This window comes from Pleurodeles waltl, chromosome 1_1, assembly GCF_031143425.1.
Source record: "Pleurodeles waltl isolate 20211129_DDA chromosome 1_1, aPleWal1.hap1.20221129, whole genome shotgun sequence".
Classification (NCBI taxonomy): Eukaryota; Metazoa; Chordata; class Amphibia; order Caudata; family Salamandridae; genus Pleurodeles; species Pleurodeles waltl.
In genome coordinates, this window is record NC_090436.1 from 504,052,963 (window position 1) to 504,629,678 (window position 576,716).

At 44.8% G+C, this 576,716-nt stretch overlaps 1 protein-coding gene across 2 annotated transcripts; it reads left to right on the forward strand.

The window, feature by feature from the left end:
* Positions 1-163,238: 163,238 nt before the first annotated feature.
* Positions 163,239-441,562, forward strand: POLR3G (RNA polymerase III subunit G). 2 transcript variants are annotated; one of them, XM_069225191.1, is made up of 8 exons: positions 163,239-163,367; positions 243,755-243,905; positions 269,728-269,857; positions 306,111-306,179; positions 317,900-317,953; positions 354,871-354,938; positions 391,925-392,047; positions 439,219-441,562. In XM_069225191.1, exons 2-8 carry the CDS (start codon positions 243,786-243,788, stop codon positions 439,303-439,305), a joined length of 651 nt encoding a protein of 216 aa, XP_069081292.1. In that variant the 5' UTR covers positions 163,239-163,367; positions 243,755-243,785; the 3' UTR covers positions 439,306-441,562. The 2 variants fall into 2 exon arrangements, with proteins under 2 accessions (XP_069081292.1, XP_069081303.1); XM_069225202.1 differs by having other exon boundaries at positions 354,874-354,938.
* Positions 441,563-576,716: the final 135,154 nt, after the last annotated feature.

Below are 576,716 nucleotides of genomic sequence, written 5' to 3' on the forward strand. Positions count from 1 at the left end.
TGGAAAATTATCTTTCATTAGTACCACTATCTTCATATGGGATGGGAAACAACATAAATAATGAGCACTAATACTCAAATGCAACTCAAACGGATGGCATTGTCTACTATGAACCACCGAGGGAGACTTCTGTTGGTTCTCCACTTCCTAACACGGCTCCAGCTTTTGCACTAACTGCTTCTGGATATTTTGCCATTCAGGATGAATCCACCCTTGACTCATCCACTTCTTCTGTAACACAATCATCAAGAGCACATAAGCTGATGAATTGTCTTAAGGATAACTATCTCATTCATCCAGGAAACTATCTGTGGCTTTTATGAACTGTACTTGCCTTTCTTCTTCTTATGATTGGGTTTGTCATCGTCTTTTTCTTACTAATACATGGTTATTACCTTCATGAAAGCTCTGCAGTTGAACTGTTGGATTAAGTCCTAAAACCACATTTTTCTTCTCATAAGCGCCACGAGACTTGTCCCTAGTGAACATTTCAGCTATACCAATTCCTAATGGGATTGTTTGGGGTAAAGGATCTTTTGATATATTCAGTCTGACCGAAGTTCTGCAAATGCAATATGTTTTTAAACTTTCTTTAAACAATGTAATAATACCTGGGGTTGTTTATGATGACTGGTATGTAAAAACTGTTCATTCAATGTTTTCTGAATTAGATTTCTTTACTGCATTTGAAAGTGAAGACATTTACCAAACAAAAGAAAATTATGGCGATATATTCTGTTACAATTAACATGGACATCATTTAATTCATGGAGCAAGTACCAGAAAGACTATTTTTAATTATACACAATAGGAAGATTATCCTACCTCACCAATGGGGAGTTCTAAAACATATATGGATACATTTACATATCCTTCTGGGCATAATGTTCAAGGTGCTGCGTCCTATTACTTTAAATTACCATCAATGGAAATGGACAATGTATTGTTGCTGGATACAAAATTGATTTATTCAGATTCCTTAGTTTCCCTGTTGGCAATAGAAGGCTATAAATATTGGATGAAGTCAATTGTCTTAAAGAGTGTTTGAGGAACTAAACATCGGAAGTACGGGGAAGGGTAGCTTTATTTAGAGCATGCCTGATACCCATACAAATGATATTTTTAAATAAAACAGCACAGCAGACAAGTTGTTTAGGCTTGGCAAATTAAATGCGCCCAGTATTCCCCACTCCCAGAAAATTTTACGAATGGCAAAAATACATTCATGCAACAGAACAGCTTGATGGGTCCTGGTGGGTGGTTAATGTGGCCAATAGACACAAATGGTTGTGTAAACTCCACGGAGGGTTTTAGAGCGAACAGACCAGACCCTCGCTATTTGTCATCAGAACATTCTGGTATTGTGACAACATGCAGTGTGGGAAAATTATGCCAGCAATGGTTAAAAAGTTCCTCACCTGATGCTGTAAAAGAACACCTCAGTCTCCTGTCTAATAACACAGACTTTCAAGACTTTTCTCTTAGGCCCCAAAAGACAACGTAAAAGCACTTCTTCTTTGCAATTTACAATGCAATTTGGAAACTTTCACAACAGGAAGCCACAGCCAGATGAGGGCAAATAGATCACGAAAACTTACAGAAAGAATTAGCCATTGCAGATAATGGGGTTCACACCTTGTCTGAGACGCTCAACAACATCCTTTCTCCTGCGATTGACTATGCAAACAGACCTGTTATCTCTACAACATAGACAGAGTCAACTTAGGTCCATTATGCAGTTAGGTTGGACACTACAAACATAGAAAAATGGTTGTGTTCCGTGGCATTATGTCAAGGCTAAGGACCTGTTTGCCTCATTTATTTTGATACAACAAATACAAATAGTGGCTAAGAGGGTACTTATATTATGCTGAACATTGAAAAATTCGAACAATTGCCTTTTACTGTGGCGGAAATACCATCTGCTGTCTGGCTAATTCATGCGGTTATTAATCTGCCTATTTCAACACTTCAATTCACATTGTGCTTGAAACACATTCCTGGAGGCAGATATGAAAGGCTGGGAGATAGTTACATTCATGAGGTCTGGGAGCTTCCCTTTTCGGTCAAATTTTCTAATGAAATGAAAGAGGTCTTTCTTAGCGGTAGCAAATGCGAGGCTTCTGTGAGCCATTCAGTGGTTTGCAAACAGTTTTTCTTGCACGGAGCATGTAATGCTTCAGAAGAGAATTTGGCCTGTCAACTGAAGGGAGTTCCTTCTCCCCTTGATTCAACCAGCATTCCAGGTACTCTCAAATGGAAGTTAAGCACTTCTAAACAGCAAGAGCTGTTGTGGAATGCGAGTCGGAATTGCCTATGTAGTTTCAGTTTCGCAAATTGTAACTTGTTGCAGTAACGTCCTTTTTTACCCATAGACTGAAGTAGCAGACATCTGGCCTCATATTACTACTTCTAACTTACATTTTGACAAACTGAGCAGACTAAAATCTCCATTGTTTCAGAAACACCTAGTGCTGACATCTGCATGCAAGACCTACACGCTCCAATTAGCAAGGTCATCTGCGGAAATACAGGGACTCATTACGACTCTGGCGGTCTTAAGTCTGCCAGTGTTGCGGTGGCGGTCGGACTACCCCAATGTGGCGGTCCTACCCACATTACGACCGTGGTGGTAGCACCACGGCTGGATCACCAGCACTGCCAGTTTTCCTCCATAGGAGGGACTGGCGCTGCTGGCAGTCCTAATCCTCCACGCTGCATTGCAAGCAGCGCCACCCTGGGGATTACGACCCCCTTCTCTGCCAGCGGTTACATGGCAGTAGCACTGCCATGTAACCGCTGGCAGAGATGGGGTGCAGTGGGCCCCAGGTGGGCCCCTGCATTTCCCATGCACTTGGCATGAGCAGTGCAGGGCCCCCCCTGGCCAGGGCCATCGCGATGTTCAAAATTGTGATGGGTGCTGGTGCACCCTACACACTACAGCATTGCTGCCGGCTCTATTGTTACAGGCCGTTCCCCTCTGTGCCAGCGGGCAGAAACACCATTTCTTCCTGCTGACCCAGCGGGAAACTCTTAATGGGGCCCTCAGGAAGGCAGCCGCACTGGCGGCAACCTGACCGTCGGGACTTCCGCAGACGGCCTTTTCCGTCCGCCAAAGTCATAATTGACCCCACAGTCTCTTTTAAATACAAACTTTCTGAGACACTTTGGTGAACTTGTAGGATGAATATTTAAGGCTGTTGATTCTGGGTGTGTCAGATCCTTTTCATCTATATTTGGCATAATACCTTCAGCCATACACTCAATAGATTGGGGCATTTTTGGGTAATTCACAATTACTTTGGCCTTAACTGGTATCATTTTGCTGTTGCTGTTTTTCATTCACAATGGCTGCCCCATTTCAACAAAGAGGACTGATGGCGTATCCACCAGCGCACGTGTGTTGTGAACGCATGATGTGGTATTTCCTCCTTGAGGAACTGGAGTGCAACTGGTCTCTGTCATTCAGACCGATAATGAACTGTGAGCATCCAGTGTTTCGTTGCCTTTGGCCCTTTTCGAATGTGCACTGCAACTGTGTCTCTCTACGTAGCACTTACTTTCGCTGGTTACTGATCTGTTGATGATCTTGATGAGGGCTCATTACCTGACATGCGCTGAGGGTGCGTTTGCTATGGAAAGCCTCTTATGAGCCGCCCTTTGTGGATCAAGTGGCTCTGGGCACTTCAACATCTGGCACTGCACCGACTACTGCCACCTTGGCTGACGCTGAGGTTTTGGAACACAAGTGCTCTTTGGTTTTCCTTGTCACCAATTTGGTTGCTTCAACACCTGCCAAAGTGGGATTGTTCCTTGATTCAATTGTCCTGGCTATAATTGCCACTTTTCAAAACGACAATGACTTTTAAAGATGAGATTCAGCTTTTAACAGTAGCATTATTATATTTTAAATTGACATGACAATTTTAAAATGGCCTGCTTTGAGTATGCTTGCTTGTCAACTTGGACTTTTATAGATATATTTTAATTCATTATAATGTAGTTTAGATTGTGTTTTCCTCTAACACTTTGAACCCAACAAGAAAAGGATGTTGTAAGGTTATTTTAGTAGCTTTTATGGGCACGTTATTTTAGCCATAGGCCTGCAGCTTGTGCCTAGTAACAATTATTATTTTTTCTGAGCAGAAGCTCTCTTCTGTGGTGATGTTTTATTTTCCTTTGTCTCATACACTTTTAGCACAGAAACTGATTTCATTCATTTTACTCGGACATTCTCATTCTGTGCTTTGTTCAAGGCTGTCTCCAATATGTTGGCAATACAAAGTGCAACACCGCAATTTTTGTCACTTCACAAGAAACATATGTGTTCTTATGTTAGGGCAGGTTTTTCAGAACACCAGATATTTTATTATAGAACATCCCTCTGACCCCCATACGTTAGAGTGCAGTCAGAAAATCGCCACTGCATGCTGTTGCTTCACTGCAGCTGTCTGCTGAGACTTGGCGTCTTTCCATTTACATGAGAGAGGACTCTTAGTAGACCAACAGGCCTCTTCACTACTATCATATTCAGGTATGGCGGATGGTATCTAACTAGGGAACCTGAAGGGCGGATTAGGCCTAACACTGCTGTGCTCTAGTAGTACCTTTGTGGTGTAGGTAGGAATCCTGACACTTAGCACTCTGACACTATGGTGGGACCTTTCTTGTGTTTCACTTTACTTGTTACTGTATTGCTATTATTCTGTGTTATCATCCTAATCTTTGCAGTACATGCTATTTTATCTAAAATGCAGTTGATTCAATAAAATATATTGAACCGATTTATGCTTCTGTTTGTCTTTGCATGTGTGAGACAAATGTAACCGAGAAAAAAGGATGAGATTCCCTGAGAAATCAGAATGTCATGTGTTCGGCTGCCACAAGTCACCGCCATATTTAGGCACTCTCATTTAGTATAATGAGAACCAAACATGATAGTGGTGATGTGAATGAACACATCAGACTGCAGGAAATGATTGAAGAAGCACAAGATCGGGAGGGATCGCGAAACCTTCTTGTCCCTTTATACACAAATTTGGATTTTCTTTAATTTCTCAAAAACTACTCAATGGATTTATACCAATTAATTAAAAGGGCTCTTTCTGGACTAGGAGCTACTTTTCTGCCAAATTTCGTGTAATTCCATCCAGTAGTTTTGGCCTTTTCAATGTTTGGTTTTGTTTCGGAAAGTTGAATTCTCAGGTCAGATTCTACATTTCCCGAGCAATTTCTGTATTTATTTTTTAGGCACATAAGATCTGAGAAAGCTTTTTCAGATAAGTATGTGGTGGGGAAACGAAGTGAAACCTTAAGTGTCTCTCATCTCTCCATAGCCCTCTGTCACATATATTTGTGTATCATTTGTTTTATAGCACCTCTCATAGAAGTGCAGGATGTCAGAGCACTTTACATAACACACATACAGAGACAATGAATCATACATGTGTAAATCAGAGTATATATATATATATATATATATATATATATATATTATACATTCACTCACACACACACACACACATATATAAATATATATATATATATATATATATATATATATATATATATATATATATATATAAAACCAAGGTATGCAGTTCCTTCCAGGACAGTGTCAGGCCATGGAGAAGAAAGAGGAAACGGAGATAAAAAAAAAAAAGAACCAGGTTGGACCAGTACCCCAATGGTGGAACAGAAAACTGTTCCTTTGGGAAGAAGAGCCCTTACACACCCAGATGGGTGTCATGCTTCATCATAGGAACACAAAAGGAAGTTGGACAGAGTGCTTAAACCTTTCAAACACTTACCCCCAGTCACAGATCTGGGTTAAATCCATTGTTCTTCTGCTCACCATGCCACCCCAGTTTGGACATATGCAAACCAGTTTTGACCATGCTCCCAGTGGAAACAGTCCAGCCCGAACTGCCAGGCCAAGTCCTCCCTGAACCAGAAACCATCCGCCATATTACAACTCCAGTATAGCCTATGGAACTTGTAAAACGACGGATGAGATATCTATCACATTTGTGACAGAGAAACCCCTCCGCCAAACTCTAATCAGGCCCTTAGTCTGTAAAATGTCCAGAAATAAGATGGATAAATAAAAGGTGTCTACGATTGTCTATTAGTAGTACCAAATATGGTACAAATTGTCTAAAGCTTTCTTGGATTTGCTAACATTTATCAACGTAAAATGTTTCGTTTGTAGCTCAATCCATAACATGATTATTGCAAAAAAGAGTTGCTTTTCAAGTGATCACCTGAAAAAGATATAGCATTCCAGAAACTGAAAGACTGTTTTACTTCCACTCCCCTATTACCATACCCTGATGTTAGGCTACCCTTTCAAGTTGAAGCTGGTGCATTTCATAATGCTATAGGAAGAGGCTTGTCACAACGGCATCCTAAGATTGGATAGATCAACCCAGTGGCATATTTTTCACAAACATTCATGCCGAGTGAAATTCGCTATAGCAGTGTTTCCCAATGTTTTAGAACCATGACCCACTTTTGAATACAACAAATTTCCCAGCTACACCTAGCTTTATTAGACATGAGGTGTGCGCTTTTCTAATGTAACTAAAACATTGTGTGGTAGCGCATTGTGTTTTACAGACAGCACATTTTACTAATAAAACTGTATTGCACAGAAATTATAATGTGTGGAAATTGGGTTTCAATGAATAATTATTATTTGTGCATCACCAAGTAAAGTGTTGTAATGTGTTCTGATCCAATTAAAGTCTTTGTTTCCATCACACTACAGAATTACAAGAAATTTGCTTAATTTATGCTTTCCTAACTGCTGAACCTGTACAGGTAATTTACAGGTATTTGCATTGTGTTGTGTGTTACGAAAAATAACATCCTACAACATTTCCTTTCACTTTCATGTACCACAGCAACATTGTCAAACAATTCACTTTACTTTTCTTCCTCTGACTGCATATTTCCTCACTTTTCAGCTATGCAAAGTTCTGGATTCTGAGGGGAGCCAAAAACTTCCTTCCACCTAGCATTCCCCCAAACCTCCTGATAAAAAATGGTACCTCACTTATGTGGGCAGGTCAAGAGCCTGCAACATGGAAGGGCCCAATACGTACAGTTGCGATAATGATGACCGAGGTGAGTGTACTAATTAGTTCTGGGATCTGGAAACATCTGGGGAAACCTACGAAACCCAGACATTTCTAAAAAATAGACCCCCAAGGGAGTCCACAGAGGTGTGGCTTGTGTGGATTCCCCAAGTTTTTTTTTTACCCAGAATACCCTGCAAAGGTTAAACGCTGAATAAAAACTGTATTTTTCCTTGTATTTCTGTGAAGCAAAGTTTGAGATTTCAAGGGGATTCTGGGTGAAGGAAAACTGGTGAGAGGCACGCAAGTCCTACACCCTTAGACTCCCCTGATACTAGTATGTTAAAGTTAATCCACCACTCACACCTCCAGAAATTATGGTGTCAAAGCTTGAATACTTATCTAAGTATCTCAATATTGAAACCAAGCCTTCTGAAGGTGAGCCATAAAGCCACTTCACAGACCTATTTCTTTATGGTCCATTCATGCACAACACACAACATTTTCATACCACTTGTTACAGGACAATCCAACCAATCACTGCACTCATGTCAATTTACTGCTGCCAGACAAGGGCCCATCACATTAATACACCACAGGACGGAATACGTTTGACTACATTTTACCACCACAGTCAAGTAATTGCCTTCTTCTTCCTGAGCTTAACTAATGGCTCCCATGACAGCCACATGAGGCTCAGGAAGACATGTTTTTCATGCGCCTTTAGCACACTCACTGTGCTAAGTCCAACTCCTTCCAATTTGTGAATGCAAGTTGGGGGTTTCCGAATGTGTCTTGTGAGGCCTATGCCTCGAACTGAGCAAGCATGTCTACCTTTGAAACTGAGGCAGACATGCTGGGGAATTTTCGCAAAGTTCCCAAAAGAGAACATCATAAACTATGAAGTGTTTGGCACACAAGGAAGTCAGTGAGAACGTAGCATATATACCTGCCACAGTTATGTGCAGTGCTGTGACAGTAATGCACTTATCATACAGCAAATTGAACATCTACTAAGTTCTGACGGAGGATGAACATGGTAAGCAGGTCATACACTGACCCATATGTTTCCTTATCCTTCAGTGCCAGCGTGGCACCAATGGGTTTGAATCCATAGGTGTAGATGATGTGAATCTGTACTACCTTTACCATCTGCCTTCTACCTGTGCAGTATCAATACCTACCATGAGCTTTTTTTACCCGTTCATGTCTCTGTCCTTATCAGAGTCCTGACTAATCTTCTACAATTGCCAAGTGAACCTATTCTAATTCCTTCCGCCATTAGCTAGTTGAAGCTCAAGAATACATGTCTTTTATGCGCCATCAGCGGATTTACTCTGCTAAATCCAACTCCTTCCAGTTTTTGGATGCAAGTTGGGGGTGTGCGTGTATGCCTTGTGAGGCCTATTCCCTGAACTGAGTGCATATCTTAATTGAAACTAAGGCAGACATGATGGTGAATACTTCCTGAGGTCTCTAAAGTAAAAAGTCAAACAAATATCCTGTGGGACTTATTCACCAGCACTAACTTTTTGGCTGTTTTAGGAATGCGATCAGCAAAGTGTCACTCCTGGAGCCTTGCTACATTCTCCAGAACATATAAAGTGGGGGCTGCTGCTTCTGTAGAAGAAGTAAGGCTTTCAATGACAGACAACTGAAAGTCAAGGAAAGACATGCCTGTGGTTGTCTAACAATGAACAACATATGCAGTGTATGTTGCCATCTGGATCAGGTGGATAAACAGTTTCTTGTACCAAGTGCAAGTTTTACGACATGCATTGTGTGATTGAAGAACCTGGTTGTTCTTGTCCACTCTGCCCATGTACTTATTGTAATCAAGTATACAGGTAGGCTTGTGGACTTCAATCATCTGACCCTAAACCGTGATGCAGGAAGTGCTCTCATCATGCATTGTAATGAGCAAGTATACATCACACCTATCCGAGAACCTTACTGAGAGAAGCTCATTGGAACGCAACGCAGTGCTCTGGGATTTCTGGAGCTTCTTGCAAACAAGCGGGAATCCTATGCAGTTATAACGAACTGTACCGCAGGCCACAGTGCCAGCTTTGTACAGCTCACTGAACAGCTCTAAACCTGTATAGATATTGTCGACATAAAAATTATAAGCTTTGTGAAGGAGTGGCTGGACAAGTTCCCATACAGTCTTCCCTGTGACCCCTAACATGTGAGGGCAAACTACAGGGTTTGGCACGGAGTCCTTCCCTGTATACACTCTCAAGCTGTACACATAGCCAGAAGGGCTCTCACACAGCATGCACAGCTTGATGCCATAGCAAGCTCTTTTGCTCACAATGTAATGTATCAACAGCAGCCGCCCTTTGTACAGGATCAAGGACTCATTGACTGCTATAATCTTTCCAGGAGTATAGATCTCTGGAAACCTGACAGACAAATGTTCCACGACAGGATTAATTTTGAACAACCTGTCATGGTCTGGATGGTCCCGGGACAATGCAGCAGAATTGCTGCAATAGCAAAAAGCGATCTCTGCTCATTTACTGTGCGAAGTTTGGGGTTACCCAAACCGTGCGAGTCATCCAATAAGACTGCAAGATGGGTTTCTGCACCAATCCCATTTTGAGCATAAGGCCCAAAAATATCGTCAACTTCACCAGTGAAGTGTACTTTTACTGAGGTCAGTTTCTCTATATTTATCAGTGGGTGGTTATATCTCACCACGCCTTCCCCGTGGGTTAGATATATTTACCTGCACTTTAAATAATCTTCCCCACGACCCCTTCCTCCCGATCCCTCGCCTGTGAACCCCTCTCACTCCCGCTCCGGTTCCACACAGGCAGGAATTTAACATAGAGGCCCAATCGTACCTGTGCTAGCCACACCCCTCCAGGGACGTGGCGGGTCCGGCCGTGTCTCTCGTTGGTTTCAGTCGGTGTCTCCGTTGTCAGGTCTGTGGACCTCTGTTTCTCCGGATTCTCTTCTTCGTCTTCTGGTTCGGCGTCCCCTTCCTCCTCCGGCTCCGAGTCTTCTCTCTTCTCTGGCTCTCTCTCTCCTCTCTCTTCCGGCTCCTTTTCTTCCCGCATCGACACACCTTCAACCCGGATATCCGGGTTATGAATCACTTCCGGGTATTCGTCATCCTGCCGTATACCCCCAGGACACCCCTCTGACGTCTCAGGGGCTTGAGTTGTAGCCGTGGCGGTGACTGCCCGGTTACAAGACCGAAACATGTAGACTGCTTAGGAGGTAAGGTACATAATATACCCCCCAACACCCCTTTTTAACCATATCACCCCTGTGAGACATATTAAATTAGTAATACTATCCAGAGGCAGGTCTTTTTAACCCACCTAAGACCCCACCACTCCTATCCCTCGCAGTACTCACATTGATGAAACTATAACAAGTGCTTCCATGTATTACATCGGTCGCAGCATGCCTGGTTCTGTAGCAGAACGGGAGGAACCCCAATGATAAAGCATGCCAACAAGGGGTAACCCTGTTGGGTGAGGGTTTTTCACTCAAAACAACCTTTTTTCCACCCTGTGGGAGCTCCTTTAGACTGGCCGTTTTTGTAAAATTATATAGGTTCTGAGGAGGACAGACCCAGCCCTATAAAAACCTCTTTCTCCCTCTTTTTTAGTATATAAGTATTGTACCTCAGACACCCACACTTCATTACACTTCTGGACCTGTGGATACTCTGTCAGAAAGATGGTCAGCTGTGCTGCTGAAAGGACTGCCACTCTGCTGGACTGCTTCTCTGCAGGAGCTTCTGCCTTGCTGTGCTGACCTGCTGCCCTCTTGCCTGGAGAGGAAGAACTGGACCTGGAACCCATCTTCAACCCTCCCCAGAGTGACTCAAAGGGCTAATATGCTATCATCCAGATCTGTGCCTCGGGGCATATGAAGCTCCCCACAGCTCCCGGACCCATCTTCAATGAACTTCTGATCTCCAAGAGGTGCTTCTCAGGTCCAGGGCTCTTGCAAGTGGTTTTTAAGCTCTTAAAGACAAGCTTTTGGGCTCTTTGCGAACTGGGCAATTTGCAACGGAACTGCACAGCTCGAACAGAGAATCAGTGCGTGCTGCTGCAAGTTCATCTCATCTCACAGCAAGCATTGTCCACTGGCGAGGATTGCCACCGTGAGCCTTCAGTCTCCCCTTCTGGGACTCCCGGTCTTCTCTTCATGCTCTGCTGACCATCGCCAGTCATGCTGTCTTGGCTCCAAGCGAACTTCTCCCCTATGACCCGGACTCTTGGCACAAAACTTAAGATAGTAAAAATTCAACGGTCAGCCTGAACCTTTGACTTTGACCCAGTCTAGCATGACCAGATAGCTGCTGTTGGTGCTTTCCATTTCTAGGCGCTATTTTACAGTTTATTCTTTGAAAATTCATAAATCCGGTTCTACTGATTTGCTTTTTTGTTGCTTTTGGTCTTCTTTTATTTATTAAGTTAGGCTCTATTTTTCTAACCTGGTGTGGAATATCTTTGTGTGGTGTTTTCGCTGTTTAATTGTTTGAAGTGTTGTACAAATATTTTACACATGGTTACATTAGGGTTTGATTGTGCCTTACACTGACTAGGACTGTGGTTAGTCCTTCACCAGGTTTCAAAATCCAGTCAACCGGGAACCCAATTTCTAAAACGTCCTTTCCTTTTTCTCTTTTTCTTTATAACAATTTTTAATTTGTATCAATTTACATAGATGTAAATCACTTTCTCTATTGTCTTATGAAATTGTATAATGTAGCAGGCATGGAGTTATAGTGCAGGTTTATTTTAGAAAGTGCAAAGTGCAGTGATCACTATAGATCTCAACTGTGTGACAAGACCCCATTACAAAATGACTCTGTTCTTTAACCCAATCTTCCGATGGCCGACACATGCACACCCTCCCTGGTGCAGGCCATGACTGTAGCTCGACACCAGGTCCATGACCATTGCCCGACACCAGGGAGGGCTTTAAAAAATCCTCCGGTGGTTTGCACTGGAGGTTTTTTGTTTAAATACCTCAGGAGATGCAGAAGATCACACTCCCGCCCACACTGTTGCCCATCTGTGATGTCAGCACACTACAAGGCGCATGGGCGTCACAGGTTTTCTCCACTGGAGAATCAAGGAGCAGGTGTGCGTCCTCTTCCCACACCGGTGAGGAAATAAATGCCAAAATGGCTTCCCCTGATGCCAGGGAGGCATCAATGGAAAGGGGAGAGTCTCTGCTTTCCATCTATGCCTTCCTGGCACCGTTTCCTGGCCATGGATCACATCATGGCTGTGATCCATTGCCAGGCAGCAGCCCCAGGGATCTTGTTTGGGGGCTTCGACCCCCATGTAAGTGGGCCGGCTCCCCCTTGGGGGCAATATTTTGGATAAAAATAGGGGTTTCTCCCCTGGGGTGGGTGATTGCGCCCACGCCCTCCCCAGGGGAGAAGAAATGTAAAAAAACATTAAAGCATTAAAACAATAAATAAATAATATCCCCTATGGCGGCATATATATATTTTTTTTATACATGTAAACTGTAAACTTCGCACTTGTATAGCGCACTACTCACCCGTTAGGGTCTGAAGGCGCTGTACGCATACCGCTGAGGAACCCCTCCTGGCTTTTCCCTGTACTCCTGGACAGCCCCAGGGCAAAGTCAGGCATCCAAGCGCTGTGAGGGCCATTGTGGAGATTAAGCAAGCTATTGCCCAGAGTTAAAGAGTGAGACCCATTAATTAGACTAGGCACAGAGGTGAAAATTATCTGGCCCAAGGGGAATTGAGCCCAAGACCCGCTGAGGTGGGAATTGAACCCTGGTCCCAAGCCAGATCTCTGCATCAGGGTCTGCCACTCTAACCATTGTGCCACACTTCTCCGCATGTGGTCTCACTTGGGGTCGTGATCACCCCCCAAGGAAACCACATGTATAAAAACCCTTGGGGTCGCGATCGCTCCCCCCAGGGAAACCACATGTATAAAAAAAAGTGATAGAGAGAGAGACTAACTCTCTTTCTCTCTCTCCCTCACTATTATATATAAGGGAGGGAGAGAGAGAGAGAGAGAGAGAGAGAGAGAGAGAGAGAGAGAGAGAGAGATCTCTATCCATATCCATATATATATATATACATCTATATCTCTATCTATATATATATATTTATTTTTATAAATGTGTGGTTTTCGTGGGGACAGCGATCAGCTCACAGAGAAACCACACAAATATTAAAAAAAAAGATACATAGAGAAAGAGAGTCTCTCTCTCTCTCTCTCTCTCTCTCTCTCTCTGTATAAGTATATATACTGTATATATACACACACATTTATATGTAAATATTGCGAGGGGTATTTTTTACAATATATATATATATATATATATATATATTTATATTTAGCTTTCAGGCAAAGACAGCTGTCAGGCAGTAATAAAAATGTCAAGATAACTCTTGTGATTATGGGGGTCATTCCAGCATTGGCGGGCGGCTCCGGGAACCGCCAGAAGACCGTACCGCGGTCAAAAAACCGCGGCGGTCATTCTGGGTTTCCCACTGGGCTGGCGGGCGACCGCCAAAAGGCCGCCCGCCAGCCCAGTGGGAAACACCCTTCCACGATGAAGTCGGCTCCGAATGGAGCCGGCGGAGTGGGAGGTGTGCGACGGGTGCAGTAGCACCCGTCACGAATTTCAGTGTCTGCTAAGCAGACACTGAAATTCAAAGTGGGGCCCTCTTACGGGGGCCCCTGCAGTGCCCATGCCCATTGGCATGGGCACTGCAGGGGCCCCCAGGGGCCCCACGACACCCCATACCGCCATCCTGTTCCTGGCGGGCGAACCGCCAGGAACAGGATGGCGGTATGGGGAGTCGGAATCCCCATGGCGGCGCAGCAAGCTGCGCCGCCATGAAGGATTCCTTAGGGCAGCGGAAAACCGGCGGGAGACCGCCGGTTTTCCCTTTCTCACCGCGGCCAAACCACCGCGGTCAGAATGCCCTTGGGAGCACCGCCAGCCTGTTGGCGGTGCTCCCGCGGTCGTAGACCCTGGCGGTCAATGACCGCCAGGGTCAGAATGACCCCCTATGTGTCTTGTAGAGAAAGAGATCAGACTTTTCTCTAGTGGCAGTTTTGATGCCATAAAGTAGGGCAGAAGGCTGCAAAGAACAGATCTGTATTTTATGTGAATAGCTGAGTGGATTAGAAAAGCCAGCCGATACCTGCGCTTTAAAACGAATTAAATATATGTGTGAGGGGAGCAATGGAGGTATGAAGGGCACTTTTGCTGTGTTGTAGTGAGGGAAAACAAGGAGGAGGTCATGAAACGGGAGAGCCAAAAATTATTGTTGCACTGGGTGCCACTAGCACTAAAGGCTGTGATGATGGGTATGGGGCAAGATAAACTAATAGTGTGTCTTTTTTGTTTTTTCAGTGTCATTAGAGAACCTGTTGATTGAAGGAAGAAGGGAACGTAAGGTGACTGACATTTATCGTTGCACACATCACACACACACACACACACCAGCAATTTTGCTGACAACATATCTGCCTTCTATGTAGGTTTGTTTTTAGAGGGACACTTTAACCTGTAGAAGAGATGGCGTCTCGTTGGATGATTGCTGCTGAAGCCGTAACTCGGTTTATGGCAGACAGCTTTGAGGCAGGATCAGAGACTGAGACAGTAGATACTGAGACAGCATCTGAGGGAGAGGACAATGGAGCAGAATCTGGGAGTGATTTTTCAGTTGGTGGAGTCGGTGAGGACAGTCATGCTGTTCCTTCGCACACACAGTCTGTGCAGTGGGACAACAGTGGGTTAGCCCAACCCAGAGAGCAGGTGTGTGCAGTGTCAAGCACAGACAGAGTGCTCTCTTGGCAGACCCCCGATTTAGTTCAGTCCCAAATTCCACCTTTTACTGGTGACGCTGGATGTAAATCGATACGGTCAACTTTTTGCCAGAAGACTACGTCCATCTCTTTTTGGATGTTGACTTCCTTCAGCAAATTGTGCATTAAACAAATGTGCGTGCAGAACTTTTTCTGAAGGAGCATGGAGGCACTCTAGAGCCCCATTCTAGTGTACGTCCTAGATCACTTGGGAGGATTTTGGTACACATAAAGGCCCTGCCCCGCTCACCCAACACCCTGCACGGTTTAAACCAACCCCTTTGACCTCACTTTCCTGCATACTAACCCTATCATAGGAGTATTCCCAGAAAACCCACACTTACCTGTTTTTTCATTTTCTTTGGGGAACGGCCACCAATACCCTGGAACGGAGATGTCCAGCTCCATCTAGACTACTGCCCATCCCTTGAAAACCCAAGTATTGTTCCCAGAAACAGAGAGCAATAAGACCCTGGAATGTTATCTAAGGACATAAATCTATATAGAAAAGCTGTAACCCTCGTTTAAAAGAAAATAAAGAGCACCTCGTGTCTTGGGATTCCTTACATCCATCCCCGAACCAAGTCCTAACCCAATACCACCACAGGTCTTTACCCCTAGACTCCTCATCAGGACCAAGGTGGACTCCCTAGTGTCACTCCTTGAATAGCTACCACTAGTAAAAGCACTAATACTAAATGCTCTGTGGTGTGGTACTTATAACTAAAGTAAAGTAATACGTATTAGTGTCAATGTCCAACGGTATTAGCCTCCTAGATCCTCCGGGAGGGGATGTGTGCTTGTATTCACACATTCGTCAAAGCAATACTCCTGCTTTCAGCCTAATTCTCATCTCCCCAGGGACCAATACTTATACCCAGTTGAGCCTTTGAAGCGGGAGGGACTTCAAAGACAAGCCTTGAAAGAATTCTCTCTTCCTATTTGAAAATTACGCACACAAATTCTAATAAGGCAACTTCAATGTTATTCTACGAGAGAGACAGGATTTGCAGTAGTGAAAAAATTAACATAAGAGTTTTTTACTATCAGGACATGTAGAACTTAAAAGTACATGTCCTGCTTTTTAAATACATTGCACCCTGCTATCTGGGCCCAACTTTTTGCCTCCTTCCTCCTATTTTTTCTGACCTGTTGTTGTTGGCTTTTGACCTCTGGGCACTTTACCACTGCTAACCAGTGCTAAAGTGCATATGCTCTCTGTGTAAATTGTACTACTGATTGGTTTATCCATGATTGACTATTTAATTTACTCGTAAGTCCCTGGTAGAATGCACTACATGTGCCTAGGGCAGGTAGATTAAATGCTACTAGTGGGCCTGCAGCACTGGTTGTGCCACCCACCTCAGTAGCCCCTTAACCCTGGCTCAGGCCTGCCATTGCAAGGCCTGTGTGTGCAGTTTCACTGCCACTTCGACTTGGCATTTAAAAGTACTTGCCAAGCCTAGAACTCCCCTTTTTCTACATATAAGTCATCCCTAATGTGTGCCCTAGGTAACCCCTAGAGCAGGGTGCTGTGTAGGTAAAAGGCAGGACATGTAGCTGTGTAGTTATATGTCCTGGTAGTGTAAAACTCCTAAATCCGTTTTTACACTACTGTGAGGCCTGCTCCCTTCATAGGCTAACATTGGGGCTGCCCTCATACATTGTTGAAGTGGCAGCTGCTGATCTGAAAGGAGCAGGAAGGTCATATTTAGTATGGCCAGAATGGTAATATAAAATCCTGCTGACTGGTGAAGTCGGATTTAATATTACTATTCTAGAAATGCCACTTTTCGAAAGTGAGCATTTCTTTGCACTAAAATCTTGTTGTGCCCTTCAATCCACGTCTGGCTAGGTTTAGTTGACAGCTCCCTGTGCATTCACTCAGACACACCCCAAACACAGGGTACTCAGCCTCACTTGCATACATCTGCATTTTGAATGGGTCTTCCTGGGCTGGGAGGGTGGAGGGCCTGCCCTCACACAAAGGACTGCCACACCCCCTACTGGGACTCTGGCAGACAGGATTGAACTGAAAGGGGGCTTGGTGCATTTCTTAGAGACTCTTTGAAGTCACCCCCACTTCAAAGGCACAACTTAGTATAAAACAGGGCCTCTGCCCTACCTCATCAGACACTTGCTGGAGAAGAAACCTGAACCAGAAAATACATCCTGCCAAGAAGAACTGCCTGGCTGCTCAAAGGACTCACCTGTCTGCTTTTCTACAAAGGACTGCTGCCTTGCTGTTGGCCTGCTGCCTTGCTGAACTCTTGTCTGGCTGTAAAAGTGCTCTCCAAGGGCTTGGATAGAGCTTGCCTCCTGTTCCCTGAAGTCTCAGGACCAAAAAGACTTCTCTCTTCCTCTTGGACGCTCTGTGCGCTGAACTTTTCGACGCACAGCTTGTTCCGCGGCAAGAAAAACGCCGCACACCAACGCTGATCGACGCGACGTCTTCGGGACGACCAAAACTTTGACGCACGGCCTCGCAAGGACAACGCCGCCCGACTTCCCGGGGGAGAAATCGACGCGACGCCTGCCGTGAGATCAAAACTTTGACGCACGGCCTCGCAAGGACAACGCCGCCCGACTCCGCAGGAGAAATCGACGCGACGCCTGCCGTGAAATCGAAACTTCGACGCGCAGCCCCGCAGAATGACGCGCAGCCGGAAAACAAGCAGGAAAATCCACGCACAGGCCCGGGACATCTGGTACTCCCCGCAAACCACAGTAAGAGACTGTCCGCGCGCCGGAAAACGACGCCCGACTCCCTGCGTGGAAAATAACGACGCAAGTCCATGTGTGCTGAGGAGAAATCAACGCACATACCAGTTTTCCACGCACCTCTTCTCCTGTGGCCCTCTGAGGAGATTTTCCACCAGAAACCAGGTACTTTGTGTTTGAAAGAGACTTTGTTTACTTTCTAAAAGACTTAAGACACTTTCTATCACTTTTCAGTGATATCTTTACAAATTCGTATTGCAACTTTGATCGTTTTGACCTGAAGATACCCAGATAAATATTATATATTTTTCTAAACACTGTGTGGTGTATTTTTGTGGTGTTATGCTATGGTGTTGTATGATTTATTGCACAAATGCTTTACACATTGCTTTCTAAGTTAAGCCTGACTGCTCGTGCCAAGCTACCGGAGGGTGAGCACAGGCTGATTTTGGATTGTGTGTGACTTACCCTGACTAGAGTGAGGGTTCTTGCTTGGACAGAGGGCAACCTGACTGCCAACCAAAAACCCCATTTCTAACATTGGTGATCAGCAGTGAGGATAGGACTTGTGTTTGTGCAGTGACATACAGTAGCTAAGTATTTCACTACCTACCCACAGTTGAAGGTCAACTTGATTTTTCATCTTTTTTGGCTTTTGGTTCTCTGATGTCCTTCTGGATATACTATTGATATTTTTGGACTTGGGATTTTGGTTCTTGCTGGTAAAATCTTATCAGAATGGGATTGTGTACCTACTCATTCTTTGTTCGTACTGACCACCTCACTAAGGCTGACCTAAGGAAGCTTTGCAGAAAATGGGGCCTTCCTGTAGCAAGGAGATCTACTAAGGTGGAGATGCTACATCACTACGTAGTCTGGGGGGAGGAAAGATGGGCAGAGAGAGAGGCAGCAAGAAACCAAATGACTAAGTACCCCTCAGATGAGGAGGAGGACTACGCACCTGAGGAGAAAGACTACTCAGATTTGGACAGTGACCCAGAAATAGATGAATGGCTCCGAGGTCAAAGGCGACAGGAGCAACAATTAGAGGAGTATCTTGCAGAGGTTGAGGCAAAAAGACTCTTAGCCCTGGAAGAAGAAAAGATTGCAGCTCAAGAGCTGAGCTGTAAAGAGCTGAAACTGGCGGCCGGAAGGGCTGACTCCAGTTCAGATGGTGGCAGCAAAAATCTTGCATCTAGTACTGCTGAAGAAGGGCACAAACCCAGAGATGTGGTGCCCAACTTGAAGAAGGGAGTTGACACAACCCAGGCGGTTCAAGGGTATGAGGTAGTTCCCGTCATGCAGAGGGTCCCTGAGAAGGATTGGGGAACTGGCACAGGGAGTCATATTCCTACTGGGGGGAGGGACACTTTACTGACTCTAGCAGAGAGTGACAGAGAAAAGGGTTCCCCCCTGGTGGACGTCCTGGATATAGAGTGTAGAGACATCCCAGAAGAGTATGGGTTGAGTGTCAGGGACAGACAGATACTGTCTCACCAGTCTCAGGAGGGTGAGGTAGAGTGCTTTTCCAAGGTTGAGTTACTGGGTGGTTTGGTGAAGGGTACTGTGGTTAATACATGTGAAGGGCAGAATGATGTAATTGCTGGAGAGCATATGTCTGGTCCTTATTTTCCAGAGCTACGCCAACACCAGGTGGAGTGTGAGTTCTCTGACCCCAGGGAACTTACAATGGAGGCAGACTTCTGGGTGAGTACCAGAGAGACTGAAGAGGCATTTGGGGTTTTTCCTGAAGGGAGTGGTCTAGGTGGTTCCCAACCGAGTGAGGTGGGAAAGGATTGTAGTGTCCCAGGTAGGTCCCAGTTCCTATAGGGTTCCATGAGGGAACACCAGGAGGGAAGCCTAGCCTGTACCGTAGGGCCACCTTTTGAGGGAAGCCCCGCAGTGTCAGAAGAACTTGGGGGGGTGACTGTAGCCAGCATCCCAACAGTTCTGGTGTCTGGCAGTACCCCTCCTATTGAGGGGGTGCAAAAGTCCAGACATAGGGTTGAGAGGGGGTTGCAGACCCCAGTGGAGGACCTTGAGAGTTAGGGGACAGCTCTGAGAGCAGAGCCCCCCAGGAATGACCCAGGTGAAACCGTTTCTGGTTTGGGGGAAACCCAGACTCTGCCGGATGGGCAGAGTTCGGGAGACCTGCGCCAACCAGACTCTTGTGTGGCCCTTGGGGACGGTGTGTCCCTTGTGGGGGGTGAGAGTGCCCCCCAGGAAGTCCTGGCATGTCAGGCAAAGATTCAACCTCAGGGTGGTGACTCTGGGTTGGATACCCAGGTTCAGAGGTTAAACTCTGACCTGGTGGGAGGTAGATGTGCCTCCCAAGAAGTCCTGCTGTGCCAGGCAATTGTCCAACCTCAGGGTGTTGACTCTGGGTTGGATGACCAGGTTCAGAGGTTAAACTCTGACCTGGTGGGGGGTAGGTGTGCCCCCCAGAAAGTCCTGGCGTGCCAGGCAATTGCCCAACCTCAGGGTGGTGACCCTGGCTTGGTGAACCAGGCTCAGAGGTTAAACTCTGACCTGGTGGGAGGTAGTTGTGCCTCCCTGGAAGTCCTGGCCTGCCAGGCAATGGTTCAACCTCAGGGTGGTGACTCTGGGTTGGCTAACCAGGTTCAGGGGATAAACTCTGACCTGTTGGGGGGTAGGTGTGCCCCCCAGAAAGTCCTGGCGTGCCAGGCAATTGTTCAACCTCAGGGTGGTGACTCTGGGTTGGATACCCAGGTTCAGAGGTTAAACTCTGACCTGGTGGGAGGTAGGTGTGCCTCCCAAGAAGTCCTGCTGCGCCAGGCAATTGTCCAACCTCAGGGTGTTGACTCTGGGTTGGATGACCAGGTTCAGAGGTTAAACTCTGACCTGGTAGGGGGTAGGTGTGCCCCCCGGAAAGTCCTGGCGTGCCAGGCAATTGCCCAACCTCAGGGTGGTGACCCTGGGTTGGGGAACCAGGCTCAGAGGTTAAACTCTGACCTGGTGGGAGGTAGGTGTGCCTCCCTGGAAGTCCTGGCCTGCCAGGCAATGGTTCAACCTCAGGGTGTTGACTCTGGGTTGGATAACCGGGTTCATAGGTTAAACTCTGACCTGGTAGGGGGTACTAGTGCCCCCCAGAAAGTCCTGGTGTACCAGGCAGTTGTCCAACCTCAGGGTGCTGACTCTGGGATGGATAACCGGGTTCAGAGGTTAAACTCTGACCCAGTGGGAGGTAGGTGTGCCCCCCAGAAAGTCCTGGCGTGCCAGGCAATTGTTCAACCTCAGGGTGGTGACCCTGGGTTGGAGAACCAGGTTCAGAGGTTAACCTCTGACCTGGTGGGAGGTAAGTGTGCCTCCCAGAAAGTCCTGGTGTGCCAGGCAGTTGCCCAACCTCAGGGTGGTGACCCTAGGTTGGAGAACCCGGTTCAGAGGTTAAACTCTGACCTGGTGGAGGGTCAGTGTGCCCTCCAGGAAGTCCTGGCGTGCCAGGCAATTGTTCAACTTCAGGGTGGTGACTCTGAGTTGAATGGCCAAGTTCAGAGGTTAAACTCTGACCTAGTGGGGGGTAGGTGTGCCTCCCAGAAAGTCCTGGTTTGCCAGGCAGTGATCCAGTCTGAGGGTACAGACCCTGGGCTGGAAGACCAGGTTCAGGGTGTCCCCCCGGACCTGGAGGGAGGGGCTACTGATAACAGTGCCCCTACCATGTTGTCTTCTGAGGAGGCCACTCCTAGTTGGAGGGTGCTGGACCCCAGAAGGGAGGGCAGGGGGAGGGAAGCCTCACCCCAGGCCCTAGTCCAACCTGAAGGTACAGACCCCAGGTTGGAGGGCCAGTTGCAGGTTAACAGCCCTGCACTGGTGGAGGAATGGTACAGGGCGACTTCTGTAAGCACCCTGACCATGTTGGACTCTGGGGGTACCGCTCCAGGAGGGAGGGTACAGAGCCCCAGAGGGGAGGACCAGGTTCAGGCTGTCATCCCTGACCTGGTGGAAGGGAGAGTGGTTAAAGGGTGCCCAGCACCTGGGGCTACCGCCCCCCACTCTCCACAGCCACAGCGGTTGGAGAGCTTTGAGAGGCCTGGTGCCTGGCTCTCATCCCTGGCAGCTGTCAGTAATCACTGTGGCTTGCTGTCCGGGTGGACAGAGTTATCCCTGGGGAGGGGACAAGTGTCACACCCCGGGGGTAGAGTGGGCAACACCACTGTGTTGGTCATGGTGGTACTATCCTGCTCCTGGGATACATCTGTGAGCAAAGTAAGGTTAGGTGCTGCACAGATGGGATCCGCAGGTAAGGAGAAAGGTTCCCCATGGGTTGGCTTAGTGGGCCCTGAGAGTATGGACAGAGTGATCCAATTGGAGTCAGGAAGGCGAAGAACTGGAGCATGCCCCTGCTGTTGTGGGCCTGGGTCCTTGTTCTGTCGCCTCAAACAGGGAAGTACATCAGGATAGTGATTGTTCTCCCCTGGCTTTAGGCTGGTAGGGGGTCATGTTGGACCTGTTTTTTTGGACACGGACATCCCCCAACTTTTTGCCTCCTTCCTCCTATTTTTTCTGACCTGTTGTTGTTGGCTTTTGACCTCTGGGCACTTTACCACTGCTAACCAGTGCTAAAGTGCATATGCTCTCTGTGTAAATTGTACTACTGATTGGTTTATCCATGATTGACTATTTAATTTACTTGTAAGTCCCTGGTAGAATGCACTACATGTGCCTAGGGCAGGCAGATTAAATGCTACTAGTGGGCCTGCAGCACTGGTTGTGCCACCCACCTCAGTAGCCCCTTAACCCTGGCTCAGGCCTGCCATTGCAAGGCCTGTGTGTGCAGTTTCACTGCCACTTCGACTTGGCATTTAAAAGTACTTGCCAAGCCTAGAACTCCCCTTTTTCTACATATAAGTCATCCCTAATGTGTGCCCTAGGTAAACCCTAGAGCAGGGTGCTGTGTAGGTAAAAGGCAGGACATGTACCTGTGTAGTTATATGTCCTGGTAGTGTAAAACTCCTAAATTCGTGTTTACACTACTGTGAGGCCTGCTCCCTTCATAGGCTAACATTGGGGCTGCCCTCATACATTGTTGAAGTGGCAGCTGCTGATCTGAAAGGAGCAGGAAGGTCATATTTAGTATGGCCAGAATGGTAATATAAAATCCTGCTGACTGGTGAAGTCGGATTTAATATTACTATTCTAGAAATGCCACTTTTCGAAAGTGAGCATTTCTTTGCACTAAAATCTTGTTGTGCCCTTCAATCCACGTCTGGCTAGGTTTAGTTGACAGCTCCTTGTGCATTCACTCAGACACACCCCAAACACAGGGTACTCAGCCTCACTTGCATACATCTGCATTTTGAATGGGTCTTCCTGGGCTGGGAGGGTGGAGGGCCTGCCCTCACACAAAGGACTGCCACACCCCCTACTGGGACTCTGGCAGACAGGATTGAACTGAAAGGGGGCTTGGTGCATTTCTTAGAGACTCTTTGAAGTCACCCCCACTTCAAAGGCACAACTTAGTATAAAACAGGGCCTCTGCCCTACCTCATCAGACACTTGCTGGAGAAGAAACCTGAACCAGAAACTACATCCTGCCAAGAAGAACTGCCTGGCTGCTCAAAGGACTCACCTGTCTGCTTTTCTACAAAGGACTGCTGCCTTGCTGTTGGCCTGCTGCCTTGCTGAACTCTTGTCTGGCTGTAAAAGTGCTCTCCAAGGGCTTGGATAGAGCTTGCCTCCTGTTCCCTGAAGTCTCAGGACCAAAAAGACTTCTCTCTTCCTCTTGGACGCTCCGTGCGCCGAACTTTTCGACGCACAGCTTGTTCCGCGGCAAGAAAAACGCCACACACCAACGCTGATCGACGCGACATCTTCGGGACGACCAAAACTTTGACGCACGGCCTCGCAAGGACAACGCCGCCCGACTTCCCGGGAGAAATCGACGCAACGCCTGCCGTGAGATCAAAACTTTGACGCACGGCCTCGCAAGGACAACGCCGCCCGACTCCGCAGGAGAAATCGACGCAACGCCTGCCGTGAGATCGAAATTTCGACGCGCAGCCCCGCAGAACGACGCGCAGCCGGAAAACAAGCAGGAAAATCCACGCACAGACCCGGGACATCTGGTACTCCCCGCAAACCACAGTAAGAGACTGTCCGCGCGCCGGAAAACGACGCCCGACTCCCCGCGTGGAAAATAACGACGCAAGTCCGTGTGTGCTGAGGAGAAATCAACGCACACACCAGTTTTCCACGCACCTCTTCTCCTGTGGCCCTCTGAGGAGATTTTCCACCAGAAACCAGGTACTTTGTGTTTGAAAGAGACTTTGGGGGTGATTCTAACCCCGGCGGTCTTAGACCGCCTGGGCCAGGGTCGGCGGGAGCACCGCCGACAGACCGGCGGTGCCCCGCAGGGCATTCTGACCGCGGCGCTTTGGCCGCGGTCAGTGCAGGAAAACCGGCGGTCTCCCGCCGGTTTTCCGCTGCCCCTTGGAATCCTCCAAGGCGGCGCAGCTTGCTGCGCCGCCGAGGGGATTCCGACCCCCCCTACCGCCATCCAGTTCCCGGCGGTCCGCCCGCCGGGAACCGGATGGCAGTAGGGGGGGTCGCGGGGCCCCTGGGGGCCCCTGCAGTGCCCATGCCACTGGCATGGGCACTGCAGGGGCCCCCGTAAGAGGGCCCCTAAATGTATTTCACTGTCTGCTGCGCAGACAGTGAAATACGCGACGGGTGCAACTGCACCCGTCGCACAGCTTCCACTCCGCCGGCTCGATTCCGAGCCGGCTTCATCGTGGAAGCCTCTTTCCCGCTGGGCTGGCGGGCGGCCTGAAGGCGGCCGCCCGCCAGCCCAGCGGGAATGTCAGAATTACCGCCGCGGTCTTTCGACCGCGGAACGGTAACCTGACGGCGGGACTTTGGCGGGCGGCCTCCGCCGCCCGCCAAGGTCAGGATGAGGGCCTTTGTTTACTTTCTAAAAGACTTAAGACACTTTCTATCACTTTTCAGTGATATCTTTACAAATTCGTATTGCAACTTTGATCGTTTTGACCTGAAGATACCCAGATAAATATTATATATTTTTCTAAACACTGTGTGGGGTATTTTTGTGGTGTTATGCTATGGTGTTGTATGATTTATTGCACAAATGCTTTACACATTGCCTTCTAAGTTAAGCCTGACTGCTCGTGCCAAGCTACCGGAGGGAGAGCACAGGCTGATTTTGGATTGTGTGTGACTTACCCTGACTAGAGTGAGGGTTCTTGCTTGGACAGAGGGCAACCTGACTGCCAACCAAAAACCCCATTTCTAACAATGAACATAAGAGTTTTTTACTATCAGGACATGTAGAACTTAAAAGTACATGTCCTGCTTTTTAAATACATTGCACCCTGCTATCTGGGCTCTCCAGGGCCTACGCTAGTGAAAACGTATATGTATTAATAAGGAAGGTTTCAGCCTGGCAAAAGGGATATTTTGCCAGGTCGTCATGGCACTGTAAAACTGGACCCATGGGTTCTGCAATGGCAGGCATGAGTCATGGTTAGAGGGCTACTTAAGTGGATGACACAAACAGTGCTGCAGGCCCACTAGTATTTAATTTACAGGCCCTGGGTACATGTAGTACCACTTTACTAGGGACTTATAAGTAAAGTAAATATGCCAGTAGGGGGTGAAATAATATTACCATGTTCAGGGGGCAAGAGCACAAGGACTTTAGCTCTGCTAAGCAGTGTTCATGTGCACAGATTCCTAAGACCAGCACAAACAAGGTCAAGAAGTGGAGGAGGTAGGCTAAAAGTCAGGGGAGAAGATCACCGTAAGCTGAAAGCAGGGAAAGCTACCCAAACCCTTGGGAGTTCTCTTCACTAAGGCGGAAGAAGCCTGAGGAGACCATCAGCATTGGCGTGGTCTGACCCTGGACAGTGCTCCATCTTAAAGTCTATTGCCTGTAGGGAGATGGACCACCTCAACAGTTTAGGGTTTTCACCCCTCATCACCATGAGCCATCTGAGGGGCCTGTAGTCTGTCTGAACTAGGAAGTGAATCCCACACAGGTGTGGTCTCAACTTCTTCAGTGCTCAGACCACAGCAAAAGCTTCCCTTTCAATCGCATTCCACCTCTGCTCCTGGTGAAGTAACCTCCTACTAATGAAGGCTACGAGTTGGTCTAGGCCCTATTTATTCAACTGTGCTAAGACCACCCCATGCCATGTTCTGAAACGGCCATCTGCACAATTAATTGTTTTGCGAAATCAGGTGCCTTGAGTTCAGCCTCTGGGTACATGGCTTTCTTGACAGGATTAAAGGCTTTCTGGCAAGTCTCTGTTCAGATCACTAATCTGGGCTGCTTCTTGGAAGTCAGCTCTGTTAAGGGGGTCACAATGGTGCCATACTCCTTAACAAATCTTCTGTAGTATCTTGTGAGGCCCAAGAAGGCAGTCATCTCTGTATGAGTTTTAGGTGGTTGACAGACCATGATAGTCTCAATCTTGGCCTGGATGGGCTGTATCTTGCCCCCTCCTACAGGATCGAAACCTACCCTATCTGGCACGTACTGGCCTTGATAATGAAGCATGATTGTTGCAGGGCCTGAAGCACCTCCTGGAGGTGATGCAGGTGATCCTCCCAGGAGGAACTGTAGACAGCAATGTTGTCTAAGTAGATGGCACAAAAAGCCTCCTTACCAGCCAGGACCCTGTTAACCAACCTCTGGAAGGTGGCAGGGGCATTATTCAAGCCAAAGGGCATCACCCGCAATTGGAAGTGGCCTTCTGGATTTGAGAACGCAGACCTCTCTTTGGCCCCCTTAATCAGAGTGATCTGCCAGTACCCTGATGTCAGATCAAAGGTACTGAGGAATTTGGCAGTGCTCAGTCTGTCAATGAGCTTAACAGCTCGGGGGGGTAGGGTGAACTTCAGTCCCGGTGAGGGAATTGACTCCTGGTAGTCCATGTAGAAACGGAGTCCTGGAGTGGCGCCCAGTGGGGCAGCCCTCAGTACCAGCACCAACGAGCTGGACCAGGGACTGTTGGAGGGCTCAATCACCCCTAACACCAGCATCTTAGAAACCTTCTTGATGCTGGCCCTCACCTTATCTGACAACCTGTAAATTTTGTTCTGTTTTCATTGTCAATATCATATAGACACAGGTGTGTGAGTCTAAGGGTGAGGGAGAACAGAGATGCATACTGTCCCAGTAAATGGTAACAGTTGCTCTGCTGCTCTGGGGTCAGGAAACAAGAGATGTTGACATCTTCCACTGGCCTATCGTATACCTGGGCAGAGAGGAGGTCAGAGAGAGGCTTCTCTTCTATTCCCTCACCTGTCATAAGGTACATGGTCAATTTGGACCTCTCAAAGTGAGGCTTAAGGTGATTCACATAGAGCACCTTTAAGCGATTCCTAGGCGTCTGGAGATCTACCAAGTAGGTGGACTCCACCTTTCACATCTTTACTTCAAATGGGCCAGTCCAATGGTCCTGAAGAGCCCTGGGTTCTACTGGCTCCATGACACATACTTTTTGGCCAGGTTGAAATTCCGCCAGAGTGGACTCCTGGTCGTATAAGAGTTCCTGACTCCTTGACTGGCCCCAAGATTGCCTTTTGCCTTTTTGTTAAAAATGATGCATCTGGTTGCAGGGGGCCAGCATGTGGAAGACCACATCCTGGGGGAGAGGGGGTTGGTCCTGGGAGCTCACTCCCACCTCTTCCTGACAAGGATCATAAGTCTCCTAACAGGCTAGCCATAGAGAAGTTCAAATGCACTCCCTGTAGTCAAAGTCTAGGCATGGAAGGAGAACGTCCCACTTACGACTCATGGGCTCAGGCAGGCCAATAATCATGCCCTTTAAGGTCTTTTTGAATCTCCCCAAAAGACCATTGGTTTCAGAGTGAACTTGTAGGTTACCCCAAACCAATCCCACATAAACTTCATAAATGGTGACATGAAGTAAGTGCCTGTGTCAGACACTACCTCCTTGGGGAACCCCACACAGGAAAGGAACCCTATTAGAGCTCTGACCATCAAAGGTGCAGTCACTGACATCAGAGGGATGGCCTCTGAGTAGCGGGTGGCATGGTCCAACAAAAACCTGTTGCCTAAGGCTGTCTTGGGGTCCAAGGATCAAATGAATGTGATGCCTACTGTTAGAAATTGGGTTCCTGGTTGACTGGGATGGAAGCTCTGGTCAAATAGTAACCACAGTCCTAGTCAGGGTAAGTCACAAACACACTCTAAATTAACCTGTGCTCACACTCTGGTAGCTTGGCACAGAGCAGTCAGGCTTAATTTAAGAGGCAATCTGGAAAGTATTTGTGTAATACTTCAAACAGTAAAACTTTGAAAACACCACACAAATATTCCACACCAGGTTAGAATATATATTTTTTTTTTTGTAAAACATTTTATTGATTTTCATTTCAACCAAACTGTTCCCACATTCAGTACAGTACACAAAGCAGCTGTACAAAATTATAGCAAGACATTATAGAGTACTTACTACTATGCCATGACAAGATATACCTAAGCATTAGAACAGTGTGGTCCCATGACAGAGATCCAGAGTGGCTCGATCCCCACATGTTTAATCTAAATCTCCTTTGCGTAAGTGTGATTCCCGGTTCCTGGATCAGGGTTGCCGCGGGCATGGTTATAGTGTAACACTTCTAAAGTTGGCCTATAACTTCCAGAGTTTGTGGTGTTTTTGGGGGTACCCTTGCTCCAGGTATATTGGCGATCTATGCCCATACGTTGATATAGATCAGCAGTCTATTAGTCGATGGACAGGGCTGTCATAGCTTTCAACGCCTGCGCTATATCCCATTTAGCAACCACTAAACCTAACCACAGCAACACCTGCTGGTATCTATTTCTCTTGGTGACAGAAGAATAGTTATTTTATTTCATAAATAACACAAGAACAAAATAACAAAAATCCAATAAGTAGAACTTGAAATATGAATTTTAAAAGAATACACTGTAAAACAGGGTTTAGAAGCAATAAGCGATTATATGGGAAATCTGGTCGTGCTGGACTAGGACAAAGTTAAGGACAATCATGATGGCCAGAGACAGGCACTCCATGACACCCGCTGAACAAGAGTACCTTAATCATGGTTTGTGACACAAAGATGCGGGGTGTAGCTGAAGGACACGTCTGTGTCAGTCCTGCAGTCAAGATGATGTGTCAATTTTCTCCACCCAACAGCAGTGATACATCAATTCTGAAGGCAATGAGTGGCTTCCGAGATGTGGCAGTCCAGAAGGCACTACGCTGGGTTCCTCCATGCAGTAGATGTGAAGCGTCGATCTTCTCCATGCAGTGGCGGTAATGCGTTGGTCCTGAAACAGAGGTTCCGATGGCGATGAGCTTGTTCACAGGATGATATGCTGGTCCTGTTACCGTGATAGCTGTGATGCGCCAATTCTGCTCTTGCAGCAGACGATGCAATGGTTCTACTAGAGCAAGCACCTTAGGGCCACTTCCAATGGTCCAGGTGCAAGGACAGGGTGGTTGGAAATCTTTTAGGTCCCTGACACTTCAAATCAGGAGGCCAGTCAGCTATCCTTTGGAGTCACTCTGGGCTCAAGTGATGCAGTTCCAGTTTGGACCCTTCAAGAAAGAGAGAGCAGCAGGCAGTAGGGCAGCAGTTCTTCAAGAGCAGCAGTCCAGCAGAGGGGCAGTCTTTCAGCACAGCAGTTCTTGCTTCTAGCTGAAGGGTTACAGGTCCACATGTGTACAGGGTTGGTAGGGTCCGAGGTCCAGTTCTTATATCAAGTGATGCCTTCGAAGTGGGGGAGACTTCATAGAAGTCTTTGAGGTGCACAGAGGACCTCCTTTTTTGCCCTGGATCCAGGCTTAATACAGGGGAGTGTGAAGCTATTTGTGGGGGATTGGACACAGCCTATTCAAGTGTAAGTGTAAGACTGTGGCCAACTTCTCCTTCCCATCCTGTCAGAATGGCCCATCAGGGACCATCAGTTCACACCTAAGCAACAATAAATCCAACTTTGCCATTAAAATGGATTTATTGTTACTATTCTATAGGTAATGAACATGACAGATTTACCGCCTCTCAGATAGGAATTACAGCTTATTAAATGTAATAAGGAATCCCCAATGTTATCCTATGGAAGGGGTTGGCCTCATAATAGTGAAAAACAAATGTGTTTTTTTTTTGTACTACCAAGGCATGTAATATTTAAAGGAACATGTCTTACCTTTTAATTACATAGCATCCTGCCCTATGATCTATCCAGGGCCTACCTTAGAGGTAACGTATATCTAAGAGAAGGGGTGGTTAAGGCTTGGCAAGGTGTTTTAAATGCCAAGTGAACTTGGCAGTGTGAAATTGTCTTCAGGCTTTAATGACAAGCCTGGGACAAGATTTATAGGGCTACTAGGTTGGTGTTACAATCAGTGCTGCAAGTCCACTAGTAGCATTTCATTTACATGCCCTGTGTATATGGTATACCACTTTACAAGGGACTTACAAATAAATCAGAAATGCCAATTAGGTATACATCATTCAGACCAAGCACTTTAGCACTGGTTAGCAGTGGTAACATGCAGAGTTCCAAGGCCAACAAAAACAAACAAAGCAAACTTGGAGGCAAGCAGAGAAAACCTTTGGGGGACCCTAAGGCTGATAGGTTTAACACCTACCCTTTCAAAGGAAGTGCCAGTGACTAGTAATGAGGTCAGGGGAGCTTTGTGCTTTTTCCTTGAATTCCCACTGGCCTGGCAGATGGGACAGAACCTGCAGAATGCATCTGAAGCTGTCTTCAGTCTGGGCCAATTGAGGTTGGAGACAAGCCTGGTGAAGATTTTGTTTTTGCCCTAAGTGTGGCCTTAGCTCTACCTCCCTTCAGGCAGTGTGCTCCAGGTCGTTGCCTAACAAACAATCAATAGGCATGGGAGGGCTCACAGCTACTTTCAGAGAACCTGAGACCCCATATCCTCCACTCAAAGGGAACCAGATCCACCAGTAAATGGCTTTCATGATTTTCAACAACTATGATTTGGTGGAATGTGTTCAGATGGGCGTGCTCTGCAGACACCAGCTGACACTTCACAGTAGGCATGCTGGCTCCTGTGTCTCGTAGAGCCTCCACCTGTTGCCTATTGATGGTGACTCATTGCCTATACTTAGAAGAATTGTCAGGCTTTTGGCACCATGGGCTTTTGGCACCATCTCCTTATCTCCCAGGGAAAGTAGGTTCAATTCTCTCTGCTCTCCAAGGCTAACTGAGACTATCTCCTCCCCCAAGCTCTACAATCGCCAACCCAGGTGTCTGCCTACCAGTGGGGGGCTGTGCCCTCTGGGACATTTGTAGTCACCCTTGGAGTGCACACACTTGTAGCACTTAGTACATTGGGGTAGAAACCTACATGTCTTGTGATCAAAGAACCCTTTTTTCTTAGGATCAGACTGGTACTGGTTACCACTGCTATTTTGAGAATTATTCTGAGATCCTTTAGAGGACTCCTTACTTTTAGGTTTTTCTCCTCTCTCTTTCTTCTGGTTGGAACCCTGACCACCTTTGTGGGAGTACCCCCAGATACCTTTTTAGACACTCTGGCACTGGCTTAGAGGCCTGCCTCCTCAGCAAGCTTCCTGCGGTCAGTCACCTTACTGTCAACTAGGTTGTGGCTCACCTCTGTAAAACAGACACTGAGCATGTGCTCTCTCATACTGAAATTGTACAACCCAACATAACCATTAACTTTGCTGCCTCACACCCAACCATACAGTGCCTTGCTGGAGTGGTCCACAAAATCTCCCCAGGACTGGCTAAGGAGCTTCTGGCTGTCCCTGAATCTTTGGCTTTACTTCTAAGGGGTCAGCCCAAGTTTAGCAAGTAAAATGGCCTTCATGGGGCTGTACTTGTTTTGGTCTCTGATTTCTAGTGTCAGAGGTATGTCCCTCCCCAGAGTAGGCATGTGTATCTACAGACTACCCCCCACCCAGTGCTTTTCAGTTGCCTCGTGAACCCTCAATGTAAATTTGTAGGCAGAAATCCATTTGTCTATGTCATCTACCACCACATAACTGGGCACCATTTCCTTAGGTATGTAAACTATTTTCTCGCCTTCATGTACTGCAGGTATGCTACCACCATTGATGCTGGAATCTGTTTGTCTGGCCTTGATGTCCAGCTCCTTTAGGCTCCTTTCATGAGTCAATAACATCTTTTTTCTGCCTCCATGTTTAATTTAGCCGCCTGAAGCTTGAATTCCTTCTCCTCCCTCCTCTCTGCCAGTTCCTCTGGGGAGAGGCCATGGGAAGAGACTGCTCCGTACCCTGGCAGGAAGCGCCAAATCAGGGGTAAACTCCTCCCCTTTCACTACAGGTCATCCTCTGGCCCCTCCATTTAATCCTCCTCTGTGGCTTCAACTAATGTAGAGTGGGCTTCTGTCCAGGCCCTCAGCTCCTTTTTCAATTCCACCTTCCTAGTGGTACTCTTGGCAGGAAGTTCAAGCCCCTTGCAGAAATCCTTGAGCTGAGCCACAGTGTAGACCTCAATGTTGGCCAGTTGAATTCCATATTTGCAGGTGAAGTATCAGATCCAACAGATAGAAAAATGACTAAAAAACCCACGTCCTATCCAACCGCTGCCACCAATGTTAGAAATTGGGTTCCTGGTTGACTGTGGTATGAGCCCTGGTCAAACAGTAACTACAATCAAAGTCAGGTTAAGGCAGAAGCAAACCCTAAATTAACCTGTGCTCACCCTCTGGTAACTTGGCAAAGAGCAGTCAGGCTTAACTTAGAGTCAAAGTGTAAGTATTTGTGCAATACTTCAAACAGTAAAACAGTGAAAACACCAAACAGACAGATTCCACAGCGGGTTAGAAAAATAGATCTTAATTTTATAAATACACAAAAATGACAAAAACCCAATCAGTAGAACCGGAGTTATGAGTTATGATTTTTTAAAGAATAAACTGTAAAATAGCACCTAGGAACAGAAAGCAGCAACCAAAGCTATCTGGTTATGCTTGACCGGGTCAAAGTCAAAACTTCAGGCCATCCACAATGGAGTGCAGTTGATTACAGTCCCAGATTAATCCAGCTGAAGTTTTACCTTCTCAAGTTTTGTGTGAAGAGTCCCATTTGTGGGGAAGAAATTCGCTGGGGCAAGAAAAGTGTAGCTGCTAATGGTCGGCGAGTGCGAACAGCAGGCTGGGCGCTTCAGATGGGCAGGCTGAAGCCTCATGGTGGCGATCCATGATGGTGGACGATGCTTGCTGTGCGAAGAGATGAACGGGGTCCTGGGTGCCACGATTCACTCCCTGTGCTCTCATTCCCATCACCAGGGTGCCGAATTGTGAGACTTTCCAATGCTCGAATAACCTTCCAGATCTTCTCCTATATACATATTGTGACTTCCAGCAATTTGGACGCTATTTGCAACTTACCATTTCAATTCCATGCCAGGTTTTGTGAAGCCAGTCTGCTCAAGCTTGGAACTTCATTACTTAGAATTCCCTCCTCATGGCTTTGTCTCCAACCCTGCAGGCCAAGGATTAGTGGAGGAATTCCTGTGGCTAGCTGCTGCTAGCCTGCTCACACCTGAGGCATGTGATTACTGTGAGCCCTTTTAAGCCTCAGCTGCCTTCAGCCCAATGTATGTCATAGTAGCTGTTTTCCGGTGAGAATGACCCTTGTTTCCTGACGTTTCTGAGCCATAGGTATTCCTTGTTCCTGTCACAGTGCTTTAGTTATTCCTCCCTTGTTTCATGAGCTTTTGTTATTCTTAGTTGCTGAGTTCCTGAGCCATAGTTATTCCTCGTTCCTGAGCTGTAGTTATTCCTTGTTTTTGTTCCTGAGCTGTAGCTATCATTGTTCCTGTTCCTGAGCTATAGCAAATTCGTGTTTCCTGAACTAGCTCTCCCTTCAGTGCTACTTGACTCTTGAGCCTTAGCTATTCCTTGATCTAGCACTGCCTGCAGTGCTACCTTGTTTCCTTAATCCTAACTCTTTGGGCGGGTGCCTCGGTGTCGTGAGGGTAGGGCTTCTGCAGCAGCAGGTGGGTCTGTGTTTTGAATTTAATCATGATGCTGCCAGAACTGCTGTGGAAAGATTTCCATTGACCAAAAGGTTGTGAATTATTCAAATTCATGGCAAGTGATAAATTGACTGTTGCAGACGGATACATCTTGATAAGCAATTCAGCGGCTTTGGCAAGGGGTATGCAGCACGCAGCATCCTTAAGGGCCCATGTGGGTCAGTGGAAATTAAAGAAAAAGGAAAAGACTAATGAACAATCTAGCATGCCATGGATGTGACGACAGTGACTTGTAAATGCGTATGGCAGTAAGAGAGGCATCAAAGTTGGTATGGAATATATTCAATTGCGCAAGGACAATGTCTCGCTAACATGGCTGCCTCAATGAGCAGAGTATTTTTTCATTTACCTTTTCAAATGTACCAATGAGGGGGAAGCGGGCATTATTTAATGGATGGGATGCTGGGTGTTTAACATATGCATTTTAACATTAAGGAAGGCATTTGTTGGAAGGCCTTTGTCTGATAAATATTGAATAAAATGTAGAATTCTGGCAACACTGAAAGTGCTCTGAATTTTCTGGGAACTTTATATATATATGTGTGTGTGTGTCTTGCACATTCGTCCTGGGGTGTTAATTAGTCTGAGTGACACATTGCCTCTTGAATGCCTGTTCTTTCTGAACCTATTTCTTATTACCATGAATAGAACTTCCCTTTTGGATCCCCTCTTTCCTCTGACTCTCTGTGTGATCTTGGGTAGCTCTTTACCCAATATTCTGCCTCCTTTGTCTTCCCTGCCACTAGCCTAGTCAGCACCCCAACAATTCTTGACACTGGGATGAAGATGGCTTCCACGTCCAGTTCTTGTTCTCCAGGCACAAGGGCAGCAGGTCAGCATTACAAGGCAGAAGCTCCTTTAGAGTGGCCGTCTAGTGTAGTGGCGGTCCTTTCAGCAGCAAGGCAGTGCTTCTTCCTGGCAGATTATCCACAGGTCCAGAAATGTACTGAAGTGGTGGTGTCTGAGGTCCACTGCTTATACCCAGTTGGGCCTTTTGAAGTGGGGGAGACTTCAAAGACAGCCACAGAGATCCTGCCCTTTCTGCCCTGGCTCAAGGCTCAGTACAGGGGGATATACAGCCCTTTGTGTGGGGGCAGGACACACCCTATTCAGGTGTGAGGCTGGATCCAGCTCCTCCCTCCCATCCTGACAAAATGGCCATTTAAGTCACACTTAAGCTCCTATTGTGTATGGCTGTTTAGGGGAAATATACGAAGCCCAGCTGTCACCCCAGGCGTGTGATCAGAGACAGGCAGCAGACACAAATGGCCAAAGTAAGAAAAAGCCAACTTTCTAAAAGTACCATTTTAGTATTGTAATTTAAAATCCAACTTCACCATAAGTTGTGATTTCAAATTGTGATTCTACATCATACTTGAAAGAAGCACTGTTTGAAAGGGGAGAATCTCCCCTTTCAAATGAGGCCTTCTTGAATGTTGGGGAGGCCCGTTTGGGCCCATTTTCCCCACAGGCGTAGGAAGCGGCCTCACTATTGCTTCCTGCTCCGATGGGGAAAACAGACTGTGACGTCAGCACGCCTCGTGGCACACTGATGTCACAAAGGGGTGTGTGGGGGGTTTCCATGGGAGGAGACAAGGAAGCTCCTCTGTGTCTCCCGATGGGGGATAAAATAAAAAAAAATCTTCCAGTGCAACAGACCGGAGGATTCTTCAGCCCCCTCCCTGATGTTGGGCACTGGTCGTGACCCGCACCAGGGAGATAGTGTGCCGCACTCATGGAGTTAATGAGCCAGCATGCTTAGAACAAGACCAGCATAAAGGAGAAGCCAAAGAATTGATCTTAGCTGTACATTTTGAGGTAATAACATCTCTATTAAAAATGTATAAATGTGATTGAGTAATATGAACTGCTTTAGAAGCTCTGAACAATTTAAACCAAAGTATATCCCAAAGTTGGGAAGACAAGGTAATATTTAAATCTAATCCCCATAATGGTTATATTGCACTTATAGTTGTAGAGGAAGTTAAAATATTCACTTCATTTATAAATTGACGTACCTATTAATACCTTCTTGTTTCCAGTGTTTCAAATAAAATAGCTCCTTGAGAAATGTATTATACCAAATAGAAGAATGAAAAAAACAGTGTTAGAAAGAAAACTTAATAAGTACTAATTTATTTAATAAAAATAGTGAGCATTTCAAAGTAGGGGTTCAAAAAAGAAGGGGACAATTGGGCATAAAAATAACATCAGTAAAAGAAAATTCATTCAGCAAGGAATGCTCAAAAATAATCCAAGCGGGAATAGCCTGATTTTAGTAATCGTAAATCAAGGCGCAAAATTGTCTAAAAATAAAAAAAGAGTGATATAATTTAAATTCAGGCAATATGTGGATGGCAATACATGGAAGTTTATTATTGCATAGAAGTTTTATACAAATAGATTCTTAAAATAATAATTAGGGATTTTAAAAGGTAACACAGAAAAATAGTGTATAAAATATGTTGTACAATCAAAATTTTAATAGTATCCAGCCTTCTCTGCTATGAAAACAATCTTGGTGGCCAGGATGAAAGTCGACTTAGCATTTTGGACTTCAACATAGCAAAATGGTGACAAATATATTCTTGAGCAGTGAGGGAAAACCATACACCAAGGTACTTAATTAGTGAGCATTAGACCTGGTATACTTGGTGTGGTTTCCCCTGTCTTTTTGCCTCTGTTTCCTGTATTTTTTACTGTGTGCTGTACTTTGGTTTTGCTGGTTTTGGTTCTGTTGACTCTTTTCCACTGCTGACCAGTACTATAGTGCAAGTGCTTCCTGTGTAAATTGTGATTATGATTGGTTATCCCTGATTGGCATATTTGATTTACTAGTAAGTTCCTAGTAAAGTGCACTAGAGGTGCCCAGGGCTGAAAATCAAATTCTACAGGTGGGCCTGCAGCAAGGATTGCGCCACACACATGAGTAGCCCATGTCTCAGACCTGCCACTGCAGTGTCTGTTTGTGGAGTTTCAAACTGCCAATTCGTCCTGGCAAGTGGTCACCCATAAGGTAGGCCCTAGGTAGCCCCATGGGCAGGGTGCAGTGTATTTAAAAGGTAGGACAAATACGGGTGTGTTTCACATGTCCTGATTGTAAAATACTGCTAAATTCGTTTTTCACTATTGCAAGGTCTATCTCTCTCATAGGTTAACATGGGGACAGCCTTTAAATATCTTTTAAGAGCAGTGTCCCATTGGGAGCAGATAGAGATCTGAAGTTCAGGGTCTTTGAACCCACAATTTAAAATACATATTTTGGTAGAGTTGGTTTTTAGATTGTCTGTTTGAAAGTGCCACTTTTAGAAAGAGGACATTTTCTTGCTTAACCATTCTGTGCCTCTGTCTGCCTGTAAAATCCACATCTGAGTCAGACTGACAGTTGGGGTGTTTGTGAATTACTTCTAGAAAGTGACCCAAAGAGAGCTGAGGAGTCTCCTGCATATCCTGATGAGTCTCCTGGGTTAGAGTGGGGAGGGAGGAGCTGACACGTACACCTGAAAGGACTGTGCCTGTCCTCACACAATGCAGTCTCTAAACCCCTGCTGTGTGTCTGGGGCCAGGCCTGGGCAAGGCAGAATCTTGTGAACAACAGAGACTTTCCTGTGAGGTTTGCCTACTTCAAAGGCAGAAATTCGTATGAGCAGTAGACTCAAAACCCCAGGCTTTTAGAATACTTCTGGACCAAGAGGAACCTCTGCCAAGGAGAAGAACCGAAGAGGTGGAGGAGGAGTACTGCCCCTTTGCTGTGTGTGCTTTTGCTGGGTTGGCCTGCAGTTGCTGCTTCTGCCTTAGAGGGGGCAAAGACTGGACTTTGCTGTGTATCCTGCTTGTGAAGGTTCTACAAGGGCTTGAACTGAGCTTGCCACCTGTTCTGAAGTCTCAGGGCCATCAAAGACTTCATCTGCCAGCACCTGGGATCTCTTGCTGAGACCCCTACCCTGCTAAGTTGTGCAACATCCAGTCCCTGGGCCCTTGATAGGAGAAGCTGGTGAACCCAAGGAGAAAATCCACACACTGGAGCTGAGCGGCAGAAAAATTGATGCAGCACCTGCACCACTGCTGAAAAATCAACGCATTGCTGGTAAATTCAATGCATCACCAGTTCAGCACAGATTCATCGCTGCTGTGCATCCAGGTTTTCCACGCATTGTCCCTGAGCGTCAAACCTGTAACATCCCTGCACCGACCCAAGACTGCTTGTCCAGAAATCAGCGCATCTCTTCCCTGCAAGGAAAGAATTTATGCATTGCTTGCCTGGCGGAGAAAAAATTGACGCACGGTCTCACTTGCGAGTAAGGAATCAATGCATCGCTTGCTTTTCCAAAGCACGCCCTCACGTGCAACTTTATTTTAGACGCATACCAAGTACTCTGTGCTAATAGAACTCATTGATTGATTTATATGGATTAAGACTTTGGGTAAGTTGGATTGTTGTTGTTTTAGTCTTGTTTGATTTAGATAAATATAGGCTCATTTTCTAAACTGTTGTGGAGTCCTTATGTGGTGTTTTCACTGTGTTACTGTGTGTGTTGGTACAACTACTTTACATATTGCCTCTGAGATTAGCTGGACTGCTTGTGCCAAGCTACCAAGTGGCTGAGCAGGGGTTATCTGAGCTGTGTATCTCCCTTACCCTGAGTAGAGTGATGATCCCTGCTTGGACAGACTGCAAACTGACTGCCAACCAGAGACTCCATTTCTAACAGTGAGGGGCACCATGCAAACTTTGAGTTAGTAAACATGTATTGAAGCAGAGGGATTTCGAAGGCAAAATATCAGTTTCAGTAGATTTAAGTTTATAGCCCAAGATACAATGACATTTATTGTAAAAAGGTGGCAAAGACATAATAGGATCAGACATATGTATCAAAATATCTTCAGCATAAGCAGACAGTTTAACTTCCCGAGTACCAGGTTTAAAATTTGATATATGAGGGTTACAAGAAATTATTTGAATGAAGGGTTCCAAACATATAGCAAACCATAAAGGTCATAGGGGACAACCTTGTCTGGTACCCCTGTGCAAATGAAAGTAAGGGGGAGAAATGCCCATTAACAAAGACATTTGCACGGGGATTTGAATATAACATTAAACATAAGAAATACATTTAGGCCTAAAGCCAAACCAATGAAGGATTGAGAAAATATACTGCCAATTAATATGGTGAAAAGCTTTATCAGCATCCAGAGATAATGCTGCTAGAGGGAATGGCTCCTTTCCAGCATGGCTAATAATTTTAGAAAACATTTTGTCATTGTGAGCAGCAAGTCTGCCTTTAATAAAATCAGACTGGTTTACTTTGACGAGCATAGGAACTGTTAGACTTGGCATCCTTGGTGTGGTCTCCCCTAACTCTGTTACACAAGTTGTTGATGTGTGCTGGACTCTGTTTTTGCTGTTTTTGATAATCTTGGCACTTTCTCACTGCAAGTGCTCCTTTGTAAAATATATATGTAATTGGCTTACCATGATTGGCACATTTGATTTACTAGTAAGTCCCAAGTACAGTGCAGGAGAGGTGCCCAGGGCCTGTAAATCTAATACTACTAGTGGGCCTGCAGCACTGGTTGTGCCACCCACATAAGTAGCCCTGTAAACATGGCTTAGACCTGCCACTGCAGTGTCTGTGTGTGCAGTTTTTAAACTGCCAATTCGACTTGGCAAATGTACCCACTTGCCAGGCCTAAACCTTCCCTTTTCTACCAGGTAAGGCACCCATAAGGTAGGCCCTAGGTAGCACCATGGGCAGGGTGCAGTGTATATTTAAGGTAGGACATATACTAATGTGTTTTATATGTCCTGACAGTGAAATATGGCCAAATTCGGTTTTCACTGTGCAATACCTATCTCTCTCATAGGTTAACATGGGGGCTGCCTTTAAATATTATTGAAGTGCAGATTCCCTTTGGGAGCATATGTAAATATATGGAGTTTAGGGTCCCTGAGCTAACAATTTAAAAATACATATTTTGGTAAAGTTTGTTTTTAGATTGTGTGTTTGAAAATGCCACTTTTAGAAAGAAGGCATTTTTTTGCTTAAACCACTCTGTGACTCTGACAGTTTGTGGATTCCCTGTCGGGTCAGTTTAACAGTTAGGGGCAGGGGGACGTGTGGTAGACTTGGCAACCTTGGCGTGGTCTCCCAAAACGTATAGCTCTGTTTTACAGGTTATTGATGTGTGCTGGACTATGTTTTTGCTGTTTTTGATACTTTGGGCACTTTACCACTGCTATCCAGTGCTAACGTACATATATATGTGTAATTGGCTTACCATGATTGGCACATATGATTTACTAGTAAGTCCCTAGTACAGTGCACTTGAGGTGCCCAGGGCCTGTAAATCAAATGCTACTAGTGGGCCTGCAGCACTGGTTGTCCCACCCACATGAGTAGCCCTGTAAACATGGCTCAGACCTGCCACTGCAGTGTCTGTGTGTGCAGTTTTTAAACTGTCAATTCGACTTGGCAAATGTACCTACTTGCCAGGACTAAACCTTCCCTTTTCTTACATGTAAGGTAGCCCTAAGGTAGGCCCTAGGTAGCCCCATGGACAGGGCACAGTGTATGTTTAAGGTGGGACATGTAGTAATGTGTTTTGTATGTCCTGACAGTGAAATTCGGTTTTCACTATGCAAGGCCTATCTCCCTCATAGGTTAACATGGGGGCTGCCTTTAAACATTATTAAAGTACAAATTCCCTTTGGGAGCAGATAGAAATTTAGAGTTTAGGGTATCTGAGCTCACAATTTAAAAATACATCTTTTGGTAAAGTTTGTTTTTAGATTATCTGTTTGAAAATGCCACTTTTAGAAAGAGGGCATTTTCTTGCTTAATCCATTCTGTGATTTTGCCTGTTTGTGGATTCCCTGTCTGGGTCAGTTTGACATTTGGGCTCTTTGCACTTCTCCTCTAGACTGTGACACAAAGGGAGCTAAGGCGTAGACTGCTTATCCTGATGAGCCTTTTGTGCTGGGAGAGTGAGAAGGAGTGGTCACACCTGAAAGGGCTGTGCCTGGCCTCACACAATGCAGCCTCCAACCCCCTGGTGTGTGTCTTACAAACAAGAGAGAATTTTCTTTGAAGTTTGCCTACTTCAAAGGCAAAAACGGGTATAAATAGTGGACCCAAAACCCCTGAAAATTAGATCACTTCTGGAATCAAGAGGAACCTCTGCCAAGGAGAAGAACTTAAGAGCTGAGGAGAAGTGCTGCCCCTTCTTGTGACTGTGCTTTGTTGGGCTATCTTGCAGTTGCTGCTTCTGCCTATGAAAGGGGACAATGACTGGACTTTTTTGTGGATTCCTGCTTGAGAAGAATCTCCAAGGGCTTGAACTGAGCTTGCCTCCTGTTGTTGAAGTCTCAGGGCCATCAAAGACTTCCCCTGCCAGCACCTGGACTCTCTGCTGAGACTCCTTCCCTGCCAAGTAGTGCCCTATCCAGTCCCTGGACCCTTGAAAGGGGAAGCTGGTAGACAAGAACTGAAAATCCACGCACAGAATGTTGTGCGGGGAAATTTACGATGCCCCTTCCTCAGCGTGGCTGATCAATGACCTGCCGCTGGCTTTGCAGTTCAAATCGACACTCCACCTGCATCGCAGCTGGGAGATCGATGCAAGCGGCTAGAGAAACGGCGTGCAACACCTGCTTACGGAGGCTGATAACAATGCAAACCCCACGCAGCGCTGTTTTCTAACACCGTGTGACCAGATTTTCCACGCATCATCCCTGGGTGTCCAAGTCAACCAGACTCTGCACAGATCCGAGATGCCTGTCCGGAAATCAACACATCGCTGTCTTGCGGGAGAGAAAAACTACACATCACAGACCCGACCGGAGAAGGAAACAACGCACAGCCTCACTTGCGAGTAAGTAATCAACGCATCGCTGACACTTCCGATGCACGCTCGCCCGTGCGACCTTATTTTTTATGCAAACCACATACTTTGAGTAACAACAGCATGCTCACTGTTTCCTAAGGATTAAGACTCATTCTTTTCAAAATTCAGATGTTGACTTGTGTTTGTTGGATTTTTGTTGTTTTGGTCTTGTTTTGTTTAGATACAAACTACCTATATTACCTATTTTTCTAAACTTGTGTTGTGTCATTTTGTAGTGTTTCCACTGTACTACTGTGTGTGTTGGTACAAATACTTTACACATTGCTTCTGAAGTTAAGCCTGCCTGCTCATGCCAAGCTACCAAGGGGGTGAGCCGGGGTTAACTGAGGTTGATTCTCCTTTACCCTGGCTAGAGTGAGGGTTCTTGCTTGGACAGGGGGTAACCTGACTGCCAACTAAAGACCCCATTTTCAACAGGAACATCAGAATCTAAGTGTGAAACCATGATGCAAAGATCTTGCAATCATAATTGAAAAGTGAAATGGGTCTGTACTTTTTATAAAAATGTGGGCTATTTATCATTTTAAGGAATAATAATAATCAAGGCTTCTAAAAAGGAGCCACTAGCCTTGCAGTTGAAAATAAAAGAGTTAAACATGTTCAATAACTCAGTAAAGGGATCTAACAATTGGTTAAAGTCACCAGCAAGAATAACGTTGGGATTTGAAATATTGGTACATTTTAGCTTAATAGTATGCCAAAATTCAGGATTAATTTTAGCAGAACCATAAACCTTAAACAAAGTTAAGTGTTAGTTGTTGTAGTGCTTTCCTCTTATTTAGTTTCTAAGCACTAACATAACACAACAGAAATGCACTTGGGAGGTCAAAGAAGACTTTTATTGTTGTTAATTATGAATGACGAATTAGTAGCTTTCCAGTCCGCGTTAATCAAACAAAATATATCAGTTTGCAATATACACAGCAGGTTATATTTATAAGATATTGAATGCAAAGCAAAACAAATACTTCACCGTGTAGGAACTATTTACAGCTACATCTTTCTAAGGTCTGCAAGCTGATGACCCCTGTCAGCCGCGAGAAAGAGTTTCATCTACCCACACGGGATGCTGCCAGCTGGCGCCAAGCTCCAGCACGAGGTCCGGCAGATTCGAATCTCACTCTCTGCAGCCTGTTACATTCGTTACAAAGGTGTGCCCCCTCCTCTCAGACCTGGGAAACTGAGCAAGCCTTTTGGAGACTGGCCAGGTCTCCAAGACTACTCCTGTTCCCAAGCTCAAGCAGAGAGAAAAACAACACCCATGTACCCTCTCTTATCATGTCTAGTCTACTGTGAGAAAAACATCTTGGTTCTCCGGTGCAAAAACACAGCTTGGAAAAATACAGCTTGGATTCTCAACTGCAATGTCTAACTCCACGTTAAAGGCAATGGGCAGCTAACCTAAATATCAAATGCAATGTCATGTTAAAGGCAATAGGCAGCTAACCTAAATATCAAATGCAATGTCTAGTGTCATGTCAAAACTAATAGGCATCTAAGCTGAATACAAAATGCAATGTCTTATATCATGTCAAAGCCCATAGGCAGCTGAGCTGAATACAAAATGCAATGTATAATACCATGTCAAAGCCAATAGGTAGCGGAGCTGAATACAAAATGTAATATATGATATCATGTCAAAGCCAATAGGCAGAATATCTAATAGCATGTCAAAGTCAATAGGCAGTTAAACTGAATACATCATGTCAAAGTCAATAGGAATGCAATGTCAAAGGCAATAGGCGGCTAGACTGGATACAGCATGTCAAAGCCAATAGGCAGAATACAGAATGTAATGGCTAATGCAATGTCAAAGCCCATAGGCGGCTCAACTGAATACAGAAAGTAATGGCTAATGCAATGTCAAAGCCCATAGGTGGCTAAACTGAACAAAACATACCATGTGCTACTGGTGAACATTGAGCAACTAATATGCGCAGTGGTGAAACACAAAGTCATTGGTCAAAACAAAATTTAACAAATGGCAGTACATTCCGCCCTTTGACCAATGAATTTTTGTTTCACATATCTCTTGTTTCAAACAAACCAAAAACAAAAAACATCAGCACAAAAAAAAAAACATTATCAGCAAATCAAATTTCAATGATCAAAGCAATCCCTGTAAAGCAATAGAAGTGAATTAACACATTGATCTCACAACCTTTCACATCAGATACATCTACATAGAAAAGACTGGGCAATTTTTATACTCTGAATGAGTCTCTAATTCAACAGTGTTAGCAATTTGATGTGGCATGAGTTCTGCTCATGTAAAGAGGCACGGTCCACCTGAAAGGTTTGCTGGAAGATAAGCAAAAGTCAGAGTTCCATACGAGAGGGAAAAAAAAAAAACACAGCTTAGTCCCAGTGGAAGAATGCAATCAAACAAGTTGAACTTGAACTGAAGGCGCAGTTTGCGCAAAATGGATCCATGGTGCTGGCACTTTACTCAGCCAGGTTCAGGTTGGGGATTCGGTCCCTTCCCCGACCCCACACGCACACACCGGAAGGGGGACCACACAGCGCACTCAGGGACAGTGGCGAAACGTGGTAGGATCTGCAAAAGAAACAAGTATGACTTTTCTTGCAAATAACATTTTTCATTTAAACTGCACCCTTCCTCTTTCTTTCCCTGTTTTATAATCAGCAGGACGTTTTTGGGGCCCTTTGTTATATTTTCTGCAGGTTCTGGAGGGTCACTTGGGGCTTCAGCCCACACATCAGTACTGAGGTTTTTATCTGCTGCGCCACAGCTTCCCTTTTCTTGCACTGTCAGAAGGGCTGGGGCAGATTCCTTCTTTACCAAACCTCCATTCACTGCACTTTTGTCAATTTGGGCCATTCTGTCTCCAATTTGTATGAATGAATCAGATTCTTTTCTAGGTATCAGCATAATTTCGATTTTTCCTTGGTAATTTGCAGCAATCACTTTCCCTAAAACCTGATCAATTTGCCATTCCTGTCCTGGTAACTTTCCTCTCCCCAACTGCTCTGTGACTGCTTGCATGACAGATTGCTTTTGTGCGTGCTGCACAGTTTTTATCAAATCTAGGGGAATGTGCATCTCTCTCATCTCTGCCCACCTGTAAGTGGCTTTTTCTCTCAGCTGTTCACATTTCTGGGGCACCCACTTAGCCATCCCCACTAAGGCAGAATTCTGGGTGTACACTTCTCTCTCTGAATTTTTCTCATTAACATCTGCAAGGTAATTGAACCAGTTAGGTGCTAAAACATTAGCAATGAACCAAAAATCAGCATAAAAATGACACATCTCACGTAGCTCTTGCTTTAAAATCTGACACACATTATACAACGCTGTTCCTTCTACTGTGCCAGAAAACAACATTTCAGTCAATGAATCATTAGTAAAACAAACATGCTTTTTATCTTCAGTGGACACGAATTCAAATGGTGCACACAATTTCATCGGTAACTCTTTTACCTGTGGTACTCTAGCCCTGTCTTGCAAGTACCAGATCCATTGTATGATTCTAGCTAGGGGCACTATTTTCTTTCCTTGTTCTTCATTTAAATGTACATAAGTATTTCCTTCTTGCACTGCGCAGAAACCTAAAGTCTGCATTATTTCATTTGCCAAATCACAAGCGCGCAACTGCATATAATTTTTCACAGTGACCATATACAAAAGTGTTAGGATTTCTCTCAAATGAGGGCTATTCTTTTTCCAAAAATCAAACAAGCTAATGAAACTCGGGGTGTCTTGCTCTAAAATCCTTCATTTTACTTGTGCATTTTGCAACGGTAACTCGTAAATCACATTCTGGTCTCTCTCTCCTCCATGTTATCAGTTAAGGAATGCATTTTATCTGCCAAAAACCCTGGCTCACATGGAAACTCAGTGCAGCTCGGAGCTGTCTTAACCCCCTCATTACTGGAATGGGACAAGAAAGATTCTTCAAAAACAGCCCTTTTATAACTTTCAGTCGGGCTAATTTGCTCACGTAAATTCCTATTTTCATGTTCCAACTTCCTACATTTCTCCTGCATTTCTCTGTAAGCAGATAAAGGTATCCAGACCTTTCTGTCATCATTACTTCCAAAACACACGTTTTCTACATCAGGCATTTTAGCTACACATGCATTTTCTTCTGTAATTCCCCAAACAGAAAACAATTCACAGTTTTTCTTAGCACCATCAGGCAGTTTATCAACACATGACATGGTCTGCCGTGCTACTGTGATTCTCCAAACAACAATTTCACAGTTTTTCGTAGCACCATCAGGCAGTTTAACAACACATGACATGGTCTGCCGTGCTACTGTGATTCTCCAAACAACAAAAAAACTATTTCTGTAACTCTCCAAACAACAAAAAAACAATTACACTTTTAAAGTGTGCACTTAGAAATCTACTAACTCGTCAAACCCCTTCTTAATCACCTCTTAATGACCGACACCCCACGACCTCTGGTACCAATTGTAGTGCGTTCCTCTTATTTAGTTTCTAAGCACTAACATAACACAACAGAAATGCACTTGGGAGGTCAAAGAAGACTTTTATTGTTGTTAATTATGAATGACGAATTAGTAGCTTTCCAGTCCGCGTTAATCAAACAAAATATATCAGTTTGCAATATACACAGCAGGTTATATTTATAAGATATTGAATGCAAAGCAAAACAAATACTTCACCGTGTAGGAACTATTTACAGCAACATCTTTCTAAGGTCTGCAAGCTGATGACCCCTGTCAGCCGCGAGAAAGAGTTTCATCTACCCACACGGGATGCTGGCGCCAAGCTCCAGCACGAGGTCCGGCAGATTCGAATCTCACTCTCTGCAGCCTGTTACATTTGTTACAAAGGTGTGCCCCCTCCTCTCAGACCTGGGAAACTGAGCAAGCCTTTTGGAGACTGGCCAGGTCTCCAAGACTACTCCTGTTCCCAAGCTCAAGCAGAGAGAAAAACAACACCCATGTACCCTCTCTTATCATGTCTAGTCTACTGTGAGAAAAACATCTTGGTTCTCCGGTGCAAAAACACAGCTTGGAAAAATACAGCTTGGATTCTCAACTGCAATGTCTAACTCCACGTTAAAGGCAATGGGCAGCTAACCTAAATATCAAATGCAATGTCATGTTAAAGGCAATAGGCAGCTAACCTAAATATCAAATGCAATGTCTAGTGTCATGTCAAAGCCAATAGGCATCTAAGCTGAATACAAAATGCAATGTCTTATATCATGTCAAAGCCCATAGGCAGCTGAGCTGAATACAAAATGCAATGTATAATACCATGTCAAAGCCAATAGGTAGCGGAGCTGAATACAAAATGTAATGTATAATATCATGTCAAAGCCAATAGGCAGCGGAGCTGAATACAAAATGTAATATATGATATCATGTCAAAGCCAATAGGCAGAATATCTAATAGCATGTCAAAGTCAATAGGCAGTTAAACTGAATACATCATGTCAAAGTCAATAGGAATGCAATGTCAAAGCCAATAGGCGGCTAGACTGGATACAGCATGTCAAAGCCAATAGGCAGAATACAGAATGTAATGGCTAATGCAATGTCAAAGCCCATAGGCGGCTCAACTGAATACAGAAAGTAATGGCTAATGCAATGTCAAAGCCCATAGGTGGCTAAACTGAACAAAACATACCATGTGCTACTGGTGAACATTGAGCAACTAAAATGCGCAGTGGTGAAACACAAAGTCATTGGTCAAAACAAAATTTAACAAATGGCAGTACAGTTGTCCAAAATAACATTAACAAGCTCCGATCTGCCTTCACTGTCACGTTCTGTAGAAACAACATGTAAGTTAGTAGTTTGTGGCATAAAATAGACCCTCCACCCTTGCGATCAACCACTGGAGAAAAGAAAACCTGATCAATTCAGTTTCTTAAATTTAAGAGATTCAGATGAATTAAAATGCATTTCTTGTAGGAAGGCAATTTTAGATCATGGTTTAGAAAGATGAGAAAGTATCTTTTGTCTTTTATTGGGGCATCCAAGTCCAAAAACATTCCACAAAACAAAATTATACATACTTCACATCCAAGGAAATTAAAATAAAGGGACAAGGATGATAATCTGCAAAAAAGGGCAAAAGGACATGATAACGACACTGGCTAAGGAATCATGGAAAATACGACAGGAACAGAACAAAAGGCATAGATCCAAAAAGTGCTCATAAAAAAGGGAAGGCATTAAAGAGAGAGAAGAGATAAAAAGAACAGAAAAGGACAGTCAAAAAAGAGAAGCAGCTGAAAGATAAAAATCCAGATCTAAAGACCCAAAGAAGGCGAAAGTGAATGAGACGTGTCTGAACACCGCACCAAAAATGACAATAGAGCAAAAACAAATAGTGTGAACACGAAAGTCACGTAAAGGGCAGACATAATGAAGAGCATCTAAAGTCTCGAAACAATAGTTTTCATTGCATGAGATGAAACACTATGGAAGAACACTGGGTTTAGCAGGATCATCAAAAAATGTTGTAGTTCGTTCGTGGGTTATCTTGCAAGAGCACAGATGAGGGATTCCATAATCTATGTTCAGATGTTTCATCTGGGGTCTCAAGGTGAGAAATTCCCTTTGTCTGACATTGGTTGCAGTGTTTTTTTGTATTGCTTTAGCTGCTTTTAAAACATGAAGAAGATCAGTAAGTTCCAGAAAAAGCATTATAATACCTTGAGGTATTGAGGATTACATCTACCCAGACACTGAGCACCCTGCAATTTAAGAGAAGAGGAACCAGGAAGACCAAGCAAGTCTGGAAGGATTTTCTTTAGAAATTCAAGAAGACTGGGTCTTTCTACAGCTTCCTGCAGAACATATACAAAAAGATTATTGCAACAACTACTGTTTCCCAAATCCTCATTATGCAGTTTAAGTTTGGAGATCTCTTGCTAAAGGAGAGGAATCCCTACAGACATATTCTGCAGAGAACTAACACAATGCTCCATCTCAACCATTCTGCCTTCCATAACAACCCATTAATCTTCAATTTGTCTACAGTTTTTATTGGTAGTTCTCATAAAAGGCTGCAGGTCCTCATCTCATCCAAACTAGTATCCAAAACAGGGTAACTAGATGGAGCAGTAGGTAATTGTGGATGAATTTTATCCCACTTCAATTTGGCACGTGAGGAGCTATCTTTAGCACTGAGTGAGTCACTAACAATTTTGATGTAGAGCACGCTATTTTTAGAAAGGCACTGCAGGGATTTTTTTCTGTTAATGCAAAGAAGAAGTTTGAAATGCATGAAAATGCATGAAAATAAGGACTGAGACATATGAGAGTCACCTCACAGCCTAAAGACATGATGATCACAAAACTCAAGAGAGGATGAAGCACAAGATGGTGGCCACTCTGTGTCATGGAAGGCAATTAAGACCACAATGCTCACATTATGCGGAAGCAGGTGACCAACAATGCACAAATGCAAAATCATAAAAAAGGCATTTAGGAGGCTAAGAAGAGCAGCCATGCAATCAAGCCAGGAGGCATCATAGAGCACACCTGAAGAAAAAGAAGCCGAGCAGCCTCTGCACCACATAGCAGCCGCTTGTTGACTAACCGGCTCGATGGTGGTAGAGAAGATCGTCAGGAAATTCTTAAGTTGAGGTCCTCTGTGGAGAAAGTATCCTCCCAGCAGTAACGGAAGAGAGAGAGAGAGAGTGCCCCCCAAAAAAAGCCCACAGTGCCAAATGCTGTACTTCAAAGCCCCAAAAATATAGGGGTGCAGTACCTGATTGTTGGGAAAAGGGCAAAGAACCCTCTTAAGTTTTTATCTCTCAACACTACTTTGATTGCTGGAGTGAGTGGAGGTTGTGAAGCAAGTAAAAGGGGCCAGGTTCATACAGACTCTCACTACACATCCACATCTGAGACTTGAAACACAAGACATGCTCCTGGTGCCTCTGTCCCGAGGTTAACTGCAGCAGGCATGGGGAAATGGAGGGAGGGCAAGGTAGAGAGAAAGTGATCAGAGAAGAGAAGAGAGAGAGGAGCGAACAAGAGAGAGAGAGAGCGTGGCTGGAGGGATGGAGCTAGAGAGATTGCAAGAGGAGACGGAGGGAGCAGGATGGTTTGAGCATTTTTGCTAAAGCCTTGTCACTATTACACAAAGATAGCCTTGTAACAGTCAGACATAAGTTTAGCACACGGCCACAACTAGAATGTGAAAGCAATGTCCAATTCGTAACTATCTTAAAATAGTTGGTGGCTGTATGGGAGTTTTGAGACGTGATCAATTGATTAGAGATCAGGTGATTGTACAGTGCAGAGAGAAAAGTATACAGAAATATTTGTGTACAATCAACAACTCAACACTTCATAAGTTTACTCAGAAAGCTAAAGTACAGGTTGAACGAAATCACTGTATAAAAGAACTGAATGCGAAAGAGAAAATAAAAACAACAACGATATAACACCACAAAAAAGAAGGATAGCAGTGATATAAAAACAAAAACAAGCTTAATGAAGTATATGGATATAGACCCATATAAGCCAAAAAAGGCTAATAAGGTGAGGGATACATTTCCACTGCCTACGACCTAGCCCATTTGGATGTTTCTGCCCTTTTGAATGCTGGGATTTCTAGGATTACCCATCTTCTTCCTGGTGTTTTCTGTGGCTTCCATTGAGTTGAAGTTTGTCCTTCATGCAGGATTATTGAATATCATATAAATCTTTATGAGCTAAACAATCAATCTTGAAATCAATTCTCTCTTCAAGGTGGAACCACTGAAGGTGTTGTAGAATAGAAGTGGTGATGTAATCACTCCTATCAATTGGACAGCAGATACATATAGCTTAGATTTTAGTGAGAGCTTGGTGAGCAACTGAAAGATGGAGCCAGGCTCGAGCCAGATGCCTTATTCTGACTCAATGCAAGGTCCTTTTGGACCTCCGACCCTAAATCGAGCCAAACTTTCGTGTGGGTTCTGCCTGGCACCACCACTCTAACCTCATGTACCAAGAATTTAAGACACAGCATTACGTTCTGTTGTAAAAATGAGAAAGAAAGAGATACCCATCTAGAGACTAAATTGCACAAAGAGAACCCAGAAAACCTGGGCTCACTCCCAGCTTCTCCACTTGACCATATTGTGTGATCCTAAGCAAATATTTTATTTCGCTGAGCATGCTTTTTCCTCATTATCTCATATGAGAGCACCTTCAAATACATGAGTTCATGATGTGTGCTATACAAAAATCTCTTGTGTTTGAGTTAAAAGAATATAATATTGTCCATCTGTGATAAAAATCTAGCCACATATGGAGTACGCATGACAACTGGTTTGGCCTAGATATGTTCAGCTGGCTCTTCAAACTTGTTTGGGCTGTGGTGCAATGACGACTGTCATTGAGCAAACTTGCAGCCCGGTGCATCACTGATAATAGCAATGTAATATTTGCAGTAAAAATGTTTACAAAACAACTGTGCATGGGGGGGCACGAGTTATAGTTACTTTACCGCATGAGTTAAAGTTGCTTGAGATAACTGTAACTATAACAAGTGAATTTCTATGGTTTTGTTAATTTAAAATGTAATCCTAACTATAACGTTCCTGTAACCTTTGTTTTTTTCAGTAGATTTCTGTTTTTTTTTTAATTCGTCCCTGTAACATTTAGCATTTTCAGTGAATTTCTTTGTTTTTTTTAATGTATAGGAATTGTTAGAAGTGGGGTCTCTGGTTGGCAGTCAGTTTGCACTCTATTCAAGCAGGGACCCACACTCTAGTCAGGGCAATGGAGATACACACTTCAGATAACCTCTGCTCACCCCCTTGGCAGCTTGGCACAAACAGTCTGGCTTATCGCAAAGGCAATGTGTAAAGTATTTGTACCAACACACAGTAATACAGTGAAAACACCACAAAAGGGCTCCACACAAGTTTATGAAAATAGCCAATATCTATCTAAATTAAACAAGAACAAAATGACAAAAATCCAACATACACAAGCAAATATATATATTAATCTTTAATATAAAGAGTCTTCAGTCATAGAAATCAATGGTTGCATTGTTTTAGCACAAAGGACGTGGTATGCGTCGGAAAAAACGCTGCAATGGAGCGATGTGTCAATTCCTTACTCGCAAGTGAGGCCGTGCATCGATTCTTTACTCGCACTGGAGGCCTCTCGTCGATTATTTTCTCGCAAGGGAGGCCATGTGTCTATTCCGGGTGAAAAGACTCAGGTTGATGTGGGGATGTTGAAGACTTTGACAGCCAGGATCCATGCATGGAAATTTCCATTGCGCTGTGTGAAGAGTATGTGGTGAGAAAAGGCGCTGTGTCATTTCTCCAGCCATGAGGCAGGCGCTGCATTGAATTTTCAGCTGCGGGACAAGCAGTGCGTGGATTTTTCTGACATGCACACAGCTGTGTGTGGATTTTCCCCTGCAGGTTACCAGCTTCCACTTCTAAGGTCCCAGTGACTGAACTTGGCACCACTAGGCAAGTCAAGACTCCCAGCAGAAGAGCCCAGGCACTGGCAGATGAAGTCTTTGATGTACCTGAGACTTCAGAACAGGAAGCAAGCTCAGTCCAAGCCCTTGGAGAAACTTCATAAGCAGGATATCAGAAAGGAAAGTCCAGTTCTTTCCCTCTTCAGGCAGAAGCAGCAGCAGGCCAGCACAACAAAGTAACAGGCAGAGTGTCAGGTCCTCCTCAAGCACCAAGCTCTTCTCCTTGGCAGAGGTTCCTCTTGCTCCAGAAGTAATCTGAAAATCTGGGGTTTTGGGTCCACTACTTATTTCCAGTTCTGCCTTTGAAGTAGGCAAACTTCAAAGGAAAGTCCCTGTTGTTCACAAGATCCTGCCTTGCCCAAACACACACCAGGGGGGTAGAGACTGCATTGTGTGAAGACAGACACAGCCCTTTCAGGTGTAAGTGTCAGTTCCTCCCTCCCCACCCTAACCCAGGAGACTCGTTGGGATATGCAGGCTACACCTCAGCTCCCTTTGTGTCACTGTCTAGAGGGAATTCACAACAGCCCAACTGTCAGTCTAACCCAGACATGGAATACACAAGCAGGCAGAGGCATAGAATGGTTAAGCAAGAAAATGCCCACTTTCTGAAAGTGTCATTTTCAAACTGACAATCTAAAACCGTACTTTACCAAAAGATGTATCTTTAAATTGTGAGTTCAGATACCCCAAACTCCACATCTCTATTTTCTCCCAATGGGAAACTGCACTTAAGAGATAAGTAGAGGCTGTCTCCATGTTAACCTATGAGAGAGAGATAAGCCTTGCTATAGTGAAAACTGAATTTTGCAGTATTTCACTATCAGGGCATGTAAAACCCATCAGTACAAGTCTCACCTTTTACATACACTTCACCATGCCCATGGTGCTACTTAGGGCCTACCTTAGGGGTGATTTACATGTAGTGAAAGGGAAGGTTTAGGCCTGACATGTGGGTGCACTTGTCAAGTCGAATTAGCAGTTTAAAACTGCTCACACAGACACTGCAGTGGCACGTCTGAGACATATTTACAGGGCTACTCATGTGGGTGGCACAATCAGTGCTGCAGGCCCACTAGTAGCATTTGATTTACAGGCCTGGGCACCTCTAGCGCACTTTACTAGGGACTTACTAGTGAATCACATATGCCAATCATGGATAACCATTCATCATTACAATTTAGACACAGAGCACTTGCACTTTAGCACTGGTTAGCAGTGGTAAAGTGCCCAGAGTATCAAAACCAGCCAAAATGAATTGCAGCACAGGGTCCAAAAACGGGAGGTCATAAGCAAAAAGTACAGGGAAACCACGCAAAGAGCTGCCAGGTCTAACAGTAATTTTCATGACTCTACGTTAATTCAAGCACCGCGTCGCATGGCCTTCGGTCGTGCGCAGTGGCCTCAGGTCCTGGCCTGTGGCCAGGCCCTAACGCCAAGCACTATAAGCACCCAACCTTGCACCATGCATGGACTTCGCCCATGCGCAGCCGGAGTTGCCCTCAAGGCCTGGCCAGCAGCCAGACCCTGCCCCCTAACCACCCAGCCATAGAATGCACACTGCCCTTTGGCTGTGGATGTGATAATATGTTTTAGAGGGTTTATCTGGGGATGAGAGTGGTTGTGAGAGTCTCTCTCTGGGTGTGAAAGTGCAAGCATCAGTGACTTAGTGGATGTGTCAGTGTCTGTGCAGGTCTGTGAGTGGGAGCATGAGGGTCTGTGAATGGGTGCGTGAGTGTCTGCGTGGGTATGTGAGTGGCTGCACAAGGGTCCGAGAGAGTGTGCGAGTGGGAGAAAGAGCTTGAAAAAGAGAAATTGAGAAAGAGAGAAAAACAGAGTGTGAGGGAGAACGAGTTTTTGGTTTTGATGGATGATATAGTTAGAATGAGATATTTCTGGACACATTGAAAAGAAAAATGTATTTGTCAATTAAAAAGAGTGAGATCACCTTTTAGTATGAGCCTAAATTAAAGAAGGAAAATGACCACAGGCACACCTTGAGTAGAACCCTCCACTTTCAGTTTAAGGGCCTGAGACCTTAACCTTTATTCCACAGGTGACTTCTCACTGTGGTATGTCCAGACATACTTATGACATTCAACTCAAGGATTGCGATAGCACACATATGTGAATATTCTATCATTAGCAAGGTTTAACAGTCGAAACACTAGTAAATAAGCAAACACAAAGCTATGCGATACTAGGATTTGAACCTTTAGCCTATGAGTGACAGCCCAAGAGCTTTACCAGTAGGTCAGATGAAACTCTGTTCTGCTTTGCATCAAACTGTAATTATAACATTCGACCCACACATCTTGCTAGTCTAACTGTTTGAAGTCATTGTATGGACAGACCATGCAATGACAAACTCTCTCTCTTCCATCCAACAATGGAATGGAAGAGAGAGAGTGAGAGGACCATAGGGAGAGCCTCCAGGCCCGCAGTCCTAGCCGGCTCCCCACGTCCTGTGGGAGCCGGCATTGCTCCCACAAGCAGGGAGCTGCTTTAAGTAGCAGCTCCCTGCTTGCAGGAGCAAGGTTTTCACCTGTCGTCCCTGCACGCATATTTGTGTGCAGGGAAGACAGATGAAAACTCAACTTTCTGCATGGGGAGCTGTTTGATAGCTCTCTTCTGCAGAAACCGGACTTTGTTTGCTTTGCTTCTCCAACCAAAAACATACAGATATGGACATCGCAGGAGCTTGCCCTGGGGAGTGGCGGGGGCTGGAGCCCCCCAAACATATATAAATCGATGCCCCTGGGACCTGTTTTTTTAAAAAAAATGTTGCCAGATGCGCTGATCCTCCGCGAATTGCAGTGAAATTTTTTAAAAAATGCTTTTTAGCTCTGGGGGTCCTGGGACCCCAGCACCACAGCTAAGGGGCAGAGTGACTCCAACTTGGCCCCTTGTTTTTTTGTTTTACTTTTTTAGTAGGACTCTGCTGAAGCAGAGCCCCAAGATGGCTGCCAGCACTTCCTTGTTTGAAGTGTTAGCACTTATTGATAAGAAAACTGTGCCTGGTGAGGGCACAAGTTATAGTTACCTTGGCGAGCGAGTTATAGTTACTTGAAATAACTCTTACTATAACTGCTGAATTTCTATGGTTTTGTACAAGTAAATTCAGAACCTAACTATAAAGTCCCTGTGACCTTTGTTTTTTCAGTGAATAAACATCTGTGAGCCCCTCCTCCCCCCAGGGGCCCATCTTTGCCCTGGGGACACCAGCCACGGGCCCAGACTTAAAATATATTATCTGTTTTTTTGGGAAAGAAAAAGGGCCAGGGTAGGGACACCCTGACCCCTTTGCTCTGGTGCTGGGATCCCCCAGGGCAAAAAAGCATCTGGCAACATTAAAAAAAAAAAAAAAAAAAAACAGCGGGCGCGCCACACTTATGTTGGAAACAGCTCCCCGGTGGGCCAGGTCCCGAGGGACAAGGAGGGGTGGAAAAAGGAGGGGGGTGCCAGAAGCCCCCCTCCTACAGCTTATCACAGCACCGTGAGCTCCCCAGGGCACATCAGTGTAAATACATGTGGGGAGTCCTGCGTGCCCTCCCCTCCAGCCCAAGGGACCACCACCTCCCTGGGGCTAAACAATCAGTTAATGCGGGGGGCCCATGTGCTCCATCCCCAGCAGCCCGGGGGGCCTCCACCTCCCTCGGGCTGAAAGAAAATAATGAATGGGATCCTTGCAGCTGGCTCCTGCTCTGTCCTGGGGTGCCCACCCCGGGACATAGCTGTTTGCTCTGACTTGTCAAACATCTCTTGCTTGCTGGAAGTGGATGTTTCCTCTGTTTCCCTGCCTGCAGACATATGGGCAGCGAAACAGAGGAGGCAATTGCTCTCAGAGACAGGAGCTGCATGTTTAGCAGCTCCCTGTCTGTGACAACAATGCCAGCACCTGCAGGAGGATGGGGCTGCCAGCTGAAACCGCTGGGGCCTTGAGGCTCCCTCTGCAGCCCCATTGCACATTTAGTGCCCTGTGAGGCATCCGGGACAGATGGCTGGGCCCCGGGGTATGGGCGGCGAGTGGTACGGCGAGTGGGGCCACGTGGCCCTCCCTCCTCCATTCTGGACATTTACTCAATGAGGTAGCACATACTAACTAACCAGTAGGCAGTGCTCCAGTTGGATAGACAATTTGTGCACACTTGACTCTTGTTGGATAAACGAGCAGGTGCACTTCTGTTCTGGCGATGATGCTCATTTCACAGAAATTAAACCCAAGAGGAAGCACTTACAAATATAAATGTAGAAGGTGCTCCAGTTGAAGCTCCACTTCCAGAAAGAACAAATAATACTAATTCCTGAATTCCTGGGCTTGGTGAAGGCAAAGAAACTGTGTTTGCTCCGTTATTCCATACTGAAAAATGATTTGAATCCTTTGTGGAGATGAATGCATCTTTCATCTATTGGAATGCAATCAGACACCCTCACAGCCACTCTCCCATCCATTTAGACCCTCTCACACCCACTCTCACACCGAGACCAACACTCTCACAGCCAATCTCACATCCAGAGACACCCTTTCACATCTATTCTCACACCTAGAGAGACAGCCCCTGCGGCCAACTCCTGCTGCACATAGCCAAAGGCTGGGTGCAGCGTGGGGTTGGGTTGTTAGTGGGGTCGGCCATAGGGACTGACCGCAGGCCCAGAAAGGCTGTGCGTACCAGTGGTTGAACTAACATACATTAATGAAAATTACTTTACAGTTAAAAAAAACATAGCAATTCACTGAAAAACCAAAGGTCACAGGGACTTTAGAGTTAAGAAATATAATTTTTTTTAAACTTTGGAAATTCACCTAAAAAAACAAAGGTTACAGGGCCGTTATAGTTAAGTTCTGTATTTACTCGCACAAAACCGGAGAAATTCAGCAGTTATAGTTAGAGTTATTGTAAGTAACTATAACTCGTGGCCCAAGGTAACTATAACTCGCGCCCTCGCCATGCACAGCTAATTACCCCAGATATTACAGTGCTCATGACAATGTCAATAAAAATATCAATGAAACAGAAGTCAAATCATTGAAGAAAAAACTTTGTATGGTCGATGCCCAAGTTATAGTTAGGATATATATATACACATATACATATATATATACACACATATATGGATAATACTTACCTATTATATTGTAACTATGCTTATGCCTTTACCACAAATTTTTGCGGTAAAGGATAGCATAGTAAAGGCAAACGTATGATATAAATCTCCGTTGTGAATGTATGTGTGGTAATGACGTAGGCGTTGTAATGACAGCATTGTAAAAGCATGTGTGGTAACTGCATGCGTGGTTTAGTCAAACAACCCTGCACAGCTAATGTGTACACTACAATAGGCAGGGCAGCGGGACCAGTGCTGCTTGACCTGAAGAATAAATTGACCTGACGGATACAGACCGGGACAAGAACATGGGGCGCATCCCATGGGTCTCAAGAAATGTGCGCTTAAAACTACTGCAATATAATTATATACACAACATATATCTTACACATATATGTATACGATGTTTGTTACGTCATCTCACCACTGTCTCTACTGTCCCAGATGGAGAACTGAACAAACATACTTGTACCTCATGACACAGCAGTGCACAACTGCACATACCTCATGCAGCTGACGAGCAGACAGCACATAAAAACACCCACAACATGCTTACTGGGATTGATGTTTCACTCTAAGATGCACAAAGCAAGACGCAGATTGATAGACCGCAGTACCTATGCACTGGAAGGCAGCACCACCAGTGGGGCAGTGAAGGGGCAATGTCAGCTACTGGGTTATCCCTGAGGATGACGTTTTACAGAGTCTCCACCAGCAGACTGGGAGAAGCGGGCAGATCACAGCATGGAATGTACTATTATTAGTGATGAAAGAAGAATGGGACCTGCAGCCACCTTGAGACAGGACGCACCATATACCATTGATAGCTCTTCAGGACAGACTGGAGCCCCTTGACATGAATTCCCCCACCAACCGCAAGCCTTACAAGCTGCGTGATCCATACTGCGGCTCCCACACACTCATTCCTGAAAATGCTGTTATGTTACCGGCATTGATGTCTATAGAAGATATTGTAACTTATGTCAACCAGTGTATACTGCTCTAATTTCCATGTGAAAAAGTAATAAAGACCTATTTAAAAAAATAAGATGGTTGATTTGCCTCTTAGTTCATTAATGGCTGTCATCAGGGTGGGAGAGGTAGGTCAGGAATGTTTTTCAGTTCACGTTTAAAAACTATCATTATTAATATATACCCTTTAATGTACTGATATAATCTGATGTTCTAAGATAATGCTGTTATGACGTTCCAGAAGAGCCCTTAATGTCAATATCTGGCTATGAAGGTAGTGTACAAATGCAAATATTCAGGCAAAGACATACACCAGAGAGAACAGACACAAAATGTGCAAGACTCAGGACCAGAACAGAGAAGATGATGCAACCTTTATGTGAACAAACGGGGAAAGGAACCAATAATGGACAAACACACTAGGGTTCAACAAGGGATGTGCAAAGGTAAGGCTCAGAACTTCCCACAGCAATTGGGAAATCCAACATCACTGTCAGATTACTCTTAGAGATAGTCACCCTGCAAACTCCATTGAAAGAAGGCAGCAGATGTGATTCTCTACCTGGACTATAGGAAGGAAACAAGGATTGTACTTAAATACACAAGCCAAGCCCCTATGCTGGCTGGAGGCTGAGTTGAGATTTCTATGAAAATAGCAGTATCACACTGTCATAATTAAGGCACTTAAGACTACATGTAACATAAGACAAAGGGTGGATCAGGAATTGCCTCCTAGATTTGCTTATCTCTAAATTTGAGGCAGCAGATCAGATTTAGGAATGCCTGCCAAGATAGCATTTCCTTTGACACAGGAGACTGACAAGCAAAAAGATGAGCACATGCAACTGGGAAATATGGCACAGGAGCAGCAAGAAATTGGGCCGGGCTGCTGTAGTCAACCACATTGCAAAAATTATGGAGTTGGTGCACATCTAAAAGTCCACGGACTGTTCTTAGAACTCCAGCTGCTAGGAGTGCCAACCAACAATGTATAGAATAATAATGTGACCCTGATCTCCTGTCAACTCTATACTATCCAGATTGGTAAATGTGGGGAAGTGGGGTGACATCTGGATTTGTTCAAGAATTGCTTTTTATGGGCGAACGCAAAGCGCTCCGTCCCATGCTGTAATCTCTCTTTGGGCTTCCAACCACACCCATGTCACGTCATTGGTTTGTGGGATTGCCTTTTAAAATCCGCTTGCTTTCAATTGTGAAAGCCATGCATATGTCATGCCTTTTCCGGTGTTTAGCCCACCTACACAGCACTGGTAAACTACTAAAAACATGCGAGGCTCGATGTTTTCAGCATGATTTCTGGACTACTTTATCTGTTTATTTTCCACGCAGCGCAATAGCGCTGCATTTTACATAGTGCTATCGCGCTGCTTTTTTTTCTTTTAATTAGTGTGGCAAGAAAAGTCCGGTTAGGAGTTTACAACGGTAATAGCTCTAACTCGAGCAAATGAGAGACCCATTGCATTGAAAATGCTTGTTTGTGATTGAAGTTTCCTACTGGGGCAGTGATATGCTATAGGCTTGTAGCCACTGAAACACTTGCAGATACTCATTTGACCCAGAGGCGAAATAGATACTTTTATGTCTATCTGACAAAAAAAACAATAAATGAAAAAACAAATCGATTGCAATTTCTTCATTTAAATAGGTCAGAATAAAGGTTTGAACTGGTGACCTTAAGTCTAAGTGAGGGAGTCTGAGAGATGAATAAATTACTTCAGTTTCCTAGGTAGGTGGAACTAATGAGGTTCTGGTCAATTTCGGGACACGATCTGTTTGTTTGAGATGTGAATCTATAAGAAACCCCAAAGATTTGGAATGCGGCACCAGAATGAGAATGAAACCGATAGCTTGTAGGGAATTTAGCCACTTCTGATTAAGGGGTGGAGAGTAGAGGGAAACAAATTTGGTTTTGGCTATATTCAATTTCAAGGAGTAAGTGGGTATCCATTTGGTTAGCTTTTCCTGGAAGATTTTCAAGTTGTCTATGCTGGCTGGGTTGGATACCTTTAGGCTTTAGGTAAAGTTGCTTGTCTTCAGTACATTGATGTATAAAGGCATTTTTGTGTTGAGTTTGTCTTGAGTTATTGTGACTAGGGGTGCAATATATAGGTTAAAAGGTTATGGTGAGAGGATAGACCTTTGGGGGATGCCACACTTGACTGGGATTGTGGGCAGCCCAAATGAGTTTAGTTTTACAAACTGTCATCTTGAGGACAGGAAGGATTGAAACTAATCCATGATCGATTTACCAATCCCATGATCCATTCGGGGTCAACTGAACTTTAGAGGTTTTGGAATGCCAATTTGCTATTTAAGGAAAGATGCTTACAGTGGTAGAGTATATATGGCAGAATGTATTATTACTTCTCCATTCTTACCCTTCAGAGCAAGCACTGTTCGAAACCTACAACCACTAGCATCAACAGTGAAAAAGGTCTGCTTCTTTATTAATACTGAATGGTGTCAATGTGGGTATCTCCAGTTGATGTAAGCAAAACAACATGCTTTGCAGCAGGCACATTAACCATCTATGCTGATCAGAGCTCGAGACAAGATGGATACTGCGTGAGCGGTTGAAGCAGCTCACCTACTTGTATGACTTGATCGCTCCACTTGTCCTGGAATGGAGGGCCTTGTTGCTGCTGTAATGGTTTTTGGGCTGTCTGTGTTTCAGAGACAGCCGGGCTGTGTCTGTTGTGTGGGTCATGGACCCGAAGAGGAGCGCTGGCTCAGAGGTCCATAGCATGCAAGCGCAAAGGCTCGGGCTGCTACATGGTGGAGCAAACCACTGCAAGCTTACTGGCTCCCAGTGCTCTCTGAGAAGAGCGGGTGCAAGCGTGGGTGAGCGGAGGCAGCTTCCCCTGCTGCATGAGACTGCTGTAGGCACTGGGTCCAGTCAGGCAATCAAACCCAGGGGGCCCTGCCAAGAGAAAGGACCGTCTCAGGCTGAGGATGCCCATTTGGAGGCTGGATTGAACAAGGCACCTGCTGTGAAGCGTGGAGGAGGGCCGTCAGTAGCAAAGATCTTTAAGGCGCTGAGTCAGTCGAAATACCCTGCGACACTGCCATGGAATGAGGCAGCCAATATGGTGTTGCCTTCTTTGAGGGACCGGCAGCTGGAAGCGTTGAAAGGCTTTACTTTTACTTTTTACTTTTAAAGACTTTTACTTTAACTGAAGGAACCAACATGGACCAGACAGCCCAGGACTTAAGGGTGCAGCAGGAGACCATGGCCAGCTCACTTCAGGTTAGTGACAGTACTTATGATAGCATCTCTTTAGCTGCAGAAGCATTTCCCCTTGTGTGTGAACATGTGTTAAAATGAAAAACTAATGCTGAGTCCACAAAAGCAGAGACTAAAATGGGGGAAAGCGAGGTAACCCCTGCCCTAAATGAGTTGACATCTGCATTTTGTATATAGAGGGCACAACTTGTGATGACAACTGCAAGCTAGTTTTTGGACAGGAACAAGATGGCCAGTTGCTCAGCACATCCGGGGGCACTATTGGGGAAATTACTGGAGCCAGAGCAGCCAAGGTAGGAGATGTAGGGCAGGACCAGATACCAGAGAACTTTTTTCCTTATCAGATCAGTCTAAGGATAGAGATGACTGTTATTCATCACTAGAAGAAGACTCTAATGGGAGCTATAATTCCTCCACAGCGGCTCTAAGCGAGACAGTTTGCGAAAAGAGGATAAAGGGAGCTGTCTCTGGAAAAGGGAAAGCAGGGAGAGAGGGACAAGAGGGATGCAATAGGACTGTTCATCGACTCAGCAAATCTATGCAAACACAGAGCGGCCTCGTCCAAATGCCTCTTTATGCTCTCCATCGCCCTCAGAGTCTCCATCCCTTGATTTAATTTATTAGACAATGATGCAACAGCACAAGCAGACTCAAAGCGACAGCAGGAAGGCTTGGATTGCTAATAAGTGTCAGTGAGAACAATCGCTAAGGTCTGCTCTGAGATCGGAGAACGCATAACTGCAATTGAGATCCGTGGCACTGCGCTAGAGTCCGATGTTTGCGCCGTTGTGCAGCAATCCGCCATGCATGAATCACAGATTTCAGATATCCAGTGGAAGATGGAGGATCAGCAACGCTTTAATAATCCGTGGATATTAGGCATTCAAGAAGGGGTGGAAGACCAAGTTATGCAAGCTTTCATAAATTAAACTATCCAGATGTGCCTTTCCTGAACCTAAGAGCTGGAACTGGGAGCTTGAGATACAGAGGGCCCATCAGTTTCCGCCTTTTCAAAAAAACAAAGAGATGAGGCTACTGAAAATCTGATGCAACCCAGGGCTATCATTGTATATTTTGGCAATTATTTATTACGGCAAGCTGTGTTTGAGAAGCCTCAGCCTGACTCAAAGAGAAATTTCGAGGAGAACTCAGTTTTTTCTCACCCAGACTACTGCGATGCTATGATGGAGAGACGGTGGCGACTGGAGCAATTCATTTACCCCTTTCAGGAGAGAGAGGTGGAAGCATATCTATTGCATCCTTCCTGGTTGAAAACTGTGTATAAAGGCACTGTGCATATGTTCTCATTGGAGATTAAGGCCAAAGAGTACATGGAGAAGCTTTCTTAAATTGTGGACACAGGATAACGGATAAGCTGTAGTTACTTATGGCGAAATGTGTTGTATTAGGAGGAAAGGACCCACTCTTTAGTGTGTACACAGGAAGGTGCTAGGATAAAAGGATTGGATATGGGTATGCTGGGTGAGGTGTTGGGATAAGCAAGCCATCTTACAGACCTAGTGGTGTTGGCTGTCTCATTTGGCTGGAATGGGGGGCGTGCTAGCGGGGGAATGACTTGTCAGGAACTTAGGGAAGGGAATGGGTATGAGGAGGCTGATGAGGGTGGTGGGGATGGGGTGGGAGAGTGGTGGGGGCGCACAAAAGGTAAAAGGTCTGAACTTGGCAACTTCATATTGACGGTGATGTGGTGCAGGTATATTTTTGTGTTTGGACGACAGCATATATAATAATATGGAGTGAGCAAGCAATTTACGTATTGCTACATTAAATATTTGTGGGCTAAATTATGTGAAAAAAAGGCGTTTTGTGGGCGAAGGGCTAAAAACACTCAGGGCAGTTATTATTTGTATGCAGGGGACACATATTACAGGCTCCAAAAAACATCTGCTGGAATATCCCGGCTATCAATTAATGGCACACACTACTCAAGGGACAACAATCAAAGGAGTAGCTGTAGTGGCGCACAACAGAGCAGTAGAATTGACTAGGAAATTTACTCATAAATTAGGTCGCTGTGTGATTTTAGAGTGCTCAGTTGGGAGGATTAAGTTTACATTATGCTCCATTTATGGATCCAATTTGAACAATCCTGAAATATTTGACTTTATTAACATTGAATTAGCGGCCTGGGCACTCCCAATTATTGTATGTGGGGACTTGAATATATATATTAATAGCAGCTGGCCAAGCAGAATATTGGGTGGTATGAGGGAAGGAAGCCCCGAGTATTCCAGGCAGTGCAGACTCTTGTACTGACTCACAAGTTGGCCCAACCCAGCCTTTACCTTTTCCCTCACAACAAACATGTTAGGTTAGATTATTGCTGTGTATCGACTGAATGGTGTGAGGAGTTAATGATTGAAAAACACCTTAGAATTATTTCAGATCATAATCCTTTAGTGATAGAGATATGGGCAGTGCACAAAGAACGACAACCTATGACATGGTCATTTGACAGGGGGCTATTGCTGCACCAGAAATATATTCAACATATGAAGAAATGGATACCAGATTTAATCAATCACGGGAGTGCCCTCAGAAATGTGGTTTGGGATGCCCTTAAGGCAGGGATGACAGGTGAGACCTTAAGTTTTTGTTTAAATAAGGAGAAACTGCACTCTCTACAAATGAGCGCTGCTCAGGCAGAGTTGGTAATACCGGAGTCCCAGTTAGTGAAGTTAGTTAGAGATGATCTAACTCTGTATGATATTTTAAACAAAATGTCCATGGCAAAGGCTAGAATCACTCAATTTTAATTAGAGAAGTTTGCAGGGAAGTTTCAGGCGCGTCACCAGGAATGCTATGAATTCAGTGAAAGGGTTGGTAAACTATTGGCCTGTAGAACAAGGCAAAAGATGACTTTTGGCTCCATTAGAAAAGTTAGGGATGGACATGGACACGTAGTGAAAGAAGATCCAGCAGTATTTAGAGTGTCCAGAGATTTTGATCAGAACATATGTCAGCAGGATGCCAGTACAACAGAATATGAAATAAACCAATATCTGGCCAATGTCCCCGGTCGGCAGCTGCATGAGGAAGAGAGACAGCAGCTAGCAGCCCCGATTATCATCCATGAGATTGAAGCAGCCTGGAGTTCATTGCCTATTGGAAAGGCCACAGGACCAGACAAGATCCCTTTAAAAAATTTTAAGGTATTTTTCTTGGAATCGAGAGATGAGCTTCTTGCATTAGTTAAGGCTATTCAGGATGGCTCTCCAGCCCCGGCATCTTGGTTGATAGCGAACATTAATGTGTTTTTGAAAAAAAAGAAGGACCTATTTAAACCTGGTTCCTATTGACCAATCTCTCTAATTAACGGGGATGCTAAACTTTATGCGAAGGTTCTTGCCACCAAACTGATTACAGTGATCAGCAAATTGGTTTCTCCTTGGCAGCACGGTTTTATTCCAGGCGGGTTATAGCTCTGTTTGCTGCAATGCTAGTTGCTAGGGCTCCTATGTCATTGATCTTACTGGATGCTGAGAAAGCTTTTGACCCGGCTAACTGGGCTTTGTTATGGGCTGTGCTTCAGCAGAATAGCATAGGTTTATCCGGGTCATCCAGGCTTTATATAAGAATCCTACTGCAAGATTATAAATACAGGATCGGAATCTGAAGTCTTCCCAATTTCAAGGGGCACAAGGCAAGGGTGTCCTTGCTCTCCTCTACTCTTTTCCCTATACATTGACAGATTAATGAGAATGCTGCTAAACAACAAGTCAATCACCCCAATAGAAATGCCTGGGGTGGATGTCAAAACACTGGCGTATGCAGATAATATAGTAATAGTAACACTAGACCCTGAGAAGGCATTAATAGAGCTAGAAAAGGAAACTGCAAGATTTGGCAAGGTGCTGGGCTATCTATTAAATAAGACCAGGTGTCAGATTTTGACTAATGAATGGATATGCCTGGAGGATGAATGGAAAACTGAGCAAGTCAGATATCTAGGGGTCACAACAACTGCCAATCTGGACACTATAGTGGAAGATAATCTTGCCCCAGTGTTAGCTAAGAATAAGAATGAACTATACCGCATGAATAATTTGCACCTTTCTATTGCAGTGCGTTGAAATGTTCTTAAAATGTTTTTTCTTTCAAGGGTTATGTATTTCTTCAGGACCATTCCATTGGAATTTGGACCAAATTGGTTCAAACATATGGAAGAGGTAGCCAGTAGCTTTATATGGTCATTTGCCAAAGCTCACCGAGCTTTTAAGTATCTAATGTTACCAAGGGAGAGGGGAGGATGGACAGTCCCTAAATTCAGATATTACTAGTGTGTTGCAGTCTTGCAATGTATTCAAACACTAATTATACCCGAGTATTCTGGTAAAATGTATAAAATATATAGAATGATCTGAGGCAATGCTGCTGATGCTGCTTTACTGAGAATAGTGGAACCAAGTTATTTTAAAAAGGTTCAATTTAAAACAGTAAGGGCTGCATTCAATCTATTGTGTCAGGTCAAGCGTAAAACAGGAATCAGTCGCTTAGTTATTAAACGCCATTATGGAACACCTCAATTCTCCCTGAGATTTTCTGTGATAAGTACTGTATAAAATGGGGAGCAGGGGGGGCTCGAAAATAAGGTCATTGTTTTCTTACTAGTCATATGAAATCTTTCAGTGATCTGAAAGAGGAATTCTCTCTTGACAGTAAGGACGTTTTCAAATTTCTGCAGCCTGCAGATTAGAGACATTTTGTTGATACCTTCTAGGGATTGTCAATGTGGGGAGAAAGTTGCAGTGATGGAGCTGCTCGTGAGTCCAACGGTGTGTAATATAAGCAACCTTTATCAGCTCCTGCAAGACACTATGCAAGGTGATTTGGGGTAACAAGAAGATAATTGGAGACAACGTATTGGCTCCAGTAAAATATTGTTTTTAGTATCTTTGGAAATGGGTCAGCTGGTACTACTTTCCCGTGGGCCACAAGCACAGCATTGCAAGACGTTATTTAACTTATACTATACCCCCACCAAAATATCAAAATGGGGAAGGACTGCTGGTGTTACCTGTCCCTGCTGTGATAGTACAACTGCAGACATATGCCATATGTTTTTAGCTGTGATAGGCTTGCAGCATTTGAAACAGACATCTCCAAGTTCTTGGCAGTCATTTTGCACCAAGAAGTATGTTTAACGCCTCAACTTGTATTATTAGGAATTGACGAAGAGGTGTGCATGGGTCAATCGCAGTGTTTTGTGTTTTTGGCCATGACTCTGAGGTGGAGCTGTATTGCATCAGACTGGCTAAAGCCCGATCCTCCAATTGATTGTCAACGGCTGGCTTGAATGTTTTCAATTTACTATTTGGAGAGTAGCTTGTATGCGTATAAGGGCCAGGCCGGCAGAAAGAGGGGAGTAAAAGTCTGGTCCCTGCTGACACAATGGTTAAAGAATTACTAGTGGGAAGTGAGCTTAATGAATTGAATCTGAAATTAGCTGCTATGTAATGATTATATTTTGTGGATTAAGATTATGAATTATACGATCCCAAATGCCTGGCTTATTGATGTATACCATTTGTGCGCCATTTAAAAAATAAAATAAAAAAAGGGCTTAAATATGACTTTGGCAATATGTCACAGGCTCGATGTATTGTGGTGGACACATGAATTGAGGATATGCTACATACGTACGAGTGTGTGTTTGTGGAAACAGTAGGTGGTCTAAAAGGAGATGCACTTCAAATATAATTAAAACAAGGGGTGAATCCAGCATGACACAATTAAGGTCTGTGGTGGATGTAGGGTAGGAGGGAAAAGGATCCTATGGTAAACAGGTAATGCAGGAATTGTGAAATAGGTAGTGTCACCAAAATGGCTTGCACCACTCGTTATCTCCAGACAAGTTAATGGCAAATTAAGATTCAGCATAGACCTCCGCAGCTAAGGCATAAAATTCAGACAGACAGCTACCTACTTCTTAATATCAGTGATTGGTTGTTCATGATAAAAAGGGGTGTAGATCTTCAGGACATTGGATTTGCAATCCTCATAGCACCACATTATATGACATCAAGATTCGTAAATGATCACAACCTTCATTACAAAAGAGTGTTGGGTCATCACTGCCTGAAGTCTAATGAAAATGCTCTTCAAAGATCAAAAAATATGTATTAGTTTCAGGATAATATCCTTATATAATTGGGAAGATTGTGGAAGAACATTTCAAAGTACTTAAGAAAACTTTCCAAAACATGTTGACACTCAGAAAAGAGAAGTGTAGCTTTAATACTAGAAAAGCTGCACAGATTATTTGTGTCATTTAAATTTGAAGACTAAAGGCAGTGTGTTGTTGGACATCACAGATGCACTTTAGTCAACCAATAAGGACCAGTTACAGTTCTTTATGGGCTGGTAGAACACTATGCCTAGTTTGCAGGTCACTTCAGCACCATGTCAGAGCTGTTATGATGAGTGCTAAAAATGTTTCCCTTTTAAATATAAAGGAACAGAATGTTGCATGCAATTTGCTTACGTCAACTGGAGATACCCACATTGACACCATTCAGTATTAAGAAAGAAGCAGACCTTTTTATTGTTGATGTTGGTGGTTGTAGGTTTCAATCAGTGCTTGCCCTAAAGGGTAAGAACAGAGAAGTAATAATAAATGTTCACTTCAATTTCACTTGTAGGTGACATCTTATTTTAAAATCTATGTATGTAGCTGAAGGTGTTGCTTGAGAATGGACCATAAACCAGACACAGCTAAAAAGGTTGATGCACCTGATATCCAGATTACAGGAGTATCAATATTAGATTAAATACCTACCATGGTGAAAAACACATATAGCTGTCTGTCTTTCAATTTGACCTGGGTCTGTTATGAAGGAGAGGAGAATAAAGGAGATAATGGTGACAAACTTAGATTCCCTGAGCAATAGTCTGTGTCCCATACCAAAGGAGGAGTGGGTCTACCAACTAGGAAAGGAGGAAGTACTCAGCTATTGTAAACCAATCCTTCACTTTCCAGCCTTCTGTAGAGTTTCATCATCTCTCTTCTCCCATGGGTGCCTGATGTCTTGAATTCCCAATCCTCCATAAAATAATGAACACATTTTATTATGTTCTATACACCTTTTCCCTCTATCAAATGTGTGTATAACATGCAATCAATTCCCATTACTAGAATTATCAATTCAATACAAGTCCCTCTCTCTCAAATCCCTTTCACAAAAAATATTGCTATTCATCTCTGCAGAGACTCTGAAACATAGAGGGATTCTATCACCAGCATCCCCACTTCTCTTCCTATAACAAAGAATCTCAATCTAAATCTGCCTACATTTGAGTCCTTATATAAAATACAGTTTCACTGTTGACATTGTAAATAGGTGTACAAAGACACAAGCAGGCAATCTGCTGTTACAAAGTAAAAATATGGTAATTTCTCAAGTGCATGCTTGTTGGTAAAAATCATGCTCTCTGTCCAATCACAAAGAGTTTAAAGGTATCATAACAGGATCTACTGGTGTGAACGAAAATAAATTTTTTAAGCTACTGTCATGATTCTGTTTTGTGCCCTCTGTATGTTGGGTTTTACTCACGGGCTCATGTCACCCGTCCCTTGTGGTGCCTCCCTGCCCTAAGAACTCCAAGTCATGCTGCCCTTGTGGCACCTTCTAGTCTCGAGCACTTCATGATTCCAATCCCATGAAGCCTGTACCATTGACCCTCCTGTTCTGTTGCTATGCAGGTTTAGTCTGTTTGCACCTGTATATTATCTGGTATCTTTTTAGGATAAGTATGTTTCCTTGGTGACCCATTGAACTGTCCCAACATGCACTAGGGTTCAGATATACTTGTTAATTTTTTCCATTAACAATTTGCACCTGCCACTTGCGAGGCCTCATAACCATTGTACATAACACATGATTTTCCCCAGGTTCATTGGAAGCTTCCATGCTGCCGTGTGGGACACGTGCCTTTTTTCTTCCAGTATAAATGCTTCCTCTGAACCTGCATCAGTGCTTAGCCTCGTCCCCATCCTGCGCACCTCTCGAGTCGTCCGATCTTCCAGCATTGCAGTCCTGCGCAAGCTATGTCCCTGAGTCACCCAGAATGTTCAGCATTCAAGTCCTTCAAGCCTTCCTCATGATTCCATAACCTTGGCTTCTGCAACTCTTCTTGTGTATTCCTTGTGAACTACGGTGCCACCTCTTCTTTACTTTCTTGTACCGAGCCTCCTGCCGTATTCAGATTCCAGTCAAAGTATTAGACACGGCTAAGTACTTTCCTTTCAGGTTAGCGTGCACTAATCCTTTATAGTAGTAAGCAGGCCTGACTGTCAGCCTCTTCAAGACTCTAGTCTCCAGTTCCTTCTCCGTAATTTTCCTCCAGCCCTCCTTGCTAGACGTCACTCGGGACCCCATCACCAAACTTGGCACTTCAACGGTTTGCTCCTGAACCACAGACTTAATTCTGTGTTTCTCCATTGAACAGAAGTGTCAAGAAGAATTTTCTTTTAGAAACAATTGATATTTGTATGAACCTGGTAACCTCCAGTTTGTGTTTCTAGCATACCTTGGGAGTGTCATTAACTCCAACCTATGTACCAAGAGTAACCTTGGGAGTGTTAGTAACTCCAACCCATGTACCTAGTGTAACCTTGAGAGTGCCAGTAACTGCAACTCATGCTTCAAGTACAATCATGGGAGTGCCAGTAACTCCAACTGATGTTTAGATTATAACCTTGGGAGTGTCAGTAACTCCAACCTTGTTTTGAGTTTGACCTAGTTCCGAATCTAACCTTGTCTCTAGCATACATTGGGAATTTCGCTAAACTTCAACCTATATTCCAAGAGTAACCTTGGGCCAGTTTGCAACCGGGAAAAGGCTGTTTCACATGTACCATCCCCATTTTGCGAGTCGATAACCTATTACCGACTCACAAAATGGGTTTGCAGCTCGCTATTAGGAAGCAGCATGCCAAGGGCATTCCTTACTAATAGCAACTTACAGGCACATGTATGATTGTTTTGCAACTGGGAATGCAGAATGAAGAGTATGAAGAGTTCCTGGAAAGTTGACAAAGAAGATGTTTCTCATGTTAGTTATGGATCAACAGAAAAACTTGATTTGTTTGAAGCAAAAAAGAAGGAAGAAGGCTGCTTTTTTGGGACATTCATACTGTTCAGAATGTTATTAGTGTTCTAATTCTTACGTTGCTTCTGTGTGTGTGGCAATATAGAGGATGATGCATAATATTAGCCTCCTTGTCTTGAATAAAATCATGATTTTCTTTCCACCCTTGCTGTGGAAAATCTGATTTGTTTTCAAGAGATGTTTTTTACAAGTGCAAACTCAGGGGTCAACCAAGGAGCAGAAGGGCGGAATCTTGCTGCCGATTTACTTCTGACTGGAGCGATAGTCTTTCAGCATACTAACGGCAACCTGGTGCCAGCTTTTCAGTTACTGGCTGTGACATGTAGGAGTGGATGCAAAAGTGTGTGAGACACATTAATTTCTCATAGGGATGGCGACAGAGGCAGGACGACGGGGTTGGAGAGAGCAGCACATCATGTACTTCTAGTTGTTATCAGTGCTATGTGCTGAAAGGAAGATAGTTGTTAGGGTATGGATACCTTCTCAACTGTTTTGATGTTTTTTCAGGTTCCATTCCAAGCCCAGAGGTACTGGGCTTATTGTTGTGGATAGTAGGACATTCACTTGTAAAGTGGGTAAAAAGACAGGTGGGTGGAAGCTGCCACGGTGCCAACTTGGGTCTTGACCCCTCCAGTCTAAACGTGCAATGGCATGGCAAAGGGGGGGGGTGAGATAGATGGAACTGGTGCCTTGTTTGAATAGATTGATGATGAGGGGAGGTGCCTGGACCTGCTGTAGATACATTTGGGTGAAAATGACTTGGTGGAACAGAAGCGAGCGATGAAAGATGACTTATCGGAACTACATAGACAGTGGGCAGTTTGCAATATTGTGTGGCCAGATTTTATACCAAGAAGAGTATGGCAAGGGACTTCCAAACCAGCAGAGATTGAGAAAACAAGGCAAAACATTAACAGAGAGATGAGGAAATTTTGTAGAGAAAGGCTTATTGTGAGAATTAAGCATGTAAATTTGAGGTATGATGCTTGGGAATATTTTTACGGACATTGTGTGCAGCTTTCATTCATGGGCATGGGATTGTGTTTGTTGCAGGTGCAAGAAGTGGTAGCTAAGGTTCTCAACTGCTAGAACTCACAGGACACTTGGGGGGGGCGGGGCAGAAAAAGTCAGGAAAGGGTATTTTTCTGATTGACTGTTGGCCGACAAGTAGGCATGTGTTAGCCTAGTTTATTGTTGTTGAAAGCAGCAATCCAGGATGAAAGGGAACGGGTAGGCAAGTACCTGCCTGGACAAGGCAGGAAGTTTAAGGTTAATTTAATTTATTTAGAGGTTAATAGTAGCATTAAAACAGGATGGAAGGTTGATGGCCTTAAATGAGGAAGTTTAGCCCAGGAGGCAGGGAGTGCCTGCCAGGTTTACGTTTGTTGGGTGGGGGAGGGACATTTTAGGGGTGAGGAATAGTTTAATGTAGGTAACTCAGTTGTATAGTGAGGTTTAGATCTATAAGGCGAAAGGCACTGGGTTTCATTATATATGGTGTGCACTTGTTTCAATAAAGCAGCCTTTTTCACACAATCACAGTGTCAGTGGTCTGTTCTCCTCACCACTTTATTCCCCAATCTACCATAAGGCGTGTGCACGCGCCAGTATGTGGAATAAATAAATGAATGGCCAAAGGGGAGAGAGGAAATGCCTGCCCCTGGAATAACTAGAGCACAATAGTACCAAAAATGGCAGCTCCTGCTTAAAAGCAATTGAGTACAACGTTAAAATGCAGTGAAAATAATTTCAGCTGGTGACAATTAACCTTTACATCAGGCAACTACTTCTGTTGAAGGAGGAACATCTCTGTATCTGCACTGATGATGGTTCTAACACATTTTCAAATTATTTTGAAGCTGAAATTGTAAATATAAGAACCAACCCCGATGTCCTTGATTCATTCTCTCTCCCGTAATGCTCTTAGGTTTTTGTGCATTTATGTCCTTTGAAGGATGTGGATGTAATAACACTAGTTAAAAACAGTAAACCTTCTAGCTCTGGAACTGACTTCTTTACAGTAAACATTCTTAAAGATGTATTCCTAAAGTCACATAATCGGGTGAAGGACGTTATTAATGTTGCCTTTCATGGAGGTATTGTACCGGGCATATTTAAAAATGGTTATAATATTACAGTGTCGAAAAAAAAAACTATGCTGAACCCTGAGAGTCTTGATAATTTGAGACTTTGATAAATTTCCCTTTCGGGCCAAACTCTTGGAATGTGCCACGTTTAAACTGTCCGCACGCTGTATTGAGTCCCATAATCTTTTGCACCCCATGGAAGCTGACTCTGAGTCAAGCTGTACTAACAAAATTGTGTTGACCAATGTCCTAGAAAAATACCGTCATTGTGCTGACAAGGATGTGCCTGCGTCTTTGATTTTTCTTGATCTGAGGCATTTGACACAGCTGACCATCAGATTTTGTTATGCAGCCAGGTCATGATATTAATTGCCTCGCCTGTTGTGGTGTCCGAATTTGCTGGTGAATAGATCATTAGATGTACACCTCGTGTACCATCCGTCTAGATTCAAAACTCTGATTTGTGGAGTCCTCAGGGTTCATTACTGTATAATTTGTACATGTTTCCTATTGCCTATCTGCTTCAATGATTTGGGCTGTCGCTGTTTATGTACGTGGATCATACCCAGATCATTTTTTAAGTTGAAGACGAACCACAGCATATGGCTAAAATGCATATAATTGCTTCTTAATGGTAGATTTATGTACGAGTGACAATCAACTTAAATTAAATAGGGGCAAAACAGAAGTTTTGTTCTCTTTCAAATGTACTTTCTGTCCTAGTCTTGCGTGGAAACGCACCCTAGTGCACTATTTCAAAGATTTGGTGTGAAGTTAGATTCTGGTCTAACCATGTTATACCAAAAAAAAAATCTGTAGGCAGCTTCTGTGTTTTTCAGCTCCACAGGTTAGATAGGATTTTACATCTGTGGCCTCGTGTTCAATAAATCCAAATTCTGAATGCTTTTACCCGCAGCAATATCTAAGTCTTTGAAAAAACTTCAAATTATACAAAACTAAGAATCTATGCTGGGTTTTAACCTAGAGTACTCTGACTCTGTCTCTACTGCATTTGTCACTCTGCATTGACAACCTGTAAAAGAACGAGTAGTTTTTAAATCTCGGTGTTTTTTACATATAGCTTTTTGTGCTCCGGAAAAATCCCTCGCCAGAAACTCAGCCTCTAAGTACTACGTCACAGCTTGCGGTCTGAATTAGTTTATTTGGAAACATTTCCTAAATCCTTCAGACGTACTCTGGGTGGCAGGGATTTCTCTATCACGGTGTTTGCGGTCCGAGAAGTATCTGCTGAAATTTAGGAAAGCATTTAAAACAGGATTACGTCCAATCTTTTGGTGATAGTTTTTTAGCCTTTTTTCTGTCTCACCCCATTTTTAGGCCCGACGTCGAGGTACCTCCGGGTGAACATGCACTCTACGGTTATTAAAAATAAAAATAAATCATGCTCTTATGGTGCTGAGAATCACCACTTTCCAAGGGTATTGTCATGGCCACTGGATTATGCAATTGTGCGATTTTTGCATAATTAAAGATTCACCTCATTTGCCACATAATCCATCATCTGCCGCATATTATGTAGACTTTAACAACAACAAAAATTCTAGCTCAAACGGTTGAAAAGTTACCAAAAATGCAGCAACATGTGTTGGTGGGCAGTGCAAAACCACTTGCAAAGGTTGACTGGTTACGTTTCTGTTCTGTTTTGCTACAAGTGGATGTTACACAGGTTCTAATGAGGTTCAACCAATACCCAGACAGTATTACCAAGTTTAACAAGCATTTGCAATGCAATAGGTCTCGCATATTTCGAACAAGTTAATTGTCATCGTTTGACAAACGCACCCACACGCAGAAACAAAAAGAAAACATGAGAAGAAACTGAGAAAAGACGACTAGGAAACATAAAATAATGTTAGCTTTAGAAAACAAAACTTTAAAATTTTGTGATTGCTGGGCACATTTTTGCCAGCCCCAAGCCTTCTATTTGAAGGGCACTCGAAATTAAAAACAACAAATAGTACCTTGATCATGTCAGGAGCAGTGGACGGGCACTAATTAAGTTGCATGAATTAGTGCTTGATCCCTGTGCTACACAAAGAAACAGAAGTGATGGCAGGCATTCGTTGACGAATTACAAGGCTGTAAAGAAGAGTGCCATGCCAACCAACAAATGGTGAGTGCCTCGAGGGCTCCAAGCCCTGTACTGAACACAGTAGTCTTTCACAAGTGAGACACATGCACTAGCTCATGCACTCGCAGGCTCGACCGTAAAAATGATGAAATAATAAAGTAATACAATTACAAAATGTGCGGTATTATGCCGCATAATGTACTTTTTCCTGATGCATAATTTACTCAACCTTGCTGCATACTTTGCCCCTCTCTGCCACATAATTCAAGTGGACCTGGGTATTTTACTTGTGCCGGGTAATGTTGATTGCATTTGAAGATAGACTAGGATATAAATACTACCCTTCCACCTGTGTCATGAGATCCCAGATAATTCAAGCGACCAATGTGAGTACTTATAGGTGAAGTAGACCAAATATGTATTTTACTCTCTCCATATCGTAGAACCAGATTATTCCACCTTTTACGGCGATCAACTCCTGCTGGATAATTACAGGAATACAGTTCTTGGATTCATACATTTGATCACAAAACACGACAAGCTTCTCTGCGCTCCCCAATGCAGAAAGGTGTTGGCTGTGCCAGGCATTAGAATTTGCTGCATGGCAGTAAGTTAAAATGGTCTAAACATAAGGAACATTTCTGATTTGTTGGAAAGTGGCCAATCAAAATTACTAAAAAATAATCTGCTTTTTCAGCCTCATTTATTGTCTGCCTATCTGCCATCCAGAACTGTTTCTGAGATTTAGATCATACTGATTGGATGATGGGGAGGCTCAGGCTATTTTTTAAGACATGCTAGTGGCAGCTGAGCCTTCCTGGACCATTTTGCGGCCCACAGAAGAAATCCAGTCCAGCACTAGGGGCCAGATGTATTAAGCGTTGTTGCATTCGCAAATGCTACGACTGGCTGTTTACGAATGCAAAAATGCCTTTTCCGATGTATGAAAGGCATTCGCAGTGCGAAAATAAGGAATCGCAAAAATAGTGATTTTTTGCGAATGAGCGCTATGAATTACCAAATTACAATTTGCAAAGCGCAAATTGCGACAGAGATTAGCGAATTGCAGATAGCGATCCACTAAATTGTGAGACTATTTGAGATACGCAGATTGCGACACGCAAAAACGGATTCGCAATGCGATGCATAAAAAATCGCAATTTGCAATTATTCGCAGAATGGCCGTTTGCACATGCAATTTAACACAAACTGAAACCAGGTGGTAACCAGGTGCAACCTATATAAAGAGGCCCAGAATGCCTCAGCTCCTCTTCCACACTGGCTGCACTCTACGTCATGGTGAGGAAAATGAGGATCTGGGCAGGTTTGAGGTAGAGAGAGGAGGAGACAGGAGCGCATAATTAGAGTGCGCATCACCCTTTTTGACCAGACTGAGGAGGAAATTTATGAGAAGTACAGGTTAAGCTCAGGCATGATACTTGACCTGATAGCTGAGCTACAACCCATGCTGCAGCGCACAAAACACAGGACCAATAGCATACCCACCCATGTGCAGGTATTATGCTCCCTGCACCTACTAGCCTCAGGGAGCTATCAAGGGGTCATAGCAGCAGCTTAAGGGGTATCACAGAGTGCCCGCTCTAGATTTTTCAGTGCATTTCTCAATGCCATGCTGAGCAGAATACAACTGTACATAAGATTCCCCAACACCCCACAGGCATTGCAACAAACTAAAATTAATTAACTACCAGATAGTACAGTTCCCTCACGTCCTAGGTGCCATCGATGGGACACATGTAGCAATCTGTCCACCATCGGCCAGCGAGTATGTGTATCGCAACCATAAAAACAATCATTCTATTAACATACAGGTGATATGCAATGCCTCCTACATCATTACCGATCTCGTGGCCAGATACCCAGGGAGCACCCATGACTCCTACATCTTTCGCCACAGCGGATACACACAGCCTGCTAGCTGGGGAGTTTGGTGAAGGATATCTACTAGGTAATTTGATAGTTTAGAATAATGCATTGATGTAAGCGTGATGTCAGACAGCACATGTACTCATTTTTCTCTCTGTGCATTCAGGAGACAGTGCCTACGCTGTGCTCACCTATATGCTTACGCCCTACCTGAGCCCTGCAACTCCAATAGAGAGGAGGTACAATGCTGCACATAGGGCAACCCGCAATGTGGTGTAGCGCACTTTTAGGCTGTTGAAGAGCCGCTTTAGGTGCATCCATAAGAGTGGAGGTGCACTACAGTACAGCCCAGAGATGACATGCAAAATTGTGGCCACATATGCTATCTTGCAGAACATAGCAACCACCAGGGGAATACAAGTAGAACTCACGGAGCCAGACTCAGAAGAGGATGATGATCCCTTACCACCCCTTCAACCAGCAGACAGGACCAGTGCAGCAGAGGGCAGGCAAAGACGTGCTGACATCACGAGCAACCATTTTTGATGTAAGTAATGACAAATCCACTTAAATTAAATGTATTTCTGTAGTTACCATCTTTATTACCTTGAATTCAGGTAACCAATGTGTCAATAGGACATAGCTATTCACAATGGGCAGACATGAACAATTAACAGTGTCACACTATTAGTATCATAGCATAACTGTATTGCTACATGTTTAGGTAGTCCCCTGTAGCCCTCAACATCACTTCTTACATCCACGCACTCCACTTGAGTGCTCAGTGCCCTCGCTGGCACCTCTTGTAGCAGGTTCACATGCAGTACTGTGTCTGGCACTGCAACACCTGGGATCAATCACAGGGACTGTCAGACTGCTGAGGCTAGAGGACTCCTCACTGTCCCCAACACCCAGTTCGCTGGTTGTGGCACTGCGTGCTGTTTGCATAGCATCCAGTACGCTGGTTATTTTCACCAATCCCTGTGCATTGTCCTGACTCCAATGTGCCATCTCCACCTGTGTGGCAACGGCACGCCATGATATCAGGGCTGTTGAACTTGCGAGCTGATTGACAGATCTACAGAAGCTATCAAACCTTCCCAAATATTGGTGATGGGCCCTGCGCTGGCTGACGCGCTCCTGCCGTATCTCAGTGCAGAGATCCCCAATGGCCTGTGTCAACTCCTTGGTGTTTTCAGCAGCTGTTTGCTGTCCCTCAATCAGGGTCTCCAACTGCTTGTGTAGTAACCCCATATTGCTATTGTGAGACACAAACTGTCTGTGCAGTGACTTTAATTGTTTGCATTGCAGGCGCTGCACCTTCAGCATGGAAGCTTCAAAGCCGTCAAAGATTGATGGGCCCACTCCTTCATCTGTGCACTGTCTGCCTGCATCGTGGCGCCTCCTGAGCGGAGTTGACTGTCGCTGGCACTGGGACTGCTGTGTTCCTGTTGGACTAGCCTCTGGTGGTGGTGTGGGTTCATGTTCTGGTATCTCATCTGAGTCCAGGTTATACTCTGGGAGTGGTATCACCTTTGCCCTGCGTCTAGTCGGAACAATACTGTAGGACTCACTGGTATTTGAGTCAGACTGCGGCTGTGATTCTGCTTCCCCCACTTTTTCAGATCCTGCAGCAGCAGGGACCGGGTCATCTGCAAGGACAATGTGCAGCATGTCAGTTCTAGCATTTTTCACAGATTTCCGCAGTGTTGCTTCAAATGTACAATTACATTGTGTCACCCTGAGTCGTTTGTGGTGTTTCTCTATGTGGCTGACTACTATCTCACTATTTATGTTGTGTGTTCACCTTAGGGTTGTGTACTACCACTCCCATAACGCACAGTTGTGTTGTATGTAAGATGTGACATGGACTACTTTTCACTGTGCATCAAACTATTTTCTATTTCCTGAGGGGCATTTGTACATGCACATGTGGGGATAAACATAATTACTGGCCTTACCTTGATGGGTGTCCCTGAGGTGTCAATGTCAGTAACACCACTGACAGCTTCTGGAAGCAATGTGGACTCCACCAGGTCTTCCATAGGGGTGGACGGTGTCTGGGTGGATGGTCCGCCTCTGGTGCTCCTTGCCTCCATAGCCTGCTGGCCACCCTCTCATTGGCACGGGACCGCAAGCAGTACCATCGCTTGTGTATCTCCTCCACAGAGCTCTGCGCAACACCCACTGCACATATTTTTGTCTGGATGTCAGACCAGAGTTTCCGCTTCTCACTCTCAGGTACTTGGAGTGAGTTTTTGCCAAATAGTCTATCATGGTTCCTAACAACCTCCTCAATGAGCACCTCCAATTCTGGCTCACTGAATTTGAGCTTCCATTTTCTGTCTCCTTTCTCCTTCCCATTTCCAGCATTGGCCATGTTGCAAATGCAGTTTGCGAATAGGGCCCATTGTCTTTGAGAAATAAATACATTTTGTGGAGGCTTGAAATGTGAAGTCATCCAATTAGCCACTATTAAGGCTGTTACAGGCTGGGCTCGGAAAGTGCAATAATTATACACAACTATAGATGCAAGGTTAATATGCTTCCAAATTCAAAGTGAAGAAAGGAACAAAACAACAACCTGTGTGTGACAGAAACAGCCCTGCCCTTTTTTGCACATGCGAATGCTACAGTGGATTTCACATCAGCAATCAGCCGTCACCGAGTAGAGAATAAAGGGTTCCTCAGAATTCTTTATTGCTTGATTTCATAAAATTATTGCATTGCAGTGCAGAGTTCAATATTAAAATAGCTGCTGTGTAGCCATCCCTGTACCCGTACATCACAGTACACAGTTCAGTAATAAAATGAATCCCATGTAACCACCTAGTGCCCGTCACTAACCCATTCATACTAAATTGCTCGCAGGATACATACACTAATATTCACTACATAAATACACTAATATTCGTCTGTTAACCCTATATTAGTGCCATCAATTGAAATTATCATCATTAAATAAAAACAATATTTCAAGGTATAATTATGAAAATATGGTTGTATGATCCAAGGATCCCACTCGATTTGTCATCACTGATGGTAAATGGTCCAACGGAGCAACGTTGTCTGAAAAATACCATACTTTTACAAGAGCAATGTAGAGTCCTTCAGCTAAAAAGTGCATTGTAATAATGTGCTGGTTACTGTCAAAACATTTATACGCACAACAAGATTATGAGACTGCCGTAAGTATAAAAGCTCAAACGGGGCAATGGCCCTCATTAGGACCCTGGCTGTCTTCTGAATGCCAGGGCCATGGTGGAGGTTTTACCGCCGACAGGCTGGCAGTGAAGACGGCCACAATATGAATGTGGCGGGTTGGCCTCTGCCAACCCACCACAACGCCGCTCATAGTGCCAGAGCGGTTGGACTCGCCGGACCGGAGATTAGCATCTCCGACCCAGCGGTCCAATGAAGACCACTGGGGTATTATGAGCCTGCTTTCCACCAGGGTTTCTGCGGCGGTAGCACCGCCACGAAAACCCTGGCAGAAGGGCTACCAGTGACAGGAAATTTCTTTCCTGTCACCAGCAGATGACTTCCCCACCCCCCCTTCAAACCCAATAACCCCATCCCCCTTCCATACCAGAACACCCACCCCTCCTACCACAACAGCTCCCCTCTCCCCTCTCCCCCCACCACCCCACCCAAATTTTAGTGCAGTGCCCCCTTCCCATCCCTCTTCTAGTACAGCACCCCCTCCACCACCCCCACATATACGTACACAGACACCTACATGCACCCCGCATACACTCATTCACGCACCTTGCATACACTCATTCATGCACCTCGCATACACTCATACACCAAACTGACATACACGCATACACTCACAAGCATCTATAGACTCATACTTCAACATTCATACATGCACTCGCTTCAACATTCATACACTCACTCACTTCAGCATTCATACACGTGCTCACTTCAACATTCATACATGCATTCAACCACGCATACACACATACATTCACACACACATACACACACCCATGCACACACCCATACAAACACCCATACACACATACACACACACACGCGGACAACACCCACTCACACACACACATAACAACACCCTCCCTCCTGCCCCCCTCCCCTGTCGGACGCCCAACTTACCTTGCCCGGTGAGGAGGTCACCTGGCAGGGATCTGGCGCTTCCACCGCCGGCAGCGCCCACCATCAGGACATTGCCAGGCTGTATTACAGGTCGTAATACGGCTAGTGAAGTCATTTTGGCGGGCCAGTGGTGGAACCGCCAATGCACCTCCAACTTCCAGCACGACTACTGGAGGATTTCCACCCAAAATCTGGCAGAAATCCTTCAGTACTCGTAATATTGTGGTTGGAAGATCGCCAGTACTGGTGGCCTTCTGGCACCCACAGCTTTGGCAGTCTTGTTAAAAGACCACCAAAGTCGGAATAAGGGCCGATGTGTCTGAAAGATACCATACTTTCGCTACACTTTTACAAGAAATTTAGGGTCCTTCAGCTAAAAAGTGCATTGGAATACAGTTTGTGCTGGTTACTATCAAAATATTTATACTCATAATGAGAATTATAAGACTGCTATAAATGCTGTCGCTCTGCTTCCAGTGCATGTTTAAAATTATTTTAAATAAATAGAAAGAAATAATCGTGTAGCGCAGAGTTAAAATAGGCCTAGTAACACCAAATAGTGGCAACTGAAGTAGAGCTGGTGGTTTATGGGAGGGACCATGCTCATGCTAAAGCATTGACTAGGAACTACGACAAAACACTGAGCGGTCAACATAAATCTCAGCTCACCTGTCCTGGGATAAAGATTTATAAATTCTGTCCTCATAAACCGCTCTTTCCTTAGGGGCTTAACCAGGTGGGACAGAAACCTGCAAACTCACAATTGTTTCACTGTTACCCACGAGGCGTGGGCTCTACCTGTTTCACAAATCTCTGCAAAAACTTCACCAGGGCACAGCTTAATCTTAATCTAAGATTTCTCAGTTTATGACATTGAAGTCTAAAAGCCCTCATCTGTGCCACAGCTTGTTTAGTGATTCCAATTTCAAGTATGATCTGGGCAGGCGACACATACAAGGGAAGCTGAAAGATCGCTCTGTAGATCTTAAGGAGCATTTTATCTAATAGTTTGCTATCTTTACCTTTAAGCACCTCACTCCCATGTGCCAGTGTTGGCACAACCTTTGCCTCAGCCACCTACAGAATAGTGGACAGGGTAGGGCCTTTCAGTCTTGTGACAAGAGATCTAAGGCCTGCACACAGAGCTTTTCCTTTCATTCTGATTTCTTCCAACTGGTCAGTGTAGTTTCCATTCACATTAAGTTGTACTCCCAAATATTTAAGGCTGTTAGTTGAGTCAAGCCTCTCTTTTTTGTATTTCAAGCAATTGCCTTTGAGGACCAGGATCTTTTTAAAAATGTTTTATTAACAGGCGATTCTTAGATGAATACAGCGTTGTCGCGTCAAGGCGATGTTGCAGACCCACCTTCGTGCAACTTAGCACCCAGTCGTCTGCATACAACAAATCTGAGAGTAGGAAGCCCTCTTGCTTAGGTGGATAAACGTTTACTGCATTCAAAGCTGGGGTTAAGTCCGATAGGAACAGATTAAATAGGGTTGGAGCAAGGACACAGCCCTGCTTAAGGCCCTGCTTGGTTTTAATCGCTCTAGATAATCGATAGCCATCACCAATTTTTACTCTTATCCATGTGTCTTGTGCAAAAGTTCCAGGACTCTAAAAAGGCTGGTCGGGATGCTGAAATTGGCAAGTTTTTGCCAGAGTTTTCCTCCATTGACCTTACCAAAATTTGCTTTGAAATCAATGAACCCCAGATAAATCTGATGACTATTTGCCCTTTCCTGATCAGATAATAAGAAAAGAGCCATAAGATTGACTGAGGTAACAGAGCTCTTCATCAATCCTGTCTGGTTTAGGGGAATTATGTTGTTCACCTCTGCTCATGCCTGTAGCTCTTTCAGTAGCACTCCCGCAAAGTACTTTGTGTCATTCTTAATGAGAGGTACCAGATGACAATTCCCCGGGACTCCTCTGTCACCACTCTTATAAATTGGGACAAGAATCGAGCCACGCCATGATGGCAGAATACAATTCGACTGGAGAATAGTAGTGAACAACGGGGCTACGTGGCTAGACCAGAACGTTGCATCCTCTTTGTAGATGACTGGGGGTATGCCACCCAGGCCTTGAGTTCTCTCCCTGTGCCCTTTGGCTATCTGCTTCTGAACTTGACTGGGAGAAATGAGACCCTATGTCGCTATTTGATTTTCCCAACCACACTTCCGTGGTGGAGAATTGGTGATCCCCTGGCAATCCCCGCCAATGAAGAGCTTTTGTGTATCTGATTAGGAATTGATGTGATCCTTAAAACAATGATGCCAGGTTAGTTCCAAGATGTTTGAGGAGGCTACAGCAGGAGTGACTCAACCCAGGCCATGTATTGTCCACCAAAAGTTGGCAGAAAGGTTGAACTTACTATCATGCAATAATTTAGCTCAGAATGTGTTCCAGCTTGCTGCTCAGTAGATCTTTTCCTCGATTTTCAGGTTCCTCCTGGCCGCTCTCAGGAGGGACAGGCCTCTGGTGTCCATGTGTGATCTTGTTAATGCTTTCCATAGTGAGTTAGCCCTCCTTTTGGCTCATTTCACCCAATAGTTGCTTGCTCACCACTACAGAAAACTGTGCTCTTTGAGTTCTGCTGCTTCCTCGAGAGACCCTGCTTTGCCTATTGCATTGTAAAGTCTTCCGTAAATGTTACCTATTGTGACAGAATATCATCAGTGGCCAAATGAGAGGAGGAGAAACCAGCGCTGGTAAAAAAGGAAATGGAACTTAAAAAAATTACCTGCACTGCACCTCTTGTATTTCTTTGCACAAATAGCATCAAGTGAACAGTGCATATTACCAATACTGTGTGAGCGGGGGGTGAGGAACATTCACTGTACTCCAAAGTGATTATGCTCATACTTCCCCGTCACTTTTTTCTGGGCTTTTAGAATCCTCTTACACCCTGTAGACACCAGAAGACATAGGCTCTCATTATGAGTTTGGCAAGTGCGGAGTCTGCCAAACTCGTACCGCCACCCGACCGCCAGGGCGGCCAGAACTCCACCCACCCTATTACAAGTTCACTGCAGGGCCGTTGGGCCGAAACAGCGTTTCAGCCTGCCGGCCCTGCGCTGAACAGAGCCTTAACACTGACAATGTGGCGGTGCGGCGGGTGCAGCAGCACCCGTCGCGCTTTCCACTGCCCGTAATTTGGGCAGTGGAAAGCATGACAGGGCTGTCCATGGGGACTCCTGCACTGCCAGTCCCCTTTCCGCCACTATTTGCACAGCAGGACTACTGCCATTCAAAGGCTGGCAGAAAGGGGACTCATAATCCCCAGGGTAGCACTGCAAGCAGCACCGCCCCGGCGGGTTGAGACTGCCAAGACCGCCAGGCTGGCGCCAACCTGCCTGTGTCAGTGGTCCGACTGTGGTGGCTCTGCCACTGTCGTAATGTGGAGCCCCGACTGCCTTTGGCAGAGGTCCGATCTCCACTGCGGCCCGGCCAGTCTCATGACCGCCAGGGTCCTCATGAGGCTCAATGTCTGCTTAGAGCACCACAGCATCTCAGAGCTCCATGTTCCTCTCCTGAGGATGGCTGGGTCTGCCCACCTTTTGGTGAATCCGTAAGGTAGAGCTCTCCTTTTCCTTGTCTGGAAGAGTTCTTTCTTCTATTCATTAGTCTTCAGTGGGTTCCTCTTCGTTTCCTTGTCTATGTCCAGGGTGTGATAGTCTGTGCTCTCCTTTGACACCTACTTCAGTATGGCCTTCTCCTCAGTGGCTTGTCCCTCTTTGCTATCATTCTCCACTTTAGGACAATTCCTGCTTGTTAGGACAATCCACCTGACATGTGGCCTCTGCTACCATCTGCTACTTCAGAGACTTTCCAGCAATTGTTGCTTGCCTGACCTGGGGATCCCTCTCGGCAGAGCGCAACTTGCTGTTCCTGCTAGGATGATCCTGAAATTAGGAGTGAGGTTGAAGCCTGTGGTTCAAAGATGATGGGCCTCTGAGATCTGCCAATTATAGGTCTGCAGGTGGCAGGGAAAGCACTGACCCTCTCACAGAGACCCATATTAACTGAAAGATTACTGGGATTTCAAACCAGCAGGATTTTAAGGTCTCATAAATATATACAGGGCTACCATATAAAAACTTACAGAGGAAATATGCATTTCCTCCCTAGCCAGTTGGTTTTAAACCCCAGCACAAGAGACAAGGAAGCCCACAGTAGTTCCAAATGTTGTTGATCACAGCAGCAACAAAATTCAGGCATATGCTGACATTTAGACACTAGTACTCCTCCTATTTTCTTCCAACATGATAACAATCACCTCATCTCAAAGTTCATATTCCACAAGCATGCACTTTTCAGTAGTCTAGCTTATAACTGCAACTTTAGACTTTCACGTCTTGGTGCACTACTTTTTCCTTCCTGGATAAAATACTTTCCCTCTTCCTCTAACAGGAGTGAACAAAATGTCAAAAATGTGCCTTCTCTAAATAGAGAAGATGAGCTGTACGTGACACATGATTTGGCAAATTTGGTGCTCCCTGGTTTGTCTTTGTTCGAAATGTCTGAAGTTGTTGGGAATAAGTACATATTGGAATTGCTGGAGAGGCATAAAGCACATCCAAATCTGGGGGCCAACCTCACATCTCCGGGAGTCCTCTCTAAAAGAGTGTGGGGAATTTCATGGGCTGGTGAATCATAAGAAGATCCTCAAGTGAATACTGCCACAGCTTGAATGGTAAGTCAATACCATCCAGTTGAAAGCTCCATTCCTGTGCTATTGCTTGCAGTCAACTGAGAATATCTGGTTGCATTATGCTTTCTGTGGTAACAGATGAGCACGGTGGACTTGAATTCCTCTCAGTAAGGCTACTGGCTCTTTCATGTAATGCAGTCCACCACACTTGCTTACATAGTGCATGGTAAAAACAAACTGGGAAAAGCAGGGAAATCTTATGTAATTTTTATATTGTGATATAAACCTAAAAGACAAAAGCAGTCACAAAAAACACTTACATGTCTTTGAGAGCTAGACACATTATTTGTAAATGATTATTCAAGCAAATAGACAGATAATAGCCATGGTACAAAAGAACACTGAGAATATGAGATAAATTATTTTTCACTTACTGGCTCTTCATTCTTTCAGAATAGTAAAACCTAAACAAATGTCTGCTATTTTATTCCAAGAGAGGTTGTGACCCTACAAAAATGACATATATGAAGCTGCTAACATATGGGTGCCACATATGATCCCCTTAGCCTCTAAATGGCGTACCTATCTGTCACGTCTTTATTTATCTACTGATTGATTTGCAATACAGAAAAAACTTATCTGTCACCACTTTTCCGGAAAACCTAGTTATAAAGCCTACTGGGATAAAAGAAGAAAAGATATTTAAATTTGACTGGTAACTTATATGAAGCTTTAGAATTACAGGCAACGGTCTAGTCACAAGACTTGAGTAGGTGTATCCTTCTATTAATCAAGCACGTTTACAGAGTTTATAGACCCTTGGAGAGACTAACTCAAAAATCAAAGTCCTACATATCCTACAGCACTGGCTCTTAACCATTTGACCTCTGTGGACACCCACTGAATCATTATTGGACGCTGGGGACCCTCAGGAGTTATTATTGGAATCTGAGGAGCCCTGGCCTAAGCAGGTTCTAGGATTTTACCCTCAAAACATTACACAAAAGTACAAAAACTAGGATACACAAGCAAATGATCAATTATTGGAATATTTTGGTTAATTCACAATCAAATATAGGAAAAGTTTTCAAATGTTCTATTTTGCTTCTTAATTTTGTAAAGTAATTATGGACTTCCTTCCTGAGGAGGCCTCACTGACTCCAGGGGTCCTAAGACCATAGGTTAAGAACCACTGGCCTACAGCATAAAGCGGTCAATGTAACTTGACATGTCAAAGAATTTCTACAGTGTTCCCTGCACATGGACAGTACTCCTCTTTCTGTATGCACTCCTCACCTCAGTAGTCAGTTATGAACCTCAGGTGTACTCGTCTCAGCTGGAGTGCCAAATATTGAAGAACTAGGAACCTATTGTTGGAAAACAGACAGCTATGTTTTGGGTGTATGATATGCCAATAGATGACCCTAGTAAGTTGGTATCTTGAATAATTGGAGGAAGTCTGTTTTAGGAGCTGATTCTTAAAAGTCAAACTTTATTTGGATTACCTATGCAATGGCATGCCCTTTAGGCATTTCTAAAGCACATGATTGCATAGCTAACCCAGATGTAATTTGTTGCCTTTCAAGGACAATCTGTAACCATCAGACTTTTAGGAAGAAATTTGAAACCTAATATTTATTCCTGCTCACCTAATCACTCCGTCTACAGTTCAGGATTTTGCACCAGTAAAACTAAAATCTAAATGGTGTACATGATCTATAAAATAGTAAGAAAACTGTTAAGGAACAATTTGGGTTTGATTGAAGGCTTCAGTCTTAGGGTCAAATTGAAGCAGAAAGGGAAACCATTGGAACATTGGAAGCTGAGAGGGCTGAAGTATCAAAATGTTGTGATTTGTGTGACAAGAGGGGTTTAGGTAAATAGAATATTGTTTATGGTTTTTTCCATTGTAATGGTCAAAAAGGCCACAATCTAGTTGAGGATCATGGCTTGCTTGATTTTCAACAAGTGCATTAAGGTTGATTAGCCTCTACAGTGAGCAGTGCCTGCATCCTGGTTCTATCAGAACCATCAAACACCATTGACCATGCTATTCTGAAAGAATGTCTTTGGAAGAACATGCAAGAGGAGTATGGTTTTGTACATTTTTCACTCATTTCTCATCTTCCAGTTTCATGAATTTCCACCACTTTTAAGGGTGGCATTTTGGCTTGCCTCGTGTCATCAGTATTCCAGAGTTTCTTTTGTTATCTGTTTACTGATGTGTCCACGGATTGTGCCCTTACCTATGCAGCTCTATTTGAGGAGCATAATGACATGTTATCAGTTGCAATGTAAAGGATTCCATTGAAAGGCACTTCGTCGACTGCGGAACCTCCCACCTCCGCCTCCTCCTCTCCGTCTTTTCTTAGTCAATCTCCCCGCCGCTGCCATCCCCTGCGGCCTCACCCCCCAGCCCTCCCATTCGACCAGCCCTCCCTCCTCCCAGCTGCCACTCCCACCCTCACCTCCTTTTATGGCAGACGCGGGGCGGCCGCGCCGCTGGCGCGCCAAAGGCAAGCCTGTCTGCACCCGTCCGTGCCCGTCCGTACCCAGCGCCAGTCCCCCTGGCCCTCTCAGACAGACCTGCTCCCCCCTCACCCTCAACTCACTCAACCCAGGCCCCCGCCCCACGTGCACCCTTTCTAGCCCCACACACACTCATGGCCCCTTCACCTGCCACACCTGTCATTTCTCCTGCTCCTCATCCCTCACACCACACACCAACTATAGCGACCCCACTTTCAACAAACACAACACCCCCAACACAATACTCACCGGCTCTGCCCCCACCCCCACCAACCAACCCTGCCGCACACCAGCCCACAACCAGAATACACCCCGCAACAACACAGCCTTGCACCACACCAGTACCATCCACCACAACCACCTCAACTGCCTGCTCCTCAACACCCTCTCCCTTCACAAACATGCCATAGAACTCTGGGACCTCATCACATCACACTCACCTGACATCGCCTTCCTCACGGAAACCTGGACCAACCACTCCTCAGAACGCAACATAGCCATCACCACCCCCGAGGGATACAAACTCCAACACAAACATCCCCTCAACAGGCCAGGTGGTGGCATCGCCATCCTACACTGGGACACCATAAAAGTGACCACCAGCTCCCAAGACACTATCGACAACACAGAACACATGCACTTCCTGATCCACATTAACAACAACTCCACCCTCAGAGCTACATTAATCTACAGACCACCAGGACCACACCCCACCTTCTGCAACATCATCGCTGACACCATCAGCTCGCACCCCCTCACCTCCAAAGACTACATCCTCCTCGGTGATTTCAACTTTCACTTGGAAAACCTACAAGACCACAACTCTACCTCCCTCATAGACAACCTCACCAACCTCGGACTCAAACAACTGGTCACCACACCCACCCACTCAGCAGGACACACGCTCAACGCAATTTTCACCTCAAGCCAACACATAGCCTACACCCACACCACCGAACTCCTCTGGACTGACCACCACTGCGTCCACTTCTCCTTCACCAAACCTCCCACACACCACCATCAACACACCACACCCTACCGCATGTGGGACAAGATCCCCACAGAATGACTAAACTCCCAACTGGCTCACAACCCCCCCCTCCACGCCAACGACCCCAACACAGGAGCACACAACCTCTCCAAATGGATCACCGCCTGCGCAGACACACTAGCCCCCCTCAGAAAACACATCACCACCCGCAACATCAAGAACCCCCCATGGTTCACCCCTGAACTCCAAGCGCAAATGCCGCCAAGCTGAGAAAATATGGCGACTAGAATCCTCTACAATCAACTTCTCCACCCTCAAAACCCCCATTCGCACCCATCACCAACTCATATGCACCGCCAAAAGAGATCACTACAAGACACGCCTTGACAACAACTCTCAAAACAGCAAAGAACTCTTTGCCATCATGCATGAACTTGCCAAACCCAAAGCCAGCAACATAAACCCATCACACACACAGCCCCTATGTGACGCCCTTTCCAACCACTTCCACCACAAAATCCTGGACATCCACAACAGCTTCATACCACACACACCCCTCACTCACCCAACCCAACCCCCACTCATGACCCCCCCACCACACTCACCACCTGGGCCCCCACCACACACAAAGAAACCAAAAAAAACATGAACTCCTTCCACTCCTGATCCCCCTCCGACCCCTGCCCACATCGCATCTACAACAAAGCCAGTCCAACCATTGCCCCCATATTCCGCAACATAATCAACTCCTCTTTCAACTCCCCCACCTGCCCAGACCCGTGGAAGCACACGGAAATCACCGCTCTCCTAAAAAAAAAACAAGCCGACCCAGAGATTCTCTCCAACTACCGCCCCATCTCCCTCCTCCCTTTCCCCACCAAGGGTGCCGAGAAACTAGTCAACGCCCGACTATCCCATTTCCTCAAAGCAAACAACACTCTTGACCCCTCACAATCCGGGTTCCGCAAGAACCACAGCATGGAAACCGCCCTTATCGCATGCACTGACGACATCAGGACCAAAGTCGACAAAGGCGAGACCGTCGCACTCATCCTCCTAGACCTCTCTGCGGCGTTTGACACTGTCTGCCACCACACACTCCGCACACGCCTCCACAACATAGGAATTTGCCACAAAGCCTTAGACTGGCTCATCTCCTTCCTCACCGACCGGACCCAGAGAGTCTGCCTTCCACCCTTCCACTCCACCACTACCAAGATCATCTGCGTAGTCCCCCAAGGGTCCTCCCTCAGCCCCACACTCTTCAACATCTACACGATCCCCCTAGCCAACATCCTCCGAGCACACGGAATCACTATCCTCTCCTACGCAGATGACACCCAACTCATCCTCTCCCTCACCCGCAACCTCACCACTGCCAAAACCAACCTACATGCTGCTCTCCTCGACACCGCCAACTGGATGACCACTAACCACCTCAAGTTCAACTCCAACAAAACCGAGATCATCATCTTTGTCCCCAACAAAACCACATGGGACGACACCTGGTGGCCCACCGCCCTAGGCCCCACACCCACCCCCGCAAACCACGCACGCAACCTCGGCATCATCCTGGACCCCTCCCTCTGCATGACACAGCAAATCAATGCTCTAACCTCCTCCTGCTTCCACACACTCAGCACTCTAAAAAATTCCTTCAAAAGGATCCCCCCAGAGACCAGGAAGATAGTCACCCATGCACTCATCAGCAGCAGACTATACGGTAACGCCCTCTACGCCGGCACCACACTCAAACTCAAACTCCAGAGAATCTAGAATACAGCAGCACTCCTCATCCTTGGCCTCCCCTGCCACGAACGAATCTCACCACACCTCAGATCCCTTTACTGGCTCCCCATAGACAAGAGAATCACATTCAAGATCCTCATCCACGCACACAAATCCCTCCACAACACCGGCCCAACATACCTCAACGATAGAGTGAACTTCCACACTCCCACACGCAACCTCCGATCAGCCGACCTCGCCATAGCCACAGTCCCCCGCATCCAACGCACCACCACAGGAGGCAGGTCCTTCTCCTACCTCGCCCCCAAAACCTGGAACTCCCTCCCCACCAACCTTCGTAAAACCAAATACCTCCTGCTTTTCAGAAAGAACCTCAAGACATGGTTGTTCGAACAGTGACCCTCCCTGCCCCCATTTAATCACCCCCATTCCAGTGCCTTGAGACCCTCATGGGTGAGTAGCGCACTCTATACATTTTTGGATTGATTGATTGATTGAAAGGCATAATACTAGGATTGTAAGAATGGAAACAGTTTATTTGTATAATCTTATTATACTTGAAGGTATGAAATTAGAAGCTTAACCCATCAGCCCTGCTTTTTCTATACCGTTCTATAGACACCTGTTCAAAACATCTGAGTTTTATGGCACTTCATTATCATATACAAAAGTGATTTAGTGTTCATCTACATCTCACCTATTCATCCTGCATGGAGAGGTTTATCTTTTGTAATAATTGTAATACTGTTGGGATGAGATATGTTTTGTGCAAATATTTCAGCTGCATAAATTTAAATGTAACATTCCTCCTATGGTTACACATTCTACTCGACTTGCATTCTGCCATTTTTTTGTTCATTCGTTGTACCAGAAGTGCTAGACAGGGGACCACAATAGCTGGCTAACCTATTATATATTCTTGTATGTCACATTAAGGATTTCTAGGGCAATAATCTGTTCACACAGAAGATCCAACAACAAAAGCACAGCATTCAGCTCTTTAAAAAACGTGTCTCCTAAGAAAACGAAAAAATTCGGAAAGATGTACAATAGTTGTGCAGCCATTTTACTCAGGAAAGCCTGCTCTTTTACGACAGAGGTAGCTTAACCACAATTTCAATAACGTCTTCTGATGTAATAGAGTATTTCAAAAACCACAACTATTGACAAGCGCAGTGATGTTGGCAGGACCACTGTTCAGCCTTGTGAATGGCTGTAGCTCCATAGATAATATGTTGCTGTGTGGTGGGTAAATTTCTACTGGGAGAGTGTCACCGCATGTTCTCCCCATAACATTGATGGACTAGTCAATCAACCATAGAATTCTCGCCTTATGAAGTAGTAATTCAGTCAGTTTGATACTTTATGACATGGATGCACTGCAAATGTAATCCCTTGTTGAAGCAGCTGAACCATCTAAAGGCAAAATACTAAAATGCTAGATAGCAAGTAGTAAGGTTTTAAGCAAAGCATAAGTCATCAGTGTACATCTTCACATGACAATGTGATTGAACACTGAGCTGAATATAGATCCACGGTCTATGGGCCCGCACAGAAAACCATCGTCTCGGTAGTCACAAATTTTAAGGGGATATATGGAGATGAGCAGCACATAAGTATCCTCTCTTGAAAATACATGGGACTTCCTCTGTCAAGCACATACTAGTGAGATATTTATTTAAAATGATCACGCAGCCACAAGTAACCAGCAAAAGGTAGCCAATGTATCTCGCCTCTTGACACCTGAAACCCAGTAAATGTACCTGACACTCGTTATTTTATACTTACTATCCAGAATTATATTTTAAAGTATATTGCTTGGCCACATACTTGCAACATTGGCAGTAAATCTGACACTCAGCATCAATATCTTAACATAACATGATATGTTGTCCAAATAAAAATAAATTAATACAAGGTAACAGACACGGTACTATCCTTCATCGGGAAAATGAGACATGCTTACAGTTAAGTATGTTGTGCTGTTAAGTGCCTTTTAACTTTTAATCGCTAAATGACACTGTAAATGCCGTTTTAACTTTTAATGTCTAAATGACACAGTAATTGCTATTATGTCGAATTATTTATTTACTGCTCCAGAAAATCAATTCTCTGTGCCTTACAAATGTTCTGCTTGTATAGGCTAGGAAAGCTACGACTCTCTTGTGTATACATTCAAAGTGCATTATAATACCTCTGTTACATTACAGTATTCTGTTTTATGTTTTATGTTTTGATCTCATGTACGCCGCTGAACACCTTTGAATCCTGAATAAACTATATTGGTGCTAATGTTGCAATATATGAGAAGGCGGTGAAATCACTATATTATATGCAATATATTTCATGACAAAAATATTGCAACCATTCTATCCACTAACAACATTTTGTGAGTTAGCCAGATGTGGAGTTAAGAATAGTAAATCTATACTTACCTACATATACTTGATTTTGACTATACTGTATACTAGTAGGCGACACAGTGGATACAAATATGTTTGTAGGTCAATATTGTTGGCCTCAGTATAGTGACGTACAAGCCACTATACTGAAGACTTAAGTCGCACCAGGAAAGGGCTGTATATACGAAAATGGAGGCAATAATATTGTGATACAAAAATACAGTGAAGGTAAATATATATAGTTTTCTTACACAAAAATATTTACCATTTTCTTCCAGTGCACTCTTAATCCTTGCACATATCATTGTACAATGAACTGGTATAGTAGCATTTCCTCTATTACATGTTATTCATATTGTTCTGCATCATGTTGCCATGTTGCATCATATAAACATATGTACCACTATAATCACAGTATGATGCACTCAGCTATCATCTAAGACTTCTACTGGTCGGTCTTTTCATCTTCCACTCCTTCCCATCTGGCTAATAAGTGGATGGTTCCCATTCTGCGGACTTCTGTCAGTCATATTCAGTGTTTATTGGATGCTACAACTGCATATCTTTCATCCCTTCTTCTCCACCACTGTAAGCATCATCCCGCACCACAGCAGCATATCTTCCAGCACCTTCTAATCCACCCTAACCTCTCTCATTTTAAGTTCCTCCTCCAATGACCAATCATCAAGTCCCTTTTCCAAGAAGCTACTTCAGGGCCTTCAGATACATCCGATTGCTATTCATCTTTTTGCCTCAACTGCTCCAGAAGAGCAGACTTATGTTTAATATCCATGCATTTGGGTTTCAGTATGCCCCTCAATGTACACTGTTTGATTGATTCATTTAAAGTTATCATTGTCAGCCTGGCTGATACCTGAAGCCATTATTCCATTACCTTCACAAATGCCCACGCCATAGGTATGACTGTGGTCTCATGTACCTCGCACCTGAGAAACACAGGGGAGATATAGGGGAAAATTGGATGTAATTTAAGGACTGTCATGTAAGTGTGATAGAGAAAGTTAAAATGTATCAATTTCAACTGCACATTACTGGATAACCCCTGGATCAGAGCATATGTTGTCTTACATCCTGTGTCCATCTGTGGTGCCTCCATGTCTGCATCCCACAGTTGTCATGCTTTCAATGAAATTTTGTTTATATCACCTTTTAGGGTTCTATAAATGTATGGGGATAATCTCCAACACTTCTCCTTTTCCAGCAACACATTTAGGGGCATATTTACAAGAAAGTGGCGTATTGGTCCCATTATGTCACTTTTCTTGCATCGTCCCTGCCCCGCCGAACGGCACCATGGTTGCACCATATTTACAATATGGCACACAATGGTGGTAGTTAGGACAATAGCATCAACATTTTTCGTGTTATTGTGGCGCTTTGCTCCACTAGCATCAAAAATGTTGACTCTAGTGCAGCAAAGCACAGGGAGGACCCATTGATTAAAATGGGTGCCCAATTTTAACACCTGCTCTGAACAGGTGTTAAAATTGATGGAAAAAATGGCAGAGTGAAATCTTATAAATTTCACTGCAACATTTTTTTGGGCCTCCCTGCATGGGAATGCCCCTGTTGCACACATTATGCCTGACACAGGCATAATGTGGCGCAAGGGTTTACAAAGTGGCGCAATGCATACATTGCACCACTTTGTTAATATGGCATGGGAGGAAGGCCTCCTTAATGCCGCCTTAGCAGTAAAATAAATGATTCTAGGACAGCGCAAGGTGGTGATCGGGGCTTGTAAATATGCTCCCTAGTGCTCTGAGATGAACAGGCTACATATATATGTAATTATAGATTTATTATTCTATACTTCACATCTGCGTACCTTGAAGATATAGACATATATATCATCAAGGCACGTATACGCTGAGTTAAGTATAGTAAACATATATGGAGCTATGAACACTTACCTTGCACAATATTTTTGTAGTTGATAATCTGACTGCAATATTTTTGTAGTGAAATATTTCAAAATCAGTAAAAGGGGCGACTTCACAGACTTCTGGTTAGCGTTAGCATCGCTCCCCTCGCATTGCTCCACCTGTTGCTTTTGCTGCTCTTTGCCCCCTGAGCCTGTCTGGCTCATTGTTTTCAAGGCCCACCTCCACTCGCAGGATCTTGCTTGCGCTTCATCCTTGATGGCCTAGTGGTTGTCTTCCGTCACTCTCTCTACTGCCTTTGGCCTTTTTCTATGCCTTTCTTTCTGCCTTTTTAATCTGTTGCCTTTCTTCAGTCTTTTAACTAGTTTTGCCTTTTTCCCCCTTTTAACCTCTGTTCGCCCATCCCTGCACTGCTGCTACCCATGCGGCCTCGCCCCTCCTCCCAGCACTGTGTTTCCTGCCCTCCTGCCTCCCAGCTGAGCGACCCCTCCATCTCCTTCCCCTACTTAATGCTGGCAGTGTCACTGGCGCACCAAAGGCCATCCCGTCTGCGCCCATCCATGTCTGGACCACACCCAGTGCCACAGACCCGGGTCCCCACTCCATCCACCGATACAACACCAGCATGATACATGTCCTCAACAAAGAAGGCTTGACTGTCTGCCACCGTGGCTCGCCCAAGGACCCCCAAAGCCTATTCTCCTGGCGCAACTGCACATTCACCTCCCAGACACCAATCACTCAATAGAAGTTTGGACCTCCTCAACTCCATTGCCCCCGATGTTGCCTTCTTCACAGAGATATGGATCACCACATCCTCAGCTCCGGATATCACCACCGCCATCCCTGACGGCAACAAGATCATGCATCAAGACTGCATCAACCGACCAGGAGGAGGTGTCACCATCATCCACAAAAAATCACTCTGCCTCTCGACCACCGTTGATGTCCAGACCCCCATCTCCGAACACCTTCACTTTCAGATCCAAACTAATCAAACACCACCCTCTGTGGAATGCTCATCTACAGACTACCCGACACTTCAGCGAAGCAGTAGCCAACTTCATCACTCCCCATGCCCTCACCTCAATGGACTACATACTCCTTGGCGACCTCAACTTTCATCTCAACAACCATAGCAACCAGAACACCTCTGCCCTCATGGAGAACATTGCCACACTCGGACTCAAGCAATTGGTCAACCTCCCCACCCAGTAGGACATGCCCTTGACCCTGTCTTCGCCGGAAACCACATCTCCTTCTCACACAAACTCCACTGGACCGACCACCACTGCATCCACTTCTCCTTCACCAAGATGGTCAAACAGCACCATGTCCGTTGCCTCCTGTGCATGAACTGGACCAAGTTCACCGAAGACAACCACACCACCACACTTCACCACTTCCCACCACCAGACACTGCAGACGCCAACGCCACAGCCCACAACCTCCACCAATGAATCACCGACTCTGCCAACACCCTAGCCTCCCTAAGAAAACCCGCCAGCAATCAACACCAGAGGAGACTCAGCTGGTTCTCCCCCGACCTCCAAGAATCCAAGAGCACATGCATATGACTCAAGAGAAAGTGGAGAAGCAGTAAGAGCTCAACAGACCACAAAGCCTTCAAAGACGCCATCACATCACACCACCAGCTCATCAGCTCGACCAGAAATTCAGCCATTCAGGAGAGAATCAACTCCAACATGCACACCAGCAAGGAACTTTTCACTATAGTCAAAGAATTCACAAATCAGACACAGACACCACAGACATCCCACCCTCCCAAAACCTCTGTGACAGCTTTGCCACCTTTTTGCACTGGAAAATTCAGGACAACTATGAAGGATTCACAAGCAAAGACCCCCCCTTCCGCCCACCCGCACCACCACAGACTCTTTTCAACAACCAATTGTGGAGCACTGGGCCCTCCTCACCCTGGAAGGCACCCACAATCTCATAAATACCTCCCACTCTTGGGCACCCTTTGACCCATGCCCCCACCACAGTTTTAATTTAGCTAGCACCATCACCACTCCTGAGCTATGCTGTACCATCAACCGCTCCATCAAAACCACCACCCTGCTGGACTCTTGGAAACATGCGGAAACCCCCTCCTGAAGAAACCTTCCACAGACCAAACAGCTCTGAAAAGCTACAGACCGATCTCACTGCTTCCTTTTCCAGCCAAGATAACTGAAACAGTGAACAACGCACAGCTCAACGAGTTCATCAAATTCAGCGACATCCTCGACCCCTCCAAATCTGGATTCAGTGGCAACCAGAGCACTGAAATCGCACCTTTCTGGACCACGGTGGCACAGCTGCCCTTGACCTCTCCACCACCTTCAACACCGTCTCTCACACCACCCTGTACACCAGACTACTCAATGCTGGCATCTGCGTCAAAGCCCTGGAATGGATCCGCTCCTTCCTCACCAGCCAAACCCAAAGAGTCAGGCTCCCACCTTTCACCTCAAAGCCACGGAAACCAAATTGGGAGTTCCCCAAGGCTCCTCCCTGAGCCCCACAGACACCATGGGCTCAACATTGTCTCATATGCCGACAACACAGCACATTCTCTCCCTTCACCAACGAAACATCAACAGCCAAAAATAACTTTTACAATGGAATGAAGGCAGTTGCCGACTGGATGAGGGACAGCTGCCTCAAGTTTAACTTGGACAGGATGGAGATCCTCATCCTGGGCCCTGCTACTTCCGCCTAGGAGGACTCCTGGTGGCCCAGTAGCCTTGAAACTGCCCCACCTCTGACTGACCACACCCGCAACCTCTGCATCATTCACAATTCACTACTGTCCACGTCAACGCAGTCTCCTCATAATGCTTCCACACCCTTCACCTGCTCTGTAATATCTTCAAGTGGATCATCATCGACACAAGAAGAACAGTCACTCAGGCACTCATCAGCAGTAAACTCGATTACAGCAACGCACTCTATGCCTGAATCAACAACAAACTCCAATCAAGACTCCAGAGAATTCTGAATTCCGCTGCCAGACTGATCCTGGACATCCCCCACCACAGCCACATCTTCGCCCACCTGAGAGACCTTCTCTGGCTCCCTGTCAACAAACGCATCACCTTCAAAAACTCCCGATCCACACATGCAAAGCCCTCCACAACATCGGACCTGCCTACCTCAACCACCGCTTCTCCTTCTACACCCCCTACAGACAACTCCACTCAACTCCACTGGCCCTCACTGCCAAGACCAAGGTCTGGAAGAGCACAGCTGGACGAAGATCCATATCCTACCTTGCCACACAGACCTGGAACACAAGGCTGCTCCACCTCAGGCAGTCTTCATCGCTGGCTCTGTTCAGGAAGGGCCTCAAGACTTAGCTCTTCGACTGACTTGCGCCCCCCAGCTAGTGCCTTGAGACACCCCGGGTGATAAGCCATGCTTCATAAATGTTGATTGATTGCTTGATTGAATTTTCATGTTATACACTAGCACTAATTACAAGGCTTGCTTGTAATTAGAAAGGTGCAGGCTATCAAGTATTTAGCCATGTAGACTGTGAATTTCCTCTGCTAAGTTGCCAGCTAAATAGCATGCACTATGCAGTATTTAGCTGGCGGCCAGGTAAATAGCATTGAAATGTCACTGTACAGTTAGCTGCTGGTTAAATTACAGAGATTCAGTACCATTTGGCCGGTGCCAGGCAAATATAAATGAACCTTCACTGTTTAGGAGATAGGAGATTATGGTCCTCATTACTACCCTGGCGGTCAAAGACCGCCAGGGCTGTTTTGGAGTTTGTACTGCCAACAGGCTGGCGGTACAAACTCGGCATTACGAGCGCGGCGGAAGCGCTGCAGTCACACCGCTGGGACCGGCGGTTTCCTGCCACTTTTGTCCCTGCGGTTGTGATCCCCCAGGACAGCGTTGCTTGCAGCGCTGCCTAGGGGATTATGAGTACCCCTCCCGCCAGTCTTTTCATGGCGGTATGAACCGCCATGAAAATGCTGGCGGAAAGTGGAGTTGCGGGGCCCCTGGGGGCCCCAGCACTGCCCATGCCACTGGCATGGGCAGTGCAGGTGCCCCCTGCCACTGCCCCATGGAGCTTTTCACTGTTGCACCGCCGCAACACCGACGGCTCCATTTAGAGCCGGTTCCCGCGTTGCGGGCGAGATCCCCAGGTTTCCGCCCGCCGGCCCAGTGGGGATCCCCAAATAGACACCGCTGAAGTGCGGCCGCATTGGCGGCTGCGCAGCGGTTTCAACTTGGCATGCTGCGCTTGCCGCCCGCCAATTTTGAAATGAGGGCCTATATACTTTTGGTCAGCCCTGTCAGTATATTTATTACTCACCATTGATTGAGTAGTAGAAATCATGTACTACAAACAGCAAAGTATGTTCATTATGTATCTGACCACTGTCTAAATAGCAGAAATTATATATTATTAGGCTGGCAGCAGAGAGACTAGTGGCAGCTATCAAATTTAGCCTGTCCACCAGCCAAATAGTACACAACATTGCCTTTATAGATGGCGGAAGGGTAACTGGTGTAGTTTCTTTACTATTTGCCTGTGTGCTGGCCAGGCAATACATAATCTGTGTTACATAGATAACTACTGGGTAAATAGTCATGTCACTGTTATTTGTTAGCTACTGGCTGCAACTTATCAACGTTTGTAGATTTTTTCTGTCCTGTCATTTTTTTGTTATGCTTCAGAAAATTCTTGGAGGTTATTCTTTGCAGCATTGCACACTTGCAGTACTTTTCTTCCTTTAAAGATGTGTGGATACTTGATACCCCCCAAAGTAGACTAGTAATATCCATCCTCTTGCTTATAAGGCTCTGCTGCTCTATCTACTGTTCCTCAATGGTGATGTGCATGCCCTAACCAGTCATATCTTTGAGCATTATCAAGTCCTTTATTACTGCTGCTGCTGTCTGGCTGCAATATATGCTGGTAGGGATCAGGAGAAGTGAGCATTAACTAAGTATCCCACCTGAGAAAATTCAGGCAAGAGAGAAAAACTGTGGAAAACTGGGTGTTCCTGGCAAGTAACAAACAAAGTTGGTGATGTTGGTGGGCATTCGCTTAATCCTAAGAGGTTCTAGAAAAATTTACAGTTCAATATATGTAATAGATGTTGTACAATGGTCTTTAGGTGTATTATTTTGTCATGACATGCTACTGTTGTGCCAGCATGTTTCAGCAGCAAATGCCAGCAGCAAGTAACAGAAATCTAAGTTTAATCATAATTGATCTTAACAATATCTGGTCCTCATTACGACCCTGGTGGCCGGCAGTAAGCTGGTGGTAACATCACCAACGGGCTGACGGTGTTCTGCCAGCTATTATGACCATGACGCAATAGCCAGGGCCATACCGCCGGTCCCTCCAATATACCGCCAGGCTTCCGCCTCGTGGTCATAATCCCCAGGGCAGCGGTGCAAGCACCGCTGCCCTGGGGATTATGAGTCCCCGACCGCCAGCCTGGCCACAGCGGTAAACACCGCCATGGAAAGGCTGGGGGTAAGGAGGACTTGGGGTGCCCCTGGGGGCCCCTGCACTGCCCATGCACTTGGCATGGGCAGTGCAGGGGCCCCAAGGCATAGCCCTATCAAGCATTTCACTGCCCGAATTTCGGGAAGTGAAATGCGCGACGGGAGCTACTGCACCCACTATACATCAGCATTGCCACCTGCTCTATTATGAGCCGGCAGCAATGTTGATGTGACTTTTCCGCTGGGCCAGTAGATGGTAACACTGTTACTGTCTGCTGGCCCAGCAGAAAAGTCGAAATAGGGAGCCACAAATACCGCCAGCACTGGCGGTATTCTGCCGCCCGCTGCCTCTGCGGTCTTCTGAGAAGATCGCAGAGGTTATAATGAGGGCCTCTATCCCTTAATAAAGGATCATTACAGGTTATGGCCACATTGGTGTTGATGAGAAGCACCCTTTGCTGAAACCCAAGGGTGTGTGAGAAAAACATCTGGTATCCTGCAATAGAATACGAGTGGCAGAGTATAAAAATATAAGCAAAGGACATCTGTAGCCCTAAATGCCTCCTCGCACTCCAACCAATCTCCACAAATACACCAGTTCCTACTTACCCATCACATATTGGCACAGAATACGTGCCAAAGGGGATGAAAATGTTGAGCTTAATTACTGGAAATAGCATTACTCTGAGTCCTTCTCCCACCATTATGACTCACACAGTGAGGCCCCTGTGCCTCCAATCACAATCCTCCCAACCCATAACATTCCTTCCCCCCCATACCTCCTGTTCCATACCAAGCTCAAACACCACACAGTTAAACTGGTCGAAAAGGGTGGGAAGGAGGCGTGAGTCATCATGGCGGGAGAAGAACTCAGAGTAATGCTATTACTGGAAAGTAAATGCAGTATTAACCCTCTGCCACTCCCGCTGTAATGACTCACACAATGAGAAGTCCTAAAGCCAAGAACAGACCAGGACAACCGCGTAGCAAAAGCCCACACAAGCGAAAGTCAGAGGGGCCAAAAAACAGAAGCAGGCCACAACACAGAGTTCAGTACTGCAGAACCCAATGAATCCGGACCCATTGGATACAGAACCACCCGAGAAAGGGACACAAACATGGAAGAACCACCCAAGTGACAGCCCAACAGAGGACCTGCAATTAAGCCCCCCAGCACCACAGCCAGGGAAGCAACCAGGCCCCTAACAGACCTCCCCAGGATCCCCACAGGACAGAACAGAGGACTGCACACTGAAGTACTGCTCTTGTTGCACACTGGAACAACAGCCCTATGGATTTAGCCTTGCTTCAAAGAGGATTCAGGAGTGGACTCCCTGAAAACAACAAGTTAATGGAGCTCACATACACCAATAGTCACAAAAGTCCCCAGCCTGGAGTGCATCCAGTGGACCTTTAAGGAGTTGGCAAGATGCATTGTGGAAACTGCAGTCCTAAACTTCCACGGACCACCTCAGTGCTGCTAGATCCTTGGATTTGTTTTTTGGACACTTTGAGCCCTCATGAGGAACTTCAGGAGGAAGGTTCAGAAGTTTGGAGAGGTTTGGAGCAACTTTTGAAAAAAAACTCCATAAGTGGACCGACTCGCTGTCGTGAGTCAAGCCAAGTATCTTGAACCGCAACTCAGTTTCATTCAGCTGAAAGCTCAGAAGCGCTAGACTTCCAGAATTTGACAGGGGCTCCATCACGGTGGGCCTCACACTTTGACTTTTTCCAGGTCAAGCGTGACCAGATGTCCCCAGTTGCACTATTAATTTCTAAGCATGAGAAAGCACATTTTTTTATTTAATCTTTAAAAATTAATGCAGCACAATTTGTGATAGTATTACTTCATTATTTCATCCTTTTGAAGCTTGGTAACACTGGCTGGGCATTTGGTTGCGCCTCATTAGTCATAGTTTAACACCAAAATATAACAATAAGCAACAGGAAGGTGACCATTCCACCTATGCAAAGGGCCCTTCATGGCGCGGCAAGGTGTGTCACCGCATTTTTATTAACTTTTGGAATGTTTCAGTTGAAAACATTTTTTGGGGGGGTAAAATCTGTAGATGATGGATTATGTGGCATCTGCTACAAATCTATAATTATGCGAAAATAGCAGCACAATCACATAATTCCAGTGGCCCTGTCTATATTGGATTTTTGTTGTTTTGCTGTCATTTTAAAGTCAAATATATTTACTATTGTCATAAATTGGTGTCGGATTTTTATTGTGTGTTGTGTCTTACTTATTTTATGTATTGGTGTATTTAAATGCTTTACATACCTGTCTCCTACGTTAAGCCTGCCTGCTCATTGCTAAGCTACCAACGGTTGAGCCAGGGACTAAGGTTTTGAAACCTTGACTGGAGCCAAGACTGTCTTGGGGGCATTATTGCTAGTGGTAGGTGTGTACTTACCTCTACTAATAACCAGCCACCAACAAAAGGGAAGAAGGAAATCCCCCACGGATGAAGAAGAGCCCACAGGGGTGACAAGACATATGCCACACACATGGAGCAGATCCTAGAGGTGACATGCTGAGGCCCCACAGCTAACCATAGAACCCCTGGTAACATGGAAGAACAGAAATGGGAATCCATTATTTTGGAAGACTTAGTGCAGCCATAAATCCGCCAAGCCATACTAGTGGGATGAGCCAGTCACAAAGACGTCAACAACAGAAGAACCATTGTTGAGTACACCTGAAAACAAGCCTGAGGGGAAAAATACTCCCCCAACCAAACAGGCAACAGGTTGAAAAGCAGGGAAATGACCACAGACACTCCAAGACTGGAACCCTCAACTGTCAGTGTTAGTATCAGATGCTTTAACCACTAGGCCACAGGTGACTCCCTGAAGAACAGCCATCAGGCATGCCAAATCAAAGTCAGCCCTGGGACAAAAAAAACAGCCGTTGGTATGGTGGACCGCGCAGCACAGCTTGACATTGAAGGTCTCATCCCAGCAGGACAGGAGGGCAAGACCCCAAACACAGACAGGGAACACACCACAGCAGGCACCACAGCAGGCCATCAGGACCCACAACCAACGCCTCCTGGTGACAGCAGCAGAATGATCAGCAAGAACAACCTGGAAGGCAGGAACGCCCTCGAGTAGCCGAGGTGCCGGATAGACAGCCCAGCAGAATCCCAAAGTGACTGGACAACCTTGGCTTCAACACACCATAGGCGCAAATCATTGCTGCAAACCGGAATCTTAGCCACAAGAAGCCAACAACTGCAACCCTGGAAGTGCAGGACAATCCCCAAAGCCAGACTGATATCCGTGACCCGGAGGTGATGCTGAACCACAGACAAGCACCAGCATCAGGGTTCTAAAGCATGGGTAGCTGGAGGCCATTAGACAAACACCATGCACCAGCACTCTCCAGATATGTAGACAAGTGAGGGGAAGAGAGGCTCCCTCCACCAAACAGTCATCCAGACAAATGTAGAGGAATACCCCCGCAGAGGAAAAACTTGGAAAAGACTCAGATAGCCGACAGCAGACCTACCACCCAGCAGGTGAGGCATGTAAGAAGTTTTGCGGTGCTATCCGACCAACGTCCTAAAGGAATGAGCAGCATCTCAATGTGACTGCCCGTGCAAAAAGGAGAAAAGTCACAAAAACTGCCATGTCCGCATTATCAACCCAGACACGCCTACCCCAGCCCGAAGGAAGGCACCACAGACCTACAGCCGGGCAAAAGCAGAGCAAAGGAACCATGTCAGAGGGGTAGATTAAAGTGGCTTGGAATGGGGTGGATTGGACTGGAGTAGGGTGGAATATTTTGGACTGGAGTGGGGTGGATTAAAGTGGATTGGATTGGATTGGAGTGGGTGGATTAAAATGGATTGGATTGGAGTGAGGTGGATTGGGTAGCGGTGGACTTGATTGTAGTGGAGTGAGTTGGATTTGAATAGGGTGGCTTGGATTGGATTGGGGTGGGTTGGGATGGATTGGAGTGGGGTTGGGGGGTTGAATTGGAGTGGACTGGATTTGAGTGGGGTGGACTGGACTGGAGTGGGTTGGACTGGAGTGGGGTGAATTGGACTGGAGTGAATTGGGGTGGTTTGGGGTGAGGTGGATTGAATTAGAGTGGGATAGATTGGACTGGGCTGGATTGGGGTGGATTGGATTGGTGTGGCGTGGACTGGTTTGTAGTTGGGTGGATTGTGTTGGAGTGTGGCAGGTTGTTTTGGATTAACGTGGGGCAGATTGGAGTAGGGAAGATTGGAGTGGGACAAATTGAAATGGATTGGAATGCGGCAGGTTGTTTTGGGTTGAAGTGGGGCACCTTGGAGTGAGGCAGATTGTTTTGGATTAGAGTGTTTGGATTGGAGTGAGGCAGGTTGTTTTTGGCGTGGTGCAGATTGTTTTTTATTACAGTGGGGAGAATTGGAGTAGGGCAGATTAGATTGGGGTGGGTTGGGTTGGGAGGATTGGAGTGGGTGAGATGGAGTAGATTGGATTGTGTTAATGGTTTGGATTGGACAGGCCGGCAGTAACAAAAATGGAATTATGACCACGGCAGAAACCTCTCATACAGACAGCTACTTTAACATACCGACCGCCACGGCAGTAGCAACAAGCACTGTGGCGGTAACCGCCAACAGCCAGGCAGAAGACAATGTACCACCCACTGTATTACAACAGGCCTATCTGCCACCTTTACCTGGCCGGTACCAACGACATCAAAAGCACGGTGGAAACAGTACACAGAAGGCAAAGGACTCACCACTACAGGCACAAGGAAGAACCATGCCACCATGGAGCCAGAGTTGCAGGTGTTCCCCATGCTCGTTTAGCTCCTTTTTCACTATGAACACCAACAACGCCAGCGAAGACGACCACGGTGAGTACTGCAGCCTAGCACAAACAGAGCAAAAGAGAGTGACACACACGCAACACACAACACCTCCACCCCCAACACTATACACATAACCAGATGCAGTAACATTACATATTCACCCTGTACCTTTCAGGAACAATGCAAGGACAAAGGGAATTGATTAAAGTGAGTGTAATAAGATAAAAGTGTAGCAAATCGTGCTTCAAAATCAAAACGGTATATACATATATACAAATGGACGGACACTGCCCAGTCCACAATGTCTGTGGGCCACAGGGCCACATCCCTTAGGCCAAGGCCCCAATTGACTCCTGCGACAACACAGAGAGAACACCGCAGGGGCATCAGGTCGAAGATACACAGGCACCTCAGGGGCACAGGGAATGAGGGGCACCTCAGCCGAAAGATGATACAACACCACTGGTCCTGGAGGGGGCTACATGCCCTGTGTGATGTCCTGGGGAGTGCAAGGCAAAAGTCTCTCAAGTGGGTGGTTTGCCCACTGCTTGGTCCTGGGGAGTGAAAAGCCACAGCCTCTCAAGTGGGTGGTTTGCCCACTGCTTGATCCTGGGGAACGCAAGGCCACAGTCTCCCAAGTGGGTGGCTTGCCCACTGCTTGGTCCTGGGGAGTGCAAAGCCACAGTCGCTCAAGTGGGTGGTTTGCCCACTGCTTGGTCCTGGGGAGTGCAAGGCCACAGTCCCTCAAGTGGGTGGTTTGCCCACTGCTTGGTCCTGGAGAGTGCAAAGCCACAGTCTCTCAAGTGGATGGCTTCTCCACTAGTTCTAGAGGGGACCTTGTGCCCAGTGTGCTACATTCTGGCAAGGATGGGGTGAGTGGATGGCTTCTTCCACTGGTTCTGGAGGGGTCCTGGAGCCCAGTCTGCTTCATCCTGGCAAGGATGAGGTGAGTGGATGGCTTCTTCCACTGGTTCAGGAGGAGGGCTGGTGCACTGTGATGCAGCACTTGGGGAGCACAAGGTCACAGTCTCTCACCTGGGTGTCACACCCACAGCATTTGCAGGGTCCAGGATGCACTACAGTCCATGGAGGCAGGACTACACACTGCCCGCCGGTGGTGACGGCTGCTCACTGGTGGCAGTGGCGGTGCTGGCAGTAGTGGTGGGAGGCTCCAGGCCTTCCCCTGCAGCCTCGGACTGCTGCCCACTGGGGCTGCTGCTGCTGGCAGTGGTGCTGGTGGCGGTGCTGGCAGTGGTGGTGGGAGGCTCCAGCCCATCCCCTGCAGCCTCGGACAGCTGCCCACTGGGGCTGCTGCTGCTGGCAGTGGTGCTGATGGCGGTGCTGGAGGCGGTGCTGGTGTCGGAATGCCAGTGGTGGGGGAGGCTCTAGCCCTTCCCCTGCAGCCTCGTACGCTGAACAGCCATGGTTGGTGTTGGGGGCTTAGAATCAGTCCCAGCACCAGGCCTCCTATCCTTCCTGCCTGCAGGGGCAGGTCCCTTGCTCTTGCCCTTGGCAGCTGGTGGTGCCTCCTTGCCTTTGCCCTTGGCAGCTGATGGTGCCTCCTTGCCTTTCCCCTTCTCAGCTGGTGGTGCCTCCTTGCCTTTCCCTTTGGCAGCTGGTGCAGGTACACTGTCAGTGCTGATGGCTGGTTCCCTGGAGACTGTCACACCTGAATTAGCTCCCGACACTACTGTGGCCGTGGACTGGGTGGCTGAGGTGCTGGCCCGACGAGAAGGAAGGGGAGGTGGGGTAGGGAAGAGGTCAACGGGGAGATGAAAAGCTTCTTAGGGACACTGGGACGGGAAGAGGGTGAAGGTTTGGGAGTGGAGGAAGAGGGAGTGGTTGTAGGAGGGGTCTGTCTGGCGTGTTTTGGTGCAAGTGCATTGGCTGGATGCTGTTGTGAGGTGGATGGCTGTTAAGTGTCTGAGTGCTTGCGTTTGTGTACTTAGGGAGGACGGGGCACACACACAGTGGGAGAGGACACAGGGGACGTGTGCATGGATGCGGGGTGGTGACTGCCAGTGAGGGGTGTGTAGTGATAGACGTGATGGTGATGGGGGTAGTGGATGAGGATGTAGTGTATGCAGGTGTGAGTGGGGACGCTACGGGGAGGGTGGTGGACGAGGAGGAGGAGGGGGGCACATTGGAGGCAGTGGATGATGCTGTGTCTGCATCTGGATGGTGTTTGTGTGAGGGCCTGTGAGATGATGTATGGTGCTTGTGTTTGCCTGAGCCACCCCTGTGTGTTGTCTTGGGTGCATGCTGGTCTGAATGTGTGCTTGGGATAGGTTGGGGTTGAGGGGAATGGGACTGGGGAGAGGAAGTTGGAAGGGGGAGGCAAGAGACAGGGACTATGGCTGCCATCAGGGAGGAGGCCAGAGCCTGGATTGATCTCTGTTGGGCCGCCATGCTATAGTGAATGCCCTCCAGGAATGCATTTGTTTGTTGCAAATGGCCTGCCAGCCCCTGGATGGCATTCACTATTGTTGACTGCCCAACAGAGAAGGATTGCAGGAGGTCAATAGCTTCCTCACTCAGGGCAGCAGGGCTGACTGGGGCAGGGCCTGAGGTGCCTGGGGCGAAGGAGATGCCCACCTTCCTGAGTGAGCGAGCACAGTAAACTCGCTGATGGGCTGCTGGGAGGGTGGTGCTGGTATGGAGGGTGGCAGCTGTACCTGTAGTTGGGGTGGGCACAGAGCTGTCCGCCACCAGCAGGGAGCTTCCATCGGAGGAGGTATCACTGTCAGAACTGTCCCCTCCTGTCTCCGCCGTGGTGCTCCCCTCACCCTCCGTCCACCTTGTGCCCTCACAGTCGGTGGATTCGGCCTCATTGGCCATGTGGGATGCAGCTCCCTCTGTCGCTGGTGCCACTGCTTCTCCGCCAGATTATGCAAATGCACATAAGGACAGGGTGACAAAACAAAAAGGGGCGGAAGAGACAAAGGATACACTTGGTCAATGGCTGCCCCAACAACACCGTTGGCATACACAGCACCCTCACACAGGGAACAGGCCTACTCACCATGCAATGCACTACCAATCACAGTGGTAGTCACCAGCCCAAGGACAGGAATACCTAATGCCAATAGCAGCATACCTGACACCCACAGACCCCTGCCCAGTAGTGGATGCCTACTAGCATTGTAGGATGTGGTGTTCATCAGCCCCTGCCCAACATGAGACCTATGCTGCAATGTCCGGCAGGGCCTGGGGGTACCCACAGGCCCACATCCCCACCCGCAGATCACCCCAGCATGCGCAAGTAGTAGATTTGGAAACTGTACTCACCCCCTTATGGCTGCTGTGATGCCCTGAAGCACCCATCCAGCTCCAGATAGGCCACCGCCAGTATGCAGAACATAAAAGGAGTCAGGGTTCGACCGGCACCCCTTCCTCGTTGGGAGGCCATCCCCAGCTGGGCCTCTGCCGTCTCCCGTGCCCGGCGTCTCAGGTCCTCCCACCGTTTGCGACAGTGGGTGCTCCACCCACCGTAGACCCCCAGGGTCCGTACGTCCTTGGCGATGGCATGCCATATACCCTTTTTCTAATGGGTGCTGACCTGCAGACAAATAAACATAGAAAAAGGTATCAGCCATACCGTCCGGCCTGTTATATTCATGTCCCACCATAGCCCTCCCATCCCCTTATGCACAGACATTGCCCACCATACATGCAGCACGCTGCCCAGGACCCTTCCACCAACACCCCCTTACACAAGGCCTTCACACACAGCACTGCATTCATTCATGCCCCAAACATCCTGCTCACAGTGTAATCACATGTTGGTCTGGAGGCCCATACAGCACTCGGTACTGGGGTAGGACCCCATCTACCAGTCTCTCTAATTCTGCAGTGGTGAAGGCAGGGGCCTTTTCCCCAGTGACTCAAGCCATGGTCGGTTCCAGACACAGGTCACAGCAGCACTTGCAGTGTTGGTCCTCTCCTGTTAAATGTCAGGTAGCAAGTGAGAGGAAAGATAGAAAATGGTGGTCACGGCCACGGCGGTGCATACTGTCACTGCCGGCGTACTTCACCGTTGGCCATTGTAACCCATAGGGCCCAATGGCAACCAATGAGGAGTTGCACGGTGGTACTTGACCGCCTCCCCCAACGGCGCACAACGTCAGCAACATTACCTTATTTCCACATGTCCATCCACACAGGACAGGCGGACGCCATTTGAGGGGGGGCAGGCCATGGCACCTAACTGCATCACAGTACACATAGGCACCATTAAGGTCTATCCAAAAACATACTGTCACTGTCACAATATGCAATACAGTGTACAGTTTGGAAATGTGGAACACTGGCCAGCAGCTCACTCTTTCGCCCCCTAGAGTACAACAGCTGCAGATGAATAGGAGATGGAGACATCCCCCGTGTACAGACCCCTGGTGAATTTGGAAACAATGGAGGACATGCACATTATCCTCATCTATAGACTGGACAGGGCCTCAATCACAGAGCTGTATTCCCAATTGGAGCCAGACCTGATATCTGCTATCCGTCACCCCACTGGATGAAAGTCCTATCTGTGTTCCACTTCTTGGAAATTGGTTCTTTCCAAGTGACAGTGGGTTTGGCAGCAGGAATGTCCCAGCCAATGTTCTCAATAGCGCTGACCAGAGTGTTGTCTGCCCTGATTAAACACATGTGCAGCTACATTGTTTTCCCCCAGGTGGAGGATTTGGCCACAGTGAAAGCTGATTTCTATGCAGTGGGACATATCCCCAACATTACTGGGGCGATTGATGGTACACATATTGCATATGTCCCCCCCCCCAGAGAAATGAACAGGTGTTCAGAAATCGAAAAAGCTTTCACTCCATGAATGTGCAGATAGTGTGCCTGGTGGACCAGTACATCGTCCATGTCAGTGCTAAGTATCCTGGGTCTGTGCATGATGCTTTTATCCTGAGGAATAGCAGCATCCCATATGTGATGGCTCAACTCCAGAGACACCGGGTGTGGCTAATAGGTGAGCCCATGGTTCCAACTCAGTATATGTTGGTGTATGGGTATGGTGTTGGCCCTAAGGGTTAGTATTTGGCTAACAGGTATCCATCGACATTTGCAGGTGACTCTGGTTACCCTAACCTCTCATGGCTACTGACCCCAGTGAGGAATCCCAGGATAAGGGCAGAAGAACGTTACAATGAGGCACATGGGCGAACAAGAAGAATAATCAAGAGGACATTCAGCTTCCTGAAGCCCAGGTTTTGTTGCCTCCATCTAACAGGTGGTTCCCTGTGCTACTCACCCAAGAAGGTGTGCCAGATCATCGTGGCATGCTGTATGTTGCATAACCTTGCCTTGAGACGCCAGGTGCCTTTTCTGCAGGAGAATGAGGCTGGAGATGGGCGTGTGACAGCAGTGGACCCTGTGGACAGTGACGAAGAGGAGGCAGAGGATGAGGATGAGGACAACAGAACAACAATCATACGACAGTACTTCCAGTGACAGACAGGTAAGACACTGTAACTTCACCTTCCATTGACAGTTTTGTGTTGGACATTGTACATGGCAGGCTGATTTTCCTACTACTATGGCCACTTACTGTACCCTTGGCATCTCTATTTTCAAATATCTGTGTCCCACTCAGGCTCCTGGTGTGTTGACTGCTGCCACCTATAGGTCATACCTAGGTATACATTACTGTATAGTTGAATTGTAATGTTTACAGCTTGTTAAACAAATACATATTTCAATCAATTGACAGACTCCATACTTGTATTTGTTCCAAGGGTGTTTATTTAGGTGCTAATAAGTGGAGGGAGTATTGCAATAGGCTGGATTGCCTTGGAAGAAAGTTGAGGGTAGAGTCCAGTCTATTGGTATCACAGGTGCATTGTCCAAGGGGGCGTAGGAAGTGGAGCAATGGCAGTTCAAGGTGGACAGGGTGACAGAGTGGGACACAAGGGTGACATTCAGGAGAGTCTTATTTCCTGGCGGGGGTCTTGGAAATGTTGTCTGGCTTCTGCCTGGATCACAGGGACCATTTTCGGGGTGGTCCTCCTTCTGCAGGGGGAGGGGTGCTGGTGGCCTGTTGTTCCTGTGGCAGGGCCTCCTGTCCACTAGCGGCACTGGAGGTGGAAGGCTGTTCATCATTTTGACTAGTGTCAGGGGCCCGTTGGTGTGCCACCGCCTCCCTCATGGTGTTGGTCATGTCTGCCAGCACCCCTGCAATGGTGACCAGGGTGGTGTGGATGTCCTTCAAGTCCTCCCTGATCCCCAGGTACTGTCCTTCCTGCAGCCGCTGGGTCTCCTGCAACATGTCCGGTATCTGGCCCATCGTCTCCTGGGAATGGTGGTATGCTCCCAGGATGTTGGGGAGTGCCTCATGGAGAGTCGGTTCCCTGAGCCTGTCCTCCCCCTGTCGCACAGCAGTCATCCCAGCTTCCCTGTTGTCCTCTGCCTCTGTCCCTGAACCGTGTGCCCACTGCCACTGACCCCAGGTCCCTCATCGTCCTGTGTTTGTGGGGTGGCCTGGGGTCCCTGTAGTGGTGGACACACTGCTGATTGACGTATCCTGGGGACAGTGGTATGGCCCGCTGGGTGGGTGCTGTGGTGGTGTTTCCTGAGGGGGAGGCTCTGTGGTGGCATGGGACTGTGCCTGGGTTACCGACTGTCCGGAGGTCCCTGATGGGCCAGGTTGATCACCCAGATCCAGGGGTCCAGAGCTGCTGTCATCACTGTGGGCCTCTTCTGGGGGGGACTGGAGGTTGCTGGCACCTCTTCTCCGGTGACGTTGGATGGGGGACCTGTGTTGATGTAAATGCAGTGTTATTGTTTCTGTGTGTGCCATAGTGTGCATGGGTGTGTTGCCCTCTATGGTTGGTATTGACCAGGCAGCTTAGCCTTGTGTGAGGAAGGATTTGGTGGGCTAGGTGATTGTCTCTAGTGTGCACGCTTTAGTGATGTGTGTCCATGCAGGTCTGTGATAGGGGTCCGTGCATTGGTGTTATGTGCAGGGCTTGGCATTGGGATGAGTGGGTTGTGATGGTGCAGTGTCTGTGAGGGGGTGGGGGTATGTGATGGCATGCAGGTATGGGGGTGATAGTAATAGAGAGTTGACTTACCAGAGTCCAGTCCTCCTGCTACTCCTGCTAGGCCCCCAGGATGAATGATTGCCAAGACTTGCTCCTCCCATGTTGTTAATTGTGGGGGAGGAGGTAGGGGTCCACCGCCAGTCCTCTGTACTGCTATCTGTTGTCTTGCTGCCACGGAACGCACCTTCCCCTGTAGGTCGTTCCACCTCTTCCTGATGTCATCCCTTGTTCTTGGGTGCTGTCCCACGGCATTGACCCTGTCCAAGATCCTCCACCATAGCTCCATCTTCTTTGCAATGGATGTCTGCTGCACCTGTGATCCGAATAGCTGTGGCTCTACCTGGATGATTTCCTCCACCATGACCCTTAGCTCCTCCTCTGAGAACCTGGGGTGTCTTTGTGGTGCCATGGGTGTAGTGTGTGTGGTGTGTGTTAGGGTGTGTGGGGTGATGTGTTGGGGTGCGTGCTGTAAGGTGTGTGGATGGTGAATGAGTAATGGTGTTTTGTGGCTCTGGTTCTGTGGGTGCTCTTGGTCTGTCTCTCTCAGTTGGTAATATCTTTTCATCGTAAGGGGCTGTGGGTATTGTGGGTGTGTGTTTTATAATGGTGTGGTGTGTGTATGTGTGTCAGGTGTGTATAGTTTGAATTGTCCAATGTGGTGGTGTTTTGTTAGGTTGTGTGTATTTTGAGCGCGTCAGTATGTACTGACAATGGTTTACCGTGGTTAAATGTCTGCTGCGGTGATTTGTGGGTCATAATGCTGTAGGAGTAGGTCTGCTGGCGTAGCAGTGTAGGTTTTGGTACCACCAATTTATCACTGACCTTTAGGCTGGCGGAATTGTGTGTGTGTATGCATAGTGACAGATTGGTGTGTGTGTGTCATAAAATGGGTAGCGGTAATCCGAGGCGGCGCCAGTGTGTTGGCGGCGGTCAGCGTGGGGGTAAGTGGGACTTACCGCCAATGTCATAATGGGGGGGTATGTGTTAAAGCATTATTTCAGAAATTACACATGATAAATAAACAATGTCGATTTGCAATATTTCAAACAAGTTTTCTTTTTTTTTTAAGAGCATCCACCAGCAAAAACAAAAGAAAACATGAGTGGAAAGTGAGAAAAAAATGACATGGCAAAATAATATAAAGTTGGCTTTAAAAAAAAAAAATGTTTGTCCTGCTGAGCATGTTTTTGCCAGTCACAAGCCTTCTGTTTGCAGGCACTAGAAGTTAAAAAGAACAAAAGAATACCTCTAGCATGTGGGAAGTAGTGGAAGGGCACTAATTAAGCTGACTCAATCAGTGCTTGGTCCCTGCTCCATACCGCAGAAAGGAAATTATGTCAGGCATGCGTTGACAAATTATGAGGCTGTAAAGAACAGTGTCATGCAAACCAACAAATAGTGAGTGACAGGCAGGCTCCAAGCCCTTTAGTGTACACAGCAGGTTCTCACAAGTGAGATGTATGCGCTAGCGCATGCACTTGCAGGCCCGACCCTAACAAGTGAGACACATGCGCTAGCACATTCACTAGCAGCCTCAACCCTCATTAAAAGGAACAAGAGGTATTGGGGGAGGGAATTTTATGCCTGGGGAGGATTGTGATTGGAGGCACACGGGCCTCACTGTGTGAGTCATCACGGCGGAAGGGACGAGAGGTAATTTTTAAAAATAAAGGCTAACCTAGAGTGGACCCAGCTACATCACTAGTGGCTACAGCAGGTATTATTTGAACTGCCCTTAAAGTGGATTCTGCTCAAACTAAAAAATGCCATAATGCCTTTTCATGGGACTTGGGGCAGCTATGGAGTACTGGGCAGTATCCCTGCATGATTCTGCCTTTAACACTGATGTCTAAGATTCCCAACAAATAACACTCTACCGTTGGATAACTGTGCCACTCCTTTAGCATACTTGGCACTCCATGGCTAGGGAAGGCAAGCAGACAAGGCTTATTCAAGGTGGCGATCGAAGCTAGAAACCCAGAGAAAGTATGATACACTTAAAATACAGAAGTTAGAATTAGAATATGTACACATAACTAGAAAGTGATAACATCTCCAGGGCACAATAGTGCTCACATTCAAAGACGACATAAATCTTATAAATGAGTTTGCACAGATGCTCCCATGGCATTGCACAACTACTCACTCAGAACGTATTTAGGAGGTTGGCCCTCTATGTATATGTAGTGTGCAAAGCTAGACACACTGTTCTGGGGGTCCAAGCAACCACACGTTGGTTTACAGATGTAAAAACTAGACCACCTAATGCTCTAATTATTATGGTTGCTTGGTCGAGCAGTTAGGCTAATCTTGGAGAAGTGCAAAGCATTTGCTGTACCCACAGTATCAATACATGAGACCACACATTCAAAAGAATAACTCAAGACCAATTTACAAAAATATTTCAGATTTTGATAAAATTGTTAAGACCAAGATCATCAAATTTGGGTAAACATTTTATAGGTTATTAATTTTTGAAGTTTTAATAAAAATAGTCTTTTTGTGCGTAATTACGCACCATAAGAATCAATGGAGAAAATACTTTGAAACTGCATATAAAATCAGGCTAAAATCAGGCAGTGCGTTTACCAATGTCTCTTTTTGCAAGTATATCGAGATCATCTGTATGCACTAAAGACCAGCTGGAGAAGTTCAGGCAGCTCTCAGTTTCAGAGGGAGCAGCTGCAGAAAGTCATTGGAGCTGGTGCCTGGCCACTGCGACGGACCACTTGGAAAAGAGTTGCACAGGTGGACTTAATGGTAAGATCTGCAGGTGCCCTTGGAATGTTGCAGTTGCAAGGGGTGAGGGACCCTTAGGGCACAGCTGGATCTTCGGTGCAGGGCACAGGGCAGCCGGGTACAGAATAAATCGGTGAACCAGGAGCTGTGCACAAAGGTGCCCTTGGAAGCAGGAGGTAGGTCTCTTCAAGGGTCACTTGCAGGTCAGCAGGGACACTCTGGTGGGAGATCCTGGTGATGTCTGAAGTCCCTCAATTGGGGTTCCTCCTGGTTCTCTTGGTTTCTGACGTGAGGTGACCAGTACTCAGGGCTGTTGCTTGATTTGGCCACTGGAGGGTGCAGTACCACCACACGTAGCACCCTTACAGGATTTCTCCTCCTGACAGTCAATCAAATGGAGTTTGGTCTGGCTATGGTGTCCAGTTCCTTGGTCAGCACCAGTCAGTGTAATGACCTTCAACTGGGTCTTTGGATCCTTGTAGCAGTAGAGTGATGCCTTCACTCTGGAGGGAGATCTTTGGTGATTTTTAAAGAGTGGAGGTCCTCGGGAGTTTGAAGTCTATCCAATGTCCAACAAACCTCTGAGCAGCAATTGTTGAGTCCTGGATAAAGCAGGCAGGGTTTGGCACATTTTCTTTTTCAGTGGACTTCAGTTCTCGAGCCTTGGGTCTTCTTTGTTGCTGGTCTTTTGTTCATGGAATCTGATTTCTTGGTCTAGGGATGCCCACTAAATACTGTATTTAGTGGGCCTTTAGGGGAGTACCTGGTAGTGACTAATGGGCCATCTACCTTAGAGTTGCTACACCCATTAAATTACCACTTCCTGTGGGCAGAGGTCACTTCCTTACATCTGATGGGATATTTTCCTTTCATGTAAGATGGAGCAAAATGAAATGCAGGGCTCACCTCGCATGCAACACCTTAGAGGTGGTGCAAGGTGGGGATAACCACTCCTTCTGTCCTTTGTGTTGTTTCCCGCCGTTGCTCCTGCCAAAAGTGGGGTTTGCATGGGGGTGGTCATATACTGCTAGCAGCAGGCTTGGGTGACAAGTTTCCAGGGTGCTAAGCCCTTTGAAGCTCGCTAGCATGGCAGTGCACATTCCAGAGGGAGGGGGTGTTTGCACCTCCACCCCGGAAGGGCTTTGTTCTGGGACCCAGAGAGGAGGATCTCCACCATAGGGTTCCAGAATCTTGTCTGGTGGTGGCAGGTGGGTTGTGACCAGCTAGCAACCACGCCAGGGTAGTTGGCTTTTGCATAGGGCACCTCTACGGTGATCCCTGGGTACATTTTGGGATAAATCCAATACTGGTACCAATTTGGATTTATCTTTCTGGGTTGTTTGATATCAAACAACCCAGGGTTCAGAGTAGCCATCATGTAGCTGTGAAACACATACTGACCAGTGTCCAGCACATTAATTAAAATGGCTGCTCTGTTCACTTACTATGTCCCAGGGTTGGCAAGGACACAGTAGGGGCATATTGCTCATGCATCTATGCTCTACACATACAATATAGCGTACCCTGCCTTAGGGCTGAAAGGTCGGCCAGAGGGGTGACTTACCTATACCACATGAAGTGTATAGAGGACAGGGTACACAGGCTGTGTGCCATGTCTAGTTTGTCTTTTAGGATTGCATCGGAACACTCAGCCTGCAATGGCAGTGTTGGGTGCTTCTGGATGCATGCCCCTAGACAGTGGCAAAATCTGTGCTGCTGCCCTCAAGAGCCTATCCTTAGTATCCCATGCCCTGGGTACCTAAGTAACATTTACTTGGGAATTATAGTGGCAGCTAAAGGTGTTGCCAATTCTGTCAATGCATCACAACAGTTTTAGGGAAAGAGATCTGGCCCAGGGAACCTGGTTAGCAGGGGTCCAGGGCACTAACAACTTTGAGAATACTTTAAATACCAGGCAAAAAATGGGGGGCTAACCATGACAAAAGAGGCCTTTTCTCACAACATATAGCAAACCAACCCACAACTCAGTCACCATACTAATGATCAACAAGTCCCCCTTTATTTGAATATGCCACATGAGCACAAAAGACTAATGAAGTGACCCTCAGATTTCCCCTTACCGTGCTTTAATTTTTGTTAAGATTCTTTATTTCCTTGCCTAATGGTTAGTGAGTTTCAGCAATATTCATAGTTCCTAAACTTCAACTCCACTCTCTTTTGCAACTAAAACCTAGGTTAGAAGGGTGATGAATGGAAATATTCAAGGTAAGTAAATCTTGCAAGTGTAAACAAGTTATTAAAAGTCCTGACAGCCATCGTAGAGCATGGATTTATTTGCCCTCAACATTGATATGCCTACATATTTTAATACTTTCTGGTTGGGAATTATAAAGCGTAACATTATGTTTTCCAAATGTCAATAAAAATGTTTTTTTTATGATGAGTCCTATGGCCAAACTTAATCTGATGAAGGGGTTTTTCACAAAGTTCTTGTCCCTGCCTACAGGACTTATTTCTCTAGTCTTCTGATAAATACTCAAGGACTGATTCACCAAGGTAAGCAAACACATTTGTAAAATAACAGTCTTCAAATACTGAATGAAACACGGACAAGAATGGGAAACTCTCTCATCACTTTAACACAATCACTTGTTTCCTGTTCAGAAATCTGGCAGAAATATGCAAACAGTTTATACTCAGCAGTGAATTTTATTGAGGCCTTATCCGACACCAAGCAAACTATCTAAACTAGGTCTTGTGGGAGAAGATGACTACTGGAGGTTGAAGTACCCAGATGCCAATCTGGTGTTTGTTTGGGAACTGAAGAAAATATACACGCTGGTGTATAGAAATAGCAGAATAATTAATATTAGATGTCTTGTTATCTTTTCGTGATAATTTTAATGTAATTTAGACCGGTTTTGTGCCCAGAGTAGACTAAACATTGATAGTATGCCTTGTAGCATCTTAGCGTTGAACTTTAAAAAAACACACAAGTCTAGACTGACAGGCCTGCCAATTTTCTGTTGCAATAAGTATACTATTTTGTACTGAAAAAAGTGTCAAACTCCAAGGTCGATGCACCCTATAGGCACCCTGGCCCAAATTGTCTTGTTTAAATAATGAAGCATTATCCGTCTAAGCACTCCCAACCTCACCTATATATGTGTCCCCAGTTATCTAAATTCTTGCTTTCTCTATGCCTGAGATGACCAGTCTCTGTGCTCACCTAACACTAAGTAATACAATTTTCAATGCATTATTTTCTGTGTGTCACAGATGAAGCCTCTTTGTACCTCCATCTCTAATTGCTATTTCTAAGTGCTCAAAGTTGCCCATTCCCCATTGTCCAGAATCCACATCTCTGTGTGCCCTACCAACTTTTAACTTCCTTAAATCAACCCGTACCCTGCATATTGCCACTGCAGGCAACATCTCCTTCAGTTCTCCTGAAGCCACCATCCCCCTCACATTCCCAATGTTCCTCAGTATTACGGATTTCCCCTATATGTGACCTTTATCCACAAATAGCCTCCATGACTGCTGCTACGTTACTCCTGTGTTACTTTATCTTACTAATGGGGGAAAGCCTTTTTGGTTGATCTTCTTAGAAAGACATTGCTCTCCTTGAATGACTAATTTCACTCTGCTGTGCATCTGATTGTGGAAGCCAAGATGCATGAACATATTGCCATTTTTTTAACAAGATTGAACTGGGTACCTTTGGAGGACTGGATGGGTTGATTTTTAGGGTTGAGCGCGAAAGCGCTCTGACCCTGTTGTAATCTCTCTGTGGGCTTTTAACCACACCCATGTTATGCCCATCAGTTTGGTTGGTTTGTGGGCTTGCCTTTTAAAATTAGCTTGATTTCATTAGTGAAAGGCATGCATATGTCAAGCCTTTTCCAGTGTTTAGCCCTCCTCGAGCACACCAGCCAACTACTGAAAACACACGAGGCTCCATGCTTTCAGCATGGTTTCTGGACTACTTTTTCTCTTTAATTCCTATGCAGCGTGATTTTGTTCGGCAGTAGTCGTGCGCTTTGCATGACATTGACCCTGTTACATGGATAGTTGCACTTTTGCCGGTTACATTTACATGGATAATTGCACTTTTGCCGGTTACATGGATAATTGCACTTTTGCCAATACGTTTCACTGCAAACAAACTTCTGTTTCCTTGTGTGCTTTGCGCTCATGGGGGCCGTCGGCTCATTTTATTAGTTGTTTACTGATCATGTTTTTGGTGTGTGTTGTACTTATTTCTCTTTTATGCCCTTTCCTCCTGTCACAACAGCCTTTGGTTTTAAGGGCACAGGCCGATTAGCCTGTGTTTTTGGAATACTTCATTCTGAGCAATTCATGTTTTGTTTTTTCACTACAGGGGTACTGCAGTACTCCTTAGAAACGGCACACAACCCAAAATCCTCCCAGGATATTAGGAGCAAAGGGGCTGAGCCGGCCCCTGGTTTCAATCAATTTCAGAAACACCTCCGAAGGGGAAAAGAGCTTTAACAAAAACAATCCCCATCTGTCCTTCCAGTGAAGTTTCCGCTGCATCCCAGCAGCCCGTAAATATCGCCTTTCGTGTGAGCTTGTTACATTAGCTGCTAGTTCTGATCTGCCTAGTTCTTGTTCCTCGCAGCAGGCACAGTAACCTTCTGCACTACCTAATAATTAGTCCAAGCTTCCACTAGAGAAAAGTATGTTCCCTCTCCAGAAATAACATTAATTACCAGGGTTATTTTAACATTAGAAGATTGAATGCAGTCTGTAATCTGCCTACAACACGTTCTTTGCAGCAGCCACATTAACCCTCTGCACTGCCATATAATAATTCCAAGCTTCATCTCTTGCTTACAGCGCTGCATTTAGTATGACCAAAAGAGTCACTTGGAAAAGTCATAACAAAACCAAAACGAAAGTGCAACAAAAACAACGGAAAATTTGCTTCTTTACAATTTCAAATTAGCCTGCTTTAGTATTCAGTACTCGTAAAAGTATATGCAGCAGTTATTAGCATACAGTGTAAAGTGACAGCTGAGCGTAGAAAAAACATACTTTTCCTGTATGCTAACAAGGCAATTGTGGGTCTTGTAGGTTAAAAACATAAAGCTTATAGCTTCACTATCAAGGAAAAAGAAATCAGCCTTCTGTGTAGAGTAACAACTGGATCTAAAGAAGGCACATGTATTATGTTTGAAGTGCTTTATTTGAGCCGGTGTTCTGATGCAGAGTACAAACAATTTTTGTTAAAGGGCCATCAGTTATTTTTCTGCCTCTCTGATTTACTGTGGGCAAAATAAAGAATAATTTATTAGAAATGCAAACTGTAACATGTGGAAATGTCCTTCCGCTTCAAACTATAAACAAGCTGCCAGGCTGGAAGCTTAAACAGCAAAATGTGTCATGTTGTAGAAAACATTTTGAACACAAGGACAAGAATCACTCTTTACTCGTAAACACTTTGAAATACAGCAAATTAACGTAAACAAGACTGTTGGGGAGACAAAAGTTTAACGTGAAAAATAAGAGAGGCATAGATAGGGCAGCATCACCCAGATGAAAGAGTGTAAATGACTGGCTGGCTGGCTTGCTCTGTAGTGTAGACAGCAGCAATGTTATCAGATGCTATAAAACTTTGTGGAGTTAATCACATCTAAACAGTGTAATTTGCAGCCAAACACAATATGGGGCACACCAGTAAAACAACAGGTAAACTTAAATATTAAAAGACACAATCGTATTAACATGCAGGCATTTGCTTTTAAAAAATATTTATTTTCCGTGTGGCCAATGTGTTCCGTGGTTCGACTATGGTTTTTAAGTGGAAATTGTGTATTTTGTAAGCACATAGTTACCTTCAATAAACACAACATTAGAATGCTTCAATTAAGCTTAGCCCAATTAAACACTGCTAAATAGCAACATTTTCATTTTTTACTGCAGATAGAGGAAGAAGCTACGTGGAAGTGCTTTAGTTTTATGCAGGGCCACTGGAATTATATGGCAGGAAAAGACAAAATTATGAGGTGGGGTTGATAAATTTATGTGACAAGAAAAGTCCGGTTATGAATTTACAATGCCAATAGCTCTAACTCAAGAAAATGTAAGACCTATTGCATTGCAAATGCTTGTTGTTTGATGCATCCAATATAAATTAACCTTCTTGCCTGATGGTTAAGTTGGAGTTCACATGTTATCATCTTTTTCTTTACAGCTTCAAACTTTTAGCACTCCCTTCACACATGCTACATCAGCCACCATCATTGTGTATCTTTCACAGGAATTCCAAAAAAGTTTAGCAACTTATCTCACACATTAATTGTATGAATATGTAATGAGAACATGGATTATAAGAGGAGGTGGATAGTAGTCCACCACAAGTAAATAAGGTCACTATTTCTGTAAAGTCCAGTAAAGGTTTCAGTAATATAAACCTGATCTCAGCACCTGGTAGAAACAAAGTTGCCATACGCATCAACAGCCTTTCTGTAACGCTCTGTCAGACCCAGGAAAGCCCTAACTGAGTCTGGACTTATGGAGCTTCCCAAGTCATGATTTTCTAATCTTGGACTGGAGAGGCTCCACATATCACCCGCCTACTTGGTCCCCAGGTACACTACAGACCCCTGCCATTTATGATACTTGCTGGCCTTGCAGACAGTCCTGCTTGCTGCAGGTCCTTAAACACTTACATGAGCTGGGTCAGGTGTTCTTGCCAGGTGGAGCTAATGACAGCAATATCATATAGATATGCTGCACTAAAGGTCATCAGCCCAGACAGTACCCTGCTCATCAGTGTCTGGAAGGTGGCAGGTGCATTCTTCAGTCCCAAGGGCATTAGCTTAAATTGGAACTTGCCCTCAGAAGTAGAAAATGCTGATCTCTCCGTAGTTTCCACAGTTGGGCAATCTGGCAGAACCTGGAAGTCAGATCAAACGCGATGAGATACATGGCAGCTCAAACCGCTCATCAGCTCTTGGAATGGAGTGTGTGAAAATCTTGGTGACAGCATTAAGTCCTTTGTAGTTCACGCAGAACCTCACTTCTGGGAACCCCACTATTGGGTTGGCCTTGGGCACCTGCATCAGTGGAGTGGCCTGGGTTCTACTAGATTGCTCAATCACCCTCAGGGACAACATTTTAGAAACTTCCTCCTTGATGCTGGCCCTTAATTTGTCTGACAATCTGCATATTTGTTTTTTTTTGTCAGGTAAGCTGTCACCATCGATGATGTCATGAACACACCACAAGGTCAGTCCAGGTGTTGGTGAGAATAATCCAGAAAATTGCCCCAACAAATGGTGATGGTCTCTCTGCTGCTGCTCTGTCAGGGGAGAGGAGAGCACTATTCCCTCCACTGACCAATTCTTGGCATTGTGGGATAGGACATCTGATAGATGTCTCTGTCTTCTTCCTCGTCTCCGTCAATGACTATGAGCATGGCCATATCCACCCTGTCAAAGTGGGGCTTCTGAAGGTTGACATGGATCATCCTATGGGGGTGTCTGAGGGTTCCAAGGTCCACCAATTGGATGACCCCATCCATCTTCTCCAGTACTGCATAGGGCCCAGTCCATTTGTCCTGGAGGGCCCTGGGAGCTATGAGCTTCAAAACCTACATTGTTTGACCTGGGTGGTATTCCACCAAGGATAGCTTTTGGTCATAGCAGTGCTTACTAGGCTCCTGGCTGGCCTCCAAGTTCTTGTAATGTTTTTTCATGTTCTCAGCTATTTGAGAATGCAGGTGCAGCACTTAGTCCACAATGTTCTGTTTGGTGTCCAACAGAGGATTTCTCTCACCATTCTCAGACACAATTTAAGAGACCTCTGGCAGGATGCCCAGCAAAAGCTCAAATGGGCTGAAGCCCAGTCCCTTTTATGGCACCTCCCTGTAGGCAAACAAAAGTCAGGGTAGTAGGACATTCCACTTTCTACAAGGTTTCTCAGACAATCCCATAATCAAACCTTTTAAGGTCATGTTGAATATATCCACAAGCCCATTGGGTTTGGGTTGATAGGGTGTGGTGAACTTGTAAGTCACCCCACACTCATCGCAAATAGTCTTCAAATACACAGACTAGCTTGACAGGTGGTGCAGGAGCAACAGAACGCGTTTGCCTTCTCAGACATCTGATACCAGTAAAAGTGGGTGACCAACCTGTCCCTGGTTTTGGTCTTCCTCAAATGCCCAGAAAAGGAGACATCATTGGCTAAGTTCAAGAGAAACAATTTGTACTGCTGGGGGCCCATCAGTGTCCTAGTTTCTCCATGTTTTGGATCCCTAGCTTCATTACATTGAACACTCTTTTCCCAGTAGATCCTGTGAGTTCCACTGGGATCCTCCTGCTGTTCTACCTCAGCTTGGTGCAGAAGGCCTTCAAGAGTTGAGCATTCATTCTGCGCTTGGGCAAATTCCTCCCTGAAGGGTCCTCCTGTTACATGCAACTCAAAGAGTTCTGGCAGGTCTCTCCCAGTAGGCTATTTGCCCCCTTTAGGCTCCAGATCTTTTCTCTCAGAACTCAGAGAGATCTGACAGGTCTCTCAGAGTAGGCTATTTTTCCCCCTTTAGGCTCCAGATCTTCCCTCTCGGGTCAGGTTTGTCCTGTGCCATGGGAGGTTTTGAGGCTGGTTTCCCATGCCTCTTGTCCTTCCTCTTGGCTGAGGAAACATGGACCATTGTTCAAGACTACAGGCTCCCTTGACTTCCCTCATGAGCTGTCTGGACCCATGTGTCCACAGACACCCACATAGGCAGACCCAGCATTTCTACACGAGCCTTTCTTTCCACGTCAGGTCATGGAGAGGTTTCTAGGTCTTTTCCCAACATACACTTCACTAGAATGGCAAGACTCACAGTTGCCTTCTTCAGGAAAGTAACCCCTTGTCAGTGAAAGGCGACAGTTGCTATGGGATGAAATTTCAGCTCATTGTTAGCGATGACTACCCAATGGAGAGCCTCTGAGATAATCTGCTCAGGGAGAAAAAAAACAGACCACCTTTGTGGTCATGCTGGTTCCTATATCGCTCAGAGCTTTTACCTTGGTCCTGTTGATGACTGGCCATTGCATGTACTTTACCAAGCCAAGAGGTAAAGCAGCCAGGGCTTCAACATCCACCACACCCATGGAGACTAAGGTGGCTTCAGTCCAACCCCTGGTTTCTCCTGGGTAAATCTCCACCTCAATGAGTGGAGTGAGGGTTCTTGGAAAATATTGAGTCTACTTTTTATGTTCTGCCTTGTAACAGTCCAGGTGCACCCCAGTGTTCAAAAGGTTAAAAGTGTTCTTCCCCTTTTACCTTCCCCTCTTGGGTTTGGAAAAGACACAGGACTCCCCCTCCTTAACAGGCTTTTGGGGCCCTTAAGAGAACTCCTTCTTTTTATTCTTGTTGCTCCTCTCTTTCCCCTGAGGACGGTGAATCCCCTTTCTTGCAATCACCCCTAGGACATTTTAGAAACTCTAGTATGCACCTAGAGGTCAGATGCCTTACCAAGTTGCTTTGGGTCTGACAACTTGGAATCCACTAGATATTAGTGGAATGAGAATTACTCAAGATGTGCTCCTTCATGATCAGATTATACAGCCCATCTCTGACTATAATGCCTATTGCTCAGCCCTCCAGTGCTTTTATAGAGAAATCTACAAAGTCAACCCAGGATTGTTGTGTGTTTTTGTGTGTGTCCTAGAATGCCTTCTGGTACTCTTCAGGTTTGAGACCAAACTCCTGCACAATGGCATCCTTCATGTAAGTGTAGGAGTCAGCTACCCCTTCTTTCAGAGTCAAGAGTGCATCTTTCCACAGCGTTAAACCTAACTCGCACAGTAAGGCTCCCCAGTGCTGCTGAACTACCCTGTGCATCCGCAATGCTGTTTCATAGAAGGCAAACCTTATATCAATATCATCCCTTACCACAAAGCTATTTACAATACCATTGGGCAAACAAGGGTTGTGTGCCCCACTGTAGACCATTGCTTCCAACATCTTCTTTGAATTCAAGAGACCTAATCTGGCTTTCCCCTATTTAAGCCTAGTCTCTTTTCTTCCAGTGCAAGTATCTTCCCCCCCAGTTCTATCTCTGCCAGGCAGATTGTGAGTTCAGAAGGGCTTATGCTGGCAGAGCTGGCTTCACTCCAACCACTGCACAGTACAGCAGAAAACCCATTTTGGGACAGGTGTTCTTCTGCCACTGCATCCACTGTGGCTGCATCAATTGCTTCATCCTCAGAGGGGATCTGTGCTTGGTGGGCTTCTTCCCAGGCTTTATAATAATCCACCTTCCTGTCATTCTGGCCCTCCTTTAAATGCATTTCTGTACATAGGGCCTTTATCTCCACCATATGAGAGTTGTCAGGTTAGCCAGATGCAGCTCCATTTAACCTTAGACTCTAAAAATATATATATATATATGTATATATATATATATATATATATATATATATATATATATATATATATATATAATGTGTAAAAATTGTCAATGACCCAAAGAACTGATGCAAATAAAAAATGAAAAAATCTATGTTTGCTTTACGTTCAATTCAGGGTTTTTTATTTCCAATTTACTAGGTGACTGATAACACTAAACACACGTTTTGGGTCCCACTGCTGAACAATGTGAGACATTGGATAATTTGTTAGGGTAGATGGTTTCCCATCACTTGTAATAACATCACTAATACTGTTAGGTTTAGTAAAGTTTGCAGTAATCTAAACTGAGCTCAACTTCTCAGAACAGACAGGCTAAGGAAAATGTTTAAGGCATTTAGAAGTGTCAAAACAGTTAAAAAGTAAAAAACCACAACACAATAAAATGTCCACTTCAATTTACAAAAATAAATATTAATGTAATGAACAAAATGACACCAAAATGACAAAAATCCAATAAGTGAGACCTGAGGTATGAATTTTGAAAGTCTGAAATCAAAATAGTGCAAAAAAGTGTCAAGTATCAACCCCTTTCATCTGGTTGGGCTTGACCATTACCTAAGTGTAATTCAAGTCTGGCTGCGATGGACAAACCAAGTTCATTACTCATCCCGTTGAACTTGACCAGTACCTCAGTGTGATTTAAGTCTGAAGCAATGGAGAAACGAGGTTCAAGCCTGTCGGAAGTTTTGCCTTTTGACTTAGTGTCTGAAATGGAAGTCAAAAATCCTCAGCTGGGAAAGGCAGCAGGTTGTGGCCGAGAACGGCTCCACATGGCCGGATAGCTGTCAGACGAGGCCCTGGTGAAGCCACTGACTTTTGCAGGAAAGCTCTGAGTGGATGAAATTCAAAATTTGTGCCCAACGAAGATTCCGGATACTTTTGGCACCGTTGCCCAGTGAAGATTTCTACTCCAGGACGTAGTTATGTTTTTGGAACTTGCATTCCTTCAGCAGGGAAAGCTGCATTGAAAGAGGGCTCCATGAGGCATTCTGCGGAAACAAATTAGCTACTGTGGAAAAGCTCAGAGTGAGAGCAATCTAAATCTTTGGCCCAGCAGCACCAATCTTTTATTGGATTGACTTACCAGGTTTATCTTGGTCCTCCGGAGCTTTTTTGAGGCAAAAAGCATCTAAGTCCCAGGTTTTTCAGGATCTAAAGAGCAGAACACTTCCAAGGACCTCAAGAATAACCCTTGAGGTTAAGACTTACTCTAGGAGAAGCTGAAGGGGGGGAGGCAGGACAGTTGGCACTGTTCAGCTAGGTTCTTCAGGAAAAGGACTTCTAACAGCTTATTGTGACCCTCTAGCTTAACAGGAGGTCAGCAAACTGATTCCTAGAATCCACCTCCTTCTCCTTGGTGCAAGTGGGAGCAGCTCCAGCCCTTCAGGTCTCCATACGGGTCTCTACATCAGATAAGGTCCTTCTCTTCTTTAATTTTCCACAGTTCAAGTAGCATCCTACAGACAGTGCCCTGAGGTGCCAAATGTATGCCCCTGTACCTCTAGTACATACAGGGACTACCCCGTAAGTGTGAGTGACTCCTGTTCCCTCCCTACCCAATAGGGAAAACGTTCCCAGGGGCAGCCCTGCCTACTTTTACAGCAGTTCCTGTGTGCCCTACTGCAAACAATTTCATAGTGCCATACTCTACGTAAAACCAAGATGGCAGAACCTTTTTCCTCTGTGCAGAGCTCCTGTGCCCGCCCCAGAGAAATAAGTAGCTCTTTCTCTGTTGTCACCCAAAACAGGTTCTGGGGAGCTCCTCTCCCACTGTGATTGGTTCCCGGTTGACTAGAGAGACAAAGGAGGGAGCAGGCCCAGGTGTTAACTACATCTGCCTATGACAGGGAAGGCCTCTGTGAAGTTAATTAAGTTCCTGTGCACAGCCTAGATAGTCATCCTGTCATGAAACAGAACACCTCCCCACACCCAAAGCCACTGTCTCCTATGTTGAAGCAAGTTCAAACCTCATCAAGGGGACTATTCAGCTCCTGGATAAGAGCTGTAAGCCCATGCAAATTGGCTTCTAGAGGCATTAGACAGGTAAAAGGTAACATTCTAAATGTACTTTTTTCAAAATATCAATTACAATTATGACTTTACCAGTGAGCTGGGCTTCTAATAAATATTTTAAAAAGTCCAAGAATTACGTTTACAACTGATTTCCTAAGCAGAAATAACATTATTGAATTTAATTTTGTATTCCAATGCTTTCCTGTAGAACAGCTGACCCTGCTACAGTAAAAATATATTTTGAGGCCTTGTCACTGTAAGGAGATTTAACTTTACGCTTTTATATTTCTGACTTTAAAATAAACACGCAGCATGCCTTATGGGCATTAGTGCCTACTTAGAAATGACTTGTGAATATTTGAAAGGAGAGTTTGGGCCTGTCAGGGTTATTTTGACAGGTCAAATTTTCAATTTTAAAATTGAACATTGACAGTCTATAGGATATTTCTGGAGCCATGTTTATATTGTCACGGTAGTAGGTGGCAAAATGTGTGTTGCAGTCCACTAGTGACATTTAGCTTACAGGCCCTAGGTACACTTTGTACCATATATTAAGGACTTACAAGTAAGTTAAAATGCTAATCAGGAGTGTATTCAATTTCAATATGTTTTAGGGGCCAGAGCTCATGTATCGGGAACTAGTTAGCAGAGTCCCAGTGCACAGAGTCAAAAAATACAGCTACAACAGTCCAATCAAATGGGTGTGATCATGCAAAAAGAGTCCCTTTCCTACATAAGTGTTGTATGATTATTGTTGGAGGAGGTAGTTAAAGTGCTGTTGCTTATGAACACAAACATCCCAACAATGTGCAGACCGCTATTCCATATACACATTTTGTTTTTTTGAAAATTGTTCTCAGCTTACCCAAAAGTATACAATACTCTGCTGGACTGATTTTTACCCAAGCATAATATCTATCATATTAGAAGGTATCTACTGACCTTTCAACAAGCTATGGGGACCTGATGCTCTGAGGGAGTATTTTGGTGTAGTAGTGACACAGATCATTTTATCTACTCCCTGGGAGAAACGTCTCTTGGTCCTTTCAGTTGAATTTGTTTAGTTGGTATGGGGTTAGTAATCCCATAATTGGTTCCTTCAATTCCCCTTCTGCATTTGCTTTTCATTATGGATTACAAAACGTGTGTCTGTGGGAGTCTTTGTGTTGGGTAATTTTAGCATGGAAAGGAGGGAAACAAGTTTACCAGTATTTCCTTGTAGCAGATTCCCTTTGTTTTCTGTCACGTTTCTTTTACCCACTACTCCAGTGCCATGAGAAGAGACATGCTCTACTGTGTCTGGCAATGACACCTTTGTTGTTGTGAAGGCTGCTTTTGGATACTCAATCTATACCTGATTGACATCTGTTTTTTAATCACAACTCCATTCTCTAGTGTAGAATGTCTGTCAAGATGTTCACTGTCCTCCAGATCCAGTACTTTGTACTCATATTGACTTCAAAAAGATGTACAGAACCATCTGCGGAGATGCCAGACCAAAACTATGTCACGTTCACACCAAAGCTGAGACAATGCTTGTGGACTTGTTGAACATCCAAAATTGCAGGCTACTTCCTGGGTGGAGAAGAGAAGATCTCTCCCTTCTGTGACTGTTGCCATCCGTCCTGACTGAAAAAGTGAAGGCTCAGCTGGATTGCATCAATATAAAGAGAAAATACATTCAAGAAGCTATGAGGTCCCACAACCCAGGTCACCAGGACAAACACCTGCACAAAGAAACCATTACAAGGTAACAAGAGGCCCAATGTCTATGGAGGAGCTCAGGAAAATGGCATCACCATGGTGAGTCCACTGTCCATTACTGTCCAGTGCATTGTTCCCACATTGTTCTCACCAATTAGTGAGCCCCTGGCTAGGCTGACAGGGGCATTTGTAGGCAGTGATAGTAGATTTGGGTAATGGCTCCCTTTCCCAGATGGCCCATAAACAGTTTTGCCTCAAGAGGGCTATGACCCAGAAGAGACAGGTCAGATGGCAGATGGGCCCACAGGGCATGGCGCAGTTGAAGGAAGCAAAAGAACTGGACATTTGATCCTTCAACTGCTGTAAGGACTTCAGATCGTCACCATCATACATGTCACAAGGGTAGGTAATCTCAATGGTGTCCCACTGCCTAAATCCCTCTAGCTGGGATACCTGCCGCAACCATGTGCCCTGCCACAAGGGCGTCAACTTAGTAAAGCGCTGGTCCCACCCATTAGCCGTAAGGCCGCCCTCCAACACCGCACCACCACCCACGTGCAGTCAGAGATGGCCCGTGAGATTGGACCACCGTACAATAAGCCCAACAGGCCATCAAACCCCAGATGATAGAGCTCCAAATGATAAACTAAGTCATCCCACCCACCAGTGAACCATCCATTGACCAACACAAATTGAGCAACCAGATAATATATGTAGATATCTGGTATTCCCAGTCCACCCTCGTAGGGAGATTTCCTGGCGGAGCAAAAATCCACTCTATGTTGCCCTCCCGCCAATATCAAGGAGGCAAGTTTATAGGTGAGGGACCAGAATCAGGTACGAGACACTGAGGTCCTCATTATAACATTGGTGGTAGTACTGTCGCCAGGCTGGCGGTGAAGACCACCAAATTATGACCATGGCAGTGATCCCTTCCATAGACAGCCAATGTACCAGCCCAACCGCCAGTGCGGTCCGTCCACTGACCACGGCAGTAGCCCTCTTCAGGCAGGCAGAAGACAACGACCAGCCCACCACATTATGACATAGCAGACCGCCAGGATTTCCGGGGTGGGACCACTGCCACCAAAAGCGTGATGGAAACACATCATATAAAAGGAGACACTCACCTCCAGGGACACAGAGGAGTCTGCGGCGCCATGGAACCCGAACTGGAAGTCCTGTCGATGCTGAAACATGCGTTGGCAGTCCAGGAGCACCAACGCCAACAAAGACAACAACTGTGAGTACAGTCATCTAGCACACAAGGGAGAGAGGGGAGAGTGACACACCCACATGCACAACACACACATACCACACACCGAGAACCATCAAAACATAACCCAGGAGCAAAGAAAGCCAGGACACATACCTCTGGTCCAAACACTGAAATAATGTTGGTAAATGAGCTCAACTTCAAATAAATAAATATATACATATGTACAGCAAGGGCCATTGGCCAGTCCACATCAAACAAATGGCCGCAGGGCAACGTACAAGGCCCAACTTGACTCCTGACAGCCCAGTCAATCCACTGAACAGGGGCATCATGTTGTAAATAGGCAGGCACCTCAGGGGGCAGGGGACAGAGGAGTGTAGGGTGGTGGGGGGTTCTTCTTGGGAGGTCCTTGGGCTTGGGTTTGGGAGGGGGCGGGTCTTTACCCTTCCATTAGCGGCAGAGGAGTGGGCTTGGGGTGGGGGGGCAGAGTGCCACTCTTGTGCCCCTTAGTGGCAGGTGAAGTTTTAGTGGGAGGAACAGGAGACGAATGGGAGGTGGAGGTACTGGGCTGGGGGAGGGATCCTCCTCTTACGGGCAGGACGGGGGGACGGAAGAGGTCAAGGAGGGAAAGGAAAAGGTTTTTAGGACCAATGGGGTGGGTTGCGGGAGGAGGATTTGGGAGTGGAGGTAGAGGGAATGGTTGTAGGAGGAGCAAGTGTGCTGGACTTGGGTGCAGGTGCATTGTCAGTGTGCGTGTGTGAGGTGGATGGTTGTTGGGGGTCTGACTGGGAGCATGTGTATGTATGTTGAGGTGGGTGTGCTGCATGAGGTTGTGATGGTGATGGCGGTGACTGCACATGTGGTGTGTGGGATGCATGTCTGCTGTTGTGGTGACTGTGGGCAAGGCTGTACAGGTGGCAGGATCTGGGACTGATGATGCAGTGCATGCAAGTGTGGGTGTTGATGTGACAGTGAGGGAGGAGTAGGAGGGGGAGACAGTAGAGGCAGCGGCTAATATAATATGTGCATGTGTGTGTTGGCTGTGTGTGTGCTTGTGGACTGAAGTGCGGTGCCTGTGTTTGTCTGTGTGAGTCCTGTCTGTTGATTTGGATGCATGCTTGTCAGATTGTGTGCGTGGGATGGATTGGGGGAGAGGGCTTTGGTACTGGGAACAGGTAGTTGGAGGGGGGACAGAAGAACCAGGGACACTGGCTGTCATCAGAGAGGAGGCCAGAGCCTGAAACGATCTTTGTAGGGCAGCCAAGCCACTGTGAATGTCCTCGGGTAGCCATTGCATTGCTGCATTTGTGATGGCTGCCCCTGGATGACATTCACTATGATTAACTGCCCTACAGAGATGGATCTCAGAGGTCAATAGCCTCCTCACTGAGTACAGCAAGGCTGACGGGGGCAGGGCCTGAGGTGCCTGGGGAAAAGGAGACTCTCACCTTCCTGGGTGAGCGGGCACGGGCAACTGGGTGGGGGCTACTGGGAGCGCAGTGCTAGTTCGGCGGTGGCAGAAGATCTAGTAGCTGGGGTGGTCCCAGAGGGGTCCCCCACCACCAACGAGCTTCCATCGGAGAAGGAATCTGAGTCTGTAGTTGTGGCTCCTGTCTCCCCCGTGCTGCTTCCCTCGACCTCCAACCGACTGGTCCCCTCGACCTCTGTGCTCTCTGCCTCCTGGGTCCCGTGGGCTGCAGCTTCCCCACTCGCAGGTGCCCCTGCTCCTTCGCCAGATTATGCTAATGCACACAAGAACAGGATGAGAAAAGGAGAGAGGGTGGGGGTGAAAGAAAGGGAGCACAGGATCAGTCACAACACCAACAGCACATATAGCATACACATCACTCACTGGGACTAACACAGTGCAGTATGGACCAGAATGATACACCATTATCTGGGTACAAAAGCAGTAAAGAACCCAAACACTACCATCTGCACACCTACTGGGATTCACTAAGCCCTGTCTGCCATGGTATACTAGCTACTTACCAATACCAAACATACATACCACCCTACATAGCTAAGCAGGACCACACTGGAAAAGCTAAGGCGGCATATTGGGACACCCACTGACTAGAACCTTGCACCCAAACCCCATGCCAAGCAACAAAAAATTAATACCACACACTCTGTACTTACCCCCTTGTGGTTGCTGTGCTGCCCTCAAGCTCCCATCCAATTCAGTATTGGCCACTGCCAGTATGCAGGACATTAGGGGGGTCAGGCTCCGATGGTAATCCATCCCTCATTGGGAGGCCGTCCCCAGCTGGGCCTCTGCAGTCTTCCGTGCCCAGGGTCTCAGGTCCTCCCACCGTTTCCTGCAGTGGGTGCTCTGCTGGCTATAGACCCCAAGGGACCACACGTCCTTGGTGATGGCACACCACATCCCTTTCTTTTGATGGGCACTGACCTGCAGAGGAGACACAGATAGAAGGACACCATGAACTCAACAATCCATTCTGTAAAACAGATGGCATACATTCTGCATATGACCCACATGAAGCACACACATGACCCTGAATACATGTCAGAACAACGCATGCTGGAACCACGCATGCCTGAACAACGTGGTTGGAACAACAACTGCGTTGTTACCACTAATGCCTTTACCACAAATGCCTTAACAATGATTTTTCATTGTAAGGGCATGCCTGGTAAAGGCATGCGTCGAACAGCAAGCATGGTTCCAGCATGCGACCCTCCTGAACCCCCACCCTGCCCTTAAAACTATTGTGACCCCCAAACCCTGCCTCTAAAACCTAAAACTACCCCAACCCGCCCCTAAAACTACCCCGCTCCTAAAAACTAAAATTACCCCAACCCCCCACTCTCACCCCTAAAACTACCATGACCCCCCACCATTAAGACCTAAAATTACCCTGATCCCCCACCCAACCCCTAAAACTACCACGACCCCGCCCCTAAAACCCTAAAACTACCCTGACCCCCACCCATTTTTTTAAAATGTATTTTTATTAACACTTTGTTGTTTTACATTTGTATGTCTGTTAATGGTAACATCTTGTACTCGTTATACATATCCATCAGATAATCCGCATCTGTGATATATATTACTTGTGATCTGTTGCACAGCTCCTTAGTACTATTAATTTTCCTTATGCGTACATTGATCTCTAAATCTAATATATTTACCCCATTGCCTTAATAGGCTATGTTCCTTGCGGTTCTGTGTTACCATTTGGAATCACGTGACCACACAACAATCTTAAATCAGTTCTAAACTCGAACTTGAAAGAGAAAAGAAAAAAAAAACAAGGAATTAACGTAACGGCTTTGTGTGGGTGGGTCCTGTAGCTGATAATATTTAAAAAAACAAAGGAAAAACGGGGTTAGTCCTAGGGCACACCAATGTACAGGGGGACGGCCAGCCACTCACTCCTCCCCTCACCACCGGTAGTGATGTAGCAATTTACATCTCATCCGTCTCTAGTCTACGTCGCTCGGTGCGGTCTGTTTATGTATTTGTCTATTTTCCGGCCCCGGTTTGGGAACCTTCCCCCCTGGGTCAACCTCATAGAATGTGCTAATCATCTCCTACTCTACCTCGGGCCTTCTGGTCTCTTCATTAGGCCATCCCAGCTCGTCACCAGGTCTTCCCACTCTGGGGTAATGGGAACCTGATGGATGCCCCTGGCTTCCTCAGCCTTCAGGACCTGCAGCTCAGCCCTAGACCATCTCACAACATCACCTTTCCATTCAGTCAGTGAGGGGTGGCCAGAGGCCTTCCAGCCCTTCGAGATCAGTCTTTTATAAAGGGCCAGGATCAGGTCCAAGAAACGCCCTCCCCCCTTCCCTCGTAGTGCAGCTGTCCTGAGGCCCAGCAAGCATAGAGCAGGGGTGGGCTGCAGCTCCGTCCCAAATAGTTCCGATAGAATAGCCATTATCTTCCTCCAGCCAGACTGAAGCACCGGGCATCTCCACACCATGTGGTCAAAGTCCGCATCTCCACCCCCACATCTCGGGCATGTCCTAGGGGGCCCCCGTAGATACGGAATAGTCGGTGAGGTGTAAGGTACGTCCTATATAGATAATTGTATTGGATGTATCTTAACCGCGTATTACGTGAAACCACCCAGGGGTAAGCCAGTGTTCTGTTCCACTCTGACTCAGACAAGTCCCGCCCGATCGTGTTCCCCCATCTTTCTCTCAAGGAATGTAGAGGGTCTAGCGCGGCCTCAATCTGGGCCCGGTATATTTTAGCGATCAAATGAGATTCCTCCCCTGATGTCAACAGTAGGTGAAGCACCCTGTGAATAGTGGACTCCGCGTTAATCGTGTCCCAGTGGTCTTTCAGAGTACGCACTAGCCTCCCAAAGAGCAAAAACTGACCCCGGGGAACACCCCCCCTTGATAGGTCAGTGAATCCCTTCAGCACACCCTCCTCAAAGAGCCCCCCAATTGTCTCCGCCCCTGCTCTAGTCCAAGGACCAAGCCTCAGACCCCCCAATCCTTTTCCCCCGGGCTCCAGAGCCAGAACCAATAACGGCAAAGCCGGGGAGTATGGCGGATCCACTCCAAGCCTTCTCACGCACCTTTTCCAGCATGCCATTGCGACACTAATCATTATGTTGTTCCCAAGTAGGGGAATCTTCCTGTCTGCCATGCGCGCTGCAATCCAAGCTATATCCATTACCCCATTGGAGGTACATAGGTCCAGGTGTCCTCTGCCCATCAGCCAACCAGACACCCACTGTAGTTGGGATGCCAGATAATATGCCTCAAAGTCAGGGGCACCCAGCCCACCCATGCGGGTCGGTCTGCAGATGGTCGTCAGTGCTGTGCGTCTGCGCCCATCGTCCCATATTAGCTCCCTGAGCAACGCGTTCAGTTCGCGAAACCATGCCCGGGGGATCAGTAATGGTAGATTAGCGAAGTAATAGAGGAGTCGAGGAAGCATAATCATTTTGGACAGAGCCACTCTGGCCATTATTGTTAGTTTCAATGAGCACCAGAACCCAACCGTGGACCGCAAGGAACGGAGTGCCTTGCCAAGATTACCAGCCCGGAGATCACTCAACTCATGGAATATTTGAATGCCCAGATATTTAAAGGTCTGTGGGGCCCAGTTCACGTCCATCGGGCATGCTCCTGGGCGCGTGCAGCCGGGTAGCATGGGAAACACATATGTTTTGCCGCGGTTAAGGCGTAGCCCCAATTCCTCCCCGAAGTCCTCCAGGACCCTTAGAGCCCAGGGGAGACCACCAGCCCCGTCCCTGAGATAAATTAGTATATTGTCCGCATACAGAGAGACAACATGCTCGGTTGGGTCCCATTCAATCCCCTTACCCACACCCTTCCTCCGCAGCTGGGCCGCCAGAGGCTCAATCGCCAGGGCAAACAGCAGCGGGGACAGGGGACACCCCTGCCTGGTTCCACGAAACACTGGGTATGCACTGGAAATTGTTCTGCCTGTCTTCACTTTCGCCAGTGGAGACGAATACAGCAGGTCCACCCATCTAACCCAGCTCTCCCGAGACGCATTCTTAACATCACCGCCCTTAGGTAGTCCCACCTAATCGAGTCGAAAGCCTTCTCGAAGTCCAACACCAGGAAGATCCCTGCTGGCGGTTTCAATTTGTTGGGCATGTGCAAGATAGTGAAAATTCGCCTAAGGTTCAGGGAGGTGCTGCGACCAGGGACAAAACCATTCTGGTCAGCGTGTATCAGTGTGGTCATGAGGAGGAGCAGTCGGTCGGCCATGATCTTACTAAGGATCTTAAAGTCACTGTTTAGTATCGATAATGGATGGAAGTCGGTCACCGATGCTTCCCTATTGTTTGTCTTGGGGAGTGGCACCACCAGAGCCTCACACAGTGTGCGTGGCAGCTCACCACGATGTATTGCCTCCGCGTACATCTCCGAAAACCTGCGAACCAGTAAAGCTTTATATTTTTTGTAAAAATCCATGGGAAGACCGTCCGTACCAGGGGTCTTCCCAGGGGCCAGCTGCGCTATGGCCTCACTTATCTCCTCCGCAGTCACCGCCCCCCCTAGGCTGTCCCTCCCTTCTGAAATCAGCATCGGCGGGGGATCTGCACTAAGAAGTTGTCAAAGGCCTCCGTCTCAAAATTACTAGGTCTCCTATACAGGTGCATATAATAATCCCTAAATGCGTCATTAATGGGGCCTGGACTAAGTCTACGATGTCCCCCTCTGTCCAGTACACTTGTGACGGGCTCGCTATCTCCACTCAGGCGCACCAGCCACGACAGTAGTTTACCCGATCTGCCCTCCTCTGACTGTAGGGATGCCAGGTATTTTTGCGTGCTGTGGCACCTGAGCCGCTCCTCAATTTGGGAGTGTTCTCTGCAGGCGTGGTCGTATTCCTCATCTCCTTGTGCTACCAGTCCCTGTCTCAATTCCCCCTCATGCATGGCCTTCTCCAGGGCAGTCAGTCCCCCTCAAGCGTGCGCCTCACCCCCACCAACTGCCCAAGACAGAAGCCCCTCGTCACCCCTTTGAGTGTCTCCCATTCCACATCCCTAGAAGGGGTGGATCCCTTGTTGGTCTCAATGTATTCTGCCAGATGGCAGCGCAGAGCCTCTCTGTACGCCTGATCCTCGAGCGCTGCGGGGGTTAGTCTCCACAACGGTATGGGGGGTCTGTCCTGCGATACCCTCAATGACAACAATAGGGGATTATGGTCCGATAGAGTGCGGGCAAGGTATTCAGAGTGAGTAACACTACGAGCCAGACCCGCAGTGCAGACTACCGTATCAATTCTTGTGTGCACCCGGTGGAGGCCCAAATAAAACGAGTTGTCCCTAACAACTGGATGCTGTACATGCCAGACATCCACCAACCCCCAAGTGCCCAGCCACTCACCCAGTCTTTGAGCTATCTTATTTGAGACTGCCCCCTGTAGTGGCGGGGTGGACCTGTCCGTGTTTATATCTAATACTGCGTTGAAGTCCCCTCCTATTAGTAATTCCCCAGTGCATTGGTGGGTAAGGTGTCTTGATAAACCTGTCTTAAAGGAGACCTGGTCCTGATTAGGGGCATAAATGCAACTCATAACCATCGGGGTCCCGTGTAGCTTCCCCTCCAGTATCACAAACCTGCCCTCTTTGTCTATGTTGGAAGAATCAATCGTTAGAGGGACTCCTGCCCTGACCCAAATCAATACGCCTCTTGCATAAGCTGAGTATTCCGTGGCAAACACCTGCCCCCTCCACCTACGTCTCAGTTTCTCTCCCTCCCCCATTGCCAGGTGGGTCTCCTGTAGCATTGCTACCTGCACTCCCATTCTCTTTAAGTAGGAGAGAACTCTATGTCTTTTGGCTGGCGTGCCCATCCCCCTGACATTCCAGGTTATGAAATTGCAGTCTGCCATCTTGTTCGCTCAGTCTGATAAAACTGGGCCTGGCGCGCCCGGGACTCTGATTGACCCTTTCGCATGCTCGTACCTTTATTGTGGTCGGTCTTCTCCACCCACAATGCCATTTTAACTCGTAACTGCAAACCCCAACTCCCCTTCCCCAGGGCGCCTCCGGAACTGTAGGTTGCCCAGAAAACTGTGCAACAGTGCAACTTGTTCAAACACATAACTGAAGTACTCGCCAGCCTAGTTAGACAGGCGAGATTCTAGTCAGTGGGGGTGGCCAGGTCCGGAGGGGCCACTCGCTCACTCGGTGTGCCTTGTCTCCGGGCGACTCTGAAGGCCTGGATTATTCGAGCTCGTCGGCCGTTTGTGGGGTCACCTTCGGGGCGCAAGACAAGCACCCCAATTCCCCTGCGGAGGACACCAGTGTGTCATCGGACTCTCCTTCAGAACCCTCCTGGGGTGACACCTCTCCGCCCACTCGGGCCGCCGCCTCCAGGGCCGCCCTCCTGCCCGTCTCTCTCTGTGTTTGCGTTGGTGCCAGTCGCGGACGATCTCTGGGCCTCTTCCCCCTCGGGGTCCGGCGAGTCTTACTCCCCTCCTTGCCCTCACGTGCGGGTCGCACCGTTTGGGACCCATGTCTTTCGAGCCATTCCCATGCCTCCTCCAGGGACTGAAAGAACTTGGTCTTCCCCTCCACTATCACTCTTAGTCTTGCTGGATATAGCAGCAAGTACTGGATCCCTTTGTCGCGTAAGGCCCTTTTAACTGCTAGGAATGAGGCTCGCCTGTTCTGGACGTCTAGTGTGAAGTCCTGGAATAGCGTCACTTCACCATTTGCTACTTTAAACAGGCCCATCTCTCTGGCCTTCTGTAAGGGGATGTCTCTGTCCCTGTAGTGCAGGAGTTTGGCGATTACAGCGCGGGGAGGTCTGCCAGGGGCAAGAGGTCTTGCCGGCACCCGATGCGCCCGCTCTAGCGTGTAGAAGGGGGTCAGGCACCCCGGTGCGACCACCGTGCTCAACCATTTCTCCAGAAATTCCACCATGTTCGTCCCCTCGGTCCCTTCGGGGAGGCCCACCACGCGCACATTGTTCCTCCTGTTTCTTCCCTCCACATCTTCGGCTCGCTGTTCAAGCCGTGCCACTCTGCTGGCAAGGGAGGTTACCTCGGCCGCCACGTCCTTCTGCTTTGGCACGATGTCCGCTAACGTGGATTCCGTTTCTTTGACTCTGTCTACCAGTTTATGGTGATAAGCTCTCAGGAGACCCACCTCAATCGCAACTTGGTTAATGTTGCGCTGCAATGTTGACTTTGTGTCCTCTATCGCCCCAAGTATCTTGTCTAGGGTGTCTTGGACTTTGACTTGTGACTGGTCCTGTGAGTCTGCTTCTCTGTCCCTGGGCAGCGCCGCGGGGTCCATGGTTCTGCTCTTGTGTCGGCCCTTGGGGGGCATCGGTCGAGCAAGGGGACGTATCCCAGAGGCCTGGAAAGCGGCCCAAATGTTATTGTGTGCTCTTCTCCTGCCGTGTCCCCCCGTTCTGGTCTCCACTGATCTCACCACAGCCCCCGGGTAGCCCTGGGCCTGGCCCCAGGCATCCCGCCGGCCATCCTCAACTTCAAGTCGCAAGACCAGGGGACACTACGTTGACAGTCCATGGCTGATTGCCACATGCTTCAGTCCTAGCTCTTCCACTCGTTACGCACACAGGGCCACTCCCTATCAGCTGGGATCAGGAATGCGCTGCAACTGCGGCCTGGTCGCCTTTCCGCGCAGGGAATTTACTACCTCTCCAGCGATTCCTCCTTGTCTATATCGTCACACTTGGTTGTGCCCAGCGTACTCTTTCAGGGGTCGACGGCGCTCCAAGGCACCCAGCAGTTCGACGGTCTTCCCCCGCCAGGCAGCCAGTCACTATTCCCTTGTGGGGTGAGCCTCCTCAGCCGCCAGCTCCACTGGACCTTTCCTTTCTGCTCCAACTCATACTCTTCAGGGGGGGCGGGCCTCCCCCCCCACTCCCAGATCAGCCCCCGGTGATCCTGCACAGTGCGATCTCGGGCCAGCCCCTGTTCCCCGCCGGGTCGTGCCCTCGCCCCCTGCTCCGGCCTTCTACTGCTTCTCAAGGGCCTGAGAGGGCCTACAGGGCCCCCGACCAGCAGAGCCCATCTCCGTACGTGCAACTCTCGGGGTCACCTGCCCCCCTCCAGCAACTCGTCAGACGGCCCCCTCAGGGAGCCCGCGGGCCGCGCCGCCGATCCACCTTCCTGGTGCCCTGCCTGGGCCTAGCGCTACGCCCGCTGGTCGGCCCCAGCAAAAACCAGGGCCGCGCCCGCCTTACCTGCTTTGTGCTTAGGGTGTTCAATGGGGCGAGGACCCACCAGGGCCCCCAGCCCCCGCCAGCCGCTCCGGCACCTTCAGCGCAGCAGGGAGACCCGGACGAGGTCCCCGCCGCACACGGGCCGTCTGCTCCTCACTCGCGGGGGCCCGCAGCTCCACTCAAGGCTGTGGCTTCAGGCGAGGGGAGGGGCCGCCAGCCTTCTCCCTCGTCAGTCGGGTCCTCCGCTCCCCTCCGGTCCGCAGCGGAGGCTCGGCTGCGTCGTGGGCCGGTCCTCGGCACAGCACCCGCACTCCAAGGAGGGCCGGCCCGGGCTCGCTCGTTTTTCAGGATTTTTACTATCGGCCCTTCCGGAGTGATAGATTCAGACGTGCGCCATGTTCAGAAACTTGGCCACACCCTCACCTTGACCCCCACCCATCTCTAAAACCTAAGCTACCCAAACCTCCATCCCTCATTGGGGTGGTGCACTGTGTGGAATGGAGCGGGGTATAGGGAGTCGGGGTGAGGGGGTGACATGCCATGCAGGTATCGGTGGAGGTAGGTTAGTAAGGGTGACTTACCAGTGCCCAGCCCTCAAGTGACTCCAGTTAGGCCCTCAGGATGCAGGATTGCCAAAACTTGTTACTCCCATGCTGTCAACTGTGGGGAAAGAGGTGGGGGTCCACCGTCAGTCTTCATGATGGCGAGCTGGTGCCTTGATGCAATGGAACGCACCTTCACCCGCAGGTCGTTCCACCTCTTTCGGATGTCGTCCCTTATGCGTGGACATTGTCCCACAGAGTTCACCCTGACCACGATCCTCCATCATAACTCCATCTTCCTGGCAACGGAGATCTGCTGGACCTGTGCACCAAACAGCTGCCGCTCTACCCTGACGATATCCTCTACCATCACCCGCAACTCCCAATCAGTGAAACGGGAGTGCTTTTGTGGGGACATGCCTATTGTGTGTTGTGTGTGTTGTGCAGAAGGTGTTCAGTGTTGTGGTAGGGTGTGTGGTGTGTGATACGTGACGGATGTATAGTTAAATGTGGTGTGTGTTTGTGCAGTACTCTATGGGATAGGCCTGGCAAGGTGTGGTAGTCTTTTCGTGTTTGCAAAGGATTGTGCATTATGTGGGGGGGTGTTTTATAGTGCTGTTGGTGGGTGTGTAGGGTGTGAGCATATGTCTCAGGTGTGGGTTTTTTGTTCTGGCCAACGTTGGGTTGAAGTGGTGTTGGGTGCCCAATTACGCTGAGCGGTGTGCACTGCCAATGGTTGACCGCCATTGAATGTCCGCTGTGGTGATCTGTGGATCATAATTTGGAGGGTGGTGTTTTGCTGGCGTAGCGGTGAGGGTGGTGGGGCCAACAGTTTTTTGCCTTTGTTGGGTCTGGTGGACTTGTAGTTGTGGCTGGTTTCTGTTGGATTTGTGTTTGTGTGTCATAATCTGGCAGGCGGATTACTACCTCCGTGGCGGTCTGTTGGCAGCCGTCACCAAGGCGGACTTCGGAATAGACCGCCAATGTCTTAATGACCACCTGAATATGGGAAGTTTGTCAGGACATATAAAAAGCAAGGAAGACAGATCATCTTGAAGAGGGCATTGTGGTCTAATGGGTTCAGAGACAGGTGATGCCAGCGAGCCAGGTCCCCGGCGAGAGCCCGACATAGGGGCTGAAAGTTTAGCTGCCAAGCCAGATACTGGAGTGGGGATAAATGGATCCTCAAGTATTTAAATGTGTTCCGCCTCACCGGGATATCAGGACACCAGCCACTGCCCCCGCGTTTTCTCGCACCTCCACTAGTAGCGACTTCCTAAGATTCAATCTCAGCCTAGAGGCCTCGCCATATAACGTCAAGAGCTCAAGACAACAGGGTCCAGAGCTCTAGGGCTCCTCCAAGAACACCAGGAAGTTGTCAGCGTATAGGGACACGTGATCCTCATACCGGACCCCCCTTCTCCAACCACTCATGAGAGGGTCACAACATAGGAGGCAAGCCAGTGGCTCGATGGCCAGAGCAAATAGTGGAGGGGTGGGAGGGCCTCCCTGAAGCGTCCCACATCAAATCGGAAAGGGGTCTGACATGACACCATTAACTCACACCTGCTTCAACGTATCATGATAAAGAAAGTGGACCATTTTCCAAAATGTCCGGTCAGAGCCCATTCGCACCAGGACATCTTCAAGGAAGTTCCAAGCCAGGGTATCGAAAGCCTTATGGAAGTCTACCAAAAGGAGTGCCAACCTACCCTCCAGTCTCTCCTTCTGCAAAAGTGCCACCTGGACCCATCATAGGCAATGTCGTCCGGTCGCCAGAATCTTTGCATACATTTTTTAATCCATGTTGATCAATAAAATAGGGTGATAGGCTGAACACTGATCCTGGGGTAAGTCACCCTTGGGTATGACCACAATTGTGGTGCAACTTGAAGCGCCTCCTCATCTGTGTTGAGCATATGGGGAACCATGTGCGAGCAAAACTTCGTATAATATTCGATGGGGTACTCATCCAGGCCAGATATTTTCCCAGATTGAAGGCCTGAAATGGTGTCTTCCACCTCCTCCTTTGTCAGAGGTAGGACTAGCTCTTTAGCCAGCGCCACTGGGATGGAGGGCAGTGAAATATCCCCCAGAACGGGGTTCTTCTGTTCCTCGCAGGGCTGAGGAGCTGACGCATAGAGATCTTTGTAATAGGAGGTGAAAGTATGAGCGATCATCTGCAGCTCCTCCTGTACAGACTCTGTCTGGTCCCTGAAGAGTGTCACCTCATGGGTCGAAACGTCAAGGGTCGCCAAACAATAAAACAGTTTACTGATGTTGTCACCTAGCGTGTATACCCTCTGTGTCGAGGCCTGCCAACACTGTCTAGCCTCCTCTTGGGACGCCTGTCAGAATTCCTCTTGCAGCAGCACCAGTTGTCTTCCCAGTTCCCCGCTGTGCCTGCCGGGCTTATCGCCCCCTGACATATCCTTTGATAATTCCCCTCAGGAAGGGCTTGCCAGCCGCCCAGAGCGTCTTTGACAACACCACTGACCCAGTGTTTTCCCTAAGGTAGTTCTTTAGTTCCTGGTCTATGAAGTCAACACACTCAGGGTCTTTCAGGTATCACGTGCTAAAGCACCACATCGGGTGCTGGGTTTGTGAGGGTGTGCCCGAGCCTATCAGAATGGGAGCATGGTCAGAAATACCACGGACCAGAATCTGGACGGAGGTCAAGGCCAGGAGATCCACCGCCGGAAGCCATATCAGATCTATCTGCACCTCTGTGTGGTGGACTGCAGGTTGATGAGTGAATGCTATCACTAACGGATGCCAAGAACGCCATGCATCGCATGGGCCGAGAGAGTACGCCCATGTCGAAAGGTATGTCGCTCCAGGCCACCAACCCGGGTGCGGGTCAGCTGAAGTGTCTCGGGTAGGGTCAGGGACCACATTGAAATCGCCCCTATAATCATCTTGCCCTGTGGAAGGGTCAGCAGTAAAGTCTGCAGGTCAGTCAATGTGGGCCGTAGTAACTGTGGAGTGACATAACAGAAAAGCAGGTTGACCTATCTGCGGGCCAGGCAGCCCTCTATGTCAACGTATCTCCCCTGGGTGTCAGCGTGGATCCTGGCCACCAACATGGGCAGCGACTTATGAAGCATGAGGGCTGACCCCCGAGAGCCTCTGGAGAATCCAGCATGAACACCTGGTCATAACTAAAACAACTTAGAAATGTACACTGGGTATCAACCAAGTAGGTCTCCTGCAGGAGAACAAAACGAGGGTGATATCTCTTATTATATCACAAACCGGCTGATCTCTTGATACGATCTAGCAAGCCGTTAACATTCCAAGAGAGCATTGTGGGCATGGTGATAGAGTGTATGTATGCGGTGGGCTCAACCATGCTCCCACATGCGATCGGGACTGCTGAGTGCACAGACTACCATGGGCAGAGAGGGTCAGTATGCAGTCGTGGCTGGTGGGGATTATAAGGGGTGGGGTGATTCGGCGCTTGTCGGGGGGACTGGGAGGAATAATAAAAACATTTATAAAATCGATAAAAAATAAAATTTACCTGCTCCACTCCTGCGCCGCGCCACTCCTCATTCCCTTGTAGCTCCAGGCAGGCACAGGCTCCCAGCCTGCCCTGCACCAATACTGAAGCTGCTCAGAGCAGCATTAGGATTGGCTGGAAGCACCCCGCCAGGGAGCTCCCAGGGAAACTGGGAGCCTGTGAAGGCTCTCTCCAGCCCGGCAGCTATGTTGCCGGGCTGGAGAGAGCCCTATGCACATGTGTGTTTGACCGGCCTGAGACGGCCAGTAAAACACATATGCGCACTGATGGAGTGCACAGTACACTCCCCTCATCATCGTCATACCCCATGGCCCCACCCCTTTAACAACCAAACTATAATAAACCTGGTTTATTATAGTTTGGGTGTTAAAGGTTTGCAGTGGCTGCTGCTGGCGGGGGCGACGCTCCTCCACTCTAATGGAGGAGCCGCCCCTGTAAGTATGTGATCCACTAGGACACTCACTGTGAACACAGTTAACCTAGAAAACAAGCGACTAACACAAACATAGCAACACAACACAACTTCCTGTGAGTCCCCCCAACATTCCTCGCCCCATACTTCTCTCCCTGAAGCATCTGTCGCCCCTTCCCAAGACATCTTGAAACCCAGCAGGCTAAAACAACTCAGTTTTAGGGGCCCTTGCAGCTAAACAATGCCATGGATACGGATGTGTCCCCTGACAGCAGCAAATGAATCACCCAAAAAAAGGGAAAAAATTACATTTCCTGACTCCAGGACGTGGCGGCCTGTCCAGGTCCATCAGTTCTGGCGATCGCAGTGTAGCCTGGCCCAGGCCTCCTTCACCAGTCCGTCTTCTTGCGACCCGGCATACAGCGCCCTCAGTCAGTCGACGGAGTCGGTATCTCCTCCCATGGAATAAAAAGGGCAGAAGTGGTCACTAGAGCAGCATCCATGCCGGTCTCCGTCCACACCTCACACAACGGCGAGGTCTCCGGGCGTCCATTCCTCTCCCCCACGCTCCACTTGCGACTTCCACAAGTGGGAATGCCTCTTTCATGATCGGGGTGACAGGGAGGTCTCCTCAGGGTCTCCAGAACCTCCTGCCAGCCCCTCTTTCGACTCTGGAGTCTGCAGGATACGTTTTTATGCCACCCACTTCCAAGCCTGCTCCGGAGTCTCAAAGACATAACTGTTGGATTGAAAAATTACTTTCAGGCGGGGGAAAAGCAGCATATATCGGAGATTCAGCACTCGCAGTTGAACAGCCTTGAAGGATCTGCGATTTTGATGTACTGCCCTAAAATAGGCCGGGAAGAGAGGGATTTTGGAGTTCTGAGATAAGAGATCTGGGCGGGTCATCGCCTCGGGCAAGATAGTGTCCTGGTCTTTAAAAGTCAGGATCACTGGGCGGGGTGGAGCACCTACAGGCTGTCTAGGCGCCACGGACTGGTGGGCCCGCTTTATGATGACTGTGGCGGACAGTTTCTCTGCATTCACCCAGGTGCGAAACCACCTTTCAAGGGCTACGGCCAGGTCAGGTTCATCCAAGTTGTCCTGCAGGCCCACCAGGCACAGGTTGTTACACCGTGCCCGGTTCTCTCCGTCCTCTGCTAGTTCATGTAGTACAGTCACCGAGGACATAAGTTTCGAGACCTGGTTTTTGAGGGCGGCCAACTCATTCTCTGCCATGCAAATGTGTCTCTGAGCCTCACTGACCCTCCCTGTCATCCCCCGCAGGTCCTACTGGATCAACGAGAAGTCTACTCGGAGTTCGTCAACCGTGTGTTCCATAGCATCCAGTAAGTTGTGGATCGCCTTAAGGATGACATTGAGGTCCGGCTGTGGTGCAGAGGGCCCTGGGGAGGAGTCAGCTGACCCAGCCACATCATCTGCAGCCTGTTCATTCACTGATCCCTCTTCGTCTGGGCCTGTGCCGGCGGTGATGGCCTGTTCCGGCCCACGGTGAGTTGGCCCCATCTCCCAAGGCCACAGGGCAGAGGATAAGAGATCAAAATGATGCTGGTCAATCACCAACTGCAGGCAGCACCAGTTTGGGGTCAGCCCACAGGACCACCACCACCCGTCCGGTTCTCCACTTAGACGCCCACTCAGAGGCCTGTCCCAGCCCTAGGAGGGCGGAATGACCACCAGGATGCACACCTCCACGTCCCCTGCGTCCGTCCTTCAATACTCCTCAGTCCCCCAGGCTGCCTAGCATAGTTGTCTCCTCCGTCGCAGGGAAGAGGACCCAGCCGGCTGTGGCTCAGTAGGCACTTCAAATATAAGGCAGGGGTGGGGGGGAACATGACCCCCAGTCAGCCCGTCCAATCGGGCCCCGTTCTGTTCATCTAAGTCCCCGCTGGAGCACCCATACATCCCATCAGGTCTTCTCTGTCATTGATAGCTCCACTCCAATAACCCCACCGAGAGGGGGGGGCACAAGTTCAAGGCCAGACCAGCTGTCATCCCCCGCCGGTCCCTCCCCCCCCCCGACCACCAGGCACCACAGGGGCTCAAAATGCACACAAGAAGGGGTGGGAGAAGAAAACAGGGGAGCGGTTGCCACTCCCCCCCACAGGAGTGGAAAAAAGGGGGAGCGTGTTATATCACTGCCACGGCCCTGCCACGCCTTGGCCCTTGTCCAGCCGCCCTCTCTCATCATCTCCTTTCCAGCACTGGGGTGATGCCTTCCAGGTGTCTCGCGGCAGCCCCAGGCCACCGGAGCAAGGCTCGGGCCCAGTCAAGGCCTCAGGGGAGGAGCCGCCTACGCGCCCATGTACAAGGCGCCCCGATTGCAGCACCACCGTGGACTCAGGCCTGCCTCACGCGTGCCTGCCATCTTAGGGGCAGGAAGGCACCGCAGATAGGCATCCTGCACCGGTCTGACAGCTGACTGGCCCGATGCAGCCTGGTCCTCCTCTTCCCACAGTCACCACAACAGATCAGCCCCCCATCCCACTGGGGTCTACCGAGGGGCTCTATGTCAGGCAGGATTCTAGTGGAATGTCGGTGGGCTGCGGAGCTCACCCAAAACACGGACACCATGTTTGCCTACGTGGCACTTCCTGACTTGTCTACCTTTTATTACTGAATGAGATTACGATCTTCTTTTAGGTCAGTAAAGCCAGTATAAAGGCCTAAACCCAGGTCAAACACCCTGCACTCTGTCCACAGGCTATCAATGAACATAAGAATCAGGATGAAAGCTGTTGTAGTGTATGAATAGGTGCAATAAAAATGATTGGGTTAAATTTCATCTCTAGAAACTGCTAGGGCCTTATAGCTTTCTTAGTAGAGCATCATTTTAACTGCTCCACTTATTCTACTATCAAGAGTCACTACGTGTCAGATAAGTCTTACCTGCTTCACCTCGTTACCACCGCAAAAAAGCATCTTGTTTAATTATTTGTCTGTGATAAGGTGATGGTGGTATCCCTGCTGGCTCACCAAATACGCACCATATTTTATATGGGTAGTGTTATTTGCTGCCCAATTCTAATATGATCGTGAAGGAATAAAGGACAACAGTAGAGTGGCACCAAGTAATCGCTCTCCCCCTCCGTCGGGCGCAGTAAATTCATGGGGATTCTAGGCCAGCGCTAGTCCCAAATGATTGCCAGAGCCACGGGAGGCAGAGGACTCACTACCCTGCTGCACCATAGAGATAATCTTTAGATTTACCTTAATTTGGTATACTTCACTTTGGGGAATCCTGCAAATATTCACTGACTGGGTTACTTTCTCTTCCGTTCTCCCACAAGATTAACAGATTAACCATCATTGGCAAAGCCAATATGGCTTGCCTTGTTGATCTATTGGCTTTGTCATTGCTTGTAAGCAAAATATATTTACCTTTGTAAAACAAAGGAAACCCTGGATGAGAGCCACTGTTGCCAGTCCTGACATTCTGAAGGTACAGGCATGCCCGATCATGTATATGTGCACCTAGACAACGAAACAGGCTCCGTTTATTTTTTTTAAATTAACGATCTAATATGGCAAACAAAAAATACCACTTGCAGAGTGATCCAGCAGCAAAACCAGCTGCACAGATCCCGAAAAAAATGAAATAAAAAGTACTGAAATGACCGTGAGGGGCAAGAGAGCAATGATGGAGTGTGTGGGGACCAATGGAGGCTGAAAAAACTTTTTAGAATGCTACGGGGGCCAGGCAACACACGTCAGCTGCTGAACCTTCCAAAAACGTGAACTAAATTGAAAACATAGATTTCATGGTCTGCAAGGGGTAGGTGAGGGATGGGTGAAGGCAGGGCTCAATTTTTAAATAAAAACGTGCCGGTGTCCCAAAATCTTCTCTGAAACACGCGGCTGTTGCAATTAAACCTGGGAGCACAGAATACTGAGGCAGCAATCCTGAAGCCATCTTGGCCCTCTTTAGTCCATTTACAGCCATTACTGGCTCACTCTTGCAGCTTTCTGTTTTCTCCCTTTGTTGCGCTTTTCCGTTTTTCTCTTCCTCCGTCTTTCCCATATGTGTCTTTTGCTTGCAATAAGTGCTTGAGGCAGAAAAATATGTGCCGGCACTCAAAAATAAGTGCCAGTGCCCCGCACCGGAAACCACCTGCTCAAATTAAGCACTGAGTGAACGAGAATTTAGAGGATTGGTGAATATTTGTGGTGGTATACATACATCGATGGAAGACTCCATGAATGATTCTCAGCCACTGGTAATTACTCCGGACTGCATTCCACTCCTTTGTTATTTTGCACACTATGCTACCTCACTTTGGACCCAGCTGTATGCAAATCCGTCTTGATCCTGCTACAGTAGGAAGAGTTGAGGCTGAGATACTAGGCCAGGTCCTCCCTGAACCTGAAATCAAGCAACCCAGGACATGTTTTGCCCTATCTATACCCAGATGATGAGCCCTGACTAGGGCGAAACCGGTCCTAGCTTGCATGGGTCCACTTAAGGGAGGACTGTAAAGGAAAAACAGAAAGAGGTTTGTGGTATAATACACTGGTTCAAATGGTAGGCAGATGTTGAAATCCCAACCGGAGCACTTAGACAGGTTTTCAGAGAAGATAAAAAGAATATGCTCCCTTCTGTACTTGTCAAGCATATTCTTCCTGGCATCATGTGTAATACCGGATTTTTATGATGTGGGTGAAACCATGATGCGATTAAGGAAAATAATTTTATGTACTTTACTTTTTGTCACGTACTTTAGCACTGCTTTGCGTACACATTTTTGAGCCAATGTCCAGGTGGCCCGGCTTTTTCCATGTTCAAACTCCAACGTTAGTTATGGCTGTCCCAGGTCAAACAGGATGACTCTAGAAGCCATCCCACAGTGATTGGATGATCATCCAACTACTCTAGAAGTAATTTTCACATCATCAGACATCATCAAGCGCTTTACGTCATCAGCAGAGTTTAGAAAAGTGAGCCTGATGATTTGACATGACTTAAAAATGAGTGGCTGATGACTTCACAAGTCGTGATTATTTGTGATGGCCAGAGGATGAGCACCTGATGACTTCTAGTGCTGAGATTGTTGCTGATGATTTGAGGATGCTTTGAAGATGACTATCTGATTACTTCATAGGCACTAACAAGATTAAAGTGGGTCTGATGATTTGAGCAGGACTTGCTCATTGCTTCAAGAGCCTTTGTCTGTTTTGGTTTCATTTTTGTTACAAAAAAATAACCCTTATGGATAATTTCAGAATTATTTGTTGATTGGTGAAAAACAAACACCATTTAGTTATTTTATAAGTTTTCATTTACATACAAATAAGCACCCAATGTTATTCTGATAACTGTTAATATGTTGTTCACAGGATAATACTTTTCTACTTTTCATCTAATTTCGTAATGGGTAAAAACAAGCAGCCAGTGTTAAAATGAGCAGTACATTACATTAATAAAGACGTAAGTTGAGTAGTATAGATAGGGCCATTAGATTTAAGGGATCATCCTAGATTTCGTTCTTGCTCAAAATGTGTGATCCGAGGCAAATATTATATTTCTCAGATCCTCCTGTCTGTTTATTATTGTATTCCTTCCAATACATGACTTTAGTATGTGCGCTGTACAAAAACCTCTCTTGTTTTCATTTAATAGCTTACAATGTTCCATTTGTAATAAGAATCCGGCCACATACAGAATACCCATGACCTCTGACTTCCCTCTTAGTGCAGGGGCAGAATTGTTTCTCGGTTTTTGTTTTAAAACGTGCACTTTTAATTAATAACAAATAATCTGATTTACTCTGGAGAAACGCTTCAGTGTGTAAAATAAATACACTTACTTAAATTTTGAAGCCACCTCATTTTATGCATGCATTATCTCTCTTACAGTCTGAACCAACCCGTAACTCAATGCTCTCTGTTACTTTGTTGGCTCGCCTTTCTTTACATTTTATGAGGTAAGTTAGGACATCAGTTTTCATTGCCTGTGCTTGATGACTGCAAGTTAATACTTGATGCAGTTTTGCAGTTCTTTTTCTGTTTCAGGTATCACACAGTATTGCCTCTGCATTGGACGGGTGCAGAATTTGAGGTGCAGGCTGCAGGAACCATCGGAGAAGGGAGAAAGTTCTGCTTCGTCGAACAGTGTGCATATTCTGGGAGAGTTTACTTGAGAGGGAAAGAAGAAAGCGTTGCTCCGTTTCTTTGGTATTTTTGGCTCGGGGACAGTGAGAAGAGATAGAAATTGAGACAGGATTGATCCTCGCCTTTTAGCGTTCTTGACAAATGCCGCACTTTGTTTCAAAGGGGGGGGAGTTTGCCACTCTTTATTATCTGGCATCAAAATGTAGTGCTTTGTTTGCGAGAGGTGGTGGATGCAGGATTCCAGCTCTCCTCTGAGCTTTATTTATTGTGGATTTCTTATTGAAAAGCCGGGAATAGACCGACCTGCCCATGTCAAACAGGATTACTTTAGAAGCCATCCCAGAGTCATTGAATGATCATCCAAGTACTGTAGAAGTCATTTTCACATCATCAGACATCATCAAGCTTGTGAAGTCATCAGCAAAGTTTAGAAACATGAGCCAGATGATTTGAGAATGACTTGAAAATAAGTATACAATGAATTCACAAGGTTTGACTATTCTGGATGACTTCGGGAGGATTTAAAAATGAGTATCTGATGGCTTCTAAAGGTGTGACTGTTCCTGATGACTCCAGGAGGATTTAAGAATGAGTATCTGATTACTTCACAAGGTGTGACTATTTATGATGACTTAAGGAAGATTTAAGAATCAGTATCTGATTACTTTATAAGATCCAATGGTTCTTGGTGGTTTGGAAATAAACATGTTTTCAGAATGATTTGCTGATTACCTGAAGAATATTTCCACTATTTTGGTTTCATTTTTTGAAAGAAAGTTCTAAACTGCTGTGTGATTTTAGAATTATTTGCTGATTACTGCTCAGTGAACACTATTCAGGTATTAAATGGGTTTTCTTTACATGCAAATTATCATACAGTGTGCTTCATAAGAGATGTACTAAGAACAGTCACATATAAATATTTTTTTTTTTTATTTTACATCATTTTTGTTTATAATAATCAGAATTATCAAGCATGTTGTGATAAAATGTTCAAAACATTTTGATTTCGATTCCAATTGATCAATTGTAGGTAGGGCCAATGGAATTAAGCAGCAATAGAGTATGAAATTATGGGGCTATGTTGTCTAAACCATGCAACTGGTAAAAACAAATTATGAATTTGAAGAATGTAAATTATACTGCGTGTTCTGTGAAATTTAACCTCGTGACATTTTAACAAGGGGTTGCAGGCTCGAGCATCTTGAAACTTTACATGCTTTTTTTAACTGTGCAAAGTGCAAAATTGCAAAGTAAAAAAAAAACATGGCAGCTTCAGCAGAATTCTGTGGCAGTGAGAAACCATTCCTGCAAAGGTGACTTTCAGTCCGTGGACTGTTGCTGCTTGGCCGTGGTTTCCATCGGAGACCCTGCCTGGCACATGTTTCCTAATCAGATTCTGAGTCAAACAGAATGCACTGTCTCCTGCTACCAAGTGAAGACACTTAACCCCTCATCAGGACTATTACAGATGGAAAAGGCCATCCGCTAAAGTCCCGCGGTCGGGTTACTGCCAAACCAGACAGTGAAAAGCGTGACGGGCTGGCGCCCATGGGGCCATCAGCAACTCATCTCCACCAGCCTGTACATGGCAGTGCTACCGCTATGTAATTGCCAGCGGAGAAGGGACTCGTAATCAAGCAGTGCTGCTCTGGAGAACTCGGACCGCCAGCACCGTCAGCCCCTCCAGTGGAGGAGAAGTGGCTGTGCTGGCGGTCCGCGTGTGGCGCAACTGCCACGGTCGTAATGTGGCTGTTGAACCACCACATTGGCGGCATTCCAACCGCCACTGTGGCCCTGGCGGTCTTAAAACCGCCAGGTCCATAATTAGGGGCTTACTCTGACGCCCCCACAGATATTGTATTCAGAACTTGACCATCACCCCAGTCTCCACCCTTTTAGTGTCAAGTGGCCTACCTTGGAAAGCCAAAGGTTGGGACACTCTAAGGCCGAAAAAAGTCCAGTGTACAAACTTCAGGTCAGGTAGGTAAAACTTTGCCTTGGTGAAGCTGAGAAGCAACAGCAACTTCATAGCAGACTAGGTTTCATGACTTTGTGGTTGGAGGGTAAATCTTCACCTGCCTCAATTTTCAACACAAAGAGGTATGGATAAAAAGTACATTGTGGTGCTTTAAGTAACTATTCACCTACTCACCCACCAAATACCAAGTACTTTACTAATCAAAAGTCAGACCTACTGTCTTTACCGCTACTTGCAATTAATACTGCATTTTCTATCTTTCACAAGAAGATAGTCTGTTTAAATCATGTAAATATGGGGGTGGGGGGCGAAATATTCATCATTTTTGTTTACTAATTGCACAAAGTTATGGCAAAATTTTACAAAATCTGATTTAATTTTGCGAATTGCAAATCCATTTTTTTGAGCTATATTGTAGGGTGAAATGTGTAAATTTTTGGTGCAAGGACACGTTTACACAAATGCACTGTGAACAACAGCTACTTGCATTCTGTTGTTCCCATGAATTTGCATTAAATTGTTTCCACAAGTTGCACTTTCAATGGTAGCATGTAGCAAGCTTAATGCAAAATTCCCAAAATTATGTGAATTATGCTGACGCAATTTAAATTTTGTCCAGGCCGTTGAGTAGGGCCTTACGACCATCTGGATGTTAGAGCACAAGATCTGGGACGGCAGTTCTGAAGTCACTATTTCAGAAGAATGGCTTCACTTTCTTCAGTACAGAGGGATGGTACCCAACCATCTTGGTTTTCCTAAGGATGAGTTCCTTCAGGGTGAGGTCATTGTGCAGAATGAATACAAATGACTTGGCATGGGTGAATGGTAGGGTTCAAATATGTCCATGTCCATGTCACTGTGCCAGGTTTGCACTACTTGTTGCTTGTTGTTCTTGAAAAATAGTGGGAATTCTGTCTTGGTAGGGTTGAGCTTCAGGTACATGTTGGGCATCCAGATCTGGATAAGGTGACGGCAGTGTTTGAGGTGTTATATTTTCTTTAGATTTCAGGGGAATGAGCTTCTATGGCACACTACCTGTAATTGTTGTCAATATTCACTAGTGTCAGACCCACCAGTACTGTTGGATAATCAAGTTATGCCCAGTGAGCACCTCTCTCGCCAGCAAGTAAACCAGTCAAGCCATACTGCAGAAGATGGCTGTGGGTTAGGAGTGTAGACGTGATTTCTCATCCTTCACAGGAATCAAAACGCCTCTCTGAGGTTGAGAGATCTTGTGACCCAGTAAAGAGTGTTGTGAACCATCAACAAATTAGACACCATGACCAATGTGCCACACAATTAAAAACTCCACTCAATAAATTTTCAATGCTATAGTTTCTATAATCACAAAGCTATGAGGACTGTGTGCAAAATCAAATTGTAAAGATAAATCAAAACCACTGGTTGTCCAAAACATCTAAACAAGTTTAATCTAATTCACATCAACACAATTAAGCATTCAAGTATAATAATGCACATCATAAAAGTATATGCACTATAAAAGGGAAACATTTTGCATGAAAAAAAATTCAGAAATGCAACATCTGAAAAAAATGTATACTCTTAGGGATGGAAAATTTTATTTTACTTTCATTGTAAAATGTAAACAGGGACTGCATCACTGACATGGGTTGCCTTAATGGAAGGGTTTAATATTGTTCTATGCACTATGTACAGAGGCAAATGATTGAATGAGCATGTGGCCTAAACACCTTTATGACCCACCAACATTCACTGTCAGAAAATTTTGCTGCCGTCAGCTTGAACTCCAGAGCTCTCAATGATATTTCGTCATGCACACCCACCCACAAACAGAACTTATACAGACACCTACAGGCAACTCACTTCATAGTATGCAATATACAAGAGTCACATGTTGCATGGGAAAAATAGAGAAATACGTCTCGAAAAGGCATGTACTCTTAAGGAATACAAGATTTCTGAAGGTCTGCTTCTTCATGTAGACCAATATTTTCTCTGTTCTAATTTGCCACTTATTAAATACATTTTAAGGGTCAAGTCTGCATGAGCATGCGCTAGAGTATGTATCTCGCTAGCGAGTCACTGTTAACTAAAAGGGCTTAGAGCCTGCCCATGGCTCACCATTTGTCCCCTGACCTGGAACTCTTCTTTACAGCCTCATAATTCATCACTGCAGGCCTAGAATCATTTCCATCCCTCGCTGTGGAGCATGGACAAAGCACTGATTGATTCAACTTAATCAGTGCTCATCCGCTGCCCCCTACATGATTGAGGTACTATTTTGTTCTTTTTAACTATTAGTGATCTGCAAACAGAATGCATGTGAGTGGCAAAAACATGCCCAGAAGGACAAGAAAAATGGCAAAGATTTAATTCCTATAGTTAACTTTTTTTATTTTGCCAAGTATTGTTTTCTCACTTTGCACTCATGTTTTCTTTTGGTTTTATTTTGTGGGCGCTGTCCTCAATAGACGAGGATTATCTTTGTTCCAAGTATTGCAAAGCCTACATTGTTTCTGAAATGATGCTTTAAGACATAATCGTGCAGTACACACCAATCCACCCCACTCCAATCCATGCCAATCTAGCCCACCTCACCCCACATCAATCCACCCCACTCAATCCAATCCACCCCAGGCCAGTCTAATCCACCCCACTCCAATCCAAACCACTCACCCCAACCAATCCACCACACTCCAATCCCCCAAGCCCACCCCACTCCAATTTACCCCCGTGACAGGGATACCGTAATGACAACTAGTAGCCAGTATATATGGTGCACACAAGGTCTTTATTGAGTGGACTAAGGTTTGTAGATGATGTTATGAAATATTTTGGTTGTCTTCCTTTCGTTGGAAGTCTGCCCTGGTTCACAGGGTGATCACTATCTTCTTCTTTCTTCCAGATGGGCTCTCAGGATGCACATGTGGGAAAAAAACAGAACAAAACACCGATGAGCAGTCTAGTAAGTTTTCTTCTTGTTATTGTGGTTCTTTCTATTCTGTTTTTCTCTTGTCCTATTTACTGTCTTCTCAACTCTTCTTTATTTTCTCTGTTTCCTTGTTTCTGTCTCTCTTTTATGTTTTCTTTGGTTCCTTTTCTCTACTCTCTTTAGTTCTCTGTCTCTTTTATCTGTCGCTTTCTGACGTTTCCTCTGGTTCCTTTTCTCTACTCTCTTTCTTTCTCTGTTTGTTTTATCTGTCTCTTTCTGAAGCCTCTGTGGCTTGAAAAGTCAGTCTGACTCTGTCTATAGGCTTTATTGCAGGCTGCACAGAAGGCCATACACAACCATTCAAACAATAAAAAAAAACACAAATGAAATATTAAGATATAACTAGACAAAAATATATATGTGAAACCAAATACTGGCTGAAAAAACAAACTCCCAACTGCCTTCTCTTGTTTTGACCGCCAAACTAACCCCCTACCGCCCTCCTGCTCGTCTCGGGGAGAAAAGGTAGAAAAACACATAAACAAAACAAAACAAAACAAAAAAAACAACTAGGATTGTCCTTAATCCCACGTACCTGCCGGTGCCACGCTCTTCCTTGAGTGTGGCCGGGTCCCGGGTCGCTCTGCCTCCTGGCCCGATGCCGTCTTCTGGCGAGTCTCTGGTGGTCCTGATGCTGCTGCTGGTCCGGGTGCTTCTGCCGGTCTGGGTCCTGCTGTAGCTCCAGGTGCCTCTACTGGTCCAGGTCCTGCCGCCGCAGCTCCTGGTGCCTCTCCTGGTCCGGGTCCTGCCGCCGCAGCTCCGGGTGCTTCTCTTGGTCCGGGTGCTGCCGCCGCACCTCCGGGTCCTGCTGCAGAAGCTCCGGATCCTGCAGTCAGTCTGGTTGGATCTGCTAGTCCAGGAGCTGCCGCCGTGGTTTGTGTTGCGTCTGCCGTTTCCTCTTTTGCCCACCTCCCCTGGGCTACGGCGAGAAGGGCTTTACAAAGCCCCTCGTCACCCGGAAGTGGAGCTGGATAGGTTCCTGCCCGATTCATATCCGGGTCGGGAACAACGTCCGAACTGGTACCCCAGGGATATGGCTGGCGCAACCGAGATGAGGTCGGCCCGTCACATTCATCCCCCCTAGAATGTGGCTGATAGAGACACACATCCGAAGGATACCGGGTCAGGTAAGCTGCATTAGTCTGTCAGGACCCTGGAGAATGGTGAACCTGAAAGGAGAAAGTCTGCAGTGACAAAAACCACCTAAGCACATGAGCATTAGTATCCTTATGCCGAGCCAAACAAATCAAAGGAGCGTGATCTGTGTGTAACGTGAAAGGACGCTCAGCCAAATAATACTGCATGGACTCGACAGCCCATTTGATTGTCAGACACACTTTCTCAAGAGTAGGATAATGGCACTCGCGGGTAACAGTTTACGGCTGATATAGACAATGGGATGGAAAAACCCATCCTCATCGGTTTGTGACAAGACTGCACCCAACCCCAGTTCTGATGCGTCCGTTTGAACCTGGAAGGGTTTATGGAAATCCGGACAAAAAAGACTGGTTCAGAGGTTAAAAGAGTCTTCAGGTGCTCAAAAATGCATTTTTTAGCGTCAGAGAGGAAAGCAATATGGTTGGGTTTGTTCTTCCCCATCAAATCAATAAGAGGGGTCGCTATCTCAGAAAAATGGGGTATAAACCGCCTGTAATACCCAACCATACCAAGAAACGCCCGGATATCCTTTTTCCGGTGTGGAAAAGGCAAATGGGTAATAGCCTGCACCTTCTCAGTTTGGGGTCGGACCGTCCCTTCCCCGATAATGTACCCAAGGTACTTAATGGACTTGTGACCCAACCTACATTTTTCAGGGTTTGCAGTGAGGTTGGCAGTGCGAAGTGCTTGCACAACTTGATTTAAATGTATGAAATGTTCCTCCCAGTTAGAACTATAAATGACTGTATCATCCGAGTAGGCGGCCGCATATGCCTGAAAGGGACAAAGGAGCATATCAATGAGACGTTGAAAAGTGGCTGGTGCTCTGTGGAGACCAAAGGGTAGGACATTGAACTGATATAACCCTGAGGGAGTAGCAAAAGCCGTTTTTTCCCTATCTTCGTTCCTCGGGGGTATTTGCCAGTAACCCTTTGTTAAATTCAGAGTGGTCATATATGTAGCCTGCCCTAACCGTTCCACTAATTCATCAATCCGGGGTATGAATCAAAGTGAGACAGAGCGTTTACTTGCCTAAAATGAATGCAAAATCTGGTGGTCCTATCCGGCTTCGGGACCAGGACTATAGGGGAACACCACGGACTGGAGGAGGGCTCAATAATACCAGCATCTAGCATATTCCTGACTTCCTGTTCCACCACTTCTCGTTTAGCTTCTGGCATTCTATATGGACGTTGTCTAGCTACTTTATCCCTGATAGTCCGGATTTGGTGCTGAATCAAATGGGTTCTGCCTGTCGTTTTAAAAAAGACATCTAGACTAGCCAGGACTATTTTTTCCAGTTGGTTCTTTTTCTCTACCGAGAGTTTCTCACTTAGTTGGGGCATTAGTAGTTTAGTAGGTGTGTTTACCTCTACGGCATATACCAGAATTTTGCTTTCACTTCCAGTAGTGATATACATGTTTGTAAGAGCCTCGTTATTCTCATACCATGTTTTGAGCAGATAATGTGATAAATTTGTTCCCTACCAGACCCATTGGGTATTTCAATTTTATATGTTGGAGGTGTAACTTGGTCTAAGGCTGTATAGGGGCCCTGCCATCGTGCCAACAGTTTATTTTCAGTAGAGGGTGAGAGTACCAACACCTTGTCTCCTATGGTCAGGCTACATGGGCTACTGTGTATGTCATACTGGGCCTTTTGTTTTACTTGAGCTTCTCTCAATGTTTTATGAGCTTCTTCCCATATGGTATGTAAGCTATCTCTGAGGTCTTTGGTATATGTGAGGACGTCCTTTAGGTCTTCCTCCGTTTCCTCCCATTGTTCAGCCAACATTTCCAGTAAAGTATGTGGCTGTCTACCAAATAACAGTTCAAATGGACTATGCCCGGTAGAAGACTGTATATGTGTCTGCAATGCATATAAGACCAGGGGTAATTTTTTCTCCCAATCCCTTCCGGAGTCACTTTTGATTTTCCTCAATAGTGTTTTAATGGTTTTGTTATAGCTTTCCACCAAACCGTCTGTTTGGGGTTTTACACTGAAGTCTGAATTTGCTTTACCCCGAGGGTATGGCATACCTCCGACATTAGCCTCGACAAGAAGGGAGTGCCTTGATCAGTAAGGATCTCTTTTGGAAAACCTACGTGTGAAAAAAACTCAATCATAGCCTGGGCTATGGTTTTAGTGTTCATGCTGGCTAGTGGACTGGCCTCTGGATATCTGGTAGGATAGTCTACAATAACGGGCAAATACTGATGTCCCTTTACTGACGGGGTTAGGGGTCCCACCAAGTCCATCCCTACCCTAGAAAAAGGAACGTCTATTATAGGTAGAGGGTGTAAAGGGGCAGGTAGATCATGGGACAGGTTTATTAGTTGACATTTTGGGCATACCTGGCAACGTTTTCTAATGTCCCCATAGACTCCTGGCCAATAGAATTGTTTTAGAATAGCTTCCTCTGTTTTCTCTCTCCCTAAGTGACCTTCCCCACTATCCCTGTGTGCCAGGTGGAGAACCTGGTCTCAAAAACTTTGGGGTACCACTAACTGGGGTTTTTTCCCCGGAACGTCTGGACAACTCCTCTACAATAACTCATTAGTGAGTGTAAATGGGTCACCTACCGATGACCCGCCTGGGGCTATGGCTAGTTGCCAAGCGTTTTTCAAGGTAGGATCTTCTCATTGGGCCTACTGAAATCTTCCTGCTATGGACATTATGGCCTTTGGGGTGACAGAGACAGGGTTTGTAGTAGGACCATTTTCTCTCTGATATACCTGCTTTTGTTCATGTGTTTGTCTTTTGCTGAGTTTTCTTCTGGGATTACTTCCCTCTATCTTGGAGGATATGAAAGGAGCTTCCTTCCACCATGAGTTTGCTATATGTTCCTGGTTTGCAGTGTTTAGTAAGTGGGAAAATGCGTCATAATCAGTTCCTATAATCATGTCTTCACCTAATTCTGGAATGACGCCTACAGAAAGGTACTCCTCTTGCCCTCTCCAATTTATCACAACGGAAGCCATGGAGTATATCTTCCGATCTCCATGTATGCATGTTATTAACACTTGAGTATTTGGGACCCACTGATCTGGCTGGACATATTTTTGTTTAATCACACTTTGGGCACACACAGAGTCGATTAGCACATCCCTTTCTTCACTATTAAGCCACATGGAGGTGGTATACTTTGTTATGTGGTGTCCCGACCATAAAACTCTACCCTTCATCATGCCTATTTCCATAGGTTCTTCTGGATCTTTTTTTAATGGACAGTGTCGGGCTATGTGACCCCACTCTGAGCAATTAAAACATTGGGGACCTGTCATGACTTCTCTCGAAGGAGTGGGGTGAGGGATACTGGCTCTATTAGTACTGGAACTTGCTGGCTGTTTGGTATATAACGGCTTGGAAGCAGGAGCTCGCGAGGTCATGGGAAGATATTTAGGATGAGCACCTCGAAATTCAGGAGCTCGATGAAAGGCACAGGCCAAGTCAATGGCAGTACGATTACTAAGGTCAGGATGTTGTCTGATCCAATTGCGAGTGGCGGGCAGGAGGGCATCCAGGTATTGTTCTAAAATGACAGCCTCAAACATTGCATCATTAGTGGTCTCAGTGGGGTTTAGCCACTTCCCTCCTGCATGGTATACCCTATAATATAGAGTTTGGGGATTTTCCTGGGGCTGCCATTTTGTTTGGCGGAACCGTACACAATAGCTTTCCTGGTCTAGTCCAATCCTTTCAAGGATTGCTTTTTTAAACTTGCTGTATGGTGTTACCCCTCCTGGGTTGACGGCTTGATATGCCGCCTGTAGATGGCCTGTAGGTGAAGGGGTGATGTATTGGCCCCATTTGTCAGTCAGCCAGTTGGCGTAACTTGTCACCCTCTCGCATTTAGTAAAAAACTAATCAGGGTCCTCATTATCCTGATATTTTTGCAGGACACTGCTTGGAACATTGGGGTGTACCCTGGTATGGGCTATAGTTTCTGTCAATTTTCCCACGATGGTTTCATGCACCAGTTGAATGTTTGCAATAATTATGGCCTGGCTTTTTAAGGCGGTCTGCAACACTTCTATTCCCTCCTTTGCTTCCTTCAATTGCTCCTCCCAGACCAATTGGAGATGCCTCTGTCCTTCTGCCAACTGGGCTATCATATCAGCGAGGGAGGGCTTATCCTCCATTACGGTCCCTTGTCTGTTAGATCTTCCTGCGAAAAGATCCCACTTCTGACACCACTGTGACAGGGATACCGTATTGACAAGTAGTAGCCAGTATATATATTGCACACAAGGTCTTTATTGAGTGGATTAAGGTTTGTAGATGATGTTATGAATTATTTTGGTTGTCTTCCTTTCGTCTGAAGTCTGCCCTGGTTTACAGGGTGATCACTATCTTCTTCTTCTTTCTTCCAGATGGGCTCTCAGGAGGCACATGTGGGAGAAAACAGAACAAAACACTGATAAGCAGTCTGGTAAGTTTTCTTCTTGTTATTGTGGTTCTTTCTATTCTGTTTTTTTCTTGTCCTATGTATTGTCTTCTCTATTCTTCGGCTCCTCTTTCTCTCTCTCTGTTTCTTCTGTCTATCGCTCTCTTACTTTTCCTCTGGTTCTTTTCCTCTTCTCTTCTTTATTTTCTCTGTTTCCTTTTTTATGTCTCTGTTTTATGTTTCCTTTGGTTCCTTTTCTCTACTCTCTTTAGTTCTCTGTTTCTTTTCTCTGTTGCTGTCTGACTTTCCTCTGGTTCCTTTTCTCTACTCTCTTTCTTTCTCTTTTTCTTTTACCTGTCTCTTTCTGAAGCCTCTGTGGCATGAAAAGTCAGATTCACTCTGTCTATAGGCTTTATTGCAGGCTGCACAGAAGGCCAAACACAACCATTCAAAAAATAAAAAAACACAAATTAAATGTTAAGATATAACTAGACAAAAATATATATATGAAACAAAATACTGTCTGGAAAAACGAACTCCCAACTACCTTCTCTTGTTTTGACCGGCAAACCAACCCCCTCCTGCCTCCAGCTCGTCTCTGGGAGAAAAGGTAGAAAAAAACATAAACAAAACAAAAAAAAACAACTAGGGTTGTCCTTAATCCCACATACCTGCCGGAGCTCTGCTCTTCCTTGAGCGTGGCCGGGTCCTGAGTCGCTCTGCCTCCTGGCCCGATGCCGTCTTCTGGCAAGCCTCTGGTGGTCCTGGTGCTGCTGCTGGTGCGGGTGCTTTTGCTGGTCTGGGTCCTACTGTAGATCCGGGTGCCTTTAATGGTCCGGGTCCTGCTGCCGCAGTTCCTGGTGCCTCTCTTGGTCTGGGTTCTGCCGCCGCAGCTCCGGGTGCTTCTCCTGGTCCAGGTCCTGCCGCTGCAGCTCCGGGTCCTGCCGTCGGTCTGGTTGGCTCTGCTAGTCCAAGAGCTGCCGTCGTGGTTTGTGTTGCGTCCCCCGTTTCCTCTTTTCCCCTCCTCCCCCGGGCTACGGCGAGAAGGGCTTTACAAAGCCCCTCGTCACCCGAAAGTGGAGCTGTATAGGTTCCTGCCCGATTCACATCCGGGTCATGAACAACATCCGAACTGGTGCCCCAGGGATATGGCGGGCGCGACCGAGATGAGGTCGGCCCGTCACCCCCCCACTCCAATCTACCTCACTCCAGTCCAATCCATTCTTTTCCACCCCATCCAGTCCACCCACTTCAATCCACCCCACTCAATCCAATCCACTGTACCCCAATCCAATGCACCCCAATATACTCCAACTCAATCCACCCCACTACCTAGAACCACTCCACCCTTTTCCACACAACTTCACTCTACACCACTCCAGTCTACGACACAACACTGCACTGCACTCTACTCTCTTCTATGACAATCAACTCCCCTACTCCACTCTAGGACATTCCACACCAATAACGTTTAGTCATGCTAAACTGCGGCCACACTAGGGTATAACATGGCAAAAACAAATTGCCATTAGCTCTTGTATGGAAGAGAGATATTGGCTTTGCCAATGCTTGTTTGCTCTGTGTTTGCAGTGAGGCTGTTTCATTTCAATTAGAAATTTAGTTTTTAACCCCGTTCAGGAGCAAAGATATGGCTAAAAGTAGAGCTACGCACACATTCTTACACAGTGCTATGCAAATATTGTTCAAGGCATTCTTCTACAAAAAAAAATAAAAAAAAGGACATATGCTAAAAAAGTTACTAAAGCCTCTGTGCTATGCAGGTTCAAAATGCAAGGCAGCTATTATTTTACTCTGCACTTTTCTTGTGCTTATTTCCGTAGATTTTGATTTGAGATCAAATTTAAATATACAACTACATGTTCCAGAATGCTGTGTTATAGTGCGTCAAAGTAAACATCTAATATTCTGCTCCGGTCACATATTCAAATGTTTGACATTTCCCCATTGGCATTTATTATACAGTGGATGCCTTAGTTTTAGATTTTTTTCTGCATAAATTTGACTGCAAAAAAAGAGAGAGACATGGTGGGCAAGCACGACTACTACAAACTTCCGGTGGTGCCGGATGTAAAGCTTTTTGTTTGGTGAACGGCGCGAGATTGCTTTTGAAGTGTGGCGTGGCGTTTCTTGTTTATCAGTTTTTACAAGGAGTCAGAGCTTCAGTCAGTGTGGTAAAACATTTCATAAAATAACTGCACGGAGATCAGATGAGATTGGAATATCATCTCTGCCAGAAGGACTAGTCGGGTAATAACCGCTTTATGTTTTGGAGGGAGTTTTATTGCCTTCTGCTGTCCGACGAAAGAAGACGCTTTTCAAGTACTATAAGGGGCACCATCAAACACGGCAGAAAATTAAATACTACGCTTAGGCACAAACTGTAGTTTTGTAAAAATGATAAGATGTAGTCTGTCGTGTATTAAAGGTCTAATTTTTCGCAGGGCAATTAGTCACTGGTGTATGGCGTAAATATTTGAGGAGTAAAAACTTCCTGCGCATTTCACTTTATTAACATTTATTTTCTTTTAAGTGATTTTGTGGTTTGAAGCAGAGGTGAGTGGTGTTCTAGATGCTTCAGCGGATGTGCGATGTCTTAGACAGGTAAAATAAACATTTCCTTTCTGACTAGACACAGCAAACTCGAGTATTTGTACAAGGCAAGAGAAAGTTACATTGTAGTCAGTGGGATGAAAAAAGGGGGAAGCTAGTTCTGATGATTTTTTCGATGGTTTAACTGCAGGGGAAGGGATAAAGATAAAATCGAAGCAAAAATAAGTTCTGAGCAGACTCTGCCTTCCACACGAAAGCGCCTTTTTACTAAACACTATTGATTTCATTCTTAATGATCACTGAGATGTAAACGAACACTCATCGCAACACAGGAGACAACAGTGAGTTTAGGTAGTGGAAGGTGTGGAAGATCCACCTGGGCTTGGGTTAATATAGGGTTTTAAGTGACCAACACTTGCATCTGGAACCGCGGCCCAACCTGTAAACCACAGGGTCTAATACTGACTAGTCCACTCACTGTGTTTGCCTGTTAATTATCTACAGCCCCATGTGCCTACTGCTGGGGTAGATTGTGCTAAGTACAAAAAATGGCTGTTAGTACAAGTGCATATGCTGTACATCTGTGGGCACATGCATGAAGGTGAAGTTAAATGTATACAAGGGGTTCTGACCAGATCAAAGAATATATGTTCATGCAGACTGTGCACAACGGTTTTATGTGCACGCTAGTACGTAATGTAACTTAAAATGAGTTGTAGTAAATATTGTGAAGTTGTCTGTACAATACAGAAGTGTAAACGTGTGTGTGCTAGTGCGATACTGGGCAGGTCCTTTAGTATATAGAGCATGTTTGGGTGCACAAGGATGTATGTTTACAAAAGAAAGTCTGCACACATTTGTGCACAGGCTTTTGTTACACAGGTGTATGTCTTGGTGAATAATTTCAAATAAATACGTTTCCAGTTTTTGTTGTGAGTATATCCATCAGAGTGCATGTGCTTGATTTGGAGTATGTGGCACACACCTCAAACTAGTGTACATGTAGGTGCTATGGGCATCAGAGATTAAAAATGGGCATGTTTCACCTCTGTAGTTTTGATGTAAGTTTTCACCTTTTGATTGTTGTGTTACTGCGAGTGTCCTGACGATATAGGTCTCCACCAGTTGTGATCCTTGTGATTGATAGCGCGCCCAGTCCTTATAAATTATTTGTACTTGGACACGCTGGAGGTCGGTGGACCTTTTAACCTAGTTGGGCTCTCCTCATCCAAGAATAGTCGGATCACTCAAATCAATCATCGATAACTAATTATAATCAACAACCAATAAACGATTAATAATAATTCAATACATTAGGAATCAATAACAATCAGTAATTGACACACCATGACCTTTCAGTCATGAATAACCACACCAGTTTATTAAAAGTTAATGAGTTTATTTCCCTATATTAACAAAGCTAGCACCATATATGTAAGTCTCAAAATCAAATGATATATGTATACGAACATTACTAGCTGTCCATACAGCCGGAAGAAACGCAATCTACGCAATATCTGGATTATAATGCACTCGGTTATAGCAATGCAAATCACTAATATAAGCAATTGAATTTGACTAATTTCATACATCGGTCAGCATAACAAGATTTCAATTTAGCATGGTGCATCAGATGAATACCTCGACTAGCCTCTAATTAGCATTGGCATGTGGGGCTTCATGCAAACGAATTTAGTCAACACAAATTTAGATAACTTCTAGCTTGGGCCCTATCAAAATAAGCAGTTGGTACCTAGGAAGGTAAACACATTGCATAATACAATTATCCTTTCATATTTACCAAATACAATCAGCATTCAAGAAAAGTCTTCGTCCTTCAGGTACCGGTTCGATTAGCATGGGACAGATTTCAAAGGGGCAGAGTTAAGGCAAGTTTCCTTGCAGCAGCAAGGAGAATGGGGCAAAGTTTACTGCATAGGCAAGACGGGTCAAAATTAAAGTTAAAGTCTCTAGGGTGAGAATTCTTAGTCTCTTTCTCTGCGACAGAGAAAAGTATCGGAGGGTCATTCAAGATGGCTTCTTGAATCTTGCTTCAAAATGGCATCGAGGAAAATGGCTGACTTCTTTGTCTGGTGGGTTTAAGTAAGAAACATTCCAAATCCTTCAGGGTCTTCCATTGGAGGGTTCATAGGGTGGCTTCCTTTTGACCAATGAATAGTGTCTTTCTCCTAGTACTCATTTTTACATAAGGTGTCCTTGGGGTCTTTGAACACAAGTTGCAACAAAGTTTGCCAATTATTTCGGTATCGGTGCTTTTATTGTCCGTACCTGCAGAGACTGACCTTGCTTTAAAAGGGATGAAACTAGCCTAGCACGAAACCTTGAGATAAGTGTATTAGTCATCTCTACTGGAAAAATGCAACCTTTAAAGTAAAATAATGTCTTTGTTAATACGAGTGAAAACCACGCGGTTAAATTTGAGACCAGGCAACTAGGCCAAAGCCTCTGCTAAATTTCAGCTAAGCATATAACAGTTTCAACAAGAAAATCATAGAATACATTTGCAATTATGACGGTTTACTGCATTTTCAATTCTTCATGATTAAATAAGCTTGTTTATAATAATGGCGAACTACCCCGTGGGCACAATTTTCCCACGTACATTAATTTTCTTTGCTAAAATCACACTACCTTATACGATTTTGATTATATGATACATGAATATTTGTTGGACCTTCTTTTCTGCGTCATCATGTTAAAGCGAGTTGTTCTTCTGTATTCCGACGCTGTGAAGATTTGAAGTTTTGTGATGTGGTAAGTGTTGTGAATTGACTGGGCTTCTATGCACCTACAGTTTGCTTATGCTGATGCTGTGAGAATTTGAACGTGTTTATTTTGAGTTGTGAGTTTTGTCCACATGATATAGTTCTGGGGAGTGTTCTGTTCTCCCCCTCCCCCCAAAAAAATATGCACGCACACCCACCCACAGATATGTTGGAATCCCACATCCTGTGTCATCATTTTGGAAGTATATCAACACTGCCTTCTCTTTTGATTTCTACCCTCTATGGTGAGTTCACCTTAAAGAGGCCACTGGAAGTATGCAGCAAGTAAGGACCATGTTATGTTACTATTGGTTTGAATTGTCAGAATATGATTATCCACCAAAACGTAATCCTGATGGTATTACTAACACTTTATCTCTTATCAGGAATAACTTTTGTGATGCCACAGAAACATGGGCAGAAAATCTTAGCACAACAAATATTACTATTGTGTGTGAGACCGAAGAACTACATATAGGTGAAGAAGACTCAGGAATGATACAGCGGTCAGCCCTCAACATAAAATATTTTATTTCTGTATATATTATGAGGCAGAGGTATACTCATTCTCGCTTTCCCTCACTGTTTTTTTCTGCTCTCCTTTCTTTTTTTCATGCACTGTCTGTTTTTGTTCTTTTTCTCAGCTGTCACCTCACTGTTTCTTTTCACTTTCCTGTCTTTACCTTCCACTTTCTTTTCTGTCCCCCTTAACTCTGGCCTCTCTAGGTCCCCTTTTCTTCTGCATTAGTTTTCTTTCTTGCCCTCAAGTCTCTGCTTTCCCAAGTTCTTGTGATTCTTCGCATTCTTTGTTAGCATCTCTGCTCCTTCCTCACACTCCATTTTGTTTTTCCTTCTCGCACCCATCTTTCGTGGTTTACACCTCTGTCTGCTTCCTTCCTTCTCCACTATTCTTCGCTGCTCCTCCAGCTGAGAAAGTGTCTGCACAGTTCAACTAATGTCTGATACATTAGTGCAACAATGGTGTAGTGTAGTGGCTTAGAGGCATGTGGTGCGGAGTAGTATAAAGTGGATTGGTGAAGATTGGAGTGGTGCCGCCTAGACTGCATTGGCATAGTGGATTGATAGAGTGTAGTAGCATCGAGTGCACTGGCATAGAGGTGATGCAGAGTAGCATAGAGTGCATTGGCATAGTAGAGTGATGCAGGTTAGAGAAGTTGCATAGAATGAATTGGCATAGTGGAGTGATGTAGTGTAGTAGCATGGTGCATTGTTAGTGACAAGGAAATATGCAGAGTAGACTGCAGTGGCATACAGTTCAGTGGCAGAGTTGCATAGTAGGCGGTTGTAGAGTGTAGTGTTGCAGAGTAGACTGGTGTAGAGATCAGTGGAGTACAGTGGTTTATAATAGAACAGTGCCATGGTTAGAGTGTAGTGGCATAGTGTCTCAGAGTAGCAGACAGTGGTGTAGAGTAGATTGGCATAAAGTCCAGTTGCATATTGCGTTGTTTCTGAGTAAAGTGGCACAGAGTAGATTGTTTCAGAGTAGAGTTAAGTAGCGTAGAGTGGAATGGGGCACTGTAGATTGGAGTTGTGCAGGGTAGAGTGCAGTGGTGTAAATTTGATTATAATGATGCAGAGTGGATGGCATAGAGTGCATTGGCATGGAGTGTAGAGAGTAGAGTGCAGGGTTGAAGTGGTGTCTATTTGTACACAGTAAGGTGGAGTGGCGCATAGAGTGGGCAGAGGGGCACATAGCAGAATGGCGTGAGTGGTGCAGAGTGGTTGGGGGTAAAGTGGAGTATGCATGGTGTAGTAGTACACTGCCATTACAGACAACACATCTTCATTTGAAATGACCCTCATATTTGCACAGATATGCAGTTTTACTGATAAATGTATACAGTGCACAAACTATATTGGTGGAAATGTCCTGTATTGATTTGATGTTGTTACAATATTTATTTCCATCACACTTCAGAATTACCTACCCCCAGTAGCCAGCATGATTGTCACATGAATCCTTTCACTTTGGTGTTGGAGAAAGAAAAGTAAATACCAAGCTCAATTGGAAGATGGAGCTTGACATTTGACCTCTCTCTGATGGCAGAGAAAATGTGACAAAATAACAAGATTTAAAGGCCAGCTTATAGAAAGGGAGCCCTCAGAAGAATGCTGTAATTAAGGATTGGGCAAGGGAAGGGGTTGACTCCGTCTGGACAGCCTAAAACAATTAAAGCCAGCAAAGCAAGAAAATGTAAGTTACAAACCAAAAAGCCAATGGTAAGAAACAGGTAGAATACATTTCTAGGGAAGCTTTCTGAATGTCACCAAAATGTTGTTAGCAAACCAGACAACTGCGCTGTCTGGTAGGCTTCGACCTAAAAAGGAACTTCCACAGAATGTCAAACTAGGTTTATGCATTTGGTTGTATGTGATTTCATAGAAACTCAATTGCACGGAATACCATTACTGAGAAACCATTTCATCTATACTGTTAACTGAAATTTATCAGAACAAATGACATTTACTATTACATAGAAATCAATTTACAGAATATCTTTTTTTTCAAAATTGGCTTTTAGATGTTAGAAATGGAGTCTCTAGTTGGCAGTCGGTTTGAACCCTGTCCAAGTAGGGACCCTCACTCTAGTCAGGATAAGGGTGATACCCGCACAGATAACCCCTTCCCACCCCCTTGGTTTCTTGCCACGAGCAGAGAGGCTTATCTCAGAAGCAATGTGTAAAGCATTTGCCCATAACACACATTAATAAGTGAAACCACTACAAACGGACACCACACCAGTTTTGGAAAAATAGCCAATATTTGTTCATATAAAAAAAGACCAAATACGATAAAAATCCAACATACAGTAATACAAATATGAATTCTGCAAGATTTACTCAAAAATACAGTTCCTTGAAGTCGATAGCCCCATGTGGAGCTATCACAGCTTTGTGATCAAGAAAACCAACAGTTCAGGCCAACCGCGGCGTTGCTGGGCAGCTACAGTGTCGGAAAGACCCGCAAACAGTACCTTAGATTTGCAGAGCGTCATGATCCTTGCGATGAGTTCCAGAGAGCGGCGTTGCCGACGTCGCGGTGTCAGTTCCGGAGTCTGCATGGGAGTAGTCGGGCCCTTGAAGTTTAAACACGTTGCAAATCGAACTCCGGGCTGATGAAGTCAGGTGCGCCGGCATGGATGGCGTCGGGCTGTGGTGCAAAATGGGACAATGCGATGTGCGGTGCCCACAGGTCACGGTGCAGGCAGCGACTCAGTCACTGCGTCGGTGAGACCAGGGCTGTGGTGTGAAGAGGGATGGTGTGACGTGCAGGGTTCACAGGTCACCGTGCAGGCAGCGGCGTCATTGTTGCTGCAGCGCTGTCATCAGTAGGCCCAAGCCAGCAGTGCGAGGCGGTGCTTCGTGACCCTCACGAGCGGTGTCCGCAGGCCACAGTGCAGGCAGGATGCCTGGTGACGACACAGGAGTCGATGATGCTGCCGTCGGATGCACCGGGGCTGGTGTGTGGGACGGTGCTTTGTATACCTCACGAGCGGTGTCCACAGGCCACAGTGCAGGCAGCGGTGCCGGTGTCAGCAGGAGCGCCGTCGTCGGGGATGCCCAGTCTGCGGTGTGAGCAGGTAATGCCGGAGTGTGGGGCCCACAGGTTGCAGTGCGAGCAGCGGCTCAGTGAGTTGTCCGATGATGGCATCGGTGAGACCAGGGTCGTGGTGCAAAGCGGGGCAATGAGACTGTGCGGCATCGGCGGGTCACAGTGCAGACCAGCGGCATCGTTGGCAATGTTGCAGTGGTTTCTCCTTTTGAAATGCACAAAACAATCCGTTACCATTGCTGCAGGTCGAGGAAACTGAAGTCTGTGGTGTCCCTGAGATGTTCAACAGGAGGCAAGCTCTACTCCAAGCCCTTGGAGAACTTTCTCAAGGAGGACACACAGCAAAGTTTACCCTTTGCATTCTTTTCAGGGAGAAGCAGCAACTGCAGGCCAGTCCAACAAAGCAACACAGCAAAGGGACAGTACTCCTCCTTCAGCTGTTCTCCGTGGCAGAGGTTTCTCTTGATTCTAAAAGTCTGGGGTTTTGGGTCTTCTTCTTATACCCAGTTCTGTCTCTGAAGTTGGCAAACTTCAAAGCAAAATCTCAAGTGTTTGCAAGATCCTTCCTAGGCCAGGTCAGGCCCCAGGCGCACACAAGGGGGTCAGAGTCTGCACTGTGTGAGGGCAGGCACAGTCCTTTCAGGTGTGAACGACCACTCCTCCCTCCTCTCTAGCTCAGATGGCCCATCAGGATATGCAGGCAACACTCTGCCCGTTTTGTCACTGTCTAGAGAGGTGCAAAACAACCCAGACAGACAATCCACAAACAGGCAGAGTCACAGAATGGTATAAGCAAGAAAATGTCCACTTTCTAAAAGTGGCATTTTCAAACAGACAATTTAAAAACCAAGTTCACTAAAATATGTTTTTTTAAATTGTGAGTTCATAGACCCTAAACTCTCCATTTATCTGCTCTCAAAGGGAATCTGCACTTTAAGGATATTTAAAGGCAGCCCCCGTATTAAACTATGAGAGAGATGGGCCTTACACAGTGAAACCCGAATTTGGCAGTATTTCACTGTTAGGACATATGAAACACACTAGTATTTGTCATACCTTAATCCTACACTGCACCCTGCCCCTGGTGCTACCTCCTAGGGCCTACCTTAGGGGTTCCTGACATGTAGTAAAATGGAAGGTTTAGGCCTGGCAAGTGGTTACACTTGCCAATCGAAATGGTAGTTTAAACCTACACACACACACACACACACACACACACACACACACACACACACACACACACACACACACACACACACACACACACACACTGCGGTGGCAGGTCTGAGCCATGGTTACAGGACTGCTAATGTGGGTTGCACAACCAGTGCTGCAGGTCCACTAGTAGAGTTTGATTTACAGGCCCTGGGCACCTCTAGTGCACTTTACTAGGGACTTACCAGTAAATCAAATGTGCCAATCATGGATAAACCAATCAACGGTACACTTTACACAGAGAGCATATGCACTTTGTGCACTTTACCACTGCTAACCAGTGCTAGAGTCCTAAAGCCAACAAAAACAGGTCAGTAAAAATAGAAGGAAGGAGGCAAAAAGACTGGGGATGACCCTGCAAAAAGGGCCATTTCCAACAATATGCTTGCTTGTTAACATGTCTTATCTTTAGAAACAGCCTTGTTAGAGATGTTTATTTCAGTGCCTTACTTCAGTGGGAGGATTGCTTCAGATTTATATATTTTACATTGTAAAGCAATTGATTTGGGTTATTTTATTTTGGTGACCTCTCCCACCCCCATCCATTTATAACCCCTAAACACCTACCATCCCTGTCTTCTGAAAACCTTTCACACCTGAACAACACCCACCCTAAATCCTAAACTATACTTGTCCATGAACTTTAAAAGCCATTCCACCACTACACTCCTCCCATTCCTGAACCGTAAAACCCCTCACTACCCCTAAACTCCATCAATACCTGAAACCTAAAAACCCCTTTTATGCCTAAACCCCACCTATCCGTGATCCTTAAAATCCTCAACACCCCCAGATTCCACCCATCCTTGACCCCTTAACACCCCTACATTCTACCCATCCCTGAAGCCTCAGACCCCTTTCTATGTCATCCCTGAATCCTTAAAACCCCTCACCCTAAACTCCACCGAATCCTGAATGTTGAACTCTGCACAACCATTCCTTCAAAATCTTTTATTTTAAATCTCGGGCCTCTTTAGTCCATTTACAGCCATTACTGGCTCACGCAGATTAGTTTTCTCCCCTTGTGACGCTTTTCTGTTTTTCTCTTCCTCCGTCTTTCCCATATGTGTCTTTTGCTTGCAATAAATGTGTAAGGTAGAAAAATAAGTGCCAGCCCTCAAAAATAAGTGCTGGTTATGCACCGGAAACCACCTGCTCAAATTAAGCACCGAGTGAACGGGAACTTACGGGATTGGTGAATATTTGTGGGTGTATACATACATCGATGGAAGAATCCATGAATGATTCCAAGCCACTGGTACTTACTATGGACTGCATCCCACTCCTTTGTTATTTTGCACACCATTCTACCTCACTTTGGACCCAGCTATATGCAAATCCGTCTTGATCATGCTACAGTAGGAAGAGTCCAGGCCGAGCTACATGGCCAGGTCCTCCCTGAACCTGAAATCAAGCAACCCAGGACATGGTTTGCCCTATCTATACCTGCACAATGAGCCCTAACTAGGGCGAAAACGGTCCTGGCTTGCATGGGTCCACTTAAGGGTGGTTTGTAAAGGAAAAACAGAAAGAGGTTTGTGGTATAATGCACTGGTTCAAATGGTAGGCTGATGTTGAAATCTCAACCGGAGCATTTACATGGGTTTTTGGAGAAGATAAAAGGAATATGCTCCCTTTTTGTATTTGTCAAGCATATTCTTCCTGGCATCACGTGTAATGCTGGACTTTTATGATGTGGGTGAAACCATGATGGGATTAAGGAAAATAATGTTATGTACTTTACCTTTTGTCACGTGCTTTAGCACTGCTTTGCGTAGACAATTTTAAGCCAATGTCCAGGTGGGCCGACTTTTTACATGTTCAAACTCCGCTAGTTATGGCTGTCCCAGGTCAAACAGGGTGACTCTAGAATCCATCCCAGAGTGATTGGATGATCATCCAACTACTCTAGAAGTCATTTTCACATCATCGAGCTCTTGAAGTACACAAAGTAAGTCCTACTCCTGTTTCAATATAGCAGAAACTAAAACACGTAAGAACTAGGATGTTGCGCTGATGGTGAGACTCAAACCTGGCCCCTATCCCAAGTCTGTAGCTGCAGGGTGTACGCCACATACACCCTGAGCGGAAGGGTGGCAGTGGAAGGAGCCTTCCGTGACTTGCTGTGTGTGTGTGTGTGTGTGTGTGTGTGTGTGTGTGTGTATATAATATATATCAAGCTAAAAATATTCCTATTGCCAGCCTTGTGGAAAATAGCTGTTTTCTAGCTGAATATGGCTGCATACCGTGGGCAAGTTAGCATAGTCATTTCCAGACCCCTGGCTTTTCCCCAAACCCGTCCTGCATGCTCTTACCTTAGAAGCCAAAATTAAAGCACTCCTGCTTGCAGGTGTGCATGAAAATCGTGAAAAGACAGCAAAACACCACTATTGTGCCTCTCTTATACAAATCCGATTGCATCCTCGTGGTATTCCATTGGTGATGCAGTACATTCATGTCACTTCTGGCACTATCGGATGTGCGTAGAGCTTTTGCATCCACCTGTAGTTTCATTCAGGTATCTGCGTAGAGTTGAGTGCAAGGGCAGAAGATCTATTAATGGGAATAAAAAATAACTGTTACAAAATGTGCATGCGATGGGGCAGTTACAAGACTGGCAAAAATCAAAGGTGCTGAATGGAGGGAAAGTGGCCTGGCAGTAAGATCTGCTATACATTTGATGAAGTGCACAGGTAGGCGTCCCAGCACCGCTCTTATTCTAATCGACTTGTTTATCCCGCTGCATAATTACTTCTGACTGAAATATTTTGGGGAAGTGAAGCGCTGCAATGGCCCTATGTTATGGTAAATTTACCAGAGTAAATTGATGTAATAAGGACTTGCATGTTATTTTCATGGGCGCAGAAAGCAATTAAACTACACTGGCATAAATCGGCACTATTCATACAAAGGCCAAGTGGCCTAGCAGTGAGATCTGCTTTCTTAATTGAGAACAGGGTTTGTGTCCCGCATAGACACCCTGTGATTCTAGCTGATTTGTTTATTTCCCCTCACTTAAAAAAGATTGTAGTGAAATGTCCGTAAAGTGCTGCAACTGCCATGGTTTGGTCATACAATAAAACTGTATAAATGTGATTCAGGCGACCTGTTAATTCCATGAACAGAAAGCAAACTACAAGAGTAGCATAAATGAAAGCCAAGGGACAGAATGTCCTGGCGGCAGGATCTGCTAGCTTAATTGAGAGTCCCGGGTTCGAGTCCTGCTAGTGCCACAACCAGCATCATGTGATTCTAGCCAAGTTGTTTATTTCCCCATGCTTAGCAGATCTGACTGTGCAGCGTTTTACGCAAGTAAAGCGCTTCAATGGCCCTATGTTTCAGTATATTATAAATAAATGTGATTGGGGAAGCATGTTATTTCCACGGGTGCAGTAAGCAACATACAAGCGTGGCATAAATCAAAAGGGCTGTACAGAGGACAATGTGTAGCACCAAGATCTGCTTTAATTGAGGAACCAGGTTTCTGTCCCAGCGCTGCACCTGCATCCTGTGATTCTAGTCAAATTGTTTATCTCCCCACGTTTGGAAAAAAAGATTTTAGTAACATTTTGTGCAAGCAAATCGTTGCGACAGCCATGAGTTTGCACTACATAAAAACTGTATAAATGTGTTTGGGATATCCTGTTATTTCCATGGGCACAACAAGCAGACTACAGGAGTGGCATAAAGGGAAGTGGCCTAGTGGCAAGGTTTGCTCACTTTGCATTTGAGACCCCGGGATTGAATCCCATAATTCTAGGCAAACTGTTTCCCCACACTTAAAAATGAAGCACTGACTATAAATTTTTTGGAAATAAAGCGCTGCAATGGCCTTATATCCAGTTTGCACTGCAAAAACACATTAGAAATACATCTGATTGGGGCAACATGTTAATCCATGGGCACAAAAGTCAATGTTGGGCACCCCCTATGACAAGGCCTCTGGGTAGAAGGTTAGCTGTGTTTTCCAACTGTAATGTAAGTATTTGTCATTTTATGACTGTACAACCTTGGGGGCAGATCAGCAATATTTTAGGCTCATCTTCCCATGGGGCAGAGAACCACTAGTTACCAGGGAATGCTTTGTTGTGTGTGAACTGGAGTTTTGCTGATGGTCTTCATGTACTGATGTTTGGCTGGCTGTGTGCATTCTGGCATTTTGCTTGCTGTATGTGTGTGGACTTGTAATTGGCTGGTGGAGTGGCCTGGGTGGATACCCCCCGCATCTCCTTACCTCAAATTCTCTGCAAACCTCAAATTTAACTAAAAAAACATATTTTTCTCACATTTCTGTGGGAAAATTGTAGGATCACCGTGGCAGCACAAATTTCCTACCACCCGGCACTGCCCTCGTTCTCCTGGTAAAAATTATACATCACTTTTGTCGGTGCCCAAAGCAGAGTCAGCCTTAAAATGTATAAAATGAAAACTTGGGGGAGGGAGGGAACCAAAGTGGGTCCAAAAGGGCAATCCACATGTTTTTTGGCCTTTGCCTGTTGCAAACGCTTGGCCCACCAACTTGTGAGCACTTGTGTGGGTTTGCCAAGCACATACAACGGAAGGGCCTAAAACGCGTAGATTGCCCATTTGGACCACTGTGGTTCCCCCTCAGTGTTTAGGCTGACTGTGCTTTGATAACCCACACAAGTGAGGTATCATTTTTATCCGAAGACCAAGGGGATTGCTGGGTGGTAAGAACAGAAATGTTAGGAAGGTGTGGCTATTTAGCAAAATTTTATGTTTGCAGGGGATTCTGGGTAAGAAAACATTAGGGGAATCCAAGTAAGCCACATCTCCCTGGACTCCCCCAGGTGTCTAGTTTTAAAAAATGTCTGGGTTTAGTAGGTTGCCGTGGATGGGCTCCGGGACCAAAAACGTAGATATTCATTTTTAAGTAAACCTTAAATTATCAGGAATGATGACACCTTCTGAAGTCTTCAAATACTCATTTTCAAGTCCTCCTTAAATCATCAGAGATAATGATACCTTCTGAAGTCATCAGATACTCTTTCCTTAATCATCCGGTGGTCATCGAGAATAGTCCACCTTGTGAAGTCATCAGATACTCATTTTCAAGTCATCCTTGATTCATCAGGCTCCGTTTTCTGAACTTTGCTGATGACTTCAGGAGCTTGATGTCTGATGTGAAAATGACTCCAACAGTAGTTGGATGATCCTCCAGTGACTCTGTGGTGGCTTCTAAAGTAATCCTGTTTTACCTGGGCACCGTGCAGGGAGTGTGGTTGGAAGTGTATTGCCTTACCATTTAGTCTGTGTGAGAAGCATTTTTGTGTTGTGTGTAAGTGGGCAGAGAGGAGCTCCTATCTTGGGACTCTGCGCTTTGCTCTGTGTTGATGAGGAGGCATGTGACACACGTGCAGTTCATGGATGTGTAGTGTGCTGGTGTCTCTGAATAAACTTTGCAGGCCCCATTTATGTCTTGGATAGACAGCGCTGCCGCTGATTTTTCAAGACATGTTTATACTTTGTGGGTTTCACCCCACCCATAGGCTTCCCATTTGCTGGCTCCATTGTCGCTCTCCTATTCTTTCTCCCCATTTGTCCATGGAAGGCATTTGTCATGCTTCTTCTGCGTTAGCCCACCCCAAGAGCAGGGACCAAATACTTTATTAGTACACTGGTAACCCTTTTAGCATATGTTTTATGAACTACTTTCTTCTTTGTCAAAGAGAAGTTCAGTGCTTGTGTTTCCTCCGAGCTCCTTTGTAAACCTTGCTCTTGTTTCCTGACATTTGCTGTGCATTCAAAGGCAGAGATCCGATGTCAGACACTCTTTTCTTTGTCGGACTTCAAAATGAGTGGATTGTTTTTGGTTCATATCTCGGTGTTGTGTTGTCTTAACATAGCAGCCCCACACAGTTGACAAACCAAGGCTTGCCTGTGAGACATGTCCCAAGGCCTGGAGGTCACTGCACGTTATTTCCTTTTTCATGTGCAGGCGAAAGGGAAGCCATGCGTGTGAATTACCCTGGTTGCCCTACAGGGGAATCAAGAATGTACTCTGCTGCGCGTTCATTTTGCACAAACTAAGTGGTGTGAAAGGCTGTGCACTGTATTGTTGTTGTTTTTTTTTTGTTTTTTTATTTGTATTAATTCATGGACATTATTGTTAATGAGTAGCTGATTCTTTCCATAGCAGTATTCCCAGCTGGTTGTTTAATCCTGAAGTCCCTAAGGGAGCCGACCCTGCTTGACTGGTGTACAGTATTTTTATTTGTCTGGTGCTGTAGTATTTAGCGCTTGCCAATTACATAATTTTAAATCAGCTTGTCCTTTTCCTTTTTATGTTTCAACTCTAGCAGTGCATGTAAACAGCCTTGTATATCTTTTTTTTTTTTTCTTCTCTCGTCACATTTACTGTGCTTCATTTCTCCAGGATACCCTACGTTTAAAGAAAGGTACCACTTTTTTATTGCTTCTGTCAATATTGGAAATGCTGGCAGACTTGCGCCATACTTTAAATAGTTTGTGCAACTGCATTTTTTGTTTCATTACATTTGCATGCACACTTTAAACTGTCCTGACTGTAAATATTTGCTCAATGCTTCTTTCTCTTGTTTTTGACTGATACCTGCCTGCTTACTTTAAAAACGTGATGCAACAGCATTTTTATTTTATTATTAACACTGTATCTGCGGCTTTTATGTCTTTAATAGATCCACATATCTTTCTAGGCTAAACATTAAAATGTACATTTTTGTGCACATATCATTTATAGGATAACAAAAAAAAAAATACCACAGCAACTTGTTTTGGACGACACACGACTGCATACTTTATGGATTTTTTTTCTCGATTTATTTACATTCCCACTTCCTGAGATGTGCATTTCTTCGGGTATAACATTTGCAGGACATCAAAATAATCTCACAACAAAATAGGTATTTGTAGGCCTTGTTACAACAGTCCAAAGGTTTGTTTTACAGCTATTTCATTTATTTGGTGACTGGGGTGGTATGAAAGGTCAGTGTGGCCCTGTTTTTCTTCAGGCTGTTTATGGGATTGTTTAATAGTATGGTGGGCATATTTTAACCTTTTTTAATGATATTAAAACAATCATTGACTGAACAAGTATGAAACAAGTACAAAATACCATAATATAATAACTTGACACACTTTTAACTATCGAATTTGGTAAAGGGGTACAGTTTTATTTTAGTGACCAGCATTTTTTTGTGTGCCACTCCCAACTTGCCTATATTCAGACATTGATCAATTTGAAATATATTCCACTGTTATAATTTGAAAACCTGAGAGTTGGTTTGTCCATTAGCCAAGTCTGCCAACCTTTTCCACTAAAACGTTCACAGCCTGGTGCCTCCTTGTCATCCTTAATAAGCCACGCATGAGAAACATTCCAGAGGGGTAATGCCTTTCAAATTTGAAGAATGTCTGCTCTTCTCCTGTTTTTCTTCTTACTCGAAGCCAATTTTTATTTTACAGTTTCTCTATAGAGGTGCTAGGAGTTTTGCGTTACGACTTTAAAGTGCCACACAATGTCACAACACACAAATCCATGCCGCATAATTCTACTACATATTTAACCCTTTGCATGCAGTGCCACAGTGCCCATGTGTGTCAGATGGCTCCCGTACGTCCTCGCATTTTATTTGGATATTTTTAGCCATGGTTGGTGGAGAAGAGCTTCCCTAGCAACCAAGGTTTAAAAAAAATCCCCTCCATGTAATGACTATTGTCATGCCGTACATGCCAACGTTATTACAGGGGAAAATGAAGGTAAAATGAGCTGATCACCTCAGGAGGGCGATCCCCAAGCACAGATCCACTCCACTCAGCCACCAGGGAGTGGGGAGTGGCCCCTTGGGCAAGGGCTTTTGCTCCCCATTTTTTTAAATGGCCGGGTGGTGGTGGTAGATGGGGGCAATAGCCCCTAATCTGCCTTCCCAGGTGGGCAGAATGCCCAATAGCTACTAGGGACTTTTTCAAAATTAGTAAAGGGTGGGGGCTGCCCAGAATAGACAAGGCAATGCCCCCAACTCACTCCTCCCGCCCCCCCCCCAAAAAAAAAAGTTGTTTGGAGGGGGGCAGAAAGCCCACTAGACACCAGGGATTTATTTTTGTTATAAAAGAGGGGTGGGGGCTGTTCCACCGCCAAAAGAAGGCGCACAGTCCTTCTGCCCATCAGACTAAAGCATCTCCTCCCAAAGCATGCAAGAAGAAATGTGACTCTTTTGGGTGTTGATTTTTACTTATGGACCAGAAGAGCTTGGCTAACTCCCAATATCTTCCCACTTGCAATGGTGAGCAGCTGCACAGTGGCTTGGGTATGCTGCCACCTGGAAAAACCTAACGGACCCAGATACTTTTGAAAATTAAACATCTGGGGGAGTCCAGCGTGGTGTGCTTCATGTGCACCTCACACCATTTTCTTTCCCACAATGGCCTGCAAACCTCCAACTTTGCCTCAAATCGCACATTTTCCCTAAATGTCTGATGGAATCCACAATATTTCTACCATCCAGCATTTCCCCATCTATACTGATAAATATTCTGCCCCACTTGTGTGGATGTCCAAAGCAGAGTCCGAACAAAAACGCAAGAAAAAAAAATAACTCGCCTTTTGGACCCTCTTTGGTTCCCCCTCAGTTTCGATGTGCTTTTGGCCATTCCCTGTCACAGGGACTTGGCCCACCTACACAAGTGCGGTACCATTTGTATCGGGAGTCTGAGGGGAATGCTGGATGGTAGGACATTTATTGCTCCCCTCAGATTCCAGGACTATCCATCACAGAATATTGAGGGGGAAAAACAACTTTTGAGGTTTGCAAGCATTTCTGGGTAACAGAACCTGGTGAGAGCCACACAAGTCCCCCTATCCGGGTTGTCTAGTTTTAAATAATGTTCAGACTTGCTAGATTTCCCTCGGTGCTCAGCTAGGCACATAGCTAAAAAAAAGGTTCAGTTTTCAGTGGAGAAAAGTGATGTGTCCGCGTTGCATTTTGAGCTTGTCCTGTCGCGGGAAGTAGGCTTAACCACCCAAGAGATACCATTTTTAAAGGGAGACTAAGGGGGGAACACAGAATAATAGTAGTGTTATTACCAATTGTCTTTCTGTGCATTTGTGTCTTACAAATGTAAGACTGTGTGTAAGAAAGTAGTCATTTTGAGAAATGCCCTCTAGTTCATGTTAGTATAGGTATCCCCAAATTCAGAAATATGCAATTAACCACTGCTTCTAAACTCCATGGGCCAGATGTATCAAGCTCCCAGTTTGCATTTCTTAAATAGCGAATTTTAAGAAATCACTATTTTAGAAATGCAAAATGGGATGTATCAAAATTGCGAGTCGGTACTAGCGATTTCTTAAAATTTGCAAACACAATTTGTGATTAGCAAATACCAAATCACAAATAAAAAGCGATTCGGTATTTGAAAATCGCAAAGTTTTTGAAAACGGCAAACTGGAACAGCCTGATGACATCACAACCAGGAAGTGAGTCAGCCCATGCTGTTTCCAGCAGCTACACCCACAGGAGTGTCAGGATACTTCAATTCGGTTTCCTCAGAAGCAGAAGATAACTCCTCAGTCCCGACCCGAGCTACTCACAACGAATATTAATCCTTCGTGCTGAGTACCACAGAGGGGGAAAGGGGAATGGGATGGTAGAGAGACTGCCACAGAGATGATGAACGCCAGTACTCAGTCTGCCTCTTCACATCTAAGATTGGATACAGCACCTGCAAGAGTCACAGTCGCAATTACTAGGGACATACAACATCAGTTTTTCACTTTCTACTCTCAACACTTAATTCTCTTTAATTCTATTATTTCTTCACTCACCCTGAGTTCTCTGTAGCCTTGCTTCTCTCTATAAATGATAGCTCTTCTTAAAAAATGCTTATTACTGATTCTGGAAAAACTTCTCAACCTTTGTTAGAGATTGGTTTTATGTTGCTATATATATACATATATATATATATAGCATTTGGTGATAATGCGTTCTTCAAATCAGCTGATGTTATTTAATTTCTCCTGTCTTATTGTGACTTCTGTCAATACTTGTATTTGTAAATGCTTGTTTATTACAGTTCGTTTCTCCTTCCTTACTTCGACATCTGTCGATAACTTGTAGTTGTAAATGCTTGTTTATTTAAGTTCGTTTCTCTTTTAAACTCTATTTTGGTTTATTACCATTAAATTCGTAAATGCTTATTTGTTAATAGTTCGTTTCTCCTTTAAACTTGGCCTTCGTTTATAACCTTGACATTTGTAGATACTTGCTCTTTTAAAGTTCGTTTTTTCTTTGACTTTAATATCTTAAACAAGAACCTTGTAAACATAAGATTAATTCAAACATTAACTCTGTAGCCTTGCCGACTTCCACGGGAACGGTCTACTATCAAACTCTTCGAATAAACCTTGACAATATTTATCTGTTTTCTGTAATATAATCTTCAAATGTAATTTTACCTCACAGGAGTTTCTGTTTCTGCGCGCTCTCTCTCCACACAGCTGATTCCTGTCAGACCTCAGTTGAAGTGCAAGGCTTCCAGCTGGAGAGCTCGTAACCTAGCAACCAACCGATTGCAAGACTAGAACTGTAACTAACCTTCAGGACTCACAGCGGCCATTTTGGATCTTCTCTTCTTGATTCTTCCTTTGAAATAAGCGCAAGATTACTCTGCAAACCTTCCAGTTTGGGCTTTGCTGTGTCCACTGAGGATATCTCTTTGCTTTTCTCATGCACTTCTTTGATTTGACTTGGCAAGTTTGTGTGGTCATGACAAGGAGGAGGCAGAGAGAGACAGCCCAGCACCAGGGAGCCAGCTTTGTGAGCAAGCCAGGACCAAACTGCAACATGGCCAATGATGGGAATGTGAAGTAGAAAGGAGACAGGAAGCGCAAGCTCAAATTCAGTGAGCAGGAATTAGAGGTGCTCACTAAGGAGGTGGTCCGGAATCATGACAAACTGTTTGGGAAGAACTCACTCCAGGTACCTGAAAGTGAGAAGAGGAAACTGTGGTCAGAAATCCAGACCAAAATATGCGCAGTGGGTGTTGCGCAGTGCTCTGAGATACGCAAGTGATGGTATGACTTGCATTCCCATGCCAAAGAGACAGTAGCCAGAAGGCTAAAGAAGGTAAGGAGCACCGGAGGAGGACCACCCACCCAGACACCGTCCACACCAATGGAAGACATGGTGGAGTCCACACTGCTGCCTGAAGCTGTTAGTGGTGTCACTGACATTGACACCTCGGGGCCACCCAGCAAAGGTAAGGCCAGCAGTGATGTGTATCCCCATATGTGCATGTACAAATGCCCCTTAGAAGATAGCTATTAGTTAGATGCATTGTGATAAGTAGTCCATGCCACATTTTACATACAACGCAACTGTGCCTTATGGGAGTGGTAGTCCACAACCCTAAAGTCAAAATACCAAATAAATAGCAAGTTAGTGTTCAGCCACATGGAGAAAGAACACACACAACTCAGTTATATGATGTTAGTGTATATTTATTACTATTGTGCAACCTCTTGTGATATATTCATAAATGACATGCTGCACATTGTCGTTGCAGATGTACCGGGCCGTGCTGCATCAGAATGGGGGATGTCGAATCACAGTCTGACTCAAACACCAGTGAGTCTTTCAGTATTGCACCAACTAGACGCAGGGCAAGGATGTTACTTCTCCCAAAGCATAACCTGGACTCTGATGAAATGCCGGATGAAGTCCGCACACCACCCCCAGAGGCTAGACCCACAGGAAGACGACAGTCCCTGCCCCAGCGTCAGTCAACTCCCCTTAGGAGGTGTCACAAACCAGGCAGACAGTGCACAGATGAAGGTGAGGCCCCATCAATCTTTGGCGGCTTTGAAGCATCCATGCTGAAAGTGCAGCGCCTGCCATGCAAACACATGAGATCAATGCACAGGCAGTTGGTGTCAATCGATCATAACATGGGCGCAATGCACAGGCAGTTGGAGTCTCACAATGACACTATGGGAGTACTGCACAAGCAGATGGATGCACTCAATGGAAACATTGGATCAATGCAGAAGTAGTTGGAGTCTCTGAATGTGGAACCGCAAACAGCAGCAGAAAACATAAAGGAGTTGACAAACAGCATTAGGGACCTCTGCACTGAGATTCAGCAGGAGCGTGTCAGCCACCGTAGGCGCCATCACCAATTTATGGGAAGGTTTGATGGGTTCTGCAGATCAGTCAGTCGGCTTGCTAGCTCAACTGCCTTGATTTCACGACGTGCTGTGGGCATAAAGGTGGAAATGGCACATTGCAGTTGTGATGTTGCACAGGGACTGGTGCAAATAACCAATGTTCTGGATGCAATGCAGACAGCACGCAGTGCTACAAATAGCAAACTCGGTGGTGGGGGATACTGAGGAGTTCTCCAGCCTTAGCAGTCTTACAGCCCCTGTTATGGATCCTAGGCGTTGCAGTACCAGACACAGTACTGCCTGTGAACCTGCTACAAGAGGTGCCAGTGAGGCCACTGAGCACTCAAGTGGAGTGTGTGGATGTAGGAAGTAATGTTGAGGGCTACAGGGGTCTACCTAACATGTAGCTATACAGTTATACTATGATGCTAATAGTGTGACACTGTTAATCGCACGTTCGCCTATAGTGCATGGCTATGTCCTGTTGGCACATACGTTACCTGAAGTCAAGGTAATAAAGTTGCTAACTACAGAAATACATAATATTGAAGTGGTGTTGTCATTACTTACATCAGAAATGATTGTGCGTGATGTCAGCACCATCTTTCCCTGCCCTCTGCTGTACTGGTTGTGTCTACTGGGTGATGGGATGGTAAGGGATCACCATTGTCATCTGAGTCCGGCTCCATTGGTTCAACTGGTATGCCCCTTCTCTGTGCAACATTGCACATGTAGCCACAATTTTGCAGGTCGTCTCTGGGCTGTACTGTAGTGTACCTCAAATCTTATGGATACACCTGAAGCAGCTCTTCAGCAGTCCGAAGGTCCACTTCACCACACTGTGGGTTGCCCTGTGTCCAGCATTGTACGCCTCTCTGCTGGCGTTGCAGGGCTCAGGTAGGGCATCAGTATATAGTTCCGCACTGCGTAGGCACTGTCTCTTGGAGTGAACCGAGAGTAAAATGAGTACTGTTGCTATCTGACGTCACAATAACATCAATGCAACATTGTCAACTATTACTTTACCCAGTAGGTATCCTTCGCCAAACTCCCCAGCTAGCAGTCTCGTGTGAATCCCGCTGTGGCGAAAGATGTAGGAGTCATGTGTGCTACCTGGGTATCTGGCCACTAGATCGGTTATGATGTTGGAGGCATTGCTAATCACCTATATGTTCATGGAATTATGGTTCTTACGGTTACGATACACATACTCGGTGGCCGATGGTGGACAGATTGCTACATGTGTCCCATCGATGGCACCTATGACGTGGGAATTGTGCAATCTGATATAAATTTATTTTTGTCTGTTGTAATTACTGTGGGGTGTTGGGGAATCTTGTGTTCTCTTGTATTTTGCTCAGCATGGCATTGAGAAATGCATTGAAGAAGCGTGTGAGACCCCTCCTGCTGCTGCTATGACCCCTTGATAGCTCCCAGAGCCTAATAGGCACAGGGAGCTTAATACCTGCACATGGGTGGGTATACTATTGGTCCTCTGTGTGGTGCACTGCAGTATGGGTTGTAGATCAGCTATCAGGTCAAGTATCATGGCTGAGCTTAACCTGTACTTCTCATACATTTCCTCCTTTGTCTGGCCAAAAAGGGTTATGCGCACTCTGAAAATGCGCTCCTGTCTCCTCCTCACCCCCTCAAACCTGCCAAGATCCTCATTCTCCTCGCCATCACGTAGAGTGCAGCCATTGTGGAAAAGTGGCTGAGTCGTTCTGGGCCTCTTTATATAGGTTGATCCTGGTTACCACCTGATTTCAATTTGTGGTAAATTGCATGTGCAAAAGGTTGTTCTGCGAATATTTGCTATCTGCGTGTTTTTTTTTTTCATGCATTGCAACATGGTTTTGCGTGTCACAATCAGTGTATCGCAAATTGCATCAGGATTTTGCGGATCGTTATCTGCGATGCGCAAATCTTTGTCACAGGTTGTGTCACGCAAATATCGATTCGGTAATTCATGTTGCTATTTGCGATACACTGTTTGCGACACACAAAACTATGTCTCAGTGGCAAAAATGTGCTATTTTAGCAATTCCATATTTTCACTCTGCGAATGCCTTTTATACATCGTGGAAGGCATTTTTTGTGATTGCAAACGGCCGTATTTTGCGATTCGCACCGTTTGCGAATGCAGAAAAGTTTGATACATCTGGCCCTACATCTTGAACCCATTTCGAAAATCCGTTTCTATTTTTCACTCTTTGTATTTTACAAATTAATTATTGTATACCCGGTACACAATAAAAAAAACATTGCAAGGTGCAGCTCAGTTATTGGCTCGGGGAACATAGAATTCTTGGTGAACCTACAAGCTCTGTATATATTCTCACAACCAGAATGGTGCAGCGGACGCAAAGGTATATTGCTTTAAAAAAACTGACATAGTTAGAAGTTACAGACGAAAACTTAGACACCAATGGCTATTTTTATTTCAACTGTTACTTTCTATAGAAAAACCTTGATGGATCTTCACAAATTACGCCTTGCTGAATTCTGAATTTTGTCTACTTTCCTGAAATGTGTAGCTTTCCAGGATGCACCATTGGTTTCACACCCATTTCTAACACTAACTGGGCTATGTCCCAATAAAATTCCAAAACTGTGTTGAAGAATTTGGTTTTCTGATTAATCTGCCTGTTCCTGAAAGCTGGGAAGACTGATTTTTAGCACCACAACCCCTTTGCGGAAAAAGAAGAGATGCTTTCTTCTGCAGCACTTTTTCACACTTTCCCCCCAAAAAAACAAATTTAGCTGTTTTGGGCTAATTTCTCAGCCCCCTTCAGGGGAATCCACAAGCTCTGGGTACCTTTTTAAAATCCCCAGAATGCTGAAAAAAAGAGAATACAAATTTAGCATGGATACCTTATGTGGACAAAAAGTTATGGGGTCCTATGAGTGCATTCCATGCCACTCAGTTCAACAACACACACGTCCACTCTACATCATTCCACTCATACCACATAATTACAATGCAAAACTCCACATATTTCCACAGTGCTCCATGCCACATCATTCCAAAACACACAATTCTATTCCACTCCATGTGACAAAATTCCACTCCACACAATTCCACACCACTCAGTTCATTACCACACAACATAATTACACTCCACATAGTTTAACTCAACGTAATTAGACTCAGTATTATATAAATACCCACACATATATCCACTCTATGCCAGATAGCAACAATCTACATAAATACACTCTACACCCTGCCACATAAATCCACTAAACATAATTTCACTCAGTGCCACAAAGGTCCATGCCACACATTTCTCCATGCAGTTCCATTCCATACTGCATTCCACACCAAACCACAGAATTCCACTCCACATCACAATTCCTCCACACACCACAGAACTCCAGATTATGCACAAACACAACACATAATCCTGTTCCACTACATACCACTCCACAATACCACTCCACATAATACCACTCCATGACACACAGTCCAACTACACATAATTCCAGTACAATCCATGCCACATAATTAATATCCATATAATTTCACTGCACATCATGCCACATAATTCCACTACACAACCCAAATCAACACCACACAATTCCATGCCACACAAATTGACAGTAAACAATCCCAATCCACATAATTCCACTTCCTGCCACATGCATCCACTCCACAACACATTAACAGTGACAGCGCCTATAGCTCTCGGTTTGCTGAGACCGATTGGCTTTGCCAGTGCTTGTTATCGTTATAATATTTTATATTCGTTTGTAAAGCGCTATAAAACCTTTGGGTAATGTCGGAGTTATTTAAGCATGCATTAAAAAAATACATGCAGGTTCATATTAATGATTGTAGCAAGAAGTTACCCGCTCCTAGGGATCTAGGTAGGGCCTGAGTTGTGTCTTAAGGAGGTAATTGAGAGACCAAGATGCCAGAATGGGCTGGGTTACAGACATCCCTTATGTGACTTGTACAATGTCAAATAATGGGCATAAAATAAAGTGATTTGGGTCCTGCTGGTGTGGACTGTATTGGATTCCTTCACTAGCCAGGCTTGTCTGACAGATCTCTTTGGACACCACACGCTTGGCCAATTGTTATTGAGAGGTTATCTATGGAGGATTGGTTGATTATATTTCAGTCATATGACTGATAACATGATAGCCTGACTGGAATCAGTAGATTGTTTCAGTTACTTGACAGTAGGAAAGAGAACAGATGTTTCTGGTACAGGAAGGTTACCATTGCATGTCACAATGTGATCATCAGCTGGCTATAGGTGCTGATAGTCGTGCTCTCTGAATATATTGACGGTGGGTTGTAGTTCCAGGCTACTTTACCAGAATTAGTAGTTGGGGATGAAGTCTAACTGCAATGTTTTCTCCTTTCGTCTGAACTTTGTGCGCCTGTATACTTAATATTTTGCTTGGGAAAGAGTTTCAGAGTTTTGCTGCCTGGTCTGTGAATGTGTACTCACCTATGTATTTCTTTTGTTGTGAGGATATAGCAATCTTTGGCTCTGATCTCAATTATAGTGTCCTGTTTTGTGAGTGTTGTTTAATTTCAACTGTACTACAATGGTCTTTTTCCATGTTGGGTTCTGTGAACAATGCAGCAATGCTTCTTTTGTGGGTAAGCACTTCAGCACGCTACATGGGGGTGAATAGCACTTTATGTATACACCTTAAAACATATAAACACTGAATAAGCCTGAAGTTCTGTACCGCCTAGTTGATGTGCTGAAAGCACTGTGGATGCCAGTTGTCGACTTGGCTGGTAAATAAGATGGGAAACGTGAAGCCTTTTATGTTGTTAAAAATTGGGTCTCTAGTTGGCAGAGAGATGCACCCTGTCCAAGTAGGGACCAGAATCCAAGTCAGTTACACACCATAAATTAACCTGTGCTTACCCTCTGGTAGCTTGGCACAGAGCAGGCAGGCTTAAATTACGACAGTAAAGCAGTGACACCACCATACAAAAGATTCCACACCTAGAGCAATAGAGCTTAATGTAATGAACACAAGACCAAAATGACAAAAACCCACTAAGTAGAAAGCATGATATGAATTTTTTTAAAGAAAATTTGCAATTATAGTGCTTAAAACATAAAGCGGCTTTGGTCGCGCTAGACCGGGTGAAATATGAAAAGTCAAGCCAATAGCGAAGGAACGTGGGTCGGATACAAGGGTCAACCTTGTCCCGCTGAAATCAGTACCTTGATTGAAGTGTGTGGTGACGTCGAGAAATGATGCACGGAACAGCAGTGTTTGAGTCTTGATCCTGGCTGCGTAGGGGATGCTTCGGTTCAGAGTCGTGCAATCTGAGCTGGTCAATGTCAAACCCCTTGTATGCAAGTGTTGTCATTAAGCTGCGAAGCCTGCAGTGCGATGTCTCCTGCGAAGGCATCGCGGGGTGGATTCTGGTAGGAAACAGCTAGCAAGCCAAATTCTTAGTGCCGACGACTGGATTGGTACTAGTTGGCAGGACATACAGATGCGAGTCCAGACGCTACAACAGGGTTGTTTGAAGTCTTTGATGTTCCGAAAACGTCATATCAGGAGGCGAGTCAGTAAACCCTTTGAGTCACTTTTGGTTCTGGGGATGTAGAGATGCAGGTCCAGTCCTTCTCACTCCCAGGCAAGGAGGCAGAATGTCTTCTAGTCAATAAATGTACTGACTTGGTGGTGTCTGAGGCCCAGCACTTATAGCCAGTTGTGCCTTTGTGGTGGGGGAGACTTCAAAAAGAGGCCTTTGAAGTGCACAAAGTCCCTGCTCTGAATCCAGACTTACAACTGGAGGGTATGCAGCACTTTGTGTGGGGACAGGCACAGCCCATTCAGGTACAAGTGCCAGCTCCTTCCTCCCATCCTGCCCTTGATGGTTCATTAGAATGTGGATGACCCATCAGGCACACCTAAGCTTTGTGTGTGGCTGTCTAGAGAAAATAAACACAGCCCAGCTGTCACCCACCCCAGACGTGTATTCAGAGACAGGCATAAGGTGCTAGGTGAATTAAAGTAAGAAAATACCAACTTTCTAAAAGTGGCAATTTCAGAATTACACTTTAAAAGCTGACTTCAGATATGCCAAACTTGATGGTCCAATCTCTTCCCAATTGGAAACGATACCTATAAAATGAAATAAGGCAATCCAAATGTTAACCTATGGGAGATAGGCCTTGCAGTAGTGAAAAACCTAGTTAAGTGTTTTTTACTACCTGGAAGTGTAAAACATAAGTACATGTCCAACCTTTTGAATACATTGCACTCTGCCCTTGGGGCTGTCCAGGGCCTACCTTAGGGGTGATTTGTATGTATTAAAAAGGAAGTTTTGGGCCTGGCAAGAGGGTTAACTTGCCAGGTCAACATGGCAGTTTAGAACCGCACCCACAGGCCCTGAGATGGCAGGCCAGAGTCCTGTTTAAAGGGTTACTGAAGTGGGTGACACAATCAGTGCTGCTGGTCCACTAGAAGCATTTAATGTACAGGGCCTGGGCACAGGGCCTGCACTTTACTAGGGACTTGTAAATTAAATATGTGATTTGCGGATAAGCCTATGTTACAATGTTTTAAGTAGAGGTCATTTTCTTTAGCACTGGCTAGCTGTGAAGTGCCCAGAGCCGTGTAGCCAAAAATACTGAATTCAGCAAAACTGGGACGAGGAAGGCAAAAAGTTTGGGGATGACCCTGCCTAAAGGGCCAGGTCCATTCACCACCAACTGAAGAAAACATGTATTAACATAAGTATTTCTGACCGCTTTGTCTGGCAGTACAGTCTGCTGAAGACTTCACAGAGAACTACCAGAAGATGTATGGTATTACTGAGAAGTCTTGGTAGTTCTAATTAATTTATGCTAATACTAGAGATTTTTCCTAATTGTGCAGAGCAGAAAAATGTCTTGTAACTAGGTGACCATCTCAATTCTGGTCATTACATACACTGTTCCCAGTTTTTCAGTTATGGGCGTTTGCATGATAGCCTAATATGTTCTGAGTGCTATATACTTTTGGAGACCCTATCAGGCTTCCCCTCTACCGGGTCTGCGATATGCAGCTCATTTTTTCATTCTTGGCCATCACCACACAGAGCCCTGCAAAGACCACCAATCCTTTTCTATTCTGTGAACTCTGCCACACTCAGGGTTAACTTCTGCAGCAAATTCCTCTCTCTATGTATAGACATTCCCACCATGAACCCTCATGCTAGAGATGGTGTAGTAGTGACTTTGGCACATGTCTGAAACTACTGTTGAAATTTACAGTTATGTTGTGAGAACATCATAATCTTGATGGAAGCTGTTTGTAATCCGTATCAAACCATCTTAACATATTTAGCAGTCCCACTGAAACATGTAGAAAGAGGAAACACACATTTCTTAGCAGTTTATGGATAATGTGTTGAATATGTTGATAATAGGGAAAACTGAGGGCAGGACTAAGTGAGACTTGCACAGCTTTTATCAAAATATGCCCAATTTATTGACCTGAGCAAGACTAGGTTGTGACAAACATGGACTCGCACAATCAGCCAACTTTTATTTGTTACTAGTTATACTATGTCCAAAGGTGACCTCATATTCTGAACACATTGGAGGAGGATATATGTTTTGGCTGTTAAAGTAAATTGTTTAAGCACAGTGCTTCACATTCTTGCATTTCAAGACTCCTCTTGAGTGCCCATTTCCATGTATATCTGGTAACATTACTTTTATTATGGCCCTTCTCTCATACTAGGGTAGCCTGTTTGCAGATGTCTAGGCATGTTCCTGATTATGTAAGGTCCTGGAACTGTCCTGTGACCTTCAAGGGTGCACCATGCGTCCCCTTGTTATGGGCAGAACACTACTGTCCTTGTCCTGAGTAAAGCTCATAAAGCAGTGGTACAAAAATACCTTGCTTTAGAAAGATATGTAGTGTACCCAGACCTTATCGGTCACTGGACGTGAGGCCTTTTGGCCTTATTTGTATAAAGGTCTGTTATTATGTGTATGCCCATAACCTTTTATTTGCATCTTGTGTCCTTCAAGAGAATTCACACGTGGAGTACTGTAACTCATATGTAGTGACAAAGTGGCGGTATGAGGGTCTCCAGAAGTCTAAGACTGAGGAAGAGGAGAAGGTTGGGGCGTTTCGGGGATAAGTTGATGGTAGCTAACCAGGAAAAAGAGTAAAGGAAGTGGGAGGGACAGGAAGTGTGGGTCCATGTGGAAAGCAAAAGGGAGCAAGAGGAGAGGAAAATTAAAAAAGAGGACATTGGCATTTGAGAGAATAGCTTTGGAGAAGAAGTGTAGAATGGCAGGAGAGACAGCTAAATTTGGGAAATCGATTCCAACTTCACAGTAGCACCGGGTAAAGTTTCAAAAAGCTTCTGTGTATTAATGCAGAAGTCCACAATATTTTGGAATGGATTGTGTGTTTTGAGGTTGCATGTAGAGCTCAGGTTTTCATTGATGTCTTAAGCAGCCATTTTAATGAGTTGCTTGCCCATGGGACGTACATCAGTCATTAGGAGAATGTCTGTAGCAGATCAATTGAACTATCAGAGAATGAAGGAAGCTCTGATCAGATGGTTAATTGTGTTTGAAATGATTGAGTGAAATGGATGCTCTTAACCAGTTGTTGGTGACGAAGCAACTCGAGGAGTGCTGTACCCCTCTCCAGCAATACCTGTTGGACTTGTCAGAGAAGAAAGCAGACAACATGTCGTATTGAATGACCAGTGATGAGTACAGGTTTCAAATCTGAAGATGAGGGTCAAGGCAAGTAACAAGGGTCCAAAATAACACTAACTCACTCACGCACTCTCTCTTATATATATATATATATATATATATATATATATATATATATATATATACACAAAATAAAATCCATCATTTGTTTTCATTACAATGTAGTGTGATCTACTGCAGCGGCCATCTTGGAACATGCAACAATATACATACAATCAATATATCTATGCCCAATTTAGACACAGCAATGTTAACATAATCTACTATCTATGGTTTAAACATTGAAACATTATATATTCCACACACATTTCATAATTGCATACAGTATATTCATCATTTAGTGTAAAAGACTTGACACAGAGTTGATTACGAATTAAGGATATTAAAAATTGAAAGTGATGATTGTCAATAGATTGTGTATCTCATTAGTGTGTTTACCTGGTGTATAGCTATATCCTTGCAAATGATTCTGTTATCATTATTTTTGTATCATGCCAAAATTGGTATTATGAAGAACTAGCATTAATATATTTAGGCAGTGTCGATTTTCTTCTGTTCGCCAATTATCAATTTGATTTATCAAATGTTTGTAAAATATATTCTCCAATATTGGTTTTTGTATATAAATATTTTAAATATTACGAACAATTTAAGTGTAAATATATCAAATATTTCAAACATTTAAATTATTGTAAATACAAATTATACAATTTTACAAATCAAATTATTCATACATGCAGACAATCAGCAAAAATAGCTATTGTTGTACAATTCAATGTAAAAAAGATATAAAAAAATTAAAAAAAAGGATAACAACCCTCATATATACAATTTTCACAATAAATACGATCTTAATCATTATTAAATTCCAAATCTGAACCCAATTGTAAAGTGACAAGTGCAATAAATATACACAACCGATTGCAATATCTAGCTAAACCATACTAGAATTTTATCTTCTGTTTTGTCTGTGTTTAGTGTAAACCTGTATTTGGCCCCTCTATGTAATCATTTAATTCATTGGACCTTGGGTTTACCTTATACTTGCATAATGTCATGCATTGACCTCATGGAAAAAAATGAATTTGTTGTGTGAAATTAACCTATTCTATTTTGATCTATATTGTATAGGTGCTAATTAGAAAACACTATTTCTATATTAAATTGTGTGTCTATACCTGGTGAAAAACAGTGATAAATACTTGTGTGTGTGTATGTATGTATATATATATATATATATATATCAACTCCTCTATAAATATCAATTTCAGAAGGAAGAGAAAATCTAAAAAGGTAAAAATGTGGAAAGATCTACACAAATTTCAATCAGGGACAGTTACATATTCCTATGAATTGTGCAAAGTCTTACATATCATTTATATTGTTGAAAATGCCCCTTATAAATGGCAGTTGAAAAGTTCACTTTATATCCACAGTTCAGTATAAACAAAATTTCACAGCACATCCAATCCCTCTACTGGTCAATGCAATAAACAATCTATACTTTATCTTAGATGAACATGTAATTCAGCATCAAGATTATGCCCCCAGGGAAATTCTGAACCAAGTAATAAAATCATCTTGGATTCCATTTGTCTAATCTCCGAAGTTCTATCACCAGCCCTAGGATTGTTTTTAATAGATTTAATACCATAAAATGATAATATGCTGGAATCCCCTTTATGTATATCCCAGAAATGTTTAGCCAAGGGATATGTTCTATCTTGATTTTTAATGGCTCTAAAATGTTGTAAAAATCTGACTTTTAGCTTGTGGATGGTGCTACCAATATATTTTTTGACATCCACATTCAACGACATAGACCACAAATTCAGTGTCACATGTGATGCGATCCTTGATGTCACAGTAGCAACCATCAAACGTTTGATATCTTTGCATATTTTGTGCATACTTGCATGCTTACAGTGGCCACACTTCCAAAATCCCAAACTTTTTTTGCTCAACCAGGATGTCTTTTCTCTTATAGAGAAAAAGCTTCTAGTTAAATGATCCCCTAGTGAGCAAGCCTAACAAAGTTATGGATGGATGTGGACCAATATTATCCCTGATATTGGGATCATTCTGTAAGATGTGCCAGTTCTTTTGAAGTATGGTTTTCAAAGAGCTATGCTGTTGGTTATATTGCAAACATATTCTAGGGGACGACTGTTTCGTCTCACTGTTTTTGGGTGTGTTGTTAAAAAGTAACTCATCTCTGCTTTTGATTCTGTTCTGTGCATCCACCAGAATTTTGAGAGGATATCCTCTATTCAGAAATCTTTCCATCACATTCCTGATTTCCAAATCATATCTACTCTCATCTGAACAGATTCTGCGAGCCCGCAGAAACTGACTATAGGGTATACTCCATTTTAATGTCGTGGGATGCCCACTATTGCCATGCAGAATAGAATTGCATGCCGTGGGTTTACGATTATATGGTGGTCTCTAACCGATCATTCCTCACTTCTAGTAGAACATCTAGAAATTCAATAGTCTTTCTACTGAAGGTGGCTTCCAGATGGATGTTAAATGGATTATCATTTAGTATGTTTATATATTCCAACAATGAGTGGTCAGTACCATCCCAAATAATAAAAAGATCATCAATATATCACACCCACAACACGACCCTGTTCATGTAGATGTTATTGTTTTCAGACCATGCCACCTCTTTCTCCCACCAGCCCATATATAGATTGGCATATGTGGGAGCAAAGGAAGCCCCCACAGCCGTCCCTTGTTTTTGTAAAAAACAATCATTGTCAAATAGGAACAGGTTATGGGTTAAACAGAATTGCAACATGGATAGAAGCATGTCTGTGTGCAAGGAATTCAATAGGTCGTGTTTGTAAAAAAAAAAAAAATATCTACATGCTTGTAGCCCATATTGATGTTTAATAGAAGTATACAGAGAGGCCACATCCATGGTGACCATTACATAATCTTTATGCCATGGAATATTCTGTATCCTGGCCAAGAAATCATTGGTGTCACGTAGGTAAGATGGTAATTCAGTGACAAAGGTGCATAGAAACAGGTCCAAATATCTTGAGGTATTTTCTAGCAGCGACTGGTTCATACTGACTATAGGTCTGCCTGGGGGATGTGTTTTATTTTTATGGATTTTTGGCAGAAAGTAAATACATGGAATTTTGTGGTAATCAATCTTCAAATATGTAAACTCATCATAATCAAGTTGTTTGGTGTGCCATTCTTTAAGCATCTCATGATACGTCACTTGATATTGAATTATGGGATTAGTCCGCAGCTTGTCATAACGATCTATATTCATCAATTGTCTGTAAGCGTCTTTAGTATAATCACATGGGTCCATAATAACGATGTTACCGCCCTTATCAGAGGGCTTAATGATAATGGACGTGTTGGTTTTCAGTACATTTAGGTCTTTCCAGTCTTGGTGTGTAAAATTAGATCTATTTGTTGTTTTAGATGGAACTTTCATACGGAATTTGTCGATCGCCTATTACCAGCTCATGAAAAGTATCAATCAAATTTCCACTTGGTAATGGAGGATTGAATCTACTCGATAATTTTAGATGACTGGTATCGTGAAAGTTAGTGGCAAACCCCATCACATTAAGCGTAGAGATGTTGATGTCAGTTTGATCATATGTCACGCATTCAAGTTCATTACTTTCCTCAGCTAGATCATTAAAGCCCATCAATTCTGTACCAATCTGCAATATTAAATCCTGAAACTGGAGCCCTAGTTGTTGCATTGTCTACAGCAAGGTTTTTATCCTTCTTGAAAAATGTTTAATTAAATGTAATTTACGAACAAATTTATAGAGCTCAATCCGAGTACTGACATAGTCCCATTGAACATTGGGACAGAAGCTTAATCCTAAATCAAGTATTCGTATTTGATTATCTGTAAGAATACTGTTAGCGATGTTGACAACAGAACTCGAGTAATTCAAACTACTGGAGTTATGAGGCTTCAATCTTATTCCTTGTATTGATTGCTTCTTCCTCTTACCCTGCTTTGTCTTCCGCTTCCTCGGCCTCGTCTGCGGTTTTGGCCAGGGGTTGGCGTGACCATTTGCATAAGACGCATTTCCCCCTGAAAATCCAATTTGTTACGTGGTGCCTCATCTGCAGAGGAGCCTATCTCCGAGCTTTCTTCAGCGGACATATGATGTACAGCAGCTTCTGCTCCACTCTGACACTTCTTTTGTTCTTACACTGTCATATTTCAGAGCAAACGTGTAGATTCTTCCATGTTCATAATCAAGTTTGTCTCTATTGAACTTGTGTGCTTTACGTGATTTTATTTCCTCTTCCTTGTTTTTGATTCGTTCTTCCATTTTGGCCAGCTGATTAAACTTCTTGTTGATTAATTATTTTCTCTAGGTCTTTAGTTAATTGCTCAATTTTAATGATTTGTTCATCCATTCGCCTTTTGGCCTGGGTAATTAAGGTTCCCATAAGTTTGGTGGAACAATCTGCTGTTTGGGTTCTCCACTCCTCCAGCAAATCCGGATCCATATCGCCTAAGGTGGGCAGTATTAAAATGCGAAGGCCCCTTGGCACTCTGCCACTTTCAATGTACTTAGTCAATGATGTCATCTCCCACCATTTTTTGAGTTCCGAAATTCGTGCTTTCTCTAACAGATTAATGATGCTGGAGGTGGTGTGAATCTGAACCCCTGGAGGTCCATTGCTGATCTTAGTGTTTTTGAATAATTCGGCTGCTGCTTGTTCCCAAAACCTTCTCCGTTCCGCCATTATTGCGATACACGAGAACAACCCAGGTTATGCGATCAAGGATAATGATGATAATGTCCTGTTTATAGCCGTAAATAATGGAAGAGCCAAGAAGAGTAAGCGAATCTAAATATATCTCAAGTCTGTTACCTGACATGAGAAGGAACTAGAGAGTCCTCTTGACTCAGCCTCCCGGCTAGGGACATTTGGCAAATGGACCCAGATGCCCTGAAGCACTTCCCTTTAAATACTGTGAAGTCTGGGTTGAAGGTACCAATGAGGAAAAGGTTCCTGGCCTGAGGGATATGCAGGTTCATATAAGCTATGAGTGAAAGGAGGTATCTCAGACCTGAAGTTGTTATATGGTTCCTACGAAAATAATAGGACTGCATAATCGGACAATAGAACTTCAGAATATTGGGGAGACAGTCCTGCCACTCCATCAGAACTGCCGGCCCAACTCCTGGCTAGCTCACGGAGCCTCACCTGACCCCTTAACCTGACCGGTGTGAAAAGGTGATTATGGCAACCTAAACATGATATAGTGACTCCCCAGGGAAGTTGTTGACACACATATCACACTTGTTGGATTACTCATGCATGTCCAGGTGCAAGCACAAGAGAGATAGGCAGATGAAACAAAGCAAAGTTACCAGCAATATGAAAATGGTAAACATAATGAACAACCATTGTGATTAAGATTCCCGAGGTCCCTACTTAAACCTACGTCTATACTAAGAGCCTAACAGGTTTACCGTTCTGTCTGGCCCGATCTAGGGGGATTAGCCCTAGCCCCGCACCTGGAAACAGCATCAGCCTGTAATGTGAGTGGCAAGCTTCTCAGGAAGCTGGTAGATTAGCACCAGCAGAGCTGCATGTTAAACACAGCATTCGTCCCCGGATGGTTGCTTCTGGAATGCCCCTCTGCTCCTTCTGGGTCAGTACATCACTTATATAATAAAGCCACTCTGTGCTAGAAGCACAGCTCTGATACAATGTTATGTCTAGATGCTAGAAGCTGTCTCCTGAACAGGCAATGCGAGTGCTAGGATATTGTGTACTATGTTCCCAACCTTAAACAGAATGTACAGATTACATGTAAAAAAAAGGCTAACTAAAACAAGCAACTTGTAAAATATATTCTTACAATAATATGCAAGAAAAGTGTGTAAAATGTTGCAGCTAAAGTGATCTAGCTAAAATGTGTAAAATATGAAACCTGAAACAAAGCTAAAAAAAAAAAGAGGTGAACCAGCTCTGGTCCCAGTGGTCCTCACTACAAAGTGATTCTCTTTGGTGCCAATGACACAGACATGGTAACCAGTGGGGATGACTTGAGGAAACCTATTGCATGAGTGTGTGGTGGAAATCAATGGCAAGTCGGCTGTGGTTGATGTAGGTATAAAAGAGAAGCAAGGTGCCTGCTATCTCTTGGGTTTAGTACCAGGACCAGAAGCTTACATGGCTTAGACCATATCCGCTGCGTTGACCTGAACACAAATTGCACATCAGTCTCGGGAGTCGGAGACTGTCCCAGGTTTGCCAAGACCAGAGAATGCTAGTGAGTGGATCAAGGCAAAATCTGAGAAGGCACAGGTTGTGGCATCTCTCGCCCTTGATCTAGATGGCGAGGAAGATGATAAACCTAAATTGGAGTAGGTGTTTGATGTCCGTCACCACCAGAGCTGCAAGAGTTGTTGGCTGCTGAAGGACCTACAAAGTAGGAACTCCGCAAGGCACAAGTTGAATACATGGGACATTGGAAGGAGGCACGAAAATAATTCAGCAACAAAGTAGTTAAGATGTTATGTTGGATGGGAGGACAAACTGCTTTATTAGGAGCCTGTGAATTCTCAGCCAGGAGGAGGTAGCAAGCTCCTGTTGTCACTTGCCCACAAGGTGCCCTTCCAGGACACTTGTGCTTAAAGGAGATGCAGTATAGGTTGGACTCTTTGTTCTACTGGCCAGGGATGCACAGAGATAGAAAGGGGTTCTGAAGAGGTGTTAGTGCTGAGCCCGTTTGTCGAATAGCTTTGGTGGAAACTAGTGTGGACTGTACAAGATACTGCAGAAGATATTTAAAGTGAGCTACTTGCTGGACCCAGTTGCCACAAGGGAGCCTAAGAAGGTCTTCCGTGTGAACCGGTTTAAGCAATACCTTCAGATGGACTATTCAGTGAACATCATGACTATAGCAGAAAAGGTTGAAGAAGACGGCGTCTGATGTGGAGGATAGTTTTGTGGCTGGTGCACAACATACACCTGAGCGAACGCCTGAGGAGCAGAAACAGTAGAGAGATGCTTGGACAATGTGTCCATTTCCTTTCTCTTACTCCAAGGTTGACACCGGTTTGTGCCATTGACATAGGTACAGGGGATTGCTTGCCATTGAGGAGAAAGACTTACTGGATTTAAGCACTGAAGTGCATCAAGGCAGAAGTTGCCAAGGTATTCAACTTGGGGATGATTGAGTGTTCCTGTCATCCTTGGGCCAGCCCAGTAGTGTTACAGCACAAGCAAGGATCACATACTTGTACTTTTGTGTGGTTTAATGGGCCTCTAATGAACTTTCCGAGAGAGAGATGTGCACCTGCTTCGGAGAGCTGATGAGCCTGTAGACAGGCTTGGTGCTGCTCGCTACTTAAGAACTTCTGACTTGACAATGGGTACTGGCTGATAGGTATAAGCCCTAGTGCCAAAGAGAAGACAAAATGTATACCAGTTTCCATTAATTATGTTTGGGCTGAATACTCCTGACACTTTCAGCTCCTGGTGAACTATGTTCTTTTATGGCTAGAAGTGTTCTGTGTGGCCTGTCTTGATAATAGTGATGTCTTTAGTAATTCATTGGAGTACCACCTAAATTACCTGCAACAGCCATGTGTCTGGATACAGGCAGCAAAAGGGACCATCAAGACAACCAAGTGCCAGGTATTTCCGTCCTCTGTAGTCTACCTTGGAAATCAGGTGGGCAATGTGGAGGTCTGCTTGTTGCATGCCATGACCCAGTCTGAGGTGAAGTGGGAGATTCCCACTAGCTTGACCCAAGTGATAGCCTTTTTTTAGACGTGCTGGCTACTTCAAGAACTTTGTGGCTAACTAGGGGACCATAGCTGCACTACTCGCCCTGAATTATAAAAAAAAAAAAAAAGAAACGGCCCCTAAAAAGCTGATCTGGACCTGGGAATGTCAGAAAGCACTTGAGGAACTGAAGAAAGTACTATGCAATGCACCATAATGAAGGCTAATGTAGATAGTCAATCCTTCATTGTACAGATAAGATTTGGAAAATGTTGCCTGAACACGACGAGAAGGGTAAAGTGTCTAGTGAGTTTTCAGTTGCAGACTGTTTGTTAAAAAGCAGAACTAGGCAGTCCTTAAGAACAAGGGCTTTGAGGAAAAGGCAGTCTTTCCTGTTTAGTACCAAGTTTGTGGTCCAGATAGATTGCAAACCATTTAAGGTGTTGATTGCAATGAAGGGTGAGAATCCCAGGTTGCATAGATTTCACAGTGAAACACAAAGCCAGAACTAATGTGATTGCAGATTGTTTTTCTGCATGTTTTGCTGATCTGATGACTGTATTTCTCCAACAGTGAAGTAAGGATCCGGGTAGTCCGATCTGGGAAAGGCTTCTGTTGGGATGGGACTATATTCTGGTGTGTTCCCACGATTCCCCAGCAATGAATACCCACTATAGGTACTTTCTTTGGCTGCAGCATCACATATTTATAGCGTAGCTTGGAGGCTCAGGCCTGTCCTGGACTATGTGAGGTTTGAACCTGCACTCTAACCTAGAGGGGCACACCAAGCATACGCTGTGTCTGGAGAGCAGCCCAAGTAGAAAATTTAAAAGAAGAACCACCTCAAACCGGTCTGCAGTTTTAGTGGATCCACATCCCCTTTCTAGAAGTTGTGTACAAAAGTGAGACCCAAACCCACCCCACTTTGTTCTATTTTCAAGTCAAGTGTGACCAGGCATGGAGTGCTCCGCTGAGTACTCAAATGACTTCTGTGCAACCAAGCCTAGTGTCTGCCTCACAGCCAGTCTCCTAGAGATGAGGACATCACTTTCAGCTGTTGGAGCTGTGGATTTGTTTGAAGCACCTAGAAGCCTATTTGATGGGAGAAGGAGCAGTGTGCCTGGCCCTGCAGGAGGTTAGGCTGTTGAGGAGGACAGAGGCCCATTGTCTCCCTGGTGGCGAGGGTCACCCGGTGGGGGGGGGACAAGCTAACTGACCAAAAGTGAGTTGGGAGTGACCAGTGTGACTGTGATCCCCCTGGATCCTGATGGAAATTGCTATTGCAATGCCCATTGTAGGCTGGGATGGGGGCTGCAACTGGGTTTTGGCCCAGACAGTGGCTGCAGTGTCCGTGATCATAGGTTCAGACAAGGGATGCAATTGATGTGATTTTTTTTGTGGGCCTGGAGGGAGCCTACAAAATGCCATGATTATTGTAGACACAGTCTGGGCTAGCTGTAGGCCTGGACAGGACCTGCAACCATTGTGGTCATCACTAACCTCTGGCCTGTTCAGAGGCTTTAACTACTGTGACCACCATTGGGCCTAATCAGGGTTGCAAGTGCCACTACCCAAGGCAGATGGCAGCATCACTGCAATTAAGACGGATGGTGACACTAGGCCTGCACCGGTGCCCGAGCCACAGCCTTGAAAGCCTGGTGGACTTCTGATGACAGCGGCTCACACAGCAGACGCATGGAGGAGCTGTCTGAGCTGCTGGCGAAGGTGGAGACTCAATCTTTGCCTATGCGATGTCCTTAAGGAGAAAAGACTCAAATTGAGTGTACATTTGACTGAGCGTGCCAAAAGAATGCATCAGTGCTTTATTCATTGTTTACCCGATTTACTAAGAGAGGTACCAACCAGAAAGAAAGCCACCTAGGTGGGACTAGTAAAGGAGATCAGGAGGTGTAGCACCATGAAGGAGAATCACACCCGAGGACACTATCTTGTATAAGAAACTGGATTGGGTAGTGTTTAATACGAGTGTGTGATTAATAGTACTTTGTTTTTTCTGATTTGACAAGCGCTGAGCTTTGACGTTGTCTGTAGATTAAGTGCTGAGCTTGACAGCCCACATTACTTAAGTAAGAAGCAGGTGACTTCCCATCCTCACTAACCTTTGAGTCATGTGCTAAAAGGATTCTACGTGGTCTGCTTTGCAGAGCTACAGTAGAAAAGGCTTCAGACACCAGTGGCAAATGTCATGAACTACCCCAGTTGCGGCCCTATAGTCCATGCCTGCCTCCCAGTGTAGTCTAACATGAACTCTTGTAAAAATGAGAGGATCACTTTTTATTACAATTAGTTTTCAATTAGAAAATAAATTGATACTACATTGTATCAAATAGCTCTTCACATCTCACTTCTACTTTTTCAGAGTAATTCAAATATGTTGCTTTTACCTAGGTGCACTTGCATTTTGCATAGGCAGTTAGCATTGGTATTATTTCTGATCTTTAGCTTTCAGGAGGAGTTTGAGCTTGGTCTAGACTTACATTCAGGCCTCATAGGAGACCTATGGGTTAGTTTAATCCTCTGAGGTGGTAGTTTGTAGTTTGAAAAGAAACTTAAAATCCCTGTGCTTATTTTTTTTTAAGTACTCGTGTAGGTTGGAGGAAGTTTAATATTTATGAGTAAGTTGACTATTAGTGAGTAATCATCTTCACTTTTCACTCTGTCTTGATAATGGTCTAGAGAGTGGCTGTTTAAATGTCATTGAGCTTGGAATCGTTGGGGTAATTCATTTTTTAAAATATATTTTATTCGTTTTTTATACACAAGTCATACAGAGATCCCGAAGGACCTCACATGAGCTGAAAGCATGATTTCAAGCATTTGTATATCTCAAAGAACATAAAGGAAGAACAGTTAGAAAAACCACTTGTGCAGGTCAACGCTCCCCCATCCCATTCCCATAAACCATCCCCTCATCGCCCAATGCTTGACCATCAAACTCATGAACCCCACCTCCCTATCTCAGACTTAAAGTTAAATGTTATCGCTGGCCGTGGGATCGTACAGGTGTATTGGTTCCAGAACAGTTCCCCTGTAGTCAGCCCCTCGCTGCCAGGTCTTACGATGTTTCTGTGGGCAGCCCTAGGATTTATACATCACCACCTCGAGCCCTGTGAGTGGAGGCAGGGCCTCTGCCTTACAGTGCTTGGCTATATCCCGCTTGGTGAGAGTAAAGCCCAAAAATAGGAAGGAACTTTTATATCCTTTCAACCAGCCTCCCCACCCCCAATGCTCTCCATAATGTGAAGCAGGGCCAGTTTAGGGTCTTGTGGTATGGTCCAGTAGAGAACCTCACCAAGGCAGTAGAGAATCTTTTTGCCAAAAATTCTCCAATGCAAGGCAACTCCAAACCGAATGTAGAAAAGTGCCATCTGCCACATCGGAGACAGAGAGGCAGCCACCAGGCCCTTACATCACAAACTGTGGTAGGCATAATAGGCCCTGTGCAAATATTTTAATTGGATGAGGCTGAGGCAGGTTGGGATTGCATACCTCCTAGGAACCTCAGGCCAATCATCATTATCAAGAGGATGCAAGTCTTGTTCCAAACACCACCTGGAGAGTGTGCAGTGTGCTGGTACTATGATTGATCAGTGTACAGTAATTTTGGGTGATTTTCTGTGATTCAAGGCCTCCCAAGAGAAGCCTGCCCTCTAGGAGGTAAAACTCTGGGAGGTATGGAAGGTGTCTTATGTAAGGGGCTGGGGCATGTCTGAGCTGGAGGTATCTGTAGAATTGACTTATGTGTAAAGGTTTATTCTGACTGGAGGTCTTGGTATGATTTCAGCACCTTGCCCTGCATGACGTCTCCCAGGGTTGATATGCTCATGATGTCTTGGGATTGAAATCCCTGTAGGTTGGATACCTGAGACCGCATACAGCTGTGCCAAAGGGGCGTAGGCTCCGTCAGGTGACCCCCCCCATGCCCGTAGGGCCCTTATGCAGAGTCTCAGGACCACCTGAGTAGCATCCAGTAGGGAACTCGTGCCCCCCCCCCCCATAAAGTTATGACGAGACTTGTGCCGCTCCTAGCCCATTTTTTACAGGGCATACAGGATCATTTTGTGGCCCATACCACCAGTTATTAATGACTAACAGATGGGAGGCAGTGCCCCCCACTGTAGGTCGACTGAAAGCAGGTCCTAAGAGCAATGTGGGCTGCTCCTTTGCCCCAAAGGAATTCTCTGAGAATGGGACCAAGAAGCCTGAACCATGCAGTGGTATTGGTAAGTTCTGTAGAAGGTACAGCAAGTGGGGAAGGGACACCATCTTGAATTTCACAGATTTGCCTATCTACAAAAGTGGAAGATGTGATGAGCTCCCATCCTCTTCCTTCACTCTATCCATTGCAAGGTGCAGGTTTTTATCCCACGCCAATGTTCAATCCAGGAAAGCAAAGACCCCTAGGTACTTAAACCGACAAACTGCTTGTGAGAGGCCAGGGGCCCACTTGGTGGGGCCGCTATAGCCATTCATTGGGAAGACTTGAGATTTGGTGGCATTCGTGTGGAGGCCCATGGTCTCCCTGAAGTCCCACATGATTTGTACTATATGAGGTCCCATGGGATAATTCATTTTAAAGGACCGCTTTGAAGCTTGCTTGAAGTGTATGTTCTTAGCTAATTAGGTCTGGCATTAGCCAAGACTTATTGATAATTACTAAAATTACATTTATATATATTGACTTTACTAAAAAATATTGTGAGGAATTGGGTTTACTATATGATATGGCTGTGGAACTGTACCGTGCAGTACACTCTAAAATACCGTCTTGAGTCCAGTCAGCTATGTTTAATTAACCGTAAGCTCAACCCTGGGTGGCTGTGGCTGCCATCAGTAAGGCTTAGCAAAAGAACAATGTGTAAAGTATTTAACAGCACCAAACAATGAAATAAAAAAGTCCCACTAAAGAAATGAGACACTAATTTATAAAAATAGATTTAATTTAAATCAATTTTTAGAGACCATAATCATCAAAATCCACCAAAGGGATCCGGAGTTACAAAAGTTAGAAACTATAAATAACTTATCAACCATAAACAAGCATTGGACAACAAAATGTTTGGAAAGTTTGAAACAGTTTGGCAACTCTGGTTTGAGCTGGGTGACCATGTCCGGCAGTACAGAGGTCTAGAGGGCCAGGAAGATACTTTGGACAGTTACCTGGTCACCAGAGTGTGTGTTTTTTTTTTTGTTTTTTGTTTTTAAGCAAGATCCAAACTTTATAGGATGACTGCCAAAGACATCACTGGAGTGGTCCTGGTGCTGAGGAATGTAGGCAAAAAGATGCTCAAAAGATGCTTTGGTTGTGGTGTGGTCGATGGTGGTATCTTAGTGGGTGCTCCTCAGTTCACATGATCACTAGCCAATGAGTGATGAAGTTCCTGTGTGGCATCTGGCTATCCCAAAATACCTCATTCTTGCCCCTTTCAAGATGGCATGACCCTCCCTTGGTTGTCAAAAGCTGGGTAGCCCACCCTACAGGTGTAGCTACCAGAGGGCTACATGCTCATGATAAAACCAATTTTGGACCAAGTTTCCTTTCTGTGGCCCGGTCTACATTCTTTCCACAGGAACAAAAGGCATCCTGCTCAGGGGTGTTGTGGTTGTTGGCCCATCAAAGGTGGCTTTGCCTTTGAAGCTCACCTTCTGGTGTAACCTCCCAGAGTGTCTATCCTAGGAGAGGAGGTGTGCACCAACTGCTTTTATTCCTGAGCCTGGGAGTCAATCGCACATCTCCCCAGGTGGGTAGAAAGCTGTCTCTGGGTTTGTGCCTTTGTGAGGCCACTGGATTAGCAGAGGCAGAGAGTGGCAACTTTCTCAAAGTTGCTGAAGTTTAAAAGTGACATTTTTTTGAGTTGGCCATTAAGTTTCCTTTAATGACACAATGAATTTGGTACCTTACATGTCCCAGTTAGGTAGTCCCATTCAGAAGTTAGCAGGGTTGGAGCGCCAACTGGTACCCTTGAGTTAGCCAGTGGGGCTACTGACTTTATCCACAGCAAAATGATAACTTGGATGTGTTGCTGTTAAGACGTAACAGAAATATATATCCTACTTAACAAAATACAGTTCCCTGGCATAGAGCTCTAGAAGCCTTCCTTAGGGGACACTTATATTGCTAAGGGATAGAGTGGCTTTGCCATTGATTTAAATGACAGTCGAACTGTCCGTGAAAACACTGCCCTTCCAGTCTGCAGTGGCAGGCTAGGAGCCATTTTTTCATTTGTCACACACAGAGGGGCTCAAACAGTGCTGCAGCCCTGACTGAACACACTGCCTTACTTGCCCTGGGTACCATATACTAGGGGCTTATAAGTAAGTTACTTTGCCAATTGGGTGTAACCAATTCAACATTGCAGTTTGTATAGAGTGAGAACACTGGCACTGAGTTCTGATTGGAAGGCCTCTGTGTACTCTGTCAAAAACAGTAGCTAGCTGTCCAAATAGTGGCAGAAAGTGGGGGGATCCTGCACAGAATCTGTTTCCTCACATATAACTATATATTTACTGATAGGGGCTTTCAGCCAGCCCTCCTCATCCATTGGTCTTTTGCTTTGTCATTCATGTTTTTCTTCCACCCATTGCAGCATGGGTCTATTGTTCTGGCCGCTTCAGCCTCTAGCTTATTTCACTGTGGGTGATGGCATTTGCACTTTTACATTTGACTCCACATGTAGGATGGAGAACATCCATGCACAAGAGTGTGTCCCAGGGACAAAGAAGCTCAGTGTACAATGCCTTCCCTGGTAGTGGCTGTTGGCATTGTGATGAGAGGGACACGAGCACACCTAAATCCTTTGACATGTAGCATTTACAATGCTTATTTACAAAGCTCAGCACTGAGGCAGCATCTTTGGTGTTATCCTGGCTGTACACAGGGCTGTACTAGGAACCCAAAGCAGCCCTGAGAAATTTTGTTGGACCAGCCCCCATAAGATATAGAGTAAGGGAACCCGACCACTACAATGGTGTTTTTGGGGGGTGGGGGGGTTCACCTCCTCAAGGAAATTTGGGGGAAAATGGTGTATCCTACAACACTTTTTTCATTATATTCAATAGTAGTCGTTATTAAAGCATAGTAAATGATAACCTTACAGTGCACCAGGCAAGGGCAATTTTTACTGGCACTCTTCAATGATTCCTCACCATCACCCTTTAACAGTGCCGTCATCTCTCCATAGCCCCTCTCTCATGTGTATTTCATTTATTCTATAGTACCTCTCTTGCCAGTGTTAGCGCGCCTGGTCCTTAGTAAGTAAACTTACAAGAGGACTCGTATAGGTCGATGAACCTTTTTGAATCGCAAGGTGTATCCTAGTCATGTAGTGACTACTGAACCAGTAATCAACATCAATAATCAAGAAACATTTTATAAGAAAACGGCTTGAACCCATCTAGTCATGAATATCCACAACTCGGAAAAGAGTTTAAAAAAAATGTATTTCCCTATTGATTACAACTCTAAAGCATCTGTTAGTTAAATCTTTATTCAAAACCACTTCTTTATTAATTCAGTAATAGAAAACATCATCACTTGAAGGAAACATGGGAAAATGCAATTCCATAAGCTAAGAATACCAGCATTAATAGCAAAGTTCAGCAATTAAGTTTGTCAGTCACTTGTCACTTTCAACGTCACCGTCACCCTTAACAGCCTACCTAACCAAGATTATCATGTGGGACTTCATGCAAAAAACCTTTTAGAGAAAACATTAATTTGGAAAAATCTATCTAAGTAAGCATTTTTCTAAAATCAGCGCAGTTGGTATCTAGAAGAAAGGCATAAAATTGTCAATCACATTTTCATAGCTACCTATTCAAGATAGATCAGCAGCAAGTCAGTCTTCATCTTCAGGTCATCAATTAGTGAGCTACTAATCAGGCTCACAGATTATGAGCCCAATGACAGCACCTCGGACAGCGTCTCCTAACATCATCAATTCTCCTCTCGCATCTCCCTAACGTCTCCCCCATCTTAGGTTTTCACCCCTTGTCATGACTTTTTATTAGGGTCTCCCAGTCCATTCCCCTAATTCCTAATTGGTCAGTCAGTCAGCAGATATGACTTGTACCTTTTTTTTGTTTTTTTGTTTACCGAATCTACTAATTTCCATATCAGTTAATTCTCAAGATGTGGATTGGTTCTCCATATGATGTCCTCATCATCCGGATCTTCAGGTATCGAAATTGTTGCAAGTTCCTCTTCAGTCAGTGCCTCTATTGTTCAAGTCCTGGGAAAGTACATTTAGCCTGCTCTACATATAATTGTAACAAATAGTCTGCATCATCTCCTGTCCGCTGGTACATTGCAGAAAATTCTAGCTAAGCAACTTTGCATGTCTCCAGTCCTTTGCAAATTGTTCGGTAATTCAGCTCTTCATGTGTGTGAGGCCCAGGAAAACTAGGCCTTTAGTTCAGCTAACTTAGCACTGCACATTAATGCAGAACATAGGTTATACATCTCATTATGACATATTAAATTTTTCTTATATATTTTCATTATTTCATACAGTTTCAGTTCTATTGGTACACATGATCACACCCCGAGGGCACATTTTCAAACGTGCACATTATTTTCTCTATGATTAACTTCTCTACACACTTCTCATTAGTAAACACATATATGTCATTAATAATTTTCTTAATTAGCATATCTGCTTCAACAAATGTTCCCTATATATTCTTCTCCTGGGTTGTTCTTCCCTCCTCTGATTATTTTTTAGACCTTTTTAATTTTATCTTTTGCCATAATTTACATGAACCCCATAATCCTGATTTACAAGTAATCACAATTAATATTCCCTGTACAATTTTCAATAATATCCCATTCCAAATTTGACTAAACTAATTGCCTACTAAAGCAAATCCTTTTCCCAAACCCCTGGTTCCTTCAACTCTTTCACATCCTTATTTGAATTAGTTAAGGTAGTAAGTAAGTCTCTTATCTCCTTATTATCAGGTATGTACGAACAACAATGCTTCGCATTAATCATCTTACAGACTCCACGGTCTTTCGCTAAAAGTATGTCTAAAGCAAGCCTATTTTGAAGCGTCGGAGCTCTATCCGCCGCTAATTCAGTATCTAACAGGAGTATTGCCCTTGTAAAATTTGTCAGCATGTTATCCACAATAGTAGACAACTTTCGTATCTTGATTGCATTCAAAATAACTCCTACAGAAGGAATTACTGCCCCAAAAATGTCTCCCACAATTGCAGAAGAGGTTTCCCTCCTCTGTCGCTCATGATGTAATTCATCCACTTTCAGAAATTTCTTTAAATCAGCTATCTGATAAATTTGAGGGAAAACTATGCCCAAATAACATGTCCCATACCATCCTCTAGGAAGACGGTAATAAGCGTTAGGTCCACAAATATAGTAGATCCTAGGAATTGCAGGGTCCTGACCATTCAGCATAAAAGTCCATTTACTCTGAAACAAAAACACATGCCTACATTCACGCCTTCCCACAAATAAAGTGCCAGTGCCTGCTTTTGGCCTATGTATACAAAGCTTCCCTACATGTAATACATCTAAAACTAGTTTTCCTTGTGTTTTAATAGCAGTGTAAGCATAATCATTCTTATAAGTCCTCTTTTCTAATCCTTTCTCTAGCTTCTCCTTCAGCGCCTTTCTCCTGACGTCAGTATGCCCTATAAAGCTCTTGTCTAACGGGGTGAGTAAACATGTTAGATTATTTTTGTGAGTGTACACGGTGCCAAACGTTAATGTTGGTTCAAAGAAGCCTCTAATACTATATCATGTTCTTTAGCTATTTTACTTAGATATCTAATAATAGGAACAAAAGAAAACACAAGGTCATAGTTTGAGTAAAAGTACTGTATATATTCTTGGTTAATGAATCTTCTTAATATCAGACTCCAGCGTATGTCATAGGTTAAAAGCAAACTATGGTACGTAACCCCTTCTTCCACAAAGGAAGTAATCTGCGTACATGCAAGACTATTCCTTGCATCCATTGTCTCAACATACACAATCAACAAGCGATAGAATACATTCGTAGAAAGCTGTCTTTGAGCATTAGTATAGTCCTGCAAGTATTTCCCATCTAACTTAAACCCTTCTAGAGCTGTTAGTGTAGTAGTCTCAGGAACGGAAACAATATTAGCCTTTTTCATATCATGAATAGACATTCCTACAATCATTATTAAAAACATTATTCCACACATAATTGCCACTCCAACACCTACAATATCTACTATTCTTAACTTGATTATTTAACTCCATTATCTGTAGAGAATCAGAAAGTAGAAGTAACTCTTCGTAAAGTGCAACAGAGAAAATCAAAATGAAAAAATCAAAAATGAAGGAAAAATATTTCTTTCTCACAGTTCAGTTTCACACGTAGGAACACTTCTGTGTCAAAGATCGATTAGCAGCTTGTCACATCCAGTTTTCAATTGTCATATAAGGTTATCAATGTCTCTTCCGGTTCTATTTTAACAGTCTCTCTTTTCCAGGTTTCTTCAGATCAGCTCAACAATTCAGTCTATTGATCACCTTCAAGTTGCACCAAAGTACTGATTTGGAACTTCTCTATCAAAGCAAAAGGACATAAACTCATTTTGCCATTCACTTGTTGCTGCATATGCTCACTCAGGACCTGCGTATCTTCGATTTGCTACTCTTTCTTTTCAACCTTCGTTCACCACCTAATTCTCCTTCACTCAATTCCTCCTTTCTTGTAGTATCCACTTCTTCTATTGTTTCATTTATGACCAATTCCTCCTTCTTCCCAATTTGTGATTCAGGCCAATCATCTAATTTTTCCTGTTCCTTCTATCAATATTCTCCTCCGGATTGGACTCGGTGCTCTCAACAATACTTCTTCATGATCTTGTGGACTCACCACTTTCTTTGTATGGCTTGCATGTGTCCAGTTCGGCAGTCCTGCACACTTTACAGCAGTCATAGTTATCACCACCTGGTATGGACCTTTCCAACGTGGTTCCAAACAGGTCTTGTGAACATGCTTTTTGATGACGACCCAGCCTCCAGCTCTCATATTGTGACCTGGGTCATGGATGGCTGGCAGGGTAGCAGCCTGCACCTGCTGAGAGAAAGAGCGAACTACATCAGCCAGACCCTTGCAGTAATCCAACACCATATAATCTGTAATATTGACAAGTGTATTGGCTGGAATTGTTGGCAATCTCATTACTCTGCCCATGATGATCTCATGGGGTGATAGTCCTGTCTTCCTGTCAGGTATGTTTCACATTGACATCAATACCAAAGGTAATGCATCTGGCCATTTCAGATTGGTTGCAGCACACGTCTTGGCAATTCTTGATTTGAATGTACCATTCATTTTCTCCACTAGTCCTGATGCTTCAGGGTGATAGCTACAATGCAACTTCTGCTCAATGTTTAGTGCTGCACATAAGAGTTCAATCACTTCGTTATTGAAGTGAGTTCCCCTATCCGATTCTAAAAAGATCAGAAATCCGAACAGTGGTATTAACTCTCTAAGCAGCAGCTTTGCTACTGTGAGACTGTCATTTCTTTGTGTGGGGTATGCTTCAATCCAATGACTAAAGACGCACACAATCACCAACATGTACTTCAAACCACCACATGCAGGCATCTCCATGAAATCCAATTGCGTTCTGCTGAATGGGCCTCCTGCTCTTCCGATGTGGCTCAAATTCACCACGGTCCTTTTTCCCACTTTTAGTTGCTGACAAATTACACATCGATGACATACTGCCTCTGCTGCTTGTCTGAACTTAGGATTGAACCAATCAACTTTGAACAACCTGACCATCGCATCCCTTCCAATATTTGCTTGCCCATGATAATAACGGGCCATCTGCAACAAACTATTGGGCAATACCATCTGACCCTCCTCAGAAACCCAAATCTCATCAGATCTTTGAATACATTTCAGCTTGACCCAAAGTTGTTTCTCCTCTTTGTCTGCATTCTCCTGCAAGGTTTTCAATTCTTCTAGAGTATCAATCACTTTTAGAGCAAAACTTGTACAATTATTTTCTTCCTCAGGCATCAATTCCCACTTATTTAAACGATATACAGTTCAATGCGCAAAATCTTGCGACTTGATCTGCATATCCATTTCCCAATTAAATGTATTCCTGTATCTTTTGATGTGCACTGCATTTTACCACTGCAATTTCTTCAGGTAACTGTATTGCATACAAAAACTCTTTTATTCTGTTGCCATTTCTCACTGGTGTTCCAGTAGAGGTCATGAAACCTCGTTGCGACCACAGCTGACCAAAATCTTGAACAATTCTGAATCCGTATTGACTGTCTGTATAAATTGTGACTTAGTCTTGCAGAAACATAGCATGCTCTAGTGAGAGCTACTAATTCTGCTACTTGTGCAGAATATACACCTGGAGGCCAGGAAGCTTCTAACGTGCCTGTAATTGTGCATACGGCATAACCTGCTCTCAATGTCCCTGTTCCATCTCTGAGAGACGAACCATCAACAAAGACAAGTTGGTCATTTTCTTCCAAACACGTGTCTCGAATACCAGGTCTTGGTTTTGCACACAGGTCAGTTACCTCAAGACAATCATGCTCAATTTCTTCTTCTTTTTCAATTTCAGCAGTATCACTTGGAAGCAATGTCGCTGGATTCAGCACTGTATAGCTCTTTAATGTTACATTTGGAGCACCTAATACGCTCGTCTCATACCTTGTCATTCTTGCACCTGTATTGCGTTTTCATCCTTGTCAGTAAAATTTCAACAGTGTGGTACCATTACCGTCAAAGGGTATCCCATGACTACCCCTTCACATTGGGAAAGACTTTGACCAACTGCGGCTACTGCACTCAGGCAACCTGGTTTCATGCTTGTCAGTAAAATTTCAACAGAATATGATACCATTACTGTCAAATGGTATCCCATGACTACCCTCTCACATTGGGAAAGGCTTTGACCAACTGCGGCTACTGCATGCAGGCAACCTGGTAAAGCTGCTGCGACTGGGTCCAAGGTACCTGAAAAATAGGCTACTGGCCGATCAGCACCTCCATGGACCTGTGTCAAAACAGATAAAGAACAAGCATCACGTTCATGAAAAAACGATGGGAAAGGCTTTGTGTAATCGGGTATTCCCAATGCAGGAGCTCTGCACAAACTCTCTCTCAATTCAGTGAATGCTTTCATCTGATACTCATCTAAGGTAATGGGATCTGTAACTTCCTTGTGTGTCCGCTGCTGCAATGGTTTGGCAATCTGAGCAAAATTCGAAATCAACTGTCTACAGTACCCTACCATTCCCAGGAACATCCTGGCATCTCTCTGAAGTTGGGGGACTTCTCTGCAGACTCAGGGGTGTGGAATTTATTAAAATATCTACTTGTCCCGGGGACAGGTTGCTTCTCAAATCTACTTGTCCTGTAAAAAGATCTACTTGTCCCTTTGGTGCCATGTAGTGTGGCGACAAATATGGCAGCAATCTCATTATGTAAGAGCTCTGATAATAGCCTCTCTGATTATGCCAGGGCTACTACCTTAGTAGGGCTTGAATACTTGCAGTTTCAATCCCTACTGTAGCAATTTCCTTATTTTTCCACCTTTCTGCAGATCTGCATACTGGGGCTGGAGGAAGCAGTAAGCAATAGTTCCAGGGCTGAAATGCCTTTGAGTCTGCAAACCTACTAACCTGCATGTTTTAAAGATTTTCACCAGCTTCTCTCTAATATTTTCCCATAATAAGAAAGGTTGGACATTTACTCCTGACAATGGCAGAATTAGAACTTCTTCCAGGGTTGGGAAGAAAGTGGCTGGAGGGAAAATGAACTTGCAAATGCTCAATAGATTTTCACATGAGCAAATCTACACATCGTATTTACCCATGCTAAAATACAGTTCACAAATATTTTATAGGGGTACGACATATACCATGGGTGCACTTTTGTGACTTTCTTTAAGAATTTGGGGCCACATGTCAGTAGGTTCAGATTTGCGACCCGCAAATTACGAGTCAGAGAGACTCGCAATTTACGAGTCGCAAATCTGAATGTAGGATGGCACCATCTGTGATTCGCAAGGGCTTCGCAAATGCCCACCTCATGAATAATCATGAGGTGGGTCGCAATTTGCGACCCCCTTGCGAATGGCGGCCCTCACAGGGATGGTGGCCTGCTGGAGACAGCAGACCACCATGTCTGTGACTGCTTTTTAATAAAGCTGTTTTTTTTTTTGTAATGCAGTCCGTTTTCCTTAAAGGAAAACGAGATGCATTACAAAAACGAAAAATGAAAAGTTTTTGTTTCATTTTTTCAGATCAGGCAGTGTTCCGCAGGACCACTGCCTGCTCCGAAAAAATGTTTACAGTGACATTCACAATGGGTGAAAACTGCGATTGGTTTGCGCCCGCGTTCGCGGTCACAAAACAATCCTACATTGCACTGCGAGTCGCAATTAGGATGGGCACACCCCTTCCTAATTGCGAGTTGCAAACCCGTTTTGCGATTCGGTAACCAGGTTACCGAATGGCAAAACTGGGTTTGTGCATCGCAATGTGCTTTTTGCACGCCGCAAACAGCAAAAGTCGCTGTTTGCGACATGTAAAAAGCTACCTACATGTGGGTCTTGGTCCCTAATTAGGTCTGGTGTTAACAAAACATTTTGTTTTTATTAAACTTCTATTTCTCTCTCTTTCGGCTGGCTTTACTGTGAGCGATCGCATTCTGCTCTTCCACAAGGAGCATATTGGCACACAAAGTAGTTTTGTTCAGTGTCAGGAACTACAGTGGCAATCATTGACGTAACGAAACTGGAGGGTGCCCCTTTGCAAAGAACATGGAGGAGCCCCCTCTCCAGGCCAGGTGCTGTGCTGAAGGGGCCCCCAGGAGGGCAGCTGTGGGGCCTTTGTTAGGCCACTGGTGGCAACGTGTGCTTTTAGAGTTCAAAAACGTTTTTTTTTTTTTTTTCCAGTGTTTGTTACAGTGTTGAGGGCCTGATAGCTCCCACAACAATAAAGTGTTACAAAAGCCATGTCAAAACAAGACACGCATTGATGAAACTAAAAGACTTATAAAAATATGACAGATCAGTTGGCTTTGTCAGTGTTTGTTTATTTTCATGCTTGCCATAATCGTGTTGAAAATGGTTACACTGATTTTCCATTAGAAATATTTTTGGGAAATACTAGCATGCACCAACACATTTTACTAAATGACACTTCATTTGCATCTAATCAGAGAGCATTCTGGGAGCATTATACTTAGCCTCATAGCCTAAACTTTTCAAACGTGTATACATGTTTTTTTTTTTTGTACTGGAACCAACATCAGTAGTGAAGTGTGACCTTAAAACATTTCTTTACACCACTCACCCTAATAATGAAGGATTTCAAATAATGAACCATAAATACAAGTTCGAACAGCATTATCTTTTGGAAACACATTACCTCAACTGCAGAGAGTTCCACTCTCTGTAAACAGGCAGCCAAAGGGTTTGTGCTGCAGAGGGTTGGGCCTACTTGTCCCAAGGACAAAGTAAACATAAAAACTTGTTGCCCTTGACCCCAAACAAGATGTCCCGGGCGTCGGGCGATAGGAATTCCACATCCCTGAGACTCATGGTAATTCTCTCCCTGGAGATTCTCCTTAATCCTTTTTCAATTTGATGTCCCAAGTATTTTACTGATTTTTGGCAATACTGCAGTTTTACAGGTGACACCTTATGCCCAAACTTTCCCAATTGAGTCATACTTACACTCGTCCCTTGTTCTGGATGCAATCAGCAAATCGTCAATGTACTGCGCTAGAGTCTACTGGTATGGTAATTCTAATGACTCCGAGTTCTTTTTCAAAATCTGATTAAACAGTGATGGTGACTCCGTACACCCTTGTGGAAGCCTGCACCAGCTGTAGTCTCTGTCTAGGAATTTGAAACTAAAAAGAAACTGACTTACCTCATAAAGAGGCACGGAAAAGAACGTTTGTGACCAGTCAACCACTGTGAACCACTCTGCTTTGCAAGGAATCTGAAACAGTATCACTGCTGGACTTGGCACTACTGGACAACACTTGACCACCAAATCATTCACATTTTGCAAATCCTGCACAACACGCACTTTCCCACATGGCTTCTTTAAGCCCATTATTGGTGAATTACATGGACTGCTTTACACTTCCTTTAAAACACCTTCATCAAAACATCTTGCGGCATGTTATACTGTGGAAGTTGTGGGAGTACTGCATTTGGCTTCAATGTAATCTTAATCGGTTCCACTCCCTTAATCAACCCTACTTCTTTACCTGTCAGGTCCCAGACTTCTTCTTTCACTGTTCCCTGTAAATCTGCGTGAAATTGTTTCACAGTAAACATTGGGAAAAATTCAATCAGTGGATATTCTTCACTAGCATTGTTGGTCACTATTTTAGCCACCTGTTCTTCCTCATCATCGCTGTTAGTCTGTACTTCAATTCCAGTGTCTGAACAATTAATTGAACATTTTGTCTTACACAGTAAATCTCTTCCCAGTAGGGATACTGGATTTGAATCACACACTACAAACCTATGTAGTCCCTGATAATTGCCGATCTTAACCTGCACTGGTTCTGTGATTGGGTTTGTCAACTGTCTATTTTCCACTCCCACAACTTGTACTGTTCTGCCTGAAAGAGGTAAATTCGGGACTTCCACACTTCTCACTGTAGAATGTGTAGCTCCTGTATCCACCAAAAATGAGACCTTGTAACCCATCACCTTTCCTTCCACAAAAGGTCCTCTCTGATCTACTTCTAGAGATGCTGCACACACACGGTACTTCATCTGAACTGTCACTCATCCTTTCTTCGTTTATTCCATCCTCACTGTAAAATGGAAATTGGTGTACTATCATTATTTCGGTCTTGTCTCTGACCTGCTGAGTAAGCATCACCTGTTTGTGCTCCTTTGGGGCATGAGGTATCTGCATTTGCTGTCTAGGTACCATAGGAACCTGCTGCTGTGTTGGTTGCAACTGTTAATTGTGTACATGGTACCTCATTTGCTGCACGGGTTGGAAATTCTGCACTCAATTTTGAACATTAGGAATAAATCCTTTAATTCTTGGTACTTTCACAGTTTGAAATGTACTGACATCACCACCTTGCTGAACGACACCATCATGTGCCATTAACGGACACTCATGCTTCCAGTGACCCACATTTCCGCACAAATATCACAATAACATATTTTTCATCCCCTGCATGTCATTCTGAACCACTACAGTACCCAACTCCGGACCACGCGTCATGTCAGTTCCACGACCTCTACCTCTCCTCTGAGGCTGAAACATAACAGCTCTCTGCTGCTGCGGCATAGGTGGTACTAGAGCTCCTTGCACTACTGTCTGAGCTGTCTTTATTTGCATCACCATTGCTTTATCTTTCAGCTTTTTCTGTTTCAATTTAATCTCGTCACTACAGTATTTTGCATACTGCAACACTTCATCAATCAGCATTGCCTGCCAGCAAATCAAATGACTCTTAATCATCTGCCCTACTTCTGGTCTCAAACCTTCGACTAACCTGAACACAAAATGCAACATGTCTTCGGCTCAATTACTTCCTTGCCACTGTACTCCTTGAATGCCTTTAACAATCTTTCATAGTAAGTATGTATTGACTCTTTAGACCCCTGAACCGTTCAGTCCGTTCTCTGCCAATCAATATTTTTGGGAGAAATTCTTGTCTTCAGGAACTCAATGAACTTCTACAGTAGACCATATGATCCTTCTCCGGAGGATGGAGATAGGAGTCACAGGACTGTGCTAAGTTGGTTCAGTGAGTTTTTAAGCACACGGTCATTCCAGGTACTGGATAGATCTTTCTACTCATGTAGTCTTAACAGTAGATGGGGTCTACCTCAGGGCTCCTCCCTTACTCCTTCATTGTTCAATATTTATGTGCTGCCTCTTGCCAAGGTAGTGGAGCCTTTTGGCCTCTCTGATAACATACGCCGATGACTCACAATTGGTGTTTTCTCGGACTTCAAACTACAACTCACTTGACACCTCGCTTGTCCCCTGCTTACGGGCAATATCTAATTGGATTTCAGAATGTAAACTTAAACTTAATGCAGACAAAACAGAGGTTGTGTTTTTGGGCTATCAAGTTCCTCTAAAGCCATCCCCCTCTGCTCTGTCTCCTTTTGAGAGAGCTTCCAGTACCCAAGGAACACATTAAGAGTCTCAGGATTTGGCTTGATCCGTGGCTAGCAATGGGCAAAGAAAACCTCGGCCTCGTGCTTCAGCATATTCAGACTCCTTAGGAAGGTGTTTAAAATCCTTCCGTTTGTGGCCAAGAGATTAATTATACAGGCATTGATTAGCTCATGCCTGGATTATGGGAATGCCCTCTTTCTCGGGTCCCCAAAGTATGTGAAGAGGAGACTTCAAGTGGTACATAACACCGCCGCAAGACTGCTTTTTAACATCCCTGAATATGAATCGGTTAAATCTGCATTTCTTACCCTGCATTGGCTCCCAGTCGAGCAGCAAATTAATTTCAAGGCTCTATGCTATATAAATAGAGCCCTACATGATAAAGGGCCCCCACAGCTATGCTCTTTGGCCACTTTCTATTAGCCTTTGAAACATCTTAGGTCTTCAGCAGCAGCTTTGGCAGCAATCCCTTCTGTAAAAAAAGACTAGATGGGGCGGAAGGTCCTTGTATCTATGCACGAAGCTGTGGAATTCATTACTTTATCATTGCGGCTCACCGACCAGGAACTAATCTTTAGGCGGCTACTGAAAACATGGCTATATTAATCGCTTTATGAATTTGCTGGTAGGTTCTGCTGAAGCGCTAGGAGGTCTTTGGGTAGCTATGCGCTATATAAATTGGTTAACATAACATAACGTAATTTTTCATTACCTCAGGTGAAGGTGCACCTGTTACTTTATCCCTTACCGGTTCACTTGTTGGCCAATCCACTGCTCTCTTACACTGGACCCATAAGTCGGCTGGAACCACTATCTCCAACAATGTGTTTAAGTCCTCCCACAAACATTTAGAAAGTTTCACAAATCTGTCTGTCTGCTGATACCACTCGACCAGTTTCTCTCTCAATTTTGGGTAATCATTTGTGAATGACAATATATCACTCCTGTGCCATGGGACATGAACAAACTTCCCCCCTGGAATCTCTCTCATCAGAAGCATCTTTACCAATTCCCTTTCTTTTTAAACATCTTCAGCCCCCTCTTGCGAATATCGCTTTTGCTTATCTTTTTTCTCTGTCCATCTACCTTCCCACTTTTCTAATGCTCCCCAGATTTGAGCACTCTGCATCAATTCTCTCAAGTGAGCCTTCATTCCTGCTGATCTCATGTATTTCAAATCCTTTGCCTTATCTTATCTGTAACTGCGTTTCAAATGCTTTGTTTTCTCAATCTCTGTGTCATGTTTCTCTGCTAGCTCTGCCAATTTCTGATGTATTTTACTCACTTCTTTTGTAATCTTTGGGCACAAATACCTCCGCTCTTCTTCAGTGTAGGACTCTAACCCGTTCACACCCATTGTTCCCTCAACTAACTCAGTTGCTTCTGTATTTATCCTTACGCGACTTATCTGCTTTTCACCTTTGGATGTATTTTGTGGTGTATTTGGACGGTCTAACCACTCACTCAATTGCTGCACTGGCAATCCCTGTAATGAGATGTTACTTGCATTTGGCACTGGTACCTGTTGCATCACTGCACCTGAAACTTGCGGCGTCAAAAGTTTCAAACTCTGACTCACATTTGGGCCACTTAATGCATCTGGAAGTGCTATAAGTGGACTAAGATCCATTAATGGTCTAGATCCATTGAAAGTCTGACCTGCAGATGACATCATCTGCACAGGATCTCTCATTCCCCTTCTCACAAGACTGACATTTCGTTCTGCTCTCCTGCACTTACTTTCTTTTGTGCAAATAAGAGTACTGCTGGACCTATAGTGATTGGTAGTGATATTGCATCTGGAGCTGCCCTAACACTAGCACCTTGTTCAACACGCCGAGCCGTCCTGACGGGGAAAAAAAAACTTTGGGTTTTTCATGCCAGAGGTACGAGATCTCTCTTTCTGTGCCCAAGCCTAACATTACAACATCCGGCCGCGCCTATTTAGCGAACCCAAAAAAGGCCCCTGTTCCATTAATTAGCACACTGCACCAGCATCGTGTCTGAATTAAGTAAAGCGGGTTGAGCGCCTGAAGTGGATGAGACTATACCGAATCAAAATATAAGGGTGTTTGTTTCCACTGCTCTTGTGGATCAAGGGGCTATGTTCAGTTATGTTTCCTTTTTTTTTTTTTTTTTTTTCATTTCATTATTTCAAATGTAATTGTAATCTCACCCCGAGTTATATTTGAGTTACCCGATGGATCATTCATCCACTTGTTATAATAAACCCAGGCACTATAATGGCAAAAGTTTAATTTGACAAAAGCATAAGGAAGATCAACTACATCGGCTTAATATGTGTGATCTTGGATGTGCCATATTTTCCTTGTGTATTCAGTCAGTGGAACTCAAATCTTGCACACACCATCTCTCTAGGTTCGGCAACCCCCATGTCACTATTTACCTTTGTAAGTTGTTGTGTGTGCGCCTTCGGTCTGTGAGTGATGCAGAAAATATGGAGCAGCGCCGCGGGTTGTGCTGCATGGGGAAAAAGGCCTCAGGAACCAAAAGAGAGATGATATGCCAGTGGGGCATGGCGGCACGGTCATCAATCGCCCTGCCAGTAGCTTCCATTCGAGGCCTTCGAAAAATTAAATCAGCGCCGACCACTTACCTTGTCCTACTTCTTGCATTTCTTGCTCGCTGCCCCACAAATGAAATTTCGGAGGGGCAGCACAGTCCTTTTAAATCCCCACCTGCGAGAGTGCAGTGGAACACCATGGGGGGATTTAAACACACACTTGCCTTTGCCAGGCAATGATTGGCCTGGTGTCTATGCGCCACCCTTGGCGCACTTTTCTTCCCATTAAAAGGGGGAGCAGGATGCCCCTCCCCTTGTTGGTTTGCCGCTAAAACGGCTTATTCCAGTCATTCCCAGGGCCCCGGCGGCTGTTATTGCACTGGCCATTGATGCCCCCTTTGGGGGCGGCCTCTGCCAAACCAGAGTTGAGCAAATCAAAATTTGCAAAATGTCTTTACTATATTCCTAAGGCATTCCTTTACAGCCAAGGGAAACAGATTGATATTGGCATCTTTCAGGCCAACCTAGCGCATTTTTGGAAGCAAGCGCTCTGTGTTTGCACACTTCTGAGCTTTTGTGTAAACAGGCTGTAAATCTTATCTCATACCATTTGCTGTTCTTGCAAAGACCGAGATCAGACTTCAAACGCGGTTTCCCCGAAGGCGCCTGTTGCTCGGTATGTTGGTTTGATAGCCAGCCTGCAATTTCTTTCCTTATCCATACACAAGCATTTGTGTTTTTCGGTAGCACAGAAGCCTTGAATTTATTCTTTCATTAGCACTTTTTACATCAAAATGGAGCAATAAGCTCCTGTTCTGTACATTTTTTTTCTTTTTAAGAAACACCAAGTTAATTGCAGAATACAAATTGTTTTTACAAGTGCGCACAGCAAATCTAATTTTAATTTGGTTATTAAATATACATGAACGGCAGTTCATGTGTACTGAGATTTACCATTCCCTACCTGCCACTAGACTATACCATTGTTGTGAGCCAGATTCTTCTACCCACGAGACTGTGCCAACCCCTCCCAATCTGCTGCAGGTAATCCGGTATTAGAATAGCTTTAATGTGTTATCTTCAGACAATGCATGTCTCTGCACCCCCTACCCATTCAATGGCCATTTGTGAAAGCAAATTAAGCTCCAACATGATGGTATTTTAAGCATTTCGTGTCTCAAGGTACTTTCAGTGCTCAACTTCTGTGTGTCTTTTAAATGTGCCAATCAGCCATCTTGAAAATATAAATACAAGTTTTCAAATAATATGCCAAAATGGCAGTCACTGCTTTAAAATGTAGGGGCACACAACATCAGCCATATAGACATTAGATTTCTTAAAGATCTGGAGCTTAAATTGTTGACTGTGGAACCAGTAGACGTGGGCTTTAATCACAACTCCCTCACTTGACTACATTGTGTAATCGTGGGTAAATCCAGTAATTTTCATTAATGTGAATCCTATATGAATAGTCTGAAGAAAATGCAGAAATAAAGAATTGCTCCACTTGCCTGGGTACCTAGTAGCATATCTGGATGTTTATTGTGACAAATGACATTACACAATTCCCCGCCACACAATTAAACACCACCCAACACAATAACACCCCACATACCACTCAACACAACATAAACTCCACATAATTACACTCTACTCAGTACCACATAAATACACCCCACATAAAACCACGCTATGCCACATAGCAACAATCCACATAAATACACTCCATACCATGACTCATATTTCACACCATGCCTCATATTTCCAATGAGCATAATTTCACTTAATGCCTCACAATTCCACGCCACACAATTGAACGCCACTCATTTCCAGTCGATAACCCATAATTCAACAAACCACACAATTCAGCTCAACAATACAATTACACAACATGTAATTCACACCACAGAATTCAATATCATGCCACAAAATTCATCAGCACACCACATAATTAAAATCCACTACATACCACTCCACAACACAAAATACCTGTCGACATACTTAGACTTCATGACACACAATCCCACTGTCCATAATTCCAGTCCTCTCAATACCACATCATTACTATCCACATAATTCCTCTGCAAACTATGCCACATAATTCCACTATACAAATCCACACCACACTATTCCACCCTCACATAATTACACAACTTAAAATTCCAACCCATGTAATTCCACTCCACACCACATATATACACTGCACTTATTAACACATGGGTAAAAGACATTGTGTTCAGTGTAGCTGTGTTATCAATCAATCAATCAGGAATTTGTAAAGCACACTACTCACTCCGTGAGGGTCTCATGGCGCTGGGGGGGGGGGGGGAGGTGCTGCTACTGCTCGAACAGCCAGGTTTTGAGAAGTTTCCTGAAGGTAAGGGGGTCTTTGGTCTGACGCAGGTGGGTGTGAAGAGTGTTACACGTCTTGACGGCGAGGTACGAGAATGATCTTCCACCAGTTGTAGTTCTGTGGACGTGTGGGACGGTTGTGAGGGCGGGGTCAGCGGAGTGGAGATGCCGGGTCGGGGTGTAGAAGGAGAACCATCTGAGTTATGTTGGTCTGGTGTTGTGCAGTGCTTTGTGAGCGTGGGTGAGGAGTTTGAAGGGGATTCTCTTGTTGACTGGGAGCCAGTGCAGGTCTCGCAGATGGCCTGTGATGTAGCAGTGGCGGGGGATGTCCAGGATGCGGCGTGCAGAGGTGTTCTGGATGCGTTGCAGCCTCTCCTGGAGTTTGGCCATTGTTCCTGCGTAGAGGGCATTGCCGTAGTCCAGTTTGCTGCTTTCGAGGGCTTGGGTGACTGTTCTTCTGGTTTCTGTGGGGATCCATTTGTAGATCTATCGGAGCATGCAGAGTGTGTTGAAGCAGGAGGAGGAGATGGCATTGACTTGCTGGGTCATGGATAATTAGGAATCCTAGGTTGCGTGCGTGGTCGGTGGGAGTCGGAGCGGCTTCGAGAGTGGCAGGCCACCAAGAGTCATCCCATGCGGAGGGAGTGGAGGTGAAGATGAGGACTTCCGTTTTGTCGGAATTGAGTTTGAGGCAGCTGTTCTTCATCCATTCGGCGATGGCCTTCGCGGAGGATGGTCTCGGCGGAGTCCTTGGAGAGGATCAGCTGGGTGTCGTTGGCGTATGAGATGATGTTGAGGTTGTGGGATCGGGCGCTGTGTGGAGTGGGCCATGTAGACGTTGAAGAGGGTCAGGCTGAGGGACGAGCCCTGGGGTACGCCGCAGATGATTTTGGTGGCCTCCAACTGGAATGGGGGGGGGGGGGGAGGCGGACTCTCTGGGCTCTGCCGGTGAGAAAGGTGGTGACCCATTCTAGGGCTCGATTGCGGATTCCTGCATTGCTGAGGCGTGAGCGTAGGGTGTGCTGGCAGACTGTGTCTAACGTGGCTGATGTAGGAGGCTGGACTGGCTTGTAGTGAGTACCAAGGGGTACCTGCACCTTGCACCAGGCCCAGTTATCCCTTATTAGTGTATAGGGTGTCTAGCAGCATAGGCTGATAGATAATGGTAGCTTAGCAGAGCAGCTTAGGCTGAACTAGGAGACGTGTGAAGCTACTACAGTACCACTTAGTGTCATATGCACAATATCATAAGAAAACACAATACACAGTTATACTAAAAATAAAGGTACTTTATTTTTATGACAATATGCCAAAGTATCTTAGAGTGTACCCTCAGTGAGAGGGCAGGAAATATACACAAGATATATATACACAATAGCAAAAATATGCAGTATAGTCTTAGAAAACAGTGCAAACAATGTATAGTTACAATAGGATGCAATGGGGAAACATAGGGATAGGGGCAACACAAACCATATACTCCAGAAGTGGAATGCGAACCACGAATGGACCCCAAACCTATGTGACCTTGTAGAGGGTCGCTGGGACTATTAGAAAATAGTGAGAGTTAGAAAAATAACCCTCCCCAAGACCCTGAAAAGTGAGTGCAAAGTGCACTAAAGTTCCCCTAAGGACAAAATAGTCGTGTTAGAGGAATAATGCAGGAAAGACACAAACCAGCAATGCAACAACTGTGGATTTCCAATCTAGGGTACCTGTGGAACAAGGGGACCAAGTCCAAAAGTCACAAGCAAGTCGGAGATGGGCAGATGCCCAGGAAATGCCAGCTGAGGGTGCAAAGAAGCTTCGACTGGACAGAAGAAGCTGAGGTTTCTGCAAGAACGAAAAGGGCTAGAGACTTCCCCTTTGGTGGACGGATCCCTCTCGCCTTGGAGAGTAGTGCAGACGTGTTTTCCCGCCGAAAGGACGCCAACAAGCCTTGCTACACGCAAATCGTGCGTTTGGCGTTTTTGGACGCTGCTGGGGCCCAGGAGGGACCAGGAGGTCGCAAATTGGACCTGCAGAGAGAAGGGACGTCGAGCAAGACAAAGAGCCCTCACTGAAGCAGGTAGCACCCGGAGAAGTGCCAGAAACAGGCACTACGAGGATGCGTGAAACGGTGCTCGCCGAAGTTGCACAAAGGAGTCCCACGTCGCCGGAGACCAACTTAGAAAGTCGTGCAATGCAGGTTAGAGTGCCGTGGACCCAGGCTTGGCTGTGCACAAAGGATTTCCGCCGGAAGTGCACAGGGGCCGGAGTAGCTGCAAAGTCGCAGTTCCCAGCAATGCAGCCCAGCGAGGTGAGGCAAGGACTTACCTCCACCAAACTTGGGCTGAAGAGTCACTGGACTGTGGGGGTCACTTGGACAGCGTCGCTGGATTCGAGGGACCTCGCTCGTTGTGCTGAGAGGAGACCCAAGGGACCGGTAATGCAGCTTTTTGGTGCCTGCGGTTGCAGGGGGAAGATTCCGTCGACCCACGGGAGATTTCTTCGGAGCTTCTGGTGCAGAGAGGAGGCAGGCTACCCCCACAGCATGCACAAGCAGGAAAACAGTCGAGAAGGCGGCAGGATCAGCGTTACAGAGTTGCAGTAGTCGTCTTTGCTACTATGTTGCAGGTTTGCAGGCTTCCAGCGCGGTCAGCTGTCGTTTCCTTATCAGAAGGTGAAGAGGGAGATGCAGAGGAACTCGGATGAGCTCTTGCATTCGTTATCTGAAGTTTCCCCAGAGACAGAGACCCTAAATAGCCAGAAAAGAGGGTTTGGCTACCTAGGAGAGAGGATAGGCTAGCAACACCTGAAGGAGCCTATCACAAGGAGTCTCTGACGTCACCTGGTGGCACTGGCCACTCAGAGCAGTCCAGTGTGCCAGCAGCACCTCTGTTTCCAAGATGGCAGAGGTCTGGAGCACACTGGAGGAGCTCTGGACACCTCCCAGGGGAGGTGCAGGTCAGGGGAGTGGTCACTCCCCTTTCCTTTGTCCAGTTTCGCGCCAGAGCAGGGGCTAAGGGGTCCCTGAACCGGTGTAGACTGGCTTATGCAGAATTGGGCACATCTGTGCCCAACAAAGCATTTCCAGAGGCTGGGGGAGGCTACTCCTCCCCTGCCTTCACACCATTTTCCAAAGGGAGAGGGTGTCACACCCTCTCTCAGAGGAAGTTCTTTGTTCTGCCATCCTGGGCCAGGCCTGGCTGGACCCCAGGAGGGCAGCTGCCTGTCTGAGGGGTTGGCAGCAGCAGCAGCTGCAGTGAAACCCCAGGAAGGGCAGTTTGGCAGTATCAGGGTCTGTGCTACAGACCACTGGGATCATGGGATTGTGCCAACTATGCCAGGATGGCATAGAGGGGGCAATTCCATGATCATAGACATGTTACATGGCCATATTCGGAGTTACCATTGTGAAGCCACATATAGGTAGTGACCTATATGTAGTGCACGCGTGTAATGGTGTCCCCGCACTCACAAAGTTCAGGGAATTGGCTCTGAACAATGTGGGGGCACCTTGGCTAGTGCCAGGGTGCCCTCACACTAAGTAACTTTGCACCTAACCTTTACCAGGTAAAGGTTAGACATGTAGGTGACTTATAAGTTACTTAAGTGCAGTGTAAAATGGCTGTGAAATAACGTGGACGTTATTTCACTCAGGCTGCAGTGGCAGGCCTGTGTAAGAATTGTCAGAGCTCCCTATGGGTGGCAAAAGAAATGCTGCAGCCCATAGGGATCTCCTGGAACCCCAATACCCTGGGTACCTCAGTACCATATACTAGGGAATTATAAGGGTGTTGCAGTAAGCCAATGTGAATTGGTAAAATTGGTCACTAGCCTGTTAGTGACAATTTAAAAGTAATGAGAGAGCATAACCACTGAGGTTCAGGTTAGCAGAGCCTCAGTGAGACAGTTAGGCACCACACAGGGAACATACACATGCACACCTATGAGCACTGGGGCCCTGTGTGACAGGGTCCCAGTGACACATACATATAGGCCACAAACCTATGAGCACTGGGGTCCTGACCAGCAGGATCCCAGTGACACATAACAACCATACTGAAAACATGGTGTTTTCACTATGAGCACTGAGGCCTGGCTATCAGGATCCCAGTGAGACAGTGAAAACAGTGACAAACACCCTGACATACACTCACAAACAGGCCAAAAGTGGGGGTAACAAGGCTAGAAAGAGGCTACCTTCTCACAGCTGAGAGATCCAGGAGGATGAGAGCTGCTGTTTCAACGTTGTCCAGTATGGTTCTGATGTTGCCTGTGGTAGCGATGAGGGTAGTTTGGGTACTGTGGTTGCTGCGTAATCCGGATTAGGAAGGGTCCAGGCTGCAGTTCTCCTCGAGGAAGCAGGTTAGTTGTCTGACAGCCTTATCGATTACTTTTGCCGTGAAAGGGAGCAGTGAGAAAGGCTAGAAGTTCTTGAGGTCCTTTGGGTTCACATTGGGTTTTTTGAGGAGGGCGTTAATCTCTGCATGTTTCCAGCTCTCCGGGAAGGTGGTGGATTCGAAGAAGCTGCTGATGATCTTTCTTAGTTTGGGTGCGATGACGGAGCTTGCTTTGTTGAGGATGTGGTGAGCGCAGGGGTCAGATGGAGAGCCGGAGTGGATAGTGTTCATGATTTGGATGGTGTAGTTGACGGGGGTCCAGGAGAGCAGGAGGTTGGTTGGAGGTGAATCTGTGGTGTTGGTGGTTGCCAGGGAGGCCTGGTGCTGAAGCTGTTGTGGATGTCCGAAATCTTGCAGTGGAAGTAGGAGGCTAATCCATAGGTGTATGCATTTACTTGCGTCCATGTGGTTTTCTTTTTATTTTAATATTGTAAGCTTTCTCTAGGCAGGTGTCACTTCAAGCACAGTGTATTAGGAAACATGTAGCGTGCATAGTGTAACTTTAGTAAAATAAATACCTCTTTGGGTACAGTAACTACAGCATATTTTCAGCGCCTGTGTTAAATGAGCCGGGTGTTTATTTTGCCATTGATAACTTATACATACACATCTTTATGTTGCATTAAAAAGGCATGCTAATTTGGAGGATGATAACAATCTTTACAGTGTGGTAGAAATAAAAATGATTCTACAATCTCTGGCTGTTCCACACTTCTTGTTTTGCTAACTGGTCCTGGTTTTCAGCCCAAGAGGTATTAAGCAAAAAGCACTAACAAAAAAAACATATTTTACATATGCTTGGCTAGTTGCATGTGGTGTGTTAACTACTTTGCCTGTAATCTGTAATACATCTGTGTGGTTTTCTTTCTGTCAAATATTGCAAGGTTTCACTAGGTAGGTGGCACTCACAGTGCCCCCTCCTAAAAGTACTAAAAGCCCAGCTCCTGCCCACAATAACATACGGGAGCGAAGTACAAAGGGACAGGAACATAAATATCTTCAGCCACGCAGTGAGCAAAGTTTACCGGATCTTCAAACTTCCTAGATTTACCTCTCCCGCCCAACTGAGACTGGAGTTTGGCTTACTGAATCAATCTTTGGCACAACGTTGCGCATATTTAAACTTCTGGAGCAAAGCCTGTGGTGCCACTCTGGACTCTCTTAATTACCACATGTGGCAAGAGCTCAAACTTAAGAACGCCTCCTCATTCAGAATCCACCTAGATGACTCACTTAAAATGACCAGGCTCAACGACCTCTGGAGGATCTTAATCCCGCACAGCGCCTTCAAGAAAGCAGTTGGGAAATCAACCAGGTATCAGTCACTACTGGAGGACAAAGCAGCCTTCTCATGGAGGTCTCCTGCATGGATGACCATGCATACCTACACGTCACTGGCACCACAGTCATATCTAGGCCAGGGTTTCTCCAGACAAAGGAGCAATTCTTAAAATATCGTATTGGTCTCTTGCCACTTGCTTCAAATGCAGCCTACTGGCTCAGGGCTACAACCAACCCTATCTGCCGCCTCTGTGGTGAGGACACAGATCATGTTTTACATGTCCTCTGCTTATGCAACCGCCTTACACCAGAACAAAAAGCCTTACTAAAGACCAAATTAAACGAAAAAGGCATACGGACACGGAGGCAAGCGGTGCTGGTGTGCCTCGCACCTGGGGACCTGCAGCTGAATTGTGCTTTCGTGAAATTTCTATCAATGTGACCCAAAAGCAGCATTCAATAAATCCGCACCATCCTCCCCCACTCGCAAGAAGACCGTTTACAGCCCAACACTTGCTATTGATCTCTAACAGTACCTAGAGACACACTATCTACAATGGAGCGAGCAAAGTTTTAAGTAGTAATTGACTTATGTTTTTAAATGTGTTCATATGTTTACGATGGAGTGCATATCCAAGTAACTGGAGAAAGCGCAAATCTTTTAGACGGTTAATGATTATTTAGTGATACCACAAATGTATCTTAAAGGTTTTTTCTTTTTTTCTTTGCTATGGTTTTAAGTAACTGAACAATAAACCCTTTACTTACATAAAATACACATATATATATATATATATATATATATATATATACATACATACATACATACACAATTGAATTCCTCCCACTGTTAGCGTTTGGTACTCCGCCTAGTAAAACAAAGGTTCCAGTCACAAAGTAACAAACTTCCTGACAGTTTCTGTTTATATTGCAGTGCTTCAGTCTCCAATTAACACTGAAAACGGACTACAAAACATTATACTCAAAGCAGGAGCAAAACAATCTCGGCCATCTTGAAATGGCTTTTTTGCAACGAATTGATAATCTCAATGGCAATTCAAACATCTCCCGCCCCCCGCCCTCCCCCCCAATTACAATCTTGCCCAAGTGGGCTAAATGTTACCACAAAGGAAGTTAAACCTAATGTTCTCCTATACCCTAATCTTGGCATAACAGTTCCATAATAGTCAGGAAAGAAGAGTTGAGACAATTGTTACATAAATTATTTCACATATTTTTTCACCAACCTTTTCCAGCAATTGTACATATTTGTACAGTTCTTGCACCTATTGAAGACAATATATCTATAAGAGAAAGGCATTGATGTGAAGATGTGAAGGCTGTAGGAAAGTACCATCTTGCCTAGCATGTTACCCCCATATTTCACTGTATATATGTTGTTTTAGTGTATGTGTCACTGGGACCCTGTCAGCCAGGGCCCCAGTGCTCATAACTGTGCCCTGTATGTGTTCCCTGTGTGATGACTGTCTCACTGAGGCTCTGCTAACCAGAACCTCAGTGGTTATGCTCTCTCTGCTTTCCAAATTGTCACTAACAGGCTAGTGACCAATTTCACCAATTCATATTGGCATACTGGAACACCCTTATAATTCCCTAGTATATGGTACTGAGGTTCCCAGGGTATTGGGGTTCCAGGAGATCCCTATGGGCTGCAGCATTTCTTTTGCCACCCATAGGGAGCTCTGACAATTCTTACACAGGCCTGCCACTGCAGCCTGAGTGAAATAATGTCCACGTTATTTCACAGCCATTTACCACTGCACTTAAGTAACTTGTAAGTCACCTAGATGTCTAACCTTTACCTGGTAAAGGTTGGGTGCTAAGTTACTTAGTGTGTGGGCACCCTGGCACTAGCCAAGGTGCCCCCACATCGTTCAGGGCAAATTCCCCGGACTTTGTGAGTGCGGAGACACCATTACACGCGTGCACTGTACATAGGTCACTACCTATGTACAGCGTCACAATGGTAACTCCGAACATGGCCATGTAACATGTCTAAGATCATGGAATTGTCACCCCAATGCCATCCTGGCATTGGGGAGACAATTCCATGATCCCCCGAGTCTCTAGCACAGACCCGGGTACTGCCAAACTACCTTTCCCAGGGTTTCGCTGCTTCACCTCCTCCACTCCCCTGACCTGCACCTCCCAGGGGAGGTGCCCAGAGCTCATCCAGTGTGCTCCAGTCCTCTGCCATCTTGGAAACAGAGGTGCTGCTGGCACACTGGACTGCTCTGAGTGGCCAGTGCCAGCAGGTGACGTCAGACTCCTCCTGATAGGCTCTTACCTGTGTTGCTAGCCTATCCTCCTTCCTAGGTAGCCAAACCTCCTTTTCTGGCTATTTAGGGTCTCTGCTTTGGGGAATTCTTTAGATAACGAATGCAAGTGCTCATCAGAGTTCCTCTGCATCTCTCTTCACCTTCTGCCAAAGGATCGACCGCTGACTGCTCAGGACGCCTGCAAAACCGCAACAAAGTAGCAAAGACGACTACTGCAACCTTGTATCGCTGATCCTGCCGCCTTCTCGACTGTTTTCCTGGTGGTGCATGCTCTGGGGGTAGCCTGCCTCCGTCTTGCACCAGGAGCTCTGAAGAAATCTCCAGTGGGTCGACGGAATCTTCCCCCTGCAACCGCAGGCAACAAAAGACTGCATCACCGGTCCTCTGGGTCCCCTCTCAGCACGACGAGCGTGGTCCCTGGAACTCAGCAACTCTGTCCAAGTGACTCCCACAGTCCAGTGAGTCTTCAGTCCAAGTTTGGTGGAGGTAAGTCCTTGCCTCCCCACGCCAGACTGCATTGCTGGGTACCAGGATTTCCTTCGTGCACAGCCAAGCCTGGGTCCCTGACACTCTAACCTGCAGTGCACAACCTCCTGAGTTGTCCTCCGGTGTCGTGGGACTCCCTTTTGTGTCTTCAGGTGAGCTCCGGTTCACTCCTCTTCTAAGTGCCTGTTCCCGTACTTCTGCGGGTGCTGCCTGCTTCTGTGAGGGCTCCCTGACTTGCTGGGCGCCCCCTCTGTCTCCTCATCCAAGTGGCGACATCCTGGGCCACAGCAGCATCCAAAAACCCTAACCGCGACCCTTGCAGTTAGCAAGGCTTGTTTGCGGTCTTTCTGCGTGGGAACACCTCTGCAAGCTTCTACACGACGTGGGACATCCATCCTCCAAAGGGGAAGTTTCTAGCCCTCTTCGTTCTTGCAGAATCCACAGCTTCTACCATCCGGTGGCAGCTTCTTTGCACCCGCAGCTGGCATTTCCTGGCCATCTGCCTACTCTCGACTTTGTCGCGACTCTTGGACTTGGTCCCCTTGTTCCACAGGTACTCTTGTACGGAAATCCACTTTGGTTGCTTTGCTGGTGTTGGTCTTCCTTGCAGAATTCCCCTATCACGACTTCTGTGCTCTCTGGGGAATATAGGTGCAATTTACACCTACTTTTCAGGGTCTTGGGGTGGGCTATTTTTCTAACACTCACTGTTTTCTTACAGTCCCAGCAACCCTCTACAAGCTCACATAGGTTTGGGGTCCATTCGTGGTTCGCATTCCACTTTTGGAGTATATGGTTTGTGTTGCCCCTATGCCTATGTGCTCCTTTTGCAATCTACTGTAACTTTACATTGCTTGCATTACTTCCTTTTGCTATTACTGCATATTTTTGGTATTGTGTACATATATCTTGTGTATATTTGGCATCCTCATACTGAGGATACTCACTGAGATACTTTTGGCATATTGTCATAAAAATAAAGTACCTTTATTTTTAGTATATCTGTGTATTGTGTTTTCTTATGATATTGTGCATATGACACCAGTGGTATAGTAGGAGCTTTGCATGTCTCCTAGTTCAGCCTAAGCTGCTGTGCTATAGCTACCTTCTATCAGCCTAAGCTGCTAGAAACACCTGTTCTACACTAATAAGGGATAACTGGACCTGGTACAGAGTGTAAGTACCCCTTGGTACCCACTACAAGCCAGGCCAGCCTCCTACAAAGGCCTTCTCATGCAGATAATTGTCTTCATGCTATGCAAATTGATAAACCAACAGATTTGATATTAGGTTATCTGCCAAACAGACGTTCTATTCCTTAATCAAATTCTTAAACACATTCCCAAACTACTAAATCTTTTAATTATTCCCCTAACATCAGGGAAAAATCATCAAAAATGGATACAATAGCTCCTTTGCCTTCCATAAGTGTAATAAACATCCTGCTTAAAATTCAATTGATGTTTCCTTCAATGCTTCAGCACCACTGTGACTGTGAAAAAAACAAACGCAAAACTGACATGAAAACGTTAATGCTAAAAGATGAAACCGCAGAGAAACAGATAATCTATTTAAACAATACCTTTACAAAATGTATCTAAAAATTGTATGTATGTGTTTCTCTAAAAGAAGGATACATATCTGAAACAGACTGAAAGGTTCCAATCACCTACGTGTACTGCCATTTCTTCATCCAAATTAAGACCTATCGGGTAAAGTGTATTGAAACTTATAATATATCTAGACTCCAGTCTTCTCAGAAGTAAATTTCTTTTACCTCCTCTTTCATTAATTGCAAATATATACAGAACTACAAACTTAAATAGATTATCTATTTGAGAGTGAAACTCCTTAGTGTGTGGCTACTGGATCTGTTTAATCATGGTGTAAGATAGCCCAAGCGTGTTCTAACATTCTTTTCTTTGCTGTATGGATGGTACTCTCAATGTAGAATGTTTTGCAAGGACCCATTAATTCATAAACACAGTAATCCTAAACACAAGATAAGTGTATCTTAATGATGTAAGGTTTAGGAATTGGGGGAAAGTTCACCATTTTTTAATTCACACTGTAGCTACAAGCTTTATATTTGCCACAAATGTAAAATCCTTGAACTGGATTGTCAATTTGATCTTGTGGTACTAAACATCTACTCAGTCGTTCAGAGAGGTGCTCCTCCTAAATGTAAATACTGGGTAATCAACTAGGCTTTTAGAAAATGTCATCAGTTTTTAAAACTGGTCAAAACATTGTTGAAAATCTCTCATTTTACTAGTGCTATCATGGGAAGTTGTAGTAAACCTGATATATTGCTCCTTATCTTGATTTTTATTCTTTAAGTAACGCATCATTTCTTTTACCCTGAGAAACTTTTTGAATCGCCTTAACCGTAAGTTTATTATAACCTCTCTGAAGGAATCTGTCATTGTTTTCACTTTTTGATAAAAGGCAATTTCTGAACTGCAGTTACGTCGAGCTTGTAAAAGTTCTCCATAGGGGATACTCTGTATTAAATTATTTGGATGACTGCTGCAGGCTTGAAGCAAACTATTGCTAGCCGTTTCTTTTCTATCTAAGGTACTTGATAATTTGTCATTCTCCTTACAAATTAACACATCCAAAAATTCAATTGATTCAGAGTCAATTCTACTTGAGAATTTCAAATTAAGAGAGTTATCATTCAAGCTGTTAACAAAGCCATATGCTGATTCAACACACCATTCCAAATACAGAAAATATCATCTATGTATCTTACCCAGAGGACTACATGTGATTTAAAGAGGTCAATATTCTCAACTACCTGTTCCTCCCACCAGCCCAGGAAAAGACCTGCATAGCTATGGGTGAAACAGGTACCCATCGCAGTCCCCTGTATTTGTCTGTATATCACATAGTTAAAAATAAAAAAGTTGTTAGTAAGACAGACTGATATCATATCCAACAGCATCTCGGTATGTAACAAATAGGACCGAGATCTAGCCCTTTAAAAATGTCTAGTTGCCTGAATGCCTAAATCATGGGAAATACTCATATAAACATTGTTGACATCTAAACAGATGAACAGAAAATCATCTTCCCAGGAAATATCATTTATCAATCGTAAGAAATCAGTGGTGTCCTTGATATATGAAGGAAGTGCTTCGACAAAGGATTGTAAAAAGAACTCAACATACTTAGAGGTGTTTTCCAGTAGACTCCACTTCAAGGAGACTAAGTTTTCCAGGGGGATTAGTGTAACATTTATGCAATTTAGGAAGGAAATACAAAGCTGGTAATTTAGGGAACTCTTTCCTTAATAACCGATACTCATCCCATTGTAATAGATCACGATCTTTCCATTCTTCCTATTTCTCAATATATTTGTGATTAGCTTCCTTAATTAACCGCCTCCCTGTTGGATATCTCATAGCTAATACCATCTGTCAACTGACGCTGGCCTTCATCTAAGTACATCTGAATAGGTGAAATTACTACATTTCCACCTTTATCAGATTTCTTAATGACTATTTTGCTGTTCTTCTGTAAAGATTTAATAGCCTCTCTGAGTTGAAGTTCAAGATTGTTCCATTTTTCTGTCTTTTTATATCTCAACTTATTCATTTCTTTAATAACACCTCTTTCCAATACATTGACGGCGTCATTACTCACTGGAGGAAAAATGCAGATGGTTTTGAACCCATTTGAATAGCTGAGATCAATATCAATGTCAGTAATCATCAGATTAATGAAAGGATCAGGCTCTAAAGTTAGATCACTGTCTTACTCACGAAGTATGTAAAACGTCTATATCACTGATCAAAAGTTTAGATGGTTTAGTTACATTGATGTCTCGTTTCAATTTCGGTTCAGTAGCAAACCACTTAAGTAGTTTTAATTTTCTAACAAAATGAAATAAATCAGTTCTACTTTGAGTGTAAAAAAAATGTGTTGTCGGACAGAAAGATAACCCCAGAGAAAGTACCTGAACCTCAGATTCATTAAGCTCAATATCTGAGCGATTAACCCAAGTTAATTTATCGTTCATTTGGCCCCTTGTTGAAACTCCCACTGACCTTTTGTATATATTTTCTTTTTCTTTTCTTCTTGCGTTTCGTTTGTAAATGCTCCTTCCTCCGTTGCCTCTGCGTTTTTCCCTTCCAGATTGTGCTGTCATCCTGCCCTGTGTCAGGAGGTCGAACTCTTTTAAAATTTTGATTTTTACTCCTTCAGCTTCAGACTGGACCAAGGCATCACTTTCACTGTTGTCACTCTCTTGTTCCTTTTGATTATCCAAAGTTCTATCACTTTGATTATCAATTCGTATAAAAATAGCCATTTCAAGATGGCTGCGATTGTTTTGCTCATGCTTTGAGTATAATGTTTTGGAGTCCGTTTTCAGTGTTAATTGGAGTCTTAAGCAATGTAATATAAACAGAAACTGTCATTGCGTTAGTTGCTCGTGACCAAGGAAACTTTGTTTCCGAAATGCGGCGAGTTTTGTGTGTGCCATTAAAATACTCACTTTAGCAATTACTTTGTGACTTAAACCTTCGTTTTACTCGGCGGAGTACGAATCGCTAAGAGTGAGAGGAATTCAATTGTAATTTTAGGGGGTTGCTACCCCGTTCCGGTCTGTCGCGGCGAAAGGACTCAGCAGTTTCATGATGGCAATTCAAACATCTGCTATTTGCTACTTGTTGCTATGGTTTTGGGTGCATTCTCTTTTTTAGTTGTTGCTCAAATTGACATTTCTGTATGCTTTCAGTGGGAATATGTAATCAGTTTGGACAGGTATTGTAAGAAATAGGGTTTCTTGTTGGTTAGGCTATGCACCTAAGCCAGGCAAAACCCACTACTCTAGTCAGGCCAAGTAGGTGACACACCAAATCTAACCTGTGCTCACCCCCCTGGTAGCTGGCGCAGAGATCCCCAGAGGTCATGTGTAAAGGGCTTGGGCAACACACTCACGCCAGTGAGATAAATACACCACAAAAGAGTCCACGTAAGATTTTATAAAAATAGGTTTCTGTATTTTATATACTGTATATCTCATTAGACCAATAACAAAGATCATAAGAACTGTGCATAAGGTACCAATCGTGATATCATCCTGATAAAGCAGGGTAAAAATGACATATATCGTAGCATCAGGTCACAAAATGCAGGAATAAAGCAGGTGGATGGTAATTATTGTGCCTTATAAACCATTACACACACTAGTACTCGTTATCCTGGGTAAGTTAATTTTCGAGAGTGACATAAATCGCAACAGCTGTTGTTAGACTTGGCGTGGTCTCTCCTAACCTTTTGCCTCTGCTTCCCAGGTTGTTGATGAGTGCTGGACTCTTTTTTGCTGTTTTTGATACACTGGTTACTTTACCAGTGCTAAAGTGCAAGTGCTCCTATGTAAAACGTTTGTGTAATTGGCTTATCCATGATTGGCATATTTGATTTGCTAGTAAGTCCCTAGTAAAGTGCACTAAGGTGCCCAGGGCATGTAAATCAAATGCTACTAGTGGGCCTGCAGGACTGGTTGTGTCACACACGAGTAGCCCTGTAAACCTGGCTCCGACCTGCCACTGGAGGGTCTGCAGTTTTGAACTGCCAATTTGACTTGGTAAGTGTACTCACTTGCCAGGCCTAAACCTTCCTTTTTCATACATGTAAGGCACCCTTAAGTAGCCCCCTGGTCAGGGTACAGTGTATGGTAAAGGTGGGATATGTACTGATATGTGTTACATGTCCTAACAGTGAACATCTGCTAAAATCAGTCTTCACTGTTGCAAGGTCTATCTCTCCTAACATGGGGGCTGCCTTTAAATAACTTCAAATTGTAGATTCCCTTTGGGAGTAGGTAAAAATGTGGAGTTTGGGGTCTCTAAACTCACAATGTAAAAATACATCTTTTAGTGAAGTTGGTTTTTAGTTTGAATATGCCATTTTTAGAAAGTAGGCATTTTCTTGCTTAAACCATTCTGTGACTCTGCCCAGTTTGTTGATTACCTGTCTAGGTCAGTTTGACAGTTGGGCTGTTTGTGAATTCCTTCTAGACAGTGAGACAAAGGGAGCTGGGGTGTAGCCTGCATAGCCTGATGAGCCATCTGTGCTAGAGTGGAGGGAGGAGTGGTCATTTACACCTGACTGGGCTGTGCCTGCCTTTTCACAATGCAGGATCCAACCCCCTGGTGTGTGTCTGGGGCCTGGCCTGGGCAAGGCAGGATCTTGCAAACAAGTTTACCAACCTCAAAGGCAGAAATGGGCATAAGTATTTGTAAGGAAATGGCTCCCTGTTGCAGTTACCCCCACTTTTTGCCTGATATTGATGCTGACTTTACTGACAAGTGTGCTGGGACCCTGCTAACCAGGCCCCAGAACCATTGTTCTTTCACTAAAAATGTACCATTGTTTCCACAATTGGCACACCCCTGGCACACAGATAAGTCCCTTGTAAAAGGTACCAGTGGTGCCAAGGTTCCTGTGACCAAGGAAGGTCCCTAAGGGCTGCAGCATGTGATGTGCCACCCTAAGGGACCCCTCACCTAACACATTGCACTGCCATTGCAGATTGTGTGTGTTGGTGGGGGAAAAAGGCAAAGTCGACATGGCATCCCCTCAGGATGCCATGCACACAAAATACTGCCTGTGGCATAGGTAAGTCGCCCCTCTAGCAGGCCTTGCAGCCCTAAGGCAGGGTGCACTATACCACAGGTGAGGCCATAGACACTGTAGGGGCATATTGCTCATGCAGCTAAGTCCATTCTTAGACATTGTAAGTACAGGGTGGCCATATTAAGTATATGGTCTGGGAGTTTGTCAAAACAAACTCCACAGCTCCATAATGGCTGCACTGAATACTTGGAAGTTTGGTATCAAACTTTTCAGAATAATAAACCCACACTGATGCCAGTGCTGGATTTATTAAAAACAAATACACCCCTGTATTTTACCCAATCCTTCAGTGCAGGGCCGACTGGTCTGTGCCAGCCTGCCACTGAGACGAGTTTCTGACCCCATGGGGTGAGAGGCTTTGTGCTCTCTGAGGCCAGAAACAACGTTTTTGCACTGCAGCAACTGTAACACCTAGCAGTGAGCCTCAAAGGCTCAGGCTTCGTGTTACAATGCCCTAGGGCACTCCAGCTAGTTGAGATGCCGCCCCTGGACACAGCCCCCACTTTTGGCGGCAAGTCCAGAGCAGATACTGAGACAAACAAGGAGGAGTCCCCTACCAGTCAGGACAGCCCCTAAGGTGCCCTGAGCTGAGATGACCCCTGCCTTTAGAAATCATTCATCTTGTTTTTTTGAGGATTTCCCCAATAGGGCTAGGGATGTATCCCCCTCCCCTCAGGGAGGAGGCACAAGGAGGGTGTAGCCACCCTCAAGGATAGTAGTCATTGGCTACTGTCCCCAGACCTAAACACACCCATACATTTTAGTATTTAGGCATGACCCTGATCCCAGGAAATCAGATTCCTGCAACCTACCACAAGGACTGCTGACCTGAAATCCCCGCAGAGACGACGGAGACAACTGACTTTGCCCCAGCCCTACTGGCCTATCTCCAGACTCCAAGAACCTGCACATCGATGCATCCGACAGGGACCAGCGACCTCTGAGGTCTCATAGGACTGCCCTGAACCCGAAGGACCAAGAAACTCCTGAGAACAGTGCCACGGTTCAAAAACTGCAACAACTTTGCAACTTTCAAAGAACTCTCTCTTCCCGCCGGAAGTGTGAGTCTTTACACTCTGCGCCAGAGAACCAACACTGCAGAGAGGACTCCCAGGCAACTATGACAATGTGAGTACCCTGAGTCGACCTCCCCCCCCCGCACCTCCACAGCGACGCCTGCAGAGAGGATCCAGAGGCTCCCCCTGACCACGACTGCCTGGTATCAAAGAACCTGATGCCTGGACCAAGCACTGCACCCGCGGCCGCCAGGACCGAGCGGAACCACCTTCCAGTGCAGGAGTGACCAGCAGGTGGCCCTCTTCCTAGCCCAGTCAGTTGCTGGCTCGAGAAGCCCCCCTGTGCCCTGCCTGCATCGCCTAAGTGACCCCATGGTCCCGCCATTGCTTTCAATCGCAAACCCGATGCCTACTTTGTCCACTGCACCCGGCCTCCCCTCTCCCTCTGAGGATGTGTTTTGTGGGCTTGTGTGTCCCCCCCCACCCCAGTGCTCTACAAACCCCCCCTGGTCTGCTCCCGATGACGCAGGTACCTGTAAGCAGACTAAGACTGGAGCACCCCTGTTCTTCATAGGCGCCTATGTGTTTTGGGCCCTCCTTTGACCTTTGCACCTGATCGGCCCTGTGTTGCTGGTGTGGTGGATTTGGGGTTGTCTTGAACCCCCAATGGTTGGCCACCTATGCCCAGGAGACTGACTGTGTAAGTGCTTTACTTACCTGAAAAACTTAACCAAACTCCCCCCCCCCCCCCCCCCCCGGGAACTGTTGATTTTTGCATTGTGTCCACTTTTAAAATAGTTTATTGCCATTTTAACCTAAACTGTGTTTACTACTGTTTTAAATCAAAGTTCTCTACTTATCTCTGTGAAGTACCTTGCATTTTATGTACTTGCCTCAAATCTTAAATCTTGTGGTTCTAAAATAAATTAAGAAAGTATATTTTTATATATAAAATCTGTAGGCCTAGAGTTAAGTCTTTGAGTGTGTGTTCCTCATTTATTGCCTGTGTGTGTACAACATATGCTTAACACTATCCTCTGATAAGCCTACTGCTCGACCACACTACCACAAATTAGAGCATTAGTATTATCTAATTTTGCCACTATCAACCTCTAAGGCGAATCCTTGGACTCTGTGCACACTATCTCTCACTTTGAGATAGTATAAAAGAGCCAACTTCCTACAGTATTGGACCCAAAACTCCTGAAAATGAGATCACTTCTGGAACCAAGAGGAACCTCTGCCAAGGAGAAGAGCTGAGGAGGAGTGCTGCCCATGCCTGTGACTGCTTTGTTGGGCTATCCTGCAGTTGCTGCTTCTGCCTGTGAAAGGGGACAGAGACTGGACTTTGTGATATATTCCTGCTTGCGAAGAATCTCCAAGGGCCTGAACTGAGCTTGTCTCCTGTTTTAAAGTCTCAGGGCCTTCAAAGACTTCCTCTTCCAGCACCTGGACTCTCTGGCGAGACTCATGTCCTACCAAGTAGTGCCCTATCCACTCCCAGGGCACTTGACGGGTGAAGTTGGCAGACTAAGAGCTGAAAATCCACACACAGAACGCCGCGCGGGGACATTTTTGAAGCACCATCTGCAACACGGCTGGGAGATCGAAGCATTGGGCTGGAGAAACGATGCGCATATCCGCTTGCGGCTGCTGATAATGACGCAAACCCTACGCAGCACGGTTTGTGGACACTGTGCGACCGAATTTTCCACACATCGTCCCGATCCGAGGTGCCCTGTCCGGAAATTGACGCATCGCTCTCTTGCGGGGGAGAAAAACGACGCATCGCCGACCTGGCCAAGAAAGAAACGATGCACGGCCTCCCTTGTGAGGAAGGAATCGACGCATCGCTGCCTTTTCTGACGCACGCTCACCCGTGCAGCTTTATTTTTTTTACCCTAATCAGGTACTTTGTGCAAAATCAATGTTTCGATTGTTTTCTATGGAGTAAGACACTTATTCTTTTGAAAATTCATATTTTAACTTGTGTATGTTGTATTTTTGTGTTTTTGGTATTGTGTGATTTAGATAATTATTGCCTATTTTTGTAAGCTGGTGTGGTGTCAATTTTGTAGTGTTTTCACTCACTGTATTAATGTGTGTTTTGGTACAAATACTTGTCACATTGCTTTTGAGTTAAGCCTGACTGCTTGTGCCAAGCTACCAAGGAGGTAACCAGGTGTTAAGTGTTTTTCTCCTTAGCCCTGACTAGTGTGATGATCCTTGCTTGGACAGGGGCAAACCTGACAGCCAACTAAAGACCCCATTTCTATCACCAGTGAATACTCATGGCATGAAAATGCAGCAGTAAGACATACAAGTCATAAATATTGTGCGCATGAAGCAAAACCAGGTACCAGTCGCATACACCAGCAGGCACGTATTGCAGCACTCATGCAGGGAGGCCTTGCTTGGTCCTCCCTGCTGTTAGGGTACCACAAGGGCTGTGACTGCTTCACCCCAAAAACTACTGATGAGTGGATGGGAGGTTCCAGGTGTGCCCCCAACCCCTCCTCCTCCCCGGCACGAGTGTGGGCAATCATCTATATCTCCCCAGGGCCACCCAAACTTTTTGGAAACATGTGGAGCCGCAAGCACAGGATGGCTGAAACACTCACCCGCCGTACTCCTGGTGAGGGCGGTTTCCATGTGTGGGGAGCAAAGGTCAGCAGAGCGGTCCCCACTTCCTTTGGGGACCGTCCTCTCCACTCTTTAAAGGCACCAGCCAGCAGTGACGGGAGGGCTTTTCCCTCAATCATCAAACTGCCAGGACTGCTCTCCAAGTCTCCTCAGCAGGAGGGGCCGTGTCAGGGGGGCTTTCGACAGCTGGCAACGGAGACAAGACTACATTGATGTAGCCAGAAAAGTGTGCCCCAGTACAGTACGGCTTCATACCAGGTTTTCTGCTGTGGTCCTCTCTGTGGGGGTGGGGACCCGTACTGCAGAGGGCAAGGGCTTCACTGTCCTACACGCTCTGGAGGCATAAAATGCTCCACTCACTGAAATGGTCACATTGAAAAGCACTCCCCATGCGCTATAACTTGTAAAAAAAATAACTCGTCCACCACATGCTCTGCAAGATGACGGGTTACAGCACTCTCCATGTGCTAGAACAGGCAAGGAAGTGCTCACTAGGCTCTGGGAAGTAAACAGTGGAGTGGGGAATAAAAAGTGCTCCACAAATCACTAGTTTAAGCAGACAAGGAGCAGGAAACAGCATCCACCCTGCGCTTGGGCCCCTTGGAGAACATTTGGGCACAAAGGAGGCAGTTATACAGTAGGCCAACACACAACAAAGCCAGTGGTGGTTATTCCTGGGAGAACCCCAGTGCCTTGGTGGGGGACCACAGTCAGGGAGCAGCTGGCAGCAGGTTAACCAGCAGAAATGTAATCCAGTGAGTCCCTTATGCCACCCAGCAGACAGCAGGGCAACAACAGAAGAGCAGTGTAGATGAGTCCTTGGTGCAGCGCAGCATTCCTTCTGACAGAGGTTCAGTCCCAGTTCCAAAATTGCTCCAAGATCACGGGGGTCAAAGCCCCTGTACTTATACTCCAAAATGTCTTAGTTTAGGTGTTGACTTCAAAGGGACCCTTTCAAGTGTGAGGCAGGGACAGTCTTCCTGGGCTAGGAGAGAGGGAGGCGAGACACACTTGCATTTGTATAGGCTATCAGTTTGCAGATGCACTCAGCCCCTCCTGTGTGATGGCTGTCTGGAAAATATGCACAAAGTGTAGCTGTCACTTGGCCCCAGACGTGGAGGGGAGTTGGGCTGCAAAGAACATAGCTATAAGCATAGAGAAATACCCACTTTCTAAAAGTGGCATTTCTAAAAGAGTAATGTAAAATTCAACTACACCAGTAAGCACAATTCCTCACTACCATTCCAAACATGCTCACGCTACTCATGACTTTTAGATCAGAGTTTACCACTTAAAAATATACAAAGGTCTTCCCAATGCTAACCTACGAGAGGAGCAGTTCTCAAAGTAGTGAAAAATGAAAAAGGCTGTTTGTCACTACTAGGACATGTAAAACATAATAGCCCCCAGAACAGCACATTATCTGTCATTGGCTTTAAAGGAGTTTGCTGAATTGCATTTTATAACTCTTTTTTTGGAAACAAATTCTATGCTATGCATTGGGTTTTCAAATTTCCAGATTACTGAAGTTTTATTTATTCTATATATAACCACAAAATCTCTAGTATCAAACTGAGCGGACCACATATTATTAAGGCATGTACCTCATCCCGTAAGATTTATCTAGTCACTCAGAGCTCTCCATTTGTTTGAGTGAACACTAACTCCGACTTCTTGTCTCTATTCAGTCACAAAGTGACATTTATCTGATCGTCTCTCCTGTGATTGACACAGTCAAATAACTGTCCCAATTCTAAATAAAGTTAGTTTTATAGTTGTTTCTACAAAAAGGGTGCACCTAATAGATTGGAAAGGTCTGTTTAATGTCTTCTTTTCAACCTGAAATAAATGTTCAGTTGTTCAGTTTGTATAGTACATGTTAATATCCGATGGTGTCCCAGATGAACTGAACTAAAACAGCAAAAATTACAAAACAAGCTCTCTCCTATATGTAGTACTGTGTGACATTAGCATTTGTGAAGTTCTCTTGAAAAGGGATGACAATATTCCACCTTGAAGTTAAGACCTTTAAATGTTTTGCTGATATGTCTTTTCTCTCTCTTTAGATTGTATGCAAATGTTACTGTATAACTCCTGATGGCAGGGAGGGGTCATGGAAGAGGACGAGCAGCTTTTACCTTTGATATCCAGGCAATTGGCTTTTCCAAAGGAGAGTCTTTACCTGAAGTGGTATACAAACCGTCCCCACTTTTTCCTGTAAGTTTAAATTTTTCATGAATTTCATTGATTTTATTAGCTTAGAATGTAGTTCTTGTACAGCCCTAAATAGTGGAGCTTCAAAGATCAGCTGTTGGGCAGCAAACTAGGCAGAAGGACATTGTCAATTGCAATCATTGCAGTTTTTGCATAACAGCAAGGTTTAATTGAGACTCAGCAAGTTGCAGAGATCAAATATCACTTAGTCATTGGTAATACAAGCTTTCCCTGTCCACATAAAATTGTTTTCCCATTGATGCCAACAGTAAATATTTCTCACACACAATTGTGTTGTCAGCAGGAGAGTCGTACTCCTCACCCCTGTAGCAGCCTCAAATGACCGGGTGGTCCTTTAGGTGATGCCTTGATGGGGCTGCAGATGTTGTGGAAGCACAGACAGTGGCAACCATATACAATACTCCCTCCACACACAAGTTGTACGCACACAACACAATGCCTTGGATTTAAAAGGCCTTATTACCAAATATTTTGCATTTTATTGAAATAAGTGATGAGGTAAGTCCATTGTAGTCATTTTTCTCAAGAACGTTGTAACCACAATCATGTGATGTTGGTGAAAGTTTCAAAGTCAGTGCCCAAAACTACCTGTGGCCAGGGCAGCCACTGTGCAATCCCTTCGATGAAAGCAGGCCACATTGCGAAAACTGTGAGTTACGCCACCTTATATGACATAAACCTCATTCCTGGAGTTTGTCTCATATCAAGGAACTGGCAAACCTATTGCTTGGAAAGCATTTTGCTACCCACCAAACTGTTCCAGTAATATTCATTGTCGTTATTAGTCTTGTGGTCTCATGAAGTGTGATGGAAATTCCATTTAAACAAACCTCAGTGCTTTCTACTGAATAATCTTTAACACATTTACTGGACTGCTAAGGAGGAACATATAATTATTTGTAGTTGGACCTTGTTATTTATGAACCAGTTTGTTTTACCTTGCTTGTGCTGCTGGTTGCAATGTTCATGTGCTGTAGCTGGATCCTGTAGAAACCAATTCTAATTAATTTCCTGTGATTTCCATTGACCAGGGGGAGCTAGTGTTGAACAACATCAAAGCCAAGAATTTGGAAACATTTGAGATTTCTGATGTTGCAAGGTGTAATGCACGTACAGGGACTGCAGAGCCACTAACTGCAGCTTTGATGTCTGGCACTAGCAAAGACGTTTTGTAATTATATAAATAATGAAAAGAATATACAGAGTGAGTGTCAGAGTTTGAGGAGTCCACAGGGCAAGCAGGGTCTGCTGAGCCTCAACTGAAGGGGTTAAAGTTTGCATGTAAGCCCCTTCAGCACTTAACTGTTGATAACTCGTCCCTTTATGTCAATTTATACACATTAGGACTCGTTTTAGGCCAATGAATCTTTTGACCCAGTGGTGAGACACCATAGAACGAGATAACTGATCAATATGTCAAGCAATATATCAATGATGTCACCAATATTTATCACCACAATACACTTTACTTTGGATAAAGACATAGATCAAACTGTCGACGTAACCATGACCTTTCAGCCATGAATAACCACACCTTTTGATAGAATTTTATGAATTTGATTCCCTATTGATTACAATCTACTAGCAGAAGTGTCAATCCCAAAACCAAGAAGCATATAAGCATAATCACAACATGGCAACTGTGATAAGATTTCATTAATGCAAGAATCATAAACATAAGAACATAACACGGTGTAAACATAGATCAGAATACAAAGAATATTACGTAAGTCTCAGTTCAGCATAGCGCAACGTCAGTCTTTGTCTATTTGTGTCAGTCAAAGTGAACACCTAGCCTAACCACTAATTAGCATCAGCATGTTGGACTTCATGCAAAATAATTTAGAACACCAATTTAGAAAACATCTGACTATGGCCTCTATTCAAAATACAGCAGTTGGTACCTAGATAGGAAAAGCAAACAGACAAATTACAATAGCATTGTCATAATTACCCTCCAAGGATTAAGTCAGCACACAGGATCAGTCTTCATCTTCAGGACATCAGTCGAATCGCCATCAGTCTAACTTCGTTTAGTGGAAAAGAGGACACTTTCCTCATAAGGAGGAGAAGCGTAAAGGGGCAGCCTATGGGTGAGGATGATTTATTAAGGCTCGAAGTCACCGAACAGAGTTTCTGGATGAAATCAATAGAATTCCCTACCTAGTTCAAACGACCCTTCTGTGACATGAGTTTTTATCTCTTTTCGTAAATACCTTCCCCCAAAATTCTATTGGACATTCACTATACCCCATTATCTTTAACCTTACAAATTATACATTAGGTAATCCCAATTGTCACCCCATGATAATTTATAACACTTTGATTGGTCTTCATATTTGACGTCTTCATAGGTGGCACATCCGGGGTTACTTCACCGTCTTGGTACGTTCCTCGGGTCATGAGTTTCCCTTGTCCATGGTCAAATGTCCTTGTGCATTCTTTCATATACTTTTGTTTCAAACTCTGTAGAAAACTTATACTAAGGCAGCTAGCATGCGGATTGGAATAGGATGGAATTAGATACATAAAACAAAGGAAAAGAACAATTTCAGGGTCATGGCCCTTTGCGACTCAGCACACTGAAAAACAGAAAATATGCTTTAATATAAAAGCTACACAGCTAAATCTTCAACTTACGCTAACTTTTAAGGCCTAGGAGATTTTTCTTATACAATGCAATAACACAAATGTTAAAATAAACCATAGCATGAACAGTTTTATTTATCATTGTTAGCTTCACGTATATAATTGTGACCACACACGTTATAGTCGAATTTTCAGATGCATATTTAAGCATTACTCTATCGTTTTTCTATGCAGCATTGATATAAGCATTTCACGTTTACCATATGTAATATTTAAACTACACTCTCTCACTGTCATTGGCAGTGAGCTGAAAAAGGTCACCAGCTTCTCAGGAAGGCAGCGTTGGGGTGCACAATCTCAGGACTGAACAAACGCACAGCAGTACAATAACTGAGTTAATGCACACTAGCACTAACTGCCAAACACAAAATATAAGTAAAATGTAATTTGGTGTCCTGGGTGTTGAAGTTGGGTGGCACTTTTTTCTGCTACTTGACCCTGTTTTTTTATTTCTTCTAGGTGGTCTCAAATAAAATGTTGATATTAGTCGTAAAAACTCATATGCTTGGAATATGTGGTAAACATATTGTTAGAAAAGACCTTTGGCTATCACCATCATTTTCGATAATTTGAGGTATATTGATCGAATGTTTCTGTGATGGATTTGGATATCTATTATGATGTAACGTTTCTGCTTTCAGTAGATATAACTACATTTTGCATGACACCCCTTTTGACAACTTGTGTATATATCTTTTTTTTTTTGTATGATGTCGTCTGTTTTTTCTTTATGTGGTTTTAGTCTTTCCCTATTGTATAACTAAATTTACAGCTCTGAAGAAGCTGAACATACCTTGAAAAATGTGTTGACTGTTATTTTAAGCCCTAATAAAGTTTTTTTTAGTTTTTTTTTTTTAGCTGAAGCTTGGATCCAAGCGGAATTGATGTTGACATAAAGGAAACAATTAAATAATATTGAAGGCGTCTAGATACTATTTAGAGACTTGTGCACCTCCAAATAGGTCGATAACACCGTACAGAACACTAGTTTCCTTGGCCCTTGAGAACTTGGAACTGAAATGGCAAGTTCGGGCATAGGTTCCACTATAAAACAGTCAACACAGACAGGACAAGTATATCCACTGTCTGTATTTCATAACCGGTTTCAGGCATTCCCTGTGAGAAATTGGGTTGTTGGTTGAATAGGGAGTGACTCCTCTTCAAACAACAGCCACAATTCCTGTCAGGGTGAATCACAAAAGTCAGTAAATTCACCTGTGCTTAACACGTGTGTTGGACCTGGCTTTTTGACAGGGTCATCCCCAAACTTTTTGCCTTCCTCCTTCTCTTTTTCTGACCTCATTTTTGCTGGTTTTTAGACTCTGCGCACTTTACCACTGCTAACCAGTGCTAAAGTGCATATGCTCTCTCTCTGTAAACATGGTAACTTTGGATCATACCTGATTGAACTATTTAATCTATTTATAAGTCCCCAGTCATGTGCACTCCAGGTGCCGAGGGCATATAGATTAAATGCTACTAGTGGACCTGCAGCACGGATTGTGCCACCCACTTAAGTAGCCCCTTTTCCTTGTCTCAGGCCTACCATTGCTAGGCCTGTGTGTGCAGTTTCACTGCCACCTCGACTTGGCATTTAAAAGTACTTGCCAAGCCTAGAACCCCCTTTTTCCGCATACAAGTCACCCTTAATGTGTGCCCTGGGTATCCCCTAGAGCAGGGTGCTGTGTAGGTAAAAGACAGGACATGTACCTGTGTAGTTATATGTCCTAGTAGTGTAAAACTCCTAAATTCGTTTTTGCACTACTGGGAGACCTGCTCCCTTCATAGGCTAACATTGGGGCTGCCCTCATACACTGTTGAAGTGGCAGCTGCTGATCTGAAAGGAGCAGGGAGGTCATATTTAGTATGGCCAGAATGGTAATACAAAATCCTACTGACTGGTGAAGTCGGATTTAATATTACTATTCTAGAAATGCCACTTTTAGAAAGTGAGCATTTCTTTGCACTTAAATCCTTCTGTGCCTTACAATCCACGTCTGGCTAGGTTTAGTTGACAGCTCCTTGTGCATTCACTCAGACACACCCCAAACACAGGGTACTCAGCCTCACTTGCATACATCTGCATTTTGAATGGGTCTTCCTGGGCTGGGAGGGTGGAGGGCCTGCCCTCACACAAAGGACTGCCACACCCCCTACTGGGACCCTGGCAGACGGGATTGAACTGAAAGGGGACCTGGTGCACTTCTTAGCCACTCTTTGAAGTCTCCCCCACTTCAAAGGCACATTTGGGTATAAAACAGGGCCTCTGCCCTACCTCAAGAGACACTTGCTGGAGAAGAAACCTGAACCAGAAACTACATCCTGCCAAGAAGAACTGCCTGGCTGCTCAAAGGACTCACCTGTCTGCTTTCTCCAAAGGACTGCTGTCTTGCTGTTGCCCTGCTGCCTTGCTGAACTCTTGTCTGGCTGTAAAAGTGCTCTCCAAGGGCTTGGATAGAGCTTGCCTCCTGTTCCTTGAAGTCTCAGGACCAAAAAGACTTCTTCCTTTCACGTGGACGCTCCGTGCGCCGAAAATTTCGACGCACAGCTTGTTTCGCGGCGAGAAAAACGCCGCACACCGACGCTGATCAACGCGACACCCTCGGGACGATCGAGACTTCGACGCACAACCTCGCAAGGACAAAGCCGCCCGACTTCCAAGGAGAAATCGACGCGACGCCTACCGTGAGTGCGAAACTTTGACGCACGGCCTCGCAAGGACAACGCCGCCCGACTTCCAAGGAGAAATCGACGCGACGCCTGCCGTGAGACCAAAATTTCGACGCACGGCCTCGCAAGGAAAACGACGCCCGACTTCCAAGGAGAAATCGACGCAACGCCTACCGTGAGATCGAAACTTCGACGCGCAGCCCCGCAGAACGACGCGCAGCCGGAAAATAAGCAGGAGAATCCACGCACAGACCCGGGACATCTGGTAATCCCCGCGATCCACAAAAAGAGACTGTCTGCGCGCCGGAAAACGACGCCCGACTTCCCCGCGTGGAAAAGAACGACGCAAGTCTGTGTGTGCTGAGCGGAAAACGACGCACACACCCCTTTTTCCACGCATCTCTTCTCCTGTGGCCCTCTGAGGAGATTTCCCACCAGAAACCAGGTACTCTGTGCTTGAAAGACACTTTATTGCTTTTTAAAGACTGAAAGACTCTTAATATCACTTTTCAGTGATATCTTTACAAATTCGTATTGCAACTTTGATCGTTTTGACCTACAATTATCCAGATAAATATTCTATATTTTTCTAAACACGGTGTGGTGTATTTTTGTGGTGTTATGCTATGGTGTTGTATGATTTATTGCACAGATACTTTACACATTGCCTTCTAAGTTAAGCCTGACTGCTCGTGCCAAGCTACCGGAGGGTGAGCACAGGCTGATTTTGGATTGTGTGTGACTTACCCTGACTAGAGTGAGGGTTCTTGCTTGGACAGAGGGCAACCTAACTGCCAACCAAAAACCCCATTTCTAACAACGTGATAGCTTGGTGCAAAAAGCAGTCAGACTTACTTAGAGGCGATGTGTTAAGTATTTACGCAGCACACAAACCGTAATAATGTGAAAACACAACCCAAGAAAAGGCTGTGAAAAATAGAATAAAGTGTAATCAATTATTTGACACCAAAACAGCAATAATATAATCTGCAGAACAGGTGGTATTAATTTTTAAAGTTATTTGCTAAAAAGTAGCCTTCAAAAGATCAAAGTGCCAACCGCAAACATCATGTCACCCGAGACTGGGTCATAGTTGAAAAATATGGTCGACCACGATAGAGCACGGGTCAGATACAACAAGTGGATTTTGCCCAATCAGCGTTCACCTTTGAATTTATAAGAAATTTTGAAGAAAACTTTCTGAAAAAGTAAGTTTCACCAGGACAGCCTGCAGGTGGTGTCCGAGGAGGGAGCGTTGTCATTGGTGAGCTGCTGGATGAAGTCATGGTGAAGATTTTTACATTCGGACTTTGAAGATTTTTGACTTCCAAAATAAAGACTGAGACGAAGCTGGAGGCTGTAGTCAACGAGAGCCCCAGGAGGCCAGATGCTCCTTTGGCGAGGAACCACTAACCAGGATTTGCTACTATGAAGAATGTAGTGTGCAACTGCAACAAAGTCAGGCCATCCATTTATGCACCTTGGGCAGATAGACAAGCATGTTGGTCCTGGTCTTCCCTTGGTTCTTAGAGCAGTTTTTAGTCAAAAATATTCTGGCCTAAGTTTTGGATTTTGGCTGTCTGGACACCTTTAGTGCCAGCACCAAGGGTCCGGGAGTGGAGGAGCACCACTTGGAGGGGTTATGACTTTACAGGATGACCGCCATAGACTACAATGGAGTGGTCCTGATGCTGAGGGATGTAGGCTCAAAGATGTTCAAGAATGTTCCTGATGCTGTGCAGTTGATAGGGGTGAAGTTCAGTCGAGTCCTTGGTCCATAAGTGAGTGGGGACAACTCTGTCCATGGATCACAAGTGTACCTTTTGGCTATCTTTGAATTGTCCTTTGGGGTGCCCGGCATCTGGTAATGGGGAGATTTCTGCAGTGACTACCAGCAATGCAACTTTGGCTCTTTCAGCCTTAATTTCTCCAGTGCATTTTTGAGGGGTCAGCCAACTGACCCTTAAAGTCTCTGCTTTGGACTGGGGCTGGGAATCAGTTTTTCCCCAAGCCAGGCATGAAAAACAGAGTCCAAACTACGCTAACCCAAAGGGCAGCAGGTGCTGTTGCTCCGGCTTCGCAGCCTTTGTTTTTGCACTTCCAACAGGTGCAAAGTGGTTGTCTTCTCATCCTCCTTTTCAAACCCAGTGAGTACTGAGGATCAACGTGCAAGGGGTGCCATAGTTGTCCCAGGAAAGTGCCCTGAGGGGACCATGCGTCACTAGCCAATGTGCAACTGGGTTACCTCCTACCTAGTGATGAAGTTTCTGTGATGTGTGGCATCTGGCTATCTCAGAATGCCACATTCTAGCCGCCTTAAGCATGGCACGACCCTTCATCGGTCGTGAGGAGCGAGGTAGCCCACCCTAGGGGTGTGGCTACCTGAGGGCAGCAGACCCATGGTAAAACTGGTTTGTGGGTGAGTTTCCCCTCTCTGGTCCTGTCTTCATGCTGTCTACGGCAACAAAAGGCATCCCGCTCAGGGGTGTTGAGCCGGGCACCCCATCAGAGGCGGCTGCTGCAGCACTGCCTTTGTTCCTGAGTCTGGTAGTCATTCAAATGTCTCCCCAGGTGGTCACAAAGCTGTCTGTATGTGTATGCCTTTCTGAGGCCACTAAACGAGCAAAGCATAGAGTGACAACTTTGTAAAAGTTGCCTTCTTTTAATAGAGACATTAATTTTTACTTGGACTTCGAGTTGCATTTACTGCCATGATTATTTACATTACCCAGTTTGGTAGACCCTGTCAAAAGTTAGCTGGGTTGGGATGCCACCCAGTAACTCTGTGTTAGCCAATTGGGCTACCAACTTTACCCACAGCAAAACAATATTTGTCTCACGTATCAAAATACAGCTCCCTGCCATAATCTTTATATGCCTTCCTTAGGGGAGACTTACATACAATGTTAAGGGATAGGGTAGTTTTGCCATTGTTTGGAATGGCAGTCGAACTGGAAGTGAAAACGGTACTTTTCCAGCCTGCAGTGGTAGGCTTTGAGCCATTTTGTACCTTGTCACATGAAGAGGAGCACAAACAGTGCTGCAGCCTTGATTAGAGACACTGACTTACATGATTTGTGTAACCTGGATACCATACACTAGTGACCTCTACTGTCCCCACTATCACTGTGTCGAAGGCGGAAACCTCTGTATCGACGATGTCAACGGGTCTTTCATCTCTGCCATCAACGATACCTATAACATCACCTTCAACGAAGGTGCCGATGACGCACATCTCGTCGATGACTCTTGTGGTGCTCTGGTCGACTGCTCTTCCATTGGCAGTGCTTCCGTCGATGACCCTCCTGTTGGAGGTGTACCCGTTGACGGTGCTCCCATTGGCAGTACTCTTGTCAGCGCCGCCACCATCAACAATCACTCTCCATCCTACAATTGACCTTACATCCACGGACTCCTCCAAGTTAACGACAATTAGCACACCAGCGAAGAGGAAAAGTCCCACATTGCAGCCTCAATTCTTGTTGGTGACATCCTTGACACTCCAAGTAAGACACAAAACTCTTTAACAGGCACATTTAACCAGATCTGTAACATCACCATGCAAGATTTCAAAACTTCTGCCATTCCACCTTCTGGATGATAACAATTCAGATGAAGATGGCTTTCATGGAGCTGCAAGAAGCCCACCAGAACTACATGTAAAGTGTCATGAATACTCAGAAGATGAGGAATATTATGATCTGCAATATTATCAGCAACCTCAGCAATACCAACAAGACATGGTATGTCTTTCTTCAGTCCTGAGTTCAGATCTGCATTTGATGTTCGCAGAATACAAAGCACATTTTCCTCCAGTATCCATCCCTGCACAGCAGCCCTCAACCTCTACAGATTCCACACACCCCAAACTCTCCTTACTCAGCCTCCTCAGCCACAGCATTTGCCTGCAACTCTGTAACCTTACACTTCCCCTTTGGTAGTGCCAGTACAGGACCCAACATCCTCTGAGGAAGAACGAGAAGAGGGTGAGATTCAGACCCTTCAAGATGAATCGGATGAATACATCTTACCTACACCAACATCTCCAATACCACCTCAAATGGATTCACCTCCAGAGGATATAGGAGGTTTCCACAACCTCCTAGAAACATCGGCCACACATTTTGATCTGCCTATGCCTGCAACACAACAAGGCTGTTTTCTTTGAGATTTCAAAGAGCCCTATAGAGCACCATTCAGGGCAATTCCCATTATTGATCATGTATGGAGTCAGGGCTTAAAAATTATGCACAATCCTGCTACAGTACCTGCAGTGTTGCCTAAACATGACAAAAAATATAAAGTCTCAAAAGATGCTCCTGCTTGCTTCACAGGTCACCCGAAGCCTGATTGAGTTATCTTGCAGGTAACACAATGCCGATCTATAAACCCCTTCACACCTCTGACCACACCACCTGTTAAAGATGGCAGACGTCTTGATGTTTTTCGTCAGTGTCCACTCTCACTGTAAGGGCTGCAAATTCCTTAGCACTCCTTGGAAGATACACTGCTACGGTTTAATATAGCTCCAAATTTGAAACCGCTTCCTGACAACATCAGAGGGGAGGCGAAGAAAGTACTGTTGGAGGGCCAACGTTCTTCCGCAGAGATTATAGATTGCACATTAGATATCGCCTCCCCCAGTTTCAGGCAACTGGCTGGAGCAGCAGTTCTGCGTCCCCAAGGGTGGTTTAAGGCTACTAATTTCAGACCTGAAGTGCAAAGAAAAAAATTGGACTGAACATATGATGGGGAGGCTTTGTTTTGGAAGCATGTCGTTGGTGCCCTCCAAACTATCAAATCTGATACAGATACTGATAGATTGCTAGCCATGATGCAATACAGCAAGGTGCCTTTTCATGGCATTGGAGGAAGAGGTCAACCTTCATTGTGGGGAGGATATCAGCAGTATTGATACCCAGTATACACCTCTATGGCTCAGCAGATCAGGTCTCAGTACCATCAGAGACAACCACCTTCAGCTGCATACAATAGAGCTCCTCCCAGAGGAAAGTCCGGAAGGCAAGGATACCTCCTGCAGGCAATGACTGCATCCAAAAACTGGCTACAACTCATTCTTCCCCATCAAAAGTACCAGGGAGGTTGACTGACCACCTCCATCATTGGAGAAAGATAACCATGGACCAATGGGTCCTCAACATAATACAATTTGTTACCTTCTGGAATTTGTACAAACACCACCTATACTAGAAGCTCCAAAACATCTGCCTTTGCTCAAATGTTGCAAAAAGGGGCAATAAGAGTTTCCTGCTCCCAAAGAGGAAAAGGTTTCTACTCACGTTTCCTTTTAATCCAAAAGAAGTAACAAAACTGGGGCCAATTCTCGACTTATTGAAATTCAACAAGTATCTCAAGAAGCAATCGTTTTGCATGATCACATTACAAAACATATTACAGGTCCTCAACAAGAGAAAGTGTGTGGCCTCCGTGCCTTCTTTCACAAATCCATCCATCCGAGACACAGGAAAGTCCTAAGGTTCACGGTAGCTGGAAAGCATTTTTAATTCAGGGTTTTACCCTTTGGTCTGAAGTCTGCTCCCTGCATCTTTACCAAATGCCTAGCACAAGTCGCTGCCTACCTCGGGCAACAAAGGCACCAAGTCTTCCCCTGTCTTGAGAACAGGTTAATGAAAGCTCCCAACAACCAGTCAATAAAGGCATTCATCAGAGCTACCTTATGTCTCCAAGGATTTAGGCCTTACTCTCAACCAAGAAAAGTCAGTGCTCCAACTATCAAGGAGAATAACCTTCCTGTGAGCCATACTGGATATCAGCCTCACCAAGGCCTACCCGTTACAAATCTCTTGTCTGGATGATGTCCTCTTGCATTCATCACATACCATACTATCTGCAGATGCACCCCCTTCAGGAAGCAGTGGAAATAAGCGACTGGGTCCTTCAAGGATATTATTTAAGTAACTCCGCTCCTAGTCAAGTCTCTAAATAAGTGGACAAGCCCTTCAAACCTCTGTGGGCCTCCAATTTTTAACCAAAGCCTCCCTGCTGGTCATTACAACAGATGCCTCACTGGACGGATGGGGAGCTTACCTACAGTACCTCCAGGTCAGCGGCAAGTGGCCTCTTCCACATCAGTCTTCTGGAATTATGGGCAGTATACCTGGCACTACAAGACATTCTTCCCAGAATTCAGAGATCTTCAGTGCTTATCCTGACAGACAACGCAACAACCATGCTCTACATAAACAAGCAAGGAGGAAATCGATCTCGCCTACTGTCTCAGGAAGCCTAGTCAATTTAGGTCTGGTCTAAATACAACACTAAATACACATAAAAGCAGAACATGTGCCACAACATCAGAACGCCATTGCAAACACCTTGAGCAGACTCACAACTTCTCATGAGTGGGAATTGGACGTGAAGACACTGGACCGTATATTTCTCCACTGGGGCAAACTGAACCTGGATCTCTTTGTGACCTCTCGGAATGCCAGATGGCAGTTCTTTGCATGCTGGCATCATCAACATGGTTGTTAGGGGGGATGCATTTTCGATCGCATGGCCCAACATATTTGCTTGCGCCATTCCTTCAATTCCTCTCCTTTCAAGAGTACTCAGCAAGATGAAAACCAAGCCCTGTCAGATCATACTGATAGCCCCTGCAGGGCCACGTCAGCAGTGGTACACAGAACTTCTCTTACTATCAGTATGTCCTTCCATCAGACTCGAGCCAATCCCATAGTCACTAACTATGAACTAGAGGCAAGTGTGCCATCCTGATCCCAGTACTCTCTACTTATTAACTTGGCTCTTGAGTTCCAAGAATTTGGTCAGTTAAACTTTTCTAAAGATTGCAGGGATAATCTTGCCAGGGCGTGGGTGGACAGTGCAAATAAGACATACCACCTGAAGTGGGAAAGGTTCCGTCCATGGTGTAGAACTGCCAAGGTACATTCTATCTCCTTGTCTCCAGAAGAGATCTTGCCCTATCTCTTGTAGTAGGCACAGTCAGGATTTACACACGCTTCCATTAAGGTACATCTTGCAGACCTTTCTTGTTCCGGAGGTTATCCAGCAAACCATCTTTGTGGTCCGAAAGAAATATTAAGCAATTTCTAAAGGGATTGTTTAGAACGTTTTGACCAGTCATAGCCCCTCCTGCGACATGACCGCTCAACACAGTATTAGGCCAGTGGTGAAAAGCTCATTTGAGCCTATCCATAAAGCAGACATAAAGTACCTTTTATGGAAGGTGGCTCTCCTCCTTGCACTTACATCTGCAGATAGGGTCAGTGAGATTCAGGCTTTTACCATCCAGCAACCATCTCTCCAATTCAGAGAAGACAGGTCATTTTACGTACCAACCCAAAATTCATTCCTAAAGTCCCCTCAAACTTTCATCTTAATGAACCTGTAATCCTTAAATAATTCTTCCCAAACCCTCAAACTACAGCTGAGTGAGCCCTCCACTCGCTAGATGTCAAAAGGTGCGTAAAGTTCTACGTGGTGAGGAATAAATCCCTCAGGAAAACAAATCCGCTCTTTGTAGCTTACAGTGCACCTAGGAGATGTTGTCCTGTGACAAAACAAACCATATCTAGATGGATTTCAAATGCAATTGTTCATTGTCCTCAAAGGGTGGGCTGGCCAGTTAGTGCATGCCCATTCTACAAGAGCAATCTCCATGTCCATGGTTTTGTTCGCAGGAGTATCGTTGCTTGACATGTTCCGTGCAGCAACATTGAAAAATGCAAACGCCTTCACCCAGCACTACTGCCTGGATACAGAAGCCCTCAAAGATGCGGCAGTAGGGCAAACGGTACTGAGACCTCTTTAAATAAAGGTGAGCCAATTCTGTTTTTCCCACCATCCACTTATAATGTTTTACACACATTTCTCAACATTTTTTACTTCTGCCTTCGTAATGGTTTGCCTTGCCAACCTCCTCATATCTTGTTAAAAAAATAAAATAAAATAAAAATAAATGCTTATTACTTATTGCTATTCTGATTCAAGCATGTGACTCTATGAAAGTTCCAATACTGGAGTAAGAGAATAATTTGCTTCCCTGTAACTGTAGTTCTCCAGTATCACAATCTTTCATAGATTCACATGCAACCCACCTGCCTCCCTGGAGAAGCTCACCTTTATTTCCCTCAGTGTTAAATTTTCTGAGCACTAATACATACATATGGTATGAGGGAAAGCAGCCTCCCTTAGTAGGCTTCTGAAGGGTGATGGTGTGCCCTGAATGATTGACTCATAAGCTTGGTCCTTTAAAAAAAAATGATTTAAATCAACGATAAATATCAATCAATATAGATATTTAATCAAAGGAGTATAGTCTGAATAGACCGCTTTCTCTCCCCTATGTCCTTACAGACCATGTCAGAAGTGTGTAGTTGGACGTCCATAGTTTAGGACGAACACTTCAAGCTCTGATCAGATTCAGTATTTAGGGACTGTCACTTGACCACTTGGGTAGGAGAGAAACGTCCCTCAGGTCTCAGTCACAGGTGAGCACGGCTCCAGATTCTCGAACTGGTGCCAGGATTGTGGTTTTTTTCATAGAGACAATCTGCAAGCTCCTGGCCTTTTGCTCGAAATAACTGACAAACTACTGCAAATGGACAACATATTTTGTTGTCCCAGCAAGTCCACCACCCCTGAAACTCAGGCTTATTATTTATTAATCTTCTAGAACCAGCATAGTGCTTAGAGGTAACACATTGAGGGTGTTAGTGCTATAAATTGTGATGTTACGATTTTTCTCTGTTTTCACTGTTATTCAAAATCTTGGCTGCTATTATTATCTTCTCTGGTGTTTCCAATATATTATGTGCACTAGATACTGGCATTTAAAATAACTATTTTAAAATGAATATATTGAATTACATATTGCGTTTTTAGTGGTCTTGAGTGTATAAACCATTAATGATTGATTGGTTAGACTACCACTGCTCCCTGTTAATAACAATTTTTTTTTACACCATCTCATTTATATATTGTGTGGTTTCTGAGGGGCTACAATAACCTGTATTTCACATTCGGCCCTGGTGCATTGGACTAAGTTCACTTGTGTCACTTGTGGTTGTGAATACGGACCTTGTAGAACTGAGCCAGAGACTGTTTACGCAACAGTAGTACATATGATGCCTTCCTAGTAGTGCAGGACGCAACACACATTCTAGACATGTTGTGGATAGGAAAAACACAAGCCCAGTAACGTCTTCCATCTCTGGTTCATCTCTTTTGATTTGTTAATGAGAAGTTCTGTACAAACATGTTTTCTCTCTCTTGTCATGACTGGTGTGGCTGCGTGGCAGCTACCGAATGTGATCTAAGGTCTCGGTTTCTTCTTCCGACTGTCAAACCTTTGGCTCAGTATAGATATTTTCTAACATCCATAGACAGTAACCACAAGAAGGCTGCATGGGGCATGTAACATGCTGTTGCCAGGCACTTTCAGCCCCAAGGCCCTTCTCTGTCACATAATTGCAATAACATTTAATCCATCATATGGTCAAGCAGTGACTGGCTATAAGCTGAAGAATCCCCATGCAGGAGTAGCTAGAAGCTGACCTGCTTTTTCTATGCATTTTTACCATTGCCATCATTGCTGTCTTTCTCCAGCATCTGCCAGAGATTTGTTGTTTTGTTTTCTGTATTAAAAAGCATGAAAAGGGAGCAAATAGGCATTGTGTCCACTGTGGTCTCAGGGAGTAACTACATTTCTAAAAATGCAGCTTAAAAAAGCCTAACACTCCTCTAAAGCTAGAATTTTAATCATTGGCACTCAGAGGCATCAACAATGCAGTCAGCTCACCATTTTCAATCATGTTCTGTGACAAAAGCACTGCGCTATGTACATAAAATACTAACCTGTGATCTGAATGCTACACATTGTGCTATATAGAAGACCAATTAACACTTGTTGCTACTGTGCATTATGCAAAAAGGATTCTTTTTGTGCAGCACACATCCTGAGCTCAAGTTATTCATGTGCTTAGGAGGTATCTTTATATAGCAAACGTGACCCCTCATCACATTCATGATTTGTGAGCCTAATGGCTGTGACATCAGCTCACATAGTAAGACTGGTCTGCCGCCCCCTGCGTCATAGACATGGATCTGAAGTCTTTCCCAGGTCATCACAGGATGGGGTCAGTGATGCTTGCTGACCCTTTCCCCTGTGATGACACGGCAAAAGGTAGTGGTTGTGAGACAGCTTTGGAGCAGCCTTGGGTGAGTGACATTCATCCTCGGGAAGTACAAGACAGATGCCCTGAGTGCCTGGGGCTGCCTATGAAATGTGACACTGCCCACACATCTGGGAGTTGTGCCTTATGACCCCAAAGCACTGCAGGCCAGGACTGGTACAAGGTCAGCTCTTAGTCTGCTTTGACAAATAACTAAATATATCAAGGATATCTAACACGTGCCTCTAAATACTGCCTGATCCTAGTGTGAGCTAGGGTGAGACAATGACCGAGAATTCTTTAACAGAAATGTGGGTGGTAATTGCTATTCACATTACTCAAAGGTGAAGGGTGGAGCCCCAAGGCCCATTTTCATCAGCAGTCTCTTTTGGTATTTTGGAAAGTGTCTAGTTATTCTGTAATGTACTGTGCAAGACCAGTCCTCGCTGCCTGATTACTCGAGGATCTAGGCTGGAGAGCCAAGTTCTAGCACATAAGATATGCACCTTTACTGATACATGTGACCCTCCTGCAGGGCCTGTTTGTCTTCATATCCCTGCTGCAATTTTGCATAGACCAGCTGTGTGTCCAGGGCACCAAAGAACTATGCAATATGAAAAACAGTAAATAGTATAAACAGTGAACTTTGGACAGGCTCATTTCGCCTTAACACTGGCAAACACGAGTGAATGAAGAATCGGAATAGAGAAAGATTTGGGGAAGCATACAGAAAGTAATCTTTTGAAAACATTAGTCCGCTCCTTACATAATTGTAAAGGTGAGATCTATTGGTTCTGCCAAATCTTTTGACTTATTGAAGTACATTCACCACAAGAGAACTTGGGTTAGGAGTTTTGGAATGGATAGCCTTGTATCTTAGATTAGCAAGCTTAAATGTACTTCTTTGTTTAAGTTGAAATCCTTCAGCACTGAGGTGATGAGCTCTCCTTACCATTTCCAGCCATCTGACTTGAAACAGCCTCTTCAGCACAGGAGGTACAGTGGTCCTCCACCTGACCACACTTCCGTCTCTACCATACTAGAGCCCATGAGCTAAGGTGTAGTCATGCCCCCAGTGTCTTCTGTCAGCACCAGGGGCGCAGGGCAGCTCTACAGATCTCTGGCACAACTCACACACTGCTTCAAAGGCAGCATCAAGGGCGCTACATGTAAGGCTAGCAGCAGAGCAGATGAGTAATTGAAGATGTGAGAAGAAATGATGAACAGCAGTGGGAGTATGTTTTTAATTATATTTTAAAAACACTACTGTTGCCTAAACCTGGTTGCACCACTTCTTTGCCACTTCAGTCTGTCTCTCATGTCTTCAACTCCTCTACCAACATGTCTCCACAGCTTCTTCTTTTGTCTGCCTGCACTGCATGTAGCAAGGTGGATCGCTTCCAGTAAGGCATATGGGAAATCTTGTGTGCTTTTTCTGTGAGGTATTTGTTACTCAACTAGTTTCTGCTGAGGGCTTCACCTGTGCACCCATACCAACATGTTACCTCTATGCCAAAATGTAAAAAGGAACAAAAAGCTTTGTTTCTCGTTCCAGTCATTACTCTATACTGTAAGTCGGTCAATAGAGTGGCACAGTTACCTGTTCTTTCTTTCTATTAAAAAACAAAACCTCACTTTGCACGGGTTAGCACAAAATAAGCCACCTACTGAGAAGACATCCTGGAACGGATGCACGCTTTTAAAATGGCCTTAAACCACGGGTCTTCAAACTCTTGAGGTCCCTAACGGGACCTCAAGTGATCTGGTGGGGGTGGTGGTGGGTTGGGGGGGGGTGGGCTGTTGGTGGCAGGTGCAGGGCTCTGGCCAAAGGAAGGTTTATGCAGAAAATAGTGCTTTGTTTTAAGCAGAAAAATGTTTATTGCATTTTTAATAAAATAGCAGAACTTAACTGCAATGTTTAAATATGTCTAGACAGTTTTAAACAGTGCCAACTTAATAGAATCGTTCTGCCAAATTCTGAGGGGGGGGGGAGAACCTGATTTCTCAAGCATTAACCAGATTGAAAACTACTGCCTTAAACTATAAATCAGCCGGGAAAGAGGGTGGGACTTAATGATTAGGATGATGATGATGAAGAATGAATTTAGAGTAATGGAATTACCAGTAAATAATTTATATTTTACCTCCTTCCTGATTACATTTGTTACTCTATGTGGAATATCCAAACAGAGCAGCAAGTCCAGGCTATATACATTAAACCTTATGTCGTAAAATACAAGGACACCATAGTGATGCAACTCAGTCTCAAAGTCACCATAAATTCAGTTACTGCATGTTAGAACTCTGCTACTAAATCAGCATACACTCGCAGAAAAGGTGATTTACTTAAGTCGAAGGCACTGCCTAAGTGTCAGTCCTGTAAATCTACAGTAAAGATGAGCCCTGACCATTTGCCCAAGATGTTGCACAATTTCTAGTTGAGTGACCCAGATTACATTGTGAACAGGTAAGGTTTCCTCGCTATATGCAAATATTGGACCACACGTCTAGTCAAAGTGGGTGTGGAAGTCATAAGTTCCTTTCTTGTAGAATCAAAATTTGAAAACAAAGAATGTGATCTTCTCAAAGGAGCTAAACTCCCTAAAAAAACTAAATAAGAACAACTCTTCTGGCATCGAATAACTGAGATTGTTCAGGAGAGGGAGATTTAGGCATGGATTCTGTCAAAATGATTTCCTGATTTAAATGAAAAGCAATAAAAACTTCAAGGACAAATGAAGAACCTAAACACAAAATTGATGCAGGAAAGGGACTACAACTCTCCGAAGTCTGACTGTCGTAGTCTCCACCAAACATAGTTCCAATTAAAAATTTGAAGATGAAGTTCCTTCAAAGCTAAAAGCAGATCCCAACAAGGTAGTAGAGCGCTCTGAGAAGTCCATAAAATAGAAGGACTCAGAAGAATCTACTCTCCAGGCTTCCTTAGAGGCCTTGATAGCAGCCCATTGAAATCTAAGAATTGACACAGATAGGCTCCTTCAGAACAAGAGAATGTGACTGAACATTACTACATCAGTGGCACTAACACCTGAAGCTAATTCTGCACAGGCAGTACATTTGTGTTCATTACGTGGGTGGTATCATTATCTAGCTTATGTATCTTTTCTTATCTATCTAGTCTTATTTTGTCTGTCTAATCTATCTCCTACCTAATCTATCTAATCTCCTGTAGATTTTACCCTGTACTCTAAATTGTGTAACCTAAACCATATACCCTTAGCCCTATACCCCTAACATTTAACAGTACACCCTATTTTCAACCCCCCGTACACTACACCTAAACCCTTATCCTTCAGACTGCACTCTTAACCATTAATCTAGTTTTCCTAACCGTTTCCTAAATCCAGTACCCTTAGCCCTATACCATAAACTCTGTCCTCCGCTCTGTAGCTTTAGCACTACACCCTGCACCTTTAGCCCTTTACCCAGAATTGTGTACCCTTAAACCTGTACTCAAACCTACATTCTTATCCATGAACTCTGTTCCCTTAGCACCATTCCTATAACCTATCCTAAATGCTGCACCCTTCACCATGTCCCCTGTACCAGGCACCCTTAACACTGAACCATGTACCCTTAGTACTGTACCTGTAACTCTGAGTCAGGATTTCACCTTACTGAATGGTAAGTAATGCACCATATAACCTTCATCATGCACAGCTACACTTGCCCCCCCCCCTTTAAGCTATTTCCATTCTATGCACCCAAATGTGTAAATAAGGTAAATCTATGCTGTACATGACTATCGACCCTTTAATACCAACTTTATTTTTTTAAAGTGATGTAAGGTTTTATGGAGTAATGTGACTAGCAATATAATGGATGATGTGTTCCATCATGTAATGCTATATTTTAGAGTGAAATGTCGTATCAATTTTTGATGTTGGAGTTTAGTGTTGTTTAAAAAAAAAAAAAAAAAAAATGCAAAACAAACTTTTTTTAAAATTTAGAATAGTGTGCAGTTACACAGTGGCATAATGGCTGAAATTTCATCTTAATGAGTGTAATGTGAAAATAACCAAAAAGATGTGGATTCGGCCAGCGTAATTAAAATTTTGCCCGGGCTAGCACGTTGATCAGTGATTTCTTTCTCCAAGGTGAGCATTTATTTAAAAAAAAAAAAGTTTCAGCCAATACTCACAGGACTTTTCAAGGGACTTAAGTCCCATTTCCCATTTGAATAACCAGCAAGCATCCACAGTTGTTCACCTCAGCTGCACCGAATGTTTTACTGGAGGAGGCTCCTGATAAGCCTCTCAAACACCTTCCAAGTATGCAGCTTTATTTATAATTTAAACATAGCGCTTCGCTGAGATTCGGTAGAATATTTGATGGGGAACAACATAATGTGCCAGTTCTAGTACTAATTTCCCTAAATTGGTGCTTGGTCCACCCTTGTCATATTGGAAAAAATACTTTGTAGACTTCTTGTAGGATGCCAACATAGTCTGAGTCTGGAGTACTGCCAGATATGTCATCTAGACTGTAGAAAGCCTGGCCTTGATGGTGTTGAGGCCTGGCTTAGAGCATAAGACTCAACAGACACACTCTCTCTCTGTGTGTGTGTGTGTGTGTGTGTGTGTGTGTGTGTGTGTGGCCTAGAGCGGTCCATCCCCATTAACTCTTTTGTGGGTAGAATCCGGGTGCAATTCTACATACCTCCTTACGTTAGTTCTTAGCCAGTTCTCTCCCTCTCTGGTTCTCTCCCTCTCTGGGTTTCTCCCTTCGGATCTCGATTGCACCATAGTCTCTGAGGACCCTACTGGGCTCCAAATTTGGCCTGAAGCGGTATGGTAGTATGGACCTGCTCCGGGCACCCTCTGTGCTCTTTGGAGCTTTGCCCTCCTCCATTGGATTTGTTGAATTCCGTTGGGGCACGCATACATGTTCTGCGGCCTACTTGTCCAATTTTCTGCACTCTGGGTCTTCCGCAGCCCACCTCCTCCACTCCAGTCTGAGTACTGTCCATATTTGGGTGTGTGATTCCATGGGCCTTTGTGAACCAGGACAAGTTCCTGGTTACAGTTCCCCCATGGCACGATGCTGTTACCATGGTCCCTTGCATCCTGATGATTTGTCATGGATTCTTTTCTAAAGGTCTGGAACTTGTGCCCATGGTGACGCTCTTCAATGAAAACTATGTCTCCTACCCTGAGAGTTGGCCTGTGGGTGCCTTGGTCTCAGCTGGCTATCGCGTTAGTCTAAATTTGCCAGCTGCCACCGGCTGCTGGCAGGGATGCTGTCCCTGGTGGGTTGTTTCAGCAGAAGATCCACTGCCACACACCCAGTATTGCTTTTAGGGGTTTTCCGGTAGGCCATTAGGAAACTTTGGAGGCACGCTTAGAGTTCCTATTCTTGATCGACCATCTATCCTTAGAGTCTTGCTGAGGGTCCTCATAAAGCTCTTCACTTACCCACTGGCTTGGGGCCTTGTTTGTGTGATCTTTCCGTGGTGGTCCCCAAGACTTTGAAGATAGTTCTCGACATCCATTCCTTGAAATGGTATTCCATTGTCAGTTCTGTGGCAGTCTGGACAATGTAAATGTTTTCTAAAGTACCAGGAGCACTGCCTTGAATGCTATGTGTTAAGTCATTTCCACCACCAGGTATTTGGAATGGTTGTCCATAATGACGATCGTGAATCTCTCTTCCTGGAAACTCCCAAAGTCCACGCTGAGGTGGGCCCACAGGCTCTGAGGATTGTCCTCTGTGGCCACCTCAGGTTGCATTGGCCCACCTCCTTTGATTTGGTAGCAGACACACTTATGGATCACCTCATCTACCAGCTCATCCATCCTCTATAACTAAACTTAGCTTCTTGGCTTGACCACTCTGGGCCATATTGTCAGTGGGGACACTATGCATGACCTCAGCAGGAATCCACCCATGGTGTAGCTGAGCTTGTGGTGGACACCCCATAGTTGAGTGAGGACCGCTTTGTCTTCTGCATTCCATCCCCTGGCCTCATCCAGAAAAAGAAAATTGTTCCACCGTCTTATAATTAACATCCACTGCCTTTTGGAGGCAGGGGACCATGCAGGCTGCCGTCCGGATGTCCTTGGACATCATCGCTCCAGGGCAGGCACTTTGCATGACCACATTGATGAAGTCCTCATACTTGTTATCCCTTGCTCCTGTTCCTAGGTGATCTGAGGGGAACTCTGCAGGGTTATGCGCTCCTGGTAAGGAGGAGAAACAGAAAAATGTGGTCCGTGATGACCTGGAACTGACATCTGCAGGGAGAGAGATGAAAATGGTAGCAACCCCCCTGGGTGGGCAGGGCCTTCCTCTCAATCGGCACATCCCTGGCCTCCGTATCTGAGAGTGCTCTGCTGGTTTATGAAATCAGGTCCAATGTTTTGTGGTTTGACACCTGCATGAGGACAGCTCTCAGCTCTACGAGACTAGCATTAATAACCAGTTCTGTGCTTCTTCCAGGCTCATAGTATGCCATTGTGGCATCGCTCATAAGGGCCTCCTTTTATGCTTCGAAAGCCCCCCCTCTGCATTGTCAGTCCACTCCTATTTGACGTCTTCCTTCATGAGGGCTGTTAGGTGTTCCGTCAAGGATACCAGGTTCAGTGTGATTCAGCTGAAATAAGTGGCTAAACCTAGAAAACTCCATAATTCTCCTGCAGTTATGGGCATCAGCTCAGCTGCGGATCACTTTGGCCTTCTTTGGGCTGATCTGTGTTCCGTCTTTGGAGAAGATATGACCAAAGAAATAACTTTATTGCTGAAAGAAAGAGCACTTCCGCTTGTTTAGTGTCAGTCCATGCTTGGCTAGGGTGGTGCGGAGGCAGTTATGATGCTCCTCAACTGCGTTGGAGTAAATGCAAATGTCATCGCTAATGTTCAGCATGACTGCAAGGCCAGACATCACCTCCCTCATAGAATTCTGGAACACACCTGCGGCTGAAAAGTTGCAAAAATTGAGGTGTTTGTGTCTTCTGAGGTTGAGTCGGGTAGAGACGGTAGTGATGTACCAGCATACCTAGGAAACCTTTGTGCCCCATTGAAATCAGAGATGATGTCGTCCATAGTCAAAATTAAATGTCTTTCACACCGTATCACCACGATCGGCAGGCACATTTAGACGCATAGGCGCACTACTCTCTGTTTCAGTTTGGGAGCAACAACCAGTGGGTACGTCAAGAGATGGACCAGGTCACTTTATCTGTGACGTGGAACTGTTCCAGCTTTCTCCACTAATGCTTCCACTTGAGGTTGAAGGTAGAAAGGGACGTGTTGGTGGCGCAGCACGAAGAGGGTGGATGGTATATGGAGCTTCACTTGTGTGTTTCATAGGCAGCCAAGGCCTTGAAAAAAGTTGGCGAACTCCTTTATGATTACACTTGCTTGGTCAATGTGGATGTGCTGGGAGAAGACAGGCCTAAATCATCCAATGTGTGGCAGGTCAGGAGAGGTCCAGTCCCCCCTGGGGGACTTTGAAGTGGGTCAGTAGTTTTCGGTCACTTTTTTTTTATGACCAGCTCAAACCTCCCTGCTAAGCGCAGCGGGTGCTTGCTTCTGAATGCAAAGATTTGGCCTTGGTGTCTCCCAGCTGGGGCTGCGACTGAAGTTTTTTTGTACTGTTTATAGTCCATGATATTGACAGATGCCTCTCTATCAATTAGCGTGGACATCGCCACTTCCCTGACCAAGGTAGTGCACACGGGGACCAGCTTTCTGTGCCTGTAGTTTGGGTGGGTGGTGAAGACGTTGAAGACATCATCGTCTTCGCTGTCAGGGTTGCTCGCAATGGAGTGGGAGCCACTTCTTCTTGCATGGGAGGGGTTGTTGTCCAGCAAGAGATGTATTTCAATGTGTCTGGCCTTTTATGCTGGGATTGCAGTCTTCAGTCTTGTCTAGCACTCCTACACGTGTGAGCAAAGTGATTGGTACTTTTGCACTCCTGCCTCTAGTCTGGCAAATGTTGAGTTGGTGCTAGTCCATGCCACAGTTTCCACATTTGGGTGGGGCAGCTGGCAGCTTGGGACTAAAGTTGGGGGCCTACCAGCCTGTTGAGATATTGCATCGACCCTCTCCGTCTTGACCTATAGTACCCCGGGTTGGATGAGCCCAGTGCATGGGCTGTCTGGTTGAGAGGCAGTTCCATCTCGACTGCCTGACTGTTGAATAGCTTGTGTGAGTGGTCAAAGGCTAGGATGGCATCCAGTGATATGCCAGGCTGGCGTAGAATGAGTCGCTGCAGCGTTGCTGACTGGCAGCCTTGTATGAGCTAGGTAAGCACCTCCTTTGGGTTGATTAATATTGACGCTCGTGCTGGCAAGGTGTTGTAGCGGGGTGTGGAAGGCATCAATGTTCTCATTGTCTTGCTTTCTGGCTTGACGCAGTTTGAATAACTCAAAGTATGGGTTGAGCTGAGGGTCAAAGTGTGCATTGAGGGCTTGCACAGCTGTTGGAGTAGTCTTTGGCCCCTGTAGCAGGCAGCATTTCAAAGAGTTTGTAGATTTCCTCGATTCCAAAGTGGAGGAGTAGGGAACCCTTCACTATGCTGTCTGTTTCACACATGACACAGAAATAGTTGTTAAGCCATCCCACCCATGTGTGCCATCTGGGTGCTGCTGTGGCCAGGTCCACCAGGGCGCTGAATGGCTGCAGAGTGGGTAGTGACGTGTTAGGGCTGTGACCAGGCAGAGCTTCTCCTGCTCAATGGTCATCTGCCATGGCATGGAAGCATGTGCCGGGTTGGGGAGCAGAGTGTGTATTCATTTGTCCCCTGTGGCTGAAACTGCTGGAATCTGGTGCACATGCATGCCATTCTCGTGACGATAGTGTCAGAGGGTGGCGCTGGATTCACTTCAGAGGCCTGGCAGGCAGCTCTCTCTCCTGGGTGCAGATACAGTGAACAACAGTGGCTAGCAGGAGGCGTAGAGGCCTTTGAACACTAGGCCAGGTGGTAGCACCAATCTCCCCTGGATGTGGGTACAGGGAGCATCAGTGACCAGCAGGTGGTGTAGAGGCCTGCAAACATTCAGGCTGTGTGGTAGGGATGCTGTGTACTCAAGCGCCTGCTGTGAGCAGCTAAGGGCACAATGTGGAGCTCCTGAAGCGAGAGAGTATGCTGGGTGAACAGCATGCAGCTGCTCCACTCCTTCTGGCTCTAGAAGCTGCGGGTACATGGCAGCAGGTGCTGGGGACAAGCCCGAGCACTGGGATTACGGCAGAGCTGGCAGGTAACAATGCAGGGGCCTCTCACCCTGCGTGGAGAACACTGGTCGGGGAGGCACCATCGCCCAGCTGGGAGGTGGATGAGATTCAGGTGGCTCAGAGGACACAAGGGACACGAATGGCTCTCCTTATCACCAGTGTAGAGAACCGAGGCCTTGATGGTGATATGGCCTGGCTCAGCGGACACCAGACTTGACAGACTCACTCACTGTCTGGGCATGGCCTTGAGCGGTCCACCGCCTGTTTATTTATCCCATTCGGCCACGTCTGGTCTCCAGGATGTATACTTAACTGTTTCATGGTTAGAGTCTGGATGCCACTTTACATAGACAACTTCTAGAAGTCATTTTAAGTGGTGACCTCTCTGGTTTTTTTTGGTACTTTTGTAATTGTTACTTTCTGCAATAGGATTTTCTACTGGTCTGAAATGCTCAAAAGAAAACGCTTCATTTAGATGCTGCTACACTTCATTTAAGCTAGCAGTCACCCATTTTATTTGTGTTCATTGTGGTTCACTCCTCTCTCATATTGTGAGCACTTAGAGGAGTGTAAAAGCATGGCACATAAAATTTAAAATAGCTCAGTGGATAATATTTCCACACATCCTTGAAAGGTATTGTGGCTAACTCCTGATCTGGGCTCCAAGTTAGCAAAATTATTTTGGTGGGCAGGTGGAGGGCCTATAGAGAATCCACCATCTTGATGGCCTGCTGGCCATACAGCTGTTTGATATTCTTTTGTAAAATAACTCAATATTTTGAAATATGATTGTTGTGGCACAGCTATGTTGTTGAATATTTTACAAGCTCTTCACGCACAACTCACACAATTTCAGTGGGTAAAACTGTGAAGAGGTTCAACTTTTGTTAGAAAGAGGTTTAGACAAGATACCACATCTACTTATGTCTTGCTAACAAATGAGCAAATGAGAAGAATTCTGCTTTGAGGCCTTTATGCAAGAGTGCTTTTAAAATACTATGTATTGATGTCCACATCAAGTTTTATTCCATATATGCTGTATGTGCTTCAAAAGATCTAAGACAAATTACTTCAATACTGATTGTAGCGTTACCACTGTTATCTTTTGACAGCCTACAAATTTCAAAGCAATTGCACCAAAAACAGGAGAGGATGAGGATTACATGTTAGCATTGAAACAAGAGTTCAGAGGGACCATGAAAAGAATGCCCTACTTTCTTTCCAGACAAGACGACGATCAAAGTATGTGAACACCATTCAACTTCTCATAGCGTTCTATTTCCAATCTGCACTGTTGAATAAAGGTACTGTAGAAATGTCAACGAACACACCAAGGTTGCTATATGCTTAAAAGATGAGCAACACATTCACAAGAGCTGTGCAATGTTGCCCATATTGTGCAGTGCCATATCTTGTGCCCCATGTATTTCAGAAAGCTAATTGAAAATCTTCTGCATTGCAAAATATTGATTTAGCATGCTGAAAATTCGATGGGTTGTGTGAAATGATTGTGGTGACAGATAAGTACGTTTTGCTATACCCACTGATCCAGGTCTGTGTGCGGTGTACAGTTTTAAAACATTAACATTAAGCCTGTGTGACATAACTGAAGTCAATATTGGGACTCTGTCAGCACGTTCATTTAATTTTGATATTTAAGGATGGCCCATGACAGGATTCTTTTGCAATCTTTGATTGAGTCTTCATTTAAAAACAACTTGATTTTAGCCAAAAATAGCCAACGCTCTTCATTATTTAAGAACTTATTCATCCATCTTTGCTCCACAATCATATTCAGTACTTGTTATGTATTTATCCAACATACGTTTGAATGCCTAGAGCATGCTAGTTCCTTTACTGCCTGCATCCGTATCATAGGATCAAGATTATCAAACACTGTATGTTGGATAAATACATAACAAATACTGTCCTGGACCATCCTTAAATACATCGAATATGAACGAACATGTGAGTTGTGCAACACTGTACAATTCTGCACATGGAGACCCAAAATATTGGACATTGTGGTCATGTACATATACAGGTTGCTGAGTAACACTATGTGATGTAAAATCAGTGGTTTCCTTGGTGTGTTTGTGGTGGGTGCTCCCTCATACTCATGCACCTGCTTTCTCTTTGTAACTTAATTCTTTACGGAATAATTATTAGTGACCGTGGTAGGCGCGACTTTTCTGTATTCCACCACAGTCACCTATTATTATTGTTTGTTGTACAAGTCAATTTTGAGTGTAAAGGGGTGGCAGGGCGAAGGTCCAAAAAAAATGAGTTTACAAATGGTATCTTAGTAATGGATTAATGACATACGGAGTGTATCAGATGTCATAAATGGCAGAGTGTTACACATATGTACAGGAACAAAAACAGAGTTCAGATCAGGGATTGCTAGTCATCTAATGAATTAAGGCCCAAAGTGGCAGCTAAACATTTCATTATCTATTTAGAGTCACACCAATTCAATAATGTTTGTTTACTCCCTCATCTAAGCCAGAGTTAATCCTGATCAATCACCTGCCAATTAAATGACATTTCAGAGTGGGACATGTTCATACAATGTTTGACCATTGATGCGTTCTGAAGTTGTCTTTAAATGCTGCTTTTATGTTGAATGATCTTTCTTTAGTTTGACATATGTACAGTAAATCACAGGGGCTATAAATCACATAAACTACATGTGTTGAATTACAATTGGTAAATGTAATGAGTATATGTTACGTTGCCATATTAGACCACTTTGGTATCCAATGTTTGATTGCATTCACAGCAGTTTCAACATTTGAATTGTCCTGTAAGTGAAGGCAACCCCAGTAGGGAGGCAGTGTTAGTGTATGCAGGCGTCCAAGTCATGTCCTTCACCAAATGGTCATGTAAATTACTCTCTCTATCTAATGGCAATAGGGTGGTGTCATTGATCAATCCACTGGTAGTCAAATGCTTTCTCACAAAGCTCTCGACTGGACGAAAGGATGTTACACAGGCAATACTAATATTCTCAATACGTGGCCTTGGAGTTCCCTTGGACAATACCATGCCCTTTTGATGGCTCTTGAATCCACCACCTCCCCTGGGCGTAGTGATATTTTCTGAAAAAATTAATTCTCAGTTTACCTTTGTGAGCTCGGTTGGTAAGCCTAAATATAGGTAATGAAGAAGAGTAATGGAGAATCACGATAGGTGTGGGTGAAGTGTAACTGTGTATGGATGTTATTCAACTCGTCCATAAACTTGGTGTGCACAAACACTCTTCCACTCCATATCGTGCAAACATAATCTGTGTTGCTTTCCATAGACAACTGGTTTTGAAAAAAGGTTGTTGTCGTTTAGAACTGCCTGGTGTTCAACATTATCTATGTAGAGGATGACAAAATTGGGAGCAAATCATGCTCTCATTTAAATTTCCTTTCGCTATAGATAAAAGGTGTTCTGAAATTGGAAGAAATTCTTCCTTAAGACAGCTTCCAATAGTGTCACAAGGAAGAACGTGAGCACTTGATATGGGGCTGGTCTAGGTTCCCAAAGTGAGTTAATGATATCAACTCCTCGGTCTGTGGGATATTAGTATGGAGGGACTCGATACCTAACCCCACCAATAAGTCGAGGTCTTCAATTTGACTAATGAGGTCCATGCTGTCACTTTTGTATGTTCTAGTAGTTGGCATATATTCTTTGATAAATAAATCAATGTATTTACTTATGGGTTCAAGAATTGATTCACAGCCTGAGACAGTTGTTGTCACAGATGGGCATGTGATATTTCTGTGGATCGTCTGTAACATGCATATCAAAGATATATGTTTGTTTTTATTATTTAGGAAATCAACCCACTAAATGCATCCCAAAAAGCTATCTAGAAATCGGCAAAGCAGGTGAAGAGGCTGGGTTTCTTAGTGGCAATGAGTTATTTTTCCTAATAAAGCCCATGCATGCTTGTGATATATGTGTTACCTAAGATCCACAAAAGTATTAAACACCCACCTGGAAGACCCATTGTCTCAAATTGAAGACCATGACTTTGACACTACACAGGACTGTCTGGTATTGTGTTGGACCTGGCCCTTTGTGCAATAGTATCCCAAAACCTTTTGTTTTCCTCCTCCTATTTTGTGGTCTTTCCTCTGAACATGGAATAATTTGTTTACACCTGGTTGCCATATTTGACTGACTTCTAAGTCCCTTTTATAGTGGTACTCCATATACCCACAACCTGTCAATTACGTGCTTATAGGGGACCAGTAGCAATGCTTGTGCCACCCACAGAAGTAGCCTTTCAAGCCTGTCTCAGGCCTGCCACTGAAGGGCCTGTATGCACCGTTTGCTGCCACTTGGACTTGGCATTTAGAACTACCTGAGCCTAAACACAACCTTTTTATTATACATAGGTCACCCTTAAGGTAGGCCCTTGGCAGCGCTATTGGCAGGGAGCTGTGTAAGTAAAAGGTAGAAGATGTTTTTTTATGTTCATCTCCTGGTGGTGATGAACAGCCACTTTTGTTTTTTCACTAAATATGTGACAAAAGAAAGCTCCACCCCCCAGGTGACCACCATTAACCCGTTTTCTATATTTTCAACATCCTTAAATTGCGTGCAATTTCCAAAAGCCTTCTCTCAATATTTTCGGAAAGCTCTGCAGGAAACATTAACCTTGAATTTCATCTATTGATTGCAGGTCAGTAGAAATGAAGGAGATAATCTCCTTACTCCCAATCCATCATCTGCATGCTTTACTGCCACTAAGTGTACCCTGCTCTGTTGTATGCTTGTCTCACCACTGTTTCTGCAAACTGCCCATACAAATTCTCTCATATAAACCATCAACTCTCCTTTTGTATAGCCATTCCTTGCACACTAATCAAATATGCCATATTCTAGCCTATATACTCATGCCACCATCCATTTGAATAAACTCAAACCAATGATTACACAAAATTCCTTTGAACTTAATTGAAAACAAGGGAACCAGAGGAAAGGAAGGGAACAGTTTTTTGAGAGCACATGACTAATCCCAATAAACAACAATAACTACTAACCACTGGATTAACCACAAAACCTGGGTTCCAGAGTAGTCTGCTACTCATAAAGCACTTCAACATCTTGTCTGGAGTAGTAAGTGCTATGTCAATGATATTATAATACAGTAACATGCATAAACATCTCCACAGCTGGTCAACAGCTATGAAAGTTGACTAGCCTTGAGTTCTTCTTTTAACACCTTCTGTTCCACTTCCTTTTTCTTTCATGGTCAGATTACACCCTTTTTAAATTCCCCTTTCTGGATAAGCTCAATATTAAGGCCATCATGAGTGGCCCATAAAAAGTTCTGTTCTCTCTCCCCTGAATTTTCCTATTAACAGGTGTCCTGGGGATTAGTTTGCAGGTCTGGGGTGTAGTAAGACAATTATTATTTTTTGGGGGAAAATACATGGAATTTGCACTGTGCAGGTTTCTGAATGTTATTCCCTAGCACTGCACCTGGAAACTTTGCTATGAGCAGTAGGAGACATCTCTTGGTAGCATACCACTGTGCAGTATGTTTCTGTTGGAAATTACCCTCTCTATAGGCTCACCCCCAAACTTGTGCCTTCCTCCTGTTACTTTTTGCTGAATGTTTGCTTGTTGGCGTTTGGCCTTGGGATTCTGTGCACTTTACCACTGCTAACCAGTGCTAAAGTGCTTGTGCTCTCTCCCTAAAACATGGTTTGATTCGCATATACCTGATTGGCATATTTAATTTACATGTAAATCCCTTGTAGAGTGGTGTACCATATCCACAGGGGCTGTAAATTAAATGCTACCAGTGGGCCAGCAGCATGTGCCACCCATTTGAGGGGATCCGAGGCCTACCACTGCAGTCTGAAGGTAGTGCACCACTACTGTATCGACTTGGTATTTAAAACCCCTTGCCAAGCCTTAAACTCCCTTTTTTATTACATACAAGTCACCACTAAGGTAGGCCCTAAGACCCCATAGGGCAGGGTCCTGTTTCAGGGCAGGGTACTGTGAAATTAAAAGGTAGGAGATGTATTATTTAGTTTTACATGTCCTAGGAGTTTAAAACTCCCAAATTCATGTTGTCACTACTGTGAGGCCTACCCCTCCCATAGGATAACATTTGGATTCCTTATTGGATTTAATAAGTGTAGGAGGCTGGCTCTCTATGTAGTGTGCAAAACTAGGTACACTGTACAGAGAGTCCGGGCAACCACACGTTGGTTTACGGAGGTAAAAACTAGACCACCTAAAGCTCTAATTTTTATGGTAGCTTGGTTTAGCAGTTAGGCCAATCTTGGAGAAATGCAAAGCATTTGTTGTACTCACAGAATCAATAAAGCAAGCAACACATTCAAAGGACTAACTTGAGACCAAATTACTAAAATACTTGAGATTTTTAAAATCTTTTTAAGGCCAAGATCATCTAAATCGGCTAAGTACTTTTTAAGTTATGAATTTTCAAAATTTAGCAAAATATTTTTGTGCGTAATCAAGCACCATTGGAATCAATAGGATGAAACTTTAAAAATGCATATAAAATCAGGCAATACATGATCAGCGGCAGCTGACTTTAGCCAGCAGACGCGGGAAGAGCGAACACGGAGATCGGTATTTATTTCACCTTAAGTCCGTAGTTTTCTTCTCACTGTACTTGTGCTATATTCATCTTATCATTGCTACTAAGTACAGAGTGAGTTTCATACAGTAAACAGTTCAATTATTCTGGCCCTTCTTCTTTTCTTGTTATTTGCAATAGTTTAAATCATTCCATCTAGGCATCCATACTCCGGACTTACTTTGTTTGCCGGCGAGATCTTGAGGATCAATATACATAAACAACGGACTATATGGACCTAAATTGAACAGTTGATACCAGCCAATGTTTAGGTGAATTTTAGCCCCTATAAATAATAGCAACAATATATATTTATTACATTGTCAACATATCATAATTATTTACCTATTTACTTATTTATTATGTGGCTCTAGTTATTTATTTAGTTCATCCTTCTGCACAATAACGGGTAGCATCATGTTATGCAGTGAAGCAGAAACGGCCGGTAAAACTATTGCCCTACAAAAACGTTAGACAAGACTCTTCAAGCAAGGTCTGTCTTTACCAAAATCTATCACCTTTATTATTTTACACGTACTAAGCTGCATGTACTCACCAAAAGGGAACTAAGGCATGTTGATAGAGTAACACAAGACATCCACCAATGATGACATACTAACCATCGGAGTCCTTAGTCGCACTTGGCATGTACCACAGCAACTAATGTTATATGTGTCACCACTATGCCTTTCTATTAATTGACTTTAGTTTAAAATTTTCCATATTTCATATTTTATTACTAACAATATTATTCGAAGTCCACTTTGATCCTTTGGGCACGTATTCTTGATAAGATAACATGTCACCTTCGGTAGAGATATATATATATGTCAAATATAGATAGGTGACTGCTAGCCAACTAGCACAATGACTTATACAAATTGCTATACAATTTTGCTATTAGATTCTTTGACTACATCATCAAAAAGAACACTACAAACTTATAATCTATCTGACCAGAAGATTTGGCTGCTAAGACTAGAGCATCACACAATAGTACCACTGGGAACGTCCCTGAGGAAGGTTGTCCACAATAGCCTAAAATACCGAAACGCGCGTAGGCCTTCGGTCACTACGGTACCATTTGGATAGAACTATGTCAACATTGTTTCCTTTTTTGTGCATCAGACCATTAATGTGAATATATTAGAACCATTTATATTTTCATATTCTTATTACTAAAATTGTTTTAGCTCTCTTATGTTATTCGGATTAGTTTTTTGATGTGTTGTTTCACCTGTAAATAAGACTCGTTTATTCATTTGTATAGCTCAGTGTGCATGTGGTATGCCTGATTTAGGTGCTTCGTATGTCTTTCCTATTTCTTTGATTTCATGAATATTCTTTTTGATTGTATTATTATTGAACAATAAAGTATTTGTATTTATAACAATAAGTTCATACTAATCATGCAATAGGACTACTTTATCCGTGATTGAGTACCTAAGTACAGTAGCCTGATATCATGAGCATACAACTGGTCAGTAATACATTGTTAATATCATTCCAAACCATAGTGTTGGTATGTGAAGAAGATAGTATCTTCATGGCTATTTGAGTAGCTCTCATAGTAGTTTTCTCTACATTGGTTATTTCCCTGCTTGAGCTACGCTTATTAGTTCAGGGAATCGCCTTATAATTATTGTCCTATAGTTACGACACTTTGTCGTTGGGGTTTGTTTGTCTGAATTCTGTTTTTATTTGTTCTATATCAATTTGTCATGTAGTTGTTTGTCCCTGTAGTCACTCTATATTATATATCATATATATATATATAACCATTTTCACACGTGCTAGCCCTAGTAGTCACCTTGGTAATTCTACCTTTCATCTCTTATTGAATTCAATATGTATGACATACATACTGTTTGAGAATCAAGAAATCGGTTCACGCTAGAGTATCACCTTCTATTCTGTATATTTACACTATATTTACTTTACTATGTTCCGGTCATTTTTATTTCTATTTGTATTTTTATTTTTTTCTATCTAGAGACAGAGCCAGAACTAGATAATAAAGAAAAAATAATTTCCCTAGACATTAGACTAGACCCAACTATGGAGTCTATCAAAACATTTGGATTTAGCGAGGAAGACCTAGCTAAACTATTGGAACAACCAAGATCAGGATCAGGAACATCGATTTCTTCAAACCAACCTAAAGAAGGTTGGTTCAAATTATTGGAATTAAAGAAAAAAACTAAACGCACAGAACTACACGCAGATTACATCCTAGAATATCTTAGAGCCGGGATCATTCCCGCAGGACTAAGGGTGAGAAATATCCCAGGCCTCTTTGTAGAGATTAGACAATTCCTAGAAAAATGGTCCTTGATCTCCAATCGCTGTTCCCGAGATTGGATGATCCTCATAATAGAGACCACTAGAGAACTGATGGAAACCTTGATGAAAGAAATTTAGTCACTAGAAGAAGAATTGAAAACACGTGACTCCGTACAGGAAGCGAAGAAACGGATAGAGACCATTGATCAAGAACTTGAATCCTTTAACCTATATTTAGTCCAGAGAAAGACAGATAAGCTTAGAAAGGATATTAGATGGTTCACTAAAGAACGAGCATACCCGTATTTATCGGATGGATATTATGCGAACCAACAACGAAATGCATTAGAACAAGACCGACAGTTTTGGACGACTAAGAAAATTGTTACCTTCTCTGATACCTCAGAATCTGAGGCAGAAGGAACTTCCAACCAGTCCGAACAATACAATGTAAGGGTAGGCCCCAATGAAGGCCCGAGTCGCTCGAACCATTTTTTATCCAGAGGAGGGAGACCTCGAATGAGATACAGAAACTATCAGAGGGGCAGGTTTCAGAATGTGGACAATCCACCACATACCCTGCAAACCAGGAGACAACAATATGGGAGGGATTAAAGGCAGTACCAGTCTTCAATCTAAGTACTTCACCTATGGATACAGATACTGAGTCATTATTGAAGAAAGGGTTGTCATTTATCCCCACTACTCCCATTAACAAATTCGGTCTCCTCTCTGACCTACATGCCTTCTTTCGGAGAATCAGGCTTTCTAGGTATTTCGAAGGCAAAACAGACTTTAGGGAATCTAACCTATCTGGATTAAAACCCATCTCCACTTTCACTCCCCACCTTGATATGGTGGGACCTGAAGTCAAAATCTTTGAGAATATAGTGTTGAACAAGATTCAATCTCTGTTGAAATTCGTTCCAAGACCATATTTTAATTTAAATCAAGGAGAACATCAAGCCCTACAAAGGCTACAAAAAGATAAACATATTACAGTTAAACCGTGTGACAAAGGAGGGGGTATAGTATTGTTGGAAACTGAAACCTATAAATCTAAGATTCAAACCATGCTAAACCAACCAGATTATTACCAAAAAACAGGAAACAATTGGCATGAACGAGTCAAGAGAGAGATAACTAGCATAAGTGCGGAAGCCTTAGAAAATTGAATCATTTGCCAACAAGAATTCCAATACCTTAATCCAGCGAAAACTAGGACCCCTGTGTTCTATGGGGTCCAGAAAATACATAAAAACAAGATAGACCCCCCCATGAGACCCATAGTCTCCACCGTAGGGGAATTGACAGAACCTCTATCTAAATACGTTGAAAATTTTTTGAACCAGCGAGTAGTCTCTCTTCCAGCATTTATCCGAGATACTAGCCACATTATTGCCAAACTAGAAGGCCTTCCGTTCAACTCGATCACACAACTATTAGTAACAATGGACATTGAAGCACTGTATACCAACATCCCGCAGAAAGAAGCGTGGTTAGCTGTTGCACGCCTCTTTGAAAAAGAAGGTAATACGGAACATTCTTCCTTCATTTTACAGTGTCTCAATATCGTCCTACAAGAAAACTTTTTTGAATTCGATGGCCAGACATATCAGCAGAAGAAAGGGGGCAGTATGGGAGCTGCCTGCGCTCCAAGTGTAGCCAACATTTATGTTGGCTCATTTGAGGAAACCCATATCTACAATGAGATGGCACCATTTTATGAAAACGTTCACCTCTGGTCACGTTTCATAGATGATATTTTTTTCATATGGACAGGAGAGGAAGATTCACTAACAGAATTTAGTCAGTGGATTAACGCATGTGATCCCAACCTCAAGTTTACCATTCACACCAGTAGAAATAAAGTTGAATTCTTGGACATTTGGATTGGTCATAATAACTCAACTTGAGATGTCATTGTTCACTAAACCAACAGCTAGGAATACTATATTACACTACGACAGTTTTCACCCCACCAGTCAGAAACAAGGGATACCCTTTAGCCAGTTCCTACGGGTCCGTAGAAATTGCTCTAGCATGAGTGACTATGAACACCATGCTAACATTCTACAGCAGAAATTCCTTCTACGAGGATATCCCAGAAAATTGATCAGAGACTCATACAAAAGAGCTAAATACTACAGTATAATAGAGTAAGTATATTTGAGAAACAAAATAAAAAATCCACACCTTCCATACCTTGTGTAATTCAACATTCTAATCTCAATGAAAAAATCAGGAAAATAATTTTTGCCAATTGGCACATTCTAAATAGTGACTCCAATCAAGCACTATTAGAGCGTCCTCTCCTGTCCTTTAGGAGAAACCAAAATATTTCGAACAAACTAGTCAGAGCTATTTTACCCAAAAATAAGACCTTCTGTCAGAAGTCGATATATGGCAATCGACCCATCACAGGCAACCACAAATGTGGTAATTGTAAAGCTTGCCCGAGAGCTATCGTGGGTAATGTATTTTCGTGGAAACATACCAACTTCCAACTATCGGATATGACTAATTGTAAAACAGCCAACTGTATCTATCTTATCAGATGCCCTTGCCCTCTCCCATATGTAGGAGAAACTGGAAGAGAAGTTAAAATCTGAATATTGGAACATATTTCCAATATTCGAAATGGCAAAGAAAGTGCTCCGTTGGTTACACACTGGATACAGCATGGACATAAAATCGAGGACCTCTCTTGGACTGTCCTAGAAAAGATTAAGAACTCTGAACAGATAGAGGATCATAAAATCCGGAAAAAGAGGGAAGTCTTCTGGATTTTTACACTAGACAGCTGTGAAAAGGGATTGAACGAATATATTCCATGGGAAAATGCCATTATATAAGTCTACTCTTTAATTCAATTAGAGTATGACTTCAGTATAAATTATTTCCCACAATTAGATAGAGATTCTTTCTGGTAGTTACTCTGCTAGTTACCATCTTCTATATTATTACACCTTGGAATATACTCCATAGAACCACTTGAGTTAACAAAGGTTCTTGTGTCTCGAATTACATCTCGAGAGTTAGTTGTCAATTGAACCCATAGCTGGTTTTTATCTAAAGCCTACTCTACTGATAAACAAATTGCATATATGTATATGTAGGTCCTTGACAACATCCACTTTTAGATATTATATTTGTCTAGTAGAGGTATTGAATAGTATACATCCATTATTCTGTTTTTACCTTTCCCGGCGTCCCCGGAATACCCCCAACATGGCGGCCGCGCTATACTGCCCTATTTTTTTCTACATCCTCGCGGCCCAGTAGCATTGGGAATTCTACCGTACGGCCGCATAAAAACGTCCATGATCAGCGGCAGCTGACTTTAGCCAGCAGACGCGGGAAGAGCGAACACCGAGATCGGTATTTATTTCACCTTAAGTCCGTAGTTTTCTTTTCACTGTACTTGTTCTATATTCATCTTATCATTGCTACTAAGTACAGAGTGAGTTTCATACAGTAAATAGTTCAATTATTCTGGCCCTTCTTCTTTTCTTGTTATTTGCAATAGTTTAAATCATTCCATCTAGGCATCCATACTCCGGACTTACTTTGTTTGCCGGCGAGATCTTGAGGATCAATATACATAAACAACGGACTATATGGAACTAAATTCAGCAGTTGATACCAGCCAATGTTTAGGTGAATTTTAGCCCCTATAAATAATAGCAACAATATATATTTATTACATTGTCAACATATCATAATTATTTACCTATTTACTTATTTATTATGTGGCTCTAGTTATTTATTTAGTTCATCCTTCTGCACAATAACGGGTAGCATCATGTTATGCAGTGAAGCAGAAACGGCCGGTAAAACTATTGCCCTACAAAAACGTTAGACAAGACTCTTCAAGCAAGGTCTGTCTTTACCAAAATCTATCACCTTTATTATTTTACACGTACTAAGCTGCATGTACCCACCAAAAGGGAACTAAGGCATGTTGGTAGAGTAACACAAGACATCCACCAATGATGACATACTAACCATCGGAGTCCTTAGTCGCACTTGGCATGTACCACAGCAACTAATGTTATATGTGTCACCAATATGCCTTTCAATTAATTGACTTTAGTTTTTAATTTTCCATATTTCATATTTTATTACTAACAATATTATTCAAAGTCCACTTTGATCCTTTGGGCACGTATTCTTGATAAGATAACATGTCACCTTCGGTAGAGATATATATATGTTAAATATAGATAGGTGACTGCTAGCCAACTAGCACGATGACTTATACAAATTGCTATACAATTTTGCTATTAGATTCTTCGACTACATCATCAAAAAGAACACTACAAACTTATAATCTATCTGACCAGAAGATTTGGCTGCTAAGATTAGAGCATCACACAATAGTACCACTGGGAACGGTCCTGAGGAAGGTTGTCCACAATATCCTAAAATACCGAAACGCGCGTAGGCCTTCGGTCCCTACGGTACCATTTGGATAGAACTATGTCAACATTGTTTCCTTTTTTGTGCATCAGACCATTAATGTGAATATATTAGAACCATTTATATTTTCATTTTCTTATTACTCAAAATTGTTTTAGCTCTATTATGTTATTCGGATTAGTTTTTTGATGTGTTGTTTCACCTGTAAATAAGACTCGTTTATTCATTTATATAGCTCAGTGTGCATGTGGTATGCCTGATTTAGGTGCTTCGTATGTCTTTCCTATTTCTTTGATTTCATGAATATTCTTTTTGATTGTATTATTATTGAACAATAAAGTATTTGTATTTATAACAATAAGTTCATACTAATCATGCAATAGGACTACTTTATCCGTGATTGAGTACCTAAGTACAGTAGCCTGATATCATGAGCATATAACTGGTCAGTAATACATTGTTAATATCATTCCAAACCATAGTGTTGTTATGTGAAGATGATAGTATCTTCATGGCTATTTGAGTAGCTCTCATAGTAGTTTTCTCTACAATGCATTTACCAATGTCTTCTTTTGTTCCTAGGTCGAGGTTGTTAAGAAGCTATGTGTTCAATATGGAGTTTGGGCAGTTCCCGGTTTTAGCGGGAATAGCTGCTGATATGTCTTTGGAGGGGGTGCAGGACCACTACGGTGGACCACTTGGAAAAGCAGTGCACAGGTGGACTTCAAGGTGAGTCCCCTTGGAGTGTAGAGGTTGCAAGGGGTGGGGAGTGGTTCTCTGGTGCAGGGCCCAGGGAGGCCGGATGCAGAGCAGATAGAGGAGCCAAGAGCTGTGTGCAAAGGTGCCCTTCGAAGCAGGAGAGAGGTCACTTTGAGGGACACTTGCTGGTCAGCAGGGACACTCTGGTGTATGGTTCTAGGGGTTTCAAAAGTCCCTCGATTGGGGCTTCCTTCTGGTCCTTATGGAGTCCAGTGTGTTTTTTTTCTTCTTGGTGTCTGCTGTTGCGTGACCAGTACCCCGGGCTATTGCTCAGTTCAGGCACTGGAGGGCACAGTGCCACCAAACTTATTACACTTACTGGTTTTGTCCCCCAGGTCTGTTGGGTAAAAGTTGGTCTGGCTGCGGCATCTGGTTCCTTTGTCAGCAGCCGGTCAGAGAATTAGACTTAACTAGTCTTTGTTGGAAAAGAGTGATTCCTTCACTCTGGAGGGAGATCTTTGGTGATTTTCAGAAGAGCAGAGGTTTTCTGGGGATTTTTAGCATCCATCTGATGTCTGAGCAACCCAGCAGCAGCAATTGTGGAATCCTGGGTGTGGCAGGCAGGGTTTGACGGCTTTTAATTTGTGCAGCAGGAATTCAGTTATCGAGCCTTGGGTCTTCTTTGTTGGTGGTCTTTTTTGTATCCTTGGAATATGACCTGCAGGTCCAGGGGTGCCCACTAAATACTACATTTAGTGGGCGTTTAGGGGAGTACCTAGTAGTGACCAATGGGTCATCTACCTTAGTGTGGCTACTCCCACTAAGTGACCACTTCCTGTGGGCAAAGGTAACTTCCCTATCCCTGAAAGGCTATTTTCCTACCATGCAAGATAGGGGAAGATAAAATGGAGAGGTAACCTTGCATGTAATGCCGTAGGGGTGGTGCAAGCTGGGGGTGGCCACTCCTCCTGCACTTTGTGCATTTTCCCACCATTGCTTCCCTGGGGGCCGCCATCTACTGCTAGAGGTCATGTTTAAAGGGAAATAAGCCCTTTGAAGCTCATAGGCAGGGCTGTGCACATTCCTGGGAGAAGAAGTGTAACACCTCTGCCCAGGAAGGGCCTTGTTCTCTGGACCCAGAGAGCACAGGCTCTCGCCACAGGGTTCCAGAATCTTGTCTGGTGGTGGCAGGCTGGTTGTGACCAGTCAGGAAACATGCCAGAGTAGTCCGCTTTGGCTGGGGTCATGTCTAAGGTGTCCCCTGGGTACATTTAGCAATAAATCCAATGCTGGTACCAGTTTGGCGTTATCATGCTGAGTTGTTTGATACCAAACAAGCCAGGGTGCAGAGTGTCAATCATGTGGCTGTGAAACTCGTAATGACCAGTGTCCAGCATATGTATGTAAAGTGGCTGCTCTGCTCACTTACTATGCCTCAGGTTTGGCAGAGACACAAGCATATTGCTCATGCATATATGCCCACACATGCAGTATAGTGCACCCTGCCTTAGGGATGGAAGGCCTGTCAGAAGGGAGACTTATCTTTATTGCATGCAGTGTGTAGTGGACAGGGCAGACAAGGTGTGTGCCATGTCAGTTTTGCATTTTAGGATTTTAGGATTTCACCTGCACACTCAGCCTGCAATTGCAGTGCTGGGTGCACTTAGATGCATGGTCCCTGAGGGTGGCACAATCTGTGCTGCTGCCTTGCTACTCTTAGTACCCCAGGCCCTGAGTACCTCAGTACCATTAACTAGGGACTTATAGTGGCACCTAAAGGTATTTCCAATTGTGCCAATGCATCACAACAGTTTGGTAAAAGAGACATGGCCCAGGGGACCTGGTGAGCAGGGGAATTGGGCACTAACAACCTTGAAACCATCAAGTACCAGTGAAAGAGTGGGGGCTAACCATGTCAAAAGAGGCTGTCTCACAAAACCAGAAGAGGTAGATATGTGATGTCTGGTATCAAATTGTAATGGTGAACACTCTTCAGTGGTAAAGTCCGATTTATCATTGCAAGTTTGAAAATGCCAGTTTTAGAAATTTGGCATGTTCTTTCCCTTAGCCCTGCAGCCTGTCTTAGGTCACATGACTGGGTGTTACTGACCGTTCAGACTTTGTGAATTCACCCCAAACAGTCACACAATAGTGTGATTAGCAGATCCTTAATGGGCCATCAACTAACTTGACGGAGGGGCAGGGGAGGCAGAAGACCTCTGATACCTCAGAGAACCTTTCTGGAAACTTCTCCCAATTTCTAGGAGCAGGGCACCATGGTATAAAAATAGGGCTGTCAGACCTCTACTCCTCAGTTCACTACTGGACCTGTGAAATGTCTGAGGGCTGCCTGCTGCTGTGACCTGCTGTGGACTCCACCAGACCACTGCTATCCCTGGAAGGACTGCATTGCTGCCTAGAGCCTGCCTTAAATCTTCAGAGGGCAGAACTGCTGGGGAGCCCTGCATCTTCACCTGCACCCAGGACATCCAAAGTGAATTAGAAGGCTGGTTTAGCTGTCCTCCTGCGACAGGGATATAACATGCTCCCACCACCTTGAACCCACACCTGGACCCGGCCTGAGTGAGTCCTAAACCCCCAAATGGTCTCCATCCACTCCTGGACTCTTGGTTGTGGTGCTGAAGGTGCCTAGATGGCCTTTTTCTAAAACTAAGGGCTTACTATTTGGCACCTTAAACTTTAAAAAGAGACAAAAAACATAACTCTGGTTCTACTAATTGGATCTTGAGGGTTTTGGTATCAACATTTTAATAAACATGTCTGTTTTTCTAAATTGGTCTGGTATTTTTATTATTGTGTTCTCACTGTATTGATGTTTGTGTACTGCATAAATACTTTAAGTTTAGGCTGACTGTTTTTTGTGCCAAGCTACCCAGGGTTAAGCACATGATAAATTAGTGACTTTTTGTGGGTCACCCTGCAAGGGATTGCTGCTGTTGCTTGACCAGGACTCACACCCTAGTCAACCAACGACCACATTTCTCAGTATTCTGCTAAAATCTTAATTTTGATGAACCTGGTAACTCCAGTTACCTGGCCATTGGGATTAAGAAGCTGTTTTAAGGACAGCTCAAGTCTGCTCCCAGACTTCCTATGGTTGATGTCTGTATTAGAAATCTCTCCATTATTTAACCTGTCAACCCCTGCACCTCTCCCCCACCCCCCGGCATACTAGCGTAATGGATATGGTCTCATCGTTTGCCCTTGTCTAGCTAGATTAAGTAAACAAAAGTTCTTCTGTTTTCCATTGCATTGGGGCTTCTGTCAACATAGCTGGCACAGAGCTCAGACCCTGGGAAATTAAAGTTGAGGATGGGGTACATACGCAGACGACATGCTGTTCTACCTTACCCAACCTGATGAGTCTGTCCCCATCCTTAACGTCGGGACTGAAGGAATTTGGGGAGCTCTCTGGACTGCACGTAAACAAATCAAAGCGCTATTATACTGCTTAGTGGGACTAGTGGGGAACACCCGGGGAGACCTCCCAGAATTGGATCAAAGAGAAATGTTGAGGTATCTGGGAGTGCAAGTGACTTTCTTGGATGGTTCACACTGTGAGAAAGCAATTTAGTTCACTCTGTGGGGACTGGGAGCCTCCGTGAAATTCCGGATATCCTTGCTGCTCCCCGTAATGGTAAAAGTGGCCATGGCAAAAATGGTCCTGCTACCCTGCTATCTTTATGCACTGCAAAACTCAATGTACCTGGTTAGATGACTGGTCTTCTGAGAGATAGTCAAATTGCTGGTTCAGCTAGGTAGGCAGGGACTAGGGCCAGAGTGAAACTAGCGATACTGAAACTGGACCGGGAAAATGGCAGACTAGGGATCCTACATTGCAAGAAATGTTCTTACATTGCAGCCCATCTAGCACACACTGTGAAATGCTGTGAGAAGGCCCCCAGCTGGGAAACCAGACTTATGGGCAAACTGATGCAGCAAGGCACCCTGCCGAATTACCTGAGGAGTGCACAGCAGCCTCAATGCGTACCCACATTCATAAAACTGGTAGCTTCGGCCTGGGAAATGGCAGTCAAGAGGGTCCTGAGATACCCACCTTTTAGCAGGTCCCAACCAATGGACTGGCCACAGCGGCACCTGGTTATAAGGGATAACATGACAGCGTGGAGAGAGGGAGGATGCCACATGATTGGGAATTTGTTCCTGGGGGGGAATAATTTTATCACATTTGAGGAAGCCCGGTAGTCTGTTGGAGAGGGCACGGGATAGTTTCTACAGTTTGCCAAATTGGTACTGGTGACCAGGGAGGTTTAGACTGGGTTCCAGGAGACACCGACCTCTTCAGCCACACTGGAAATCCTACAAGAATGTGGGGAAAGAGAGGAAAGGGAGGCAAGTAACATCAAATCTATATATAACCCTGAAGGAGGAGAGGCCACTAGTCCTAATGCCTGCAAGACAGGCATTGGACAATAACCTGCCGTCACCCTTAACGGATAAGGAGGGAAGTCGTCCTGTGAGCAAATGTAGGAGGTTGACAGTAACACTGATTTCAAAATGAAGCACTTCAGCTACCAGCGTTGTACGTACTGTACGACTGCCTGACTTCAGTGAATGTACCCAGAGGTCCTCGGCTTGCCTGTGCTGTGATGCGCAGAAATTCACGTTCCTGCAGATGACCTGGACATGCAGACAGCTGACATAGTACTGGATGGAGATAGTGACACAACTTTGAAGGGGTAATCAGACTCCAACTAATGACTACTGTGCAGCAGTGTCTGCTTGGCCTGGTCCTGAGACTGAAACACAGCAACATGCAGCTACAATTTGCAGTGCTGGGCATGCTGCTGGCCAGACGCCAGATAGCAATACAGTGGTTGGCGGCGAAGGCCCCCATTGTTATGAAGTGGAGAAAGACCTGACGGAATGGGCATTGGCAGAGGAATTGCAACTGAAAAGTCAGGCCAGACGGTGGGGCAGAAGAGGGCCTAGGTTGTTGGGCTGACATGTTACAAACTTGGTGGACAGTCTCACTGACGACAGTGATTCTGACACTAGATGAAACCATCAGCAGACCAAGGTGGAGAAGGGCGACACACAAACCAACTAATGGCGAATCCAAGTCGAGAAGGAAAGTGGAATTTGGATGGAAGAAGTAGGGGGATGGCTGAACGACTTGACGTTCTATCAAAACTGCATTGATGGAACTTAAGGGGAAAAATGAAATGCTAAATCTTGATGGGTGCTTTGAGGGTGTGTGTACGCAGAAGGGGTTTCTCTGGTGTAACATTGTTGGAAAATTCAAAATTTAAATAATGCTTAAAAAATAGTAACCCAATGTTAGTCCATATCAGGAAAAATTGTTTAAATAACAAGTGTTTTTGGACTCTGCTAAAATTACTGGCCACCACTGGTTGCTAGTCTGTCATCACTCCTTTCCTCCATCCCATTTCCCAAAACACTACCAATTCATCACTTATACCATACCATATGCGCCTTTGGGACTATGTGCCACAGCACACAATCATGCCTTCAGCATTTGGAGCACCATTAAAAAGCTTTGAATTTTCGGCAAACTTATTCCAGACCTGGAAAACAAAATTACTAAAATTAAATTTTAAAAGAATTGTTCCTAAAAATCCAGCACCCCACCAAGCATAATCTGTGCTGCCATGCTAATCATGCACGGACAGCCTATCTTTGTACTCCATATTAATCAATTATTCATTGTTTCTTTTGATTAAGGAGGTATCTCTCCTCCCCCCCCCCCCCAACTCATGCTTGCTATTATTACCCACTTGACAGCTACTCAGTCTCTCCAAGTTAGCAGATATTCTCGAAATGGTTGTAAGTGCACAGTACGCTGCCCACTTGGAGCATTTTAACCTCTTCAGCAAATAGCCCTGACTGCACCCCATTATACTGTTGCCGGGTGGCAGTCTCGAAAGGGTAGGTCCGAATGTAGGACCGGTGATCCAATATTGTCACCACGAGTCATAGAGATGCCTTTCCCATGGAACCCGTTCTCAAGTAGGGGGTGGGTACCTGTTGTACCAGTCAACTTAAGTAAGTGACTGGTTTCTATATATTTCTAAAGAGGTCTGTTATTTAGTTATATGGGTCCTGATGAAGCGTCAGTGGATCGGTATAGACCAATAGACGCGAAACATGTCGACCACACTATAGAGGTGCCTTATAATTTTTAGGACTCTCTAATTTATGTATTTATCTTTTGAAAGACGTATGAGCATAACCCTCAACCTCACTTTCAAAATTGTTTTTAACCTTGGTTTTCATCCTTACTATACTTGACCGATTAAATGATGAAGTTTATGGATGATTAACCAATTTTAAATCCCTCTTTTTTCTTCGATGGTGACTTATAGCACCTCTGTTTTGCACTTTTGAACTTTTTAGTCACTATCTCAGAATTCGGCAGAGAGCCCCCATTACGGGGTGCCCCCTAGGCATTGCAGTGCCGGCCTAGTGAGGAGCGATTCCCGATGATGATGCTAGTCATCCACAGTGATGCATGAGGGCTCCCGCTCCTGAGATCACAGGTCTTCCCTGTTTTCTTTTTCTTTTTCCATTTGGAACAGTGTACCTGTATATAGTGCACCCCATTATACTCCTGGGGCTCATTCTCATTACATTTGTGAAAGAGCTGCTTAAATCTCAAAACAGTTATTCTTTTTTTTCCTTATCTTTGGAGCATTCAAATCTATTTAGTACACAGCACTGCTAAGCTGACTCTTTTCAAGTCGTTGAATTTGTGTCACAGTCCTCCAGTAGTTCAACTTCTTTCTCACTCAGTGTCTTCTACTATATCCTGCAGACTCCCAAAGGGGTGAACACGTCTTCTGACTCTTGTGAATGCATAAATGCATCTCTTCGTTGCCAGTATCATCTGCCACAATCTTGGTTTCCTCCTGTATGCAGATGATACTCTGATACATGTCTGCTTTGGATTCACTAGCTGATATCCAAGACTGGTTGTCCCAGAACTGGTTCTGCCTCTAATCCTCAGAGACTGAAACACTGGTTTCCAGAATGAATGATTTCCACACCCTCCATTCACCAAGCAAAACACTAAAGCTGTGTTAAGCCGCATGTTAGACCTGACAGCCTTAGGGTGGTCTCCCCTAACTTTTCCCTGCCTCCCTCCACTTTTTAGATACTGTTTTTGCTGGTTTTAAGACTCTGCACACTTTACCATTGCTAACTAGTGCTAAAGTGCATATGCGCTCTCCCTTTTAAACATAACATTGGATCATACCCAATTGGATTATTTATTTACTTATAAGTCCCTAATAAAGTGCACTATATGTGCCCAGGGCCTGTAGATTAAATGCTACTAGTGGGTCTGCAGCACTGATTGTGCCACCCACTTAAGTAGCTCTTTAACCTTGTCTCAGGCCTGCCATTGCAAGGCCTGTGTGTGCAGTTTCATTGGCAATTCGACTTGGCATTTCAAAGTACTTGCCAAGCCTAAAACTCCCTTTTTTCTACATATGTCACCCCTAAGGTATGCCCTAGGTAAGCCATAGGGCAGGGTGCTGAGTAGGCAAAAGGCAGGACATGTACCTGTGTAGTTTACATGTCCTGGTAGTGTAAAACTCCTAAATTTGTTTTTACACTGCTGTGAGGCCTGCTCCCTTCATAGGCGAACATTGGGGCTACCCTCATATACTGTTTGAGTGGTAGCTGCTGATCTGAAAGGAGTAGGAAGGTCATATTTAGTATGGCCGGAATGGTGATACAAAATCCTGCTGACTGGTGAAGTTGGATCTAATATTACTATTTTAGAAATACCGCTGTTAGAAAGTGAGCATTTCTCTGCACTTAAATCCTTCTGTGCCTTACAATCCACGTCTGGCTGGGTTCAGTTGACAGCTCCCTTGTGCATTCACTCAGATACACCCCAAACACAGGATACTCAGCCTCACTTGCATACATCTACATTTTGAATGGGTCTTCCTGGGCTGGGAGGGTGGAGGTCTTGACACTTGCATGTCAAAGGACAGTAGCCTGCCCTCACACAGAGGACTGCCACACCCCCTACTGGGACCCTGGCAGACCGGATTGAACTGAAAGGGGACCTTGTGCTCTTCTAAGCCACTCTTTGAAGTCTCCCCCACTTCAAAGGCACATTTGGGTATTTAAACAGGGCCTCTGCCCCTACCAACTCAGACACACTTCCTGAAGAAGAGAACCTCGATCAGAACCTGCATCTTGCCAAGAAGACTTGCCCGGCTGCCCAAAGGACTCACATGACTGCTTTCTGTGAAGGACTGCTGTCTTTCTGCTCTCTGGCTGTGCTGAGAAGTGCTCTCCAAGGGCTTGGATAGAACTTGCCTTCTGTTCCCTGAAGTTTCAGGACCAAAAAGACTTCACTCCTTGTGCAGTGTAAATCGACACACAGCCTGCCAGAAACGACGCACAGCTTGCATAGCAGTAAAAAAATTCTCTGCATGCCGAAACGGAACGATGCAGCCTGACTTTGCAACGAGAAGATCGACGCAACGCCAATGTAGCGACTGGAAATTCGACGCACAGGCCACTGAATCGGCGCACAGCCGAGCCAGAATGACGCAGCCTGACTTCCAGAAAGGAATCGATGCAGGGCCTGCCGTACAGTAGAAATTTCCACACAACTTCCCCCAGATCGACGCAGCCCCTGTGACTTTGTCCTGTCAGCGCTGGAAATCCACGCATAGTCTCCGGGGCGTCTGAAAACCCCGCAACCCGAACAGGATCTACGACTGAGCGCTGGAAATCAACACACAGCTGTCCCTGCATGAAAAGTAAAAGACGCATTGCCTTGTGTGGCCTGAGAAATTGAATGCACACCTCCCTGTTTTCCACGCATTTCCTCCTCTTCGGTTCTTTGCAGTGATTTTTAACGCGAGCCAGGTACTTTGTACTTGAAAGAGACATTTATTGCTTTTAAAACACTAAAGACACTTTATATCACTTTTACAGTGATATCTCAACATATACTCATTGCAGGTCAAAACAAATAAAATGCATCTTATCAGATACGTATTATAAATTTTTCTAAACACTGTGTGGTATATTTTTGTGGTGGTCTACTGTGTTATTGCATGATTTATTGCACAAATACTTTACACATTGCCTTCTAAGTTAAGCCTGACTGCTTAGTGCCAAGCTACCTGAGTGTGGGCACAGGATAATTTGGATTGTGTGTGACTTACCATGACTAGAGTGAGGGTCCTTGCTTTGATGGGGGGTAACCTGACTGCCAACCAAAGACCCCATTCTTACACTGCATATTAGTAGTCACACAGTATCAATTGCCCACCTGTATGGGCCTGCCACCAAATGACCCAACCTTGATAGCATTTATTTACATTAGAGAGGCAGCTTTAATTAGACTTATTTAACAACAAGAAGGAGTCAGTCAAAGCAAAGTAGCCACCAAAGTGAGGTTATGGAGCCATATTCAAAACAGATTAAAGCTATGGAGGTACCAACAAGCAGTATTCCCAAAATCCAAAAAGGTGGTACAGGTTTCACAAAGGAGAAGCTGGCAAGTAGGATAAAGGACGATGCTGGCACGAGAGATAGACCTTATACCCAGCCACCAACTACAGCCATGGATGAGGCCATTGAGAGCACCGTGACTACTGAGGCTATATCTGGCTTTACAAATACGGGCACCTCTGAACCAAAACCCTGTTTAGTTTTAAAAATGTTTTAATGTAAGACAATACAAATTCCAAACCTTTAATATGTTTATTGTAGCGGACATATGATTATATCTAAACAGATTACGTTTGAGTTGGGCTCATTCCACGTCATTTCATTTACATTTATTAACTTCCAAAAATGCATCATGGGATTTGTAGTGAATAGAAGGTATGCAGCTTTTAAGAGTTTAAAGGAGGGTACAGTTTTCTATTGTGTTAAAAGAAAATGACTTCTCAGTTAAGGATACCAATAATCTTTAGCACCGTAATCCTGGAAAAAAAGTAAGTCATAAATTTAACATGCTTTCACTTGTACATATGTTATTTGCCATACTAAACATATTACATTTTCATGTCATATATATGACATTTAATGTACATATAGAGAAAAAAACATTACAGAGGGCCATGATGATCACACTTTGGCTGATGTAGAGGATAAGTAATATACCAACAATGATCTGACAACATCAATGGAGATTACACCTACATTGTCTGAAACAATAGTGCCTCCTAGAAGACATTCCTCTAGATTAACTAGAATTGTACCCCTAACTATGTGGCAAAGAGCAAACTTTTATATACAGAGACTTAGGAGACAAAGGTTTTTACCCATACCACTGCTTCCATCAAGACCTGGTATCTTATTTGCTACGATTAAGAATATTGACAATTTAAACAAAACTATGAAGTCATTACACGATTATGGTCAAAGGGTGTGTAATATCACGTTTGCTTTGGGGGTCTTTACTTCCTCTTCTCATAGGTCCTTTCAGGGAATGGGTCTTTGAAAATGTATGTGACGGTTACACTTCTTTTGAAGTGTACAATTTGATCTCTCTTCTTCCCCTTAAAAGGCTGCCTGTCACAGCTGATGAGACTGAAGAGGATAGCCCCCACAACACAGGCCATGGCAGTGACAGGAAGTTACACCTGGATGTCAGCCACAGTGATAGGTGCATCAAAATGTTAATCCTGTGCTCCCAGCCCTACTACTTATGATTCCCATATCAGCACCATTTCCTTCCTGAGATGTGTCCAGACTCTTTTTGCTTGTGATGTATCAGTAAATCAAAGAGCACCCTGCTGAAGTTTACAGGGGGAGTCTCTCTTCCTCTTCCTCTAGTGTGTCCTTTCCAGCTCAGACGTATGCAACAATACACAAATCTGTCTGGGGGAATTTCTCTACTCCTCATGTCTTCATCAGTCAGGACTGTACTTCCCAAAATGGAACGCAGTGTCCTCCGAATGCAGTCACACTTGCACTCAGTCTCTGGCTGTAGCACATACACTATCCAGTACTGTTACCTCAAAGTTATTGGCTACAGCACAAATTCTCAACTTTGCTAAGATTATCTCAATACCTTGATCCATGGAGAATGGTCCTGACAACCTAATACTGCCACTCCTGAAAAACTAAATTCTAGTTCTAAAATCTTGTCCAATCATAAGCCCATCTCACTTCTCCTTTGTCCCGTGCATTTGGATTCAGTGTGAAGCATTCAGCTGTCTGCTTACTTGGAGATCAACAACTTTCTAGGTTTAGTCCACATTCATTTCTTTGGTCAACAAGAAATGTGTTTGTGTAAAGTTGAATCAAGTAACCTTTCACACAGGTGTATATAGATCTAAAGTTCCTTTATCAGGTTAGCAGCATCAGTGACCAAAACCATGGCAGCAGCCACAGGCCCGTCAGCTCAGCAGAGCCTCCCCAATCAGAATGCCTCCCTCATTACATTCCTGGGATCATGTTGTGGTTACAGAATGCTGCATCATCACCTGGTTACAGAACACCACATCACCTCCGTCGCCCAACACAATCCACAGTGAACTCTAAAACATCAAACCAAAATATACATAAAAAATGAGCACTTGAATCCTCAACTGAGGGTCTAGAATCCTTACACTCCACAGGCTAGTATCTTGCCACCCTGTTGAGGATCCAGATTCTGTGATCACTTGTTTGTATTGTGTGTTTGAACAATTTTATCACCTTAAAAGGCTGACTAAACTTGGAATTGTTATCCTCCTCCCTCAGGGACTTAATTTTTATCCAATCACCTACCTGCACCAGAGTCTCCTTAACAGCTTTCCACATATCATAAAATTCCTTCCCTCTCGCCTTCTTCACTCTCTATCTCCACCCTTCCACATTTCCCACTTCATCATCCACTTCTTTTCTTCTGTCATTCACCCATCCAGGAACCGTCTCACACCTAGGAATCCTTTTCTTAAACTATAATGGGTAGACACCAGTGGTGGAGTTTAATCTTGGGTGGTATTCTTGCACTTTCTTTCTCAATCCATTTTCCCAGTCAAGCCCACAAACTAGGGATTGTTGTGAGCTCTCCTTCAGCGCCTTGACAGAGTGTTCAACAACATTTGTTTAGGGGTGAATACAGTGCTTCCTTCTTATGTTTTACACCTCTATTTCTCACAAACACTTCAACAATTTCAGAAGATAGTTGCATCTCAGTGTCCGTAACCATGCTGGAAGGGAACTTTCCCTCTCAAATATTCTAAAAAGGATATGATCTCCCTAGACTCCACTGAGTTTACCATCTTGATCTCCGGCCAACAAAATGACATATCATTGGACACTAGCACATTCTTGTCACAATTTCACCTTGACTGGACCAAGAATCTCCAAAGCTTTGTTCACCCATGAACCAAAGGCCTCTTCCCTCAAATCCATGGGTTGTGTCCTGCACTTCATCACTTCGCACACACTCTATACAATTTCCCACCTCCCTCTCAATCATCAAATTCATGGCTGGTTACCAGTAACTTTCTCCGACCCTCTCTTTAGATTTGGATATACCCATATGACTGTCAAGGACATAGTCCACAAATCTTTTCCTTAACATGTGTGGTGGTACCATCTTACTCCCTTTCATAAATAAACCATTTGCCACAGTCAACTACCTCCTCACTTGCCAATAACCCGAAACATCATCATTGCTGTTTTTACTGCACCAGCCACCTAACACCTTCTTAACAACCGTCTGCAGTACTACATCCCCTTGAAGCTCTTTCTTCCATTCAGCTTTCTGAACCACACCATCTGTTATCAGGCACGCAGTCACCTCTTCATAAAAATCCCCTCCAAAATATTTCTCCCCTCTAGATCATCCTCCTTGTGCCCATGACACATCCTGTAAATTACGTACATCAGGTACATAGGACACCTCAAATTCAAACTCCGGAAGTGCCACTATCCATTTGTGAATGTGATTAGAGACCAGATAAATTCCTCTCTTTGGAAAAGAAAAAAACCTACCTGTGATCTGTTTTGATTTCAAATCTGTGCCCCCAAAGAAGTTTATTGAGCTTCCTCACCGTCCAATATACTCCTAAGGCCTCTTTCTCTACCACTGAGTAATTGAGCTCAGCTCCTCTCAAACCCTGCAAGACAGATAATCTAGTCCTGTTCTGGCATCCCAATCGCTGTATCCAAACTGTCCCAAGCCTTTGTAGATGGGTGTCTAACATGATCAAAGTTTCATCTTTGGCATCAAAACTTCCCAAGTCCGATGCATTCTCTAAACTGGTTTTTATATCTTCAGATTCCTGCTCGCATGGCTTGCATCAAACAAATTCCTTGTCTTTTTTTTTTCTCAGTAGAGCCCTCCTATACACTGTTTTATTTCTGCAAACCTGGGTACAAACTTATTATAACATTCTGCCATCCCCACAAAAATTACTAAATCCTCCTTACCCTGAGGGGGTGGTAGGTTTTTGATGTTCACCAACCCACTTTTGGGTCAAATACCAGATACTGTGATCACATGTCTCAAATGCTCAATTTCAGGAACATTATACCTGCACTTCTCAGATTTTAACGCTAACCCACTTTTCTGCAATCTCTCCAACACTTCATGCAACCTTTCATTGTGTTCACCAGTACTGGTCCCAAACACCAACACATCATCCTGGTAAACTTATACCCCCTCTACATCCTTCATTACCCTTTCCATAGCTCTCTGAAAAACAGAGGCAGCATAAATCAACCCAAATGTTATCCTCAGAAATTTGAAGGTGCCAAAAGGTGTTGCAAAGGTTGTTAGCTCTTGAGAGAAGGGGTGCAGTTTTATCTGGTGGTACACTGATGTTAATTCAAGTGAAGAAAAAGGCCTAGTGCCATTAAGGGAACTCAATATGTTGTTGATATTAGGAAGTGGATAGTGATCCACCACCACTGATTAGTTGAGTTCCCTAAGGTCCTCATTGGCCTTGTTGGCCATCACAACAGGTGCAAGTCATTCTGACACTGCCACCTCCTGGATAATCCCACTGACAATCAACTTGTCCATTTTTTGTTTTCTCATGCTCTCACCAATAACGGGACACTTCACTCTTTGGCAATCTTGGTTGAGCTTTTGCTTTGAGTCTGATCATATGTACATAGTCTTGAAGACATCCCAGAGTCTTCTTAAATGCATCAGGAAAAACACTCAACCAATTATCACATCCCTCTGATACACTTAGAGTGGTTGGAGTCTCCTTCATTCTGTTGGTCAAATGTGAATTTACCTTGAACAAACGAAAGATAAGCGGCGTTTGATAGAACAGTTAAGGTTCATTTAATTAAACATTATGGCCGCAAGAGCAGTTTTAGAAACTGGGTCTAAGGACTTTCTCTCAATGTACAATTGGTCTGAGTGTTTTATATATTTCTTTGAGTGTCATAAAACAATTACAACATTACTTTTGAGGTGAAGAATGTGAAGAGTGGTCTTGGAGTTATAAATAATGTCCTGATAACGTATACAGGTGGGCCTTGACGTGGCATGGACACAACGAGGGCCAGAGAGCAATGTGTCCAGATGTCCGGCATGAGCAGCGCGTCTTTGCTGATTGTACTGTCTGTGTGTGTTGTGTGCTGACTGACTAAGTGTTCCTAACTACGTAAGGCATCTGGCTTTAAGGTGTTTAGGAATATACGCATTCCTCTGGCCGTGTACTTTTTATTGGGGCCAATCTCCTGGGACCATTGTGGTGTTGCTGCTTCTATCTGTGGGACTAATCTTGAGTTTCTTGTTCACACATTATTAGTTTGCTGGCTATGTGCTGCTCCCCCTGTGACGTGTCAGTCAGTAATCTCAGGTATAGGTTTCAGAGCCTCCCTGACCCTGTATCTTGGGTTCGGGGTTGATGGAGAATTAATGTCGGGTGGATTAGGTAATAGTGATGTGATTACGTTGGTATATGTGACTGTGTCATGGTGCACATTGACATCAACTTTCCCAATATTAACAATTCTGACAGGAGATTCTCATTAGCAGCGAGCTAATGGGGGAATTTTCTTTGATAGAAACAAAGTTTTCCTGGTATAATTCGATCCTTCTACTCAATCATTCTCCAGAAATATCCTAGCAGTTTGATTGGCTCCTCACTGTACCCTTTAGGTTCTAATTTAAGGTATTGGGGAGGCAGAATCATCATGCTCAAGACTCCTCGAGCATTTTAGACCAAAAGGAGATTACCACAAGTTTCACAAAAGACCAAAGCACTACCTACTCATTTCTTCATACCTGACCTTCACTAGACAACTCCCAATTCTTTTCTGCTTATCTTTCATATTGTTTTAGTGGAACTTCTCACCATGGTACTTTACTAACTGATCACATGCGTAAGAAAATGTTTTCTGACAATATGCTTGACCTGCCCGTTAGTTTATCTGTGGCCTCTACAAGGCTTTGTGATCTTGCTTTCTTCTACGTGGAGTCGTCACCTGCAACTCACCAAGGATGACCTCTAACTCTCTCTAACCCTTTTAGCCCCTACATCTAACGGCTCACTGGCTTCTTCCTGCTGTTTCTGCTTGCCAGCTGTAATTAATATGTAACCCCACAACATCATGCAAATAGCTTGAAGCCTACTTCCAGCTTTGTGTAGCACGTTAGCAAAAATAAAATACAAAAACAAATGAAATGAAGCTTCAGACTGCACAAAAAAGTTTCCTGAGCATTAATTATATGCAGATACACATGGAGGCAAAAAATATTTTTGAAAAAAAAAATAAACATCACTGTACTAAAAGGGGGATATGGTGGTAAAATACTTCGTAATTAGTTTAATTAAGGCAATGTTTGGTTAACAAGCTCTTACTCTTCCTCCCTCCCTTGTCTGTCCTGCCCAGGCCAGGGCCTGCTACATGAACTGTGTTACAGTAGTGAAACAGATGTGGTATTGCCACATTGTAGCCAACTGAACAAAGCCTGTAAGAATTCTTTGCTGTGTACAAAGCGCAATCGTGAGCACAGGTTAGGTGTCTTCGTTCATATATTGATTGATCTGATTGTCACACGATAGCCCATTATCTTCCCATTAGTTACCACTGATTAATCTCTGTTTGCCACATCCACTCTAATTGGTCTAATACAGCCTGAATACAAGGGCTTGTTCACTGGTTTTGTAGAATGCCTGTATTCCCAGAGCAATTCTTCATTGACGACTTGCTTCAGTTGCATTAAAACCAGTTCTAAGACATTTCTGTTCCAGGTTCTTTAAAGTATATTGACAGCTTGTGACCAAACTTGGTACGGTGCACATGCTATAGGAATGGGGTCCTGGGTGGGAGGGAGGTGCGGGGTGAGATGAGGTCTTCTCCCCCACCCCCCCCCCAACCCTGCACCCCAACCCCCCCCCCACCAACGGATTTTTGGGGAGGGTGGTACGTCCCATGACGTAGTTGGGCTATGTTTGGGCTTCGGGTGTGGGGTATATCAGGGAACATTTTGTTGGCCGGCCACCATTTTGTCAATAGGTGACACAGTGGCTGGTTTTGTTATTGGGGCATATTTGATTTTTCCAATTTTTGTGGCCTGGGTTTGTTGACGGTTTAGGTGCGTTTTTTCCTCAAGCACCAATTAACTTAAACTATAACGCGTCATTGACCCGTTTTGCGTTTGCTGCGTTAATTGTGGTGTTTAAGCTTACCTGGGTTCTCGCGTGCCTCGTGGAGAGCGTGGGTCAGTCATGGTGGACGACTGCGTATGGAGGGTGTTGCCTCTTTTGGCAAGGAAGGCGTCTCAGGGAGTTGCGGCAGCGGTGTTTGCTTGCTCGCCGCCATGATGTGTGCAAAAGGAGGCGGCGCAAGTGAGGAGTGCAGGGCGGGTGGCAGGGCAGTTTGTTGGTAAGGGGGTGGGGTGGCCGGCTGGCTGTGGTGTCGCCGAGAGGCTTTCAGTGGGTTCAGAGGCACGCCGGGGAAACCTCTGCATGTCTCGCAGTGTAAGGGCGGAGAGCTGGCTTTGGGTGATGCCAATGAGGCAGGCCAGGGCGGGGGCGGGCCCTCCCTGTGGATTTCAAGGGAGAGGGCAAGGGGAGGCGTTTTGGCCGTTTTAGGAGCTCGGATTTCCCTCGGTGGCTCACGGCGGGGACGCGGGCGAAGTTTGGGGGATTTCATAGCTATGCTGGGGGAAGGGGCCTGCGGGAATTTAGAAGACGTTTTGAACATGCCACCCCCGGAAGGGAGGGACCTGGTTACGGGGGGGGGAGGAGAGCAGTCTGGGAGGATGGTTGGGGAGGGAGGTGGAGAAGAGGAGACATTGGTGCCAGACATGGGAGTGGGATCCCAGGTGCCCATATCTAAGAAGTGGCCCACCATGTTGGTGTGGAGCAACAGTGAGAGTGGGAGTGAGATGGAAGTGGTGGGGCTGCAAGAGGCCATTGATCACACTCCTCCCCTGAGGTGCAAGGCTCCGGTGCGCATGTATGGTGCCTTTGCTGAGGGGGGTTCAGGAGGTCGGGGGGTCTTTTGGGGAGGCAGGTACATCGGGGACGGGGGAGGGGCAGTGTATGGGTTGTCTTGCATGCAGTCTGTAAAGGGTGGTTTTCAATCCGGCACATCGAACATTCATTGGCAGAAAGAGACAGAGCTTGGCGGCAGTGAACCAGGCAAGCGGTGTGCGGCTTGGAGACCCTGGGGAGAAGAGAAGGTGGGGCCCAGGGCCGCTGGTTGGATGTCATCAACAGAAGACCAGTCGCGGAGGCAAAGGGCTACAGATGCTCCCTGGGGATGGTGTGAAGGTAGGGGTTTTGCGCCCGCCGGTGTTGCAGTTGCTAGGGAGCAGCGTCTGGGCCCGTCAGGAGTGGAGCGGGGGCCGTGAGCGACTTCTACAGAGGCTTCCATGCATGGTGAGTTGAGGCAGCAGGTGGTTACAGAACCGGTGTCCCACGGTTGGGACGCATTGGAGACGAAGACTGGGATTTGGATTTTGATGAACGCAGTGTTGCGGAAGGGTGGGAGGAGGAGGAGTGGTAGGCGGACAGTAGGGGTGGGGGACCACTGTTAACCTTGTTGCTATGTCGTTTCAGAAAGCAAGGCAGGTGCGGCTGCAGTTGGCTGGCATGACGTTGGAAGGAACCCACCTGGTTCGGCATAAGGCACAGGAGCTGCCACCGTTGTTGATGCCAGGTAAGAACTCACGTGGTCAACAAGGCCAAATGGTGTCTGTGGCCATAGAGGCTAAGGAGGAAGCGGGGATGGGGGCAGCGCGATTGGTCACAGGTGTGTGTGTTGGATGCAGGGGTAGCGATGGATAGTGCGGCAACGTCCGTAGGGGTAGGAAAAGGTGACATTGGTTCTCAACAAGACGACGGGGACGCTAAGCAAGGGGACAAGGTGGATCAGCCAGTGTCCAAACTGGCAAAATGACCTAATATTGGCACTGCCAAGCCGTTGGGTGAGCATCTTATGCAGGCATCGAAAGAAAAAATATGGAAAGGGGAGTATGCTGTGGTTTTAAAGCTGCTGCACAGAGAGGTATGTGCAAAAGAAGGTTCCAAGGAGGAGAAGTTTGAGCTTGCTAAATGGCCTAAAGTGCCTTTCTGATTTTCACGAGTGTGTATTGCAAGCATTTTCCAGAGAGATCTGTAGCGCTTTTAAAGTATATGGACATAATTCGAAAGGCGCAGATCAACTACAGTGGTTTCGCTTGGCGGCAGTACGACGAGGAGTGCAGGGCGAGAATGGCAGCGAATCCAGAGGTTAAGTAGGGGGGAAATAGATGCGGACCTGTGCCAACATACCATGGGTCCGGCAAAATTTGGAAGGACCATTTTTACAGCCAGTGAGCTGCCCATTACCCTACCAGCCCTTTCCGGAGCACTCCCCCTAAGGGGTGGGGGCATGGGGCGCAAGTCAGTCAGGTTCAGGTGCAGCAGAAAGCGGGCGAACGGGAGCGTGTTGGGATTATAACAAAGGAATGTGCACTCGAGAGTACTGTACATTTCAACACAAGTGCTCGAAGTGTTCCGGGCAACATCCTCTCATACACAGCTCTGGGCAACACAGCTCCGCCGGCTCCGGTTCGGCGCAAGGTCAAGCTTCCTGGAGCGGACAGCAGTCAGGGTCAGGAGGACGAGAGATGCAGAGATTTAGACAGGGCCCTACAGTAAAGGGCGCATACTCCGGTTAAGGTGGACAGACTAGCATTTTGGTTACAGGGTTATGACAGACCATTGGGCGTGGACATGCTAATTCGGGGATTTGCGCAGGGGTTCAAGTTGGGCTACACGGGTCCGCGGGAGCGGCGGTAGGTGGTTAATCTCCGTTTGGTGACAGGCAAAGAGGCAATAGTGTGGCACAAATTGGACAAAGAGGTGGCGGAATGTCGCATGGCTGGCCCTTTTATAGATTGGCAGATGCAGTACCTTATGGTGTCCCCGATGAGTGTGGTGTCCAAGTGGGAGGAAGGGTAATATTGGTTAATTTGCCACCTTTCATGGCAGGAGGGCACTTCAGTTAATTATTTTATCCCAACGGAAGTGACAAAGGTGTCCTATGTGTCGGTTGATGTGGCCATTGATATGGTGGAGGCCTTAGGGCCGAGAGTGTGGATGGCAAAGACCAATATCAAGTCGGCCTTTTGTTTGCTTCCGGTTCACCCTCGCGATTTTGAGTTGCTGAGAAATCAATTTCAAGGGTGCTGGTATGTGAAGAAGTCGCTCCCCATGGGTTCTAGTTCTTGCACCCTTTTTTAATGTTTCAGCACATGTCTGCAATGGATTTTCATGGAAGTGACGGACATGTCCACGTGACGCACTATCTAGACGACTTTTTCTTTGTGGCGACAGCGGATTCTCTGCAGTGCGCTGAGGTTTTCCAGCAGTTTCAAGAAGTCATGGGGGACCTTGGTGTGCCCTTTGCCCCTGTAAAGACAGTTGGGCCATGTACGACACTGACGTTTTTGGGCATTGTATTGGACACGGCAACAGCTCAACTGCCTGACAATAAGCGGGTGGGCATGATGCAGAAGATTTATGAGATGTTGAGAAAAAGTAAGCTAACAGCGAGTGAGGTGCGGGTACTGATGGGTCACCTTAACTTTGCATGCAGGTTGGTTCTTGCAGGGAGGACGTTTTGTCTTCGACTGACAATGGCATTAGCAGGGAATTTGTTGCCCCACCATCATGTGCGCCTCAAGGCGGGTGTGCGTGAGGACCTGTGTATGTGGGACACATTTCTGGAATCATTCAATGGTATACCGCTGAAGGCCTGGCAAGAGTGGGAGTGGGATGTCCAGATATTTTCAGATGCGGCAGGGGCTGCTGGTTTTGGAATTTATTGGCAGGGCAGGTGGTGTGTGGAAGAGTGGCCTCTGGAGTGGAAGAATGGTGGACGCAGCATAGCCTTTCTTGAGTTTTTCCCGTTGGTGGTAGCCATGTGTCTGTGGGGGATCGCTTTGCAGCATAAGCGGGTCTTGTTTTGGTTGGACAACTTGGTGGTGGTGCACTTGGTAAACAGGCAGTCGGCAAAGGAGGCTCAGGTACTTCAGTTGCTTTGGGCTTTTGTACTACAGTGCTTGAAGAATGACGTTTTGTTTTGGGCACATCATGCCCCAGGAGTGAACAATGACATTGCGGATGCTTTGTCTCGTTCACAGTGGGAGAGATTCCAAGGGTTAGTCACATGCACGTGCTTGTGCAGGACGGCAAGCCCTATGGAGAATAGGCACTCGAGGATGCTTCAGTATACACGAAGGCGTGGCAGGAGTTTTTAAGCTCTGGAGCTGGGAGGAGAGCAAGGCACGATGATACAGTTGAGGATGTTGTTCAGTTTATTATGGCATTGATACAGAGGACAGTTCAGGGTCGCCATAACAGGTAAGTTAGCGGCGCAGGGATTCATGGGGAAACTTTTCTGGGGCTACCAGTTGACGGCGGGTGAGCTTGGGCAGTGGATTTTGGAGGGATGGGTGAAGGAAGGGGGCAGAAGGGAGCGGGTGCGGCAACCGTTGTTGTTGCTGAAGGATTCGTCGGGTATCATGTTTTGACGCAAGAGAAGCACTCCTGTTTCAGACCCTTATGGCATGGTTGTTTTTTTGGACCCTCCACAGTTTGAGTTGCTGGGTTCTGGGTGGAAGTCGGGTATTACTTGGCAGGAGGAACATTTGGGAGGTGGGGGGGGGGGGGGTGACGACGATGTGAATTAGGAGTTCCAAAACCGATCAGAGGGGTTCTGGGGTTGTCGTATTTTTAAGACGCTATCCAGTGTCTTCGATTTGCCCCCTCACGCTAGGGCATCAGTGGAGGGTGGAAACTAGTGGTAGGTCGGGAGCGCTATTTCTTCATAGTGACGGGCGCGGGGTTATGTCATCCCAGCCGTTGGCAGCTATGCGAGAGGGGCTATCGGCAATCGGGCAGGACCCAAACCAGTTTGGAACCCACTCCTTTAGGATTGCGGTGGCTACAGAAGCGGGGCAGAAGGGTTGGAGCAAGGAGGAGCTCATGTCTTTGGGGAGTTAGAAGTCAGACTGTTTCAAAAGGTATGTGAGAGGGAGGGAGTTGGAAAGTGGGAATTGCTGATAATTTTTCTGTTTCTTCCCGCAGGTGTGGTGGCAGGCCCGGAGGCGGCTTTCATTACGATATGGGTCGTTGGACATTCGTTTATAAAATGGGCACAGTGCCAGGCACGACAGACGGTCATAGGAGAGAACTTGGGGTTTGATGTGGCTCTGTATCATGTGCGCTAGATTAGTAAAGGGGGTATGAAATGGGAGGAGCTCCTACCCTGTTTGCAAATGTCCGCTGGCGGGGGACATTGTCCGGATGTATTGTGTTTACATTTGTGGGAGAACGACTTGGTGGTGAAAACGGCCCTTGATCTTTTGAAGGTTATGAAGAGGGATCTGCAGGTAATTCTGTCTCAGTGGAGCAGCTGCCATGTGGTGTTTACGGGTTTTGTTCCGCGGCGGGTTTGGTGAGGAGCAAAAAAGCCGGGGGACATTGAGAAGGCTAGGAGGAAGCTTAATAAGGAAATTAAAGGTTTCTGTGTTGAGAAGGGCATGACATATATGGAACACACGGACCTGCATTTTGAGGATGTGGAATTTTTCAGAGGTGATGGGGTTTATTTATCCTTCATGGGAATGGAGTTCTATCTTTTGCAGTTAAAGGACACTTTGAAGGAGATGCTGTGAAAGATCTAGGCAAAAGGGGGGGGGGGCAGAAAAAGTCAGGCGGCTGACTTTTTCCAGTGGCGGAGGCGGAGAGAGCTTGCAGGCACCGAAATACGTACGGATGGTGAAGCTGGCAGGACAATTTTAGGAAGTGGGGGGGACAACAGCAAGTCGCAACGGACAGTAAGGAAGCTTGACTTTAGCATTCAGGATACTTGGCAAGGTAGATTGGCAGGTCCCATTAGGATCTGGGTAAGGAGGAGAAACAGGTCTGACAGGGAAATAGGTAAAACATGAGTCAGGATAAGGTTATAGGGAGGGGGAGGATAATTTGGATAGGTGTTTTCGATGTCTAGTGAGGTTTAGTTTTGTAAGGCAAAGGCCAAGGCTAATGATTTTAAGTACACCTGTTCCAATAAAGCGGCCTTTTCCACACAGCAACGGTGTTGTGTGGTGTTCCCTCTTCCCCTGTGGGGTCCGGGGGGCAATTGCCGAATAATGAGGTGTTCACCTCCCCCCCCCCCTGGGATTTTTGGGGAGGTTGGTACGGCCCACAAAGTAGTTGGGCTATTTGCGCTAGGTTTGGGCTTCGGGTGTGGGGTATATCAGGGGACATTTTGTTGGCTGGCTACCATTTTGTCAATAGGTGACACAGTGGCCGGTTTGGGTATTGGGGCATATCGGATTTTGCCGCCCTCCCGCCCAGGAGCTAGATTTCAGCAGATTTGAATATCTTATCTGATCATGTGGGACAGGGTGTTTAGGTGGAACTGGTGCACTTAGGGAGTTTGTTACTGTTGTTGATTGTCGCTTGGAGCAGGTGCTAGCAGAGGCGGAGAGAGTTTGCAGGCACTGAAATACATACAGATGGTGAAGCTGGCAGGACAATTTTAGTTAGTGGTGGGGGGGGGGGGACAGCAGCAGGTCGCCACGGACAGGAAGAAAGCTTGACATTAGAGTTCAGGATACTTGGCAAAGTAGATTGGCAGGTTCCATTAGGATCTGGGTAAGGAGAAGAAACAGGTCTGACAGGGAAATAGGTAAAACATGAGTGGAGAAAGAGAAGGCAGGATAAGGTTATGGGGAAGGGGGGACGACAGGGTAGGGGAGGGGGGGTAAGATAATTTGGATAGGTGTTTTCGATGTCTAGTGAGGTTTAGTTTTGTAAGGCAAAGGCCAAGGTTAATGATTGTAAGTGCACCTGTGCCAATAAAGCAGTCTTTTCCACACAGCAGTGGTGTCGTGGTGGTGTTCCTTTTTCCCCAATGCATACATGCGTATCGTGCTTTGATTACTGCAAATCGACACACGCCCTGATTTACTCTACGATATAAGAAATGTTCTTACGGGCGCTATTGTTTTTTTGCTTTTAGGGATTGAAAGATATAGTGCTAAATACAGCCTGGAGCAAGCCAAAGAACTGGATGCGCAATGGACCCCAGGTAAATTAAAAATGCCAGGTGTATACCAAATAGGCTTTAAGTGCTAAAAAGGTGTTTTGTGCACATGTAAGGCAAGGCATTTCTAACACTACACTAGTTAAAGAGCGAACTGTTTTTTCATGTAACACATTCGAGAACCATACTTGGGTTTCCTTGGTGCCAGTTATGGGATTTTTTCTGAGTTCTCTTTCAATAACGTATCTTGTTAACTGGAAATGAAACCAAATGGGCGTAAATGATTAAGGCATAATAAGATGCTTTAAGTGATCAGTAATTTATGTTTATGTAGACTTCTTTCTACGACTTTGTGTCTTATTAGGCTATGAAAACTGTAGATTTTATTTTTGGATGAGTAGTATATTATCAGTTTAGTTAAGATCAGTGAGCCATACACCTGTTTTCTCATCTTTTGTGGAATTTTCTGAACATAGAAAACACAATCCATTACTTGCTCCAATCATTAGAGGCACCTAATGCAATGAAGTTAGTAAAAGTAGGCATTTGCACGTCTCATGGGTATAATGAATTAGGTGTTTTGTTACCTAGTTTTGTAGTTCCCCCACATTTAAGACAAAATCTTGTAAGATGGCACATTGTTTGGTGAGTGCATTATTTTTCTCCATAGCTTGTCTGCGTGATTATGGTTAGGACTGTCATCAGTTTAACCTAAAATAGAAATTCGTAATTCAGAGGACTTTCAGCTCGCCTCCCACACAAGAATAATTTATCCTGGCTTTAGTTTTGGCTTTTGCAAGAAAGTATATGTAACTTATTACTGTTTTCTCAAAACAAAGCTTTACTAAACATTGATGAGGACATTTCATAATCACAGCACATGGACAACGGCGAAACATCAGCCCTCATCCTCCTGGACCTCTCCGCAGCCTTCGACACGGTCTGCCACCACACCCTACTAACACGCCTCCACGAAGCCGGAATACAAGAAAAAGCCCTCAACTGGATCTCCTCCTTCCTCTCAGGCAGAACCCAGAGAGTCCAACTCCCTCCCTTCCGCTCCGAAGCCACCAACCTCAAATGCGGCGTACCCCAAGGCTCCTCCTAAGCCAGACGCTGTTCAACGTCTACATGGCCCCCCTCGCACAACTGGCCCGTCAGCACAACCTCAACATTCTCTCCTACGCCGACGACACCCAGCCCATCCTCTCCCTCACCAAAGACCCACACACCGCCAAAGCCAACCTCCATAAAGGAATGAAGTCCATCGCCGAATGGATGAGAAAAAGCCGCCTGAAACTGAACTCCGACAAGACGGAGGTCCTCATCCTCGGATGCACCCCCTCGGCCTGGGACGACGCCTGGTGGCCCACCGCACTGGGACCTCCTCCAACACCAACCAACCACGCACGCAACCTGGGCTTTGTCCTCGACTCCGCCCTCACCATGTCCAAGCAGGTCAACGCAGTTTCCTCCTCCTGCTACAACACCCTCCACATGCTACGTAGAATCTACAAATGGATCCCGACGGAAACCAGAAAAATGGTGACCCAGGCCCTCGTCAGCAGTAGACTGGACTACGGCAACGCACTCTACACAGGCATCCCAGCTAAAGATATCCGACGCCTCCAATTCATCCAAAACACCTCCGCCCGACTGGTCCTCGACGTACCCCGCCAATGCCACATCTCCCACCACCTGAAGGACCTCCACTGGCTCCCCGTGGACAAGAGGATCACCTTCAAGCTCCTCACCCACGCTCACAAGGCACTCCAACGCCGGACCAGCCTACCTGAACTACAGACTCAACTTCTACGTCCCCTTCCGCCAACTCCACTCTGTCAACCTCGCCATCGTTCCCCGCTTCCAACGCAAGACCTCCGGCAGCAGATCCTTCTATCTCGCCGCCAAGACCTGGCACGCCCTCCCGACCGCCCTGCGACAGACCAGTAGCAGCAGCCCCCCCCCCCCCCCCCCCAGCGCCTTGAAACCCTAACGGGTACATAGCGCGCTCTATAAATATTGTGAATGATTGATTGATAATGATGTACCAACAAAGGTAGTTCCAGTTAACATGTAGCCTAAATGATAAAATACATATTTAAAGAGACCACTGCATTCCACAACTAGACCATCACAATTAGAAATTTCTACATGCTCGTACACATTATATTCATATTTACATGAGCCACTGGATACCTGGTATCCTTATTATTGCACTAGCAATAAGATAAAGTACAGAAGCCTTATGAAAGCTGCCGGGTTGGTCAGTGGTTTTAAGATCTCAATAGTCGATTGATAGATTTTTTTTTTTTTTTTATTACAAAATATAATCATTGCATCTACCAGAGATGCAATCATAAAAACAGGTGTTAAATTCCCAAAAGTCAGGATTGCTAATTCAAATCTAGTGTTACCTTGGTAGAATTAGAAGATGAAAGTTGAAAAGTCACTTAATCTAAACGTGAAGTGGAGTTAAAAAAATGTTTTTTTACCTTAAACATATGGAAACCAAGGAAAGTCTTTGATCGTTTGCAACCCTGAAACATTCATACGGGTTTGACAGTGAAGATTTTTTTAAATACATTTCTAAAACTAAAGATCACCATTACAAAACATCCTTCCATTATTCCAGTAATTGAGAAGTTGAAGTAAAATGGCCATGTAGTCTCCAAAACTTAGTGTTATTTAAAACCATTATCTGCTCTGTTAGTAACTAAACATAGAAAATGGTCTGCAGCATGGGCTGTGACTAATAAAGCTACCGTATCAGACTACTTGTGGTCTGAGATTTGGTTAAATACTTTCACCCAAAACATCGTCCCTAACTTAGTGCAGGCACAATACCTACTACTTCACAAGAATTTCTAGACCGTCAATAAATTGGCTAAATTAGAATTATTGACAGATAAAAGATGCTGGAACTTTAACACACATACTGGAGATTGGCCCATATGTTTTTGACTGCCAAATGTACACCAACAATTCTGGGACAAGATATACTCATACATTCAAGAAATACTGAATTTTATACCTCCAATGAACTTCACGTTTATGATTGTGGGTCCATTTATAGGTACAGATAGCACTACTTTAGACAATAATGACCCCTTTCTATTCTGTCTATGTTCACTCTAGTACATAAAATTATTTTAGGTAAATGGAAAGATCTCGAGAATACCTCAGACCATGAATGTAGGGATGGTTAAGATGCATCAGAGGAGCGGAGCATATTATGACAGAACAGTATCCTTGGATTTCAACAAACTTACCTAGTTGGGACAAACTTGATTTATACCTGGAGAAAACTAAACCCCCTCATAAGTAGTTAATACTATATTTCAGTCAGCGACACCAGTATTCAAACCCTGGAATACAGATATCTATATTCCCTTTTATATTTTCAGCACTGCTATAGTGGACATCAGGATTCTGTTACTGGTTAATTCGGGGTTGGATTTGATTTTACCCTTCTTTATTACTTCTCCTTTCTCCTTTTTCTTTCTTGCCTGTTTCATTTTTTTTGTATTCCCCAGTAATGGCTTTGGTGTAATTATATATTCTCTCAACTCAATTGTTGCAGTCACATGATCATATGAACCATGATCTCTGATACTCTTGTTCTAGATTTGTCCATATGCTATACCTTAACTGAATGACAGACTTGTAATGAAGCTTCACTGTGATGTACATTTTAAATAGGCATATTCTATTATTTTCGTTTTTCTTTGATATAAAAGCAACTAAAATAGTTCGGAAAAAAAAACCTGTACCGAATATAGTACTATCTTGAGTGCATTCTATCTGCAAACAGTCTGTCCTAGAAGTCCTGCCTTCATTTCTGCAGTTCCTAGTCAGCAGTCAGTCTAGGATTTCTTCCACAACAAGACCACTAAGCTCTTGAATCTTTTCCCTTGGGGAGCATTAACACCATGTCAAAGCAATGGCATTCCCCTTTTCTGGTTTTGAGCCACTGTTACAGTTCAAACTGGATTTCCTTGGTAACTCTATCTCATCACATCTGAAGGAGCTCCACTGGCTCCCCATTCACAAACGAGCACAATTCAAACTCCTCACCCACACTTTCAAGGCATTACTACATAACACAGTATACCTTAACAGTCACATCTGCTTTCACATACCTTCCAGACAGCGTCGCTCGTCCTGACCCCTACTTGTAGAAATGCCATGCATACAGAAAACCAGATGTGGTGGATGAGCTCTGTGAACCAACAACTGTCCAAACATACTGAAGAACATTCTTTGCTGAATGCCTATCAGTCTCGATTTAATTCCAAACTGAGCACGGAGGTTGTATTAGTTGCTTAGATGCAGGAGACTTGGTTGTCTTCATTCTATTTGTTCTCTATATAAGTGTTAAGAATATGTTTACAAATGGTTCTCATTTCTACGTAAACCCCACCTCCCCCTCACCCGAACCTGTTATTCTGACCCACTACCACTCAGCGTTCAAGTCCATCAGTTGTGGAGTCTTTCAAGACTCATGATTGAGCCCTGCGTTCTTCATCATTTCTGTGGCTCTACTTGATGCTCCTATTACATTTTTTGGCCTCAGTATTTGCTTTCATGTGGTGACACCTAAATCCTTTAAAGAATCACCTGAGATCTGGATCATCTTCAAGACCAGTTAAGTGTCTTTGTTCAATGGCTATCTGGATGAACTTCAACTCCCTTATGCAAAATTTGGTTAAGACAGAGGTTATTGTCTCCAGTAACCCTTCATTCTGGACTGTATATTGGTGTGCTGTTTGTCTAGGTGCTCATTGATTCCTACCCGCAGGGCACAGAATCTTGGCATCATTTTCAATGACAGACTCACTTTGGTGGCACACCTTGACAAGGTTACCTCCACTTGTTTTTTTATGCTTAAATAATTTTGTAAAATCACTCTTTTGATGCCAAGCTCCTCCAGAAAACTCTTGTCCAGGGCCTTATCTCCAGACTGGTTTATTGCAACCCTACGTTTGCAGGTTTGCCTGACTATTTTCTAAGTGAACTGCAACAATTCCAGAAAGCAGCCTCCCATCTTATCTTTGGCCTTGTCTGGTCATCTGATGTGGTTAACTTCACCACTTAATATAAATTCCAGCATTTTGTAGGAGATTTTACTTTTTTTTATTCAGGATATGACATGCCAGTGTTTTCATCATGTTCATATTTTTTAACATATTTTCCATTAAGTGCCAGTATTGAGCTTTGAGATGGCATGTTAGAATTATTTTCTTCTCAGGGTGCCAGAGAGCCAGCACGCAAGATGTCTGCACTTCAGTGAAGCTCTTGCCATACAGGACCACCCAAATATGCATGCCACCACCTGGAAACGTACTGCCCTTAGTATCTGAGGCTGAATTTGCCCCGAGCCTGCGGCCGATGTCCCTTGGCCTGCAAAGCTCTGCAGGAGGGAGGCAGTACTTTTGGCCCACAACCCCCATGGGGCATAGAAAGCCGCAGAGGGTGTTTCTGTGCTGGACGGTGTTCTCCTCCTCATGATAGGAACTGCTTCCCTGCCCCCCTTTTTTTGGTACTCAAGACATTCCTAGGCCCAATGTGTGGCCTCCCTCCTGCGCTCTCGGTGGGTTGAAGAGGAATACCAACTTGAGGTGGGGAGCACTGAGCTGTTAAAGGAGGGCATCAGCATAACACTATGGGGGAACAAGATGGAAAGTAGCCCAAGTGCCTCTTGGCAGGCCTTGGATTTGAGCATACAGGACACGGACATGAAAACCCTCCTAAAGGTATGCAGGCAAGCTTTAGCTACCATCAATGGCAAAATGGATCCTACGACAGTGTGGCTGGATGCAGTCATGCACAAGATAAACAAAAATTACAGTCAAATGAAAGAGGCCTAAGAGGACTTCTGCAGTGGAAGACGACTTGGTGGTAAAAGGTAGAAGATGCATATCTTGGAAAAGATTTGCCATCAAGAATAAGAACATAGAGATAAGGTTGCGGCGCAACGACATTCTCATTTTGGAAGTGCTGGAGTCTGCAAACACTGGTAGACCAGAGGACTATGTGGAGAAGCTGCTGGTGACAGTGTTTGGAATTGACGCCTTCTCTTGTCTGCCAGTGTAGTAATATAGTAGTTGTGGTAAGACGTACATTATTGCTGATGCTATCTTCCCTGTGAGGGCCAGTGGAAGAGATTGCCAGAATTGAGCTTGGGCCTTAATACTGGCTAGAGTTTTGTGGTTGTTTCCCTCATACAAGTCAGCAGGGGGCTGATAGAGGCGGGCACCTAAGTAATGCGTCGCTCACACTTGCCATGATATGCGGGTGTCCCTCAGTCGCAACTCGAGGCGCGGTTGGTCAGGGCAAAGAGGGTAAGTGGATTATTTTGACTAGTTAACTCGTAGCCCTGCTGCCGAGGCGACGTCCGACAGGGTAGTCTGGAGAGGCGGAAGGTCCATTGCAGCGCCTTGTGTATATATAGAAGTGGGTTGTCTGCGTAAAGTGAAGATTGTGCATGTTTAATCGGTCAGCAGTATGCCCCAGTCATCGCCCTCCTCACAAAGGCAGATGCAAAGATGCTCCATCGTGAGGGTGGATAGGAGTGAGACGGAGCATCCCTGCCTTGTGCCTCGTTTGGGGAAGGGTGCCGGCCAGGCAAACTTGGGATATAGGATTAGTATACAATAGCTGGGGGTATGTTAACAATTTTGGTCCTGTCCCCATGCGGATAAGCACTGCAAATAAGTAATGCCATGCTAGGGAATCAAATGCCTTTTCCAATCAAGGATAATACATGCCAGTCTCGGAAGCTGGCCTTGCACTTGGTCCTGGATATGGAAAAGCCATTGAATTTTCTGAGAGGTGCTAGGACCTGGCACAAAATCATTTTGATCAATGTGAATAAGGGATGGTAGGATTTGGGCATATCAGACTGCTAGGATCCTCCCAAAGGTCTTATAGTCTGCTCCTAAGATAGCTATAGGCTTATAAGAGCCTAATCTCATGGATTCTTTGTCCGGCCGGGGGAGGGAGGTCAGAAGGTACTCCCACAGGAAATGCAGTAATTCACCCATGCTGAGGGCAGCCGCAAACATGGCTGAGAGGCGAGGAGTTAGTTGTGATGAGAAGGCGCTACGGTATTCTAGTGGGATGCCGTTTTACTATGTGCAAGGTCCTGTATTGTCTGCTTTGTCAGCATCAGTGATTGGTAATTCCAGGGACTCTGAGTGATGTGGGGATAGTTGGGATGGGAATGTCAGGAAGGCCCAAAGAGGGATGGCGTAACTGGCAATAAAGCGCGTTAGATAGTGGAGTAATAGTCGAAGAAGGCCTACAGGATAGCTGCTTGCTGGTATAGCGTGGTATCATTGGGGGTCACTATTTCAGTGATTGGGAGAGTGAATGTCTCACGGTGGATAAGCCAGGCAAGGAGTCTGCTAGTTTTGTCGCTTAGGCGATGAAGTTATAGCATCTCAGGTCCTCTAGGAGATTGGCATAGTCAGACTTTGCTTTTGTAAGTCTTGCAGGTAATGTCGGGTCTGTAATCGGTTCCTTGTTCAATGAAGTCAGTTTGCGCGATACCTGTTCTATTTCCCTCTTTAAGGTCCTGCGGACACCCATGATATTCTGAATGCAGACTCCCCTTGTAACCTCCTTAAAAGCGTCCCGCTCTAACGTCCTCACAGAGGTTGTGCTGTTGTTTTCAGAGAAGTAGTGCTGAATGTGGTCTGCCTGTTCTGCTTTGAGGACCGAGTTTTTTAGACAGTCCTTTGGTAACTTCCATGTGGATAACAGTGGACAAGGAGGTGCCCAGCGAATATCCATGGTGTCCGCATCCGGATCAGAGATCACTCGGCCCAGGTAGTCAGAATGTTGAGCCAGGTGTAGTAGGGGCAGTGAACAAAGAAAGCGATCTAGTCTAGCGGTACAGAGTAAAAGGAGTGTATATGAATCCCAGGGTGAAGTGAATGCAATACGTCCGTTAATGACCAATGTTGAAGCCATGCCGGGAATCACTCCATCTGCACTTGCGGCATCACGCCAGACAGTGGGACCTGTCTAGAGTAAGGTTTAGGGCACTGTTGAAGTCTCCCCCTAATATCAAGGGTACGCCCCAGAATGCACCTTGATTGTCATTTGGAGTTTAAATGCTCCCTACGTGAAGCAGTTGTCATCGAGTCGCCCTTCAATGAGATCATACTGGCCTTCGCTGTCAATTGTCATACTAATTTCTTGAAAGGGAACCCCCGGTTGATCCCGCCCCTGGTGTATGCCAAGTAGGTTGTGGCATAAACATGACCCCTCCAGCGCTTGCGCAGGTCCTCCAGCTCGTCAGCCGTGAGATGTGTCTTGTAAAAGCGCTACTTGTGCTCACTGCCTTCTAATGTAGGAGTAAACCGCATAGCATTTGCGGGCTGTGTGCATGCCGCCGACTTTAAGCGTATGGAGCTGGCTATCCGTTGGGTAAGTCCTGGTGGTGTGTAGTGGGTAGGTGGGTGAAGCAGTGTATCTCTATGAGGTGGTACATGGGCAGCCGTGCTAAGTTCTGCCCAGCCATCATCCTGGCCCGGTAGTGGGTGTTGTAGAGAGGAGGGTCAGGCAAGGGGGTTGCAAGAACTGGGTGAGTAATACAAGGGGTCCATCACAATGGTGTGGTGGGTGTAAACGGTGTTTGTGACTGAAAGAGGTATCTGTCTGGCCCATATCATGTAGGAGAAACTGTGTTCACCCACCCCTGGGGGTGGGGTGGGAAACAGTGTGCGCCCGGGGTAATTGTTCCCTCTTATCTCCCGATGCCCATCTTTAGTGTTCTTGGGAATGATTGTGGAGTCCTGTTTGGGGCTCAGGTGTTTCATAAGTGTGTATGTTCCTAGGGCAGCAATACTGTGTTGCATGGCAATTGCACAGGAGTGCGTTAAGGGGAGAGCCCCACGAGGGGGGTCACCGCCAATGATGTGGTTGTTTAAAGTGCAGAGGGGATAATTGAGTGTGTTCCGTTTGTGGTGTGACTAATTGGGGGGAGTTGGTGTCTTAGTCAGAGGAGAAGTGTAGTCCTTGGTGGTCATAGTGGAGCCAAGATTGGCTGCGGCCTGTAAGACTTGTATGCGAGCTGTGATGATTTGCTCCAAGTTTGGTGGGGATGTGGTTACTGGGTGGGAAGCTGTCTTCTGCCATGGTTTCCCGTGTCTGCGGCTTTGACTACCAAGGGTTGGCTGCTTGGATTTGTTACATGGGAGCAGCTTGCCTTCCTGGCGCTGGTCTGCCTAATCCCAGCTTCTTTTGGGTCAGTAAAGAATAAGGTGGTGTCTTCAGACATTATTTTAAGGTGGGTTGGATATAACAATGAGTATTGTACGCCTAGTTGGCAGAGTTTCTTTTTCCCTTCCAAGAAGGAGGAGCACCGTGACTGGGCCGCTCAAGTGTAATCGGGGAATAACATGGTCACCTTATCTTCGACGTGCAGGAGTCCGTCTCATCTGGCGGTTCGGAGGATTGTGTCTCGATCCTTGAAGTGTAGTAGCTTGGCCAACATGGGGCGGAAGGGTGTGGGGACTCACCTGTGGTGGTTGCCGCAACCTGGTGTGCTCGTTCTAGTAATTAAAATGGTGAGAGTTCCGCGGAAGGTGTAAAATTCTTGAACCAGGTTTCTAAGTAGACAAGGGCGTCTGAGCCCTTGATTCCCTCTGGTAAACCAAGGATGCGAATGTTGCTCCTCTGAGAGTGTCCTTCTAGGGCATCTGTCCTGATCTCGAGGTGTCTGACTTGATCGTGTAGGTTTTGTATTGCTGTCTGGTACGCAGTTGAGATAAACTGTAGGGGTGCAATAGCCTTTTCGCTCTTCACCGCCTTGTCTGCAAGTTTCCAATGGTCGTCTCACAGGTAACTGATTTCCGCCGCCAGGGAAACAAAACAGGTCTCCTTGGTGACTTGGGAGTGTTCTGTTGTTGCCAACATGCGGTTCAGCTTGTCAGAGTTTGAAAGTGTGCTTGCTGGATAGTGGGTGTCTGAAATTGTTGACAGTGAGTCTGGTGGTGTCCGAGGGCATGTTGTTGCATTGGAGCGGAGCCTGCCCATTTTCCCCATTTCCCCCCCTCCCATGGCCCCCCTATTGCATCCCCTGTCAAACGGTTAGGTGAGGTGTCTGGGGCGGCAGCGTGGGATGCTCTGTTTCTCTTTAGTGGCTGGGGGGGGAAGGGGAATATTGTAGTAACTGGGTGTGTCTTGATTGTCAGCTTAGATCCAGGTGCGCTCCCCATGCAACTTGAATTTGATGCCGAACCATGGTGGGGGGGGCGCCCTGGGCCTAGTGTACTTGCGGATGCTGCAAGGTCTATGTAGCTAACTTACCCCCGCACCTCAATTTTGGCATCGATCGGGAGGGAGGGATGGAGATATAGGAATGCAGAGTATAGACGTGCCCCACCTAGGGGGTAGCAGTCTGGTTCTGAGAAGGGTCCATCCTTCTGTCGCCCTCTGTTCCTGTTGTACACCAGGAGGCTCTCCCCAACAGGTCCCAGCTGGAGGTATGTGTGGTAGGAGCCGGCCTGTCTGGGTAGTTGTGGTGGCTCCCAGGTTGCTACTCAGGTCACCACTCTTCTGCTGGCATGTGCCAGTGCGCCTAGTGACTGTCTGCTGTGTGCATGCTGAGTGGGCCTATAGGACCTGTTGTTGAACCTCCCTGCGTGCTCTGAATTAGGTGCTGAGGCGGGGCTCCCAGTGGTCGCAGTGCAAGGCGGCCTCCCTCGGTCACTGGACATCCGGGCGCTGCTGCAGCAGAAGTGCCACCGCAATTGCCCCCCTCCTCCCCCAAGGCCCCTGTGAAGAGCCCTGCTCTGTCTAGGCATCCACCTGTTCTGCTCCCCTTGTGGGAAGTCTTGCTGAGGTCCTCAGGCACCAGGCCCAGCGCAGGCGTCACCCACGGGGCCCTCTAGACGCGGCCCTGCCACCACTTTATTATCTCAGTTTGTGGTCACAGCGCTCACGGTGCCCAGGGAGTGGTTGTGGTACCCCCAAGGATTGATGACAATTTGTTGGGCTCTGTAGCGGATGTGTCCTCCAACTTGGCTAGCTTAGCCACACCCCCACACGCTACCTCTCATGGCGGTCTCTGAGGGACATACCTTTACATTGGAAATAGGCACACTGTGCTCCTACTTTTGTGTTTGTTTTTTTAAAATTCATGGTTTACTGGGAATATTTTCAGGGGAGGGTTTCTAACCTGGGTAGGATTGGAGGGTAGAGCTTGGGGATGTTGTTTGCATGCAAGAAGAATATTTGCTTAAATAGCACCTTGGGGGAGACACAGCTTTATCAGTGGGGTGTGACAGGCATAGGCAGAAGTGTGAATGGCTGCCCATTGGGTCTGTTTTGTATGCCTGGATCTGCTAAATGTAATATGGTTTTGTTCTTCTTAGTTTACACTCCACCTCCATGAGCTATGTATCATAATAATGCTGCCATGTACTTATTTTCACTTTTGGCCTTCAAGGACGATACAACTTGGTAATTCTGTAACGTACTTCTCATCAAGTTATTACAATTTTAACATATGAAATAAATATTAATTTTCTTCTCTTGGTTTGAGAATTGTTGCTTCAGTCCACTTAGCACCATGTTAGGCACCATGGTTCACATTCATGTGGTGTTTATAATACATTATTTCCTGGCTTCGTAATTCTTACAATGGGAATGTAATGCCATATTTGTAACAAACCCACTTCTCGGTGAGTATCTTATGTAGTTATCTGTTCTCTACACTAATACAGAACCCATCTTTAATTTATCTTATACAGACTGGAGACGTCTTCCCAGAGAACTAAAACCAAGGAAAAAGATAACCAAAAAAGGTAATTATTAAGAAATGTAAAAGTTTTAATTGCAGTTTTAAGCACTGAACATTGGAAGTAATGGAGATGTAATGAAACTGAGTGTCAAGTGCAAATGTCAAAGCATTTAACCTGCCCAAAGATCAAATTCAACATTATTTTGACATTTCCTACTGTCAATATCCTTTTACACTTCCTGAATTATTTTCTTCAGCAAATAACCGTCCTGCGATTTAGTGTAACTACAAGCCTATGACAATAATGCGACATGGTGTTAGAAATGGGGTTTTTGGTTGGCAGTCAGGTTACTTCCTGTCCAAGCAAAAGCCCTCACTCTAGTCAGGGTAAGTCACACACTATCCAAGATTATCCTGTGCCCACCCTCTGGTAGCTTGGCACGAGCAGTCAGGCTTAACTTAGAAGGCAATGTGTAAAGTATTTGTGCAATAAATCATACAATACCACCATATAGCACCACAAAAATACACCACACAGTGTTTAGAAAAATATATAATATTTATCAGGATAATTGTAGGTCAAAAAGAATAAAGTTGCAATGGAAAATTGTAGAAATATCACAGGAAAGTGATATAGGGTGTCTTAAGTCTTTAGAATGCAATACAGTGTCTTTCAAGCACAAAGTACCTGGTTTCTGGTGGAAAATCTCCTCAGAGGGCCACAGGAGAAGAGATGCGTGGAAAAAGGGGTGTGTGCGTCGATTTCTCCTCAGCACACACAGACTTGCGTCGGTCTTTTCCACGCGGGGAAGTCGGGCGTCGTTTTCCGGCGCGCAGACAGTCTCTTTTCGTGGATCGCGGGGATTACCAGATGTCCCGGGTCTGTGCGTGGATTCTCCTGCTTGTTTTCCGGCTGCGCGTCGTTCTGCGGGGCTGCGCGTCGAAGTTTCGATCTCACGGTAGGCGTCGCGTCGATTTCTCCTTGGAAGTCGGGCGGCGTTGTCCTTGCGAGGCCGTGCGTCGAAAGTTTGGTCTCACGGCAGGCGTCGCGTCGATTTCTCCTTGGAAGTCGGGCGGCGTTGTCCTTGCGAGGCCGTGCGTCAAAGTTTCGCACTCACGGGGGGCGTCGCGTCGATTTCTCCTGGAAAGTCGAGCGGCTTTGTCCTTGCGAGGTTGTGCGTCGAAGTCTCGATCGCCCCGAGGGCGTCGCGTCGATCAGCGTCGGTGTGCGGCGTTTTTCTCGCCGCGAAACAAGCTGTGCGTCGAAAGTTTCGGCGCACGGAGCGTCCAAGTGAAAGGAAGAAGTCTTTTTGGTCCTGAGACTTCAAGGAACAGGAGGCAAGCTCTATCCAAGCCCTTGGAGAGCACTTTCACAGCCAGACAAGAGTTCAGCAAGGCAGCAGGGCAACAGCAAGACAGCAGTCCTTTGTAGAAAGCAGACAGGTGAGTCCTTTGAGCAGCCAGGCAGTTCTTCTTGGCAGGATGTAGTTTCTGGTTCCGGTTTCTTCTCCAGCAAGTGTCTGATGAGGTAGGGCAGAGGCCCTGTTTTATACCCAAATGTGCCTTTGAAGTGGGGGAGACTTCAAAGAGTGGCTAAGAAGTGCACCAGGTCCCCTTTCAGTTCAATCCTGTCTGCCAGGGTCCCAGTAGGGGGTGTGGCAGTCCTTTGTGTGAGGGCAGGCCCTCCACCCTCCCAGCCCAGGAAGACCCATTCAAAATGCAGATGTATGCAAGTGAGGCTGAGTACCCTGTGTTTGGGGGGTGTCTGAGTGAATGCACAAGGAGCTGTCAACTAAACCTAGCCAGACGTGGATTGTAAGGCACAGAAGGATTTAAGTGCAGAGAAATGCTCACTTTCTAAAAGTGGCATTTCTAGAATAGTAATATTAAATCCGACTTCACCAGTCAGTAGGATTTTGTATTACCATTCTGGCCATACTAAATATGACCTCCCTGCTCCTTTCAGATCAGCAGCTGCCACTTCAACAGTGTATGAGGGCAGCCCCAATGTTAGCCTATGAAGGGAGCAGGTCTCCCAGTAGTGCAAAAACGAATTTAGGAGTTTTACACTACCAGGACATATAACTACACAGGTACATGTCCTGTCTTTTACCTACACAGCACCCTGCTCTAGGGGATACCCAGGGCACACATTAAGGGTGACTTATATGCAGAAAAAGGGGAGTTCTAGGCTTGGCAAGTACTTTTAAATGCCAAGTCGAGGTGGCAGTGAAACTGCACACACAGGCCTAGCAATGGTAGGCCTGGGACAAGGAAAAGGGGCTACTTAAGTGGGTGGCACAATCCGTGCTGCGGGTCCACTAGTAGCATTTAATCTATATGCCCTAGGCACCTGGAGTGCACATGACTGGGGACTTATAAGTAGATTAAATAGTTCAATCAGGTATGATCCAAAGTTACCATGTTTACAGAGAGAGAGCATATACACTTTATCACTGGTTAGCAGTGGTAAAGTGCGCAGAGTCTAAAAACCAGCAAAAACAGTATCCAAAAACGAGGAGGGAGGCAGGCAAAAAGTTAGGGGTGACTACCCTAAGGCTGTCAGGTCTAACATGTGTCCCCCCCAGCTGAAAGTGGGGAGAGCTACCCGACCTCCTGGGAGCTCTCATCGCTAAGGCGGAAGTACCTGGAGAGACCATCAGCATTGGCGTGGTCAACCCCTGGGCGATGTTCCACCGTAAAGTCCATCCCCTGTAGGGAAATGGACCACCTCAGAAGTTTTGGATTCTCACCCCTCATCTGCATGAGCCATCTGAGGGGCCTGTGGTCTGTCTGAACTAGGAAGTGAGTCCCAAACAGGTAGGGCCTCAGCTTCTTCAGTGCCCAGACCACAGCAAAAGCTTCTCTTTCAATAGCACTCCACCTCTGTTCCCGTGGTAATAGCCTTCTGCTAATAAAGACTACCGGTTGATCTTGGCCCTCCTCATTTAGCTGTGCTAGGACTGCCCCTATGCCATGCTCTGAAGCGTCTGTCTGCACGATAAATTCCTGGGAGTAGTCAGGGGCCTTGAGCACGGGGGCCGTGCACATGGCTTCCTTTAGGGCGTCAAAGGCTTTCTGACAAGCCTCTGTCCAATTCACCAACCTAGGTTGCTTCTTGGACGTGAGTTGTGTCAAGGGGGACACAATGGTACCATAGCCCTTGACAAACCTGCGGTAGTAGCCGGTGAGGCCTAAAAAGGCCCTCACCTCAGTCTGGGTTCGAGGTGGTTGCCAGGCCTTGATAGTTTCGATCTTGGCCTGGAGTGGCTGCACCTTGCCACCACCTACTAGGTGTCCCAAGTACACCACGGAACCCTGCCCAATCTGGCACTTACTAGCCTTGATGGTCAGGCCTGCCTGTTGCAGGGCCTGAAGCACCTCCTTGAGGTGGAGCAGGTGTTCCTCCCAGCTGGAACTGTAGACAGCTATGTCATCCAGGTAGGCTGCACAGAAGGCATCCTTGCCAGCCAGGACCCCGTTAACCAACCGTTGGAAGGTAGCGGGGGCATTCTTCAATCCAAACGGCATCACCCGGAACTGGTAATGGCCGTCAGGGGTGGAAAAGGCGGACCTTTCCTTAGCCCCCTCAGTCAGGGCGATCTGCCAGTATCCTGAAGTAAGATCAAACGTACTCAGGAACTTGGCAGCGCCTAGCCTGTCCACGAGCTCATCAGCTCGGGGGATGGGGTGAGCATCAGTCCGTGTGACTGAGTTGAGACCCCGGTAGTCCACGCAGAACCGGAGTTCTGGCTTCGCGCCTGGGGCAGTAGCCTTGGGGACCAACACCACTGGGCTGGCCCAGGGACTACTGGACTTCTCAATAACCCCTAGCGTCAACATCTTGGAGACCTCCTCCTTGATGCTGGCCTTCACCTTATCTGACAACCTGTAAATTTTGTTTTTCACAGGGAGACTGTCACCGGTGTCAATATCATGAACACAGAGGTGGGTCAGTCCCGGAGTAAGGGAGAAGAGGGGGGAGAACTGCTCCAACAGCTCATAGCAGTCTCCTTTCTGGTTTAGAGTCAGGGAGTCAGACAGAATGACCCCGCTTACGGACCCATCACCTTCTTGGGCAGAGAGGAGGTCAGGGAGAGGTTCACTCTCCTCTTCCATTCCTTCATCTGTGACCAGAAGCATGTTGATCTCCGACCTCTCAAAATGAGCTTTTAGTCGGTTCACGTGGAGCACCCTTAGGGGGTTCCTAGGGGTTTGGAGGTCCACTAGGTAAGTGGCCTCCCCTTTCCGCTCCTTTATTTCAAATGGGCCAGACCAGCGGTCCTGGAGAGCTCTGGGCTCTACTGGCTCCATTACCCACACTTTGTCTCCAGGTTGAAACTCTACCAGAGTGGCCTTCTGGTCATACCATTGTTTCATCACCTCTTGACTGGCCTCCAGGTTACTTTGGGCCTCTTTCCAGAAGCGGGTCATCTGATTGCGGAGGGCCAACATGTAGCTGACCACGTCCTGAGGGGGTGTCTTTGGAGCGTTCTCCAATCCCTCCTTGACAATGCTTAAGGGTCCCCTGACGGGGTACCCATAGAGAAGCTCAAAGGGACTGAACCCTACCCCCCTCTGGGGGACCTCTCTGTAAGCAAAGAGAAGGCATGGTAAGAGGACGTCCCATTTACGCCTCATGGCCTCAGGGAGGCCACCAATCATGCCTTTCAGGGTCTTGTTGAATCTCTCCACAAGCACATTAGACTGGGGGTGATAGGGTGTGGTGAACTTGTAGGTTACACCACACGCATCCCACAGATGCTTCATGTACGCGGACATGAAGTTAGTGCCTCTGTCAGACACTATCTCCTTGGGGAATCCCACACGGGTAAATATCCCCATCAGGGTTCTGGCTACCACCGATGCAGTTACGGTCCTCAGAGGGATTGCCTCTGGGTACCGGGTGGCATGGTCCACCAAAACCAGGATAAACCTGTTGCCTAAGGCAGTTTTGGGGTCCAAGGGGCCAACAATGTCGACGCCCACCCTTTCAAAGGGGGTGCCAACGACAGGAAGTGGAATCAGGGGGATTTTAACCCTCTTTCCTGCTTTACCACTAGCCTGGCAGGTAAGACAAGCCATGCAGAATTTGTCTGAGTGTGTCCTCATTTTGGGCCAATGAAAGTGGTTGACAAGCCTGTTGAAGGTCTTGTCTTGTCCCAAATGTCCTGCCAGGGGAATGTCGTGAGCCAGACCCAGTAGGAAGGCTCGGTAACATTGGGGGACCACCAGCACACGTGCTGCCCCAAAGACCGGAACCCTAGGCTCACTGTAGAGGAGATCATTCTCCCAATATAGGTGGTGATTGCCAGAGGCGTCACCTGCTGCCTGGTTTAAGGCTTGTTTCCTCAACCCTTCTAGAGTGGGACACTCTTTCTGCGCCTGGCAGAATTCCTCCCTGGTGGGTCCACCCTCAACTTGCCAGCCAGCAAGCTCCGGTAAGTCACCTAGGGTGGCAATGTCTTCCCCAGTTGGCTCGGGAGTCTCCTCCTCAGGAGCCCCGTCAGCCACTGTGGGAACTTCTGGGGCCGGTTTCCCGCGCCCCTCGTCCCTCCTCTTGGCAGCTCCCTGGGCCATCGTTCCAGGCTCCAGATGCCCTTGACTTCCCTCTCGGTCAGCCATGGACCGGGTGGTCATGCAGACCCACTCAGGTAACCCTAACATCTCCAGGTGAGATCTGAGCTCTACTTCTTTCCAAGCAGTATGCTCTAGATCATTGCCTAACAGACAATCTACAGGCATGGCAGGACTCACAGCTACTTTCAGAGTACCAGAGACCCCCCCCCACTCAAAGGGAACCCGAGCCACCGGTAGGTGACTCTCGCGGTTGTCAGCGACTATGACCTGGTGGAATGTATTCGGGATTATCTGCTCTGTGGACACCAGCTGACTCTTGATAGTAGTCATACTGGCTCCTGTGTCACGCAGAGCCTCCACCTTCTGCCCATCAATGAGGACCCACTGCCGGTACTTGGAAGTATTTTTAGGCATGTGGACCTTGGACATCATTTCTCCTTCTCCCAGGGACACTAGGGAAATCTCTACCTGCTCCCCAAAGCTAGTGGGGTCCATCTCCCCCCCGAGTGCTACACTAGTCAACCCAGGCGCCTGTCCGGTAGTGGACGGTGCCCTCTTGGGGCACTGTGGATCGCCTTTGTAGTGACCATATTGGTAACACTCCATGCATTTGGGGCTAGATTTTCCTGACCTGTCAAATGTCCCTGGTTTCTTCCCAAATTTGGAAAAGGAAGGGTTGCCACCCCCTCCCTGGGAATTCTTTTGGGGGCCTTTAGAGAGTTCCTTATCTGTAAGTTTATCTCCCCCCTCTTTCTTCTGTTGGGAACCCTGACCACCTTTGTGGGAGTCCCCCCCAGGTACCTTTTTGGACACTCTGGTGCTAACCCAGAGGTCCGCCTCCTCAGCAAGCTTCCTGGGATCAGTCAGCTTACTATCCACTAGGTGCTGGCGCAAATCGGTATAAGTAACATTAAGCATATGCTCTCTCAGGATCAAGTCATATAAACCTTTATAATCTGCTACTTTGTTGCCCCGCACCCATCCATTCAGTGCCTTACTAGAGAAATCAAAGAAATCTACCCATGTTTGTGTGGTTTGTTTGGTGCTGTCCCTGAACCTCTGACGGTATCCCTCAGGGGTCAGCCCAAACTTGGCAAGTAAAGTGGCTTTCTGGAGTGGGTATGTATTTTGATCCGGTGGATCCAATGTGAGAAGTGTGTCCCTCCCCAATGGCGGCACATAACCCCACATAGCTACCCCCCATTGCCCTTCAGGAACCTCATGAGCCCTTAGTGCAACTTCATAAGCAGCTAACCATTTATCTATGTCATCTCCCACCACAAAACTGGGCACCACATTTTTGGGTATACGAACCTTCTTTTCTCCAGCAGGTCCTGTCTGTATGCTGCCACCATTATTGCTGGATTCAGACTGTCTTGCCTTGATCTCCAGCTCCTTGAGACTCAGTTCATGAGCCAACAATAGTTTCTTTTCAGCCAACGCTCTTTCAGCTTCCACTTGTTTGGCTGTTCTTTCAGCTTCAATCTGTTTGGCTGCTCTTTCAGCCTCAGCTTGTTTGGCTTCTCTTTCTGCCCTCTTCTCCTCCTGTTGTGCCTCAATTTTCAGTTTGGCCATTTGCAATTGGAACTCCCTTTCTTCTCTCCTTTCCTCTGCGGTCAGGCTTTGCATGGAGACACTGCTCCCTGGTCTGGAAGGGTGCACAATTGCAGTGGTAACACCATCCATAGATAGTGGAAATCCTTCTGAGGGGCCATTTTCTGGCTCCTCTTCCTCATCATCCTCTAAATGGGCTTCTGCCCAGGCCCTCAGCGCCACTTGAAAGTCCTCCTTTCTGGAGGCCCCTTGGGTGGGTACCCTTAATGCCCTGCAGAATCCTCTTAGTTGTTTGACCGTGTATGTATCCAACTGGACTAGGTCAAAGTCCCCTGTCTGAGACCCAGTCAGAGACATGTTGAGTGAGGATTTAGTTTTTGAAAATTGTCAGGAAAAAACGGATTTTCAAAAAGAGATAAAAACCAAGTTGACCTTCAACTGTGGGTATGTAGTGAAATACTTAGCTACTGTATGTCACTGCACAAATACAAGTCCTATCCTCACCGCTGATCACCAATGTTAGAAATGGGGTTTTTGGTTGGCAGTCAGGTTACTTCCTGTCCAAGCAAAAGCCCTCACTCTAGTCAGGGTAAGTCACACACTATCCAAGATTATCCTGTGCCCACCCTCTGGTAGCTTGGCACGAGCAGTCAGGCTTAACTTAGAAGGCAATGTGTAAAGTATTTGTGCAATAAATCATACAATACCACCATATAGCACCACAAAAATACACCACACAGTGTTTAGAAAAATATATAATATTTATCAGGATAATTGTAGGTCAAAAAGAATAAAGTTGCAATGGAAAATTGTAGAAATATCACAGGAAAGTGATATAGGGTGTCTTAAGTCTTTAGAATGCAATACAGTGTCTTTCAAGCACAAAGTACCTGGTTTCTGGTGGAAAATCTCCTCAGAGGGCCACAGGAGAAGAGATGCGTGGAAAAAGGGGTGTGTGCGTCGATTTCTCCTCAGCACACACAGACTTGCGTCGGTCTTTTCCACGCGGGGAAGTCGGGCGTCGTTTTCCGGCGCGCAGACAGTCTCTTTTCGTGGATCGCGGGGATTACCAGATGTCCCGGGTCTGTGCGTGGATTCTCCTGCTTGTTTTCCGGCTGCGCGTCGTTCTGCGGGGCTGCGCGTCGAAGTTTCGATCTCACGGTAGGCGTCGCGTCGATTTCTCCTTGGAAGTCGGGCGGCGTTGTCCTTGCGAGGCCGTGCGTCGAAAGTTTGGTCTCACGGCAGGCGTCGCGTCGATTTCTCCTTGGAAGTCGGGCGGCGTTGTCCTTGCGAGGCCGTGCGTCAAAGTTTCGCACTGACGGGGGGCGTCGCGTCGATTTCTCCTGGAAAGTCGAGCGGCTTTGTCCTTGCGAGGTTGTGCGTCGAAGTCTCGATCGCCCCGAGGGCGTCGCGTCGATCAGCGTCGGTGTGCGGCGTTTTTCTCGCCGCAAAACAAGCTGTGCGTCGAAAGTTTCGGCGCACGGAGCGTCCAAGTGAAAGGAAGAAGTCTTTTTGGTCCTGAGACTTCAAGGAACAGGAGGCAAGCTCTATCCAAGCCCTTGGAGAGCACTTTCACAGCCAGACAAGAGTTCAGCAAGGCAGCAGGGCAACAGCAAGACAGCAGTCCTTTGTAGAAAGCAGACAGGTGAGTCCTTTGAGCAGCCAGGCAGTTCTTCTTGGCAGGATGTAGTTTCTGGTTCCGGTTTCTTCTCCAGCAAGTGTCTGATGAGGTAGGGCAGAGGCCCTGTTTTATACCCAAATGTGCCTTTGAAGTGGGGGAGACTTCAAAGAGTGGCTAAGAAGTGCACCAGGTCCCCTTTCAGTTCAATCCTGTCTGCCAGGGTCCCAGTAGGGGGTGTGGCAGTCCTTTGTGTGAGGGCAGGCCCTCCACCCTCCCAGCCCAGGAAGACCCATTCAAAATGCAGATGTATGCAAGTGAGGCTGAGTACCCTGTGTTTGGGGGGTGTCTGAGTGAATGCACAAGGAGCTGTCAACTAAACCTAGCCAGACGTGGATTGTAAGGCACAGAAGGATTTAAGTGCAGAGAAATGCTCACTTTCTAAAAGTGGCATTTCTAGAATAGTAATATTAAATCCGACTTCACCAGTCAGTAGGATTTTGTATTACCATTCTGGCCATACTAAATATGACCTCCCTGCTCCTTTCAGATCAGCAGCTGCCACTTCAACAGTGTATGAGGGCAGCCCCAATGTTAGCCTATGAAGGGAGCAGGTCTCCCAGTAGTGCAAAAACGAATTTAGGAGTTTTACACTACCAGGACATATAACTACACAGGTACATGTCCTGTCTTTTACCTACACAGCACCCTGCTCTAGGGGATACCCAGGGCACACATTAAGGGTGACTTATATGCAGAAAAAGGGGAGTTCTAGGCTTGGCAAGTACTTTTAAATGCCAAGTCGAGGTGGCAGTGAAACTGCACACACAGGCCTAGCAATGGTAGGCCTGGGACAAGGAAAAGGGGCTACTTAAGTGGGTGGCACAATCCGTGCTGCGGGTCCACTAGTAGCATTTAATCTATATGCCCTAGGCACCTGGAGTGCACATGACTGGGGACTTATAAGTAGATTAAATAGTTCAATCAGGTATGATCCAAAGTTACCATGTTTACAGAGAGAGAGCATATACACTTTATCACTGGTTAGCAGTGGTAAAGTGCGCAGAGTCTAAAAACCAGCAAAAACAGTATCCAAAAACGAGGAGGGAGGCAGGCAAAAAGTTAGGGGTGACTACCCTAAGGCTGTCAGGTCTAACACATGGGATAAACATCAAACAGGTTATCCCGCTTTGTATATTTTACTTGAAGTTGGAAGTGCCATTGAGGCCTAAGACGTAAGGAGCAGGACAGGAATAATCTATATGAGGTAGGTGGTGCTTGCCAAGAAGACTTTCTAGTCATCCCTAGTAGATTCTGTCACTCAATCATAACATTTGTAAAGCGCAGCACTATCGCCCTTAAGGATATCTGGGTGCAGAGGGTTCTGTTTCTCCATCGAACAGCCACGTCTTGAACCTTCTTCTGAAGTCCACCAGGGAAGGAACTGTTTGGAGGTGGAGAGGCAGGCTGTTCCAGGACTTCTAGGTTGTGGCGCGCCTTGTATGCGAGTGTGAGGATTTTGAATTGGCATCTCGTTCGACGGGGAGCCAGTGGAGATTCGTGAGGTGTGGAGTGATGTTTGAGTGCTTGGGGAGGTTGAGGATGAGTCAAGCTGTGGTGTTCTGTTTCGTTTGTTCCCTAGAACTTAAAGGGATACCTTCTAGTTGTGCGAAGTGGAGAAAACAGACTTCCATCCTATAAATCCTTCCCTTACTTTATACAGATGGTGAGTTCCATTTTGAGATGAACAGTTAGTCTTACTACAGTTCTGCGTAGTTAGCTCACAAGCTCTCCTGTTCTTACACCCTGACATACAAAAACACTTTCTCTGTCGAGACACTAAGTATTTAGTAAATATTCATTAAACACTAACCCAGTGCTAGTTCTATTTGAAATATCAGTCCTTAAGAAAGTATACAGAATGAGGAACCACCCAAGCATGATAAACATTTTTCCTGCATAATCTAACAGCTAGGTTCATCATAAGAATACAGAGAATTGCGTACCTGGATGTGTCCGTGATCTGCTCAGGCCCTGAACAAAGCCATGCTAAATCTGGATTGAATGCCATCTGCCTTCATTGATGTAGATCCCTGGTTGCTGTCCTAGCTCTCCATGAATGTGTGGAGGGTAGCTCTTTTTGTATAGTTGCTCACACAGTGGATGGAAAGGTATCCATTATAGTGACGTGGTGCAAACATTAGCCTGACAATCTATGTGTGCGCTCATAAGATGGGGTTGGTGGCCTTATGTATTTGTTTATATACCTTGTAGATGTAAAGTCAGAACTGTATCAGTAATAACAAAGGTATGGAATACACATGCAATATAGATGCCGTATCAGTAGCTAATAACAGTGAACATAAGCATATCCATGCAACTTTATATATGCTGTATGCAGGTCCTACAATGGGAAAAGGTGTTAGTATTCAAGTTGTATGTCCGAGGTCATAGGCATCTCATACATGGTGTACCTGCAACACAGGCATAAAGGAGACGGCGGGTGAGTGAAACATATGAAGAGAAATGATTAGAGGGACACCAGACCATTGGATACATTTGTAGTTGTCATCACTTAGAAAAGGAACAAACTTGAATGAAATGTGACATTTGGTGTTTTGCTGACTTGGAGTTCTTTTGGAAATCATCAGCTTGATTCTTCTCTTAACTTGGGCTCCCTCCACCACATCTGTTTTCTATTACATCATGCGAGATCTACATTATCATAAGTTATAAATTAGGTTATAAACTAAGTTATCAGTGTGGTGGTATTTTATGTGGTTGTTCAATCTCCCCCAATGTTTCCTACATATAAGAATCAACACAAAAAAACGTTAGTATGTATGCCTTTGCAAAATACTATTATGAGTCCTAGAACAGATATTTTGCTTCAAAACAGCTGGCCAAAAACATTTGCTAATCGAGTGAAGAAAATAAAAATTAAACATGTCATAAGGTGTTCCAACCTCTTTAATGCTTTGAGATATTAATAGACATATTCAGCAACAAGCAAAATGATAAATGTAAAATTCTCCCATTTTATTACGAAACATAATTTGTACCAATGAAGGCCAACACGTGTCTCACAGCCTGAATCCATAACCTCAAAAGCATGTTAGTCATTACATCAGAAACCTGATGAGCCCTTATAAGTAACCTGGGTCCATAACATCAAAAGCATGTTACAGAAATGACAGAAACCTGATGAGGCCTTATGAGTATAGTCTTAACCAAGATTCTACTTTCTAGGTATATAGCCTGCAGATAACTATCTTCTAGCATTCCTCACAGTGTTTTCCTTTTTATGCTTATTGTGATTCCCTGCTTTTCTTCCCTTCTCTGCCGCCTTTCCTATTACTGAAGCCTTGCTGTTTTACTTTCCGACAATAAACGTGGGACATTCTGCCAGGCTTAGGGTCAGCCCCTTCCACCTCCTTCCAGATTTGTTTCCTCACTCACACATGAATGCTTTCATATTACTCTTTATGTCCTCCATACAGCCCCAGATGTATTGGGTCAGTTCCCTATTAGCCCGTTGCTTTTACACTGGAACCCCGCCTCTTTATTTTCAGCTTTTTACATGTGTTCTCGCACCTGATTTTGGCAACTGCGGGTATGGCAGAGTTTCCCACTCATCTTGTGCCCTTGCCTAATCCCATTCTCCTTGTGCATCACTGCTGCCTGGCTAGGCATTTGCCAGGGTATTCCTTATCTGTTGACTCCTCTGCAGGCATTTGTGGACTTCTTTAATTGCTGGTCCGTTCGTGATAATGACTGCTTGCAAGTCTCCCATTTGCTTGATGATGCACTTCGAAATGGTTTGAGTGCCATTTTGAATTTGGCTCAAACCAACACTGATTAAAATAGATATTCCAGCATATATGAATAGTTTTTTTGGTGCCAGACTGGATAAGAAAACGTGTTCCACACCAGTAGCTATCCAGTGTCCCCAGTTGGAGCCATGCAGCCTGGCAGCTGGGACTGCACTCATCACCGGATGTTGCATCAGAATATATAAGGCACCAGCTGGTCTACTTGCATCATTTCCTGTTTTTGTGTACCTCATCAGTGCAGGTCTTGAGATCTTATATTCGTCAAAGTTTTAACCGAGACTAGAGCAAATGCCTCTTTTTAAGATTTTGGGGTTTAAACCCTGATGTGGATGCTGTAAAAAGATGTTCGACCCACATGATGTGCATGTGCGGTCTCGGACCTGCACATGAACTGCCAATTTGAGACTCCTGGTCCGTAATGCACCTGAAGTCCGTCAGCAAGCAGTATTCCAATCTTTTTTTCTGCCCAACACTTGCAGGTATGTGCTGAACTGTTATACTTCCCCTGACGGAGAACGATCTCCTAAAACATCTTTCTAGAAAAAGTGCCACATGAAGGGAAAATCCTCTTTTTCATTGAGGAAATGTTCCCTCTCCCTGGACTGTTTGGAGTTCTGGTGCCGTTCCCAGATACAAGGCTCTTCCTCATTGTCAATCTCATTCTGACATTAAACAATTTGAAGCTAGATTATTTGACTCCTATTGGAAAATACAGCACAGGTCAAAGCCTTCTGGCTAGCCATCCTGGATATTTAAGGATAGCTCTGTTACTCCCTCGTTCATTTCCCAGAAGTAGACCAGAGCTTGTATGTTTGGAGATTTTGACAGCTCCCACCCAGATGGCTCCTGTCTCCACTCTTTCACAGGCCTTGGCCTCAGCGCCTCCATCAAAGTTGAGTCCTTTCAAATCTCTGCGTCTGTGTACTTAGTGCTGCCTAAAAAACTGGCACCACTCTTCAAGCCTCTGTCAGCACTTCAAAGCCCTCAATGTTGTGTGAGTTAAAAGCAAGCAACAACCTTTTGGCCTCTTTTAACACAGCTGATGCTACATGCCCACTGATCTCCTATGCCAATAGAGTTCGCAAAACAGATCATAATCAGTTGCACTGATCACATGAAGAATCCCACTTCTGGTCAATGATGATTTGGATGTGTCCAAATATAGCTGCTACAGTGTACTGCCACACTTGAATGGGTTCCTCTGGTTTCTCTGGAAATGTCCAAGCCGCACTCTTGAACACATGCCTGTTGATGGATAGCTACTAGTTGTTGAGAAAGATGACTACTTTTTGGAATTCTTCAAAAACAGCAGCGCCACAGCATGCTTACTGTGTCTGGCCTCCCCAGCAAGACAACATAACCTTCAATATAGTACAGTATAGTTGCTTCTTCCAGGAGACCCACAAAAGGTAACTTCACCCTGAAATGAAAGGAATTATCTTCTCCAGCTTGTGGTGTTAATGTGTGGACATCTTCACTATGACTAAGAACAGGAACAGATAACTTATCCTACGCTCACTCTCCGGTAGCTTTGCAGAGCAGGCAGCCTTAACGTAGAAGAATGTGTAAAGTAATTGTGCAATAACTCCTACAGTAACGCCACAAAAAGTACTCCACACCAGTTTAGGAAAGTAAAGTGATGCATTGGTTTTTCCAGCATGGCAAAGACAATGCGTTGTTTATTTCCACGCAGCAAGGTGATGCGTTCATTTCCGGAAGCGCAGTCTTGGTTCCTGACTGTGGTGCGTGGATATTTTGACACACATCTTGTAGGGCATTAGAGGGGGTTCCAGGCAGAATTTCCATTCATGCTGGTTTTCTTTAGACCTCAACGTTTGTGTCTCCACGGATCCTCATCTGGAGACTGGCTGCCTGGCCTTGTGCCAAGATTACTGGGGTGGGGTGAGCTTCTCATGGATACTGTACAAGCAGATTTGGCTTACATTGCCATGCTCTCGCTTAGGGACTAGAGAGTAGGCCCTTAGGTAGACATTTTTGTAGTCATGTTATGACAATATGTTGGTGTTGTTTATATTCACATGTCTAATTTTCACAATCCCGATTTTGTTCCTCATTATCCTAATCATTGCATCTCATGCATTTTACCATAGATTGCAGTCTTTTCAATAAATGTATTGAAAACTGTCCTGCATCTATTTTCTTGACTGTGTGTGTGTGTAGGAAAGTACCATCTTGCCTGGCATGTTACCCCCATATTTCACTGTAAATATGTTGTTTTAGTGTATGTGTCACTGGGACCCTGCCAGCCAGGGCCCCAGTGCTCATAAGTGTGCCCTGTATGTGTTCCCTGTGTGATGACTGTCTCACTGAGGCTCTGCTAACCAGAACCTCAGTGGTTATGCTCTCTCTGCTTTCCAAATTTGTCACTAACAGGCTAGTGACCAATTTCACCAATTCACATTGGCATACTGGAACACCCTTATAATTCCCTAGTATATGGTACTGAGGTACCCAGGGTATTGGGGTTCCAGGAGATACCTATGGGCTGCAGCATTTCTTTTGCCACCCATAGGGAGCTCTGACAATTCTTACACAGGCCTGCCACTGCAGCCTGAGTGAAATAACGTCCACGTCATTTCACAGCCATTTACCGCTGCACTTAAGTAACTTATAAGTCACCTATATGTCTAACCTCCACCTGGTGAAGGTTGGGTGCAAAGTTACTTAGTGTGTGGGCACCCTGGCACTAGCCAAGGTGCCCCCACATCGTTCAGGGCAAATTCCCCGGACTTTGTGAGTGCGGGGACACCATTTCACGCGTGCACTATACATAGGTCACTACCTATGTATAGCGTCACAATGGTAACTCCGAACATGGCCATGTTACATGTCTAAGATCATGGAATTGTCACCCCAATGCCATTCTGGCATTGGGGAGACAATTCCATGATCCCCCGAGTCTCTAGCACAGACCCGGGTATTGCCAAACTGCCTTTCCCGGGGTTTCACTGCAGCTGCTGCTGCTGCCAACCCCTCAGACAGGTTTCTGCCCTCCTGGGGTCCAGCCAGGCCTGGCCCAGGAAGGCAGAACAAAGGACTTCCTCAGAGAGAGGGTGTTACACCCTCTCCCTTTGGAAAAAGGTGTCAGCGCTGGGGAGGAGTAGCCTCCCCCAGCCTCTGGAAATGCTTTGATGGGCACAGATGGTGCCCATCTCTGCATAAGCCAGTCTACACCAGTTCAGGGATCCCCCAGCCCTGCTCTGGCGCGAAACTGGACAAAGGAAAGGGGAGTGACCACTCCCCTGACCTGCACCTCCCAGGGCTGGTGCCCAGAGCTCCTCCAGCATGCCCCAGACCTCGGCCATCTTGGATTCAGAGGTGTGCTGGCACACTGGACTGCTCTGAGTGCCCAGGGCCAGCAGGTGACATCAGAGACTCCTTCTGATAGGCTCTTACCTGTGTTACTAGCCTATCCTCCTTCCTAGGTAGCCAAACCTACTTTTCTTGCTATTTAGTGTCTCTGCTTTGGGGAATTCTTCGGTTAGCGGATGCAAGAGCTCACCAGAGTTCCTCTGCATCGCCCTCTTCACCTTCTGCCAAAGGATCGACCACTGACTGCTCAGGACGCCTGCAAAACCGAAACAAAGTAGCAAAGACTACTGCAACCTTGTATCACTTCATCCTGCCGGCTTTCTCACCTGTTTCCTGGTGGTGCATGCTCTGGGGGTAGCCCACTTCCTTATTGCACCAGGAGCTCTAAAGAAATCTCCAGTGGGTCGACGGAATCTTCCCCCTGCAACCCCAGGCAACAAAAGACTGCATCACCGGTCCTCTGGGTCCCCTCTCAGCACGACGAGCGTGGTCCCTGGAACTCAGCAACTCTGTCCAAGTGACTCCCACAGTCCAGTGACTCTTCAGTCCAAGTTTGGTGGAGGTAAGTCCTTGCCTCCCCACACTAGACTGCATTGCTGGGTACCATGTGATTTGCAGCTACTCTGGCTCCTGTGCACTCTTCCAGGATTTCCTTCGTTCACAGCCAAGCCTGGGTCCCCGACACTCTAACCTGCAGTGCACAACCTTCCGAGTTGTCCTCCGGCGTCGTGGGACTCCCTTTTGTGACTTCGGGTGGACTCTGGTTCACTCCTCTTCTAAGTGCCTGTTCCGGTACTTCTGCGGGTGCTGCCTGCTTCTGTGAGGGCTCCCTGACTTGCTGGGCGCCCCCTCTGTCTCCTCATCCAAGTGGCGACATCCTAGTCCCTCCTGGGCCACAGGTACTCGGGTCCGGAAATCCACTGTTGTTGCTTTGCTGGTGTTGGTTTTCCTTGCAGAATCCCCCTATCACGACTTCTGTGCTCTCTGGGGGTTGTAGGTGCACTTTACACCTACCTTTCAGGGTCTTGGGGTGGGCCATTTTTCTAACCCTCACTGTTTTCTTACAGTCCCAGCGACCCTCTACAAGCTCACATAGGTTTGGGGTCCATTCGTGGTTCGCATTCCACTTTTGGAGTATATGGTTTGTGTTGCCCCTATACCTATGTGCTCCTATTGCAATCTACTGTAACTTTACATTGCTTGCATTACTTCCTTTTGCTATTACTGCATATTTTTGGTATTGTGTACATATATCTTGTGTATATTTGGCATCCTCATACTGAGGGTACTCACTGAGATACTTTTGGCATATTGTCATAAAAATAAAGTACCTTTATTTTTAGTATATCTGTGTATTGTGTTTTCTTATGATATTGTGCATATGACACCAGTGGTATAGTGGGAGCTTTGCATGTCTCCTAGTTCAGCCTAAGCTGCTCTGCTATAGCTACCTTCTATCAGCCTAAGCTGCTAGAAACACCTCTTCTACACTAATAAGGGATAACTGGACCTGGTACAGAGTGTAAGTACCCTTTGGTACCCACTACAAGCCAGGCCAGCCTCCTACAGTGTGTGTGAGAGACTTCTATGTGGGGAGAAAAGGGTAAGGCTTGTTTCACCACAATTTTCCCTGAGGGGTTTTTCAGAGTCCATGCAAGACTGCCACAAATCACCTTTACCGGTTGGGTTTTGGTGAGGTACTACCTACAACGCAGAGGTGCTGCTGCCCCAAATCCAGCAGCCTTGTCAGAGAAAGAGAGTTCGCACAGCGCTCTCTTAACATACTTGAAGAAAAAAAAATCACATTTGAAAGACTGAGGTAGCTGAAACCAACCAAACGACATTCTAATATATTGAAATGTTCCAACAGAAGAGACAAAAACTGAAGTGTCTTGACAGCGGCTCCAATTCAGATTGGTGGTATTCTGAGGCTAGGTCCAATTTAAAGAAGCATTCTGTGCTACTCAGCATCCCCCAACAACTCAATTCTGGGAGAGGGTGAGTTAACCCAAGTTTCTTTAGTCAAACAGTGTAAAATAGTGCTCTTAGTTCTCCATTGCATTTTCTCACTACTACCAGGGGTAAAGTTTCTGTTGGTTCTATGATTCCATGCTGACACAAAGATTTCAATTCCTTTGAAATCTTCCCTGATATTAACAGGTACCACTCATAGGTTCCTTTTACCAGTGAGTTTACAAGTCTTGTACTACCTTAGTTTAATCATGTGGATAGCCTTTGATTTTTCACAATGCTTGAGAGAACACTTCTGGGAAGTTACTCAAGGACACTTCTAGGAAGCTTTCTCTCTCCTTATGGCTAGAATCTATTCTCTGGCAGTCGTGTGCATAAAAGCGTGCATTCACTGAGAGGCAGACTAACAGCGTGCTGTCCTTTCTGGACGTCGAATGTAGCTGAACAAAGCCAACCTCCCTCCGTGTAGTGCAGGGTTCTCCAACAGGTAGCTCCCCATTACCCTGAAAAGTTTCCTGAAGTGCAAGCCAACATAGAGAGTCATTGCATGTAAATCCTCTGGAGAAATCAGGTTGTGTGACACACTTGTTGAGATTTCTCAAATCTACAGTCAGTCAGTCAAAAAGACTTTATTCCGCAATTGCCATAAAAGTACATAAACATCACATAACATGAAGATAATCAAGGCATCAACAAAACAGGTAGCCCAATATCAAAACAAGGTTAGGCTACCTGATCTAATTTGCCATGCAAGGATAGAAGAATAATTATGGTAAAAATAAATGTACTGCCCTTTAGAATTATACAAACTCATGGCAGTTCTTATATTCAAAGCATTTTCTAGTATTGTAAAACAATAAAATATTATACTAGGATTATTTGGATTACCTAGGATATGATGGCAGATCCTCACTTAGTGCAAAATCACAGATGCATTTCAGAGCATATATAAAGGTAAAGTTAGCTAACCTTTATAATTGTGCTGATTCGTAACAGTTCTTATATTACAAAGCATATTCTAAAATTAAGAAAACTGTACAATATTATGCTTAAATAGTTACAATTTACCCAGGGTACAGTAGCAGATTCTCACTTTGTGCAAAATCACAAATGCATTTCAAAGCATAAGTGAACATAGATTTGCTATCCTTAAACATTTTACAAATTCATGACAATTCTTATATTACAAAACATTCTCTAAATTTATAAAAGCAATATGATAATATGCTAAAATACTGTAGTTCAAATATACCCAGGATTTAATAGGAGATTCTCATTTTGTGCAAATCGTAAATGCATTTCAGAGCATGTCTGGTTCCGTTATAAGCTCATAGAGCGGTGACAAAAGGTTAGTACAGTTTCCTAATAGCGATAGCAGATCTAATAAAGTTTAATACATGGTAACAAATTTGAATTTCTGACAATTTTTGAAAGTATGTCAGAGCATCCTTATAGTGAATGGGTCTTAATTTACATACTAAAGGCAATATAAAGGCATGTCTAGGGGTAGCATAAAGTGTACAAAAAAGGAAAAAGTGAGAAGTACTCTCCTTAGATCTGGCATCACAGGGACAAAGTGGGAGATCTTCTTGCCAGATACACTGATTAGGGAAAGCCACCTTAAAGTGTATCAAATGTAATCTAAATAAAGTTAAAAGGGGATATATTTGTGGACTCAGAAACCAAGTCAAATAGGGTTCGATATATGATAGTATTACGATCTGAGCATAGGGTTCAAAGGTTTTCAGTTTCAAAGAGTTGTGGAATCTTATATTTGAGATCTGCTCAGAGTGGCGTAATTTCAGCAACTCCTTTGCATTTGTAGGTATGGACTGTGGATCTTCAAGCATATTCCTAAGCCCCAGATTTTCAAAGGGTGATTGCAAATATGAGAGCCAGGAAATCCTATTTGATTTGGCCAGCTGTAAACATTCAGTAATACATTCCTGCACAAGACTTGCCGCAGGATTCATCCAACATCTAATCCACAGCAAAAGAGGAGCAATAGAAATCATATCCTCTATGAATCGTAAGCCCACCTCCTCGTGGCAGATGATATTTGCTACGCTCTTAGGTACCATCAGTAACCTACGTGCAAATTTATTCTCAACACGTTGGAGAGTAGGTACTTTAGCGTAGCCCCAAACACCTGCCCCATATAGGGCTGCTGAAACACACTTGGAGTTATAGAGCATTACGATCTGGGGCAGGGGTCTATGGCCCAATTTGTGAGTGAAACGGAAAATCGCTTCTGTATTCCTTACCATTTGTTGGGTCTTAAAATTCAGATGGGTGTTCCATAACATGGAAGAGCTCACATGCATGTCTAAATAACAAAAAATGTTTACCTTATTAATAATATTTCCTCCCATAGTGAATTGCTTAGACTTTGTGTTTCGAGGGCCGCATGTCATGACTGCCTATCATAGCATGCTTTTTAGGTCATGAGCAAGCTCAACAAGTTCTCTCTGCAGCTAAAACACAAGGCCCAGTCTCCTTGGACCGTCACGAGATCAGAGTGGCTGCAGATTTTTCTAGACTGACAAATGAAAAACTAAAGGCATTCCTAGCCCTTAGACTGCAACTCAGGAACCTAGACATCAAATATGGCCTTTTCGAACCTGCACGGATGTGGATCGCTCACTGTGGTAAATCCAAGGACTTTACCGAACCGGAAGACCTCAGCTCATTTCTAAATGATCTTGCTTTATACCCTATGGACATCTCATCCAGACACAAGGACCCTGACTCCTCCCAAACTGGGACCAACCACCTGCTGCACTCTTACGAGCCCAACCCCAATGTTCTGCCTCACACAAGAGAGGCAGAATATACGACCGCCTCCCTAAACCACATGACAACCGTGAACAGGTACTGAAGGCAGTAATGGACCATACCCAAGAAATGGGCAGAGACAAATCCCGATTCCCCCCTGAAACCGTCATTGGACGATCATCCAGGTCACTGAACACCATGAATATCCAGAGTCCCGAAGGAATGCTGGATCTGCATCCATCACCAGACCTCCCTATCTTCGGACAGCTAAGTAGCACACCCAACTGTTCTAACCTAAGACTGCATTCTCGAGGGGGAGGGATCCGGGCAGTGTCTGGGGCCCTACTGCCACCCTCTTATTATGAGATAAAGTTTCATAACGGGTGTTGTCCATTGGCCAGACCACTATCAAACCAGTTCAGAGCCATAGTTGAGCTCTCTGCATGGACCTATAGTAGTAATTTTGAGAGTTGTACAGACTATGTTGAACATGTCATTATAGATTGTATACTTTACTTTAATGGTCTATGACCAGACCTTCTTGATATATTCATTACGAGGTTGAATGTACCCCTTTCCCCTGAGGAACCTCTGCCACACCTACCGCTGAAGAACATTATACAAATTAGATATGGGATAGGTTGACTCCACGCTAACAAATCACTCCCCTCACACATGATAAATGGGGAAAATAGACAGGGTACTAGTATAACAAATCCGTAAAGCCATATTATGTTGTTAGTAGACCTATCGGTCCCTCCTACACACAGCCCTCAGACTTCAGACCCATGGCCAACTCTCGACGAATAGGTCACCACCACTGGAGACACGAATAACAATCACTTAATCAGACTCTTGCGGCAATACCCATCTCAGACAAACACAATAATAACCATATACACACCCCATGTCCCCCAACATAAGGTCCCTGTTCTCTGAGTCTCCATCTGACCCCCCCCGCAGACTGCAACACTATACACTACAATTTATGGTACTTTGCGTCCTATAGCAACATACACATTAAGAATTATATATCTTCACAGACATGAGAAGTACCAAATACCCCTACACCCCCGTTTTCCCGAGCCTAGACTCCCACATTTATAATTCCTAATGCCCCATTACATACATGACACGTAACACATACCACAAGGAAGCTGCCTGATGGCCCTTTAAAGTTACTTAAGGATCATCAAATCCCCCCCCCCCTATTATACTCGCACCCCATAACAATATCCTTCGGCGCGCGGACCCTACAGGTTCAAACCTGCAGTTTAACAGAATTCTCAGTAGTGAGTTCTTTCTCTCTACAGGTCTCTCTCCTAACCCTTTACCCATTAGCGCGCAAGTCAGCTCTTTATTCCCAGAGCTGCCCAACCCTTCCTCTAATCGTATTGATTTTATTAATCCCTCTTGGTGACCGAGGAGCCTAGACACACCACATTCTCACCTCCTTGCACCACTATCCTCGCTACACGTGCAGATGAGGCTATTCTCCATCTGATACCGCCCTCCCTGTTTTCTCTCCCCATCCCCTCCCCTCTCCGATCACAAAATACAGATACACTTCACAGAGTATACCCCACCTATAAAGCACCCATGGGAACAACGACCCCGCTCACAATCCTATCCTGGAATATACATGGTCTGACAAACTATGTCAAACGACAGAAGGTACTATCCTATTTGCGCTCTAAATATGCTGATATTGCCCTGTTGGAAGAAACTCATCTCACCTCAGCAGAATCTGAAAAACTTTGCAGAGATTGGGTGAGCAAAGTGCTCTATAGTGGGCGGCCCTCCATACCCGATGGAACACAGGGTACTGGAAGGAGATGTGGGGTGGCAATTCTCATCAGTCTTTCACTACAGTTCCGGTTGCTCAAAACATGGCACGACCTGGAAGGACGTTATGTACTCGCCAAAAGTCAGGGTAGGTTTCTCCACGATCTGCATAGGTTCCCTATACACCCCAACAGGCTCTAAGCGCACCTTCTTTCTCTCTCTCAACCGGCTACTTACGCAGATTGGCGCCTCACAATATATATTGGGAGGAGATTGGAATATTGTACAAGACGTCATTCTTGATCGCTCAAGCAGCCTCGATACAGGTAACAACACAGATCGGGCCCTTCTCTGTGACGTTCTCTCTGATCATGGTTTACTAGACTGTTGGCATCTACTACACCCCTCTGACCGCCAATACACCTTTCTCTCTTCGGTCCATGGGACCCAATCACAACTAGACTATTTCCGGATTGATCAGCGACTGATGCAATCGATAAGAATGTCGGATATTCTCATAGCCGCACTATCCGACCATTCCCCGGTCCTAATAACATTGGAACTAGGGATGATTAGGCCTGGTCGTAAACCCTGGTGTCTCCCCAACTCCAGAAATGGAACCCCGAAAGGAACAACTCAAAGCTCACCTAACCACATACCTTAAAGATAACAAAGGCTCGGTATCCTCACCCCTACTCTTGTGGGCAGCAGCAAAGGCAACTATTAGAGGTCAGCTAATGAGAGACGCTGCCATTGCCAATGCCCAAAAGAGAGACCAACAGGCCAGACTAGAAGACAGGATAGCCCACGCGATCAGGGAATATACTCGAAACCCTTCTTCACATAACCGCCGCTATCTAGAACAAGCTAAAATGGAACTCAACTCCCTCTGCACCTCACGGGTAGAATATGCAGTACAAAAGCTAAAGGGCCACCACTGCGAACACGATGAGAAAGCGAGCCGCCTACTAGCCGCCCAACTACACCAAGAGAAGTCACTCTAGCCATACCAGCGATAAATAACCGAGATAACGACCTCCTCACACACCTGCAGGCAATTGCGAACAAATTCGGTAGATATTACGAAGCCCTGTATACCCCAGAAACAGTAGAAGCCACTGACCGCCTAGATGCTTTCCTACAAAGAGCACATATACCCTGTCTTATGGCCGAAGGTAGGCCACTATTAGAGGGCGACATTAGTAAAGTAGAGATTCAACAGGCGATAGCCAACCTATCATATCATAAAGCCCCAGGAGAAGATGGGTTCACATCCGAATTCTATAAATGGTCCGGGGTTGACACAGCAGAAACCCTATACGAAGCCTTCCAGGGGGCCGATCACACGGGATCATTACAACCTATCTCCAACAAAGCCACCATCACAGATTTACCCAAACCAGGGAGGGAGCCCCTCCTCTGTGGAAGCTACTGCCCTATTTCACTACTCAATGGAGACACAAAAATACTAGCAGCGATATTAGCAACACGGCTCAAAGTTATTCCTTCCCTAATCCATCACACCCAAGTAGGCTTTGCCCCGGGCCGCTCATTGAGGAATCCTCTCCGTACGTTATTCCATACCATCTGGACAGCGCAAGACTCACAGTAAGAGGCTCTTGCCCTCTCATTAGATGCTGAGAAGGCATTTGACCGAATAGAATGGTGGTATCTCTTTGAAGTTCTAAAACGCTTTGGACTGGGGACTAACTTAATCAATAGAGTACGATTAGTCTGATTCCCCGACAGCCCAGGTAAACTGCAGAGGGTTTCTGTCAGACACCTTCCCGATACACAGAGGAACTCGACAGGGCTGCCCGCTATCCCCCCTACTATTCCTGTTAGCTGTAGAATCCCTAGCAGCGGTAATCCGGAGCTCTAACCTAATATCAGGAATTTCAATTCCAGGTGGATGTTCCACCATCTACCTCTATGCAGACGACATTTTGCTCACCCTCACTGACTTACCCAACTCCCTACCAGCCCTTAAACAGATATTAACGGAATTTGAACACCTCTCGGGCTACCAGCTAAACTGGGATAAAAGTGAGGCTCTACCCATATCCCCTATAACAGTCAGCTCCTCCCTACAAGGCTTACCGGTTAAATGGAAACACTCATGCCTCCGTTATCTGGGCATTGATATAAATAGAGGCCTAGAAAAAATAGTGACAGATAACCTAGATCCCTTAATTAATAACATGAAATGAGATTTCGAGAAATGGAAACAAATAGGATTCTCCATGTGGGGCAGGGAAAAAGCAGTACAAATGGTAACCCTCCTGAGATTCCTTTATGTTTTGGGTATGCTCCCCCTACATATACCACTAGCCCTCCTCCGAGAGATCGACCGCTGCATCTGCACCTTCGTCTGGGGATCCATGCGCCCACGACTGCCTAGAGCCACATTACTAGCCCGGTGTGAAATCGGAGGTCTAAACCTCCCCTCAGTAGAACACTATTCCTCCGCATTACACCTCTCACAGTTGACCCTCTTACTTCTGAACGCACGAGATCCACCACTTTGGGTGACAGTGGAAAGAACACTTGCAGATGCCCCTCACGACCTCCAGATAATATATAAAACAGGCCTGATGGACCAACGAACCACTAACCCCATAATTGGAGCCATGAGGAAAGCTTGGCGACAGGCACACCGCTCCCTGAAAATAGACCCATATTTACATGATAGAGCCCCTTTATGGGGCAATAGGGGATTCAGATAGGGGGAAAGACTATTTACTGGAGAGACTGGTATCTAAAAGGTATCATACGGATAGACCAACTCATCTCCGGAGACAGCTGGAAGACGTTCAGAGAACTTAAAGATGAATTCGATCTCCCTGAACACTACTTGTGGCGCTACCTACAACTACGACACTGTCTAGTACAACGGCTAGGATGCTCCCCCCCAACGACTTGCACCCTCCCCGATACTCCAATATCTAGAAACGTGGGGCCAACTAAAAGAAGCTGTATCGGGAGTACAAGCAGTGCTGAATCGGCACCTCTTCTCACTACCACTTCTCAATTCCCTTAAGACTAAATGGCAAACCCGTCTACAGAATGACTATGATCTAGAGGACTGGGCTGACCTAATTGAGGCGAGATATCGAGGAGCCCATGAGGCACGCCTAAAATCCTGTCTTTTCAAGACTCTACATGACTGGTATTGGACCCCCCAGAAACTATGTGCGGCGAGACTCCTACCCGATGCGTCCTGCTGGAGACCTAACCCACATCCTACATGATTGACCCGCCATACAATCCTTCTGGCGGGCGATAGGACGTACTCTGAGGGAGGTGCTGCCCTATACTTTTACCCGATACAGGGGAGCTACACCATCTCTCCCGACCCCAAGGCCGATTATTACACACCGCACTGGCTACGGCAAAATTGTTTATCCTCAGACATTGGCGGGCAATAGCCGCTCCTTCCCATGAAGAATGGATTGGCGCAATGTATCAGGCGGCCTCCCATGATCGACTCATATACGATCTACAGGACAAAACTGACATATTTGTACAAACATGGTCACCCTTTCTTCCCAACCTGATGAACTAAGCTTATCCTACGAGGGACCACAACCAACTAACCTACATAAACAAAAGCTCACCACCTCTCCATTAATTCATGCAATGCTACCCTCAGCTACACTATATCCCTCCTCCTGTCCCCTTGAAAGAGCCGCCTTAATGACACCCCTTTTGAATGCCCTCCCACAACTCAACTTAGCATAGATGACGCATTCCTCCAACCCCAACACCCCCCTATATCCCCACTCCTACACCAACACTTCCATTAAACTATTACCATCACCCTCCGCTCTTCCTAGCACCGTCACCTCGCCTACCTCATAACTTTAATTCTAATCGCATCACCCTTACCCCTCTTTTATATAATCTCGCCCCCCCTCGGTCACCACTGTCACCACTATCATCATCACTATCATTATTATTATTATTATTATTATTATTATTATTCTCATTATTATTATTTGTATTATCTTTCATTATTATCATCCCTCCCTTCTCAGGACTAATATAATTATTATCCTCCCCAATATTATCTTACTGATCCGAACATCCTCTGCTCATAGGATTATCCCCATCCTTTGCACTAGATTATCTCATCATCGACCTAACTTGTGCCGCGAACCACCCCTTCCATATTAGGATAGAACAATCCACCTATTTCCGAATAGCATCCCTCTAATGGAGATCGCTCTAAATTAGTCTCCTTCTCTTGGCAATTATCCTTCTCTTGGTCCCCCGAATTCTTTAGAGAAGGACTATTACTAGGGGTAGAAACAAAAATCAATACAATGATCCACCCCCCTTGGAGACAGACTACGCTAATGAGAGATTACTGAACTATTGCTAAATACTACCACTAGTACACTACTACTGTCATATAGCAGTACTACGGAATGGATGTATCCTACGCCTGTAGTTCTATCATAAGTCGATAAGGTTTGAATACTCTCCTGATTTAATATACCCTGACTATTTGTTGCTATGAGACCACTATGCTGACAATACTGCCTCTAAACTGTAAATATTAATACTGGTTTCAATTGCTTTCTAATCTGACATGTATGTATACAGTGATCATAGATTGTAAATATCATATAGTCCCTAAAAAAATGGGATTCTGTTTGCTTTATGTACCTGTTTAATGATACAAAATAATAAAAAAAATTACAAAAAAAAAAAAAAAAAGATCCAGCAGGCCTTGTAGGCCATTTGCAGTGCGAGCAATTAATACATCATCATCGGCATATAAAAAGACTGGGAGCAATCTCTGGCCCATCTTTGGTAGATCTTTTCCATATTTTATCATAAAGCCCATTTATATATATCAAAAAAGGAAAAGGGGCTAAAATACATCCCTGTCTACCTCCCCGGGTTGAGGGAATAGGGGATGTTCTCTGGCCAGATAGGCCAAACTGAACTGATACCTTTAGGTCCGTATGTAGACGCTTTATGAGCTCCTAAAGGCTCACATCACACCCCAAGGTTCCCATAATTTGCCATTGCTTCTCTCTGTTTACCAAATCAAAGGCGCTTGATAAATCAATAAATGCCATATGAATGGGATCTTTTTTGGCAATTCTATATTAACTAAGAATAAGGTGAAAGTTTAATACTTGTTCCACTGTGCCTAGTCCAGGTCTAAAACCAAATTGAATTGGGGATAAAATCTGTGCCTCTGTCACCCAATCCTCCAATCGTGATAAGATCACACTACCGAAAGTCTTGGCCATAGAGTCAATAAGAGATATTGGTCTATAACAAGCAGGATCTTGTCTATTACCCTTTTTGAATATAGGAATAATAGTTACCAGTTTCCAAGAGGAGGGTATGTTGCGTTTTACAGCACGTCTTAACACGTTTGTGACTAAGGGGCCCCAGAGATTGGGCATAGATTTAAAAATATCTACAGGAACTCCATCGGGGCCAGGAGCCTTTCCTAGCCTAGATCGATTAATGGCTCCAATGACCAACATCAAGGTTGAATAGGCCACTGGGGAAAGTCAAAGTGCATCGCGTCTGACTTGAGCAGAGCGGCCAATCAGTGTACTAGAAATACTCATATAAACTCTTGCAGAAGAAATACTGCCCAATCATAAATCTTTCCTCCTGCTGGATTTGCACTCACTTGCTCACCAATATCTTGGGGGTGTGCCTTTGATTGGAGTGCATCATAGCAAAAGGAGACTTGCCTTGACCAGTTCTACCATGAATACTGTGTGCTAGAGTGTAAGAGTATAACCCCTGAATATATGCGTGATACAGATGATTTCTGTGATCCTAATGACTACTTATTAGAAACTATTCATCTTGCTTGTTCAGAGCTCAAGTGGTGTTATGAACATTGAGATCCAAGTAATGTGAGAGGTATAGACCGAAGTTGGCAACCTGCAACACTATGTAGCTGTGCTGACGATCAAGAGTAAAAGATATGGTCCTTTCTGCCGGGATTGCAAGGGTAGACGTCCTCTGATTCACCTTCTTAATGTTTCAGTCACCAAGTTGGAGAGCATGGCAGTCAGGTAAGGTGACTTGAACCTGGGAACAGAAAACAGCAAATACATTTTCAGAGGTACTGGAGAACTGCATAATCATTTAATTGCAAGTCCCGTTTAGCAGCAGAAGCAGGTAAATTTGGAGGTAACATCATGGGGCATTACATAACTATTTCATAGGGGCTCAGCGTAGTCCACAGGGTCGGAATGGCCCTGATTGACAACAAAGCCCAAAGGTACAACATCTTTCCATCGGATCTTAGCTGTCTTAAGCTTAAGAATGTTTTTACTATGCTAAACGTTATCTGTGGTGACAGGACAATGGAAGTATTGCTTGACCTTTAAAGCTTTGCAAATCTCCTAAGCTACCACTGAAATCAAGTGTGTTCCTTGGTTACTTTAAAGGCACTGTGGAAGGCCAAATTGTGGGATAAACTCCTTAAGCAGGTGCTTAGACAGTCATCTGCTCATGCACATGGATATGCTTCAACTTACCCTGGAAATGAGCAGATGCTCAAAAGAACACAGGAATAGAAACAACGTTTTGATGGCTATAATGCTTGACTGATTTTCATTCACTTCTGATCGCTAGGGCTGCTTTCCAGTCCATTGTTTTTCTCCCACAATGCCACTCTAGACAAAGTGCCTACTATATGCAGATCAGTACTGCCCCTGCTCCTTATGGCAACTGCAAGTCTTGAACTGCAAGTGAAGCCCCCCACCTTCAGAAAGGGCCACGAGCAACCCCAGACATGTTTCAACCTGTATTGGGCTTGTCAGTAAGGTTTAGCTTGAGTCTTATGGCACAGTGAGTATGCGACCTACATCTGGGCACGCCTGTTGCACTTAGGGCAGGAACTGAAACAACAACAGGGTGAATAATGGAATGCTTGAACTAATCACAGCCATTGACGATCGAATGTGGCATGGGCTGGTTCAGTAGTTCTTTGAAGTGGCCCACTCATCTTCGTTGTTGGCCTTTGTTACCCATGATTGTCTTTCCAGATTTCTTTAACATGTCTTTCTGGATTGCGGTATCTGCTGGAGAGTTTCCTTGTTATGTCATAGAGTTCATTCAAGTTTCCATGGCTTGCTGCTATCTGGACTTCTTTGGCAAGACCATTGATAAATCTACGTATGTCTGCTCTTAAGCTTCTCTTTGCTTACGTGTTGGTTTTTGTGTATTGCCTTCAGCTTTTGCTTTTTCTGTTCTTGTTTGGCTGATGTTGACTGCAGCTTTCTTTTCCTTTATCTCTTGGATATTGTGAATAATCTTAGTTTAGATCCATTCTTTGTTGGTGTTTCTTGGGACCCAGTACCTCCTGGCAGGTTGATGTCACTTTTTTATCTTCCACTGGGTCTCTGTTGTCTAGTTCTTGCAGGACTTGAAACTTGTTACTGAGGGTGACAGAGTATTCACTCAGTTTCTGTGCATCTTTGATGAGGGTGGTGTTATATATGCCGTTGGTTTGTTGGTTCCATCCATGCTTGCTTTAGCCGGGCCATGACAAGATGATGCCCTGAAGCCATGTCCGCTCCTCTCATCACTCCCACATCAGGTAGGGACCTCCAGAACTTCTTGACAATGCAGACATGGTTGATATGTTTCTCTGCTTAATGGTCTGGTGACACCCATGTTGCATTGTGTATTATTTTGTGTGGGAATACACTACTGCCTATCAGTCTGTTCAGGGCACAGAGATCTGCGAGCATTTTACCTTTCTCGTTCATGTCGCCAAGGCCATGGTTGCCCATGACTACTTTGTCCGCAGTGTTGTCACTTTCTATCTTGGCATTCAGGTCCCCCATCAGTATGGTGATGTCTCTCTCAAGGCATTTCACCTGGATAGATTGAGTCTGCTGTAAAATTGTTCCTTTAACTCTTCTTTGCTCTCATTTGTAGGTGCATAGCACTGGATAATATTAATGTTGATCCTATTTTTGTGCAGAAAGTTGCTATGATTATTCTGGGATCATGGGCGTCCCATCCAATCAGAGCTTTGTTGGCTGCTGTCATTGGCATCAGTGCTAATCCCAGAGGATGTGGGATGTTCTCTTCCTCTGGCCCCAGGAGGAATGCTGCTGTATTCTGGATAAGTCTTTTCTTTTCGGACTATGCCTATCTGGTCTCGCTGAGGCAAAGCAGGCCAAGATTGTATTTTTTCATCACTGCTGCCACTTGGGGTGTCCTACCCGTCTCGTTTCATGGTCCTCACGTTCTGTGCGCTGATGGTGATAGTCTTGTTTGAAAGCAGGTAAATCAGCTTCATGGCTTCCAAAGATCTCTATCTTTCCCCACAAGGTGTCATAGTTATCCATGAAGGAGATTCCTCTCTCCTCAAGGCCAGGTTGTCTTTTGGTTGACATTTGTTGCTTGGATTATTTTACATGGTAGGATATCTAGCCCCACTCATAACACTCATTCTTTTGCAGCTGAGTTTGGAACCGGCCATAGCAGTTCTACTAGTTGTTGAGATTAAGTCAAGCATTTCATCCATCACTTGTTTTGTATTTTACATTGTGTAATGTTCTAAGTGCACCAGTTATGCCCAGCTGTGGCCCTTTTGCTCACTGTTCCACTGAAACCAAGGTGAACCCAACTGAAGAGGCCCAAGTAGGCCGAAACCACTCTTGAATTGCTTGTGTCCCCGTTCAAAGTGTACCTGGCTTGGGAGTTCAGACAGGACTGTTCCTTCTGTGGCAGGGCCAAGGCTGATTTACAGATGGGTGTGTCCAATATGAGGTGGCCTGGTGGGCAAAAGAAAGATGGACTGGGATGAGGCTCAGAGTAATACTATACGCTGAAATTAATTCAAGCATTGAATCCATCACATTATTGTATTTTTCATTTTGACCACATAAGAATAGGAAGCACATTTTGTCATCTGAATAAAGTCCATCCGTAGATCGACAAAGTAGCCTCATGGAGGTTGATAAACACTGGGGGCAGGTCTTGGTTCCCTTTTTAATGTTATGTGACTGCCAGATGACACAGGAGTGACAATATTTTTGGTAATAGAAGGATACACACTATTGGATTGCTGTGGTACATTTCATACTGGTACGTCCAACATGGGAAGCTCCATGCTAAGATCTCACAGGATTGGGGAGCATAAACTGTGGTGCAATCACAGGCCTTCAGCTGAGTCTCCACACACCTTCTGGTCCCTTGTACAATTCTGTTTTGTCCAGTATTGTTGTCTGACCTCTACTGTGTGTTCCTGTAACAGTTGCAAATCCTTTTTAGAGAGTACAGGAATAATGTTGTTCTGTACAACTTATGTAGCAGCTTAATTCTTTTGGGGTAAAGCAGCTTCTTTAACAACGGAATCAGCGAGGGTATTTCCCTGAGAAACATCATCATGAGAATTTTAGTGGCCAGAACATTTAACAGACACTATCCTTAGTGGCAACCGCAAAACTCTGAAAGTTCTTTACATAAGGACCCTTTTTAGGGTTGCGCCTGTGCTAGCATGCGCTTGCGCATGGGTATCGCTTGCAAGGCGCTTTAGTAGTTAGAAAAGGGCTCGGAGCCCCGTCCATGTCACGTCAGTGTCTTTCATTGGTTCTTGGGCTTGCCTTTTAAACTCTGCTTGCTTTCATTAGTGGAAGGCATGCATACGGCATGCCTTTTCCAGTGGTTAGCCCTCCTCGAGCGCAGCGACCAAGTACTGAAAACATGCGAGGCTCGCTGTTTTCCATCCAGTTTGCGGACTACTTTTTATCTTTTTTCGCAGCGCAATCTCGCTTGGCAGAAGTCGAGCGCTTTTCATGACACCGACCCTGTTACATAGTTAATTGCACTTTTGCCGGTTACGTAGATAATTGCACTTTTGCCGATAGGTTTCACTACGAGTGAACTGTAACAGCGCGATCACGCTCTTATTTTTCCATTTAATGGGGCAAGAAAAGTCCAGTTGGGAGTTTACAAATGCTAATGGCTCTAACTGGGAGAAATGCGAGACCCTTTGCATTGCAAATGCTTGTTTGTCAAGCTGCTGGCAGAACAAGAAGACAAAAAAATACGCAGAACAAGATGTCCACTGGCCTCATGTCACAACTCAACTTGTAAAGTAGGGATGAGAAGGAAACGGAAAGTAGGGTAAGGGGTCCTGTAGTTATTCTCTAACTGATCCCGTAGAAATATGGCGGGAAGGTATCACGCACTCGCGCTCAAAGTTTCCCTTTCTTTTGTCCAGTCTCTGGTTGTACAGCCGGAGTGACTACAGAAGAGGCAGATGCTGCTAGATCAGAGAGCCTTTTTCTCGCACACATTAATACTGCAAGCGCCTGTGCTTCGGATCCTGGCGCTCCTGCCTTTCTTGCCCGTATCCACAGTATTCTCTAGAGCCAGCTCACTCTTTACTATCATGAATTGCAGATATAGATAAATACCGTCTTCTCTGTGGGACTCCTCCCGTTCCTACTTACCCCAAGCAGTGTATATTCCCACTGCCTCCCACCCAGGTGAAACTGTAGTGCACCTTTTAACACATCATGAAAGGCGACAAGCAAAGACAACAAATGATAAATATGATCAGAATATGCTATAATTTAGTTCAGAATGCTTACACTGTTTGGCCTTTAGTTTCTGAGTTAATAAATTTCCATGCACAACGTTCTCACACCGTGAAAGAAAACATGCTAAAAGCACATAGTAGTCTAATAAATGTTTAATTCCTAAACCATTACAAACATCAAAAAAAGTGCGAAGTCACAATATAAGTGTGCCAGCGCTTCGCCCTCTGAGCCGTTGGAGCAAATACTGCTAAAATAGCTGTATTTTTCAACTTCTTATATACAATCTCTCTAATTCAGCCAAAGGAGGTTATAACACGAGTAAACAAACTCAAGATTGCCATTAACCAGCAGATGCCTGGCTCTTGTAGCGGGAAGAAGGTGAAAAGTCCTTGAGAAAGAGATGCAGTTACCTGAAGGCTAAATGTACAGTGTTAAACATTCATGTACAAGATGGCAGTACGTTTAAAATGTGTGCTATTCTGCAATAATTCAAAGATTAATATTTTAACCAAGCATATACGCAGTGTTGCACTCTCACATCTCACATGTGGGTGCGTAGCAATAATGTCCTATCATACAGGGTTATCGTATTATATATACATTGTGCCTTGTTTACAGAATTACATTGGGGACAGTATTGAATTAACTGAAATAAATTGTATTTTAACTTGTAGCTTTATCCTTTATCCATTTTAAATGTAGATAAATTAACAAATAACTTAAGGTATATTATATATTTTAAAAAAAGAAGGGCTCTGTTTGCACTATAAGATGGTAATACCTACTAACATTACAACCGTGCTACTCTCCACGTCTCCAGCTATGGGTAATCACCATTAGTTTGATGAAAACCTGCGATACTCCGATGTAGTGAAGTAGAAATAGTTAACTGGCAAATTGCCAACATTTACAAAAAAAAATTCTGTAACTGTTTGTTAATTTATTTTTGTGTATTAGGAAGGGAATTTCCCCTGCATGGTATATGGGTGCGTTACCTTCTCCTTGTCTTGACTGCCCACTTGCATGTACATTTGGTATACTGACTTTTATTTTGACTTTACTGTTATGCTATTCTAAGCATATGTGCAGAAGTCTAGGCCTGTCCCCTCACTACATGACTTTTTGGACCTGTCCTGTATGCCCTCAGAGTTAAGAGGACTGCTGCCCCAGTCCTGGGTATAACACATAAATAGGATAGCAGACTACCATGTTTGTGAAATTCATAATGTGACCACACCGTTTTATCTGTGTTTTTGAGAGTATGGCCTACCAGGCCATATTCTATATAGTTCTGCTGGGTTTTTTATGTCCACAACCTTGCAGTAGCATCCTGTGTGTATGTTGAGTATGTTGTTAGTGTGCAGCAAATTTGCTGTAATAAAGTTCTGTGCATGAGTGAGTCTGAGTACTGAAGCCAGTGGGATCCATTGGGCAACCTCTGGCTTAACATTGCACAAGGTGGAGGATGAGGACAGCTTCCGTAGACTGCACAACTGTGAAACCTGCATTCTGGTGGTGCAGGTCCAGACACCACAAGGGAGAATGGAGACAGGGTTAGCTTTAAAACTCCAGGAGGACTTTAGTTAGCAAGGGGCTGCTTATTACTTCTTCTCGAGCACTACCATTTGTTTGATGGGAGGGGTGAAGAATAGGACTGCAGTTTCTGATATGCTAAGTCCATCCTGCCCTTTGTCTGTCCCTGGTTGCTGTTTCAGAGAGGGTGACGACTGGCAGATGCAGAAACTGCATAACTGGTGGTGTCTGTGTTGTGGGTGTCTGTCTGAAGACAGACCCTCGCTACCTGCTTGAGAAGCATCATTCTACACAAAGTTTCTGTGTGGGGAGCAGCCTGACAAGGGCACTTGAAAAGAGAGGCACCTCAAAATGGTCCTGAATTTTGAGACCATGGAATTACATTTCCTGGTTAGAAAATGTGTAAAAAAAAAAAAAAAAAGTTGCATCCAGAATACCTGCTTTGTTTCATCTCAAAGTCCCTTTTGATTAAGGAAGGGAGTGCTCCTGAGAGTACTGCTGTGTAACCAAGGCTGATGTCACCCTGACAGCCAATCTCCTAGAGTTGAAGGGACATTACCTGAAGTTTGGACGATCTGCTGGAGGAGTATATAATTTGTCTGTGTACCTAGAACCCTGAGAGAGGGAAAGATCCTGCCTGGCCCTGCATCAAACCTGTGGAATGAGCTGAGAAATATAGTTAAAAAATAATGTTGAAAACCTTCCTCGTTAGAGAATTGAAGGCCTTGGAATGCTCGTCACTAGTAGGTAGTGCCTGAATGCTTTATTTTGAAGCAGCTGTTGTGATGTACAAAACACAATTCATTCATTCAAGAGGCTATACTGTTTGGGAGAAGAGGCCCCACGTGTCCCAAGATCTGAGGGACATCCAGAAAGAGTTGACAACCTGAGAATGAGCTAAGCGTGACTAGTACTGAAAGCAGTCTCCCTAGTTTCTCACAACTGGTTTGTGGCAGAAACCATTGGAAGTATCTGCTGTGGTTACTGTGCAGGTTGGATCAGGGCTGCAGCTTCCTGTAGTGGCTCAGGTAGGGCTGCATCTGCTATGGTACTGCAACAGCCTAGCCACACCTAATGACCAATCTGCTGCCAGGCAGAGTAGGCGCAGCCGGGCCTGGATTTAGGCTGATGTGCTAGTAATGTTCCACAGTGGGTCGAAGCCAGACTGATCCATATATGGACACGCAGGCTGCTTCTGGCCTACCCAGCAGCCTACAGGTGTTTGGCGGGGTCATCAGATCCGCTCCAGAGGAGTGTGGAACAGGACTATCACATTACCTGCTACAATAGCAAGTGTAAGAATCATGAAGAAAATGTGAAGGGGGTGTGATTTTGGCAAGTGGGGAAAATTTAAAGTGCACCTGAGCGTGATTCATGCTTTTGCTATGACTACTGTGGGGGATGCACCGTCAAGAGGTCACTTGGATGGGATTTAGCACGAGGGACCTCGGCAGTTCTAGTGCCACAAGAGGGTATTGCATCCAGGGTCTCCGCCTTTTACACTAAATTTAACTGGGTAGTATTTTTGTACTGCTGTGTGATTAAAACATACTTTGTGGGTTGGCAGTGGGATGAGCATTATAGTGTCTGTTGGTTTATTGCTACCCTCAGATTCAAGTGTGGAAAAAGCTGTACTTGACCCAAATTGCAGAGCTGTGGTAGGACAGACACCAGTGGCAATCAACCTCAACCACCATGGTTGAGGCCCAGTAACCCCTGTCCCTCTAGTACCACCCCACACCCCTAACAGTGTTTGATAGACGTGTTGTTAACCTTGGGGCATTTTCTTGTGCACACTTTGCTGTTTAAACTTTATTGGTGTCAGCAGACTATATCAATGTAATACTTACTACACCTAGGACCAGTAACACGGTTATTGGACTTTGAATGCGGATATTTATTTCATGTTTATTTATTCATGTATTAATAATGGGGAAAAAACGTTTGGATAAAAAATGTTTTACAATATGACACTTGTTCGGAACACAAGGCACATTACATTTGAGGTTTACTTAGATATAAGTGTTCGTAAGTGGCATGGAATAGACACTGTTAAATGTTTAAATGTTGTGAAAACAACAATAAATCACAAAATATAGTACATAACTTACTTGTACATTTAGGTCAATGTTATACCTAAATATTTACACTGTTTAGTGAAGGCTATGAGACATTTAACCATTGTTTCTTTTTAAAACTCACGTAGAGCGGGACAAGCCCTAATGGCAAGTGGCTGTTCGTTCAGTGGAGTGGTTACAGCAGCTGGCCAAATCTTGATGCCTCACAGGGACACCTGGTGAACGTTAGGAAGTGTTGATATGCCAGACTAAGTACTGTTAAGCTACTTAGAAATACACCACAACCTAACATGTCTCAAGTCCAAATTGAAAAACAAAAAACATTCTGCAACAATTTACTATCTTAGGGTTAACTTTTGTTTCCACTTCAGCAGTTGTAAAGAAGAAAGATAAACCAACAACACCAAGCACTAACGTCGATATTCTAGCAAAAATAGAGGTAAGATTTATTTTTCATTTTATGCTGTGTCCACATGTTTGAATTTTAGAGCACCAAAAGTGTTAACAGTAGATTTTTATTTCTGCAAATGAGATTACATTTGATGTTTTTGGTTTTACTGAGAGTTTATTTGCCACATTTTACAGACTAAACCAATTTAACAAAAGACCGCCACCAGATGTGAGATAAGATATAGGAAGATTCACCTATGTTTGTAACTGTTAAGAGTTTACTTTTATTGTAATTGATAAGCACTGCATTTATGATTTTGGGAAATTCCTTCATGCAAGACATTGCGGTTGTCCAGTTTTGATTTGATTGCGATGTTGCCACTTAATTTAGATGGTCAAGCTTCAGGAAAGATCTACTTTGCAAGAATATCCTGGATAAAGCTGGACCATCAAACTGGATGTTGTGGCCTTTTGAGGGATGACATAAGTTGACTTGCAGTATCCTTTATGCCATGAGTATCCAACATAAATTCAGGAGTGTGAAATTTCCAGCAAAACCACTGACTATTATGATTTCCACACTGAATCACTAGAGCACAATGTATTGTTTTGGGTGTCCTGTAAATCATCCATGAATCTGGTACAAGTGCAGTAGAACCTTTATTCCATATAATACATAGTGTCTTTTTGACTCTACTTTTTCAAAACTTTAGTTTCTTCAATCAATTAATCAGGGGGATTTGTAAAGTGCACTACTTACCCGTGAGGGTCTCAAGGCACTGGGGAGGGGGAGAAGGAGGAGAGGGAGGTGCTGCTACTGCTTGAACATCCATGTCTTGAGAAGTTTCCTGAAGGTAAGTAGGTCTTTGGTCTGGCGCAGGTGGGTGGGAAGAGTGTTCCATGTTTTGGTGGCAATGTGTGAAAACAATCTACTGCCAGTTGTAGTTCTGTGGGCGCGTGGGACGGTTGCGAGGTCAGCGGAGCAGAGATGCCGGGTCGGGGTGTAGAAGGAAAGTCGTTTGAGGTATTCTGGTCCATTGTTTTGCAGTGCTTTGTGTGCGTGGGTTAGTAGTTCTTGCTCCCCTTGATTGAAGACTTCTGGCACTAAATATATGTTAAATATTGGAATATGTCCCATGGATTTAAATCCAGATTCAGCTTGTAAATTGATAAACATTAGATGCAGTTTGATGATAGTCACTCAGAAAGAAGGTGATGTGGTTTAAATGTTTGGTAACATGCAGATAGATTTCTCCTCTCCCATTCCAGTCTCCAGCAGAACCATAAATGTACATAGAATAGTACATTTCCCTTTATCAGCTAATGACTGAATTGTTATAGAAAGTTACCATGAAAGAAAACATGCAATTGCATTTGAGTTGCAATGGTGTGTGTGTGTGTGTGTGTGTGTGTGTGTGTGTGTGTGTGTGTGTGTGTGTGTGTGTGTATGTGTATATATATATATATATATATATATGTATATATAGCGCCTGTAATCTGTAATATACACACTGTGCAGGCATTTAAACATTCATTTCAGGCTTTCATGTGTAATAATTTCATTATCACCTAATTTGTATTGCAGATTATATCTCAATGTAGAGCAGATATTGCTGTCTACTTGCAACATACTGTCTTATCTATGTTTTAGCTGATTAAGCACAATACTGGCAAATAGGCAAACTAGATGTATTTAATATGTTGACTGTGCTCTGTAAGATTTGAGAATGAGTTCATTGAGTTTTCTCTTGTTTGAATATGAATTGTATTTATGCGTCCTCAGTACTTTAAAAGATCTGTTCATACTTATAAAGAAGAGGACCATGCCCCTCTCACTATTAACTTCATATCAAGGAAAGAATGGTTAGTGCAAATATTTAGAATGCAGTTGAAAGGGTCAATAGATCATATCCCTTTCACTTTCCAAACAACCAGGCCTCAAGTTCCACACATATGACACTGATCTGTCCCTTCATGGGCCATGTCACTAACACTTCTCAATCATTGTACCAACGTGAAACATTTTTCCTCAAATCCTGGGCAATCAGTGCTTGATGGGCAATATCATTGGTGGATATTGATTTTAACACTGATGTTCAAGGATGTAGGTTACACTCTAGATATAATGTTACTTTTCTATGTTAAATCTTTCTTAGATGGCTGTTGGAGTAGTTACGGTTTACTCCAGGTAGCTAGGTGGTAATGGGTTTGGATCTCAATTGCAGTACAGTACATTAAAAGTAAACTGTAAAATGGATGTTCATTCAGAGCTAAATCATTATAAAAAGAAAACATATTTATACATTGAATGTAGGATCAATAAAATTGGGCACAGAATCAAAAAACAGAAGTTCTAACACCTACTGTGTCTGAGATAAATCCCAAAAGTGAGCAGGAATCCCAGTGAATTAGAAAGGTTATGGCTTTGGTTGGCAATAGGGTAGCATCTCTGGTCTTTATAATGACTTGTATACCCATACAATGGTGGATATAACCAGATAAATTACATTTACAATTTGTCGCTAATAAATTGGGAAAAGCAGTGACTAGTTGAAATTTTAATCTTTCTGTGGGTAGTCTAACAACTCTGCCTGAAACACTCTTTGGGCTAGTTGCTACAAAGTGGGAGCAGGGAGACACCTTAGCTTTGGGTAAACAGTCATAAACCTTGAAAACCACAGATACTTGGTAACTGTGGATTATTGGGGAAATGTTCCACAGTGATATTTTCTAAAAGACTGTTGAAAAGGGAACCCTAATGTTTTACTCTGGTTCACAACTGGTTCAAATTGGTTTCCAGTAAGTCGAAGAAGAGAAGCTTCTGTCACCTTCATTAAGCCATACTCCCTGTACAGCACAGGGGTCACAAGCCCAGGTGTTCACTTCTACATTGTGTGGTGAATGCACCTGGACAGGTCAAGAGGGCAATCTGAATTCACCAGGAGGCATTTTCCTTTGGAGTTTTTTCAGCACATACTACACCATCTCATGAAGCAGGCCAAGGTTTTACTTCTAAGGCTCAGCTCAGGTGAGCAGGGCTGCAGCTCCATGTGACTCAGTTGGAGAGCTTTCGCTTTGAGTTGTCCTCCATGCAGGCCACCATCTTTTGCTTGGCTTTGAGGTTAACACAGCTTCTCACCACTTCAGGCACTTCATCTAGCCATCTTCAACATAGGGTACTGCATTCTCAGGGTGAGGAGAGTGGTAGCAGCAACATACAGTATCCAGATGGTCCAAGCTGTAAACAGGGTTCCCTTCTAGACGATCATTGCTTATCCAAAAGGTGGGGCACTGGCCACGATCCAGGGCCCCTTTCAGTTGTGCCTTTTTAACATTTCAAAACTTTAGCCATTCAGTGTTAAGAGCACTTTCTTCTGTGTCTTCCTGAGCATCCTACACCAAATACAGGGGTAAGCAATAAATTGTCCATAGGGATGTGTTATGAGTTCACAGAATAGATATGAAAAATCAAGGTGAGCAGCTCTTGTGCATAACATGGGACTGGGGCTACTCGTGCAGTCAAACTAATTTCATCCAGATATTCTGATTGGGAAATCTCCTAGAATTTTCAGGATCTGATTGTTTATTTCTTCCAGTCCACTATGATGGGCTACAGCATTTCTAATATGCAGGCATCACTGGCTGCTATATGCAGGTAGACACATTTATAAGGATTACATAAACTTAATGGGAAATCTCCATCTTGTGTTCCAATCACTGCCCTCTAAAATTGACAACAATCACACAGCAAGAAACTCTAAAAGAGGCCCACAAGCACAACTGCAGTGTACACACTCTGGAAAAAGAATGATATGAGTAACGAATGTAGAAATTATCCATTTTGGGATAGGCAGACTGTTATACCTGACAGCCTTATGGTGGTCATCCCCCAACTTTTTGCTAGGCTCTCTCCACTTTTCTGACACTGTTTTTGCTGGCTTTATGACTCTGCACACTTTACCACTGCTAACCAGTGCTAAAGTGCATATGCTCTCTCCCTTAAACATGGTAACATTGGTTCATTCCCAATTGGAATATTTGATTTACTTGTAAGTCCCTAGTAAGGTGCACTACATATGCCTAGGACCTGTAAATTGAATGCTACTAGTGGGCCTACAGCACTGGTTGTGCCAACCACATAAGTAACCCCGTAACCATGTCTCAGGCGTGCCATTGCAAGGCCTATGTGTGCAGTTTCACTGCCACTTCGACCAGGCATTTAAAAGTATTTGCCAAGCCCTAAACTCCCCTTTTTCCACATATGTCACCCCTAAGGTAGGCCCTACGTAACCCATAGGGCAGGGTGCTATTTAGGTAAAAGACAGGACATGTACATGTGTGTTTTATGTCCTGGTAGTGGAAAACTCCTAAATTCGTTTTCCACTACTGTGAGGCCTGCTCCTTACATAGGATGGCATGAGGATTCCCCTCATATACTGTTTGAGTGGTAGATTCTGAGCCCAAAGGGGTAACCAGGTCATATTTAGTATGGCCAGAATGGTAATAGAAACTCCTGCTTATTGGCGAGGTTGGATTTTATATTACTATTTTAGAAATGCCACTTTTAGAAAGTGAGCATTTCTCTACACTTAAAATCCATCTGTGCCTCCCAGACTGTCTCCAGTCAACGTCTGGGCTGGGCTGGGCTGGGCTGGTTGACAGCTTCCCTGTGCATTTCACCCAGACAACCACAACAACTAACACAGGACATTGTCACACCTGAACTCATCTGCATACTGAATGGGTCTTCCACTTACATTTCAATGGCTAGTGGCCTGCCCTCACACAATGGACTGCCAAACCCCTACTGGGACCCTGGCAGACATACCTGTACTGAAAGGGGAACTTGTGCACTTTAAAACCACTTCAAAGGCATTTTGGGGTATATAAATTGGGTCTCTGACCCCACCAACTCAGACACTTCTGGACTATTTTCTGAAGTCTCGGGGCCAAAAAGACTTCATCTCTATAGGAAACTCCTTGTGCACCGAAAATTTGGGCACAGCCTGCCGGAAACAACGCACATCCGTTTTGTGACCGAGAAATGCTGAACCAGAATGACGCAGTCCACCTTCCTGAGTGAAGATTCGACGCAGCACCTGCCTTGCGACAAAAGAAATTGATGCATAGCCCTACCGGATCAATGCACAGCCAAACCAGAACGCAGCAGCCAATTCCCCGAGTGGATAATCGATGCAGCGCCTGCCCTGCGACAGAAAATTCAAGGCATCGCCCTATCGGATCGACTCAACACCTGTGACTTCTTTCAGCGCACTCGGCATTTCCCTGCATCCTCCCTGGGCTTCAAAAAGATCCCCGCATTGTAGTGAAGAACCAAGACTACGTGCCAAAAACGACACAAGCCCCATGCATCGTCCGTACCACGTCAGAAAATCCGACCCACACCATATTTTTCCTCGCATCTCCTCCTATGCGGTCTCCGTGCATGTTATTTTTGACGCATACCAGGTACTTTGTGTAATCAAGAGACAACTGTTGATTTCTAAGATTTAAGACTCTTTTTAAACCTGTAAAAGTGATATTTCAACTTGTGCTTATTGAATCTATTGTTTTGACCTTATTTTAATCAGGTAAATATCCTATATTTTTCTAAACCTGTGTGCTGTATTTTTGTGGTGTTTTCACTGTTACTGTATGATTTATTGTACACATACTTTAGACATTGCCTTCTAATTTAAGCCTGACTGCTCAGAGCCAAGCTACCGGAGGGTGGGCACAGGATAATTTGGATTGTGTGTGACCTACCCTGGCTAGGATTGTGGTCCCTACTTGGACAAGGGTGTATACCTCATCCAATTAGAGACCCCATTTCTAACACAGGCCATCTCTCTCCTCAGTGGACAAGTGTAAAAAACAAACAAAAAAAAAGCCTGTCCCCCCTGTATTAACAATCCGCTCGGCCTGTTGAATTGCTACTGCCACTTCCTCACTGTAAGTGGAGTGCATATTGGTTTGCCCACAGTCCAGCAGGGGCTTTTGGTCTAGGAGATCACATAGTCAATGTGGCTCACTTCAAATGTGATTTTCTTATTTGTTCTTTCTTTTTTTTCCGTTTGTGTATTTCCTGGGGCTTACCTATTGGATCCAACGGAAACGTAAAAAAGTACATGGTGGCTAAGGTGTCTGCCCATTGTGGGGATATTTTGGCTCTACAATCCTAAACCAGCTCAGTCTTGCAGGACTTTTGAGTCTGAGCCACTTCACAGACACACCACTTTAGGAATTACCGCTATGTTATCTATTCACAAAGTGATGAATCCGCGTTTAGAAGTAGCCATTGGAAGACAAGTTACTTACCTTTGGTAATTATCTTTCTTTTGGATACTCTAACCGAAGATTCCTCACCATGCCTCCCAACCGCCTCATTCTGTGATTTGGACTCTTTTCTCCATCTAAAAAGGTCCCACATCTAGACATCTGCACACTGGTAACAGACTATCTGTTCCTGAGCTCTGAGTTTGGGGGCACAGTCAGCCTAGCAAACAACTGACATCAGCATACATGGGTGGCGCTTATATGCGCCACCACACGTCACTTCTAGAGCAGAACAATGTTGCAGAGCTGCACACTAGCACTTATTAGCGCTCAGTGGTATTGCTGAAGATTTTCGGACCCAGTCTGACACCTGGGAAATATTCAAAAAGTGAGAGGTCTGTGGTTAGAGTATCCATCACAAAGAGTCATGAAAAGTAAGGAAGTTGTTCAACACTGTACTAGATAAGCAGTGCCGGAGTTTATAACTTTGAACTCTTATCCGGATGGAGTAGGGTGACTCCACTCAATAGCCTAGAAGACATCAACAACGATCGATTGAAAGCCACAGGAAAAAAAAGTGCTGTTTGAATTAATCCATGAACAAAATCCCACATGGCCATTACCCATGTTGCCCTTCTGTGCAGTTTGTAGGCGGACTTAGTAATTATTAAAAAAATAAACAAAAAATAAAAAAGTCTAGGTGATAATGAGATTAAGTGGATAGAAAGTGCTACAATCTGTAGCATAGCGCCTCGTGGAGAAGCTTATCCTGTTTCAGCGATTTTGATAGCCCAAACATTTGCAGGAACCCAGCTTCTATTTGCTTTGTTCCACAAGTAGAGACGACCAAAACCTAAATGCTTTCATTAGGGACTAGACTGCCACTGTCTCAGCTCCATTAAAAGCTTCCAATACCCTGACAGCTTGGGAGCAGTGTGATGGATAAACCTGGTTCGAAAGGTCAAATTTCTTAGGCTTTGTGCAACCAGACCAAAAAAAAAAAAAAAATCAACAAATGGGTTGACTTTCTTCTAAAAGAAGGGACCAGATCAGTCCGCGTAAGCAAGGAAGCAGTGTGTATTACTTAGAGCAGCTTTTGTGAACTGTGCAAGGAGCTGTTCTCGGAGGTTGGTAATAGCAAAAGCTTCTATATTGTGCACAGAAATGGAAGCCAGGATGGAAAATCTGCCAAACGACTGGAGGCTGCTGTTTAGACCAGACAGACAAGGCATTGTAAACTATAAAATCGGGAACTGGGACAGCAAGATTCCCTGGTTTACTTTAAAGGAGACGCAATTATTTTCTTCGAGTGTCCCCGGCTAGAAACCTAGATGTAAACAGGTGGCACTGTTACTTAACAATGAATTTTCAGGGAGCCTGTACGAGAGATACAAAGCAGACAGGGTCGAACAATAAATGTGGTAACAAGATAACATTGTTTTGCCAACCATGGAGTAAGACCTAGAAGCATGTCTGGTTTAATTTTCATTCTTTTTGCACTGGTTTACAGAGACGGATCTCTTAACGATAAGCTTGACATAAAAATGACTATTGACAAATGGTTGTGCAATATTGTATGTAAAAGACGCATACTAGAATTATTCAAAAAGCCTCACATGATTACCCAACCCTCAAAAAAATTGCACCTGAAACAGCTAGATAAATTCTCACCATGCTGCTAAAGGGTGTGAGGAAAAATGTCCTAACCATAACACAAATCAAGCATGTCCTTATTGTAATTTCTAGTTTAAAAAGTCCAATTCTACATATAAAGTTTTTGAATCTTTTTTTTTAAAATTGGTGTGTGGGGTAATTATATTGTAGTTTATAGTACAACTGTTTTCAGCGGGGTGATTGGTGCACACAGCTCTCAATTTAGTACCCGTTTGATGGGAGGGTAAATAGAATCTTCTTGCAATATGGCCTATATAGGCACCTCCTCCCCATAAAGCAATTATACTGGACCATTCATGCTACTTCTGTGGAAGACACTTACAAGTTCTGATTGACAAGGGCCATTGGACTTTAGAAAAAGTAACCTCACTGTGAGCAACAGAAAGCTGGTTTCAAAGTACCTGGCAGCAAGGTAAATTACCAGAGTTCTATTCAGGTGGTCAAACATACAGACTTCAGAAGCTTTTTACACGGGTCTTTTTGAGTTTTCAGTATTCTAGTGTTGTCCTTCCTTGTCTGATGAGTTTGGTAGTGATCGTGTCGAATTGGCACTCCTTCTGACAGTTTCTGCATTGTGGGAAGAAAATCGGCATAACCTGAGGTTATGAGCGTTTTGTCCCTATCGATGGCTTCCAAAGGACCTTCTTTAAACTCCTAGTCTGTTGAAGTATTGAATCTGGGACCTTCTGGTGATTTCTGATGTTTTCAATAAAAGGAAAATGCTGCAAGTTCTGTATAGGCGAATCCGCTAGGGTCCTTCCTGTACATTTTAATACTTAATCGCCTGCCTGCTCTATCCCATATATCTATCCTTGAGAGTTCCGCCCGTTGAAGCTCTCTGGAGGCCCTTTGAACCTGCTCCTTGTCACATGTGCCCCTGCTGAGAGGGAGCAGGAGACTTGGCATGCGTCTGTTACAGGAAACTCAGTGTCAGTAGGTCTTCCCCAGTATTGGCAGCCACCTGGGGATCCACCTCGAATGGAGTAGCATCTCTTCTCTTCTAAGCACCCATACTCACTGAGCTTACAAGTGTGACGTGAGACACAGCCCAGTGTTGTACTTTACCAAGTGTGGGTCTAATGTTTACATTTAATGGTATGTGGTGCTTTTGGAGTTGATTGCATTATAGGGTGTTTTTAGCTTCATTTGATGCAAGACTGGTGCCTTGGTGAGCTGTACAATACCTAGAGTAAGGGTTCTAATTTGTTGTTTTAGTTGATTGATGTTGCAAAGTCTCTTTACAATTGTGATTTGATCATGGCAGCATTATCCTACTAATCTGTCTTGACCTGTGTTGCCAGTGTACTGTCTCCGTTTATCCATGCCTGTCTTGTTATTATAGGTCTCTCTTCTCCATGAGTGTGAGCTTAACAACTTTTTGATGGACCATGAGGTTAAATGGGTGAGCACAGAGTTAGTTAATGGCGAAGACCTTCAGTGCCAACAGTTTGCCCTCCACATTTTATTCAACTTATATGGATGTATTAGCACCCAAACTTGTTGACATGTATTTAGTTGCGAACTTGAAAGGGACACTGCCATACGCATCAAGTGAAGCTCTAATTGTTTGTCTTCCAAACCCTAGAAAAGATAGAAAGACTTGTTTCTGATCTCAATGAGTGTTGAACATTCCATAATTCCGAGTAACCTGTTTGCAGGCTGGTAGACTTCACAACACTCAGTAATAGGTGTAGACCTGGAAAGGTGTTTGATCCGATTAGTCAAAGGTACATTTTAGCAGTATGTGGAATGATGGGGTTGAGTCCTTTTAGAATGAAATTGTTTTTTTTTTGCTTTATCCTCAACAAACTGCTACAGTCTACAGGTTGAAGTAATATTGCATCCTTACAAGATAGGGAGAGCAATATCTCAGGGGTGATTTTGATTGTTGCCTTATTCATGTATCTTTTGTCAATCAGGTACATCTCAAAAAAGTTGTTAGGGGCATTTCTTTAGTCATGTCACATGCTATTTCTTTGTATGTCGATAACATGCTACTTTACTTGGGAGGCAGCAGTTTAGGGGCTAGGCCCACTGATTGCTGGACTAGAAAGGTTTATGAATGTGTCAAGCCTGCAAGTAATTTGGTCCAAGACTTGCATATTCCTGATCCGGCCAGCTGCCTGTTTTTTGTACAGCCACACACTGCATTGGGAGTGTCACACGTTCCAATACCTAGAGGTTTACGTTTATCATGCAGAATCGGAGGGGCTGTGTCTGCTGTCAGGAGCAATGTTGATTTTTGGAGAATGCTCTTGTTGTTGGTTATGGGAAGGCTAATGTTAGCATAGATGGTGGTGCTCCCTCAATTGTTGCATTATTGTGCTAATCTACCTGTGCAGTTGCTTCTCACGTTTTCCAGGGAATTTGATTCTCTTCTCTCTTAGCTTATAATAGAACTAGGAAAGACAGAATGGTTCTGTGAGAGCTCCTCCTTCATATTGATGGAGATCTGGAAGTTCCAGACTATGAATTTGGTACAGAGGACCACAGCTACAGTGGATAGCCATGTTGTTATTAGGCACTTCTTTGATAGAGCTACAGGCCAAATTGGAAAACTAACCATATTGTGTGAACTGGCTGGTCTGTTCTCACTCCAAAGAGCTCTGCTCTTTTACACTAGAAAAGCAAAATGGTAGCTATAGAGAGTTGACCAAGTGCTGCGGGCATGACAAAGGACAACTACGAAGACATCATGAGAGGTGATCCCTTGAACTTTACAGGGAATTAAGTGAGGGAGACTGGACGCTGCACTGAGTTATATCCCTAAAGTATCTAGAAATGCACAGTTAAAGTTGCTGCAAGTCAATCTTTTATGCAGGACACACCTTAAGCCTTAACCCATTGTTAAAATATACCCAACAGCCAACATTTGTCCCACAAGTTGTGGGATCACTGAAGCTGGGTTCTGTCCCTTGCTTTGGTCTTGCCACTTCAGTGAAAAATTCTGGGAAATGGTTACTTGTGTCCTCACTCGAGTGATGGGTGGTGTGTGGTTTCTTGAAACCTGAAATAAGCCTGTTGAGCTTAATGCTGTGTCTAGAGAAAGACAAAGCAAGTAGCAGATTAGTAGATTTGACATCACTATGAGCTAAAAGGAGTATCATAGTACCTAGAAGTTGGGTACGTCCCGACTCTTAATCACTGAAAGGGTGAAGTATTGAAGTGGGCTGAGCTTGAGGGCATGATTTTGCACATAACAAAGAGAGGAGTAAACAAGGCATCTGCAGCCCTGGTGTTGGAAGAGTGTTTTGGGTTTACAGCTAAGAGGAAAGGCGATAGACCACCTTGACCGTGGGCTAGAATTGGAGAGCAGAGTTTCTAAGTGCAGTTGATTTGATGGATGGATAACTTGGTGGTTTACTAACTTAGTAGCATAACCATTAACAGGAGCTTCGAAGACTGTTTAGACCTGATTATCTGCCATTCACATGGGTTTCTACAAACACCCATGGCAGAGGTAGTAAATGACAAGGTTCGCCATGCTGGTAAGCTTACGTTAAGATACTCCGATCAAAGGAATTTGTAGACCATGATGGTCTAGAGTATGATGGGTGCCCTGGGTGGGCACCAGGGCACCCACCTTTAAGTGTAAAGGCCCAGAGGGATGGGGTCCCTGGGGCCAGAATTGTCCCAGGGACGGGCACCCTAAAAGTCACACAAGGGGATGGGGTCCCCAGGGCCAAAATTGGCCCGGGTGTGGGGGCTGCCTGAATCCCCACCAGAAGTCACACCATATCCTGGGGATGGGCCCCCTGGGGACAGAATCTGGAGGGGTGAATGCTCACCTTCCCCCGAAAAAGACATCGGGCCCAGGGATAGGGACCCGAGAGACCATGCGCACCCCCTCCCCTTTAAGTAGTTGGCCCCGGGGGATGGGTTCCGCTATCTATCTATCTATCGCTCTAGATCTAGATCTTTTCCCAAAACCCCAGGGGACCTACAGAGCCTTGGAGATCAGGGCCATGCCCGCCCCCCCCCTTTATTTAGAGGAATGGGCTGGCGGGGTTGGGGGGAAATGGTGTCCCCATGGCCTAACTAGGCTCGGGGAGGGAACCCTTCCCTTTAAGAAAAAAAAAACTGCCTGGGAGATGGGGGTCCCCAGGGACTTAAGGGTCCCCTTTCAACATATATGTGTAGTCCTAGGGGGAAGGGGCGGGGGGGGTTCACCCATTCTCCAGCCCACTGCGCAAGGCTGAAGGATGTGTGCAGCTTGAGGTTGGCTGCATTTGGTGGGGGGGGGGGGGGGTCCTGCAGTGCCTGACTGAAGGCCATGTGTGATGGGGAGTTGCATTTACTTATGGTATTTAAGTATTGTATGTTAAAAACAACTTAGCAGTACACTGATTTTTTTTGTAGCGTTATAGTTAGATATGTCAACGTCAAGTTAACTTTTTAAACTTAAAAAAAAAAAACCTCACTTATCTTCAGCCCCTACAATGTAATGCTTATGACCCATATATTGCATCACTTATGACATGTTCTATGACATCATTTATGACCTCTCTGAAGATCTCAAATGACATCATTGATGACATCATCTTGTGAGTGTTAATTTGATTTATAGTTTGAATAGTGGCCTGCAGCTACAATAATACTTTTCTAAATAAATGTGTACTGCCTGTGTCCAGCTAATGGGTGTAAGTGTTTACAAAATGCATGTACTCTAAATACATCATAGCTGTGGTATTCTTCAGGTATTGAAGATGTTACAAATGTTTGCAGGTGACAATTTTTTTCAGCATGTTCCACACAAGGGTTTAGGGTTTGTAGAAATTGTTTTCAAAAGGACAAAGATCCTACATACAGCATGCTAAGTGGTGCAAGTAGCCTTAAGTTTTTTAGGCAGAATCGTCTCAGCATCACAATTGCTACGAAACATAGAAAGCTGTGTGCCCCATGTATTAAGCTATGCACATGTGTTTGTGTTGCATTGTGAAGATGGTGTATCTGTAAAGCTTTTACCACAGAATGAAGGTTGCAGGTAGTATGTTTAGCATCTTCAGATGTTGTTAATTTTAAGTGAATAGTCTTTCTTGCCCAGTGTTGCATTGAGTGTACACTCTTCTTAGGAGAAACTTTTTAATACTCTGTAGTATATTTCTCATGAGTTTTACTTTCTGCAAGCCGTGTGGTACAGAGTAAACTCTGTCCATAGTGAATCCTGTTTACAGTACTGTGAGAGCTGAGGTGTTGTAAATAATTGTCTTTACCTAATCATACTTATATACTAAGCTATGAAATAAGTAATCTATAAATTTATGTTTATGAAAATGTGCTCTACTTAGTGGCCGCTGTCAGGAGAAAGGCCTGCTTATGTTTTCTAATGTTGCATTAACACTGATTAAATATATTCTGTCTCTTTAAGAACGTGTTCTCTGCAAAAATAAATGCTGAAATAAAATTAGTATTTCGTGGTCTCTACTGGGCTTGAAGCAGAAGCAAGGCGACTGTACAATGTTCTGTCTATGCCTATGTCCATTGGCCTGTGGTATGAAATCTGCTAACTAGTCTGTTGTGACTAAAATATAGCCGAGATTTCTGCTTAAGTTTTGGTAGCAGAATTTGACGGTTAGTATCTCTTTAAATGACGTCATAAGTTACATCATAAGTTGTGTTAATTGATTTCATTGTTTTGATTATTGTTTTAGAAATTGTTGTATAACATGGATAAGAAATCCTTAAACGCCCAAAGTGCCTTTCCCCGGTCCTTGGATTTTGCCTATGTTGATAGGGAATGTTTTCAGTGTTATGTTAGATTGAATGAAGTAGATCATGCGCTTGCACAGCTTCAGCTAATTTGCAGCTGATTTTGTTTGTGAGATTTTGGGGGAGTTGGCGTACTCCAAATGTGGTTAGAGTCGGCGTACTCTGAAGTGTGAGAGTAGGGAAGTTGGTGAACTTCAGATGTGTGTGGCGTTTGGTGCTCAGAGAAAAATTGTCCACGTGGTTGTTGGTATTCGGACCTCACAGGGTAGGTCTAAGACTCCGGAGTATGTTAAAAGTGTAATGAGACACTTTTGTTGTAATTTGTTTGTTTAGTAGACCAATAGGGCGTGATTGGTAAGTCGAGTTTGAGAGAGAAATTGAGTATAAGGTTCTTTTCGACAGATTTAGCGAGTCCTATGTGCATCAGGACAGTGTTCATTGATCAGTTGAGAGTAAAATTTGTGGGTCGAATTTTGCTTGCGAATCTGGGGAACTGAGAAAGAAGAATAGCTGCAAGAGCGAAAGCCGTCAGTGAAAATCCGTAAGGTCCCTGAAACGATTGTATTACCCCACCTGTAGTAAATGCACAGATTTGTTTTATTATTGAATTTTGAAGTGCTCGCAATTAAGTTTGCATTAGTTTTGAATGTTTGAGTTTAGGAGGACAAGCCGCAAGACTTTGTCAGCCGCTGTGTTTAAGTGTGATGTCATTTTGGTGCCGCGCTGGGATAGGTTGGTTAGTGAGAAAGGTCGAGCATGGATTGGTGGCAACCGTGAAACGCAATTGGTTGAGAAGGGAGACGAAGAGGATTGTTGGATTATAGTCACTTCCTGATTGATTTTATAAACAAATTTGTGAAAATTAAGGTCTCCAAAAAGTTTTAAAAGTTCTGTTCGAGGAGATGAGTATATTCCGGCTAGGCGAGGAGAAATTTGTCTGCCAGAAGGTACTCCGGCATGCATTGTAATTAAGGCGAAAGTCACCGGAGCATGTGTTTGGTTAAAACATTGGATTAAAATCACAGAGAAGGAAGGGTGTTTAGCATTTCCTGAAAATGGTACATTGAATTTGAGAATTTTTGAGAATCTGAGACGGGGGATGTATGGTCTAAGACCTCCACCAAGACCAGCTCAGTTTGAAGCATTAGCAATTTGGGAGCTAGTAGCTAGACAACAACAAGCATTAAAATTTGAGAGGAAAATGAGAAAAGTAGAGAAGTCACTAGCAGAAGCTAGGTGGGACAGTGAGCAGAGACAGTGGAGATTAGATACCGTACAAGGTGTTAGGTTGTTTCCTGCAATGACTGAAGACAGAGAGAAAGATGCAAAGAAAGCTTTGAAGAAATCTATAAAGAGTTCTTCAACAGTTGAAGAGCAGACATCAAAAAAACCTGAAAGGTCTTTGATTAATGATGAGGAATCAGACGATGATGAGTTTATTACAGATTTTGAGAAATCATCCGCCATCTTATGTGGCTCAAGAAAGTTCAAGTACTACTTGTACAAACCCTACTGCACCAATACCAACTGCAGTGACTGAGTCCAGTACAGAGTAACCATAATATGACCGAGCGTTCCAAACAGGTTAATGCTAACATGAACCAGAGCTCCGCTCAGAGTAGTCCTTTTGTGCAAATACCGATGTAGAGCAGCTGCAGTCTGCCCACAGGCAATATACATCTGCCACAACCATTAGGTTCCTAGGATTTACCGATTATCGATTGTGAATACAGCTACTAATCTAGTAGTATCATCGAGACAGACTTTACAGGAACCAATGTTGGTTCAGACAGAGCCAACTCCGATGTTACTGCTGCAAATGCAGAATGCAGGAGTAATGCAATCTCCGAGCGCAGAGACCAGATCAAGTCCAGATGCAGTGTTGGTACCTATTACATCTGGTCCAATTGTGCCTTTCATATGCCCAAGGAAAAAGGAGTGCAGATAACCAAGGAGTTCAAAACCAGAATGAAAACACTAGGTAAATGTCACCTAATGTCACATATAAGACAGACTCTAAATAGATCAAGGTTGTTATTAGATCTAACTCCTATTAGACATTCAGAAATGTCTGGATCATGTAACGGTCAGCGTTAAAAATAGTGACACCTCAGCTCGTGAGCCCAATGCAGCAACAGTAACCAAGTGTGCAACCTGGTAATATTTCACTACAGGGTTTAACTGAACAGCAATTAACAAGGTGGTTGGAGAAGTAAGTGTTTCAAATGTTCCAGAGAGTCAGTTTAAAGGTGTACCAGAGAATCAGTTCAAAGAAAAGGGGTTTTTAAATAAGAAAAGAAGCAGGTGAGCTTCTTTACAGGATAATGGAAGCAAATAGACTTGAGTCTTATACTGAAGCTGAGTTGAGATATTTGTGCCAATTATTTATGGAGGGAGCAGCTGAAGTGCATCAGCAACTACATGAATTAGCCGCTAAATATGAAATAGATCTTACGAAAACAAAAAGCTTGAAAATAAGTTATAGATTACAGTTTGAAGCTGGATTTTTTGAACATATGAGCTCTGCAGGGATGAAAACACATATTAGAGAGTTACTTGAGATAGTACAAATTTGGAGAGCATTAGAAAAATGGGAATGCAGATGGGTCAAGAAAAGAGAAAGGCCGACAAAAGCTTCAGATACCCCTCTTGTAGATGTAACACAAATTAAAGAGCCAATAAAGATTTTACCAATGAGAGAAATTCCAGGAGGGGATTTTGTGTATGTCCCTTGGAGCAGAAGTGACATTTTGTCATTTACAAATGACTATCCCTGGTTGAGGGAGAAACCATTGGAATGGTACTCGCAAACAGATAGGTTTCTGAAACTTGAGAAATGCCTGTGGGAGGATTTGAACACTCTGTTGGAGATAGTTGTTCCAGCAGGCTTGTGGATTGAATGCAAGAGGAGTGAAGATTGGCCAACAAGTGAGCCGTCAAGAGATCCAACAACAGGTGCACCGTCTCCTGAAGTAATGAAGTATTAGTATAAGGTCATTGATTTCCTGAAAACGAGAATTTAGCAGAAAAACATTGATTGGCAACGCATAGATAGAAAAGCTCAGGAAGTGAAAGAATAGATTCATGCATACTATGAGAGGTTGTTAAAAGCATTTAAATGTTACTGTGATACAGAAACAATTGAGCCGAAATACATGATTCATTTTAAGTTCAGATTTGTGAAAGGATTGAGACCAGAAATTAGTCAGATGATTAAGAATCATTTGATTTGCTGGCAAGCAAAGCAGATTGAGGTGTTGCAGTATGCAAAATACTGTAGTGATGAGATTGAATTGAAGTAGAAAAAGTTGAAGGAAAATGCGATAGTGTTGCAGATCAAGGCTGCACAGACAGGTATTCAGGGGAGTTTTCTGCCTCAGCAGCAGCAGGGAAAGTGGCATGTTTCAGAGTCAAGGCATGTTTCAGACTCGAGGCAGAAATCGTGGTGGTACGGTGTTAGAAATGGGGTCTTTGGTTGGCAGTCAGGCTACCCCCTGTCCAAGCAAGGACCCTCACTCTAGTCAGGGTAAGTCACACACAATCCAAATTATCCTGTGCCCACCCTCTGGTAGCTTGGCACTGAGCAGTCAGGCTTAACTTAGAAGGCAATGTGTAAAGTATTTGTGCAATAAATCATGCAATAACACAGTAGAACACCACAAAAATACACCACACAATGTTTAGAAAAATATATAATATTTATCTGATAAAATGCAGGTCAAAGCGATTAAAATGCAACAAGTATATTTGGAGATATCACTGTAAAAATGATATAAAGTTTCTTTTGTCTCTTAAAAACAACAAGGGTCTCTTGCAGTACAAAGTACCTGTTTTGCGTTAAAAAATCCTCATAAGGGACCGTAGAGGAGGAGACTGGTGGAAAACGGGGAAGTGTGCGTCAGTTTCCCCCCTTCGCACACAGACTTGCGTCATTATTTTCCACGCTGGGAAGATGTTGCGTCGATTTCTGGTGTGCGAACTTTGATCCTCTTCAGGTTGCAGGGTTTTCGGACGCCCTGGGGACGATGTGTGGAATCCTGGGCTTGCGGAGCGAAGTCACAGGCGCTGGGTCGATCCGGTACGCATTGTGTGGAAATTTCTCCCGCACGGCAGGTGCTGTGTCGATTCCTCTCCGGAAGTCGGGCATCGTTGTTCCGGCTCGGCTGTGCTTCAATCCAAGGGCCATGCGTTGGATTTCCAGTTGCTACGCTGGCGCTGCATCGATCTTCTCCTTGCGAAGTCGCGCTGCGTTGTCTGCGGCGTGCTGTGAAATTTTCACCGCGATGCAGGCTTTGCATCGTTTTTGGCAGGATTCCAGTTGCAGGAGTGAAGTCCTGAGACTTCAGGGTACAGGAGGCAAGCTCAATCCCAGCCCTTGGAGAGCACGTCTTCACCACAGCCAAAGAGAAGCAAGGCAGCAGGGCAACAGCAAGGCAGCAGTCCTTCACAGAAAGCAGTCAGGTGAGTCCTTTGGGCATGCAGACAGTTCTTCGTGGCAGGTTGCAGATTATGGTTCAGGTTCTCTTTACCTTACAGACACTTCCTTGAGGAGTGTCTACCTAAATCTTTGTTCAGTTCAATCCTGTCTGCCAGGGTCCCAGTAGGGGGTGTGGCAGTCCTTTGTGTGAAGGAAGGCTACTGTCCTTTGACATGTAAGTGTCAGGCCCTCCATCCTCACAGCCCAGGAAGACCCATTCAAAATGTATATGTATGCAAGTGAGGCTGAGTATCCTGTGTTTGGGGTGTGTCTGAGTGAATGCACAAGGAAGCTGTCAACTGAACCTAGCCAGACATGAATTGTACAGAAAAGGCACAGAAGGATTTAAGTGCAGAGAAATGTTTACTTTCTAAAAATGCCATTTCTAAAATAGTAATATTAAATCCAACTTGACCAGTCAGCAGGATAGTGGATTACCATTCTGGCCATACTAAATGGCCTTCCTACTCCTTTTAGATCAGCAGCTACCACTCAAACAGTATATCAGGGTAGCCCTAATGTTAGCCTATGAAAGGAGCAGGCCTTACAGCAGTGTAAAAAACGAATGTAGGGGTTTTACAATACCAGGACATGTAAACTAAACAGGTACATGTCCTGCCTTTTGCCTACACAGCACCCTGCCCTATGGGTTACCTAGGGCTACCTTAGGGGTGACTTATATGTAGAAAAAGGGGAGTTTTAGGCTTGGCACGTACTTTTAAATGTCAAGTCGAATTGGCAGTGAAACTGCACACACAGGCCTTGCAATGGCAGGCCTGAGTCATTGTTAAGGGGCTACTTAAGTGGGTGGCACAATCAGTCCTGCAGACCCACTAGTAACATTTAATCTATAGGCCCTGGGCACCTATAGTGTACTTTACTAGGGACTTTTAAGTAAATTAAATAATCCAATTGGGTATGATCCAATGTCAACCTGTTTAAAGGGAGAGAGCATATGCACTTTAGCACTGGTTAGCAGTATGATACAATTGCATTGTTGAATTTCCTGGGAGAAAATGGACATAGTGTCCCCTGCTAAATTGCAGTATTGTCAGAAAGAGGGTCTGTAGATTGAGAAAGGAACTAGGAAAATTTCCAGAGAGAGAGTTGCAACTATTTTGCAGATGAAAGTACCAAGTACACAAACAGTTGTGAGGATGTTTCTAGGAATGGTTGGTTACCATTGCCAGTGGATTCCGAATTTTTCAGTTCTTTCAAAGCCTTTACAGAAATTGACTCAAAGATGTTTCTGATCCTATAGTACTGGATGCAACTTGTTTGAAAGCATTTACTGATTTGAAAGAAGGTGTGTGTCAAGCTCCAGCTTTAGACTACACCAAATCTTTCCTATTGTTTTGTCATGAACGTGATGGGTGTTCTTTGTTTGTTTTGACTCACTCATGCTGGTGTACATCGCTCAGTAGCATATTTTTCAGCTACTTTGTGGAGAAGTGTGGCACAATGGTTAGAGCGGCAGACCCTGATGCAGAGATCTGGCTCAGGACCAAGGTTCAATTCCCACCTCTGCGGCTTTTGGGCTCAATTCCCTTGGACCTGATAATTCTCGCCTCTGTACCTAATCTAATTAATGGGTCCCACTCTGTAACTCTGGGAAATAGCTTGCTTAATCTCCACAACGGCCCTGACAGTGCTTGGATGCCTGGCTTCACCCTGGGGGTTGCCCAGAAGTGGGCGCCTCCGAGAAAAGCCAGGAGGGGTTCCACAGCGGTATGCGTACAGCGCCTTGAGACCCTAATGGGTGAGTAGTGCGCTATACAAGTGCGAAGTTTTACATTTACGTTTTACGATTACGTTTTACTTTTACGGTTACTTTGGATCCGGTTGCAGCAGCCTTACAAGTATGCCTGTGGTCCGTTGCAGCAGTTGAGCAGAGCCTAGTGATGGGTTATCCCCTTACTTTTATGGTACCTCATTCTATTGAGATTTTGCTTACCCGGTCTAAGGCACAGTATCTGACTAGTTCTAGACTGACCAGATATGAGACTGTAATCTTGGGGCCTCCAAAAGTTACGATTAGGAGATGTACGGTGCTTAACCCAGCAACCTTCCTCCTGATTGAAAATACTTGCTCTGATTAAATTGTATGATACAGAACATGATTGTCTGGAAATTAGAGTTATGCACAAAACCCAGAGCAGATTTTAGAGAGACCTGCCTGGAGGAGAATGACCAAATTATTTTTTTTTGATGGTTCCTGCCTTAGAGATAATATGGGCACTTGAAGAGCGGGATATGCAGTGTGTACAATCACTGGCATACTGGAAGCTTCATGGCTTCGAGGAGTGTTTTCTGCACAAGTGGCAGAATTAGTAGCTCCTACTAGAGCCTGCCACATTTCAAATCAAATGAAAGTGACAATTTACACAGACCGTCAATATGGATTCAGCATTGTGCATGACTTTGGCCAAATCTGGTCACAGAGAGGTTTCCAAACTTCTTCTGGTTCATCAATAAGGAATGGTGAGAGAATTCATGAGTTGTTGCAAGCCATTCAAAAGCCCAAAAAGATTTCTGTGGTGAAATGCAGTGCACATCAGAGATCAGAAGATAGCATGTCATTAGGAAATGTATATGCCGATCAAGTCTCAAAATGTTGTGCCTTGAACGGCATATCCTGGCATATCCTTCAAAGGAAACTGGGAATGGTTACCTGAAAATGATGAGGTTTATGCGAATTTTACTATGCAAATTATTGACACTTTGGAAGAATTAAAGGCTCTACAAGATAATGTTCCTAAAGACAAAGCAAGCCCCATCATCGCCCCCCAACTCTGTATGATCATCAATAGCTCCTTCGAGACCGCCGCCTTCCCAGAGAGCTGGAAGCACGCCAAAGTGAACGCCCTACTGAAGGAACCCAAAGCGGACCCTGAAGACCTCAAGAATTACTGACTCATCTCCCTCCTCCCCTTCCTGGCAAAGGTCATCGAGAAGATCGTCAATGGCCAACTGACCCGCTTCCTGGAAGACAACAACATGCTGGACATCTCCCAATAAGGTTTCTGTAGGAACCACAGCATCGAGACCGCCCTCATCGCCGCAACCGACGACATCAGGACCATACTCGACAAAGGCGAAACTGCGGCCCTCATCCTCCTGGACCTCTCGGCTGCTTTTGACACTGTCTGCCACCACACCCTCTGCACGCGCCTCTACGACACAGGGATCCGCCACAAATCTCTGGACTGGATCATATCCTTCCTGTCCGGCAGAACGCAGAGTCCACCTTCCTGTCAGGGGGCCACCAAAACCATCTGTGGCTTTCCCCAAGGATCTTCTCTCAGCCCAGCTCTTTAACATCTACATGGCACCGCTCACCAACATAGTCAGATCCCACAACCTCAACATCGTCTCCTATGCTGACGATACCCAGCTGATCCTCTCACTCACCAAGGTCCCCGCCACTGCCAAAACCAACCTCCACGACGGACTACAGGCCATCGCCATCTGGATGGAGAAGAGCCATCTCAAACTCAACTTGGACAAGACAGAGATATTCATCTTTGGCTCCAGCTGCTCCGCGTGGGGCGACTCCTGGTGGCCACCCTAAGAACCACATCAAAACCCACCGCCCACGCACGAAACCTAGGCTTCATCCTAGACTCATCACTCACCATGACCTCGCCGTCTCCTCTTCCTGCTTCAACACCCTCTGCATGCTTTGCAAGATCTTAAGATAGCTCCCCACCGAAACAAGAATGGCCACCCACGCCCTTATCAGCAGCAGACTCGACTACAGCAATGCACTCTACGCAGGAACCACAACCAAGCTCCAGAAGAAACTACAACATATACAGAACGCCTCTGCACACCTCATTCTTAACATCCCTCAGCGCAACCACATCTCAGCCCGCCTCAGAGACCTGCACTGGCACCATGTCACCAAGAGGATCACCTTCAAACTACTCATCCACGCTCACAAAGCTCTTCACAACACAGGTCCGGCCTACCTCACCGAGCACCCGCCAACTCCCCTCCGCCAACCTTGCCCTCACTGCTGACCCTCGCATCCATCAAACTACAGCCGAAGGAAGATCCTTCTCCCACCTCGCTGCCAAGACCGGGAAAACCCTCCCAGCCCACCTTTGACCTTCAGGAAACTCCTCAAGACCTGGTTATTCGAGCAGTAGCAGTCCTTCCCGCCCCCTCTCTCTCAGTGCCTTGAGACCCAAGTGGGTGAGTAGCGCGCTTTACAAATGTTTGATTGCTTGAAAGAGGAACGCAGAGACTGGATCAAGCTGAATTGTGACCAAATGGATGATGATGTCTGGATAACAGGAGAAGGGAAGGTAGTTCTGCCAAATAGTCTACTGACTCAAAGGCTAGATACTATTGTGGACAAGTTCACGTCGGGAGAGATGCTGTGGTCCGAAGTTTCAAACAGCATTGGTTCAATCCAAAGCTGAGACAGGTTGCTGAAACAATTTTCCACAGGTGCGTTTTGTCAACAGATAAATGTTGGCAAAGGGACAGTGGTCAATATGGGACATATTGGCATGGCGGGAGGACCATTTAGCAGAATGCAGATGGATTTCATTAAGATGCCTGCGTGTGCTTGTTTGAAATACGTGTTGCTGATTGTGTGCATTTTTATCATTGGATTGAGGCTTACCGTACAAGGAGAAATGACCGTCTCACAGCAGCAGAGTTACTACTTAGAGAGTTAATTCCACGTTTTGGTTTTCTGGTCTCTTTGGAATCAGATGGAGGAAGCCACTTCAACAATGAAGTGATTAAGTTTCTATGTTCAGCCTTAAACATTGAGCAGAAACTCCATTGTAGTTACTGCCCAGAAGCTTCAGGACTTCTAGAGCAGAAGAATGGCACTCTGAAATCGAGATTGGCAAAAATGTGGGCATTCACGAATTTGGAATGGCCAGATGCTTTGCCGTTGGCTCTGGACTGTCACCCAGTGAAGCCTCATGGGAAGAGCTATGGGATTGCAAGCTGTACCTGTAAATGCTCTTGTGAACATTACAGATGATATGGTGTTAGACTACTGAAAGGGTTTAGCTGATGTGGTACAATCCTTCTCTCATTAGGTGGAAGTTACCACACTTCAACCATTTCAAGGCCAAGAACACAACCTGAAGGCTGGTGATTGGGTTGTGATCCATAAGCACATGAGGAAATCGTGTTTGGAGCTTCAGTGGAAGGGACCCTACCAGTTGATATTAATAACGATTACAGCTGTGAAGTGTGCAGGAGTTCCAAACTCAAACCACACAAGTCACACTCGGAAAGCAAATAATCCAACATAGCAAGAAAAAGAGCTGTTGAAATGACCTGCACATAAACGTATTCACGTCAAGAAAAAGAGAGAGAAGAACTGGAGGGTACACCTGGAAAACTTTCCAGTCGATTTACCCACTCCTGTGTCAGACAAAGTGGAGGGTATCCTGTAAAGATGAGGGTGAATCATCTTCAAATGAAACAGTAAAAGAGCCAGTCAAAAGAGAACAAGAATACCGGTGTGGAGAAAATCTGCTCAGAGGATGGTGTCTTCAGAAGCAGAGGGTCTGACGAACCAGACTGAATAATTGACTGACCCCGATGGAAAAGGAGTTGAGACAGATCCAAGCCTAGAGGGTTTGACTCCTCCTGAACCAGCTGCGGGAACGTCGAAGGAGAAGAATTTGAGTTCAGTCCTGAAAAGGACATTAACGAGAACCTCTAAAAGGTACATCTGGCTGGAGAAAAGTTCAGAAGCAGGAAGAAAACTAGTTATACCGAGAAGATCTCAGTGAATGAGAAGCCAGTGGTGATAGAAGATTAAAAAGGAAAAGAGTTGCCAATAAAAAATACTCTGGTCCTGAATGGGCATATGCAACTACTTATGAATGGCAAGAAGACTTTTTGAATTTTTGTTTTGAATGAGACATTCCAGGTTTATATTTTGGCACGTGAAGAAAGCAGATGAAGATTTGTTGAGGAAAATTGAATGTTTGAAAACTAAATGAAAAGACTGTTGAATCGTATCTGAAAGACTTTGATAACTTAATGTGACAAGCTGCTAAACTGATTTTGACAATTCTTGCTGAACTTTGACAAAGGGTCTTGATAGTGTTAATTAACTTTTGGGAAAAAAAAGAAAAACAAATTAGGAGGAATTGAAGTGAAGATAGGAGATTGAAAGTTGAAGATTTGAACATTTTTGTCTTTTTGTTTGTGTTTTGATTTTTGCTGCATAGCCTTATTTTTGTTTTTGCTTCTAATTTTGATTCTTTACAGACCATGGGAAACTTTAGCAATCAACACACTAAGAATAGTAATTGCAAATTTATAGGTATTGGTTTGGCGATTGTTTGTGCAGTATAGTATGTTTGTTATTGATTGTGAGTGTGATTGTCTTTGATTCAAATGGAGCCAGCCATACCATAGCTGTACATAAAACTATTACTCCTTTAAAATCAATTCCTACTCTTTCAGCAATAGATAGGTTTAAAATAGATGAGAGATACTTACATAAAGAGGGAGATCTTTCTTCTATTGTCTTCTATTGTTTATTGCATGAGTATGTTGATGTAATGGATGTGAAAGAGTGTTATGTCTGTACGCAGATTCAAGCCTCTGTTGAGGAGGGAATTCCTTATCATAGTCTGCCTCTAACTTATGGCATAAGTTGTAGTCTTTTACTAACACAATTTTATAACCAAGAGTATATTTAATATTTCTACTCAAATGTAGACATTGTATTTTCTTTTGTACCTATCATTAAGGATCTCAATAGGATAGCTAGGGATTATAACATAGAGATACTAGAAGGTTTCTTTGAATCTACATTATCCTTTGGGACTGCTTTTGCCCATCTGAATAACTTTTTCCGTTTACTTTCAACTGTGAAAAAGAGCTTTCTAGACAACACAGAGGATAGGAGAAGAGCAATTACAGCTAAAAAAGATAAGGGATTAGTTTTACGAAGTCCTGGAACAGATCATGCATACACTGACACTAAACAATGGAAACTAACTTTAGATGCACTACATGTAGGAAAGCTTTGTATATACAGGCCACAGGCTAGTATAGATAGAATATATGTGAAAACGAGTGAATGTAGGCATGCGTTTTTGTTCCAGAGTAAATTAACTTTTATGTTAAATGGTCAAGATCCCCCAGTGCCTGGAGTCTATTACATCGGTGGGAAAAATGCTTATTACGCTCTTCCTAGAGGATGGTATGGTACGTGTTATTTGGGAATAGTTTTCCCGAAAATGTATCCACTTGATGACTTGAGTAAGTTTCCTAAATTTACTGAAATACAACCAAGACTCAAGAGAGAATCAGTTTCTAGTATTGTAAGTGATGTATTTGGAGCAATAATTCCTTCAGTGGGAGTTGTTCTGAATTCAATAAAAAATAAAAATGTGTCCACTGTTGTGGATAACATGTTAACATATTATTCAGGAGCTATTCTCCTCTTAGATACTGAAATGGCTGCGACAAGAGCTATGACTCTTCAGAAGTGCCTTGTGTTATACATTCTCTTAGCAAAAGAGGACAAAGTTTGTAAATTACTTGGTCCGCGTCACTGTTGCCCATACATACTGGACAATAGTAAATTAGTTAGAGGTTTGATTAACAATATAACAAAAGATAAACAGAATTAAAAGAATTAACTCAAACTACTATTTGGGAAAAGGCTGACAAGGGAATTGCTTCAGTGGGAAATTGGCTTGGCAACCTAGGAGAAGGTATTATGTTAAAATGAGTAAAATGGATCTCAATTATTGTGTTTTGTCTAATTGGAATTTGTGAATGTATAAATTTATTTCAAATGATCAAAAGAAGAAAAGAATCAGAGGAGGGTAGATGTTCAAAAGGAAAAGCTTTATGGGGAAAATTCAAGGAGAAACAATTTATAGAGCTGTAGATGTGACTAAATTCTGAACAATGAAATAAATGTATTTGGGATTTTTGTGTGATGACATATATAGTCATCAGAGGAAGGATTGTAAGAGCTGAGATTTTGTTGTAAACAATTTTGTCTTTACGTAATCATACTTAATGTATGAAATAATTCATCTATAAATTTGTTTACGAAAATGTGCTCTACTTAGTGGCCACCATCAAGTGAAAGGCCTGCATATGTTTTCTAATGTTGCATTAACACTGTAATGAAATATATTCTATCTCTTCAAGAGCGTGTTTTCTGCTAAAATAAATGCTGAAATAAAATGAGTATTTTGTGGTCCCTGCTGGGCTTGAAGCACAGAAGCAAGGCCACTGTGCAATGTTATCTGTATTAAATGTTTCTAGTGTACTCTGCTCTTGTCAGAGCTAACATTTTATATAATTTTGATATCTGTTAACTTTCTCATTGGACATATTTTTCTCACCTTATGTTTAAGCCAATCACAAGAGTTTAGCAAGTTTAATGTTTAGTCACCATTGGATTTTGTTAACTTCTTGGGATTCTTTGCAGGGTTCCAGAGACTTTAGTTCTTGTGATCTGTCACTTTGAAATTTCATGCTTTCCCAGTTAGTCTACTGACATTCTGGTGTTTTATTATTTCCTGAATCTATTATGTTTGTTCAATACTGAACTAATGATTTGATGGTTTAGTAATATTATAGTCCAAATTCTAAACCATTCCCCTACCCTTGTTCCTGATGCTGACACTGTTGTCGTCCTGATGAAGTAGACGTTGTTGCTGAATTCTTTAGAGATTGGATAAATGTATGAACTGTATGTTGTTTGTCTTTTTATGGGGGAGGAGCCAAGATGGTGACCGGGAAGGACGCTTAACTAAGCGCTTTGTCTCGGGCTTGCCGCAATATATTCGCAGGGCGCTCCCGGGGCGCCAACACCTCGAGGCGGAGGAGTGATCCGCTCAGTGTGCCCCTAACCCTCCATCAGCGGCATCAAACGCAGTCGGGCGTCCGAGAAGCGCGGCCGCCGAAGAATCGGCCTCTTCAAAGGAGCCGCGACCGCCATCTTCCCCGACGCGGTGCTCCGAACTCGGACCGAAGGGCTGGACAGAGAGGTGGGTGTGCGGCGGCGGGAGGGGCTCATTTTGGGAGGGTAGCAAGCCCACTTCTGGGCCCTGCTTTGCCCTTTGCTCCTCCCTCCCCCCCCCTCTCACCAAGGATCCCCCCTCCTTACACGGGGGGCAGAGGGAATCGGAGACCTAGCTGCCTGGGACCCCTGAAGGTGCCCCCGTCCTTATTATCCGACAGAGAGGCGTGCCCCCTTAGAGAGGACCCGGGGGCCGCAGGAGGAACTCGAGGCCACAACCTATGGGGTACATGTGCGGCCGGACTGGACCAGGCCTAGACATGACTTGCGGCGAGTGGTGCCGCCCCACTGTGTAAGCGCCGGACTGCTGCGGAGGATCCAGGTGCGCCTGTAGCTCGCTCGGTGCACACCCACGGGAAGGATCTTCTTCCCCCCCCATTTTGTCAGAGGATCTAGGGCTCGGGATTAGTCGCCAGCTGGGGAATCGGTAGGGGCACGTGGGCCTTGCCCCCTCCCCCGTCTCTCTCCTGCCCACGCTGGTTGATGGGCCCAGCGACAGGGAGCCCATGCCCGCCTGAGCCAGAACCTATCTTGAAGACCAACAAGAGGGCCGAAATCCCAAAAATTGAAGTGCACACCGGTGCTGACCCGTGAGGACATACAGCCCCCACTGCTCGAACGGCCCAGGGAATGTGGGTGACCGCGTGGGTGCAAGAGGAACGAGGACACACACGAAAGAGGCGCGGGTGTGCTACCAACGAACTCAGCCGTTTGGTTGTACCCGGTGGAGCAGTATACCCACTTAAAGGACAACTACAGACAAGGCAAAATGGCCGGGAAGTCCAAATCGTCGAAAAGCCAGGACCGGAACACGCACGGACCAGCACCTGGCGATCAACAATTTATACCCACCCTGCAGTTGCTGGAATCCACACTCCAGGCCCACTCCTCACAATTCGAGAAAGTGCTACAGGCAATCATGGACACTAAATCCTCACTGGAGAGCAGGATAGACACTGTGTCGCAAGATCTGAACATCCTTAGAGTAGACCATCGCAAATTATCCGAAAAGGTGAAGTCAACGGAAGAGGTGCTAAACGAACTGGCCCCCACAGTAGCGGACAACCAAAAACAAATTCTCCGCTTGGATGCAGAAGTAAAGACACTGCTGAGAAGAGCAGAGGAGGCGGAGGGCAGGTCCCGCCGTAACAACATACGATTCCTCGGATTCCCTGAAAAATCATTGGATCAAACCTCAGAACTCTTGCTGGAATACTGGTTAATTAAAGACGTCCTGAATGGAGCCCCATCGAAATTCTTCTCTGTAGAAAGAGCGCACAGGATCCCTGGACGTTCCCCAGTGCCGGGCCAACCCCCAAGACCGTTGATAAGCCAGGTTCCTGAATTTCAGAGACCGTGATGCTATACTACAGCAGTTCCGCAACAAAGGCCCACTCAAGTATGAGGACTCAATTGTTCACGCTTATCCAGACTTCACTCAAGAAGTGCAAAAACAACGGAACTCCTATGCCCAAATAAAGCAACGCCTCCGTGAACATGATATAAAGTACGCACTACTATTCCCCGCCAAATTAAGAGTATCAACAGACGAACGCACGCACGTGTTCACCTCACCGGAGGACGCTTGGACATGGATGCATGCCAAAGGGCTTGCCCACCCCCGTGAAGCAACCGGCACCGACTAGAACTGCTTAACGACATAGTCACGGAAACGCTCCAAGAGACGCCCCAGGGGACAACCCACGGAGAAACAGGCCGCAAAAGAGAGAGCCAGGGTCCTGAAAGAAACTCCCCTGTTGACACAGAACTCCTTTGAGACTCTCAGGACACACCCGGAGGAAGGCTCGGAATCGGACTCGTTCAGCTCGGATTCCACATTAACGGAAGCGCCTAAAGGGCCCGGCTCTCACCCCCAGGACCGCAGATACACTTTGAACGAGTATCACTGGGGGCACTTAGGAAATCTGCACAATAGCCAGCGGGATTGAATACCTAGCTAAGACACTATCGGACCACTCACCGCTCAAAATAACTCTGGACTGGGGTAGGAAGCGCCAAGCGATCCCAACATGGAGACTACAAGTGGAAGCCCTACACCACCCAGCATTCACAGACACACTGAGAACAGCGCTAAAACAGTACTGGGAATTAAACACTGGCACCACAAATTTAAGAGCAGTGGAGTGGGACGCACACAAAGTAGTGATTCGTGGCCACTGTATCTCTACTAACATGGGGGGTGAGACGTACACTCCATGCAGAGGTCAGCAAGCTGGAGAAGAAACTAAGAGCACTAGAAAATGAAGTAGCCAGCAACGAAACACCATACACGACATTAAAACATGCGTGCGCAGAATACGCCACCGCCACACTACGCCTTCACGACCACAAATACCACTTGACCCGACTACAAATGGAAGGCGACAGATTGGGTAGGCGACTTGCATGGCTCCTGCGTGAGGACCGGCAGCGCCTCCCAATCGGGGCAATAGAGACAGGCACAGGCGTACTGGCAACCACACAGGAAGAAATAAACGATGCGTTCAGGGAATATTATACAAAATTATACGCTAAACGTACATCATGCACTACCCAACAACTTAGGTCCTTTCTGGCGGACTCACTCCTGCCCCAACTTACACAAACAGACAGAGAGATACTGGAGGCCCCCCTGACATTAGGAGAACTCAATAAGGCCCTTGAACAACTACCTAGGAATAAAGCTCCAGGTGCAGACAGCGTGCCATCAGAATACTATTCTACATTTGCGACACACCTTAACGCACATCTCTTGAAAGTATTTGAAGAGGCATGGGTCAACGGGACTCTACCCCCCACAATGAGGGAGGCAATGATAGTTGTCCTCCCGAAGCAAGGGCGCGAACCCACTGACGTTAAATCCTACAGACCCCTATCATTGCTAAATCTAGACTGTAAAGGTTAGCTCCCTACATGCACACTCTGGTACACGAGGATCAGAACGGATTCATCCCAAAGCGCAACACCTTTCTTAACATTCGGAGGCTGCTAAGCGTAATGGGCGACACTCCCCCGAACGCATCTGAGGAAGCTGTGATTTCACTTGACATCGAAAAAGCGTTCAATACACTAGAATGGGATTTTTTGTTTGCCACCATGCAGCAAATGGGTATTGGCCCAAAATGTACACGCTGGGTACGCATACTGTACACTGACCCACAGGCCAGGGTGAAAACAAGTGGAGTCATATCAGGGAGCTTCTCGGTCAGTAGGGGTACAAGACAGGGATGCCCTCTGTCCCCCCTCATATTCGCCTTTGCGATGGAACCACTGGCCGCGCGCGTTCGTGCAAAAAAAGAAAAATGGGGGGTAGTAAGGAGCGGGACCTTCCATGCCATATCGCTATACGCAGACGATGCCTTCATATACATACATAGAGGGGAGGAGGTGTTTCCGCCGGTGATGTTGCTGCTGTCTGAGTTTGGGGGGGGATCTCCGGCCTAATAGTCAACTGGGGAAAATCCTGTATATTACCGCTAGCCAGTTGGCCCTCAGCGAAACAAGAGAATGCCCCGTTAGGCCACCTAAAATGGTGCTTTGACACATTTAAATACCTAGGGGTCAACATTTACCACAGAGCAGAGGACCTCAGGGATGGTAATCTGGGGAGAGCGGTGGCCTCTATGAAGGGCTCAATGCGATTCTGGAATAAACTACCACTTTCACCATTGGGCAAGGTGGCCTTAGCAAACATGCTGATGCTACCCAGATTGTTGTATCACTTCGCGGCCTTGCCACTTATTATTCCCAAAAGCTTTTTCAACAGTCTGAACACTATCCTATTGCAACTTTTGTGGGGAGAGGGCAGATGGCGGGTCGCACTCACCACACTATCCGGTGGCTGCGGGAGGGTTGGGCGCCCCAAACTTTGAGCTCTATTCCGCGGCCGCACAGTTGCAGTGGATACAGAATTGGATCCATAGACCCAGCTCTGCAGAATCCATTTGGCTGAAATCCCGACTTCAGGGAGTCCCCCTGCTCGTATGGCTTAAGAAAAAGCAAGCCAAAAGCCCACGCGAAAACCCACTGATGGCAGCGGCACACGCATGCTGGAAGAGGTATATTCAAAAAGACACAAAAGAACTTCCCTACTTACTGCTTCTCCCGCTAGAACGGCTTCCCTGGTGGGCGGAGACTGGATCACATTCGCCCACAACCTGGACAGATGCGGGCATATATACAGTGGGAGACTGCTTCGAGGAAGGAAACTTATTGTCCTTTGAATCCATGCAGGCCCTCACAGCGGTCAGCCCGGGGCAATTACTGGCCTACCACGCTATATGCCACCCAATTAGAAAAACATGGGCGTCTGGAGAACTAGAACCAGACACCTCAGCTACCCTGCATCATATGCTGAGCTGCGACACACAAGCAAAAGCAGTCTCAAACTCATATGAACTCTCGAACAAGCCCCCGGAACCAAATTTGCTAAAAGCTTGGGAGAGGTGGAATGCCGCACTGCCTACCCCGATCTCAAGGGCAGAATGGCCAAAAGCCCTGAGCCACACCCGTGAGGGCTCAAGAAACCCCAGATTCCGATACACACAGTTTAATTACATACATCAGACATATTTAGTGCCAGTCAGGATCAAACGTATGTTTCCCGGACGGGCCCGGGCTGCCCCAGATGCAAAACGCCAGTAGCACAGTTTTGTCACATGGTCTGGGAGTGCCCACGGATACAAGGGGAATGGGCTGAGGTGGTTAAAGCATTAACAGAAATGACGGGTCTCGACCTGGACGAGAGTCCCAAGTCCTGCCTACTTGGCCTCAGGACAAGGACGAAAAAACACAAACACTTACACAGGTTCGTAGACCTAGCTTATGCAATGTACAAGAGACTGATAGCCATGAACAGGAAGGCCCCCAATGCACCCAACCTGAAAGCCTGGCTCACCCTCACGCTACGTTGGACCCGCGCTGAGTACCAGGTACTAATGAACCTAGCGCGAGGGGGACTGCGACACGCGGGCTGCGAAACTTGGAGCACGTTAGTTTCTAGGCTAGAGGCAAAAAACGATGAAAGGCCCCCTTGAACCGTGGACAGCCGCGATTACCCAGGCACTCTGTCAGGGGATGCACACACACCCGTCAACAATGCCTCAACTTTACTGATAATACACCAAAACCTAAGTGCACACACGTCAAGTAGTACCTACAGGCCAGTATGCCCAATCAATAGACACCAGCACCCCGGCGTTTTGCGCCTCCTCTCCCCCACCCCCCTTTCCTTCCTTTCCCCTCCCAGAAGTCAAGACCGCATCTTAGGCGTCGTTGGAGCCCCTCCACAATAGAATGCGCTAAACACTTGCGTCGGCAAAACCCAAACATACTTATTAGACTGCTCAGACCTGGAAGTGTACGAATGTCTTTAGTTGTTTGTTAACTTTAATCTGTGAGAACCTAACGATCTACTGTAAGCATCAACATCCTGTCATTGATAACACTTGTACGTAGTACAACGTATGGTTCTTTTAAAAAATCTATAAAAACATGTTAAAAATAATATATATATATATATATATATATATATATATATATATATATTATTTGTCTTTTGTTTTCCAGGTACCAACTGCTAACGTTTTAATACTGCTGCTGTTTTTTTTATAGCGCCATGCCTAGATGTTTTTCTAAATTTGTGTTACTAAGTATTGCTCAGATTCTATTATTATGGTTCTGTGTGTTCTCCATTGAATTTAAAATACCTGTCACCTTGATAAAGCTTAGTAACATTCGCTGGTTAAGTCAGCCTTTATTGTTTCTTTACATGTATCAATTGAGTTTGGGAATAACATTTGTGACTTTGGCATTAATATAGGGAAATAAACATTTTGACTTCTTAATAAACTGATGTGGTGCTTGATGATCAAATTGATCATGGTGTGTTTAATTTGATGTTTATGACGTTTTCCTTATGATTTATTTAAAGCGGATTTGGTTCGGTCATCGGCATATAGTATGAAATCTGCTATATAGTCTGTTGTGACTAAAATACAGCCAAGATTTCTGCTTTAAAAGTTTCCACTTCTCTAATCATACCAACTTAATTTCTCAGTGTAGGTTTGCTGACTGTCTGGGGCTTGACACAAACAAAAGTTCTGTGGTAAGGCATTAATTTTGGAACAGACGTTTCAGTATGTGTAGGCACTTGATGTGTACAGATTGAACAACTTATGAAATGAGGGTTTTCCATGTATCTGTGGTTGATTGTTCTTGTGAACTATGCTTCAGGTGAAGTCTGTGGTATAAGGTCAACGTTGCACATAACACGTGTGCTGCACTAGAAGGAGTTGTAGCTGTGATGTCATTAATGATTCTTCATATTATTCTGAGCTATTTTGCTTGCAATCTGGCTTTTGAAACCCCACTAGACACCAGGGATTTTTTTTTTTTTACTGAAACTGTCAAAAGGGAGCGACCCCTTGGGCAAGGGTCGCTCCCGGGGGCATTTTTTTGGGAAGGCCTTTTCTGCCCCCCCTGGGGGCATATTGGCCTATTTTGATGAGGTCAATCTGCCCCCAAGGGAGGCAGAAACCACTAGGCACCAGGGATCTTTTTTTTGCGCAGACACGCAAGGGGAGCGACCTTGTAGGCAAGGGTCGCTCCCCGGGGGGCGTGGGGAGCAAATTTATTTTAGGCCATCTCTGCCCCCCCTGGGGGCAGATCGGCCTATTGGCAGAAACCTCTAGGCGCCAGGGCAAATTATTTTTTTTGTGTTAGAGATGGGGAGCGACCCATCAGGCAAGGGTCACACCCCTGGGGGGCAAATTGTATTTAGACCATTTCTGCCCCCCTTGGGGGCAGATTGGCCAATTTTAGGTCAATCTGCCCCCAAGGGGGCAGAAACCACTAGGCACCGGGGATTTGTTTTTTGGCGCCAATGTCACGTAGGGGGAGCGACCCCGTAGGCAGGAGTCGCTCCCGGGCAGGGGGGGTTTGGGGGGTGGGGGTTCAAATTTAATTTAGGGCAATTCTGCCCCCCCCCCCCCCCCCCCCCCCCCCCCCAGGGCCAGCTGAGCTAGAGGCCAAAATCCACAGGTAGGCACTTTGCAAAAAAACACCTCTGTTTTCTGTGAAAAAATGTGATGTGTTCACGTTGTGTTTTGGGCCATTTCCTTTCGTGGGCGCTAGGCCTACCCACACAAGTGAGGTACCATTTTTATCGAGAGACTTAGGGGAACGCTGGGTGGAAGGAAATTTGTGGCTCCTCTCAGATTCCAGAACTTTGTCACCGAAATGAGAGGAAAAAGTGTTTTTTGGCCAAATTTTGATGTTTGCAAAGGATTCTGGGTAACATAACCTGGTCAGAGCCCCGCAAGTCACCCCATCTTGGATTCCCCTGGGTTTCTAGTTTTCAAAAATGCGCTGGTTTGCTAGGTTTTCCCAGGTGCCGGCTGAGCTAGGGGCCAAAATCCACAGGTAGGCACTGTTTTCTATGAAAAAATGTGATGTGTCCACGTTGTGTTTTGGGCCATATCCTGTCGCGAGCGCTAGGCCTACCCACACAAGTGAGGTATCCTTTTTATCGGGAGACTTGGGGGAACGCTGGGTGGAAGGAAATTTGTGGCTCCTCTCAGATTCCAGAACTTTCTGCCACAGAAATGTGAGGAACATGTGTTTTTTTTTTTTAGCCAAATTTTGAAGTTTGCAAAGGATTCTGGGTAACAGAACCTGGTCAGAGCCCCACAAGTCACCCCATCTTGGATTCCCCTAGGTCTCTAGTTTTCAGAAATGCACAGGTTTGGTAGGTTTCCCTAGGTGCCGGCTGAGCTAGAGGCCAAAATCTACAGGTAGGCACTTTGCTAAAAACAGCTCTGTTTTCTGTGATGTGTCCACGTTGTGTTTTGGGGCATATCCTGTCGCGGGCGCTAGGCCTACCCACACAAGTGAGGTATCATTTTTATCGGGAGACTTGGGGGAACATAGAATAGCAAAACAAGTGTTATTGCCCCTTGTCTTTCTCTACATTTTTCCCTTCCAAATATAAGACAGTGTGTTAAAAAGACGTCTATTTGAGAAATGCCCTGTAATTCACATGCTAGTATGGGCACCCCGGAATTCAGAGATGTGCAAATAACCACTGCTTCTCAACACCTTAGCTTGTGCCCATTTTGGAAATACAAAGGTTTTCTTGATAGCTATTTTTTACTCTTTATATTTCAGCAAATTAATTGCTGTATACCCGGCATAGAATGAAAACCCACTGCAGGGTGCAGGTCATTTATTGGCTCTGGGTACCTATAGTTCTTGATGAACCTACAAGCCCTATATATCCCCGCAACCAGAAGAGTCCAGCAGACGTAACGGTATATTGCTTTCGAAAATCTGACATTGCAGGAAAAAGTTAGAGTAAAACGTAGAGAAAAATTGATGTTTTTTTCACCTCAGTTTCAATATTTTTCTTTTTCAGTTGTTGTTTTCTGTAGGAAACCCTTGTAGGATCTACACAAATGACCCCTTGCTGAATTCAGACTTTTGTCTACTTTTAAGAAATGTTGCGGTTTCTGGGATACAGCGTTAGTTTCATGCCCATTTCTGTCACTGACTGGAAGGAGGCTGAAAGCACAAAAAAATCATAAAAATGGGGTATGTCCCAGTAAAATGCCAAAATTGTGTTGAAAAATTGGGTTGTCTGATTCAAGTCTGCCTGTTCCTGAAAGCTGGGAAGCTGGTGATTTTAGCACCACAAACCCTTTGTTGATGCCCTTTTCAGGGAAAAAACCACAAGCCTTCTTCTGCAGCCCCTTTTTCCCATTTTTTTTAAAAAAATGAAATTTTCACTGTATTTTGGCTAATTTCTTGGCCTCCTTCTGGGGAACCCACAAAGTCTGGGTACTTCTAGAATCCCTAGGATGTTGGAAAAAAAGGTCGCAAATTTGGCGTGGGTAGCTTTATGTGAACAAAAAGTTATGAGGGCCTAAGCGCGAACTGCTCCAAATAGCCAAAAAAGGCTTGGCACAGGAGGGGGAAAAGGCCTGGCAGCTAAGGGGCTAATTTCAAAATGTTAATGTTGTCATTGGCACAGTCACCTATCTGTAATGTTACTTTAACCTTTGTTTTTTCCCCACTTTTTCCAATGAGACAAATATACACATTTTTTGGGGGGAGCCCCCTCCCCATACATACTAGCCCTACCCATCTCTGAGCTCTTATATCCATTTAGTACTCTTTACCTGTATCGGAACCCTAGAAGATCTTTATGGATCCTTACTACTCCTCACCTAAACCCTTAACCTCGTACATGCGTTTAATTCCCTTAAAAACACACCTATGTAGTAAAGTCACATTTTTTAAAGTGACAGAAAATGACGTGTGGTACTCGCATGCGTGGTAATTGATGAATTGCACAACTAACACGTGGTAATGCTCGCGTAAAGACTGCATATAGCAAGGGGTTGCTCTATTGTCTGCACTTAACAAGAAAAAAGTCAGCTGCGTGAGAGATGTTAACAGCATCAAGTGAATATTCTGCACTTTAATTTCTGTCCTAGCACTGGTGTGTTCTCACAACTCTTCCCATGGGGATACTGACTGGGCTCTTGCAATCTGACCTGGATGGAGTGAAGAAAAAAAAACACTAAACGAAAGAGAGTACAGATGAAAGTTGAAGGGCAGGACCGCTCATACGCCCAAATTTATAATCCACACGTTTTACTTATATGTACAAGTGCCCCCTCCCTTCCTGTACCGAGCTTAAGTCACGTGACTTGGCTGTAGTCCTGGGAATACAAGAATCACTATAATGCCCACTTCAGTGTTTTGGGTGTTTGAATGCTCTCTGGTGCTCCGTAGCCTAGCAAGCACGTGATGTAAGATTTCAATCATACGTATCCACGATTCCGGCCTTTTATTTTGGCAGGAGCTGGAGAAAAAAGGAGATGAAGAGAAGTCAGATGAGGAAACTGAGGGAAAGGAAAAAGACAAAGCCGAGGATGAAGAAGATGTTGAAAGCGAGGTCTATGACGAGGAGGAGCAGGAAGAGGTACTGTGCGCTCTTTGTTCTATGAAGCAGAGGAGAGTAGAGGGCGTCCTTCCTTCCCCTCCGACCCCCTTTACTCTTCCAGCCGTAGTACCGCAGCCCTGCTCTGATTGCACCCCCGCTTTTTACGGTAGGAATAAGAGACGTATTTCTGCGCATGTTGCCAGAAGCTGTGGCTGTTTGTCCCAGCACTTCCATTTGACTTGTCACGATCTGAGGTCTTACCGTGTTTTGGGATGCATCGCAATTGAGCTGAACAATGTGAATAACAAAAGCTGTTTGTGAGCTGTCAGTGAAGGGGCACACCCTTGGTTTTCATTGGCCGTTTCTTTTAGTCTGGCCTGCCTGATGCGTGATGACGAGGCCGAGCTCTGTGAGTTGAGCTGGGAGCGGCTTCAGTTTCAGGGAGGGACAGCTCACTCGGTGCCGTACATGGCAGACTGATAGGTTAATCTAGTTTACAGAGAGCGGCAGGACTGCAAATGGTAACATACAGAAGATATTTCACTGCTTTGCTCGAAGCTAAAGGCCTGTTATTAAGGTAATTCTCATTTAACGTTGGAATTGCACAGACAGGCTGTTTGTATGTAGTTGCTTCCAGTTAAATAAGCATAGTATATCGTTTACATATGTGCGATCTTCCACGTTTACATATTTGTTTGCACTACTGTTTTGTTTATTTCGGAATACTGTAATATTAACATGAATTACATTAAGTGGGCGTGCAAACCCATTAAATACTATATAATACAAAATACTCCCAGGTATGTTGGAAAAATGTTAAGAAAACCACAGTCGCTTCTTAAGTCCTGTACTAAATAATTGATGATTATGTACACCTAACAGGATTACAGTCACAATGCATTGCTAACACAATCATTTGTAGTAGATCTTCAAGATACATGTCTAAAATTTAATACCTAAACCCACTAGTACCAAACAGTTTGCGTTAATCTTTGGCTGGAAACAATGTTTTGGTTTATAAATAAGATGCGACTAAAATACATTTTGTTATAGTAAGAAGTCTACAAATGTTATCTCCACCCACATTTCAAAAAGGAAAAACAGGTTTATGGCACTGATCATGTCATTATGTCTCTTTATCGTTCTGAAATTTACAACATTTACACAACTCTAATACTTCACTTGTAAACATATTACTGGTGGTCCACAATATGCCAAGAGTTAAAAAGAGTTTAGAAGGATCACGCCGTCCTCACGAGTGGATGTCCAGATAAAATACTTGGCATCATAGGTAGAACCTCAGTTCGCTGGGATGTAAAAATGACTTTGTCCTTAATGCGATGTATTTGTAGTAAGAAGAAAGATCATATGAGTCATGACCAGAAAAAGTGAAAGAATTTAGCGCATCAATATAATGGAGCCAGGTGTCTTGGAAAAAAAGTGGATAATGTGTTAGTTACCGGGGTTGTAAGTAAAGTGAAAGTTTAAATGGAGAAAAATAAAATGAGTCCTTAAATTGCAGAAAGGTGACTAATGAATAATTTCAAGGGCACTCATAAAAGACGAGAACACCTCTTACTTATATCTTGTTTTATTTAAGAGTGGAATTACACTAAGAGAAAACTAAGTTAGATTTCTTTATATTTCTCTATAAGAAATTCTCAGTTTAATAAAGCTGTTAATAGGGATCGAATAATGACATTATAACGGAAACGATTTATGTGCATACATATTTAATGAGGCAGATTATGAGAATGGAAACGTTCTAACAACCATGTACGGACTATAGTATCTGAAGTATTTCTAAACCAATAAGGCCCTGATTACAAGTTGCATGGTAGTGGCGAGTTGCAAACTCTGTACACTTACTCTAGTAGTACCTAGACTGTTAAACCCATTGAAATATTGAATAACTGCGAACAAGACATTACTGTGTGTTATTCCCTTTTCCAAGGGATAAATGTGTGAGAGGGCTTCTTTCTAGATGAGGATGGTGGGAAGGAATATAAGAGGAACGGGGACGATTAGGGGAGAGCATCGAATTGCCAGAGAATAAAGTCAGGGTGGAACAGCGAGTTGGCGAGGTTTGGCTGCTGTTACGAGCTAGTAAAATCGAGTGCAATGTTTTCGCACCCAGGAAAACTGGTTGCAGGATCACTGGGCCACTTCTGATCAGGCAGAGCAGTATCTGATCAGGATACTTCCACCTGGCTCGTAATCAAGCCCCAAGAGTCATTATGATATGAATAAAATTGAGCTTAATTAGACTTTTCACTTTAGGAGATTGGAGGGTTTTTTGAAGTAGAAAAAATATTATCGTTTTGCAAAAACAATAAGAAATATAGAATACTTTTTTACATTAATTTTTGTATTAAATATGTTGTATATAGGAAACAATACACAGTAATAGGAACTAGAGTGATCTCAGACTAACCACCAAATGTTAGCTGGAATGAATAGTGTATCAGAACAATACACCATATCGTTTAAACTATTGTTAGAGACATGTTTCTTAGTGGGAGATGACAGCGGCCCTAATCAAGGCCTCCACCCAGGGCCGGCTTTAGCCCTGTGCAGCACACTCTTGGTGCACCACCACCCCATGACCACCTGCTCAGTTCACTTACTACCACCTGGAAAATGTGCCCCTCATCTCTCCATAACCCCCCTTTCACATACATTCATTTGTTTTAAAGCACTTGTAAAGGCTGGCTTTACTAATCCACTCAGCTATCCACATAAAATATAGTTCTGTTCTTTGCAGCAGGTATACTAACCCTCTGCGCTACTTTATGGTGAGTCAAAGTTGCCGCTTGACGAAACTCCCATCTCTCTCCCTAGCAGGATCAGTAATCACAAGCGATATCTTGACATTTTAATTGCTTCGTTAAGGCTGGGTGCACAAGAAACTTTTCTGCAGATGCTTTTAAATCGCAAGTTTCGTAAATCTTAGGTAAACACAGCGCCCCCAATCCAGGTCAGCACCTGGTGTGGCCGCACCGCTCACACTGCCCTAAAACCGGCCCTGCTTCCACCTGTAGGAGTTGTTTTTTTCATATTGTTGGTAACTTACCAGATGTATTGTACCTGATTTAATATGTAGTGTGAAACCTCATCTTTGTGGGAGTCACACCCAATATACATTTCCTCAGCCTCAAGAGGTGCTTTAGCTCGCGTGGAGAAAAGGGAAACATATAGGTATTTATTATCCTCTCCTCTGGAATATACGTACAGGCAGGAAAGCTGGGGTCTTTAAAATCTGACTTGATTGCTGAGCAGCTCTTAATCTTGCAGGACCAAGAGAAGCAGCCAACCCCGTCTTCCCTGAATCAGTACACGCACGCAAACTTGGGCATTTTATAATATGTAGTGTTTATTATGTGCAGATCTAAAATACTACTTATAAATTAGGATTATCACTATAATAATGGATGTGAATATTAGCAAACTGCATGGGATATAGACTCTATCCTTACCCCCATCCACCGTAGACAATTAGGCTGGCACTTCCAATTTGCCTTGCAACAACATATTACTGTGCTCCTTTTTGGTGTGTGAGTGTTGTAGTACCCGGGCGTGCATGCTGCAGCCTAGAAGCTCCTCAGGTAAGTGGCCCACACATAACATGTACCCAGAATCAGTTTTTTCTCTCTCTCCTTTATCATCATCACCATCATTATAACTTTATTGCGGCTCAGACAAAAAAGTATATCAATAGATAAAACAACTCGATCCAAATAACCAGGTTCATTACAATCATACAAATGTGTCAATTACATCAGACTTGGAAAAATAATTAAAAAAATATAAATATAAAATACAAGATTAAAAAAAAAAAAAAAAAAAAATCCCCTCCCCAACCTTCCATAAAAACTACACACATCTCTTACGAATGCTCCAAGCCATGAACGCATATCTAGACACAGAAAAATCAATTGACTTAGCATTAAGAATTTTGAAAACAAATGCTACTAGGTGCTGGGCAATACCTACATTTCTGCAAAGGGGAACCAGCCATTTTGATCTAACGCGTTTATAGGCTTTACAAAAAAATGAAAAGTGCGCCTCTGTTTCTTCAGCCCCAGCACATGCTGGGCATGTCACACTCAAAAGCACCACATCAAGCCCCCCACTTGCAGGTCAATGTACAAAGAGGAAGGGCCCTATACCTGAACGGCAAGTGCAAATTCCTCGCTAACATCTCATCTAAAAAAGGTTAAAAACCATAGTAATCTTTAAAGTCTAAAAACCTAAGAGTCTTAGAACCATGCTCAGAGTTTCCCAAGTGAGCATTCAGATTGAAATGACCTAGCCAAGTAACTCTTAGACTCTAGGCAATCTGCCTCATGGTTCTCCCACATACCGGCCCTTCCTACTTGTGCCACATTATCCTTAATATATTGGAGCCATGGCAATTTGCAAGCACCTGGCAAACCCATGATCTCCTCTAACCCCTTTCTGTAGGAGACTAGCTCAGGCGATGCCCATAGTCTTCTCCAAAAAAGAAGTGGCCTAATTCCAATTCCTAAGCAAATGGGCCGAAAACCCAGGTCGAACCTTAAAGGTAAGAGTGGAGTACTCGAAGGGTGATTAAATGTCTTAAAAATGCATTCTCCACTTTCGCAATACATGCCCTCTTGCCCCCCTACACCTCCACCCCATACATCACTGCCCCCAGAGCCTGCGACCTATATAGCTTACACACCAAACTTACTGGCTTAAAGGACGAGTCTTTAAAAGCTCTTCCTAGGCCGCTGGTGAATTAAGCCAGTCTTGGCTTTTGTTGATTCAAATGCGATAGCCAGTCCATTTGCTCTGGCTATGTAGTTCTCAAGTAGTCAAACACCTTGACCCGCTCCAGGGGTACCCCGTTGAGGTTGGGGCCTTGCCTAGTGGATGGGGAAGGATGGAATACCATTTACTTTGTTTTCCCCATGTTGATTTCTAGCCCCCTCATCCTACAAAAATCGACAAAACAATCTAAAATCCGTTATAGGCCCATTGGAGATCTTGACAATAAAGGGTTATCATCTGCAAATATTAACTCAGGAACCTTAAGATGGGCTAATCTAGGGGCATCGTTGAAAACTTTGTTCAATACATCAATCAAACCGTTGATGTATAGTGAAAATAGAATTGGGGCCAGCACACAACCCTGTCTAACTCTTTTCCAAACTGGGAAGAGGTTCAGTCTGATCTCCTGATTTACCAAACCGAACCTGAGTGAAATGCCTCTCATGGAGTCTCTGTAAGATCTTACACAGATAGGTAGGAACCCCCATTTGTAACAGAACCTGCCACAGGTTGTCTCTTGGGACCTGGTCAAATGCAGCTCGGAGGTCCACAAATATTACATAAAGGCTTGTGCTTTTTAGCATTGTGGTTTTCCAGTATTTAAGCTGGAGGCGAAAGACCTGGTCCATGGTGGAGGTGCATCGCTTAAACCCAGCCTGTAGGGCACTAAGGACACTGTTTTTCTCTAAACCAGACCTAAAGTCTCCCTAGGATCACACTTGCAAACCGCTTTTGAATTGTGTCTATTAAGCTAAGTGGCCTGTAGTTGGCTGGTAGGAGAGGAGAACCCTTTTTGTAGATGGGTATTATTTTAGCTCCAGCCCACAATGCCGGCATAGGCACTCCCACCATGATGGCCTTAAATAGAACCCCAAGATATGGTGCCCAGATATCGATTGCAAAACTATACAAGTCCCCCGGAATTCTGTCTAGGCCAGGTGCCGTACCTGGAGCTACTTTGGAGATTGCATGAAGCACCTCCTTGATTGTAATCATAGGGTATGCCTCAGACTTTTCAGGGACCCACCCCCGCTCTAACACCTAGTGGTCTATCGGAGGCAGTTTGAAAATCATAAAGAGACCGAAAATGCTCCTACCATTGATCAGCAGAGATAGTGCTTTCAATTGAGCCGTTGGTCTCTTGCTTCCCTGAGGCAACAAATCGCCAACATATACGGACGCCCATGTTCCTCACAGCTAGGTGCAAGGACTCTGTTCTGTGGGTCTTCCACTGTCTCTTTGCGGTGGCTAGAGTACTCTTTTACTGACTTCTGGCAGTTTATACCGGCCTAAGATCTTTCAGTATAAAGGCCTTAAGAAGGTCCAATTTAGCCTGCTGGCACTGCTTGTTAAACCACGAGGCTGGCTTTTTCTTACCACTATTAGTCTGATGCTACATGAAGAACAATTTTTTTAGCTCACCCATTAACTACTTGTGCACGTTCTCCTCGCATGCACACTGATTGAGGGGCACCAGGGCCTCTAAAATCTCACCCACCTTGTCCAAGGCTGAGCCAATGGTGATAAAAAGCTGCTGAAAAATTGGGGGGGGGGTGGAACTGTACAATTTCATTCCACTTGATCCTGTGCCCATTGGAGGACAACATAAGTCTATCATCCAACCTGGAACTTCCTTTGTCCCACCCTCCTTAAACACGAGGTACCCAGGTGGAGCAATAGTGCATTATGATCTTTCGTACCTTACAATAATTTGCATCTCCATAACATAAGCCCAGAGCCTGACCGCAATAAAAATGTAATCAATCAATGAGGTACTGCCTGGCCGATTGAATGTATGGAACCCTTTTTGGTCAGATGTAGTACGACCGTTGCAAGCAGGGATAGAATGATTTACGAGCGCATTCATCTGAAGGACCAATGGGGTGCATTTTCTCACCAGTTGAGAACTGGACATTGGAATATGCCACAGGCTGTCTTCTGGCTTCACAAGATCATATACCCCAATACCAATGGGTTCAAAGTGACCATTAAAAACATCTCCAGTCAATTGGAATGCACTACTACCAAACTGAAACAAAAAATCAGACAAACATTCCACAACCAAGGATTCTCAGCCAGAAACTACAGGCCTGGAGTACACACAGATCACATACAATTCAATGTTACTTGTGGATGAAAGTGAAAGGCATAAGATGTCACTGTTAGATGTTTCCACAATCATAACCGAATAACCCAAATGAGAGGCTAACCAAGTAGACAACCCCCCGACCCCCCCTCCCGAGGGCCTCTCCTACTCCCCAGTGGTTGCTGCCTTGGAATAGGTGGCGTATCCTGGGTGTTGGACATCCTCACTAATCAATGACTCTTGGAATAGGAAGATATCATACTGTGTTATGAACTATACACAATCTGGGTTATTCAATTTGCCCCCTCAAGCCAGCCACATTCCAAGAGTGCACTTTGACAGAACTCAGGGGTCTTGGTTGCTGCTTGGAGAACTCAACACTCTCAATTTTCTTAACCCTGATGATCTCTCACTGGGTGGTGTCCCCATTCACACTCCTTCCCTTTTCCCTTACCACCCTCCCTCAATCGACCAACAGAAGTGAAACTTTGTGAAAGGACTGTGCAAGACTGGAAGGAACAGAAGATGGATCTTGACAGAAGAGGAGCTGCAACTGAAGGGGGCCAAGTCCAGTTCCAGTTGGAATGTCCGGTTGGGGCAGGAGCCCTTAACTACCCTTCTGGAGATGCAGGTCCAGGTTGACAATGAAGCCCAGGAGTCGGCTATGCAGCACAGGAGCAGAAGAGGAGTTCCAAAAGTGATGCAGTTGATGTCCCACGTCAGAAGAAGAATTGCAGTCTGTCAATGGTGTGGAAACACCACCAGCAAGTCTGGGCAAAAGCAAGAGTTGTAGAAGAAGAGTTGCAGAGCTGTTGGGGACCAGGAAGGTCAGAGGGGACTAAACCCAAGGAGGTAAGTGCCAGGCGGCCCTCAGCAGTGAGGCGAGCCAGAAATCGAGCATGCAGCTTCCACAGGCAACTCTGACACAGGGGTCACAGTGAGGCACACTCAGCACACCTGGAGAGGAATGTCACGTTGCTGGAGCAGCAGGCAGCAGACTGTGCTTTTCAGTGAAAAGTGCTGGAGGTTGGGGCTACATGGATTCACAAGCTTTGGTTGCTGCAAGAGTCTTGATGCACAGGAGTACTGTCCTGCAAGGAGAGGCAAAGAATGACCACCTCCCAAGTTGGACGGCTGATAGAGGGGACCACTCCAGATCACCACTTGTGTTGCAGGATCTACGCAAAGTTGCAGGAGAGAGGATCCATGGGGCCGGTCGTCAATGCAGTTGGTGCCTGCGGATGCAGAGGAGAGTGACTCCTTCACTCCAAGGGAGATTCTTTCTTGCTGATGCAGACTGAAGACTTGGTGCCCTCAGAGGATGCACAGCTGGGGAAACATTTCAGTTGCTGGAAGGAGCCAGAGAAACAATGTTGCAGAGCAAAGTCACTACTGGAGCTGCAGATTGTAGGTTCCTGTGAAGTCCAGTTACGGTTCCAGTGGCCAGACGTCTAAGTAAACATTCAGAGGAGTCCTGCTGGAATCTTGTATGTGGAATCTGAGAACTCACCCAAGAGGGAGACCCTAAATAGCCATGTAGGGTGACCACCTATACGGAGGGGACTGTGAAGTTAACTGCCTGACCTGGCCACTCAGATGCTCACAGAGGCCTCTGCCCACCTTGGATTCAAGATGGCAGAATCAAGTGGCCACCTGGGCACCACCCCTGGGATGGTGATGGACAGGGGAGTGGTTACTACCCTTTCCATTGTCCAGTTTTGCGCCAGAGCAGGGACCAGGGGTCCCTAGAGTGGTGCAACCGGTATATGCAAGGAGGGCACCAAATGTACCCTTCAAAGCATACCAGTGGCTTGGAGAGGCTACCCCACCCAAGCCATGTAACACCTATTTCCAAAGGGAGAGTGTTGCCTCCCACTCCCAAAGGAAATCTTTTGTTCTACCTTCCTGGGCTTGAGCTGGTCAAGCATCAAGAGGGCAGAAACCTGTCTGTAGGATGGCAGCAGTGCGGGCTGCCCAGGAAAACCCTACAAACTGGTAGGAGCAAAGCTGGGGGTCCTCTAAGGAGCCCCCAGAGTGCTTGGAATCATAAAACCAAAACTGGAAACAGTATTGGGGTATGATTCGAACATGTTCGATACCAAACATGCCCAGGTTCGGAGTTACCATTATGTAGCTGGACATAGTGACCTATGTCCAGGACACGGGTAAAATGGCTTCCCTGCACTCACAAAGTCCAGGAAAATGGAGCTAGAGTTCCTGGGGACACCTCTGCTCGTGCAGGAGTGCCCTCACACACACACACACACACACACACACAGGTACTTGCACCATGCTCTCTGGGCTAGGAGAGCTTGCCATGGGGTGACTTACAGTGACCTGGTGCAGTGACCTGTAGTGAAAGGGAGCATGCACCTTTTCACGCAGGCTGCAATGGCAGACCTGCAGGCGCATTTTACATGTGCTCCCATGGGTGGCATAATACATGCTACAGCCCATGGGGAACCCCTGGTGCCCCAATGCCCTGGGTACCTATGTACCATATACTAGGGACTTACATGGGGGCACCAGGATGCCAATTGTGGGCTACACATAGTCAGGAACAACCAGATTTAGAGGTAGAGGGCAGAGTCACTGCAGTCCTGGTTAGCTGGATCCCAGTGAACAGTCAAACACACACTGACAGCAGGCAAAAAGTGGGGCTAACCATGCCAAAACGAGGCTACTTTCCTACGGGCCTTTCCTACCAAATTTTTGTTGGGGCCTCACAAACATTCACAATGATTTCCCTCCACACCCTTTACTTTTGGGGTATGTTAAATGTTTTTCTCTTATTTTGATAGCTGCAGCTGTGGTTGGAGCTTAATTTACTTTTAATGCAATTTGGTTCATAATTCTATTGAGCCCTTGGAATTTGTGTATTTAGTGGCATTAAGTTTTGCTTGTGGAGTTGGTAAGGTTTTTAATCCTTCCTTTGACACTCTTCTTACCTAAGCTTCTATTTGTTTTTTGTGTCACAAAGGACATTGTTTCCCTTCCTTTTTTTTTTTAAATCAAATCTGTAGTTTGATGCTGAGAGTTTCAATCACTCTTAAGTGGTGCCTTGGGTTTTACCTGAGCAACTTGAAATACTCACTACAGAACAGTGCTCCACGACAGTATACTCAATCATGACCAACTGTACTTGTTGCGGAGTTGTTATACATGTCATGGTACATTGAACTATGCCTCCTGTTATAAGCAGATATTTTCCTATAAGGAGAAGAATGTATATTGCACCACAAGGTACATGTGTATATCTGACAATGTCATAATTGCTGCTCCTATCTACAAATAGGTGCATGTATAAACGTTTATGCCTGCTACTAAAACTTAAACAAATGTCATGAAATTTGACATACTTCACCACAAAATAAAGGTACACATCGGGGCACGTAAATATTACTGCTTCACAAATGGGTATTTATTTAGAGAGATTTCCTTACCAAGTCTAATGTACATATATGTATGTATAAGTTAATTTGTGCCAATCCTTCCTCTCTCTGACTCATCCTTAACCTTTCTGACTACTGTGAACCCCAAGACATCCTTCTCAAACTTCCCCTCTGTTTTTTGCCATGTCGCCCAAATAACAGGCACACATGGCCACTACTTAAGAAAACAACTTACACTTCCCCTTTCAAATCCGTTCCAATCATTCCAGCCCTACCCTAAGCACACAAGAAATCAGGATTGCACAAGAAAAGAGAAAAATGTATGAATCTACTAACTGTGTCTCCAATCTTGGGTTCTGGAGTACAGTGCTACTCGCCACAAAGCACTTTAACGCCTCGTTAAGGGTAGTAAGCACTATATATAGATAAGTGTTTGCTGGTTCGTGGCCCTTCTCCTGTAAAAATTGACAAGTATATCCTTTGATTTCCTGGAGCATTTGTAGCTTCAGTGCTACCTGCTTGCAGGTCACGGTCTACCAAAACAAGTGCATATGATGAGTGTTACGGGGGCATTTCCCGCCTTCCATTACACCTTGCCTTAGAAACCTATGCAACACACTTGTGCGTTGTGCAGATGTGCTCATGTTCCGATTCTCAGTTTGCTTAAACAAGTTTAAGGAGGTCGTGTGTTGAGCCTGTGGTGGTTAATGAGGCTGTCTGCTGCCGGTTCATATATTGTGTTTGTCTTTCCATAAACCTGGAGGAGGGGGTGAGATTATTATTATTAGTAAATGCAAGTGAATCTCCGTAGTGATTCTTGTACTGTAGTCCTAGGGTAGTAATAAAGTTTACCACGCAATAAGACAAGTCACAAAAAGTATGCATGTATTAGAGAAGGAGCATTCATCTTTACATTATCTAAGTGTTCACACTGCAGGAAATCACTGTAATAATGGCTGCAGTATCAGCCTGTAGTTAGCTTAACATGGAGGAACTTAAAGCACTACAAATGATGGAAAAGCAAATGACAATATGTTGAATGCAAGCAAAAAAACACAGGCAATGGCAATGTGCACAGGACAAGCTTGCTGTTTCAGTTTGACGTCTGACCTGTTGTCTTTGCCAGTGCTTCTTCTCTATTGCACTTGCCATACTGCCCGACTATTAGTCAGTCTTATACAGTGGAAGTAGATATATTTCTTGTTAAACCAGCCTACTCTGTGCATCATTCTTAGTCCCTGACTTTCCCCAATCACTTGCTTGCATCTTTCCACAAATTCCTTCCCCTTCTTTGGAACTGCTCCATTTTCAGCACCAGTGGACAGGGTTTAAAACCCAAAATCACGCCCTACACATCTTCTGGTCCCTCCCCTTCTGCCCACAATATTTTCTTGTTTGTTTGTTTGTTTTACTAAAGGCTGCAGGCAAACAACTTATACCCCACTGTGAGGTCGGGAAGAGATTTCCAGGGATGGAGCTGCCCCTACAAAGTGACAAATTTCTGTTGGCCCAGAAGCTCAGGGGGTGAGGCAGTGGTTATAAAGAAATAAATGCAACCTGAAAGTCCTTTTCCCCTTTATTTTTGTCGGTGCATTTCCATATGACCAGGATGTTAATTTGTTATCTTGACTGTGTAAATCAGTGAGTGGAGTGGGAAGAAGGACTCCGCATCTGAATGGCATGATTGGGCCCAGGCAGTGCTCAGTTTTCCGTGACTGGGGCCTCACAGCATCTGGCATGTTAATGGGGGGGAAGTAAGGTGCGGGGCTCGCCTTTTCCTTACTTTTAGAAATAGGCATCTCAGCCATGTGCTAGTGGTGCGAAGCCCAAGAGTGTCCCCTCCTTTCCACCTCACCGCCGGTCATGGCCGAGCAGGGAAAGGCCAAGGGGCAGAGTCCTCCCTCCCCTGTGCCTCACAGAGGACATGTAACTGCAGCCCCCTCCAAGAAAGCCAACCCAACACACTCAGGAGACCATGCTAATGCAAGAATTGGCAAGGCCAACGAGTCTGGCTTTCGTTTTTGGGAATATTGGCTTTGCTAATACTTGTTTTCTTTGCTACACATTTTAGGTTTAGTATCCAAAGAATGCAACTTAATTGGCAGCTTAGAAAAGAAAAGCTATGCTAATGGCTATCGAAAGGCATTTTAAGGTGTCCTCCATTGCAGGCATAGTCATGTGGGTGCATAGGTAACCACCTTCAAATGGTTTTGCATATTTCTCCAAAACTATTCTAAGATGGCCACCTGTACACGCAGGAGTCATGTCTACAAGGACAGAGAAGGGTCCAAGACCCATCTCAGGCTCAACTAAAAATGTTAAGCTTTCTGAAATTCAATTTTACCCTGTACAAGACAATACTGCCCCATTGTGCGGCACCAGCTGAATGGCTCTTCCCTTACCATGCCGTTGATAGCCATGGCACAGAGCCACTGCTCCTTACTGAATATGTAAGATGAGCAAATTAATCGGAGAAAAACCTATGAAGTGAGATAATTAAGTCTGAGCTCAGAACATGGTGGAGATTTAGGAGGAATCAGCTTACATCCGTGCAGAGAAGGATGGGCTAGCCCCCAATGAGGGCATTAACATTTAAAGAAGCAACTGGCGTCACATAGTTTAAATTCTGTGTACTGGGACTATACGTTCATGAAAATATTTACAAACAATACAGCTACTGTCACTGCAGCGCAGAAAAGTCTTATATTTAAAAAAAGGTTGTTGATTTGTCGAACAAATTAATTAAAAGAAGAGATGATCCTCTCTGATTTAAAAAAAAAAAAAAAAATATATATATATATATATATATATATATAATATAATATATAATTTTCACAAACATTTCAAGACACAGTACTATAATGGTTAACTCCGTTCCTTGCTTTAGCAGGATAATTGCTTATGCCCTATATTAATAAGACCATTTCAGGTGTAATTATCTTGCCAAGTCTGCGTGTCATGAATAAAAATAGCTTTAAATATGAATCTGTCCCTTACGGGCTCAGCTTTGCATGTAGCATTTACATGTCTGCTATAACGAATCAATTTCGGCAAACTATGATTTCATGAGTACAGTTAAATGATTTTGGAAAAGGACAAAAAATTGCGTATTTTTTTTAGGCTGGCAGATTCAAGAGCTGCTGCCACACAATGTACACACTTCAAAGGATATTAACATGGAATTTGTCTGACACGGGCAGAAACAGTGCACGGCGCTCATTGTCAGATTACCTTTGAATAGGGCCAAAGGTGATGGAGATACTAGTTTGAACGATGCATATATGTAATGAGATACAATTGTGGATGGTAATCTGGACAGAAGTGCTGATCATAAGCAGCTCGCGCTGCATGCCCTAGAATTTTCTAAAGTGAAACATATTGGCCCACCAACACTGTATCTGAAAAGAGCTACCTTTTGTGCGGATGTGTTTCTTGTGAAAGAGCAAAATGCAGTTGCTCAAAGTGAAACTAGCCAGTGGCTGAAGTTGACAGACCCACTGCCCCGTGCTGTATGCTTTAGTGGGCGGAATAAAATATGAATGACTTGACAGACCAATGGATGAAGAGAGCTGGTTGAAAGTCATTTTAAGTAAGTACATAATACATCGAATTTTAGTAAAATCAAAAGGTCTTTGCTGAGGCGGACCTAAAAAGGAAGCTGGGTGCACATGCCCTCAAGACACTTGTCCTCTGCTCCTTGTTTCCATGTTGCTTCTTCACCTCAGTGCGGGCCTAGAGCCTTCAGCAGCCCAGTAGTGATGAGGATCTGTGGGTAAACACCTACAGCTAATGCCTCTGCAACAGAGAGACCCACATTGTGCAGTGGTTATGCTGCTAAAACCTTGTGATGATCCACTGATGGGTGCACCAGTCTGCCACAACGCAACTCATCTCCTTCGTGTTGGTTGAGGAAGAGGTGAGCCTGATGAGTTTCCTCAAAGAGGAAAGGAAGGGACCCCTAGGAGACCACCTGCCTTTGCACTGCTCTGCCATTCATGCTGTGGCGCTCCCCAGGAGAGAAGAGAAGAGGTCAGTTTGTGATGCCATTTAGCCACCTGCCTTCAGCAATCACCACCCTAGCTGACTGGCTCCAGCACGGGTGAAAGAAGCCTGCCATTGGGGCTTTTCCCTGCAGTCCCGCTCAACCTGCGGCATTACATGAATCGGCTCTCGTCCTCCAAGAAGAGATGAGGTGCAAATGAATATGCCTGCATTGCAGCCCCCATCACTTTTCGGTCTACCCACACCCTCATTCCTCACGTCACGTCATGCTTTTGGTGCTGATCTGGGCCTAAAGTAGAGACCTGTTCTGAAACTACCAGCTCTCAGTACTCACCATACTGATGGTGGACCCCGATCTGCCCACATCAACTAATGAGGTTTGGGCTGACAGAGTTGAAGATGCGGGGTCTCTTAGATCTCCCTGCAACTCACCCCCACCCACCTCAGCACCAGAGGCACATTGAGCCTTGAAGGGATACTGTGTGTGTGACACGCTGCCAGAAGAGAGACCTTTGATCATTCCTAAGGCAAATAAAGGAGCATGAGCTGTTGGTGGGTCTGCCTTAGCCTAATGGTGTCCATGCCCTGCAAGGAGGGCTGTATCTTGCTTCACCCCTTCCAAGTTGTATAGGAACAACCCTGCCCACAGAACTCATCTGTTCTTCCAGAGAAGCTAACTGCACTGACTTTTTGTGCAGCCAGGAGAGTGAGGCATTGAAGGCTGTACCATGCCACCAGCACTAAGACCTGAAAGTGGGCAACATCACCAAGGAAGAGGTGCTGGCTCTGTCCTTCACGTAGCTCCTGCACCACAGCCTGGCCTCTTATGAACACCTTATCACAGTCAAATGTAGGAGTAGTGTCCTGTGCACCATAGCCATCTTCAGCCATGAAAATGTAAAGAAACGGACCCCCAAAAAGTAAGAGAATATGCTTGAAACCATATAGGTTTTATTGGCCTTTAATAAGTACACAAAAGTGAGGGATGGATTGCTTGAATTAATCTCAGCCACTAGTAATTACTTTGGCAACATCCCACACCATGTCACCTCAGTTTGGACCAAGCTACATGCAAGTCGGATCAGCGGACCTTGATATAGTGCATTGTAGCCATTTGTATTGATTCAGACAATTGCATTTATCCTTGCTTAAATAACTGGTTGGTGGGAGTTAAGTATCATCAACACACCTTTACCTTCAACTTCTTGGGATCCTATGCTTTACAGCCTGGCGGATTTCTCACTTGTGGCACTCTAGTATTAGGGTCAAAGTTCAGTACAATAAGACACCCTTCAAGTTAGAAGGTACAGGTAAAAATGACCAGGTGCAAGAAGTTCAGGAAGTTAAGAATGGTACAACAGTTAGGTGTTAACAAAGTACTTTGTGTAAGAATGTAACCTGACATTCATATGTTTCCCTACAGACTCTAACATTGGCTCTGTTTTGCTCATAGGCAAGTCTCATACCTATCTATGAGCAAACGTCTTGTAGGTTCCCCAATCTGATGGTCTGGAAGATTAGTGAATACATTCCCCAGTAATTCTCAAGTTTAGTATCATGTACATATTGCAGTAAGAACCATAAATCATGATCCTTGTCATGCAGGCTTGGGTGCAGCTGGTGTCTTACACAGAGCTTTTAGAACTGTCAAATCGATGGCGTCAAGCATTTAAAAACCACCTTGTCTTCCAGCGAGACAAAAAAGGAATATCTGTTTGGAATCAACCTATGTGTCTGCCACCTACATACATAGAATTGGTACAAGGTGACATTTTTGAGAAGGATAGACAGGTCCTGGCAAAGGCAGGTTCCAACTAAAAATCATACTGTAGGAAATTGAAAATATTCTGTGTATGGTCATCCTGTAAAATATTGCTTCCACATTCTGCCTTACTGCACCAAATCTAGCCCGCCTGCAAGTCTTGTGGGCTCAGGAATAAACATCTCCATCAGTACAGTTCCAACGGTTTGTAAATTTGTATCCATTTAAGGACCATTGGTGCAAATTTACTACTTTTTTGGTACATCAGTTACTGTACATGTTTACATTTCTGCTCCAAAAAATGAGCACATTAAAAGCTCCTAGTGAAATGAGAATGCTAGAAAAGCCCCACAGTCATAGCTCATCAGACTTGCCCCCCACCCCAGACACAACTTCGAAGCCAAGAACTCATTTGCAAGGTGTCACATCCCAACCCCCCCCCCCCCCCCACCCCAGACACAACTTCGAAGCCAAGAACTCATTTGCAAGGTGTCACATCCCAAACCCCCCCCCCCCCCCCCCGTCCAATCACACAATTTGAACAAGCCATTGATTCCAGGTTATATTGTTTCAACTTTTAGAAATTCAGCACCAATTGTATATTTCTCTCTGTCCTGAGTTGCATCAAAGATCACTGTTTTGTCTTTTATTGTTGGTGCACGAGAAAAACCAACAAAGACATTAAAGAATAGACTGAGGGCCCCTAGACCCAACTGCCCAACCAAAGAAATGCACTTATTTGGGGGCTTCGCCCCCGAAACAAACCCCTAAAGCTACGCCCCTGCTTGTGGACTCCTTGAATCCAAGAGACCCCTTGGAACAAAGGTTGCGGCGGGGAGGGGGGGGGGGTCAAAGTCTTGGCAGCGATATACTACTATGTGAGGGAGACTGGAGAGAATTGTCATGTTTAGAAAGAAATAGAAATGCTGAAACCCAGGCAAAGGTCATGTTCAGTGCAATCTCGGTCATCCAATAAGAGTGAGGAAGGAAAAGTGGACAGCCAGCTATAGAAACCTTAGATTTTAGTTGTTAAAAAAACATATTGCTTTAAGGTTTCTGTACTGTCCAGTGGTGATAGCACACTTGAAAAATACGTAGCGTAAACCAGCATTTTGGTTGTAGCTGCTTTCAAAAATGCAATGCACCCAGTTTAATCCCTGTGAACATATTGATCCCATTCCAAAGAGCAAAGTTGGCACTTACTCCTTGGCAGAGATATATTTCTTTGCGAGAGGCTTAAAGAAATTCGTTTAGGAACAAACGATGCAAAAAATCTGACAAATATCTTGTTTAAAGTATCTCCGAGAAAGACAGATCGTTCTTGCGCCAATAGGTTACTTAGTTCGTACGGAATTCGAAAACGTATAGATTTATACTTTTTGTATAGTTCCGAGTTTTATATATGTTAACATAATGACATTGCCACAATTTTGTGATGTGTGCTAATAGTACATAATTGTGATGGCTACTTTTCTTGGAAAAACCCACACATCCTTGGTATTGGCAGAGTTTGACTTTCAGGGCAAAATGTACTTGGTTAGTGTCCTATGATTTATATTTTTCCCTTTGAAAGATGCAACAAATATTAAGTAAAAATGTTTAAAAAAAAAAAAGAGTATCTCCACATTTCTCATTAAGTCATTAGGCTGCATAAATAGATTGATGCAGGATTTTCACCAATATATAACCCTGAAGGTGCTGTTAAAAATGTATTGGGTGCACAAAGAAACCAAAGCTGTTCGTACATATGCTTGAACATCTTAATGACCACTTTTTTGTTTTTACAAACCTCTGATGCCGTGGTGCGTCAACACTCAGCCAGTGAAATGGTTAAATAAAGCATAGGCCCCGAAGACAGTGGGCTGTATGCTTAAAGAAAATTTGACATGTTCTAAATAATTTGTAGGCAGCACTAGTTGTAAATGCACTTTATCCTCCTTTTAGTGGGTGCTAATGTCTCTTTTTCGTACATCAATTAGATTATTTACGTGTTGTGAAAATAAACAGCTTGTACGGCGACCTAACTTTGTTAGAGACTACACTATGAGGTTAGTAGAACAAGGTGGACTGAATTGTCCATATATTGCAGTGGAGGCCATCTCCTTAGTCAGCACTGAACTTTGTTCTCTGTAGGTTGGATAATATATAGTAAATTATATAAGGATTATTGAAACATTTCATAGTTTACCTACTTTTGGAATGAGGAGAAATTGTATTAATTGAACCCACTCTGGGTTGAATCGCAGATTTGGTTAAAATAGGCCACCATCTGTGAGCATATGTTCCACATGTTGGATAGAATGAAAATCTGCCAAGATTTACACCCACCAATTAAATTTAGTATAGCAGACTATTTTATATATATTTTCCACCATACTGGTTTTAGGGGCGTAATGGGAGAGGGCCTGTCCATATTAATTTCACAGATGATCCTCAAACTTGCATAGTCACTTTTAGAAATTGGGTCTCTAGTTGGCAGAGGTATGCACCCTCTCCAGGTAGAGACCACAATCCTAGTCTGGGCAAGTCACAACACAGTCCAAATTATCCTGTGCTCACCCTCTCGTAGCTTGGCACAGAGCAGGCAGGCTTAACTTAGAAGGCAACTTGTAAAGTATTTGTGCAATAACTCGTACAGTAACAGTGAAAACACCACAAAAAGTACTCCACACCAATTTAGAAAAATAGATATTGATCCGAGTAAAATAAGATAAAAATGAAAAAAATCCAATATGCTCAAGTCGCAATATCACTTTGTGAAGATTTAAATGAGCATCAATCCTAAAGACTCAGTGGTTATATTCTTGTAACATACAGCACCTGGGGTGCCTCAAAAATAGATGCACAGAGGCCGCAGAGGAGGAGGTGTGTTGAAAAATAAGGCGCTGCGTTGGATTTTCCTGCATGGCACAGACAATTTGTCATTTCTTTCCACGCTGCAAGTTGATTTCCAGGAGCACATCCTTGGTTCCTCACTGCGATGCAAGGATATTTTGACACCCAGGGCCGATGCTTTGAAAATCCTTGATATGCTGGTAGAAGGAGCAGGTGCTGCGTCAATCCGGTAGGCAATGCAGAGATTTTTCCACTGCAAGGCAGGCACTGCGTCAATTTCTGCAGGCGTTGCATCGATTTTCCGACACACAGGGATTTTCTTTTCTTGGGTGAAGTCTTTGTGGCCCTGAGACTTCAGAACAGGAGATAAGCTTGGTAACACTGGGAGTCCACCAGCACGTGTGCTTAACCAGTACTTGGAGCCTTAGACTCACTATATGATCATTCTCCCAGTAAATCAGGTGATCGCCACTGCCTGTACGTAGAAGTATTGACAAGCATGTGGGTTTTTGGCACCAGATCTGCATCCCCCAGGGACATTATGGTTACCACTGTCGGTTCCCCAAAGCTATCTGGGACTAACTTGCCTTCCCCCCCTCCCCAGCGCTACCAGTGGGGGGCTGTGACCTCTTTGGACATTTGGAGTCACCCTTGGAGTGACCATACTTGGAGCACTCTGTACATCGGGGAACCCACCTCCCTGTCTTGTGATCAAATAACCCTTTCTTCTTAGGACCAGACTGTGACTGGTTACCACTATTGCTTGGGAATTATTTAGGGGACCTTTATAGAACTACTTAGTTTTAAGTTTTTCCTCCAACCACTTGCTTCTGTTGGGAACCCTGACCACCTTTGTGGGTGTCTCTCCCCCTCCTGACCCCCCTCTTCCCCTTCAGATACTGTTTTGGACACTCTGGTGCTAGCCCAGAGAGCATCCTCCTCAGCAAGCTTCCTGGGATCAGTCAGCTTACTGTCAACTAGGTGCTAGCGCATCTCTGCAAAACAAATACTGAGCATGTGCTCTCTCAGGATGAAATTGTACATCCCAACATAATCCCCAACTTTGTTGCCCTACACCCAGCCATTCAGTGCATTGCTGGAGTAATCAATTACGTCTATCCAGGATTGGTTGGGGAGCTTGTTACTGTCTCTGTATCTTTGGCAATACTTCTCAGGGGGTCAGTCCAAATTTGGCAATCAAAATGGTTTTCATGGGAGGGCACTTGTTCTGGTACCCAACCTCTAATGTCAGAAGTGTGCCCCTCCCAAGTCTAGGCATGTTTTTCCTCAGAGCCACCCCCCAGTGTTCTTCAGGAACCCGATGTGCCCTCAGTGCAACTTCATAACCAGAAAACCACTCGTCAATGCCATCTCCCACCACATAACTGGGCACCAAATGTTTGGGTACACAAACCTTCTTGTCTCCATCAGGTACTGTACTTATGCTGTCACCATCACTGCTGAACTCAGAATGTCTAGCCTTGAGGTCCAGTTCCTTTAGACACAGTTTGTGAGCCAGGGTAGTTTCTTTTCTGCCAGGGCTCTCTCAGCCTTCCTCTCCTCTGCCTCCATTTTTAATTTTGCCACCTGCAGCCTGAATTCTCTCTCCTTTCCTCTGCCGTTTGGCTGTGACTTGAGACACTGCTCCCTGGTATTGTAGGCGGCACAAATCCATGGGCGTCATCCCCCATTGCTGTTGACAGCTCCTGGGGAGAGCCATTCTCTTGCTCTCCCCCCTCCCAACTCATGCTCTTGGGAGTGGGATTCTGCCCAGGCCCTCTGCGCCTTTTGATACTCTTCCTCCTTGGAGGCTCAAAGAGTAGGTACCCTCATCCCTTTGCAAAAGCCCTTCAGCCGGGTTACTGTGTATTCCTACAGCTTAGCAAGGTCAAACTCCCCAGCTCCACTTGTGGACCCAGCCAGAGACATGATGTATAGGATTTAAAAGCTGCAAAGCAGAGAAAATTTTCAGAAAAAGAAAACAAATCAAATTGACCTTTGACTGTGGGTAGGTAGTGTACATGTAGCTATTGTATGGCACTGTACAAACACAACTCCTGTCCTCACCGCTGATCACCAGTGTTAGAAACTGGGTCTCTAATTGGCAGAGGTATGCACCCTGTCCAAGTAGGGACCACAATACTAGTCCAGGTAAGTCACAACACAATCCAAATTATCCTGTGCTCATCCTCTGGTAGCTTGGCACAGAGCAGGCAGGCTTAACTTAGAAAGCAATGTGTAAAGTATTTGTGCAATAACTCATACAGTAACAGAGTGAAAAAACCACAAAAAGTACTCTACCCCAATTTAGAAAAATAGGTAATATTTAGCTGAATAAAATAAGATAAAAATGACAAAAATCCAATATGCACAAGTCGATATAGCACTTTTTAAAGTTTTAAATGAGCCTCATTCATTAACAATCAGTGGTTATATCCTTATAAGAGACAGTACCTGCGATGCGTCAAAAATAACGATTCACGGGGGCTGCAGAGGAGGAGATGTATTGAAAAATAAGGCGCTGCGTCGCATTTTCTGGCACGGCACAGACGATGCGTAGTTTCTTTCCACGCTGTAAGTTGGTGCGTCGATTTCCAGGAGGGCAGCCTTGGTTCCTCACTGTGATGCAGGAATATTGTGACACCCAGGAGCGATGTGTTGAAAATCCTTGACGTGCCGGTAGGAGCAGGCACTGCATTGATCAGATAAGTGCTGCAGCAATTATTCCCCCGCGAGGCAGGCGCTGCATCAGTTTCTGCAGGTGTTGCATCGATTTTCCGACGCATGGGGATTTTCTTCTCTCGGGTGAAGTCTTTGTAGCCCTTAAACTTCAGAACAGGAGGCAAGTTCAATCCAAGCCCTTGGAGAGCACTTGTGGGGAAGCAGAGTTCAGAGTTCTTCCAGCAGAGACAGAGGCCAGCAGGTAGCAGTCCTTCTCAGAAAAGCAGTCCAGATGAGTCCTTTGGGCAGCCACGCAGTCCCTCTGACAGAGTCCAGGTGTAGATCCAGAAATGTCTGATTTGGTGGGGTCAGAGACTCAGTATATATACCCAAAAGTGCATTTGAAGTGGGGAAACTTCAAAGAGTGGTTTTGAAGTGCACAAGTTCCCCTGTCCGCTTAATCCTGTCTGCCAGGATCCCTGTGGTGGTGGTGGGGGAGGGGGGATTACCATTCCTTTGTGTGAGTACAGGCCACTGGCCTTTCAAGTGTGAGAGAGAGCCACTCCACCCTTCCTGCCCAACTCTCAGTATTCAGATGTGATATTCAGAGTGTCCTGTGTTTATGGTTGTCTGGGTGGAATGCACAAGGGGAGCTGTCAGCCAGCACAGACTGACGTGGATTGGAGACAGGCTGTAAGGCACAGATGGCAGTAAATGCCGAGGAGTGCTCACTTTCCAAAAGTGGCATATCTAAAATAGTAATATTAAATCCAACTTTACCAGTAAGCAGGGTTTCCTATTACCATTCTGGCCAAATACAAAACATGACAGTGCTACTGCTTCCAGATCAGAATCTACCACTTAAAAGTATGGGGCAGTTCTAATTCTAGTCTGAGAGGAGCATGCCTCACAATAGTGGAAAATGAATTTGCCTGGTTTTCACTACCAGGATATGTAAAGCGCATAAGTACATGTCCTGCCTTTTACTTACATAGCACCCTGCCCTATGGGTTACCTAGGGCCTTCCCTAGGGGTGACTTATATGCAGAATAAGTGGAGTTTAAGGCTTGGCAAGCAGCTTTAAAAGCCAAGTCGAAGTGGCAGTAAAACTGCACACACAGGCCTTGCAATGCTAGGCCTGAGACATGGTTAAGGGGCTACTTATAAGGGTGGCGCAATCCGTGTATAGGCCCACTAGTAGCATTTAATTTACAGGCCCTGGGCACATGTAGTGCGCTTTACTAGAGACTTGCAGGTAAATTAAATATGCCGATTGGGTAGGAACCAATGTTAGCATGTTTAGTGGAGAGAGCACATGCACTTTAGCACTGGCTAAGGCTGTCAGGTCTAACAGTCATTTACATTTTGCATGGTATTTCCCATTCACAAAAACTTAACGAGCAAGTATGTTTTCAGTTTAGGAAAGGAACCTTCTCCCATGGTGTGGTAAGGGAAGATACAAATTTGCACATTTTTGCCAGGCATAGCGTAACAGCAGTGCTGATGAAAATCTAAGCGTTGTTCACATTTTCATGTGCACTCCAGTAGACTAAAGAGTCGTTCAGTGAATATCTGGTGCTTAATAGATATGACTGATACAGAAGGTGCTAGAATGCTAACTGAATGGTCTCTGAATGGGTATCATGTGGTCAGATTTGCAGGTGCTTTGTAATAAGTGTGCAGCCCTATTTTGTACAAGTTCCATGTATGGTCATTTGCCAACCTCAAATGTCAGAAGGTGCATTAATCAAAGCAATGTCCATTAATATCAGTCATTGCTACTGAACTGCACAGTAGAGTGCATTAGGACACGATCTGCACGATGCCTCAATTGATAAACAATTGGCTGAACAGCATTGACCTGGGCAGAGAAGAATAGGTGAAAATAAAGTACATAGTCCAATTTCTTTACTTAATCCAATGTTGTGAGAAAGTAAAAATATCACAGTGGCAGAAGCAGAGTTCCTGGACATCTGCTTTGCTCTTATGCTGTACAATCTTTACCTTCTTGGTTTAAATTCAGCAGATGGTTGCTAATACAATCACAAATCCCTTGCATATGTTGTTGGGTCTATGCAAGTCAAGACATCCTAGTCAGGAAAAAGTAATTTTAGAAGAAGGTATTATCAGCATAAATGTAGAAGTGGAATGTCTGCAAGATCAAAGTGGTGATTTTCGATAAGGACTCCTGGTCTTGGACTACAGGAACATCCTGTACACAGGATTATTCAACCAGCTGACAAGTAGACTTCAGACCATCTGGAACCCAGCAGCAAGACTAGTCTTCAGTCTCCTATGCTGGACCCAGATCACACCACACCTTTGGGAACGCCACTGGTTTCCTATACACAAGTGTGCACAGTTCAACCTCCTCCCTCACAGCTACAAAGCACTTCACAACACAGGCCCAGTCTACATGAACAGCTGCATTCAATTCCAGCAAACTTCCTGATACATCTAATCTGCTGGGCTCTCACTAGCGCGCACACCACATGCATACACAAAAGTCTGAGTAGGTGGATCCTTATACACATGGCTCCTAAAGCCTGGAACAACCTCCCACAACACAATAGAGCCTCCTTCTCCCTTTTTGAATTCTGCAAGAATCTGATGATGCTCTTAAAATAAGCCCACTGGGTATAGCTGTACACACCTGCTACAGTACGATGATACCCTCACGGGTGATTAGCGTGCTATAAAAATAAAGCTATCATTTGCTAAGCTAGACCAGCAACTAAACTTAGCAATCCGAAAGGTTAGGTAAAATGCTAACGACCCTGGGCAAAATTAGAGTCAAACAAGGAAGAAGACTTCTTGAGCTATTTAACCAAAAAGGGTATAAGCAAGGCCAGTGCCAAACCTATGTAGGCATCCTGGATATAACCAAGCTCGATATTTGGGCTGACAGTGTCAAAGAACACTGATAAGTGAGGCTGAGGTGCAAACGGCATTGGCTACTATTTTCGGGTCATTAAACAAAGAGGCACACTCATTCTGACCAGTGTTGAGTCTAAAACCCGCCTTGTTCCATAAAGGGGAGAAATTAGACTGAAATTGCAGAGCTCATTTCGGTTAAGGGAGCATTATCATAAAAGATCTGTAACTACTGCTCTGTTTGTTTTCCAATGGAACCACTTCCACAGGAGGAAAAGCCTTTTACCATGCTTGCCTTTACCCCACAGGTAAGTATTTTTTTGTAATAAAACACATTTTTTTAAATAACATAAAAAATATGTTAGGTGTGGGGAGAGGTAAGGGGACATAATTATAATTTGAGGGTTTAGGGGTGGATAAGGGTACAGGGTGGTAAGGGTAATTTTAGGGCATAGAGGTAGGTAGAGGTAAAGGTAGGTAAGGGTGATTTCAGGATTTAGGTAGGGTTTAGAGATGCGTAGCAGTAAAGGCAGGCAAGGGTAATTTTAGGGTTCAGGGGTGTTGTGTGTGTGTATGTATATACGTGTGTATATATATGTATGTATGTGTATGTGTGTGTGTATATATATATATATATATATATATATATATATATATATATATATATATATACATATACATACACACATACAAACTGGTCCTGCTTCTGTCGCGCTCTTTCATGCGGGTGTGAGGAATGGACCATTTCCTCTCATAAATCCAAGAACAAACAGTTGCAAGCAACTTCACCACCGCACTCCAGGAGGAAGCTAATTATTTTTATTGCAGTCAGAATTAAATCACTTCAGATTCTGCTTGTAAGTTTCCTTCAGGTATCCTCTGCAACTACTACTTCATCCTCTGACCTCAGATTGACCGCAGACTGCTCCAGGAACCGCTGTAACAGCAACAAAGTATTCAGAAGGGCTACTTTTCCTCTACAACTTCAGCTCCAGCCAGCAACTGCAACAGTTTCCACTGTGTGCACTCTCTGGGGAATCCCGGTCTTCACCCTGCACCAGAAGGAATAAAGAAATCTCCTGTGGAGTGACAGATTCACTTCCCTGCTTTTGCATGCACCTTCTAAGTTGACGACTGATTCTCTTGGACTCCTCTCCTGGCGACGAGCATGCTCCTTGGAACACAGGTGGTGGGCCCCTTCAACACAGAATGTTCTGAGATCTTGCTGTCCCAATTTGGAGGAGGTAAGAGCTTGCCTTCCCCGAGTACGACAGTAGCCCTGTGCACCGCTTGTTCTTCACCTCCTAAGGCCTCTGAGCACTATTAGCAAAATTCCTTTGTGCACAGCCTGGCCCAGGTCCCCAGCACTCTATCCTGAGACACCCAACTCGCTGAGTTGTTCTCCGGCAGCGTGGGAACTTCCTTTGTAGTGCTGCACCAACCGCATTTTGCACCTCCTTTGTCCCCATGTCCTGGGACTCCCATAGGTGCTGTCTGGTCGACTGAGGGCTCTCTGAAGTGCTGAGAGCCCCCTCCTCCTCCTCCTCACGCAGAGTTGAGGCCCCGACGTCCCTCCTGGGTCCAGACAGCACCATTTTGATACAAAACATGACTTTGCTGGAACCAAGGCTTGTTGGACGAATCCAGCGCTGAAACTCACCTGCATCCAATATCTCTTCGTGGGACACCCACTGCATCATGCAGGAACCCGCTGACATCTTCCTTGGGAGCATTTCTGCAGTCTTCGTCTAACCGGGGACTCTTCTTTTGCACCCTCTCCTGGTTTGGCAGGGGCTCCTGTCCTTCCAGGAACTTCTTCCAACTTCTGGACTTGGTCTCCTTCCTTTGCAGGTCTTCAGGTCCAGGAATATACCATTTGTTGTTTGCAGTCTTGCTTGGTGCTTGCAATAACTCTAATCACAACTTGTAGTGTGTCCTAAGGAAACTTGCAGTACTTTACTCCTACTTTCCTGGGCTTTGGGGTAGGGTAATTTACTCACCTTTGTGGTTTTCTTACTCTCCCAGCGATTCTCTACACACTACACTTGTCTAGGGGCGGAATTTGTGATTCACACTCCACTTTTAGTATACGGTTTGTGTTGCCCCTAGACCTATTTTCTCCCATTGCATTCTATAGCATTTCCTATTCTTTGCACTATCCTATGTCTAATTACTTACCTTATTTTGGCGTCTAGTGTATTTATTGTGTATAATACTTACCTCCCAGAAGGAGTATTGTCTCTAAGATATTTTTGGCCTTGTATCACCAAAATAAACTACCTTTATTTTTGGGAACACCTTTGCTCTCCAAGAATGAACAGTGATGCATATCATGTCCAGAAGTTGGTGGTGCAGCACTTATTTTGCCATATGTATTCATAAGTATCAGAACATCTTTCCTGACAACAAACTGACCTATACAAAATCCCACTAATCTTTTTTGCCAAAGGTGTATTTGGACAGTAGATTAGCAATGCAAAACTTTCTAAATTGTTAAAAGTACAGCCTAGATCATTGCTGCCAGTATCTTCCCTGGAATCCTGCTCCTCTTAAGTATTTTTCTACTCACTCTAATCAATCACAATAAATCCCTATCACATTTAGGTCCATGCTAGGTAAAGCTTTTGAAACAATTTTCATGAGCTTTGTAACAGAGTTTGTACATGCTATTGACCTAACTCCCTCTTCTGAAAGATTCTGACATTACCATGCGCTTAATATCACTCATTGACCTTTACAATGCATGGCATTACATAGTGGACCTTTTACTAAGCATTTTTGTTGTATGTACCACATAGTTGGAATTACATGTGATCTTTTGTTGATAATCATCTTGTTAGCACCAGAGTCCTCAAATTCCTTGACATTCATCCCAATGCTGCATGCTTTGCACTTCTTACAAGAAACAAAACCCATTGTTTGGCTCGAGAACCAGTCTGCCTGTTCTTTGATCTGGAAGTAGCTATTAACCAGAAGGTCCTGTAGAGATGGTACTTTTTTATAGGTAGCCATAGGTTTTTCCCCCACCAATTTTCCCACCTCTGGGTCCTTTCTTATGGTGTCCCAATATTTTCTTAGGATTTTCGAGATCAAATGGCTCTCCTTGGTGTATGTCATTACAGCTCTGATGGTTGTATCTTCCTGAGGTTTTTTCATCATTGATTTGTTCAATATATTCTCTCTGGTTCGAGCTCTTGCTTTTAGTTCCCCAGCTCTGATCTCTTTGTATTTGTATTTTCTTTGGAGGAATCTGTCTTGTCTCAGTGAATTTTTGTTCCATTTCACTCTCCGTGGAGCAGTTGCGTTTTATCCTGACAACTCTCCATAAGGTTTACTTCTTTTCAATGACAGTGGATGGAAGCTCTCTCCATGCAAAATGCTGTTGGTTGAAGTTTCCTTCCGAAATAAAGACGTCTGGATCCGATTAGTTCCTACATATACCATCAGATCCAAAAACTGGACCCGTTATTTACTTATATGTAAATTGGAGGCCCATATCATTTTGATTAAGATTTTCAAAGTATTGCAGGAATTAATTTTCTGTCCCATTCCAAATGATAAAAAGATCATCTATGAATCTTAGCCAGATAACCGCTTTCTCCGCTAGCTTTTCATTCTCACCTCCCCAGGCTACCTGTTTCTCCCACCAGCCCATGGTCAAGTAGCCGTAGCTCGGTGAGAAGGCAATGCCCATTGCCGTCCCCCGGATTTGGGCAAAGATTTGATGATTGAATAGGAATATATTATTGTTCAGACATAGTTCGATCATCTTAAACAGCATTTAGGAGTGTTTCAACTGACTAATGTCACGCTGTTGTAAAAAGTATTGCACTGCTTTCAATCCAATCTTGTGATCAATAGATGTATAGAGAGATACCACATCAATGGTGACCAATTTATAGCCTTCTTCCCATCCAATGTAAGCAAGAATCCTCAGGAAATCCCCAGTATCCTTGATATAAGAGCTCAAGTTTTGTACTAACAGTGCCAGAAAGTAATCCACATAAGCAGAAATATTCTCATACAGTGCTCCACAGCTCGAGACAATTGGACACCCTGGCGGATTTTTTAAGCTCTTGTGTATCTTCGGGAGGAAGTATATTGTAGGAAGTGTCGGATTTTCATTTCTAAGGAATGTTTTTTCATCATCATTTAGCAAGCCAGCCTCATACCATAAGTCGAGATATCTATTCAGATCAGATCATTTATGGGATTTCTTTGCAATTTCAGATAGTGATTTTTGTCATTTAATTAACGATAGGCCTCCTGCATGTACTGTTGCTTCTCCATGATCACTATGTTCCCACCTTTGTCTGCTGGTTTAATTTCCAACTTGTTATTCTCCATGAGTGCCTTCAGTGCCTGCTGTTCTCGTATAGTGATATTTTCATTTTTTTTATTCTTGATCTTAATCAAGATCCTCGATTACCAAATCATGGAATGTATCCATTCTATTACCTGGTGATAAGGCTGGACAGAATTTAGATTTGGGCTTGAAGTCTGTACGACAGTGTTTGGATGTTTCAATCTGCAGCTCCTCCAATATCTGTGGCTCTGTGAGCTGATAGTCTTCAAGATTATGCATCAAATCAAATGCAGTTTTAATATCCGATTTTTGTTGAATGGTCAGATTATGGCTGGTCACACCTCCATCATTATTGACCACTTTTTTAGGTGCACTCTTTGCAAATAATTTTGCCAATTTTAGTTTGCGTACATATTTATATAGATCCACTCTAGTTTCTACATAGTCATAATGTTTTTCAGGACAGAACGTTAGTCCCCTATTTAATAGGGTTCTCTCATCTTGTGTCAATTCATGGTTGGAGAGATTAACTATTAGGTTTACATCCTGTTCCAATTCCACTGGACTGCTCAGTTCTTTTGTTTGCTTCTCAGTGGGTAACCTCTTGTTTTTCCTAGGTCCCCTCCTTGTTTTCAGATATTTCCTCGTTCTGTTCCAAATTTCTTCCCTCTTCCTCGTGTTTGGCCTCTGCCTCAGCCTTTAGGTGTTCTCTGATCCATGTAGATCAGTTTTATTTTTTCTAAAAAAAAAAAAAAAAAAAGACTTTCTTCACATTCGTAGATGAGCCTTCTCCTTCACTCAGTTCCACATCCGATTCACTTAGCAATGTCTCCGGGGAAACAGTCGTTTTTCTCAGTTCCCATATTCGTTTGTTTCAATACATCAAATCTCCTAGCAAATATTAGAATTCTGCCAGTTTCATAATCAATTTCATCCCTCCTAAACTTTCTCTGTTTTCGTTCCTCTATTATCCTTTCGTATTTCTCCAGATTATTTTCCATCATAGTTCTCAGTTTTTTTTGCTTTCCTCTTCCTTATTTAACGTTATTTTTTCTTCTATTTCTTGTATGTTTTTTACAATCTCCTCAATGTCCTTCTTCGCATATTTGATCATAATACTCATCATATTCTTTGAACATTCCATGGTATTGGCACCCCATTCCTCCAGCATCTCTGATTTGGTATCTGGTTGGTTCGGCAGCATGAAAATCCTCAGGCCCTAGGCACTCTTCCAACCTCTGTATACTTTTCCAATGTGAGACATTCCCAACTCTTAGAAATCTCTTTTTTTCAATAATCGTTTTAATTTGACATATAGCCACTTCAGATTATCCTCCATATATGTATTTCCTATTGGGTTTTCAGTAGTTGCACTGCAGGCTTTATCTTTACCAAATACACATTCTGCTCTTAATTCCCTTTTGGCTGCTCTTGCTTCCATATTTCTGTGTAATAAAGTAAATTCCCAAACCAAGATTAGTGATTTGTGATGTGGTGGGTCTTGTCTAGACTACTCCAAGGTGAACGAATTGGCTACCATTATTTTCTCACATGACTTGCTTCTTACTGATTTAAAAGATTTTCCTCCCAATCCATCAAAGGGGAAACACCACTCCATATATATAGGATACTCCTTCTTGGATCACACCGACATATACTGTGTATATTTACATGGGCATAAAATAGACAATCCTTCCGGTTGTATTCTTATTACAAATTGCTGATCATTCCCCCAGAACGAATCCATTGTGCCAGGAAAATTCAACAATGATATTAATTTCAAACATTTATCCTCAATTTATCAGTCTTTGTGTGCATTATTGACGTTGCGGTATGTATAAAGAGAAAACGATGAGTCCGTCTTAAAAATGGCCAAGAAATATTCTTGCGTTACTCAAAGCCACCTTTTAATTACACCATGTATCAAAATATGAAACTCCACATTCTTAAACATTCCTTGAAATGGCCGGTCATTTTTTTCAAGCTTTTATTTGTGAGAAACAAATGTCACCACGTTCTACTGAAGTGCATGTTAAAACAATATTCATAAATTGTAGCTTTGCCTGTCATCTGTTTATTTTTATAACTATTATTACAAGGTCACAGTTTATATGGGCTAAAACCTAAGCCGGCATGCCTTTGTAACGTTTCATCCAGAGTCACAGGACTCACGTTTATACTTTTCCGGTCATCTTTTCCCATACTAGTTATTATTATGCAACTTCTCTACAAATCACTTAGTTTTCTGTTAGCTGTAGCAGCGCCGGCATGCACTCGTGTTTATATTGACTATCACGAGTCACGTGCCGTTCTTGAAGGATTAAATCAAAATGATATGGGCCTCCAATTTACATATAATATAAGTAAAGAACAAGTCCAGTTTTTGGATGTGATGGTATATGTAGAGAATAATCGGATCCAGACAACTTTATTTCGGAATGAAACTACGACCAACAGCATTTTGCATGGAGAGAGCTTCCATCCCATGTCATTTAAAAGAAGTATACCTTATGGAGAATTTGTCAGGATAAAACGCAGCTGTTCCACGGAGAGTGAAATGGAACAAAAATTCACTGAGACGAGACAGAGATTCCTCCAAAGAAAATACAAATACAAAGAGATCAGAGCTGGGGAACTAAAAGCAAGAGCTCGAACCAGAGAGAATATATTGAACAAATCAATGATGAAAAAACCTCAGAAAGATACAACCATCAGATTTGTAATGACGTACACCAAGGAGAGCCATTTGATCCCGAAAATCCTAAGAAAATATTGGGACATCATAAGAAAGGACCCTGAGGTGGGAAAATTGGTGGGGGAAAAACCTATGGTTACCTATAAAAAAAAAAAAGTACCATCTCTACAGGACCTTCTGGTTAATAGCCACTTCCAGATCAAAGAACAGTCAGACTGGCACTCGAGCCAAACAATGGGTTTTGTTTGTTGTAAGAAGTGCAAAGCATGCAGCATTGGGATGAATGTCAAGGAATTTGAGGACTCTGATGGTAACAAGATGATTATCAACAAAAAGATCACATGTAATTCAAACTATGTGGTATATGTAATTCAATGCCCATGTGGTCTGCGTTATGTGGGCAGCCCAATTGGTCCTTTAAAAAAACGCATTTTGGAACACATTAGAGCTGTGCAAAATAAGGACACAACCTATGCTATTGCAAAACACCTCATGACTCATGATGGCGCTAAATGGACAGACATGAGATGTTTTGGTATTGCGAGTGTAGATAGAAATGAAAGGGGAGTAGACAGAGTTACAACTGAGACGTTTGGAGTCACAGTTCATAATACAGCTCAAAACCAAAAGCCCGAGGGGTCTGAATGGGTATGAACTGCATTATCATCTGTAGATTGAGGATATATAACGCTCTTGTTAACAGTTATTAGATAAGATTACTGTGTATGTATAAATAGAGGACATTTATAGATAAATATCAAGGAAATAATGAGGTAAATTTAGGATGTATATGAGAATGTATGAAAACAATAATAGATAAATGCACCAATCTATCATCAGGTATATACAGGAATTACAGAGGTACTTGCATTAAATAAGGTTGACAGTCCCAATAGAATAGGGTGAGAAATTGACATAATTATTGTTGTTAACAGCGATATTCTTTGCACATATTAATTTATATAATCTGTGTAGCATTGGGCAGGATTTGTGGTGCTGGGGAGCTTGGTTTTTAATGCACAACACTTAATTTATTTTAAATAGACTACATGTGCCACAATGCACTGATAGGGGTCATAGTAGAGACACTATAAATAGGGGACATGGAGATAGGACTAATTTACTGTGATCAAGACCAGTAGGTTGAAACAAGTCGGTGGTGAAGGATGGTGATTTAATTTTGACTGCAATAAAAAGAAATAACTTCCTCCTGGAGTACGGTGGTGAAGTTGCTTGCAACTGTTAGTTCTTGGATATATATTTATATATATATATATATATATATAATACACATATATACACATACACACACACACGTACATACAACAAAAATGCTTAGTAAAGGTCCACTATGTAATGCCATGCATTGTAAAGGTCAATGAGTGATATTACGCGCATGGTAATGTCAGGCAATCTTTCAGAAGAGGGAGTTAGGTCAATAGCATGTACAAACTCTGTTACAAAGCTAATGAAAATTGTTTCAAAAGCTTTACCTAGCATGGACCTAAATGTGATTGGGATTTATTGTGCTTGATTAGAGTGAGTAGAAAAATACTTAAGCGGAGCAGGATTCCAGGGAAGATACTGGCAGCAATGATCTAGGCTGTACTTTTTAACAATTTAGAAAGTTTTGCATTGCTAATCTACTGTCCAAATACACCTTTGGCAAAAAAGATTAGTGGGATTTTGTATAGGTCAGTTTGTTGTCAGGAAAGATGTTCTGATACTTATGAATACATATGGCAAAATAAGTGCTGCACCACCAACTTCTGGACATGATATGCATCACTGTTCATTCTTGGAGAGCAAAGGTGTTCCCAAAAATAAAGGTAGTTTATTTTGGTGATAAAAGGCCAAAAATATCTTAGAGACAATACTCCTTCTGGAGGTAAGTATTATACACAATAAATACACTAGACACCAAAATAAGGTAAGTAATTAGACATAGTATAGTGCAAAGAATAGGAAATGCTATAGAATGCAATGGGAGAAAATAGGTCTAGGGGCAACACAAACCGTATACTAAAAGTGGAGTGCGAATCACGAATTCCGCCCCTAGACAAGTGTAGTGTGTAGAGAATCGCTGGGAGAGTAAGAAAACCACAAAGGTGAGTAAATTACCCTACCCCAAAGCCCAGGAAAGTAGGAGTAAAGTACTGCAAGTTTCCTTAGGACACACTACAAGTTGTGATTAGAGTTATTGCAAGCACCAAGCAAGACTGCAAACAAATGGTATATTCCTGGACCTGAAGACCTGCAAAGGAAGGAGACCAAGTCCAGAAGTTGGAAGAAGTTCCAGGAAGGACAGGAGCCCCTGCCAAACCAGAAGAGGGTGCAAAAGAAGAGTCCCCGGTTAGACGAAGACTGCAGAAATGCTCCCAAGGAAGATGTCAGTGCGTTCCTGCATGATGCAGTGGGTGTCCCACGAAGAGATATTGGATGCAGGTGAGTTTCAGCGCTGGATTCGTCCAACAAGCCTTGGTTCCAGCAAAGTCATGTTTTGTATCAAAATGGTGCTGTCTGGACCCAGGAGGGACGTGGGGGCCTCAACTCTGCGTGAGGAGGAGGAGGGGGCTCTCAGCACTTCAGAGAGCCCTCAGTCGACCAGACAGCACCTATGGGAGTCCCAGGACATGGGGACAAAGGAGGTGCAAAATGCGGTTAGTGCAGCACTACAAAGGAAGTTCCCACGCCGCCGGAGATAAACTCAGCGAGTTGGTTGTCTCAGGATAGAGTGCTGGGGACCTGGGCCAGGCTGTGCACAAAGGAATTTTGCAAATAGTGCTCAGAGGCCTTAGGAGGTGAAGAACAAGCGGTGCACAGGGCTACTGTCGTACTCGGGGAAGGCAAGCTCTTACCTCCTCCAAATTGGGACAGCAAGACCTCAGAACATTGTGTCGAAGGGGCCCACCACCTGTGTTCCAAGGAGCATGCTCGTCGCCAGGAGAGGAGTCCAAGAGAATCAGTCGTAGACTTAGAAGGTGCCTGCAAAAGCAGGGAAGTGAATCTGTCACTCCACAGGAGATTTCTTTGTTCCTTCTGGTGCAGGGTGAAGACCGGGATTCCCCAGAGAGTGCACACAGTGGAAACTGTTGCAGTTGCTGGCTGGAGCTGAAGTTGCAGAGGAAAAGTAGCCCTTCTGAATAATTTGTTGCTGTTACAGCGGTTCCTGGAGCAGTCTGCGGTCAATCTGAGGTCAGAGGATGAAGTAGTAGTTGCAGAGGATACTTGAAGGAAACTTACAAGCAGAATCTGAAGAGAAACCCACAGGAGAGACCCTAAATAGCCCTGGGAGGGGGATTGGCTACCTTATCCGGTGTGGACCTATCAGGAGAGGTCTGTGACGTCACCTGCTGGCACTGGCCACTCAGAGGCCTCCAGAGTGTCCCCACACCTTGGAAAACAAAATGGCTGATATCTGTGACACACTGGAGGAGCTCTGGGCACCTCCCCTGCGGTTGTGATGGACAGGGGAGTGGTCACCCCCCTTTCCTTTGTTCAGTTTCAAGTCAGAGCAGGGACTAGGGGTGGTCCCTGAACCAGTGTAGACTGGTTTATGCAAGGAGGGCACCATCTGTGCCCTTCAAAGCATTTCCAAAGGCTGGGGGAGGCTACCCCTCCCCAGTCTGTTATAACCATTTCCAAAGGGAGAGGGTGTAACACCCTCCTCCCAAAGGAAATGGTTTGTTCTGCATTCCTGGGACTGAGCTGCCCAGACACCAGGAGGGTAGAACCCGGTCTGTGAGGTGGCAGCAGCTGTAGCTTCATTGCAAGCCTCCGAGCTGGTTTGCCAGTACTGGGGGTCCATGGTGGAGCCCCCAGGATGCATGGAATGGGCTCCCTAATACCAGATTTGTAATGGGGGGACAATTCCATGATCTGAGACACCTTACATGGCCATATTCAGTTACTATTGTGAAGCTAGATATAGGTATTGACCTATGTATACTGCACGCATGTAATGGCGTCCCCGCACTCACAAAGTTCCGGGAATTGGCCCTGAACTATGTGGGGCACCTTTGCTAGTGCAATGGTGCCCTCACACTTAGTAACTTTGCACCTAACCTTCAGTAAATGAAGGTTAGATATATAGGTGACTTATAAGTAGCTTAAGTGCAGTGAAAATGGCTGTGAAATAATGTGTGCATTATTTCACGTAGGCTGCAGTGGCAGTCCTGTGAAAGGGTTTGTCTGAGATCCTTATGGGTGGCAAAAGAAATACTGCAGCCCATAAGGCTTTCCTGGAACCCCAATGACCTGGGTACCTAGGTACCATACTCAAGGGTCCTATAAGGGGTGCAGGGGGGTCATCAAGTGTGCCAATTGAAATGAAGTCACTAGCCTATAGTGATAAATTTAAAAGCAGAGAGAGCATAAGCACTGAGGTTCTGATTAGCAGAGCCTCAGTGACACAGTTAAGCACTACTGACAACACACACATTAGGCCATAAATTATGACCACTGGTGTCCTGACCAGCAGGATCCTAGTGAGACAGGCAAAAACATACTGACATACAGGTAAAAAAATGGTGGTTACATGCCAAAAAAGATTGTACTTTACTACAGTAAGCAGGATCATGAGGTAGAGAGAGATGTGGGTCCAACTATACCAAATGGCTCAACCATGTTTGGTGCAGTCAAAAGGCAGGAAGATGCTATTCTCTTGATCAAAGCTTACGTTATAGCAATTGAGTTTGGACCTTGGAGAAGATTACATATTTCATTTCTCTGTATGTTCAAGGGTATGCGTTGTAATAAAATCCATAGGAATTGCTGCTTGATTGGAGCAAACAATCAGCAGGGGATTTCGCTAATTATTGATGTCTTCAACAGCAAACCTCAAGTGCAGCCAGTGACCAGGTGCAATTAGGATGAACCACCAGCTATATTCCACCTACGTTCTAAACCGTTTACAATAGCTCATCCACCACGGGGCTAGATGATCACCAACATTGATGTTGACTGGCCAAGTAGTAAAAGTTGTTTTACAAATCAGACGGGTGTTCTGGTGGAAGGATGGGGTTAAAAAAAGGAAAATAACTGTCCTGATTGATACTTCTAAGCACAGATTCTTCACCTTTAGAATATTCCAAGGCACCAGTCTGGTCCTGGACATTTTTTATAGCAGTACTTCTGAGAGAGCATTACGGTGCCATGCAAACCCACTTCCAGTCCCCAATTGAGGAGTTGATTCCACAATTGGTTCCGATGCATTCAAGTTCCCCAGACTATTGTCAATTGTGCAGCTGGTTGAGTCCTTTTATGGAGGCCATTCTCCGTATGTTTGGCACTCTTCAGGCTCCCTCTGGCATACCATCAGGCCCCAGGGATCCGCAGAGGCCTCCAATCAAGTTACATGAGGTGGATCCATCCTCTGTGCCTTCTGAGCCCCTAGAGCCCATCTTGGGTTCTGCAATGACTTTGGTGGCTATTTCTACTCCATCTCCTAGATCTGCACCTGCCCCTCTTTAATCCATGCCGGTACTGGTATTGCTGGCACCAATGGGGGATCTGGTGCAAGCTCTAGTGCCAGACCCTGAGCTGAATCCATCTCGAGTCTGACAGTTACTCTCAGACTTCTCTCCAGTGCACCAATTTACAGTGCAGCCTGCTCTTACAGCACACCTCCACTACTGCAGAGCTGTCCTCAGAGGCTCCACTGTCTTTTTGGTTCCAACTCTGACCAGAGTTTGCTGACATCCAGAGGTAACATTGGTGAACAAGGGGGTAAATTAACCCCACCTTATGATAATGATGACAGTTTATACATGGACACACAGGAGGCTAGTTGCTTGATACTTGGGCTGCTAATGGAAGAGAGTGCTTCCTTTGCTGTGGTAAAGCAACGTGCTGCTGAGGTCCTGGACCTACCTACATCTTTTGTTGAAGATAAGAAAAATGTCCTTACTGAAGTCCTCCAGCCTGGCCTTGACACCTCTGAGCCCATACCCAGTTAAACAAAGCTCTAACTGACGCTCTGATGTGCACTTGGTCTAAGTCTTGCTCTTGCCTACTGATGAACAGACAGGTAGTCAGATGGCATAGACAGACACCCAGTGACCCTGATTTTCTCATGCAACATCCTACCAGAGAGTTTGGTGGTCCAAGCTTCCAAGAGCAAGGTGGATCCTAATTCATTTCAGATGGCATCCTAAGTCTCAAGATAGGGAGTTGAAAAGGATTGAAGTACTTGGAAACAAATGTTCTCTTCATCCAGCCTAGCCTTGAGGTTGGTCAACTCAGTTTGCCTACTTGGCCGATATGTGTATGCCCCCGGGACATGGCCAGTGACTTCTGACCTGCTGTCCTTGAAGAAATTAAGACATCCTTGGCTCAAACAATTCAAGATCGCCAGGATGCAGCTAAATATGTGATTCTTGCTGGCCTTGATACCACTCATTGCTTGTGGCGAGCAGTCTACACTAGTGTGGTGCTCCGTCTCCATTTGTGGATGAGATCTACAGGTTTTTCAGGAGATGTGCAAGAATCCCTAATGGATATGCATTTCAATGGCCTCCATTTATTTGTGGAGAAACGGATCCTTCCTTAGAATGCTTTTAGGAAAGTCTGGTCACAGAAAGTTCCACTGGTATCTGTACTCCCAGTTCTACTCCCCCACAGCAACAGACTGAAAATCACTTTAGTTTGCCCTTCGAGGTAGAAAACCATCTGTGGGGAGACAGGATCCAGTACTTTTTTTGAGGGTGGCAATCCATCATAGCCAACAGATGGGTATTCCAGATCGTTTAGCATGGTTTGCCATACTGTTTCTTTCCACCCCGCCATACAGCTCTCAAATCACAGTGGCTCTGAGGAGCACCATTCCATTTTCCTACAAGAGTTATGAGCTCTACTTTCCACAGGAGCCATTAAAAGGGTTCAGGACTCGGAAATGTGATTGCGGTGGTACTCTTGATATCTTCTTGTGCTAATGAAGGATGGAAGCCTCTGCCCTATGTTAGATCTTCACCCTCTGAAAGCCTTCCTAAGGAAGAGCAAATTCAAAATGCTCATGTTGGTCCAGGTTCTGTCTGTCCTAGATCTGGGCAACTGGAAGGTAGCCTTTGACCCGCATGATGTGTATTTGATATACCCATCTGGCAGTTTGCCGTGCTCTTCGGGTGTTCTCGGAAGTGATGGTGGTGGTCGACGTCCTTCTTTTGGAGTATAGGGATACCAGGTTCCCCTACCTTGATGACTGGCTGTTGAAGGTGGGCTTACCACAGTCTGTTTCGGACCAACTCCAGATGATGACTAACCTCCTGACATTGTTTGGGTTCTTGACCAATGAGCCGAAGTCGAGCCTGACTCCTTTGCAGAGACTTCCTTTTATAGGAGCTGTCTTGGGCATGATGCAGTTTAGGACCATCCCTCTATCATAAGCAGTCCCTGACCTTTGGACTATGATCCTAATGTTTCAATCTTAGTGCTGGATCTCTGTGAGAGGAGTTCTGAGGCTTCTTGGCCTGCTAGCCTCCTGCATCCTGCTTGTTAACTCCACTAGGCGGTGTGTTTGTGTTCTGTGGGCCCAGCACCAGGGAAACCAGTTGGATGCCATCCAAGTTTCAGAGGAGACTGCACAAGGTCTGTGTAGTGACTGCTCCACATCAGTTGGCAGACTCCTCTTTCCTTCCTCCACCAAAGCTGACAGGTGACAGATGTATCACTGCCGAAGTGAAAAGGTTATCTGGGGGAAGGGGGCGGGGCGGATGGGGAGATTAGATGACTCTAGTCTTGTGCAGAAACCTGGCTCCATATCTATCTGTTCCCCTTATAGGCCAGTCACCTGCCATTGAAGGCCTTCCTGCTGGCCATCAAAGGGAGGCTGGTGCTGGTTCTTACAGACAACGCTACTGCCATATGGTACTGCAACAAGCAGGCTGGAGTGGGGTCCAAGATGGAGTGCAACATGGGACTACTGTACACCTTTCCGCCTCTGCCACTCCAGCCCCAGGTTCTGAAGACGATCAGGAGCATCTGGACCCAAGTCCCCCTAGTGGCTTTGGATTGGACCCATATAGTTTAGTACAGAGAACTTTTGTCCACTAACCAGGCTACCACTTCCATAAAATGATGCTCTTGAAACCTGCTCACTCCATATCTTCATGCTTGGGGGATGAACAACAGCAGTTGACTGCAGTTGATCTACCATCTGAGGTTGTGTGAGGCATCCTTGCTGACAGGCATCCATCTACAAATCCATAAATTCCAACTACAAATATTTTGCCTGATGAGTTTGCAGCACAGACCCACTAAAGCCAAACTGTTGGATATTTTTTATTTAAATTGTCTTCTGTCACAGAAAGTCTTGCAGTGAGAATTGTTAGTGGTTATTTGTTAGCTCTTTTGGCCTTTTTGCATTTGCCAGACCAACCGTCCTTGTTTAAGTCACCTGTTGTGATGTGGTTTCGTACACACGTTCTATCCCAAACAGTTTGTGATGGCACAGTGGAACTTTGCCGTTCCTCATGTGTACTCCCAACAACCTGATACACAACTGCTTGTTGTGTCTTCCTTTAAGAATTTATTCCTCATAGCGATTACTTCAACTTGTTACATGAGTGAGCTCCAGACTTGGTACAACTGCTGTAGCCTCCTTTATTCCAGACAGATTGGTGCTGAAGCTTCAGACTGACTTCTTGCTGAAAGTCATTACTCCTTTACACATTGGACAATCCATCACTCTCCCATAATTCTTTGCCCCATCTTCACCCTCATTTGGACCCCAACAGAACATTAATCTTTTACATCACTCCTACCAAAAATGATCAACTTTTTGTGAGGTTCCCTGGGGTGAAGAAAGGAAAGGCTGTGCAGAACGACTCTGAGGTGGATTGTCCTCTGTATTAAGATCTGTTTTGCACTGGCCAAAAGCAGCTTCTAGTAAGTCTAAGAGCCCATTCCACCAGTGCTAAGGCTGCTACCTCGGTGTTGGCTTGTGGAGTGAATGTCCATGTGATGTTATATGTTTTGCCTGGGTTATGTTTTGCCTGGGTTATGTTTATTTTTTGTGTTTTGTTTTGACCTGACAACCTTTCGTGTGGTTTTGCCCCATATTTTTTCCTTCTCTGTTACTGAAATTCATTTTTGTTGGCCTTGGGGCTCTCCGCACATAACCACTGCTAACCAGTGCTTAAGTGCTTGTGCTCAGCCTTTTAAACACTGTAAAAATGGTTAACATCCAGTTAGCACATTTAACTCACTTTTAAGTCCCTAGTAAAGTTACAGTACATTACTGCATATAAACAAGGTCTGTAAATTAGATGCTGCTAGTAGTCCTCCAGCACGTATTGTGTCACCCACTTAAGTAGTCCGTCAAAACATGTCTCAAGTCTGCTAATTCACCCGGTACAGGTCCTTGAGCTAACTATAACTTCAGATACTGCCATACACTGCTTATGACTTCACATATTATAGAATTTGTGGCATGTTAAATTACATCACTGATAACACAATAGTAATTTACTCCATAGAGTTACTGAGTGTACTTGTGTGTGTGTATACAGAGCATGGAAATAGCCTACACTTTGGAGGCAATTGTAATTGTGCATGTTGGCAGATACGTGGTGCACCTTTTGGAAATCACTAAAGTTTGGAGTGGAAGTTGTGCTCCAAGTTAAGCAATCTAAATGCTGAGCACACTTGATGTGGTTCGTAGAGTTATGATTGAAAGTAGGTTGTCGCTTAAGGCAAAACACCTGCTCCGAAATATCTGTGAGAAAAGCTAAAGCTGCTGTTGACAATATATTATCCACCTGTGGATATCTGGCCATGTGCCCATGTTAATTAATTGAAATACAGTGGTAGTCACAAATTCTATATAAAATAGATGTTTATAAGGTCTGAATGTTTATTTACATAATTTTGCTATAGATTTTATGCATTACAGATAACGTACCATACAATCTAAGGTTTTCCCACTGGAATGTGGTTTATCTCACACTGGTGTTAAGAGAATGATTCTCGGATTGTGTGCCACTGTCCCCATCTAAGGAACATGTGCAGTGTACTTTACTAAACAGTGGAGGGTAATGGGTTATCCCATTAAGATGAACAGCAAATTGTAAATCGGCGTAGCTTGTTAAATTACCCAAAGTCCACAAATTCTATAGGAAGGTGTCAAAATGATTGTAAGATGTCATCAGTAATGCATCAATAAGGCCATATGAGATGTCAGTGATGTCATTTTGTGAGGTCGTCATAAGGAGTGCGTAGAGGGGAAGTGCATTCTAGTTAGCTCAGTGGAGTGTAACTGGTAAATTGAAGTGGGTTTTTGTTAAACAATACTTTTTATCTTTTCTTAGTTTAGACTGAGTCGCAATCAGTTGCTCAGTTGATTCCATGTGTAGCAAAGGTGTGGAAGGGCATCTGGATGGGCTTGGTATCTTGGCACTGGTTCGATTTAAAAAAAAAAAAGAAAATACTAGTGATGTTTCATTACATGCTCACTAGGAGCTCCTTTATTAGAGCTGAGCCTGCGTCGCATGCGCTTGTGCACGCGTTTCACTTGTGAGACGCTTTATTAGATAGAAAAGGGCTTGGAGCCCCGTCCATGTCACGTCAGTGTCGTTCATTGGTTCGTGGGCTTGCCTTTCAAAATCTCCTTTTTCATTAGTGGAAGGCACACATACATCATGCCTTTTCCAGTGGTTAGCCCTCCTCGAGCGCAGCGACCATGCGAGGCTCGCTGTTTTCCGTTCGGTTTGTGGACTACTTTTTATCTTTTTTTCGCAGCGCGATCTTGCTTGGCAGAAGTCAAGCGCTTTGCATGATATCGACCCTGTTACATAGTTAATTGCACTTTTGCCGGTAGGTTTCACTTCGAGTGAACTGTAGCAGCCCGATCGTGCTGTTTTTTTCCATTTAATGTGGCGATAAGTTTGGTTGGGAGTTTACAACTGCTAATAGCTGTAACTCGGAGAAATGCGAGACCCTATTGCATTGCAAATGCTTGTTAGGTCTTGTTTGCAGCCCAGAAGCCACCAGAAACAATGTAATAAAGAAAAGAGCTTTCAGGAAAACCATTTAGGGGGCTGTGGCAGATATTTGAGTTTATTCAGCTGCTTGAGCCAGGCTATTTATCAAGTACAGCTATTGTGTTTGACCTTTCGGTCACTTTCATGTCACCAATGGGGTAAAACATGCCCTTCAAGGGGTCACAAACACCACTCAGCTGCTGTTAACTTCTACATAATTAGATAATTATGTTGCTTGTTCTTCTCTGGCCATTGCATGTGTAAACCTAAAATCAATATAATAGGGCATTGTTGATTATGAAAGCAAGCCAATGACCAGTGCTATAACTTAGATATGTTTATTATGAAACCTTAAAATGGGCTATGTTGAAGTCAATAGGCATTTAATGTGGATTGTTATTATTACAATCTTATGTTTACTGTTTTGTTATGTGGACTCTGACAGTTTTTGGTATACGGATTCTGGTAGCAAGCAAGAATTTTGGTGTTGCTTACCTCCTCTGACAAACTGGGGAAAGATTTGTACTGTGATAACTTTTGTTAGGCCCTTTAAGGAGACCTAGTATTTCACTTTGCCAACTGTAGTTTTGTTTACATTCCTAATTTTGTGTGGTAAGCCTGTTGGTTGCCTTGTTAAAAAGCATACACATAGGCCTGACTGGTTGTAGTGACAAGCCAAAGATAAGGAGTACAGGCCTGATTGGTACATTGGTAAAAGGTGTGTAAAAAGCCATAGGTCTGAACACTTTATTAAAAAACATCATGACAAAGGCATTAAGCCTTCCTTACTTTTTTCTGAAATGCATTTGTTAGAAGTAATAGGTCTTTAACAGTGGATTGTTATTTGCTGTTTTACATGCTGTACACAGGAACTTTGCCCCACACAATCTCACAGATTACTGTAGAAGGTAAGGGTTTTGATGTTTGTCATCCCCTGTGGCAAACCCTGGGAGTGGAATAATTTTTTGTGTGATAATCCTTGTTAGGCCCGTTTGAGAGGAGTTGTATGTCGTTTTGCTTACTGTAATTTTGTGCAGATTTGTATTTTATAACTGTAAGCCTACCGGTTGCTGGTATATGCACGCTTAAATAAGCCTCTGTTGGCTTTTGTGTAAAACCAGTGGTAAAGGCTATAAATCTTTTATTGTTAAAGGCAATATGTTTTAAACGTGGATTTTTATTACAATGTGGTCAAAGGCTGTAGACAGGTGTTTTATTAAATGAAACATCACAGATTACCACTGTGAGCAAGGGGTTTGTTTCTGGTGACCTATGCCAAAAAAAGCCTAGTGGATAAAATATTTGATGTGCAGATTAGGGGCTCTTAGGAGTAGTTTTAAATGGTTTTGGCAAGTGTATTTTTGTACTTGTTTGTATTTTTTTATTTATTACTGTGTAGCTGATGGTTGCTTTGTGGGAAAACCGATGCTCAATATATTATGTCTGGGTTTGTGATGACAAGCCAATGAAAAAAGTAATAGACCGGATTGTTTCACTTGGAAAAGTTATGCCAGATGACATAATTCTGATCAGTTTTCTTAATGTTACAACGAAGACAATAGGCATTAATTTATTTCTTATGAAACATTTACATTAAAGCCAATAATCCATTAAGTGTGGATTGCTACTATGCCATGTTAAGCATGCAGGCATGTAGTTTACTTGAAATCTCGAAAACTACCTTTGTAGGCAAATATTTTATACACCCTTTGACAGACTCCAGGGGGTAGATTTACACTGTAATCATTCTCACAAGAACCTATTCGAAAGGTCTGACACGCTAGCTTAGTAAATACGTAATAAAAATACATTTTGTGCATGTATATTTGTATGTGTGTATATATAATAATAATGTGTTAATTAAAAAATGGTTAGAATTATTTTTATAGTTAGGTGAAAATGTCAGTTAAACCAGTTTACATGAATAAAACCACTGAAATGCAACAATTCTAGTTACCTCAAGTAACTAACTCTTGCCTTAACTTAATTATAACTCTTGCCCATGCCATGCAGTGTTGTCATCAATTATGTTTCAGTGATGTTATCAATGTCACAGAAGATGTCATGGGTGATGTAATATGTGAGGCAATAAGCAGTGCATGTCTGTTTTAAGTGACGTTTTCACCTAAATATAAATATAACACCCTTCAACTTTTTTTCAGTGAATTTCCTACGTGTTTTTTTTATTGTAAAGTAAGATATTATTACAATTCCAAACTATAACATCACTTTGACTTTTGTGTTTTTCAGTGAAGGTCTTTTTTTTTTTTTCTTTTTTTACATGAAGTAAGATTGTGGTGCCGGTGGGAGGCAGCCATTTCACTTTCTCCATGAGCGACCCGGTGCACCTATACATTTAAAAAACAAAACATTTTTACTGTTTGGGGCCATAGGGGCAATCTTCGAAGCGGGAGCAGCTGATTTCTGTGCTCCTGCTGGGCAGGAGTAAAGTTGTATCCCTGCCAGGGAGAATACAGCAGCTAAATTTTCTGTTTCCTGCCCGTGCTTTTCCAGGCAGGGAACAGCAGTGTCCCAGGAGATGGGGACCCCACCCGAGATAATGCACACTCATTGGGCACTGGAGGATGGGTTCCTGGGGAACGATCTATGACTTGGTAAGTGGGGGGGGGGGTTTGAGGGGACACACTTTCTCCTCCCCCTGCCCCGCCTCTTAAAATTAAGACTCTGCCCCAGGGGTTGTGGTCCCTTGTCCCTCATGCCTCCCTTTAAATAATAATGAATCGGCCATGGGGAATGAGGTCTCCCTTGCCTGGCAGGCTTATGTTTAAAAAGCACAGGAGCCTGTTTTAAAAAAAAATTTATAATGGACTGTGGGTCTGCGGCAGACCAGTGCTGGAAAGTAAGGGGAACTCGCTGGAACTCTGTTCCGACAGCGATCTCTGGGCCGGATGTAGGATCAGGCTGACCTATGGAAACATGTTGAATTTGTCCTAACCTCATTTTCCAACACCAGGATATAGTAGTGCCTGCACATTGTCTGCGTTCCAATCAAAGCAGAAACCCGCAGGCGGCAAGGAGGGTTTATTTTAACATTAGCTGGGCCAAAAACAAAGGCATGAAAAATAAAGCCACCAGCCTTCTTTTTATTCAAGTATAATCTTGCCTGAGGGCTATCTGGAGCCTAACATTTATACGCCAATGTAATGTAAAGAAACAAAGGTGCACAGCTTGTTATCACTTCACAAGTACTTAAGAGAAACTATTGGAGGCAGGTGTTTACCTTTGTTCATCTCCCTATGTAAGAGATGTGCTTTCATTGTATGAATGCAAGATTTATCACTGTATGAGTACACAAATATTCATTTAAATGGCACCTACTATTTTTTTATTTAATTCTTGTATAGCGCTACTCATCCCAGTGTAGGGTGTCCACGCACTTTTCCATCACACTCAGAGGCACAATAAATCATATAGGTGTTTAAATCAGTGCATATGAAATGTTACATAAGACAGTGAGTCTTATAATATATAGGAATCACATATCATCCATACTTGTAGTCAGAATATAAAGTCCTGAATAAAATCAGGATATAAAATGTAACACCATGATTGTGGTTTTATGTACTAGCAAGACTTTATTGCTTCCCAAAGGAACCCTTTTCTGCAATCTTAAAATTACAGCAAGTGAGAAAAAACCAATTAGGATCGAAATCCATGACTTATAATTTGCATGCAGCTTCTTGTTTATGGTAAGTAGACCACTGTGCTATGTTAGAAGTCGTGCAACTTATAAACTGAACAAAACGATCTCTGTGTCAAAAGCAGTAGCCCACTGAACTAAGTGTTGTGCATTTTACACATGTGCTTTTCAGCAGACCCGTTAACTCCCAGTTCAGTAATATAGAACAGATTTACTGTTATTTATGTCCTTGTTGACAGTTTCTTAGCAGCAGATTTTTTTTTTTTTAAATAAATGTAAAAAATTGACTGTCAGACTGCTTTTCAAGGTCCCGCCCTCAGTCACTCCACCCTCTTTCCCCTGCCACATCTTGGCCTCCAATGTATAGTTTTCCATGGTACATTTTTTTCCAGTACCAGTACTACTCCGGACATTATCTTCAGGGGCGGCTCCTCCATAAGGGTGGAGGAGTGTCGCTCCACCCTGCCAGCAGGAGAAGCTGCAAACCTTTCAGAACAAAAGGATAATAAACTGTTTATTATCCTTTCGTTCTGAAAGAGGCAGGGCCACGGGTGTGACATGCACTGGGGGGGAGTGTTCAGCACTCTCCCTCAGAGCACATGGGTGTTTGGCTGGCTTGGGATGACCAAACACACATGCACAGTAGGCTGTCTCCAGCCCGGCAACACAGAGAACCTGCACAGGCTCCCAGTCTGGCTGGGAGCACCCAGCCTGGGAGCGCCCTGGCTGGGTGCGCCCAGCCAATCCTGATGCTGCTTTAAGCAACATCAGGATTTGTGCAGGGATTGCTGGGAACCTGTGCCTGCAGCGACGCTGGAAAGGAGAGTCGCAGGTCAGCAAATGAGGTAAGTTTCTCATTTTTTTTTATTTTTATAATTTAATGTACCTACCCCTGCTCCTCCTCCCCATCGCGCTGCACCCGCCCAGACATTTTATGCGCTGCGAGATGCGACTGTTTATCTGAGGGGCATTACAGATTAAAACCAAAAGGGCCAGTGAAAAGACTTGCTCCTTCATGCAAAGTAGAGGATTTTGAATTCCGAGGCTCATGCATGTTTCTCATGCAGACCCTAATTTAGCACAAATTGGGGATCTAAAGAGGATAAGCTGAATTTGTAAATTCCAAAAACTGCTACAAGGTGTAATACTGTTTTCTTTACATGTAGGAAAATGACTACATTGCATCGTATTTTGAAGACGGGGACGATTTTGGTGGCGGCAGTGATGACAACATGGACGAAGCGACCTACTAGTTAAAATCAGCACTCACGGATTTTTTTCAAACATGCATTTAATTTATCTGTCCCTTTGAAACACTTTGTTTGCTTTGAACTGAACACTGGGGTTGTGAGCTCGGCAGAGTACGAGACAGAGAAAGATGTAAAATCAAGCAGCATAATGGTTCCCTCCCCCACCACAGCAGAGTGCTTGCCATTAGTGTCAGTAGATATTTCCACCTCTCTGCTCGTTGCTGGGCGCCAGCACATGATCCAGTGAGGCCTTATCGTGCATGACTTGAGGAACGCCGATTGTAGCTAAAACAGGAAACCTCCATCACGTCCAAACCCGTTTTTGTGATCTCTTGAGTGAAAACATCACGACTTTCGACGAGCATCATTTCTTCACATGGGCGCTGGACATGTAATTGCTAATGCCACACCTGTCTGCCAACCTCCAAATGAACTGTTAACATGTTATGCTTCTGAATGACCTGCACAGTGTTCAAGCTACTATATTCTATTTATTTCGATACATGGAGCTTTAAAACATGTAACCGCTTAATTTATTTTATAGAGGTTTTTTCGGTTTTGTACAAAGAGTAAGAAATTCGGATTTTCTGTGTATAATAGAAATATTACTATTGTTTTACCTCTGAAAATGGTAGGGGTAAACATGTATCGCAACGGATCAGTGCCACTTACGATACTATGCTTGCACTTATATTGACCGCACCTGAACTGTGGCTCAGTGAGCTATAGACCTGCACCAGGCTGGTTACCTTACTCAGAGTAGCACGTGGACTCTAGCGGGGGCAGGGAGCAGTGGCGCTGAAACTCACCGAGTGATGTCCGTCCACATTACACGTCAGCAGAACTCCCGTCCAGAGATGACACTGGTGGACACCCTGAATACTTAAAAAAAAAAAGAAACAGCCGTGATGCAGAGTGAGAAACCCGCGAATGAAAATAAAAAGCACAGCTGTGTAGCTGGCTTAATTCTAAGTATTCGCCTGGTTCCCTTTGACAAAGTGGCCTCACAAAAGTTGTTCTTTGGATCATCACATTTACAGTTCTTAGTAACCGTGCAGCCTATAAACATGGACTTTGTGTAAACTTAGTTCACACTCGAATTTGTAAGTTCAAGGCTTTGACCCAAGCGCAACGAAGGGGGATTTTATTCAAAATAGCACACTTGAACAATAATAAATCAAACTCATTAGGGATGTGAGATTAATGGCAATGTTAGAACATCATCATTCTGCTGACAGAGCAGGTTTTAGTACATATGACACTGTTGCAATCGTAGCGAGTGGAATAAAATAACTTGACAAAGGCCACATAACAGCCTAATATATTGTACTTGAACCAAAGAGTTACTAAACTGCATATATCCACAGACAGCTGCATCTCTACACTAAATGTAGAAGGATCAGCAGGATTAGTTTTCATGAAAACTTATTTTGAAAACGTTAATACGAACTGTCATGACACTGCCAAAAACACTGAAAAGCTGTTTTGGTACTGATTAAAGCTCAAGATAACGAGCAAGCTGCTTTATTTTGTTAATACATGACTGCAACTGCATTTCAGAAATGACCTATGTAATGCAAAGTATATCTGCACTGTTAACTATATTAATGTGATTAAATGTTGGTATTTGTGGCTTAATCTACTCGACATGTATTCTGTATACATAGGTGCGTGGCCTGAGGCTGTGGATTGGAGACAGGGGGACAATCCCTTTGTGGATAGTGAATAGTTTTGTAGCAGTCGAGGCCAGGCCATCATATACAGAACTAAGATTAAGGCTGAGGTCAGTGCAGCAGCAAGCTCCGTTCCTCATCCCAGTTGTGCCCCTGAGTAGGTTTTGGTGCTAGTTTTGTTACTCATTGGACTCCATGTAGAGAAATGTTTGGCGACCTAAGCGTTTTAAAGCCAGAAGCATTGCATTTTTGCCGGTGAAATAGAATGGCTCAACACCTGATTTAGCTTGGGTTGCTACCTGGGCGGTTTTTAAGTCACACAAAGCTAATATTTATTTATCTGAAATGTCTCTAAAGCTGCCTTATTAATCCCTGACTGATATTTGTGCTATCTAAGCGCATGAGTAAAAGTAGCAACTGTGTGGAATCGTACATTTGTTATGTTCTATGGAACACTGTATATATGTCACCACACAGAGGACAGAGAATGTTAAATTCTGAATAAGCGACAGTTGCTGAGTGGAGCTTGTGTCGAGTGGATGGGACTCTTTTGCATTGGAATAAAACTTGAAGTACTTCAGACTGAAGCACCTGCTTGAATCGTCCTTATTAAATGCCACAATAGTCAAATTAAACAAAGGCAGAAAACCATGTTAGAAAAGATTGAGTGTTTATATATAAATGGTCCTGTTTATTTATCATGTGGACGTTTGCAGAATCTTAAAACATGAACAAATGGCCATTTTTTTGCTGTTTTATATATACGGTGAACTCTGCCCCATGGCATTGGAGCGATTTACATGAGTACCGCTTACAATACACATGATCAAATTAATTTTTACCAGAAGCCTTGGGAGATTAAATGATTTTCCCAGAATCACAGAATGCTCCGCCAATGCTGGGACCAAAACCTACTTATCCAGTTCCAAAGTTGGCAGCTTTGGCCCTAATGTCACACTATATACTCCCATCCTCCTGCACCCACCATGACCTGACTGTGATGGCCCAGTAGGGGAGGGGTCAGGGAAAAGGCCTTCTGGCCCAGGCAGCCAGAGGATGGGGAACAAAGTGAGAATGGCCCCCACCCTGGCCCGAGTGAAGTGAAGCTTGACTAACAGCCAGAGCTACACCTGCCTCCCAGGGAAGCCTACTCTCGAACTTACTACCTCCTTTGCCCTCCATAGCGTCAGTGCGTTGGCCTGGCATGGGGGGCAGGGTTTTGAGGGGATGAGGGTAGTGAGGTCCTAAAAAAATAAAAAGGAAATGCTTACAGGCCATTCCCCTATGCACCGATCCAATGCCCGACTGCCCGCCTTCTCAATCCAACGTGGACTCCCTACAGCTTTAGGTGATGTATGACTGAATAACTATGGAATTTAAAATGAATGCCCTTCCAACAAATTTGAAACAAAAACACGGCGTTTGGGTTTTTTTTGTTCTTCTTTTTTTTTTTTTTCTTTCCAAGTATGCCTTTTCAACGAATGCCTTTACCACCACGAAAATGTGGGTATTTTACAGGTAAGTGTAAACACTTTTGAATTTTTTTTAATATATATATATATATATATTTTTTTTTTCATGTGTTTATAGTTGTAAAATACTTACATTTCATTTTCATTGTAAAGGCATACAACAAAAATAAATAACAGATAAATATAAACACCCACATGTATATATGTGTGTGTCTATATATATATATATATATATAAATAGATAGATACACACATATATACACACCATATTTTCCCACAGTCCCTCAAACCTCAAAATATCCTTGCTACCCATAAACCCATACCCACCCTAAAAATACCCTTGCCGTACCAAAACCTATACTAACTCTAAACACTAAAATTACAATTACCACAGAAAAACCCGTATCCACCTTAAACTGCACTCTATGTAAATGTGTGTGTATATATTACCTACTGGCAGTCACCAGTAGGTAGTTATAGCTAGGACCTAGTTTCTATAGCAAAAGCTGTTTTTTGCTTGTCTATAGCGTTGGTGCCACACGCACCCACTCAGATCCACTCACACCCTTATGCACCCACTCACTGACCCGTGCACACACTGATGCACCCACTAAAACACTGATGTATACACTGTCACACCCAGACAGTCTCACCCCCAGATACACCCTCTCACATCTATTCTCGCACCCAGAGAGGCCTGCGTACAGCATGGGGTTCAGTGGATAGAGAGAGTTGGCTGCAGGGTCTTGTGGGCAAACTCCCTTGCGCATGGGTGAAGGCCGTGCACGCTGCAAGCTTGGGTGCTTATAGGGGGTTGAAAATGACTAAACCTAAAAAAAAAAACATGGAAAATCACTGAAAAAATAAAACAAAGGTTACATTGCCATTATAGTTAGGAAATAGAATTAAAAAAAATCATAGAAATTCACTGAAAAAAACAAAGGATAGAGGGACGTTATAGTTGGGGTCACATTTCAAGCATACAAAACCATAGAAATTCAGCAGTTATTTACCTTAGCTAACTATAACTTGCACCCCCTAATGCACTGCTTATGACCTCACAGATTACATAACACATGATATGGTCAGCAGCATCACTGATGACATCTCAAATGGCATCAGTGTTTTGGGACCCCCCATTTTTCCTCAGGCCCCAGTAAACGGATGTTAGAAATGGGGTCTTTGGTTGGCAGTCAGGTTACCCCCTGTCCAAACAAGGACCCTCACTCTAGTCAGGGTAAATCACACACAATCCAAATTATCCTGTGCCCACCCTCTGGTAGCTTGGCACTGAGCAGTCAGGCTTAACTTAGAAGGCAATGTGTAAAGTATTTGTGCAATAAATCATACAATAACACAATATAGCACCACAAAAATACACCACACTGTTTAGAAAAATATATATTTATCTGGATAAATGCTGGTCAAAACAATTAAAGATGAAATAAGCAAATGTGGGGATAACAATGAAAGTGAAATAAAGTGTCTTAGATTTGAAATATTACTGTAGAAGCAATAAAAAGTGTCTTAAGTTCTTGTAGAAACAAGTGTTTCTGACGGGGCAAAGTACCTGGTTTGCGTTGAAAAATCCTCACAAGGGACTGCAAAGGAGGAGGTGCATGGAAAACGGTAGGTGTGCGTCTGTTTCGCCCCTTCGCACACGGACTTGCGTCAATGTTTCATGCGGGGAAGACGTTGGGTCAATTTCTGTCGTGCAGACTTGGATCCTCTTTGGGTTGTGGAGTTTTTGAATGCCCCGGGGACGATACATGGAATCCTGGGTTTGCAGAGTGAAGTCACAGGTGCTGCGTCGATTCCGGTGGCTGATGCGTGGAATTTTCTTCTGCGCGGCAGGCACTGCGTCGATTCCTCTCAGCAAGTCGGGCTGCGTCGTTCTGAGTCGGCTTGTGTTGATCCAGTAGGGCAGTGCGTCAAAGGTCCGGTTGCGTCACTGGCGCTGAGTCGATCTTCTGTCACGAAGTCGGGCTGCGTCGTTCCAGACTTGGCGTGCAGTGAATTTTTCACTGCAAGCAGGCTGTGCGTCGTCGTTGGCAGGCGGTGTGTCGAATTGTCGCCACACGGAGACTCCAGTTGCAGGAGAGAAGTCTTTTTGGTCCTGAGACTTCAGGGAACAGGAGGCAAGCTCTATCCGAGGCCCTGGAGAGCACTTCTGCAGCACAGTAATAGAGCAGCAAGGCAGCAGGGCAAGAGCAAGGCAGCAGTCCTTTTCAGAAAGCAGTCAGATGAGTCCTTTGGGCAGCCAGGCAGTTCTTCTTGGCAGGATGCAGGTTCTGGTTCAGGTTTCTTCTCCAGGAAGTGTCGAGTTGGTAGGGGCAGAAGCCCTGTTTTTAATACCCAAGTGTGCCTTTGAAGTGGGGGAGACTTCAAAGAGTGGCTTAGAAAGTGCACCAGGTCCCCTTTCAGTTCAATCCTGTCTGCCAGGGTCCCAGTAGGGGGTGTGGCAGTCCTTTGTGTGAGAGCAGGCCCTCCACCCTCCCAGCCCAGGAAGACCCATTCAAAATGCAGATGTATGCAAGTGAGGCAGAGTATCCTGTGTTTGGGGTGTGTCTGAGTGAATGCACAAGGAGCTGTCAACTAAACCCAGCCAGGCGTGTATTGTAAGGCACAGAAAGATTTAAGGGCAGAGAAATGCTCACTTTCTAAAAGTGGCATTTCTAAAATAGTAATATTAAATCCAGCTTCACCAGTCAGCAGGATTTTGTATCACCATTCTGGCCATACTAAATATGACCTTCCTACTCCTTTCAGATCAGCAGCAACCACTCAATGTATGAGGGAGCCCCAATGTTAGCATATGAAGGGAGCAGGCCTCACAGTAGTGTAAAAACGAATTTAGGAGTTTTACACTACCAGGACATGTAAACCACACATGTACATGTCCTGCCTTTTACCTACACAGTACCCTGCCCTAGGGGTTACCTAGGGCACATCCTAGGGGGTGACTTGTATGTAGAAAAAGGGGAGCTTTAGGCTTGGCAAGTACTTTTAAATGCCAAGTCGGATTGGCAGTGAAACTGCACACACAGGCCTTGCAATGGCAGGCCTGAGACAAGGATAATGGGCTACTTAAGTGGGTGGCACAATCAGTGCTGCAGGCCCACTAGCAGCTTTTAATCTACAGGCCCTGGACACAAGTCCCTAGTAGAGTGCACTATATAAGTAAATTAAATAGGCCAATTGGGTATGATCCAAGGTTACCATGTTTAAAGGGAGAGAGCATATGCACTTTAGCACTGGTTAGCAGTGGTAAAGTGTGCAGAGTCTGAAAACCAGCAAAAACAGTATCTCAAAAGTGGAGGGAGGCAGGCAAAAAGTTAGGGGGGACCGCCCCAAGGCTGTTAGGTCTAACAACAGATCACCCTGAAACTTTCAGAACAGCGGCTGAATCAACCAAAGTATACATTTTTAAATTTTGTGAAGCTTCGTCAAGCTGTGCCAAAGTTATTGAAGGCTTTGGTGTTTCTGCTGTCGTTACTAATGCTGTTTCCCTTAGGTGATTATTCCCAGTCTTGAAATTCTTTCCACGCAGTGTTAGTGAGGTCCAGAATAATTCCTTGTTCCACAAGTGGTTGATCAATGGACTTGCTACCTGTGAACATTTCTGTTTTTCTGTTAGAAATTTGCACAATGAACTGTCAGGAATTGCAGATGGCTCTGACCTGTACTACCTAAGAAATAGATTGCAAACGTTTCAACGGCAAACTTTTTTCTGCACCGTGGAGTGCATCTCTCTGAAGAGGAGATATACCTTATCCGAGCAGTCCTCAGCTTCCTTTCTTCATTAGTTAGTAGCAGGGGTACCTATAAGGGAAATCTTTGTTTGGGGTGGGGGGGGAGTGGGATGAGGGAGGAATGGGCAGGGGCAGGGACTTGCACGCCTTTACATTGAATGCTTTGCAGAGTATTACTGGGGATCGTTTTTCATTTAGGCTACTTGTAACAAATAATAACCATAATAGTTTATTTTTAGTATTCTTGTGCTTCTGGGTGTAGACTGCCTTGATCTATTGCACTTCATTGGTAGGCTTTTCATTTAGGTGACCAGCGTGATAGTTGGGAGGAGGGGTGGCATGGATTGGTCACAACTGGCACCTGATCACCAGAATTTGTTACTAGAACATAAGTCGGGTATGTTGGGTACTTTACAAGTAAATGTACAAGAAAAGGGAGTGAATGGCCCATTCATGGTACCTTTCACTGATATAGGTGAATTAATGGAAAAAATGAAAACTGAGAAACCACTTTGGAGGTAGCCAAACCATGTAAAACCATGGTCAGTGACATCACTGATGACCTCTCAAATGACATCACTGATGAGAACATCCAGTGCGTTTAAGTGTTTTGTAAAGGTTTCTGAAACTTGCACAAAGCTGCTGCATAAGTTAAGTTACTATTATTTTTTGTACTACTGATTAATGATACTATTTCTAACATATTTCATCTGATGTATTCAGATAATCTGATCATATTTCATCTGATGTATAAAAGCGTGTGTACGTTTCTATCAGTGTACTAGCCTCTACAGTGACACATGTCACTTGCTGATGTGTGTGTATGGTAGTGCTTTGCAACAGTCTAAGCTCTTCATTAAGACTTCACTCCACAGTAATGGCTGAGGAGAGCTCTATTTTACGACTCACTGTTCAGTTTTTTTTTAGGGTCGAGCCTGCGTTGCATTCGCTCGCACATGCGTATCGCAGTGAGACGCTTTAATATTTAGAAAAGTGCTCGGAGCCCTGTCAACTTCACGTCAGTGTTTTTTATTGGTTCGTGGGCTTGCCTAATAAAATCTGCTTGCTTTCATTAGTCGAAGGCACGCATATGTCATGCCTTTTCCGGTGGCTAGCCCTCCACGAGTACAGTAAACATGTGAGGCTCGCTGTTTTCCATTGGGCTCGTGGACTTCTTTTTCTCTAATTTACGAGCGCGATCTCGCTTGGCAGAAGTCGAGCGCTTTACATAGTTAATTTCACTTTTTCGGGTTATGTACATAAATGCGCTTTTTCCCGATAGGTGAAAAGTTGGGTTAGGAGTTTACAACGCGATCAGCTCTAACATGAGCAAACGCCAGACCCGCTGCATTGTAAATGCTGGCTTTTTTTGTTTTTAGATCTTCCTCCTTTCTGATGAATGACGGTGGTAATACATTCTTCTGTTCACTAAGTTTTCTATAGGCTGTTGACTCAATGTAGTAGACATTTAGCAGACTGACCTCTGCTCACACCTTTTACGGGAATTAAGAATTTTTCTAGTGGTTTGTGGCACACTGGCTCGTCCACTAAGACCTTTCTAATAGTTGTATATTGTAGTAGTTTGTGTATATCTGACATTTGCACTAAAACCGCTTTCCAGGTTCACAAATTGTGTTATTGCGGTTTGCAATAGAATAGTCTATACAGCTAGACCTTTTACTTTGGTCATTAGTGTTTGGAGTAGTGGTTCAGAAGAGACAGGACTTTCTGCTGAGCACTGTCCCTTAGACTTTGGTTATAAGTGAGTGTACTAGTTGATAAGGTTACAGTGACCTTTGTGCTATACATCTCTCTCGTGGGTCATCTTATATAAAAAAATATATATTTTGTGAAGTATATTGAAGTATACTTTGCCGGTTGATGTCATCAGTGATGTCACTGACCATGTCATGAATGATGTAATATGTGAGGTATTAAATAGTGCATTGCGAGGACGTAAGTTATAGTTAGCTCAGGTAGCTACAGCTGTTGAAGTTCTCTGGTTTGGTTTGTGTAAAGTCTGAGTAACTAAAACGTCCCTATAACCTTTTTTTTTTTTTCTGTGAATTTCTAAGTTTGAAAAAAAAAAAATCTACTTACTAACTATACTGTCCCTACAACCTTTTGGTTTTTTTCCAAGGAATTTGTGAAGTTTTTAATGCTATTTCCTAACTATAACGTCCCTGTAACCTTTGTTTTTTTTTTCACTGAATTGCTACTTTTCAATGCTGTTTCCTAACTGTAATAATACCCCTACAACCAATGTTTTTTCAGTGAATTTTTAAGGTACTTTAACAAAATTTCCTAACTAGAAGGTCCTTATAACCTTTGTTTTTTTACAGTGAGTTTCTAGCGTTTTTTTTTTTAAAACAACAAAACATACATTTGAAACACAACTATAACATTACTTAAACCTCAGGTTTTAAAAGTGAATTTAATCCAGAAATGTTTTAGGTGAAAAAACTATAAAAAACAAAAAATATTACATTGAATAACTTTAATTCTTTAAAAATCAAGAATTGTGTTTTTTTTTTTCATGTGTTTTTGGATTTTGCGGATCCATCGTGACCCCAACCCATGCATACTTCCTGTTTGGGGTGCTGTGGGGGAACCACGGATCCGGCATGATTTCAATAAACACTTAAAAACATAAATGGACACTATAAATTTGATGTTTGCAATTTAGTAAAATAGCAGGCACCTATATTCCAATAAATCATTCTGGCTTACAATGTTGTTCTAATACATATTTACAGGATTCACTCTGGTGTCTAGGCGCCATCAAGATGGATCAGCAAATCCCATGTGACAGAGCAACAAATACATTTGATTGGTTGAAGCACATACCAACCTCTTCTTCAGGAAATTCCTTCCTGATTCTGCTTCTTTGGGTGTGTCTCCTTAGTCCTCACATGTCTGCAGCACAGATGGAACGCATTCTTGTTTTTTTTTGGTAAAGCACTTTGCAAAATGGCATTAGAAGGAGAAAGAGAGCAGGAGGAAGAGCAGCAGTATGAAGTGCCAAGAAAGAAAGAATGGATTACGTGGAATTTCTTCCCCATTCCGTCTTTAGGGAAAAATAGTAATTGCAAAAGTTGTGAAATGAACCCTTTGAAATAAAGAACTGCCATAGGGACAAGAAAAATACTTCCATAACACAAGCAACATGTTTCAGCATCTTCAAACCACCCAGTCCCATCATGTGGAGAGAGCAGGAATCCAGAGGGATGCAGTGGAGGCATCTGCATCAACTGCTGCAGCTCCACTTGCTCCTGGAGACCCGGTTCCTGCTCCCGTTACTGCAAACGTTCTTGCAGTTGTACCACAAATGCTGGAAATTGCACCCTATTGCACAATGGGCAATAATACAGTTTACATTGGGTAACAGTCCATGCCAGCATTTATGCAGGCTGTGATGACCCACAAATGTTTTAAAAAAACAATTTTTTAACAAGACTTTTGGTACAGGTTGTGTGCTTGTCTCCAATTTAGTTTTATAGTTTGTTTAAAAAAATGTTTTAACAAAAAAGAAAATCAATTCCAAAAACACAAAAAATATTATTTTTTGTTTGAACTGCCTATTTTGGTTTAAAGAAAGAAAAACTGTTGTATGTATCAATGTATGAATGTGTGTGTGTGTGTGTGTGTGTGTGTGTGTGTGTGTGTGTGTGTGAGTGAGTGAGAGAGAGAGAGAGAGAATGGGTGGGTGGTAATGGGAGTGTGTGGGTGTGTCTGTGAATGATTATATAAATGGATGTGTGAGTGTGAATGAGTGGCTGTGTATGTATGAATTGGCATGTTGGTGGGTGTGTGTGTAAGTGGGTGTCTGAGTGGCTGTAGGTGTGCAGTGAGGTGCAGTAATGGTTTTGTGGGCATGTGAGTGGGACTGTGAATGGGTGACTCTGGGTCTGAGTACGTGCTGTAGTGTTTTGTGGGTCTGTGAGTGGGTGTGTGAGGAGGTGCAGTAATGGTTTTGTAGGTGTTTGGGTGTATTAGAGGGTGTGTGAATTGGTGTGAGTAGGTGGGTGCTATAGTGGTTTTGTGGGTGAGTGTGTGTGGGTCAGTGACTAGTGAGGTGGTTTTGTGAGTGTATAAATGAGTAGGGTAGTGGATGTTTGGTGTGTGTGATAGGTGTGTGAATGTTGTGTTGGTCTGGGGATGCGTGGTAGTGATTTTGTGGGTGTGCCAGTGTGTTAGTGGGTGTGTAAGGAGGTGCAATAGTGTTTTTTTGGGTGTATGAATGGGTGGGAGAGTGGGTATTTACGTGGATGTGTGGTAGTTATTATGTGAGTGGGTGTGTCACTGAACACTGTGTGAGTGGCTGTATGGGTGTGTGAGTTTGTGGGTGTATGAGCGGAAGTGTGTGTATGGGTTTATCAGTGGGTGTGTGACTGAATGGATTTGTGAGTGTTAATGGCTGGGTCTGTGAGTGGGTGTGGTAGTAATTTCTGGGTCTGTGAGTTGGTGTGCAAGTGTGTGAATGCACGTGTGATTGGCTGTGTGGGTCTGTGAGGAGCTGTGGTAGTGGTTTTGTGGGTCTCTGAATAGATGTGTGGGTGTCTGAGTGGCTGTCAGGTGTGACTACATGGCTGTTAGTGGGTGTGAGAGTTGACTGTGAATGGCTGTGTAGGTATGCAAGTGGGTGTCTGGCTGTGTAGGTGTGGGAGTAGCTATGCGAGTGCATGTGGATTTGTAAGTGAGTGTATAGGTGTGAGTGGGTGTATGAGTGGCTGTGTTGGACTGTAAGTGGGTGTATGGTTTTTTTTTAAATTGTAGTCTGAGGCCCACTCACCATGAAATCTAATGCAACAACACTGGAAGAACTAATTTTTAAACCTAGAACTAATTTTTAAACCACATTACTTTAACAGGTGGTGAGGTACTTCCGCATCAAAACCAAAAAAGTGAATTAGTATCACAATTTATAAAATTATGAATTCGATGTAGAAATTTTAGCAGTGCATAACTTTATCAATCAGTAAATCACTACACATTCCCCATCCTCTAATGCTATGTCATAAAAAAAAAAATCTAATTTTCTATTTCCCTTTTTTTACTGTTGTCAGACTTAATACTTACACAACACCAGTGATGTACTATATAAAGTTTCATGCTTGAACATTGAGGAAGAACAGTCATAGAGACTATATAATTTTTTTTTTTTAAGTACTGAACAGTATGTCACTGCAAATAAGCAACACAGTGCATTGCACAACTTTAATATTTTTTTAACAATCAGCTTCTCTATACTTGCAGTATTAATCCAAAGAAAGATATGCTGAAATTGAAAACATCATTACAAGTGCTACAATAACACTAGTAGATATTTAAGGCACACCAGCACAGGCAAAACTAGGCCACATGTCATAATTCCTGATAAGGCATCTACCATAACTAGACTCGTCCACTTTTACAACTGTCACCCTCCTTAGAATGTTGGTTCCAAAAACAAAAGATAGGAATTTGGTAACTTACAAGGCAATCTTTTCTTGAATTTAAGGTTCCTATCATTACATTCTGTCCATCTTCTACTTTTTTTTAAAGGAAGTGTAATGACCAGATGTAATACTACCCCCTTCATGAAAAATGATAGTGATAGTAGACTATATTTTACCATAAATAGATATTTGTTCTGTTTTAAAGTTGGACATCTCAATATCTAATTTACTGGCATCTGCTCTGTATTGTTGTAGCATTAAAATAACATACTTGCCAGATCTTGCTACACATAAAGTTGACAGAATATATGTTTGACAATTTGGGCATGCAATATTTTGTGTGACTTTTCTCAGTAATCTATCAAAAGTCACACTTTAGGAATCTGGTAACGTTAAATAGCACGCTCCAATTCGATTTCTGTAGTCAATGTGTTTGAGCAATCTTCACATTGATGGTGACATGAGTAACTAATCCTCTTCTTCTAAAACACTGAACATTACCATTAGAAAGTCATGTGCATCCTCTTGAGTGCTTCGAGTCAACAGAACAGATCCACTACAAATACACACTCGAATGACTGATGCAGAATATACTTTAGTTCTCTCACCACGGAGACTGTTCAATGAACAACAGAGCAGAACACAATACCTTCTGTTGTTGCTCTTGAATTGCATCTACAACATGAGGTAATGCAAACAATACATTTACCACAGCATTAGCATAGCATTTCACACTAGAGGGGGTTGACAACAGGCACCCAACATCTCCATCATTTTAAATTTTTTGTTTTCTTAACTTCCTTCTTCTTTCATTTACTTCCTTGCAACGGCATCACTACACTGATTTGAAACTTTTCGCATTGAACAGATGTAACATTTCTCAAAAACTGGATACTGTTCTAAATGAGGAGCATGCAGATTTCTTAAGTGGTTGTACTCTTTAACACAACTTGAGTCTGCTTTTACTCTGCTCTCATCAGATGCAACTGGATACAAACCAGACAATGTCCTAACTTGAAATAAAGCTACATATGACATGCCTTCCTTAAACACTGTACTGCCAATGTTAATAAAGACTGCATCTAAATATAAACCTTGTGATTTATAAATAGTAATAGCATGTGCTAAACAAACTTGAAACATATCTTTCACAAGCAAAAAACATGCAATACATTGTCCATTTTGCACTGTCAGCCTGATCAAATTTATTCATATTAGGGAAATTAATAAACTCAACAGTGTTACCCATAGGACAATTAACCAGACCTCCTTCAACGTTTAAATTTCAGTACAAAACCAACCTACACTTTTTGAATAGATTTCATTAGGTCTCCGGTCCTGAAGTTCGTGAAACAGATTTTTCTAATGAATCCAGTTTTGCTTGTAGCGTTTCATTTAGCAATACAGTTACACTCTGGTGTTCCATTTTATCTATTGCTTTCAATTGCAAAGGTTCTTCTTTCTCGAATTCCAGTGATTCACTGTTGTTGGCACACAGTATATTTACCATCTTGAATAATACTGAACATTAGCTCTGCTACTGTCTTTGGTGTTGGATAAAGGTTTTTAAGAAGATGACTTTGTAGAACATACCTAACCTCTTTTGAAAGAACACCTACTCTAATATCTTTCAAAATATTGCCATACTCAAGATCAGGTGCTTGTCACATATTCCTGATTAATTCTTTGTGTTGGAAATCTAACCAAATATTCACATTTCCAATTCTTCCTAAAGAATTACTAGTCTTATCATGAAGCAGTGTTTTGAACACAGGCTTGCCCTTCATAAGAGTAAGTTGCAGTAGGTCTGAAAAACAATCAAATGTTTTCTTCCAAATAGGACATCGTAATCTCTTCTCAGAACCTCTTGCGTTCCCAGATGCACAAAGGCAGGCATTAAGTTTGAGATCATACTTGCCTCATTAATTATTGATGATACTTGGAACTTTATGACAAGCTTCCCAAGATAACTTTTGGTATTCCAGTTTGTTGTTGTTCCACAGGCAGCATCAAAAGTTGATGTAAAGTAATACCTTTGATATTGTGCAGCTAATACAGTAGGTACTGTAACCACACAGGATAAATTGCATTTTGTATTCCTTGGAAAAAAGAAAAAAAAACAGTAAGAACTTGTATTAAGAAAGTTACAAGTGACAGCTTGACCACTGACGTACAACAGTATAGGTTTAAATGTTGAGCATCCACACTCTTGTCGTGAAGCAATCCATGCTCGGTTGTAGCTTTCACCACCATGTACATTTCCATTTGCTCATCATTTAGCTATGCAACTAAAACTTCCAAATCAATTGCTTCCCATCTTGCTCGCTGCATTGCAGTCTCCACCTCATTCATTGCAATAGCAGCCTCATTTTCAATAATTGGCTGCCCAGGTGCAACCTGTTTTGAGGAGCTGAACTTTGGCTACTTTGCGAACTGTCCTTAGCCACCTCAGCAGCAATTGTATCTTCCTCTTCAATTTCACCGTGCAACATTTTCAAGTAGTTTGCAAATACTGAGCACTCTGTGCCATCCTTTGCAACACTGAAAGTCTTCGTAGCTGTCAAGCTCTCTTAGTAATTCTGTTTCCGAATACCATGGTTTAAATAGATGCACAATTGCCAATTAGAAAAAGTCTTTTTTTCAGCAGTCTGACATCTCAGTTTTCTATGGTTATTTAGATTGCCTTTGCTATGTCGCACCAAACACCTATTGCAACAAATTACTGCAAATGCAGCCTCGTTTACATTTTCTTTCACTTTTTCATACATGTGTAGTACTGGAATACTTTATATAGACAGACATTTTCAAGATGGAAAGTAAGTGTCCAGCATGTTTGTTTTTACAATATATGTGCTGTCTGGCTCTCATTTGTCAATCTTGAATTTCTGAAAAATACTTCAAAACTCTTTTTCAAGTTTATGCCAGGCCTAGACTCACCCAAATAATTCCCTTGGACTTACAATATCAATTAGCAGGGCTCAACCCATTGGAGCATTCATAGGATCCAAGGGCCAGATGTAGCAAACATTTGCAAGTCGCAAATGGCCCAAATCGCTATTTGCGACCTCGCAAAATCCTAAATGGGATGCAAAAAATCCCATTTCCGAAATGCAAATAGCGATGCGAGCCATTACCAACTCGCAAAATTTGCGACCTGATTTTGCGACCCGCAAATAGGAAGTCGCAAATTGCGAGTCGCATACCATATGCAAAAGCCAGTCGCAAATTGCACATTTTGCACATCCAGATTACCACTGATTCAGAGCAGGTGGTAACCAGAACCAAAGTATAAAAGAAGACCCAGAAGGCATCTGGGTGACTCAAAATGGCTGAACTGTACGTGATAGCATGGAGGAGGAGAGTCCAGGCCGTCCAGCAGAGGAGGAGGAGACCGAGACGAGAGGATATACCGAACCAGGCAGACACTATTTCAACAAACTGAGGAGGAGCTATATGACAAATATAGACTGAGCAGTGCAGCAATTTTAGAATTAATTGAACTACTGAATCCTCAGCTTGAACGACAGACAATGCGCGGCAGCGCCATCCCTACACATGTGCAAGTGCTATGCTCACTGCACTTCTTGGCCTCGGGTAGCTATCAGGGGGTGATTTCTGTGGCAGGTGGGGTATCCCAAAGTTCACTCTCACGATTCTTCAGATCATTCCTAGATGCCATACTCACACACATGTCCAGATAGATATATATATATACCTACCCAGGAATGAGGCAGAAATGAACAGCACCAAGTTGGACTTCTACAGAATTGCCAACTTCCCCCCCATGTTATAGGGTGTGTGGACGGGACACATATACAAATCTGCCCTCCTGCAAATCTGGAATGTGTGTTCCGTAATAGGAAAGGTACTCACTCTCTCAACATTCAGGTGGTATGTGATGCACATAATGTCATTACTGACATTGTAGCTAAATTTCCAGGGAGTACACATGACTCATACATATTCAGGCACAGTGGGATACACCAACACCTAGAACGTGGGGAGTTTGGAGACGGATATCTATTAGATATTGCTGACTACACCCTAAAGCCTTACATACAGGTCACTGTGGAAACCATTCATGCCCTGCTAAAACTGCTTTTTTTTGTCAAACAGGTGACAGTGTATATGCCTTGAGACCATGGATACTTACCCCAGTCAGTCAGGCAATCAGAACGAGAGGCGATTTAACAGTGCACATCGGCGGACCAGAACTGTCATTGAAAGGACCTTTGGCTTGTTAAAGGCAAGATTCAGGTGCCTCCACAAAAGTGGAGGTGCACTCCAGTATGCCCCAGAAACAGCATGCAATATAGTTGCCGCCTGTGCCATCCTACACAACATTGCCACCAGACGTGGGCTACATCTCATCCCTGAAGACACAGACACGGAGGATGAGGAGCAAGAGCTACCACACAGACAGCCTGGAAATAGAAGCATCCCAAATGAAGGCAGACTGAGACGGAACCACATTGCAACCCAATACTTTGGCAGGTACGTGGCAACTGTGACCACACTCACTAATGTCAGACACACATAGCCCAGTTCTGTAGTGAAACAAACAAAATCTTTTTATTACTAAACTATATGGAAAGAGAATAGTGCTGTATGTCACAGTCTGTAATTGTCCAATTGCAATGAAGACACATTATAAATCTTGTGCCTCATGTACAGTGCTGTCTGTTGGCTCACACCCTCCTCCTAGGGCGGCCACCATGGCTCATCCCTGGTGGGTCCCCTGACCCCTGCCGTGCACTACCACTCAGCAGCACACGGGACTCACTGGTAGACACGCTACTGATGGTTGACCCCTCCTCGCTGTCCTGAGGGGTCTCCACTGTGCCCCTTGCAGCCTGCCTACTTTCTATAAGGTTCACACCATGGCTGATGCGGCCAAGTCCTCGCGCCACATCGCCAGCAAAGTGCCCAAGTTCCACCTGTAGGCTGACTGTCCGTCTTGAGAGGCCTGTAGTATTGGTGGCAAGACGCCCAATTGATGCAGCCAGGCCGTCAAAATGTGCCACTGTGTGGCGCTCCCTGCGCCTTGCATGTCCTCGGTCTGCCACTAGTTCAGTCACCAGATGTCAGATGACCTGTGTCAAATCCCCCAAATGCGCATTCATTGTGTTGAACTGACTGTTCACATTTGCCAGCCCATGTGTCATGCTGCTCTCTAATCTATTGAGAGTTCTGGTGATGGTCCTTAGTTGTCTGTTTTGCAGGTGCTGACCATGGATGAGGGATGCCTCCAAGCCCGCGAAGACTGCTTCCCCTACCTCTGCCTGGGGCACCGACTGAACTCTGCGCCAGCGCATTTGTCCAGCTGCTGGCTCTGATTGCCTCTCTGTGGGGCTGGGCCCTGGGGTTGTTTCAGCTGCCCCTATGTCTTGTGGTTGTTCCTCTATGGACCCTGGTGGTGTCCTGCTGGGCCCAGCAATTTCACCAGCAGCCTCCTGCAGTGTCTCTTCCCCATGTTCTCCTCCCTGCCTGATGTCGCTGCTTCCTGCCAGATTTTATTTTGTGGGCATACCATTCACTAGAATAACAAGTGGTTCTTCCAAATCTCTCTGTACACCCACAAATTCAATATTACATTTAAAATCTAAAGGTAAATACAAAACCCTACCTTTAAGCCCTTTCTGAATCTCAGTGGGCAGTAGTTTCCCAATCTTTGGTTCCAAACAAAGTATTGCTTGAAAAGGGTGCATAGAGTGTATGAGTATTGTTTCATAAACATACAGATGTTGACGTTCCTCTGAAATTTCACCCATCTCTAACTTATTTGTATTGATCTGACAGGCATTTTGTTACCCGCTAATTTGCCGTAGCAATACTTGCACATGATCTGGCATGTTGACAAATCAAAATGTTGCTCTACAATAAATAGACTGCAGATTCTAGCCACTTTTCTCTGTTTTCTCCTTCACTTTATAAGCACACAACAGCATTTCGAATTTCACCTTTTTAGTGGCTGTGTTGACAACAAATGCAAACATAGTTTGGCTTCTCTGTAGAAACTGCATTACATTTTGCTACTTCATGTCCAAAGTTACAAATACTAATATCTGTTTTGTTCCTGCCAACTCCTCATTTTGTCCAGACTGCACTTTAGGGACAAAGAAATATCTTCACAAACATTTTTAACCAGTGATACTGTACCTTACAGAAGTGCTTTGTTCATTCCTTCTAAACACAATGCAGGATATTTTACAAATTATTCTAACTAAATTTCACATTTTTGAATGATGAACAGCCAACATTAGAAAATGATAATGTACTTTTGCACACTTTCCTGAATAGAAAGGCCAATAAATGTTCTTGTAAATTAGAATATTGCCTCACATTGCATGGGTCTAAAGTTTGTGAAATTGCAATTTTCTTCTTCACACTTTTAGATGGAAATTGACGTAAAAAGGTTCTTAATGCATCAGTTGATCCAAGTGGAATACTAAAAATACTACTGCACTCCCATTTATACACAGGATCATGTCTGTGCCTTTTATGTACCTCTTCAGCTGTCTCTTCCTCTACATTTCCAGGAACCGTTTCCTATTTTGCAATGGGAGTACAATTTGTACCTCATAGCATCGACCAGTTGTTTCAACTGCATGCTGTTGTAAGTAGCTTTCTGGGTTAAAGCCTAAGTGCTAGTCGTATGCTTTAATTCTCCTTTAAAAATTTGGCAAAAATTACTTCTATTAATAAGCCTTTTTTGGCTTATTTTCTTCATAGATAACACTATTTTATGCAGTGTTCTCATTCTGTTTAGTATCAAGATAAATAGTTTGCGCTTCAAGGCAAACGCTATATTGACCATAACCTCAATATATTGAATTTGTTTCAGTGCTGCCCTTCTCTTCTTATACTGTTTCATACCAAATTCTGTATTAACCTACTTCTAAACATACCATATTTCTTTAAGCTGTTTCTCCCACCTTGTCAAATTAGATTTTTTAATCACATTTTTCACTTTCAGTCTGACTTACTCCTTCTCTATTTTGTCTGGATTGTGAACCTGCTTTTTATTTGAAACATTTTCCGCATTTTCCCATATACTGTTTTATCAAACTCCTTAGTTCTTTTTTCTCAGTACATTCTCCATATCTTGTCCTTTTTTACTTCACTTTTAAGCAGATAATACTCTTTCCTCTGGTTTTTCTCTCCTTTATATCTTTCTGTGCATTGCAAGTCCTCTTTAAGCACAAATAAATATCTGAAACCAAATATAAAATACATTTAAATTTACATATAAGCAAATCAGCAGCCACATAAGTGGTTGTCAGTTTGTAACAGGCCAAATGGGACTAGAAGTGGGTGTATGGATAGGTGACTGGGCGTGTGAGTGGTTGAGTGGATATGTGAGTAAATGTATTAGTACCTCTGAGGGTGTGTCATTGGATGTATACGTAGCTCTGCAGATCTGTGACTGAGTGTGTTTGTGACTAAATGGTTGTCTAACTTAGTAGATCGGTAGCTGCATGGATTGGTAACTGGCTGCTTGGGTGTGTTACTGTGTGTGCAAGTGGCTTTGTTAGTGGGGCATGCATAAGTGCTGTGTGGGTGGATGTGTAATTGTCTCTGTCACTGTGACTGGGTATGTGCGTGGCTGTATAGCTTTTTAAATAGGTAGGTGAGTTGGGTGTATGAGCAGGTAACTGGATGTATAACAGGCTGTATGGGTGTATAACTGCTTGTGAAACTGACTGACTGCTGGGTACATGATTGACTGCATAGATGTTTAGGTGGGTGTGACAGTGCCTCTGGGCCTGTTAATGCCTATGTAAGTGGATGTATAGGTGAGTAAATGGGTATGTGAATGTTTTATGGATGTGTGACTCAGTGTGCCAGTCACTGTCTGGCTCTATGAGTGATGGGTACATAAGTGCTTTTGTGGGTGTGTAACTGGGCATGTAACTGCTGCCTGACTGTGTGAGTGGGTGCAAAATATATACTATTAAATTACATACTATAAGCAATCACACACATCTGATTTCAAACACACTCAGTCCTACTTTTTATTAACATAACTATATATTTTCACTGTACCAATTCCTTTTCCTCCTTTGCTGCTCACTATATTTGTAGTTAATGTTCTCATCTAACTCCCCTTCTGTTTTGCCTTTTACGTTAGTGTCTAGAAGCTGCACAGGTTCTTTCAGCTTATGTACACTCATATTTTTTCAAAATACTTTTTTTTTTTTATAGTTCAACCCAATTAACATGCCTCTAAAGTTTGTGTTGTTGTCCATTTTATTTTAATATCTTCTAATATCTGATTCCACTGAAACCTCTCAATTCTCTTCCACTCTCAGTAGAAAAGTACCAATAATGGCTATCCTTCCTCTGAGCTCTCACTCATACTCAGGTACTTTTAAAATGAGTGTTCATTTAATCTTTTAATTTTGTTTTACCATTTTCAATGGTCGTTATTTTTTAACCCTTTTGCATGAGTACTGTAATGAAGCCCAATTTGGTAGTTTTTTGGACAGATGTGAATCTTCAGCGGTGATCAGTGCGCTAGACCCCCCCCCATGTAAATCTCCTGCGGATAGACTAGAAGTCCTTAAAAATAATTTAACAATCTGCAGTTAATGCTTATGCACACCAGTCTGTTTTTCATTTGCAGTTTCTTTTGTTCCCTTCCCCCACACATTTAGCTCAGTTTCCATAGTTACCATGTTTACCAGTAAATGACACGTTCACAAGACTTTATCTCAACAGCATGCTAGTTTCACATTAACTTAGTTGAATGTTTGCAATTCCAAGCATATCCCATACAACCGATATATTTTTCCCCAAATCCAATCACAGTTAGTTACTTTTTTTTGTTTGTCACTAGCTAATTTTAGTTCCCTGCACATCTCCACCATCCAATCAAATATCCTCTTGTATATTTTAGGTGCTGTCCTCTATTTTAACTGCCTTCCATCTTCAAAACTACGTCATTCTGCTGCAGCCTTTTCCTTGTGCTGTTCCTGCTTATCTCCAAAATAGTCAGTCAGAATTTTGGGTCACAGAGATGGCTAGAAAGAATGGCATTTACAGGGACCTAGGTTTACCTAATGTAGACATACTGAGGTTAGCGAGAGATGGTTAAAGTGGCATCACTTGCTGCCTTTGGTTGAAAACATTGTGGATTGCCAACATCCAGACCTCATGATTGTGCACTGTGGTAGCAGTGACCTAGGTGCAATTATGGGGGTAGGACTGGAAATCCTAATGAAGGATACCTTTGGTTAATTAATTACACTTTCCCACATGCTGCCTTGGTGTTCTCCAACATTTGCCAAATACCAAAGTGGCAGTGGTCAACTGACCACAGACTGAGAAATCCAGGATCCAGGTCAATAAAACTGTTTCTGCATTGCACCAAGACCACAACATGGGATCTATATACCATAGTAACTTATGCTAAGATATGGATGGAATATATTGAAAAGACAGAGCTTATTTCACAGACGGAGGCAATTATCATCTACACATAAGTACAGAGGCTCTTTTCAGATCCAACCCTTCTCCCAAACACTGGCTCTTTATGTTTTAAAATCATTTTTTAAAAATTTTCACTTGCATCCGCAGCTCCCACAACAAAAGCACACATTCAGCACAAAACACCACCACATTTTGGATCTCTGTCGGTTCCACAGATCCCTTCCCAACCAAAAGCACGCATTCAATACTACAACATATTTAATATAGTGAATGTGTGAGTGGCTGTATGGATGTGTGATTGGCTGTATGTGTGGGTCTGTGAGGAGGTGCAGTAGTGGTTTTGTGATTGTGTGAGTGACTGTGTCAATGGGCTCTGCAAATCCCATTATTATGTGACTGTCTGGGGTGAATCCACAAAGTCCCAACTGTAAGTTACACCTAGTCACGAGACCTAGGCAGGCTGCAGTCACAGATGGCTAAGGGCAGGAAGATGTTAGCTTTCTAAAACTGGCATTTTCACACTTGTAATGATAAATCTGACTACACCATTAATTAGGGTTTAAAATTAAGTTCATTTATACCAAACTTGACATTTCTACCACCTCTGCCTTAGGAATTACAACTTATTAATTCTAAAAAGAAATCTCCAATGTTACCCTAAGGGATGGGTAGGACTCTTAGTAGTGGGAAAACAAATTTAGGAGTTTTCCACTACTAGGACATGTAAAACTAAAAAAATACATGTCCTACTTTTTAATCACACAATACCATGCTCTATGGGCTACCTAGGGCCTACCTTAGGGGTGGCTTATATGTAATAAAATTGGAGTTTACCTCTTGGCAAGGGGTTTTAAATGCCAACTCGATACTGCCTTCAGGCTGCAATAACAGGCCTGAGACCAGATTTAAGGTGCTACTTAAGTGGGTGGCACAGCAAGTGCTGCAGGCCCACTGGTAGCATTTAATTGGCAGGCCCTCGGTATATGGTATACCACTCTACAAGGGTCTTTCATGTAAATTAAATATGGCAATTATGTATATGCCAATAAAACCGCAAGGTATAATTAGCTTAGGGCACAAGTTACTTACTTTAGAGAAATCTAACTGTAACAGGTGAATTTCTATGGTTTATGTTTAAAATGTGAGCCTGACTATAACATCCCTGTAACCTTTGTTTTTTTTTAAGTGAATTTCTATATTTTTTTTAATTCTATTTGCTAACTATAATGTCCTTTTAACCTTTGTTTTCTTTCAGTGAATTTCTAGGTTATTTTTATCGTAAAGTAATTTTCACTACTATATGTTAATCCAACCACCGCTTTGCACAGCCGTCAGCTGTGCACTGTGGCGGTTGGCCACAGGGACTGGCCTGCAGCCTGACCCTGTGGCCAACGCCCCTAACCACCCACCCCCACGGTGTGCATGGCTCTATGGCCGATGGCAGCAGGAGTTGATCGCATCCTGACTCTGGGTGTGATAATAGGTGACAGAGGGTGTCTATGGGGGGGGCTGTGAGAATGTCTGTCTGGGTGTGTGTGTGTGTGCATCAGTGTTTTACTGGCTGCGTCAATTTCTCTGTGGATCTGTGAGTGGCTGAATGAGGGAGGGTTTCAGTGGGTCTATGAGTCTGAGTAGGTCTAGGAGTGGGTGCTTGAGGGTCTGAGTGGGTTCACAGGGGTCTGAGTGGGTCTGTGAGTGCGTAAGGATCTGAGTGGGTGAAAGATTGAAAAAGAGAAATGGAGAGGGAGAGAGATAATATTAGGCTTTGGTGAATGATGTACTTAGAATGAGATATTTCTTGACAAGTTTTATCAATTAAAAAGAGTGAGATCATCTTTCATTATGAACCTTAAACTTTTGAAGCTTGAAAACAAATGAAAGTAGGGAAATGACCACAGACTTGCCTGAACTAGAGCCCTCAACTTTCAGTTTGAGGGATGGTGACCTTAACCATTATGCCACAGGTATTCCTTGTGCTGTGAAGTCATTGCATGAAGAGACCATTGCAATGACTATCTCTTTCTGAGAGAGTGAAGGACCTCAGAGGGAGTCTCAATGCCCTTGTGGTCCTAACCGGCCCCCGAGTCCTGCGGAAGCCGGCATTGCTTTCCTAACAGGGAGCTGCTTGTAATATTGGCTCCCTGCTTGCAGGAGCAATGTTTTCATCTGTCTTCTCTGCACGCATATTTCCATGTATAGAAGACAGATAAAAACTCTGCTTTCTGCAAGTGTTCCAGAGTTTGCTGCGAGCTGTTAGCTGTTTGCTTTTGCTTGATGGGAGCTATGTCGCTGGGGTGAGCAACCCGGGACATAGCAGGTGCCAGCCCACAGAGGTGGCGGTCCTCAAGGCCATCTGTGGCTCCCTGAGGAGACCCGCGCAGCCCCCTCCAACTCTGCATTAAACCCCAGGGAGGAGGTGGTCTCCAGGGCTGCGGGGTACTGAAACGGACCCAATTTCTTTTTTTTTTTCCTTTTTTATATTTTTCCGGTGGTGGTGTCCAGGGCTGCAGGGGGGAGGGGTCTGGTGCCCCCGGCATTTAATTTCAATATGTGGGGCCCGGTGGCTCCCCCACATTTGATTTATAATGTGTACCTCAGGAAAGTGGCGGTCCCTGGGGCTGCGGGGGTCAGAGAGGCTCCCCCACATTTATTTTGTAATAAGTGCTTTAGAGAGGTGGTGGTCCCTGGGGCTGCGGTGGGGCCAGGCGGCCACCTGCATTTAATTTGATTAGAGCCCTGAGAAAGTGGGGGTCCCCAGGGCTTCAGTGGGGCCTGGTGGCCCCACTGCATTTTCAAAATCATTAGCCCTCAGGAGGTGGCAGTCCCCAGGGCTGGCCCCTTTTCCTTTTTTTTACTTTTTTGGGGACTCCTCTGAAACCGAGTCCTAAGATGACTGCCAACATGTCTTTGTTGAAGTGTTGTCAGCCAATCAGACCTCAGCTCGAAATCGAGAGGGGTTGTGAATCCTTTGTGTCCCTACATATATACAAATTTGGCTTTTCTTTAATTTCTCAAAAACCACAGAATGGATATACACCAAATAACAGAAATGGTGCTTTCTGGACCAAGAGCTACCTTTCTGCCAAATTTGGTGTAATTCTGTCCAGTAGTGTGGGCGCTATCGCTGTTCAAAAATCCCTGTGGAAAAATGAATAGGGGAAATGTGTTTTGGGACCCCCTTTTTCTTGGTCCTCGCTTGACAGATCACTCAAACTTTCCAGGCAGCAGCTGAGGTGAGCATCATATTTTCTTGGAACATTTCGTGAAGATTCGTCAAACGAAGGCAAAGTTATTAGCAAAACAAAAAATACCTTTTTATAGAAACTAGGTCCTAACTATACCTACCTATTAGTGGCGACAGCCACTAGGTTATATATATATATATATATATATATCTTCTCACAGAAAAAAACAAAGGTTACAGGCATGTTATAGTTAAGCTCACATTTTAAATGTACAAAGCCATTGAAATTCACCTGTTATAGTTTTCCTAAGTAGCTATAACTCGTGCCCTAAGTTAACTATAACTCGTGTCCCCGCCATGCAGTTTTTTGGGCAAAATTTTTACTGCAAATATTACATTGATCTTATCAATCATGTGATCAAAGATGTCATGAGAGCTGCAATTTGTGGGGTTGCCTTAGTGCACGAGTTACAGTTACTTGAGGTAACTATAACAGGTGAATTTCTATGGGTTTGCACATTTAAAATGTGAACCTAACTATAATGTCCATGTAATCTTTGTTTTTTTTAAAGTAAATTTCTGTTTTTTCCTAACTATAACTTCCCTGTAACCTTTGTTTTTTTTGCAGTGACGTTCTACGTTTTTTTTTACGTAAAGTAATTTTCATTACTATACGTTAATCCAATCACCACTGTACATAGCCTTCCGCCAGGCCCTGCACCCAACCCCTATAACAACCCAACTCCATGTTGTGTACAGCCTGCAGCCAACACCTATATCTGCCAAACCCCGCATGGCGCCTCTCCCCAGGCCGATCTTGGCCCAGGGGACCCCATCCCCTGGCCTAAATATTACATTTGTTGCTGGAGGAGGGGCCCCATGGCCCACCCCACCCAAGACAGCCTGACCCCAGGGACCCCATCTCTGGGGGTACAGCCTAATTATTTTTAGGTGGGCATGTGCCCCCCCCTCCCCAGGCCGATCTCGGCCCTGGGGACCCCATCACCGGGGCTGGGCCAGGTGACCTGGGTGCCCCCCCCAGGGCACCCAGACACAATATTTAGGGGCTGTGGGGGGGGAGCTTGAAGAGGCAGCTGGCTCTCTGCCTCCAGCGGGAGCCTGTATTGCTGTTACCGAGTGGGAGCTGCTAAAGTGCAAGGTTTCGTCTAGCTCCCTGCCTGCATCTCCACGGGTAGGGAGACAGGAAATCTCTGCTCGCAGCAAGGGAGAGCTGTTTAACGCGAGCAAAGTGTTTTCTGTGGCTTGGCAGCTGTAAAGCACCCTGGGACATAGCAGGGACCAGCCCTGTAGAGTGGCAGTCCCCAGGGCCATTAGAAGCTCCATGAGGCTGGTCACGCAGCCTTGGGAGGTGGTGGTCCCGTGGCTATGGGAGCCCGAAAATGAACCAGATTCTTTTTGTATGTTGCCCCGGGGAGGTGGTGGTACCCGGGTCTGTGGGGTGAGCCGGGCTCCCCTGCCTGGCCCCCGCACATTAGTTTTCAGATTCTGCCCTGGGGAGGTTGAGGTCCCGGGGCTGCAGTGTGAGCTGGACTCCCCCACCTGTACTACTTTAGTGTTTTTGCCCCCACATTCAAATCTTAAATGCCCCCAGACTTGGCCCACCGGAGGCTTTAGAATTACCAATCGCGGGGACCTGCACTTTTTTTTAAAACAAAGTTCGCCGGATCTGCCGGGAATCGTGAATTAAAAAAAAAAAATCTTGTTAGCTCTGCGGGGTTCTGGGACCAGATCTAAGGGGTCAGAGTGACTCTACCTTGGCCCATTTTTTTACCTTTTTTTTTTCTGGGACTCAGCCGAAGCAGAGTCTCAAGGTGGCTGCCAAAGCTTCCTGGTTTGAAGCGTTGGCAGCCAATCAGAGCTCTGCAGCTCCGTGTACGAGCTCCTAATCGTCACAAAGTTGTTGCGAAGAGTTCGCGACCTCAGACTTACACCAAAATCTGTGCCTAAAGCTAGCTTTCTGCCAAATTTGGTGTAATTCCATCCAGTGGTTTGGGCTGTAGTTGTATTGAAAAGTCCTATGGGAATTAACATTGGAAATGAAACTTTTTTGCCCCACCCTTTTTTGTCGGCCCGCTTGACGGATCACCCCAAAACTTTACGTGTGCAACAAGAATCATTGGCACACTTTTTGGGGAAAATGTCATGAAGATTTATCAAACTGTGCCAAAGACATAGGCAAGTCAAAAAACGTTTTCCCTATGGAAACATGGTACTAACTAAAACTACCTAGTGGCAACCGCCAGTAGGGCATATATATTTACCTTAACTATACTTATGTGTGGTAAAGGAATTGCAATGTAAAGACTGCATGATAAGGCCTGTTTCCTCAGGTGCCCAGCGGGTAGATGTTGGAGAACAGATATTGTTTAGAATCTGTCACATGAGCCTGCTTGACCCTATAGCTCTATTGTTCTCAGGAATCCAATGCTGTTGCAGTGCCAGTTTTGGTAGTAGTCTGGCCTAGAGTCTCATGAACAATTTTTCTAATATTCTGGCATCGGTCAAGTGTATGATCACATTAGCAGTACCTGTCTGTGAAGCTAGCATCTAAAAAGCAGATTGCAAGGACAGTAAAAAACAAGACCGATTTTTTTTTTTTTCCCCCCATAAACCAGTTAGCATACATCTCTCAGTTCAATATAATCGGTCATCTTTTTTGAGAATGGGTACAACATCATTCCAACTGATTTGATGTTCCAGCCCAAATAGTAGAAAGATTTTGCCAAGATATCAAATATTGGCTTTCTGCCACTCCAGGCACCATTTGCGTATTCATGCTTAATCATTGTTTCTTCAGAATGGACCATTTGAATAAGTCCCCAGTGTCATTGTTCATAAATACCAGTGTCTGACCAGCAGCTTCTTGTAAACTATCAAACATACCTGCAAGCCTATCCCTCTTTTATGTTGTTATATCACTTAGCAAGAAAATTTTAAGGGTGTGGAAATTCCAGCAGTTAGCATGGCGTAATAAAAATGGGAATGGTCACCTTCCGTATATATGGAGACTTATACATCTCATCTAGGAAGTTAAACCTTCTGGCTCATATATGTATGCTAGTAACATGACACAGGGTTCACCTGGTAGTCCTACTTATCTGGCCTTCAAGTAAATATGTATAATGCTATGATTCTGTTTAAAGATTTAGGAAAACAAGTCATCAATTATTGAAAGGCTATGCAAGGTATTTGTCTTTATTGAATGGAAAAACAGACTCGCACCAGTCACAGTTATCGCTAAAGTGAACAATCCTTTGCTTCAGACAAAACATGTGACACACATTCTTGCAAAATGGGTGTTCTAAATGTGAGCTATATCAGTGCTATGGCGCAGCTCTTCTCTGACCTCCTCAGATAACCATGTGTTTGGCAATTTCTTTTGAGAAGGCCTGCCCCATTGAAATCACCCTAAGTGCAAAGTTAAGTTTTCCCACCAGCACTTGCAGCTGATGAATTGTGATTTAATGGGCTGCCAAGCCTGGATTCAGTGAAGCCCTGAAACCAGGAATTTATCCTGTGGTATCTTACAGACCACTGTCACTGAGTCTATATACTGAGAAATTGACATCTGTGTCGTCTTGCTTAAGAGCTGCGATTTTTGGAAACCATTCGGCCGGCTCCACGCCTAAATAATAGAGCATTAGTCCTTTTGCGATAACCATTTATTTTTTGCTTTTCCACTGCCATGCAGGCACTGTTTTCATTGTCCTGAGGAGGCCGGATTTGTTAAGGCCGAAACGCGTCTACTGTATCTTTTAAGGAGTGACTGTTGGAATTTTCGAACTGTGAGATTTAAGAATTTGTGGACTGTATCTGACTTCCTTTCAGTGATTGTTACCTCTCACTGAGGCGAGATAAGTTCCTTGGACAACTGTCACTTCCTTCTACTGGCCATTGGATGGCTAAGCAGATTATATCTGATGTATTACATTGCTCTAGTTGAATTGTTGGTTGATTTTGTTATGTATAATATGTGTATATATAATTAGAGTTTTCTTATTAGCTTTGTATATTAGATTCTTTTTGGGTGCACAGGTAATCTGTGGGCACTATGATTAAATTGGTTTAATTGGAAATAAAAGAAATTATTTTTCAGTGAACAATTGAGTTTTTCGCTTAGATAGCTGAGTCCATATTTATTCCTTCCGGATATTTTGATTGGAGTATCTGTCTCGTCCGCAGCAAGGGGTCATCCCAAGGAGTGAGTAGGTTTAAAGAAGACATGTAGAGTCAACTTACAGTTCAGAGAGCTTGGAGGGAACAAACAAGAGATTGTCCAGGTAATGGACTCTCTTCTGAAAATACCAGATCTTTCTTTGCCCACTCCAACAAGTGACTAAAAGCTTTGAAGTGTGCACAAGCAGTTGTGAATCCCATGGACATACACTGATCCACAAATACCTTTCCTCAAGAAAATGAGAAGTCCAAAAGGTGGGTGTCCTCTAGGTGAACTAGTAGGAGGCAAAATACTTCTTTGATGTCCGATGTAGTGATCAAGGCTCCCGGACTCAGCTTTCAGAGTTTCCTTATTGGCTCAACAAAGGAGGTGTTTTGAACAGTGCACTGGACCTGTAGAGGCAATCATTCACAACTGAACAACATGGAAGGAAAGATTGTGGTAATTCAAAACTTGCCTGGTTCCTTCTTTTAGCACAAAAACCCAGTGGCAAACAACCCTAATGCACCCAGAAGTAGGCAGGCAAAAGGCTCTACCACTCTTACCAGCCTGCACTTCTTTAAGGATCTTTTCCCAGGCTTCTTCTGGTCTTTGTGTGACTGATTGCTGATTATCTAGGAAGTGGAGGGTAGGAGAGGGTAAGGCTTTGGAGGGGATGTGGAAACCGTCTGTAAATTCATAATAAAATGAATGTCCATCCTGACTTTTCCTTAAGCTCCTGAACAAGTGCACCAAGATGTGCAGACTTATGGGAGATGTCATTTGGCATGGTGGCCCTAGTGCCCTTTGGGAGTAGGCTGCTGGTTTTTGTGAGATACTTTTTCTTGTTGTTCTAGGGTACTACAAAACAAATCCAAATGCCTTAACTTGCAGGGTCCCCGCGTTGACACTCTTTATAGTTGTATTGCTAGTTGGCACATTTTTGTTCCCTCCATAACTGTCTCAACGAAAGGGAGGCAGATATTATGAGGGTGAGGTACCCATGTTGAATTCTGAAAACAGGATACTCTGAAATTGGAGTACTAACAACTGGGACAACTGACTTTGACAGGGATAACACCTTTGTAGCCAGAGAGGGCTCCTAAGACAGGGCAGGTGCAGCTGTGGCTAGGTTATCACCTTGAGTTGTTGAAAGGATCATCACATTGCTTTGGCCAACTTCACCCACATTGGCGTTGTTAATAGTGCCCATGGACCATTGTCCCCCAAAGTGGGGGATGCTGGCCTTAGGCTCCCTACTGACTCACTCTGCATTAGGTGCTCACTGCTCTGATTCCAGCAACTGGAAGGAAATCCCTGGACTAAGCTAGTACTTTTCTTTGTCTTTTGGGAAGTTTGCTAGGGGACTGCTGCTTCGCTCCTCAGACACCTCTAAAGCCCAGTCGATACCATGGGTTTTCACCCCTTCCCAGAGCACCTTGAAGTAGTGGTGCTCTGCTTGAGGAACAGGCCTGTTGGTCGTAGTTAGCACTCACTAAAGGGCCATGCTATGAAATAGGAAACAATAATTAAAAACTGTCTTTCCGCTACTTAATACCTCATTTACAACTTCCCCTGCATCCCTCTACAGGTCAGAAAACAGAGTAAAACAAGAACCTGACTATGAAGATTTCTAGACTTAAACTCTTAAACTACCTTAAATGGCTAACACCGTAAGCACTAAGCTGATGCACCCCTCCCTACGTGCACCTGTATACCAATCTCCTTCTCATCCATTACCTCCGAGAGCTCTAGTGCTCGACAGTCCTGGATATTTTCCAGCCCTTCACCTTAACTTATATGACTTCATGTCTCTGATTACCAGTATAGAACTGGGCTATAATCTAACCAAAGGTAAGGAACCCTGTACTTCATTACAAAAGCTACAAATCTAAAAGAAGGCTAGCACCATTGGCCTCTACAAAGGACTCTTCTTTGGCAATGAAAAGACAGCTGTCCCGACAGGGAGCTCGACCGTCCCCACCCAGGCAGGCAGCTGGCCTCAAATTGCTGTGGCACACACAGCCTTTTATATTCAAAATCACACAATGCATTATTACAAGACAGTAAATAATGATTGATTGGCCAGTCATTGATTGAACCAGAAACATATTTGAACACTTATGACCCTTTAACCCCTCATCTCTAAACTAATCTTCTGCACATTCTTCACTTGTGGCCTTAACAGTGCTTGACAAACTAACCATTCTTCACTCTTGAATGCATACATTTCTATAGCAAATGCAATTTTAATGCCTTGTGTGTGTGGTATCATTGTAACACTAAGACCTCTGTGTAGTTTGAGCTGATTAGATTTCCTGCACTCATTGTCCAGTCAGGTTTACAGTCTATTTGGAAAAAGGAAGTATGTGCCAGTGAGCCTGTATGCTTAAAGTCTTAAATAACTACATGTTTGCTAAACACGAGTTGGCTTTCAACTGCAATCTTTTCAGGTTACTTACTTCAGTGTGCTAAAGTAAACTTTTCACTTTATTCCAGTCAGCATTGAATTTGGGTCTGCAGTATTTTTATTTCATAGATCAGCATACCGCTTTCTGCTAATGTCTGTTGCATTATATTTTCATGTGCATTTTCTACATTTCCTGTGACAAAGGCAGAAAGATCCACATGGAATCATGGTCTGAAGGTATTACCAGGACACAGGCATCAATGATGCAAAATAATGCTTTAACCCAGGAATGCCAGGAGTTACCATTCAGGAACTCAGTACACATAAAAAATTGAGCAAAACAAGGTAGCACCTTCGCTATGTTGAGGATGTCCCTAATCCATGCTACCCAAAGCCCCAAGACTCCCCTTGTGATAAGAGCCATGTGGCAACAGCCACTAAAATTGAGGAGTTGGGAGATCTGCTAGATAGCCTGGCTGAAAAACTAATGGGCAAACTCCTTTGCACCTAATGCTTTATATTTCTGAAGATAATATCATTTGAAGGTGAAACTTACACAGACATTCACATGGAACTCATTTATGCAATTTACAAGCAAACAGCAAAATAATTCCTGAGATTCAATCAAGAGAAATCCAGCATGTTGTAAATATTTTCAGCTATTTCTATCTAATTTATTGTACATTGGAAAATGGTTTGCAGAGCCTCAACGATTGGGAGAAGGGCTTACTGAAATTGACATACACAGAAGAGAATCAAAACATTGCAGACATTTGTTGCATTCATTTGCCTTTTGTTGATTTGAATTCAAAATCATGAAATTATTCAAGCCATTAGAAGTTTAATGAGAGGTGACGTGACTATTGCAGTACAGGGGGCTGAAGAGGCACCTCCTGAGTGTATGACGGCTTACCACACGATGATTGAGAAATGGTTGAATACGTGTATGGCTTCGCCAATGTTGAAAGATCACTGTGAAAGTAGGTCCATTAAGTCTTCCTACATGAAGTACATTACATTTGAGAATTATAGATAAAGAGAAACACTTTGTGACATGAAGCCTCCTCCTAGACCTAAACAATTTGAAGTGCATGGGAGAAGATGGCTCACAAAAGGGATAGAGAAAGATACCAAAGACGAACAAAAGGACAATAAAAAATTATACAGATGCAATTTGGGAAAAGCATCAGCAGAGATGGTGAAACAACATAGTGGAGGGAGCTAGATATTATACCCATCAATTACGAACTGCAAATGAGAAAAATAAGCAGTCTGAAAAACACAAGAAAACCCAAAAAGAAAAAGATTATAGGGGGACGGGGGAAACAAAAGATGAAATGAAATCAGACACTGATACTGAGTCAGGAAGTGGTATTTTTTTATGAGTTATTGTCTGCATGTCTACCACCTTATGTAGGTCCCGGGATGAGTACTGGTGGAACAACTAATAATGTGACAGTGGCTATAGCCCCTGTTGATCCAAATACATATCAAATTGAAAGACCATTAACAATGACCCAGCCCATTGTAGCCCAGCCTGTTGTATCTCAACTTGCTGTAGCACAACCTGTGATAGCACAGCCAGTTATGACAAAGCCTGTTGTACAACCCTTTATATGAAATAATGTACCTGCACAAGTTGAAACTGTACAAGCAATGATGGCTGCAAATGTAACCACTTCCATTGTGACTGTATCAGCACCTGCTGCTAGGGTTGTTGGTAGAGGTGTGCACATCAATTGTACCAAACCCTCTGATTAATATTTTCCCAAATGCAGTAGCTCAAGGAGCTGTTGAAAGAGCAAAAGTGATGGGTCGATGTCACATAATTCACAGATTGTTGTATGGACACCATCACAGACTATTCAGTCATCAATGGAAGGGGAAATTGTCTTTACAACACAAACAAAACAAGGTTAAACAAAATTAGTTGAAGATGGGACCATTCCCCCAGAGTTTGATGCATCTGCCAAGAAAAATACAAACACTGAGAGCACAAACATCCAGAGTACTAGTCAGAATAAAGAAGGAGAGACACCACTAAATGTCCCAAGATTTAAAAAAGAATTGTAGGAAGTCATTAGAGGGCGTTTGGGTTTAGACTGTGTGAATCAGTATCAAGAAAAAACCCTGATTATTTGTACAAGGAAATTAAATTACTAGACGAGCTGCAACTGTGCATTAAAAATTGCCTGAATTAGTAAATAAATATGAAATCGATATTTCAAAAAGCATCCCATTGCAGAAAGGTTTTAGGGTACAGTTAGATGATGAATCAGTTGAGACAATGTGTTCTTCAGGGATGCAATTGCACACTACTGAATTGGTACATTGTGTCTGCATATGTGATTAGGAGGCAGACAAATAAATAGACTCCTTGTCACTTCTGTAACAAGGCCAGGCTTTGGAAGCACAAGTGTAAGCTTAATCCACGCAGATACAAGGAGGTAATCGGGCACAAAAGCAAAATGCACCTAACTGGCTAATGCAAGTGCAAAACCAAGTTCAAATGATGCTAGTCCCACAAGCTCCTGCGGTTCGACGGAATGTGGGGAATCCTGAAAGGAACATGAACCAGATACCTTGAGTAAATAAAAGTTCTTTTCAGGTCCAGAATCTGAATGCAATTAATCTTTTTCCTACGATTGACAATGAGAGCTTTGACTCTGATACGTTGCAGTGACGGTGCCTAAGAGAGGAGACAAATTGCATTCTTGGCGCAGTCGTAGAGGTAGGCCAGCGTGGACCATTTGTGGACCATGAGGTAAATAGCCACCAAGTGTCATTTTTGATCGACACAGGTGCTACCCGTTTCCTCTGCTAGAACAGTGGAAGCCCCAGACCTACCCCTGTCAGGAAAAAGATCCAAGTTGTAGGTGTTAGAAACAAACAGATTACAAATCCAGTTCCTGTGAAAATAGCTTAATTTCAAGAAAATCACAAGTTTGTTATATGTGATTTGAGTCCTGTAAATCTGCCAGGACACGATCTGTTGTGCAAATTAAATTGCACCATCTATTGCACTCCAAATGGGGTTGAATGCCAGACCTATAATGATGGCATTGAGTTTAAGCTAGGTCAGCAAGTTACTGTAGGGCTTTAGCCAATGAGAACAGTAGAGGAATTGCCCCTTGAATTGAAAGAGACTGTGAATCCAGAAGTGTGGAATTTCATAGGGGAGGATATTGGACTAATCAAATGTGTAGAACCAGTCCGGGTTACAGTCCAGCTCAATGCAGTTTTCCCGAGAATACCACCATATCACATGACCAGAGAAATAGCAGGTATAACACCAGTAATTGAAGACATGTTACAAGGGGAATTTTGCTATAAATAATCGAGAATCCATGCAACTCATTGATTATGGTATCAAAAAAAACTGGATGACAAGTTTCGGATAGTACAGTATTTACGAAAAGTGAATGTTGTCCTGTGGTACTAAATTCAGCCACCATTCTTTATCAGATTCTGTGCACAGAAGAATGGTTCTCTGTTGTGGGCCTTTGTAAAGCTTTCTATACTATTTAATTTCATGAAGATAGCCGATTCCTGTTCTCTTTTGTGTTTCGAGAGTCTCTTAGCATGGTGTCTAGTACCACAAGGGTATACAGAGAGTCCTTCAATCTTTCATCAGATCCTAAAGAAAAATCTGAAGACTACATGTGGCATCAAGCACAATAGAAGAAAAAGAGAAGAAAAATACACCATTGCTCTCTTAAATCATCTTGCTGATAATGGACATAAAGTGTCTCTGATCAAATTGCAGTATTGCCAAAAAGAAGTCTAATATTTGGGAAATATCACTGAAAAAGAAATGAGAAAAGTGTCTATGAATGAGTCCTCTGAAAATGCAAAGAGAAGTTAGAATGTTTCTGGGAATGGTTGGCTTCTGCAGACAGAGGATACTCAAATTGTCTTTACTGAGGCTGACACACAAAGATGTTCCTGATCCAATTCCATGGGACAAGGAATGCATGAAAGCCTTCCTAGAGCTGAGAGAAAGTCTCTGCCATTCCACAGCAATGAGAATACCTAATTATACCAAGAGTTTTACCTTGTTTTGCAATGAGATGGAGGACTGCACTCTCTGTGCTAACTCAGTTGCATAGGAATGCAAGGATCCCTGTAGCATATTTTCCAATTACCTATGACTCTGGTTGTTTAAAATCAGTAGCAGCTGTGACCGCAAGTTTAGAGAGGTGTGAAATCATAGGAATGGGACATCCATTCACTGTTATGGTTCCTCACTATGTTGATGTTTTGTTTACCCGAACTAAAACCGAATACATGACCAATTCTAGATTGACCAAGTTTGAGCAGCAGGTCCTTCCTGTGCTGTCTGCACAATACAAGAGATTGTAGAAGCCTCAGCACAAGTTGGAGAATTAGTTGCTCTTACCAGAGATTGCAGTTTGACTGCCTGGATGAGAGTCACTATTTTTGCAGATAGTCAGTAGGCTTTGGTGTGGTCCATGGTTTTGGGCAGTCCTGGTCACAAAGAGTGACCTGATTTGGCTCTCCAGTGTGAAAGGGCAAGCATATGAGAAGACTTCTGGATGCTTTGCAACTTCCGACTGAAAACGCTGTTGTAAAATGTGCAAAAAGATAATAGGCGGAATGCTGAACAATGCATCATTATTCCCAGTCACAGATCTGAGTTTAATACATCGTTCTTTTTGCTCAACATGGCACCCCTGTTTGTGCTAGACTGTTCCCATTGGGGGCAGGGTCAAAGCTGATTTCCATGTGACTTTGTCCAAACTGGGGTGGGGTGGTGAGCAACAAAACACAATGGATTAAACCCAGATCTGAGACAGGGGGTGAATGTTTGCAGTGTTCAGTATTCTGTCCACCATATGTTCTTTTTCTTTTGTCGCCCTAATTGGGAAAGGTATGCCTAGACGTGGGTCCCGTGCGGACTGTCCCACTGGATTAAAGCTAGCCTGGCTGGTGAAGGGTGATATCCCAAAACCAATTCCAGGATGCTTGCTTCAGATCCAGGGAGGTTCTGGCCTGGAAGTTTGGGCTGGACTGTTCCCATGGGGAGTGAGGTCAAGACTGATTTGCACATGGCTGGGTCATATTGGGGTGGCTTGTTGAGAAACAGAAGACTGATTAAACCCAGATATGTGACTGAGGGTGAATGTTTTGCATTGTTCAGCATTCTGTCTATCATCTGTTTTTGCTTTTGTCGCTCGAAGTGGTAAGGGTTTGCTCAGACGTGGTTCCCTTGTTCACTGTGTCACTGGATTCAAGCTAGCCTGGCTAATAAGGGGCAGGAAGCTTGTTTTCAGTCCAAAGAGGGCCTGGAATTTCAGATTTGATTGTTCCCATGGGGAGCAGGTTCAAGATTGATTTGCATATGGCTGGGTCCAAACTGGAGTAGCGTGGTGAGCTAAAAAATGATGGATTAAACCTAGATCTATGTCTGAGGGTGAATGTTTGCATTATTCTGCATTCCATCCATCAAATGTTCTTTTTGCTGTTGTAAAATGTGCAGCATACAGGAGCGACAATATGTCGTAGTCGGCAATAGATATGTAGGTGAAGTGGCATGCTAATCCACAATTGTGGCTTGTACATTTAATGCAACATTCACAGATGACTCTCAAGAGGACACTGTCTTTTCAGTGTTGATGTCTATATCTGACACATGGGAAGAATTAAAAGCTTTGCAGGAAAATGTTTCAGAACCAGAGCAACAGGGTTGGATTAGATCCGTATACATCAAGGTTGCAAATTATTTTGGGTTACAGCTGATGGGAGACCAGTGTTGCCAGACAGTGTATTACCCATGAAACGACATTTCCATGGCCCCACTCATTTAGGTAGAGATGTGGCTGTTAGTTCCTTCTTTCAGAATTGGTTTAACCCCAGATTTAGGACTCATGCAGAAGAATTGTATCACTACTGTGTAACATGAAAACAGGTGAATGTAGGGAAATGAATCCCAGTTAGACTGAGTCACGTAAGGAGATCAGGGGGTCCCTTCAATCTGATTCAGATGGACTATAACAGGCTAAGATATGTCCTACTTATAGTGTGCATTTTCACTCAATGGGTAGAAGTCTACCCAACCAGGACAAATTACTGTCTCACTGTAGCGTAACTATTGTAAAGGAACTGGTACCAAGGTAGAGGATACCTGTTTCTCTGGAGTCAGATTGAGGAACTAACTTTAACAGTGAGCTCATCAAGATGTTATGTGGTGCATCACGAGTAGAACAAAAGTTGCATTGTAGCTATTGTCCTGAAGCTTCTGGCATAATAGAGCAACTCAGTGGTACAATCAGATCCCGATTGGCAAACGTTTTTGCATCCATTTCACTGAAATGGCCTGATTCTTTACTTTTAGAGTGGATGAGCCTTCAAAGTACATCTGACAGGAGACAGGTTTATCACCCCACGAGATACTCATGGGAAGAGCCCTGAGACTGCCTGCTGTACCTGCAAATGCATTTTTGTACTTGATTACTGAAAAGGATACACTGATGTACATTCTATTTCTCAACAGGTTGAGACTGTCACTGCAAACCCCCACCAAGAGCAGTGACAATTTCAACCCAGGAGTCTGGGTTCTTGTCAAAAAGCACATGAGAAAGTCCAGTCTGGAACTAAGGTGGACAGGCCCCTAACAGGGTATTTTAATAATGAACACAGCTGTTGAATGTGCTGGAGTGCCACATTTGGTACATGCTCTGCTTACCCAGTGAACAAGAGATCCATATGAAGAAAGTGTTCTGTGCGCCAGAATCAAGAACAATGATGACTGTTCAACAGCAAACTGTGCAAGTCACACAAGTACAAGGAGCAGAACAGCAGGAAGAAAGGAGTGAAGAACTGCAGAGAGGTGAAGAAATCCAGTTCTCGCATATCTCACAAAGTGGCATTGGATCTCTTGCTATAGAAGGTAGCGAAGCAAGAACTTACACTGGAGTGACAGTTGAGACCCCTTCAGAGCAACAAGATCCAGGAACAATTACTGAATCAAGGACAAAAATAGACCTCCATAATGCTATATGGCTAAAAGCTGACAATCAAAAGAAGTTCAAGTCAAGTGTGTCACTTGTATCCAAACTGCCAACAATTAATGAGGAGCCAGAATCAGGCAGTAAAAGTGGCACAAGGAGACCAGCAAAAACTGAGAAGGTCCAAAAGAGCCAGAGTACCTTGTCAAAGACATTGAGCACCTGAATAGACTTACTACGTGAGCCAATCACTAAACATCCCATTATCATATTTGCTTGACTGCAATAGGGAATGGTCTGAACCCCCTTGAAATTGTTTAAAGCAAGACCAAGCCCTGAAAAACTCATTAAATGAACTGTGCTAATAGACTGAAATAAAACTGATGATTTGTCAAAAAGAATTAAGAAGAATACCTAGGACCAAAGCTGCAGTAGAAGAGTTGGGATAACATTTTAGAAGAAAATGTAGTAGGATTAAGGAAGATTATATGAATACGGTTATAAATAAAACTGCATGTAACTAACCTTAACCTAAATAGCAAGAAGAAAAGAAGGAAAATAAAGACTATTTGAGCAATAAAATAAACACACTAACTGTGCTGTTACAGTGATCGTTTTAAAAGATCTGACTTTCAAAAAATGTGTCAGACCTAGATGCGAGATCTTTATAGGTATTACTTTTCTCTCAGTAGTTTTATTAGCTATAGCAGTATTATTATTGATACACTTTACACCAAATAAATCTGTATTTTCATTCACTAACACAACATCTGTTCCTGACATAGATGAGAGTGAGTTGAAAACTTAATTTGTAGATTACATGAAATAAGATTACTCAACAAATGTTCATTCTAGATTAGTTCAAGATTATACATGAGCTTTAAATGTAAAGGATTGTTTTGTGCGCGCAATTACCTTCATCGGCTGATGAGGAGGTGGCATACCATTACATTCCTCTTTCATATGCTACTTTATGCAGTTTTTTACTTAGTTTAGTTAGCAGGCAATTACATTTTGAATATTGTTACTCTAACTTTTACATGATTCTTTCAAAAGTGGCTTCACTAAAAAGCGTGCACCTATATCCACAGTCAAAAGAAATTGAAACTGCTTGGCGTTATTTTGGACCTTTTCTTCTTATAGACACTGTTGAGGCATACAAAAGTAACCTAACCTGCTTAATGAATCCATTAGAGAAAACCTTTATCATGATGTTAGAAGAAAGAAAAACACACTTTGCACACAATACTAACAAGAATGAGGATGTTTTGAAGAATGTTTGGAAAAAGGAAGAAAATTAGTATAGAAAGAAAATGTTTTATCCAATACTAAAGTTAGAGAAAAAAACACAAAGGGGAAGTATGTTTTCAAAAGAAGAATTCAAGGCAAAAAGAGACCTGTAGGGAACTGCAATTGTGAGCATACATTTGAATTATCGGGAGGAACATGACAGATTTTACCGATAAAAAATACAACTACACCTAGAGTGTATTTTGTATATGGCGAGAATACATATTTTAGACTACCTGTTGATAGGGAGTGTATTTCCAACTTAGGTTTGCTTTTTCTGAAAATGTACCTTGTACAGAGCTTGCATGCTTTAATAATACCTGCACACAATATACATGTGGTGTTAATGAAGGAACACAATTAGTGGGAGACACATTTGAAGCTACTGTGCCAGCAGTAGGAGTGATACTAACTGATGGAAAGATTAGAACACTTTCAACAGTACAGAACAAGCTAGCACATCTAGAGCTTTATTCGTTGTAAACACTGAACTAGTAGCAATTAAATCTGTGGTTTTGCAAAACAGATATGCTTTAGACATTTTACTTGCAGAAAAGGTAGAGTCTGCAAAAGATGCTGAAAATAGAAGATTGTTGCACATGTATACCTGATGAGAGTAAGAAAATGGTAGAGTATGCAAAGAATATTTGTGACCTAAAGCATAACTTAGATCCTTTATAAACCACTAGTATAGTGAGAAGCATCACAAAGGGAATTTCTGCAATAGGCAATTGGATTAAAGCAGCAGGAGGAGCAATCCTCGAAGCTATATTAGTACCTGTATTAATTATAGTTGTCTGCTTCCTGTCTACACTGAGTCTATAAATCAGTTAAAGCATTATCACAAAAGAAGCAAAACAGAGAAATGCATAAATGAATGAAGAAAGATTTAGAATTAAATGACCATATTAACAAAGAATACCAGAAACTGAAAGAAAGGTAAAACTTAAAAAGATAGAGATAAGACTCCACTGAAGATGAAGATGAAGTTTGAAATCATCTGTGAATGAAATTTTGTGATATTAGAAACCGTCGGACGTTGAACTTTGTGGGAGTGTTTAAACTAAATAAAAATGAATGCAATTAACATTTTGGAATAAATGTGTAGTCTGTAGATGCAAAGCAGTATTTTAATGCAAACGTGATCAGTAAGCTTCCATAGCCCCACATATTTAGCTAAAACAACTGACAAATGCATTTTATTTTCCTTTACTCTGACCTATGTGAGCTATAAGCCTTCCATGACAGAAATGAGCTAAGACAAAGGATTGAATAGAAGAAGTGTTAATTATTATACTTCAACTTTCTCAAAGGCATAGTTTTCATAAAATATAATAATGTACTAAAATGTTTAGTTTAATTTCCATAGAATATTTCTTTATGAGTAAGTTTTGTCAATAGAAGCATATGGCAAAGGGAATGATGTCATATAGTAATATAGTAATGTAGTAATGTAGTTTCCTAACCATGAACTGTTTTTGTCTTGTAGTAAGAGACGTTGGAAACCATACTTGAATTGATAGTCCCATTACAATTTGTAGTCCATTTTTATCTTATGTTTAGTAGCCCTTTGTTTTAGATTGCTTAGACAACAGAAGCTATCCTGTTCCCATGATGACACCGCTGCCTGATTGGATGAGCTGCTGAGAGATTGCAACACATAGTAGCAAATGAAAGCTATCAAAACATTATAAATGCATGTTCCTAGAGTAGGCTATAGAGAGCCCCGAACACAGACCTGGTTCTTTCACTTTCCAGACTCTCTTTGCTGATGTTTCTAAGCTCCATTATGAGAGACCCTTTATTCTCTATGCTACTCTGAGACTCTACTGAGTTTCTTGTACCTCTCTTTATGGGGCATTCTGCTCATGATCTTAAATTTATGCTAAAAGCTTAATGCTTTAACAACTGTAATTCAGAGCTCTTTAAGTGTTTTATCTGACTCTTTTCTCTCACTCTCCATAGTTTAGAATAGGGATCAACTTGTATGGAAATCATGTGATGCTTTGTTCTGTTTTGTATTGACAAATGTATTGATTAATATTGATGACCTTTCAATAAAGAAATATTTCCTAAAAGATTTAACAACACTATGAAATTCACACCAAAATCTCATCATTGACTCCCACGAAAGCTTAAATGTTTGTGAAGATAAATTGATTGTTTTGCAGCTTCTGTTTAATTCCTTTCTTACTTCCAAGGTGTGTCACGTTGGGCCCAGTATAGAGCGGGGATTTTATGTTTCCAATGAGTTGGTAAGGTTTAATCCGTAAACCAAAATTCTTTATTTAAGGGTCCCTGCTCCAACATTATCATATACTTGTGATCTTAAAGCAAAACAACAAGTGAAATTCTGTGAAATGCTGCTGGCTAAAAAAAATATGGATTAGTATAGTGTGGCAAAAGTGTCAAAAGACCACTTGTTAGGTGTTGACTAATTGCCAAAGTGGAGGTGTTGCACCTACAAGTTGGGCATGTAGAAACCGGTACCTGCGTCATATGGTGTGATTAAACTGTTTATTTTGTAACTTCTTGTGGCCTTTCAGTGCTCTTGTATGGTGTTATATCCGTAAACCAATTTAGTGTGTGTATACTGCTTGTATGGCTTTCTAATTTGCTTTCAGTGCTCTTATGGTTCATGATTATATAGACATTTAGGGGGTCATTATGACCCCGGCAGTCATTGTAATAGTGGCGCTAGTACCACCAACAGGCTGGTGGTACATACCACCATATTATGACATTGGTGGTTTGGCATTATGACCCCGCCCCCGCCATGGCTTCTGTGGCTTCTGTACCGCCACAAAAACCATGGCGGTAGGCACTATCAGTGCCAGGGAACTCCTTCTCTAGCACTTATAGGGGTCTCCCCTGCCCACCTCCCCCCCCCCATAGTTCTCCCCTTTCCGACCCTCCCCGACATACACACACCTACACGCACATAGATACACACCCATACACACACACAGACCCACATTCACCCACGCATGCATACATTCATACACACTCACATCAGCACTCACTAACCTACATACCATAACACACGCAGTCATGACACAACATAAACGTACACTCACACCCCTTCATGCACACATGCATTACACACGCCTCACACCCGCATGCATGCATACAAACAGTCACACAGCCCCTCTCCTGTTGGAGAACCCGACTTACCTGCTTGCAGAGGGTCCTCCGGCAGGAGACGGGATGCAGAGCTGCTGCCAGCAGCAGTGTCCACAAGCAGAACACCGCCAGGCTGTATCATGGGTCATGATATGGTCGGCGGTGTTCTACTTGTGTGGCTCTCCTGCTGGCAGCAGCGCTACCTTACCGCCGTCCACTGCCGTGACCGTAGCCGGAATTCCACCAGCCTTCTGGCGGAATTCCGGTTACGGTCATATTTTGGTGGACGGTTGGTAGCCACCGTGATGGTATGTTGGCGGCCGTCGCGGTGGCGGTAGTGTGCATTTGCCGCCAATGTTATAATGAGGGCCTTCATTTCTATATTACTAACTTAAGCTCTGTTTAGTGTTTAATCCAATTTACTGCCTATCTGTCTACCTAATTACCTGTCTGTCTAGCTACTTGTCTGTCTGTCTAGCTAACTCTCTGTCTGTCTAGCTATCCCTCTGTCTGTCTGTTTAGCTACCCCTCTGTCTATTTACCTGTCTGTCTACCTATCAGTTGACCTGCCTGTCTGCCTATCTACCTGGCTATCCTCCTCTATCTATGTTTATCTATACAAAACTGTCTATCAGTATAGGCAACCCTCTCTATCCATGCAACCTTCTCTATGCATGGAACTCTCTCTATTTATATATCTATCTATGCTGCCATATTTATCTGTTCTTTCTCTATCTGGCTGGCAACCATGAGCATCAATTCACCAAAATGTCAGGGGGAGCCAAAGTGACATCATGCATCCTTTCACCTTTACTTTCACTCACAGACACATACTTACACATACACACAAACTCACACTTAGACTTACAGACCCTCACATAAAGACACTCTCACTCGCATGCATGCACACAACATACATTTAAAAGCATTTGTACTTTCCTCTGCTGCCATGGGAGGGCCATATTCACCTGTTTTATTATACTAATGGTGAATAATATTTTATTATTCACTATTAGTGTAATAGAAAATTGACAGAAAACAAAGAGTGGAGCCCCAATTGACTTCCATAAGGACCAGCTGCCACTGTGCTCCTGGCACTCAATTTGCCACTTTTGAAGCGAGGGGGTGCAAAGGCAGTGCCAGGGGTCGCAAAGGGCAAGCCAGGGGCAGCAGCTGCGACCCCTGGCGATCCCTAAATGACGTCCATGATGACAACCTGTGTAACTAGCTGGCTACCATCTCCATCTGTCTTTGCCAAGCCTCCATTTTTACTTATTTTTTTCAACCTTCTGCTATTTGCAATAAAGATTTACATAAACATTATAAAAAGGGCAAAAGGCTGGCAGCCAACACCAGATCAGTTGGCTGTTTTGTCTCTGCTGTTATCCAAGACTTTATGGTTCTACTAAATGTATGTGTAGCATAGTTAATTATACGGCTTTTCACTCAGTCTTCATTCAATAGTCTATTGTTGTGACATTCACATTTTTCTTCCACCCACTCCAGCATGCATCATGTGACAGTGAGTCAGTCCCCTTCAGGAACTGTCTGACTTCACTGTGAGTCACAGCATTCTGCCTTTCACAAGGAATGCATCTACACACTAAGTAGTTATCTCCTGTGCTACGTACTACAATGGTAATGTGTGCTGTTTGCATACCAAAATATACTTTTGCCACAAACATTTTTTTTTTTTTTTTTACATTGACGAGGGCCTGGCGCCTTTCTAACAATGAAGTTTTGCCAAAACCATGACTGAACAAAACAGGGATTGCTAAAGCCAAAAGAGCTCCAGACGTCTTGAGTTAACCAATTCCTGTTTTCAACTTCCTTTCGTTTCGCTCAGTAGTTACTAATCACCCTAGGTAAGAGGTCAACTATTGTGGATGAGCCACTCTTTCTCTCACTTACTCTTTCTCAAAGACGAAACAAATATGTATGGCGTTACTTAAATCAGCAAATGCTGAACCAAGTCGGTTGCCCCTTTCTTCGCTGTATGCAAGGAAAATAATACGACTTTTCAACACATATTACATGTAATGTGTAGTGTTTGTCAGTGTTTGTGAATAATTATTCTAATAGTGACGGTCTACATAGGATACAATTCAAAGTGAAGTTTTTTTTTTGCATTTAATAGTGAATTGTCTGAATATTCATTTGAGAAAAATGGATTTACGATTACTTCAAAATGGGAACCATTTAGACAGCCAGTTCATTCTGGCAGGAATCCAGCCATGTGGACCATCACTGACACCCGTGACAGACGTTTCAGACAGCGAAGATTACAACAGCAGAACCCCTGAGGCCTCCATCATGTTACGCCCTTTATTGCTAGTGATAATATTGCTGCGCCTGAAATTATTACTAATGCTGCACGCTCAAAGTCTACGATCTCTGCTTGTGAGTCATGAGCTCACAGTGAGTTCCCACACAGGATACCAAAACAAACATACTTCCAATGCAGGCCGTGCTAGAGATTCAGCATCACTATAGGTCCAAAGCAGAATCCATGTATCAGAAGTCAGGGGGCACTACCGGTCCTTGGAACTTTGGACTTCATCAAGAGGACACCCCAAAACTTACCTATAGGCATGCACCTGTCCAAAGAGTTCAAAAACTGAAAGGAGGAGGGTAACACATGTGCCTGTTAGATTGATGCAATGCTCTTGGGCGAAGACAGGGTAAATGCTATAACTGAATTGCTTGCCAATGTATGCCACAGCACTGAAGCCATCATTTCTCTCAGATAGCATACCTGCATCACTCTCTTGGATGCTGTGTCCATCCAGGGGCACCAGAGCAATGTTGTCTGTTGCGTTCAGTAATCCTTTTTGGTGACTTGACTCACAGCATGTACATGACGTAGTCAAGCTGAACACTTACGTCCTCTGATGATCTCCTCTGCGTTTCTGCATGTAAAGTGACTGACTAAATGAAATCCAGTAAGCATGATGCAATGAGGGAAACAAAAGGAACATAATAGTGGTAAATTTATAGCACAATGCCTGCTATGTGGCCAACATCTAAATATATAGCACAGCTTTTTGCAGCAGCTCTTGCTCACAAACCTAATGGCTTTGTGAGTTGTAAAAGAAAGTAGTTAGTGAGTACACAATCACAAATATTGCTCTGATCTGATAGAGACTTCCAGTTGCAGATTCCTTACCTTTGAATTTCCCCCAGGCAGTAGACTGGATCTGGAAAATTTTCTGAGCAGTATCCCTGCGTGCCATTAGGTGGCGTTGATTGAATCAGCGTCCATTGTCAGCGTTGTCCACGCCAGATATGACAGCATAAGTCCTATATAGGCACCACCCCAGCAGGCTGACATCACTTCTTTTCCTTCTGTGACAGCTAGCGCCGATCCAAAGAGAGCTAGTCCTCAGTCACTTTTTGACTGACCTTTTTTCAACTTTCTGTCAAAGATTTGAGTTTTCAACTCATGGTGTGCCGAGGATGTCACTGAGGAGGACCGGGTTTAAGCCCTACAATTCCTATCATCAGGCAATGCCGCACTTCTTGTGCCTTTGGTGCCTAGAGCACGACCCGAAGTTATGCTACGAGTGCCAGGCCATGCATCTGAAGGTTTTGAGGGAGCGGTCCCTGAAGCTGAGAGCGGCCTGACACTTGACTCCACGCAAATCGATGTTCTGGTCAAGAGGAAGGTCCAGGGAGTGGTCACAGAGTCCTCCAACGTCTTCAGCCAGACCTGTGTCAGTTGTACCACCCCGACCTTTCCTGTCGCCGGTCCGACTCTGACGTTCCCAGCACTGCTCGCACCATCCCCATCCTCATTTCTAGCTCCGTTGTATGACGCTGACTCTGACTGATCCTGAGCCCATTTCTTATGGGCTAGGTTACGGTGAGAAATGCGATGAGTCACTGGACCCTTTAGAATTCCAGCTGCAAGACCCTATAGACTTGGGTGAGGCCAGCAGACCATACTTCTCAGATACTGGTATGTTTTCTCCACCCTAGAAAGTGTGAAGTTAGCCACTACAACACAGCATGCATTTGTGACCTCTATATTGAAACCCCGAAAACCTGCGACCAATATGTCTTCATATAGACCATTATCGCTTTTAAATACACATTGCAAAATACTGGCCGAGATCCCTGCACGCAGACTTCTTCCACTATTGCATACAATAATATACATAGACCAATGTGGATTGTACCTAACCGAAATATTTCCCTTAATATCCGCTGTCTGTGCCATATAATAGACTATTCATGTGATACACACCCAAATGATGGCTGTCTTTCCTTGGATCTTTATCAGGCCTTTGATACCATAGGCTAGGACTACTTGTTTACTTCTATTGCTCGGTTTGGAGTTCCCCCAACCTTCGTGCCATGGGTATGCCTGCTCTATACCTCACTCACAGCAAGAGCGCATACTGGAGCATGTAGATCAGTCTCACACACTATTTACCGAGGTTCTGGACAGGGATGCCCACTGTCCCCTTTGTTTGCGCTAGCGCTGGAACCCATTGTGCAGGGTCTCAGACAAAGCACAAGAGACTGGGAGCCCCTGATAGGATCAATTCTACATTCCATTTTGTTACACGCAAATTATATCTTCTATACGAAAGACCTTGATTGAAATCTCACGGAAGCAGTTTGGATACTTACTGACTTTGCGTCCCTGTCAGGCTTCAGAGTAAATCATAATAAATCCAATGTCTCTTTCTTTAAGGATACATTCACTGAAGCTTCCTTTGCATTTGGCTGAGACACTATACCAATAGCGCCTAACACCTTCCAGTATTTGGGGATACAGATATACAGGACCCCACTGGTTCTATTAGATAAGAACCTGCAGAGAGCGATAAACTCTCTTAGATCACAAATTCACTTTTGGACCACACTGCTGATGTCTGTCTGATGGCTGGTCGATTGGCACTTGCCAAGATGGTTATGCTGCCATGCATCCTGTGCTACTTTCTTTACCTGCCAGTGGTGATCCCAGCTACCTATTTTAAGGCACCGAACACCCTCTTAACAGACTTAGTGTGGGGCAGTTGCAGGCGGCGGATGAGCATAGCTCAGCTACAAACGCCCTCGGAGCAGCGGGGAATGGGTGCTCCGGATTTTAAGGCCTACTGTGTAGATGAAAAATTGCAGTGGTTCTCATAATGGTTAGCTGGCTGAATCCTTAAATAGAAGGTTATTCATAATCCCTATTAGAGATACGTTGCCTCCACTACTTGATTTGCCTCGGATCCCGTCCCCTCCACTACTTCACATTGTCTTCCAATACTGGAAGCTGGCCCTACGATATCCAGCTGCAACGGTACTTAATGCCCCGAATATATCACTGCTAGGTCTCCCTATAAACATCCGAGTTCTCTCGCAATCTAGACTGCACCCATGGGAGTAAGGAGGGGGTGCCAACAGTTGGTGCATTATTTAGAGATCATGTACTACTGAATCATTACGACTTCATGTTTGAGCAAAACATACATACTTCCTTATTTTTGTTACATTGCAGTATAACCCATTACATCAAACGACACTGGGCTCCTGATGATACAGTACCTCCTACACACTAATTAATTCAGGCAATGTCTACTATAGGACAGGGAAAACAATTAATACAATGGCTATATAGGGGTCTCCGGGAACACTTACTAATACCCCTGACACCCCCAAGGAGTAAACGGAAGGTGACATAGGGAGAAAGATGCGGGATAAAGAATGGGTTTCCATGTTGAAATACCCCAGATAATATCTCAGAACTCTAGATTTAAATTCATACAATACTTGATACTGCACGGATCATACCGTATGCCACATAGATCACACATGTACCCAGCTGCTTCCTCAGCATGCTCCATATGCAATGCTGAAGAGAGCACTATTACATATGCTCTGGAGCTACCCCAGGCTATCCTCATATTGATCACAGATTGGGACAATACCGACAGATCTGACAGAAAGGTATACTTGGCACACAGCAGAATCCTGCATCTTGGGACTGTTCCCTCGACCTAAGAGTACAAAAGTGACATCACGATATGTGGCCAAATGCTTACTGACTAGATGGTGTAATACAATGGAATGAGGAGGTGGAGGGATGGTGGCTTGCAGAAAGCACAGTTCTACGCTGAGAAGAATATAGAGGCCTGCAAAAGAAACCAATCACAATGTAGTGGGATGCTGTGCTAGAATCCTTTAAAACACTTGTTGACATTTTTATTGACACTACTTAAAGTTATAAAAGATGAGAGCTGCAGATTAACACTACTTCGATGATGCCCCAGAGTAGCTAATGTCATGGCTGCATGGACAAGGGAGAGTAGTCCTCAAAGAGTCTATGGAGCGCTCACTTTCAGTATAATGTGACAAGTTCTTTCTGGCAACTGCTAATTGAATTGCATGTTAAATGGGGTTGGAACCGTGCGCTGCAATACAACTTTGTCCGTAGAAAAGATGTCTAGTTAATGGGGGGCGAGGGGCATTACTCTGATACATATGGCTAATAGTAACAGATAAAATCTAAAAAATTGCAACACATTTGTATTGTATGTTTTGATCCTCGTTCAATGCTGGAACCTTGATACTTGTACATATACCTGAGTTCTAATATTCGACCAGAAAAGTCCACTTTTACTTATTGTCACCAAAGAGATGTAATTCTGTATCACAAATGTGAGACCATACTAAAATAAAAGTAATAGGATTTGTTTAAAAAAACACATATCTAGACTGTCCTGTTTCCAATATTATTTTTTGTAGATTTCAGTGGTGCTTTCTTGTTTTTTTCCAAACCTTTTGAAATAAGTGCTCATCCGTGTTTATTCAGCTGCCTAACCCTCAAAATAGACGAACAGTGTGTTTCCAGTTTTTACAAAACACATTTTTTCAGTGTTTGTTATGAAAAACATATTTAATTTAAAGGAGAAGCAAGGCATGGTATGTAGTGTCTTCCCACTGGCAGTGTGCTCAGTTAATCTGCATTATACTGTGTAAGCATAGAAATCTATGCAATGCACTCACAGCTCATTACTCTCCCATCTCATTACTCTTGCACTCACTTTGTCAAGACTGTCTGGTTTACAGTACTATTAATTGATTAAAAGGTAAGAGGACCGGGTTCAAATGTTTTATTCAACAAGTTCATGGACACAGTTTGGTGTCCCCTCACCTGCTCCTTAGTGAATATTATAACATTGTAGGGGTGGCCAACCCAGCAAACACTATAGTTCCTTGTGGAACCTTACACTAGGTTAATTTGTAGCACTGTTCTTTAAAGCACCTGAAGGCTGATGTGTTAGGCATTCCCCCCACTGCTTTTCTGTTTTTTGTTTACATTAAGGTGGTGCTGCTGTTGTGGACCTTCATAGCTACCAAGTAGCCCTGTGGCAAATGTCACACTTTGACAGTCCTGACCTTTTAAAATACCTTATATTGTGTTCTGGGACTTGAAATGTTGCTGTTAACATTGTAACTATGTACTCAAAACCCCCAGCAGTAATGTACAGGTGGAAAATACCTGGATGAGCTTAAGGCATCACACAGAATAATGGAACACCTTGCATCTATGAATCTTGTTGGTTTGTGGAAAGGATTGTGTCATACTTTCACCACTATCCCATGTGCATGGTGACAGCACTTCCTTTCCAGGTACTTGGTCACTACACCTTCCATTAAATGCTTTAAGCCATTTGTGTTTGGCGGGCATGTGACTTACTATCAACATTGACTTGTTAGAAAAGGAAGCTGAAGTATCTAAGGGTTATACCCATTCTGTGTCTGTGGGTAAATGTGATAATACATATTGACCAAAATTCTTATGAGGCAGCCATGTCACCAATCTGAAAAAAATAATTAAACACTGCCAAAAGATCAACTATGATTTTAATAGTCCCAGAATCTCTACAAAGTATAACATAATTAGATCAGACCTAAAACATGCTTCTAAACTCTGAACCACCCACCCACACAAAACCAGAGGAAATAAAAAGAAAGAACACTATTTTAGTGTCATCCCTAAACAACAAAACTCAAGTACAATATTCTTAGAAAGCTCTTTCTTGCTGCCTCCTTGCAGAAAAAATTAACTTTCTTTTCTTTGAATGGCATTTAGCTTGTGGTTGTGCAGGTGTTTATCTGTGTTTACATGTTTCCACTGATTACTGTTTCCCTTTCAGCAGAGTTTTATCAGTAATTATAGGTGTAAACCTAAAATAGGATTGCCTACAGATCACAAACTCACCTAATCCACATGTACATAGTACTACTATGCAATAGGCAGGGAGACAAGAAAGAAAGGGAAACAGCTGGGGAAAGAAGGGGGACGAGGAGACCCAAGAGTGATATTGGAGGTGAAGGGAACATATATCATACTACATTTCTTCTCAAACCATAGGGATCCAGTGGAAAATCATCATGCCAAAATAAAATATTACAATGTGGATTATTTAAATCCTAGTGCACCTTTTGAAGAGGCATGGCTTTCGCCATCCACCTCATGGCATAGAATTCTAATATGAATGCAAATGCAAAAGAATACACTACATTTGCAGCCTCAACATATCAGTTAAAATTCTGTCTCGTATGAAAGTGCTGTCAGGGGGCCCAGGATCTGAGACCATGGTAGGAGGAAAAGCAATGACATTGCATAATGCTAAATGACATATTGAGGTGGCAATTTGTGGGTAGTAGAAATCTCACAATACAGTATGCTTGTCCTGTTCCCACTACATCATATAGGTTCTTTGAAAGCTTTAATCTCTGCTACAGGATCAAAATCCTCTTAACCTCAGAAGGCAATACTTTGTGGTACATGATTACACTATGGTGGACAGCCATCGACGAGCATAGGGGCTTGTCATCTGTGAGCTGTGTCCCACATGAGTAGCAGGAGCCATCTGTATAGAACAATGGTAATGGACAGTGGGGAACTTTAAGGTACATGTAGTACTCCCATCATCTGCACCCCCCATGCACTTGAGCCCATTTGTGAGCCCAGGGCCCTTATGTTTTCAATTCTCAGCATCTTGTTTAATCCTATGAAGAAATGGGCTTCAATTTAATTTAAAAAGTGAGTTTGCCATTAATCTTCCATATGACCTCTTAATTGTCTGCAGTGGTGCCAGTTCAGTGAGCCACTCTTTCTTCGTTGGAACCGGTGGCTGCCTCCAGTGGTGGAGGATACACATCTTGGCTGCTGCCAAGGACGCTTTGACGCTTCTGTGGAAGTAAGAGTTGTTGTATGGTATGTCATCGGCATCATGGAGTAGTGCAACTTGTGCTGAGGTAGTGAGTTGTATTGAGTGTATTTTGGATCACTGTGCCCATATTGGCCGCCAATAGTGAGACCCCGTACTATAATGTCACATGATGTGAAAGGGGTTACAGCTTCATAATGAATTTTGCAGCAGCAGTTTGGCCTGGTAAAGATATAAAGGTGGCAAGTACCATTAATGGAGAATTAAAAAAAATTAGAGCTTTGATTCTCAGACTTCTTTATCATGGCGTTCTACCAACCTTGCCCAGGCTGCTTCTGTGTAGTCCCTCAGTTGCTTTTATTGCCTCTTTCAAAAGGTGATTTACCTGTGATTTAGGTTTAGCATTAACACTGATTTAATGGACTGCCTCTATGCAAGCTATAACGAAAAACATAATACATTTGTTGCAACTTCTACTCACATTCTAGATCAGCCACACAACACCATTTCGAGTTTGAAGTGTGTCATCAAGACCGTGGGAGATTTGTCCCTTTACATCTGAATCCATGTCATGATGGCAGGGTCAGCTTTAGGGCAGTGCAAGCAGTGTGGTCGCACTGGGCACTGACCTGGTGTGAGGTGGGTGCTATATTTAGCATAACGTACTTTAAAAGTACCTGCTAGGAGGTATTTGTATGTCCAGCTTTCAGGCAGCAGTAAAAAGGCAAGATAACTTTTGTGATTAAATTTCCTGCTAGAGAGATAGATTAGAGTTCTCCCTAGTGGCAGTTTTGACTCGCATAAAGTAGTGCAGTGGGATAATGTGCTTGCTGCAATGATCTGTATTTTATGTGGATAGCCGAGTAGATCAGTAAAGCTACCCTTTGCAGGCCCTTTAAAACAAATGAGATGTATGTGAGAGGGGGCTTAGGAGTGATGAGGGGCACTTTTGCCAGGTAATAGTAAGGGAATCTGAGGAGGTGGTAATAGGGGGATGGGGTGACAAAAAAGATTGTTGCACCGGGCGCCACCTGCGCTAAAGCCAGCCCTGCATGAAGGGGCCAGCAACAATACCTCTGATGAGGAAGGATATGATGCTGGTGTTCCTGCCACCCTTGTCGTATGTTCATGTTAACAGGCAACATGGAGACAGAATACTGCTCAAAGATCTGGTATTTATTGTTGGTGGGGCATGCATCAAGAGTTAAAGGAGTCTGCTTCGCCAACAATTTGCAACTACATTTAACTTTCCCTTGTCTCTCACAAACAGTAGTACTTGGCTTACAGCAATGATTTCCATAAGGTGTGCTATCTCCTTTCCCTGAGTTGCAGGGGGTCTTTGATTGGTGGGTCCTGACTACAGGCTGTTGCTTACACACAGCCAGTTTTGACCTGCCCCCATCTGTCCCCTAATCCATGTTCCACAAAGTTTTTATCATTTTTTGTGGTCCCGTTGTACGTCTGCCTATAATGCTCTGCCACAATAGAGTGTTTACTTTCAACCTATAAAAATATCACCTCCGGAATATCAACTGCCACTATATCATCAAGGTAAGTGTATATAGGTAAGTATAGGTTTACTATTGTTAGCTCCCTATTTAATTACTTTTACAGTATACATATGTTAACTAGGCCTGGGCGGAGTTTGCGTAGCCGCGTTACGCAGAACTCCGTAAAGTTGTTAAAGTCCGTTGCGCTACGCGGAGTTCCACTAGAGGGCGGAGTTTCTTGCTGTGCCCATTTGCGTGATGTTAAACACCACGCAGTTCGCATGTGAGTGGCCATCTTGTTTTTTGCTTTCTTATGGTGATGGGTCCTAGTTTTTATCTCTCTTATATCTGTCCCATCACACACTTTTAAAATGTATTTTCCCCAGGTTTTAGTTTATATTACCTTTTGTCTTTGTGTTTTTTCCCCCTTGCTTCTTTCTTGTCTCTTCCCACCCTACAACTACCCAGCACCATTTCAAAGCAGGGGAGCGGCTGCGCCAGGCCCCCAACCACCAACGGCAGCCGTCTTCCTTGCGTGCGGCAGCGGCGCTGTGAAAGGGTGCAGCCCTGCACCATTTCTTCTGAGGTGGAGGTGGCTGCATTGGTGTTTTATATTCAGCGCCACTTCCCTCCAACTTGGCAGCAGGCCAGGGTCTGGGTACAGCCTCTGGGCATGCCAGCAACAATGGGAGAGGGTGCGCTGCAGTTCTGGGGTCCAGCTCACCCAGCAACAGCTAACACACTAGTGGGGCGATATCCTGGACCTGCTCGATCTGCTAGGCATACAGTTTGCGGGGTCGGTGAGTAATAATTATTAGTTGTGTTCTATCCTTATAGTTTCTTCCCAAATAGCAGGCAAGCTGCTTACATGTAGGTAATTTAACTTTAAGTTACAAATGTATGATGTGATCGTCTTGTCATCTAGGCAGGTGATCGGCACTACCTAATTGTACCTGCTTTTGGCTCTTGCTTGGGCTGATTAAGAAGTAATGCAGAGGCTCCTCCTGTGCCCTGTCCAGTCTAAGATAGTCATAGTTAATATTAATGAGTTAGCATGTTCTCATACTTCGCCGTGCTTTCATTTTTTGTAGCTTGTACAGTGCCAACTGCCAAGCAATTCCTCACTGATGTGTATTAGTTTTGCATGCATGCATCCAATCTATGCATTGCGAGGTTGTGGATGAGATGAGAACTGTAGAAATCATTCACTGCAATTTATTAGTAATTACAAAATTTAGTTTAGGAAATTTAGAATAGGGTTAGGAAATTTGAAATAGGATTGTCCATGATACTAGTATTATTATCCAGGCGCACTGAACATCTGATGTAGAAATGTTACTGCGTTTGCCTTTTCCTTTAAAAAAAAACAAAAAAAAAAGAATATTCTTGGAGGGATTATTTATTTACAGTACCACTAATCTTTTCTATTTTTCTTTCTTAAATCATCTAGCATCCAAGGACAGGAAGAGAGCTGGTGAGGTGGGTGAGGGAGGTGAAGGTTCCCCCTCCACAAGTGCCGGGGCAGTTGGCTTTGCTGGCCCCAGTAAGTCCTCCTGTTGTCATTAATATTTATATTTATTTCCCTAACTATTACCACTCCACATTTAGAATTATTTTTTTACCTTTTTACTATGGCTGTCTCCTAATTGTTTTCCAACTCCACTTCGATTTATCTGTTTTGTAAATTCTTCTTATCCCTCCATTACCCTTTTTACTTATTTTCTATTTCAAGTTTCTTTACTTCAAACTGTCTGGCTGTTCTATTCTGTCTGTAGCTTCCTTTTTTCTGCTTTGTCAGTGAGCTTTCTCTCTCCCATTTTGTATCTTGTAGAGTGGTGGTATGGCTCGAAGAACCCATCTACTGAAGATTGCATGCCCATGTAAGGTATTCTATGCATGTTTCGTAAAAGGCTTTGTTTTTCTTGCTCCAGCTCCATCATTTAAAAAAGGTGTTTTTGAACATGGTCTTGTAATTGTTTGTATCCTCCAATGTTTTGTATGTATTATTGGTATATTAGCAGTTGTTGACCGTGCACCATGGGTGGAAGCATGAGGAGGATGGCCCTGTTGCATTAGCCAACCAAGACCATGTGTCCTTCATTGACCAATTCTTATATCCTTTTATTTCTCTTGAAAAACTCACATTCATTCCCCTCCATTACCAAAAGTTTTTTTGTTTTTTTACTTGACTGCCTGGCTTTTAAAAAATTGCCAACCAACAAAATGCCCACCTGATATTCTGATAGAAGAGAAGTCTGTAACTGAAATATAGTGATGTATGGCGGTTGTATTTTGCTATTAAAAAAAATAATAGGGGGGAGGCGTATCTGGCGCCTAGATTGTGTAATGTTTTTTTCTATCTGCACCAACCACCAGTGTTGGGGCCAGCAGCAACAGCGCAGATGCAGTTGTGGGAGCGGATAAAGTGGGATTCTCGGCAGTGGTAAGTCCTATTGATTGCTTATTGACAATTAGTAATATAGTTAGGACAAAGTGTTGTTGACTCACTGGTAAACACCCTGATTTAGCAGATACAGTGGGAGTTAAGTATTAATGGCCTCTTATATCTGCAACTCAGCAGACTAAGCTTCATAAAATGACCTTGAACTATGTTGTGTTTTGGAAAATTGAAAGAAGGATGGATGGAGAAAGGGGTGAAATATAATATTAGTGAAATGATGTGTGGGTGAAAGGGTGCAGGAAAAGGTGGGTGATTAGTATGACAGGATGCATGGGTGGGTAAAGGATGGATGAAAGGGTATACAGGTGAAAGGATGCATGCCCAGGTGGGTGAAAGGGTGTGGGTGAAAGGATTCCATGCCTGAATGGGTGAACTGACTCCTCAGTGGGTTACATCTCTTGGATGGGTAAAAGGATGCATGGGTTGGGTATTGGGTAAATGGATTTTGGTGAAAGGCTAGTTGAGAGCCATGTTTGGAATTTGGATGGTTTTAAATGGCGAAGGACTGGATGAGAGGATGTAAAGCTTAAATGGTATGCATCAAAGACAAGGGTGAGAATAGGAGTACTAGAAGAACAAATTTGCAATAAGGAATAGATAAAAGCTTGGAATGAAGAAATAAGGGAACTCTTCTGGATAGGGGCATTCTTCTCACCTACTTTTCTTGCTTGGAACGATTTTAGCAAAGGTTTGATTTAAAGGGTTGGATGGTATTTCTGACTAATCCCTTGACTCAAAGTATATTTCAAGGAAGGCAGGTAATATGTATCCCAGCATCCATTTACCATCACCTCCCTCCCTCCCTCCCTATGGCCTTTGCCCAGTGCCACACATGATGACCTAACACCAGCATGGTTCAATTCGGCAGAATTGGCACTGGAGTGTTGGCTGTGCAATGTGCGTCTGTCTACTTAAGTTAATGTGTCAAACATTTTTCAATGCACGGCAATGCAAAACCAAGGTGTGGTTCCCTTCCCTCCCAGTGCCCACTGGGTCAGTCGCTTCCTAGTACTTCACTCCTTTAATCTTAAATTCTGTCCCAGTCCTCCAAATAATTTCAAAAATCCATTCTTTGCTAGCCCCACATTTTTCTAGCCATTTGATATTAATATATTTCAGTGTGGCTTTCATAACGGATTAACTTCTGTTCAGATTTTTCCCTTTCAACATTTGCCAACCACAATGAGTCACACTACTAGCCAAACCTTAGGCACATGATGATAATGAGGAATTGATCAGTAAATTGTGTATGCTACCTACCTTCCTTTTCTTAATGCAAATCAAATGTATGTTTAAAAAAAAAAAAGTAATTATCACAAAGTGTGGTGGAGGACAATGATGAGTATTGAGAGTAAAGTCATACTAAGTAAGTGGCTCGATTTTCCTGAATGGGATAGTCTGTGATGAACACGCCAAATAAAATCCTTTCCCTGTACTGCAGTACATCATTGTTGGACTTTTTTGCTTATGAAGGGTCACCCCCAACCTTTTGGCTCCTGCCTCCTATTTTTTCTGACCTGTTGCGGTTGCCTTTAGAACTCTGAGCCCTTTACCACTGCCAACCTGTGCTAAAGTGCATACGTTCTCTGTGTAAATTGTATGGTTAATTGGTTTATCCATGATTGGCATATTTGATTTACTAGTAAGTCCCTAGTAAAGTTCACTAGAGGTGCCCAGGGCCTGTAAACCAAATGTTACTAGTGGGCCTGCAGTACTGGTTGTGCCACCGACATAAGTAGCTCTGTAATCATGTCTCAGACCTGCCACTGCAGCGTCTGTGTGTGCAGTTTTTAACTGTAAATTCGACTTGGCAAGTGTACCCACTTGCCAGGCCTAAACCTTCCCTTTTCTTACATGTAAGGCACCCCTAAGGTAGGCCCTAGGTAGCCCCAAGGGCAGGGTGCAGTGTATGGTTAAGGTAGGACATATAGTAATGTGTTTTATGTCCTGACAGTGAAATACTGCTAAATCCGTTTTTCACTGTTGCAAGGCCTGTCCCTCTCATAGGTTAACATGGGGGCTACCTTTAAATATGATTAAAGTGTAGATTCCCGTTGGGAGCAGATAGACATGTGGAGTTTGGGGTCTCTGAGCTCACAATTTAAAAATACATCTTTTAGTAAAGTTGCTTTTAAGATTGTGTGTTTGCAAATGCCACTTTTAGAAAGTGAGCATTTTGTTGTTTAAACCATTTTTGTGATGCTGCCTGTTTGTGGATTCCTTTTCTGGGTCAGTTTGACTGTTGGGCTGGTTGCACCTCTCACTAGACAGTGACACAAAGGGAGCTGGGGTGTAGCCTGCTTATCCTGATGACCCATCTGTGCTAGGAGGGTGGGGAGGAGTGGTCACTTACACCTGAAAGGGCTGTGCCTGCCCTCACACAATGCAGTCTCCAACCCCCTGGTGAGTGTCTGAGGCCTGGCTTGGGCAAGGCAGGATTTTACAATCAAGAGAGACTTTGCTTTGAAGTAGGCCTACTTCAAAGGAGAAAATGGGTATAAGAAGGGCACCCAACACCACAGACTTTAGAACACTTCTGGAAACCAAGAAGAACCTCTGTCTGGAGAAGAGCCGAAGAGCTGAGGAAGAAGAACTGCCCTGCCTGTGACTGTGCTTTGTGCAGCTGAAAATCGACGTTCACCTGCAATGCGACCTGAAGATCGACGCCTGGGGCTGGAGAAACGACGCACTGCATCATTGTCTGAGGCTGGTGAGATCGCAACCCGTGCTGCGTGGTTTTCGGATCATTGTGCGGCTGGATTTCTAACGCAAACACCGCTGGGCATGTAAAAACAACGCAAGGCCTGCCCGGACCCGAGAGTGCTGACCGGATTGATGCATTGCTCTCCTGTGGAGAGAAGAAACAACGCGCCCGACCCGACGAAAGGAGAAACAATGCAAGATCTCGCTCACAAGTGAAATTAACGCATCGGAAGCCCTTTCTGATGCACACTTGCCCGTGCAGGTTTATTTTTGACACACCCTCGGTACATTTTCACGCTAACAGTGTTAGTGTGTGTTTAAAAGTACACGAAGACTCTTTTTGCTTTTTTAGTGATACCTTGACTTGTGTAATGTGGATTTTTGTAGGTTTGGTCTTGCTTTGTTTAGATAAATATTTTCTATTTTTCTAAACCTGTGTTGTCATTTTTCTAGTGTTTTCATTAAGTTACTGTGTGTGTTGGTACAGATACTTCACACCTAGCACTCTGAAGTTAAGCCTACTGCTTGTGCCAAGCTACCTAGGGGGTAAACGGGGGTTAGCTGAGGGTGATTCTCTTTTACCCTGACTAGAGTGAGGTTCCTTGCTTTGACAAGGGTTAACCTGACTGCCAACCAAAGACCCCATTTCTAACAATCATTTTTCCCACTGTCTACTTATCGCAAACACAATGTCTGCATGGTTGATTTTATTATACTATGTGGAGTGTTTCATTTTTAGTATTCATCAGCCTTGTAGCCCGGGTCCAATTGAAAGGCATTTATTTAGGAGAAGAACAGAGCTGTTGGAAAAAGATAATTTTCTAGTATAGCTGCCTCAGCTGCAGGCAGTAGCAAGTATGTCCAGGGCACCAGCTGAGCTAGCAGTGCCGCCATTAATTTGCACAACAGGAGAGAGAAGAATACTTTTACTCCATTGTGCATAATGGCTGTGGCTCTAATCACCTTAAAATTGATACCCTGAGGTGACCAGCAAATGTACTGCTACTGTGCCACTAAACTACATGATTTCAAAACAAGTGTTCTGCACAGAGCATTTTTTGCAATTTCTCTTTTTTCTTTTTTGATATAGCTATTCCTGTTGGTTCACCATCATGGCAGGAAATAGCAGCCCGGCTGCGGCGATAGGAGCGGGGAGCCATCAGGGCCGAGTACCAGCGGCTGGTGGTCTTGGAGGAGGACGAGGTGCAGCAGCAGTCATAGCCAATACTCAGGGCCCAGGCCAGCCCCCCGCACCTCCAGCACATACCCAACAACACCAGCGGCGCAGTTGCACGGCACTGCCCGCCACTATACCATCACTGCTGTACCCCCTCGGACACCATTTTCCAATGCCACATCCTTTGAAGGCTGGTGCTATTAGAGGCCAGACAGGCATGCATGGAGGGGCTCCTCAAACAAATCCTGGCCCGCCTTTAGTGCCCTCTTGTGACACATTTTTAACCTTTTATTGTGATGGGTGGGACTTCTTGTGGGTGGAGAGGGTGGGAATGAGTTTTTGGATATGGACTTTTCCACTTTGTTTTCTTTTATAATGGATAATTAAACAGTTTCTTTTTTTGGACATTGGTTGGGGAAGGGAAATTTGTTTGGGGATAGGAATTGGCTAGTTGTGGGTGCAAGAGGTGGGTTTCTATTCTGTTTGTTAGGCACAAGGGAGAATAAATATTTATTTATAGTAGTTTATGCCAAAAATCTTTTTTGGGGTGTTTTACTTCTCACTGTTGCCTTTACGCAGCTTGTTTTTCAAATCTGCTGATAGTGTATAACAATTAATTATGCGGTTAGGTACCCTTGTCCTAATACTCTCCTAGTTTCTGCAGTGCACTCTGCAAAACCTGACCCATAAAGAGTGGGACGGATAGATTTGCCATTGTCAGTTATATTTCCTAAACTAAAAGTACAACAATGCTCCATAGTAATCTTATCTGAATAGATGAAGCGAGGGCCGCATGGTTTGTCAAAGGACCATGGTAGTGTGGTAGTAGCGTGATAGCTCACTAACAGTGAAGGCATCGGAAGCGAGGTCCCACTCCACCTAGGTGAACTCAAATGAAGATCCTGCACACTGAGTTGTCAGTGCTCCCACCACATCCACCCTACCAAGTGTGTGTTCAACCAGTGGTATAAATTATTAAATAACACCTCAATAAATCACATAGCCCGGGGGAAGAGGGTTAGAGATTTGATGAATGGATGGGAAAGGGATTTAGAGAAAGGTGTGACAAAAAGACAAACACCATACAAGCACAGTATTCATCTGGGAAATTATCAGTAGCCTGTTGTGGGAAGAATAGAAAAAATGAGCATGTATGACACAGATAACTTTACATTCCGTCAGCCCTAGTGAGACCCAAGTTGTTATATAACTAAAATTGTTTGATAACCTACGTTTTCAAAATAGTAAATATAATTAATGTTGGAGTGAAGCTGACACACACAGTTCTAAAAAAAGATTATTGAAAGAAAAATGATACAAGTCTTTATTGACATACTGGGTAGTTCATCTGCTGTCATTTTGGATTGCCTTGTCAGTCTTCTTGGGTGCCTGCCTGAAGCGGTCCGACAAGGTAAGCATGAGTGTTATGGTGCAGGAGAAGAGAAGGCCTGCAGATTGTAAAACAGAAATGATTATTATGATATTGTAGAATGAAGAAAGATTGAATGTAAGGTAAGCTTCATGAGGAGTAGTGTATCAAGAAGACTCAGAGGTGGCAGAGCAAGAGCAAAGACCTTGGCAATCATTCATTTTATGACTGATGTGCGATCAATTAAGTGAAAGCAATTACAACAACCAATAATCACAGACAAGTGACTGCATGTATCGGGATGATTATACTCGCAACTGTCATGATCGTCATAACATTTAGCACAGATCATGTGCATGTGACATCATCCATCACGTCTGTCTCCTCCAGTTACCTACAATAGGCCCATCACCCAACCACGTAGTTTCAAGTTTGAGCCAGCCAGCATATACGCAGCAGCATTGCATTTCCCAAATCAAGTAATCGACATGCCTCTCACCACTAGTCCACTGATTGGAGTAGGCCTCTTAGGCTCATCATCATCCATGTTGATTTCCATGAAGCTGAAAGCTTCCTTCTTCTGGCAGTTGTTTAAGTTGCCAATTTGCATCCTTCAGACTCTGATTAAAGATTATGTCCAACTTAATACTGATTGCTCCTGAGAGTCAGGGTCTCTCGACCCAGTTGAGATAGAGCAACCTGTAGTGCATAGCTGTGTTTAACAACAAGAGAAACATTGAGTAGATCTTTTTGTGTAGACTAGATTTTTGTTTGTTATCTAAATGGACAGGTCAGGTCTTCTTTGAAAAATATGATGGGGAAACAAAGCACCAGAAAACAAAGCAGTGTGAAAACGTTGGCAAACCAATCTTGGTAAGTGTCAAAGGGGAAGTAAAAAAATCACCTTCAGGAAAAGAATATCACCCATTATTAGGCCTCCAACATTGTAAATCAATCAAGACACAAACACAAGCAAGCATAATAATAGAGTTAAACAATAAACACCCACTCTCACTATCTGCCACCTCTAGACGTGAGTCTCAACATTGAAACAAGAATCCCTCATATCACTAGTTGGGGCATATAGCATTACTTACCTGTTCCAATCAAGCACAGTGGCACATTGCTGATCCTCTTTGATTCACAAAACAAAACACACATTGGCCAGTAAGTTGTAAATCAAATATCTGTGGCAGTCCTGCTAGGGGACTAAAAGGAAGAATAGGCACAGAATGGAGGCAGGCATTGTCACTCAAATCTCCTTGAAGTGATTTTGGGGATGGGTGGGGGCTTCTTAAATGCACATTGGTCCAACTCCAATCTGACCATACATGTGTCTAAAATGATTGCAGTTCATTAGTCATTTAGACAGAAACAATGTAAAATAATAATGTCCCCCCAGCTAGTTATATTCTTTTTTTCTCTCAAAGTAGTTCATCAATAGAAAAAAGTAGAAAGTTCTATGGTGCCCCACTTCTAGTCAGGGAAGTAGAGTATGTCCAGAAGTTGGTCAGCTAACACACTGCTATGACCTGAGTCTGACCAATCACCCTCATCCAGCTCCTGTTGTACTTAAGGCATGGTGTAATTCAGGGGTGTAAAGTGCTGATTCATTTTGATTATGGTCAATCTCTCAATGTTTTAGGGCGAGAGACTGGGCCTTCTGACTGTGACAATCGCACCAGCTGCACTGAACACAGGGCAAGCCAGATACTTTGCCAGCCTGTTGAGCACGTACCATTAGCACCTCTTCCCATACCAATACACCAATGAGTTTTGATCCAGATAGACCTCCATTGGGTCATCCATGTAGACCTGGACCATCCTCTCGATAGTCATTGGTGCTCCACCTTGCTCAACCTCTCTTGCCATCGCCTCTGCAGTGGACTTAAGCCCTGCCTTTAGAAACCAATGAAATGAAGATTTTGAGGCTGCTGCTCCTTTTACTGTTGTTGTTGTGGGTGTTGATTTTGGTTGCAGTGAGCCAATAGTACTGTCTGCAGGCTCTATGGAAGTTGTAGGCTGCACCCCAGAACTTCTGCCAGTGAGTGGGCCTCTAATTTCCAGCCATTCTTCTTCTAGATCTCTGGCTTGCTCAGTAATCCACGTCTTGTAGGTTGAAACATCCCCATCTGAAAAAGGAGTGAAAGTGGCCAGTAATTGTTTGTACCGTGGGTCACGAATTGTGGCACAGATGTAGTGTTTGGATGACACAATGGCGGTTATTACAACATTGGTGGTAAAAGGCGCTTACCGCCGTGCAGAAGACCGCCAACACACCGCCGTGGCTGCGGAATTCCGCCACAGCTATTATGACCCACATCTCGGAACCCGCCAAAATTCAGACACCCACACAAGTCCGACACACCAAAGGTCAGTGATAAACTGGCGAAAACAAAACCTCCACCGTCACGCCAACAGAAATACGCCCACACTATCACGACACACGAATCCACGTGGAGGCCTTTCAACCGCGGTATTCCATTGGCAGTACACACCGCTGCGCTCAAAATACTCACACTCTTACAAAACACAGCCACATTGGACAATTCAAAATACACACACCTGATACACATACACACACCACTCCCACACACCCAATACAATATAAAACACACACCCACATCACCCACAAAACCCTACGACAACAATTGAGAATGAAGCACAGAGAGAGACACCACCAGCAAGTACAACAGCATCCACAGGCACATAACACCATCACCCACACAACTTCCACGCACCTCACACAACACACCACTACATATCACCACACTTATCACCACACACACCACCCCACACATCACCTACACAACCCCATGGCACCGCAAAGACACCCCAGGTTCTCGGAGGAGGAGCTCAGGGTCATGGTGGAGGAAATCGTCTAGGTAGAGCCACAGCTATTTGGATCACAGGTGCAGCACACCTCAATTGCAAGGAAGATGGAGCTATGGCGAAGAATAGTGGACAGGGTCAATGCTGTGGGACAGCAGACAAGAAATCAGGAGGACATCAGGAAAAGGTGGAACGACCTACGGGGGAAGGTGCGTTCCGTGGTCTTAAGACACCACCTGGCGGTTCAGCGGACTGGTGGCGGACCCCTACCTCCTCCCCCACAACTAACAACATGGGAGGAGCAGGTCTTGCCGATTCTGCATCCTGAGGGCCTCGCAGGAGTTGGTGGAGGAATGGACTCTGGTAAGTCAAATCTTAACTATTACATCCCCCACCCTCGCCCTAAGCCCTATCACTCCAACTCCTCACAAATGTACTAATATCACAAACCACACATCCCAACACCAAGCCCTGCATGCAACAACAAAGCATGGACACCCATCACTAAAACATGCCCACTTCACATACCCATACGCCCCCCTAAACCATCATCACACAAGCTCCCACACAGGAAGGCCAGCACTGGGGTACACGGTCACCCACCCATTGCACACCATGCCACACACAGATGCAATAATCATGCCTTTCCACCCCTGTAGGACCCCTACCCAACGTCACCAGACAGGAGGGTCCAGACATGTCCACTCCACCCACAGAAGAGGCCCACAGTGATGACAGCACCTCTGTCCAACTGGATCTAGATGACCAGCCTGGCCCATCGGGGACCTTGGGACAGTCGGTTCCCCTCACCCAGTCACAGGCCACCACAGACCTTCCCCCCTCTGGAAACACCAGCACAGCACCCGCCCAGCGGGCCCATACCGCCGTCCCCAGGGCACGTCAATCAACTGTGTGTCCACCATTACAGGGAACCCAAAATAACCCACCACCCCAACAACAACAGGGACCTGGGGGCAGTGGCAGTGGGCACACGGTCCAGGGGACGGAGGCCCACGAACACAGGTGAACTGGGAGGGCTGCTGTGCGACAGGGGGCGGACAGGCCAAGGGAACCCACTCTCCACAAGGCCCTCTCCTCCATCATGGGAGCATACCACCACTCCCAGGAGACGATGGCCAAGTTTCAAGAGACCCAGCGCATGCAGGAGGAACAGTATATGGGCTTCAGGGAGGAACTCAGAACCATCAGCTCCACCCTGGGCACCATCATAGGGGTGCTGAAGGAACTACTTAACACCAGGAGGGACACTGTGGCACTCCAAGGGGACCCTGACACTAGCATGGACGATGAACTGCCCACCACCTCCGCCGGTGCTAGTGGACAGGACGCCCCACCACAGGACCACCACACCAGCACCCACCCCCTGAAGACGGAGAACCACCTTGCAAACGGTCCCTGAGATCCAGGAACAAGGCAGAGCACAATGCCAAGACCCCCGCCAGGAAATGAGACCACCCTGATTGTCATCCCACTGTCCCACTTTGTCACCCTCTCCATAATTAAACTGCCCCAGCTCCACTTCCTATGCCCATATGGGAAATGCCCCTGTGAGACTAATAGACTGGACTCTGCCATGAACACTCCTCCGCCATCACCCCTCACCATTTAATTTCCCCCTTCAATATTTTGCATTTAAATAAACACACCTAAAGCACAAAACTATCTGGAGTCTGTCTGTGATTTTGAAATAGTGTCTTTGCATTTACAGTGACAAAATGTTCTTGAAGTAGTAATGTCAACATATCTATGTCACACAGTTCTAGTCCATGAGGAATCTAAGCAGATGACACACGTTGGGACCCACATCTGTGAAACCGTAAGGGAAAGTGGCAACTCAGTGACCATGCACTGGGTGAAAACGGCTGACAGTAGAGAGGCAGTAGTGTGAAAGTACATGTAGTAGGCAGGAATGTATTCTCACCTGTGTTTCACTGAAAATATTGCTGGATCACGGAGTCCCTGTTCTGCATGTGTTCTTCCTCTACTTCATCCTCATCCCTGTCCACAGGCTCCACAGCTGCCACAACACTGCCATCTGGACCATCCTCCTGCAGAAAAGGCACCTGTCGTCGCAAAGCCAAGTTGTGAAGCATACAGCAGGCCACGATGATCTGGCACACCTTCTTTGGTGAGTGGAATAGGGATCCACCTGTCATGTGGAGGCACCGGAACCTGGCCTTCAGGAGGCCGAAGGTCCGCTTGATCACCCTCCTAGTTTACCCATGGGCCTCATTGTAGCGTTCCTCTGCCCTGGTCCTGGGATTCCTCACAGGGGTCAGTAGCCAGGACAGGTTGGGGTAACCAGAGTCACCTGCAAATGGGGAGGGACAACTGTTAGACACACACTAACATGTAGGGATAACCTCAGACAACCATTCCCACTGTCTTGCTTCCAGGGGCTCACCTAATAGCCACACACGGTGCCTCTGGAGTTGACCCATCACATAAAGGATGCTGCTATTCCGAAGGATGTAGGCGTCATGCACTGAGCCAGGGAACATGGCATTCACATGGGAGATGTACTGGTCTGCCAAACATACCATCTGTACATTCATCGAATGATAACTCTTCCGGTTTCTGTACACCTGTTCACTCCTGTGGGGGGGGATCAAAGCCACATGTGTCCCATCAATGGCACCTATGATGTTGGGGATATGTCCAAGGGCATAGAAGTCACCTTTCACTGTAGGCAAATCCTGCACCTGAGAGAAAACGATGTAGCTCCGCATGTGTTTCAGCAGGGCAGACAACACTCTGGACAATACGTTGGAAAACATAGGCTGGGACATCCCTGATGCCATGGCCACAGTTGTTTGAAAGGACCCACTTGCAAGGAAATGGAGCACTGATAGCACCTGCACTTGAAGGGGGATTCCTGTGGGATGGCGGATTGCTGACATCAGGTCTGGCTCCAACTGGGTACACAGTTCCTGGATTGTGGCACGGTCAAACCTGTAGGTGATTATCAAATGTCTTTCCTCCATTGTCGACAGGTCCACCAGCAGTCGGTACACCGGAGGATGCCGCCATCTCCTCACATGTCCCAGCGGACGGTGCCTATGAAGGACAACAGCGACCACAGAGTCAAACAACTCAGAGGTACGTACCCACAGTTTACCCAGAACACCAGTCATACACAAAAGTTGGCCTGTATGTGTGTTGAGACTAGGCCTAGGTATGTGTGATGCAGTTGGAAATTAGGCCATGTGGGCCCCTGAAATGGCGGCTGCCTGACCTCTAAAGTGGGACAATGGGATGTGAGGTAACTGCGCTGGCTTTGTACACCATCGCGGTAGGCGGTCGGAGACGGCGGCGCAATGCTGCATTGGTTAACATTGGACCCTATGGGTCCCAGGAGCCAATGATGATGTACGCCGGCGGTGATGGTACGCACCGCTGCGGACGTGACTGCCATTTTCTATCTGTTGAATCACTCGATACCTGATCTTCGACAGGAGAGGACCTACACTGCAAGTGCTGCTGTGACCTCAGTCTGGAAGAGACAATGGCTGGTGCGTCTGGGGAAAGGGCCCCTGCCTTCACATTGGAGGAGTTGGAGAAGCTCGTTGATGGGGTCCTCCACCAGTACACGCTACTCTACGGTCCTCCAGACAAACAGGCAAGTACACAGGGAGCATGTTGTATGGGCTATGCCTGTGTGGAGAGGGCTGGATGTAAGAAGGAAGGGGGCAGAGTTATGCGTGCATGAAAGACGGTGGGTGCATGTGCCACATGGAAAGGGTAGGGATGGGGGCCACTCACTTTGACAGTTGGTAATGACTTCTCTTCTTCCCCTGTAAATTTCATGTAGGTCAGCGCCCACCAGAAGAAAGATATTTGACGTGCCATCGCCAAGGATGTCCGGACCCTGGGGGTCTACCACAGACGGAGCACCCACTGCTGGAAAAGATGGGAGGACATTCGCCGCTGGAACAAGAAGACTGCGGAGGCTCAGCTGGGGATGGCCTCCCAACGTGGGAGGGGTGCCCGTCGAACCATGACCCCCCTGATGTTCAGGATCCTGGCGGTGGCCTACCCGAGGTTGGATGAGGGGGTGAGTACACTCTCATTCAGCTGACTTTGCGTGTAGTGGAGTTGTCTGGGTGGGGGAGGAGGGCTGTGGGTTTCCCTAGGCCAGGGCGAGTTTCGTAGGCTAGGCCCCTCCGTAAGGCATGGCCCTGTGGCCCTCCCACCCCACCTCTGTAGAGTGCCAAATACAGCTATTCATGCCCCTGTGTCATCTATGTGTGCAGATGTCGTCCATAGCCTTGTAGGCCTTTTCCCAGGAATTGCACTGTAGAGCCCAAGTGCGTGGCGTAGTGCAGGGGGCTTCTGTGTCTGTCTTGTCCCCAACGGTAGCAGTAATCCATGCACTCAACATGTCTTTATTCTGGTCCCCCCCCCCCATTTTTGTGGTTTCCCTGTTCTTGTGTGCATTAGCATCATCAGGCGGAGGAGCACTGGCACCGGAGCACGGGGGAGCTGCATCCCACATGGCCATGGAGGGCCACACTACAGACTCTGAATTCACGAGTGGGGTGGAGGGCGACGGGAGCTCCACGGCGGGGACAGGAGCTGGCGACACGGACTCATCCTCTGATGGGAGCTCCCTTGTGGTGGCGGCAACATCTGTGCCCCCCGCATCTACAGGTACAGCCGCCACCCCCCTCACCAGCACCGCCCTCCCAGCAGCCCCTCAGCCTTCGCCCCGTGCCCGCTCACCCAGGAGGGTGGGCATCACCTTCGCCCCAGGCACCTCAGGCCCTGCCCCAGTCACCCCTGCTGCCCTCAGTGAAGAGGCCATTGACCTCCTCAGGTCACTCACTGCTGGGCAGTCTACCATTTTGAATGCCATCCAGGGTGTAGAAAGGCAGTTGCAACAAACTAATGCATTCCTGGAGGGCATTCATTCTGGTCAGGCGGCCCTTCACCGAGCCTTTCAAACTCTGGCCTCAGCACTGATGGCAGCCATTGTCCCTGTGTCTAGCCTCCCCCCTCCAACTTCCTCCACCCAGACCCAATCCCCTGTACCTCTGCCAATCCCAAGCACACCATCAGACCAGCCTGCATACACCTCACCACACAAGGGAAGCTCAGGCAAACATAAGCACCACACATCCCACAGGCACTCACGCAAGCATCACACACATGCAGACACACCAACATCCACTGCCTGCACTGTGTCCCCTTCCTCGTCTTCTCCCTCCTCCCTCCCAGTCTCGTCTACACACACACCTGCATGCACTACCTCTTCAGCCACTACGTCCCTCACCAGCACACCCTTCAGCACACCCGCTCACGTGCAGTCACCATCCCCACTACCATTCACACGTCCCCTGTGTCCTCTCCCAGTGTGTCTGTGACACCCCCTCCCAAGATACACAAACGCAGGCACACATCCACCCAACAGCCATCCACCTCACGACAGCCTCCAGCGCATGCACCTGCACCCAAAGTCACCAAACGTACACCTCCTACTACCACCACCTCTTCCTCCACTCCCAAACCCCCTCCAGCTACCCGTACCAGTGTGTCCAAAAAACGTTTCCTGTCCAGCCTTGACCTTTTTCCCACACCTCCCCTACCCCGTCCATCTCATAGGTCCCGAACTAGCACCTCAGCCACAACATCTCCGGGACCAGTGGTGCCTGTAGTCACAGGTATGTGGAGTGCACTGGCCACCAGGACAGCCATTGTGGCATGGAGCTACAGCACAGCCAGTCCCCCCCGTGAAGCATCAGAAGTTGGCCAGTGCCCGGCGGGAGAGGGGGAAGACTCCAGCCACCAAAGCCGCTCCCAGGGGTCCCGGTGGGAGTGTGGACTCAGCTGTGACACCTCCCAAGGTGGGGAAGGGCCACAAGAAACCCGGCAAGTCTGGGAAGAGCAGCACGGCGGAGAAGACCTCCATCATCCCCGCTGCCCAGGAGGGCCCCGCCAGCCCCAGCCCAGCTGCCCAGGAGGCCACTGCCAGCCCCAGCCCAGCTGCCCAGGAGGCCACCGCCAGCCCCAGACCATCTGCCCAGGAGGCCACCGCCAGCCCATCTGCCCAGGAGGGCACCGCCAGCACCAGCTCAGCTGCCCAGGAGGGCCCTGCCAGCCCCAGCCCAGCTGCCCAGGAGGACACCGCCAGCCCCATCCCAGCTGCCCAGGAGGGCCCCGCCAGCCCCAGCCCAGTTGGGCCATCAAGGACCGCCAGCACAAGCCCCGCTGGGCCATGAAGGACCACCAGCACAAGCCCCGCTGGGCCATGAAGGCCCGCCAACTCAAGCACCGCTGAACAGGGCACCGCTGAACAGGGCAAGCACCGCTGAACAGGGCACCGCCAACTCAAGCACCGCTGAATAGGGCACCGCCAACTCAAGCACCGCCGAATAGGGCACCGCCAACTCAAGCACCTCTGAAGAGAGCACAGCTAACTTAAGCACCGATGGACAGGGCAAGCACCGCAGAACAGGGCACCACCAACTCAAGCACCGCTGAACAGGGCACCGCCAACTCAAGCACCGCTGAACAGGGCACTGCTGAACAGGGCACCGCCAACTCAAGCACTGCTGAACAGGGCACCGACAACTCAAGCACTGCTGAACAGAGCACCGCTGAACAGGGCAAGCACCCCTGAACAGGGCAAGCACCCCTGAACAGGGCACCGCCAACTCAAGCACCGGTGAACAGGGCAAGCACCGCTGAACAGGGCACCGCCAACTCAAGCACCGCTGAACAGGGCAAGCACCGCCGAACAGGGCAGCGCCAACTCAAGCACCGCCGAACAGGGCAAGCACCGCTGAACAGGGCACCGCCAACTCAAGCACCTCTGAACAGGGCACAGCAAAATCAAGCACCGCTAGCCCATGAGCGGCAGGGGCACTGACGCAACTGGGACCGTCACGGGGTGAGTGATGCAGTCTGGGCACCAGTCCCCCTCCAGAACCAGTGGAGAGATCCATCCACTACCTCTGTCCTTAACAGGATGAAGCACTCTGGGCACCAGTCCCCCTCCAGAACCAGTGAAGACATGCATCCACTACCTCTGTCCTTCACAGGATGAAGCACTCTGGGCACCAGTCCCCCTCCAGAAGCAGTGGAGACATCCATCCACTACCTCTGTCCTTCACAGGATGAAGCACTCTGGGCACCAGTCCCCCTCCAGAACCAGTGGAGACTGTTATCAACTTGAGAGACTGTGGCTTTGCACTCCCCAGGATTGAACAGTGGGCAAACCACCCACTGTAGAGACTTGAGAGATTGTGGCTTTGCACTCCCCAGGATTGAACAGTGGGCAAACCAACCACTGTAGAGACTTGAGAGACTGTGGCTTTGCACTCCCCAGGATTGAACAGTGGGCAAACCACCCACTGTGGAGACTCGAGAGACTGTGGCTTTGCACTCCCCAGGATTGAACAGTGGGCAAACCACCCACTGTAGAGACTTGAGAGACTGTGGCTTTGCACTCCCCAGGATTGAACAGTGGGCATGGAGCCCACTCGTGGATCTGGCATCGTGCAATCATCCGGCTGAGGTGCCCCCCCCTTCCCTTCCCCCTGAGGTGCCTGTTGTATTTCTATCTGATGCCCCTGCAGTGTTCTCTCTGTTTTGATCTGGTATCGAGTGTGGGCCTGGCGCCCATGCATTTTAGGCCCAGTTGTCTACGGACTTTAAATGGTGCAATACCTGAACTACTATTCTTGGTGTATATTTTGTTAATAGTGTATATATGTATATTTTTGCGTACTGCCTTTTAATATATTACAATGGTTACACTCATTTCCTTTTGTCTTTGCATTCTTCTGGGGGGGTTGGGGGGTGTAACTATAATGTATAGATATGTATTAGTGTGTGTGTGTTGTAGTGGGTGAGGGTGGGGGTGGGGAAGTTGCGTGTGTGTGTCCCTGTTTTTTGCCGCCCCCTCCCCTGTGTCGTAGGTGCAGTACTCACCATGGTCTTCGCCGCCTGCGTTCGTGCTCCTGGTACAGGAGCAGGAAGACTATCGCAGGTAGGATTTGGAGTTCCGGGTCCATGGTGTTCTCGTTCCTCGTGGAGTGTGTAGAGGTGAGCATTTTTCCTTCGAAATTCCTGTTTCCGCTGTGTTTTTATCCGCGGTGAATCTGCCCCGGAAAAGGTGGCGGATTGCCCTGTCATAATAGTGTGGGCGGTACATTGTCTTCCGCCTGTCTGTTGGCGGTGACCGCCGCGCTGTTTGTTTGTACTGCCGTGGCGGTCGGAGTGTTAAAGTGGCTGTCTTTGTTGGCGGTTTCCGCCACGGTCGTAATTGCATATTTTTTTCCGCCGACCCGTTGGCGGTCTTACCGCCGCTTTAACACCGTCCGCCAGGGTTGTAATGACCACCAATGTCTCTTTGCAGCCTTGTATTAACAGATAAGCAAAAGATTAAGCTCTCCGCCAACTCCTGCACTTCTGTTTTTTTCATCCACACCTGCATACGTTTCAGTCACCTCTTTTACCTGTTTTCTGCAGCATATGCACCAATGGGATCGTTTGGCCCATGGTACAGTCCTCTTTGCTGACTTCTTGTGTGAAAATTTCAAAAGGAAGCAGCATCTCAAATCCAATGTTAAGCCCTCTGGGGTGCCGCCATTCAAAGACCTTATTGTTAGTCATCCAAGATGTTTGGAGCTGTATGGGATTTCTCCACGACGAGCACAGCTACCGTTGCATGCTTCTGAGCATCATTAAAAATGTCAGCAGTGTCAACACCTGCAGATATCATTTCTGTAACCCCCACGGAAGAGATCCAGTGTGCAGTGATGCACATATAATCAGTGGCTCAGCAACTGGTCCACATGTCTGTCCACAGGTGAATTGTGTGGATAGCACTCTGCTGCAAAGCTTGTCCAACCAATTCAGCACATCGTGATGTAGTGCTGGAACAGCAACTCTGACAAAATAGGTCTGGCTGGAAACCTTCCGTTTCCGGCAGATGTCTGCCACAAATTCTAGAAAACCCACTCCTTCCACAAAAGAAAAAGTAGTGGGTCCAACACTAACATTTTAGCCAGCTTCCCATTATACAAATGTGCCATTGGGTGGTTGCATTCGTACTGCCACTCCTGCCTAAGCATGGCAGTCATAGCCTGGATTTTTTTCTTTGCTAGTGCCACTGATGCAGGCGACTTCAAAGCAGAAGGTGGCGGTAGGCTCAATGTGTGTCTCAGGGGGGCAGCACTGTATGTTCGTGCCTTCGTGTTTCGACCTGACTCTGAGTCTTCCTGTGCCATTGCGATGTTGCTGATGTGGGTGATGATACTATTTCACTACTGGGCACAGGGCTGATTTGTGTAACAGAAATGTTACCCTCTTCTTCACCTTCACCTTCCACCATGATCGGATCAGAGTCCCCGCTTTCAAAACCTTCACCAACACCACTTGCAGGATTTAGGCCGCTAAGGTACGCCTCCAGTGTATTGCATGGTGTTTTCTCAAATTGGTTGTTGGGCCTCCGATTCAATAGTTTGTACCAAGCTTACCCTGACTAAAACTTGCTCAGCAAATGGAGCATATCGCAATGTTTGGCTGCTTTTCACTAACTGCAAAGAAGCCCCAAACTGAAAAGGTCTGCTTTCTAACACTGAGGCCACTGCCAATGTCAGAAGGAGTGGCGGTAGGTGGATGTTGTTTTGATGACATTTGCCTCTCTGCAGTGCCTACTTCAGCTGAGGTGGCTGTGGATGGAAGCTGGTGGAGGTGATGGTATCTGTGCCACATCCCTCAGAGCAGGTTGAGAAGATGGGGTAATGTTGGACTTCACAGGGGCTGGGCTAACATCCATGATGACTGGCTCGTCGTCAGACTCGTCACCCTCCTCTTATTCATCCATAACTCTAAGGCTTTCAGGAACCTTCCTTTTCACTCCTTGCCTCTCCTAGCATGTCTCAGACTGAGGTGGCATCCAAGTGGAGTCTTGATCATTAAAAGGGGCGCTTGAAGAAGCAGGTGGTGGAAATCTGGAAGACAGTGGATCTTGTGAAAAAGGGGCTTTTTTGGCTTCATCAGCATGAAGCTCACTATCTTGATGTGCTCCTACTTCGGGAGGAACTGCTATTGCTTGCTGAGGCTGTTGTTGTCCACTGGCCTTAGTTTCTGGCAACAATTGGGTACTACTTTGAGAAAGAGATAAGTCCAGTTCAACATCACTGCTTGTTGGCCTTCCTGTGATTAGAGAGGCTACCTCTGTGCCAGACATGGGCTTGGGTCTACTTTGGAGTGGGGACAGTGATGTGGGAGTGCTGCTCCTAGCTTGCTTCCCAGAGGCTGGTACGGCAGGCACACGTTTCTGCCCAAAAAAGATCTTGGGTGACGTACCAGTGGTGGGAAGCTCCTTCATATCACTGGCCACTTTCTTGGTAGCTCCTTTCTTTTGGGCCATCTTCAAGCTGTCAGTTGGCAGTAGCACTTAGCTTCACAAGCTGAAGAGATGCCTGTGAGTGTGGTCATGTGTCAAGTCATGGACAGATCTTCTGTCTAGCCGTACTGTGGGTGATCTCCCTCTTCGTGCACCTAAAAGCAAACAATGCAAGAAGGATAACAGTGAAATGTGGCATTGTTGCAGTTGCATTAGTAGTAGAAACAATATAATTCATTGGTTACTTAACTTATAAATAATTAGGAAATAATACAGTGGATTCAATTGTAAAACCACACCAACATTAACTTTCATTATCATGTACACTCATGAAGGATAAAGAGCAACAACTACAACATACAGAATGTAACTGTTAGCTTTATGTGCATCAAGTTGGCATATGGTACTCGGGGAGGTGCTGTGATAAATGGAATAATCCTTGAAAAAAGTAATGTAGTGCAACTGTACACCTATTGCAGACATGGGGCTAATACGGAAAATGGAAAAAACAAAAAAAAATAGCAAAAAATTGTAATTTATTGTTTAAAAAAATCTAAAACCAAGGGATTTTTTTTCAAACATAATTATTAAATGTTACTATTATTCTATTATTATAAAATTAAATAATATAAAGTTGGGGAAATAAATTGTTTATTTTTATTTTTATTTTTTAAACAAAAATAGCATTAAATTGCTGATATAGTAGGAGAGGGGGACTACAATGAAATCAGAGGGTTATGGGAGGCAAGGAGTGGTGCAGGTGAAGAACGCAAAAAAAGTGTATAGTAAAATATAAAACACTGCTCATACAGTACATTTAGTAGTAAGCATTGACCTACTAAGCCTGCAGCCTAACACAGAAAATTGACACCAGCCACATGGTCAAACAACAACCAGCAAGGAGGCATGGCCACCATAACAAAGAAGAACACATGGGGGCCTAAAAGCACACTGGCTGCTTACTCAAAATGGCTGCCAGACACATAATTCAACAACCACCAGCAAGGAGGCATGGCGACCACAACAAAGAACACATGCAGGCCTAAAAGCACACTGGCTACCTACACAAATGGCCGCCAGCCTTATGGTCAAACAACAACCAGCAAGGAGGCATGGCCACCACAACAAAGAACAACACATGCAGGCCTAAAATCACACTGGCTGCCTATACAAAATGGCCACCAGCCACATGGTCAACAACCACCAGGAAGGAGGCATGGCCAGTGGCCACAACAAAGAACACATGCAAACCTAAAAAAAAAAAGCACACTGGCTGCCTACATAAAATGGCCACAAGCCACACGGTCAAACAGGAACAACCAGCAAGGAGGCATGCCCACAACAAAGAACACATGCAGGCCTAAAAGCACACTGGTTGCCTACACAAAATGTCAGTCAGCCACATGGTCAAACAGCAACAACCAGCACAAAGGCATGGCCACCACAACAAAGAACACATGCAGGCCTACTGGCTGCCTACACAAAATGGTCACCAGCCACATGGTCAAACAACAAGCAGGATGAATAGAAAACAAAAAAACACAGGACTATAATTGATTATGAAAAAAGCCCCCTGGCCACATGGCATGGGGAACTAAGACAAATGGTGGCCTATGACAAACACTCTCATGCACTGGCCAGACAAAGAAGGCATTGGTACAGAAGAAAAGAACAATGTCAGTAATTCCCCAAAAAACAAATTTAAGGGGCTAAACGTTTTACAACACACATCACCCAAAAGCCTCAAGTATTACCCCACCATACACTGTTTGCAGAAAAATAAAAGTGAAATACCACCTAACAACATTTTGTTATATTTAATCCAATACCATCCCTGGTGTTTCAGTTCAACAGACACCACAAACAGTTGTTTCATCATGCACCCATGACTAGTACTGGGCCTACAGAGGAAAGGCCTGTTCCATTAGCAGACTACGCAACTTAACATTGACATAGTGAATTAAATGAATATTGCAAATTTACAAAACAAAACATGGAGAAAATGTAGTGAACTGTAAAATATTTTTCCTTTATAGAAGAAAAATTACAAGTAAAACTATAACTAGGCCCAAAATGCAGGCCATCCACCACAATAAATTTAAAAAAATTGAATAAAAGTACAGATAATTCCTGGTGCATGCCCACTATCAAACAAACAAGTTGTACAGCACCCTTTATACATGCGTTTTTAAATCTCAAATACAACAAAGTCCTTAAATCCAATGACATATCCAGCAGACAAAAAAGTGATCCTTCCAGCTTGAAATCCAAGTGAAAATTGACCAGGTGATGGACAAAGCACTGGGAGGAGCCTGCTGGACAGGAAGTTGGAGTCTCTTGGGCACTTCCTGTTGCTGGACAAAATGAATTAAAAACTACTCTTCGCACAAAAATAATCAATCCAAACGGTCCATTAGAGAAGACTTTTAACTCGAAGTTGTAGATTTTTGCTGCTTGAGCTTTGCCAGGTTGCAGACGCATTCAATCGCGCTCACTGGTGCTCACCTACGTCACAAAAGACATGCCAGAAGTCGCTGGTGCGGTGCTAACTCTCGTATGCAGTTAAAATCTTGTTTGTGCTCACGAGTGACTGCAAGTCTCTGGCCTCGCTCACTGTGCACGTGAAATGGCAACAAGGCACCAACAGGGAAAAAACTCTGCTCCGTTGCAGATTCTATCAGTAACTGCATTCTCTGTGGACTGATGAAAGCCCCCCACTACATGCACGTAGCAATTTCTAGGCAGGCAAGGGACCTGGCCATGCAAGAAATAGATGAGAGACATATCCCAGTTAATTGTGTAACAGGAGTGTAAACAATATATATCAAGGATGTTCATTGCCCTCACCAGGGCGGTTGCGGGCTCAGAGATGTACAGAATATCTGCGCAGAGGAAAATCCTATCTTCCTAATTGCCAGTCCAACACAGAGATGAACAATGCATCGGCCTAATCCTTGCCAGTAAAGGCTGAAGGACAAGAGTGATTATCGGGTGGAAAAGTGGGCACCCCTGTCTCGTACCCCACCCTAGCGGAAAGAAGGCAGACATGCTGCCATTCACTCTCAACCTGAACTAAAGGTGCAGTGCAAAGGAGCTTAACTCAAGATACAAATTTGCTGCCGAAAACCTGGCCTGGTCAGCACTTTAAATAGGAATGGCCACTCAATAGGACATGCAGGCGTTCAGAGAGGGCACCCGAGCGGTCTTTTGTATGGCAGGCGCACAACCCAGTACATCGTGCAGGCATTGAAGGTTGAGCGAGGTGTTCCTTCCCGGCATGAAGCCAGATTGGTCTGGGTGGACTAGGGTACCAATCACCCGAATTCAAATTAACCTTGTGGCAAGTATCTTGCCCAGGATTTTCACCTGTACGTTCAGAAGTGATATTGGCCTATAAGAGGCACAGTTCAGAGGGGTTTTTCCTTTTTAGGTATGACCACTATTGTGGCCTGTCTCTGGTCCTGCGGCAGGGAGCCCTTCCTCTGACTTTCATTAAACATACGCAGGAGGTGGGCTGCTACCTTAGTGGCAGTAAGCTTGTATAGTTCTACCGGGAGGCCATTAGGGCCCACCCCCTTGCCCGAGGCCAGAGGCTCGAGGCTGACTCCCTTAATCACTTCCGCTGCTGTGAGCTCTTGTTGCAGGGCCTCCACTCCTGATTGTGCTAGCGTCAGGAGTTGTATATCAGTTAAGAGGTTCCGGCATTGCGCCACCGTCACAGTATGTGTTGATGACTAAAGGGCTTCGTAGTACGTCACAAAGGGCTTGGCTAGACCATTTCTATCCTTCACCCTTTCCCCTTTTTCATTAAAAATTTCCAGATATCAGCTACTAGCCGCACTCTTCATGTCTAGCCAGGCCAGAAGTTTCCCAGCTTAATCCCCAACTTTGTATTGATGATGTTGGGTCATACGGTAGTGGGCTCTAGCAGTGTCCATGGCCACCTCCATGTATTCAGCCTGTTTGAGTGTCATCCAGTGAGCTGAGTCTCTCCGCTCTTCGGACTGAGCTCATCTTCCCCTTCAAGTAACTGTCTTTCAAGGGTCTTTAGTTTAGCTCTCTGTTCCTTCTTATGTCCCATTATTATGCCCTATCTCATATGCTTCCCACAAGGTCTGTGCCGACTCAACAGCGTGTCCATTCACCTCAAAAGATTTCTCTGTGGACTCCAAAAAACTCTCACAAATGTGGCAAATTTTTAGGTATCATGGATAAAGCACAATACGATTGGGGTCTCTGTCACTCCCTAGGCAGTAAACTGCCCACACCGGGGAGTAATCGGTGATCCCACAAGCCATGTGGTGGGCTGTCCAGAAGCCTTGGATCTTGGTGGACAAGATCAGGTTGTGGTCAATGCATGAGAGGCTTCCATGGGCACCAGAGTGATATGTGTATGGTATAGCCACAGGGTTAAGGGTTCACCACATATCTGCAAGGCCCAGGGCCTCCACGAAGCCCACCAAGGGAGATGGGGCAGGGCATGCACCCTTTGGGGGTGGCGGTCTCTAAAGTCACACATGGTACAATTAAAATCACCCCCATCACCAACCCACCTGATAGGAGGAAGAGTAGGAGGACGCTGAACTCCGGGAGCACTGAGTCAAGTAACCTCAGGGTGATATAGAGGGCCATTAAATTGAGGTTTCTGGTCCTCCCAGCTACCAGAACTCACCACATATCTCCTGCTTGAGTCGTGCCATACATTTTGTATCATGAGGTGCAGAGTATGGCGCAAGAGTATGCTGACTCCCCTGGAACCAGAGGTGTAACCCACGTGTGCTGACATTTTGTACCCCCATCTAGCAAACTCTTTGTATGTATTTCCTTGGATGTGTGTCTTCTGGAATAGAACTACATCTGGAGAATGACACTTGAGAAACTACAAACCACCCCTCATTTGATCATTTCACTCAGGCCATTTACGTTCCAGGATAGGATCTTAAGGGTGGGGAATTTTAGTGGATCTATCATGGATATTTACTGGGAGAAAACAGGTATGAAGGGGGGATTATACCTAGCCTTAGGAGGGATTGTGGTCTAAACATGGAAACAGTGCTTGCACAGTGCAATAAGAACAAGGCAAAACATTCCCCTTTAAACAACCCCCCCCCCCATCCTGCCAAGCGGGGTCTATAACTACCTGCCAGCGCAACAGCAGATTACCTGTTACACCAGCACAACATAGTCAGCTCTGGAATACCAGGACCGTGAACTAAGGGGTCCACTAGCTCACCCTCAATAATGAAATAAAAGTGTATTTACCAATGGTAATGAGTTCAGCATGGAGTCCATAGTGTTGTGGCTGAGGTGAGGTGAGATGTCAAAGTGATCATGAAGTACACACTTCACCTCTCTCTGTTAGTCAGTCACCACTTCCGTGCGGCTCCTCGAAGGCTACTCCAAGGAGAAGGCAAGCAAAAGTAGGTCTAATTTGTGCAGTCACTGAGTTCATGGAGGTGGCGAACTGCCGGGGTCTCCGCGGCTGCCACGATCCGGCACAGTCTCTGTGTTTTCATGGTCTTTTCGCTTGTGCTCATGGCAGGCCTGGGGTCCAGGCCTCGCCAGCCTTCCAGCCAGTCCCATGCCTTTTCAGGAGCGGAGAACTACCTGGTTTTCCCTTCAGCCAGTATGTGGAGTTTAGCCAGAAAGAGCATGGATTATTTAAGCTTGCGGTCTCTCAGGGACTTTTTCACCTGGACATTCAGCATAAAATTTGGGAAGAAGGTGATCCTTGAGTTTTCAAAGAGGAGAGACGGGGCACTCATGGCCGTTTACAGTATGACATTGCGCTCTCTGTAAAGTTAAAAATGCTGGCATTAATCGGTCTGGGAGGTAAGCCCGGCTTCGGTGGCTCACCAGGGACGAGATGGGTCCTCTCCACCAAGAACAACTTAGAAGGACCTCGGGCTGCAATTCCTGCAGGATTAGGTCCTCGACGAAGAGGTCCACAGAGGTCCACAGAGGTCCACTCTGCCCGCTTAGGCACCCTGACAATCTGAATATTGTTACATCAGGAGCAGCCTTCATAGACTTCAAGTGTGGCTTTCAGGGTCTTTGTTATAGTGCGTAGGTTGGCAATTTCCATCTTGAAGGATGTTCAACCTCTTTTACCTGGGCTCCCATGTTTCGAAGGTCTTCACAGAGAAGTGACTCCTCTGTCATAACAGAATCAATATTAGTTTCCATGGAGGTGCGTTACCCCTGAATAGCCACCATTATGTCCTGTTGTGTAATGGATTCCCCGGCCAGGGAAAGAGAGAATCCTGGCCTTGTGGGTCGGAGCCCCTGTCTGGTGTCGCCGTCCCCCTCAGGAGTGCGAAGTGATCGAGCTTGGTTTGGGGGGAGCCCACAAGCATTTTTGCCTCCAGTCATACTTCGTATTGGCCAATCAGGGCTTCAGTCTTAAGTTACCAGACATGCAGTGGAGGAGAGATTGTAGAGGTGGGGGGGACCCCAACAGAAGTAGTTACTGCTGCCTGCCTAGGGCCATAGTACAAGCTCCTATGGCCTGCCCATTTTCCCTCTGCCACGCCACCACCCCAATGCAGTAGTCCCTAAGTGTAGGCCGGATGGTGACTGTGCATTTTCACACTAGTGTGGCCAACCCCAGTGTGCCCAGGAAGCAACAGAGGACCACCCATCACTGTGAGGACCATTCCCCCGCACTGTACCTGGTCACTTCTCCTTGACTATCCATCCTTTCTGTTGGGTATTATGGGATTCCAGGCTGGCAGCAGGGTGTTCCCTCCCAGGGTCTGTCTCACGTTGTCTCACGTAGTGGGGCACAGGTTTCACCAAACACAGTGCCTCCATGATGGTTGAACATGAGGGGGGGGAACTTCCTAGCCAGACCCTATCAGCAGACAGTGCAAGAGAGGTTGCGCCCGCACCACCACAGCAACTCACTTACTCCTTTCTGTTGCAGTCAATGTCCGACCACCAGAGGTAAAGGGAGACGGACGATCCATTAACCATGTCCCAGTGCGGGGTGGGCACGTTGATTACCATTATCGTTTGCCAAGTAAAATTATAGAACTTGTTAAAACTGCTATTAGATGATAATGGTGTGTGGGGGAGGGTAGTTGTTGCTGAATATTGTAGTCTTTATGAATTTAATCAAAGCTGACTCTAACTGTGGGACTATATGGAAAAGTTTGGAATGTGGAAACGTCAGGGCCACACCCTTCTTATGAGTTACATGGATACATGATCCAAATGAGTCTAATCAATGCACTCTCATATTGCTGGTCTAGGATTAATTCACCAAAATAATTATCTCTCATTATTATTGAATCGAAGCAATCAAGATAGGCAACACTTTTTTCACTCAAGCCACTGGGAGTAAAACACCTGACAAAAGGAACAGAGTGGGATCTTCACATTTACTTTACAATTATTAACAGACGACTGAAAGTGACTTTAATATTCTACTAGAAAAATAAAGAATAAGGTCTGTTATTCTTTGACAGAAAGCTCCTCGGCCTGCTGGCCAGGTGTGAAAGACCTGTCGGCTATCTTGACTATCTATACTCATTAATAAAAAGCCAGGAAGGGTTTTTGGTTTTAAGTGCCATATTTGGCGGATTGAGTAATGTCCGTCATGATGGCAGAGGGCTTGGGTCAGCCATTCTCAGGGACAGTAGTCCATACTACCTAGAGTTGACCTGCCGTCATCTGTGAACATTCCAAAGAACCAGGTAGCCTGCCAAATTTTAAAACACCCAGTTATTATTTTAGAGCAACATGACAATAAATTGATCTCATTTGTTTGAATGGAGTACCAATTACTAATCCATAGGACGTGGGTGGCCCTGATAGCTCCACAAATCTACAGTTTTTAATACAGTTGAACCCCCTGCTTTGGGTGACTCCAGAGTGATAAACTGTGTGTGGCCCACTTTCTCAGGGATCGAGCCTGAAGGGCCTGTGAAGTTCTGTAGGCCAATCCTGTTACTGATTTTCCCTTTTGGGAAGGCGCCAGCTCACTCAATGAGTACCTTGAAGTACTCTACCGATCACTACAAAGAGGCGATGTGCTGCCTGACAAGTGCAGATAAGCTGGTGACAAAACAGCTGTTGACCATACTCCATCCATTCACCACTTTTGTTGTTGTTTTGTTCATTGTTTGACCCTGTTGATGATTTGCTGGTCCGAGTACCTAATCAACGTGCCAGCTAGGCAAACCAAATATGCCTGTGTGGCATCAGAGAAGCCCTTTGTCCTTTCGGCTCCCCTCCTTTCTCTGTGGGCAAAACTTTGGTTTTACACTCTAATCCAGGCATTAAGTTTGGTCCCCTCTGCTATTTGAGGCCTTTCCATATAAATGAAGTCATGAGGGCTAGGACTCCTAAGTTGCAAGGGAGCTAGTAAATACGCTCTGTGCTTCGAGACACTGCCTGCAATCCTATCAATTGCTTGTCATTTCTTTTGCTCCATTCTTGCGTTGTTTTAGATGTCCACCGATAGTACCATCACAACCGGTTAATGTCACTGACTTGTAGTAAAGTAGCCATTTTGGCAAAGCCTCCATTATTTTGAAGTGTACGGTTGTTGATGCTCTAATTAATTAAGAAATTAAGATGTTCATTTGGCAGGAACGGGACTATCCGAGTTTTTCATAGGCATAGTATAAGGTGATAAAACATGCACAGAACGAAGTTATCAACCATATCAATTTATTCAAAAACAGTATCATTGCAAAAAGCAATCTAAAGATTTTGCATAGTTATAATATCTAAATAGATCTGCAAATATATGGACAAAGCTTGTTTCTATGGATAAGCCCAAAAGATCAATGGCTGTCCTTCAAAATAACGTCTGTTATGAAGTTTTAGAAACAGAAGGCACACACATTTTAGGCACACACATTTTGTAGCACTACATAAAAGTGTTAGATTAAAATTGTTCAATTTATCACAACCAATCAATGTATTAGTTGGCACAACACCCCTGGTAACTCCTACTTCCTCAGGTTTTTTATTGGTTAAAGCTATACATATTTAATGAAGGAGATGAAATCATACATTATGAAACACAAGAATGCAATAGCTTGTTCAAACACAGCACAGCTTGGCTAAGTAATCTTGAAACTTGTAACAGAATGAACATCCTTCCATCTGGATAAAACAGAAAATATTATACAATTGTATTAGGACAGACGATTACTAAACCTGCATTTTTGTTTGTTTTTCCGAAATAGAATAATGCTTGTACACCTAAAATAAGCATGCACTTTTCTGCGGCATTTCATGAATTATTGTCAGAGCGGGCTGGTGTGGCCTAGTTATGCTAACTGAAACACCTCTAGATTAATAATTGTTTTCCAACAAATAAAAACTCATCTACTTTGCCAAAGGTCATCTAGAGATCACAATCATATATTGTTTGGAAACACTGTGTATCACATTCACCTTTTCCATAACTGCACTCTTTGAAGTACTGCTGCGTAACTGCAGCAGATCTTGTGTCAGGACTAGTTGGTGTAGCATTCGCTTCTTTTTAGGGTCGAGCACGCGCGAGCGCTCTGGAACATGTTGTAATCTCTATGTGGGCTTTTACCCACGCCCATGTCATGCCCTTCACTTTCATTAGTTTGTGGGCTTGTCCTTTAAAAATCAATTTATTCTATTAGTGAAAGGCATGCATACGTCATGCCTTTTCTGGTGTCTAGCCCTCCTTGAGCACACCGGTAAACTACAAAAAACATGCTAGGCTACATGTTTTCAGCTGGTTTCTGGACTACTTTACCTTTCCATTTACTGTGCAGCACGATCTCACTAGGCAGAAGTCGAGCGCTTTGCATGTCATGGCGACCATTGGCTTGCATATGTGAAACTGTTTTACTTTTCATGATTAGTTTATGTGACAAGAAAAGTCCAGGTAGGAGTTTACAATGCTAATAGCGCTAACTCAAGCAAACGCGAGACCCGTTGCATTGAAAATACGTGTTTGGATAAGTGGTGAGACTGAATCTCATTGCTTTTACTTTTAAATGGTCGTCCATATGGGTTGCTGTTGTAAGGATCTCTATACGTTATTGACTTAACTCCAATTAAATTCAATGCAATTTCTTCTGAATAAAATCTAAAATATTTAAGGAAAACAAAATGGTCTCACTCAACCATTGCACATGTCCCCGTCAATTGTCTGACCTAGCTTACTAATGATGCAGCCACTTGTTACTTATGTATTAAATTGCTCTATATCTTTGCCTAAAAGACAAATGTTAATGTAGGAACACCTGTGTATATATAGTAACCCGGAATGTATTCATAGCAGCCATTTCTAACAGTGAACCCAAAATCATACCTAGAGCACTACCCATGCAGCAAAACCATTGTTGTGGAGGGGTGGGGTGGTTGTAGGGGGTAGTCAGCCCCTTTAAACCTCATGCTTATACCTGTAAACCACCATCATTACATGTGAAACCCTCCCCGTTTGGTATCTAGTGGCTCCAGAGCTTCTGAGTAGATCCCTTATGAAGCACAATAATCACGCATCGGATAAAAAGTGATGACGGTAGGAAACACGTGCAGGGAGGCACTGCTCATTCACTAACTAGCAAACTACGAATTTACGGCAGCCATAGTAGCCCTCTGCAGCACACCTCACCTTTCTTCTGAAGTGCTATTGTTGCTCATGAAGTGGAAGCAGTAGCAAGGTAAAATGTGTGTTTCTGTCGGGGGGAAATTAAATAGTTTAGATCAGAGTAAATTCTATGTGAAATATCACACTCCCTTATCAAACGATTTTGACATCTTGTGCGACCAGCCCTACCGACTCAGCCTTCCATATTTCCGAGGTGGGCAACTGGAGTGCCATCTAATTGACTAATAGTAACTATTTATTTGCACTGTTTCGACACAACAACAGCGGTGGTATTCAGAGCTGTAGAAAGCAGTGCATTATTATTTGTCTCATTGGCTGCCTTTTGTCCTGTATTCACATATTGGCGTTATTTCAGCCTCTACCGGAATCCACGCTACCGAAATGGGCGTGCTCTTTTATGCAATCCTAAAAATTGTTTTCATTTAACGGTACGCTGAATACATTAAGATGCAAAAGCTTGGAGCCAGGCGTGCCTGGCATACCGTTTGTAGCCCAAAAGTTTGGCAGGCCAAGGTATGGCATCTCGAGTTCCCGTAGAAAACAACGAAATGCTTCTTTCAAGTGGTTCGGTTACAGTACCGAGTGTAAACAGCAGATCTTGAAACACAAGCACAGTGCACTCGATACAGCTGGTGTGCGTCAGTGTCTGGGGAGTTCAGCGCATCTACAGCAGAACAAAATGACAATCATTTACAAGACTTCCGGTAAACTCCCTGGTTTATGGGAAGAGTCGCCGTGACAATTATGACAGATAACAAGAAAGCTGAGAATATGTTTATATTTATCTGGCAATTCTCCTCAAAATTGAGTCATTTTGTTCCTCTGCATTATCTGTGCATGTGTTCTGCAGCATTCCAGCAGAGGCTGTTATTACTCAGCCTGTCTCCTGCAACTGCTCATTATTGATTGGTCTCCGTAATCATATTGTGCATCACACGGCATTAAAGAAATTCAATAGTGAAAGAAAGGTTAAGTGGCAGATGAAGACAGGAAAATCCGTTTTTTTTTAAAATCAAACTCTCTTACTAAAGTATATGCAGCGTGTACAGGGAGGAGAATTTCAAGTCGGTTCTGGCATACACTTAACCTCCTACAATGTGTTTATGATTTTACCATAAGCATGTTTACACATGAAGGGATCTATCTATCTATCTATCTTGAAAGAAACAAAGATTAAAGTGACATTATAGTTAAGTGATACTGTCACTTAAAACCTAATATTTTAAAGTCAGAAAAACACTGTAGTTCACCAGATGCAGTTACTACAACTTGTGCTCTCGCCATACACAGTGTTGTCATCAATGATGTAATTTCAGATGTCACGTTGTTATCGATGATGTCAACAAACCTGTCGGAGTGATCTACTATGTAAGATTATAATCAGTGCACACCCACCTCCCAAAATAAATAATACAGTACATTGGGCCCCAGAGAGCGAGGTCCCTGAGGCCATTAAACGGGTCAGGGAGGAAGGCTGCCTACCCGCTTCCCCAATATTAATGATGCGTTGGCCCCTGTCCCTGCTCAATGGAATCTTAACTGATAAGGGTGCTTCGTTCCTTTTTTTCATATAATAATTACTGCAGTACTGCAACAAAAAAAACATGTTTTAGACATTTTGACCTCACAGTGGTCCCAGAGAGCTCCCCGCCTCTCCCCAGTCCAAACAAGGCCCAGAGGGTCAGGGTATCCTATTGTGCCCCCTAAATGCTACTTTAATTTTTATTCTTTCAGGACACATTGACTTAGTAGCAGAGTTCTAAAACGGCTGCCAAACACCTTTGTTGATGTGAGACAGCCAATCAGATTTTATCTTGATCGATCGGTCCTGCAGTACTCATGCATCTCTAGATATGTATTCATTTTTATCCTTAATTTCTCAAAAACTACTGGACAGATTTACATCAAATCACAGAAAGCACACTTTCTGGATAAAGATCTAGCTTTCTGCCAAATGTGGTGTAATACCGTTCATCTGTTTTGGCTGTAGCTATCCAATCCAACACACTAGGAGCTACAGAGAGAATCTATATCAAGGGAGCCCTCCACTCAAACCAATTCATTTTCAGAGAACTCTTGATGGATCAATACACTCTGTATTTCTCACATTTAGGCCCTCATTACAACCCTGGCGGTAAATGCCGCTTACCGCCGTGGAGAAGACCGCCAACATACCGCTGCTGCCGCGGAATTCCGCTACAGGTATCATGATCCACAGCTCAGAATCCACCACAATACAGACACCCACACAAGTCTGCCACACCAAAGGTCAGTGATAAATTGGCGGTACCCAAACCTCCACTGTCACGCCAACAAGAATACGCCCACAGTATTACGACCCACAAATCAACACAGCGGTCATTCAACCGCGGTAAACCATTGGCGGTACACACCGCCGTGCTCAAAATACACACACACTAACAAAACACGACCACATTGGACAATTTGAAATACACACACCTCTTACACATACACACACCACACCCACACACCCAATCCCATATAAAGCACACACTCACATCACCCACAAACCCTTACAACCAAGATTTTGAAAGAAGGCCAGAGAGAGAGACTACCTAAAACAACACCAGCATCCACAGACACACAACACCATCACTTACACAACATCCACTCACCTCACCTGTACATGTGGACTGATCTATGTTGGGAGTACTATTCGTCCATTGAAAGAGAGAATTCAAGAACATCTTAGAGCCATTCGAACATCAAACATTAACTATTCATTTGCCATTCATTACAATGAGGCACATGATGGACAAAAGGAACTCCTGGACATTTCCATACATGGGATTGACTCCATAAACCGCGCACCACGCGGAGGTAACCGCACTTTGGCCCTTAGACGCCTAGAAAGTAGGTGGATCATTAAATTAAGAGCGGTAGAACGGGGCCTTAACATCCACAAGGACCTTCATGTTTTCCTCTAATGATGCAATATATGTCAATCTCTTGCACGTCCTAGCTGTGTCTCTTTTCTAATTAATATTTCTGTTTGAAACTTGTTCTTACATAACATGCCTTATGTATTTGTAGCATTTGTTTACGTTCTCCCAGTTATGGAGTTTAGCAACATGTTAATGTACACAATACACTGTTTATCTGGCAGAATTTGTAAAACATTTCTTTTTGTCTACTAAGCGTCTTATATTTATTATGTCCTCTTCATTGTACCTTTATATGTACATCCTACAGTTTCTAAGTCACCTAATGATGATATGGTTGGCATCGGATTGCTATGGGAACCCGTTTTTGTTTCATGATGCATCATGTTTATCATCCCACGTATATTATGATGTAAATGAGTACAATGCCTTTAATGAAAATGCTTATTCAAGCATACCATTCTAATGTACATTATGTCGCACTCAATACTGTGCTCTTAAGTGTCTTTTCTGTCTGGGGTCTGTCGCTTGCCACATAATCCCTCTGTAATATGTACAGCAACTATTTACTGCTTGCTCCATGATTCTTCTTTTCTTTCTTTTTTTTTTTTTTTTTTCCCCACTCTTTAACCTCTTTAACCCCCTTTTTTCGACTGTGTGGGCTTTGGTTTTTCTGTCATAACTTACATTACTACTGTGGGGAAAGGTTTTTTCATAATAGTGATTTTTTTTATTTTTTGGGGGGTATCTATATATTCCCTTTATCCTTATACTTTATCTAAATATCTTCATCTCTACGCGTTAGATTCCATTTCCAAGATGGCGCCCGTAGTCCTGCCTCGCATTCTTTATACACTGTGCTCGTTTAACAGTGCTTTCTGGCACAGTCCTATCTCTATTTCCGAGCACGCCTTTCTTATACGCCGCCCCGCCATGGGGATGGGGTTGCTTTTCACTACGGTAGCGTTATCAGGCGCGACACGCGACCGGACATCCAAGGAATTACTGTCCGGATTTTGGACGGGTTAACTCTCAGGTACGCCACTCGTTTTTGCGGTCTGATTTCACATTTGTTTATTTAATCTAATTCTTATTGGTCACGGCATCGGGAAGTCAATATCAGATATACCTCTTGTTCTTAACGGTTTCATTTACCTCCAACAATCGTTATGGTTTATTTTCTTACACGGAGGAGTTTACATGGTTAATTGTGTAGTTACATGCTTTGGGGCACCTCTGCACCACATTGTTTAGCGTTTTTCAGGACTGAGTTACTGTTTTTCTTCTCTTAAATCTCTCGACCTGGCCTGTTTGGAGTATTTGTGGTGTAGGCTATTGCCTTCACCTTCCATTCACCATACAGTTTGCATTATGGTAGCTAGTCTATCCCCTCCTGAGCTTTGTTCTGGTTTTTAGGCACAATTCTGTTATAATATGGCCCTACCTTAGCTTACATGACGGTATTTCATTCTCCACGTTGACTATTAATTTTGTTTCTTTCCAAACTGGCTATCTAGTATTCTTTGGTATTATTTGGTTTTCCTTCGTTCCTTATATGCGGGTAGTGCCTACAGAGTATCTTTTTCGTTTTTTCTTTTTTCTTCTATTTTGTATCCTCTACAGACACAGGTCCAGTAGCAAACCTACAGTGCATTTCCTTCTCAGTTTTGAGGATACACTGAACATTATTATTTTTCCTGATTTTGGAAAATTCGCCATCCTCTTCGACACTACGAACGTCCTTACTGAATTATTTTCCTTGTTTGGTAGGTTTATATTTGCCTATTTTCTTGTCTTGTTCTCGGTTTTTGTTGTTTTTTTAGTGTTCCACTTTTCAATCTCAGGAATTATTTATTACATTGTAAATTTTTCTCTGCAGGTTTCTGTCTTTAATATAGGATGACATGGTTTGATATTCAACAGAAGCATTTTTCGGGCATCATTTTTCCTTAGCATAGTTTTTGAGGTAAAATTGACTTTTCCATGAACATTTTCATATCCCACTCTCTGTGTTTACTATGTGCACCACACTTTTATTTGTTCTTTCTTAAACACCAGCTATTATTCTGCACGGGGTGACTTTGCATTTTTTCTTTCACTTACTTTCATCTTTTTCTTACCTCTCATGTGTATCCACCACTTGAGCATAAGGTGACATGATTATATTGCTTCGAATACCTACCATTGGTTATTTCTTTGTTGTAAATCATGTGTGTACACGTAACGGGATTTTAATTATTTATAGTCTTCTTTCACCCATTAGGTCATTTGGATCTTGTACTACCCTTCGCCTTTACCTATTGGTAGTGACATTACCTGTAAATAGTTCCTTTTTGTTTTATTTCAGCCTTGAAAAAGTCAGTTGGGACGAAACACGTGTTGGCTGTTTTCTGTTGTGTCATTTATGGACGTTAATACTTACTGAACACTTTACGTTTCCACCTTCAAAGGAATAAAATATCTCCAGCAAATCTACCTACATTGACTTATTATTGACTTTGGAGTGCCTTGGTCCTGCTTGTTTTTTCTTGCATTTTGTATATACAGCACTTAACACAGGTGGGCTTCTTGTGGTTCCATTTGTGTTCTTGTGTACCTCCAAAACCCGTGGTGGTTGGGTTTTTGGACCAGGATGGCACCACTGACACAAATTGATTGATGATATAGGACTTCATGGGTATTCCCAGATGTGCAACGAGTAGCGTCAACCACCATTCTTCTTCTAAGTACCATTGCAGGGGTGCTGGCAGACATTCTCAACACCAGGAGGGACACAGTGGCACACCAAAGGACCCTGACACTAGCCTGGACGATGAACAGCTCTCCACCTCCGCCGGCGCTAGTGGACAGGAGGCACCGCAGCAGGAACAACAGGACACCAGCACCCCACCCCCTGCAGATGGAGAACCATCACGCAAATGGTCCCTGAGATCCAGGAACAAGACAGAGAACATTGCCAAGACCCTTGCCAGGAAATAAGACCCCCCTGAATGTCACCCTTCTGTCCCACTATGTCACCCTATCCACCTTAAACTGCCATTGCTCCCCTTCCTATGCCCCTTTGGACAATGCACCTGTGAAACAAATAGACTGGACTATGCCATGGACCTTCCTCCACCATCACCCTAGCCCATTTTACAACCCCCTCCACTTATTTTTGCACAGAAATAAACACACTTCAATCCCAAAACAATCTAGAGTCAGTCTGTGCTTTCACAAATGTGTAATTGCAATATCTATGTAATATAGCAATGTCAATGTACATGTTCACATACCAATGTAACACAGCTGTAGGCCAGCACTAAGCATAGCAGAGGGCACAAAGTGGGACCCAGATCAGTGGAATGGAAAGTCAAAGTGACAAGTCAGGGTCCATACACTGAGTGAAAATTACAGACTTTTGCTAGCTCCAACAATAGTATGAGATGTGGGGAGCAGTTACTTCTTCTTACCTGTGTCTCACTGGAAGTATTGCATGATGATGTTGTTTCGGTTGTCAATATCCTCTTCTTCTGCCTCCTCTTCTTCACTGTCCACAGGCTCCACAGCTGCCACAAGACCACTATCTGGCCCATCCTCCTGCAGAAAAGGCACCTGGCGTCGCAAAGCCAGGTTCTGAAGCATACAGCAGGCCACGATTATCTGGCACACCTTCTTCGGTGAGTAGTATAGGGAGCCACCTGTCAGATGGAGGCACCGGAATCTGGCCTTCAGGAGGTTGAAGGTGAGTTCTATAATCCTCCTAGTTCCCCCATGTGCCTCATTGTAGCGTTCCTCTGCCATTGTCCTGGGATTTCTCACTGGGGTCAGTAGCCATGACCGGTTGGGGTGACCAGAGTCACCTGTAAATATCAAGGGACATCTGTTATACATCCTCCAAACATTAGGGAATCTCCCATACCCAGACCCCTAATGAAACTGTGTGGGAACTTTAGGCTCACCTATTAGCCACACGCAGTGCCTCTGGAGTTGCCCCATCACATAAGGGATGCTACTATTCCTCAAAATGTAAGCGTCATGCACAGAGCCGGGATACTTGGCATTCACATGGGAGATGTACTTGTCTGCCAAACACATCATATGCACATTCATAGAATGGTAGCTTTTCCGGTTTCTGTACACCTGTTCATTTCTGCGGGGGGGTACAAATGCCACATGTGTACCATCAATGGCACTAATGATGTTGGGGATATGTCCCAGGGCATAGAAGTCACCTTTCACTGTGGGCAAATCCTCCACCTGAGGGAAAACGATGTAGCTGCACATGTGTTTTAGCAGGGCAGATAACACTCTGGACAACACGTTGGAGAACATTGGCTGGGACATCCCTGATGCCATGGCCACTGTTGTTTGAAAAGACCCACTGGCCAGGAAATGGAGTACAGGACCTGCATTAGAGGGGGTATTCCTGTGGGATGGTGGATAGCTAAAATCAGGTCTGGCTCCAACTGGGCACACAGTTCCTGGATAGTTGCACGATCACGCCTGTATGTGATTATGATGTGTCTCTCTTCCATTGTCGACAGGTCCATTAGGGGTCTGTACACCGGAGGATGTATATTATATTATTTATTATATATATTATATTATATATATATATATATATATATATTATATTATTGATTTATTTTCCCTTTTCGCGGTGCACCGCCTATTTGAGTATAGCATTGTGAAACCTATGGGTTGTATGACCCTCTGCTCACCGTTCTCCTCCATAGGGCAGGTGATGAGGTGGCAGCATTCCACACCATTCCGTGGATGAAAAAGTTGAAGCCAGGAGAAATAACATAAAATAACCATATGTTGTTACAATTCCATAAACAAATTAGATGACACTCGAGATGAATAGCCAACGCGTTTCGCCCAACAAAGGGGCTTCTTCAGGGCTGTAATGTAATGAGAAATAAATATATACTATACTATCCATAGTATGGAGAATAAATATTTAGATAGATATATAAAAATAATGTTTATAGAAAAGCAAGATGTGAAAATGAAACAAAAAAGCTAATACTGTGTACCAACACAGTGTTAAAAAGTGATAAGTCCAAATATGAGCCATTCCATATCATGCAGAAAGAGTAAAGTATCATAAACAGTGCGCAAGGAATATGGCTATTCATCTCGAGTGTCATCTAATTTGTTATGGAATTGGAATTGCACTACTGGAACTCTGGACTTTGGTCTCTTCCTTATATTATTGATTTATTTGCCCTTTTCGCGGTGCACCGCCTATTTGAGTATTTTCGTGTGGGGCTGTTTCAGCCCTATTTTAGTTCCTTTTTACAGCAGGAACTTTGGTGATGTTGCACGCTCACTGAAACTCAATAGTATTATTGTTGTTTTCTATTTTCATTTCTTACTACTGGGTACTAATAGGGAGTGTGCGTTGTCTATGAGCTTGCTGCTCTTCTTGTTTGTTTGTCTTAGGTTTCACAAGGCTGTTTAGCACTAACGTTAAAATTTCTCTATGTGCCTTTGTCTGTTGGTATTCCTGGCCTAAATAGGTGTGACACAGTTATTTGGACTGCCATGTGGCCCCCTGAAATGGCGGCTGGCTGACCTGTAAGGTGGGACAAGGGGAAATGAGGTAACTGCGCTGGCATCACGATAGGCGGTCGTAAACCACAGTGGTTTTCAGCATTGGTTATCATTGGGCTCTGTGGGTTCCAGGAGCCAATGACGATGTACGCCGGTGGTGACGGTACGCACTGCCACGGACGTGACCGCCATTTTCAGTATTTTCACTCACTTGATACCTGACCTTCAACAGGAGAGGACCTACACTGCAAGTGCTGCTATGACCCTTGTCTGGAAGCGACAATGGCTACAGTGTCTGGGGAAAGGGCCCCTGCCTTCAATTCGGAGGAGTTGGAGAAACTACTGGATGGGGTCCTCCCCCAGTAAACACAACTGTACGGTCCACCAGACAAACAGGTGAGTACACTGTGAGCATGCTGCATGGGCAAAGCCTGTTTTGAGTGGTGTGGATGGAAGATACATGGGGGGGCTGAGACCTGCATGTGCAGATGGTGAATATATGTGGTCAGGGCATGGTTGGGAACTGGTGGGCAATGAGTATGATGGTCCGGATGGGTGAGTAATTTCCTTTCCCCCTGTACAATTACTCTAGGTCAGTGCCCACCAGAAAAAGGGTATTTGGCGTGCCATCGCCAAGGACGTCCGGACCCTGGGGGCCTACCACAGACAGAGCACCCACTGCCGTTAAAGATGGGACGACCTGTGCCGCTGGAGCAAAAAGACGGCGGAGGCCCAGCTGGGGATGGCCTCCCAACGTGGAAGGGGTGCCCGTCGCACCATGACTTCCCTGATCCTGGCAGTGGCCTATCCGGAGTTGGATGGGTGCTTGAGGGCATCATAGCAGCCACAAGGGGTTCAGTACACTCTCATTCAGCTGACTCTGCGTGCATTACGAGGTGTCTGGGTGGGGGAGGTGGGCAGTGGGTTCCCCTAGGCCAGGGCGAACTTGGTAGGCAAGGTCCCTTGTGAGGCAGGCTGTGTGGCACCCCAACACCACTAGTGGTAAGAGCCATCTACACCTAGTCAGGTTCCTGTGACTTCCAGGTGTGCAGCAATTGGGCTTAGGGCTCGTACCCCATGGGCATGTGAATTTTCTAGGAACTGTTAGTGCATGGCGTAGTGCTGAGGGATGCTCCCTGTGTGTTGTGTCCACCAACGGTAGTGGTGTTACATGCACTGAACCTGTTTTTCTTCTGTCTTTCCCCCCCTTTTTGTTGTCTCCATGTTCTTGTGTGAAATAGAATCATCAGGCGGAGGAGCAGTGGCACCGGAGCAGGAGGGAGCTGCAACCCACTTGGCCCGGGAGGGTGAAGCAACGGAGTCTGAAGGCACCAATGGGACAGAGGGCGAGGGGAGCTCCACAACGGCGACAGGAGCATATACCAGTGACAGCGACTCCTCCTGTGATGGGAGCTCCCTTGCGGTGGGGGGCACCTCTATGCCCACTGCATCAACAGGTACAGCCGCCACCCCCCTACCAGCACCGCCCTCCCAGCCGCCCCTCAGCATGTGTCCCGTGCCTGCTCACCCAGGAGGGTGGGCATCTCCTTCGCCCCAGGCACCTCAGGCCCCACCCCAGTCAGCCCTGCTGCCCTCAGTGAGGAGGCTATTGACCTCCTGAGATCCCTCACTGTTGGGAAATCTACCATTTTGAATGCCATCCAGGGTGTTGAGAGGCATTTGCAACAAACAAATGCATACCTGGAGGGCATTCATTCTGGGCAGGCGGCCCAACAGAGAGCATTTCAGGCTCTGGCCTCAGCACTGATGGCAGCCGTTGTCCCTGTGTCCAGCCTACCCCCTCCAACTTCCACTACCCAGACCCAATCCCCTGTACCTCAGCCTATCCCAAGCACACCATCAGACCAGCATGCACACACATCAACACACAAAAGTGGCTCAGGAAAACATAAGCACCACACATCCCACAGGCACTCACACAAGCACCATCCCCATGCAGACTCAGCAACATCCACTGCCTCCACTATCTCCCCCTCCTCCACGTCTTCCTCCTCCCTCCCTGTCTCGTCTCCACTCACACCTGCATGCACTACATCCTCAGCCACTACCTCCATCACCAGCATGCCCATCACTACACACCGCTCACGTGCACTCACCACCCCCACTACCATTCACACATCCCCTGTGTCCTCTCCCAGTGTGTCTGTGAGCCCTCCTTCCAAAGTATGCAAACGCAGGCACACACCCACCCAACAGCCATCCACCTCACAACAGCCTCCGGCCCATGCACCTTCACCCAAATTCAGCAGACGTGCACCTCCTACAACCACTACCTCTTCCTCCACTCCCAAACCGACTCCATCTTCCTGTCCGAGTGTGTCTAAAAAACGTTTCCTGGCAACCCTTGACCTCTTCCCTTCACCTCCCCCCGTCCTTCCCCTGGGCCAGGCTTTCCAGGTCCCAGCCCAGCACCTCAGCCACCAAATCCCCAGGCACAGTGGTGCCAGCAACTGCGGGGTCATCGAGTGCGCCACCCATCAGGGCTGCCAGTGTGCCACGTAGCAAGGGCAAGGACATTCCGACACCTGCCAAGGTGAAGAAGGTGCCCACATCCCGGAGGGAGAAGCCGTACCTACCAGCCACCAAAGGCTCTGGAAAAACAAAAGGGGATAGTGACAAGACACCTGCGGCACCATCAAAGGTGGGGAAGGGACAAAAGCAGAAGAGCAGGTCAGGACAGGGCACGGTGGCACCGACTGAGGGACCAGTGTCACCCCTTCTGTCCATGACCAACCTATATGGCGGCGAACACCGCAAGCTGCCCCGCCACCAGCACCGCAACCTGCACCGGCACTTCTGCAGCCTCAGCGACAGTCCCCAGCATCTTCCCCAGTGGGCAGCCATCCAAGGCTACAGGAGACGTCCTGCTGTGTCCCGTAGCAGGTGCTGACCCATGCACCACCGCCAAGCCCGGCCACCAGCCCTGCGACGTCCTCGGACAGTGGCACCACCGCTGACATGGCTACCATCCCCAGTGGTCAGTCATCCGAGGCTAGAGGAGAGTTCCTTAACCCTGGCCATCTTCCATGTGGCATGACTTCCATCACTGTTTGAACCTGCAGGTGGAAGGCGGAGCCGCAGCAGTGTGGGGCATGTCGCTGCCTCCATGGCGTATGATGCTACCTGTTCCTCAGCAATCTCATGGCACACACACCGAGGTGAGGGAATGGTACCGGCTACACTGCACGTGGAGCACTCTGGGCACCAGCCCCCCTCCAAAACCAGTGGAGAAATACATCCACTACCTCAGTCCTTGGCAGGATGAAACACTCTGGGCACCAGGCCCCCTCCAGATCCAGTGGAGAAATACATCCACTACCTTAGTCCTTGGCAGGGTGAAGCACTCTGGGCACCAGGCCCCCTCCAGAACCAGTGGAGAAATACATCCACTACCTCAGTCCTTGGCAGGATGAAGCACTCTGGGCACCAGACCCCCTCCAGAACCAGTGGTGAATGACATCCACTTGAGAGACTGTGGCTTTGCACTCCCCAGGACCATGCAGTGGGCAAACCACCCATTGGAGAGACTTGAGAGACTGTGGCTTTGCACTCCCCAGAATACAGCAATGGGCATGGAGCCCCCTCGTGCAGCAGTGGTGTCGTGCGTTCATCTGGCTGAGGTGCTCCCCCTGAGATGTCTGTTTATTTTCAATCCAATGCCCCAGCAGTGTTCTCTCCATTTCCAGTCAGGTATTTTGTGTGGGCTTCGCCCATGCATTTTGGGACCAGTGGTCCACGGACAATGATTGGTACACTATCCGGATCTGTGTAGTTGGTGTACATATTTGTATATACTGCATTTGGATTTTTGACTATCAGATTTTTCATGATTACAATCGTTACAATCATTACAATCATTTACTTTTGTCCTTGCGTTCTTCCAGGGGGTGGGGGGGTATATGTAATGTTGCTGCATGCATTTGTGTGTATGTTGTTGTGGGTGAGGGTGGGGGTATTGCGTGTTGAGTGTGTGTGTCACTCTGTTTTCCCTCCGCCCGCGTTGTAGGTGCAGTACTCACGTGGTCGTCGACGGCCTGATAGAGCAGGAGGAAGAGCAGCATTGGTAACACCTGTAGTTCGGGCTCCATGGCGTCCTGGTTTCTCGTTGGGTGTCGAGAGGTGAGTGTTTTCCCTTCTGTGTACTGTTTCCACCGTGCATTTGTTAAAGTTGGTTCCGCCCCGGAAAAGATGGTGGATAGGTGTGTTGAAATACAGTGGGCGGTACTTTGTCCTCCGCCTGTCTGTTGGCAGTTACTGCCACTGTGTTTTTTTCTACCACCGTGGCGGTCGGAGTGTTAAAGTGGCTGTCTTTGTTGTCGGCTTCCGCCATGGTCATGATTCCATTTATTTTTCCGCCGGCCTGTTGGCGGTATTACCGCCGCTTTAACACCGACCGGCAGGGTTGTAATGAGGGCCTTAGAGTATGCCTTAGTTGATATGGACTTCTATTCTAGGAGGGTGTACTCTTAGTACCCATCAAGAAACTACCCAATGGTCTGTGTGTTATGATTCAACGAGGTCCAATGACAGAGAATATTCACATCAGTTCACTCACAAGTGTGTGAAAAAAATGTAAAAGTATGTATAGGAAGTGCCTCACATAAGCAACCACCAAGAACTAATTGACTGTTACTCGCCAATTTGCTTGCTTTCTCATCCTTGGCAATATTCCAATAAAACCAGAGGAACTGACACCCAGACTAATCATAAAGCTGTTCTATGTGTGTATCTGCCCATCCCTATACAATATGTCACACGTAGTAGCCTCCTAGGGTCCTCCTAAAGGAAGTAACAGAGATTTTCTTACTCACATAAAAGCTAAAAATGAGTTATGTGACAACATAAACATAATACACATGTTAATCAAAGCCAATTGGGGCAGAGGTGCAAAGGTCCCTGTCGGGCATTCAATCACTGTTGGAACTCGCTGTCAGTTCGCAGATTTCTTTCTTAGGGTAACAGTGATCAATCAGCCCAGATATAGAAGCGACCCCACTGACATGTTGAACCTTTCACATAGAGACTGAGGGATAGTCTAAAAGTGAGAAACAGTATGTGTTGATCCATCAAGGGTTCTTTGAAATTTTTTTAGCTGTACCTAAGTATAATGTTCCTAAGTGAAATGGCATGGGGAAAACTCATTTTGGAGCCACCTATTTTTGAACTGGCGCTCCTGCATCCATCCTTCGGGCCCAACTGTCCAGATAAACAAATATTTCTTTACCTTCTTTTCTCAAGTCATGAAAAGCACAATCTGCGGACCAAGATCTAGCTTCCTGCCAAATTTGGTGCAACTCAGTTCAGCCATTTTTTGCAGGAGCGCTCCCTAAAGAAGCCTATGGAAAATGCATGGGGATTTTACGTTTTGAAACCTTTGTTACTTCTCAATCCCCGCTTGACGGATCACCCGAAAAGTTTCCAGGAAGGAGCGGAAGTTAATGTTTTGGGAAAGTTTCATGACGGTTCATCAAATGACGCCAAAGCAAATAATAAAACCTCCATTGCTATGGAAAAGCTTACCTAACTATAACTACTCATTGGGCCACCACTACATAGTTAAAGTTAGGATTGTGTTTCCATGGAAAAAGTGTTTTTTGTGTTGCTAATAACTTTGGCCCCATTTGACGAATCGCCACAAAACGTTTTTTTTATTTTTTTAAAGTGCTTTGTTTTGACTTGTTTGCACATGGAAATTTTCAGGGGGGATCCATCAAGCCGTCAGTCATTTGAGATGTCATAATCAATGTCATAGAACATGCCTTAAGTGATGTTATATGTGAGATTCGAAGCAGTGCATGGTGGCGGTGCAAGTTGAATAACTGGTTAATTTCTATGTTTTTTTTAGTTCAAAACATTGATGTTGTCACTGACATATTCACTTAACTATAACATTGCTTTAACCTTTGTTTTTTTAAGTGAGTTTCTATGTTTTTTTCCAACAAAAACAGATATTTTCATCACAGCTAACTATAATGTTACTTTATATTTTTTCCCCAGGAACTTCTAAGTTTTGTAAAGTAAAGTAATATTTAATACGATATGTCAAGCCAACACCCATCAACCTGCGGTAAACCCCCTACAGGCAGCCAACCCTCTATTGTGCACAGACGGGTTGGCAATAGTGTGAACACTGATTTTAGCAGCAATAATTTTTACATATAGTCCTGAATATGAATTAATAAAGAAAATTTACTAACGGTTGAATTAATGTGTGTTACAAAATTGTGCCTTTTTGATTGGCTGCCATCAAGTAAAAGGCCTGCACAAGCACCTTGAAAATAACGTGAAAATGCTGTTTAACAGTACTTCTCCTTTAAGAAGGGTTTTCTATTTAGTTTATAAGCTGAAATAATATGAGTAATTCTTGTTTTCTGCTGGGCTTGAAGCTGAGCAAGGCCTCAACGAGAAGTTATCTGACTGCCAAGTTCTAGCTAAAGTATCAATTGTATGTGCTCAGGTCCGTTGAATAACAAACTTCTTTTGTTTGAATCAGTGCATGTAATTAATGTAATGTATTTCTTTCAAGGGAAATGGCAGACTGCAGAAATGTTGCCACATCTTTGTAACCACTGCCTCGTAGAATAAAATCCGGAAGATGCCAAACAAAAGGGCCTACAGATGACAGACAGAAGAGAAAGTTACAGTGCTACATTTAGCATAGTTTGCAGTTACGTAAATAAAGCAGTGACCAACCAGTGTCTTGCAAATAATAAATGTATCACTTCTAATACATTTCTGATATCTGATGCTTTTGTAATTGGATGTTCTTTCTTCAAATGATGTTTTTGTCCAATATGAAATGTTTAGTGATTTTAATTTAACATTTGTGCACTGAGAAGAGTTCAGTCACTTTTGTTCCTGGGTCACTACTTGCCACTCTAAGTTCTTACTTGGTGATTTGTCATTCTGACACTTCATGCCTTGCCAGGTAGTCTACTGACACTCTGGTGTTTTATTATTTTCTGAGTTTAACTTGCCTATTCAATGCTAAACTAATATTCTGATGGTTTAGTACTTTTATAGTCCAAATTCTAAACCATCCTCCTTTCCCTGTTCCTGCCCTGATGCTGACGCTGAGGTCCCCCTGATGAAGCAGAAGCTGATATGCTGACATTTCCTTAGGGTTAGGTAATTATATATGATCTGTGCAATGTTATTTGTCTTTTGTTTTTCAGGTACCAACTGCTACTGTTTTAATACTGCTGCTGTTTTGATAGCGCCATAGCTAGATTTTTTTAAATCAGTGTTACCAAAACTTTTGCATGAAGCCCAACATGCTAATCTGATGCTACTGAGGAGTGTGTTCTATATATACCTATGATCTGATATCATCACTCTATTGTTGGATAAATGTATGTTATTTCTCTTACTCAAATATTGCTGCTATTGATTAGTGTTTTCGCAGTTGAAATTAGTGTTCTCATTGCTTTGATTAAATTGTGATTCTTTAGGAGTTTTAACCAACCGGTAATGTTTCTTTACTTGTACCATTTGGTGTTGAGACTAAGGTCCATATTTATACTTTTTGACGCAAAACTGCGCTAACGCTGTTTTGCGTCAAAAATATTAGCGCCGGCTAACGCCATTCTGAAGCACCATGCGGGCGCCGTATTTATTCAAAGACGTTAGCCGGCGTTAGCCGCCGGCGCTGCCTGGTGTGCGTGAAAAAAAACGACGTACACCAGGCAGCGCCGGCATAGGCGGATATGGAGCTTGGGCGCCAAAAAATAGGGCAAATCAGGCTGAGGCAAATTTTTCGCCTCAACCCGATTTGCGCCATTTTTTTCGACTCCCAACCCCCATTGAAATGACTCCTGTCTTAGCAAAGACAGGAGTCATGCCCCCTTGCCCAATGGCCATGCCCAGGAGACTTATGTCCCCTGGGCATGGTCATTGGGCATAGTGGCATGTAGGGGGGCACAAATCAGGCCCCCCATGCCACAAAAAAATAAAAACTTACCTGAACTTACCTTAATGTCCCTGGGATGGGTCCCTCCAGCCTTGGGTGTCCTCCTGGGGTGGGCAAGGGTGGCAGGAGGTGTCCCTGGGGGCTTGGGAGGGCACCTCTGGGCTCCTTCCGAGCCCACAGGTCCCTTAACGCCTGCCCTGACCAGGCGCTAAAAAACGGCGCAAAAGCGTCCGGACGTCATTTTTTTTGACCCGCCCACTCCCGGGCGTGAATTTTGCCCGGGAGTGTAAATACGGCGCACATGCCTCGGAGTCAATTTTTTAGACGGGAACGCCTACCTTGCATATCATTAACGCAAAGTAGGTGTCCACGCTAAAAAATTATGCAAACTCCATGGACTTTGGCGCTAGACGCGTCTAACGCCAAAGTATAAATATGGAGTTAGTTTTGCGTCGGAATTGCGTCAAAAAAAAAACAACGCAATTCCGGCGCAAACAGAGTATAAATATGCCCCTAAGTTTGAGGACCTTAGCATTGTTAATATAGGGAAACAAACATTTTTATTGATATTAAAAGGTGTGGTTATTCATGGCCAAATGGGTCACGGAGCGTTCTTTACTGACTCTCTAATGATGGTTTGTTATTGTGTTTTACACCACTGGCTTCAATATAATTTAAACACATCAAAAGATTAACTGACCTTAGGTGACACTGTCAGCTTACTAAAATCATTATCACTAAAAATAGATAAGCCGAGGGCGCGCTCACAATAGGACTCGGCTGCACACAGCCTTTGGACCTGTGCAGTGGGGGGACGACCACAGGTCTTGGCCTGCTGCCAGGCCCTGTGGCCAAACCCCCAGCAGGCTGCCAACCCCATGCGGCACACAACCTTTAGCATGTGCGGCATAGGGTTGGCCTTTGAAACCGTCCTCTGCGACCAAAACATACAAAGGGAGAGTGGGAGTGCAGCCCCCTCCCCAAGCCTTAATTGGCCGCAGGGACCCCATGCCCTGGGTCTGCTTCCAATAAAAAGAGGAGGGGGTAGCATGCCCCACACACGTCCCAGGGACCCTATCTGCCAGGGACAAGACCAATAATAATGAAAGAGGGCCACACAACCCACCTTCCCAAACCTTAGTAGGACCTGTGACCCCATCTCCCATGGCCATGTGTTTTTTTTAAAAGGGGAGAGGGCCGCATGACCCTCTTTCCCAAGCCTTATTAGGCCAGGGGGCCACACCCCTATGGCCACATGTCACTATAAAGTGAAGGGGGCTGCGTAGCTCCACTCCGCTAGCCTTCTCAGGCCCCGGGGACCCCATCACCTGAGAAAGTCCTTTTCCTTAAAAAGGGAGGTGGCTGAGTGGCCCCAGAGCATATTTAGGACCGAGGGACCCTATCCCCCATGCTTTCCATTACATATAGGTGGATGCTTCTTTGCTCACCTGGGGCACCCACCAAGCACAAAGTTATGGGCTATAGCAAAGCCCCAGGGCCCTGCAGTGACAGCCGGCTCTCCACATGGTGCAGAAGCTGACATTGCTCCCGCCGGGAGAGAACAGCTGTTTTTTGCATGCTCCCTCCAGGCGGGAGCAATATGTGTGTTTCCACTCCTATCAGTGCAAGCAGGGAAACAGAACACAAGTCTGCTCTCAGGCAGTGGGAGCTTTTTTAAATCTCTGGCCAGCTGGGGGCAGACATACATGTTAGCTCCTGTTTGCCTGAAGCTTTAAAAATGCTCTTACCAGATGGGGGAATACACATGTTTCCATGCCCTTGGTAGTGCGGGCAGGGGAACTACTGCATCCCGGGGGTGGGCTCCCCTGGACACAGTAAGTGAGCCATCCCCAGGTATGGGCCCCCAGGCCATTAAAGGCTCAAGGAGGGGGACAGTGTAGCCCTTTCCTTTTAATGTAACTCACAGGTCCGGGAGACTGGGTCCCCCTCCCCTTTTTTTTTTTTTACATTTCAGCCCCCGGCATATGGGGTGCCTGGGGCCTAAGTAGGCTCAGGGAGGGGGGACTCATGGCCCACTCCCTTTAAAAAAAAAAAAAATGATCCGGGGGATGGGGGTCACCGGGACCTTCCCAAGCTTGGGGAACAGGGCCTCATCCCCTTTTCTAGAACATTGGCCCTAGGGGATAGGATCCCTAGGGCTACCATCGGCTCAAGGAAGAGGTCCATGTGCCCCTTCACCTTAAATATACAGAGCCCCAGTCAAAGTCCATGAGCTGGGGAGGGGGCGGAGCAACAAAATGTACTGATTTTTATTTTTTTTATTTTTATTTCAGCCTCAAGGGTCCCCCCCAATGGGGCTTAGGGTGGCAAGGTATCCCTACTCTTCTCCCTTATATAATTTTTTTTCAAATTCAGGACAGAAGACTAAGACCTATATTTATCGGATTTTGGCGCAGGGCAGTGCAGCAAGCCACCTTGGGGAGGAATACACCTTATCTATGGCATAGAGCACATTCCTGTTCTTTCCCCCTACAGTGGTGCCATTTTGGCAGCCTAGCACCAACACAGGCACCCTTGCACCATGGTGCAAAGGTGCCTCTGTTGCATGCTGAATTTTTTGGTGAAGAATGCAGCACACATAACAGGAGGAAAAAACTAGGAGATATTCTCCTTGTTGCGCCTCCCTTGGGGACGCGTAAGGTTTTGGCACATCCCCAGGTTTGCAAGATCTTGTAAATTTGGGAATGCAAGTAAGGCAACGCAGCAATTTGTGGTGCCTTGCTTCACTCCATATTTATGAGGCCATTCAAATCCACACAAAATGGCTTTGCTTGGCCTCAAAAATATGATTTAAAGGTTTGCACTGCCGTGCAAGGGCCTCATAAATATGGCCCTAATCCTGGGTCCTGTAATAGCTGCCAGCAACATTTTCCTCATGTTGCCAGCAGCCAATAAGAGTGACACTCTCACAGGAGTGGGAGTGAGATTGCCCAAGTGAAAAGAGCTTCCTGGCCCAGTCAGAATGTTCTGTTTTTAAAATGGCATTCCCGCAAGACTGTGGCGAGACTCTTGTTGACCTAATCATTCAGATATGCAAATATTTGTAAATCTTAATTTATCAAAAACTACTGAACTGATTTACACAAAATCACCAAAAGCACAATCTGAGAGGCAAGGTCTCAGTAGCTTCCTACCAAATTTGGGGTACTTACATTCAGCAGTTTTTGCCATAGCGCTGGCTAAAGAAGTCTATGGAAAAGCTATGAGGAAAATAATATTTTTAAGCCCACCTTTTTTTATCCAACCCTCTCTTCCAGATCAAGCTGAGGTGAGCTTGCTTTTTTGTTGGAAAGTTTTGTGAAAAGTCTTCAAATGGCGCAAAGGTTATTAGTTATTATTACTAGTTTCCCTGCCCACAGGAGCGCAAGCAGAGCAACAAAAGTCTCCACTAAACCAAGGGTACTTTCAAAGCTCCCGCTGGATCAAAGCACACTTGCATGGACAAGGAAACTACTGTGTCTCAGGGTGGGCTTTCCGGGACACAGTGTATGAGCTGATCTCCCAGCGGATGGGGTCCCAGGGGCCTTTTATAGCTCCAGGAGTTGGGTCCTACTCCTCTTCCTCCCTACTTATGTGTTGGCCCTAGGGGATCCGGTCCATGGGGCCCATTGGTGCCTTGAAGAAGGGGTCCGCTTGCCGACCTCCTGTAACAATTATTTCAGCTCCAAAGGATTAGATCCCAGGGGCCTATACAACATGTTCCCTTTTTTTTTTTTTCTTTAATGAAGTGTTCCTGGGGGAAGAGGACTTTGGGGCCATAATTGGCCTAGGGAGAGGGCTGTGTGCCCCTGCTCCCTTATTTTTGAAACTTTGGCCCCTGGAGATGGTGTTTCAGTGCCTCAATGAGCCTCGTTGAAGGTGGACCGCATGACACCCTCCCCTTTCTATTTCAAGGCAGCCCCCTAGCCATGAAACAGCCAGCTGAAGTTTCACAGACTCAAATGTGTGTAGTTCATCTAGTCAGGTTTCTGCATTGTATTCGCAGCTTGTATCACTTTATAAAAATAAAAGTCCCAGAATTCAAAGCTGAAACATAAAGCAAATCACACATCGAACTAGGGAGCTGGACAACTCTATGAATATTACTCCAAGGGCTAGTTTCCAGTTTTTACCACGTAATAAAAATAAAACTACAAGTCCGAGAATGAATATGTTTGCTGCAAAGAACATGTACTAAGCAGATCAGAGTGCATATAATGTAAAAATGTCAAAATAACTCAATTAATGTTCTTTCTGAAGAGAGAACATACTTTTGTCAAGTGGAAGCTTGGAGTCATCATAAGGTAGCGCACAGGGTTAATATGCCTGCAGGAAAGAACGTGTACTAAGCAGATCAGAGTGTATGTAATGTAAAAACGATACCGCCGATCTAGCGAGCGCTTTGAGCACATGTCAGCCAAGAGAATGTACTTTTGTCTAGTGGAAGCTTGGAGTCATCATAAGGTCGTGCATAGGGTTAATGTTCCTGCTGCAAAGAACGCCTACTAGGCAAATCACAAAGTGCATGTAATGTAAAAATGCCAAAATAACTCTGCTGATTTATTTTCTTTTTGGAGAGAAAATGTACTTTGGTCCAGTGGAAGCTTAGAGTCATCATAAGGTAGCGCACAGGGTTAATGTGCCTACTCAAAGAACGCGTACTAGGCAAATCACAGAATGCATGCAATGTAAAAATATCAAAATAACTCTGACGATTAATGTTCTTTCTAGAGAGAGAACATACTTTAGTCTAGCGGAAGCATGCAGTCATCATAAGGAAGCGCACAGGTTAATATGCTTGCTGCAAAGAACATATACTAAGTAGATTAGAGTGCATACAATGTAAAAACAATGCCGCCAATCAAATTTGCGTCCTGAGTGCTATGAGCACCATGGCAGCCACAAAGCGCTGGCAAAAGAAAAAAGTAATTTGCCCACACTGAAGTATATTGTCAATTGTGCAATTATTCCTGTACAAGGGCTGACTCCAAGGTGGGACAAATGTAAAGCATTTACCAATGACATCAAGTGATTTTTGAAAGGCAAGCCCCCAAACAAATGAAAGTGATGGGTGCGGTTAAAAGCCCACAATACTTACAACAGGTCAAAGAGCTTGCATATTCGACCTACAAATGCACATACAATGTTGGGAAATCTGAAGCTCATCGTCCCCCCACTCTTACTGACCAAGCTACGTCCCTGTAGGCAGCATAATATTGAAAGCCTATAGAAACAAGTCAAGACCCATTATTAGGCACAATATTATAAAAAGACAGGTTGTTTCTAATTTTTCTGTGGTAGTCCAAGATGCTGTGGTCCCAACACCACTGGCGAAGCCAGTACATCTTGCCTAGGCTGCCGACCTTGGGGTTTCCCTGCTGCTGATTTTGTTCATGAATGCTTTTTGTATGAGTACATGTAACTGACAGGTGGCCCAGTAACTGTGCTGGAGTGAGCTTTGCCTTAAAGACAAACTATATATATTTTTTAGTGAAAGAGCACACATTGCATCAGTAGTCCCTGGAACTAAAAGGAACTACCTATTGTGCGGATGTGCACATTGTGCAACAACAGAATGAATCATTCAGACAGCTAAGCCAGTGTCCCATGCTATATGCTGTGGTGGATGGAAGCAAGATGTGAATGACACTACAGCTGACCAATGGATGAAGAGGCTGACTGAAATAGCTGCTCGTAAGTATATAAAGTATTTATAATTTTTTTTATTAAAAACAAAAGGTCTTGCTCAATGCCGGACCTAAAAAAATAAAAACTCATAAGCAAATGCTTTAAGTGGAAGCAATCTGTGCAATTCTGACAACAAACGGTCGTTTATTGGTGACATAAAAGCAAAATGTAATCTGATAAAATAAAAAAAATGCCGGGCGCCTGCTGGTGTGTCGTTCATAGTTTTCTTCTACAATTCAAGGATTTACTCTTGTACACGTCTTAGCAGATATTGGCCACATGGTGGCGCCAGATGAGCTCTGCTTGCATCATGTGCTGTGCAGCCGCTGATCACACATCCTGCCAGGTAGTCGCTAACTCTGATCTTTGTTTATCTGGCTGGTGATTAACTACTCAAAACTGTGGATTCTGCACACACCTCTGTGGCTTCCGTAGCCATGCAGGAGATGACAAACCATGACAAGTCATTGCCCTGAGTGAGGGTCCCTGCTTAGACAGAGTACAAACTGACTTCCAACCAAAGACCCCACTTCTAACAAATACCCATTCACAAACCCTAAATTTACCCTTACCACCCTTTACCACTGTGGGCGTGTGACCTCCTAATATTAGGTTAAGGTGACACGTAATAGGACAGTGACATCCACTACCCTCAGAGGTTGACTCAAATCTTTTGACTCAGACAGCAGTATGAGATCATCCAATTAAACAATGAGAACCAGTAGCCATCAAACAATCAAAATATGCAATAATGAGTCACTAATTTAAACACACCATGACCTATGTGGTCATGAATCACCACACCAATTTAGTAAAGTTTCAACATTTATTGCTCTTAAATTGACAATGCTAAAGTCATGTAAATGATGCGCAAAAACAAACGATGGCAATATAGAAATAACACAGGCTGTCCAAAGCATCTAAAGGCTCTCAGTTTAGTAAGCACAATTACTATTAAACACTCCAAAAGAATTATGCAGAACAACAACAGAATTATTTTGAAAATAGCAACAGAATACATTTAGTTGCAATCGCAAACAATTAATAAACATGAAAAATAAACAGCGGATGGAGGAAATAGAAATGGAAAAGATAAGAAGCAGTTATTCTCATGATTTAAGAAATTTTGAAAACATGAGAAAGCCTAACTGTAGATATACTAAACAAACTCAATTTTGGGTTGTCTCATTAATGAATTAATGTTGTTTTCTTTTGTGATGGCACATAAAGCTGTCAGAGCAGGGATTGTTTGAGAGCAAACATTATTAATAAAAATGTGCTACCAAAACATAGGCCCTCATAATGACGTTGGCGATGAGTGATAAAGTGGCGGTAATACCGCCAACAGGCTGACGATAATTACCATAAAATTATGACTATGGCAGTGATAACTCCCATAGACAGCCAATATACCACCAGGGCGTTAACACCAGTGACCACGGCGGTAGCCAACAACAGCCAGGCGGAACACAAAGTACCGCCCACCATATTATGACCTTGCAATCCGCCAGGATTTCCAGGGCTGTACCAGCGCCATCAAAAGCCTGGCAGAAACAGAACTCAGAAGAGCATAGAATCACCATTGGAGACACAGGGCCGCTATGGAACCGGAACTGCAAGTCTTCCCGATGCTCATCTATGTCATGCTCCACCTGGAACACCAACGCTGACGAAGATGACGACGGTGAGTACAGCCACCTAGCACACAAGGGAGGAAGGGAGGAAAACCAGAGTGACAAACACATGCACGACACACACCTGACACACATACACACCATACACACAACCAGCTGCAGATGAAAAACAATGACACATGATACACGGCAGAATAATGCAAGACAACAAGAATGCAGTAATGAGAATGTATTGATTGTACATAGCTACCAAAAGTACCAATTGTATGAAAAACAGATATGTACAAATGTACACGAAGGGCCAATGCTCAGTCCAAAGTACTAAGGGCCCACATGGCACAGTCAAAGGCCCAACCCGAATCCTGACTTTATCCGGATAGAACTCTGCAGGGGCATCAGTTTGCATGTGGACAGGCACCTAAGTGGGATGGGGAGGTGGGGGGCACCTCAGCAGAATACGGGAACACACCCACTGCTTCTGGAGGGGGCTCCATGCTCATTACTCTGTGCTGGGGAGTGCAAGGCCACAGTCTCTGGAGTGGGTGGCTTGCCCACTGGTTCTGGAGGGGGCTGCATGCCCGTTTCCCTGTGCTGGGGAGTGCAAGGCCACATTCTCTCAGGTGGGTGACTTGCCCACTGCTTCTGGAGGGGGCTCCATGCCCATTACTCTGTGCTGGGGAGTTCAAGGTCACAGTCAGGTGGGGAACATGCCCACTTCTCCCTTGTACAGCAGTCCCTGGAGGGTGGCCTACATGGCTTCCGCTGGTGGTGATGGCTGCACTGTGTCATCTGGAGGTGAGGGCTGTACTGTGTCAGCAGGTGAAGGTTCCTCCTGGGCACCCTCTACTGGCGGTGAGGGCCCCGTGACCACTGGTGGTGGCGGTATCGCCCTGACAGCCTCTGCTGGAATCGAGGGCTTCTTCCCCTTCATGGCAGGAGGCGTTGGATCCTTCCCCTTCCTGGCAGGGGTTGAGGGCTTCTTCCCCTTCATGGCAGGATGTGTGGGCTTCTCAGCCTTCCTGGCAGGTGTCCAGGGCTTCTTCCCCTTCATGGCAGGAGGTGTGGGCTCTTTTTCCTTCATGGCAGGAGGTGTGGGATCCTTAACCTTCCTGGTTGGTAGAGTGGGATCCTTCACTGACTTGCCACCACAACTAGGTTCTGCCACCACTGTCCACATGGACTGTTTGGCTGTGGTGCTGGGCTGGGTCGTTGGGACCCTGCTCTTTCGGAGAGGATGGCCGGAGAGGTCAAGTTGGGCAAGGAAAAGCATCTTAGGGACAGTGGGGCGGGAGGAGGGATGGGAGTGGAGGTTGAGGGAGTGGTTGTTGGAGGTGTATGTCTGCTGGACTTGGGTGCAGGTGCATGGGCAGTGTGCTGATGTGAGGTGGATGTCTGTTGGGTGTGTGAGTGCTTGCGTTTGTGTCCTTTAGGAGGGGAGGTCAGACATGGTGGGAGAGGACATAGGGGACACGTGCATGGATGTTGTGGAAGTGTCTGCTAGTGAGGTGTGTGCTGCTTGGTGTGGTGATGCTGGTAGTGGATGTTGATGCAGTGCATGCTGGTTTGAGTGTGGATGTGACTGAGAGAGGTGGAGCAGGAGCTGGAGGAGGGGGGGGAGACAGTGAAGGCAGTGGATGTAGTTGTGTCTGCAACTGTCTGGTGTGTGCGTGAGTGCTAGTCGGATGAAGTGTGGTGCCTGGGTTTGACTGCACCACTCGTGTGTTGTCGTGTGTGCATGCTCGTCTGTATGTGTGCATGGGATGGGTTGGGGTTGAGGAGACTGGGACTGGGAAGTGGTAGTTGGAGGGGGGATGGTAGGAACAGGGACAATGGGTGCCATAAGAGAGGAGGCCAGAGCCTGAATCAATCTCTGTTGGGCCGCCAATCCACAGTGGATGCCCTCCAGGAATGCATTGCATTGCTGCATGTGGGATGCAAGCCCCTGGATGGCATTCACAATGGTTGACTGCCCTACAGAGGAGGTATCTGAGTCTGTGTTGTCGCCTCCTGTCTCCGCCATGGTGCTCTCCTCGCCCTCCGTCCCACTAGTTCCCTCGGCATCAGTAGACTCTGCCTCCAGAGTCCCGTGGGATGCAGCTCCCTCTGTCGATGGTGCCCCTGCTCTTCCGCCATATGATGCTAATGCAAACATGGACAGGATAACAGAAGAAAAAAGGGGGAGAGAGAGAGAGAGAGAAAGGAAACACTGGGTCAATTACTGCACCAACACCACAGTTGGCATACACAGCACCGTCACACAGAGGAGTGAGGATTGAGCACTATGCATTGCACTGTGATCTGGCTAGATGCCACAGCAATATGAGGGCCACACACTGCCAACTGCACCCCTCCTGAAACCCTCAAAGCTCTGACTGACATGGAATGCTAACAAGCTAGGTTATCTGTATTTGCCAAACACCCATTACCCTTGAGCTAGATCACAATGCAATGTCTGGCCTGGCATTAAGGGGCACCCGCTCACTCACACCCACCACCCGGATCCTATGCCACCTGCCAATTATTGTAGTAATGCCCACTGTACTCACCCCCTTGTTGCTGCTGTGATGTCCTCAAGTGCCCATCCAGTTCTGGGTAGGCCACCGTCAATATGCAGGCCATCAGAGGGGTCAGGTTCCGACGGGAACCCCTTCCTCGTTGGGAGGCCATCCCCAACTGGACTTCCACAGTCTTCCGTGCTCAGCATCTCAGGCCCTCCCAGCATAAACACCAGTGGGTGATCCACCTGGCATAGACCCCCAGGGTCTGCACATCCTTGGTGATGGTACGCCATAATCCCTTCTTTTGATGGGCGCTGACCTGCATAGGTAATACAGACAGGAGGACACCATTACACATACAATCCAGCCTGTCACACATATGGCCCACCAATCCTGTTTTCGTCACTATTGGCACACACATCTGCTGGTGCACAGCATGTACACCACCACATTAATTCCCCCCCCCCGATGACACGATGCTTGCGCACACATTTCCTTGCATCCTCCCCACATGCATTGTGCGCAAGGTGTACTCACCTGTTGGTCTGGAGGCCCATACAGCAGTCCGTACTGTGGTAGGACCCCATCCACCAAACGCTCCAACTCCTCCGAAGTGAAGGCAGGGGCCCTTTTCCTGGTCACAAAGGCCATGGTAGGTTCCAGACACGGGTCACAGCAGCACACGCAGTGTAGGTGTTCTCCTGTTGAAGGTCAGGAAACAAGTGAGGAATCCTATAGAAAATGGCGGTCACGTCCGCGGTGGTGTACACTGTCACTGCCGGCAAAGATCCCCATTAGCCACTGTACTCCATAGAGCTCCATATTAGTCAATGAGGAATTGCACGGCAGTGTAAGACCGCCTTCCGCCACGACGGCAGAGATACCTCACTTCCACCTGTCCCAAGATACAGGACAGGCGGTCACCATTTCATGGTGGCGGACAACGGTCATATCAACCTTAACTGTGTCACAGCCTAAATAACCACATACCGCGCCATTCCCACTGTCCCATCACCTAAATGCTCTATGTACATTGAGGTTGTGGTCCATTGTTAAAATTGTGACAGCATACTCACTCTTGTGTCCCTTAGATACCTACCGCTGCAGATGAATAGGAGGAGGAGACAAACCCCTGTGTACAGACCCCTTATGGACTTGGCTACACTGGAGGACAGGCACATTATACTCACCTATAGACTGGACAGGGCAACAATCACAGAGCTGTGTGCCCTATTGGAGCCTGAACTGATATCTGCTATATGTCATCCAACTGGGATCCTCCCTCTTGTGCAAGTGCTATCAGTACTCCATTTCCTGGCAACTGGTTCTTTCCAAGTGACAGTGGGCTTGGCAGCAGGAATGTCACAGCCAATGTTTTCAGTCGTGCTGGCAAGAGTTTTGTCTGCCCTGGTGAAACACATGTGCAGCTACATAGCTTTCCCCCAGGTGGAAGGTCTGGCCACTGTGAAGGCCAGATTCTATGCAATGGGACATATACCCAATATTGTTGGGGCCATTGACGGGACACATATTGCGTTAGTCCCCCTGTGCCAAAATGAACAGGTGTTCAGGAACCGGAAGAGTTTCCACTCACTGAATGTGCAAATGGTGTGCCTGGCGGACCTGGGTCGATGCATGATGCCTTTGTTTTGAGGAATAGCAGCATCCCAAATGTGATGGCCCAACTACAGAGGCACAGGGTGTGGCTAATAGGTGATCCTTGGTCGCCACCCATTGTATGTTAGTGTATGCCTTCAGGTGTCATCCCCATATCATTGTGTGAGGCTAAATGTTGTCCCTCAATACTTGCAGGTGACTCTGGCTACCCAAACCTATTGTGGCTGCTGACCCCTGTGAGGAATGCCAGGACAGGGGCTGAGGAACGTTATAATGAGGCACATGGGTGAACCAGAAGGATCATCGAGAGGACCTGTGGGCTCCTGAAGGCCAGGTTCAGGTGCCTCCATCTGGCAGGTGGATCCCTGTGCTACTCACCCAGGAAGGTCTGTCCGATAGTAGTAGCATGCTGCATGTTACACAACCTGGCCCTCAGACTGCATGTACCTTTTCTGCAGGAGGAGGAGACTGGAGATGCCCCTGTGGCAGCAGTGGACCCTTAGGACAGTGAGGATGAGGAGCCAGAGGATGAGAATGAGGACAACCGAACATCAGTTATACGTCAATACTTCCAATGACACACAGGTGAGACAGTGCAGCTGACCAGTCCCCTGACTATTGATGTTTTCTGTGTGGCTGTAGCATGATGGCATTAACTTCCATTGCTTCTCAACTTACTGTCACCTATGGCTTGTCATTTTATAGATGTTGGTGAGATAACTGTGTACTGATGTGATGTGTACAGACAGCTACAGGTCATTATTCCTATGCTCTCACAGTGTTAAGAGCATTTGCACTAGATGTGACTGTTTCCACATATGTACATTTTCAACACATAAAATATTAGTAGTCAACTTGTGTTCAAGGGTGTTTATTGTAGTGCTATGAAATTGAGGGAAAATTGCAATGGAATGGGGTGATGATGAAGTCCAGGGTAATGTTCCAGTATGTTTGTAGGACAGGTGCAATGTCCAATGGGCCATAGGAAGGGGAGCAAAGGCAGTTCAAAGTGGACAAGGTGACAGTGTGGGACACAAGGGCGACAATCAGGTGAGTCTCATTTCCTTGCGGTGGTCTTGGCAAGTGTCTCTGGCTTCTGTCTGGGTCACAGGGAACATTTGCGGGGTGGTTCACCTTCTGCAGGGGGAGGGTTCTGGTGGCCTGTGGGTCCTGTGGTGGGGCCTCCTGCCCACTAGCTGCAGCGGAAGTGGAGGGCTGGTCAATGGACTGGCTAGTGGTAGGGGCCTGCTGGTGTGCTGTTGCTTCCCTTATGATGTTGGCCATGTCTGCCAGCACCCCTGCTATGGAGATCAAGGTGGTATTGATGGCCTGCAAGTCCTCCCTGATCCCTTGATACTGTTCCTTCTGCAGCCGCCTGTTCCCCTGCACGTTGTCAAGGATCTAGCCCATTGTGTCCTGGGAATGTTGGTAGGCTCCCAGGATCTCAGTGAGTGCCTCCTGGAGAGTCAGTTCCCGTGGCATGTCTGCCCCCGGCGCACAGCGGACCTCCCAGTGTCCCTGTTGGCCTGTGCCTCTGTCCCCTGAATGGTGTGCCCACTGCCACTGACCCCAGGTCCCTCATTATCTTGGGGGCGAGGTGTGGACTGGGGTCTCTGTGCAGGTGGGCACACTGCTGATTGACGTGTCCTGGGGACAGAGGTGTGGGTACGCTGGATGGGTGTTGTGGTGTTGGTAACTGATGGGGAGGCTCTGTGGTGGACTGTGAGTGGGCTGGGGTCACTGACTGTCCAGTGGTCCCTGATGGGCCAGGTTGATGGACCAGATCCTGAAGTCCAGAGTTACTGTCATCTTCTGTTGGGGGACTTGATAGTCATGGCACGTCCTCTCAGCTGGGATTGGCTGGGGCACCTGTGGGGATGTAAGTGATGTATTATGCTTCATGTCTGTGGACTATGGTACATCCCTGGCTCCCCCTCTATCGCTGCTGTTGCCCTGCCACCTTTGTTTGTGTATGGTAATGTATTGTGTGATTGTTAGTTCCCCTATGCTGTGCATGCTTTAGTGATGGGTGCCCATGCAGGGCTGGGAGGGCTGTCCATGCATTGGTATGGCATGCAGGATTTGGCATTGGGGTTAGTCATATGTGTAGGTGCAGTGTGTGGGATGGAGTGGAGTGATGGGAGTGAGGGTGAGGGGGTGTGATGGCATACAGGTATGCGGGTTGATAAGTAGTAAATATAGACTTACCAGTGTCCAGTCCTCCGGCAACTCCAGTGAGTCCCTCAGGATGCAGTAATGCCAAGACTTGCTCCTCCCATGCTGTGAGCTGTGGGGGAGGAGGCGGGGTCCACCGCCAGTCCTCTGGATGGCAAGGTGGTGCCTTGCTGCCATGGAATGTACCTTTCCCAGTAGGTCGTTCCACCTCTTCCTGATGCCATCCCTTGTTCTTGGGTGCTGTCCTACGGCATTCACCCTGTCCACAATTCTCCATCATAGCTCCATCTTCCTGGCAATGGATATTTGCTGTACCTGTGCTCTAAACAGCTGTGGCTCTACCCTGACAATTTCCTCCACCATGACCCTTAACTCCTCATCAGTGAAAAGGGGGTGCCTTTGTGGGGACATGGGAGTTGTGTGGTGTGTGTTGGTGAGAGTGTGTCGAGTAATGTGGTTGGGTGTGTGAAGAGGGGTGTGTGAGGGATGTATGGATGTATGTGGTGTGTGTCTAGTTGTCTCTGTGTTGTTCCTGTCAATGTCTTGGCAGTAATTGTTGTTTGTAAAGGAATGTGGGTGATGTGGGTGTGTGTTTTATGGTGCTGTGGGAGGGTGTGTGTGTATGAGTGTCAGGTGTATGTTGTTAGTATTGGCCAATGTAGTGCTGTTTTATATGTGGCTGTCCATTCTGAGTGCAGTGGTATGTACTGCCAATGGTTAACCGCCATTGAATGTCCACCGTGGTGATTCGTGGGTCATAATGTGGTGGACGTTGTATTGTTGGTGTAACGGTATGGGTGTTGGTACCGACACTTCAGAATTGACGTTTGGGTTGGCGGATTTGTGTATGTGGCAGTATTCTGTCGGATTGGTGTATGTGTGTCATAATATGGCGAACGGATATCCACCACTGTGGTGGTATGTTGCCGGCTGTCACTGCGGCAGTAAGCTGGATTTACCGCCAATGTCATGATGAGAGCCTTTATCTTTTTAAGTAGTTTTTAATTAGATTTCAATAATATTTTAGCTTGTTTTTACCTCAGACTTTTAGCTTAGGTTCATGCACAGTCTCTGGCGTCACCCTTATGGTGTCATACTTCTTCCAGCAATGGAAAGGGTGTAGTGGATCCTCTTTAGTTTTATTGGTAATCAGGAGTTTGCTTAGCTTTCTGGCCTGGAAGCCTGTGACCCCATCACCTAGTGACTTTTAACCTACTTAGCCTGCTCTGTTTTAGTAAATTGATTTAATTATTATTTCTAAGATGGCTGCTATGTTTATAGTTAGGAGGATGTTTTGATTTCACGTTATCAGTGCCAGTCTGTGAAGGCGTCACTATCAGCGTCAAAGACAAGTGATATATGTAGGTTTTCATATCATGTCCCTTTCCCACTTGCATGTGACAGGAACATAGTGTACTTTTGAGGGAATTGTTTATATAATTGGTGCCCCAACCATGTCTTCTTATCTATTGTTTGGGAACATACATGCGTCAGGGGTCCTACAAGATCTGTATAAGTACATCTCATGCAGACAAGATTATCAGAGGGATTCCTACCAGATGCCATCAATGCTACATGTCGCCTTGATGCAGACCTAGCCTTCGTGTCCCCACGGAGTCTGATCTAGAGACCTCATTCCAAGGTAACAAGGATTGGGGAGCCCTTCTCAAGGACATGGTACTGGCAAATTAGGTTTAACACACCTAGCTCTCTTTAGGTTAGAGATTAGGTTCATCATGCTAGGGTATTAGGGCCTATTTTACATCTCATGTTGTTACAAAGATGGTGGGGGTCTTTATATTCACGCCTCTTGTTTTTACAATTCTGTTTCTTGCATTGTTCATTACCCTAATCGTTGCAGTCCATGTATTTTACAGTAGTTTGCAGTCTTGTTAAAACTTTTTGACAATTTTACTGCATCTCCTTTATTGCCTGTGTGTGACTGAGACTTATTGCTCATGTTAGAAAAGGGTAATCTCCTTTTAACCATGACATCCCCTGAGATGTCACACTCTTGAGTCAATGGGTAAAGGCTGCCACAAATCACCTTTTACTATTTGGTTTTTGGTGAGGTACTGCTTGTGAGCCTGGAGGGTTGGGCTGACAGTTGCGACTTGTTGTAGGATAGGCTTAGTCACCTACAAACAAAAGTGCTATCATCCATAAACCAGCAGTCTTGCCTAGAGCAAGAGTCCAACTATGACAGTACAACTGCTTCCATGATTTACTCTCTTTAACAAGGGCAGGCAGTCACAGGCTGTTCAGTGAGATAATCCAGGGGTGCTCAATCTCAGCTCTCAATAACCTACCAAAAGTGACAGTTATCTAAATGTAAAGCCAAGTACCAGTCTCCCTCTGCTACTGCCTCTGTGGTGGCCCCTCTTAGATCTAGGTCACCCCTTGTAGGAGTCAGAAGCTAGCATGAATTTATTCAGGTCGGGATTATGCCCACAGTCAAATGTGTTTACTCTGATTTTTTGGTCTCACCCCCTTCTTGGGATGGATGGAATGTTCCAAGTCCTTGCTCACATCCTGTTAGTGGCAGCCCTCCTGTGTATCCTGCAGGGTTGGTGGTGAGACAAAAACTCCACTGGACAACAGGTGAGGTGCGGGCTGTGTACATTAAGATGCCCACCCCAGGGTCTCTGTAGTTATTGCACCAGAACCAGTGGAGATGTGGGTCCAGTGGTTTTCAGATGTTGTAATAACATGCCTCCTCCTTGGCAAAAGACCGATGCAGTTTAGTTTCGCTGGCAGTAACCAAAGCCATCACAGTCCTACTCAGGCGAGAGAAAAGTGAATTCCCTAATTGGTCAGGCAGTGGAAGCCCCTTTCCGGGGGACATATTTACAATCTTCTGACGCAGAGCAGCACCACTAGCCTTCTTGCTATGTTGCCCTGCATCAAAAGAAAGGGGCAGGAATGAGCCGTACCTACAAGGTACAGCGTATTCCTCTCCTTTTCCCCTGCACTGGCACACAATCGGCTGGCATGGACCAACGCAGGCACACTTGCACCATGGTACAAGGGTGTCTGCGTTAAGGGGATGATTGTTTTTGTGCAGGAAAAGGCACCTTCCTGCACAAAAACAATCACAAGAGGCATTTTTCTCTCTCCATGTGTGCTGCAGAATGCTGATCACATACAAAAAGGAAAACATGAGGAGACATAAAGGTATTTCTCCTTGTTGTGCTTCCCTAACGCCTCCCCTGGGGAGGCGTAGGCTTTTGACGCATTCCAAGTTTACAAATCCTTGTAAATCTGGGATGGTGTCAAAATCCAGGGGTGGTGTATGGGAACAACCACCACAACAACCATGGAACTCCTCATTGACGCAGAGTAAGGCAACGCAGCGACTTGCCCTGTGTTGTCTTACTCCATATCTGCAAGGCCATGTAAAGCCACGCACAGAAGCTTTGCATGGCCTTGTACATATGGGCATGTAGCCTGCGCCATCAGTGTATCAACAAATGTGACACACCGACGGCACAAGCTGCTTGTAAATAGGGCCCTGGGTCTACAGTCATCATGCCGTTGCAGTCCATGTCCAGGACTATAGCCAGGGCCACTGTAATTATGTGATTGTGCGGCCACTGCAATTTTACACATAATTATAGTTTTGCCGCATTTGCCACATAATCCATCATCTGCTGCATAACCTGCAGATTTTAACCAAAAAAAATGTGGTTCTAGCTCAGGTGGTTCAAATGTTTCTAAAAACGGAGAGGCACGTGTTGCTGCGCAGTGGAAGGTCTTTTGGAAAAGTTGACTGGTCACCTTTCTGTTGCTTATTTCTATATTTGTGTATTAATCTGGTACTAATCAGGTGCCCCAATGCCTAGACAGTGTAAAAAGGACAAAATAATGAAGTAATATCATAAAAAATTGTGCCACATTATATAGCGTAATTTGCCTTTCCTTGCTGTATAATTTATTCAACCCTGTGGGATAATTTGGCCCTCTCCTGATGCATAATTCCAGTGGCCCTGGCTATAGACAACGTGCAGTTGCACCACTCTTCGGGGCCTATGCAATCATGCAGTTGCAGCCCCCTTCAATGCCTACAGCAATTACGCACCTGCAGCCTTTGTTCAGGTCTACGGCAATCACAGTTGTTGCCTCAAATAGAGTGATGATGAGCACAACATTGCAATTAGTGCCAGGATGAGAGACCTGAGGTCCTACTTCACACACAGGCCCTTCCACGTACATTGTCATACAGTCAGCTCTCACTGGAGGTCCCACAACCACCGGGAATGACCTGGGCCTCTTTCTGTCTGGACAGAGTGTCCACCTGCAGGGCAAGGGAGACTCCTTCCTTACCTCAGCAGCCAGGTTTCTAGGTTCTTCACGGCAGATCTACAACTCTTTTAGTTGAAAGTACAGAATTCAACTGATGCTCACTAACCTCTGGCAAACTAGTGGTCAGACAGATACCAGGCCTAGCTGCACATTAGTCCTTTGAGCACACTGCAGCGCCTCTCTTCCTTGGTCATAAAAGACTTGGGACTACAACAAAGTGTGATGGTTGAGGTCCCACTTTTATAAACGGCATCAAGAGAGGGGATGTGGATCCATGATCTGAAAGTGTAGCATTGGCTTGAGGTGGTTCCTCTTTTAAGTGTCATCCTCTGCTGTCCAGATGTAACTTTTTGGTAAAATAATACTTCTTACAGCAGGTAGCACTGCGGCCTATGCAATCATGCAGTTGCAACCTTGAGCATCCCTGTCTGGGTTGAGGCGATGATTGTTGTGCACAAAAACAATCACAAGCTATTTTCCTCTGTCAATGTGTGCTACAGAATGCAGAACACATAGAAAAAGGAAACAATTAGGAGAAAAAAAAGGTATTTCTCCTCAATGTGCTTCCCTAATACCTCCCCTGGGAGGCGTAGGCTTTTGACGCATTCCAAGTTTACAAATCCTTGTAAATCTGAGAATGTCAAAATCCACAGGTGTTGTGTGGGAAGACCCACCACAACACCCATGGAACTCCTTGTTGACGCAGAGTAAGGCAACGCAGCAACTTGCCCTGTGTTGTCTTACTCCATATCTACAGCTAACATGCAGGGTTACAAATAAGCATGAGGTTTCTGCACCAGGCTCCCATCAGCCCAACTGAAGGATTAATCAGGGACAGACAAAAGGGCAGGCCTCTTTTAAAAACATTCTTGCCTCTCACGATAGTCTGTAATCCCATCCCTCATCCCTACCACCCACCAAATGGCAGAGCTCAGAAAGACTAATCAACCACTCCTGGCTAACAAAAGGCTTCAGGAAATTTCTAAAGGAAGCCCTGTCTCCATTCCTTTTGGTGGCTTAACTCCACCTTGTAAATACGGCCTCTTCACATACATCACTTGGCGTGGAAGGGGTGTGCAGTGGGTGTTGCTGTGGGCATTCCACTGCAGCACCCATTGCATTTTGACGCTGCCCCAAATTTACAAGGAATCGTAAATCTGAGGCAGAGCCAAAACTAACAACATCCTAGAGGTGGCGTTAATGTGGAACATTGAGGAGAAATACGTTTATTGCTCCTCGATTTTTCTTTTTCTATGTGTGCTGCGTTCTGCAGCACACATATAAAGAGCAAAACGCCATGAATGATTGTTTATGTGTGGGAAGGTGTCCCTTCCTGCACATAAACAATGTTAAATAATGGCAATTTGCTACTTTTATGTGTGGTGCCGGATGCAGCACACACAGAACTAGCAAATCACCATTATTTTTTATGTGCAGGAAGGGACACCTTGCTGCAAATAAACAATAATTCCTTTGCTACACAGGCATGCCTGTTGGGGCCTGTGTTGGCACTAGGCAGCTAAACAGCGCTAGGGGAACCAAGGGGAGGGGTGTGCTGTATTTCTGAAGTGTCTCAGTGCTCCCAATTTTGGCACACTGCTGCGCCACTTCCTTGTAAATGAGGCCCCTCATCTCTTACTCTACCTGCTTTATGCTGTATAGAATTTTGTTTTTGGATGTTTTTTCTTAGGGAATATTACTGCTGTTTTTCTGTTTCAGGAACTGTCCAGAAATCTGGTTGAATATTTATCTTTATGATCGGGAATCTGTGTTCTAGAAGAGGGAGTCATGGTGACTGTGAGCTCCTTTGCCTTGAAAGGGTCGTTTTCCTCTGTATGCAAGCTCCGGGTGAGCTGTTGGCCTCCTGGCTTGGTCATATGAAAAGTTGGCAGGTCCACGTTTGGATCAATTTGTTCGGTTGGTGACTACATTTATTGTGATAATGTTCGTACTTATGAGACTGTTCACAAAGAAAGAGGACTCAATATGGTGGCATGCCGTATTTATATGGGAATACTCTCCTATGATTGGGGCATGCGATATGAGCATAATGTGTCTATGGATAATGTAGTTTTGTTTTCTTTCACTTTGATTGGCTGCTAAAAAAAATTAGTATAGAAAGCGAAGCATAATCAGAGCCTCCGGTCCTGACATAGAATCACGACTGTCATCCTGCAGCATCTTGGAGATTGGTTGTGTATTCTGACTCCCAATAGTAGATCTCTAGACACCAAAGAAGGATGCACGGTAAAAGCAAACATCTGGCAGTGCCAAAGGGTCACTTGACTTGGAGACATCTCATGGCACCTGCCCAGAGAGCAGTTTTGGTGCTGAAAAGACTGCAGAGCTGGAATGAAGGGATGGGTGGGGCACACGCACCTTGCTATAAGGTAGGAGGGGCCACCCTTTCATTGGAAGAGGAAAGGACAGCACCCTTCCTTGGCACTTTCTGTTGGGGGTTCCGAGATCATTTCTAAAATGCCTTAATTATAAATGCTGAACTGAGAGCAGCTTCAGCTGTCTTTCCCCAGTAACCCCGAGTCTCACTTTTAAATGAACAAACCAAACTGTCACAATCAGAAGGCAGGCAGTACAGGCATCTGGAATGCCGCTCCTCACCCGACCTGTTGCCATCACACTAGACGGGATATTTGAAGTCAACCATAATGCCACTGGGAGGACTCTTGCCTCAGGAAACAATATTGAAACGTAAAAGATGTTGAAAAATTCTCCAAAGAAATTGCAAGCATTGGCAAAGCCAATAGATTTTACTTTTAACAGGCGAGTGACGACGTATTGCCTTTGACAGTGCTTTTCAGGGTCGAGCGCGCAAAGTGCTCTGTCCCTGTTGTTATCACTCTATGGGCTTGTAACCACACCCATCAGTTTGGTTGGTCCGTGGGCTTGCCTTTTAAAATTTGCTTGATTTGATTAGTGAAAGGCATGCACATGGCCCTCCTCGAGCGCACCGGCCAACTACTGAAAACATACGAGGCTCCATGTTTTCCGTATGGTTTATGGACTACTTTTTCTCTTTGTTTCGTAGGTAGCATGATCTCACTGGGCAGTAGTCATGCGCTTTACCTGACATCAATCCTGTTACATAGATAATTGCACTTTTGCTAGTTACATGGGTAATTGCACTTTTGCCGGTTACATGAATAATTGCACTTTTGCCGATACGTTTCACTGCGAGCTAACTTCTGTTTCTTTTTGTGTGTTTGCTTTGCTGCCGTGGGCTCGCTTATGTGAAACTGTTTACATTTTTATTTTCAGGTTATGCGGCAAGAAAAGTCAGGTGAGGAGTTTACAACGCTAATAGCTCTAACTTGAGGCCCGTTGCCTTCCAAATGCTTGTTCTTTTTGCTGGTCCAAAATGTCCATTAGTCTTGTTTAAGGAAATGCCTCCTCAGCATGGTTACCCCCTGACTTTTGCCTTTGCTGATGCTAAGTTTTGATTTGAAAGTGTGCTGAGGCCTGCTAACCAGGCCCCAGCACCAGTGTTCTTTCCCTAACCTGTACTTTTGTTTCCACAATTGGCACACCCTGGCATCCAGGTAAGTCCCTTGTAACTGATACCCCTGGTACCAAGGGCCCTGATGCCAGGGAAGGTCTCTAAGGGATGCAGCATATCTTATGCCACCCTGGGGACCCCTCACTCAGCACAGACACACTGCTTGCCAGCTTGTGTGTGCTGGTGAGGACAAAACGAGTAAGTCGACATGGCACTCCCCTCAGGGTGCCATGCAAACCTCACACTGCCTATGCAGTAAAGATAAGTCACCCCTCTAGCAGGCCTTATAGCCCTAAGGCAGGGTGCACTATACCATAGGTGAGGGCACCAGTGCATGAGCACTGTGCCCCTACAGTGTCTAGGCCAAACCTTAGACATTGTAAGTGCAGGGTAGCCATAAGAGTATATGGTCTGGGAGTCTGTCATGCACGAACTCCACAGCACCATAAAGGCTACACTGAAAACTGTGAAGTTTGGTATCAAACTTCTCAGCACAATAAATGCACACTGATGCCAGTGTACATTTTATTGTAACACACACCCCAGAGGGCACCTTAGAGGTGCCCCCCTGAAATCTAAACCGACTATCTGTGTAGGCTGGCTAGTTTTAGCAGCCTGCCACACTCGAGACATGTTGCTGGCCACATGGGGAGAGTGCCTTTGTCACTCTGTGGCTAGTAACAAAGCCTGTACTGGGTGGAGATGCTTATCACCTCCCCCTTGCAGGAACTGTAACACCTGGCGGTGAGCCTCAAAGGCTCACCCCCTTTGTTACAGCACCCCAGGGCATTCCAGCTAGTGGAGTTGCCCGCCCCCTCCGGCCACGGCCCCACTTTTGGCGGCAAGGCTGGAGGAGATAATGAGAAAAACAAGGAGGAGTCACTGGCCAGTCAGGACAGCCTCTAAGGCAACCTGAGCTGAGGTGACACTGACTTTTAGAAATCCTCCATCTTGGAGACGGAGGATTCCCCCAATAGGGATAGGAATGTGACCCCCTCCCCTTGGGAGGAGGCACAAAGAGGGTGTAGCCACCCTCCGGGCTAGTAGCCATTGGCTACTGCCCTCCCAGACCTAAACACCCCCCTAAATTCTGTATTTAGGGGCTCCCCTGAACCTAGGAACTCAGATTCCTGCAACCTAAGAAAAAGAGGACTGCTAAGCTGAAAAACCCTGCAGAGAAGACGGAGACACCAACTGCTTTGGCCCCAGCTCTACCGGCCTGTCTCCCCCCCTTCTAAAGACACTGCTCCAGGGACGCTTTCCCCAGGGACCAGCGACCTCTGAATCCTCAGAGGACTGCCCTGCTCTAGAAGGACCAAGAAACTCCAGAGGACAGCGGCTCTGTTCACCCAAGACTGCAACTTTGTTTCAAAGGAGCAACTTTAAAACAACTGCGTTTCCCGCCGGAAGAGTGAGACTTGATACTCTGCACCCGACACCCCCGGCTCGACTTGTGGAGAACAAACACTTCAGGGAGGACTCCCCGATGACTACGAGACCGTGAGTAGCCAGAGTTGCCCCCCCTGAGCCCCCACAGCGACACCTGCAGAGGGAATCCCGAGGCTCCCCCTGACCGCGACTGCCTGACTCCCAGATCCCGACGCCTGGTAAAGACTCTGCCCCCGCAACCCCCAGGACCTGATGCAGGAGTGACCCCCAGGAGGCCTCTCCCTTGCCCAGGTGGTGGCTACCCCGAGGAGCCCCCCCCTTGCCTGCCTGCATCGCTGAAGAGACCCCTTGGTCTCTTATTGATTTTTTTACATTGGAAACCAGACGTGTGTTTGCACACTGCACCCGGCCGTCCCCGTGCTGCTGAGGGTGTACTTTCTGTGCTAACTTGTGTCCCCCCCTGTGCCCTACAAAACCCCCCTGGTCTGCCCTCCGAAGACACGGGTACTTACATGCTGGCAGACTGGAACCGGGGCACCCCCTTCTCCATTGAAGCCTATGCGTTTTGGGCACCACTTTGAACTCTGCACCTGATCGGCCCTGAGCTGCTGGTGTGGTAACTTTGGGGTTGCTCTGAACCCCCAACGGTGGGCTACCTTGGACCCAAACTTGAACCCCGTAGGTGGTTTACTTACCTGCAAAAACTAACTAACTCTTACTCCCCCCAGGAACTGTTGAAAATTGCACTGTCTAGTTTTATAATAGCTATATGTGATTTATCTGAAAACTGTACATGCTATTTTGCTAATTCAAAGTTCCTAAAGTACTTACCTGCAATACCTTTCATTTAAAGTATTACATGTAAAATTTGAACCTGTGGTTCTTAAAATAAACTAAGAAAAGATATTTTTCTATACAAAAACCTATTGGCCTGGAATTGTCTCTGAGTGTGTGTTCCTCATTTATTGCTTGTGTGTGTACAACAAATGCTTAACACTACTCCTTTGATAAGCCTACTGCTCGACCACACTACCACAAAATAGAGCATTAGTATTATCTCTTTTTGCCACGATCTTACCTCTAAGGGGAACCCTTGGACTCTGTGCATACTATTCCTTACTTTGAAATAGTGCATACAGAGCCAACTTCCTACATTGGTGGATCAGCGGTGGGGTACAAGACTTTGCATTTGCTGGACTACTCAGCAAATACCTGATCACACGACAAATTCCAAAAATTGTCATTAGAAACTGATTTTTGCAAGTTGAGCTATTTTTCTAAATTTTTAAAAGTCCTGCTAGGGCCTTGTGTTAGTCCCTGTTAGCATTTCTTTTAGAGTTTAAAAGTTTTGAAAGTTTGAATTAAGTTCTGGAAATAGTTTTAGATTCTTAAAAAGTATTCCAACTTTTAGAAACATAATGCCTGGTGCAGAAAAGAATGTGGTGGAGCTCGACCTCACACCTTACCTCCATCTTAAGATGAGGGAGCTAAGGTCTCTCTGCAAAATAAAGAAAATCCCAATTGGCTTAAGACCCTCCAAACAAGAGCTCCAGGAGCTTTTGGCAGAGTTTGAAAAAGCCAACCCCTCTGAGGATGACACCCCAGAGGATGATGTTAGTGACTTGGAGGAGAATTCCCCCCTTCCAGTCCTAACTAGGGAGATCAGGGACCCTCAATCCCTGATTCCAACTGTGATAGTCAGAGATGCCGCTTCCCTCACAAGAGGGGCCAGCACCTCTGAAATCACTGAAGATAGCCTCAGTGAAGAGGACCTCCTGTTAGCCAGGATGGCCAAAAGATTGGCTTTGGAGAGACAGCTCCTAGCCATGGAAAGGGAAAGACAAGAGATGGGTTTTGGTCCCATCCATGGTGGCAGCAACATAAATAGGGTCAGAGATTCTCCTGACATGTTGAAAATCCCTAAAGGGATTGTAACTAAATATGAAGATGGTGATGACATCACCAAATGGTTCACAGCTTTTGAGAGGGCTTGTGCAACCAGAAAAGTAAACAGATCTCACTGGGGTGCTCTCCTTTGGTAAATGTTCACTGGAAAGTGTAGGGATAGACTCCTCACACTCTCTGGAAAAGATGCAGAATATTATGACCTCATGAAGGGCACCCTGATTGAGGGCTTTGGATTCTCCACTGAGGAGTATAGAATTAGATTCAGGGGGGCTCAAAAAACCTCAAGCCAGACCTGGGTTGATTTTGTGGACTACTCAGTAAAAACACTGGATGGTTGGATTCAAGGCAGTGGTGTAAATGATTATGATGGGCTGTACAATTTATTTGTGAAAGAACACCTGTTAAGTAATTGTTCAAATGATAAACTGCACCAGCATCTGGTAGACCTAGGAGCAATTTCTCCCCAAGAATTGGGAAAGAAGGCGGACCATTGGGTCAAGACTAGGGTGACCAAGACTTCCACAGGGGGTGACCAAAAGAAAGGGGTCACAAAGCCTCCCCAGGGGAAGAGTGTTGAGACATCCAAAAACAAAAATAGTAAAGAGTCTTCTACAGGCCCCCAAAAACCTGCACAGGAGGGTGGGCCCAGAGCCTCTTCACAAAACAACTTTGGGTACAAGGGTAAAAACTTTGATCCCAAAAAGGCCTGGTGTCGTAGCTGTAATCAGCCTGGACACCAAACTGGAGACAAGGCCTGTCCCAAGAAAAGTACCACTTCTAACTCCACTCCAGCTAACACTAGAATGGCTAGTCTCCAAGTGGGATCAACAGTGTGCCCAGAGCAAATCAGGTGTCACACTAAAGCTACATTAGTCTCTGAGGGTGGGGTAGATTTAGCCACACTGGCTGCCTGGCCCCCTAATATGCAAAAATACAGGCAGCAGCTCTTAATTAATGGGACAAGTGTAGAAGGCCTGAGGGATACAGGTGCCAGTGTCACCATGGTGACAGAGAAACTGGTTTCCCCTGGTCAATACCTGGCTGGACAAACTTATCCAGTCACCAACGCTGACAATCAGACTAAAGTACATCCCATGGCTATGGTAACTTTAGAGTGGGGAGGGGTCAATGGCCTGAAACAGGTGGTGGTCTCCTCAAATATCCCAGTAGACTGTTTGCTTGGAAATTACCTGGAGTCCTCAGCATGGGCTGAGGTAGAACTGAAAACCCATGCAGCCATGCTGGGTATCCCTGAACTGGTGTGTGTCAAGACAAGGGCTAAGTGCAAGGCTCAGGATGAAAAAGTAGAGTTGGAGCCTGGAAAAAAGGCCCAGCCTACCAAGAGAAAAGGAAAGACAACTGGGAAACCAGCTGCAACACAACAACAAAAAGAGAACCTCTCTTCTCAGGAAGAAGTTCTGCCCTCTGAGGGAACTGAGCTTCTGGACTTAGAACCTTATCAGGTTGAGCTCCTAGGCCCAGGGGTACCCTCAAGGGAGCAGTTGTGTAAGGGGCAAGAAACCTGCCCCTCTCTTGAAGGCCTTAGGCAGCAAGCTGCTGAAGAGTCCGATGGCAAGAAAACTGGAACACATAGGGTCTATTGGGAAGATGGACTCCTTTCCACTGAGGCAAGAGATCCCAAACCTGGTGCCACTAGGAGAGTGGTAGTGCCTCAGAAGTTTAGGGAGTTCATACTGACCTTAGCCCATGATATTCCTCTTGCTGGGCATTTGGGACAAACCAAGACGTGGGAGAGACTAGTCAACCACTTCTACTGGCCCAACATGTCCCAGAAAGTCAAGGAGTTTTGTGTCTCCTGTACCACCTGTCAAGCCAGTGGTAAGACAGGTGGACACCCAAAGGCCCACCTCATTCCACTTCCAGTGGTGGGGGTCCCCTTTGAAAGAGTAGGAGTGGACATAGTGGGTCCACTTGAACCTTCCACAGCCTCAGGGAACATGTACATACTAGTAGTAGTAGTGGATCATGCTACTAGATACCCTGAAGCTATTCCCCTTAGGTCGACTACTGCCCCTGCAGTAGCCAAGGCCCTCATTGGTATTTTTACCAGAGTGGGTTTTCCTAAGGAGGTGGTGTCTGACAGAGGTACCAACTTCATGTCAGCATACCTGAAGCACATGTGGAATGAGTGTGGAGTGACTTACAAATTCACTACACCATACCATCCACAAACTAAAGGCCTTGTTGAGAGATTCAACAAGACATTAAAAGGCATGATCATGGGGCTCCCTGAAAAACTCAAAAGGAGATGGGATGTCCTCTTGCCATGTCTGCTTTTCGCTTACAGAGAGGTGCCTCAGAAGGGAGTAGGGTTCTCACCCTTTGAACTTCTGTTTGGCCACCCTGTAAGGGGACCATTAGCTCTTGTGAAAGAAGGCTGGGAGAGACCTCTTCATGAGCCTAGACAGTGGACTATGTACTTGGCCTACGTTCAAGGATAGCAGAGTACATAGAAAAGGCAAGTAAAAACCTTGAGGCCAGCCAACAGCTCCAGAAGTTTTGGTATGACCAAAAGGCTGCAATGGTTGAATTTCAACCAGGGCAGAAAGTCTGGGTTCTGGAGCCTGTGGCTCCCAGGGCACTTCAGGACAAATGGAGTGGCCCTTACCCAGTGCTAGAAAAGAAGAGTCAGGTCACCTACCTGGTGGACCTAGGCACCAGCAGGAGCCCCAAGAGGGTGATCCATGTGAACCGCCTTAAGCTCTTCCATGATAGGGCTGATGTGAATCTGTTGATGGTAACAGATGAGCACCAGGAAGCTGAGAGTGAACCTCTCCCTGATCTCCTCTCCACAAACCCTAAGGATGGCTCAGTTGATGGAGTGATCTACTCAGACACCCTCTCTAGCCAACAGCAATCTGATTGTAGGAAGGTCCTGCAACAGTTTGCTGAGCTCTTTTCCCTAACCACTGGTCAGACACACCTGTGTACCCATAATGTGGACACAGGAGACAGCATGCCTGTCAAAAACAAAATATTCAGACAGTATGACCAAGTTAAGGAAAGCATCAAGGTGGAAGTCCACAAGATGATGGAATTGGGAGTCATTGAGCACTCTGACAGTCCCTGGGCTAGCCCAGTGGTCTTAGTCCCCAAACCTCACACCAAAGATGGAAAGAGAGAGATGAGGCTTTGTGTGGACTACAGAGGACTTAATTCTGTCACCAAGACAGATGCCCATCCCATTCCAAGGGCTGATGAACTGATTGATAAATTAGGTGCTGCCAAATTCTTAAGTACCTTTGACTTAACAGCAGGGTACTGGCAAATCAAAATGGCACCAGGAGCAAAAGAAAAGACAGCATTCTCCACACCTGATGGGCATTATCAGTTTACTGTTATGCCCTCTGGTTTAAAGAATGCCCCTGCCACCTTCCAAAGGTTGGTGAATCAAGTCCTTGCTGGCTTGGAGTCCTTTAGTGCAGCTTATCTTGATGATGTTGCTGTCTTTAGCTCCAGCTGGCAGGATCACCTGGTCCACCTGAAGAAGGTTTTGAAGGCTCTGCAATCAGCAGGCCTCTCTATCAAGGCATCCAAATGCCAGATAGGGCAGGGAACTGTGGTTTACTTGGGACACCTTGTAGGTGGAGGCCAAGTTCAGCCACTCCAGCCTAGGATCCAGACTATTCTGGACTGGGCAGCTCCAAAAACCCAGACTCAAGTCAGGGCATTCCTTGGCTTGACTGGGTACTATAGGAGGTTTGTGAAGGGTTATGGATCCATAGTGACAGCGCTCACAGAACCTACCTCCAAGAAAATGCCCAAGAAGGTAAACTGGACTGTAGAATGCCAACAGGCCTTTGACACCCTGAAACAAGCAATGTGCACAGCACCAGTTCTAAAAGCTCCAGATTACTCCAAGCAGTTCATTGTGCAGACAGATGCCTCTGAACATGGGATAGGGGCAGTTTTCTCCTAAACAAATGATGATGGCCTTGACCCGCCTGTTGCTTTCATTAGCAGGAGGTTACTCCCCAGGGAGCAGCGTTGGAGTGCCATTGAGAGGGAGGCCTTTGCTGTGGTTTGGTCCCTCAAGAAGCTGAGACCATACCTCTTTGGTACTCACTTTGTAGTTCAAACTGACCACAGACCTCTCAGAAGGCTGATGCAAATGAAAGGTGAAAATCCAAAACTGTTGAGGTGGTCCATCTCCCTACAGGGAATGGACTGTATATTGGAACACAGACCTGGGACTGCCCATGCCAATGCAGATGGCCTTTCCAGGTTCTTCCACTTAGAAAATGAAGACTCTCTTGGGAAAGGTTAGTCTCATCCTCTTTCGTTTGGGGGGGGGGGTTGTGTAAGGAAATGCCTCCTTGGCATGGTTACCCCCTGATTTTTTGCCTTTCCTGATGCTAAGTTTTGATTTGAAAGTGTGCTGAGGCCTGCTAACCAGGCCCCAGCACCAGTGTTCTTTCCCTAACCTGTACTTTTGTTTCCACAATTGGCACACCCTGGCATCCAGGTAAGTCCCTTGTAACTGGTACCCCTGGTAAGAAGGGCCCTGATGCCAGGGAAGGTCTCTAAGGGCTGCAGCATATCTTATGCCACCCTGGGGACCCCTCACTCAGCACAGACACACTGCTTGCCAGCTTGTGTGTGCTGGTGAGGACAAAACGAGTAAGTCGACATGGCACTCCCCTCAGGGTGCCATGCCAACCTCACACTGCCTATGCAGTATAGATAAGTCACCCCTCTAGCAGGCCTTATATCCCTAAGGCAGGGTACACTATACCATAGGTGAGGGCACCAGTGCATGAGCACTGTGCCCCTACAGTGTCTAAGCCAAACCTTAGACATTGTAAGTCTAGGGTAGCCATAAGAGTATATGGTCTGGGAGTCTGTCATGCACGAACTCCACAGCACCATAATGGCTACACTGAAAACCGTGAAGTTTGGTATCAAACTTCTCAGCACAATAAATGCACACTGATGCCAGTGTACATTTTATTGTAACACACACCCCAGAGGGCACCTTAGAGGTGCCCCCTGAAACCTAAACCGACTATCTGTGTAGGCTGACTAGTTTTAGCAGCCTGCCACACTCAAGACATGTTGCTGGCCACATGGGGAGAGTGCCTTTGTCACTCTGTGGCTAGTACCAAAGCCTGTACTGGGTGGAGATGCTTATCACCTCCCCCTTGCAGGAACTGTAACACCTGGCAGTGAGCCTCAAAGGCTCACCCCCTTTGTCACAGCACCCCAGGGCATTCCAGCTAGTGGAGTTGCCCGCCCCCTCCGGCCACGGCCCCACTTTTGGCGGCAAGGCCGGAGGAGATAATGAGAAAAACAAGGAGGAGTCACTGGCCAGTCAGGACAGCCCCTAAGGCAACCTGAGCTGAGGTGACTGACTTTTAGAAATCCTCCATCTTGGAGATGGAGGATTCCCCCAATAGGGATAGGAATGTGACCCCCTCCCCTTGGGAGGAGGCACAAAGAGGGTGTAGCCACCCTCAGGGCTAGTAGCCATTGGCTATTACCCTCCCAGGCCTAAACACACCCCTAAATTCTGTATTTAGGGGCTCCCCTGAACCTAGGAACTCAGATTCCTGCAACCTAAGAAGAAGAGGACTGCTAAGCTGAAAAACCCTGCAGAGAAGACGGAGACACCAACTGCTTTGGCCCCAGCTCTACCGGCCTGTCTCCCCCCTTCTAAAGACACTGCTCCAGCGACGCTTTCCCCAGGGACCAGCGACCTCTGAATCCTCAGAGGACTGCCCTGCTCTAGAAGGACCAAGAAACTCCCGAGGACAGTGGCTCTGTTCACCCAAGACTGCAACTTTGTTTCAAAGGAGCAACTTTAAAACAACTGCGTTTCCCGCCGGAAGCGTGAGACTTGCTACTCTGCACCCGACGCCCCCGGCTCGACTTGTGGAGAACAAACACTTCAGGGAGGACTCCCCGGCGACTACGAGACCGTGAGTAGCCAAAGTTGCCCCCCCTGACCCCCCACAGCGACGCCTGCAGAGGAAATCCCGAGGCTCCCCCTGACCGCGACTGCCTGACTCCCAGATCCTGACGCCTGGTAAAGACTCTGCACCCGCAACCCCCAGGACCTGAAAGATCGGAACTCCAGTGCAGGAGTGACCCCCAGGAGGCCCTCTCCCTTGCCCAGGTGGTGGCTACCCCAAGGAGCCCCTCCCTTGCCTGCCTGCATCGCTGAAGAGACCCCTTGGTCTCCCTTTGATTTCCATTGGAAACCCGACGTGTGTTTGCACACTGCACCCGGCCGTCCCTGTGCTGCTGAGGGTGTACTTTCTGTGCTAACTTGTGTCCTCCCCGGTGCCCTATAAAATCCCCTGGTTTGCCCTCCGAAGACGCGGGTGCTTACCTGCTGGCAGACTGGAACCGGGGCACCCCCTTCTCCATTGAAGCCTATGCGTTTTGGGCACCACTTTGAACTCTGCACCTGACCGGCCCTGAGCTGCTGGTGTGGTAACTTTGGGGTTGCTCTGAACCCCCAACGGTGGGCTACCTTGGACCCAAACTTGAACCCCGTATGTGGTTTACTTACCTGCAAAAACTAACTCTTACTCCCCCCAGGAACTGTTGAAAATTGCACTGTCTAGTTTTATAATAGCTATATGTGATTTATCTGAAAACTGTATATGCTATTTTGCTAATTCAAAGTTCCTAAAGTACCTACCTGCAATACCTTTCATTTAGAGTATTACATGTAAAATTTGAACCTGTGGTTCTTAAAATAAACTAAGAAAAGTTATTTTTCTATACAAAAACCTATTGGCCTGGAATTGTCTCTGAGTGTGTGTTCCTCATTTATTGCTTGTGTGTGTACAACAAATGCTTAACACTACCCCTTTGATAAGCCTACTGCTCGACCACACTACCACAAAATAGAGCATTAGTATTATCTCTTTTTGCCACTATCTTACCTCTAAGGGGAACCCTTGGACTCTGTGCATACTATTCCTTACTTTGAAACAGTGCATACAGAGCTAACTTCCTACATCTTGTTAGAATGCTCAAATAAAAAAAAAGTCAAGATTGCTGTTGGCGCATCATGATGCACGCATGTGAGCACTCACACTCCAGACATTTGGGAATTATTTCATTCAAAGATGGTTGCGGTGTGCTTTCATGTGTCCTTACACAGACACAACTAGTTTGGCTTTTTTACATTCTCACATGGCTGGCGGTTATTTTAAAACTGTACAATAAAACAAGCATTTGAAAAGCCAATAAGTCTGGCCTGCATTTTCAGCTGTAAGTTTTCCCAGTGCTTCTTTAAAATGGAGACAGACAATATCATGTAAACCGGAAATGTTAGCAGTTTTTGAATTTTTACTAGTGGCAGGCGTTTCCTATTCAAAAACTGTTAATGTTACTATACATGCTGTGCTAAAGTTTAAAAAAAATAAAAGAAATCCAAGAATATCTCAATTAAAAATGTGCCTTATCGCAACACTTGGAGTATCAAAATGCTACTCTTTTTTTAGTAACATTTCTTATTGCTGCCCTTGTATATGTTAAGCCTTCGGAACAGTATACAAATTGCTACTGATAGAATTGAAAATACCAGATTGAGTCAACCTCTTAAAAATGTATAATTGCCATGGCTTGTCAAGTTCTTTTCGATTAGGGCCCAAGCACATTGAATGCTGTTCATCGTAAGTGTGCTACTTTATATGAAATAAAAGTAAGCGCGTTTTTCTATGTTGTTTAATTGATGCCTGAGCTTTATTGCGTTACAACCATTTTTTGTTCTCGATGTACTAGTGCTCATGATACATATTTTGACCTCTAAATGGGAGATGACAGGACACATTTCATGTTACATTGATATTAATTACTGACATGCCAAACCCCACAAATTGAAATGTCTCTTGAATTAACAGGTTGTAATACCCCAACTCAACAGTCCTTACTTAACCAATTTCAAGAAGAACAAGCATTTGCAATGCAACGGGTCTCGCGTTTGCTCATGTTAGAGCTGATAGCGTTGTAAACTCCTAACCCGACTTTTCACCTATCGGCAAAAGTGCATTTATGTACGTAACCCAAACAGTACAATTAACTGTGTAAAGCGCTCGACTTCTGCCAAGCGAAATCGCGCTAGGAAAATAGAGAAAAAGTGGTCCACGAGCTGGACAGAAAACAGCGAGCCTCGCATGTTTTCTGTACTTGGTCGATGCGCTCGAGGAGGGCTAGCCACCGGAAAAGGCATGACGTATGCATGCCTTCGACTAATGAAAGCAAGCAGATTTTAATAGGCAAGCCCACGAACCAATGAAAAATACTGACGTGACGTCAACAGGGCTCCGAGCCCTTTTCTAATACCTAAAGAGTCTCACTGCGATATGCATGCACGAGCGCATGCGACGCAGGCTCGACCCTAAAAAGGGTTGTCCGTTTCAAACCTTAACCTTGTCAGTTACTTTATTTCTCGTATAGTGCCTCCTACTGAAGTCGCTGTTTTGTAGCACTATAAACAATATACAGTAGTATGTTTTATAAAGTGCTTGCTATTTCGGTGGCTATGACTCTAGGCACCTACGTCTTTCCAGGCCCAGGATTATCGGGTCCGTAAACACTGAACGCGATAATTCTGGGTCTAGAGTCACTGGCCCTGGAGTCGCACCATTTATCGACTGCTCAAAGTAGGCAGTAAATGTTTGTGGGTTTGGGCTAGTTAGTTCCCCGGGAAGTGGGAAAACACACAAAATTGGACCGTTTTTCCCCAGGTATGTGTTATTCCCCATTCAGGGAGAAGTAACTTGTAGTCCTCATTATCTCATGAGCAGATACTAGCCAGTTTCTTTAAATCCAGCCCTGGTACCTCCCCCTTTGAGGTAACAGTAAAACCTAATAAAGCCCTAAGTGTCCCTCGTCAGATTGTTCAACGGAAAGCTAGATGTGAAAAAACACAAAGTGCCCAGTTAGAAAGTTTTTTTCAAATATTTTTTATCTCCCACCCTCACCGTGGATGACACCATGTTTTGTTGCAGGAACGAGTGAGAGTCTGAACCCTTAATGTACGGAGAAAAGTGCGCCCAAGACCAAAACAAAATAGTTCCAGAATACTTGCCTGTTAAAAACCTCTATCCTGTGGACTAGCCATCTTCAAGAAATAGTATTTTTTCTTTCCCCGATTTTTTCTTACTCTGTATCAGAAAAAGATTCTCAGAACGTTTGTCAAGACCTGATGCCCTTTTAAACCTACCTCTACAGTGTGTGATAGCACTATTTATAATGATACTAGGAATGTATTTATTTAGCGTAAATCAGCTAGGTCCATGGTATATAAACGCATATACATACAAACAGAACTGTTATTTAAGCACTGAAGCCAAGAGCAATGCTTACACCTCTACTGGAAGTTTACCGAAACAATTTCCCCAATAAATACCTAAACTTGATTCACTTTTGCAAGACATGATAACAAATCTTAGGGAAGCGATTCTACAGAGAACTGAACACGGTAACAGTTGCGGGCCCTAAAATCCATCATCGGATATAAAGAGATAAATGCATGAGCAGGGACAGTCCTATGGAATGTAGGGACCCAGGCAGAAGAGGAACATGTGAGGCCCCAGTCAGATGTGACATTACAGGAAGTAACATCGTAGGTAGGGACATTAACTGAACATTAATGTTGAAGCAGCTTTGCAAGAAACTACATACACAGTGTGGATATCACTAAAATGGCTAAAAATATAAACAGCAGTCCTAATTAAAAATGTATATTTTTTTAAGCTGTATCGTGGAAATACATAACATTAATTGAGCTGGCTGAAAAAACTAGACCTAGGTCTCACCAAAACTGATATGATTGTAACAATGCTCACTAATTGTTTCCAGAGTAGGGCATGATTAAAATTTCAAGTCAGATAGTCCCAGAGCTATACAGTGGGACTTCAAGTGACTCCGAACCCACCTTTATGCTAGTGAAGTTCAAGATAAAGCATTTGGGTTTCAGCAGGCATGGGAGATCAACACAAAATGCTAGATGGGGTAAGTGACCTGCAAGAACTGCAGCTAACAGAGTACAAGAGGACACAACACAAATGTCATACACAGGTGGGGTGGCTAATATATTGGCAGGCAGAAGGACCAAAGGCTGGCCCACACCTGCTCACAGATCACTTAAACATAGCAATTACTTTCAGATGCCATTTTTAAAAGATGCAAATAACTGAAATAACTTAAAGATATATGTAATAATGGGTGGCTTAAAGAGAAACCAGTTTGTGACCTAGGACAAAAAGACTACCAAAGCTATAGTGGGAGCCAGTCACTAAAGAGATACATTAAAGCAAAAAAACAAAAAGTGCCTACCAAAGTAGACTTTATACAGTTTACAGCTAAAAGGGAAGGAAATGTAGCACTGTGGAATAGGTAGGTTGGAGGAAGTGGTGTGTGACTTGCAGGCTAATACTAAAGTAATACCAGAGACTTACAGTTTAAAAATAATGAAGTCACATGTCCTTAATATCTGAAAAGACACTTACAAATCCAAAGGGACAGAACTATGCCACTTGACTCAAATTTAGCCTTTGAAGTAATAACACAATTACACCTGCCTTCAGGTAAATCCATGGGATCTTGGTTAAAGAGATAATTGAATGCAAGGTCATTTCCATTATCCACAAGTCAATCCAGTCACTCCTCAAGTACCTAACCTAACACTTTTGGTCTTCCAGCTTCCAATGACAGATCCCTCTTCCTGAACCTACTGGTGATCTACTTGCATTGGCTTGGTGTTTGGAAGATCACGTTTGCTTGGTACTGAGGGACTATTAGTTACAGAACACATTTTTTGTTGTTTCATTCCATTACCAACTGCTCTAAATCAATCCCTTTTACAAGGGCACAGCTAGGCTGGCTAAATAAGGTGCTAATACCATTATCACACCTTGGAGTGAGCTTTGACGCATTAGGATGGATCAAGATCACAACCTTTTGTGAAGGATAGCATGCCTCTGAAAATAAGTCTTATTTTTTAACTTTTTACAGGGAAATAAAAAGTTTATTTTACCTCTTCTCCAGAATTTTAGGGGCATATCTATGTTTTTTGATGCAAAACTGTGCTAACGTGGTTTTGTGTCAAAATCCTTAGTGCCTACTAGCGTCATTGCATAGCAGCAGCTGGGCACCATATCTATGGAATGGCGCACACTGGCGCTGAGGAATAGCTAATGGCTAGCGTCTAAAAAAAAAAA

Bases quoted from the DNA above. Each gene is read 5' to 3' on its own strand.
- POLR3G (XM_069225191.1), top strand. From the start codon at position 243,786: ATGGCAGGGAGGGGTCATGGAAGAGGACGAGCAGCTTTTACCTTTGAT. The intron at 243,906-269,727 runs GTAAGTTTAAAT...ATCTTTTGACAG, and splicing joins AACCGTCCCCACTTTTTCCT to CCTACAAATTTCAAAGCAAT. The intron at 306,180-317,899 runs GTAAATTAAAAA...TATCTTATACAG, and splicing joins GGATGCGCAATGGACCCCAG to ACTGGAGACGTCTTCCCAGA.